Genomic DNA, 533429 nt, shown 5'->3' on the forward strand with positions numbered 1-533429 from the left:
ACTTTATGTACTTTCTCTATTATTTGGTAATTAAGCAGCAGCAGCAGCATGACTTTTCCTAACTTAATCTCATCCATTGTTAGTCTCAAAAAAAAATCAAAATTAAGTTTAAATTACTTTGATCTCTTCGTGCATGCCTGCATGCTTAGTCGCTGTCATGTCCAACTCTTTGCAACCACATGAATTGTAGCCAAACAAGCTCCTCTGTTCACTGAATTCTCCAGGCAAGAATACTGGAGTGGGTGGTCTCTTTCCCACCCAGGAATTGAACCCAAATCCTCAACATTGCAGGCAGATTCTTTACTGCCTAAGCCGCCAGGGAAGCCCCACTTTGATCCCATCAGTTTTAATTTGTTTTATTCTGTAGAACGATAGTAGATGTTTTAATGAATATATTCTTAACATTTATCTGAATTGTCTCTTGATATAATGATATAAATTGTGTCCAAGTTCTCAATTTATCATATGCTCAAGCTTAAATAGTTATTTCTGTTCCAAGATGTTAAAAACACATAAGAAGCAAGACCTATTTAAGTCTTGCTATGTTCAGAAATCCTTCTGTAACGTCCATCTAGTCAAAGCTGTGTTTTTTCCAGTAGTCATGTATGGATGTGAGAGTTGGACTATAAAAAAAGCTGAGCACAGAAGAATTGATGCTTTTGAACTCTGGTGTTGGACAAGACTCTTGAGAGTCCCTTGGACTGCAAGGAGATCCAACCAGTCCATTCTAAAGGAGATTAATCCTGCGTGTTCTTTGGAAGGACTGATGTTGAAGCTGAAACTCCAATACTTTGGCCACTTGATATGAAGAGCTGACTCATTTGAAAGACCCTGATGCTGGGAAAGATTTATGGCAGGAAGAGAAGGGGACTACAGAGGATGAGATGGTTGTATGGCATCACTGACTCAATGGACATGGCAGTTGGTGATGGACAGGGAGGCCTGGAGTGCTGCAGTTCATGGGGTTGCAAAGAGTCAGACACAGCTGAGCAACTGAACTTAACTGAACCAGACTGATGTAACCCTTTCCTCTTCTGAATTTATTTATCATGGAGGTAGTTTTGCACCATTCATTAATGTACATCAAAAACTACTTTGTAGGGTAAGTGATACTTTTGAACATAAAATTAGGTTATATTCAGACATATACATGCAGCAGACAGGGACCCTACTGTATACTTATTTTATAGACAAACAGTGTCGTAATCACTTTGGAAGTTTTTTTTTCCCCCCTAATTCAAGGGCCTGATCCCAGTGGATTCTGATTTAGTTGATCAGTTCAGTTCAGTCGCTCAGTCGTGTCCAACTCTTTGCAACCCCATGAACCACACCACGCCAGGCCTCCCTGTCCATCACAAGCTCCCGGGGTTCACTCAAACTCATGTCCATCAAGTCAGTAATGCCATCCAGCCATCTCGTCCTCTGTTGTCCCCTTCTCCTCCTGCCCGCAATCCCTCCCAGCATCAGAGTCTTTTCCAGTGAGTCAACTCTTCGCATGAGGTGGCCTAAGTACTGGAGTTTCAGCTTTAGCATCATTCCTTCCAAAGAACACCCAGGACTGATCTCCTTTAGAATGGACTGTTGGATCTCCTTGTAGTCCAAGGGACTCTCAAGAGTCTTCAACACCATAGTTCAAAAGCATCAATTCTTCGGTGCTCAGCCTTCTTCACAGTCCAACTCTCACATCCATACATGACCACTGGAAAAAATATAGCCTTGACTATGGGCTTTTGTTGGCAAAGTAATGTCTCTGCTTTTGAATATGCTGTCGAGGTTGGTCGTAACTTTCCTTCCAAGGAGTAAGCATCTTTTCATTTCATGGCTGCTATCACCGTCTGCAGTGATTTTGGAGCCCCCCAAAATAAAGTCTGACAGTGTTTCCACTGTTTCCTCATCTATTTCCCATGAAGTGATGGGGCCAGATGCCATGATCTTTGTTTTCTGAATGTTGAGCTTTAAGCCAACTTTTTCACTCTCCACTTTCACTTTCATCAAGAGGCTTTTTAGTTCCTCTTCACTTTATGCCATAAGGGTGTGTCATCTGCATATCTGAGGTGATTGATATTTCTCTCGGCAATCTTAGTTGATCAGTTCCTGGTAATTGTAGGGTTTAGAAACTCTCCATTAAGTCTTATTTGTAAACTTTTGCTAGAACATCATATATCTTGTAAAAATATTTATTGTTAACAACTCCAAGTAATGCAAAAACTTCTTAAGAAATAGGTAAAATTTTAAAGAGAAGATGTGAAAGCATAAATAGATTAGAATTATTTATCTTTGCATGGAATTTCAAAATGCTGCCATATTTTGTCTGCAGAATTGGCGATGGTTTCATTTCTACTCACTTTACCTCTGTTTTAGACCTGAGCAATATTTCTGTTACCGAAGAGGTTGAGTCTACTCAATTTAATTGTTTCAATCTAATACAGGTTGGTTCAGTTTAGTTCAGTTCAATTCAAACTGAAACAATTAAATTTATATTTGTATCTGTCTGGCTCTATGCTAGGCTGTTGGGAATGCAAAAGTGAGTAAGATATAATTTCTGCTCTTAAACTGCTCACAGCCTAACAGGAGAGATGAAGGCATTAGTTATATCATCTGTAATAAGTGCTTTAATAGAAGTAGATGTTGCCTTCATATAGGCTTTACTCAGGGTAGGACTTCACAATGTCAGTTTGTTATATTATTGTTTTTGTGAAAAGTGTATACATATATTCGGGCTTTCCAGGTGGCTCAGTGGCAAAGAATCTGCCTGCCAATGCAGGAGAGCAGGTTTGATCCCTGGGTTGGGAAGATCCCCCTGTAGGAGGAAACAACAACCCACTCCAATAGTCTTGCCAGGATAATCTACAGTCCATGGAGTTGCAAAGAATTGGACACGACTGAGCGACTTTGACTCACACAAGCCCATGGACAGAGGAACCTGTTAGGCTACAATTCATGGGGCCCCAAAAAGTCAGACATGACTGAGTGACTGAGCACTCACTCTCATATACATATATTATATATGTATGTAATTTATGCTTATGTTTGTATATATAATCTGTATGGATATGCATATATAGTTATAGTACATACTTGTCAAATATAAATATATTTGACCACTGAAAAGGTACAATAACCACCCTTAATAACTTTAAAGGATGCTTCCCTGATCTTAAGATGATTTTGGGAATTAGTACATGTCCAGATTTAATAGAAAATAAATTGTCTTGCAGTTCACAATTACAGTCTATTTTGGATAATCCACATTAAAGAAAAGACATAAAATTATGAAGAAAATGTATATAACTGTTCACAAAGTCTAATTTAAAACATAATTTTTAAATTTATACTTAGATTATTAAATTCTGGATGGGAAGGATATATTATTTGAATGCCAGTAAAATTAGGTATAAGTATATTAGGACATATATTGACTATAAAATTGGAAGCACTGAACTTGGGTTTATTATCAAAAGTCTGCCTGGTATTAAAGGTATACTAAAACATTACTTGTAATAATAGGTCCCCTAATAATTGGCTTCAGAGACAATAGCCCCTGCACGAAGAAATCAGATACTGTGTAGACCTATAAACTGTGACTTTCTGTTGACTCACCCAACCAAAAGTATTGATCTGTTAATGGAGCTGTGGGTAAAAATTGACTTTTTTGTACCCCCAACAATGTTACACCAATTTAACCATAACACTGCTTTTAATTTATATTCAAGATTATATGCTGTAAAATTCAACTGTGAAGGGAGCCAGCTTAGTTCTTCTACTATAGTATAACATGGATAGATTACATTTTGCAATTGAGTCAATGTCAGTTCTGATTGGTGGAATACTGAGGTGAAAATATAAACAGAAGGGAGATCAGGAACTTTGTGTACATGCCAAAGAAGGTTGCTGTTTCTAACACTGACATGATATCAAATTGAAAGGAAGATGGCATGAAACTGTAAGGCATGGTAACCATTATCACTAGTCTACCACCAAGAAGATACAGTATAGAAGATACATTATTTTTGTAAATAATAATGATAATGATAACTATGTTTGGACAGACTACTTACTGAGATTGTTTCTGCTTGGAGGGTCTAAGCAAAGAACTGGTCATATGTAATCACTCAGCAGACTCTTTAACAACCACATGTTACATAGATCCATTGTTTGAAGCTTTAAGTAATTTATCTTACCTACATCAAATTAGTTTTCACTTTGAGACACAGACACAAGTGGATAAATGATAAAGAAAAACTTCAATTAAGTAAACCCATTTTTTTTTTCCTTAGTCCACCTTATTTCCCTTTGTTTTTAAATGAGGAACCTCAGACATGGAAATGGTATTTGCCGAAAGATAATAAGTAGTTATTAACTGAACTATAATTGTAAAACAATAATATTTCCTTAGCAGGCCATCTGACTCTCAGGAGGAGGGAAATAGGATAATGAAAGAATGAAAGTGGTCTGAGTCATGAAGTTTAGATTGGTCTGATGGTTTTAATACCTCAAAGAAATATTTTCCAATTGAAAGCTTGGCTTTATTAAATGTACCGTCTCATTATGAGTCGTATATATATATATATATATATATATCCATCATAAGACAGATACTATATTACAATTTCCTATTTCCATGTCTGTCACAGGCCCTGTGATCTCTTTGGAGTGCTAGGTACTGTTCATCCTTATTGAGTGAATAAGCAAATCAATCAACCAATGAAGAGCTGAGCTGACAGCTGAAAGAAGTCCTATCAATTTGGGAAAGAAAGTTTTAGACACTGACAGAGATATACTATTTAATTTAGATTCTTTAATTAACTCTATTACATGTTCACTCAGCAACAAAGGAAGGTACAAGAAAGATTAAAATCTTTTCATTTTCAGTTGTAGTATATTGGAAACAAAAATAGTGATTTTTTTTCTCTCTTTAATATACTCTCACAGTTAGAGATACTGAGAGCACCAGTTAAAATTACTGTGATATTGATTTTTTTTCACATTTGCTTTCATTTTTATACAATAGTTACTTTAAATGTTATATAGTACATCCTATTCATTTTTGAGGATTAATCTGAATATTACCTCAACAATGTTCAGATTCCTGATGGTGATTTATAGTTCCACCCAAAATACTGTGAATTTAGATATTCTATTGAAAAAGAAAGGAAATTTGTTTTAAAATAGTAATCTTACAAATTATGCTTGTCTGATATAAAAATATGTTGTTTGAAAATAAGTTTATCAAATAATGTTTTTAATTGAATAGGTATAGACATATTAGTGTTCAGTTTTTATTTTAGATAACTTTGTTTCAATATGTATAATGTTTATTAAAAGAAGGCAAAAACCTAATATATAATCAGTTAGTAATTCTGGCTTATTATTTTTAAAGCTATGATTCTTTAAATTGCTTGTTAACCAGATGCAACACATCAAAAATTTAAACTTTTAAAACTTGGGCATATCTTAATAAAAACTCATATAAACAATGGATGAATCATCTAGGTTTAAGTGTAAGTGAATTCACAGTCCTAAATATGATAAAAGTTGTTTCAAGTGCATTGGTTTGATTTCATGAGGTACATGTTCTTTATAATTTCTCTGTTGGAATCATAAAGATAGAAGAAGTGTCAAGGTCAAATTTATATTTTTCATCTTGAAAGCATCCTTTAAAATATTTATGAGTATAAAATAAAAATAGTAGGTGCATAAGCATAGGTTGGGATAAATAAATCATATAACCAAAAATAAAGGAATTTAAAAAAGAATGTAGATAGGCTTATTGCAGAAGTATTAGAATATCTATGTATGTGCTGAAGTGTTCTGAGTCAGTTGAAAAGATGAAGGCATTAACATTAGACTGAAGCAATTCAGTAGAACATGAATGTTAGTCAAAAAGGAATAGTTGAAGAAATAAGGTATTTACTAAATCTACCCTGACATTTTGAATGAAAAAACACATACATACAAGAAAGTGTAAAAGAAAAACAAATACTGTTAGTTATAAATTCCTTAGAGATAGTCTTTCTTAATGAGTTATAAACAGAGACGTCTGGAAAAATTCAAGTGGTCCTGCTAAGGAGTTACTGTTTTTGTTTGTGCTTATTTATTGTTTTATATTTTCCTGAATTAAAAAATAATAATAGACCTTTTCTACAAACTTATGGTTACCAGAGGACTAGGGGAAGGGGTTAGGGGTAAATAGTGAGATTGGTCCTGACATATATACACTGCTGCTACTGCTGCTGCCAAGTTGCTGCAGTCGTGTCTACTCTGTGTGACCCCAGCGACAGCAGCCCATCAGGCTCAAAATTTATAACTAACACTAACATCCTGTATAGCACAGGGATCTAGACTCAATATTCTGTAATGGGCTACATGGAGAAAAAAAAAATCTTTAAAACAAGAGACAAAAACAGAAGAACTAGAGTTGCATATGTAGAAAGCTAACTTATGATTACCAGGGAGTAAAGGGGAAGGGATAAACTGGGAAATTAGAGTTGACATATGCACACCACTATATATAAAATGGATAACTAATAAGTACCCACTATATGGTACAAGAGACTCTTCTCAATACTCTGCAATGGCTTATATGGGAAAAGAATCTAAAAAATAATGCATGAATATTCAATTGTTTCCAGCTCTTTGTGACCCCATGGACTGTAGCCTGCCAGGCTCCTCTGTCCATGGGGTTTTCCAGGGAACAATACCAGAGTGGGTTGCCATTTTCTCTTCCAGGGTATCTTCCCAACCCAGAAATCAAACCCACATCTCCTGGATCTCTTATATTGGCAGGCAGATTCTCTACCACTAAGCCACCTGGGAAGTACCCCCCCAAAAAGGAGTAGATGGTTAGATAGCATCACTGACTCAATGGATGTGAGTTTGAGAAAACTCTGGGAGATAGAGTAGGGTACAGGTTAAGATTGGTGTGCTGCAGTCTATGGGATCACAAAGAGTTGGACACGACTTAGTGACTGAACAACAATAATATGTTTATGTATAGTTGATTCACTTTACTGTACAGCTGAAACTAATATAACATGGTAAATCAACTATACTCCCATAAAAAATTTAAAAATTAATAAAACCCTTTTGTTAAAGCAGTTGTAGATTTACAGGAATTACTGAGCAGAAAGTATAGTTTTCATATACTCGTTCTTTCCTTTCCCCCAGAACATTTTCCCCTATTATTAACATATTAAATTAGATTGGTACATTTGTTACCATTGATGAACTGATATTGATACATTATTAACTAAAATTGAGAGTTTACATTACTATTTTACAGTTCTGTGGTTTCTTCCAAATATATAATGGCATGTATTTACCATTAGAATATCACGCAGAATAATTTCACTGCCCTCAAGTTTCCCTGTGTTCCACCTATTCCTCCCTCCCCTTCTCACTGCTCCCCTGGCAACCACTTAGCTTTTTACTGTTGCCATAGTTTTGCCTTTCCCAAAATGTAGTTGGAATCATATAGTGTACAGCCTTATCTAACTGGCTTTTTAATTAGCAATACTCATTTAAAGTTATTCCATGACTTTTCTTGGCTTGGTAGCTCCTTTCTTTAATTGCTGAATAAGTTTCCATTGTATGAATGTCCATTCACATTTGTTTATTCACCTGTAAAAGGCATCTTGGTTGCTTCCACTTTTGTGATTCACTTTTACAGTACAGGAGTATATGCATGTGTGCGTGCTAAGTTGCTTCAGTTGTGTCCGACTCTTTGCGACACTATGGACCGTAACCCACCAGGCTCCTCCATCTGTGGCAGGCAAGAATACTAGAGTGAGTTGCCATGATTGTCCTGTCCCAGAGATTGAACCTGCTTCTCTTATTTCTCCTGTATTGGCAGACAGGTTCTTTACCAATAGCACCACCTGGGAAACCCACGCATCTATAGATGTATAGCCAAATCACATATTGCCTCACTGATTACCATAGGATAGAACTCACTGAAAATCTGAAGCAATCTTCTTTTTCTCTTTATCTGAATTTTCTCTTCTCTTTTCCCATACACGGAATTCAGAGACTCAGAAAATTCCTGGTGAGTATGCATCTCACTTTAAGGCATCTTAAAATAGTGCTCCTCAAAGCTTCAAGTAAGCATCTACTTTAGAATCACTAGGGATGCCTATTAAAATTAGATTCTAAGCCCTACTCCTGAATTTCTGGATAAAGAAATTCTACTGTATCAGAATTTCTGGGTAAAGAGTCCTGGTTTCTATGTTTTCATAAAGCTTCTCAGGTAGTGTTTACTCTCACTAAAGTTTGAGAAGTTGAGAAAAATGACTAAAGTCATTTTTTAAATTGGGTTCTATTTTTGATAATATTTGACATTCTGTACTGAAAATCTCAGAACTGGGAAGAGTAAAGTTCAATTTAGAGCATGTTATCAACTCAAGGTAAAAAGAAATAATTTTTACAGAGATATACAGTGCAATGAAGGAAATAGTTCCTGCTTCTGTGTGGATTCCCTCCAGGATTCCTTAGGAAAGAAAAACAGAATTGTTATCCTGGATCATTTGCTTATTCCAGCCTTTTCTTCATTGTCCCTGAAGGCATCTGTATTGCCTTCAACCCATGACCTTGACTCACAGTCACAAAAGGACTAATAGATAGTGTTCCTTTGGAAGCAGGAAATTCAATAACATTTAATATTTTAGATATTGAGATTATAATTTTCACCATTTTTAGCAAAATTTATTGCCTCAAGGTGTAGAAAAATTCAACTGAGTTGTTGATTGGATTTTAAAACCTATTGCATAGGTATGTGGATTTATCTCTGGGCTTTCTATTTTGTTCCATTGATCTATATTTCTGTCTTTGTGCCAGTACCATACTGTCTTGATGACTGTGGCTTTGCAGTCTTCGACAAAGGAGGCAAGAATATACAATGGATTAAACACAGTCTCTTTAACAAGGTGTGCTGGGAAAACTGGTCAACCACTTGTAAAATCATGAAACTAGAACACTTTCTAACACCATACACAAAAATAAACTCAAAATGGATTAAAAATCTAAACGTAAGACCAGAAAGTATAAAACTCCTAGAGGAGAACATAGGCAAAACACTCTCTGACATAAATCATAGCAGGATCCTCTATGACCCACCTCCCAGAATATTGGAAATAAAAGCAAAAATAAATAAATAGGACCTAATTAAAATTAAAAGCTTCTGCACAACAAAAGAAACTATAAGCAAGGTGAAAAGACAGCCTTCGGAATGGGAGAAAATAATAGCAAATGAAGCAACCGACAAACAACTAATTTCAAAAATATACAAGCAACTCCTGCAGCTCAATTCCAGAAAAATAAACGACCCAATCAAAAAATAGGTCAAAGAACTAAATAGACATTTCTCCAAAGAAGACATACAGATGGCTAACAAACACATGAAAAGATGCTCAACATCACTCATTATCAGAGAAATGCAAATCAAAACCACAATGACGTACCATTTCATGCCAGTCAGAATGGCTGAGATCCAAAAGTCTACAAGCAATAAATGCTGGAGAGGGTGTGGAGAAAAGGAACCTTCTTACACTGTTGGTGGGAATGCAAACTAGGACAGCCACTATGGAGAACAGTGTGTGGAGATTCCTTAAAAAATTGCAAATAGAACTGCCTTATGACCCAGCAATCCCACTGCTGGACATACACACCAAGGAAACCAGAATTGAAAGAGACACATGTACCCCAATGTTCATCGCAGCACTGTTTATAATAGCCAGGACATGGAAGCAACCTAGATGTCCATCAGCAGATGAATGGATAAGAAAGCTGTGGTACATATACACAATGGAGTATTACTCAGCCATCAGAAAGAATACATTGGAATCAGTTCTAATGAGGTGGATGAAACTGGAGCCTATTATACAGAGTGAAGTAAGCCAGAAAGAAAAACACTAATACAGTATACTAATGCGCATATATATGGAATTTAGAAAGATGGTAACGATAACCCTGTATGCGAGACAGCAAAAGAGAAGCAGATGTACAGAACAGTCTTTTTGACTCCATGGGAGAGGGAGAGGGTGGGATGATTTGGGAGAATGGCATTGAAACATGTGTAATATCATATAAGAAATGAATCGCCAGTCTAGGTTCAATGCAGGATACAGGATGCTTGGGGCTGGTGCTTTGGGATAAACCAGAGGGAGGGGGGTTCAGGATTGGGAACACGTGTACACCCGTGGCATATTCATGTCAATGTATGGCAAAACCAATACAGTATTGTAAAGTAAAAAAAAAAAATTTTTTTTAAAAAGAACTGGACAGCAAAAAAATAAATAAATAAAATTCATCTATCTCACATTCTACAAGTAGATGTTCAATGGAAATTTAATTGCTGAATAAATTTTTCTGAGTTTTAAAGAAATAATATGATACTCATTATTGAACTTAGAAAATCAATGCATGTAAAAGTAGTCATTGATTTTGAAATTACAGTATATTTTAAATTATTGTTTATTTTGATGATTTTGGGTTGAGAACTCTATTATAATAAAATAGATTTTTTTCTAGAAGAAAAAAAAACCCTATTGCAAAAATTGTAGATTTGAAAGTCAAAGCTTTCATTTGTAAGAGCCAAGCTTTCTGAGATAATAAAAATATTTGCAAAAATTAAAAGGAAAAATCCTAAAGATCAGTGCATTAAATTTATGTACCAAAGGGGAATTTGAAAAGACAGTGTAAGATGATATAAGAATTAGCTTTTCCTTCATTGGTAGGGGCAATGCACACCCACTTATACACAGAGATGTAAGGTTTGAAATAGTGGAGAGAAAAATAAGAAAGAAGATTGGGAAAAAACAGACAGATTTAGATGTCCTCAAGAAGGTCAAAAGCCCTGGCTCCCATCCCTATCCCTCTCAATTCAAGGTATGAAAACCATGGAAATCTGAGAGACGGAAATGTGTACGTTAACATTCTATGATGTAGCTCTGGGAGACTGCCAGCCTCTTTAAAAAGACTATCTAGTTTGGTCTTCAGGACTTCAAGATGGGACTGAATCCTTGGTCACCAAAACCAAGCATTTAGGAAGTCAGGTCCTAGGCCAGTGAGCCTGAGAAGAGCATGTCTGGGGAAAGCAAGGACTTTCTGACCTAAAGGGATGGGCATCACACAAGTGCTGAAAGCTGGTATAGCTGAAGTCCTCAAACAAGGAAAATGCAGAGTGCGTGGATCAAGTAACCAGAGGCCACCATAGTGTAGCAGATATCAATGGCCCTGGCAGCATATACTGAGGGAGGAGAAATCATAATTATATCCAGGGGAGGACAGAGATGTCCATAAGGTTAGGTACTGACTTCTCTAACTATATGTGATCAGTATCGAGACTGTCCCTCTGGAACTTAGATTACCTTTGCTGAGAAAAAGTTGTGGAAAATGATTAATTTGTCTAAGCAGTTGCTTCAAAAAAAAGCAGTTATTTGAACATTCAATTTTAATAAATAGGAAATTCATGTGTATTACATTGAAAGTATAGCCTCTAAAGGATTTCAAGATTGACATGTGTGTATTCTATGTATAAATAATTACATTATCCAAAAGAAATATATAGTTGAAAATCTCTGGGTTTTCCATTTATCCTCCATTATACCCTGAGTTCATTTATATCAATAGAAATATGCATGTACAAAGAGTAATGCCACTGTGAAGTGTAATATCTAACTTGGACTTTAGAATCATATAGACTCAGAATTGATTTCAGATCGCTAGCAAATCTGGATTTTCTCATCTATAAGATGAGAATACTATACACCTTGCAGGATTGTATAAGGTATAAATGAGAAAATGCATATAAAACACTTAGATTAGTGTCTGGCACACTAAGCTTTCCATCTTAGTATCTGTAATCTTATTGTTCTTGTCATTGTTATTTTATGAATTGCTATTTATAGAAATCACTGTCTTAGATCCTTATCTGTGACTCATGGTCAATATAATCAACAAGTGGTATAAATTAATCATGGTCTATGTTGAGAATTTCTTCCTGGAAAAATAATTTTGTAGCTCTGCTCTAGGCCAAATTCACATTCATTTCTATTAGTAGCATGCCATAGGATGTTGATTTCCATTATTTATATTCTATCGAGACGAATTCTATCACAAGTCACCCATTTTCCAACAACCTTTACTTTGGCTTAGGAGAAAATGACCCTGAAAGACGATCTAGGTAGTTTTAATAGCTCTTTCTGAACCTCAGATGTAACAGAATGACTTTCTAGATTAAAAGAAATGCCCATCAAGGTACATATGGATAGATAATCAATGGATGGAGGCAAGTAATCGTATGGAAACATTTACTCTTTATCTTTGCTATAGCTCTTTTAAATAGACTGATTAATTCCTTTCATGATTTCACCCTTGAAACCACAAACTATTTTGTTCTTTGTCACTGTTGCATGACATTCCGCTTGACAGTCAGCTTATTTTTAGCCAGACTATCAAAGTATTTTTCAACTGGACTGTTACTGCACTTGAGCTTGGAATCTTGCAACCTCGGGAACTGCACTGGGGAAAAGAAGAAACTTCTAACAAATGGGAAATTATAAATCCAGACCAACGCAAACTTGTACTGGTAATTATTCCTATATCTTTAAATGTAATATAGTTTCAGTAGGTATTATATATAGTTAACATTTCACTGGAATATCTACTAATTTTTGCAAGAGGACAAGACAAAATTTATGCAAAAGTGTTAAGATTATCTGAACTCAAATTATTTTTTCTCTGAAAAATCTTTAGAAAAAGCCACAAAATTGTTTTATAATACTGTAGTGTTTTAGTTCCTAGGTATAATGCTATAGAAAAAAATTTGGAATACTGTTAAATATAGGGATTTTAGGATTACATCTTAAGTATCTAGTAATTAAAACCTAAAAACTCTTGTCTAGCAGCTAGAGATTGCTATAATTATAATGCAATAAAATCAAATGAAATAAGTCAAATATATTCTTCTATATAAATATATTATCCAGTATCAAATGGGTTTTTAACTACTACAATTGTATATCATTGCCTTTTAAATATAAACATCTGCATTTTAAACTCAATCAGTAATTTAAATTAAGTACTGTTTAATTCAGAGTAAGAACAGAGTTTTAATCACTTGTATGTTATGAGCTGTGTCTACATTTTGCAAAGCACAGCTATGAATCAGTCCCTTTTTGTTTTTCTTTACTAGATGAATGGAAGAAAAAAGTCAGTGAATCTTATGTTATTGTAATAGAAAGATTAGAAGATGACCTGCAGATCAAAGAAAAAGAACTGACAGAACTGAGGCATATATTTGGGTAAAGTTGTCAGAGTTATTATTTCTATGTATGTATCTTCATTATTGATCTAGTTTTTAGCTATACCTATGTTTAAAAATGCAACTCATGTAACCTTCAACATTAACCTTAGAATATAAGGTTATATTCTAACCTTTCATGTAGCCCCTGACCATTCAAAAAATCCCTAAAATACAAATATCTTGCCTCTTTAAAATATGCCTTGCCTGTTCCCATCACTTAAGTTTAAAGAGAGAGGAACCTGAAGGTTAGCCTTTGAAAACAAACTGTTGCTGATCTGAATAATCTCTAGAATTAGATCACTCTTATAAGCCATGCCATCAACAAACACTAAGACTTCTCTTCTCAAATGGTGATGGAATACTGGCCACATTTTTCTTTTTGGACTACCGGAGAACTCCAGATTTATCAAACCCTTTGGTCCCTTGACATTGAAAGGCTGTCCCTTAATGAAACTGAGTATCGCTCTGCCCTTGAACAATCATATAACAATGTGTAATATTGGCTTCAGGCTTTCACTGGGTTTTGTTCCACGATAACAAGATAAAAATAATCTGGCATAGTGTCACAACCTTGTAAGACACAAAATGTTCAGAAAAGAGGTGCAGAGCCCTTATACACACTAGCAACCTTCTGGAGAAATTGAATGTGGCATTGAGAAACAATATATTTTGGAGAGTCAATTTGAGTTAGCTGCCTGACTGAGGAAGAGTTCCATGAAGGCCAATTAGCTCTGTTCACTTAGAGCTGTGTTAATCATATAATACTTTTATAACAAAGAACTCTATCCATTTTACTTTGAAAATAAAGGTAATAAAGCAATGACCAAATGACATATTTTTAAGAAAATTTCAGATATAGTAAACATACAAAGCTCACATAACTAGCAAATAAAACTACCCATGTATAATATAGTTTATATAAAATTGTCAGTGGTTTAATAAGGCCTTCACAAGTATTCAGTTTATAGTTTGGGAAATAGTTAATTCTCTATGTTATTTAGCCCAAAATGATTAACTCCATTTTGACACTTTGATGAGATACCCTGGGATGGCTTTTGCAAGTATTATCACATACTGTCTTACGGGAAAACATTTGAAATTCCTAGATGTGACTGACACTGTGGTATAACAGATTTATGCATACATATTAATTTTGTTGGAAAAAAGCTATGAATATAGAACTTAATCATAAGTCCTCTAGTTCTTATTGATTCAGATAAATATGCTGAATAAGATGTGATTAAAGTGGAGATTTTCCTCAACTTTATTTGTCATTTTTTTTTAAATTTGGGAAGTATTATGCAAATATGTCAAGGCTAATTTAAACAGACATATCCTTCTAAAGATTAAGCTTGGAATGTACTTTTTCTCTCAAACCGTATCAACAAGAAGTAGCTGTTTCTACAGGTCCTGTGCTGGCTTATTGTTCTCCTGTATTTCTACTATATGTGATAAATGTGAACTCCTTTTTGCTGATTAGTATTGTAGGGGGCATAGGTGAAAGATAGGAATCAGTGTAACTTATAGTTCAGAATTTATTGTGCCAGCTATATTCAAGGTACTATTCCAGATAGCATTGAATATGAACCATTCATTATTAAATCATCACCATGACACTGTGTGATAGGAAATATTCATTCTGGTGGATAATAAACTAAGGAATAGAGATGATGGATCTTGTCAAGATCATTTGGTCAAGCATTGGAACTATGATTTGTAGCAAGGTCTACCTAGCTGCATAGAGAGAACTTTTCCTACCACATCCTGATTCTTGTTCCAGGATTTCACAATCTCGTTGAGGGGAAACACATATATAAATAAGTCACAGAAGACAGTCTATGACAAGCGCTAAGTGGAAGGAAAAACAGGACAGTTTTCAAATATAAAAAATATGAAGTTTGATGTCTTGATTTATTCATTGGTTTTATAAAGCATTCCAGATAAAAGGCAGAGTTAAGTAAGTATATATAGGCAAGAATGGATGAGTACCATGGAAAGTCTACTACAACAAAAAAAAACTCTATGTCTTGGCCATTTTGTCTAAGTAGAGTAAAAAAGCTGTTTCAGTCAGCATTTACAAGCAATGTATACTTGGTTACATTGCTTTATCTCCTTGAGCCTCATTTACACTGTAAAATGTAATTACAGTCTCACAGGACTTTAAAAAATGATGTCAAATTATGAATACAGGGCCTAATGCACAGTATGCATTGACTAATTGGAGGTATTGATTATCATGATTAACTGGATAAATAAGGGCCGTTTGAAAGACTGAACACCTTATTGACAAGTGGGAGTAACTTTGACAAGTTTATTCAAAGTTAAGAAGTGAGAAAATTAGGGTAAAGTGTTTTTTGCATCAAGAAGGCATTTTCAAAAATAAAAATGTAAAATGTTGAAACAATTCAAAATAGTGCCAAAATCTGATATATAACTTGTAAAGATTGCGATCAAGAGGGATTTGAACATTTTTCAGACTAGAATATTAGAAAGTTCATCAAAATGGATGTCAAAGATGTAGGGCATTTTGAGGAAAGGAAGATTGGTAGCCTGGTGCTGACGCTGTTAAAGAAGCTGTAGAAATGTCCCATTATCCAGAAGTAATAATGAGGCTGAGGCCAGGATTATCCACAGCCTAGAATCATATCTCTCCAAGGGCTAAGGACCTCCCATAGTTTTCTAACAAAAGCTTTAGATTCCATCATTCTATCCCTTATCAAGTGAATCAGAATCTCTGGGGCTGATTTCAAGAGACCTGAATTTTTAACAAGCTCCCCCAGGTAATACCTTTGCATATGAAAAATGATACTTCAGCTAAAGTTTGGAAACGACACTTCTAGAAAGATATCTAAGTTTCACTGAGAACTCTGCTTGCTGTGATATTGGTAAAGGGATGAGGAACATGAAAACAGAAAGCAAGGCAACTAGTATGGTCTATAGAGAGACAAGGAAGCAAACAGACAAAACATGAGTACTCTGCTCTGCTATCAAGGCAAACAGCATCAGAGGGAAAGAAAGTCAATCCTGCCTAAGGCAACGTTCTGGGATTTTTTTCTTTTCTCTAGAATAAAATGATAGATGACAAGCAAAGAAAAAAGTGGAATACTGAGAATATATTATAAACTGTCTTACTCATTGGCTCACACACCAAAATTTTAAAAGTAATTAAGTTTAAGCAGAATTACACGGACAGAGGAGTCTGACAGGCTTGCAAAGAGTCAGACACAAATGAGTGAGTGACACCAAATATTGTATGAGATCACATTTTAATTGAGCATCTAGGACATTTTAGCTGTTAAATCTTAGACTCTGATTTTGATTCATGCTTTATGTAATGTAAGGAGTACTTCAGTGATAGGCAACTCTGTTATGCTGCTTGACATCAGGCTTCCTCTGAACAGGTAGATAGCAGGAAAACTATCAAGTGCCTAAAATGAATCATCTAATACTAGAGTCATAGCTGAAGGATCACTAGTGCAAACATAAGTTTGTCTGGTGTTGGTTTTTTGTGTTTTTTTTTGCAGTTTTTTGGTTGTTTTCATTTGTTCTTTATAGCAACTAATCCCATTCATTAAAAGAGAGTTTCTGCCTCATAAAGCAAGAATTCACTTCAGTTACTGACTTACGTCACATCAAATATACAATCTCCAGTATAGCTTTCACTCACAACATAATACAAAGCAATATAAGTGCTAAACTTTAAAAAAGAGCTAAAAGATGATTGTTATACCAATTTATAGCAGCTTTGCAAAGGGAACTTGATATGGGAAAGAAGAGGAATGGAAATTGAATGTTTCTTCATCTTCCATAATAAAGTTGCATTCACTCTTAATTTTGAACATTTCTTAAGATAATAGATGAGAGACTGGAAAAGATGAGTAAATAGAGAAGCAGAAGAAGGAAAGACAAAAGTGGTACCCTGAAGTACATTGTGTGGTTATTTCCTCTCTGCACCATCTCTGATCTTTGTGTTTATCAATATAATAATACTGCTTGGTGTTGTCTTTATCAATTTACAGATCTGTCTATTAACTGGTATTAATATATATGTTCACTAAAGACAGCTTCTTTGTCTATTCAGCTTTATAGTTGCATTTATTTGTAATACCTAGTTGTATATCACTTGAAAACAAATTGACAGTTTAATGCCTACCATTTGTCAGGCATGCTACTAGGCATTTTAATATGTGCTAACTCTTATAATTGTAATTGTATACATGTAAGGTGCTTTGAGCACAGTAACTGTCACATGGACAACACTCAAAAATATTAGTTTAAAACTGATCATCATTATTTATGTTCACATCTTTCTGGGGTATGTATTGCATTTACCGTTTTATAACTGAAGAAAATGAGGCTAATCAAATTAAACTGGCTTGAACCAGGTTACACATAGTTCTCTCTAACTTAGTACCTTACTCACTTTCACTAGTTTTCCCTCTTTTTTCTTCCCTCTGTTCTTCTCTCCCATCCCATACTGGAGGGAAAATAAAAATGGATAATATTATCTTTGAAAACTTTTCACTTTTACAATGCCACTGTACATTTTTGCTATGTCCTGTGTATTAGTACTGTCCCTACATGTGGTAGTGGAGGAAAATAATTTACAATCCCACTCCCACCCCTTGGTGATTCATCGACTTCTTCCATGATCAACCACTTTCAAGTTGGCTTTCCACGTGCAACTTTTGAAAGACTTCCAATTTAATTGTTTTGTTTCAATGTTTTTAAGTCTTTAGAAATTTTAAAACTATGTTTTTCTGATTTCATCATCAAGTCTATTTTTTACCTGCTTAATCTGTAATATATCAATAAGAGATCCGCAAAGAAGTTATAATTTTTCAGTGCTATCACTTTTCAACATAATCAGAAGTACCCTATTTTTTTCTCATTTTTAACCTTATTTTGACATTGAATAGATATGCTTTGGTCAATATTGTATTAACATTTTGAAATTGTGAAATGTCTCACTTTGAAATTGATTAGGTTTAAGAAATAAAAATAGTCAAAAGTCTATCCCATAAGAAAGCAGTTGCAATGTTAAGAGGAATTAAAAAAAAAAAAAAAGGAAAGATAAAAATAATTAAGGCATTTTCTGAGTTGTATCTTCCTGCTTCTTTTCTTCCTGAAAAGTTCCTCTGGGCCCAGCTGCAGTCCACCGTACTTATCCAACAAATGAAATATCTCCCCTGAATATACTTTTTCAGAACTATAAACAATTATGAAATTTAGCTGTTATAAAATGAATAGCTTTAGAAACAATACAGGCTGATCTTGCCTAAAAAGAGTGAAATTCTCTATCAGGGCACTAAATAGAGTGTTGAGGGAGGAAATTACATCTTAATAGAATTGAATGAAAGATTATTTGGTATGTTTGGTGAGTGCATTTTGTTAATTAACAATGAAACAGAAAACAAACAACAACAAAAAAGATGCAAACCAAAAAGCAGAGGATTCACACTGTCCCAAGACAGTGTGACTGTTTACCTCTCTATATCTTTTCTTGCTTGTCTACATAAAACTTAGTGGGGTTTCCTGGTGGCTCAGATGGTAAAGAATCTGCTCACAATGCAGGAAACCTGGGTTCAATCCCTGGGTCAGGAAAATCCCCTGGAGAAGGGAATGGCAACCCACTCCAGTATTCTTGCCTGGAGAATTCCATGAACAGACCAGCCTGGTGGGCTACAGTCCGTGGGGTTGCAAAGAGTTGGACAGGACTAAACAACCAACACTACTACTACTAAGTAAAACTAGTTATGAATAATAGTTTAACAGGAATATTGTGCAAAAACATTCAAGCAGCTTGATCTCAAACTCTCACTCACTCTTTCTCTCTCTCTCTGCCTCTTTCTCTTTAACTTAGTACTTCACTCAGTCTTACTGTCTTTCTCCATTTTATCCTCCTTCTGATCTTACCTCTCATCCCACACTGCCTTCTTCTTCCCTTTCTATTTTCCTATCCCTCTTCTCAAATGCAAAGCAAAATAATAAAAAGGTTAAAATAATTAATACCAATAGTTTCAACACTCTAGTAAAAATAATTATTATAGCACTAGTGTTTACAAAAGTCTTAAAAGATCTAACTCATTTAAACCTCAAAATAACCCTATGAGGTAAGAATTCTTATTATATCAATTTTATTTTCCTTAACTACTTTCATTTCACTTCAGTTGCTCAGTCATGTCCAACTCTTTGTGACCCCATGGACTTCAGCATGCCAGCCTTCCCTGTCCATCATAAACTCCCAGAGATTGCTCAAACTAATGTCCATTGAGGTCGTGATGCCATACAACCATCTCATCCTCTGTCATCCCCTTCTCCTTCTGCACTCAGTCTTTCCCAGCATCAGGGTCTTTTCCAGTGAGTCATTTCTTCTCATCAGGTGGCCAAAGTATTGGAGTTTCAGCTTCAACATCAGTCCTTCCAATGAATACCCAGGATTAATCTCCTTTAGGATGGACTGGTTGGATCTCCTTGCAGTCCAGGGGACTCTCTAGAGTCTTCTCCAACACCACAGTTCAAAAGCATCAATTCTTCGGCACTCAGCCTTCTATATGGTTCAACTGTCACATCCATATATGATACTGGAAAAACCACAGCTTTGACCTTATGGACATTAGTTGGCAAGTAATGTCTCTGCTTTTTAATATGCTGTCTAGGTTGCTCATAACTTTTCTTTCAAGGAGCAAGTATCTTTTAATTTTGTGGTTGCAGTCACCATCTGCAGTGGTTGTGGAACCCAAGAAAATAAAGTCTGCCACTGTTTCCATATCTATTTGCCATGGAGTGATGGGACCAGATGCCATAATCTTAGTTTTCTGAATGTTGAGTTTTAAGCCAACTTTTTCACTCTCCTCTTTCACCATATAAAAGGCTCTTTAATTCCTCTTCGCTTTCTGCCATAAGGGTGGTGTCATCTGCATAACTGAGGTTATTGATATTTCTCCCAGTGATCTTGATTCCAGCTTATGCTTCATTCAGCCCAGCATTTTGCATGATGTAGTCTGCATATAAGTTAAATAAGCCGGGTGACAACATACAGCCTTGACGTACTCCTTTTCCAGTTTTGACCGGTCCTTTGTCCCATGTCCAGTTCTAACTGTTGCTTCTTGACTGCATATTTCTCAGGAGACAGGTAAGATGGTCTGGTATTCCCATCTCTTTAAGAATTTTAAACAGTTTATTATGATCCACACAGTCAAAGGCTTTAGTATAGCCAATAAAGCTGAAGTAGATGTTTTTCTGGAACTTTCTTTCTTTTTCTGTGATCCAACGGATGCTGGCAATTTGATATCTTGTTCCTCTGCCTTTTCTAAATCCAGCTTGAACATCTGGAATTTCACTGTTCATGTACTGTTGAAGCCTTGCTTGGAGAATTTTGAGCGTTACTTTGCTAGCATGTGAGAAGAGTGCAATTGTGCAGTAGTTTGAACATTCTTTGGCATTGCCTTTCTTTGGGACTGGAATGAAAATACCTTTTCCAGTCCTGTGACTGCTGCTGCATTTTCCAAATTTGCTGGCATATTGAGTGAAGCAGTTTCATAGCATCATCTTTTAGGATATGAAATAGCTCAGCTGGAATTCCATCACCTCCACTAGCTTTGTTCATCATGATGCTTCCTAAGGCCCACTTGTCTTTTCATTCCAGGATGTCTGGCCCTAGGTGAGAGATCACACCATCGTGATTATCTGGTTCATGAAGATTTTTTTTTTTTTTGGTATAGTTCTTCTGTGTATTCTTGCCACCTCATCTTAATATCTTCTCCTTCTGTTAGATCCATACCATTCTGTCCTTTATTTTTTCTTTGATATCATTTAGCTCCAGGAATACAGTAACATGTCAAAAACTCTTTGCAACCTCATGAACTTTACAGTCCATGGAATTCTCTAGACCAGAATCCTGGATTGTGTAGCCATTCCCTTCTCCAGAGGATCTTCCCAACCCAGGGATTGAACCCAGGTCTCCCACATTGCAGGCTGATTCTTTACCACCTGAACCACTAAGGAAGCCCAAGAATACTAGAGCGGGTAGGCTATCCCTTCTCCAGCAAATCTTCCTGACCCAGGAATCAAACCAGGGTATCCTGCATTGCAGTCAGATTCTTTACCAGCGGAGCTACCATGGAATCCCCAACTCTTCTTTATCTACCACCATATCTCAATAATTTTTTAATGTATGAATGAAAGAATGAATATGCTTCATAGTGTTAGTTTGCAAGCTTGATCTGGGAGATACTGGAGAAATATGTTTCTGTGTATTTCTTGGGTATACTTCCTGGGACTAGGTCTTATTGATGATTTTTCTGTTTGTATTAGGGATTTTTGGGTGGGCGGGTAACAGCAGCATCCATTAAAAACTACACAAGAAGTTACAACCAGCTGTTTGAAATCTAAATGATCAATTTTGGAACTAGCTGGCCCATAACAAAATTTGGCCTTCTTTCTATCTTCTTTGCCTTTACCTACATTTCAGCCAATAAATTAATTTAAGAAATGTATCTACCTATCTTTAGATTTTGCCTTTGCCAAGTGTTCAAATGTTAAATTTTAGTAAGTTTCCATTTGTGATCATGTCACATATTTCCTTGAAAAGATGGGGTCATGAGAAGAAGTTTAATTCGATCACAAAACTGCATACTTTTCAGGATAAAAGATAAAGGCTAAGGAAAGAGTCCATTATGTTACAAGAAAGAAAGTAACCTTTGGAAACAAAACAACCATTTTTAATGATTAAGGACAGAATTTACTATTAGAAGTATATTCATAATAGTGACTTTATTTTAATTAGGAACTTCATTCATGCCCCAGCAAGCACTGTGAACTCATTAGGATGTGTTAAGTTACAGTGTGGCATGGCAGGTGATGAAAAATGTAAGGGAGAATTAAAAAATAAATTGAGCTTAGAATATTAGAATATGTAAGTGATATTCATTTGGCAGTGAATTTGACATATACAGTTCCTTAGAAGAAGCAGAAGAAGAGAAAAAGAAATATCTATCCCAGGAATGATTGCTTTAAAATCTTGAATACTTTAATTGCATGTGTAAAAACAGAAATATTTGACTATAAGCAAATGGGAAGTAAGGATTAGAATTCAAATATAGCCCCAAAGTTACTCTCATTAAAAAATTACATTCCAGTCATTAAAATTTAGTTTAAAATTTTACTATTAAAATTGCACTTGACTGCCACTGTGGGAGTCTATTTTCTGCTTATTTATTTTGTTGGCAATCACAGAAACTGCATGAGTTCAGGGAGAGTAGAATTCAAGAATTCAAGAGGAAAACAAAAGTAAGAGACTACAGCTCAGTTTTGACAAAATGCTATTTAGCACTTTATACTGATTCACACCTGTAAGGAAGGATGTGCAGGTTTGATTTCTGGGTCAGTTTGCAGTCCATGGAGCTGCAAGAGTAGGACACAACTTAGTGACTAAACCACCACTACTACTGATTCACTTATGAATGGTCATGTCTAGTATAAGATTTAGTAAGTTAAAGAATGACTGTTAAATAAAAAGTCTCTAATTCATATTTTCAGTCTTATGTAAATAGACATTCATTTGGTATTTTTAAAAAATAAAACACTGGATGTTAGCACTTTACTTTTCTGTTTATTCAGTATGTACTTCCTTTGCAAAGCTGCTTGGAGCATTAGAGATCAGGATTAATGCTAAGGTCAGTTGCAGGATTCTAGCTAATATTCATATTCCCAAGACTGATGCACTTAAATAATCTGGGAATTAGTGAGTGGTTTCTATCAAATAGACTGTTGAAAACAGTCTGAAACAAGCATTAAGAACAGAGGTGAAGCACACAGTTGATGTTTAGTAGATGCTGTGCCAGACTGATTGAATATATCATCAAAGCTAGATCATGGAAAAAGAAAGCAATTAAGTCTATCCTCTCAGTAAAATGATTTTCAGCACAACCTTTTTTCTTTTGGATTTTGTTCTTTTAATCGCTTCAGTGTTAATACCTTCCCCATAATAATGATGCTGCTGGACTTGCATCACAAAACCGTGATAGTTTGCGCTGTGAATCACTGAGAGTTGCTCTGAATCACTGATAGTTGCTGGCTATCTGTCGCAACAGTGAACTTAGTCAAAATAGGGAAATTTACAGGTTGTCAAATGTGAGAGGTCAAAGAAGGTCAAACTTGGTTTGAAAACTGTGCTGAAATTCTCTCAAGATTTAGACTACAAAAGGAAAGTCATATATTCACAGTAAACTTGCTAAAAGTCAAAATAGTATTTAATAATATATCATGTACCAAATACTATAGTAAGTACTTAATCTCATTTTCTTCACAATGCAATGTCATATGAATCATTTTAATAATTTTGTAACTGAAGAAAACGAGGCTTGAGGAGGTTAAATAACTTGCTCAAATTGGAGGGGGAAACAAATACTGCTTAAAAAAACAGAAACAGGATTTCAATCCTGGTGTATATACAAGGCCCATGATTTAAGTACTTACACTGCTGAAATGATTTCTTCCACTTTTAAAACATCAAACCATGGTAGATATTGCTGCATAATATTAGAGATACACATTGACAAACTAATTTACTCAAGGGTTTATTACTCCAGAGGAGCTCTCAAGTTCTATATTCTTTCAGCATTTGCCATATATTCCATTATAGTTAGCTCACAAGAAAGTACTTTCTCCCATTCCCTCTTATGCTGAAGATTTTATATAGTTCTTTACATTTAACAGAAGGCTTCCCTTTCCTGCCCCACTCCAATGCTCTGTATTCTGTCTTGTATTCTTGTTGTGTGTTTCCTTTGCTGGATGATGACAGGACCAAGGAAGAAAAGTCAAAGCAGTTCAGAGCAATCTTCAGCTGCTACTTACAGTTTTCTTTTCCTTTTTATTATGGACACCGAAAGTGAAAATGTTAGTCTCTCAGTCTTGTCTGACTCTTTAAGGCCCCATAGACTGTAGCTTGCCAGGCTCCTCTGCTGTGGAATTTTCCAGGCAAGAATACTGGAGTTATTCATTCCCTTCTCCAGGGGATCTTCCCCACCCAGGGATAGAACCCAGGTCTCCTGCATTGCAGGCAGATTTTTACCATCTGAGCCATCAGGGAAGCCCATTATGGGCACTAATTTCCTACAGATGTTAAGAGAAAAATCCAATCTACCTAGTTTTAAAAGCTGAGTTCAGCTCTTCAGATAACTGGTGTTATTTGAAATCATAACTATAGAGAAGATGTCTGTGAATGCATTTCCAAGTCTGGGCTACTGAGTGCACTTTTTTAAGGATTACCTATCAATGAAATATCTCCAACACATCTATAATACAATTAACTTTGAGAATTTAGATGTCTGGCTCAGCCTAAGGCCATATATTTCCAAGAACCAAATTATTTCATAAAATTTCCATTCATACTATGAAATAGGTATACCATTTACAATTAGGCTCATTTGGGTAGACAATTTAAATAGTGGTGTTTTTATTCGATTTTTTTTTTTTTTTTTGCATTGTTCATTGAGGTAGGAGACAGTGCAAATAGAAGCAAGTTAAATTCTTAACTATTTTTCATGAAATCCTCGGCTCCTTGCTATATTAACAGTTAGCAAAAATGACTTGGAATTTATTGTACTTCTATGTGTGGCATTCCAAAGTGAGTTGAGGTATGTTTCTCAATATGAGTAAATGTGTCTATGGGTTTTGCTACTGAGAAGTTGAAGCAAGAAGGTTAAGGGGGTGGGAAAATTCTGGAATATTCTCCTGTCTCTGAAAACAAACCACTGGACTTGCCATTGCTAATTGAAGCATTTTACTGAGATCCTTCAAATTTTCTCGAATTAGAGGCCTTTCTTTTTAGCAACACTCTGGAGAATAGAGCCTTTTCTTTTTCTGTTTTAAAATTTCCATAGCTTTTGAAGTTTTTAACTGGGTGCCTTGATAATAATGTTCTGAATTCATAGTACCTTTCAAGTGTACGTACTTTACGAATGATAATAGAAGGCTTATTCACCAAAGACTTTGCTATCTCACTAAAGCTGCTGGAGACTTAAATGGCAGGAGGCAGCCTGAAAATAACCTGGGAGGCCAAAGATGTGATCTCATATCTACTGAAAAAATGTCCTGGCAGTACCAGTGACCTCAAGAGGTCAAGAATTTTAGCTTTACATTTTTTTCAAAGGCTACCTATGGCTCTCTAGGGCCCTCCTGGGGCAATGGTCTTTGTTCAGACAAAGTCAAGGATTTCATTAATTGAATCAGTAACACTACTTCTCTTCTCACCTGGGACTGTATCATAGTACCCTATCAGAGTTTAGACCTTCTTTATCTGTGAAATCTGACCCAGTCAGAGTATAAGAAAATTTTCCTTCAGGCAGAATTTGTAATACACAGGGACTCTATTCCTGCAGAATCTTACCAAATGCTACTTTTTTTTTTTTTCTTTTTGGAGAGAATTTCTTGAATTTCTCCATAAGTATTATATAAGGTGTTGATTGTGAGACAAATGAGTTTCCTTTCAAATATCTGTGTTTTCTACTTATACATAAATTTTAATTCATCAGGGTGCCCTGAGAAGTTCAAATTATACATAGAACATACCTTGTATGAGAATCATTAAACTTGATCTCTCAAACTTGTAATATTATTTCTCATGATTTTAATTGTTCTTCAGCTAGTTGTTGTTGGTCACTAAGTCATGTCCGACCCTTTGCGACCGCATGGACTGTAGCCCACTAGAGTCCTCTGTCCATGGCAATTATACTGGAGTGGGTCGCCATTACCTTCTCTAGGGGGTCTTCCCATCCCGGGGATGGAATTCACATCTGCTGCATTGGCATGCGGATCCTTTACTGTTGAACCATTAGGGAAGCCCCTCTTCACCTAGAGGTATAATCAAAATTATTTTTTCTAGGTACATAAGAATCCTATAAGAGACATATTTCTGAATTTGTAGTAACAAGATTCATATTATAATTTTTCAAATGAGAAAATGATAAACTAAAAGCTGAAATTTGTAATCATATGTAAAATTTTTTTTTTAGCTCTGATGATGCCTTCAGTAAAGTCAATTTAAATTACCGCACAGAAAATGGTCTGTCTCTACTTCATTTATGTTGCATTTGTGGAGGTGAGTGCTTAGAACTCAATACTCTGTAAACTAGTTACATGGATACATGGTCAGTGATTTGAGCTGCTTTATAGTTTACAAGAGAATTCTATTCATACTGTTTTTTGTTTTGCTTTGCTTCAGGTGAAGAAGTAACTAACTTCTAGACAGATATTCCAATTGAATTAGCTCTGAATTTAAGTTTTATTGTGTTCCTACCTTGAATCTGGTGTGCTTGGAAATTTTTTTAAAGGCATTTTTTTCAGTATCAGGCATGCTAGTCAGGGGTTAGGTTAAATTCAGATGCACTTAAAGCATTCCTCAAAACATCATCAAGCAATTGCTTCACAATCTGCAGTAAAATATATAGAAGGTAATAAATGCCAAAGACAAAATCACAAAGTGAAAATTGGTCAAAGTGAAGACTAAGTGAAATTCGGTTCATAACTTGTTCTGTTCCATTCATTAATGTATCCCAAGCATCTAGGATGGTGCCTGGCATATAGTAGGTACTCAGTAAATTTACTGAATTAGTAAATGAATGCTTTTTCTTGTTAATCCAAGCTAGTATGCTTTGGACTCATTTTTTAAAAGAAAACTAATGTGTAAGTATTGACTCTAAATATATCTCATCACCACTCCCCAAACAACATATCTTCCCAAATTTAAACACACCTTTCCAACCTTGGTCATTTCCTCCATATTTCTCTGATCTAAATAAACTAATGATGTAGTGATGTTCTGATTTCTATCTAAGCTTTTTTACAAATATTAAATCATTTACTAGAATGAATGTTTTCATGTTTTTACTTTTTAAAGCATTATTAGAAGAGCACCAAATAAAAATGTAGCATAAATTCATTAAAATACACAGCACTGATACAAAGGTTTATAAATGTAGTAGCAGAAATGTTCACTAATAAGTAAGGCTGTTGATTAACTGAAAACTTAACAAATGGCCTGCAGAACAGCAGCCTGACATTTTCATACATTGGTGTGATGTTTATCATTCCGCTAAAGATTAACTTAAAGATTTTTTAAGTCCCTTCGTCTATCTCCACAATTTGACTTTTCACAATTTTTTTCTCTCTAAGGCAACAAGTCACATATTAGAACCCTTATGTTAAAAGGTCTCCGCCCATCTCGACTGACAAGAAATGGATTTACAGCCTTGCATTTGGCAGTTTACAAGGTACACAAGTTTTGTATTAGAACCAAAGATGATGAGCTTTGTTTTTTGTTTCATTTTTCAAATTAATGATCATGGAAATATGCAGGGTGATGAGAGCATTACGTTACTGGATAGACTTCTAGCTACTTCTTTGCTGAGCAGATATCATCAGAATATATTCACTTTACAGCTTTCCATCTTTATCTCATTTAATTCTCATAAGAACTCTGGGAATAAATTATATTATTATCTAAGGGTTACATGGTTAGCTAGTGGTTAGCCAGAATTTAAGATCTGACAGCCTGTTTTCTTGCCAAAGCTCCTTCCAAGGAGACCAAGCTGCCTTAATGTAGAAGATGATGAAGCTGCATTTGAGGATGAAAGAAGCACGTTGAAGCTGCATTTTTCTGTGTGTTTTCCTAATAAACAAAATATCTCTAGGGTTCCCTTTAGTTTCTTTCTTTTATCATATTTGTGCTTCAGTTTTGTTTGTTTTTTTGTTTTTTTTTTTTTTCCCTTTGCATCAGACCTTGGTTTTAACATAATTTCAGTGCCTTAAAAAAAAAAAAGTGGATTGGATAAACTGGGATACTTAGTGGTGGGATAGATCCTTGGCACTGTCATAAATATGAATTTATTCAACATATAAATTAAACATAAAAGCTCATTTTCTGATTGTAGTAAGCTTCTACTTATTCTGTACTTATTACAAGCTAAATATCTCACTAGGTTTTATATACATTATTTCTTTAACTTTAAAATAACTTAGTGAGTTTCCTGTTAGTCCTTATTTTATGGAAAAGGAAATTGAAAATTAAAGTTGGATATCTAAACAGAGAAGCCTGTCATGCTGCTGTTCATGGGGTCGCAAAAAGTCAGACATGACTGAGCGATTGAACAACAACAAATGATTAGTATTAAGTACAGTTGGCTCTTATTGCATATATTGTTCTTTCTCAATGTCATATGAATCTGTAACAGGATTTTATTTCAGTTTTGTATGTGCAGGTGTGGTAGTGGCTCGGGCAGGGGGTGGAGGGGGGCAGCTGTTTGCTTGTATCTGGATCACTTTTACTTTGCTCTGCAACCCTCCCCCAACCTTTAGAGAGTTTATCTCAAAGGTGTGGGGGGAGAGAGCTGATATTCCCATGATTCACATTCACATATGTTCTTGTGATTCATTGTGCAAATGTTCTAATCCTCATCCTTTTTCAAGCTCAGTCAGTGCTTAGACAGTTTATCCAATTCCTTCTGGAAGAGAGTTTCAGTAAGTGCTAAGTTGTCTGTAACACCAAAATCACTGCAGATGGTGACTGCAGCCATGAAATTAAAAGATGCTTACTCCTTGGAAGGAAAGTTATGACCAACCTAGACAGCATATTAAAAAGCAGAGACATTACTTTGTCAACAAAGGTCCATCTAGTCAAGGCTATGGTTTTTCCAGTGATCATGTATGGATGTGAGAGTTGGATTATAAAGAGGGCTGAGTGCAAAAGAATTGATGCTTTTGAACTGTGGTATTGGAGAAGACTCTTGAGAGTCCCTTGGACTGCAAGGAGATCCAACCAGTCCATCCTAAAGGAGATCAGTCCTGGGTGTTCATTGGAAGGACTGATGTTGAAGCTGAAACTCCAGGATTTTGGCCACCTCATGCGAAGAGCTGACTCATTTGAAAGACCCTGATGTTGGGAAAGATTGAGGGCAGGAGGAGAAGGGGATGACAGAGGATGAGATGGTTGGATGGCATCACCAACTCAATGGACATGGGTTTGGGTAGACTCCAGCAGTTGGTGATGGACAGGGAGGCCTGGCGTGCTATGGTTCATGGGGTCACAAAGAGTCAGACACGACTGAGCAACTGAAATGAACTGAACTGAACTGAATCACCCTGCAGAACTTGAATGAAGACTGAGTTGAGGGTATTGGAAACAGTGTCTGATATCAGCTTTTCTGCTAAATGGCAGGATGTGACAGTAGAAGTGCTCCAAGGAATAGGAAGCTGGTGATGGACAGTCAAGTCAGTATTGTGCAGCCCTGAATCTGACTGTCTGGGAGAGTCTTTCTATATTAGTCGATTTTCCTAAGACAGCATGACACAACCACCCAAACGGTTTCTGAATGATTTAGTACTACAATCTCAAGAAAATATATTTCCACCTCTGTTTATGAAACCTAAATTTCCATTTTTAGAGTTTCCCTTGCTCTAGTTGTTCTGTTTTCTTATATTTTACCAGAGGATATATGGACTATAACTTTTCAATAACAAATTTAAACAAATTTAGAATCTTAGGACACAAAGTAGGCAAAAATTTTTAAGAAGCGATAATAGAATGCATGCCACCAGGGAAGCCCACTTATTTTTTAACAAAGATAAAAACAAATGAAATTTACCATTCCACTGTAAACATGGAAACAATATAGTCATTCATACTAATGTTGTAGTAAATGTAGTTCTAATTATATCTTCCCAGGACTACTGCAGTAGGCCTCTTGATTCATTTGGGGCTGTAGTTTTCTTCCCCCATATAATTTTTTATTCTATTTTACTATCATTTTAAATAAAATGACTTCTAGACTATTACAAGAAACACTTTATCCAGATGAATTGCTCACATTTTGTCCCATCTCCATCATCAGTCTGTTCTTTCTCTGAATCATTTGAAAATAAATTGAAGACAACATTCCCCATAGCTACTAAAATCTATTGATATCTTTATTTCTGAAGAAAAAGGAAATTCACTTATATAATCACAATGCAGTTATCAAAATCAGAAAATATAAATTGACACTGTACTCTTTATCTAATCTGTACTCCAAATTCAAATCTGGTCAGCTATTCCAATACTGTCATTTATAGCTATTAATTTTTAGTTTTGATTAGCATTCTGTCCAGAATCATGTTTCTTGTTTTCTTGTCTCTGTAATCTCCTTTAATCTGAAGGAGTTTCTCTGATTTGCCTTGCCTTTCTTGATCTGAGTATTTTTGATGCGTACAGAACAATAATTGGTATATGGTTCTTTTGATTTTTAGAAATGTTACAATTGAAATTTATTTTATTCTTAATACTCACAAAAAGAATAATTTAATTTTCAAATCATTTTATTGGCCACATTCAATTATACATCCTCCAATGCTGGGCCTGCCTCAGAGCTAAGTATTTTTCACAGGTGAGGGCATGTCTGCTTTCATTAGTAAGAACAGAGAAGATGATAAGCTTTTAAAAGTCATATGAATAGTTAGATGCCATACTTTTCTTTCTTTGTTTTTGTTTGGTTGTTTTTTTGAAGGAATCAGATTTATTGAGATATAATTTATGCACAATAAAACACAAATTTATGTGTAATCATTGATGACTTTTGAAAATGTATATATTCATGTACATCATTTTATCATGATATAGGACTTTTCTATCATAGACAAAAGTCCCCTCCTACCTTTATACAATTAATTCCTTCCTCCATGTCACATGGCCTCTGGAAACCACTGATGCCTTTTCTACCCCTACAGTTTCCCCCTTTTTAGGATTTTATATGAATGTAGTACATTCAGTTTATTTCATCTTGTCTATGGTTTATCATAATGTTACTGTTGTGTGATCAATAATTCATTTCTTTTATTGGAAAGTTGTATTCCCTTATAAGGATATACCACAATTTAATAATCTACCTGTTGAAGGATTTACTGATAATTGGTTTTATTTTATTTTACTTTATTTTACTTTACAATACTGTATTGGTTTTGCCATACATCAACATGAATCTGCCATGGGTGTACACCTGTTCCCAATCCTGAACCCCCCTCCTACCTCCCTCCCATACCATCCCTCTGGGTCATCCCAGTGCACTAGCCCCAAGCATCCTGTATCCTGAATCAAACCTAGCCTGCAATTTGTTTCTTATATGATATTATACATGTTTCAATGCCATTCTCCCAAATCATCCCACCCTCTCCCTCTCCCTCTCCCACAGAGTCCAAAAGACAGTTCTATACATCTGTGTCTCTTTTGCTGTCTCACATACAGGGTTATCGTTACCATCTTTCTAAATTCCATATATATGTGTTAGTATACTGTATTGGTGTTTTTCTTTCTGGCTTACTTCACTCTGTATAATCGGCTCCAGTTTCATCCACCTCATTAGAACTGATTCAAATGTGTTCTTTTTAATGGCTGAGTAATACTCCATTGTGTATATGTACCACAGCTTTCTTATCCATTCATCTGCTGATGGACATCTAGGTTGCTTCCATGTCCTGGCTATTATAAACAGTGCTGTGATGAACATTGGGGAACATGTGTCTCTTTCAGTTCTGGTTTCCTTGGTGTGTATGCCCAGCAGTGGGATTGCTGGGTCATAAGGCAGTTCTATTTCCAGTTTTTTAAGGAATCTCCACACTGTTCTCCATAGTGGCTGTCCTAGTTTGCATTCCCACCAACAGTGTAAGAGGGTTCCCTTTTCTCCACAACCTCTCCAACATTTATTGCTTATAGACTTTTGGATCGCAGCCATTCTGACTGGTGTGAAATGGTACCTCATTGTGGTTTTGATTTGCATTTCTCTGATAATGAGTGATGTTGAGCATCTTTTCATGTGTTTGTTAGCTATCTCTATGTCTTCTTTGGAGAAATGTCTGTTTAGTTCTTTGGCCCCTTTTTTGACTGGGTCATTTATTTTTCTGGAATTGAGCTGCAGGAGTTGCTTGTATATTTTTGAGATTAATTGTTTGTCAGTTGCTTCATTTGCTATTATTTTCTCCCATTCCGAAGGCTGTCTTTTCACCTTGCTTATAGTTTCCTTCGTTGTGCAGAAGGTTTTAATTTTAATTAGGTCCCATTTGTCTATTTTTGCTTTTATTTCCAGTATTCTGGGAAGTGGGTCATAGAGGATCCTGCTGTGATTTATGTCAGAGAGTAGTTTTTTTTTTTTTTTTTTTTTTGAGAGTGTTTTGCCTATGTTCTCCTCTACGAGTTTTATAGTTTCTGGTATTATGTTTAGATCTTCAATCCATTTTGAGTTTATTTTTGTGTATGGTGTTAGAAAGTGTTCTAGTTTCATTCTTTTATAAGTGGTTGACCAGTTTTCCCATGTTTTAATACCATTTGTTTGCCATCACCCATATGATATTAATCTACTAAGAATTATTCATTTCAGATGTAATTTTCAGTTCCAGAATTTCCACTTAGTGTTAAAATATAATTTCAAATTCTCTGCTATGGTTACACTTCTTTTCATTTATGTTTCCATCAGTTAAGTTCAGTTGCTAAGTCATGTTCAACTCTTTGTGACCACATGGACTGCAGCACACTAGGATTCCCTGTCCATCACCAACTCTCAGAGCTTGCTCAAACTCATATCCATCATGTCAGTGATGCCATCCAACCATTTCATCCTCTGGCATCCCCTTCTCCTCCTGCCTTCAATCTTTCCCAGTATCAGGGTCTTTTCCAATCAGTCGATTGTTTGCATCAGATGGCCAAGTATTGTATTAGAGTTTTGGCATCAACATCAGTCCTTCCAATGAATATTCAGGACTGATTTCCTTTAGGATTGACTGGTTGGATCTCTTTTCAGTCCAATGAACTCTCAAGAGTCTTCTCTGACACCACAGTTCGAAAGTATCAATTCTTTGGTGCTCAGCTTTCTTTATAGTCCAACTGTCACAACCATACATGACTACTAGAAAAACCATAAGTTTGACTAGACAGCCCTCTGTTGGTAAAGCAATGTCTCTGCTTTTTAATATGCTATCTAGGTTGGTCATAGCCCTTCTTCCAAGGAGCAAGCGTCCTTTAATTTCATGGTTGCAGTTACTATCTGCAGTGATTTTGAAGCCCCCCAAAATAAGTCTCTCACTGTTTCCATTGTTTCCCCATCTGTTTGCCATGAACTGAGGGGACTGAATGCCATGATATTAGTTTTCTGAATGTTGAGTTTTAAGCCAACTTTTTCACTCTCCCCTTTCACTTTCATTAAGAGGCTCTTTAGCTCTTCACTTTCTGCCATAAGGATGGTGTAATCTGCATATCTGAGGTTATTGACATTTCTCCCAGTAATCTTGATTCCAGTTTGTGCTTCCTCCAGCCCAGCATTTCTCATGATGTACTCTGCATATAAGTTAAATAATCAGGGTGACAATATACAGCCTTCGTGTACTCCTTTCCCCTTTGGGAAATATGTTTCCATATTTTCATTTAAATTCTTGAGGTTTTCATTAATGGCTGTTTTAAATGCTTTATATATTGTTTCTAATACCTGGATTATTGCAATGTTTGTTATATTGAATGCTTTTTCTGTTGACTACATATTACATTTTTTGTTTTCCTTACGTACCAATTTTTATTACATGTTAGACATGTATATTGATTGTTGCAAGAAATCTTCATTATGCCATCTTCCCTTAAAGATGTTGAGTTTATTTTGTTTCTGGCAGTTAGTTTATGTTGGTGGATTCATGTTTTACAGTTAGTCTTGATTTGAGAATGACCTATGAATATGGTTCTTATTTCTAAGGCCTGGATTTGTAGTATCTCACCTGAATGCCCAAGAGACTTGATAATATCTCACACTTCTGGCTGAGTGAAACTCTAAAATCTCCTAGCACTACCATAACCTCTGATTCGCTTACCATTCACTTTTTGGTCATAAATCAAGTGGTGATTCCTACATCCTAGATTCTTTCTCTGAAGCCCAACTAAAGAACCTGTATTGAATCTCCATGCAGACTTCTACAGTCCTCTCTCTGTGCAACTTCTTTTTCTCTTCAGTTTCCCTGTTCCTCAAATTACAGCCATTTTATAATCTTTGAACTCACTCACTCATGTTCAGTCATGTCCAATTCTGCAAGCTTATAGACTGTATCCCACCAGGCTCCTCTATCCTTGGGATTTTCTAGGCAAGAATACTGAAGTGAGTTGCGATTTCACCCTCCAGGGGATGTTCCCGCAATTCCTGCATTGGTAGGTGGATTCTTTACCACTGAGTAACCTGGGAAACCCATAATCCTATAAATCTGATCTTTATTCTCAACTCAGTAAATCTACCTTTCTACCTTCTCTTCTGTTACAGGCAGAAAGCCAGGGAGATCATGGAATATTGTGGAGGCTTACTTTGTATCTTTCTCATCTCCCAAGTTCCTTCTTCATGTTCTTTATTGCCTGAGAACAGTTGTGTCTATATTTTGTTCCATTTTATACATTTCACCTGTCAATAGGGAAAATCCATACAGGTTATACAGTCATGATCACATATATTTTTAGGTTGCCTCTAAAATGATCTCAAGTAAACCTGGAATGTTAGGTCCATGAATCAAGGTAAATTAGAAGTGGTCAAGCAGGAGATGGGAAGAGTGAACATTGACATTTTAGGAATCAGTGAACTAAAATGGACTAGAATGGGTGAATTTAATTCAGATGACCATTATATCTCCTACTGTGGGCAAGAATCCCTTAGAAGAAGTGGAGTAGCTCTCATAGTTAACAAATGAGTCAAAATGCAGTACTTAGGTGCAATCTCAAAAATAACAGAAGGATCTCTTTTCATTTCCAAGGCAAACCATTCAATATCACAGTAATCTAAGTCTATGCCCCAAACAGTAATGCTAAAGAAGCTGAATGGTTCTATGAAGACCTACAAAACCTTCTAGAACTAACACCCAAAAAAAGATGTCCTTTTCATCATTAGGGACTTGAATGCAAAAGTAGGAGATCAAGAGATATCTGGAGTAACAGGCAAATTTGGCCTTGGAGTACAAAACGAAACAGGGCAAAGGCTAACAGAGTTTTGCCAAGAGAATGTACTGCTCATAGCAAACACCCTCTTCCAACAACACAAGAGAAGACTCTTCACATGGACATCACTGGATGGTCAGTACCAAAATCAGATTGATTATATTCTTTGCAGTCAAAGATGGAGAAGCTCTATACAGTCAGCAAAAACAAGACTAGGAGCTGACTGTGGTGACTCAGATCATGAATTCCTTATTGCCAAATTCAGACTGAAATTGAAGAAAGCAGGGAAAACCATTCAAGTATGACCTAAATCAAATCTCTTATGATTATACAGTGGAAGTGACAAACATATTCAAAGGATTAGATCTGATGGCCACCCATTGCCTGTATAATAAAATTCAAACTCCTAAATTAGATATTCAAGATCCCTTAGTTCACCGTTTTGCTGATTTCAGTTTCCAGACTCTTTTCTTGCATCCTCTGAATTTCCAAAATTAATGGCTTTCAAATTTAATGGGGGTAACTACAGGTTTAAAATGAATATTTCCCTCTCCACATCACCATAATCTAACTTGGTACATCTAATATAAGCTGAGAATATAATTTTCTTTAGTAAATAGTTAAAGCAGTTTTGATGCAAGCAGTCAAAGGCTACATGTTGAGGATTTTAGTTCAAGTCTTGCAACTCAAATTGTGGTCCGAGAATCAGCTGCATCTGCCTCAAATGAGAGATTTGGGGGGGATGAAGAATCTTACTCCTTATTCAGCCAGAATGTGCTTATTTTAAAGAAAAAAAAATCCCACATAACAGGTTTATGAGCTAAAGTTTGAAAAGCACTATTTTAGATTACTCCATTCTTTAGATTATGTACTTTCATACTTGTGTTTTTATTGTTGTTATTTCTTCTCCTTGAATATCTTCTTTTATTTCTTTTCCTGATATAAAAGTATTATTTGTATAAAAACAAGAAAATTAAGCCTTCTTGAGCTTTCTCAAACAGATGTTACTGTACTCTCTTTTGGGTTTCAGTTACAAGTTTTTGTTTTTTTGTTTTTTTTGTTTTTGATGACAGCTCTTGTAATTATTAATTTGTTTATTTCACATGTGAACTTTGAGCATTGGTCTTTTTGTTTGTTTCCTCAATGTGTACAAATTGTGAAGATCCTTGCTAAATACTTTTGAGGAATTAATGGGTATTCAAACATTAGTACAAACAATGCTTGATATTTATTTATTAAATAATGTACCTTAATAAATACTGCCAGCTTAAAAGCTACACTATTCTTGTTAATATATCAGTTCTGAGACTAAACAGTGTATATCTTAGACAAATTGTCCTCTTTCTCGGTATCTCTGAAGTGGAGGGAATATAATTTCTGATTTCATTGAGTGGTTTACAGCTTTAAAAAGGAAAAACCATGTGCAGCATGACATGCAGCAAAATACCTAGTACATAGTAAGTATTTAATAAAAGCTAATTATTATTGTTGAACTTTTATTTCAAAAACATTTACTAGTGACATACTATATCATTCATACTGTTCAGGGGTTCTCAAGGCAAGAATACTGAAGTGGTTTGCTCTTCCCTTCTCCAGTGGACCCCGTTTTGTCTGCCTCCTGAGAAATCTGTATGCAGGTCAAGAAGCAACACTTACAACTGGACATGTAACAACAGACTGGTTCCAAATCGGGAAAGGAGTATGACAAGGCTGTATATTGACACTCTGCTTATTTAACTTACATGCAGAGTACATCATGCAAAATGCCAGGCTGAATGAAGCACAGACTGGAATCAAGATTGCCGGGAGACATATCAATAACCTCAGATATACATTTGATACCATCCTTATGGCAGAAAGCGAAGAAGAACTAAAGAGCCTCTTGATGAAAGTGAAAGAGGAGAGTGAAAAAGTTGGCTTAAAACTCAGCATTCAGAAAACTAAGATCATGACATCCAGTCCCCTCCCTTCATGACGATGGGGAAACAATGGAAACAGTGAGAGACTTATTTTGGGGGGCTCCAAAATCACTGCAGATGGTGACTGCAGCCATGAAATTAAAAGACACTTGCTCCTTGGAAGATGAGCTATGACCAACCTAGACAGCATATTAAAAACCAGAGACACTACTTTACCAACAGAAGTCTGTCTAGTCAAAGTTATGGTTTTTCCAGTAGTCATGTATGATTGTGAGAGTTGGACTATAAAGAAAGCTGAGCCCTGAAGAATTGATGCTTTTGAACTGTGATGTATTTTCATGACACTGAAAGCTTTAATAAATCATATCTTTTGTGAAGATATATTCAGAATTATTTCAGAAAAGCCATGAAAGTATGAACTTTCATGAACAGTTATTATCATAGAATTAGGTCAGTCATGGGGTCAGTACATTAATATGAATATATAAACTTATACTTGTAAGTATATGGTATGTACTCACATTTCTACGTACTTATACCATTTTTTACTCATTGCAATTACATATGATATATACAAGAGGCTTGCACATGGAAAACAAAATTTTTCTAGTAGAAATGTGGTTGGCAGTAGATGTAACATATCTTACCCAGGAGACCTAAGTTCAAATTCCAGATTGGTTTTGATTTAAATACACATTTAAAGAAAATATTCTATGTTATGGTGTGCCAGTTTAATTCTTGGGTAGCAGACCTGAAAATCATCTGGAAGTATAAGAAAATTATGAGGAAGTGACATTTCAAAAGGAAAAAGAAGGGGGGCAGTCCTAAGCTGGCAGAGGAATAGGACGGGGAGACCAGTTTCTCCCCCACAAATTCATCAAAAGAACATTTGAACGCTGGGTAAATCCACAAAACAACTTCTGAATGCCAGCAGAGGACATCAGGCACCCAGAAAAGGAGCCCATTGTCTTCAAAAGGAGATTGAGAAGTCTTGAGGCTATTGTAAGAATAAGACTGAAAACCAGAGGCAGGAGGCTTAAGTCCAAATCCTGAGAACACCAGAGAACTCCTGATTCCAGGGAACATTAATTGACAGGAGCTCATCCAAAAGCCTCCATACCTACACTGAAACCAAGCTTCACCCAAGGGCCAACAAGCTCCAGAGCAAGACATACCACACAAATTCTCCACTAACACAGGAATATAGCCCTGAGCTTCAATATACAGGCTGCCCAAAGTCACTCCAAACCCACTGACATCTCATAATTCATTACTGGACACTTCATTGCACTCCAGAGAGAAGAAATCCAGCTCGACCCACCAGAACACCCGCACAAGCTTCCCTAACCAGGAAACCTTGACAAGCCACCTGTCCAACCCCACCGACAGTGAGAAAACTCCACAAAAGAGAATTCCACAAACTGCCAGAATATGGGAAGGCCACCCAAAACACAGCAATCTAAACAAGATGAAAAGGCAGAGAAATACTCAGGAGTAAAGGAACAGGATAAATGCCCACCAAACCAAACAAAAGAGGAGGAGATAGGGAGTCTACCTGAGAAAGAATTCCGAATAATGATAGTGAAAATGATCCAAAACCTTGAAAACAAAATGGAGTTACAGATAAATAGCCTGGAGACAAGGATTGAGAAGATGCAAAAAAAGGTTTAACAAGGACCTAGAAGAAATAGAAAAGAGTCAACATATAATGAATAATGCAATAAATGAGATCCAAAACACTCTGGAGTGAACCAAAAATAGAATAACGGAGGCAGAAGATAGGATATGTGAGGTAGAAGATAGAATGGTAGAAATAAATGAAACAGAGAGGAAAAAATAAAAATGAATTAAAAGAAATGAGGACAATCTGAGAGACCTCCAGGACAGTGTTTAATGCCCCAACATTCGAATCATAGGAGTCCCAGAAGAAGACAAAAAGAAAGACCGTGAGAAAGAACTTGAGGAGAAAATAGTTGAAAAATTCCCTAAAATGGAGATGGACATAATCACCCAAGTCCAAGAAACCCAGAGAGTCCCAAACAGGATTAACCTAAGGTGAAACACCCCAAGACACATAGTAATCAAATTAACAAAGAGCAAACACAAAGAAGAAATATTAAAAGCAGCAAGGGAAAAACAACAAATAACACACAAGGGGATTCCCATAAGGTTAACAGCTGATCTTTCAATAGAAACTCCTCAAGCCAGGAGGAAATGGCAGGACATACTTAAAGAGATGAAAGAAAATAACCTACAGCCCAGATTACTGTACCCAGCAAGGATCTCATTCAAATATGAAGGAGAAATCGAAAGCTTTATAGACAAGCAAAAGCTGAGAGAATTCAGCACCACCAAACCAGCTCTCCAACAAATGCTAAAAGATCTTCTCTAGACAGGAAACACAAAAAGGGTGTATAACTCAAACCAAAAACAATAAAGTAAATGGCAATGGGATCATACTTATCAATAATTCCCTTAAGCATAAATGGATTGAATGCCACAACCAAAAGACAAAGACTGGCTGAATGGATACAAAAACAAGACCCCTATATATGCTGCTTACAAGAGACCCACCTCAAAACAAGGGACACATACAGACTGAAAGTGAAGGGCTGGAAAAAGATATTCCATGCAAATGGAGACCAAAGAGCAGGAGTAGCAATACTCATATCAGATAAAATAGACTTTAAAACAAAGGCTGTGAAAAGAGACAAAGAAGGACACTACATAATGATCAAAGGATCAATCCAAAAAGAAGATATAACAATTATAAATGTATATGCACCCAACATAGGAGCACTGCAATATGTAAGACAAATGCTAACAAGTATGAAAGGGGAAATCACAATAACACAATAATAGTGGGAGACTTTAATACCCCACTCACACCTATGGACAGATCAACTAAACAGAAAATTAACAAGGAAACACAAACTTTGAATGATACAATAGATCAGTTAGACCTAATTGATATCTATAGGACATTTCACCCCAAAACAATGAATTTCACCTTTTTCTCAAGCGCACACAGGAACCTTCTCCAGGATAGATCACATCCTGGGCCATAAATCTAACCTTGGTAAATTAAAAAAAAATGAAATCATTCCAAGCATCTTTCTGACCACAATGCAGTAAGATTAGATCTCAATTACAGGAGAAAAACTATTAAAAATTCCAACATATGGAGGCTGAACAACACACTGCTGAATAACCAACGTATCACAGAAAAAATAAAAAAAAATCAAAATATGCATAGAAATAAATGAAAATGAAAACACAACAACCCAAAACCTGTGGGACACTGTAAAAGCAGTGCTAAGGGGAAGGTTCATAGCAATACCAGCATACCTCAAGAAACAAGAAAAAAGTCAAATAAATAACCTAACTCTACACCTAAAGCAACTAGAAAAGCAAGAAATGAAGAACCCCAGGGTTAGTAGAAGGAAAACAATCTTAAAAATTAGGGCAGAAATAAATGCAAAAGAAACAAAAGAGACCATAGCAAAAATCAACAAAGCCAAAAGCTGTTTCTTTGAGAGGATAAATAAAATTGACAAATCATTAGCCAGACTCATCAAGAGACAAAGGGATAAAAATCAAATCAATAAAATTAGAAATGAAAATGGAGAGATCACAACAGACAACACAGAAATACAAAGGATCATTAAACACTACTATCAGCAACTATATGCCAATAAAATGGACAATGTGGAAGAAATGGACAAATTCTTAGAAAAGTACAACTTTCCAAAACTGAACCAGGAAGAAATAGAAAATCTTAACAGACCCATCACAAGCATGGAAATTTAAACTGTAATCAGAAATCTTCCAGCAAACAAAAGTCCAGGTCCAGACGGATTCACAGCTGAATTCTACCAAAAATTTAGAGAAGAACTAACGCCTATCCTACTCAAAGTCTTCCAGAAAATTGAAGAGGAAGGTAAACTTCCAAACACATTCTATGAGGCCACCATCACCCTAATACCAAAACCTGACAAAGGTGACACAAAAAAAGAAAACTACAGGCCAATATCATTGATGAACATAGACGAAAAAATCCTTAACAAAATTCTAGCAATCAGCATCCAACAACACATTAAAAAGATCATACACCATGACCAAGTGGGCTTTATCCCAAGGATGCAAGGATTCTTCAATATCCACAAATCAATCAATGTAATACACCACATTAACAAATTGAAAAATAAAAGCCAATAGATTCAGAGAAGCCTTTGACAAAATTCAACATCCATTTATGATAAAAACTCTCCAGAAGCAGGAATAGAAGGAACATACCTCAACATAATAAAAGCTATATATGACAAACCCACAGCAAACATTATCCTAAATGGTAAAAAATTGAAAGCATTTCCCCTAAAGTCAGGTACAAGACAAGGGTGCCCACTTTCACCACTACTATTCAACATAGTTTTGGAAGTTTTGGCCACAGCAATCAGAGCAGAAAAAGAAATAAAAGGAATCCAAATTGAAAAAGAAGAAGTAAAACTCTCACTGTTTGCAGATGACATGATCCTCTACATAGAAAACCCAAAAGACTCCACCAGAAAATTACTAGAGCTAATGAATGAATAGAGTAAAGTTGCAGGATATAAAATTAACACACAGAAATCCCTTGCATTTCTATACACTAATAATGAGAAAATAGAGAAATTAAGGAAACAATTGTATTCACCATTACAATGAAAAGAATAAAATACTTAGGAATATATATACCTAAAGACCTATATATAGAAAACTATAAAACTATAAAACACTGGTGAAAGAAATCAAAGAGGACACTAATTGATGGAGAAATATACCGTGTTCATGGATCGAAAGAATCAATATAGTGAAAATGAGTATATTACCCAAAGCAATCTATAGATTCAATGCAATCCCTATCAAGCTACCACTGGTATTTTTCACAAAGCTAGAACAAATAATTTCAAAATTTGTATGGAAATACAAAAAAACCTCGAATAGCCAAAGCAATCTTGAGAAAGAAGAATGGAACTGAAATAATCAACCTTCCTGATTTCAGGCTCTACTGGCACAAAGACAGAAATATAGATCAATGGAACAAAACAGAAAGCCCAGAGATAAATCCATACACCTACGGACACCTTATCTTTGACAAAGGAGGCAAGAATATACAATGGAGAAAAGACAATCTCTTTAACAAATGGTGCTGGGAAAACTGGTCAACTACTTGTAAAAGAATGAAACTAAATTACTTTGTAACACCATACACAAAAATAAACTCAAAATGGATTAAAGATCTAAATGTAAGACCAGAAACTATAAAACTCCTAGAGGAGAACATAGGCAAAACACTCTCCGACATACATCACAGCAGGATCCTCTATGACCCACCTCTCAGAATATTGGAAATAAAAGCAAAAATAAACAAATGGGACCTAATTTTAAAAAGCTTCTGCACAACAAAGGAAACTATAAGCAAGGTGAAAAGACAGCCTTCAGAATGGGAGAAAATAATAGCGAATGAAACAACTGACAAACAACTAATAAAAATATACAAGCAACTCCTGCAGCTCAATTCCAGAAAAATAAATGACCCAGTCAAAAAAGGGGCCAAAGAACTAAACAGACATTTCTCCAAAGAAGACATACAGATGGCTAACAAACACATGAAAAGATGCTCAACATCACTCATTATCAGAGAAATGCAAATCAAAACCACAATGAGGTACCATTTCACACCAGTCAGAATGGCTGTGATCCAAAAGTCTACAAGCAATAAATGCTGGAGAGGGTGGGAGAAAAGGGAACCCTCTTACACTGTTGGTGGGAATGCAAACTAGGACAGCCACTATGGAGAACAGTGTGGAGATTCCTTAAAAAACTGGAAATAGAACTGCCTCATGACCCAGCAATCCCACTGCTGGGCATACACACTGAGGAAACCAGAACTGAAAGAGACACATGTTCCCCAATGTTCATCACAGCACTGTTTATAATAGCCAAGACATGGAAGCAACCTAGATGTCCATCAGCAGATGAATGGATAAGAAAGCTGTGGTACATATACACAATGGAGTATTACTCAGCCATTAAAAAGAACACATTTGAATCAGTTCTAATGAGGTGGATGAAACTGGAGCCTCTTATAAAGAGAGAGTGAAGTAAGCCAGAAAGAAAACCACTAATATAGTATACTAACGCACATATATGGAATTTAGAAAGATGGTAATGAAAACCCTGTATGTGAGACAGCAAAAGAGACACAGATGTATAGAACAGTCTTTTGAACTCTGTGGGAGTGGTGAGGGTGGGATGATTTTGGAGAATGGCATCGAATCATGTATATTATCATATATGAAACGAATCGCCAATCCAGGTTTGATTCAGGATACAGGATGCTTGGGGCTGGTGCCCTGGGATGACCCAGAGGGATGGTATGGGGAGGGAGGTAGGAGGGCGGTTCAGGATGGGGAACACATGTATACCCGTGGTGGATTCATGTCAATGTATGGCAAAACCAATACAATATTTTAAAGTAATTAACCTCCAATAAAAATAAATACATTTATACTAAAAACAAGCAAACAACAACAACAAAAAAAAACTACCACGAAATAAATAAATAAATAAAATGAAAATGAAAATGATTAGGCTTCCACCTGCTAAATCTGAAACTCTGGTGGTGGAGTGAAGCCAGTTTTGTTTTAATAAGCCCTCAGAGTATCTGATGCACACTCGAATTTGAGAACCACTGTCTTAGCCCATGGAGTAGCAACGATGGAAGCCATATCACTCTGTATAATTTAAACAAGTTAATAACACCTCTTTGAGCAATGTTTTTTTTTTTTTCCTATAGTGATAATACTATATGGCACCATTATGGCATTCAGAGATACTAGCAAGGTTCTTTTTTTTCCTTACTAAAAGTAAAGGGCAGATTTGGAGAATTAGAGTTGTCAAGTGATAAAGTGTTGAAGTAGACTCTAAAATCATCAAGAAAATCTTGGATTATATTCTGAATGTTTTATTTTAAAGATAGGAAAAGGATGAACTTGCTAAGAGAGTAGATCTGAAAAGTTCTCATCACAGACACAGAAGAAGATAACTATGTGGGGATGAATGTTAACTAGACTTACTGTGGTGATCATTTTCCAATATAAGGATATGTCAAATCATTATGTTGTACATCTAAGGCTAATGTTATATGTCATTTCTATCTTAATAAAAAATAAAAGTGACAAATGAAAGCAAAAAATAAAAAAAAAATTAAAGGAAAAAGAAGGTAGGATTGATCTGGAGGTACTGTCAGACCACAGTGCAGACTTTCTGGAATCTCTACCAGCCCAGTGGGATCTCCAGAGCAAACTTTGGCCTAGGAGTGTCTCATTGAGTGGAAATAGCTAGGCTCTTTTACTACCACCTTTCTCAGTGATAGACTTGGGGCCACCTTGAAAAAAATCATAATCTCAGCTCAAATGCTACAGAGAATCCTGAAATAGCTAGCTGAGGGAGGCTGCCAGCTAACCACCCTCCTGGCACAATCTTTTTGAAGGGGGATCTGAGTGGTACTTCTCTGCATCTGCCAGGCATGGGAAAATGCTCCTGATTTTATATTAAATGTAAAAGAGATTACTTACCTCTATAATATGAGTTTAATTGTGTACCTAATAATTGATAATGAAAATTATGTTTCAAACATTATGATAAATTTATTACATTGTTTGATTTAATCCACACAACTCTATGAGATTTGTACTGTTATTAACTTCATTTTACAGGAAAAAATTTATCCAGAGCTCAAGAGGTAAAGAAATGCAGGAAGTGGCCTTCAGTATGCAAGCACAGGTTTGTTTGCTTTACTAGTCTGTGCTCTATTTAGTTTTATAGAGGTACATACATAGGGAAAAGAATGAAAGAAAATAAATACACACATAAATGGTGATAGTGATTATATGGTAGGTTTGTTGTTGCTTAGTTGCTAAGTTGTATGCAACTCTTTTATGACCCATTGACTGTGGCCCACCAGGCTCCTCTGTCCATGGGATTTCCCAGGCAAGAATACTGGCATGGGGTGCCAGTTCCTTCTCCAGAGGATGTTCTTGATCCAGGAACCAGACCCATGTCTCCTGCATTGATAGGTGGATTCTTTACCACTGAGCCATTGAGGAAGCCTATATGGTAGGATGCAGGTTATTAAAATTTTTATTCCTTTATTTTCTACATTTTCTACTATGAGATACTTTGGTTATCTATTGAGGCATAACAAACTACCCCAAACTTATTTTTATCATTCAACAATCATTTCAGAAATTCAGACAAGATATGGTGGTGATGGCTTGATGCTACTCCACCAAGTGTAGGGCCTTAGCTGAAAAGACATGAATGACTGGGAGTTACTCCATCAACTGAGGAATTGGAATCATCTGGAGATTACACATGTCTGGTGCCTGGGCTGGGATGACTAAAAGGCTGGTCTTATGTGGGTCATTTGATTGGAGAACCTTTATATCCTGTGTACATTCATTGGAAAAGACTCTGATGCTGGGAGGGATTGGAAGCAGGAGGAGAAGGGGACGACAGAGGATGAGATGGCTGGATGGCATCACCGACTTGATGGACATGAGTCTCAGTGAATTCCGGGAGTTGATGATGGACAGGGAGGCCTGGTGTGCTGTGATTCATGGGGTTGCAAAGAGTCGGACACAACTGAGTGACAACTGAACTGAACTGAACCTTCTCATGTGGCCTTGGATTCCGTACAGCATGACTGCCTCAAGTCAGACTTCTTAAATGGTAGCTCAGAGCTTCAAGAGCAAATTTTCCAGAAAACAAGGAGGAAGCTATGTGGTTTTCTATGACCTAGCCTTGGAAGAAATGTAGCTCATTTCTGCCATATTCTTTTGGTCACAATCCACCTAGATATGAGGGGAAGGAATATAGATTTCACATCTAAATGGAAAGATTGTAAATGAATGCTTACTGTATTTAATTAATAAAACTTCCAGAGGATATGGGGCTTCCCAGGTGGCACTAGTGATAAAGAACCCACATGCCAATGCAGGAGAAGTAAGAGACACGAGTTCTATCCCTGGGTCAGGAAGATACCCTAGAGAAGGAAATGACAATCCACTCCAGTATTCTTGCCTGGAGAATTCTAGTACAGAGCAGCCTGGTGGGCTACAGTCTATAGGGTCACAAGAGTCAGACATAATTGAAGTAACTTAGCATGCATGCACCAGAGGACATATTTGCATAATCAGGAAAAAGTAACATTTAGACATTAAACAATCCCAGTTTAATTTTTATTATGGGATATTTTGGCAAAAACCCGTGTGTGTGTGTGTGTGTGTGTGTGTGCATGTGTGTGTGTGCCTGTGTGAGTGTGTGTATTTTTAATTTATGTAATTTAGTAGTAGAGAATCTGAGCTCTCTCATACTAATACCTACATTTTCTAGATTTATCTATAATAACTGTAGGGTTAATAAGAGGCAAGATAGTAGATACTGTATTCGAGTTTTGTGCATAGGAAAATGTTGAAGTTGGTACCACTATAAAAAATTTTCATCTGTTTACATACATCTTCAAAGGTCTATTGTACCCTTAATCCTGTTTTTTCAACTAGATAGCTGGACTGATTTTTCTGTCCAAGCCTCACTCTTTCACACAAGGATTTTCCTTTGTTTAGAAATCATAAGTGTTTCACACATGAAAGTGTTACAGAAGCTTATTTATCACATACTTTAGAATGCTTCTGTGTATCCCACTAAATAATAATGATGCAAATTTGGCTGAAAGGGAAAACTTAAGGGAAACCCTGTCAGTTCCCCAAAATAATATTCCCAAACTACATCTTGAGTCATTCTTTTAAAACACTCGCCCTCAGACACTTTTTATATATTACAGAATACAAGCAGGAAGTGAGGTCAGCTTTATAATATTTAAAATTTGCCTGATACTTTTATTTTCTATGAATTTCCTTTCCAGGAGATGTGCACCAGATTGCTGAATTTTTAAATTATTTCATCAGGAAATAATATTCCTGTAGAGTAGGGGAGAAATGTTTGGTATGTGTCAATTAAATACAACAAAATACAATAAAAGTAAATCCTCTCAATTTTTTCCTTGAGATTGAAACCAAGGAAAAATCAGTGAAACCACTATGGATAGTCAAAAGTTAAGTGTGGACTTTGGAATCAGACCTGAATTTGTATTTAGCTGTAACACTTAGACAAAGTATTTCTGGTTCTGCAAGAACTTTAAATTCTTGAGCCTGACTGTCATCAACTATAAAGCAGTTCAGTTCAGTTCAGTCACTCATTTGTGTTGGACTCTTTGCGACCCCATGGACTACCGCAAGCCAGGCCTCCCTGTCCATCACCAACTCCTGGAGCTTGCTCAAACTCATGTCCATCGAGTTGGTGATGCCATCCAACCATCTCGTCCTCTGTCATCCCTTTCTCCGCCTGCCTTCAGTCTTTCTCAACATCAAGGTCTTTTCCAATGAGTGATTTCTTTGCATCAGGTGACCAAACTAGTGGAGTTTCAGCTTCAACATTAGTCCTTCCAATGAATATTCAAGACTGATTTCCTTTAGGATTGACTGGTTAGATCTCCTTGCAGTCCAAAGGACCCTCAAGAGTCTTCTTCAACACCACAGTTCAAAAGCATCAATTCTTTATCCCTATAAAGTAGGGATAATAATATTTTTCTTATAGGTAAATTGTGAGACTTGAAAGAGGTGTAGATTAAACATTTTACTTGGTACTTAGCTCATAGACAATCATGTAAAAGTAGCAATGATTATTTTATTACATTTTAGCATAACGGTAGAATTAGAGTTCTATTTTTATAGTATTTAATAAAAATATATTTGGATCAATCAGAAGTCAGCTTGAGAAATCCAGCTGATATATGAAAAGGTGATTTATTACTTTTAAGTTTTAACTTCACTATTTACCTATTCTGAAGGAATCATAACATACTTTCTCTTAAAACCCGCAAATTCCAGCTAACTAAGAGGACATACAAAGTCAGCTGAGAAAAAGATGAATGTGTGTTTACAAGAATCTGCCCAATAGATAAATATTTCATATGCTCAATGATTTTCATATAATTTATTTTAATTTAGCTTAGTATGGTACTTGTCACAAGGTATATATCCATTAATAAATATGCACTGAATTAAAGCATATCCATCTTTTTACTGATTTATATGAGTTCTTCATGTTAAATATACAAACCACTCGTCAGTTTTATATGTTGTGAATATCTTTCTCCAATTTTTCATTTTCTTACAATATTGTTTTCCTCATGCTTTTATTTGCTTGTGTTCCCTCTATTAAAAAGATTATTTTATGCTTACAAATGCCACCTTCATCTCTTTACATTTAAATGTTTGTTCATCTGCAAAGGAAGCATGTTTTAAGGTGATATGTCTCCCATTTATCCCCAAGACTATTCATGCAAGAAATGAGTGTAAAGGGGTTATGTAACTTGCCTTAATTTATATAGTCATTAGCAGATCTGGGATTCCAACTAGGGAGGCTAATTCTAACACAATCTCAACCCTGCATTGTAAGTATCCCAATTTAATATTTGAAAAACAGGACATTTTATTTCTACCTCAGAAACTGACTTTTCCTGTTCTTCTTTATATCAGTGACATATCATTTTACTGCTATTACACTTGGAAAAATTTGAATACCTAGTACAATGGCCTGCAAACCCTACAGTAAGATCAGATGCCTTTGATCTCATCATGCACACTACTCTTTCCATCTTTAATTTTTTTTAACCTTGTACTCAGCACTGATCTTAAATACTCTAAGCTTATTTCCATCTTATTTCTGTAGAGAGTGATATTAGAAATAAGGAGAAAAAATGTGAGAGGTACTAGTGAGTCAAAACCAGCACAATTCTGAAACTGATGGAGTTGGAGGGACTCAAGGTCATTTGGAATGAGAAAGTGCCATTAATGTAAATAAGGAATGCTAGGAGATGACAGTTGGAAAACACTTGGAAAATTATGAACGGTTTTCACAACAGTACTTTTGAGTTTTTAATTTGAGATGGCATTGGTAGTCAGGATATATAGAATTTGGACTTAGCAGAGAAGTCAGGACTGAAAATGAAGTTATTGGACTGTGTAAGAATAATCAAACGTGGCAGTTAGAATGAGAAAATAGCTTGGGGCTACACTCCAAAATCACTCGATTTTTGGAGACAGAAAGGATATTGATAAAATTAGCTTACTTCAGTGGAAAAAAATGGCGGGGTTTTTTGGTTTGTTTTTGTTTTAGAGTGGAAGAAACATGAAGTCTGTAATTTGAGCAGAAGGAGCCAATGGAATAGTGAAGGAAGATGAATTTTTTATTTAACTTTCTTTCTAGAGCAGGTAAACAGTGAAAGATTTGGAAAATATAACATTAATCTTGCTATTTGAAATACTTTGTCAAAGTTTTTTTCTTTTTTTCAATTTTTACGACTTCCAGACCTTCACTTATGTGTGACAGCATTAAAAAATCAGACTTTGTTTTCTAAAGGGAGGATTTTTTTAACTGACAGCATTTTACATTATATGCATAAATGCACTGGCCTATCCCATGAAGACTTGGCTTTCTTCTCACTGGGTGTGTGACATGTTGATGGCCAAGTATTATCAAGTTATGGTTTGAATTCTCCCTTTGAGGGAGAGAGTTAAACCTGAAGACCTTTCTTCACATTCCCTTCCAGATCTGGAATTCTGTGAATATGTGCCAGTCCACATTACTCTTTTGAAAGTTTTGAATTATAAAATGAGGTTTATAGTTATTTTTCTTGAGATCATTTAGATAAATTTTATTTTTAATGTGTTTTTTGTCAACAACTATTTTTGAAGTCCCACCATGTATCAGTTTAAAGTTAATTACATAATAAAAATTCAATGAATGTTTGTTTCTATTAATATTATTAAAAAGTATCATGTCCCTCCAAAGACAATGGAGAGGCGTATAATGCAAATAATAGTATGAAGAAAATAATTTGCTCATCACATACATTACTCTAACTTAAATGCTCAAACAACGCTTCAAACATTTTCACTGAGTGAAAATATTTTAATGAGTCAAGTTATTAATAAGAAAACCACCACTGATTGATTATATATTCAGTCCATGACACTGTGCTTTAATTATGTATTGGACCCATGAAACATATGTGTTAGAGGAGAATCAATTACTGAACTACCATGAAATGGTCCACTGCAGCCAGTTCAATAGTGCAGTTGCTGGAAAAAAACATATTTATTGGAGTGACCTACAAGAAAGATTGAGTTGAGTTTGCAAGTGTCTTACTGTAGGTAAATGTCCTTTCTGTCTTTCATGGTCAAGTGGTAGAAGATTGGTTATAACTGAACAGTCCGTCATCTATTCCTACATTCCAACCATCTGAGAGCTGCTCTTTGCTTTTTCATGTGCTCTGTTGCTAGAAATCACACTTCAGTTTTCTCTGGGTGCATAAATTGGCTGACAGTCAGGGAATCAATATATCCTGTTGCACAATGTTCAAACCTGCTATTAAGAGAAAAGTAATGCTAAAGATGTGTTTCCTTGCAGGATAGTGTGGAATTGATCACTTCTCTGCTTCACAGTGGAGCTGATATACAGCAGGTTGGGTATGGTGGCCTCACGGCCCTGCATATTGCTACAATTGCTGGTCACCTAGAGGTAAGTCACACCTTAGTCACCTGCAAAAACAAATCTGCCTCTTTGGAATCTTGTTTTTAACTGTTTTCAAATGCTGACTTTTGAAATTCTAGGAGTTGGTTTAATTTTAGCTAATGAATCCACACATTTTGAGGGAGACCGAAATAAGCTGTATAGATGTTCTTTTGATAGGAAATTCAGTTTTGTAACAGTGTAATCAAATATTAATTAATATAAAGATGGCTAGATACATAGAGGCTATATAGCCCTGAGAGACTTCCCAGGTGCTGCAGTGGTAAAGTATCCACCTGTCAAGCAGGAGGCATCAGAGATGCAGGTTTGATTCCTGGGTCAGGAATATCCCCTAAAGAAGGAAATAGCAACCCACTCCAGTATTCTTGCCTGGAAAATTCCATGGACACAGTCCATAGAGCAGCAAAGAACTGGACATGACTGAGCAACTAAGTAGCAGCATATAGCAGTTATTAGAAACATAGATACTGGAGTCAGGCAACTGTTGCTACCACTTGCTAGATTTACCTCAAGCAAGTTACTGTATCTTCAAACATCTGTTTTCCTCATTATAAAATAGAAATGATAGGCCCATCATAGTGATTAAATTAGATGATCCATATAAAAGACTTTGCAGATTGTTTCACTCAAGGTAAAGACTCAGTGAAAAATTATTCAGTAATTCATTCACTCATGCATTATTTGATTTATTAGTCATCTATTGTATACCAGATATTGTTCTAGTTACTGAGGTGACTGTAATAAGTAAGACAGGAAATATTTTGGAATTTAGTTTTAGAGAACAAAACAAGCAATAAGGAAAAAAATATTATATAATGTTAGTTGTGAATATAAGAAAAATAATAAAATGAGGTAAAATGAAAACAGCATGAAGAAGTAGGCACCATTTTAAACAAGCTATATAGTGAAGCTATGATTAATATATGTAATAGTACCTGCAAAGCCTTGAGGCAGAGACAGCGAAGTGTATTTGAAGGGCACAAGTAAGCCAAAGTCATTAGTATATATGAGCTAAAAGTAGAGTGATGGACATGAGGTCAGGTGACAGTTACAAATAAGATTGCAAAGTGTTTTAAAGGCCATAGAAGGGACTCTGGCTCTTATCTAAAATTTAATTGTTGAAATATTATTTTATATATGAGGAACACTTTAATTTGAATTATTTAATTTACTGCAGAAATCCTCATGAAATAGTTTTTATCATCACTGCCGTTTAATAGATATGAAACCAAGGCTGTTATACAGTAATTATCATTACAGATTACAAAGCCATGGAGAAAAACAATGCCATGTTTGGAATTCTGGTCATTTTACTCAAACTCCCATGATTTTCACATGCTATTAATTGTGGTACCCACATGTAACGTATCTGACTCTTTGCAATCCCATGGACTGCCAGGCTCCTCTGTCCATGGGATTCTCCAGGCAAGAATATTGGAGTGAGTTGCCATTTCCTTCTTCAGGGGATCCTCTCGACCCAGGGATCAAACTTGGGTCTCCTGCACTGCAGACAGATTCTTTACCAACTGAGCTATGAGGGAAGCCCAAAGTGAAAATGAAAGTTACTCAGTCCTGTGTGACTCTTTGCAACCCCAAGGACTATATATATAGTCCATGGAATTCTCCAGGCCAGAATGTTGGAGTGAGTAGCCTTTCCCTTCTCCAGGGGATCTTCTCAACCCAGGGATGGAACCCAGGTCTCCCACATTGCAGGCAGATTCTTTACCAGCTGAGCCACAAGGGAAACCCATGTAAATGCAACATTGTAATAAATGAGCAGTCTTGTGTCTTCATTATTAAGTCATTATCTATTTCTCTCTTTTAATCATTTTGCAAGTTAAGGTATACCTTCCTCACTAACACACAGGCACAACTGTGAACAAACAGAACTGCATGTAAAATCACACATCAAACCTGTAAAATAGGTGTGTGTCATCCCTCTTAACAGTGTCAATTCAAAGGTCTCTTCATTCAATAAATATTAACATATCTCATTGGGAGTAAAATAATTTCCTTTGTGTTGACATTTCCGCTCCTTACTATATTTCCCTGAAAATAGATTATCTCATTTCCCAGAATATAAAGCTTTTTTATGATATTCATTATAAATATAAATGAATTTGTATTACTTATTAGGAGAAGAGAAATCCCATTAGAATCACTTAAATATAAATATTATCCAAAAAAGAAACCGACTGATATCAGTGATAAACTAAATGGAAAGTAAATATACAGAAATCTGGGTAGAAGAATTGATGAGGTAGACATTAAGTCCCAGTAAAATACATTCAACCCCTTAATGCCAGGAAACATTTTGCAAAACAAAATCCTTTTTGTTTAACACTTAACTGATTACATTTGTGAGTGATAGAATTATAACAGGGTCAAAAGCAAGATGGTTGAGTTTGGTGTCTTTGTCTACTATTCAAATAACTGTTTTCTTGCTTTCTAAATCATAGTAGGGAAGTAAGAATTGTATCGATTCTGCCAGCCATGGGTCAAATTTTACTAAATAATTCCAAATAGACATCTACTCCTCTGGTGCAATTCTCCAAGAGTTTTCCAACTGCCTTCATTAGCTCTGGTGTAATATTTAATGACTTTTATAGTCAATCATGAATACTGCCATAATAAGGTGTATATACATTAATCTTTATTCTCTTATCTATTGGACTAATTTAGTTACAGATCTTATAGGAAGATTGTGTTTAAAAAACCTGAAAGCATCATTTTCAAAATACAGATTTTTTTCTTTGAATTATTTCTTTCACAGTTAGTAATTGCAGTACCGACTTTATATTCATTCATTCATTCATTTAACAAATATTTTTCAGCCTCTACTTTTCCATAGTCTTTTGTTAGAATATGGGAATGATACAAGCAAATAAGACTTTCTCCTCCTAAAGACTTTAAATCATAGCCAAACATAGAAAATGGAAAATGTATATAAAGAATTCAAAAGTAAAATAGCAATATAGTCATATGAATAGGAAAGGAAAGAGTCAAAGAACAGAGCAGGTTTGATATTAGGAATAATTAGAAATATGATCATTGCATAATATGTGCAAAGAACAGAGAAAAGTGTGAGGATTTCACAGGGGATTGAGATCAAGGTAGATTAGAAGATTTTGGGAAGGGTTTCTGAGAAGTTGTTTAAAATCAGGCTGAAAAGTGGTAGAACTGGACAGAGAAAGGAAGAGGAATTATGTCTAAAACTATGAAAGAAAAATGAGTCAAGTACATTTCAGTTCAGTTCAGTTCAGTTCAGTTCAGTCGCTCAGTCATGTCCGACTCTTTGCGACCCCATGAATCACGGCACGCCAGGCCTCCCTGTCCATCACCATCTCCTGGAGTTCACTCAGACTCAAGTCCATCAAGTCTGTGGTGCCATCCAGCCATCTCATCCTCGGTCGTCCCCTTCTCCTCCTGCCCCCTATCCCTCCCAGCGTCAGAGTCTTTTCCAGTGAGTCAACTCTTCGCATGAGGTGGCCAAAGTACTGGAGCTTCAGCTTTAGCATCATTCCTTCCAAAGAAATCCCAGGGCTTATCTCCTTCAGAATGGATTAGTTGGATCTCCTTACAGTCCAAGGGACTCTCAAGAGTCTTCTCCAACACCATAGTTCAAAAGCATCAATTCTTGGGTGCTCAGCCTTCTTTACAGTCCAACTCTCACATCCATACATGACCACAGGAAAAACCATAGCCTTGACTAGACAGACCTTAGTCGGCAGAGTAATGTCTCTGCTTTTGAATATACTATCTAGGTTGGTCATAACTTTTCTTCCAAGGAGTAAGCGTCTTTTAATTTCATGGCTGCACTCACCATCTGCAGTGATTTTGGAGCCCAAACAAATAAAGTCTGACACTGTTTCCACTATTTCCCATCTATTTCCCATGGAGTGATGGGACCGGATGCCATGATCTTCATTTTCTGAATGTTAAGCTTTAAGCCAACTTTTTCACTCTCCTCTTTCACTTTCATCAAGAGACATTTTAGCTCCTCTTCATTTTCTGCCATAAGGGTGGTGTCATCTGCATATCTGAGGTTATTGATATTTTTCCTGGCAATCTTGATTCCAGCTTGTGTTTCTTCCAGTCCAGTGTTTCTCATGATGTACTCTGCATATAAGTTAAATAAGCAGGATGACAATATACAGCCTTGACGTACTCCTTTTCCTATTTGGAACCAGTCTGTTGTTCCATGTCCAGTTCTAACTGTTGCTTCCAAACCTGCATACAGGTTTCTCAAGAGGCAGGTCAGGTGGTCTGGTATTCCCATCTCTTTTAGAATTTTCCACAGTTGATTGTGATCCACACAGTCAAAGGCTTTGGCATAGTCAGTAAAACAGAAATAGATGTTTTTCTGGAACTCTCTTGCTTTTTCCATGATCCAGCGGATGTTGGCAATTTGATCTCTGGTTCCTCTGCCTTTTCTAAAACCAGCTTAAACATTAGGGAGTTCACAGTTCACGTATTGCTGAAGCCTGGCTTGGAGAATTTTGAGCATTACTTTACTAGCATGTGAGATGAGTGCAATTGTGCAGTAGTGTGAGCTTTCTTTGGCATTGCCTTTCTTTGGGATTGGAATGAAAACTGAGCTTTTCCAGTCCTGTGGCCACTGCTGAGTTTTCCAAACTTGCTGGCATATTGAGTACAGCACTTTCACAGCATCATCTTTCAGGATTTGAAAGAGCTCAACTGGAATTCCGTCACCTCCACTAGCTTTGTTTGTAGTGATGCTTTCTAAGGCCCACTTGACTTCACATTCCAAGATGTCTGGCTCTAGATGAGTAATCACATCATTATGATTATCTGGGTCATGAAGATCTTTTTTGTACAATTTTTCCGTGTATCCTTACCACCTCTTCTTAATATCTTCTGCTTCTGTTAGGTCCATACCATTTCTGTCCTTTATCGAGCCCATATTTGCATGAAATATTCCCTTGGTATCTCTAATTTTCTTAAAGAGATCTCTAGTCTTTCCCATTCTGTTGTTTTCCTCTATTTCTTTGCATTGATCACTGAAGAAGGCTTTCTTATCTCTTCTCAAGTACATTTAGGGGAGAGTAAATAGAATGATAGCATGAAACAGATTGTGAAGAGTCCCTTTACGTAAATCTGGGTGTTAGGAATGGACCAGATTAAGGAAACTAAAAATGGGAGTCCAAGGAGTTTAATTTAATTCAATAAGCAAATATAGTTCATGACGTACTATACGCAAGACCAGATGGTATGGTAGATAAAGAGATGAATAGAACATACAAATTCCCACTCTTCAAGATACTTGCAACAAATATGATTGTTTTCCAATAAGAAATGAGAAGACATTAAATCTTTTTGAGCAAGAGAATGATTGGATGCATGATATATAGTGTTGAAGAGGATTTCTTTGACCTCAGTGTTTTGTATTTATTCCAGAGTGATAATATGATGATTAAATAGATGAAGACAAACTGGGTAGAGGATTCAATTCTGAGGAAAAACTATTTATCTCCAGACATGTAGATTTGCTGATAATACCCAGTTTTTCAAGTGGAAAAATTTGTTAATAATTTAAAAATATACAGTTAGTATACAGTGAAGAATTTGGGACTTAATGTAAGTTTTAGGAAATTATATGGGATATTTGCAGGCATGTCAGTAGCTGAAGTGTGGCTGAGAACTAAGCCTATCTACAGAGACTTTAGGAATTACTGAACAGCCTTTGAGGAAGAAAAGAAGGATTGGTTAGAGTGGTATGAGGGAAACAAGCATATTGTAACCTCACAGTCATTAGGGGGATGGAGAGTTTCAATAGATAAAGTATTCTGGGTATCAAATGATGCAGAAAATTTGAGTGTAAAAGAATAAAATATAAGTAATAGGAGTGGAATATGCATTAGTTTTAGTTACTAGTTTTTACTCTTGGTTATCAGGAATGGTGGCAGTGGATCACTGGGAGTTTCCTTTCATTAGTAGTCACTTTCCTTTATTGCCCACCGTTTTTTCTGTGAAACAGTGACTGATGCTGTCTGACAGCCCTCTTTGTCTACGCATATCAAATTCAGACCCTCCATTACTGTCTCAAGTGTTTTGGTTCTCCCATAATTGTGAATTCTATTAAACAATTTTGCAATAAAATTTACATTGACTAAGCAGCTGTCCCCTTCAATAACAGAGGAGAACATGTGCTGCAGATTCTGAGACATGCTGACTGCAATTTGAGACTCAGATTTAGATTTACTGTGCTTTGAAAAGCAGGCAAATATTGGTTGTCCTGGGTCTCACTACTACTCCCTGAGTGATTTATCCATCTATCAGTACCTATGCATGTGCTACTTTGTACAAGGCTAAGATCCTGTCAGCAATCAATAAACAAGCATTAAGCCCTTTTCTCCTCTTTGAGTCCAGAGGGCACACGAATCATATGCTCTCTCAAGCCTGGAAATTGAAAACTATTGGCTAACATGTGGTAGTGTTTTATCATTCATATATGTTTGTTATTCGGTTCTCTTGAGGTAGCTATCCTTAGACTCCGCTTACCAGTGAGGAAACTGAGGATTGCAGAAGTTAAGTGACTTCCACAGGATCATGCAGAGAGTAAATAAATGAGATGAATAGGACTCAAGCCTGGTTATCTGACTCCAAATCCCTGATTTTGTAAATAAAAAGACAGTTACTCCCTTATGACTCTTGCTCAGTCACTCAGTTGTCTGACTCTTGGCAACCACATGGACTGCAGCACGCCAGGCCTCCCTGTCCCTCCCATATCCCAAAGTTCGCCCAAGTTCATGTCCATTGCATCGGTGATGCCATCCAGCCGTCTCATCCTCTGATGCCCTCTTCTCCTTCTGTCCTCAGTCTTTCCCAGAATCAGGGACTTCTCCAATGAGTTGGCTGTTTGTATCAGATGATGACTCTTGTGTATATTGCTGAAACAGGGCTTAGAGCCATAAGGCACAAAACAAGTATTCAGAAAACAGAATGGAAACTGAATATGTTACTATCTGAGGCCCAGCTATTGCTATGAGTACAATTAAAGCAATATTAATTGATTCAAGTATAACTTCATATGATGCTGAGTAAATGGTCATAAGAACCCATGGGGATATAATGCATGTATGTGAGCATTCAGTATATACACATCCCCTCACACGCATATGCACACACACACACATACCCCAAGTGAAAACACATTATATTTAGTCAAGTATCTCTTTAAAAAGCTGTTACATTTTGATGTTTCATGCAATTGTTTCTGCAGTTATCAGGAGACAAATCAGTTATGTGTAGCTTTAGAAAACTGAATTACAGTGAGAAAAACATGTCTGGAATGATGCAATGTATAATGTACAGGAATTGTGGAGTGTTTTATTTTCCACAGAAAGGTACAGTTTCATGTATACTTTGTGCAGATGATATATTATTTTCATAGTTGAATTTATTCTGTCCTACCTTATCCTATTTTGAGACTGTTGAAAACCCTGCTTCAGAAATACTTCTCAGTTTTTTGTAATTTATATCTGATTTCAAGGAAATGTTGTTGATGTTTTTCCAGTTCATTTTTAACTAAATATTCTAAATGCTTCAGGAGAGAGTTTTGTTTGCCAAAAATCTTCTGACTCTTGTTTCTTTAAAATGGCTGAAGTTTTCTTTCCAAAGGCACAACAAGTGAATGCTTGGAATTATAAAATATGGTTTCTCTCTCTCTAAGAGATATTGCACTGATGAGTTTTATAGCTAAAAAGTATCAGATGTGCCTCCAATTTATGACTAGGCAGTAATTCCTTATGAACTTCATTTGCAATCAGGCAATTGACTTAATCTTCATTTGAGATGTTATCTTCATTTTCCAGATTAAAAAAAACTGAGGTACAGAGAAGTTAAGTAGCATGTCCAAGGTGACAGAGCTAATGATTGGTCGAGTAGATGTTTACATGCTGTGTGGTGTCAGAGCCAGCTCTCACAATGCTATATTACCCTTCTTCTAATCTGTGCAAAAACCTCTCAGTCCACCTGACCAGAATTTAAGCTTCAGAAGCTCAGAATTCAAATGTCAGGGAAATTTCTTATATTCTCAGTTCTGAATTGTCTCAAAGACTAAGCACATCAAGATATTCCAGTCCCTTTTTATATGAACCCCATTCTTCTAAGCTCTATTCCTAATTTCTGATATTTCTGCATTGTATTTCTAAACAGTTCTTTTGACATATAATTCATATGCCACACAATTCACCTACTTAAAGTGGACATTCAGTGGTTTTCTACCAAATCCACAAAGTTGTATAATAATTACTATAATCTAATTTTAGAAAAATTTAGTCACCCTTAAAGGAAATGTAATATCCAGTAGCATCAGTCCCATCTACCTTTCATGGCCCCTATCTAGACAACCACCAATCTGCTGTCCATCTCTACAGATTTGTCTAGTCTGGCTACTTCATATAAATGGAATCATAGAATATGTGATCTTTTGTGATTGACTTCTTTTACTTAGCGTAACATTTTCAAGATTTATCTAGTTCAACAGGATTGGTTTATATCAGAATCATGTTATAATTATATATGCCTTTATTTAGCAAATTATCAAAATGTATATAGTTCAGCCAATAGTGTAACTGCAGTTCTCTTCAGCTATTCCTCTGTTTTCATTATAAATTGATGCTGGAAGAAAAATTTCAACTAAACTTCAGATTCTCAAACTATATTATGTAGTCAAAAGCATGTGCTCAAGTTGTCAGGCTAGGAACACCTCCATTAAAGAAAGCGGCCAAGTAAGGCCTGTTTCTGAATGGGCATACCACCTCTTACATGGGCACTAGACAAGACCCCAGTTCAAGGTGATCAATTCCCCTGTCTAACAGAGGCTCATTCTTTAGATTTTGAACCACTTGTAAATTTTAAGACATCTCTAACAATGCAAAATTCCCTAATGCTTGAAGTTAGTTCTTGTAGTTAAAATCTTACTAATCAGTTCATACCTTAAAACTTCACTAATTGAAATATGATCCACTGACCAACAAACTAGGATTATCAGGGAGCTAGTTAAAAAATAGAATCTTAGACCTACCTAAAATCAGCATTTTAACAAGATTCCCAGGTGACTGAGATACATATTCAAACTTAAAAGGCACTTCCCTGAAAAATATTAGAAGTTAGATTTAAAGGAGATATCTGTGAGAGGGTAGCTTGGAAATATCATGAATAATTACAAAGAAGTACTATCTTCATTTGTTTTATAATTTTGCTTCTTGCCAACCCTGACTTGAATTATTTTAGTAACTTTTGCAACATTATCAGATCTTATTCCAGAGCCCAGGATCATAACCATTCACTATGCATATCATATGCTTAATACTATGACACATAGTAGGTACTCGGTACATGTTAACTTGTATTTTCCTTTCTGAGATATAAATCTTTTAAGAGCAGTATTTACTGTAAGAAAATTTAAAATATAATGGAGATATAACACAATAATTTGAGCTACCAGGGAAGCTATAATTATAAATAATCCAGTTTAAAAATTAACTAAGGATTTAAATTGATGTTTCTCCAAAGAAGATATACAGATGGCCAAGAAGCACATGAAAAGTTGTCCATCAGTAGTCATTAGAGAAAGCTAGTCAAAACCACAGTGAGATGCCACATTATATCCAACAGGATAAATATAATTTGTAAAAGAGCATAACACAGACTGGTGAGGATATGGAGAAACTGGAACCCTCATACATTGTTGGTGGAAATATAAAATGTTGCAGCTGCTTTGGAAAACAGTTTGGTAGTTCTTCAAGATGTGAAACCATAGAGTTACTTATCAGTTCAGTTCAGTTCAGTCACTCAGTCGCGTCCGACTCTTTGCGACCCCATGGATCGCAGCACGCCAGGCCTCCTTGTCCATCACCAACTCCTGAAGTTCACTCAGACCCATGTCCATCGAGTCAGTGATGCCATCCAGCCATCTCATCCTGTGTCGTCCCCTTCTCCTCCTGCCCCCTATCCTTCCCAGCATCAGAGTCTTTTCCAATGAGTCAACTCTTTGCATGAGGTGGCCAAAGTACTGGAGTTTCAGCTTCAGCATCATTCCGAGTTACTTATAGGACCCACTAATTCTGCTCTAGGTATATACCCAAGACTCACAAAAACTTGTACATGAATGTCCATATCATTATTATTTATGATAATCAAAAAGTAGAGACAAATGTATATCAACTGATGAGTGGAATAAGTAAAATTTGGTATAACCTATTATGGAATTTTCTTCATCAATAAAAAGGAATGAAGTACTGAGATGTGCTATAACATAGATGAACCCTGAAAATGCCATTGAGTTGTGAATGCTGCTACAGTAGGAGGGGTGCAATGGACCTATGTAGCTTTGAACATCCATGATTATTTATGCTTATATGTGTAGTTGAGCAAAAGGGTATGTGAATTTTATATTTTTATAATTGTTGCCAAAAAGCCTTTCAAAAAGTAGATTTATTTACTTTTTACAGTAGGAATACCTTCTTTCCTTTGCATAAAATATCAATATTTATTATCTTTTCCAAATTAAATAATAAAATCTTGTTAAGTATAAGGGATTGAGGGTTTTTTTTAACTGATATACTATTGATTTTTATATTCCTTATTCTATACGATGTCTATTTTGTATTAACTTTTTTCTTACTGACTTGGAAGAATAAAGTATTTTGAGGAATTAAGTTTTGTCATATCTGTTGCAGCCTATTTTATTAGTTTCCCCTTTCAGAATTTTTATGTGTATTTTCAAATTTTTTATGACCAGATTTTTAGTTTTTTGCTTTATGGCCTCTGCTTAGAAAGACTTGGTCCTTTAAATATGGTATAAAAAAAGGAAGTCCTAAATATTTCTTCAAGTACTTTTAATTTTGTTTTTCCTCCCATATGCTGATTTATATCTGTAATGTTTTTCAATATATGATAACAAATAGGAATCCAGTTTTTAGTTTTCTCCCCCCAAGATTATCCAGGTATTCTAAATCAATGTGTACTAAATTCTCCTTGTTTCCCCCCATCTTAAATATTTGGGTATATCTGTATATTCCAATGCTAATAGCAAACACAACTCTTTTATTAGTTAGTGTATATTTAGGTTATGTTTTAATACCTAGAAGTGCAAGTACTCTCTCCTGGCACCTTTTTCTTCTATTTTTTTTTTCTCACAGAACTTTTCTGACTTTTCTTCTATTTTTAAATGACCTTCAGAAGCACTCATTTACAATAATAAGAGCATGAACTCCAAAGCTAGATTCTCTGAATTTAAATCTCAGAAAATATCTAATTTTCTAATTTTAGAAAACTGATTATATTATTATGCACCTACCCTATTGGCTGTGTGTGTGTGTGTATTATATTGTGACCTAATATATTTTAAATTTTAGGCACTGTCTAGAACATAAAGTGCTAAGAAATTTGGCTATCATGTTTCATTTGTTTCTGATTTAATTGTTACTTGATTTTCCTCTGAGGAAACATATGACGATATCCTAACTAGGATTAGTTAAATCCTAATATAAATCCTAATTTATAAATTAATTTAAGAAAAATTAATAATCCTATAATATTGGGTCTTCCTATTCAAGAACAATATGTTTCTTTCCATTTATTAAAGTTTCTGTAGAATATTTTCCCTGTGGCTTTGTTAAAATTTATTGCTAGGGGTTTTGTTTTTTTTTTTTGCCACTAACGCAAATGACACTGTATTTTTTAATTTGTTAAAGTTTGTTTATAGGAAACTTATTGATTATTGATTTTTAATTTATAACCATTGAACTTACTGATTTATTTTACTGTTTATAATAGATCTCTCAGGTGAATCTTTAGTATATCCCTGATTGACAGTTATATTCTCCAAATGTGATAATAATTTTGGTTCCTTCAGCTATTAAAATCTTGTTTTTCTCTTTCCTAATTTCATTGGCTGATTCTCCCAGAACAATTGTCATTCTTCTGCTGAATGATTTTATACTTCCACAGTGACACAACTGGTCATGAAATATTATTCTCTTAGCTTGCTACTGAGCTTGTTTTGCTGATATTCGTAAGTGAGGTTAGTCTGTGGTTTTCTTTTTTGTATTGTTATATTAGTTAGCTAGGTCTTCCATAACAAAATGCCACAAACTATATGGCTTAAATCACAATTTATTTTCTCACAGTTTGGAAGCTAAAAATTTGAGATCAAAGTGTAGGCAGGTTTTGTTTCTTCTGAAGCTTTTCTCCTTGGCTTGCAGGTGGCCTTCTGCACATGTGGACATGGCTGAATCAGTGTACACATACCTGGTGTCTTTCTTTGTGTTTATGTGTGTGTGTGTGTGTGTGTGTGTGTGTGTGTGTGCACATGTGCGTGTCCTAATCTCCTCCTCTCATAAGGATATCAGTTGTATTGGATTAGGGACCACCATAACTTAATTATATCTTTAAAGGTGTTATCTCAGAATAGAATTACATTCTGAAGGACTGAGGTCTGGGGCTTCAATGTATAAATCTGACAGCATTCAGGAGGGGCCCTAATCAATCCATTCCAATTATCTTTGTCAGGCTTTGGAATAAATGCTGGATTTGTAAAAAGAGTTTACAAACTTCATTATGTGTGTCTGTTTCTCTTTCTCTGAGATTCTGGTATATAACACTATGTGATTTCATAGTATGCAACGCTATTACCTTATCTCTGATTTCACCCCAAATTTTGCAGACAGGAATAAATCCTATGTGAACATCATGGGCTAACCACAATTCAAGTACAAAAACATAAACAAGGGTCAACTATGCCAGTCAATGCACATCATTTTAAATTATTGCTTACATATCACCCTGCTGCTGCTGCTGCTGCTAAGTCGCTTCAGTCGTGTATGACTCTGTGTGACCCCATAGACGGCAGCCCACCAGGCTCCCCTGTCCCTGGGATTCTCCAGGCAAGAACACTGGAGTGAGTTGCCATTTCCTTCTCCAATGCATGAAAGTGAAAAGTGAAAGTGAAGTTGCTCAGTCGTGTCTGACTCCTAGCTACCCCATGGACTGCAGCCCACCAGGCTCCTCCGTCCATGGGATTCTCCAGGCAAGAGTACTGGAGTGGGGTGCCATTGCCTTCTCCAACATATCACCCTACTGAAGCCATAAGTGACTGATAGGTATTCTTATCACCATTCATTGCCATTAACTCTAAACTTTGTCTGAATAGTCATTTGTGGTTCCATGATGCCAAAGTTTGAGAAAGCTTCAAGTCAAATTGGTTAAGACCGAAACTCAACACAGTCTTAAATAACTGAGACTTGATTTAGGAACACTATATCTTATGTGGCATTCAGAAGGTTTTCTCAGAAGCCAAAACTAGAAACTCTATGCTCCAGTTACTGAATGTGCCCTGTGTTGCAGAATACTGTTTATTAAAGGCCTGAAGGCAGTCTCCTACTGTCTAGACTTTTGGTCTGGAGACTAAGACAAGATTATAGATCATGCATCATAATCAGTAATATTATGGTCTCAGAAGCAATGCCTTAAGCATGTATCAAGTGTCAGAGAGTTGTAAGGGTATACTAGCTGAGTATCACTTTTATTTCTGGCACTTAAGTCTTTGTCATTGATTCTATAGGGTATTATTAAACATTAAGTATTGTGTTTGGGGATTTGGGGTAAGGTAAAATAGCATAAGCAAGGAAAGCTTTATAAGCTAATAAAAATTTAGATGAGATATTCATCAGCTTGCTACCCTATAAAATGATGCAAGAAACATTACTTGAGAAATTACATTCAAAGATTGTTACTAATCAAATCAATCTGAATTAGAAATCCCATTGTTACCATTCAGTGTTTTTGTGAATTTGCCTCTCTATGCTAACCCTCCTATGCACTGAATTGATTCCAACACCCTAGGTCCTTCACACATTAGAAAAATAGATAGATAGATGGATATAAATATAGCTATGAGGACTTATATGTATCTTGTATCATTCATATATAAATTATATTATACAGTATATCAGCTATAGAAATTTCTTTGTTAGGCGTTTAAGAAACAGCTGTATATTTTGAATACATCTGCATATAAGTTTCTTTTCGCATGCTACACTCCCTAGCAGGTATTTGAAAGCTGAGTTTTAAATCAATGTTTCTATAGCTTGCTCAAGTTATATCCCCAGAGTTTCAGACCCCCAGGCATCCTATGTCTCAGGAGGGCCAAACATTATTATCTCCTCAATTACAGATACATTGGAAGACCAATATATTCTACCTGACCTTCAAATCCAACAGTAAATAGATACTAGTAAAGTAGACTGTGGATGCTAACTAACTTTCTCTTGGTGATACTTCATTCTCGGATGGCATTTAGGGAGTAGAGCCCTTTAAGTATTTTATCTCTCTGAATATTGTGTGTTATTTTCCTTGATGACTTCCTTTGGTGGCTCTCAAAAAAATCTTTAGAAATTTGTTGAGATTAATTGGAAGTAAGAGACTAAAAACCCCATGACTGGTTCTAACAATTGCCCTCTCTCATCTCTTTTCTGAGATGCCCCTTAAAGGCACTCAGCAATGCTACTTTTCATCGTGTATTCTTGCACAACTATCAGGCCGGTATAGCTATTATAAAGCATAGATCAATTCAGAAAGGCACATAAAGCCTTCAGTAGTTATCCTGAGAAGCAATTCAAGTGGAACCCCTTGAAGCAACTTTAACCTCTCTGCCCATTTCCCTGTTTCTTTGCCTGGAGCAGGCTACTAACTAACTCCCAAATCTCTGGGCTGAGCTGCCCCATGGTTCTTGCAAAGCTCCACACCTGAACATGTCCTGCCAGAAGTCGAAGAATCATTCTCATAATTCCCTCCTGAAAAGGTATATATTGACTGTCTGGGAAACTTGGAGGAAATTCCAAATAAATTAAGACAAAGGGCAATGGATGTACATCATTTGTCTGGAACTATCAAGAATATTCCTAGTAGTGGTCAATATGTTGCTTCAGTCTTCTCTTCATTTGTACTGTCATCATTCTCCTGGACTTCTTGTGGGAGTACTCTGACTTATAAGGCTGTCCTCCAATCTTTTACAGTTCGCTTTATCCTAAGAATTCCTAAAGATGTACTGGGTTCTCTAAAGCATGACTTTGATAAAGTCATTCCTCTGACCAAGAACCTTGGTGACTCAAGATACACCCTAAAAGGGATTAGAGTGGTAATGACCCAGCTCAGCTACCTTTTCAGTCATGGATCCTCATATTCTTAATTTTGCAACCCATGCTCTAAATTAAATTAAATGCCCCATTTATATGCCCTATGATTTTTATTACATCACAGCCTCTTTATACACAGCCTATTCCACCCACACTCAAAGATCAGCTAAAATCCCACCTTCATGAAACTCCTGGATCCCTCCAACTTGAGATGGTTCCATGCTCTTAACAACACAGCACTTTATACTTTTTTGTAGCATTTAGTACTGCTTGTTTGATAAACATGGTTTTATTTGATTGCTTTATTATGTATTTTTCTTGTGCATCGGAACTGCATGTTAAAATCTTTACAGCCCCCACAGGTAAAAGTTTGATTTTGCATATAGTATAAATTTTTAATAAATGTTTGTCAAATGACTATATTAATGATAATTCGTATTGTTTTAAAAATTATACAAAATGAGTAAAATTATTCCTACATTCAATAAATGCAGAAGAAATGCTAATGATACCTTCTATAAGAAAAATAGCTTACAAAGTCACAAACAATCTTTCTGAATAGTTTCATACAAATTACTTCTATAAATTCTGTAAAATGAAGTATACAGACTATGCAGACAAACAAATGATCAAGTTTCATCTTTAAAATTTTTTCTCTGTCCATTCAATATATCTTTTAACCTATTTAACAAATGAGTGAGGAATTTGAACTTAATTTAATGATTAAGCTTATCCCTAACCAAAAAAAAAAAAAATGTTACAGAGTTTAAATTTTATTCTACTGCACAAAATGAAATCCAGCATTCCCAAAAGGGAGTGCTCACAGTGGACATGGCTGAATCATGGGTTAGATCTGCATGTCTCTTTCTATGACTTGGCTGGACTTTACTTAATCTCCATTCTAATCAATAATATTTTCTCGAATCCATCATGTGAATTGTGTTCTCTAGCATACAATCAGTTACTGACTCACTGTCCTGTGCTATCACAGAGCCTCCATATTGATAGTTTGTGATCCACTTGTGAACTGTCAAGACAAATAAATATCTTTGGGTTATTTATATCTAACATCCCCCCCGCCGCCCCTGAACACTAATCTAATAATTAGAGAATTGCTATTTGTCTAATCCCTATCCAGTTTGGGCTTCCCTGGTAGCTCATCTGGTAAGGAACCTGCCTGCAATGTAGGAGACCCCAGTTCAATCCCTGGGTCAGAAAGATCCCCTGAAGAAGGGATAGTTTATCCAATCCAGTATTCCTGGGCTTCCCTGGTAATTCAAATGGTGGAATCCGCCTGCAATGTGGAAGACCTGGATTCAATCCCTGGGTTGAGAAGATCTCCTGGAGGAGGGCATGGCAACCCACTCCAGTATTCTTGCCTGGAGAATCTCCATGGACAGAGGAGCCTGGTGGGCTACAGACCATGGGATAGCAAAGTTGGACATGACTAAACAACAAAGTCAACACACTCGCCAGTTCTATTTTATATCTTCTAGTGTAATTTGTAGCCAACGTGAATGCGCAGCTTTTACACTGATGATGCTAAGAAGGGTTGAAATGTGATGTTCCAATAAGGACAGTAAGTTAGTTTAGATGTTGGGAATCCCATGAGCAAGTATGACAGCATAAGTCCTTGAAAATCCATTCAAAAGGCTCTGCATTATAATATTTTTTTTTAATTTTATTTTTTTTTTAGTTTTTATTTTTAAAATTTTAAAATCTTTAATTCTTACATGCATTCCCAAACATGAACCCCCCTCCCACCTCCGTCCCCATAACATCTTTCTGGATCATCCCCATGCACCAGCCCCAAGCATGCTGCATCCTGCGTCAGACATAGACTGGCGATTCAATTCACATGATAGTATACATGTTAGAATGTCATTCTCCCAAATCATCCCACCTCTCCTCTCCCTCAGAGTCCAAAAGTCCGTTATACACATCTGTGTCTCTTTCCTGTCTTGCATACAGGGTCGTCATTGCCATCTTCCTAAATTCCATATATATGTGTTAGTATACTGTATTGGTGTTTTTCTTTCTGGCTTACTTCACTCTGTATAATCGGCTCCAGTTTCATCCATCTCATCAGAACTGATTCAAATGAATTCTTTTAACGGCTGAGTAATACTCCATTGTGTATATGTACCACAGCTTTCTTATCCATTCATCTGCTGATGGACATCTAGGTTGTTTCCATGTCCTGGCTATTATAAACATGAGGGTGCATTTTATTGCTTGCAGATTTTGGATCGCAGCCATTCTGACTGGTGTGAAGTGGTACCTCATTGTGGTTTTGATTTGCATTTCTCTAATAATGAGTGATGTTGAGCATCTTTTCATGTGTTTGTTAGCCATCCGTATGTCTTCTTTGGAGAAATGTCTATTTAGTTCTTTGGCCCATTTTTGATTGGGTCGTTTATTTTCTGGAGTTGAGCTGCAGAAGTTGCTTGTATATTTTTGAGATTAGTTGTTTGTCAGTTGCTTCATTTGCTATTATTTTCTCCCATTCAGAAGGCTGTCTTTTCACCTTGCTTATATTTTCCTTTGTTGTGCAGAAGCTTTTAATTTTAATTAGATCCCATTTGTTTATTTTTGCTTTTATTTCAGAATTCTGGGAGGTGGATCATAGAGGATCCTGCTGATTTATGTCTGAGAGTGTTTTGCCTATGTTCTCCTCTAGGAGTTTTATAGTTTCAAGATTTGTATGGAAATACAAAAAACCTCGAATAGCCAAAGCAATCTTGAGAAAGAAGAATGGAACTGGAGGAATCAACTTGCCTGACTTCAGGCTCTACTACAAAGCCACAGTCATCAAGACAGTATGGTACTGGCACAAAAGACAGACATATAGATCAATGGAACAAAGTTTTGTGGTGCTGGTCAACCACTTGTAAAAGAATGAAACTAGATCACTTTCTAACACCGCACACAAAAATAAACTCAAAATGGATTAAAGATCTAAATGTAAGAGCATTATAATATTTTATTGTAAAAGCCTCTGAATGTTTTTAGCTTGTTGTCTTGCTGTTTCTTTAGATAGTTGCTTCTAACTTTTCTGGCTTTACCCTGGAAATCCTCTGTCAACCAAGAAAACTTAGAATTTCTAGCTAAGAAAGCACTTTTTGAACATTTCCACATATGGGGTAATATACCAAGTTTGGGGGTACACGTATGTATTTTGCCATTCTATATTTCTTTTCTTTTTGCAAGAGATCAAGTCTGAGCTCTCCCTGGAGCTGCTGAAATTGTTGCAATGGTGTCTAATTTTGGTAACTAAACCTTTCAAATCTCTCTAAGCTTATATAACATTTGTAATTGAACAAAACACAGGACCAATATGTGAATAATAAATTTATCTTTGAAATACTGCTGTCAAATTATGATGAAAACTTTTTGTATTTTTGGCCTTAAAATTTTTCATGCATTTTGCCTAGCAAATCGACTTCTAGAAATTTGTTTTATGGAATTATAAGTTAAATTATAAGAATACCCCTGAAGATACTGTAAAACAAGCTAAATGTCCAGAAATAAACACTGACTAAATCAACAAGGTACATGGGTGCAGTGGGATACCTTGCAGTTGTGCAGTACTGTGCAATAAATGTAGCATTGTGCAAAAGTATGCATTGACATGGAAAGAGATAAACCAGGTATTGTGAAGCATATATTCTCATTTAAGCTTGCTTACTACATTTTCTTTGTTTTTTTTCTGTTTAGCTTGATACTAAAGTGAAAGATTTTCTTACTAGATTGAATCAGTTCAGTTCAGTTCAGTCACTCAGTCGTGTCCGACTATTTGCGACCCCATGAATCGCAGCACACCAGGCCTCCCTGTCCATCACCATCTCCTGGAGTTCACTCAGACTCATGTCCATCGAGTCCATGATGCCATCCAGCCATCTCATCCGGGGTGGTCCCCTTCTCCTCCTGCCCCCAATCTCTCCCAGCATCAGAGTCTTTTCCAATGAGTCAACTCTTCGCATGAGATGGCCAAAGCACTGGAGCTTCAGCTTTAGCATCATTCCTTCCAAAGAAATCCCAGGGTTGATCTCCTTCAGAATGGACTCGTTGGATCTCCTTGCAGTCCAAGGGACCTTCAAGAGTCTTCTCCAACACCACAGTTCAAAAGCATCATTCTTGGGTGCTCAGCCTTCTTCACAGTCCAACTCTCACATCCATACATGACCACAGGAAAAACTATAGCCTTGACCAGATGGACCTTAGTCGGCAAACTAATGTCTCTGCTTTTGAATATACTATCTACGTTGGTCATAACTTTTCTTCCAAGGAGTAAGCATCTTTAAATTTCATGGCTGCAGACACCATCTGCAGTGATTTTGGAGCCCAAACAAATAAAGTCTGACACTGTTCCCACTATTTCCCCATCTATTTCCCATGGAGTGATGGGACCGGATGCCATGATCTTCATTTTCTGAATGTTAAGCTTTAAGCCAACTTTTTCACTCTCCTCTTTCACTTTCATCAAGAGGCTTTTTAGCTCCTCTTCACTTTCTGCCATAAGGGTGGTGTCATCTGCATATCTGAGGTGATTGATATTTCTCCCAGCAATCTTGATTCCAGCTTGTGCTTCTTCCAGCCCAGCATTTCTCATGATGTACTCTGCATAGAAGTTAAACAAGCAGGTTGACAAAATACAGCCTTGATGTACTACTTTTCCTATTTGGAACCAGTCCGTTGTTCCATGTCCAGTTCTAACTGTTGCTTCCTGACCTGTATACAGATTTCTCAAGAGGCAGCTTAGATGGTCTGGTATTCCCATCTCTTTTAGAATTTTCCACAGTTGATTGTGATCCACACAGTCAAAGGCTTTGGCATAGTCAGTAAAGCAGAAATAAATGTTTTTCTGGAACTCTCTTGCTTTTTCCATGATCCAGCAGATGTTGGCAATTTGATCTCTGGTTCCTCTGCCTTCTCTAAAACCAGCTTGAACATCAGGGAGTTCACAGTTCACATATTGCTGAAGGCTGGCTTGGAGAATTGTGAGCATTCCTTTACTAGCATGTGAGATGAGTACAATTGTGCAGTAGTTTGAGCATTCTTTTGCATTCCCTTTCTTTGGAACTGGAATGAAAACTGACCTTTTCCAGTCCTGTGGCCACTGCTGAGTTTTCCAAACTTGCTGGCATATTGAGTGCAGCACTCCCACAGCATCATCTTTCAGGATTTGAAAGAGCTCAACTGGAATTCCATCACCCCACGCCAAGGTAAGAGAAACCCTAGTAAGATGGTAAGTGTTGCAAGAGGGCATCAGAGGGCAGACACACTGAAACCATACTCACAGAAAACTAGTCAATCTAATCACACTAGGACCACAGCCTTGTCTAGCTCAATGAAACCAAGCCATGCCTGTGGGGCAACCCAAGATGGGTGGGTCATGGTGGAGAGGCCTGATAGAATGTGGTCCACTGGAGAAGGGAATGGCAAGTCACTTCAGTATTCTTGCCTTGAGAACCCCATGAACAGTAGGAAAAGGCAAAATGATAGGATACCAAAGAGGAACTCCCCAGGTCATTAGGTGCCCAATATGCTACTGGGGATCAGTGGAGAAATAACTCCAGAAAGAATGAAGGGATGGAGCCAAAGCAAAAAAAAAAAAAAAAAAAAAAAACCCAGTTGTGGATGTGACTGGTGATAGAAGCAAGATCCAACGCTGTAAAGAGCGATATTGCATAGGAACCTGGAATGTCAGGTCCATGAATCAAGGCAAATTGGAAGTGGTCAAACAAGAGATGGCAAGGGTGAACGTTGACATTCTAGGAATCAGTGAACTAAAATGGACTGGAATGGGTGAATTTAACTCAGATGTCCATTACATCTACTACTGTGGGCAGGAATCCCTCAGAAGAAATGGAGTAGCCATCATGGTCAACAAAAGAGTCCGAAATGCAATACTTGGATGCAATCTCAAATACGACAGAATGATCTCTGTTTGTCTCCAAGGCAAACCATTCAATATCACAGTTATCCAAGTCTATGCCCCAACCAGTAACGCTGAAGAAACTGAAGTTGAACGGTTTTATGAAGACCTACAAGATCTTTTAGAACTAACACCCAAAAAAGATGTCCTTTTCATTATAGGGGACTAGAATGCAAAAGTAGGAAGTCAAGAAACACCTGGAGTATCAGGCAAAATTGGCCTTGGAATGCGGAATGAAGCAGGGCAAAGACTCATAGAGTTTTGCCAAGAAAATGCACTGGTCATAGCAAACACCCTCTTCCAACAACACAAGAGAAGACTTTACACATGGACATCACCAGATGGTCAACACCGAAATCAGATTGATTATATTCTTTGCAGCCAAAGATGGAGAAGCTCTATACAGTCAACAAAAAACAAGACTGGGAGCTAACTGTGGCTCAGCCCATGAACTCCTTATTGCCAAATTCAGACTTAAATTGAAGAAAGTAGGGAAACCCGCTAGACCATTCAGGTATGACCTAAATCAAATCCCTTATGATTATACAGTGAAAGTGAGAAATAGATTTAAGGGCCTATATCTGATAGATAGAGTGCCTGATGAACTATGGAATGAGGTTCGTGACATTGTACAGGAGACAGGGATCAAGACCATCCCCATGGAAAAGAAATGTAAAAAAGCAAAATGGCTGTCTGGGGAGGCCTTACAAATAGCTGTGAAAAGAAGAGAGGTGAAAAGCAAAGGAGAAAAGGAAAGATATAAGCATCTGAATGCAGAGTTCCAAAGAATAGCAAGAAGAGATAAGAAAGCCTTCTTCAGCAATCAATGCAAAGAAATAGAGGAAAACAACAGAATGGGAAAGACTAGAGATCTCTTCAAGAAAATTAGAGATACCAAGGGAACATTTCATGCAAAGATGGTGTCGATGAAGGACAGAAATGGTATGGACCTAACAGAAGCAGAATATATTAAGAGGTGGCAAGAATACACGGAAGAACTGTACAAAAAAGATCTTCACGACCCAGGTAATCATGATGATGTGATCACTAATCTAGAGCCAGACATCTTGGAATGTGAAGTCAAGTGGGCCTTAGGAAGCATCACTATGAACAAAGCTAGTGGAGGTGATGGAATTCCAGTTGAGCTGTTTCAAATCCTGAAAGAGTGAATAGATTTTCTTCAAAAAAAAAAAAAACAAAACACCTTTACAGAGATAGCTATAAATTAATGACTACATACCTCTCGCACTCATTGTTAGCCAAAGATAACTGCTGTTGATATTTTGATGGGTTTCGTCCAGATTTTTTCACATATGTATTTTTTTTTCAAAAATGGAATCATACTAAATACTTCTAAAGCATCTTTTGCATATTTAAAAATACTTTAGACACCTTTCCAACTGTGCAAAACATTGTTTTATTCTTTTAAAATATATGTTTTATTGAGAAAAGTATCATGCATATAAAAGGATATATAGAGAGATATAAGGGCTTCCTTGTATGAGCTTTATGTGACCATTCAGTTTCATCTCGTTTCCCTAGAGTCATCACTCTTATCTCCTTTGACTTACGGTGACTATTCTTTTGCTTTCCTAGATATTATGTATATGTATGTGTACATGTATAACATCCTGAGTCATATTATTTTTGATTTTCGTGTTCTTGAACATTGTGTAAATGGACTCACACACATAAAATTTTTGTGACTTAGTTTATGTTGTTCAGCATTAAATTTGTAAGGTCCATGTTAATTTGTAGAGCTGTAACTCATTTATTATTTTTTTCCACAATTTATTCATCCAGTTTACTCATGAATTGATATTTGAATTGATTAAATAATTTTCTACTACAGACAGGTTATATGATAATTTTTGAATATGTTTCCTGGAGTATTATCTTAAGATATTTCCTGGAATGTAAATCTAAGATTAGAATTGCTAGTTATACAGGATGCAAATATTCAAGGAATTGAACTATCCCACCCAGTGGATGACTGAATATATGAGTGTTTTCTCGCTTTATATTGTCACTGACATTCGTATAGAAGACTTATTTTTCCCCAAAACTGGTGGGTATGGAGTGTTTTGGTTTTAATTTGCATTTATCTGGTTATTTTTGAGATTTAACATTTCTTACATGTATGTGACTATTGAAGCTTCTTCTTTTTTAACACTTTTTTTTTATTGAGGGATAATTGCTTTACAGAATTTTGTTGTTTTCTGTGAAGTTTCTTCTTTTTGTGAAGTGCCTTTTCGTATTTTTCCATTGAACTGTTAATCTAATTGATTCAGTGGAATTGTTTTCAGTGTTTTATGAATAATAATAATAGCATTTATACATATTATGTGCCAGGAAATGTTGTAAGTACATTATACCAACTGTCTTATTTTATCTAGGGGATAGACTTAATTGTTAGTCTTGTTTTAAAAATTAAGAGCCTCACATGTAGAAAGGTGAAATAACTTTATGTAGGTCACATAGCTAGTAAGTGATGTAGGTGGTATTCTATCCTAGATTGTATGACTTTGTAATCCATGACCTTAATCACTGTTTTAAACAGCCTATCCTTTCTTCTTTATGGTCACATATTCTATAATTGGCTTCTTTAATTTATGGTTAAAGCTTGCATATATGTTCAAGAATCCCCAAAACCCAGTTTCATGAAGCTGTTTTCTTTTATTTTCATTTTAAAGTTCTGTGGTTTGTCTTTAATATTAAGTGATTCACCTATCTAAAATTGATTGCAGTTTATGGTGAGAGATATGGGTCCAGCTTAATTTTTTCTATGTTCAGTTGTCAACATTTATTTAAAAGCCTGTGTTTTCCTTATTGATAATCTATAATATCAACTCTGTGATATATTAAATATCTATTTCATTGTGAGTTTTTTTCTAGGTTTTATTATGTTCAGTTAGTCAGTTTGTCTATCCATAGAACATTATCATATTATCTTAATTACAATCCATAGGAAAAAATCTTGCATTTCTTCTAAATATTCAAACCTCACATAAAATTGCTTACAATATTCTCTTAGGATTTTTGTTTTCCACACCGTCAATAGTGCTATATTCATTTTCATTCCTGATACTAGTTATAGTGGTTTCTCTTTTTACTTGTCAGTCTTATCAGAAGCCTAGCAATTTTGTAAGTCTTTTCAAAGAATCAACTTCTTGCTTTGCTGTTTATTATGTTTGTTTTCTTTTTCACCAACTTTTTGCTCAAACCTTTATTATCTTATGTTTAAATTTATTTTGGTTAACCTTTACTGTTTGTTTTCCAGTTCCTTAAGGTAAGTGCAGGGCTTAGTTCATTGATTTTTAACCTTTTTCCTAATCGCCTTTAAAGCTATGCATTTCAGTATTCTATTTTAACATATTTTTCAGCTTTTGATGTGTCATATTTTATTATTCAGTTCAAAGTATTTTCTACTCTGAGTTCTTTTTGACCAACAAATTATTTAGAAGTAAGTTTCCAACTTTAAACATAGTAATTTTTTTAAATTTAACCTCTTCTTATTGATTTTTAAATTAATTTGCACCATGGTCAGAAAATTTTATCATTAATTTCCCCAATATTTCAAATATAGTAAGTGTTGATATACAGGCCAGTATATTTTTAGAGGTATTGTAAATTTGCAACAGGTGAAGGTTGTCACTCCTTCATGTGTTCTTTAAATGAATATCCACTCTACAGTTGTTTATTACATGTTTTTTATTGCCAGTTAGGTCAAAGTTTCTGTCCTTCGTATCTTTTGTATCCTTTTGTGGGAGAGGGGCTTATTCTATCAACTATGTGTTGAAATCTCCCACCGTGACTCTGCATCTGTTTCTTGTTTTAATTCTGTAAGGTTTTACCTAGCTTCCCTGGTAGATCAGGTGGTAAAGCGCCTGCCTACAAGTGCGGGAGACCCAGGTTCCATCCCTGGGTCGGGAAGATCCCCTGGAGAAGGAAATGGCAACCCACTCCAGTATTCTTGCCTGGAAAATCCCATGGACTGAGGATCCTGATAGGCATCACAAAGAGTCAGACACGACTGAGCGACTTCACTTTCACTTTGGTGCTATGTGCTATTTAGGTATGCAGAAATTTAACATGATTATAGATTCCTGAAGAAGTGATCCTTTCATTACAATGAAATTGTAAAGGCCATTGCAATGGCCTTTATCTCCAGCAGTGCTTTTTGTTACCTAAAAAGTCTAATTTTTCTCATATCAATATAGCAATACCAACTATTCCTGCTTAGAATTTATTGCACATATATGTTTTTTATCCTTTTAGTTTAAGCCTTTATAAAAACTATACTTTTGAGATATTGTTTACAGATAGCATATGACTGAATTTTATTTTATCCTGCTCAGATATTCATTCTTTTAAAGATTAATCCATTTGCACTGAATGTTATTACTTACATATTCAGCGTTAAATCTGCCAACATTTTTTTGTGCTTCCATTTGTTCTGTCTTGTTTTATGCCAAAAATTAGGTGTCTGTATTTATAACCATCTGTTTCTGGACTCTGTTTTGTCCTACTGATCTAGTTGTTTTACAGATGTCAGAATCACTCTGTCTTCACTGCTGAAGCTTTGTGATGAGTTTTCATATCCAGAAGTATAAATGTGCTAATCTTGTTCTTAAGAATTTTTTTTTTTGCCATTTTTGGCATTTGACATCCATTATAAATTTAAAAATCAGTTTGTTAATTTCTGTAATATTGTAACTGTATTGTTTTTCGCTTCTTTAATCCCATATTCATTCTTTTCATCCACTTCTTTAATCCCATATTTATTCTTTTCGTTGCAATGGTGAATGGAATTGTTTCCTTAATTTCTTTTTCTACTTTCTCATTATTAGTGTATAGGAATACAACGGATTTCTGTGTGTTGATTTTATATCCTGCAACTTTACTATATTCATTGATTAGCTCTAGTAATTTTCTGGTGGAGTCTTTAGGGTTTTCTATGTAGAGGATCATGTCATCTGCAAACAGTGAGAGTTTTTTACTTCTTTTCCAATTTGGATTCCTTTTATTTCTTTTTCTGCTCTGATTGTTGTGGCCAAAACTTCCAGAACTATGTTGAATAGTAGCAGTGAAAGTGGGCACCCTTGTCTTGTTTCTGACTTTAGGGGAAATGCTTTCAATTTTTCACCATTGAGGATAATGTTTGCTATGGGTTTGTCATATATAGTTTTTATTATGTTGAAGTATGTTCCTTCTATTCCTGCTTTCTGGAGAGTTTTTATCATAAATGGATGTTGAGTTCAAAATATACTTACCTCTCCAACTTCTCTACAAAAGCTATATTTCATTACTTCATCATACTCAGATTCCAGGATCTCATAAAATAAATTAGGTCTAAGTGTGGATGAAAATCCTTGAGTTCAGTGTCTCTACTATGCTTTATCTCCATCTGAATTCCTGTGAATGAAAGAGACAAATTATCTGTCTCTAAGAAAACACCCATCATACAGTGGTGAACTAGGCATATATTATCACAGTAGACACCTGTTCAAAAAGTAGAAAATGAAGGTGCACAACAGATAACCCGATATTTGTGTCACAAAGACGCAAACACCACAGTATAGTCAGGGAGTACAAATAATGAATGATTATAGTGAGAACTCTTGTTCATTTATACAATTTTGAAAGTAAACATTAAAGTAATAAATTATTGTATGTACATTGCATTTAACATAAGTGTACAACTGCAAATTGATAACTATAATTTTTATGCTATATATTAACTAATATCTCATCATTCAATTTGGAGTTAAATCATCTAAATTTTTAGTGGTATCATAAATCTGCAAGAGATCAAGTCCTAGGTATTAGGTTAAGTCATCTTCTACTGTCCTTTTAAATCCTCAAATCATATCATAATTTTATACCTATCAAGTTTGGGCTATGAAAACTGAGGTTCTTCTCTCATATACTGTATAGAACACACTTCCCTCTACCTTATATGAGAGATGCATGAAGTAATAATACTTAAGATCATCAGAATGGTAGACACTTCGTGTTTAATGAAAGTCCATAAAATATTTTAGTTGTTTTAATTTAAATTCTAAGAAATCCGAAAATGTCCATCTTGGCTTATAAAAGAACATTAGTAGCTCCTCTAACAAAGCCATAAATAAGACAGCAACTGGCAGATTTATTATTGATCAATGTTTAATTTAAACTTGTTTTTGGAATATAGGAAGAGTAGTGAAAGGAAACTGACAGCTTTGAAGATATATTTTGTCTGAAACTCTGTGCTATATCACTCATTTTAAATTTAGACTTGATGTTATTTTTTTTTGAATTATATTAGAGGTGGAAAGAGATAGAGTGAGGTCCTTTTCTTCAGGGGGAGGGGGAAACAGAAATAAAGAACTCTTGAATTATTGACTCTATGAAACATGTCAAATTATTTGCCACCAAAACGATAGCAGCCTCGAACCTGAAAAGTGCTAACTGGTGGTGACTTTATGTGTTTGGATGCTTATGGTAACTGGCTCTTGCACCTTTATGACAGAACATTGAAGTTTATTTTTCACTTAGATAATTTATCAATATATCTGTATGTAATCCTGTTTATCTTGCTGTTTTATCATGCTGCTAGTGTGAGCCCAATATTTACGGTTACCTAAGTAGAGACTTTAGCAATTTTGAAATAAAAATCTTGATATAGTAGATTTCCATACTAACAGTATGTCATTGCCGAAACTATTGGGAAGTAAAATATAACACAGATTAAGCCACCTGTCTGAAAACAACTTTTATTGAGTGTTTTCAAAATGCCAGTTATTTTCAAAGCAGTTTGCATTGATTATCTCTTTATATTCTTGTAATAACACCATAAGATAGGTGATGGTATTATCCTCATTTTATAGATGTGGAAACTAAGTCACCCTTTTTGACATGAGAACATTTAAGGTGGAGCAAACAGTATAAATAAAGTCACAGAGGCAAGAAGCATAATGGGGTATGTAGGCGAATATAAGCAATTCTGTGTCTGGACTTTGAACTTTATTTTTTTATATATAAATTTATTTATTTTAATTGGAGGCTAACTACTTTACAATATTGTATTGGTTTTGCCATACATCAACATGAATCCACCACGGGTGGACACATGTTCCCCAACCTGAACCCCACTCCCACCTCCCTCCCCGTACCATCCCTCTGGGTCATCCCAGTGCACCAGCCCCAAGCATCCTGTATCATGCATCGAACCTGGACTGGCAATTCATTTCATATATGATATTATACATGTTTCAATGCCATTCTCCCAAATCATCCCACCCTCACCCTCTCCCACAGAGTCCAAAAGACTGTTCTATACATCTGTGTCTCTTTTGCTGTCTTGCATACAAGGTTATCCTTACCATCTTTCTAAATTCCATATATATGTGTTAGTATGCTGTATTGGTGTTTTTCTTTCTGGCTTACTTCACTCTGAATAATAAGCTCCAGTTTCATCTACCTCATTAGAACTAATTCAAATGTATTCTTTTTAGTGGCTGAGTAATACTCCATTGTGTATATGTACCACAGCTTTCTTATCCATCCATCTGCTGATGGACATCTAGGTTGCTTCCATGTCCTGACTATTATAAACAGTGTTGCAATGAACATTGAGGTACACGTGTCTCTTTCAATTCTGGTTTCCTCAGTGTGTATGCCCAGTAGTGGGATTGCTGGGTCATAAGGCAGTTCTATTTCCAGTTTTTTAAGGAATCTCCACACTGTTCTCCATAGTGACTGTCCTAGTTTGCATTCCCACCAACAGTGTAAGAAGGTTCCCTCTTCTTCACATCCTCTCCAGCATTTATTGCTTGTAGACTTTTGGATCACAGCCATTCTGACTGGTGTGAGATGGTACCTCAGTGTGGTTTAAAATAATTGGGATTTGGAAAGATGATGCTGGAGAGGCAGGCAGTGGCTTTTATGATGGGACTTGAATGTTGCCTTATGGAGTGGGAAGTCAATATTGTATTGTATATTGTATTAAATTGAATAATTTGCTGATTTTGGCATATAAATAAACATACAAATGTGTGGATGTGAGAGTTGGACTATAAAGAAAACTGAGCGCCGAAGAATTGATGCTTTTGAACTGTGCTGTTGGAGAAGACTCTTGAGAGTCCCTTGGATTACAAGGAGATCCAAGCAGTCCATCCTAAGGGAGATCAGTTCTGGGTGTTCATAGGAAGGACTGATGTTGAAGCTGAAACTCCAATACTTTGGCCACCGGATGCGAAGAGCTGACTCATTTGAAAAGACCCTGATGCTGGGAAAGATTGAAGGCAGCAGGAGAAGGGGACGACAGAGGATGAGATGGTTGGATGGCATCACTGACTCAATGGACATGGGTTTGGGTGAACTCTGGGAGTTGGTGATGGACAGGGAGGCCTGGCGTGCTGTGGTTCATGGGGTCACAAAAAGTCGGACACAACTGAGCAACTGAACTGAACTGATTGAGTTAAAGAGGTACCAAATAACAAAGAAATTTTTTACTCTTTTTCTTCACATTCAAAAAACTTTCCAAACTTTCTAGCTCATTTTATAACCAAGAATTCAACACATTTGTTTTCATTTTGAGTCCCCACTTATGGCTATAGAACTATCTTCTTTGCCTTATTAATTATGGGGGAAGCATTAAATGGAATTCATCATAACTTCCACAAAACAAAACCTGAGCTATTCATTAGACACATAGGGACATGCTAAGAAAGAGAAACATTTCTGAAAAGAATTATTTGGCTAGATATGTGTTGAATTCAGGATGTGGAACACAAGAGTTGTTTTTATATAAAAAGTTAATATTTGAAAGACCTAGAAAATTCACAAAGTCAAATATTTCACAGTGTATTTATACAGCTATATCAATGCCTCATTTCTAAGGATTTTCTTTTAAAAACAAGTCATACTTGACCTCCAACCAATGTTAGTTACTATTCCTGAGTGGAATTGGAGAATTTTCATTTCAATGTTAGAGCTGAATTGAATCACATAAATGATTTGCCAGAGGGCAAAGTGAAAGTCAGGAGAGTGCCTGGAGAGGAGCATGGAACACTGAAATGTTAAACCCAGAGAACTGGTGCTCTTTGTCTAAGAAAGACCACACTTCTACTAAGATATTACACCAGAGGTCAAATTGCCAACATTTGTTGGATCATGGAGATAGGACAGGAATGCCAGAAAAACATCTATTTCTGCTTCATTGACTGTGTTAAATTTTTGACTGTGTGAATCACAGCAAACTGTGGAAAATTCTGAAAGAGATGGGAGTACCAGCCACCTTACCTGTTGCCAGAGAAATTTATCTCCTAGTCAAGAAGCAACAGTTAAAATCAGACATGGAACAACTGACTGGTTCAAAATTGGGAAAGAAGTGTAACAGAGCTGTATATTGTCACCCTGCTTATTTAATTTATATGCAAAGAACATCATGTCAAATGCTGGGCTGGATGAATCACAAGCTGGAATCAAGATTGCCAGGAGAAATACCAGCAGCCTCAGATTTGTAGATGATACCACACTAATGGCAGAAAGTGAAGAGAAATTAAAGAACCTCTTTAAATTAAAAAACCTTTAATTTTAAAGAAATTAAAGAACCTTTTACACTCTTGATGAGGGTGAAAGAGGAGAGTGAAAAAGATGGCTTAAAACTCAATATTCAGAAAGCTAAATCAGGGCATTTGGTCCCATCATTTCATGGTAAGTAGAAGGGGAAAAAATGGAAGCAGTGACAGATTTTATTTTCTTGGGCTCCAAATCACTGCGGACAGTGACTGCAGCCACAAAATTAAAAGACACTTGCTCCTTGGAAGGAAAGCTATGATAAACCTAGAAAGTATATTAAAAAGCAGAGACATCAATTTGCTAACAAATGTCCAAATAATCAAAGCTATGATTTTTCCAGTAGTCATGCATGGATGTGAGAATTGGACCATAAAGAAGACTAAGTGCTAAATAATTGATGCTTTTGAATTGTGGTGCTGGAGAACACTCTTGAGTGTCCCTCAGACAGCAAGGAGATCAAACCAGTCAATCCTAAAGGAATCAAATCTGAATATTCATTGGAAGGACTGATGCTGAAGCTAAAGCTCATATATATATGTGTATATATATATATATATATATATATATATATCCAGTATATTTATCCACTCACTGGATAAAACCCCAATGCTGAGAAAGATTGAAGGCAGACTTAATGGACATGAATTTGGGCAAACTCTCAGAGATACTGAAGGACAGGGGAGCCTGACATCTGCAATCCATGGGGTTGTAGAGTGGTACAACTTAGTAACTAAATAACAAATTCATAATTTCTATCCCAGTTTTGAGTAGACACCAGTCATGAGGCAATATACCTATTGGTTTAAAGAGTGGTTATGCTCTGGAGACAAATTTAGGTTTCAAGTGTCAATGTTACTTTTACTAACCAGCTGGCCTTGGTGTAGGGTAGGGATATTGCTTTACCTCTAACCCTAAATCTCTTTTTCTCTCACCTAATTATGATTACAGTGAAAAATAAATATAATGTAAGAGCCTACAACCATGCCTGATGTTGATAAATGCATGTTCTATTCCCTTTATTCAACAAAAAGATGCTGATAAAGTGTGCTTGTGTATTTCAGTGGAGATGTATTTGGAGATTCTATAAAAGGTATGATTATAAAATACATAAACATTCCTTTTGTTTTGTTTTCTTTGTGGTAAGAACACTTAACATGAGATCTGTCCTCTTAACATTTTGAAGTGCACAGCAGCATATTGTTAACTATGAGCATGATACTGTGCAGCAAATTTCTAGAATGTATTCATTTAGCACAACTGAAACTTCATATCTATTGAAAAACAGCTCTCCATTTTCCCTGTACACCAGCCCTGTCGGCCACTGTTGTATTTCTACTTGTTAGAATTTGACTTTGATACCTCATATAAGAAGAATCATGCCATATTTGTCCTTCTGACTTATTTCACTTAGCATGATCTCTAGATTCAGGCACATTGTTGCATATAGCAAAATTTCTTTCATAAGCCTGAATAATATTTCATTGTAGTATATACCAAATTTTCTTTATCCATTCATCATTTTGATGGACCCTTGGGTTATTTCCATATATCAGCTGTCTTCAATAGTGCTACAGTGAACATGGGAGAGCTAATATCTTTTTGAGATACTGATTTCAGTTCTTTTGAATATATATTCAGAAGTGGGGATACTAAATCTGACAGTAGTTCCATTTTTAATTTTTAGGAATATCTGTACTTCCATAGCTGCTGTGCATTTTATATTCTTGCCAATAGTATACAAGGTTTCTTGTTTTTCCATAAGCTCGCCAACACTTGTTCTGTCTCTCTCTTTTTAATAATGGCTATCCTAACAGGTGTAAGGTGACATCTCATTGTGGCTTTGATTTGCATTTTCTGGATAATGGCATTAAGCAATTTTTACATGCATGTTGGCTCTTTGTATGTCTTCTTTGTAGAAATATGTGCCCATTTTTTAATAGAATAGTTTGTATTTTTGCTGTTGAGTTAGTACTGGATATATTTATTGCCTTGATTGTGGTAATGATACCATGAGTGTTTACATATACCCAAACTCATCAAATCATACACATTCAGTTCAGTTCAGTTCAGTTCAGTCGCTCAGTCGTGTCTGACTCTTTGCAACCCCATGAATCGCAGCATGCCAGGCCTCCCTGTCCATCACCAACTCCTGAAGTTTACCCAAACTCATGTCCATCGAGTCAGTGATGCCATCCAGCCATCTCATACCATTAAATATATGCAATTCTTTGTATAAAATTATACTTAAATAAAACTGCTTAAAAATAAAATAGGTACATATTTCTCTCTTGTGTGTGTTAGTAAGGAGTAATATGGAAGATTGGAAGTAACCTAGATACTTCCAGAAAAGAACAGAAAAAAAAAGATTAACAGCAACAGTCATATTAAATGCTTAGGTGGAAAAAGTCTAACAGAGACTAGTTCAGATTCACAGGATAGTCACAAGTCCCCAAAACACAATGAAAATTTAGTGCAGAAGAGTGATCCCCTTTGTTCTGGGAGTTAAAGTCTTTGGATGATCTTAGAGGGGACCATAAAGAAGGCTGAGTGCCAAAGAATTGATGGTTTCAAACTGTGCTGCTGGAGAAGCCTCTTGAGAGTCCCTTGGACAGCAAGGAGATCAAACCAGTTGATCCTAAAGGAAATCAACCCTGAATATCCATTGGAAGGACTGATGCTGAAGCTGAAGCTCCAATAACTTGCACACCTGATACAAAGAGCCAACTCATTGTAAAAGACTCTGATTCTGGGAAAGATTGAGGGCAGGAGGAGAAGGTGGTGACAGAGAATGTGATGGTTGGATGACATCATCAACTCAATGGACATAAGATTGAGAAGTCTGAGCAAACTCCAAGAGATAGTGAAGGGCAGGGATGCCTGGTATGCTGCAGTCTATGGGTCACAGAGTCGGACATGACTGAGCTACTGAACAAGTGTGGCAGAGCTGCTCACCAAAATCAGTGTTCTTTCATTTTTCCTGGATATTCAAAACGGCTTCATCTCCCAGTCCTTCTGGCAGTTGAGTGTGGCCTCTCAACCGAAGACTCAGTGAAAACAAGGTACACCATTTCTAGGTGTGGACCCAAAACCCTCTCAGCTACTCCTCCATACATTTTGCCCCTTTTAGTTGACTAGAAAGAAGTTAATTCTCATAGGAACCTTGGAAACCACTCAATAAAAATAGTAGAAACATCCAAACAACTGTGTGGAAGAGGGCTGTAATGCCAATTTGTGTCTGTATTGATTATTGGTAAATGATTAAGTGTGTACTTCTGTTGGGTTTGAGACATAAATGTGTTTGTTGCAGGAGCTGATGTTACCATATTATAGTTGTTAATTACAATGCAATGGTGATGGATATAATGAAAGTTACAGCGCACTGAAGTAGGAAATCTGCTGTTCACTTTTGCGGGCCTGCACAGGAGAAGGAGGCATGGAGAGAGGAGCTGAAAGAGGTAAAGGGATGGAAAGAAATTGAAGACTGTAGCTCTGGGTTGTGTCTAAGTCAGATTGTCAACTCTGACATTGATTCTCAGGCAGGGTGCAAGCGGTTAGATGTTCTCTGAGAGCCAGATTAAAGTGAAAGCGCTGTGGAAGCCTATTGCAGGACTCATGAGAAGCAGACTCACACAGACATTAAGTTCAGGGTGTTTATCGGAGCCCACTTTCAGGATCAGCACCTATAGTGAAGGGGAGAAAGTAGGACTGAGCTGGGGAGAAACTGGACTGTGATATAGTTTCAACAAAAGCTCAGTCAATCCCATAGAGAGCTCTGAAGCTGGGATGACCTTTGAGAGTTTTTCAAGTTGGAATGAGTTGGCTTAGCTTTGATACTGGCAGAATAACCTATCATTAGATTCTGGTTACAAGGCAGCTCTCTTTAGCCAAGGGAAATCCCCAGAGAAGGCAGCCAGCTGAGGACTGTGCTGTTGGTCTGGCAGCTTAGGTCATACCTTTTCAGACGTTACAAACCTCTTATCTCAGGTGATCAGGACCCAAATTTAATTGATTAATTGAAAACACATTGATTTAAAAAAGAACTTGTATTAAAATGCATACTATATTTGACTATGTTGTTTTAATTTGACATATGAATACACATTTATTCATCATTCTTTTGATATGAGGCCAAGGCCTTTACTTTCAATGCAGATCACTTGGTTGGTGTTCAGAATCCTCTTTCCCGCTTTATCACTATTTTTATCTGGTTAGTTTTCATTAATACTCATAAAAAATTACATACATAAAATAACAAGTAAACTAGCATTATCAAATTTGGGATGAAATATGACTGATTTGGGGGAAGCAGATGGTTCAGATTGGAGGAAGTGAAGTTCTTGAAAAGACCTACCAGCTGCAAATGTTTGAGAAATATATCACCAGCCTCTGTTTTGCTAGATAAGTAGCAATCACTTTGGGACAGGCTATATAAACTCCCACTCCAGTTCTCATTGGCTGTCCCTATTTTTTATCAACTCTCTTGAGGCATGATTGAAAAATTAAAATTGTATATTTTAAGTTGTACAGCATGATGTTTTTGATATACATATATATTGTGAAATAATTACCACAATCAAGTTATTTAACATAAACGTCACCTCTTATTGTTACGTTTTTTTGTGTGTGATGAGAACATTTGGAAACTACTCTTTTAGCAATTTCAAGTGTACATTACATTATTATTATAGTCATCAAGCTGTACATTAGGTCTCCAGAACTTATTCATTATGTAACAGAATTTTGCCCTCTGACCAACATCATATTTCCTCCACCCACTTAGTCTCTTGTTACTACCACTGTACTGTCAGTTTCTATGAGTTTAAATTTTTTTTTTTTTTGAGTTCACATATGTGAGATAAGTATTTGTCTTTTTTGTGTCTGATTTAATTCACTTAGCATGAGTTCAGTTCAGTTCAGTTGCTCAGTCGTGTCCGACTCTTTGCAACCCCATGAACTGCAGCATGCCAGGCCTCCCTGTCCATCACCAACTCCTGGAGTTCACCCAAAGCCACGACCATCAAGTCGGTGATGCCATCCAGCCATTTCATCCTCTGTCCCCTTTTCCTCCTGCCCCCAATCCCTCCCAGCATCAGTCTTTTCCAATGGGTCAGCTCTTCACATGAGGTGGTCAAAGTACTGGAATTTCAGCTTTAGCATCATTCCTTCCAAAGAACACCCAGGACTGATCTCCTTTAGAATGGACTGGTTGGATCTCCTTGCAGTCCATGGGACTCTCAAGAGTCTTCTCCATAGTGTTCTCTAAATTAATCCATGTTGTTGCAAAGGGTTGGGTTTCCTTTCCATAAGGCTATATAATACTTCATTATATATACTATATTTTCTTTATTCATTAGTCTGTTGATGGCACTTATGTTGTTTCCATATTGTGGCTACTTTGTAAATAATGCTGCAATGAACATGAATGTGAAGATACCAGTTTGAGACAATTTGGTTTTATTTCCCTTGGATACATAGTCGGAAGTGGGATTCCTGGATAATATTATAGTTGAATTTTAATTTTTTAAGGAACCGCCATGCTGCTTTCAACAGTTGATGTTCTGATTTACATTCACATCAGCAGTAAACAAGGGTTCTCTTTTCTTTACATATACATGAACATTTATTTTTGACTTTTGGTAGTAGCCATACAAACAGGTTGAGGTAATGTCTCATTGTGGTTTTGATTTGCATTTCTTTGATGATTAATGGTATTAAGCATCTTTCATATACCTATTGGCCATTTGTGTATCTTCTTTGTAAAAATTTTGATTCACATCCTTTGCTCATTTTTAGATTGACTTTGTTGTTGCTGTTGTTGTCATTTGCTATTGAGTTGTATGAGCTCCTTATATTTTGGATATTAGCCCCTGACAAGACATATGCTTTACCAATGTTATCTCCCATTTCTTGAGTTCTCCCTTCATTTTTTTTCTTGTTGTGTAGAAACTACTATGTGTGACAGAGTCCCAGTTTGTTTTTATTTTTGTTGGTTGTGCTTTCGGTGTCAAATCCAAAAAATCGTTACTATGACCTGTGTCAAGGAGCTTCCCCTTATATTTTTAGATTTATGTCTATGTTTTAAGTCTTTTTAATACATTTTGAATTGATTTTGTGCATAATATAAAATAAGCATCCTATTTTATTTTTTGCATAAGGATATCCAGCTTTCCTAATATCATTTATTAAAAAGGCTATCCTATCCTTTTGTGTATTCTTGGTACCGTTGTCAAAGATTAGTTGAACATGTATGCTTGGTTTTATTTCTGAGCTCTCTATTCTGTCCCATTGGTCCAAATGTCTATTTTTAAACTGCTACCATATTGTTTTAATTTTTATCAAATTAAAAAAAAAATAATAATTTGAATTGAGTAAGTGTTATTCCTTTAGTTTTGCTCTTACTTAAGATTGCCTTAGCTATTTGGGTTCTTGTGGTCTCCATGTAAATTGTTCTAGTTTTGTGAAAAATGCCATTGGAATTTTGATAGAGATTGGCTTGACTCTGTATACTGCCTTGAGAGGTATGTACATTTTAGCAATTTTAATACTTCTAATTCATGACCATGAAATATCTTTCCATTTACATTTCTCTTTGGTTTATTTGTGCAACTGATTTTTAGTTTTCAATTTTATTTTATGTTTTGCATTTTTATTGAATTTACTTACTGATTTTAGCAGGTTTTTTTTTTTTTGGTGGAGTCTTTAAAAGGTTTCTATATATATATCTGTCCTCTATAGAGCAGGCCACTGGGTCTGTACCAGTGAACACTGCAACACACTCCTCCAGTGAAAGCTGCTATCTATGTAGAGGCTATTGGGCTCTTCAAAGAAAAGGCTGCTGGGATCTTCTGCAGAGCAGGTAACTGAGGACCACGTGGAACTTAGTGTGGCTGATACTGATAATGCCTACCCCTCTTTTTCCTAGCCAGCTCCAGACATCTCAGCTATCCACATCTCCCAAGAAATCCTATGAGTGTGGTTATTCTCCAATTTTTGCTCCATTGTATTGCTGCAGGTTCTTATCTGGCCTCTTGGACCCTTCCAGGGCCAGCTTCCTTCATGAACTGCAGTTTAATCGTTCTTCTATTGACCGAGGGGACAAAGGCTGGTATGTCCTACTCTATCATTTTGCTGATATCACTCCCAGATGATTCTTCATGATGCTGAATCTGCCTTGCTTCTAAAATGTAGCTGACTACATGTAACGTGACAGGAAATCAACTCCTTCCTGTCTGACCCGCAAGTACCTGCCATGTCTCTTATTTGCATTTGGTGACGTGACACCTTCTGTTCACTTAGTTTCACTGATGGAATACCTCATTCAAGAGGATGGAGGATGATCCGGTACAGTCATCTCTACCTCTACACTGTGCTTTCCTCCCCACACTTATAAACAAGGCAGAACTGAACTTCAGACAGCTCTGAGTCACTTCATCCCCAGTTAAACTATTTCTTTCAGGACAGAGATTTCAAGTTATAGTTCTGTGTATTGTTGGATAAGTTCGTTTTTAATTTTTCCACAATTAATTTTTTTTAGTTTTTTATTTTTTTAGTTTTAAAATCTTTAATTCTTACATGCGTTCCCAAACATGAACCCCCCTCCCACCTCCCTCCCCAAAATATACAAGCAACTTATGCAGCTCAATTCCAAAAAAATAAATGACCCAATCAAAAAATGGGCCGAAGAACTAAATAGACATTTCTCCAAAGAAGACATACGGATGGCTAACAAACACATGAAAAGATGCTCAACATCACTCATTATTAGAGAAATGCAAATCAAAACCACAATGAGGTATCACTTCACACCAGTCAGAATGTCTGCGATCCAAAAATCTGCAAGCAATAAATGCTGGAGAGGGTGTGGAGAAAAGGGAACCCTCCTACACTGTTGGTGGGAATGCAAACTAGTACAGCCACTATGGAGAACAGTGTGGAGATTCCTTAAAAAATTGCAAACAGAACTACCTTATGACCCAGCAATCCCACTGCTGGGCATATACACTGAGGAAACCAGAATTGAAAGAGACGCATGTACCCCAGTGTTCATCCACAATTAATTTTAAAGTGAAAGATTCACTGACTTTGAACTATATATACTATATGATAAATTTAGAACTGTTTGATATTTGAAAATATAACTTTTAGTCATTACTTGTGAATCATTATACAAATATGGAGGAATTTAGGAGTTAAACTGAGTTACACTAATAAGATTTTAATTATCATAACCAGACATATTAATTCAGAAGTTGTGGGTTTCTAGCTGTCAGGAAAAAAAAAAAAAATCTGTCATATACAATGGAGGATTTTTAAAATTACTAATTAATTTCTCTTTTAGTAAAGATAGTCATTAGTCCAATTATAAATTCCCTTAATTCCAATGAAGTAGGATTAGATATGTGACACCCCCTATTTTTATATGAAAACAGCTCTAAATATATTAACACAGAAGAATATAATACCTGAAACATGACAAAAGCAGATGTAAGCCCTTTTTTTCTATAATAGACTCCAAGGGCACATTTATGGTGGTATCAAGAGCAGTGAATTATTTTTAGGATGACTAGGAAATTTCTGTTATCTGGACCAAATTTGAGATTTCTTTGTTCTTAGAGCATTTTGCCATGTAAATGGGAGTGAGTCTTGCCATGGGTCTGAAAATGAAATTTTGTTCTCTTTGTTCTCTCTGCCTCTCCTCTGAATACTGAAATTTTGTGCAGAGAAAATTCCCTACTTTTTATATAAAGCTATATGCTAAATGATAGATACACTATATTTTGTGTAGGTGTATGTTTTGAGGAACTTACAACTTCACAGTTTTTTGGCCTAATCATGAATGATTAAAATATAAACTATAAATCTTTGTGTTTTGCCTAACTTTGTAAGCTTAATAGGCTGTGATCACCTCTGTGATTTTCACTTCATGTTGTATGTATTAACATTCTATGAGTTCCCTGTTCCCTTGATTTTTAAAAGAAAAACAGCTTTTCTGGGGATATCTGATTATTATACTTACTGTGTTGAAATTTGCATATGTTTATTCGCTTATTTACTTTTTAATTTATGAAGCATATGGTATAAAAAGCAAGTCAGGAGGGAGATATAATTACAAAGAAATAGTGGGATGTCTCTTTTATAGATTACCAAAAATAGGATAAATCAACATCAGTCTCATTTGTTTTATGCAGTCACCTGCCAAAGAAGCCAGCAGGTGGAATTCCTTTTGTCTTCTCAGTGATCCTCTACTCCAAGATTTATGTGTCCAACAGTATATGGCATTGACTGATTTGGATCTAGGGTAACACAAGATACAAGGTGTATCACAGAATGTGTTCATGAATTTTCAGCAAGGATGAGTCAAGGGAAAACAAAACATAAGGATAAAAAGCCAGGGTGTCTTCTGAAGCTCAGTCTACTGAAGACTGATCTTGTCTTTGCAGATTTACTAGAAGTGGTGATGAGGTCTCTTTTATTTTCAGTCTAAGTAAATATAAAGAATTTAAATTATGAAGAGGACTTATATCAGGAGGTCAATTCCTTATTATTCTGAACTATTTTCTAATTGGTAAAGTGTTCTAGCTAACCTTACCAAATGATCTTTTTGGCCATTTCTGTCTTCATCATCACCTTGATTAGGTGGTTAGGAAAAGAAGAGATTATGACATCTGGCCTTTTCACTAGACACTAATTAAATGTTCCATAGAGGAGAAGGGGTGAATCTTAATGAAAATGAGAATCGGGGAATCCTGGAATAATTCCCAACTCTGCTATTCTCTCTTCTATTATTCTCTCTGTTCCCCTTGCCCCAATTTCTTAGCCTCAATCTTCCTGGTTTATCCTGTTAGGAAATTGGTTTCTCCTAAGAAGACTCAGTTTTGTTTTAAGACCAATCTGAACCTAAGCAGACAATATTCAGAGCCCCAGTCACATTTTACCTGGTCCCTTCCTATGAAACTGAGAATGATTCATTGTCCTGAACTGTAGAACCTGGGATTCCTCTAGTTTTATATGTTTGGAACTTCTTTCACCCTTCTCTTGTATAATTCCCTTGCATCTTTGCAAGCAAGATTATAATACATTATCTTTTTAGGGGAGCCACTTCTATCCAGTGTCTCATCTTTGCCCTATAGCACTACATTTCTTTTCTAGCATACTACTCTCATTATATTTTTTATCATATATTTATTTGTCTCTCACCCAAGATAATAACCTCATTAATTACAGTATTGGTCATATCTCTCTGTCTCCTGTGCTTGGCACAGAATAGGAATGAGATGCTTGTAAATGAATGACTGGTTGACTCAGTCTGAAATTGCTCTGGAGTCACAATTTTCTCACATGACTTCACAGGTGGCCTCTGTTTGGGTTCCTCCTTTCCTATATTCATCTTATCAGACTTCAGACACGACTGAGTGACTGAACTGAATTGAAGTTAATAGATTGCCCAGAAGATAATTATCGCCCTGCTGAACTATATTAGTGCACTCGGGACCCACAACTATTGGGCTTCCTGCACAGATTCAGCCCTCGGAGTCGCCCCACTGGAACTAAACTTTCTCTGCCTTTAGACATGGCATCAGGCATGATTTGGATCCTATGCCATCTCACTGACTATTCTATCCTGGTTGGAAGCTGCTCTCTCTAAGGTGTCAGTAGAGCTGATGTTCTAACAGGAGAGATGAGGAAATGAGCATTTATGAAGGATTTCCTTTAGTCAGATGTTCTTATTTTATTATTACACAGTTCTCACATAACTTTATTGATGAGAAAACTAAAGCTCAAAGAGATGAACTAGTTTGCACCGAATGACATAGCTGTTAAGTATCAATAGTTCAAATTCTAACCCACGCTGTCTGCTCTAAAAACTGAGCTCTTAATTTTCTATAGAGCCAAAGAGAGAGGACTTTTGGAAACATTGTCTCAGGGAAACTAATAGGAAAAAGGTATATATTCTTAAGTATTTATACTTCTAAATTTGGCTCTTTTTTAAAAATGCTTTTCAGAATTCCTCACTAATAAGGTAAATCTTTTTTTTAAATTTTTTAAAATTTTTTTATTTATTTAAGGTAAATCTTTGAAAATTATACTTCCTATCATCCCTTACTTTTATTTTTTAACTCAGTTTAAAAGAAAATTTTGTTAAAAATATTTTCAACAGAGAACATGTCACTCTTTAGTCATTTTAAAAATTACATTTGTTTCTGTATCTTTTGCTTCAGCTGCTATCTGGGAACCTAAAGATTTATGTTTCCACATGTTGCTTTCTTCTTTTTCAGAAAAGCTTCTATTATTGCTCTGCTTAAAGATTGGACTAGTCAGTTTATTTCATATCTTTACTGGCTAGATAATTTGCGGATCTCAACGAAAAATATATGAAGTCCCTTGTTTTAAAAATAGGGATTCATTTCAGGATAGCAGCAGCAGATCATTAAAACGAGTGTGGAGATTATTTTAAGCATGGAATCCTGTGTGACTGCATAGGTTGCACAGCAAGATTTGGCCCTACTTCTCATACAATTTATAAATGTTGCTGAAAATATTTCAGCAGGAAAATTATCAAAATTATAATTAAATGGAAGACTGACAGTAGAAAATTACATGTAAAAATGTTTCTGTTCTTAGTTTGATTAGAATTGAGAGGGGGGAAAGCATACTTGGTTAATAATAATGATACTCCACAGCCTCTTAAGCTATATGTTGTAGTTTGCTAGAGCTTAGGAAAATTATTTGGGTTATTCGTAGTTTATACTTAAGAAATTGGACAAGGGAAATAAAAGCAGTTGGAAATTTGTGTTTTAGGCCTCTACCTCATTGCATGTCCAATCATAAAAGAGTCATAAAGTGTCTTTTACTAAACCTCCGCTAACTGTGACCAAAACACAAGCATATGGAAATATATTTCTGGAAAGAAGCCACAACTCATTGAAATTTCTCTCCATATGAATGCTGCATTGTCCATGATTTGCATACAGAGTGTTTATAGAAAGAAATTAGGTTTTGTCTTGATTTAGTCATGGGGATTTGTGACATAGTGAAAGAGAGCTCATAACAGCAATTTTACAAGTTAGGTAACTTTAGAGAGGAAAAAGAAATCAGAGACAGTGAAGACTGTTATTGGCCTAGTTTAAATCCTATTTCTAAGCTGGTATTTTAAAAACATTGTATATATTCAGCCCAGCAAAGAATCACTAGAGAATGAATAATGTATTTATTATATATTTCAAATGTATCACGTATTCCCAAACAAAAATATATTATTTTTGCATACTTCAGTCAACAGATGCCTACATTTGTTTATTGCAATGTTAGTAAACTGGACTGAGACTTGATTGGTAAATACTGTAGCTTTGATTTTTCTCAGTGTATTTTTAACAAATAGGACCGAATTTTAGTTTCTTTTTTTTAAATTGGATCTGTAAGAAAACAAGATAGCTTGCCCCATTATTATTGCTTTCCTAGAGGCAATTTTGCAGCTATGATTATAAATAAATTTCTATTATAAAGTCTTATTTCCCAAAAGACAGGGAAAAAATTCATCATTGGTTCTCCCTTGTGAAAGTTTCATAGTTTCTGGCAATGTGTAAACCTTAAGAGTTCATGTTCCCTGTTTAGGGTTTTAAAAGCTTATCTTGGCTTATAGAACTTTTGTTATTCTAAAGATTTTTCTTCAAGGATGTTTATAGTGTAGAAGATGTAAAAATTGACTAGGGAAAAACAATTCAAGTCAGTAAATGGTTATTGAACATTTATACACAAGAATGTAGACTAGTTGTGGTAAAAATTGACAGAAGTATAAAATGTATCTTTAAGTACCATACTAGGAGCTTGCAATCGAGTAAAGAAATAAAAAATTGGAATACAATAGTGTACATTCATGCTTACTTCCACTCAATTATCCAATTACTATCTATTAAGGAAGTAATAGATTCCAAGGTCTGTATTTGACACGTAATTTAATGATGTGTAAAACCTAGCCTCACAGAGCTTGCAGTCTAGTGGAAAACAGGCAATCGAAAAAAACCACACAGTCTAGGTTTGATGCAGGATACAGGATGCTTGGGGCTGGTGCTCTGGGATGACCCAGAGAGATGGTATAGGGAGGGAGGTGGGAGGGGGGTTCAGGATTCGGAACTCATGTACACCCGTGGTGGATTCATGTTGATGTATGGCAAAACCAATACAATATTGTAAAGTAAAATAAAATAAAATTTTTTAAAAAAGGAAAAAAAATCACACAAACAAAATTGCCTTTGTGAGAAGAGCTGTGAATATCAGCCTGTATCTCTATCTAAAAGAGGTTAATTTGATCCCACTCCTTCTGTCCTTTCGCCCTCAGCCTTTTCTGACAAGAAAGCCTGAGTGAGCCTTTTAAAATGTATTTCATTTAGAATTTCAAAAACTATAACTCTCACCATTTTCTTACTGGTTGTTTTTCAACTTTAAGTCCCTTAGACATACCAGGCATGCACTGCCTCAGGTCCTTTGCACTGCTCTGTCAGGTCTAAACTGCTTTTTTTTTTTTTTTTTTTAACTAACCGAATAATTTACTCCCTATCTTCTTAAGATCCTAGTTCAAATGTAATTTTCTCAATAAGGTTTTCCCAGAGTATGTGTTTTTGCAAAGCTCTGGCACTCCTTATTTACTCCTTCTTTATTTCTTTCCAGCACTGATCACTATATAACAGCCTATCGTTTATCTCCTTTGCTTTACCAAATGTCTCCTATGCTAAATTATAAGCTCAACAAAGACATAGCCTTTGTAGCTATTCATTTTCTCTCTGTTGTCCTCAATTCCAAGCACAAGGCCTGCCTGGCTTATAGGAGACACACAATTAGCATTTTCTAAATGAATATGCCCATAGTCGATTGAGGTTAGGAGAGAATCTCTGAGGAACTGATGATTTCGCTTATAACCCAAGACCTCAGTAAATGTTTAGCAAGTTGTTGTTCAACACTCAGTAGTGTCCAACTCTTTGCAACTCTGTGGACTGCAGTATGCCAGACTTCCCTGACCTTCACTATCTCCCAGAGTTTGCTCAAACTCATGTCCATTGAGTCGACGATGCCATCCAACTGTTTCATCCTCTGTCATCCACTTATGCTCTCAATCTTTCCCAGAATCAGGGTCTTTTCCATTGAGTCTCCTTAGCAAGTAAAGAGAAGAAACAAACCTGACAGTAGCAGTAGTAGCAATAATGGCTACTTCAAGTGTTCAGTTCAGTCGCTCAGTCATGTCTGACTCTTTGCAATCCCATGGACTGCAGGATGCCAGAACTCCCTGTTCACCACCAACTCCCGGAGTTTACTCAAATCATTGCGATTGAGTTGGTGATGCCACCCAACCATATCATCTTCTGTCATCCCCTTCTTCCGCCTTCAATTTTTCCCAGCCTCAGGGTCTTTTCAAAGCAATCAGTTCTTCACATCAGGTGGCCAAAGTATTGGAGTTTCAGCTTCAGCATCAGTCCTTTTAATGAATATTCTGGACTGATTTCCTTTAGGATGGACTGGTTGAATCTCCTTGCTGTCCAAGGGACTCTCAAGAGTCTTCTCCAACACCACAGTTCAAAACCATCAATTCTTCTGAGCTCAGCTTTCTTTATAGTTCAACTCTCACATCCATACATGACTACTGGAAAAACCATAGCTTTCACTAGGCGGACCTTTGTTGGCAAAGTAATGTTTCTGCTTTTTAATATGCTGTCTAGGTGGGTCATAACTTTTCTTCCAAAGACCAGGCATCTTTTAATTTCATGGCTGGAATCACCATCTGCAGTGATTTTGGAGCCCCAAAAGAGAACGTCTGCCACTGTTTCCCCATCTATTTGCCATGAAGTGATGGGACCAGATGCCATGATCTTAGTTTTCTAATGTTGAGCTTTAAACCAACTTTTTCACTCTCTTCTTTCACTTTCATCAAGAGGCTCTTTAGTTCTTCTTCGCTTTCTGCCATAAGGGTAGTGTCATCTGCATTTCTGAGGTTATTGATATTTCTCCCAGCAATCTTGATTCCAGCCAGTCCAGCAATTCTCATGATGTACTTAATCTCCATATAAGTTAAACAAGTAGGGTGACAATATACGGCCTTGACATACTCCTTTCCCACTTGGGAACCAGTCTGTTTTTCCATGTCCAGTTCCAACTGTTGCTTCTTGACCTGCATACATATTTTTCAGGAGGCAGGTCAGGTAGTCTGGTATTCCCATCTCTTGAAGAATTTCCTGCAGGTTGTTGTAATCCACACCAGCAAAGGTTTTGGCATAGTCAATAAAGTAGAAATAGATGTTTTTTCTGGAACGCTCTTGATTTTTTGATGAACCAATGAATGTTGGCAATTTGATCTCTGGTTCCTCTGCCTTTTCTAAAACCAGCTTGAACATCTGGAAGTTCACAGTTCACAGTTCACATACTATTGAAGCCTGACTTGGATAATTTTGAGCATTACTTCACTAACGTATGAGATGAGTGAAATTCTGTGGAAGTTTGAGCATTCTTTGGCATTGCCTTTCTCTGGGAATAGATGAAAACTGACCTTTTCCAGTCCTGTGGCCACTACTGAGTTTTCCAAATTTGCTGACATAATGAGTGCAGCACTTGCATAGCATCATCTTTTAGGATTTGAAATAGATGGAATTCCATCCCCTCAACTAGCTTTGCTTGTAGTGATGCTTCTTAAGGCCCACTGAACTTTGCATTCCAGGATGTCTGGCTCTAGGTGAGTGATCACACCATTGTGATTATCTAGGTCAGGAAATCTTTTTTGTATAGTTCTTCTGTGTATTTTTGCCACCTCTTAATATCCTCCGCTTCTTTTAGGTTCATGCTATTTCTGTCCTTCTTTGTGCCCATCTTTGCATGAAAAGTTCCCTTGGTATCTCTGATTTTCTTGAAGAGATCTCTAGTCTTTCCCATTCTATTGTTTTCCTCTATTTCTTTGCATTGATCAGTGAGGAAGGCTTTCTTATCTCTGCTTGCTGTTCTTTGGAACTCTGCATTCAAATGCATATATCTTTCATTTTCTCCTTTGCCTTTCACTTTTTTCTTTTCTCAGCTATTTGTAAGGCCGCCTCAGACAACCATTTTGCCTTTTTCCATTTCTTTTTCTTGGAGATGGTCTTGATCACTGCCTCCTGTACTGTGTCAGGAACCTCTGTCTATAGTTCTTCAGGCACTCTGTCTATCAGATCTAATCCTTTGAATCTATTTGTTACTTCTACTGTATAGTCCTAAAGGATTTGATTTAGGTCATACCTGAATAGTCCAGTGGTTTTCCCTATTTTCTTCAATTTAACTCTGAATTTGGCAATAATTCTTGATCTGATTTCTTGATTTGAGCCACAGTCAGCTCCTGGTCTTGTTTTTGCTGACTGTTTAGAGCTTCTCCATCTTTGGCTGCAAACAATATTATCAATCTGATTTTGGTATGGACCACCTGGTGATGTCCATGTGTAGAGTCTCCTCTTGTGTTGTTGGAAGAGGGTGTTTTCTATGACCAGTGCGTTCTCTTGGCAAAACTCTGTTAGCCTTTACCCTGCTTCATTCTGTACTCCAAGGTACATTTGCCCATTACGCCAGGTATTTACTTCCTACTTTCAATGTTACATATATTAACTCTTAATCCTTTAAAAAGCCCTTCAAAATAGGCAAACTCATTTCTACTTTACAGATGAGAAGTTGAGAAACAGAGAGATCTTTCCAGGAAGAGGAAATCGTATATATTAAAACTGTCTGACTATAGGAAGTACAGCAACAAGACTATAATGTGTGTGGATGGAGATAAGGGACCTAGGAGATGGGTAGAAAATGAAAAACAAAGAGTTAAAGGTTAGGGGTCCAGTGCCCACTAGACTTATTTGTAGAGTGATATTATATTCCTGGTTCTTCAGGAAAATCCCTGATCATATTTTTGACCTAAGCTCCCTTTATTCTTTAAGCGAATACCTCTTTTACTCTCAAAATCTCCCTGGGTTGGATGATAAACTGTGTTAAGGAGTTTTCTCTCTCCTCTCCTAAAAACAATGAAAAGCCTTTGAGAAGTGATAATATGATCAGCAGAGAAGGCAATGGCAACCCACTCCGGTACTCTTGCCTGAAAAATCCCATGGACAGAGGGGCCTGGTAGGCTGCAGTCCATGGGGTCACTAGGAGTTTGACATGATTGAGCGACTTCACTTTAACTTTTAACTTTCCTGCATTGGAGAAGGAAATGGCAACCCACTCCAGTGTTCTTGCCTGGAACATCCCAGGGTCGGGGATCCTGGTGGGCTGCCGTCTATGGGGTCACACAGAGTCAGACACAACTGAAGTGACTTAGCAGCAGCAGCAGCAACAACATGATGAGACTTGCATTATGATAGAATAATTATAGGTACAATGTTTAAAATCAACTGAATTTGAAGAATTTATGCAAGCAAATATATTTGGAGTCAATAATCTATAATGATTGCTTGAGTATGGGTAGTATTAGTAGACATGCAGAGATAAGAGCAGATTTGCAAAATATTTAGAGGGTAAAATTAAATTAATGTGCTGATGAATTATATATGAGGGGGTACAGGAGACAATGATGTCCACAAAAACTCATAAGTTTCTGGTGTCAGCAACTGGATAAAGGATTTCCAGTTCATTGTGATGAGGAACAATGGGGGAATATTATGTGTGTGTATAGAATTGGAAGTAGAGGGTAAAAGATCCATAAATGTGAAAAATTTAAATGTCAATTTTATGATAAATGATCAAATAAGATGTCTAGTCAGTAGGTGGTTTTTCTTTGTTTGGATATGCCACAGTGTTTATCTACCTATTGACGGACATCTGAGTTGTTTCCAGTTTTTAGGAATTTCAAATAAAGCTACATGAAGATTACTGTATAATGTCTTCATATGGACATGTGCTTTTCTTTACTTTGAACAAATCTTAAGAGTAGAAAAGCTGGATCATTTGGTAGATTTATGTACAATTTTTTAAGAAGCTGACAAACTGTTTCAGTTCAGTTCAGCTCAGTTCAGTCGCTCAGTTGTGTCTGACTCTTTGCAACCCCATGAACTGCAGCACACCAGGCCTCCGTTTCCATCACCAACTCCCAGAGTCTACCCAAACCCATGTCCATCAAGTCGGTGATGCCATCCAACCATCTCATCTTCTGTCCTCCTGTCCTCAATCTTTCCCAGCATCAGGGTCTTTTCAAATGAATCAGCTCTTCGCATCAGGTGGCCAAAGTATCGGAGTTTCAGCTTCAACATCAGTCCTTCCAATGAATACCCAGGACTGATCTCCTTTAGGATGGACTGATTGGGTCTCCTTATAGTCCAAGGGACTCTCAAGAGCCTTTTCCAACACCACAGTTCAAAAGCATCAATTCTTCTCTGCTCAGCTTTCTTTATAGTCCAACTCTCACATCCATACATGACCACTGGAAAAAAAATAGCCTTGATTAGACAGACCTTTGTTGGCAAAGTAATGTCTCTGTTTTTTAATATGCTGTCTAGATTGGTCAGAACTTTCCTTCTAAGGAATAAGCATCTTTTAATTTCATGGCTACAATCACCATCTGCAGTGATTTTGGAGCCCAGAAAAATAAAGTCAGCCACTGTTTCCACTGTTTCCCCATCTACTTGCCATGAAGTAGAACTGTTTCCTTCTTGCCAAATTCAGACTTAAATTGAATAAAATAGGGAAACCCACAAGATCATTCAGGCATGACCTAAATCAAATCCTTAACAGTTATACAGAGGAAGTGAGAAATAGATTCATGGGATTAGATCTGATAGACAGAGTGCCTGATGAACTATGGAAGGAGGTTCGTGACATTGTACAGGAGAAGGATCAAGACCATCCCCAAGAAAAAGAAATGCAAAAAAAAGCAAACTGGCCCTCTAGGCGGCCTTACAAATAGCTGTGAAAAGAAGAGAATCAAAAGACAAAGGAGAAAGGAAAGGTATACCCATTTGAATGCAGAGTTCCAAAGAATAGCAAGGAGAGAAAAGAAAGCCTTCCTCAGTAATCAGTGCAAAGAAATAGAGGAAATAGAATGGGAAAGACTAGAGATTGCTTCAAGAAAATTAGAGACACCAAGGCAATATTTCATGCAAAGATGGGCTCAGTAAAGGACAGAAATGATATGGACCTAACAGAAGCAGAAGATATTAAGAAGTGGCAAGAATACACAGAAGAACTATGTGAAAAAGATCTTCACGACCCAGATAATCCGTGTAAGGCTAATGACCAGCTACTGAGAGAAGTCTCTTGTGAGTATTTTGCTCAATGCCCCATGAATCAGGAGCATTTCCAGTCTGGGTAATGAGCCTAGGCATTAACCCTGGACTTGTGTGAGCACTGGGCACAATTATCACTAATCTTCATTGGTTCTTTTCCCATTCAGCGGTAGTTGCCTCACAAGCACACACTACTCAGTGCTCAGCTTTATCCTCTAAGGGAACCTTCTCCAGGTCTTTATATTTCTCTCTTTATTCAATTCTCTTGTTTCTGGTACTCTCTCTTATGACCTCTAGCTACCTTAGCTTCTCCAGACTACTCCTTGTTACTCCATATTGGATGCAAGAGAAAGTTTCTAAGAAGCTTTTTTTTAAATGCATATTTTTAGTATCTAGGAATTCTGATTCAGTAATTTGAAAGAGGGTGTCTGTAATACATTCTTATAAAGCCTCAAGGTAATTCTAAAGATACTGGGATACGTTATCGTTTGTCTCAGTGATGAATTCAATGAACCTGGAAGTCTAAAAATATTTCAAGAGGTGCATAGAATTTGAACTAGATTTTAAGAAATAGTAGAATTTGGCAAACGTATGTTCTGTGCCACTTACTATTGGATGATCAAATAAGTTTAAGGGATGAATGAATGATCTTCCCTTTTCCACTTAGCAAACTTCTATTTCAGTTTCCATGTACCTTCCCGGCTATAGGTTTCACTGTCTTTACAGAACTAATTTATAACTTCTTTTATTTTGATAGCCTTTCTTTTGTTATATTAGTCCATGTATTATCACATATAAAATCTATTTTTACTCTATCTTTATATCATAATCATTTTGTTTTGTTTCTTCCACTGACCTATGTAATACTTTTGAAAAATTAATTTATCTTTGATCCCCAGAAACTAGCACAGTGCTTAGAAAACTTAGGCACTCATAAATATTTGCTGATTTGAACTGTTGTTCCTCTTGATATTCAGAAGTGGCCTATTTAACTATTTAATATTAGATGTCAGTTGTGACCTGGATTTTTTAGTAATAAATTGAGAGTCACAACCATATACGAGCTAACTTTTGCTGCATAAAAAATTTCTATCAAAACTTTATGGCTTAAAAACAATAAACATTTTTTAATCTTGCCATTTTTGTAGTCCAACAAAAGGTATCTCAGCTAAGGTATCTTAGGATACCTTAGCTGAGTCCCCTGGCTTAGTATCTCTCACAAGGTTTCTAATGAGGCTGCAGTCTTCTTAAGGACTGAAGGAAGAGAGTCCTCGTTTGTACTCACTCTTGTAGCTCTTGGCAGGTTTTGGTCCTCTCTGTCTATTATCTAAAGACACCAGGGCCTCACCATGTGCTGCTATTCTTAGGAAAGTTCATAATGAGACATCTGGTTTCCATCAGAGAGAGTGATGGAGCGATCAAGTCCAAGAGTGATGGAGTGAGATGAAGTCGGTCTTTTTGTAACCTAATCTTGGAAGTGATATTTCATAACTTTTGTCATTTTCTGTTAATATTCATGAGAAATGTCATTCCGACATTCAAGGGAACTACTTAGCCTCATAGATAGCAATACCACTTACATTTTCTCAAAGATGATAACAAATGTATACGTAGATAGATTTATAGTGGGATTATAAATTATGTCTAGAAGAGAAGAGCTCTATTAACCCAGGAAACTTGGCATGATTCTATACTTATATTATTTGACCCTGTCTTTTTCTTAGAATCAAGGATGACTAGCAGGTAAATGTGGTGACAATTCTGTTTTCCCCAAACTAGCAACTCTTTTGTTGAACAGTAATTTCCAGTACGCGCTTTCTGGATGTCTAGCATTCCAGAGGTACCTTGGAGCTTATTTAAGGAGAAAGGAGGGAGTTATAAGCTCATGCCTCCTACATCCAGGAGCCACCCAAGCCAAGTCTATCAGAGTACCCCTGCTGAGTATTTATGCTGAGTTCATTAAGTAAAAGTTTGAAAAATGTTTGAAAGGTTAAAGAAACTGGGATTCTAAAGTAATGTTTTTTGGCTACAGCAGTATAATATATGTGGTGGTGGTGTAGTTTCTAAGTCATGTCCAACTTTTGCAACCCCATGGACTGTAGCCCTCCAGGCTCCTCCTCTGTCCATTGGATTCTCCAGGCAAGAATGCTGGGATGGGTTTGCCGTTTCCTTCTCCAGGGGATTTTCCCAAACTAGTAATCAAACCTGAGTCTCCTGCACTGCAGGAGGACTCCTGCACTGCAAGTGGATTCTTTACCAACTGAGCTTCGAGGAAAATCAATATATAATATATAGACTAGTCATTAGGTATGTGGTCTCTGGCACAAACCTGCCTAGGTTTCTTTGTATCCAGGTTCTGCCATTTACCACCCATGTGAAACAGTTAGAAGTCTGGGCTCGAGTCTCACCCACAGTTATTTCTTAGCCCTTTCTATGTCTAAAGCTGACAGGCATACTTGGTATTGCACTTTTTTCATTTTCATTGTAGGCTTCAATTATTAGTCTTCTTGTGTTTATCTTAGTTTGACTTACTTTAATAGTTACCAACATTATTCCTTCTGCTTTCTGTCCTGATAATAAGTCTCTGACTGAATGATGGATATTCTTTTAATAAACTTATCGAGAAAGAAAATTATCTATAATTGATCTGTATACCAGTCAATACATACTGTTTCATAATCGGTTATGACTGGATTTACCAATATTATTGTGTCACTTATTCTAAGTTATTGCAGACCAACATTTTTAATTATGTTGTTAAATAAAGAGCCTATAGGATATAACTGATTACTTAAGTTAATATCTTGCAGTTTATCAAATAATGTTTTCTGCCTTATTTAATGAGGAAGCTCAAAAAGAAAAGCCCTAAACATTCTGTATAGTGTGCTTGAAACAGGACTAACCCCTGAACCTGAGACTTAACTGTTGTCTTTTTTTATTTTTAAATCCCTGCTGGTGGAAATAAATTGATCTTTGGAATATTTTTTAGGAAGATTTTTATTAATCATTTTTATCTAAGAGCCAAAATCTTTATGTGGTCCTTTTGAACTGTGGTGTTGGAGAAAACTCTTGAGAGTCCCTTGGACTGCAAGGAGATCCAACTAGTCCATCCTAAAGGAGATCAGTCCCGGGTGTTCATTGGAAGGACTGATGCTGAAGGTGAAACTCCAATACTTTGGCTACCTCATGCGAACAGTTGACTCATTGGAAAAGATCCTGATGCTGGGAGGGATTGGAGGCAGGAGGAAAAGGGGATGACAGAGGATGAGATGGCTGGATGACATCTCCGAGTCGATGGATATGAGTTTGGGTAAACTCCAGGAATTGGTGATGGACAGGGAGGCATGGCGTGCTGCGATCCATGTGTTCGCAAAGAGTCAGACACGACTGAGCGACTGAACTGTACTGAACTGAACTGAACTATGTTCTATTAGTTGACTGCAACTCACCTTCAAACTGTAATTTTGAAGTTTATTTTTCAAGTAGAGGCAAATTACATGATTTCAGTAGGTGTCTTGGGCTGGAGGACAGGTCATGAGAAAATTCTTTGTCAGGTTACAATGTCTAGGGTATAGGCAGTGTAAGGAAGATCATCCATGAGAGGGAGACTAACTTGTACTACAATTTTCAAGTCTCTACAATTGCAGTATAGCCGAAAAATGCTGGACCTTTGGCAAGCTATAAAAATAAATCTCATAAGGAAGAAAAAATTGTGGCTTTCGAAATGCATAGAACATGATGTATTCATAACACAGTAAACATAGAAAGCCTGTTTTCTCAGCCAGGGATTTTAAAATAAGACCCTCACATAAGGAAATGCTGCAAAAAAGAATATATATAAGAAAGAAAATAGCACAGCAAGACGACGATTAGCTGGAAGGCTCAGAAAATTTAGCCTGTCTTTTCTTTAAAATTTCTCTTCCATGGGCTTCCTTAACAAGCATTCCTTTGTTCTCCTTTTCTTTCATGAATGACTCTTCTCTTCCCTTTGCTGGCTCCATTCTTTCCCACTTTTTAGCCATAAATATCCCTCAAGTATCTCCTTTTACCTATGGAACTGGTGTTATCGCTTAACTTCAATTATTACTTCTCTAAAATGATCCCACTTGTAGCTCCAGCCTTGACCTCACAGCTTCTCATCATTCTTCACCCACCAGCTTTTCTACTTACATTATTACAATTTCCTGAGAAACTATAGGTTTGTATAATCAATGGAATTCTTTTACTTTATGTATATAAGTTGATATACCTTTAAGCTCTATTTCTACAACATAACAATATGAAGCGTCCCTTTAATTTCTTTGATAATGTTATCTTATGGAATAATTTTCTGAGTAATTTTCAGACCAGATTTAATTTTAACCTGAGATAATAAGAGAAAGATCACATAAGAGAACCTCATTTCTGTGACAGCCTGAAGAAACTATTTTCCAGTACGTTTTTGTACTCAAATATTTAATTAGAGCTATGTCAGGTAAAATAAAAAGTCTTTACAAAAATATTCAATATTCATTTAGTTTACAAAAATAAATGAAAAACCTCTGGAACTATATGATAGGGAGTTCTCACTTAACAGTTGTAATGGGTGTAGAGAAGTCAGTATATATACAGTTAAAATTTTTTATAGAAAATAGAGCATAAAATCAAAAGAAGTGCTTATGATAAATCTAAGGCAATGTTATGATCTAAAATGCTAGGTAATGAAGCCTTAAATACAAATGGATAAGTGAATTATTGGTTTTTTTAGTTGGCATAGCTTTTGGTAGTTGTTTAAAAACTCAGGAATTATGTTTGCATTTTGATTGAGGGATCAACCCCAGCTGAAACAGCTGTGGTGTTGGATAAGCTCACAATGAATTGCTAAAGGGAACTAGAATAAACTAAATATGTTAAGTGATTAACCTGAGAGAAACTATAGGTGATGTTCCTACTTCTTAAATTCGCAAATTAGACACAGTTTTACCCTCATGCTTATTTCTCCTTATAGTCTTCCTCTTTTATAGTCATCATCTGGTAATAACTTCCATCATCTCCCCCCACCCCCAATATGCTGAGTCATGCAATTGTATCGTCTTAATATCGCTAAAGTCCATTCTCCATCTCTTGGATACTACTACTACCTCATTTTATCTGCTAGACCATTTTTATCCTTATCTTTTTCTTTTTAGCTGGCTGCTGAACCCTGCTAGCTGGTCACTCTGCTTCTAGTTTGCTGTCTCTTCAGTCTGTTTGCTATACTATTACCAGAAGGATCTTTTTAAGGTGCAAATCAGAATATACTTTGCTCTTGCTGGAAATCTGTTGGTCAAACCCTTCATGGAAAAAATTCAGGAAAAATTCTAAAATTCTTGTCATAGTATATATGACTCTTCAAGTTCCCTAACATATAATGTCTACTTAGAATAACTTTTAACTTTATTTTTTTCAGTTATCTGCAAGCATTACAAAGTCAGAATCATACTTATTGATATACTGGCTACACAGATGTCCTTGAAAATCCTTGAAGAACATCAACCAAGGCTATATCCTGTATAGAACTGTCTGAGGTGGCAAGCAATTATAGGCTGCCCCCAAACAATAGCACACGTAAGAAGAAAAACACCGTGAAGTAGTATGATTCTTTGGACATCTATAGATTCGAGTTTAAATTTTGGTGCTTTTCCTTAAAACTGTGTGATTCTTAACCTTATTTTTCCTATTTTTAAAATGGGATTATTAGTAACAGTGGCAACCCACTCCAGTATTCTTGCCTGGAGACTCCCAGGGATGGGGGAGCCCAGTGGGCTACCGTCTATGGGGTCTCACAGAGTCAGACACGACTGAAGCAACTTAGCAGCAGCAGCAGCAGCAGCCATGAGATTGTTGTGAGATATCCTTATTTAGCTAAATATGAGCTCATAGGTGGCCTTCCATAGTGACTCAGTCATAAAGGATCTGCCTGCAGTACAGGAGGCTCAGGTTCACTTCCTGGGTTGTGAAGAACCTCTGGAAAAGGAAATGGCAACCCATCCTAGTATTCTTGCCTGGGAAAGCCCATGGACAGAAGAGCCTGCTGGGCTACAGTCCATGGCATTGCAAAAAAAAAAAAAAAAAAAAACAGAACTGAGCAACTAAATGACAACATTCTCAAAGCACACATTCTAATGCTTCATTCACATTACCAAAAATCAAAGGGCAAGTGATAAAGATGAGATCATTGAAATAAACCCAGAGTAAGTAATTGGGAAACAGGGGAAATATATAAACAGTCTGCTGCTGCTGCTCGGTAGCTCAGTTGTGTCCAACTCTTTGCAACCCCATGGACTGTAGCCCAACAGGCTCCTCTCTCCATGAAATTTTCCAGGCAAGAATACTGGAATGCCATTTCCTACTCCAGGGTATTTTCCTGACCCAGGGATCAAACCTGCATCTCCTGCAGTGGCAGACAGATTCTTTACCACTGAGCCACCTGAGAAGCCCCCATCTAATCAAATTCTGAGCTGCTAAGTAGGGTAGACCCCATATTGGAGGAATCTGGGTAAAATACATGCATCTGGAGAGAGAATTGTGTGTGTGTTTGTTTGTGTATGTGTGTTGTAGAAATAGTACCAGTATTAGTAGCAGCAGTGGTAGCAATAGTGATAGAATCAACTAGAGAATGTTTAAGGCAAGATAGTTAATAACTACCACTGAACACTTCCTCTTAGCTTACCAAGTTTTGTCCTAAATGATTTCCATGTATTATCTTAATTAATTCAAGGCAATTAAAGCAGACAAAGGAAATCAGGAGGCAATCCAATGTTAGTGATAAAAAGGCAACACTGGAGAAATACTCAGTATTGTAAAGTTAAAAAAAATTTTTTTTAATAAAATAAAATAAAATTACATATACAAAAAAAATCTAAATAAATGTAACAATACATTCCAAAAAAAAGAGAGAGATAAACAGAGAGTTGCCTCTAGAGAACAATAAAATGCTGGCAGAGACATAGGGATTAAACTCAAAGATCGTTATGTCAGTCAGTCTAAGGAAGGATAGGATCTTAAGGAGAAGACAAATCATAAGAAATGCTGGAGAAATGTTAAAATAAGGGAAAGACCCAAGGATATACATTGGAATTGACAGTTGGGCGATCTTTGATGTCATTTTCCAAAGAAATTTCCCTGAAGTTTGGAAATTCTGGTCTGAAGCCAGACTATAGGTGGGCTGAGGAGTGATTAAGAGGTGAGAATATGTGAATAAAAGATGCAGACTACTCTTGAAAAAAAAATGAAAAGTTTAGAAGAGAGGGTAATTGTTCAATGGGACACAATTGGAATGGGTTATTGAAAGTTAAACACAAGAGATGTGGGTTCTGTCCCCAGGTCAGGAAGATCCCTGGAGGAGGAAATGACAACTCGATCAGTATTCTTGTCTGGAAAATTCCATGGACAGAAGATCCTTGTAGGCTATAGCCCATGGTATGGCAAAGAACTGGACACGATTGAGTGACTGAGCACACAGTCACTTAAGTTAGAACTGGGAGCATTGAAAAATTTCAAATCTAAATCAACTTGCATATTAAAATCTTTGGGATCATTTTGATTTCCTGAGGCATAAACTTTCAAAAACATTTCTTCTAAAACTTTGTTAATATAGATTTTCTACTAAATGGAAGTGGGTATTATCCCAAAAGAGATTCATGATTCTGTTCTCTATAAGTCTCAATAGTAAAGGTTAGATAAAGATATAGAGAAGAGAAAACTGTGGCTCTAAACAAACTATAAATCCTAAGGAGAACATCAATGTAAGTATGAATTTGAGGGAGATTCCAAAGAAGTCACAAGAAATGAGATATCACTTTAAATAAAGCAAAGAAAAACTTAATTTCAAAGTGTAGATATCTATGGAAAGTCTACTAGGTATAAAACACTTATATTTAATTTTGGGAATTTCAGCTCTGATTGATTGCCATTTTATCCCATGTAGAATTTACCTTACTTTACTTTCTCTTCCATGAGACATTTAGCTCCTATTGATGTAGTCATTTTTTTCTTCTTCATCATTGTCACTGATTTTCAGAAGATGAAGTTCATAGTCAGAAGCCAGTTGGGTGTAAGTCAATAAGTTAAAGCCATGCTGTAGCAGAAACATTCAGCAAATAAGAACAATGAGGACCTTTCTCTTGTAGGCATTACTTTTTAAATCTCTGGAATTTAAAATGATAAGGTATAACTCTTCTAGTTAGAAGGATTAAATCCCAGTGTCTCAGGTCTCAGGTCTCGGCCTTTTGCCTGGGATCGCAGACGGTAAAGCGTCTGTCTATGATGTGGGAGACTCAGGTTCGATTCCTGGGTTGGGAAGATTCCTTGGAGAAGGAAATGGCAATCCACTCCAGTACTATTGCCTGGAAAATCCCATGAACAGAGGAGCCTGATAGGCTACAGTCCATGGAGTCGCAAAGAGTCGGACACGACTGAGCAACTTCACGTTCACGTCTCAGGTGAAAAATCCTTCTTAATCTGGAATCAAAACTTCCTACACTTCGTTGAGACAAGTTCAGAACATGATAAAAATAGATAGTTTAATTAATTTTTGTATAATAGTGGTTTACACACAGTGATAATGAAAAGATTAAGTTGTGAGGATAAATAATATAAGCATTTAAAGAAAGAAATGTTTAATACAGTAAAGTATTTGTGAAAGGTTCTCAGAGGACCTGGGAACTGAGCTGGAAAACAGAAACCTTCTAGGAAGAAAAAGCAGAATGTTCGAATAAGTATTTAAATTACAACCTGGAAATTGTAGAGATTCTACTTGGATATTTTGAGAAGTCAACTAGCAAATGAAAATATTTTTAGTGAATAATGTATAGTAATTCTTTTCCTATCAAAACAAAGAGCTCCAACCCATTTTTTGTGGTCATAAAACAATGACTTTGTGACAGACACTTTGTCATGCTTATTTGTTTCATCAATAAAGAATACCCGAACATCAAGGCTGTATATTGTCACCCTGCTTATTTAACTTATATGCAGAGTACATCATGAGAAATGCTGAGCTGAAAGAAGCACAAGCTGGAATCGAGATTGCCAGGAGAAATATCAATAACCTCAGATATGCAGATGACACCACCCTTATGGCAGAAAGTGAAGAGGAACTAAAGAGCTTCTTGATGAAATTAAAAGAAGAGAGTGAAAAAGCTGGCTTAAAACTCAACATTTAAAGAACTAAGATCATGGCATCTGATCCTATCACTTCGTGGCAAATAGATGGGGAAACAGTGGAAACAGTGGTGGACATTCTTTTGGGGGGCTCCAAAATCACTGCAGATGGTGATTGCAGCCATGAAATTAAAAGACACTTACCCCTTAGAAGGAAAGTTCTGACCAACCCAGACAGCATATTAAAAAGCAGAGACATTACTTTGCCAACAAAGGTCCGTCTAGTCAAGGCTATTGTTTTTCCAGTAGTCGTGGATGGATGTGGGAGTTGGACTATAAAGAAAGCTGAGCACCAAGGAATTGATACTTTTGAACTGTGGTGTTGGAAAAGACTCTTGAGAGTCCCTTGGACTGCAAGGAGATCCAACCAGTCCATCCTAAAGGAGATCAGTCCTGGGTGTTCATTGGAAGGACTGATGTTGAAGCTGAAACTCCAATACTTTGGCCACCAGATGCGAAGAGATGACTCCTTTGAGAAGACCCTGATGCTGGGAAAGATTGAGGGCAGGAGGAGAAGGGGAAGACAGGATGAGATGGTTGGATGGCATCACTGACTCAATGGACATGAGTTTGGGTGAACTCCAGGAGTTGATGATGGAAAGGGAGGCCTAGTGTGCTGCGGTTCATGGGGTCTCAAAGGGTCAAACACGACTGAGCGACTGAACTGAACTGAATGTTTGAATCTTGGTTCTTTAATAATAATAATATATATACTCATACTATGTATATGTATATCATTTATACAAATCTAAGTATGATAAAGTTCTTTATTTTAAGGAGTTTAAAGATTATTAAGACATCCTCTCTGTTATAAGACTTTTTTCTAGTATACAATTTCAGTAGTAGTTTTGTTATTATTTTGGGGGAGAAAAATCAAAACTATGGATTTTCTCAAAATTATTTAGTACAACAGAATTTTATGGCCAGCAGAAAACTTAATTCAACATTGTATGTAAAAATGCCACTGACAGTTCCTGGCATGGAGCAAGCACTTGGGATTTACTAAAGTTTAATTCGGAGTAAAGGATCAATAAATGTGTGTGTTGAACTATTTAAAAATTTCTATCATATATTTGGATCCTAATTGTTGATGTTTAAATTCCTTTATGACTAATAGATATATATTCCTATTTTTTAACTAGAAATACAGTCCATTTCAATAATTATCTGGATGCCTATTATATATTTAGCATAGTGGTGAATAAAAGCGATTCAGTCTGGGATTTCATGGGACTTCGTGGGACTTCATGTAGTGGAAAGGAGATGAAATTGATCTACCCACTCTTTCAGGTTCTAGATTAGGGGAAGTATGGTTAAAATTATTTAATGGATATATGTTCCAGCCTAAGCATTAATATTAGTGCATTTATCTTAACCACAATGACAAGCATATTTGTATATCATGATACATTGTATCCCTGTAAAATTGGTAGGAGATATACTCCCTATCATGACTTGAAATATCATAAGAACCAATAGATGCATTAAATGTATATAAATAGCCTGTGAAATTATTCAGATAATTCCAATGTACATTGCTCTCAATGGTTAACTATTTTCTTGAATTTTAAAACAAACTAAAACGTACAGTTCAATAATGACTCTGTGTGGTTTCATTAAATCTTGCATTTTGACAGTTTCTCAGAAGGCCAACACTTCATAATTAATGAATATTGAGCCAAAAGATTGACCTTCTGAATAACTGGATAAGTGCAAACGTAGGAAAAAATTACATTGGACTAAGAGCCCTTATCTTTTAGAATGAAAGTAAGTTCTGGAACTATGCCTAAGAAATTGGGTCTATATGTTAACATTTGAGAATCCTTTTTACAATAAAAATTCATGCTGTCTACTTTATTGTATGCTATGTTTAAAATAAGAGAATTTGTAAAAAGTTCCATTTACCTTGATCATATTTGACATCCTTTAAACGTTCCCAAGATTGAATTCACAGGCATGTGAAGTCTAAGATAGCAGACATTTGATATAAATGGTTCCAGAATTCAATTCCAAGCCGAATCTAACAAGCTTCTACTGACAGAAAGCTTCATTTTACCTGAGGTTGATTCAGTTAGTTCATTTGCTTAAAGGTTAGTGTTAATGCAATCAAGGTCACAGGAAGGAGCTGATGCAAAGAAACTTCAAACAAGCCAAAATTTGAATTCCAGTTCTGCTTCTTATTAACTGTATGACCTCAGATAGGTTAAAAATCCTTCTTGAGGCTCAGTGTCTTTACCTTTAAAATGGGAGAGTGGAACCTATCTTTCTATGTTTTGGAGTGAGACAGAGGCACTCCAGTTACCATTTATGCCCTCGACTTAGGATGAAGGCATAGAAGAGAAAAGAAGAGGTGTGGGAACAGATGTTCCTTGAGCTCTTTGATCCCAGCTTCATGTTCTCTCTTCTAAGACTAACAGACTTTTGAAAATTTGCCCAAATATATATTATTTTACCAGCTAAGGAACAGAGAGTACATTAGAAAAATTTACAGTGAAAAAGAACACATCTGGAGGAAATGACTTCAATCAGTTTTCTAGAGAAAAGAGGCTTGGAGATGAGTCTTTGGTACAATAAATCTAAAGGGTCAGCAGATTTGTTGGCAGTCTGTGCCTTTCCATGAAGGCAGTTGGTCCATAGCTCCTGCTGGTTTTTGTTTGTTTGTTTGTTTTAATCACTCATTCATTCAACAAATTTTTATTGAATGATTACTATTTTCATGGCAACATGCTAGGGTAGAATTATATAGATGAATTTGGCATACATTTTGTCCTTAAAGAATTTGGTCTTTAATAAGGGTGATAAGGCATGTATATAAATTTGTAAATGTTCTAAATAGCATGGAAGAAAGTTGAGTGAGATGTAAAAGGAAGAAAGGCAGTTTTAGCAAATAATTTGGCAACAAATAGAGAGAAAGTAAAGAAATATTGGAGGAGATGGCATTTACCTTGGGTTTAAATATCTGTAGATTGGGCAGAAGGGAACTTCTGACTGAGGAAATAATGTGAACAAAGACTCAGAGAAGTGGGAAATGGAGGCAGTTTGATTGTACAGTTGGGTTTATGAAAGAGAGTCATGGAAAGTACATTTTAAAGGATACCATCAGATTGAGAGGACCTTGAATACCATAGTAAGGAGCTTGGCTTTTATTTTCTAGGCAGAAGCAAGCCATTGGAGATTTCAAAGAAGGGAGATGGAAAAATATTGTGTTTTAGAATGGTGACTCCTAAAGACGAATTATATTAATACATTTTAATTGTAAAATGAATTTGTTGGACAGATGCCCCCAGTGAATCTCCTAAGCCAGCTCTTTCTTATCCAGGCTGCCGATGTGCTTCTGCAGCATGGAGCTAATGTCAATGTTCAAGATTCAGTTTTTTTCACTCCACTGCACATTGCAGCACACTATGGGCGTGAACAGGTAAGTGTGTAAGTAAGTGACGAGGTAAGTCCAAAGCCTGGGGCGTCGCTTAAGTGTTCCAGGGTTTTCTTAAACTGTACTATATTCAAAGAAAGGCTACTTGAGTTATCCTTTGAATCATTTTTGCCATCTTCGCATCACTTCCACCCTTGAAAAGCTTTTGTAGATCCACAGAAAAATAGCAGCTACCTAGTTATTCATTTTCACTGACCATTTTCATTCCTCCTCATTTTATCTCCCTAGATCTCTAGTATTACTCAGTTATGCAGCAGAATTACACCTTTGTAGAGGTCATGCTATTGCACTTCCTGAGGACCCCAAGTTGAAAATCAAACTTATTTTTGTCTCTGTGCTGTTCCAGTCATTGTGCCTTTATTTCTTTGCTGGCTGGCATATGCCTGGACACTCTCAAGCTTGTGAAGCGTGACCTCTAGCTAGGGAAGATGGCTCATTTCATTGATGTGCTGCTCAGAGGGCACTGGAGTGCACTGGAAAGCTGGGTACTGAAAATGCTTCTGAAAGTACAGGGTCCAAAGCTCAAGTGATGAAAAACTCCAAACTTTTTCTGATTTCAGACACAGGCAGGATATACACAATGCACGTTGTTTGTTAAGTCATCCTCTTTGGCGATTAACCTCATCACCCAGCAGAAACATAAAGAGCTTCTCTGCATGTTATGTAGAGTGTTAAATTTGTTTACTTTTCCTGAATATATAGTCACAGTATTATAAAATTATGCTAAAATGTGGATGGCCCTTTTATGATAAGGGACTCACTTTCTATGTGCAAAGACAGCACATAAGTAATTTATGGATGCTGTTGTCACTTACTAAAATATGCTGACATGGAGATGGCACATTTGGTTTATAAATGTGCCTGATATGCCATGTTCCTTGGCCTTTGTTTATTTACTTATTTTTAAGTGGAAGAGTAGATGTTTTGTACCAAGAGCAATATTTCCTAGGTATATAATAACAGTGCTTAATAGACAATCGATTTCAATGGTAGTTTAAATCTGTCCATTATAAAGTCACATAATCAGAATTTGTGGAGTCTGTATAAGTGGAAATATCTGCTTAGGAGTGCAAGGTTCCTAAAACTAAATGTCTACTACTGTTCAGCTTTCTCCTGTATTAAACATAGGTGTACCCATTAGCCAACAAATGAATAAAACACACATTCCACACTGGTGCTACCTCTTCTGATATCATTTATTGAGTACCAGGCACTTTTCTAAGTGTTTCATGTGTGATAATTTATTTAATCCTCACAACAACCCTATGAGGTATTCCCATCTTAGCAATGGAGAAACTGAATTTTGAAAAGGCCAACTCATTTACTCAAAGTGACATAACGAAAAAATAGAAGCCTAATTTCACAGCCTTTCTTCTTTACCCACTGCGCACAATAAGAAGTTCTCCCACATTCCACCAGCTATTTTTTCCGCCTAGATTTCTATCAAATGTATACCATATTCTTGAGAGGTTTCTGCCCAAAATATATTTATTTGCTGCCACAAAATAGTTTCAGAGCTTGAATTCACATTTATGCTGATGCGTCAGTGGTCAAGACTTGTTTTTAGAGATTTTTTTGATATGGACCATTTTTAAAGTCTTTACTGAATTTGTCTCAATACTGCTTCTGTTTTATGTTTCGGTTTTTTGGCTGCAAGGCATGTAGGATCTCAGCTCCCTGACCAGGCATCATACCCACACCCCCTGCATTGGAAGGCAAAGTCTTAACCCCTGGACGACAGTGGAAGGCCCTCAGTGGTCAAGAGTTTTGAGGAGTCCTCCCGTAACTGTTATTTTAATGGCACTGGTACAACTTAACTTATCTCTTGGGATCACTGTGATGACTTCTGAAATTCCCAGAGGAAACAATGTCAAGTTTAGAAAAAGTATTTGAGAGAATCCTAAGTGGATGTGTAAATAATTTGAACAAATCCCGTAAATTACCAGAAACAACCCCTGGAAGACTCCTGAGCTGTGAATCTCAACCAGTGTGGGAAGATGCTAAAGGCTAGTATGGCTATCTCCTGCTTACTCACAAATCAATACAGGACCTAGAATCCTAATCACAAGATGACCATTGATGACCTATGCATGAAGTCGCTATGAAAATGAAGAATCACATAAACACTGCTGACTCTGGCCAGAAGAAGATTTTAAAGGATTGTTCAGAGATGATTATGGGTGACTTTAGAGAAGACTGTTTATGTGCAATTAAGACCGAACTCTGAAATTGCTCCAGGTTTTAATTTCTTGCTAGGTGATATAATAATAAATGCCTTATTGTTTAGGCCAATTGAGTTAGGATTTTTTTCAGGCAAAAATTAACCAAAAGAACATCTTAATGATATGTCTCCTTCCATACTGCTGAAAGCATTGCATTATTATTTGACATTTGACACTAATCACAAATGTTTGGATCCTTTAGGTAACTCGCCTCCTTTTGAAATTTGGTGCTGATGTAAATGTAAGTGGTGAAGTTGGAGATAGGCCCCTCCACCTAGCATCTGCAAAAGGATTCTTTAATATTGCGAAACTCTTGGTGGAAGAAGGCAGCAAAGCAGATGGTAAGATTATGGTTAGAAGAATTTTGCAGTCTTTTACTTTATGTATGCTTTTTCTTCTACTTTACTTATTTGCTAGAGAATAATCATGAAGTTGATTGATTCTAGTTTTCAAGTCCTAATTTGTTCCTCAAGTCATAATTTATTATTTTTAATATATTAATTAAACCTATATGTTAATCCTTCTTTGCATATTTTATTTCAACTTAATATATTAGGTATGACCATAAAAGTAAGGGGTTTTTCTAAGTTTTTCCTACTTGTTATTACTCACTAATATTTTTTTAATTGAGGTAAAACTTACATGTAGCAAAATTCTCAAATCTTAACTGAGTATTAAGTGAATATTTCCTTTTGAACAGACATACACAAAAGCCTCCAAGATCAAGATATAGTATTTTTATCTGGAAGGTTGCAAATATTTCACCTGGAAAGATCCTTTGTGCCCACTTCTTAGTAAATAGCTTTCATCACCAAAGATAATCAATATTCTGGCTTCTATTATTGCCATAGGTTAATTTTTCCTATTTTTTAGAAAATGAAGATATATATATATATATATATATATATATATATATATATAGAGAGAGAGAGAGAGAGAGAGAGAGAGAGAGAGAGAGAGAGAATTGCTGAATCAAAGGTCATATACATGTTTAACTTTGGGAGAAATTTCAGACAGCTTTCCAAAATATTTGCACTATTTTTCATTCCCAGAGCTATATATGAGCATTCCATGTTACTCCCCGCATCCACCTCTGTATTTAAGACTACTATTATTTTAAATGGAAATAGAGTTAGAGTGTGATCGGTTTTGGAAAAAAGCTTTAGAATACACAGAAATATTTTAGATGCATTTAATAGAATAAAATTTTCTGCAACTTTTTTAGTTTTTAAATTACAAAATGTGTTTTGGAAAACTGAAAGTTTTAAAGAAAAGTTCTTTCTTTCTCTTTTTTTATCTTCCTCACAAACTTTATTTCTTGACACAGATTCACTCAGAGTTACATCTTGTTGTTAAATTCTCTCAGGCATATCCAGCCTTCTTCCACTGACCCTCAAGAGACCTAATTAAAAGCCCAGCTGTAAGAACTGCTGGCCTTTGCAGCAGAAATGATGCACATTTCCAAAAGCACAAGGTTGTCAAAGCTCTAGAACTGCCATTTCCTTGGTCCAAGGTTGAGATTGATATTCAGTTAATAAAACTAATCGATGTTTCCGTCTACTCATAAGGAAAACACAAAGGTTCCCAGGGACAACTGTGGCAAGAGGCTAAGGCAGTTTCACTTCCATGTTGGAAACAGGACCGTTTTATTTGGCAATGTTTGAGAAATGTAGTTTCTACCATTTTCTGAGCCAGTGTACAGAAAATCAGGAATTTTTCTATAGCATTATCATAAACAACCTGTGTTGTCAGGATGCAAGGAGCGCTGTTCCTTGGACCTTATTTAAGCAGTCTCTTTGATTCTGTTGTTTTAGAATAGTCAGAAGTACACTAGTGTGAATCACTGAGCACATAATTGTGTTTGAAACTGCCTCACTTTTCCAAGGGGTCAGGAACTGCTCACATTCTTCCTTTTATTATCAATGCCAACCTCAGCCTTTTATTCCTCTGAACAACTCCAAAGCTCAGTGGTGTCAAAATGAGTGTCATTTATGATCAGCATGTCTCCAGGATCAAAGGACTCTTCTACAAAAGGCATTGAAATGTGTGCTGCACCCGTATTCCCTGTACATACCGGCATCATATGATATAATTTTTAGCATTTTCTTTCTGACTCGCAGAAGCACTCTAATGCCTCCTACTCAATCATTTTTTAAAAGAATCAAGAGACATGATTCAGATTTTTAAGCATTGTATTTCCTTCTAATACACAATTGATATTTAAGTCCCTTTTGCACTTAAACCAATTGCAAAGAATAAACCAGAAAATCTTTAGTGCTAGTGGATGCTGCACAAGATTTATTATCAGCTAGTTCACTTACTCTAAAAGATATCTAAGCCTTCAGATGATTTATTTTAGGTCTGAACCTTGCCTGTGGTTAATGGACATAAGGGGAGGAGTAAATGAATGACCCCAAAAGGAGCACAATTTGAAATCTGGTATTTACATTATGTTTCCATAGTAACAGGACATCACAAATGAAAATAAATTAAGGTTATAAAATTAACCAAAATGTAATTCCAAAAGCATGTTCAGCATGTTTAGGAGACTGACCTATTCAGTCACATGTGTTTTAAGTCCCTAGTCTTCTTTATACCTTGTAGGGAAATGAAAAAGGAGACACATAATGCTTGTTGATTGAGATTGGAAAGGTCAAATATTGCTGGATTCCATAAGAAGAAAATAGAGATACAGTTCTTTTTGTATCTGTAAAACTATAGGTACAAAGTTAAATTCTTTTTGTATTTCTAAAAATAGAGATACAGAGTTAAAAATGGAAATTTTTAAGTTTAGAAACTATTAATTTCTGTTATCTGATAAAGATATAATTTTGTTAACATGGACATGGATATCAGAAAAAGCCACAAGTTTCTAGGACATGGTCAGTAAAGAGAAGTAATTTATTTAAAACAATATATCTTTTCAGAGCTATCACACAGATTTGTTACTGAAAATTTATTTAAGATACATTTGGAAGTTGAGTTATTGGGATGTGCTAACATTGCTGGGTTAATATGGAAGCGTTTATTCTATCTTTAAGATCAATGAGCAGAATTAAGCAGGAAGTAGCATCCATCTACCTACATATTCATTACTCTTCCTTTCAAAATACACTATTGAACACATATGCTCTTCAAGGTAGAGGACTAGTGACTACATATTTTTCTAATAATGATTTACAGGTATTTCTTTCTTTAAAATTTTCCTTTACTTAGACCTCTAAATTATGTATTAAGTTAGAACAAACAGACTATCATTCATACATTCAGTTTTCCTCAGATAATAATAATAATAATATATATTTTTTTTATCTTTGCAAATTGGTCTACGACAAAATTAAGGTAGCAGAATGGCTGAAGCAGAAATGGAGTTATATATAATATATAAACTCTGCATCTGATCCAGATTTCTCCTGGCCTGTCCCTTTGGTTGGTATTAATATCTTCTTTGATGGGAATAATGTCCAGGCTACTGCTGATAATTTATCAAGGAAATAATCTGCTTTGAAGTTTATTGATTCAACTAGAGAAGAACAATGTTGGGTGGGGCCAGAGATGGCCAAAGGAAAATCATGAATTAATGGAATATTGTGCTTTATTCTGTTTTACAATGTCCCCTCTGGACCTCAAGAATCCTCATGTGACCTCCTGATTCCCTGCACTCCCTACTGTTCTCAAGCATTGACTCATGGTATTGACTTTCCCTGACTTCCAGCAGAACATGAACAAAGGAAAAGAATCTTAAAAAGGAAGATAATCAAAACAGCCAGGAACATTCTTCTGAAGGAAGAGGGTCCTTCTGAGCCACTCATTAATATAAAAGATTCAAAGATTCATTTTTCAATAACAGCCCTCAGAGGAGGAGTTCAGTAACTTTGTTGAAGATTTCTTTTTGGCTTAAGATCTTACAGAACAATAAAATAAGAATCATTGTCTACAAATATAGCAGCTATAAGGCCTAAATCAATGCTTATTAGATGTTAATGATTATTCTATTTGAACTTTAAAAAAATAAACTAGTATCTTGACTTTCTTTTCCTTCCTATTGCTTATTATTAAAAGAAAATCTTTCCATAAACTTTTTTGGTTCAACGGATGATTTCTATTACATATAATAATGAAAATGAATGTTAAGGGCTATTTTTTTCTATTTTGAATAAAGCCCTCTATACAGATGGACAGAGTAATAAAAAAACAAAAAGTGGCTGTAGAGCAGTTGATCTGATTATTTTTAATTTTAAAAATTGTGCTAAAGCAAATCCGCAATTTAGCAGCTTGGTGTTGACTTGTATTTCTTCAGGCCTGTAATTATTGACTATTCAACTAGATTGTAAATTATTTGAGGGCATAGACTCTATGCGTTTATACCTTATTGGCCTTAGCATTTGGTAAATTTCTGAGAGGGAAATTAGTAAAAAGGTAAAGTAGACATTTTTATTAGATGTCTAATATGTGACAGCCATCATGCTAGATGCTTTCCCGAAATTATCTCCTTTAATCCTTTCAGCATTTCTGCTGCCCAACAATGTTATTCCATCAACTGATAAGAAATCAATATCCACAACACTTAGCACAGTGCCTGGTGCATATTGATCATTTATTACTTGTTGAGGAATGATTGTGTCAGTCAGGTGTTATTTGCCAGATTTGGAAACTAACGCTTGTTGATTTAAGCATGAAGGAAATATATTAAATGATATCAATTATCGTAGAATCTTCCCCAGAACAGAGCAAAAAACTGGATTTGGCATTCTCACAGAGAGAAATGGTGTCCAGAATCACACCCCCAAAATTAATCCTTTGAAGGCACACTTCCACCCCTACTAACATACACACCAGCCCTTGTGTTTCTGGCACCAACAATGCAGGGTACCCAGTCTGTGGCTGGAAACACTACTACTGGAAATTAGATGGAGCTGTTCCACCACTGCTACTTTCCCAAAACAGAAGAGACTCTGCTTTTATATGTCATCAGCTCTGATGTAAGAGTCTGAAGTAACGTGTTGAATAGAAGAGGCTGCAGATAAGCTTCCAACCATGGCATGGTTGAGAGTGAAAGTGTTGCTATTAAAAACTATGCTAGCATCAGAACACTAAACTGGGACATATGGTCGCCCTGTGTTAAACCTGTGCCCTAACTGCAAAGGAGACTTGGAAAGCATTTTTCCAGCTTCTATGATAAAATGTGATTTTGGCATCTAGTTAGTACTTTCAACATAGGGAATTTCCCAAATGTCAGAAGAGGTTATAAGGCTGGACTGGACAAAGGAAAAGTCAAATGATCACTACCAATTGGACAATTTAAAACTGCAGTTAATGTTAAACACTTGTCTTGGGTAACGATTAATGAGGTCTGAATCACTTGTTGTCTTTTCATTATACCATGTTTTATATATTACAGTATAACATTTTTCAGTTGAGGGAATATCAGAACCTCCTAAATAGCACTATAAACATACAGCATGCTAGGCCTCATGCTAATATATTGGGCCAATATTTGGGAAAATGATGCTCTGTCCAGAGTCTGAACTTTTTACATCTTCCATGAGGGGTGGAAGTATAATCAGTTTGAACAGTGATACTTGTAGAAATAAGGCCATGAGTACCTTTTAGATACTTACTAGTTTCCTGCACTCTTTCATTGTGCAAGGCAGATTTGATTAGAAGTGTTCCATAGATTTATGAGAGCTAGAAGAAAGCCTGCTTAATGTGGTAATGGGCTATAGAAGAGAAGTATAACTTTTTTAATCGGTTGCACTTAATTTTCTTTATTGTTGTCATTAATTGGCAATTCCCAGGAGTCTCTTAGGTACTTAGAAAAGTCCCTGACACTACACAGGAGGAGGTTGAGAAATAGAGAATTCTAGAAAACATATCTTTCTTTTGATGACAGTAAACGCTCAGGACAATGAAGATCATGTTCCACTCCATTTCTGTTCTCGCTTTGGACATCACAGTATAGTGAAGTACCTGCTCCAGAGTGACTTAGAAGTTCAGCCACATGCCGTCAATATCTATGGAGACACCCCTTTGCACCTGTGAGTATTATGTATCATTCCATAGGTACTCCAGGTATAGTGTGTGTTCCTTCCTACTATTCTCAAAGTATTTTCTTTATCTCTAGGGCATGCTACAATGGAAAATTTGAAGTTGCCAAGGAAATCATTCAAATATCAGGAATAGAAAGTCTGACTAAAGAAAACATCTTCAGTGAAACAGCTTTTCACAGGTAAAGGAATATTTAAGCACAATTGCCACTAAGTGAACACTCGTCAACACCAGAAGTCGTGTACGTAAAGCAAGAATGAATAGTGGCAGATGTTACAATCCGAGAGCAAGAGCAGAGGGTAGGCAGAGGATAGGAAGTCCAAGCTAGATGCACGGAAGAAAAGGTAGAGGCAGATGTTGCAGTCAGTACAGCAGATGGGGCTGGAGCCAGATGCTGCCTTGCTGGCAGCAGCTACAAAGATAGGGGCCGATGTTGCCAAGGCAACAGGCATGTCAACATCTGTAAGCATATTGCTTCTATTCCATTCCACTCTGCAGAAAGCTGCCAAAAGGAGCAGTGCCCATAATCCTCCTCCGACAAGAATCTCATTACCAGAATTCATCAGCATCAAAAGTGACATTTTTTTCCTTACCACTTAAACCTTATGTGCAAATGTATCTACCTATCTAAGACATCCATCTGTCAGCCTGTAAGAGCTTAGTCAGGGTGGCCACCGAGATACATAAGAAGGCATTAACTCCTTGCTGGGAATACATTAGAGTCCTTTAGAGTGAGCTCTGGAAAAGCACACTGAAGGAACATCTAGGTTTGGAAAAGTTGTGACTAAGAAAGAAAGAAAAGGAGAGAGGGAAGAAAAGGGCTGATAAAAACTCAAGAGGCATAAGTCCCTAAAATGTCCCAAAGGAAGGCAGATATTCATATAATTTAAAACACTCATTAACAGGCTACTGTTTTGCTTATTAAATAAAACTGTAGTCATTCAAATTGAGTAAACCTTGAATATAAGATACATTCACCTACATATTGCAGATCTCTCGGCTGGTTTGTAACACCTAAAACATGTATTTGAGACTAATGTGTTATTTATATAGTGTCTGTACCTTGCTGGTGAATAATAGAAATGAGAGACTAACTACTGATTAATACTGAACTAAAATTAAGCTTATACTTTTGCATCAGGCATCAACGTGTCAAATCTCACTTGGGTTTTCCAGATTTGTCTTACCAGGCAAAGAGGTCAGCCAAAGGCGAGGTGAAGACAACTTCTGTTTATGGAACAGTGAATATGTGCTGGATGATTTGCATCCATTATTTCATTTAATCCTCATCACCATTGTATGAAGTTGGATATACTATCCCTTTTTTACCAGTGAGAAAATCGAGGCTCAAGAAAACTAACTTGCCAAAGATTCTTATGGCTAGAAAATTACGTATTAAATGCCTGTTGCTGATGCTGCTGCTAAGTCGCTTCAGTCGTGTCTGACTCTGTGCGACTCCATAGATGGCAGCCCACCAGGGTTCCCACGTCCCTGGGATTCTCCTCCAGGCAAGACTGGAATGAGTTGCCATTTCTTTCTCGAATGCATGAAAGTGAAAGGTGAAAGTGAAGTCGCTCAGTTGTGTCCGACTCTTAGCAACCGCATGGACTGCAGCATACCAGGCTCCTCCGTGCATGGGATTTTCCAAGCAAGAGTACTGGAGTGGGGTGCCATCACCTGCTCTAATTAAATGCCTGACTAATTCCAAATGCTGTGTTTTTATGTATCTTCATGATCTAGTACCAAAATATTTTGCCTATTTTCTACACATTCTGTCACAGAACAGATGCACGAATTCATTAGATCATGCCTTCAGTCAAAGTGGACCATGGAATCTGTCCCTAAAGGGGGCAATCGGGAGAACTGATATTTGTGAGGTACTCAAGTCCACTTTTTCCAATAGGTCATTTTTATGGAGGCTGACACCTCAGTCTAGTTTTCGAATCGTTCTGCTACTCTGTGCACACACTGAAACCAGTTATAATCTGAGGATTATCATCACCTTCAGAAGATTGTCCATAGGAGAATATGAGTGGTGTTACTCAGTCGATCAGTCATGTCTGACTCTTTGTGATCCCATGGACTGCAGCACACCAGGCTTCCCTGTACATCAACAACTCCCAGAGCCTATTCAAACTCATGTTCATTGAGTCGGTGATGCCATCCAACCACCTAGTCCTCTGTCATCCCCTTCTCCTCCTGCCTTCAATCTTTCCCAGCCTCAGGGTCTTTTCTAGTCAGTTGGCTCTTCGCATTAGGCAACCAAAGTATTGGAGCTTGAGCTTCAGCATCAGACCTTCTAATGAATATTCAGGATTGATTTTCTTTAGGATTGGCTGGTTTAATGGCCTTGCAGTCCAAGGGACTCTTAAGAGTCTTCTCCAAAACCACAGTTCAAAAGCATCAATTCTTTGGTGCTCAGCTTTCTTACAGTCCAACTCTCACATCCATACATGACTACGGGAAAAACCATAGCTTTGACTAGATGGAACTTTGTCGGCAAAGTATTGTCTCTGCTTTTTAATATGCTGTATAGGTTGATCATAACTTTTCTTCCAAAGAGCAAGTGTCTTTTAATTTTGTGGCTGCAGTCACCATCTGCAATGATTTTGGAGCCCAAGAAAACGTTCACCACTGTTTCCACTGTTTCCCCATCTATTTCCCATGAAGTGATAGGACCAGATGCCACGATCTTCATTTTTTGAATGTTGAGTTTTAAGCCAACTTTTTAACTCTCTCCTCTTTCACCTTCATCAAGAGCCTCTTTAGTTCCTCTTCGCTTTCTGCCATAAGAGTGGTGTCATCTGCATAGCTGAGGTTATTAATATTTCTCCTGGCAGTCTTGATTCCAGCTTGTGCTGCATCCAGCCTGGCATTTCACCATGATGTACTCTGCATATAAGGAGATTAGTGAAGTGAGTTAAAAGTATGTATTCAATTGTTTTATTTTGTACAATCCTGTGGCTACTAGGAATAACATATTAATATTCTATTCATTTTAAGTATATATTTATAAGAAATACTTTTACATGAAGAGCTCACTACAATTATGGTTTTTTCTATGTACAAATCACAGTGCTTTGCACATAGCACTCGGTACATTTCTGTTATTGTTTTCATATGCTCTATGTACACACATTTGTATACACACTTGCATATATATATATATATATATATATATAAAATGTATGTTCAGAAATTATCATTTCCTGTAAATAGTTACTTTGAAAGGAAACAATGAGGGAATTCAGACAAACATTAAAAGTATAGTGTTAAGAGTCCTATTAACAAATAACTAATGGTGATAGAATCTATTACACTAATAGTGACTTTTTATTCACTCAGCTATTCAAGAGAAACTTATTAAGGAGCTATATTGTGTTGTCGCTGGTAGGAACATTGACATGACACAATCCCTTCCCTCCTTAAGGAAACTCTGTTGTAAGGCATCAAAGCACACACAGGTGTCCATTATCATAACACAATATGAAAAGCGCCATAAAACTGATCTAACAAGGAAGCAGAGGAGATAACAATGAACTCAACGTTTGGTTCATGAGAAGACTTCATAGAGGGAACATCAGTTCAACTAGATAAATAGTGGCATTTTATTTAAAGAAAATAATAAGAATCTATGATAACAAAAGGATTTAGGCAAAGTCATCCCAGGAAGAGGAAATAGTAAGACTCAGTGAATGACCTCTTCTGGAACAAACCTGGAAGGAAAAATCCCTATTTTTCTGTACTGTCCCATAACACACAATACCTCACTTCCAAACATAAGATACCAGCTGCGTATAAGGGTTTTCTACACCAAACAGGTCTCCAGTTCTCTGAAGTCACTGAGTGGGTGTCCTCCAGTTCAAATTATTTTTGACACTACCTACCTGGAATTAGCATCAGATTTCACAGGGCTGTCTCTCCTGCTTCAGAGGTAATCACAAGTGTAATGTTTCATTTAAATTTCTCAGAACCTTCCTGGATTCCTTCATTCCATTCAGTTTCCTTGCAGAACGCCTAGAAAAGAAGTCGTATCATAAGAACTATTTAATAATTAATAAGAAAATCCTAGAAATTTTATACAGCTCTTTTCTTAAAGGCTCATCTTTGAGAATCTTCAGGATTGTATTGCTTTCTGTGCTTTTTTTTTACTTATCACCCCTGCTTCTCTCTCCCTTCCTCCTTCTCTCTTTTCTGGCTTTTTGGCACTCTTATGTAAACACCAGCATCTAAAATAGCCTGGGTAAATCAGGGCTGCTTTAATTTTCTAGGGCTACCATAACTAAATACCATGCCTTGAACACCAGAAATTGATCTTCTTATAGTTCTGGAGTCTGAAAACTCAACATCAAGATGTCAGGTTTGGTTTCTCCTGAGACCTTTCTCTTTGGATTGCCAATGGTCACCTTCTTTTCTGTCTCTTCATGAGCTGTCCTCCTGTCCCTGCCCTAATCTTCTAATCTTTCCTTCTTGTAAGGACACCAATCATATTTGATGAGGGCCCAGCCCACCCTAATTAATCCACTTTCACTTAATTACCTCTGTAAATTATACCTCTTTAAACTATAGTCACATTGTAAGGTTATGGGAGTCAGAGCTTCAACATATTAAATTTGGAGGGCACACATTCAGTCCATAAGAGAGGCCTTCTATTTCCCCTGTTATATCTTTGCAGTGCTTGTACTTATGGCAAGAGCATTGACCTGGTTAAATTTCTTCTTGATCAGAATGTCATAAGCATCAACCACCAAGGAAGGGACGGACACACAGGTAAGACTGTTGTGAGAACATCAGTTTCTGATGCATATTAATGCTCAAGAGAAGTATGGTCAAGAGGGAGAGGAGCAGTGGCAGTGGTTAACCCCAATGACAAGGAATATTTTATCAATGACATTTTTTAAATTGATGGTGCATGGTGATAATAGAAAACAGACTGACTTTTGGTCAGTTTCATTTTTGTGCAAAAGTATTTACAGTCAATGCATCCATTATGACCTGCATCAGGAACACACTGATCGCACTGTCTTACCCTTGGTTTACTGCTGAAAAAAATTTTTTTGTTTGTTTGAGGTCTTTATTCTCTGATTTATACAAAGATGCTAATGTTTGTTCTGGTAATTACAGTGGATGTAAAAATACTAAAAAGTGTGCTTGAGCAAAAGGTAGTCTCTCTATATATCAACCAGATACTTCTTTAAAGTACGTCTTTTTTTCTCAAAGATAGAATTAATTATCTGTCAGAGAACTCAGCTTTGGTTATATATCTCTGGCAACAGTGCTGTTATGTGGTAATGACTATCTGGCAACAATGCTATTATGTGGTAATGACTATCTTTTGAAAATTGGGGTTCAGCTTCCCTTTTCTCCTTTCATATTTCCATTCTTGTTCTATTATAGGGCTGCACGCTGCTTGCTTCCATGGCCACATTCGCCTGGTCCAGTTCCTCCTGGATAATGGAGCTGATATGAATCTGGTAGCTTGTGATCCAAGCAGGTCTAGTGGGGAAAAAGATGAGCAGACGTGTTTGATGTGGGCTTATGAAAAAGGTATATGTTTCACCATTGCGTTGCTGTAGTGATAACACTGAGCTGTGAGCACTGCTGACGTCGTTACATCAGTAGTTCTTCTGCTTCCATGACTTGTATACTCCTATTTCCTTTGGAGATTGTATTTGAATCACTAGGAATGTGGATCAAAGAGTACAGTAGGGAAGGCAACTCCAGGGCTGCAGGTGAGCTGAGGGCACTTTTGGCATTGGCATTTTGAAGAGAGAAGGAGCTGTCACATTTCTAGTGCCTGGAGAAACAAAATTGTGATAGGCAACGTTAATTACTTTGTTGGAGATATAGAGCTAGTCTTCACCTCTTATATGGAAGAATTTGGATGTGGATTTGAATTATTAAAGTTAAATTAATGCAAAGAAAGAATGAATGCATATTTGTCGTATCTAACCCTGCTAACAATGTCTGTATTTGAAAAAGTAAGGGAACCAATGTTCAGTGCTTAAGTATAAACTTATTTGAGCTCAAAGTGGTGAAAGCTTGGATTGGAAGAACATGGAGCTTAAATCAAACTATAATGCTGATCTTGGGCAAGTTATTTATACTTGCTGAACTTTAGTTTTTTCATCTGAAAAAATGAAGACAGTAGCAACTTCATGAGATTGTAAGGATTAAATGAGATAATATGTGCAAATTGCCTATCACAGTGACTGGCACAAAATAAACACCTAATACTTGGCATATTGGCAATGATAGTAGTGGTTATAGTAGTAGTCCATAAATAAAGAATGAAAATGAAAACTAATAAATTTTCCTTTTAAGGGAAAGGAAACTAGAGACAAACAGAAGGTAAAATATGATTTTGTCATTTTTATTGAGATATATTATACCTCCTAAGCGAGCTCTACATAAACCACATAAACAGAGTTTAAATCTTCAGGTGAGATGGAATAGTATTGAAATCAGAGAGATACAACTAAATACTGTAAAATATATCCGATTTTGATGTCTGCATTGCCTTATTAGGATGTTCAAAGTACGTAAAGAAGTATTCTTATGTTTTTAAGTATTAGAACACCATGCTTACAAGAACAGTTACTAAACTGGAAGATTTCTTAGGCTGTCAAGGTGATCTAAAATATTTTCTGTCTGAAGTAGGACATGAAAGTCCATTAATGAAAGGAGAGATGAGGTTTGATGGATAGAAATAGAGAGCTATTGTAAGCACATAGACAAGGAGAAAGAAAAGCATATAGGTCTGAAGACTGCTAGTGAGGAAATGATAAACAAGTTACTCTACAAAAAAGAAAAGTGAAAAGACATGGAATAACAAGGCATGAGTTAAGATATAGGCCTGTTATGTTTTTACTTTTTATTTGAGTATTGTATAAATACAGGTACACACAACACACACACACACAAACACATGTCTGCACATTATAGCTCAAAGAATTTTCACTAACTGAACTCACTAAGCATTCAGATGAAGAAACAACATGATCCACACCAGGAAGCCCCACTCACATTGTGTTCAGCTCACTCACCAAAAAGTGGTATCACTGCCTTCTTGAGGCGTAGATTAGCTTTACCTCTTTCTGTACTTAATATGGATGCGGGTTCAATCCCAGGTTTAGGAAGATTGCCTGGAGATCACTTGGCATGGCAACCCATTCTTGCCTGGAGAATCTCACGGAGAGAGGAGCCTGGCAGGCTACAGTTCATAGGGTCACAAAGAGTCAGACACGACCGAAGCAACTGAACATGCACACATGCACTTAATATAGATGGCATGCTGTGATGTGTACGTCTTAATGTCCGACCTGTTTAGCCCAGTGAGTTGCAAGATTCATCCATATTGTTGCATACAGCTCCAGATCATTCATTCTTATTTTATGGTATTGTTTTTAACTGTATTACAATTTATTTATTCTGCTGTTTCAGGGTTTTTGGATAATTGAGAACTATTAGGAACACAGCTGTTATACATGTACATATCACATACATATCTTTTGATGAATATCTATGCACATTTCTGTTAGGTGTAACTGCCTTCTAATTTGTATAAAGGGATGTCCAGGTAGTTTTGTATTTGTGTGTCAGTTGAAAAAGTTTATTTGTTCTTAAACCTCAAGAGGCCTTACTAAGTTCTAGTTATGTTGCATTAATTCCAATGATTCTCAGATAACACCTTTCAAGAAATCTGAGTTTCAGAGAAAGATTTTACAAAGCATTAGTCTTCCGGCAGACAGCTCAGAAATAGCTGCTGCAGCCAGCTCTTCACAGGGTTTGGCTTTGTTTGTTTTTAGTTGATTGAGAACGATGGTTGAAAACTGGCTTTGCTTTTATTTTCTGTGGAGTTCTACACTTTATAAAACCTTGAATCATTGTGCAAGCTCCTAAGATTTCCTACCAAAAGACAACAGCAAAAATCCTTTAGCTTAGAGGATTTACCCACTGGTCTCTGCAACATATGCCATACTTGTCACCCTTATTTGTTCAACTAATGTGGCAGGCATCAGTGTTGCATTTCATTATTACTATGAATTTTAACAAATTGAATGTTACCACTCAGGAGACAGATGGATGTTTTGCATATGTTCTAGGGCAAAGCAAGTCAAAGCAACAAAATAAAACTGTTGCTATTTTCTCTTGCTAGAGAAAGGTTTCTTTGTTTTCATGTGTTCAGGGAGGATTGACATTTCATTGTTAAAATATTGTCCTCAGTGCACTGTCCCTGTTTTATTTGGATAAATAGTTTACATTCTCCTTCAGAGAGGGAGTCACCAAATTAATTGATCTGGCATACCAAGGATTTTCTGAGCTGCTTGGAAATGGAGTTGAAAAAGCACTAAAACTTAACTTGGAGTTCTTTCTTCCTGAAATAGAGATGATGTATAATAGAAGTGACCCCACCATGGTTTGCCTGTATCCTATCCAGTCCTTAAAGGAGAAAACCCAGAAAAGAGCTTTATAACCAGAGTCTATCTGTTTGAAAAGGATTGCTTTTGGATGTGCCCTGTTTGAATAGCTCCTCCTAGTGTACCTTCGAAACAGAAAACTAGGAGACTTTTTCAACAGAACTCATCTATGAATGATTCTAAGGCCAATTTTGCATCTGTCCGAAACAAAATTGTTAGCTGACCCACTCTACTATTCTGTTATCACACATATACAGCTGCTTTGGAGTTCTGAAATAATTATCTACTGTCTTTTAGAATACTTTTAGAAAAGAGTTTGCTCACTATGGCTCCCTGTGGGATCAAGTATAAAGAATATTTTCTATTTACATAGTCCTTTTAACCTAAATATATCAAAATCAATCTTGGAAATAATTTTCCCAGTGACCTTGGTTCTATACAGAAGCCTACTGGTTAAGTTTCAATATTTCTCTGCCAGACTGCTCAGAGCTCCAATTTTACAGTACTTAGTGTTTCCTCTCCCCAGTCTGTCCTCCCTCTTCTTTTTTACTCTTCTAAGAGTAGCCATATCTGGCTCACTCACTGGGATTTGTTCTGCCCTTCCCCTGGGGTACAAAGGACTTGTATAAATCAATTTAAATTGGCCAGAAGAAATAGCCAGCAGCCTGCTTATGTTCAAATCCTCTGCCCTAATCACCAGTATGGAAAACTCATTGAAAAGAGCCACACATAATCTTACATCCATTGCATTAAAGATGAAACTGCCGAATTGAAAAGATCTCAGCCAATTAGAATTGAACACATAGCTCAATAGTGTGTCTGGCAGTTAGATTTGAAAAGGCTGCTTTTGATAAAGAAAAGCACTCCTTTATGTCAGGCTGTTTAGGGTCAGAAAATAACCCAAACCAGAAACAGAACTAAAAACTTCTTATTTGCTTCAGTACTGACACCAGTTAAAGTAATTTACAGAGGCTCCTATTCCAATATCTAATTACCCAGAATACAATATTTGTATATAGCAGAACTACTCTAATTCACAGTGACAGGGAGCTGCAGTTGGAAAATTAGTGAGTAAGTGAGCAAAAACAATAAAAATCAAGGCTCCTCTACCATGATATATACTTTGTTCATTCCTTTTGACAAGTGTAGTATGGTGTGAATTATTTATAGTAAACGTACCATAGTGTATTCTCTAAAAGTAATGAAGTCTTATAGTTGTGAGTTTCTACAGTTTTCAGCCAGTAAAAAATAACTAAGAGATAAGGGTGAGGGAGGAGTAGAAGGAAGGAGAAGTGACTTCATTAAATTTTTTGATAAATCTTCATCCTTGGTTTATAAACTCTCAGTCTTTTTCTATGTTGAATTCTTACCTACTTGGAGTTTAGTTACTTAGTTTAATAAACATAGTTTATTATGCCAAGGTGGATCGGGATGAGGTAGAGGAAGGAATAAACAGAATGTTTAGGTGGTGTTTAAAATTCTATGTGTAATTTTCTGTCTCCTGGTTCTCTCTCTACATGTTTAGTTAACTCTGTCTCTTTAAAAAAATAAATAAAATAATACCAGCTTTCACTTTTCACTTTCATGCATTGAAGAAGGAAATGGCAACCCACTCCAGTGTTCTTGCCTGGAGAATTCCAGGGGCGGGCAGGGGGGCGTGGTGGGCTGCTGTCTATGGGGTCGCACAGAGTCGGACACAGCTGAAGCGACTTAGCAGCAGCAGCAGCAGCAGTAGCTCTCATTAGAATAGGAAGAACCTTTATTCTAGTAGGGGGACAATACAAAAAAATTTTGAAACATAATAACTATATGTGAAAATGTATACATTAATACAACTAGTAGCAGAGAACTTTACACTCGTTAATCACTTATTACATATGCATATGTACATGCATGCATGCTCAGTTGCTCAGCTGTGTCCAACTCTTTGCAACCCCATGTACTGTAGTCTGTAGGCTCCTCTGTCCATGGGATTCACCAGGCAAGAATACTGGAGTGGATTAAGGGATCTTCCCAACCCAGGGATCGAACCCGAGTCTCTTGCCTCTCCTGCACTGTCGGGTGGGTTCTTCACCACAGATCCAACTGGGAAGCCCCACATATGCATGCATATATATATATATACATATATATATAATTTATTTATCAAAATAATCCTTTAAATTGGTATTACAATTGTATTACAGATAAAATGTTTGTGACTTTGAGGTGTGAAGTCATGCTGGCTCAAACCACATAGCTCTTTGGTGGAAATTTAATACCAAACAGAGGTTTGTCTGATGACACAGATCAACCTAACCACCTTACTCTAGAATCAAGTAAATCTAAGTCCAAATTCCATACTTATTATTGAATGACCTTGGGCAAGTTATTTAATCCCTCTGAGGTTTAATCTTCAAATTTAAATAAATTAATAACTACTTTACAGAATTCTGCTATGGGTTAGGAATAAGAAATAATGTTTGGATTACAGATTCTCAATAAAAAATATTGAGAATTATTAAATGCACAGAAGAGATACAGTCTTGCTCCACAAAACTTTAAAATCTCAAAATCTTTCCTAATTTACAATATGCACTAGTGTCCAGGAAGAAATATGACATTAACATATTAGGATAATGGGTATCCTTTTTAAACCTTTTCATGAAGCCAGATATCACTGGCCAAAACCAGAATATAGAAATCACTTGTGTTATTTGGTTGTGTATATATTTCTTATTTATGACAAATAGTAGCATTCACTGAAAACTTAAAATTTAAGGACTATAGCAGGAAGTTTTGAAGATCAGTCATCAAAATGTTAAGCAACTGAAAATCATCGTTCTAATATGTATACGTGCATGCTCAGTCACTCAGTCATTTCCAACTCTTTCTGACCCCATGGACTGTAGCCCTCCAGGCTCCTCTGTCCAGGGGATTTTCCAGGCCAGAATACTGGAATAGGTTGCCATTTCCTTTTCCAGGGGATCTTCCTGACCCAGTGACTGAACCTGCATCCCCTGCTTGGCAGGCAGAGTCTTTGCCACTGACCACCTGGGAAGCCCCCTAATATGTGTAGTTGCATACAAATATATAACATAATATTTTAAAATTTTAGTACAGATTTCCAAGTCTCTCTACTCCAGAAGGATTGCCCCCCTTCAGTCATGGAGAATTATAAGATTCTATGGCTATGTTTTCAAACCATTATACCATCTGATTTGTTGGATCCCTATACTTAGATATCTGAGGAGCATATAAAACTCAACAAGCCCAAAACTGAACTTAATGTCTTCTTTTTCCTTCATCAGTCAGGGTCTCCTACCATATCCCTTATTCATGATGTCATTGAATGGCATTGCCATTCTCTTAGTCACCTGAGTCAGAAATCTGGATTGATCCTTGACTACTGTTTCTCCTTCATCCTCGCTTCCCCCACATCCATTCAATCAAAAAGTCTTGTCATTTTACTTCATACTTATATGAAGTATAAGTATTGTATGAAGTATAAGTATGAATCTATTTTTTTTACTATCACTGTTTTAGTCCATAACCTTTTCCTTCTTCTCCTGATCCATTTTATTCACCTTATAACTACTTTTTTTCTTTTTTGTCTTCAGCTTTGATTCCATTTTCCAACTGTGATCTGAAAGATGTATCCAAGGTGTAAATAGGACCATATCCCTCCCTAGCTTAAACTCCTTCACTGACACACTCTCCCCTATAGAAAAAAGTCCCAGTTTATTATCATTACCTCAGTTTGTTATGATGGCATACTCTGTGCCCTTCCTACCTCTCAAATATCATATCCAGTCATTCCTGTCACATGAGTGAACCACATGCTACAATTATCATCATATTCTTTAGATCACTAACATTCACTGAGGCTCACTCTATGCCAAGCATATTCCAAATTGCATTATCTCATTAAATCTACACAACAACCCTGTAAGACAGTGTCTATTCCCATTATGTTGCTGTTGTTTAGTCGCTAACTTATGTCTGACTTTTTTGCAACCCCATAGACTAGAGCCTGCCAGGCTCCTTTGTCCACGGGATTTCCCAGGCAAGAATACTGGAGCGGGTTGCCACTTCCTTCTCCAAGGGATCTTCCCAACCCAGGGATTGAATCTGCATCTCCTGCTTTGTCAGGAGGATGCTTTACCACTGAGCCACCAGGGAAACCCATTCACGCTATAGCTAATGCAAAATTACTTGCTCCTCCCTACACATGTCCTGTTATTACAGTTTTCTAAATCTTTTCTCATGCCATTCTCTCTTTCACTATACCCTTCCACCTTGCCTACTCCACTTCACTTTAAATTTCTGATTTCTGCTTAGCCTTCAAGACTCAGTTTATGGATCCTGTCTTCTAGAAAGTCTCCCCTGACATTCCAGCCTAGTACACATATCCGTTTGTTTTATTGTGCCATATTCATACTTCTGTCTCTGGTTGAAACATTATTCCCCATAACTTTCTGAGGACAAACATTTGGGCTATAAATCTCTGTCTTCCAAAACCTTAATTCAATGACTGATTCCTAATAGCTGCTCAATACACATTTGTTGACGTGAAATCGAGAATGAGGAGAGATTTCAGTCATAACATTCTATTAGGTATCTCACTACATGGCATACAATCAGTCATAATATAGCTGATCTTTTCAAGAACACTAATTACTGATATCTGTTTTCTCTGTGGGGATTTTTTTTTAAATATTGTAGGTTTTTGTATTAACTGCACAACTCTAATACTCAAAGTAATAGGCAAAAGATTTTAAAGAATATTCTAAATAAACTTCCTCTTTCTACTCATTGGAACTGCAAAACTTTTTATCTGGCTAGAATGCTTTTATTCTCCCTTTGTGCTTAATAACTCATGCTTATCTTTCAAGTTCAGCTTAAAAGACAATTCCTTGAGGAACACTTCCCTGACCCCTCCAGCCTATTTTTAAATAACATTGTTATGCACACTCACAGCATCTTCTGCCTTTCCTTCCTAAAGAATCCGCCTGCCAATGCAGGAGACACAGATTTGATCCCTGGGTTGGAAAGACCCTTGGAGAAGGAAATGGCAACCCACTCCAGTATTTTTGCCTGGGGAAATCGCATGGACAGAGGAGCCTGGCAGGCTACGGTCCATGGGGTTGCAAAAGTGTTGGACATGACTTAGTGACTAAACCAAAATATTTGTATTCTAAACAAAATATATAAAAGATATATATATATATATACATACTATACAACATACATAAAATTTACAGTGAATATGTATACATATATGTTTTTCTGTTACACAACATTACAAGAGTAAAGGGCATTTCTGTTTCAACATTATACTCTTGTACTTTGTGCCATTCATTCATTCATTCAAAAATCTGTGTCACAAAACTAATATGTGATAGACAGTATACTTAGCACTGAGGTAAAATAGTGAGCAAAAGAGATAATATCTCCCTACACTTAAGAAGTTTGCATTTCTAGCGGAAGAGACATGTCATAAGAAGGATAACAAATAGAAACTATCAGATAATAATAAGTGCTAAGAATAAAATAAAAAGGAAACATCATAGCAAGTATAAAGTTCAAGGATACTATTAAAATGAGAAAGTCGCAGAGGGCTTCCCTGGAAAGATATTCTTTGAGCAGGTCTCTAATGGGCACTCAATAAATATGTGTGGAAGAGAAAGGAAGGAGAAATAAAGGCAAAGTGCAAAGGGAGGAAGAAGAGGAAAGAGGAATGTTAAATGGTTTGTATAAATATTCTTTTGCCAAAAGTGTTCATCCTTGTGGAGTCTTATCTCAAGATAAAGGAAGACTAGCAACATTCTGTCTGGTCCTGGTGAATAAGGAACAAGAATTCTTGGTAAGGAACAAGAATCATGGGGAAAACAGGGAGTGTGTTCTCTTTCTCATGATATCAAATTAAATCAGTTTTCAGATTTATGTCAGAAGAACATGTCACAAGTCTGAAATTTTTGTTCCATCTGATTTTATTGACAGTGTGAGGAACCAGGACTGTCAGGAGGAAAATGAGCCGCTGAAGGGCAAACAAACATCAGGAGCCATCCTCTGATCTCACTTTTCAGTGTTTCTGGAAAATGGGTTTTTAACCTGAATATAAGGGGGAATAGCAAAATATTGAGCAAAGCCCCATCTATATCATTGCTGTGAGAGTTTTATATTTTGAGGCAGGTATAAAGAAGGTCCAAACTGTTCTTTTGATGCCCTGGACATGTGGTACATATGAGATCAATAAGAATTTCTTGGCTTCTTTATCAAGATCAAATCTCCATGTTTTCTACTTAATCTCAGACCCACAGGGCCTCACAGTCAGAAATTCAGAGAAGGTCTTAACACTGATGTCATTCACCATTACTCTTTAGATCTAGTTTTTAAAGTGATTTTCATGGCAAGCTTTCTTCTGTGTTCTTAAAATAATTTCTCATACCAGTGAACAACATTCATTGTTTCTAGGACGAAATGGTAGGGACTGACAGACAACCTTATAGGGAAATCATAACATTTGTACTTTCCTTTTAATTTTAATAAATTTTATTAAATTTTAATAATTGTGAATCCTCTTTTGTGTATGTGGCCACAATATAGATACTAAATTGTCCGTGTTCCAGCTCTTTGGATGGACTTGTAGCCTTAAAGGACAACTTAGGTTTTAAAATAAAGAGCTATTCAGAAAGTTTGCGGGGGGAGTGGTGTGTGTGGGGGGGAGGAAATCACTTCTAATGTAAGGAATAAAGGAACATAAGAAGAAGACATTAAAGGGGAAGCCTGGTGCTTGGGGAATAAAGACAGGAGTGGAAGAGCAGGGAGCTGGAAATGAAAGTGACTGCAAGCCAGCGGGGAAGAGTCCCATATGCCAAAACCCTCAAGGGCACCCGTGAGTAATAGTCTGAAAGTGCAAATCATTATTATAACTGCATTAGGCTAATAACATAGCAACCTCCTATTTGAGTAAAACACTTGGATGTAGATAGTAAATTCTTAGATATGGGAAAACATTTTATTTAATTAGTGGAGCTTCGATTATCTCTGGATGTGTTCCATTAGTGTACCTTGGTTATCTGGGTATATCCATTATCAGGAGTTTGGCTCACAAGTCCATTTAGTGAGTTCCATCAAGGCCTTTTTCTGCTTAACCCCTCACAGCCAAGTATCAGGGTACTGGGCTCTAGTGCTTTTCAGGTTTCTTTGCACACACTGGTAGTTTGTCAGAGCAATGCTAGTAGAGGAGGATTGCCCATACGTGTAGCAGGAGGTGGGAAATCAGGCAGAGATGCCTTCCAGAGCCAAGGGGGCCTCTTGGCATTTCCCTGGCAGCCTCGTGCTTATCATCCGCCAGAACCCAGGCACTCATTAGGCTCTTGATGAAAAGCATCCTAAGGAAAATGCCAGCAAATTGTGCCACTGTGCTGGCAGGAAATTAAAACTGCTCAGAGAAAGTGGAGCCAAGAGAGCTGTTGAGATGAAAGGTAACATCAAGGGTGTGATCACGGACTCACACAGGCATTCAAGATTCAAGATGTGGCTTTCTGCTTCACTAGGGAAAGCAGGAGGCCCTCTCAGCTGTCAGCCACTGTCAGTCCAACAGAGGGGCTGAGACTGGTGAGGAGGTGGGCTCTATGATTTAAGCTTTGTTGTGCTTGGGTAAGTGCTTATGGTTTGGGTTCTTTTCTTTCCCCACAGGAGCCTCTCTTAGGAAAAACAGAAATAAGAAAAAAGATTTGTTTTTGATTTGTTCTGTTCTTCCTGGTCCCAAACACTTAAAAATCAAATTAAGTAAAATAACAATTTCAAAAGTAACACAGGTCTTATTTAAGTAGGATCAGATAGTGTGGATAGGAGCAGATAAAACCTTAGAGCCTAAGAATCTAGCAGTGGGACAGATGAAGGGGTGCTTTAATTCTGTGGGAATTTCTTGGTGGTGGTGCTAATTTGCCTGAGGCTCAAATGGTCATTAGCAGTGGAGAGGAAAGAAAAGCAGCACCAACATGCAAACATAAGCACACTGAGATTTGATTTGGTAGGCAGAGCAATGGCCCCCAAAGATGCTGAAGTCCTGTTCCCTGGAACCTGAGAGTATGCTGCCTTACATAGAAAGTGGCTAAGGGGAATTAAGGTTGCAGATGGAATTAAGGCTGCTGACTAGCTGACTTTGCAAGAGAGAAAATAAACCTGGATCTTCCAGATGGGCCTGATGTAACATCGGGCTCCTAAAATGTAAGCAGAAGCCAGAGTGATAGGATGTGAGAAGGACTCAGCCAGCTGGTGATGGTTTTGAAGATATCGAAAGGGGGCTACAAGCCCAGGAATTTTGGTGGCCTCTAGAGGTTAAAGCATCTGCCTGAAATGCAGGAGACCCGGGTTTGATCCCTGGGTCAGGAAGATCCCCTGGAGAAGGAAATGGCAACCCACTCCAGTATTCTTGCCTGGAGAATCCCATGGAGGGAGGAGCCTGGTAGGCTACAGTCCATGGGGTTGCAAAGAGTCGGACACAACTGAGCTACTTCACGTTCACTTTCAGAAACTGGAATAGGAAAGGAAATTGATATTCCCTAGGGCCTCTAGGAGGAATGCAGGCCTGCCAACAGCTTGATTTTAGCCCAGTGAGAATCATGTTGGACTCTGATCTCCAGAACTACAACATAGTAGAGTTGAATTAAACCACTATATCTGTGGTAATTAACAATAGCAAAGAAAATGAATATACTGGTATTTAAACTGGTATTAAATATTCATTGGAAGGACTGATGCTGAAGCTGAAAGTCCAATACTTTGACCACCTGATGCAAAGAACTGACTCATTTGAAAAGATCCTGATGCTGGGAAAAATTGAAGGTGAGAGGAGAAGGGGACGACAGAGGACGAGATGGTTGGATGGCATCACCGACTCGATAGACATGAGTTTGAGCAAACTCCAGGAGCTGGCAATGGACAGGGAGGCCTGGTGTGCTGCAGTCCATGGGGTCGCAAAGAATCAGATACGACTGTGCAACTGAACTGAACTGATTTAGAAAATTTATCTGAAGTTCCAAAAATAGAGTTTCCAAGTTCATTTACAATTCTTGAAGCAAAATAGTAAGGCAAGAAAGCAGTAAAAAAATCCAAAAGGCATATTTATGTGTTAGAACTGTTAGGCGTATCACATCTACTATCTCTCTTAATCTTTACGACAGCCTTATAAAGAAGTCTCATCACCTCTAATCTGTAAACAAGTATATTTTTGAAAAGTAAAAACAAATCATGCCCTTCAATTAATCAAAATCTTCCAGCAGTCTCCCATCTTCTCTGTGTTAGTATCCAGACTCCTTATTCTCACCTATAAGCTGTAAATCTCCACATCAGTAGTATTTAAGTGTGGATTACTGATCAGCCTCACCTGGGACTTTTAGAAAAGCAACACTCAGATCCCACTAGAGACCTTTTCAATCGGAATCTCTGAGAATAGGGCTCAGGAATCTGTGGTTTAACATGTCCTCCAGGGGATTCTTGTACACACAATTAAGTCTGAAAAGCCCTCCTCCACATGATGTACACTCATGTACTTCTCCAGCTAAATCTGGACCACTCATCCTTGTTTGTGATGCTCCAGCCAAACTGGCCATCTTTCATTTTCTGAACATGTCATGCTTTCTCCCATTTGGGGCTCTTTACCTTATCTCTTCTTTCCGATTAGTAGATCTTTCTTTAGAAATTTACCTGTTGGCTTGTACCTTTCATGTTTTGCAGTTTCCCTGATTGTGAGCACATGAGAGTCCAGTAAAAGAATACTGATGGTACTAGTTGCCCATTATTTCATCACTCATGTGTGCAGGCTACATTGTTTCAGTCGTGTCTGACTCTTTCCCAACCCCATGGACCATAGCCCACCAGGCTCGTCTGTCCATGGCATTCTCCAGGCAAGAATGCTGAAGTGGTTTGCCATGCCCTCCTTACCTGTTTCAATGATTTGAAAAAACCATTGATCTGCTACAGATGATAAAATAATGGACACTAGTTGTTAACTGTAAATATGTTTTTCTACAAGTTTAAACAATCATAGAAAAGAAAACAATTGTTTTCTTTTTTTTTTAAACTTGAATCTGGATCTGAAATGTTCCATTTTAAAAAGCTTTTAATGCTGATAAATATCTTAATCATTTCATCTCATGATCCTTCATGCTCTATTCATTTTGATTCTTTTTTGAAGGGAGGATTTAATAAGCAGGCACAATTCACAGCATATTCTCTATATTCTAGCTAAATGTATCTGAAGCCGTGTTAACTATGAACACTTCATGATAGATAAGCATTTTTACTTTTTCAGTTTCTAAATTTTGCCCTTTATACAGTGAGTTCTGTTGCAATTCACAAGTCTCTTGGCAGGGTCTTTAAGGCTGACTTTGTTTTCTTCTTGTATAAATTAGCTACAGTAGATTATTTTCACAGTTAAAACATAAAATAGTATCAACGTTTAGTTCTATTGAAAATTGTCTACTCAAGGAGCATTTGACATTTTATTCTTTGTAATTTTAAGTTCATAGTACAATTAACAAGTTCCCAAATTTTGGTGGTATTATGTAATAGAAATTTATTTCTCAGTCATATTACAGTTCAGGGTAGGCATTTCTGGTCAGTGGATTGCTTTCTCCCCCTCACATATGGTCTCAGAGCCCTCCACATCCAACTAGCAAATAGGGAGAGGAGAGAAGACTCACTTATTTCTCAAAGTCCAGACCTGGAAATGATATCACTTTTGCTCGTATATACTTGATTGGTATTTGTCACAAAGCCACAGTTAGATACAATGGGGATACAGAGTTTTTGTCCCTGGATGGGCAGCCATTCTCAGTGACAGATTCACTCTGTGAAAGGGAACTACAAATATTGGTAGACAGCCAGGTGTCTCCTGCCACAGGAATCTATGGAAATTATCTTAATGCCCTGTTATACTGTACTTGCCAGTCAAATGTAATGCTCAGTCACAGCAAATAAATCTCTCCTTCCTGGTTACCAAATGTACTTTTCACTCTGCTAATCATGATCTTTTTATATACTCCCATTGCACATGATGTTTACTCATTTAGAAATTCTACAATTCTTATTGTTTGTTCAATTACACTAAACTTCGTGAGAGCAGGACCACAGTTGCCTTGTTCATTGCATCCCCCATACCCAACTTAGTGCTTGAAATAGTGCCTCACATATAGCAGTCTTTTTTTTTTAATTAAAGTGTACTTGACTTACAATATTTTATTAGTTTCAGGTATATGACTTTGTGATTCAATGTTTTTATATGTTACAAAATGATGGTGGAGTCTTAATGAATTATTTTGAATGAATGCATGAATGAAAGTTCCCAATTCCTATTGCAGTGTATTACTTCTTAAGATTCATCCGGTTTCAAGCTACCTCTGGTTATTTTGCAATTAGATGGTGAGCTGAATAGATCAAATAAGAATTAAGACCCTTTGCCCTTCTTTGTCTTTTCATAAAGGACATGATGCAATTGTTACACTTCTGAAACATTATAAGAGAAATCAGGATGAATTGCCCTGTAATGAATATTCTCAGCCTGGAGGAGGTACCCTCTTTCTTTTTAAATTTTCATTGTAGTGATATTGTGGCCAAAGGTAAACTTGTGTTTCTGTTAGCAACATTTTAGGGTCCGGGAGGAAGGCCTATCAGATTAGCTTTATTTTAAGAAAATTTATGTCTGAGTAAGGCTGAAAATAAAGAAGCCCCCACTTGGGCTACTTTCTAACTCACCCATCTGCAGTTCCTCCAAGTTTTACATCCCATGGACTGGATGTTTATGAGGCTGGTACATGCCTGGGAAGGCCTAGTAAGCTGAGCAGTCATTTTCCCTTTCAGCAATCTATTAAGATAGGACAGAGAATACTCATATGCAGACACAAATTAAATTTGCTGGAGTCTACTAGACCTTGGATTTTTATTTTTAATCATTTTATGTACACTCTAAATAAATACTTGCTATACAGTTTCAATGTCCAGAGAAAGACCTGGGCTTAAGTTACACTCTTACTTGGTGTTATTAGCAAGTTTTCTTTTGTTATGTGCTTCTTTGTATAATGTTTAACTTTTATGTAGGAAAAATCATTTGCTACTTTTAACTCTATAATATAATTTGATTTCAGATGGCTCCTATGTGTCTGTTCCATCTCCTTTGGGGAAGATCAAAAGCATGACAAAAGGTATTTTAATATGGGACAGTTGTTATATTTTATTACTGAGTAATTACTGCCTCAAATATGATAACTTCCTATTTTGTCTTACATATTACAAATGACTATTTTGCAGGCATAAGTAATGTTATTAGCAGATCATTCTTTCAACGATTAACCTCATCTGCTGTTATTTTGCATATGTCCTCTTAGTTCATGAAGGTGTAACAGTGAAAATTCCATATGAATATTAAAAAAGATCAAATTCTCATAGACTTTTGTATTTTTATGAAAGTTAAGTTGTAACTATTAATATCTTTCATAAGAATTGGTAATAGGTTTGTCATAGGGAAAAAGCTGAAAAAAAAATTAATTATTTTTCAAGAGATCCCAAATAAGTAATACTTTGGTAACTTTTTGAATGTATACTACATACAGAAATTATTACCACTGAATCAGGGAAGTAAAACATATACAACTGTAAATTTATATGGAAATATTTAGAGTTTGAAATTTTAAAAAATTATTTCTGGCTTTGAATGTGTCTTCTGAATGATTCACATGCTTATTTCCTAATTGATATCTCTTTAAGGTTGAATTTATGGCTATTTGACTAAGCTTTTTGTGACAGGTTGAAGGGATTGACCAGATAAGACTTTATCATGATGTGATGTGAACTGTATTCTAGAGTTACCACATCATATGGACAAGTAGTGGTTGGCCAAATCAGGTATAAACTCTCAACAAAGGTCAGGTAGCAAAGGCATAGAGCTAACGTGTTTTTAATGCACAAGGATAGGGATCATTTATGATAAGGTTTTTGTATGTCCAAATAGTCAGCTACAGTTGGAAAATTAAATGGTACTAGGGAAAGATATTTTTGGGTAAGCGTATATGTGCATGTGTGTTTAAACATCCACAGGTTTGCTGTTTATTTTTTTAAAAAATATAAAATAACAATTCCTGTTTGCAGAGAAGGCAGATGTTCTCCTCTTAAGGGCTGGCTTGCCTTCACATTTCCATCTTCAGCTCTCAGAAATTGAGTTCCATGAGATTATCGGCTCAGGTAACTTAAGAAAATACTAGTCTGTTTTAGTTTAATGAGCTCCATATGATAACATGTGTTTACTTGTTTGTCTTACATAATTTTAGGTTCTTTTGGGAAAGTGTATAAAGGACGATGCAGAAATAAAATAGTGGCTATAAAACGGTAAGCAAGCAAATGAGAAATTTTAGCATCTGAGTAGTAAACGTTGAGAAGTATCCACATGGTGAGCCCGTTGTTTTGATTCATCTGGTGACTGAAGACTTCCTGTTGCTGTGTTTTCCAGTTACCGAGCCAACACCTACTGCTCCAAGTCAGATGTGGATATGTTTTGCCGAGAGGTGTCCATTCTCTGCCGGCTTAATCATCCATGTATCATTCAGTTTGTGGGTGCTTGCTTGAATGATCCCAGCCAGTTTGCCATTGTCACTCAGTACATATCAGGGGGTTCCCTATTCTCTCTCCTTCATGAACAGAAGAGGTATGGTCACTGATTTATCATTTTGCATGTCATTGGAATTACAGTTACAAAATCTCGTATGCTTTCTGCTTAGATGAGACTTTGCTTTCTGAAATCTCTGAGGTTTAGGAAATGGGGCATTCTAAAGATGGCTAATAATTTATGCCCGATAATTATTTTTTAATGAATAGAAAGACTTCTATGTTTTCTTAACAAGAATCCAGTTTAAGATAACAAATTCAAGGAATTTAAATTAGTAACTGAATAATTAGGCTAAATTTGATGTACCAGGAAAGCAGATATGTGTAAGCTCAAAATAAAATAATTACTAGGGGTCACAGTATTTATTTTTAAAAGTTTTAAGAAAGAATAATCTTGTACAAGTCTAATTTGAATTAACTTCCTAGATCTATGCATATGATAATTAGAATGTGGTTTTTACTTAGTAATTAGATTTCCTTTTTATGTTATTTTAAAGAAATTAAGTGTAATATTATAAATGTTATAGAGTCAAGTTGAATGTTTAAATAAGAGGGGTTGGTATCTGAATTGATCTATAGTTAAGCATTATCAAGTGTAGAAAAGCTATTTTTCCACATATGTTGAGTTTTTAGCTTAACCTTCAATCAAGCAAAAAAGGCTGAAATTGTACAGAATAACAAATCATACACACTATTGATTTCTTTTAAAAGATGTAGTATTGGATTTGACCATTTCATCCTCATTAAGTTTATTTTTAAATTCTAGGATACTTGATTTGCAGTCAAAATTAATCATTGCAGTAGATGTTGCCAAAGGTATGGAGTACCTTCACAACTTGACACAGCCAATTATTCACCGTGACTTAAACAGGTATTTTCCCCCCTAAATAATGAACCTGAAATTGTGTAACTGACCAGGAGTCTAAGATAGATTTCAGTGAAGATACAGTTTATATTTATTGTAGGATACAATTTTCTACTCTGTGGGTGAGGGGATGGGCTACCATTAGCTTAGGCAATAGAATGTTACACCATTGTCTTTTACAGAAATATAAAGCTGTATAACTATTTCTCAGGGGTCTTTCAAATCTATGAAAAATATCCAGAAAGATTATAACATCTGTAAAATTCAACAGCTAGCTAGTTCTCAGGCCACTAGAGTCAGATCAAGGATTGAGATCAATGATAATTATTATAGAATGTCATGTCTCATTCAAAGTTAGGTATTGTAGGAGGACCTGATATAAAATTGTCTGAAATACTGCTTTTGTGCTAACATTTTGGTATTTTTCTTAAAAGAACAAACTCAGCCAAAACACAGCAGCTCATTTACCTCACTATCACATGAAGATGTTTTCATGTGGAATGGAGACTTGAAACAAATAGAGAATTACTGTGTCTCAGTGGTGGAATCCCAAGGTTTTTTGTTTGTTTGTTTGTCTATTTTAGTAGTGAATGCTTTCTCTAAGCAAAGTCTTACAGGGAGGCTGATACACAAAATAGGACAGCTTTAGTCGGAGGCTAAGTATACAGTAGAGAATTCATTTCTCTACTGTTCATTTCTCACTGCCAAAGAGGGAGCTCCTTGGGCCATCTCTCTGTAATCCCAGAGATGCTAAGGAGAAAAGGTGGAAAAATCTGATAAATCACTAGTTTATGAAAGAAGTCAGATTATTCAAAATCAATATGTTTATTTTATGGTTGTCAATAAGGTTCAAATGTATGACCCTTTATATAAAGTCCACAGTTCTGAAACTACTAAATATTCATTAATTATGCCAGTCATTTGTTCAACAACTACTTAGGTATCTATTATGTTCAAAGCCTTTATACTTGGCACAACAGAGCCAGGTAAAACTGCCATAGACTCCAGTACTCAATATACTTTAGGTATAAACCAATAATTTATTTTAAGGAGATAGTGAAATATTTTCTGTAAAATTTCAGAAAGAAGAATAAAAATTACTTCTGAAGAATTTAAAAACAACTTTATGGAAGAGGTGACATTCGAGCTTCACCCTAAAGGATGGATAGAGTGTGGAAGAGCATCCCAGGCTTAGGGAAGATGTGAAAAAAATAGACGTTAGAAAGTTAAAGGCATATTATAGGAGTACTGAATAGTTTCACTTCAGTGGATGAAATGTATAAACGTATTTAGTGTATATAATGCATGAAGAGGACTGTTGGGAGAGAAAAATAAATTGAAACAAGAGCACAGAAATTATTAAATGCTGGAGTAAAGCAGTTTAGACCTTGCTTTAAAAGCAAGAAGGAGGCATTGAGAATATTTGAGCAAGGAGTCAGAAATTTGGGACTGTATTATGGAAAGATTAATTTGGCATCTTTGTAAAAGATCAGCTTGATCAGAAAGTGAAGAAACTGGTGAAGCAGTTGTTGCAGTGATCTAGATAAGTAATGAAAAGCAGAATTTCACTAATGGCAGAGGAAATGAAAGGAAGAGACAGATATGAAATATAGGAGCGATAAAATTAAATATGAGCAGAGGCTAAATCTTAGATATTGGAAGTAAACATATATAGGACTCAATCTATTTATAATTATTTACTAGTTTTCAAATAAAACTAATTTCTTTCCTGTTATTTTCTTTGTGTGTTAGTAGCTCAGTCATGTCCAGCTCTTTGTGACCCTGTGGACTGTAGCCTGCAAGGTTCCTCTGTCCATAGAATTATCCAGGCAAGAATACTGAAGTGGGTTGCCATTTCCTTCTCCAGGGGATCTCCCTAACCCAAGGATCAAACCTGAGTCTCCCACAGGCAGGCAGATTCTTTACCATCTGAAGCCCCAGGGAAGCCCATTATTTTCTTTACATCTCTTTCAAAAATATTTATGTTAAGAAGCACATTTTTTCTATGAGTTTTAGTAGCAATAATTAGGAAATTTAGATTTAGGTGATAAATTATCAAATTCAAACTGGTGATTTGTGAGTTTTAGGCATGTTATTTTTCATCCCAACCACCATTGCCATGTGTCATTAAATGAGAGATCACTGAGTTTTCTCTGGCTGCAATTCTTCATTTATGGGGCAGTTGAATGTGTGTTCTGTTGCCCTGAGAGTAAGTGTCAATTGTTACCACCAGGTAATAAAGCAGGACCAAAAATAGAAATGTTGTTGGTTAAAAGTTTCAATAGAACATTTATTGTATAACAGAAGTTTATATTTACCATTTCTTCTGTCTCTAACTTTATACTTATATTGTACCAAAAAGTCTTATGAAAGCTCATAGGAGCTTTCAATATAAATAGAGTACCAAATTATTATATTTATTATTTGTGGACATCCTTTTCTACTGCTCCTTAGTCTCAGTTCAGTTCAGTTGCTCAGTCATGTCCAACTCTTTGCAACCCCATGAACTGCAGCACTTCAGGCTTCCCTGTCCATCACCAACTCATGGAACTTCCTCAAACTCATGTCCATCAAGTCAGTGATACCATCCAAACATCTCATCCTCTATCGTCCCCTTCTCATCCTGCGTTCTGTCTTTCCCAGCATCAGTCTTTTCCAGTGAGTCAGTTCTTCGCATCAGGTGGTCAAAGTATTGGAATTTCAACTTCAGCATCAGTCCTTCTAATGAATATTCAGGAATGATTTCCTTTAGGATTAACTCGTTTGACCTCCTTGCAGTCCAAAGGACTCTCAAGAGTCTTCTCCAACACCACAGTTCAAAAGCATCAATTCTTCAGTGCTCAGCTTTCTTTATAGTCCCAACTGTCACATTCATACATGACTATTGGAAAAACCATAGCTTTGTCTAGATGGGCCTTCGTCAGCAAAGTAATGTCTCTGCTTTGCCAACAAAGGTCCATCTGTCTAGTCTGGCTCTTAGTCTAGTGACAATAAAACATTCAGCTTTTCAGGTTTATGTAGCATGCATACTGCCCAAAACAGTCCTCTCCTCAGAGGGCTTACTACAGTCTGGTTAGGTACATAAAACATATGCTCAGGAAGCAAATTAATTGTCATTTAATGGAGAATGATTAATCAGCCATTTTCAAAGGATTTTTAGTAAATTAAAAATCGCAATAGAATGGAAAAGTTCCTGGAGGATATAGAGCTAAAACTAGACTTTGAAGGCTAGGTGTATATCATCCCTCAATCTTTTCATAACATACCGATCCTTGCCTTTGCACAATGCTTACAAATCCCCTCCCACTGAAATAGGTGGAAGGAAAAATATATAAAACAGAGTGAAGAACTCAGGCATTGCATTTGTATTGAAATAACCTCCTTCCATGTTTCTCTTCTCTATTCTGGGCAGGTCAGGGCTTCAGGATCAGCAATCCTGCTCTCCTCATCTCAGATTTACAAAACTGAGCACAGCATCTCACACAGTACTGTTCAGTCAATGCATTTTTAACTGAACCAAATTCCTGAGGCATTTCTATGAACATCATTTCAGAAAGCAGTGATCTAGTTGATACAAGTATGACTACTTGTAGATAGAGTCCGAATAACTTGCCCAGTACCTTTTACAGTTCTAAAGGAAAGAAGATGTTTGTGGTTATAGATCAATCCACACAGAGGGGAAACTTGTATCTTTTGTTTCATGCTTATTGATTTATTTGAGTGAAAGAAAAAAACTTTGCCTTTCCCTTGTAAATTTCTTACCATATAAATCTGAATGTTATTTTCGATTTTTAGTATATATTAGAAATTCAAGGAGTGCTTAAGGAGGTAGTTCTTCCCAGTGGTTATAATAATTTATTTAATATTTACAGTATGAAAAAACTCTGCTATGCCTTTGTCATGTATAGTTTCATTTAATTTCTTAGAAATTCTATAATGTAATTATTATTATGTCATTTTACTGTAAGGAAATTGACTAAAGGTATTATGCCCAGAGCCACATCCTTATAGACATATTGTTCTGTCCCAACAACAACAACAAAACCAAGTCAGTACAGAGAGATAGAAAGAAGCTGGTGATATTGGATGGGCATCAGCCATATTTATCTGCCTTGCTCTTTGTACCTCAGTCCTGTAGGCTAAATTCCTGTGACCCAAATCACTTTTCATATCATCTCCTTGTGCTTCTTTGTTTCTGCTTTATTTCTTCCTCTGCACCCCGTGTTCTGCAAGTATGGAGCAGAGGTCGCACATGGGGCACATGGAGCTGTTTTCTTTGTCCCATAGTGTTCACTGTTGTTGTTAAGTCACCCAGTTGTGTCTGATTCTTTGCAATCCCATGAACTGCAGCACACCAAGGCCTCCCTGTCCCTCACCATCTCCCAGAGTTTGCCCAAGTTCATGTCCATTGCATTGGTGGTGCCATCCAGCCACCTCATCCTTTGACACCCTCCTCTCCTTCTGCCCTCAATCTTTCCAAGCATCAGGGACTTTTCCAGTGAGTCAGCTCTTCCCATCAGGTGGCCAAAATGCTAGAGCTTCAACTTCAGCATCAGTCCTTCTGAAAAGTTGTTGCTGAACCACACAAAGATGCTGGGATTCTTGGCCTCTGGAGGAGAATTCAATCCGGGGCCAGAGACGAAGCTTGATCGCTCAGAGCTTTTGTATAATAAAGTTTTATTAAAGTATGAAGAAGATAGAGAAAGCTTCTGACATAGGCATCAAAAGGGGGCAGAAAGAGTACCCCCTTGCTAGTGTTAGCCATGTAGTTATATACTCTCTAATTAGTTATTTCTCCCAGCCATCTCGATTCCAGCTTGTGCTTCTTCCAGCCCAGCGTTTCTCATGATGTACTCTGCACATAAGTTAAATAAGCAGGGTGACAATATACAACCTTGACGTATTCCTTTTCCTATTTGGAACCAGTCTGTCATTCCATGTCCACAACCAGTCCATTCTGAAGGAGATTGGCCCTGGGTGTTCTTTGGAAGGAATGATGCTAAAGCTGAAACTCCAGTACTTTGGCCACCTCATGCAAAGTGTTGACTCATTGGAAAAGACTCTGATGCTGGGAGGGATTGGGGGCAGGAGGAAAAGGGGACGACAGAGGATGAGATGGCTGGATGGCATCACCAACTCGATGGATGTGTTTGAGTTTACTCCGGGAGATGATGATGGACAGGGAGACCTGGTGTGCTGCAATTCATGGGGTCGCAAAGAGTCGGACACGACTGAGTGACTGAACTGAACTGAATTAGTTATTACAGTGAATCAAAAGAATGTCTGGAGGTTGTAAAGACCTCACTAGACCTACTCCCATAATTTACACCTTACAATAACAGGATTAGCCAGAAGGTTTTTTCCAGAGACTGTCTTCAAGCAGGATACATTATTGTTATATAATCCTAAGGAATGTAGAGGGACAAAAAAGTTTGTCCTTTCTTCCTCCTTCAGAATTCCAGACCCCTCTGTCCTTGGGGACCCCTAGACTTCTTATCAACCTGCCTAGGAAACGACTCTCTCACTTCCAATGAGCATTCAGGGCTGATTTCCCTTAAGACTGACTGGCTGAATCTCCTTGCTATCCAAGGGACTCTCAGAAGTCTTCTCCAGCACCACAGTTCAAAGGCATCAATTCTTTGGTTTCCTGCCTTCTTTATGGTCCAGCTCTCACAACCATACATGACCACTGGGAAGACCATAGCCTTGACTATACAGATATTTGTTGGCAGAGTGATGTCTCTACTCTTCAACACACTGTCTGGGTTTGTCATAGATTTCCTGCTAAGAAGCAATCGTCTTCTGATTTCATGGCTGCAGTCACCATCTGCAGTGTTTAAATATTTTTAAATGTGTAGCTCTAGACAAGAATGTACTTTTCAATTTATCATGGATCCCACCACCTACGAACTTACCATTATATATCTGGTCCAATTTATATATTCACTTTGTGGCATTGGAGCTTGAAAAATATGGTTTACAGCTACACATTTTAATGTTTACTTTATACAAGCAGCTATGTTTTCTTGGAAAAGTACATTTTCCAAATTTCTTATGTTGAAACCAAACACCACTGCAAACATCAAATAAATGGTCTTTCCCCTATATAATTATATAGTATCAGTTTAATTTAGTCGCTCAGTCATATCCGACTCTTTGCGACCCCGTGGACTGCAGCACATCAGGCTTCTCTGTCCATCACCAATTCCCGGAGCTTGTATATAGTATAACAACACAGTAACCAACAAAATAGTGACACTTCCAACAGAGTGGCCATGACGTTCCCAAGAGTGATATAAGTGAAAGCCTCTTGTATCACCACTAGCACTGCCTGGGAAGCCCTGTAAACCGTGAAGCACTACACAGACATCTGCTGTTATTGTAATTCATCCCTTACATGTTCCTTTATGAGGATGGAAAGACACTCCTCAATATTCCCATTTATATGAATATGTATTCTTATACAACACAACTAATTAATTGGGACCCTAGGTCTAGATGTGAGGACATTTTTGAGTGTCAGCTTATTCGAGTGACTACAAAGAAAAATAATTAGAGATGATTTAAAAACAGCCAACTTGCTGATGGCAAATGACAGATAATTTAAAATGACAGCACTAGTAAAAGAATTTTAATTTTGAAAATGGATTTAACTAAATTAGTGAAGATTTCAGAAAGTATTAAGAAAATATTGACTATAATTTTTAATAATTATTTTAAGTTGACATATACATTTGCCTTTCTGTTGAATACAGAATATAAAAACCATGCATTAAAAAAAACATAAATTAAGTACACATAACAAATTATTGTTTTTCTAATTACCTATTAGGTACAATTGTATTCCTTGATTAACCTGAATTATAGAGTTCACTCTCAGCTAGTCCTTTCACTTGTGACTTTTCTAATAAGTGGTTATACGAATAGAATTTAGCATTCACTGGCAGGTACCATCTTGCAGAGAATTCTGAATACTTGAATGTAGGCCAAGTAGTTGATTACACTTCAATATTTATAGTAAGTCTTAAAAGAGAACCCTTGAAACTCATGAAATTTTTCACAATTCTACTTGTGTAAATCTCTAGTAAAAAACCAATCACAAGTGGCATTTTTAATTATGTCAAAAGTTTTTCATTTACTTGGACTTAAAAATTAAGGTAATTAATTAATTAATATCCAGTACTTGAATGATTGATATGAGCTAGAGTCTATGCAATGCCTGGAAGAATGGCTGAGAATGAAGGACCAACAGCCCTTTTCCAGCAGAGCTTAGAGCCTAAGTATTATTTCCCAGCATTTCCCTGTCATAAATATCATCTACAGGCCCTCATTTAAAAAACAAATTCAGAAACCCCCTTCTGAAGGCACAGATTGAGAATATCCTAAATTGGCCTGAGAATCGACACTTTAAAAAAAGATTACCAGATAATTCTTATAATCAAGTGAAGAGAAAATGTTGTTGTAGTTGGAGTGGTTCTAAAATTTGGCTGCACGTTTCCTGGTGGCTCAGACAGTAAAGGATCTTCCTGCAATGCAAGAGACCTGGGTTCGATCCCTGGGTAGGAAAGATCCCCTGGAGAAGGGAATGGCAACCCACTCCAGTATTCTTGCCTGGAGAATTTCATGGACAAAAGAGCTGGATGGGCTATAGTCTATGTTGTTGCAGAGTTGGACATGACTGAGTGACTAACACTAGAATTTGTAGGAAAAGTTCAAGGAAATTCTGATGCTGCTTCAATCAGAATCTCAGTGTCTATGCCTAAGTGTTATATTTTCAGAGACCACTACAAGCAATTCAAACATACAGGAAGCAATGAGAATTACCTTCTAGTCTAATACCAGTTACTCCTCTTAACCAGTTGCTATACAATTTCATCCTTCTCCACTGCCAGGGTGGAGTAGGAATATTGCGGAATCAAGTTACAATGTAATTCTAAATAGTTTGTGAATCATTGCCCCAAATACAGTATCATCATTTGTTCATTCACTCATTCAACAACTAAGGCAAAAGACAGATCCACATGCTTATGATGCCTTTGCTACAGAGTAAGTTCCAAGAGCCAACAGTTAATCATGGGAATTGTGCTGTGTATACTAATGCATTCTAGAGCATCTAATTTCTAATCCGTAGTTAATACTAGAAAGTTCCCAGGAGGCTAGAATCTTCACCACTAGCCAAAAAGAAGTAAGAGTTTCAATTTTGGACAATTGCAATGTACACAGTTCATATAGGTATTCAAGGCTATAAAACCCTGGAAGGATACAGACCTACATGTAATAAATTAATATACACATGTATAAAGATTTGCATAAATGTGTATGTTAATATTATATATCAGTACACAAATAAGCATGCACATTTTCATGTTTTTGTGATGCTTCCATTCTTTATCATCTGCAGTCTTGAGGAAATTAAGCCTGAAGGAAAATAATTTGAGAGATATTTTTCTCAGTTTAAGGATGAGACATAGCTGTCACCAGTTGGGATTTATAGAAGGAAAATTAATTCATTACAAGCAAGGGGTGCCTTGGAGCTTAGGGTTTAGGTCCTAAGGGCTAAAGGGGTGCCTGTAGTTGTGAAATGTCTATATCCAAATTTGTAAGGTGACATAAGATTTTCAAAAGTTTTTTTTTTTTTAAATTATTGGATAATTCCTTTACAATGTTGTGCTGGTTTCCCCTATACAACAATGTGAATCAGCCAGAAGTATAAATATATCCTCTCGCTTTGAGCCTTCCTCTCACCTCCTTCGCATCCCAGTCCTCTAGGCCATCACAGAGCACCAAGCTGAGCTCCGTATGCTTTGCAGCCGCTCCCCATTAGGTATTTATTTTACATGCGGTAGTGTGCATATATGAGCGCTACTCTCCCAATTCGTCTTACCCTCCCCTCCCCGCACCGTGTCCTCAAGTCCGTTTCTACCTCTGCGTCTCTATTCCTGCCCTGCAAATAGGTTCATCAGTACCATTCTTATAGATTCCATATATATGTGTTAATATATAATATTTGTTTTTCTCTTTCTGACTTTACTCTGTTTAATAGGCTCTAGGTTCATCTAGCTCACTACAACTGATGCAAATTTGTTTCTTTTGATTGCTGATAATATTCCATTGCATACATGTACCACAACTTCTTTCTCTATTCATCTATCAATTAAGTAATCAGATGCAGTCTGTTTCAATTTCATTACTACTCTGAGTAATGAGGAAAAATTCTAAACTATACAGCTTTCCCAGATGAACGTTGGATTTGTTTGAGTAGGTTATCTACATTAGGTAGGTTATCTACTGCAATAATAGACCTCAAAATGCATAATGGTTCAAAAGCAATAGAAGTTTGTATCGTGATTGTGTGAATGAATAAGTTATTGGGGTTGTCCCTTATCCATGTAGTTGTTCAGGACCCATTTTCAACACGTGGTGTCTGCGGTCTCCTTCGTTTTCAGCTCCATTCAAGTGAGCCTCAGTGGAACAAGAATATGTGAGATGTGCATGAAATGTTTTACAGACCAGGCACTCAGTTCAGTTCAGTCACTCAGTCGTGTCCAACTCTCTGAGACCTCATAAATCGCAGCACACCAGGCCTCCCTGTCCATCACCAACTCTCGGAGTTCACTCAGACTCACGTCCATTGAGTCAGTGATGCCATCCAGCCATCTCATCCTCTGTCATCCCCTTCTTCTCCTGCCCCCAGTCCCTCCCAGCATCAGAGTCTTTTCCAATGAGTTAACTCTTCGCATGAGGTGGCCAAAGTACTAGAGTTTCAGCTTTAGCATCATTCCTTCCAAAGAAATCCCAGGGTTAATCTCCTTTAGAATGGACTGGTTAGATCTCCTTGCAGTCCAAGGGACTCTCAAGAGTCTTCTCCAACACCACAGTTCCACAGTTCAAAAGCATCAATTCTTCGGTGCTCAGCCTTCTTCACAGTCCAACTCTCACATCCATACATGACCACAGGAAAAACCATAGCCTCGACTAGACGGACCTTAGTCTGCAAAGAGTGGCATATATCACTTTCAGTCACATGTTATTGGCCACAGCTCAATCAAATAGCCATGCTTGACTGCCAGGAGTTCTTAGAAACGTAGTCTAGCTGTCTGCCCAGAAGAGGAAATGAGCTTTGGTAGACAGCCAGCAGTCTGGATTACATTCACCTTCTTTGCACTAGTGATAACAGGTACTAGGGTTTGGGTAGAAAGGTGGTCTAGATTGGCATGAACTAGTTGCACAAACATAATGTTAACTGCGTACTAAATATTTTTAGTCTATAAACATATTTTCACAATGTATAAACTAATACCACTAACCGGGAAATGTAGTGAAAGCCACTCAGTAAAGCATATTATATATAAATTAATTTAAAAATAATTTTCCTTCACTTTGTTACATTGAAAATATAAGAATAGCTTTGGAAATGATGGAGCTTGTCCCTGAACCAAAACATGGTTCAAGAGTAACAACATGTACTGTAGTAAGATATAGCAGTATGAAATAGGCTATATACATTCAAAAACATCTCACAATTCAATTTGCTCTGTGTCAGTGAAAACACACATACATTTTTCTTTAAAGGTGAAAATTAAAACACAGGCTCTGATCATGGTATTCAAAGAACCTTATTACACCATATCCATATGAAAGGATTCTTCAAACATTTAATTCTACAAATTGATCCTATGTCCTAGCTTCACTCAGGGGTTGATATTCAGTCACATTTTCCGTTCCCATTTCTGATATGTTTAAAGTCAGTCTGTCTGTCCTCAGCTCCATGAACCTCCAGAAGAAGCAGACAGTGCCCTCTGACTCTCCATCTGTTATTTAAATAGAATTCATCACCCGGTTCATCCTCCTTTTCTCTAATAGTAGATCTAGCCCTGCCTTCTTACCTGATTCTCACAGTTCCCAGAGGGTGGGCTGTGTCCCAAACATTCTCAGCACATATCATTTTGGTTCCTCATCCTGAACCAAATTAGCAGTCGCCCCCTCCCCTACCCTATCCTATAATATCCCTTAGTCCTGAGTTGTCCTTTCTTTGTACTCCAATAGAAATAGAAAGTTTCCTCAGAGGGCCAGTTAAAATGTTCTTCCTCTCTCAGCTGCCTCCATTAGAACCTCTCATTTAATTTTGGCTGCATCTACTAATTCTAAAAATAGTGTTCATACTTAACACCCCATTAAGCAAATTCCCTTAGGAACATACTTCCTTTAAATTAAAGCAGGTATATTTAAATCAGAGGAAAGCTCTGTTCCTTCTGCCCACACCATCATATTGCTAACACAAACCTAGTGGAACCTGCCATCTTTCATGGTAACTTCCATCAGAATCTTTGCCTTGGTCCTCCCAGTTAGACACAACCCTGAATCTCACATCATAGAGGTAGAATCTAAGCTACCCTACGCCATGTGACACAATACACAAGATTATGTGTGCACCCAAAATAATGTATGTGTAAAGAGAACGTAGAAGGTCATGGTTTGGCCAAACAGAAATTCTGTGATACCAAAATTCACTTTTGGTTTGACATGAAAATACTACTGCCCCACAATGAAACCTAGCCTCTGGCTTTCTTACATCAGTGCCTTTTGTGGTGAGCTGGGTCAGTCCACTGCCTCTTTGCTCAATACACAGCCATACCTTGGGAATTCCCAAAGCAGCAGAGCCTGGGGCAGGGTTACCTTCTCTCACCTAGGTTGGAGCTGGAGGAAAAGCAGTACCCCTCTTGACCTGACAAAATCTTTCCAGTGCTTCCCTGTTCTGGGCAGTGAACTTACTGGTCTGCAATTTTCTAGTGTTGCTGGTTCCTCACACTGCCATTTTCCACCCTTTGGGAATACAGCCTATATAAAGTTAGCTTTGGAAAATGTCAAAAAGGCTTTTCTCCGATCTGTCTCCTTTCTTCTCTGCTCTCATTTCTTGGGAGGCACTGTGAGGGCCCCTCTTGGCACCTTGTCAATTTCCTAAGCAGCTAACCTTTCAATAATATTAATGCCGCCTTGTGGTTATCTGTTTCTCAGTTCATCATTTTCAACCTTTGTTTGCTGAGATTCATTTATGTGGTTGTGTTCTTAAGATCCTGGAGTTTAATAGAGATCAACCTAATTCAGGGCCCACAACCAGAATTTCTAGCTAATAAATGAGGAACAAAATAGGTGGATATTTATTTTTCTATTGATTGAATTTCCAATAGCTCTACCTTGAATTTGATCTAGAAAAAGAGATGCAGAAAATCATAAATGTTCTTGCCTTGTTTAATATTTTCTATCTCAAAATCTTCTTTGTCAGCCTTGTGAGAAAGCAACTTTTCCAGTAATATTAGTCTTCTTTTGAGCTTGCAGCATGGAAAGTTCTGGCAATCTGTATTGCTGTGAGTTGCCACCCTATTAGAAGGCTATAGGATGAAGTAATTGAGATTTCAGGCCACAAAACCAGACTGTGCAGGTTCAAGTACCAACTCTGTTACATCGTACTTATGTCCTTCTGCAGCTTGTTTAGATAACAGTTTTCCAGTTCGCAGGATGGCAATAACACCTATCTTACTGGGTTTTAATGAGAAAACACGTTAGATATTATTGTCTTTATTTTTCTTATTTATTTTTTCTGCAGGAATATTTTCACTACTTAATATTCTTAAATGCCCAAATTTCTTTACTTAATTAAATGTTTTTAAAGACCTGGCTCCCTTTTTTTTCACTTTTCACTTTTGTGCATTGGAGAAGGAAATGGCAACCCACTCCAGTGTTCTTGCCTTGAGAATCCCAGGGACAGGGGAGCCTGGTGGGCTTCCATCTATCAGGTAGCACAGAGTTGGACATGACTGAAGCGACTTAGCAGCAGCAGCAGCAGCAGCAAAGACCCAGCTCCCTTTTTTATTATAGTGCCACAAATTTTTTTTATGATATCTCAGATGCCTTGTTTCTTCTTGTCATAAAGATGTAAGAGCTAACTGGATTGTTTGACTGTAGATCTCTTTATGTATGGAGAAGAAAATGGCAACCCAATCCAGTATTGTTGCCTGGGAAATCCATGGACAGAGGAGGCTAGCAGGCTACAGTCCATGGAGTTGCAAAAGAGTCAGACATGACTTAGCTACTAAATAACAACTGTTTATATAAGATCATGGCATCTGGTCCCATCACTTCATGGGAAATAGATGGGGAAACAGTGGAAACAGTGTCAGACTTTATTTTTGGGGGCTCCAAAATCACTGCAGATGGTGACTGCAGCCATGAAATTAAAAGATGCTTACTCCTTGGAAGAAAAGTTATGACCAACCTAGACAGCATATTGAAAAACAGAGACATTACTTTGCCAACCAAGGTCCGTCTAGTCAAGGCTGTGGTTTTTCCTGTGATCATGTATGGATGTGAGAGTTGGACTGTGAAGAAAGCTGAGTGCTGAAGAATTGATGCTTTTGAACTGTGGTGTTGGAGAAGACTCTTGAGAGTCCCTTGGACTGCAATGAGATCCAACCAGTCCATTCTGAAGGAGATCAGCCCTGGGATTTCTTTGGAAGGAATGATACTAAAGCTAAAACTCTAGTACTTTGGCCACCTCATGCGAAGAGTTGACTCATTGGAAAAGACTCTGATGCTGGAAGGGATTGGGCACAGGAGGAAAAGGGCACGACAGAGGATGAGATGGCTGGATGGCATCACTGACTCAATGGACGTGGGTCTGAGTGAACTCCAGGAGTTGGTCATGGACAGGGAGGCCTAGCATGCTGCAATTCATGGGGTCACAAGGGGTCACAAAGAGTCGGACACAACTGAGCGACTGAACTGAACTGAACTGAACTGACAATATATAAAGACAGGGCAGGGAAGTCTCGTCCCATGTTACCTCCTTCGTTGAGACCTCTCTATCCCTTCATGGTTCAAACTTGCAGCAGGGATCCAGTCTGTCACACTGGGTTGATGCAGATGTAGAACAGAATTTGGATAAAAACATCGCTAAGGGTTGACAGGGTTATTTGATTTTCTGATACCCTTCTCAGTGATTTTTCTTCCTAGGGCTCATTCACACAACTTAAACATACAGCTTAGACACTTGCCATTCAGTTATTCAACAATCATTGCTTGGGAGCACAATGTCAGAGATGGGGAAGGCACATCCCAGAGTTCATGCAGGTAAAAAGGTCAAGTAGGAAAAACCCGGATTTTGCAGAGGATATATGGGTTGGGGCATCTAGGTAGGTAGGCATCTTTCCTTCCGTGCACCCAGTTAGCTCATCCAGCTACCCAGCTAAGACACTGTCCTTCTCACTCTAAGGAGAAAGGGAGAATGTTTTCAAAGTTAACAGTGAGAAGGTTCCCTCTGCTCTTCCTTCAGTAGTAAAAGAAAAGGAAAAAATTCATCCTAGCACACCCTCTTGATTCCCAGAAGACCATCATTTTTCTCATTTCTATTTCTGTTCTTATCGTGTCACCCTTGTTATGTCATTTGACTTCCTTCTGCCTCAGGTTCCTTATTTGCAAATGAAGATAATGATGTCTGTGTCTACCTGTTCACAGAGATATCTTTGCAGTTAATAGGGGTGTCAGGACAAAGGTACATGGAGCACTTTAGAGAAATACTCTACAAGAAAAATCAGTATAACATTTTTATTAATCATACGGTACTGGGTTGCCAGAAAGTCTCAGAGAAAGACTCATTTTGCATCCAACTGCTGGATCTCTACTATTTGTAGAGTAGTCTGAATTATCTTCCTCTCACCGAAGGTGAAAGCTGTTGTGGTTAATAAATGGTATGGGAGACAACATAACTCCTTTTCTGAAAGGCTTACTATTACCTTGACCAGCATGGAGAAAAGAGCACATGAGCCTCACAGAATGATTAGAACTCTTTAATCCTGGAGGGATGGTCTTTGTATCAATTACATTTTAAGCCTTGTATGCCAAGAACTGTATTCTCAGTCACTAAACCCTCTTTTAGCGGCTTTAACAACCTACAGAAAGTAAGTGAAAAGCATGCCTGGTGCCATAGATGAAACAGTGTTAGAGCATTGATGATGTCTGGCTTCTTTTCTTTGGGGAGGGAAATCCCCTTCTAAATTCTTAAAATAGCAGTTGGCTTTCATTAAATCTATTCAGAGTTAAGGGTCTGAGGATCTTGAGTGACCCCTTTCTTTGGGAATGGAGCACATTTTAATAGGCTTTTTCCTGTCTGTGGTCCCAGAAAGATTTAGTTGCTTGCAGGCCTCCTGAATTTCTGGGATTTGTAAAGAAAAGAATTGATTACAGCCTTCCTCTAATTCTTTCTCTTTCTTTAATTTCTTTTTTCCCATTTCATACAAAGAATGAGAAAGATATTCTGAGTTTCCTTCTATTGAGATATGGTTGGCCTTTAGGGCAGACATTTTAGCACTGAACTTTTATTAACTTCTGCTGGGTTTGACAAGAATTGTTTCTGTTTTTTGTTTTTTGCTTCCTAAATATGAGGCTAAAGAATTTCTTTTTACTAAGCTTCTTCCCAGAATTGTAAGTAGTAGAGAGAAAACAAAGGTTTGGGGATTTATTTTTATTATTTTATTTTGTTTTGGGTTTTTTTCTGTTGTTGTTGTTGTTTGTTTGTTTGTTCGTTTGGGGTTTTCTCTTTTTTGGCTTTGTCCGTTGAATTGCATCTATATGCTCTTAAATATAGAACTTAATACAGGAGTTAACACATGCTATTTGTTCTGATGAAAATACCCACCCTTGCCCAAACCTCCTTTCTTTCTTCTTCTTAGTGCCCCTTCTCTCACCTCCTTTCTCCTAATTCCTGCTCCTTCTTCCAGGAAGCACTCCTAGGTGTTCCCCCAGCACATCCTACTTATCTCAGGATAGCACTCTTAAAATTTCTCATGTATTTCAATACCTTTCCTGCTATGCACTCAGGACAGGGGCTGTGGATTTTATACCATTTTATTCCCAAATGTTTCACACAGTGCAGTGCTGTGCTTAGTCACTCAGTCATGTCCAGCTCTTTGCTACCCTATGGACTGTAGCCCTCCAGGCTTCTCTGTCCAAGGAGATTCTTCAGGCAAGAATACTAGAGTGCCATGCCCTCCTCCAGGGCATCCTCCCAACCCAGGGATCAAATCCAGGTCTCCTACATTGCAGGCAGATTCTTTACCATGCTAGCACAGTGACTGGGTCCTAATAAAAATTCAAATCATATTTATCAACTGCATGAATGAATGAATAACATTTAAAGGTATATGAGAATATCATAGATTAATGTTTCTTTGTGCCAGGTACTGAGCTCAGTGTTTCTAGATATTAGCTTATTAAATATTCATAATTCTGTATGATAGCTTTTTAAAAAATATGTTACAGAAATGCTTAAAGAGAGTAAGCGAATTATGAAGGTGATACAGTTGGTAAGCGACAAACTAAGGTTATTCCCCATACTATATACTCATGTAGTCTAATACATAGAGATATATAGTCATATAGTCCCTCAAACCAGGAGCAGCCCTGACTGAAGAGCAAAACAGTGTTGAAATATTGCCTTACAGAAGGAGGTGTAGTTTATAGAATTCATAGCAGAGATGAGAGGGTAACTTTTAGTTAATAATGAACAATTCAGTAGCATTTAATAAAATGAAAGTCATTCCTGTGCTCAATTAAGACTGCTGTCCCACAGGTCACTCACCTAGCTGTTTTGTGCCATAGATAATTATTCTCATGCTAGTCTCTAAAGCTTATCCAAAAAACAGTGAAGACAGTAAGAAAAGAAAATGTAATCAGCTGTTTGACTGCTCTGATTTTCTAATTTACACAGGTGAAAAGTTAGCCAAACAAAGAACTGAAGACTGTCTGATGATTCTTAAGAAAAATACCATCCCCTGAATTTCTAGTGATTTCTAGTCACTACTGACCATGTAGATTTGTACCAATACCTCCTTTTTGTAAATTGATTGACTTTCCTTCTCATAGGCAACATTTTATTTTCTAACCTGAAGCACTTCTATGCCTGACTGGAATATTTTTGCATTTGATTAATGTTTTCATTTGACTTTCAATGAGGTCTCAAAACAGTTTGGCTTGTCACAGTCAAATTATTTAAATATCCTCTGAAAAGAGTATGTGGAAACTAAATCAGATGCATGTGAACCTGAAAAACCAGTGGTGACATTTCCTGAACTTGTTATATTTTTATCTCTAAATTAATCATTTCACAATTTTTTAAAGTTGATATTCAGCTTCTTAAATACAGTGATTATTGGATGCCTTAATGGAAAAGTTTTAATTTTTAACTGACCCAGAAGTTGTTTTCTGGTAAGGATTTGTGTTCCTTTTTAAAATATTCTTTGTAATTTCAACAGTACAAATATAGTATGTCATCTACTCATACTAAGATTTGTTTCCTTTGTTTTTTTTAACACAAAAAAATTTACCTAAATTATCCTTTCACCTCTTAGTTACTCTTCACTCCTAACTGATCAGAATTATCCCAAATATGGATTCAAATATGGTCTGCATTCTCTGTCTACATTCAACTTATGCCATATAAAAGAAGGCACACATTAAAGAGTACCTGCCATAAGATTTCATTTATATACAATTTTAGAAAATGCAAACTAATCTCCAGTGTCAAAAAGCAGATCAGTGGTTACCTAGGGCTGAGTTGAGAGAGGGATGAATTGCAAAGGGAGCAAGGAATTCTGTCGAGGTGACAGAAATGTTTTGTATCTTCACTGAGACAGTGATTTCACAGGAGTATATGTCTCTCAAAATTCATTGAATTGTTATTTTTAAATAGATGAGTTCTTCCTTCTAATATGAATACAAATGAATTCCCTAATGTAAGTGGTAAATATTTAAAGTGAAATCCTTAAAAAGAGATAGGTAAAGTAATATGAATTGTACCTTTCTAATCATGAATAAAAGGTATTTATTCACTCTTTTTAAAACCTTAAAAAGGAGAAATAAACATTTACCAAATAATCTCACTGAGGATATCAAAATCAATTCTGGCTGGAGAAGAAGAATCAACATAGCTGAATTGGAAGAAAAAAGGTTTACCCAGATGCCATCACTGAATACAAATCTGTATCACACTGAGGTCAAGTTAGCTGTCTGCAAATGTTAGCGTTCAGTCAGAGGACTGTAGACATTGACAGAAAGGAAGATGAGAGAGCATCTTTGAGACTGTGCACTTACCCTCTATTTATTCTTAGAGGTTCTGGTCTGATGCAAATGACATTCAGTACCAGAATTTACTCCTGAGCCAAATGTGAAAGTGCATACGTTGAATGGCAAAGAAAAGGCCCTGAGTATTTATATATCATAAAAAAGAACTGATGGGATGAAGACGTTAGATCTCAAAAATTGCAAACTGGCAGATACAATATCTGGAAAGAAAAAAACTACCCTGATATCACTAAGCTGATTAAAAGCAATGTGCTCCTAGATATGCAGGATGAAACTGTGGATCATGGGGATGCAGCCAACTGGCTTTTTCAGTTTTAAAAATGGCATATATGAGAGAAGACATCTAAGATGTCTAATGAAAATTGATGTGATTTAGAAAAGATACAATGAAGGAATTAATTTACAGTCAAGATTATGGAAGTGAGGTTGGATAAACAAAATAACTCATGTGAAAGAAATACAAAATCAGATTTCTTCAAAATTAGAATTGTTAAACACTTTTATATAAGTGTCAATAAATGAAAAAGCATATGTCGTTTACCTGCTCTGTGAAAAGTGTTCCCATTTGTATTCTGATCTGAGGTCAGTGTAGCCCAAATTCAGAACATTGGGTCAGAAAATTGAAAATTATTTGGGACAAGGGCATTACGTGATCAATGTGCATGTTTAAGCTTCAACAATAAACACAATGAAGGTGTGATAAATAGAATCTTCTCTTTATGACTGTAAATGACTCAGAAATGTATAGTTTGGATGGTTCTCAGTTGAGCAGTAGTTCATTTATGTTGCTAAATTTAGCAGGATACTAAGCTACTCTACTTGTTATGAGAGCAAGGCAAGTTTAGTCACTTCAGCTAGCCATTTGCTTACATTAAATGTTAAAATTTCTATATATAAGCTACATGATAATGTACCAACTATATGTATTATTCTAATTTAGAGAATACATTTAACAAATAGTTTTTACTACAAAAAACAGTTACTGAATTACTGAAGGAAACTTAGATTGTCTAGTTTAAAAGTTTAGACCTTTTTGGTCAAATGTCTCAATAAATGGATATTGCAAGTATCTTATTATAAATATATGTATTATATATATATATTTACTTTGTATTTTTCAGAATGTTTTAAAGGAAAGAATTTTTTTTGTCTTTGGGGCTTCTTTGGTAAATAAAAAAAAAAGCTTCTACTGTACCAAGAACTAAGAGAATATACTCATGGTGAAAGTACACCCTCCAAAGAAATCAAGTAATTAATATAATTAAAATTTATATTTTGAGCATTTGATCAATAAAGTGCTGTTATAACCAGTAAGTTTACAGAACTTTATACGCAAGAAGTTTCTGCTCTGAAGGCCGACACTCAGAAGTATGATTTGTTGCAATAAGAAAACCTTTGATTCTTCTCAAATTAAAGCTCTTCTCTCAAAAGCTAGGATTGGCTTGCCCACACCAGCTTACAATATCATTTCTTATATAAAAAGAAAGTTCCTGTAGGTTTGGGCCAGCAATACAGAAATTAAAATTAAAGTAGCCGGTTTAAGAGCGGTTTAGTATCAAAGAGAAATATATTCCAGATATGGCAGAAAGACTGTGTATTTTCAAGTCAGAACTATCAAGCCTTAATCTGCCATTCCCTAATAAAGTATTTCTGAGCATCTGGTTCTTCATTTATAAAATAGGCACGGTATCTACCTTATAGCCAGGTCTTGGCACAACTTGCTCCTTTCTCCTAAAATGGTTTCACATGTAATTTATTTGCCTGGATGTTTACTCAAGTTCCAACTCATATATTTGCTACAAATGAGAGTTGCAAAGAATATTTCTCAAGGAAAAAACTGAGTAACTATTTCTCTGACTTCTTACTCTCTCACTCAACCAAACTCCCTGGTGATCTTAAGGTGAGAAGAGGGGCGTGAGTGTGGAGAGGGAGAGAGAATGAAGGAGGGGGAGGGGAGGCACAGAAAGAAGAGGAAGAAAAGAGGAGGATGACAAAGGTGACTATGAAGGGACTTCCCTGGTGGTCCAGTGGTTGGGACTTAGTCTTCCAATACAGGGAGTGTAGGTTCGATCCCTGGTCGGGGTGCTGAAATCCCACATTTCTCACAGCCAAAGAACCGAAACATTAAACAGAAGCAGTATTGTAACAAATCCAATAACAACTTTAAAATGGTCCATATCAAAAAAAAAAAAAAAAGACAATGAAGTACAGAGGCAACAGCAACAAGAAGAACTAATAGCCTAAAGCTCATTATTAAAAAGATGCCTTCTAAAAGTCAAACCATAGTCAGTCTCTTTCTCCTCTCTTCTGTAGTGTCAGATCTTACCTTAATAAAGCCCTGAGATGTCAATAGGTAAAAAGGAAACATTGGATCACCATAAGTAATTGGATAATTGAGAATTAACACTTCCGTACTTTTTTGTTTATGTTTTGTTTAATCATAGCTTACGTCTTTTGGCTTATCTGAGGAAAAAAAGAACAAAGTAAATGGTTGTCATATTTAGACATTTTCAGGCCTTTTTACAATTATATTTTGTTTCTTGAAAAATCTACCATCAAATCACAGGCACAGAATCCCATTCAGAACTTTCACACTGCCCAGAGAAACATCTCTCAGGGATCTTTCTCCTTGAGGCTTTCAAAAGAGACAGGAGCTGGTAGGTCCAGGACAGTGCAGAGGCTGCCCTTCTTGCTAGCAATCCTCATCCCCTGCCTGCAACATTTGCATGCTGCCTGCCAATACAAAGGTTTAGCCACCTCAAAGCACCCGTGCCATTGTAAGAGCATTGTAGAGTGGAGAGAGCATATACAATCTCACTGCTCGCTTAAATGGGAGAAAAGACAGACCACAGATTCAGGACACTATAAGATAAAATTTCAAACATACCTCTGGCAGTGTTATAGACGGTGGCTTAGAAAGAAAGTATAGGTTCAGTTCAGGTCAGTTCAGTTGCTCAGTCGTGTCCGACTCTTTGCAACCCCATGAATTGCAGCACTTCAGGGCTCCCTGTCCATCACCAACTCCCAGAGTTCACTCAAACTCATGTCTTTCAAGTTGATGATGCCATCCAGCCATCTCATCCTCTGTCGTCCCCTTCTCCTCCTGCCCCCAATCCCTTCCAGCATCAGTCTTTTCCAATGAGTGAACTCTTCGGATCAGGTGGCCAAAGTATTGGAGTTTCAGCTTTAGCATCAGTCCTTCCAAAGAACACCCAGGACTGATCTCCTTTAGAATGGACTGGTTGGATCTGCTTGCAGTCCAAGGGACTCTCAAGAGTCTTCTCCAACACCACAGTTCAAAAGCATTAATTCTTCGGCACTCAGCTTTCTTCACAGTCCGACTCTCACATCCATACATGACCACAGGAAAACCATAGCCTTGACTAGACGGACCTTTGTTGGCAAAGTAATGTCTCTGCTTTTGAATATACTATCTAGGTTGGTCATAACTTTCCTTCCAAGGAGTAAGCGTCTTTTAATTTCATGGCTGCAATCACCATCTGCAGTGATTTTGGAGCCCCAAAAAATAAAGTCAGCCACTATTTCCACAGTTTCCCCATCTATTTGCCATGAAGTGATGGGACCAGATGCCATAATCTGAGTATTCTGAATGTTGAGCTTTAAGCCAACTTTTTCACTCTCCTCTTTCACTTTCATCAAGAGACTTTTTAGTTCCTCTTCACTTTCTTCCATAAGGGTGGTGTCATCTGCATATCTGAGGTTATTGATATTTCTCCAGGCAGTCTTGATTCCAGCTTGTGCTTCTTCCAGCCCAGTGTTTCTCATGATGTACTCTGCATATAAGTTAAGTAAGCAGGGTGACAATATACAGCCTTGACGTACTCCTTTTCCTGTTTGGATCTGGTCTATTGTTCCCTGTCCAATTCTAACTGTTGCTTCCTGACCTATATATAGGTTTCTCAAGAGGCATGTCAGGTGGTCTGGTATTCCCATCTCTCTCAGAATTTTCCACAGTTTATTGTGATCCACACAGTCAAAGGCTTTGGCATAGTCAATAAGGCAGAAATAGATGTTTTTCTGGAACTCTCTTACTTTTTCGAATATCCAGCAGATGTTGGCAATTTGATCTCTGGTTCCTCTGTCTTTTCTAAAACCAGCTTGAACATCTGGAAGTTCGCGGTTCACATATTGCTGAAGCCTGGCTTGGAGAATTTTGAGCATTACTTTACTTACTAGCATGTGAGATGAATGAAATTTTGCGGTAGTTTGAGCATTCTTTGGCATTGCCTTTCTTTGGGATTGGAATGAGAACTGACTTTTTCCAGTCCTGTGGCCACTGCTGAGTTTTCCAAATTTGCTGGCATATTGAGTGTAGCACTTTCACAGCATCATCTTTCAGGATTTGAAATAGCTCAACTGGAATTACATCACCTCCACTAGCTTTGTTTGTAGTGATGCTTTCTAAGGCCCATTTGACTTCACATTCTAGGATGTCTGGCTCTAGGTGAGTGATCAGATGATTGGGATTATCTTAGTCATGAAGATATTTTTGTAAAGTTCTTCTGTGTATTCCTGCCACCTCTTCTTAATATCTTCTGCTTCTGTTAGGTCCATACCATTTCTGTCCTTTATTGAGCCCATCTTTGCATGAAATGTTCCCTTGGTACCTCTAATTTTCTTGAAGAAATCTCTAGTCTTTCCCATTCTATTATTTTCCTCTATTTCTTTGCATTGATCGCTGAGGAAGGCTTTCTTATCTCTCCTTGCTGTTCTTTGGACTCTGCATTCAGATGCTTATATCTTTCCTTTTCTCCTTTGCTTTTTGCTTCTCTTCTTTTACAGCTATTTGTAAGGCCTCCCCAGACTGCCGTTTTGCTTTTTTTTTTTTTTTCATTTCTTTTCAATGGGGATGGTCTTGATCCCTGTCTCCTGAACAGTCTCACAAACCTCCGTCCGTAGTTCATCAGACACTCTATCTATCAGATCTAGCACCTTAAATCTATTTCTCACTTCCACTATATAATCATAAGGGATTTGATTTAGGTCATACCTGAATGGTCTAATGTTTTTCTCTACTTTCTTCAATTTAAGTCTCAATTTGTCAATAAGGAGTTCATGATCTGAGCCACAGTCAGCTCTTGGTCTTGTTTTTGCTGACTGTATAGAGCTTCTCCATATTTGGCTGCAAAGAATACAATCAATTTGATTTCATTGTTGACCATCTGTCTTCTCTTGTGTTGTTGGAAGAGGGTATTTCTATGACCAGTGTGTTCTCTTGGCAAAACTCTATTAGCCTTTGCTCTGCTTCATTCCATATTCCAAGGCCAAATTTGCCTGTTACCCCAGGTGTTTCTTGACTTCCTACTTTTGCATTGCAGTCCCCTATAATGAAAAAGACATCTTTTTTGGGTGTTAATTCTAAAAGGTCTCATAGGTCTTCATAGAACTGTTCAACTTCAGCTTCTTCAGCATTACTGGTTGGGGCATACACTTGGCTAACTGTGATATTGAATGGTTTGCCTTGGAAATGAACAGAGATCATTCTGTTGCATTTGAGATTGCATCCAAGTACTGCATTTCGGACTCTTTTGTTAACAATGATGGCTACTCCATTTCTTCTAAGGGATTCCTGCCTATAGTAGTAGATATAATGGTCATCTGAGTTAAATTCACCCATTTCAGTCCATTTTAGTTCGCTGATTCCTAGAATGTCGACGTTCACTCTTGCTATCTCCTGTTTGACCACTTCCAATACCCCACGTCCAAGGTAAGAGAAACCCAAGTAAGATGGTAGGTGTTGCGAGAAGGCATCAGAGGGCAGACACACTGAACCCATAATCATAGAAAACTAGTCAATCTTGATCACACAGACCACAGCCTTGTCTAACTCAGTGAAACTAAGCCATGCCATATCAGGCCACCCAAGATGAGCGGGTCATGGTGGAGAGGTCTGACAGAATGTGGTCCACTGGAGAAGGCAATGGCAAACCACTTCAGTATTCTTGCATTGAGAACCCCATGAACAGTATGAAAAGGCAATATGATAGGATACTGAAAGAGAAATTCCCTGGGTCAGTAGGTGTCCAATGTGCTACTGGAGATCAGTGGAGAAATAACTCCAGAAAGAATGAAGGGATGGAGCCAAAGTAAAAGCAATACCCAGTTGTGGATGTGACTGGTGATAGAAGCAAGATCTGATGCTGTAAAGAGCAATATTGCATAAGAACCTGGAATGTTACATCCGTGAATCAAGCATAGGTTACTAGAGAGTTAAAGTAGCCCATGCCAGAAGTAATAAGGGTCTGAATTGAGGCAATGGCAGTGGGGAAGTAAAGGAATAAAAGGATTAAAGATCTATGGTGGAGATGAAATTGACTGGATTTGGTAACTGATCTGAAGTGAGGATCAAGAGGGGGAAAAATGAAAAGATATCAAGATACTATGGGTAACTGGGGAGATGATGATTTGTACATTAAGATACAAGTGTGTTGAAAACAGTTTCAACCATGTATGTTTGAAATGCCAGTGAAATAATCATCAATACTTTATGTAACATTGTGAGACATATGGTATAGGGCATTTGGAAATTGTCAGTAGTCTTACCGTTTTAGATGCAGAATATCCTGTTTCAATTTCTTGCTGTAATGGATTCTCTACCAATAAGGATAATCCTCCATTTCATGTTCACTCACTTGGCTGACTTCCTATATTCCACACTCTTCCCTCAACAGGCTTTCCAGTTTCTGTTTTCTGAGACTTCCTAATAAATGTGAGTTTGTATTGTGACCAAGTACCTCCTAAAATGCATCATTTTCCTCCTTTATCATTTCTGAAACAAAGATGCTTAATTTGAGGCTTTAATTTTGTGAGTGTTGAGAAGCATAACTAAGGTTCAGGCAGTACCTAAATGTCTTCAGGAATACAAAATACACTGTTGTGTATCTAGAATTTTGACAACATTTCCTGCTTAAATACAGATCTCTTAGGGCCGCTCTTCTTTGTGACACAAGTGCCTGGCAGAAAAAACTCAACATGTAGTCCTCATAGAGGTGGCAAGCAAAATGCACAGTTTTTATTGTGACAAATAGGAGAACACAGTGTGTTGGGGGAGAGGTGGAGGTGGGCGGGAGTGGGCCCTGGTGTTACATTTCTTTTATTCTCTTAATTGCAAGGCAGTTTTCTTCAATGTCACTCTTGATAATCTCTCAGGTATTTCAAACAGTGAGGAGAGAAAGGAATCCTGAATCAGATGGACATACAAATAGGATAGTAAAGACTTCTGGGGAAAATGTGAGCACAGAGAAGTTTTGAAATTTTAATAAAAAAGTTATTTATAAGCACTTTTCTGGATCAGCATGCCACATAATTATTTTTTTAATGGAAAAAAAAGAAAAAAAAACAATAGACACACACACACAGAGGTGTGGCTCAATAATCAAGAATGAAGAGGGGGGAAAAGTGAGTTTACTTTAAATAGTGATGGAGAAAGAGCTACTGGTGTTCAGGCCCCTGAAATGGCTATTTCAGACCAAGAAATGCAAATGAAAATTTCCCAGGCACTTTCAATCTCTTAGACAAAGTCTAAACACAGACACCTCTTTGAATAAAAATAGTATCAATAACCTCAGATATACAGATGACACCACCCTTATGGCAAAAGTGAAGAAGAACAAAAGAACCTCTTGATGAAACTGAAAGAGTAGAGTGAAATAGTTGGCTTAAAGCCCAACATTCAGAAAACCAAGATCATGGCATCTGGTCCCATCACTTCATGGCAAATAGATGAGCAAACAGTGGAAACAGTGGCTGACTTTATTTTTAGGGGCTCCAAAATCACTGCAGATGGTGATTGCAGCCATGAAATTAAAATTTAGATGCTTACTCCTTGGAATTAAAAGACGCTTACTCCTTGGAAGAAAAGTTATGACCAACCTAGATAGTATATTCAGAAGCAGAGACATTACTTTGCCAACTAAGGTCTGTCTAGTCAAGGCTATGGTTTTTCCTGTGGTCATGTATGGATGTGAGAGTTGGACTGTGAAGAAGGCTGAGCACTGAAGAATTGATGCTTTTGAACTGTGGTGTTGGAGAAGACTCTTGAGACTCCCTTGGACTGCAAGCAGATCCAACCAGTCCATTCTGAAGGAGATCAACCCTGGGATTTCTTTGGAAGGACTGATGCTAAAGCTGAAACTCCAGTACTTTGGCCACCTCATGCGAAGAGTTGACTCATTGGAAAAGACTCTGATGCTGAGAGGGACTGGGGGCAGGAGAAGAAGGGGACGACAGAGGATGAGATGGCTGGATGGCATCACGGACTCTATGGATGTGAGTCTGAGTGAACTCCGGGAGATGGTGATGGACGGGGAGGCCTGGTGTGCTGCGTTTCATGGGGTTGCAAAGAGTCGGACATGACTGAGTGACTGAACTGAACTGAACTGAACTGAATTCCTTGGAAGGAAAGTTATGACCAACCTAGACAGCATATTAAAAAGCAGAGACATTACTTTGTCAACAAAGGTCCGTCTAGTCAAGGCTATAGTTTTTCCAGTGGTCATGTATGGATGTGAGAGTTGGACTGTGAAGAAAGCTGAGCACTGAAGAACTGATGCTTTTGAACTTTGGTGTTGGAGAAGACTCTTGAGAGTCCTTTGGACTGCACAGAAATCCAACCAGTCCATCCTAAAGGAGATCAGTCCTGTGTGTTCATTGGAAGGACTGATGTTGAAGCTGAAACTCCAGTACTTTGGCCACCTGATGCAAAGAGCTGACTCATCTGAAAAGACCCTGAGGCTGGGAAAGATTGAATGCAGAAGAAGAAGGGGACAACAGAGGATAAGATGGTTGGATGGCATCACCGACTCAATGGACATGAGTTTGGGTAAATTCCAAGAGTTGGTGATGGACAAGGAGGCCTGGCGTGCTGCAGTTTATGGGGTCGCAAGGAGTCAGACATGACTGAGCGACTGAACTGAACTGAACAGAACAGAACTGAAGGTAAGTCAAGTAGCAAGTACTCACAAAATTGCTTTTTTTTCTGCTTCTTTTGGAATGATTGATGCATTCATTCAATAGATACTTATTGGGCTTCTATTAGGTCAAACCATATGAAATTGTTTTTTTTTTTTCTGTCAAAGTGGTTGCAAACTGACAATATCATATGTTTCAACGCAATAGTATCTTTAATGCTGAAAATGTCTTTTGTAACTGAAATCAATCAATATATATTTGCTGAACATGGAGTAGAGATTCAGAACCTCCCCAAATGTTGCAAATCAGTGGTAACAATGATTTTGAGTATGATGATCTCTTTGAGTGTTAACAGTTGGACAGACCTCAGGGATGCTATTCTACCTTTAGAGTCCATCAAGTGAGAAAATGCATAACCAAGTTGGTACAGTATCAGTAACCCTTATAAACAATTTTTATCTATTATAGTGATGCTGCATATATTTGAAAAATATTAGCATATATATGCACATATGCAAATAATATATATACACATATATGTATATGTGTGGAACATATACATTTATATATTTAATCACTAGACAAGGCTTAGTGCAAATTTGGATTGTTAGGCTATATTAGCCTTTTTCTGCCATTAGAGTGGTATCATCCACATATCTGAGGTTGTTGATGTTTCTCCCACCTATCTTGATTCCAGTTTGTAACTCATCCAGCCTGGCATTTCTCGTGATGTGCTCAGCACATAGGTTAAACAGACAGAGTGACAGCAGACAGTTTTGTTCTACTCTTTTCTTAATCTTGAATCTTAATCAGTTGTTCCATATAGGGTTCTAACTGTTTGCTTCTTGACCCGCATGCAGGTTTCTCAGCAGACAGGTCAGATGGTCTGATACTCCCATCTCTTCAAGAGCTTTCCACAGTTACAAGTCAAAGACTTTAGCATAGTCGATGAAACAGAGGTAGATATTTCTCTGGAATTCCCTTGCTTTCTCTATGATCCAGCAAATGTTGCCATTTAATCTCTGCTTCCTCCTTTTCTAAACCTAGCTTGGACGTCTGGAAGTTCTTGGCTCACATAATGCTGAAGCCTAGCTTGCAATATATTAAGCATGACCTTACTAGCATGGGAAATGAGTGCAATGGTCTGATGGTTAGCACATTATTTAGTACTATCCTTCCTGGGAATTGGGATGAAGATGGACCTTTTCCAGTCCTGTGTCCACTGTTGGGTCTTCCAGATTTGCTGACATAATGAATGCAAAACCTTGACGGCATCATCCTTTGGGGTTTTGAATAGTTCTACTGGAATTCCATTGCATCCACTAGCTTTGTTAGCAGCAGTGCTTCCTAAGGAAGGCCCACTTGCATTCACACTCCAGAATGTCTGGCTCTGGGTGACTGACCATACCTCAGATAAGCAGATGATACCACTCTAATGGCAGAAAGCAAAGAGGAACTAAAGAGCCTCTTGATGAGGGTGAAAGAGGAGAGTGAAGAAGCAGCTTCAAACTAAATATTAAAAAAAAAAAAATACTAAGATCATGGCATCTGGCCCCATTGCTTCATAGCAGATAGACCATGAAAAGGTAGAAATAGTGACAGATTTCTTCTTCTTGGGCTCTAAAATCACTGCTGATGGTGACTGCAGACATGAAATCAGAAGACGATTGTTTCTTGGCAGGAAAGTTATGACAAACCTAGACAGTGTGTTGAAAAGCAGACACATTGTTCTGCTGACAAGGATCCATATAGACAAGGCTATGTATGGTCTTCCCAGTGGTAACATATGGTTGTGAGAGCTAGATTGTAAAGAAGGCAGAACACCACAAAATTGATACCTCCAAACTGTGATGCTGGAGAAGACTCCTGAAAATCCCTTGGACAGCAAGGAAATAAAACCAATCAATCTTAAGGGAAATCAACCCTGAATACACATTGGAAGGACTGATGCTGAAGCTCCATAATTTGGTCATCTGATGCGAACAGCTGACTCATTGGAAAAGTCCCTGATGCTAGGAAAGATTGAGGGCAGAAGGAGAAGAGGAGGATAGAGGATGAGATGCTTGGATGCCATCACCAATGCAATGGACATGAACTTGGGCAAACTTCAGGAGATGGTGAGGGACAGGGAGGCCTCGTATGTTGCAGATCATGGGGTGGCAAAGAGTTGGACACGACTGGGCAACTAAACAACAAGGTTAGCCTTTTAAAGTTACAATTTACAGAAAACCCAACCTCAGACTGGCTTAAGCAAAACAGGAAATGATTTTTGCTTACATAACTGAAAAGTCCACAAATAGATGTGTTTTAACCATGGCTAGACCAAGGATTTCAAATTATATCATCAGACTTGTTTTTCCCCATGTCTAGGCTTTTTTCCTTACTGACTTACTCATTCTTGGCTTTATTCTTAATCTTCACCTGGTGGCCCCTGCTGCAGGGTAAATTAATCCTCCGGTTCCACATCACAAACACATGTCCTAGAATTGTGTATCATTGGCTCTGACTGGCCTTGCTGTGGCCTCATGCTTATTCCCGAGCCAGTCTCTATAGACAGAAGAATGTAATGTTCTAATTGGCCAGATAATTCATAAACCACTCCTAGAATGTACATGAACCTCATGAACTAAAACTGAGGAGGGAGAGAAATTCCTAAAGGAAAATGAAGCCGTGAGAATGCATGCTAAACAAACAAAAATAACAGTTTTCCAACAATGTAATCCCCATGAAATTACTCCATTGCCACTAGGGACAATGGCATATGTGTTTGACATCACTGCTATAAAGATTATACAGTGAAAGATATTTGTATAGGCTTGCCTTGTTCTTACAGGTAATTGGCTTATTCGCTTGCTGGAGTTAATCACTTCAGCCATGTCTGAATCTTTGCAAGTCTGTGGATTGTAGCACACCAGACTCCTCTGTCCATGGGATTTTCCAGGCCAGAATACTGTAGTGGGTTGTCATGCCCTCCTCCAGGGGATATTCCCAACCCAAGGATCAAACCCACGTGTCCTGTGTCTCCTGAACTACAAGTGGAATCTTTACCTCTAAGCCACTGGGGAAGCCCCAGCTTACTCCTTTATCCAGGAAGAATTAATTGAGAGTCTATTGTGTATTATGTTTTGTACCAAGAAATTCGAATTTAACTAAGATGTAATTTCCATTTCAAGGAGCTCTAGGCCTTGACAAAACTGATGAGCAATCAACCAATTGTTAGGAAAGTGTAACCAACTCTATACAGAGAATGTGAAAGAGCTCACAGGCACAATGATATTTGAGGTAGGACTTAACAGAATAAGAATTTTCAGCCAGAACAAAAAGTAAAACAGCAATGACTAAAATAAGCCAGGGTAATTTGATGCTTAAGAGGGATTCCTAAACTCTTACTGCTGTATGAGTTGCGAGTATAGGTACATGAGGGTCAGAAGGGAAAACTTTGAGTGTTCACACATACCACAAACACAAACTGCAATGAGATAAGGAAGGTTGGGAGCAGTTTAAAACATCATAAGCATTTATAGAAAAACCTTATACAACATCTCAGACCACTACTTGATAAGACAGCTTTTCTCAAGAGCTATTTAGCAGTGTGGTGTGTGTGTGTGTGTGTGTTTATTCGCTAAGTCATGTCCGACTCTTTGTGACCCCATGGACTGTAGCCCACCAGGCTCCTTTGTCCATGGGATTTTTCAGGCAAGGACACTGGAGTGGGTTGCCATTTCCTCCTCCAGGGGATCTTCCCAACCCAGGAATTGAACCTGTGGCTCTAACCATGTCTCCTGCATTGCAGGCAGGTTCTTTTACCCCTGAGCCAGGAGGGAAGCCCCATTTAGCAATAGAGAAGTCAATTTAAAAAGGGAGGAATAAAATGAGTTTACCAGCACCTCTTGGTGAGAGATAGAGGAATAGGAAGAAATTCCGATTATTGCAGCAGTGTCTTTGAGAGCAGAGTACTGAACCATTTCAATTCTCATCTTATGAGGAAATAAGAAAATATCCAAAAAGTTTTGTGTGATTTTTGCAATCTAAGATAGAGCTGACCTCAGTAGCACTTAGAGATAGGATGTTGGGAATATTGAAAAGTTTTAAACTCTTAAATTCAAGATTCACTTTCTTTTCAAAGTTGATGATGAGCCTTGTGCTAAAAGTAAGTTTTTAAGTAGCTGTTCTGGACCAGCAAAGGGTTTTTTACTTCCATGCAGATATAGCTATGCGAGAGACAAACATATGTTTCCTTCTATAACATATTCAAATCCATTGCACACATATATAGGATACACTACTAAATGCCCATATTTGTTGATTTTTTTTTCAGGTCATAGGAATTCTGGTACTTTGTACATTTCTTTGTGATGAGCTAAAGATTTTTTTAATGCATTCACAGTAGGAAAAAGATTTTCTAAAAACTTTTTATCAGTTTTAATACTTAACTATATAATCCAGCCCTTTGTAATTCACAAGTTATATTGAATCTTTAATAACACTATCAATGAAAAGGCATGTACCTGTGTGCATTTTGTAACAAAAAGCAAAAATATATAAATAGCTTGACATTGTTTGGTAAATTCTACTGCTCAGTTATGGGAAATCTAAATAATCCATACTCCATGTGAACAAGTTAGAAAAGAGCATTTAATGAGCTATGGAGGGAGGTATTTTCAGAGTACTACACTCATTTTCATAAATGTTGCTGGAGAGGCAATTGCTCAAATATAATTCTCCCAATAGGGAGTTAAGAGAGATAATAACAGCTAAACACAGAAGGAGATAACAAAAGAAATAAGATGTCAAATATAATCAGATCTGTCTTTGCCATATAAATTCAAATAATAAGATGGCTATGTAATTATTTTAAAACTTTGCTTATTTTATTTTTCAATATTAAATTCTTCAAGCAATGGTTTGCTAGTACATTTGGACTTTGGATCATCCATACTATTTGCATTTTGAGGGGAACTCATTATTTAAGAGGAAAGAATGCAATTTTGGATCTATCCCTGTTATTGCCATCCTAAATGATATTCATAAAGATGATACAAAATTTATATTGGTGTATATTGAACCCTGAATGATAAACTTACAATGGAATAACCTGAGTAGCTGCATCCTTCATGTTTTTAGTTTATTTCTTTCTATTTTAATAACTAACTTTTATTCCATCATAGTCATCCAAGTGTATTTAAATCAAAATAGCACTGGATCAAGTGACCGGACTTCTTATATCAACTCTTGACAGTAATTTTTGTGACTCTTGGAAGTAAAGGAATGGAGCAGTATTAAGATGAAATTTCAGTGGGCAATCCAGTAAGCCTAAAGCCTGCCTTAATGGTGATTATATTGCTCTTCCTTTAGAAATCCCTGAGGAAGTTTTAGTACAGAGAACTGTGACAAAGGAAGGAATAGTAAGGAATTGTTAGCTCAGAATTTGGCTCCAAAAACCTACTGAGAAACTTGTTTCTGCTGTGAACCATATGGAAAACTCATTTCCCCCATTCTAAGATATACTCTGAAGTCTTAAACAATGGAGTATCAGATCCAAGGCTGAATGGCTGAGCATCACCCCTTCCCTGCTCCTGATGTGTAACACTGTAAATTAATCTTGCCTGGTTCTTAGCTTTGTATATTAGATTATAGACACTCTTTGAAAACACCTGGCTTCCTTTGTTCCACAGTCTTTTTATGAATTCATCCATTTAAAACAGTAGTATTCTATTCTACAAATATACTTATTTTTCCATTTTAGTGTTGATGGGTATCTGGGCTATTTCCACAGCATGAGTATGCTGTGCTGAACATTCTTTACATGTCTTTTGGTGGTCATATGTGTGTACTTCTGTTGATTATTTATTTTGGAATACAACAGGGAAATTCTCAAAGTGGGAAAATGACCCTTCAATTCTAGTCTCACATCTCTGTGTTTCCTTCTTCCTCCTTATCTTATCCCCTTAATTCTGCACTGATTTTTAACCATTTTATGTCTTCAAATAAATTTTTTTTAATGCTTTGTATAGCTCCTCTCAGGCTTCCCTGGTGGCTCAAGGGTAAAAAAATCTGCCTGCCAAGCAGTAGACACTGATTCAACCTCTGGGTCAGGAAGATTCCCTGGAGAAGGAAATGGCAATCCATCCGAATAATCTTGCCTGGGACATCCCATGGACAGAGGAGTCTGGCTGGCTATAGTCCATAGGGTTGCAAAGAATTGGACAAAACTGAAACACTAAACAACATAGATCCTATCAGAATGAAGTTTGAGGTGCTATCACCAGAAGTGGAACTCTAAAGGCACAGCCTCTTTTAACTGATTTTTAATTTGTTAACATCAAGTTTCATGTTCAATTCCATATAGCAGATACGATTGTATTTTGTTCTGAATTTTCTTGGTTCTGAAGTAACATTTGTTTCTCTCCTCTCCTGTATTACTGCCAAACTTTGGATATCTCACTGCTAATTTAATTAAGCATTGCTGAACATATAGTGGGATTCAACAGACATTTGATCAATGGACTCAAAACAATAGCAAGTTACCAAAGGGAGTAAAAAACAAGAAACATTGTACTGGCCGTAGCTATCAGAACACCTGCATAACAAGTGAAAATAGATCAGTGGCTTTGTTTATACAACACCAGACATTTAGATTTGAGGAAATTTCTAAATCATCTGCTGGGTTTTCATTCTTATGTGAATCTTTGGCATCACATACACAGCCACATGGAAACTGTTGTTCTTGCTAAGAATTCTTGGGCATAGTTAATGAGAAGCATAGTTGAAAGACTTGGCTAAAGTCCATGCTAATTACATTACTATGAATGATGGAAAACAAGCTGAGTATTTGTTTTCAAGTGTTGTGTTTCATTTTGCCTGCATCCTATTTTCATTACCTTCATTTGAGTAAGGAATTGAAAATTGTTTGGTCTTATTTATGTTTAATCTATTTAAGGATGTATACCAGTCAAGAAGCTGGTTCCCACCCCCAATATCCTGCTATATGAACTAGACCTACTGCTTCCTACCCATGCTTACGCTTTAGTTGTGCTCCAAGTCAGGATGTTTGGATAAGGATTATAAGAAGCTAATGCCTCTCACCGAGGAACAAAGGGTAATACATATCTGAGTCACCTAGAAAGATCTTATTAAATATGAATTCTTACTCCTGTCTATTTCATCACCCCCAAGGGTGTATCAGAATCCATACCTACCATTGCCACTAACCTATTGAGACTTACCACCTTAGAAAATATTGGCTTAATATTGCAGTCTTATTTGCTTTCTTTCCCCCTGTAATTATTTCTCTATCTCTCTGTATCTGTTCAGTTCCATCACTATTGGTAGCTTAACTTTTTATATCTAGTGTCTCTTAACTCCAACCTTTCTTCCCAGCAATTTTGATCCTTTAGATATTTGACACTGCTTGCTAAGCTCCAAGAGCCCCATCTTATTATCTTGGCCTATGCCAGTGGTTCTCAGACTACTATCTGGAGGACTTATTAAAGTACTGTTTCTAGACTCCATTCTTAGAGCTTCCAGTACAGTTAGTCTGGGTTAGAGCCAAAACTTTGCATTTCTAACAAGTTCCCAGGTGAGACTGATGCTGCTAGTTTATTAACCACACTTTGAGAACCGCTGGCCTATGCCAATCCCCTAAACTTTTCCCCTTATATGAATCACTTATGTTTTGGGCTCTAATTCTTATGTGTATTTACAGCCCACTGTATGCCTGCTAACTAAACTCCCAATTCTAACTCAGATCTGTGTGTTTAGTTGGTTGGTTGGCTTTGGTTTTCTTAGACCTGAAGAACAACCAGAGCTCTGTTAACTTATTTAATTCATTATTCATATGATTAATTCATTCCATGATCATCAGTATTACTTCATGCCTAGTATGTGACATTCATTGTCTATGCAAATGAGAAAATGCTTGCTTTATTATAAAGAATGTTATAGTTTAAGAGGGAGAGATCATTAAAAAGCTGATGACATCCATCTCATCAGAACTGATTCAAAAGAATTCATTTGAATCAGTTCTGATGAGATGGATGAAACTGGAGCCGATTACACAGAGTGAAGTAAGCCAGAAAGAAAAACACCAATACAGTATACTAACACATATAAATGGAATTTAGAAAGATGACAATGATGACCCTGTATGCAAGACAGGAAAAAAGACACAGATGTGTATAACGGACTTTTGGACTCAGAGGGAGAGGGAGAGGGTGGGATGATTTGGGAGAATGGCATTCTAACATGTATACTATCATGTAAGAATTGAATCGCCAGTCTATGTCTGACGCAGGATACAGCATGCTTGGGGCTGGTGCATGGGGATGACCCAGAGAGATGTTATGGGGAGGGAGGTGGGAGGGGGGTTCATGTTTGGGAATGCATGTAAGAATTAACGATTTTAAAATTTAAAAATAAAAAAATAAAAAAATAAAGAAATTCAAGCAACTTCTAAATTCAAAAAAAAAATAAATAAAAATATAGATGCAGGTTAAAAAAAAAAAGCTGATGACAATACAGTACAGTAAGTTTTATGATAATGTTAAGATCAAGTTCTACAAAAACACATAAATGAGAGATCTAACCCTGACTACACAGGAGCAGAATAGACTTCTAGATAGAAAAGGTGCCTCAGTTGTGCCCTGAGGTACGAGTTGGAGTTATCCAGTAGATGGATAAAGTCAAGACACACAGAGAGGGTGGAGCATCTACAAATAACAGTGAAAAACTGAAGAATCTCAGTGTGATTAATCAAAGGGTATTAGATGTGAGTCTAAAAAGAACATGAGGCTAAAGAATTAAGCATGTGCTAAAATATACGAGGTTGCTGAGGTCAAGCAAGGGAGTATGGATCTGTAGGGAGTCATTGGATTTTAATCAGGTAGATGATCTGATTCTCAAAACCTATTTAGAATTAGAAAGTAGTGGAAAGTACTACTCTTAGGGAAATAAGCAAAGATCTAAGTGAATAACAGTGAGAAAATAAACCAAAATAATGAAAACTGATATTCAAAAAACTAAAGAGATTTTTTAAAACTGTTAATGAAATATCCCGTATACAAAAAAGAAAACTCTCAAGGACCATTTCACTGTCTATGGCAGAACCAATAGATACACCAGGAGGAAAAATTGAACAGGTTAGTTAGATAAAAGAATGATGGTTCACTTCAGTTGAGTCGTTCAGTCGTGTCTGATGCTTTGCCACCCCATGAACTGCAGCATGCCAGGCCTCCCTGTCGATCACCAACTCCCAGAGTCCACCCAAACCCGTGTCCATTGAGCCAGTGATGCCATCAAACCATCTCATCCTCTGTTGTCCTCTTCTCCTCCTGCCCTGAATCCCTCCAAGCATCAGGTCTTTTCAAGTGAGTCAGCTCTTCACATCAGGTGGCCAAAGTATTGGAGTTTCAGCTTCAACATCAGTCCTTCCAATGAACACCCAGGACTGATCTCCTCTAGGATGGACTGGTTGAATCTTCCTGAAGTCCAAGGGACTCGCAAGAGTCTTCTCCAACACCACAGTTCAAAAGCATCAGTTCTTTGGTGCTCAGCTTTCTCTATAGTCCAAATCTCACATCCATACATGACCACTGGAAAAACCATAGCCTTGACTAGACGGACCTTTGTTGGCAAAGTAATGTCTCTGCTTTTTAATATGCTCTCTAGGTTGGTCATAACTTTCCTTCCAAGGAGTAAGCGTCTTTTAATTTCGTGGCTGCAATCACCATCTGCAGTGATTTTGGAGCCCCCCAAAATAAAGTCTGACACTGTTTCCACTGTTTCCCCATCTATTTGCCATGAAATGAGGGGAACAGATGCCATGATCTTCATTTTCTGAGCTTTGAGCCAACTTTTTCACTCGCCTCTTTCACTTTCATCAAGAGGCTCCTCAGTTCCTCTTCATTTTCTGCCATAAGGGTGGTGTCATCTGCATATCTGAGGTTATTGATATTTCTCCTGGCAATCTTGATTCCAGATTGTGCTTCCTCCAGCCCAGTGTTTCTCATGATGTACTCTGCATATAAGTTAAATAAGCAGGGTGACAATATACAGCCTTGACATACTCCTTTTCCTATTTGGAACCAGTCTGATTGTTCCATGTCCAGTTCTAACTGTTGCTTCCTGACCTACATATAGGTTTCTCAAGAGGCAGATCAGGTGGTCTGGTATTCCCATCTCTTTCAGAATTTTCCACAGTTGATTGTGATCCACACAGTCAAAGGCTTTGGCATAGTCAATAAAGCAGAAATAGATATTTTTCTGGAACTCTCTTCCTTTTTCGATGATCTATTGGATGTTGGCAATTTGATCTCTGGTTCCTCTGCCTTTTCTAAAACCAGCTTGAACATCTGGAAGTTCACAGTTTATGTATTGCTGAAGCCTAGCTTGGAGAATTTTGAACATTACTTTACTAGCGTGTGAGATGAGTGCAATTGTGCGGTAGTTTGAGCATTCTTTGGCATTGCCTTTCTTTGGGATTGGAATGAAAACTGAGCTTTTCCAGTCCTGTGGCCACTGCTGAGTTTTCCAAATTTGCTGGCATATTGAGTGCAGCACTTTGACAGCATCATCTTTCAGGATTTGAAATAGCTCAACTGGAATCCCACCACCTCCATTATCTTTGTTTGTAGTGATGCTTTCTAGGGCCCACTTGACTTCACATTCCAGGATGTCTGGCTCTAGGTGAGTGATCACACCATCATGATTATCTGGGTTGTGAAGATCTTTTTTGTACAGTTCTTCTGTGTGTTCTTGCCACCTCTTCTTAATGTCTTCTGCTTCTGTTAGGTCCCTACAATTTCTGTTCTTTATTGAGCCCATCTTTGCATGAAATATTCCATTGGTATCTCTAATTTTCTTAAAGAAATCTCTAGCCTTTCCCATTCTATTGTTTTCCTTTATTTCTTTGCACTGATCACTGAGGAAGGCTTTCTTATCTCTTCTTGCTATTCTTTGGAACTCTGCATTCAAATGGATATATCTTTCCTTTTCTCCTTTGCTTTTGCTTCCCTTCTTTTCACAGCTTTATTTGTAAGACCTCCTCAGACAGCCATTTTGCTTTTTTGTATTTCTTTTTCTTGGGGATGGTCTTGATCCCTGTCTCCTGTACAGTGTCACAAAGCTCCGTCCATAGTTTATCAGGCACTGTATCAAATCTAGTCCCTTAAATCTATCTCTCACTTCCACTGTATAGTCATGAGTTTACAAAATATTTTTTAAATGAAAAGAAAGAAATGTGATTTTTTGTAATCAACTGTTAAGTTCCCTATAAAGATTTGAGAGTCCCTTGGACCGCAAGGAGATCCAACCAGTCCATTCTGAAGGAGATCAGCCCTGGGATTTCTTTGGAGGGAATGATGCTGAAGTTGAAACTCCAGTACTTTGGTCACCTCATGTGAAGAGTTGACTCACTGGAAAAGACTCTGATGCTGGGAGGGATTGGGGGCAGGAGGAGAAGGGGACGACAGAGGATGAGATGGCTGGATGGCCTCACTGACTCAATGGATGTGAGTCTGAGTGAACTCCGGGAGTTGGTGATGGACAGGGAGGCCTGGCGTGCTGCAATTCATGGGGTTGCAAAGAGTCGGACATGACTGAGTGACTGAACTGAACTGAACTGAACTTAAAGATTTGAGTAATATTAGAGTGAGCCAACTAATGTAGTATTATTCCCTTATGATTTTCAAAAAGTAAACAGTGCTAATTTGGATTTTTTACATCTGAATGTTGATGTTCTTCTTTTTAATTAATTTATTTTTAATTGAAGAATAATTGCTTTATAATATTGTGTTGGTTTCTACTATACATTGACATCTTCACATTTACTTATATTCATTAATTAGTTTCTGCTAATTAGTTGCTGCTATAACAAATAACCACAAATTTATTAACTTAAATGAATGTAAACTTATTACTTCACAGTTCTATGGAAGAAAATTTGGGTTGGCTTGGCTGAGGCTTTTATTTTTGGAAAAAGAAAAAAAAAGTACAAAAGGGTGCCAGTCAATTAGGCTTTTATTGGGAGGCTCTGGGAAGAACCACTTCCAGAATCATTCAGACCCAATCCTTGTGGTCATAGGACTAAAGTGCCTGCCAGTTAGAAGCTTCCTGTAGCTCCTAGAGACCTCTCTCTAGTCCTGATATGTTGACCACTACATTTCAGAGGCAACAAGGCACATCAAATCCTTCTCATGGATTTGATGAGAAGCTCATCAAATTTGATGGGAGCTCTCTGGCTTCTGCCATATCTCTTCTGCTTCCAACTGAGAAATTTCTGGACTTTTAAGAGCTCTGGTGGCTTCATTGAGCTCTTCGAGTCAGTCCAGGATAATGTATCTATTTTAATGTCTGTCATCTTAATTACATCTGCAGAGTCCTTTTTGTCACATATATAATAATTAACATAGTCACAATTAAGGGGATGAGAGTGTGGATATCTTGGGGGGCTTATTCTGCCTACCACAACTCCTATTAGGCCTTTCCATTTACTAAGGTCAATAGAAATTGTGGTCCAGTATGAATGGCTTATGCCATTTACCATTGTCAGTGCAGAATTTCTCTGCTTCTCCACTCTTGACACAAAGAATTTCCATAAATAGGCTGCATCAGACTAATTGCTTTATAATTACCTTTTTTCTTCTTTCTTTCTTCTCCACTTTTGTCGCTCCATTTGTCAAAGTTAGCATCTTTAGTATCACTGAAAATGCATTTCTGTCAAAGCTGCATACAATAAATCAGTTGTTGATTTGAGTTCTTTTTAAGCTAATGAACACACAAGATTAGTATGTATATTTGAAGGCATGGTATTCGATGAAAACCAAAGTTAATGAGAGAATCAGTGAAGATTATTTGCTCACATTTTTGCCACCCCCTCTCCACTGAAAGTCAATATTGCATGACAAATAATTCAACTATTGATGATGCAGTTAATCTACACTAGAAAGTCTACCAGGGGCTTCTAAATATGCTATTAACTCAGAACTCCTTGGAAGATGTAATTGTATAATATCCTTGATTGCCGTTATTATGTTGCTTTGTCTTCCAGCAGGGATTTCTGCCATATCAGATACACAGAAATGTAATTCTGGGACCTAATGTGAAAAGGAAATGTGATGGCAGGAATCAATAGGAAATTAAATTAGGATTATATTGTTTTACAATTATAAAATTATAATTTTATAACTGTATAAATTTATAAATTATTATATAATTATAAAATTTTGTTGAAGGAACCATTTTTTTAGGTCTTATGATTGTGTGCTAAGTCGCTTCAGTCATGCCCAGCTCTTTGTGACCCCATGGACTATAACCCACCACGCTTCTCCATCCATGGAATTCTCCGGGCAAAATTACTGGAGTGGGTTGCCATGTCCTCCTCCAGGTTATGAAGAGGTAGACTTGACTGAGTGATTAACATTTTCAAGGTCTTATGATTAAAGATTTGCAACTTTGCATTTGGTACAATCACAGGTTTTACTGTTATTTTGTTTTTTCTGAAAAAAATTTATTGGAGTAGAGTTTAGCTGGATCCTATGTCTTCTCCAGACTCATGCCCTGTCTTCACTATGAAATACTTGAATTTTCATTATTTTCTTTTAGTGTTATAGAAAACAAGGAAGCTCAAGCCACATTCCTTGGTGATTTGGAAGAATTCAGCAAGACAAATGATTATCAGAATACTTCTCCCATCTTTGCCAGCATTTTTCTGGTTCTCATTTTTAAATCTCTAGAAGAGAAGAAATTTATTTTCTGTAAACCTAAATCCTTTAGTGTTAGAGATTGAGAGAAATACTTAGCATGCCAGGAAGATGAAAAGTACTATGCCCAACATAAAAAACCATTGTGCTCCAAGTATGGAGACTATTACAGTCCAAGAGGAGATGATGCCTTCTGATACCTGACAGCTCTCTCTGGTCTCTAACCTTCATTCCCATTCTATATTAAGAATTGCACAGGATGGTACAAAATAGAACTCTTCTTAGGTCCCAGTGAGAGAAGATGTTGGAGCTTTTGGCTTCTCTAGATCTGCTAGAGGCTAATATAAGGAGACACCTCTTATGATACCTAAATAGGGAGAAAGATGGAACTCTGGCATTTGGGTAGCCACCTACTCATTGTGCAGACCCTGTTGGGTGTGCCCATGGTTATTACCAAGTTTTTGTCTCTATTCCATGATGTCACTTATCCTTGTAGAGCTCTTTCACAAATGTGAGCTACTTTACTCTCTGCCTGTCTCCGCTTGTACCACTACCACCCCCATGGCCAATATTATAACCATTCATCTCCAAGAAATCCCTAGATTCCTAAAAACCCCTCTTTTACCACTTGAAGAACAAGGTGATTTTCTCTCTACCCGCCACACTGTAATGGCTAGACATGAGAGCCTTATACTTCATAGTAACCAGTCAAACTTGCTTCCTACCAAAAAGTTCTATGGGTATGTGGGTGGGATTCTGAGAACAAAGCTAATGACAGTCTTTCAGTATGGCTTGTTTTTCTTATGATGGATTGACTTTAGAAAGGCCCCTTTTTTGTTCAGTCACTCAGTCATGTCTGACTCTTTGCAACCCCATGGACTGTACCATGCAGGGCTTCCCTGTCCTTCACCATCTTGCAGAATTTGTTCAAACTCATACCCATTGAGTCAGTGATGCCATCCAGTCATCTCATCCTCTATCATCCCCTTCTCCTCCTGCTCTCAATCTTCCCCAGCATCAAGGCCTTTTCCAGTGAGTCAGCTCTTTGCATCAGGTGGCCAAAGTATTGGAGCTTCAGCTTCAGCATCAGTCCTTTCAATGAATATTCAAATATTCAAATATTTCCTTTAAGACTGACTGATTTGATCTCCTTGCTGTCCAAGGGAATCTCAAGAGTTTTCTAGCACCACAGTTGGAAAGCATCAATTCCTTGGTACTCAGCCCTCTTTATGGTCCAACTCTCACATCCATACATGACTACTGGAAAAACCATAGCTTCGACTACATGGCCCTTCGTTGGCAAAGTGATGTCTCTGCTTCTTAATACACTCTCTAGGTTTGTCCTGGCTTTTCTTCCAAGGAGCAAGCGTCTTTTAATTCCATGGCCATTAGCTATCACGAAAATGCTTTTATCTCTGCCATTTAGTGCTCGTGGGCAATATCAAGTATTCCATTTTATTCACTCCCACTTTCTTCTTCTATAAAAATTGAAATTAACATTGCCATTTGCCCAACATTCCTGCTTCAGTGAAGACTGATTGAGGATATGTTTCTAAGATACATTTCACACTGCCAAGCATGTAACAGATATAACAAATATGTCTCCTTTTCTCAATTCTCTCTTTCTTACTTTTGTCAAGTATGCGTTCTTATTTTTCCAGTCATTCATTCTCTCTAGGCAGTTATACATCTACCCTTCATATTTTATCCTCCCATAAATCAAATTTAGAAAATACAGACCCCTAATTTTGTGTTCCTTATTAATCAAGTAAACTCAAGTTAGTCTCAGGTCATAGGCCTAGAATGTTAAATCCTTCTTTATTTGGTGTGTCTTGATAAGCAAATCAAAAGTCCCTGCTTCAAATCCAAATGCAGCACAGTGTTAAATTTTGCAGTCCTTCAGGCTAAGGCTGCAGTTTGACATTGAACTTGACAATTTCATAATGCAAATCTGTGTAAGTTATTTTGTGGTGTTGTACATTTTTGTAGAAAACCTGTTTTAACTCATCATGCTGCTGCTGCTGCTAAGTCACTTCAGTCGTGTCCGACTCCGTGTGACCCCATAGATGGCAGCCCACTAGGCTCCCCCATCCCTGGGATTCTCCAGGCAAGAACACTGGAGTGGGTTGCCATTTCCTTCTCCAATGCATGAAAGTGAAAAGTGAAAGGGAAGTCGCTCAGTCATGTCTGACTCTTCGCAACCCCATGGACCACAGCCTACCAGGCTCCTCTGTCCACGGGATTTTCCAGGCAAGAGTACTGGAGTGGGGTGCCATTGCCTTCTCCGTTAACTCATCATACATACCCATTAATTAGAAAAATCTTTCTCTTCGTTATATGTAAATATAGAAGGCTTCAAGAAAGTTGACACTGATCTAATGCCTCTACATAGCAAGAAGAACAAAGGCTCTGCTTAGTGCCAGGTTTAGCTACTGCTCCATCAAATAAAATAACATTGGCACAGCACTTTGAAATCTATAAATACTTCTCCATCCATTACTCATTTGATCTTCTCAACAACCTGTAAAATAGTCAGGAAAGACACATTTATCACCAGTTTATACCTGAGGAAACTGAGGCTAAGAGAGTTTCAGTTCAGTTCAGTTGCTCAGTCGTGTCCGACTCTGCGACCCCAGGTCACAGAGGCCTTCCTGTCCATCACCATCTCCTTCCTGTCCATCACCATCTCCTGGAGTTCACACAAACTCACGTCCATCGAGTCAGTGATGCCATCCAGCCATCTCATCCTCTGTCGTCCCCTTCTCCTCCTGCCCCCAATCCCTCCCAGCATCAGAGTCTTTTCCAATGAGTCAGCTCTTCGCATGAGGTGGCCAAAGTATTGGAGTTTCAGCTTTAGCATCATTCCTTCCAAAGAATACCCAGGACCAATCTCCTTTAGAATGGACTGGTTGGATCTCCTTGCAGTCCAAGGGACTCTCAAGAGTCTTCTCCAACACCACAGTTCAAAAGCATCAATTCTTCGGCGCTCAGCCTTCTGCATATCCATACATGACCACAGGAAAAACCATAGCCTTGACTAGATGGACCTTAGTTGGCAAAGTAATGTCTCTGCTTTTGAATATACTATCTAGGTTGGTCATAACCTTTCTTGCAAGGAGTAAGTGTCTTCTAATTTCATGGCTGCAATCACCATCTGCAGTGATTTTGGAGCCGAAAAAAATAAAATTTGACAGTTTCCCCTTTTCTCCCATCTATTTGCCATGAAGTGATGGAACCAAATGCCATGATCTTTGTTTTCTGAATGTTGAGCTTTGAGCCAACTTTTTCATTCTCCTCTTTCACTTTCATCAAGAGGCTTTTTAGTTCCTCTTCACTTTCTGCCATAAGGGTGGTGTCATCTGCATATCTGAGGTTATTGATATTTCTCCCGGCAATCTTGATTCCAGCTTGTGCTTCTCCAGCCCAGCATTTCTCATGATGTACTCTGCATATAAGTTAAATAATCAGGGTGACAATATACAGCCTTGACATACTCCTTTTCCTATTTGGAACCAGTCTGTTCCATGTAACTGTTGCTTCCTGACCTGCATATAGGTTTCTCGAGAGGCAGGTCAGGTGGCCTGGTATTCCCAGGTTGCTCTAACTTGTTTTTTCCATTTTTTGTCATTATTTTGAAATATATTGAAGGGGTTCTTTATTGCTTTGGTTTTTCTTAAGGTTCCATTCATAATGCTTTGAACTATGTATCCTATGGCATATAAATATTTTATTTCATATTTCTGATTGTATTTGTGTATATCTCAAAATTTTATGTAGAACTTTTGAAAATAAGATTTTAGTATTATTGGCACTTGGATAGTATAGTGACTTTACTGTGAAAGCCAGTGAGTAAATCTGAAAGAGCATTCCAACTGATTCAGTGGTTATTCCTAGATACTCTGAAAAACACAGGTTCTTTGGAAATACCTCAACAACTGGCTTCTGTGAAAGATGCCTAAGCATAAAGTTGTCTTAGTAAAAGTAATTTAAAGCACATGTGAAAACGATCTTGTTTTAAAATAATTCTTGACTGATGAATATGATAATGGGATTCTATATGATGAGTTAATTCTGGATGGGTATTAGAGAACTCAAGCTTCTAATCACATCAGTAAAGGCAATTTCTACTTTTTAATCATATATTTCCATCTATAGACTCTCACCTCAAAATATACAATTAACTTCCAATTACTTATTAGCAGGTGGATTCTTATTCACTTCCCCACCAGCAAAGTCCCATGATGACTATCTTGGCTTCCCAGGTGGAAAAGTGGTAAGTATCCACCTGCCAAAGCAGGAGATGCAGCTTCCAGGAAGATGCCCTGGAGTAGGAAATGGCAACTGGCTCCAGTATTCTTGCCTGGAAAATTCCATGGACAGAGGAGCCTGGTGGGCTAGAGTTCATGGGGTAAGAAAGAGTCAGACATAACTGAGCACACACACACACACACACACACACACACATAAATTAATACTTCCTAGAGACGTTGTTTTAATCCCCCTCCCAAATCACCCAACAAGTTAATATAAGTGGAAATTATAACTGTGCCTCAAGTCTGACTGTTAATCCTATTTTCTCCCTCCACTACTTTAGTCTCCATCAATATTTGAATTTACCAAATTTCATGAGAGTATAAATGTTGTATCTCTTAAGAAATAGAAAGGTATACTTAATTTCTAGCAGAATAAGAAATTTCTATTTTTATCTGCATTTCACCCTTGACCTCAAGTTATACTATAGTTCTTTCATCAACTGGGTTTTAGACCTTGTCCTGTATTCTCTTAAGAGCTTACCAGCTGTAAAATTAAGCCATGAAAAACCAGATATAAACTTGACATAAGAGGAGAATGGGGGAAAAAAAATGTAGTATTCCTTCCAAGATATAGTAGTATAATAGCCAAGATGATGAGATAACCATCAAATGCCGATAGAGATCTTGAATTGAGATTTATTCTTTGAAGGCCTAACTATCCTCTTAGGGTGCTCTCAAAATCAGTAGTATCTTATGAGTGATCACAGCCTGAGACTGGCTTTGAATGATCCCACCACGAGTTTCAGACAGACTGATTTCTTTCAGTGCTCATGCATGTCCTGTGGTGATTAAGAGATTGTTATAAAGAAAAGGTTTCTGTCTTTGGCAAATGGTGGGTCATTGTGGATTTGTTTTTTTTTGTTTTTTTTTTTCTTTTGTCTTTATGTAGTTTTACCTTAGAGCATACATTGCATGCTAAGTTTCAGGGCTGGAAGAGTTCTAATGGTCTTCTGCGTTTCAATTTTATAGCATAAAATTGAAGTTTCTGGCAAAATGCATAGCATCACTAACTCTATCAGCTGCTAGGCTTTTATGATAACTATATACTGTAGGTTTTTATATTTGAAGACTTCTCAATGAAGGATAAATGTGTGACCGTTCCATTAAATAATAAGCATGACTGTAAGGCCCCTGAACAGGTAAGGTTCTATTTAAATGCTAATTATCATCATTATAAACCATTTGGGATGCAACTAAGTGTGGATACCCTGAGATAAAAACTTTTTCTCTAAAAGAGAGGATAATAACCATGGGTAAAACTCATTGGCTCTTGTACATATCAACCTGAGACAACCCTCAATTAGAAATTCTTGGTACAAATGCAGCATAAAGGGGTCTAATGAGTATGTCAAATAGGTAACAAACACTATGGTGTGCATTGAAGAAAAATTTCCCCTCACTGCACATACACATGTGCAATCCTCTTGTCCAGAAATAATGGCTTTCAAGAACTCTGACTGCTGCCTGAAATTCTGCCAACACACCCATTCACTAAATCATTCTCGATTGCCTATTATGTGTCTTGCACTGAGGGAATAGAAAAATCACTACTCACAAGAAGAGAGTAGGATAGGTAAAGAAAAACCATTCAAAAGAAAGAACGTAAGGGACACAAATAAAGTAGGGAAGTACTGATGTCTGACTGTTGGAGGGGTGGGCATAACATTCAAAAGAAAGAACGTAAGGGATACAAATAAAGTAGGGAAATACTGATATCTAACTGTTGGAGGAGTGGGCACGAGGGAAGAATTAATAGAGAGTGTGTGCTTGAATCTGACCTTAAAGGACGGTCGGGATTTGGGCACATAGAAACATGGAGAACGGGCTTTCCAGGTTGAGAGAATTACATAAATTAAGAAACTGTTTCCTATTAATGTCCAAACACCTCTTGAATGTATTCTTATCAATTAATGGCAGGTGATTCTTAAGATTTATTTATACCTGATTCAACAATAAAACAAGGATATGAGTCAAGAAGGGCTCATGCCTTCATCTTTCTTTAAGTTTCTATCTATCTGCGAGAATTTTTAAATGTCCACATTTTCCCTGTCTTCAGAGAATTAGTGAAAAAAAACAGTTTGTTACTCCACTTTTCCCTTCAGCTATCTCAATAGGTTCTCTCCCCATCACAAGCAAGCTTCTAATGAAAGTTAGAAACACCAAGCTATCACTATTACTTCTCCCATTACCTACTCTATACTCATTCATCTGAACTTCTACCTTGATTACCCCATTGCAATATTCAAAGCCATGACTGTAATTGTGACTTCAGTTATGATCTCAGTTTTTTCTTTGGCGCCAACTTTCTCTTCTATGCTTAAGATCTAAATATCCAATTATGTACTTGGCCTTCTCACTTGGATAACTGATAGTCTCAAACTCAAGATATCCAGCAACAAACATGTGATCACAGCAGTGTTCTTATCCAATGTTTCTTTTCTCAGAAATGATACTGCCATCTACCCAAGTACACATACCAAAAGTTTTAGAGTCGTCCTGTATAATTCCCTTTTTGTCATTCCCGTATCCCATCCTACCAAGTCCTTTAATTTTTAACTCATAAATAGCTTTCAAATTTACTTGCTATTCTGTGTCCCCATGCCACCCTCTCTGTTTGAGCTACTAATATCTCTCCCTTAGTGGCTGAAATAGGCTCTGAACAGGCCCTCCAAAATTTCATCTTCCTCACATTTATCAGTTCTCTACTTTGTGTCTGGGGTGACTGTCCCAGAATATATAATGAGCTATATTTTGCTTTGGTATGTTGTAATATTAAGCCCAGCACCCCAATAAATCATGCCTTCTGGGTATCCATTTCCCTGTGAGGTCTGTTCTTACCCCTATTTAAGGCATGGACAGGTGATTAAATTTGACCAAAGGGAAATCAGGAGACACGACACACACAGAGGTTTGATAAGTGCTTGTTCATTGAGACTTGCCCTTGGGAACACTACTGTAACCATGTAGAAAAACCCACGCTATGAACAGGGAGAAGAAGCTGGATGCAACTAGAACATGGGAGGAGAAAGTGGAGGCAGCCTGGGTTTTATTGTGTGTTTTTTTTTTTTTAATATTCAGGATATTCAAGATTCCTTCTAAACATTGTCTCACCTTGTCTCAATAATAAAAGCCACCTGATTTTGTACAGTTTCTTGGTCACACTCAATCTTAATTCCCTGTTCCTCAAATATAGGCCATGTATTCTGAGTGAGTCAAAAAAGCAAATGTAGGTAACTCAGGAAAAGATACTCATTATGGCTAGAAGCAATCCAATGCAAGGATTATATCAGTTCAGTTCAGTCACTCAGTCGTGTCCAACTCTTTGCGACCCAATGAAATGCAGCACACCAGGCCTCCCTGTCCATCACCAACTCCCGGAGTTCACTCAGACTCACATCCATCGAGTCCATGATGCCATCTAGCCATCTCATCCTTTGTCGTCCCCTTCTTCTCCTGCCCCCAGTCCCTCCCAGCATCAGAGTCTTTTCCAATGAGTCAGCTCTTCGCATGAGGTGGCCAAAGTACTGGAGTTTCAGCTTTAGCATCATTCCTTCCAAAGGAATCCCAGGGCTGATCTCCTTCAGAGTGGACTGGTTGGATCTCATTGCAGTCCAAGGGACTCTCAAGAGTCTTCTCCAACACCACAGTTCAAAAGCATCAATTCTTCGGCACTCAGCCTTCTTCACAGTCCAACTCTCACATCCATACATGACCACAGGAAAAACCATAGCCTTGACTAGATGGACCTTAGTTGGCAAAGTAATGTCTCTGCTTTTGAATATACTATCTAGGTTGGTCATAACTTTTCTTCCAAGGAGAAAGCATCTTTTAATTTCATGACTGCAGTCACCATCTGCAGTGATCTTGGAACCCCCCCAAAAAAACCAGTCTGACACTGTTTCCACTGTTTCCCCATCTATTTCCCATGAAGTGATGGGACCGGATGCCATGATCTTTGTTTTCTGAATGTTGAGCTTCAAGCCAACTTTTTACTCTCCACTTTCACTTTCATCAAGAGGCTTTTGAGTTCCTCTTCACTTTCTGCCATAAGGGTGGTATCATCTGCATATCTGAGGTTATTGATATTTCTCCTGGCAATCTTGATTCCAGCTTGTGTTTCTTCCAGTCCAGCATTTCTCATGATGTACTCTGCATATAAGTTAAATAAGCAGGGTGACAATATACAGCCTTGACGTACTCTTTTTCCTATTTGGAACCAGTCTGTTGTTCCAGGTCCTGTTCTAACTGTTGCTTCCTGACCTGCATACAGTTTTCTCAAGAGGCAGGTCAGGTGGTCTGGTATTTCCCTCTCTCTCAGAATTTTCCACAGTTTATTGTGATGCACACAGTCAAAGGCTTTGGCATAGTCAATAAAGCAGAAATAGATATTTTTCTGGAACTTTCTTGCTTTTTCGATGAACCAGCCGATGTTGGCAATTTGATCTCTGGTTCCTCTGCCTTTTTTAAAACAAGCTTGAACATCATGAAGTTCATGGTTCACATATTGCTGAAGGCTGGCTTGGAGAATTTTGAGCATTACTTTACTAGCATGTGAGATGAGTGCAATTGTGCGGTAGTTTGAGCATTCTTTGGCATTGCCTTTCTTGGGGATTGGAATGAAAACTGACCTTTTCCAGTCCTGTGGCCACTGCTGAGTTTTCCAAATTTGCTGGCATATTGAGTGTAGCACTTTCACAGCATCATCTTTCAGGATTTGAAATAGCTCCACTGGAATTCCATCACCTCCACTAGCTTTGTTCGTATTGATGCTTTCTAAGGCCCACTTGACTTCACACTCCAGGATGTCTAGCTCTAGATGAGTGATCACACCATCGTGATTATCCAGGTCATGAAGATCTTTTTTGTACACTTCTTCTGTGTATTCTTGCCACCTCTTCTTAATATCTTCTGCTTCTGCTAGGTCCATACCATTTCTTCCTTTATCGAGCCCATCTTTGCATGAAATGTTCCCTTGGTATCTCTAATTTTCTTGAAGAAATCTCTAGTCTTTCCCATTCTGTTGTTTTCCTCGATTTCTTTGCATTGATTGCTGAAGAAGGCTTTCTTATCTCTTCTTGCTATTCTTTGGAACTCTGCATTCAGATGCTTATATCTTTGCTTTTCTCCTTTGCTTTTTGCCTCTCTTCTTTTCACAGCTATCTGTAAGGCCTTCTCAGACAGCCATTTTGCTTTTTTGCATTTCTTTTCCATGGGGATGTTCTTGATCCCTGTTTCCTGTACAATGTCACGAACCTTATTCCGTAGTTCATCAGGTACTCTATCTATCAGAGCTAGGCCCTTAAATCTATTTCTCACTTCCACTGTATAATCATAAGGGATTTGATTTAGGTCATACCTGAATGGTCTAGTGGTTTTCCCTACTTTCTTCAATTTAATTCTGAATTTGGTAATAAGGAATTCATGATCTGAGCCACAGTCAGCTCCTGGTCTTGTTTTTGTTGACTGTATAGAGCTTCTCCATCTTTGGCTGCAAAGAATATAATCAATCTGATTTCAGTGTTGACCATCTGGTGATGTCCATGTGTGGAGTCTTCTCTTGTGTTGTTGGAAGAGGGTGTTTGCTATGACCAGTGCATTTTCTTGGAAAAACTATTAGTCTTTGCCCTGCTTCATTCCACATTCCAAGGCCAAATTTGCCTGTTACTCCAGATGTTTCTTGACTTCCTACTTTTGCATTCCAGTCCCCTATAATGAAAAGGACATCTTTTTTGGGTGTTCTAAAAGGTCTTATAGGTCTTCATAGAACTGTTAAACTTCAGTTTCTTCAGCATTACTGGTTGGGGCATAGACTTGGATTACCGTGGTATTGAATGATTTGCCTTGGAAAGGAACAGAGATCATTCTGTCATTTTTGAGATTGCATCCAAGTACTGCATTTCGGACTCTTTCGTTGACCACGATGGCTACCCCATTTCTTCTGAGGGATTCCTGCTGGCAGTAGTAGATATAATGGTCATCTGAGTTAAATTCACCCATTCCAGTCCATTTTAGTTTGCTGATTCCTATAATGTCGACGTTCACCCTTGCCATCTCTTGTTTGACCACTTCCAATTTGCCTTGATTCATGGACCTGACATTCCAGTTTCCTATGCAATATTGCTCTTTACAGCATCGGACCTTGCTTCTATCATGTCACATCCACAGCTGGGTATTGTTTGTGCTTTGGCTCCATGCCTTCATTCTTTCTGGAGTTATTTCTCCACTGATCTCCCATAGTGTGTTGGGCACCTGCTGACCTGGGGAGTTCCTCTTTCAGTATCCTATCATTTTGCCTTTTCATGCTGTTCATGGGGTTCTCAAAGCAAGAATACTGAAGTGGTTTGCCATTCCCTTCTCCAGTGGACCACATTCTGTCAGACCTCTCCACCATGACCTGCCCGTCTTGGGTTGCCCCGCAGGCATGGCTTGGTTTCATTGAGTTAGACAAGGCTGTGGTCCTAGTGTGATTAGATTGACTAGTTTTCTGTGAGTATGATTTCAATGTGTCTGCCCTCTGATGCTCTCTTGCAACACCTACCATCTTACTTGGGTTTCTCTTACCTTGGGCGTGGGGTATCTCTTCATGGCTGCTGCAGCAAAGTGCAGCCGCTGCTCTTCACCTTGGATGAGGGGTATCTCCTCACCGCCACCCTTCCTGACCTTCAGCGTGGGATAGCTTCTCTAGGCCCTCCTGTGCCTGTGCAGCCACCGCTCCTTGGACATGGGGTTGCTCCTCCCAGCCATCGCCCCTGGCCTCAGATGAGGGGTTTGTATCAGTGATGTCCAATTAACAATGTCTTGGTTAATCAGTTGGTCAGTTAACTAATTCACTCATCTGTTTATTTTACTTGTATAACTGTCTATTTAAACATTTATTAAATATTTACCATGTGTCAGGCATTGTAGGAGCAGAGAAAGGAATGACAGACTCTTCTACAAAGCATTAAATAACAAGTAGATAGCAACTGAATAACAAGATAGGAATAGTGGTTACATTCATAAGTGTGTTTGTTGGACCTAGAGGACAGTCCTAGTTAGTGTTAGGTAGTAACTTTGTTGTTCGTTGCTAAGTCGTGTCCGACTCTTTGCCACCCCCGGACTGCAGCGTGCCAGGCTTCCCTGTCTTTCACTATTTCCAGGAGTTTGCTCAAATTAATGTACATTGAGCCAGTGATGCCATCCAACCATCTCATCCTCTGTCACCTCCTTTTCCTCCTGTCCAAAATCTTTCCCAGCATCAGGGTCTAGAAGATATACTTTGTTAAACTTTTCTAGCCTCTTCCCAATATACCAACACAATACATTTCACTGTAGAAAGTGTATTTCATACTTCATCCTAAACAATTCTAAGCTATAGTAGTTTCTAACATGTTGTCATTGTTTAGACACTAAGTCACATGTGATTCTTTTGCACTTTTAACTTTTTTGCAACCCCATGGACTGTAGCTCACCAGGCTCCACTGTACATGGGATTTCCCAGACAAGAATTCTGGAGTGGGTTGCCATTTCCTTCTTCAAATGATCTTCCCAACCCACACATTGACCTCACCTCTCCTGCATTTTGCAGGCGGGTTCTTTGCTACTGAGCCACCTGGGAAGCTTAGTGTCTAACACAGTGATAATCAATTTTGAAGGAGTGGTCACAGGAGAGCCACACATTCTTCCTAAATTTCAGGAGTATTGTAAAATCTGATTTGATAATGTTCAAGAAATTAACTGAGCTTTTCTGATGAAATGTCTTTAATGCAAATTATATGAGTCATTGCATTTAACGTAATTTTGAAGATCCAGATTTAATGGAAATTAATTGGAGACCCTTTATGTTCTATATGAAGAATATTGAGAGTTCTGCCTAATTTGAATGCAAGGAAGTACCAAAAATGTGTTTATAGTTGGGTAATGTACTTGGTTTTTCAGTGTGCATCCAGACTTACTTTACTTTTTAGTGTTATTTCCTAAATATGCTCAAAATGTTTTTAAAAGAGAATAGAAAAGAATCTGTAAAGTTAGAACAATATATAGATTATAGTGAAATCAGTTGTAATCAGTTGTTTCAGCTGCATGATGGCGAAGGAATTAAAGTGGGTATATTTATTTCACACTTAGACTGCTTTAAGATGTACACCATCTATTGGATTACATAACGATGAGCCCGTCCTTTTCAGTGACTGTTTGCTACATGGTGGTAGAATAGGAATAGCTAGTGTTAGTCCCATCAAAGCCTACTGTAAAAATTTTGAATGAATGGATCATTGAGTGCTCTGAGAGTTAATGATTTTATAATCGAGCTGTTGTGTTTATTATTACTGTACTTGTAACATCTGAATAAACCACTTATTAAAAGTCTTTTGAAGTTTTGACTTGAAAATGTTCCAACTGTACATAACCATCTATGCTGGCTATTTTACTTTGATTCTATAGTGCTAAATGTATTGTGCTTTTTCTCTAAAATTTATGTTTTGACATTATGATGTAAGATTCTAATAGCAGTTCATTTTAAAGAATAAAATATGCATGGAGTTTTGCATGAAAAATTATGTCAATGAATGAAATGTATGACCGTTTGGTCCAGCGAATGAATCTCAGCCTTTCTTTTAGTTCTACGGTAGATTGTTATTCTTATGATTTACATTGAGTAATGGGCTCATAATTCCTGGGTGACATTGAGTGCATTTTATGTTTTGCTGCTTCTAATATCATCTGACAGTGCTCATTTTAAACGATCTGTATATAAAAATTAAATTAAGTTAAAAAATACAGATTGCTTATTATAGGGCAAATACTATGTTAGTGCAAAGGTTATAAGCTAAATAATACATTTATTCTGTCATTGTGAAACTTAAAATTCTTGTAAGGAAGACAAACAAGCAAATCAAGAGCTATAAAAGGCATCTAACTAATCTGAAAATTCTATCAACTCTTTCTTGAACACATGTCCAGATTAGACCATTTCTCACTCTGTGCACCACTACTATCCTTATCCCAACCTCTCTCATCTCTCTCCTGGACTATCATAGTAAATCTAGAATTTATCTTCCGCTTTCCATTCTTGATCCCTTCAACTCTTCATTCTATTTTCAACAAAACAAATAAGGCATTAAAAAAAAAAAAGCCAGATCATGTCAATCCTACCCTCAGAATGTTCCAGTAACTCCCCAGGTCACTTGCAATAAAAGTCAAAATGCAGTTGCCTAAGAGATCCTACATCTTCTGGTCCCAGCTAATGCTCTGATGTGAACACTAGTACTCTCCCCCTGGTTTACTCCTTTACTGTTCCTTGAACACTCCAAACTCAAACTCAGAACTTTACACTTTCTGCTCCATCTGCCCAGAACCTTCTTCCCCGACTTTTCCTGCTTTCCTTATTCTGCTGGGTTTTCCTACACATCCCTTCTCATACTTTCATGTATTTAAATCAGTGGTTTGCTAAATGTTAATTTACTTATCCCACTGTACATAAATTCATGAGTGTAGGAACTTATATGTTTTATTCACTTAGCACCACCAACACAATGGACATGGATTTTAGCAAACTTTGGGAGATAGCAGAGGACTGAGGAGCCTGGTGTGCTTCAGTCCATGGGTCACAAAGAGTTGGATACAACTTAGTGACTGGAAAATAACAACAACAAATTATTGCTTGATATAGTATCTATTTTTTTTAACTTTTACCATCCCTACTCTCATGACCTGTGCACAGATTGGAAAAGAGTTTCCAAATAGGCAGAATAAGAAAATAGAGTTTATTAGTGCAGGAGATGCTATTTGAACAGTAGTCTGGCTCATGGGAGAGCAGACCTCAAACAGGGGTTACTAGCCAATTTTTAGAGCCTCAAGACAAAGAAAATTCCAGCTGAAAAGGTGCCATTAGGTGATTGGTTAAGGGGCTATCGGGTGAGTAATAGAGTAGGTATTTTTACCTAGTGTGGGGTCAGGGAGCTGGCCAGTTTAGACCTAAGGGGCTCATGGCAATGGTTGCTATGGGACTCAGTCAGTTCTGGAGATGACCTTGGTGTGGGGCTCCACATCTATGGTCTTGGTACAAGGCTTGGAACCTGTGACCTCGGTATAGGGCTCCACACATTCTTTGATTGTTTTTGCTGGTTTTGTTTATATGATAAATCTTCCCTTACTTTAAAAAAGTATTTTTTGTAAAAATCTTTGTCTTTTAGTACTGGCCTTAAGTACAATCACATTTATTATCATAATCTCTATTAGACTTTACTAATTGGGTTGGCCTAAAAGTTTATTCAGATTTTTGTAAGATGTTATGGAAAAACCTGAAAGAACTTCTTGGCCAACCCAATACTTCCTGGTTTCTATACGTTTGCTGCTTTTGAATTTTTTTTATGTTTCCTTGTTATTTCGGTATGTCTTTTGTATATAGAATGAGATGTCTTTGTATTTCTTTTCCCCAGTGATTTGAACAGTATACACCCTGTTCTTGTTTGTAGGTTGTAGTCATCTTTGCTTTTCTACAAACCCCTGTTGAACTTTTTCTCTCTGTTTTTTATAGGGGAGGTGGGAGTCCTAGCGTTTGGCCAAGTCGTGACTACTATTGATGGGTAGCCATTTCTGGTTTTCCTTTCAGGCAAGATTGTACTTTAGATGGTTTGCTTGAGGAGTTCTGTGTACAGAAAGAGCACAAAGAAGCATCTGTGTGGAAAGGGGAGAACTAGCATAGATCAAGTTCAGTCTGGGCCCAGACTCCTCTGAGTCTCCGTTCTGAAATCTTTCAGGGGCTCTGCATTACAATAAAAGTTACTCTTTTCATAGCAGCATGTCTGGTTCTCAGATGTCCAATATGGCACATAATTGGGAGAGGGAATTTTTCCTGCTTTGACATGAAACAGCATAGATTAGAATTCAAAGGCCAGAAGAATTCAAAAAGCTGAGTCAGTTTTTCAGTGGATGATTTGCAGGAGCCTCTGGTGATAATTGCCTAGGACGTCACAGTGGGTCCTACCAAAAGGTACCATGGTGTGGTGCCCTGGAAGAGCTGTGCTAATGATAAAGCGTAACAGGCAGAGCTGAAGCAGCAGGGCCTGTTGAGTAGGCATGGAGCAACTGAAAAGAAGAATTTGTTAGCACACATGACATAGCTCTCAGCACCCTAGAAATTACTAGAGTAAATTTTTCCAGGAGATAGACATCTTAATAGGTGGAGTTGTGGAAAGAGAGCTTATATAAAGTGAAGAACTGTATTGTAACTTTGGACTCTTTTGAAAACAAGGCCTCTAATATGCTTTTGTTTTTCCACTTCTTAATATTTTCTAACATTATTTGAAATTAGATACACTTATTTTTATTAATACTTCTTTCTACTTGTATTAAATATCTTGTCTTTGAAGAATAATTTTATCTTGCAATTTAATTTTGTTGTATTCCCCCCTTTCACTTGGAGAATCGTACCTATTTTTGCTGGTAGCAATGTTTTCTGAAGTTCTGACATGCCACAATTTCTCCATTTCTATCTTTTTTTCCTGTTCATTTCATCTAGAGTATATCTGTGTGAAAGACTGATGTGTGTATAATTTGAACCTTTGAATATCTGATAATCTCCTCCTAGTACTTTTAGATATTAATAAAACTTTGGCTAGGTTGCCTCTACCTCTTAACTCCACACTGAACTCCAGAAGCTTATAGTAGTTAACTGTCTACTGGTCATCTCCACTTGAACATTTAAAAGATATCCCAGAATATATTAGATAACTGTGTCAGCATGATATTTCAGGGGCCTAATAATGACACTGGTAGGAGAATACTTCAGTTCTTAGGAACATAATGAACTATCAGATGTTACAGCAATGGTGAAAATGTGCTGCTCAGATCGTCTATTGTAGGAGCATAGTTTACTGCCCTAGTTGCCGCTTTTATGATTCCACCTCCAAGCAGTGTTCTTAAACCATGACGCAACACATCAGAGAGAGCAGAGCGGAAAAGAAAGGAGTCTGGATTCCTAATGTTTGCAGTTAGCACGGGAGCCCTAGACTTTCTACTTCCAGGATTCTTTAACAAGAGAGGGAAACAAACTCCTATCTAGTTAAAGAACTTATTTGTTACTGAGTTTCTTTAGACAGCTAATTTAAATTAACATAGCACTCAAAGCTGAAGATTTGATTTCCATCCCCACTCCCAAATCAACATTCTTCTTAGTCCATTCTTCTAGATCCTTAAGACAAATACCTTCTAAAACTCTGTACTTTTTTCCACTGAAATGTAGTTTCAATATTATTGTAGTTTCAGGTAAACAGCATAGTGATTCAATATTTTTATAGGTTATACTCTATTTAAATTTATTATAAAATAATGGCTAGTGTTCTTGCCTGGAGAATCCCAGGAATGGGGGAGCCTGGTGGGCTGCTGTCTATGGGATCGCACAGAGTCGGACACGACTGAAGTGATTTAGCAGCAGCAGCAGCAGTATCCTTGTTGCTTATTTATTTTATACATAGCAGTCTGTATCTCTCACTACCTTACCCTTATTGTGCCCCTTTCCCCTTTCCTCTTCCCGGTGGTAGTCTGTTCTCTCACTAGTCTGTTCTCTTTAATCTATTTTTGTTTGTTTTATTTACATTTGTTTTATTTTTTAGATTCCACATGTAAGTAATAAAGAATTTGTTTTTCTCTATCTGATTATTTCAGTAGGCATAATTTTCTCTAGGTCCATCTGTGGCAGAATTTCATTTTTTTCTTATGCTGAGTAATACTCCATTATATATATATATGTGTGTATATATATATATACACAAACGTATATATGTATGTGTGTATACATGTATATATGTGTGTGTGTGTAGGGAATTTTTTTCATGTGCCTTTTGGCCATCTGTATATCTCTTTTGGAAAAATGTCTATTTAGTTCTGCACATTTTTTACATGGATTGTTTGTTTATTGATATTGAGTTGTGTGAGCTGTTCATATATTTTTACATATGAACCCTTTTTTAGTTATATAATTAGCAAATACTTTCTTCCATTCAGTGGGTTTCTCATTTTGTCTATGGCTTCCTTTGCTGTGTAAAGTCTTTTAAGTTTACTCAGGTCCCATTTGTTTATTTTTGCTTTTATTTCTTTAGCCTTAGGAGAGAGATCTAATAGAATATTGCTATGACTTATGTCAAAGAGTGTTCTTTGACATGTTTTATGTTCATGTCTAGTTTTATGTGTTTAGGTTGCACATTTAGACATTTAATTCATTTTGAGTTTATTTTGTATATAGTGTGAGGAAATATTCTAATCTGATTTTTTCTTACATGTAGCTGTCCAGTTTTTCGAGCACTACTTACTGAAGATAACCAACATATTATGTCACTTAAGATCTCTGTTCTCTAACTGGTTTTCTGTCAGTGACTCTAACTGTGTTTAGCACATAGCAGAGTCTCAAAAAATAATGTTTAGTAAATGGGTGGGGATAGAATTATTTGATTAAAATCCTATTATCCCAGAACACTATAGAACAATATTCTATTGCCTTATGGCCTACAGGTTGTCAAGAAAAAACCTAAAGTAGATATGATTTTTATCCATTTTTCTTAACTCAGTTTCTTTCTTGGATGCTTATAGGGTATTGTCAATGACCAAATTTTTAATCATTTATCAGGATACATTTAGATAGATCAATATCTGAATGGTCCTACATAATAGATAGGTGATGATCATTAAGGAGAATGTGGATGCCTTCTCCTAGTTCCTCCCTTGTTTCTGGTGGTCCTCTGTGAAAATTTAGCAGGGAATCAATTTCTATCCAGTCCCGTCTATGGTAGGTTCCTATGGCTGCCATAACATATTGTCACACTTTCCGTGGCTTCATAGCACAAATGTATTACCTCACAATTCTGGAGACTGGAATTGCAAAATCAATGCTAAAAGTCCAAAATCAATTTCATTCTCTCCTGAGGATCTAAGGAAAATTCCCTGCATTGCCTCCTCTAGCTTCTGGTGGTTCTTAGCCACATCTTTTGATCTCTGCCTATCTTTAAATCACCTTACCCTCTCCTTTCCTGCCTCTGACAAAGACACTTGTCATTGGATTTAGGACCCACCCAGATCCAAATAAGATGATGATAATGTAAGATTACCAATAAGGTATTATTCACAGGGTCTGGGGATTAGAAGATGGACATATCTCTTTGAGACCACCATTCAACCCACCATTCAACAGTATCCATGCTACAGTTAAGGGAATTTCTTTCAAAAGATTAGCCAATCACTGATTTGTGCTGTTGTGTATTATGTGTATATCACAGAGCTGTTGTGGAATTTGTGTGTGTGTGTGTGTGTGTGTGTGTGTATTTATATATATTTGTGATGTGTGTGGGCACGTGTGTGTGTGTGTGTGTGTTTATTCCATAAGGAAGCTCAGGACTACCCAGTAACAAGTGTATACAAGTTAGGTAATCAGGACCTATATTAAATGATATGGTAGTTTTTCAGGCAAAAGTTTCACCCCAGTTTTCTTCCAAAAGGTAGAAATTCTTGATAAACTACATAGAATATTATCAAAGTAGCATAACAGATGGAAACTGATGGCAAAAGCTAAGTCTTATTTTATTTGTTCATTCAATACACATTTCCTAAATGACTACTAGATACCAAGCACAATGTATACAGAAAGTTAACAAAGACTCTACAATATCTTAGAAGAGTATAATATAATATAGATGTCTATATATCGAAAGAGAAAATAGTAAGTATCCAAGGAGAAATCAAGTGGCATGGGAGTCAGGGACAGAAAAAAGACAAACATTTTAGGAAACAGGTGCATTAGAAAAAAATAGACTATTTTTAGAGCAATTTTAGGATCACAGAAAAGTTGAGAGGAAGTCACAGAGCTTCCTCTCCCCACATGTGCATTGACATTCCACATTGTCAACATCCCCTAGCAGAGTGATACCTTGGTTACAGTTGATGAATCTATGCTATACGTCATCATTATCACATATAATACGTTAGTTACATCAGGGTTCTCGCTTGGTGTTTGCATTCTGTAGGTTTGACCCAATTTATAATGACATGTATCCACTATTATAGTATCATAGAGAGTAGCTGCACTACCCTAAAAATCCCCTGTGCTCTGCTTATTCATCCCTCCCTCTCCACTAACTGAGGCAACTAATCTTTTTACTGACTCCATAGTTTTGCCTTTTCATATAGTTTATGTCATATAGTTGGACATACAGAGCATCATAGAATGTGCAGTCTTTTCAGATTGACTTCTTTCCCTTAGTAGTATGCACTTCAGTCTCCTCTGTGTCTTTTTATGGCTTGATATTTCATTTCATTTTAGCACTGAAAGTATCCCATTGCCAGGATGAACCACAGTTATTTACCCATGCATCAACTTTCAAATTTTAAAAACTGTGAATAATGTTTTAGAAATTGTGATGCACATCCCTGTGCATGTTTTTTGTGTGGGCATAAGCTTTCAGCTCGTTTGGGTACATACTAAGGAATGCAATTGCTGGATCTTTTGGTAAGAGTTATGTTTGATTTTGTAAGAATCCGACAAACTGTCTTCCGAAATGGCTGTATTGTTTTGCATTCACACTGGCAATGAATGAGAGTTCCTGTTGCTTCAGCATTTGGTTTGGAGATGTGCGTTTTGTTCTTTTACCACATACGTATGAAATGATTGAATAAATAGATTAGCATGCATTTTATGCATGTATAACTACCAGAGATGTAGAAATCTGTGTAAGTGTAAAGCAGAAATTATATGGAAGAAATCCTAATATAAAACTGCAAATAAACATTTGCTGGATGTTTTCTATGTTTAAAATTTATGCATTCAAAAGCTGCTGTTCAAAAATAAACATTTTGGATCTCATATATTCCATTCTATGCATCTAATTGCTCAAAGAAAAAGAAGAAAAGAACAAGAAAGGATTCCAGCAAGGCTGCCAGAGGCAGGTGCTGGAATTTGCTTCCATGAAGTGTCTTTCTTGACTTTCACTTTGCCTTTGAGGTTAGGCATAGGACTCCAGAAACGCTTCAGAGTTTTCTGTCCATCCATGTTTTGCCAAGCGGTCTTAGCTTTCTCAAAGCTTTCAAAATTATCAAACATCAACATTCATCTCCAACACTATTCCTTTGTCAGGAAAAGACACTGCAAACAGCATCTCAACTTTCAAAATTCTTTTTCATGTCATAAAGCAGCTGCAGCCAAACTGCAATGCCTCCTCTCAAGCTATAACAAAGCAACGTTGGCATTAAGACATAATGTTCTACAGATGCCAGTTTAAGCAATAGCTGTAATAAGTGTCAGAGGAAACATTATCTCATGGTAGCTCTTTCAAGTTAGCAATGTGACTTTTATTCATCTTTGAAAATAATTGTTTGACTTCAAGTTTACATGCCACCTTAAAATGGGGAAAGATAGTTTGTTCTTATTTGTACTATCTGTAATTTTAATTAGTTTTCCTCTTTTTCTTATTTTGAATGTATTTTATCTCTATCTATAGTCATTATCAGTTACCTATTAGCTTCTAGATGGGAGAGAAATTACTAGAACTTTCTTAGGAGTTCCTATGAAGTTTAGAGGTTTTTCCTGCTATTTGACAATTCCTACAACACTGCCAGCATGGATATCTACAGAGTGCCCTGTGGGCAGAAAACAAGAACAAAAACTTTACTAGCTTCTAATCCCTGAAGATTCAAATACATAAAAAAGAGGGCTCATGTTGGTAAAGTGCTCATGAAGGATGCAGAAATACACCTATGTGATGAATGGTTACATTTTATAGTGTTTTGCATATTGCTAAAGTCATACAACTTATTTTTTTATCTTTACCATAACCTAAAAAGATATTAATAGCTCTTAAAGATAAGAGAATTTCAGGTAACATAAATAATTTGAATAATATTTTTTCAAAAAAGCTTCCTTATTGGGAAACTTGTATTAAAGTCCAAGTCTTCTTTCTCTAAATCTACTGTTCTTTCTATTAATGCTATAGCTGTAAGAGTTTAAACTAGGAACAAAGATGATTATAGGAAGAAGAAATCTGTAGGGACTTCACAGGAGAGGTCTAACTGCTAAGGAAAGAATACTAACATCACCTGAAAGCTGGCTGGAGTAGACATGAGTCATGTCATAGAGGTGGGTGCTCACTGGGCCCACTCTGCAGATTACCACAATAAGCATTCTTGTATGGAATGTGCTCCTGACCACCAAACTCTCTATTTAGCGACCTTCTGAAAGAGTCTTCCGCAGATGAGCAAAACCTGAAAAATTAAGAGCAAAATGAGAGTCAAGGAAAAAACAAGAGATCTAGATTGTTATGCTGTTTAATTTATTCAGTGCAATAGCTTCTTTTTAGGAGCTACTCCTCCTAAAAATGAGTTTTCTAAATCTGGGGGTTAAATCAACCCTTCTGAGATATGTAATGGCTTGAAATCTTTGGGGCCACTTAATGTCTTAGGTGATTTCAAGGTTATTTGTTCTTTTGCCCACAATTTAAAATTGATCATACATCCCCATTCACATGGGGATTCTATGAGGAACTGATACCAACCAGGGTTCTTGGCCTTCTCCAATAAATAGAAATTGATTAGTGGTCAGACAAGAAATTCAGGCAAGGCTTTATTGGGGCCTGTGCTAAAGTGGGAGGGGGGTGAGAACAAACAACAGTTTTCTTTGCTTGCTCACTTCTTGAAGGGGAGCAAGCTTATACCTTAAATGGGGTAAGGGTAGGAGTGTGTCCAGGGATTGGGCCAGAGGGTGGCTTTGGTGGTTTGCCCACCCCTCTGCTGGTGTTGAGTGCAAGGAGCAAACTTAGTACCCTGCTTTTGCTCAGGACAAAAAATAAGTACCCTTTTTTTGCTCTAGGCTCTTCAGAAGTGGCAATTGGGCTTTTGGGTCTTTTTTGTATCTTTTGTCCGGAATTTGCCCAATTGCGCGTGCATACAGTTTTGTTTTTTGTTTTGTTTTGTTTTCATTCTGGAGGACAGGTTTGTATTTTCCTACCGGGGGACAAGTTTATTCACGTTCAAGCATTACAGCACTGCAGCAAAGGGTCCAAGGTCCCCCAACCTGTCTCAGAATGTATCATTTATTTGTTTGCATTGCTGTCTTTGTGTCAGGTTTATGTTACATGAATTTTTTACAAGTATTATTTCATTTAATCTTTGCTTTCAAGAAACAATGCGAAAGAAGAGAAACTTGAAGGTCAGTAAATTAACTTCTTCACTCAAGTCACTCGGCTGACTAAATGGCAGAGCTGATATTTGGACTCAATTGCTCTGATTCCCAGGGCCTTACTCATCCCATGTTCCATAAATGCCCTCTACCCAAACGTCAAGGGCCTAAATAGAGGTTCCACTTCAAGTCATCACATCCTCTGGAAACCAGACATTCAAATAGATGTTTGCATTTGTTTCCTTGGCTACACAGGGTTTATGGGTAACATTTATAGGATTGTTGTTTCCATCATCAAGTTAAATAGAAGGGCTATACACAAATCAAAACCAAAGCCAAAAACAACAAACAAAACAAAAAACCACTAAATACTTTAGGAACAAAATGTTCTGCAGTGTTGGGTAAGTACAGAATACAAAGTATCCACAATATGCTGGATAGCTTGTAGACGTTTTTAGAATACCAATCATGTGTCACTTCCACGCTGCATGCAAAGACCGGGTAGATGTTAAACTTGAATAAAATCACTGGCTATCTTTTGGCTTTGTTTCAGCTGGTAGATTCATGAGTAACCCAGTCACATAAGGCCAGAATCATGAAATATGCATGTCGTTGAACTATTTAGTCACATGTCACATTTTCTATTAACACATTCTCATTAGATTTTCTAAACACTATCAAGGTAGTTCATCCTCTCATGCTCCAGCTTAGCTCCTGCTGCCCCGCCCCTCCACTCTTCCACATTCCCACCTCACCTCTCTGCTTTACCTCTCTGCTTTCCTCCTCTTTCCATTGTCGTCTTTTCTCTTTAGTCATTATTTTCTGTACTTTATTGCACTTACTTTCTTTAATTTATAGACTTCACTATTTTGATGCTCATCCTCTTTGCTTTCATTAAAACAATATTCAAATCAAAGTGAAAGTGAAGTCGCTCAGTTGTGTCTGACCCTTTTGCGACCCCGTGGACTGTAGCCCACCAGGCTCTCTGTCCATGGGATTCTCCAGGCAAGAGTACTGGAGTGGGTTGCCATTTCCTTCTCCAGTGAATCTTCCCAACCCAGGGATCGAAACCAGGTTTTCCCTCATTGCAGGCTTTAACCTCTGAGCCACCAGGGATAAATGTTCCTAAATTAATATGACAGATTAGAAATTAGGCTGTACCTTTTAATGTTTCTTGAACTCTTCCATGTGACCTTGTTAAAGCATGTGTGGAAGACAGTAAATGAATTAGCAAAGCAACTAGATTTGAATTCCAATCATAATTCTGACACTTTTACCAAAGATATAGCCTTAAGGAAAATTATTTTGAGTTTCTCAGCGTTAATTCCTCAGCTATAAATTGAAATGTTAATACCACCATGTAAGGCTACTACAGAAACATATTGAAATGAGGAATTCAGAGCGCCTAGCTGTGTTACCTTAAGGGAGTTACTTAACCTTTCTATGATTCAATTTCTTCATGTTTAAAATGGTATAATTATTATACCTACCTCAGTGGGTTATGTAACAATTAGATAGGTTAACAAATATTACTTAGGACTATGCCTAGTGCATAGTTATATTTAAGTGTTACTTACTGTGATTACCTAATGCCTGACACCACGTCTAACACAGAAAGATCTCCTATAGATAGTTCTTTTTTGCAAATGGGATGCTAGTAAATATTATTGACTTGTCCAAAGGGAATAAGTGCTCCAGTGTAGAAGGCATAACTGGGCAGATATGGAACATATTAGAAAGGTAGAATTGATAGACATGATGACTGACTTTTAAGAGGGGACTGAAGGACAGGAAGCAGTCAAGGTTGGTTCCCTGGTTTTTAGTTGGGGAGCTCAATTCATGGTGATATCTTTCACTAAGAGAAAAGAAGCCAGTTTGGCCAAGGAGAGCTTAAGATAGCATATGATACAAAGACTAACAGCCCATGGCATTTAGCAGAAGAGAAGTTCATGGTGGAAAGAAGGTTTGTTAGAGTGGCAGAGGAAAAGTGAGACTAGTGGATTGAAGAGAGCATAATCATTAAAAAAGCAGCAGCAGTAAATTTAAGAAAACCCTTTAAGAATATGTACCATGAAAGGGAGGAGAGAAATAGAATCTTGTCTACAGGGTTACTTTGAAAAAATCAGGATGTTGCATTAGTATTTATATTGATTATTCACAACCATATTCCTTGAACTGCTATAATTTGTCAAGTCCTAGGGAGCAAAGTATAATAAAATGGCTTAAGAATAGTTTTAATAACTCTTAGGGAAATAAGATATAGAAGAAATAAGAAAAGAGCAAATACTAAATGCTAGATGTATGGAACTGAACAATAGTGTTACAGGCATTCGGTATCAGAGTCACTGATGTGGGCTAGACTATTTGGGTAAGCTTGTTCTTGAAGCAGCTAATAAATCAGGGGCATGGAGAAAGGCTCAACTGGGTGAAGAACGTGTTAGGCAGAGCAGTCAGAGGGATCAAGTGAGAAGTGTTTGTTCAGCTCATCTCCTTATCTTTAACAGAAAGGTGGGTTGTTCTAAAGCTTTGTCTGTGTTCAGCAGTATAGTAGATACCAAATAAATATTGACCAAATATTTGGTAAATGCAGATTTTATAGGAAACTGACAAATAAGAATTTTCCTGGAATAAGGCTAAAAAGTGAAATCAAGGTCTTAAGTCTCAGAGAACTTAATCTGAGTCACAAATTTGGATCTATTATGGAAAATATGCAATGACAATTTGGTCAGAGTACCTACAGAATCAATTCTACAAAATTTAGGAAAAGTCACTGCTGAATATAACCACCCCATAAAGTTTCCAATCATTGTAATTCTTCCTTTACCTTTAGTTCTCTCGTATCAAGAAGAAAATGTAATTCAATGAGAGTTTACTTATCACTAGTAATTTCCCTGTTTCATGGATCTTATGCCTGTGGAGTTTATAGTCATACTGGGGTCAGGTGCTAGGAAAGCCAGGATGAGAAAAAAAATCACTGGACTGGATGCTGGAAAATGGGGCTATTTATTTAGAGGAAAAGTTGGAAGTGAATTCACACCCGAAAGAGACAACAGGAACAAAGTGAAGGAGAGCGGGAGGAAGGGCCAGGGGGTATGTGGGGACAGCCACTCAGCACTGACAAAGGGTTAGAACTAAAACAGCCCCAAACCTTCATGGCTGATGAGTTTTGTGTCTGTGACTAATGCTCTAACCCACGGGGATAGACCATCTAGTGTCTTGAAAAACACTAACGGCTCCTCTTCTCAGCAAGAGAAGAGGAGCAGAACGATTCAGAGAGTTAAAAAAAAATAATAAAAATAGACTCGTTCATTTCTTTTGAATTTTCAAAGTGTCCTTGAAGGAAGGCATGCAGGATTAAGTACATTTTTAACCTGCCCTTTTGCAGAGACGTGGGCATTTAGTCTCTCTGTGCTCACGGAGAGGGATGAAGGAAGATACCACAGTAAAAGCCATAGCGTCCGATTACTCCGGCAGGTCAGAGGTTTCCTTTCCTGACTTAGCTACAAATCCCTGCTTCCTGGAGGACCGCAAACAAGTTCCCCTGGAGCCACGCTTGTTTAAATACTCATCCGTGGCTCATTCTGAGAGTTAGAAAGAGACACTCAGAGGTCGAGCTCCGCAGGAGCGCACCTCTGTTTGTCAGAGATAGAGCCTCTTCCCCTGCTCTCAGGGAGCCTTATTTGTTGATAAAGCCCAGCTCTCCTCTCAGCTGTTATTTTTAAGCTCAGCTCTCCTCTGCTCAACACATGTACACCTACTTCGGGGTATTTTAACAGGAAACTTGGCACATAATCAATGGTGTGTGCATGCCAAAGTCTTAGATTTTTCTTCTCTTACTTTTTCATATATTTCCATTCTTATTCTGCCCTCTCTCTGGCCTTTTCTTTTTCCCCCATCAGTGTCTAGGATCTAATTTTAACATGCAGAGATAGAGGGTTTTCACAGATCTTTTGTGTCTGAGTGTTGAATAGATGCTCAGAAGGCCCAACACTCTCAAAGAGTTGGCACTGATCCCCTGGAGAAGGGCATGGCAATTCACTCCAGTATTCTCGCCTGGAAAATTCCAAGGACAGAGGAGACTCACCAGCTGGCAAAGAGTAGGACATGGCTGAGCAACTAACACTTTCACTTTCACTGCTTTCTTAAATGTGGATGAGAAGAGTCCTATGACACTTTGGGTACACGTGAGTCTGGGTTATCTGTAGTTGGTCTACATCTCTGAATTTAACATGAACTGGAGACTTGCTTGGATCCTTAGAGATCAGGAAAAATGAAGTAAGTGAGGCAAGAATATGAATAGTTATTAGTCAGGAGATCCAATAGAGACCTTGACAGAAAACAACACTTTAAATTCTTCCTTTATGAACAGACCATTTAATAATTTCTAATATCCTTTCAAATTCTAAAATACTGCTTGCTATATCTCTTGCTTGTCCTAAGTGCCTTTAGTTCTTGTTTCCATATTATAGTCTATGTTTTGTTTTGACAGACTCATGTTCTCTCCTCACAGATAAATAAATGTCCAGTGCATTTCAGAGTTTTCATACAAAGTAGGATTTGCATATGGACTTACAAGTTTGGGGTATTATTAAATATCAGCGTGTTCACTATTTGCAGAGCAGCAGTAGAGACATAGACATAGAGCATAGACTTACAGACATGGGCAGGAGGAAGGGGAGGGCAGGACGAATGGAAAGAGCATCATGGAAGCATATACGCTACCATATGTATGATAGATAACCAGCGGGAATTTGCTGTGTGACTCAGGGAACTCAAACTGCACTTCTGTAGCGATGTGGAGGGGTGGAAAGGGATGAGAGGGTGGAGGGAGTTTCGAGAGGGAGGGGACGTGTGTGTCCCTATGGCCGGCTAATGTTGATGCATGGCAGAGGCCAGCACAACATTGTGAAGCAGTTATCCTTCAATTAAAAATGAATGAACTTTAAAAATCAGAGTGTTCAAAGTGGAGAACCAATAAGTTCCTACTGTATCGCACAGGGAACTCTGCTCAATGTTACACAGCAGCTTGAATGGGAGGGGAGTTTGGGGGAGTATGCCTACATGTATATGTATATTTGAGTGGCTGAGTCCCTTTGCTTTCCGCCTGAAATTATCACAGCATTGTTAATCCACTATATTCCACTGTAAAATAAAGTTTAAAAAAAATCAGTGTGTTCAGAAAAGTGACTGGGAAGCAGCATTTAAATGATAGTAGAAGTAGCAAAAGCTGGAAATTTTTCAATGGTTTTGTTTTTCTGGTTTTATTTTGATAATCAGGTTAGTTAACTATTACTTGTCTAACTCTTTGTTAAGTAATAATTAGCTCTTTTATATCATACATCATTGAATTTTCATCTTTCCTCAAAATTTTGACCATGGGAGAAATTGCCCCCACTGTCCTGTGACACCCCCCCCAAAAAAAAAAAAAACATAGGTTTCACAATCAATTGTCTGAAGGCAAAACCTTCTGCTCATCCATGGCCCCAGTGCATTAGGAAAATGTTAGACTCTGTGGAGAAAATGTAGTCAATATGATGTTTTCCAATTTTCCCTTTCTCAATTTTGAATTAAAATAAAACAAATGATATATAATGAACGCACAGCTGTTGATGCTTGTGATATCGATTGTCACTTTCTCATTTTAAAAGGTTCCATTTTGCAGTTTGCATACTTCAGATTCCTCATAAGATTATGCCCTGTTAAGAAGCTGATAAGCGTTATGGTTACCCATACATAGAAATGTAAATCATACTTCATTGTTATTCTAGGGCACTAGCTTGCAGAAACGTCACATCAGTAGTGTGTGTGTATGTATGTGTGAGTGTGTGTGTGGGGGGAGGGGTGTGTGTGTGTGTGTGTCTGTGTCTGTGTGGTTAGATTTATTCAGTCATTCTCCCAGCTCCACTTGTTTTTCATGGTCCTGAGCAAACAGTGAGTGAAAAGTATGGAGTTTTTTTCACGTTACCCTCAATAAATGGGTTTAACTACAATACAAATCTTATAATCCACCTCTTCAGTCCCACTGGCAATGGGACAAATCCAGTAGCTTTAGAAGTAAGCCTTCAAATATACTTCTACTGACAGACTGGGGCTTGTTTTAAGAAAAGTCAAGGTTCTGCAGTCCTCTGCGTTTATTGGAGTTTTCTGTTTCCATGGTTTCCAGGAGTTCACTGAAATTAGGCTTTCAGTGTTTAGAAGTTCATGATATGGGACTTTAGTGAAGTCCTTCTCTCTTACCTAGATTATGTTCAAGATCAGCATATTGCTATTCATGAATAAGCTTGAGGGGCTATTGTTCTGTCAACGTGGTTCTTCCCTACATGCCTTTTCCAAAGGATCAAGTGTAGATACAAGTCAGTTTGTATAAAGTCAAACCAGGGTCACTTTTTGGCAGCATGAAAAAATAAAATTACAGTTCTTATTTCTAGTGAAGAACTACCTTCAAAGAGATTAATAGAGAAATATAGGCTTAGACTTCTCTGGCCTTTGGCAAGGAGGGTACCTTGATGAAATAAAATCTTAAAAATTGGGTTTCAGAGGCTTCGTACTTCTTGAAGAAGATTGACAACAGAATTTCATGGTTGTGGTAGGCATCTCAGAATAGTTTTTATTGAGCCCCAGAGAACAAAGAAAGCATAAAAAATATATGTAGAGACTTTATTTGGCTATGAAGCAGAGTATGTGATTTCTGGTTATTGTATGATTGTTACCAGGTTTCTACATGAAGCCTAAATCGTGGGACTCTCAGGTGGTTGGTGAGGGTCCTCTTACCACATAACATACATAGTAAGTGACTATCAGTAATTTCTCTGAACCCAAATGTGCTGTCCCCATTATCTGGGGCTCAAACCCAAGACTTTCAGCAGTTACCACTCATGAAAATAGTGAGTTTTTGATTAGTTGTTGTTATCTAATGAAGTAAGAAGTAGAGGTAGAAAGATATGCCCCCAAAAAGGGGGACTATGAGAGTACGTCTGGACTACAAGAAGCTAATTTAGATGACTTGGAAGTATATTTTTAGGAAAAGGTACAAAGCTCCAAAGCAAGTAAATGTGAGTTGCACTGCATTTCAAGAGTCTAGTTAGTACCTTGGATTACACTTGAAACAAATTGGAAGCAGTTCAAAGCATGGGGGTCACATATTCAGAGGTAAAGGAGCCACACCAAGTTTGGCAGTGGTGGAGGTTCAAGGATGGCTGGTGAGGAGAGAGTAATAATGCGGTTGCCTATGCTGGAGGTCAAGAGGGCAGTGCTCCCCAGAGAGTGGTCTTTAGCAGGAAGAGAGTCCTGGGCCATCACGTAGTACCACCGTACCACTGGCAAAATGTGACAGGAGGCAGTTTCAGGACTCCTCAGCATCAGGTCTGAGTGATTGCTTGTCAAACAGATGTGTTTGTAAACTAATGACTTTCACAGTATGATGAGACTGAAAATGAAGCCTAATTGCTTCCACTGATTTAACCCTTGGAATGCTTCCAGGCATGCCGATAGCCATGTGTCTTTAATCATGTAAGTTAATCACCTTCAGGCATAGAACAGAAAACAGTGGCTTCTAGGAAGTCTGGGATGCATTTCTGTTCTGTTATTAGATTTACAGTTCTGGGGCTGTCATCTTTTCAAATAAGGACACTGAGAGGTTGGCCATTGTGCCCTTAAACTAGTATTTGTTAGTAGCAACTGACATAGCCAATTACATGGTTCTATAATTCAGAAAAAAATGAATTAATATTTATGCGATTTTTAAAAGTGGCTTAAAAAAACTCTTAATGACAGTGGAGTGAGAGTTGCAAGTCACCTTGATCCTTCTATAGCCACTATGAACCTCAGTCTGGCTCTGGAAGAAAGTCAGAATTGGAAAATGGTCTAATAATCGGGCCAGTCTGATTAATAGTGACAATTAGTATTGGACTATAGTGCATAACCAGCTGATTATGAATCATTTGAGCACTTTAGGTAAATTTTCAATACAGGCAATTAAAATGAAAAGACTCATGATGCTTACATAATGACTTCATTAAATTAATTCAGTTATGAAGTTAGAGAAAATTTTCTTTTGTTGCAAGGAACCAGCAAAATTTAACTTCCATTTATTTGTGTTAAAAAGAAAATTGAAGAAAGCACTCAAACGATATAAACACATAGACTCAGGCTCACACACATCACATTGAAAACAGCTTATTCTTTTCTAAAAGTGAACTGTGTTACTGTAGAAGACAGAACTGAAGGTCAGAGCATCAGTTGTATTCACATCACTTATTTGTATGAAGTAAATCTTGCCCTCAGTTGTATTCTGTATTCTGCTAAGCACATGCATTGTTAAGGTTAAAAAAACATTATTGTGGAGTGATCTGTAAGGGATAGAACTTCAAAGAGATAAATACTGAGTTCTGTTACATAAACAATTGACCCAAATCATCTTCTTCTAATGGAAGACAAAGCTAGAGCCAAGTCCAAATATTGCAGTATCCACATAGTCAGGGGAACAAAGATGCCTTTATTTGAAATGCAGTCGTTCAATCAAGAAGTGATAGTCTTATAGACTTAGACAATGAGAACGGAAGGAGAAGAGATGCTAAGGCTAAGAGTGAGTTGAAATATTTCATAAGTCAGTTTCTATTGTGGTTTTGATTCAGGGCTCCTATATGGCTGTGTAGTTTGTACAGCACATTTGCCTTTAAGTCATACAAATACTCCGTAAGCTAGGTCTTATGTTTATTAACAATAAACTAAACCTATTTCGAAGTTTACAGTTTACAAAATCCCATGTGTTATCTCTTTTTAATTTCCTCATTCACTTCACAATTTTTAAAGACAGGAAAGGAAGACTCAAAAAGTTTAAGTATTATTAAATTTGATGTTATGTATTATAATTTACTCACAGGACTAGAAACAGCAAAACCAGGCATCCTGAATATGGGTCTTTGTCCTACATATTACCTCTTACCCCTCCTATTCCTAAGCTCCTTTCTTCTCCTTTGTTAACGATCTTTTTCAGAATTAATTCTTACAGTTACTGTATTCTGATTTGGGTCTTTCACAATGAAAACGGCTTTAAATTCTAGCTTGTGGTGATAAAGTTTATCTCTTTGAGTCTGCATTGCATTTCCAATCAGACTGCCTTCTCTTTGAAGGCAAAGACTGCAGTTTCTAGCACAAAAGTCTAAGCCTTTAGAGCAGAAAGGGTGAAGCTGAGCAGTGCTCATGGGGGTGACCATCATTACAGCTTATCATTTCTCCTACAACGCAAGATGACCCATGGCAGCAAGGAAGCGTTCTGAGCTGCTGATACTGCCAGGGTGACCCGGCACACTTGTCAGGCAAGCAGCTTGTCACAACAAAATCAAAAGTTAGCAAATAACATGGACTTTTAAAATCGTACTCACTTAGATTAAATCAAAATGATAAATCCAGAACTGCCAAAAATCGCTGTAAGAATTAAGGACTTGTGAACCTCTATCTGAGGTTTCCCAGGTGGCACTAGTGGCAAAGAACCCACCTGCCAGTGCAGGAGATGTAAGAGATGCCAGTTTGATCCCTGGGTCAGGAAGATTGCCTAGAGGAGGGTATGGAAACACACTCCAGTATTATTGCCTAGAGAATCCCATGGACAGAGGAACCTGGTTTGCTATAATCCTTGGGATCACAAAGAGTCAGACATGACTGAAACGACTTAGCATGGACCTTTATCTACTTGTTTTAGTGGTTTACCAAACTCACGGCTATTTAGAGAGTGTTCCTTGGTGGCACTTTACTTTAAACCACATGTCTTGAGAATTTAGGAGACAAGCATGTCTATTGGTGGACATGGGTGCTATCGTGTGTACAGACTGGTATATTACAGTGGCTTTTCTCCATTTCCTCCTTCCTCTCAGAGTATCCTATCTCATGTCCTGCCCCTTACCTGGCCGGGATTACTTTCCCAGGAGGAAGGATTTGAGCTAAGGTGCTAGAGCCAGCAGTTACTGACTGGTTTGTTTATCTATCAAGTTCAAATCAAAAGGGTCTGACTCACAGGACTCTTTCCACCAGATGTTACTATGTGGTGAAGGTGCTCTATAAAGCATCAACTTAACCGCAGACTGCCTCTCCCCAGAACCTTCAGCAAAAGCAAAGAGATAATATCAACCTCCCAAATGGTCTTCTAGGGGAGAGAAAGTCTCAGGAGTCCCATCACTGTTGTTTTGTTTCTCTCTTCTGATTCTGATGACAGTATCCAAGGCACTGGCATTCTTCCCATGTCTGGCTTACTCCCCAGGTCAGATTGCAAGGCCCAGTTCACAGTGGCTATGCTTCATTCCTACATATGACCATCAATCATGCTCTGAAAGGGAGGAAGGTTAGTCTTTGCCTGCTGTGTCTTGGTACAGAGGTTATTAGATTACATTCCATGTAGCCTGTTGGCTTCAGTCTCATTACCTTATAGTCATACATCAAGCACAAGTATTTTGGACATGAGTTGGTAGACCTCTCTCTCTCCCCCCCACCCCCACCGCCCCCGGCCATACATAACATATGGCATATGGGATCTTAGTTCCCCAACCAGGGATGGAGCCTGCAACTCTCTGCAATGGAAGCATGGTGTCTTAACCACTGGACCACAAGGGATGTCCTCATAGACCTGTGTGTGTGTGTGTGTGTGTGTGTGTGTGTGTGTGTGTGTGTGTGTGTGTGTGTGTGTGTGTATTTAGTCACTCAGTCGTGTCTGACTCTTTGCCACCCCATGGACTGTAGTCCATCAGGCTCCTCTGTCCATGGAATATTTCTGGCAAGAATACTGGAGCAAGTTGTCATTTCCTACTCCAGGGGATCTTCCTGACTCAGGGATCAAACCCAAGTCTCTTGCATCTCGGGCATTGGCAGGCAGGTTCTTTACCTATCAAACAAAATTTCTGGAATTTCTGTCCAGACATCTGGACATAGCAATTTTTGGCTCCTCAGGATCCATCTAGATGCAAGGGTCAGCTTCTCCTAGAAAGTTTATCCTAGAAAATTTCTCCTCAAAGTTTTCTCCTAGAAAACTCAGTGATAAACCTTGAGTTCATCACTAATAATTATCATACCACTTCTATTATAGCAGCTGTGTCACTCCAAGGTCTTCCCTCTCCCTAGGAACCCTTCACTCTGATGCTCGTGACCCATCAGATGACCTCACTGAACTAACACCTACCAGGAGGCCTTAGTGCTCTGACTGATTAGCACAGATCCCATCAATTTCATCCCTACCTGCCCCTCCATTTATTTCACTCCAAATAGGAAGTATGACTTGCAGTAACTAACTAAAAAATAGATGAATCTTAAAGGAGCAGCCCCAGCAAGATAGTAGGCACTAGAGCAGCAGCTGCACGGCTCTGGAGCAACTTCGAGGAGATACCCCCACATCTAAGACCAAAGGAGAAGCCCCAGAAAGACAGTAGGAGGGGAAAAATTGTGTTTAGAATCAAACCCCATACCCACCAGAATGCTCAGAGGGCTCAAACAAACCTTGTTTGCACCAGGACCCAGAGACCCCACAGAGACTGAGACAGAGCTGTATTTGAGTGTCTCCTGTGGAGGTACAGGCCAGCAGGGTTCTGCACAGGGGCAGGGTTCTGGGTACAGCAGACCTGGGTGTGGCATAAGCCTTCCTGGAGGAAGTCGCCATTACCCCCACCATAGAGCCACCAGAACTTACACAGGACTAGGGGAACAGACTTTCGGAGGGCGCAAACAGAATCTTGTGTGCACGAGGACCCAGGAGAAAGGAGCAGTGACCCCACGAGAGACTGACCCAGACTTCCCCATGAATGTCCAGCAGTCTCTGGCGGAGGTGTAAGTCAGCAGTGGCCTGCTGCAGGGCTGGGGGCACTGAGTGTAGCAGTGCCTGCATGGGACCTTTTGAATGAGGTCAGCAGTATCTTCATTACCTCCACCATAGTTTGGCCCCAGGTAAATAACAGGGAGGGAACACATCTCCACCCATCAACGAAAACTGGACTAAAGATTTACTGATCATGGCCCTGCCCATCAGAAAAAGACCCAGATTCCCCCTCAGTCAGTCTCTGCCATCAGGAAGCTTCCATAAACCTTCTCCATCAGAGGGCAGACAGACTGAAAACCACATCACAGAAAACTAACCAATCTGATCACATGGATGACAGCCTTGTCTAACTCAATGAAACTATGAGCCATGCCATGTAGGACCAACCAAGACGGACAGGTCATGGTGGAGAGTTCTGACAAAATGTGGTATACCGGAGAAAGGAATGGCAAACCACTTCAGAATTCTTGCCTTGAGAACCCCATGAAAATTATGAAAAGGTAAAAATATAGGACTTTGAAAGATGAACTCCCCAGGTAAGTGGTGCCCAATATGTTACTGGAGATCAATGGAGAAATGACTCCAGAAAGAATGAAGAGATGGAGCCAAAGCAAAAACACCCAGTTGTGGATGTGACTGGTGATGGAAGTAGAATCTGATACTGTAAAAAACAATATTGCATAGAAACCTGGAATATTAGATCCATGAATCAAGGCAAACTGGAAGTGGTCAAACAGGAGATGGCAAGAGTGAACATCAATATTTTAGGAATCAGCAAACTAAAATGGACTGGAATGATTTAATTTAACTCAGATGAGCATTATATCTACTACTGTGGGCAGGAATCCCTTAGAAGAAATGGAGTAGCCATCATGGTCAACAAAAGAGTCTGAAATGCAGTACTTGGATGCAGTCTCAAAAAGGACAAAATGAACTCTGTTCATTTCCAAGGAAAACCATTCAATATCACAGTAATCCAAGTCTATGTTCTTACCAGTAATGCTGAAGAAGCTGAAGTTGAATGGTTCTATGAAGACCTACAAGGCCTTCTAGTATTATCACCCCAAAAAAGATATCCTTTTCATTATAGGGGACTGGAATGCAAAAATAGGAAGTCAAGAAATAACTGGAGTAATAGGCAAGTTTGGCCTTGGAGTACAGAATGAAGCAGGGCAAAGGCTAATAGAGTTCTGCCAAGACAACACACTGGTCATAACAAACACGCTCTTCCAACAATACAAGAGAAGACTCTACACATGGATATCACCAAATGGTCGATAATGAAATCAGACTAACTACATTCTTTGCAGCCAAAGATGGGGAAGCTGCGTAAGTCAGCAAAAACAAGACCGGGAGCTGACTGTGGCTCATATCGAGAACTCCTTATTGCAAAATTCAGACTTAAGTTGAAGAAAGTAGGGAAAACCACTAACCATTCAAGTATGATCTAAATCAAATCCCTTACAGTGTAAGTGATGAATAGATTCAAGGAATTAGATCTGATAGACAGAGTGCCTGAAACTATGAATGGATGTTTGTGACATTGTACAGGAGACAGGGATCAAGACCATCCTTAAGGAAAAGAAATGCAAAAAGGCAAAATGGTGTCTGAGGAGACCTTACAAATAGCTGTGAAAAGAGAAGCAAAAAGCAAAGGAGATAAGGAAAGATATACCCATTTGAATGCAGCATTCCAAAGAATAGCAAGGAGAACTAAGAAAGCCTTCCTTAGTGATCAGTGCAAAGAAATAGAGGAAAACAATAGAATGGGAAAGACTAGAGATTTCTTCAAGAAAATTAGAGATATTAAGGGAACATTTAATGCAAAGATGGGCACCAAAAAGGACAGAAATTGTATGGACCAAACAGAAGCAGAAGATATTAAGAAGAGGTGGCAAGAATACACAGAAGAACTATACAAAAAAGATCTTCACGACTCAGATAATCATGATGGTGTGATCACTCACCTAAAGCCAGACATCCTGGAATGTGAAGTCAAGTGGGCTTTAGAAAGCATCGCCATGAATAAAGCTAGTGGAGTTGATTGAATTCCAATTGAGCTATTTCAAATCCTAAAAGCTGATGCTGTGAAAGTGCTACACTCAATATGCCAGTAAATTTGGAAAACTCAGCAGTGACCACAGGACTGGTAAAGGTCAATTTTGATTCCAGTTCCAAAGAAAGGCAATGTCAAAAAATGTTCAAACTACTGCAAAATTGCACTCATCTCACATGCTAGCAAAGTAATGCTTAAAATTCTCCAAGCCAGGCTTCAACAGTATGTGAACCACGAACTTCCAGATGTTCAAGCTGGTTTTAGAAAAGGCGGAGGAACCAGAGATCAAATTGCCAACATCCGTTGGATCATCAAAAAAACAGGAGAGTTCCAGAAGAACATCTACTTTTGCTTTATTGACTATGCCAAAGCCTTTGACTGTGTGGATCACAATAAACTGTGGAAAATTCTGAAAGAGATGGGAATACCAGACCACCTGACCTGCCTCTTGAGAAATCTGTATGCAGATCAGGAAGCAACAGTTGAATCTGGACATGGAACAACAACTTCTTCCAAATAGGAAAAGTAGTACATCAAAGCTGTATATTGTCACCCTGCTTATTTAACTTAAATGCGGGGTACATCATGAGAAACGTTGAGCTGGAAGAAGCACAAGCTGGAATCAGATCGCCGGGAGTAATATCAATAACCTCAGATATGCAGATGACACCACCGTTATGAGAGAAAGTGAAAACCTAAAGAGCCTCTATATGAAAGTGAAAGAGGAGAGTGAAAAGTTGGGTTAAAACTCAACATTCAGAAAACTAAGATCATTGCACCTGGTCCCATCACTTCATGGCAAATAGATGGGAAAACAATAGAAACAGTGGCAGATTTTATTTTGAGGGGCTCCAAAATCACTGCCTATAGTCATGTATGGATGTGAGAGTTGGACTGTGAAGAAGGCTGAGTGCCGAAGAATTGATGCTTTTGAACTGTGGTGTTGGAGAAGACTCTTGAGAGTCCCTTGGACTGCAAGGAGATCCAACCAATCCATTCTGAAGATCAGCCCTGGGATTTCTTTGGAAGGAATGATGCTAAAGCTGAAACTCCAGTACTTTGGCCACCTGATGCGAAGAATTGACTCATTGGAAAAGACTCTGATGCTGGGAGGGATTCAGGGCAGGAGGAGAAGGGGACGACAGAGAATGAGATGGCTGGATGGGATCACTGACTCAATGGACATGAATCTGAGTGAACTCCGGGAGTTGGTGATGGACAGGGAGGCCTGGCATGCTGCGATTCATGGGGTCGCAAAGAGTCAGACACGACTGAGTGACTGAACTGAAATGAAAATCACCGCAGATGGTGACTGCAGCCATGAAATTAAAAGACGCTTGCAAGAAAAGCTATGACCAACCTAGACAGTGTATTGAAAAACAGAGGCATTACTTTGCCAACAAAGGTCCATCTAGTCAAGGCTGTGTTTTTCCAGTAGTCATGTGTGGATATGAGAGTTGAACTATAAAGAAAGCTGAGCACTGAATAAAAGATGCTTTTGAACTGTGGTGTTGGAGAAGACTCTTGAGAGTCCCTTGGACTGCAAGGAGATCCAACCAGTCCATCCTAAAGGAAATCAGTCCTGAATATTCACTGGAAGGACTGATGCTGACGCTGAAACTCCAATACTTTGGCCACCTGATGAGAAGTTCAGACTCATTGGAAAAGACCCTGATGCTGGGAAAGATTGAGTATAGAAGGAGAAGGGGATGACAGAGGATGAAATGGTTGGATGGCATTTACAACTCAATGGACATGAGTTTGAACAAGCTCCAGAAGATGGTGAAGGACAGGGAAGCCAGGCATGCTGCAGTCCATGGGGTCACAAAGAGTGAGACAATCTGAACAGCACCCGTATAGTTGTGCTCGTTTCACCTGCTAGTAAGAATATGCTCAAAATCCTCCAAGTTAGGCTTCAGTAGTATGTGAACCAGGAACTTTCAGATGTACAAACTGGGTGTAGAAAAGGCAGAGGAAACAGAGATCAAATTGCCAACATCCATTGGATTATAGAAAAATAGAGAATTCCAGAAAAATATCTACTCTGCTTCATTTACTACACTAAATCCTTTTACTGTTTGGATCACAGCAATCTGTGGAAAAGTCTTAAATAGATGGACAGATCACGTTACCTGTCTCCTGATGAATATGTATGCAGGATAAGAAACAACACTTAGAACTGGACATGAAACAGTGGACTATTTCAAAATCATAAAAGGAGTACATCAAGGCTATATATTGTCACCCTGCTTATTTCACTTATATGCATCATTTCATTGGAAATGCTGGGCTGGAAGACTCACAAGCTGGAATAAAGATTTCTGGGAGAAATATCAACCACCTCAGTTATTTAGATATTACCACTGTAATCGCAAAAAAAATGAAGAGGAAACAAAGAACCTCTCGATGAGGGTTAAAGAGGAGAGTGAAAAAGCTGACTTAAAGCTCAACATTCCAAATATGAAGATCGTGGCATCCTGTTCCAGCATTTCATAGAAAATAGACAGGGAAAAGTGGAAACAATGAAAGATTTTCTTTTCTTAGGCTCCAAAATCATTGCAGAAGGTGATTGTAGCCACAAAATTGAAAGATGCTTGCTCCTTTGAAGAAAACCTATGACAAACCTAGACAGCATATTAAAAAGCAAAGACATAACTTTGTCAACAAAGATCTGTATAGTCAAAGCTATGATTTCCCAGTAGCCATGTATAGATATGAGTGTTGGACCAGGAAGAAGACTGAGCACAGAAGAATTGATGCTTTTGAGCTGTGGCTCTGGAGAAGACTCTTGAGAAACCAGTCAATCCTAAAGGAAAGAAACCCTGAATATTAACTGGAAGGACTGATGCTGAAGCTGAACCTCCAGTACTTTGGCCACCTGATTCAAGGAACCAACTCATTACAAAAGACTTTGATGCTGAGAAAGATTGAGGGGAGAAGGGAAAGGGTGACAGCAGATGAGGTGGTTGGATGGCATCATCAACTCAGCAGACATGAATTTGAGTAAACTCCAGGAGATAGTGAAGGTCAAGAAAGCCTGGTGTGATGCAGTTAATGGGGTCGCAAAGAGTGAGACACAACGTAGTGTCTAAACAACCACAATTCAATAAGTACTTACTTATTAACTAATGTGATCTTTATGCTACCAAACTTGTGACTTTCTAGCTTAAGTTTTTTTTTTATTTGTTTAAAAAACATTTGTGTGTGTACTCAAATGTGATAAGGAGTGTAAGCAGCATGCCAAAAATAAGCACATGCTAAAAATGCTGTAGTTACAACTATGAGCATGATCCCTGTATCCTGAGACATCCTGCCCCTCATACCAAGAGGAACAGGGCATCCCAGTGATCAAATTCGTTTCTTTTGCTGTTGTTTAGTCGCTTCAGCTGTGTCTGATTCCTTGCAACCCCATAGACTGTACCTGATCAAGCTCCTCTGTCTACGGGATTTTCCAGGCAAGAATACTGGAATGGGTAGACATTTCCTTCTGCAGGAGATCTTCCCAACCCAGGAATTGGACCTGTGTCTCCTGCATTGCAGATGGATTCTTTACTACTGAGCCACCAGGAGCCATTTCTTTTGCTTGAAGAGTAAAATTATGCTGCTGCTGCTGCTGCTAAGTCACTTCAGTCGTGTCCGACTCTGTGCGACCCCATGGACAGCAGCCCACCAGGCTCCCCCGTCCCTGGGATTCTCCAGGCAAGAACACTGAAGTTGGTTGCCATTTCCTTCTCCATAATTATGCTAAACTACCCCAATTCCAGTTACCTGGCATTATCACCCTTATTCTTAGTAACATAAAATATTTAGAAGAAATTTAAACACACAAATGAATAAACAAAATATGCCCTACACTTCTCATGGACAGAGGAGCTTGGTGGATTCCCATCCATAGGATTGCAAAGAGTCTGACACAGCTGAAGTGACTTAACAGGCATGCCCACACAACATCCAAAATTTTAAGCTGTTGCCTCAAGGAACCGTGATTTTGAAACAGGTGAAGATTAAGTAGGGTTTCTGTCAGCTTTTTCCAGTGTTCAACTAAGGCAACTTTATTGAGATATCTGTATTTTGTATTGCGAATATGCTGCCAACTATTTTGATAACCATAGTTCTACATTATTAATTTGAATTAAAATTAAATTAATGGATAGGATACTATACATATAATCATTTAATTCAATTGTAATTCATGTTTAGCATGTTTTAATGATATCTATGAACTGTGACCCTCATTATCTTTTGATAGATTAAGGGACTGTGGTATAATAACTCACCTAAATTCTTAAAGTAATCTAGTGGTACAGCATTTTTGACGCATTCTTCTTGTTGCCTTTAAACTTCCAGAGAGCTCCTGATACTGGAGAGTTCTTTATCTTGACAGTGTCATTCTCACAGAATGTATTAATTGGCAATTTACAATTAAAGATAACATCTCAGGGGGCTTTTCATTTTGACATCCTCTTACTTCTCTGGGCTTCCCAGGTGGCACAGTGATAAAAAAATCTCTCTGCCAAAGCAAGAGACACAGGAGACAGGGGTTCTATCCCTGGGTCAAGAAGATCCCCTGGAGATGGAGATGGCAACCCACTCCAATATTCGTGTCTAGAAAATCCCATGAACAGAGGAGCCTGGCAGGCTACAGTCCAGTCCAGGAGGTCACAGAGAGTTGGACATGAATGAGCAACTGAGCATGTGCTCACTCATTATGTGTTACAAATTAGCAATTAATTAACATTACTTCTGGAGAAGGCAATGGCAGCCCACTCCAGTCCTCTTGCCTAGAAAATCCCATGGACGGAGGAGCCTGGTGGGCTGCAGTTCACCGGGTCGCGAAGAGTTGGACACGACTGAGCGACTTCACTTTGGCTTTTCACTTTCATGCATTGAAGAAGGAAATGGCAACCCACTCCAGTGTTCTTGCCTAGAGAATCCCAGGGATGGGGGAGCCTGGTGGGCTGCCGTCTATGGGATCGCACAGAGTCAGACACGATCAAAGTGACTTGGCAGCAACATTACTTCTACACTGGTCTCTTCCAGGCCCAAAAAAAAAAAAAAAAAAAAAAAAGCTTGAACACATTCTAGATTTTTGCTAGTTTAAAAGAGAATTAAGTATATACCATAAAAGTGAAATTCATTTATGATACAAGAGAAGTTCAAAGCTAACTTTCTTACAATGCTTAACTCAGTACCTGAAAGCACTTATATAAATGGTTCAATATCATACTGGAGTTATTCAGACTAAAAGATTTTCCTTTTTCGATCATGAAGCAAAACAATGAAAGAACGAGCAGATAAATTAATATTGTACGGCCTATGTGCACTAAAAGATAACCCACTAAAAGTGGGTTATCTCCTAATGCTGAAATGACTCATTTAGAAGCTAAACATGAAATGAGCATAAAGAAAGGCATTCAATAAGAAACACTTAAAGACCATCTTAGGTCACAATATGTTTGTCCATAAGAGATCTCACAACTCAATTCACCAATTTGTGAGAGAAATGGCCTCTAGTTAAACTGTCCCAACCTTGGTTTACTTCTTGAAAAGGACAGCCTTGTTCTAGCTTGAATTCTAGTTTAGAAAGGAGACTTTGAAGACCTTTCTGTGCTTTCCTCTCCAAGAACTTAAAAAGTGCTTTAACTGGCTTCATTTCACAGGCCTTAAAAACACTTATTTTTCCTAGGATACCAGCTAGAACATATTGACCAAGACATTTTCCATGAAGAGTCCTTTTCCTGTATTCATGTCAGGTCCTGCCTTGAACTGCCCTTGTACCTAGAGTTCTAGCAAACTTGTTCACTTACTCTGACTCTGATATGCTCACAGATACCTTTTACTATTGCCTGTAACCAAATTTTGTTAGCAACTGAACTTCAAAGAGCTGGAAAACTTATCTTCAGCTAATGGGTCTTTGAGAAGTTTAGAAGGTTTACCTAAAGGAAAATACTTTGAATACTTTCAAAGTCAGATATAAGATGATCACATTATATAAACATTCCTTACAAATTAGCAAACTAAGAAAATCAGAGTCACTAAACTGAGATGTCTGTTAACTTTTGGGGAATTGTTTAACCTCCAGAGTAAACAAATGATGATTGTCATCCTCTTCCTTGAGAGACCATCCAGACTGAAAATAGTAAGCTTTACTCAAAGTCTACTTTTTATTTTTTTTACAGTCACAACATTCTTCTCTACGAGGATGGGCATGCCGTGGTGGCAGATTTCGGAGGTGAGATTTCTATGAATAATGCCCCCAGTGACATCAGTTTCTTTCTTCCTTCCTCATTGGTGGAGATATTATATGATAAACCTGGAAATGGATATCACCCTGACAGCTATATTTCTCTAAATTATTCACATTTCAAGTTATCATGGAGGGGTACTGGGAAAAGCTTTCAATTAGCAAGAGGGAAGTGACATGTGTGTACCTATGGCTGATTCATGTTGTTGTATGGCAGAAACCAACAAAATATTGTAAAGCAATTATCCTCCAATTAAAAACAAATAAATTTTAAAATTTTTCAATGAATTAAAAAAATATGTCATTTCTTTTCAGCTTTTCCTCTTTTATATCCTCAGCTAAAAAAAAATGGAAGTAAAAATTTAAATAAGACTGAGGTTTCCTTGGGGTTTCAAACTTTTAGCTATGATCTTTGACCTTGGTTTTAAAATATTTTCTTTGACATGAATTTGTTTTCTCTTTTCCCCAGAATCAAGATTTCTGCAGTCTCTGGATGAAGACAACATGACAAAACAACCTGGGGTTTGTTGCTGCTCATGTTCCCTATAATTATGAAACAATTAGAATGTGTAAACTCAGCATGAGAGAAAAGGAGATGAAAGCAGCTTTAACTGGAAGAAATGTCATTGTCCCAGAGGCAGGATAATGTTTTATGTTTTTATTTTTAGTAAGCCCCCAAAAGAACTATTTCAAAGCTCTGTTAGAGAAATAGATTAGATATATATTTGAAAAATGTTACAGAAAAAGTAACAGAATTTGTTTCAAATCTAATTGAAAAGTACATGGCGGGCATGGATAATTGACTTTCATGTTTAGATCTCCTTATTAAGTGGTAGAGTTAAAATTTAATAGCTAACCATAAAATCCATAGTTTACCTGCATCTATTAACAATTTATAGTTTTCCATTTTAACATTGTAAGGCGATAGGTGATACAGTCAAGTGTTAATGTTTAAGAAAAATATAAATTATAACATCTGAAGCAAACATAAATTGCACTTGAAATGTCTGCATTTAGATTCATTATCTGCTTTTCCCTCTCCCCTCCCCATGAAGGAGTATACTTCTCTTTCTGACCTAGCTGTGTTATTTAATTACCCAAGCTTGGGCTAATTTTCTGTTGCTTCCTTTTCCTGCTTCTGCTCATACACTGCTCAATCACTTTTTACGTTTGTTTCTATTTCTTTTCTTTTCTAGTTTATCCCAAACTTTCATTTACCCCTGCCTCAGTTCAGGTCTTCCCCATCTATTTTCTGGACCATTGTTCTAGCCTTTTAATTCCAGTCCTCCCCTCCAGTTCATTCTTTGCAACATCAGCCAAGTGTTGTGTTCTGACAATTCACTTCTTCCTGTAAATCGTTCATGATGCTTAAAATGTTGTGTGCGTGTGTACACATTCAGTCCTGTCTGACTGTGCGACCACATGGACTATAATCCATAGGCTCTTCTGTCCATGGAATTTTCCAGGCAAGAATACTGGAGTGGGGTGCCATTTCCTCCTCCAGGGAATCTTCCTGATGCAGGGATTAAACTCACTTCTCTTGCATCTCCTGCTTTGGCAGGCAGATTCTTTACCTCTAGCACCACCTAGGAAACATTAAAATGTTATAACACTCTCCCCCCATTCTGAACCCAAGACTCTTCCACGAGTTCATTTCCCACTAAACATTTTCTCAAGTCCCCTATGCCTCTTGCAACATACATACAAGCCATCTGGCTATTCCCCAAATATTTTATTCACTTTCACAGTCACAGATTTATGACTCTCCCAGGGTCATATTCTCTGCCCAAAAACCTTTCATTGCATCTCACTTCGAGAAAGTCTAATTATCTTGCATGGCCAAGAAAAGTTTACCCATTTTAAGTACCTTCCATCCTGTAAACTGCCCCTTCCACCTCCTCCCCACACACTTTTCTGTCTGTGCTTTTGTAGCACTTTTTGCACACTGCTAGGTAGTACTCTTACTCACTGGACAAATATTTATGAAGGGTCTACAATGTGTCCGGCTTTGTACAAGGGCCAGGAATACAAAATGTGAATAAGAGCTTGTCTTTGATCTCAAGTAACTCATTTTGTAGTGGGAAAATCCATGTGCAAGTAAGGGTGAAGGCAGTATGGACATTCAATGACAGAGATGTGGCAAAGCCTCATGGAAGCTCAGGCAGAATGAACAGGAATAAATCAGTTCAAACAGAATGAACACATGAGCAAAGGCACAGGGGAAGGAGAAACACCTGCTTTCCTTGGGGACTTTAAATAGCTTGGCATTGTTGCCATGCCCTGTGTGAGAAGACACAGTGAGAGACAAGTTAAAGAGGAAGGCAGGAACCACATCATGGATTAAGGATTAAGCATGCTGGTTTCCCCAGTTAAACTCCATTCATTCAACAGACATTTATGGAATACCTACTAAATGTCAGACATTTTCAAGGACCTGGGATTATTACCATGAACAAAGCAAAATTCTCGTGTTTATGGGGCTAATATTTTAATGGAAGAAGATAAACATTGAACAAATTAGTAAAATATATATCAGGTGGTGATAAGTGTTATGAGGAAAAAAACAAAGAGAGCAGATGAATGGAACGTGATAGAGGGTGTCATTTAGATGAGTGAAATAGAAAGATAGCATTTGATAAGAGACCTATGTGGGAGTTATCCATAAGAGGAGTGCAGTGTAGAAGAGGGAACAGTAAGCGCAAATGTCCTGCAGCAGGAGAGTCCTTTGTGTGTTCAAGGCCAGATTGACCGAAGTGGAGTAAGAAAGGAGTATGGTAAGATATGAGAGAGGTGGGAAGAGTGGGTCTTTTTTTTGACAGGTCATACAGATCTTATCTGGCATCTTTGACATAGAGATAGCTAACTCAGTGGACCTCAACCGTGGCTGCACGTTGAAATCACTTTGGAAACTTTTGTAAAAGCATTCAACCTGAATCCAGCCCCAAGAAATTCTGATCTCATTGCCCCAGGGTTCATCTTGAGTACATGTATCTTTTAAAAGTTTCCCCAGGAGATTCTAAAATGTAGCTAGTGGAGACTCTGGTTAAATATTCTTTTGTTGAATGAAATTGAATTGAATTTCTGCAAAGCAAGTGACATTCTTCTATCCTAGGAGTGGAGTCTTTAAGCACAGCCCTGCTCAAGATTTATTTTGAAGGTTATTTTATTTCCTACTAGTTATGTGGCCTTATATAAGTTTGCTAATTACTCTATTACCCCCTGTGAAAAAAATGGGCATACTGTATGCTTACTCCTGCTGATGCATTGTTGTGACAAAACTCATAATCTGCTATATAATTGGAGGCTACTTGGAATGTGAAAGCTCATGTGGAAGGATTGCATATAAGCACCATAATTGAAATAAAGACATTCTTGGAAAGCTGCAATTATGCATGACTTCAAAATAATGTAGACACTTCAAAAGAATTATCAGCAGGCAGCACTATACACACAATATCACCAAGAGTAATAAGAGAATACTAGTTTCTTTCAGGGGAAATACAAAGACAGAAGGTATTTGGTGAAGCTCATTGATATGATTATGAAGCCACGAGATTTTAGAGCTAGAAGGGCCTGCCTCCTGTGTTACCCTTGAGGAATCTCAGATCCAAGAAGCATAGGAGACTTTCTCAGAACCACCCAAATAGTTGATAGTAGGCCCAGGACTAGAATTTTCCTTCCCTACCTCTAGCATTCTTCTTCCTAAACCACACATAAACTAAATTTATGCAATTGCATCCCATAATGGAAACTTATATTTAAAAATGAAAAAATATACAATTGCAAATAAAAAGAATGTAAATGATGCTATCAAAACATGAGGGTAGAACTTTGTACAGAGAAACTTGTCATGATTTATGGGCTTGCTTTCAGGAATATTGCACAAACAGCATTTAGAAATAACACCACTGGGCAAACAAAGGAGATATGACAGACCTGATCCCGCCAGTGAGACATCTCCTTCAATGAATATTCTGGGCACTCCCCTGAGACCCTTTCTCTCCTCAGTCATCAGGGCACTATTTATTGGTCTAATCTAGTGACTTCCTAAATTACAACCTGAAGCTCTAAAGGAGAGATGCTTCCCCCCCAGAGTGCATGATTCACACCCAGGGAGGCATAGAGTTCTTGGATGAATCCATGGATGGCTATTCAGAAGCTTGCAAGGCTTCCAGGGGAAAGATACTCAGAGACAAGCAAAACAGTACCGCTGCTGTGCTCACCATTTTACTTGGCAATTAATATGGTTGCAGTATATTTGGAAGAATTATGGATTGCATGATCTTCCAATGATTGAAAAAATGCCCTTTGAAAAACTGAAAGGCAGCAGTAAACATCTCTGTGTAAATGTGCCAGTTTATTATTGCACATATTGAGGGCAGTATTGACGTTATTTTACGTTAATATTTTTGAGAACATAGAATACTTAACAAATCCTCGCTAAGAAGAACACTGTCCTGCAGTACAAGAACTAAACACTTGGTCAATGACTTATGAACGTTTCTTGACCCGCAGAACCTCCGCTGGATGGCTCCTGAGGTGTTCACACAGTGTACACGCTACACAATCAAAGCCGACGTCTTCAGCTATGCTCTGTGTCTGTGGGAACTTCTCACTGGAGAAATTCCCTTCGCTCATCTCAAGCCAGGTAAGCCATGCCGCAGTTAAGGCTTCTCTGAGGGAATTCCCTGGTGGTCCAGTGGTCAGGAATGTATGCTTTCACTGCCGAGGGCCCTACTTGGAGAATTAAGATGCCACAAGCTGCAGAGTGCAGCCTGGGGGTGGAAAAAAAAAAGATTTCTCTGATTTCCAGAGTTCTCTGCATTTTCACAAATTCAAGAAACATTGTTCCCCAAAAATGACAGTTCTTGGTGGATTGGCAAGGTGAGAAGTAAAGAAATAGTCTCAAGGTATGTGCCCAATCCAGAAGACTTAATGGCCTATAACTATATGATTTTGGACATAGACACACAGAAGCGTAGGTATATTTTATTATTAAAGCTTAAGGTTTTGATTTATCTGTTGTTAATAAAACAAGCAGATGACGATGGCCATGTGGAATGTGGGTACGAATAATATAAATAACTTTTTGAGATTTGATTTAGAAGTGCCTTTTTGGTGTGCGTATAAAGGTGAGCTGAAAGCAACAACGCATAAAAACTATCTATCAGGTCTGCTTCGGCTTGTCTCACCTTATCAAAGGAGAATGGCTTTTTCTAATTTTGTTTTATATATATAGATGCATTTGAAAATTGGGACTTTGTGAGTGAGCCTATAATTTTGTTGTTGATTATATTTGATAATATACATTATACTCTGTGTAACTGCAGAAGATGGAGGTAGGGAATCTAATCACAGGGAAAAATGTACAAATATTTGAGGTAAATTTGATTTGCATTTCTCTCTATTTTATTTGCTCTGCTCTTTTTGTCTGGTCACATTGTTTACTTACTTGTATTCACCATGAGTCTAAAAACCCCTTGACTTTGCATCCCTAAAACTTACCATGATTCAAAAGTAGTTTTCAAATTAAATCATAGAGAAATTTTATAATGAACTATAGTGTAAGCTCTTTAAGTGGTCACCCTATCAGAATATGTCAGAGGTGAAGTGAACATTACTCAGCTGTGTCCGAACACTTTGCAACTCCATGGACTGCAGCCTGCCAGGCTCCTCTGTCCATGGGGATTCTCCAGGCAAGAAGACTTAAGTGGGTTGCCATGCCCTCCCCCAGAGGATCTTCCCAACCCAGGGATCAAACCCAGGTCCCCCTCATTGCAGGCAGATTCTTTACTGTCTGAGCCACCAGGGAAGCACAAATATGTCAGAAGGATCAAGTCGAAAGGGATGTTAGGGAAAGACGTACCTTACAAATGTGGGTATTCACACAAGTTCAAAGTCTTAACCAGGATCACAATACTTATTAGTACTCATGTGCAAAGTAATAGCCATATCTCATACTGTCTTTTCAAGGTATTTTCCTCCTAATAACCATATGGTCTTTAATTACACTCTGTGTACTGTCTAACCAAGAGCTTTTCACAAATTATATGCTCTGTACATAATTGTCCTAACTTTTATCTATATGCTTTCATAGTTTTAAATGATGGGATCTGGCCCTTATTATAGTGTGGATAAGAGTACTCTATTTTGAACTGGACAAGAATTGCTGTTTATTTCTTTTTCTGATCTGTTATCATCTCTCTACCTCTTAGAATATGATTTCTGGTAAGATTTATGAGTATATTAAAAAATCCACTGTAATTCTAGACATATTTTAGTATTTTTATCAGAGCTTCCCTTGTTCTTCCCTTGTGCTTCTCTTGGGCTTCCCTTGTGGCTCAACTGGTAAAGTATCTGCCTGCAATGTGGGAGACCCGAGTTCGATCCTGGGGTTGGGAAGATCTCCTGGAGAAGGGAAAGGCTACCTACTCCAGTATTCTGGCCTAGAGAATTCTATAGACTGTATAGTTCATAGGGTCGCAAAGAGTCTGACATAACTGAGCAACTTTCACTGCACATGTCTCCCTTCTTCTCATCTCCTGTATCAATCCGTTCACCTCTTCCTGTGGATTTTACATCCTAAGAACATCTTAGACTTATCCACTACTTATCATCATCTTCCACCATCCTAGCTCAAGCCACCATCTTCATCATTTAAATTATTGCAATTGTCAAATTAAAAAATTATATTTAATTATATAGTATAAGTTGAGATATAAGTTATATTTCAACATACTAAAAGTTATAATATAGTAAAAGTTACCATTTTAGGCTAATAATGCAAGGAGTTTTAACAACTGTATACAGCTGTATAATCACAACTACAATCATGATAAACAGTAGTTCCAATACTTCGAAAGTTCCCCCATGCCTCTTTAGAATCAATTCACCTTTCATACCTCCAGCCCCTAGTAATCACTGATCTGAATTATCTCCCTGTAAGTTTGCCTTTTCCAGAAAGTCAAATAAATGGAATCATGTTAGTACATTTATCAGTTATTTATTCTTTCACATTCCTGTGTAATATTCCATTGTGTTGATGTGTGTGTGTGTGTGTGTGTGTGTGTGTGTGTATAATCCAGACAGTCACAGGCTTCAGAATAGTCAATGAAACAGAAGTAGATATTTTTTCTGGAATTCCCTTGCATTCTCTATGATGCAGCGAATATAGGTAATTTGATCTCTGGTTTCTCTGCTTTTTCTAAACCCAGGTTATACATCTGAGAGTTCTCAGTACACGTACTATTGAAGCCTAGCTTGAAGGATTTTGAGCATTAACTTACTAGCACACAAAATGAGTGCAGTTGTCCAGTAGTTTGAACATTCTTTGAATTGCCATTCTTTGGTATTGGAATGACCCTGTGACCACTGCTGAGTTTTCCAAATATGCTGGCATGTTGAGTGCAGTACTTTAAAAGCATCATCCTTTAGGATCTGAAATAACTCAGCTGGAATTCCATCACCTTTACTAGCTTTGTTTGTAGTAATGCTTCCTATGGCCCACTTGACTTCACACTCCAGAATGTCTGGCTCTAGGTGAGTGACCACACCATCGTGGTTATCTAGGTCATTAAGCCCTTTTTTGTACAGTTCTTCTCTGTATTCTTGCCACCTCCTCATAATGTCTTCTACCTCTGTTAGGTCCTTACTATTTCTGTCCTTTATCATGCCCATCCTCACATGAAAATTTCCCTTGATATCTCCAGTTTTCTTGAAAAGATCTCTGGTCTTTCCCATTCTATTGTTTTTCCTTACTTCTTTGCCTTTTGCATTGAAAAAAAGCCTTCTTATCTCTCCTTGCTATTCTCTGCAACTCTGCATTCAGTTGAGTATATCTTTCCCTTCCTCCCTTGCTTTTCATTTCTCTTCTTTCCTCAGCTATTTGAGAGCCTCCTCGGACAACCACTTTGCCTTCTTGAATTTCTTTTTCTTTGGGATGATTTTGGTCACTGACTCCTATACAATGTTATGAACCTCTGTCCATAGTTGTTCAGGCACTCTATCAGATCTAATCCCTTGAATCTATTTACCACTTCCACTATGTACTCATAAGGGATTTGATTTAGGTCATACCTGAATGGTATAGTGGTTTCTCTACTTTCTTCAAATTTGCAATAAGGAGCGCAGGATCTAAACCACAGTTTCAGCTCCAGGTCTTGTTTTTGCTGACTGTATAGAGCTTCCTCATCTTCTGCTGCAAAGAATATAATCAATCTGATTTTGGTATGGACCATTTGGTGAGAAATGTCCAACTGGATGAATAACAAGCTGGAATCAAAATTTCTGGGAGAAATATCAATAACTTCAGAAATGCAGATGATACTACCCTAATGGCAGAAAGTGAAGAGGAACTGAAGAGCCTCTTGCTGAAAGTGAAGGAGAACAATGAATAAGCTGGGTTAAAACTCAGCATTCAAAAAACTAAGATCATGACATCTGGTCCCATCACTTCATGGCAAATAGATGGGGAAAAAATGGAAACAGTGACAGACTTTGTTTTCTTGGGCTGCAAATTCACTGCAGACAGTGATTGCAGCCATGAAGTTAAAAGACACTTTCTTCTTAGAAGATAAGTTATAACAAATCTAGACAGCATATTAAAAAGCAGAGATATCACTTTGCCCACAAAGATCCATATAGTCAAAGCTATGGTTTTTCCAGTAGTCATGTACAGATGTGAGAGTTGGACCATAAAGAAAGCTGAGCACTAAAGAATTGATGCTTTTGAACTGTGATGCTGGAGAAGACTCTTGAGAGTCCCTTGGACTGCAAGGAGATCAAACCAGTCAATCCTAAAGGAAATCAACCCTAAATATTAATTGGAAGGACTGATACTGAAGCTGAAGCTTCACTATTTTGGCCCCCTAATGCAAAGAGCTGACTCATTGGAAAAAACCCTGATGCTGGGAAAGATTGAGGGCAGGGGGAAAAAGGAGGTATAGAGGATGAGATGGTTGGATGGCATCATCAACTCAATGGACATGAGTTTGAAGAAACTCCAGGAGACAGTAAAAGACAGGGAAGCCCAGTGTGCTGTAGTCCATGGGGTTGCTCAGTCAGACACGACTGAGTGACTGAACAACAACAATGTGCAAAGTCTTCTCTAGTTGTTGAAAAAGGTGTTTGCTATGATCGATGTGTTCTCTTGACAAAACTCTGTTAGCCTTTGGCCTGCTTTATTTTGTACTCCAAGACCAAATTTGCCTGTTACTCCAGGTATCTCTTGACTTCCTACTTTTTCATTCCAATCTCCTATGATTAAAAAGACATCTCTTTTTTTTGGTGTTAGTTCTAGAACGTCTTGTCGGTCTTCATAGAACTGGTCAACTTCAGCTTCTGTGGCATCAGTGATTGAGGCACAGACTTGGATTACTGTGATATTGAATGGTTTGTCCTGGAAACGAACCAAGATCAATCTGTTTGTTTTGCGACTGGACCCAAGTACTGCATGTCTTGTTAACTATGAGGGCTACTTCATTTCTTCTCAGGGATTCTTGCCTACAGTAGTAGATATAATAGTCATCTGAATTAAATTCACCCATCCCTGTCGATTTTAATTACTGATTCCTACAGTGTCGTTGTTCACTCTTGCCATCTCATGCTTTACCATCTCAAATTTATCTTGATTCATGGACCTAACATTCCAAGTTCCTATGTAGTATTGTTCTTTACAGCATCAGACTTTACTTTCACCACCAGACACATCCACAACCGAGCATCCTTTCTGCTTTAGTGCAGACCTTCGTTCCTTCTGGAGCTATTAGTAATTGCCCTTCACTCTCCCCAAGTAGCATATTGGATACCTTCTGACCTGGGAGGTTCATCTTCCAGTGTCGTGCTTTTTGCCTTTTCATACCATTCATATCTGTGGGCTTCTTGCAGCAAGAATACTGGAGTGGCTTGACATTCCCTCTTCCAGCGGACCATGCTTTGTCAGAACTCTCTCTCCACTATGACTCATCTGTCTTAGGTGGCTCTGCATGGCATGGCTCATAGCTTTATTGAGTTATGCAAACTTTTTCATCACAAGGCTGTGATCTATGAAGAGGTGTGTTAATGTACCTTGGTTTTATTTATCCATCCACAAGTTGATGATCATCTGAGTTATTCTCAGTTTGGTGCTATTATGAATGTAATTGCCAAAACCATTTAGGTTTTTGTGTGTTTGTTTTAATTACTCTTGGACAAATATATATGATAATTACTAGATATTACAGGAAGATTTTTTCCAAGGCATCTGTACCAGTATGCCTTGTATGAGAAGTGTATGAGATTTTCAGCTGATCCTCACCAGCACTCTTTTTATTGTCCACTTAAAATAAATTAACAATTTGAGTAGGTATATTATGGTAAATAGTTGTGGTATTATATTATATTTCTCTAATGACTAATAATATTGATAATTTTGTGTGTTTATCTGCTGTTCATATCTCTTTCTTTGGTGAATTATTTGTTTAAATTATCTTATATACTAATAAGAATATTTAGATTCTAGGTAGACTCTTTCATTTGCTATGTGTTTTGTAAGTAGTTTCCTCTAGTCTGTGACTTGCCTCTTCATAATCTAACCAATGCCTTTCAAACAGCGAAAGTTTTTTTTTTTAATTTCAGTGAAATTTACCTTATCAAACTTATAAATATTTTTATGTATCCTATCTAAAATATTTTTGCTACACTCAAGATCACAGATATTTCCTCCTGTGTTTACTTATAGGAATCTTATAGGTTTAGGTTTTATATTTATAAGATCTATTAGAATTACTTTTTAATGGTATAAGGTAAGAGTTGAATTTGTATTCTCTAATTTTTTAAAATATGGATGCCTATTTTTTAGCATGATTTATTTAAAACGCTTCCTTTATCTATTAAGTTATTTTGGTACTGTTATCAAAAATTAATTGACTACATGTATGGACTTTTATTCTGTTCCATCAATATAAGTCTTCCCTTATGCCAATATCACACTATGTTGATGTTATAGTGAATCTAGAAATCATATAATGCGAATCCTCCAACTTTGCTCTTCTTTGTTAAAATTGCTTTTGCTGTTGTAAAGTTTTTGTTTTTCCATATAAATTTTAGAACCAGCTTGTCTATTTCTACAAAAAATTTTTGCTGTAATTTTGACTGAATTGCAGTGAATCTGTAGAGCAATTTGGGAAGAACTGACAACTTACACACATTGAATCTTCCAATTGAGAAGCACTATATCTCTCCCTTCATTTAGGTCTTTGATTTCTGTCATCAATATGTTTGTAGTTTTCATCATAGAAACCTTACACATATTTTTTTAGAATTATTTCTATGTATTTTGTGTTTCTTGATGCTATTTTAAAGGTTTATTAATTTCAATGAATAATGGTTTTTGTAAGTATAGAGACATAATTAATTTTTAACAACCTAGTGCCTTATAAATTTGCTAAATTTACTTATCAGTTCAAGTAGCTTTCATATACATTTTTGGGGATATTAAACAGATGATTATGTCATCTCAGAATAAAGAATATTTTACTTCTTTCTTTCAAATATGTGTATTTTTCATATATTTTTCTTGCTTTCTCACACAGGCAAGGGTCTCTGGTACAATACTGAATAGAATTAGTGAAGTATATATACCCTATCTTCATCTAAAGTTTTATCCACTACCACCTTAGTTCCAAGTGCCATCTTTATCACTTTGCTGCGATAGCTCTTTGACCATTCTCTCTTTGTTCTTCTTTTCCTCTCCAATCTCTACACATCCACTGCAATGATACTTTAAGAATATAAATGTGACTATGTTACCATTGCTTAAAATCATCCTATGGTTTCCCTTGTTCTTTGGAATCAATCTCTAAATTCTTAATATGTCCTGCAACACTCTACATGATTCAGGATCTCTGACCTTGCTCATATTATCTCACTTTCTGTGCTCCAGCCACTCACACCTTCTTTTGCTTTCTTGAATGTGTTGCATTTCATCTGGCCTCTAGTATCTTTCACAAGCTCAGTTTCTTCAGTAAATGCAGTTAATGATGACTGCACAGAGATTACTCTGAGGATCAAATGAGATGATTCTGTGACCGAATTTTACAAATTGAAATCTCTCTGAAACTATAAGATTAAAAATGAGGGCAAATTGTAATGCAGGGTCAAGGCTTCCAATGATTCTGTGCTTGAGTAGAATTATCATTTGCCAGGAGCCCATATAAAAACTTTAAAATCATCCTTGACTTTTCTCTTTCCTTCTTTCTTTCCTTTTTCCTTCCTTCCATCCTTCTTTCCTTCCTTCCTTATTTACTTTTGTTTTTCACTTGTTTTCTTATTTTTCAATCCTTCTTTCTAAATATCTTTCAAATATATCCACTTACCTCCCTCTACTGGAGAAGGCAATGGCGCCCTACTCCAGTACTCTTGCCTGGAAAATCCCATGGGCAGAGGAGCCTGGTAGGCTGCAGTCCATGGGGTCGCTAAGAGTCGGACACAACTGAGTGACTTCACTTTCACTTTTCACTTTCATGCATTGGAGAAGGAAATGGCAACCCACTCCAGTGTTCTTGCCTGGAAAATCCCAGGGATGGGGGAGCCCGGTGGGCTGACGTCTATAGGGTAGCACAGAGTTGGACACGACTGAAGCGACTTAGCAGCAGCAGCACCTCCCTCTCCATGGCTACTTCCTTATTTCACAAGTAGAATTCTGTAGAGTATCTTAACTGTCTTAAATGTCTCCAGTTTTGCTCACCATCTTCTTTTCACCAGTTTCCATACTATAACTAGATATAGCTTTCTAAACACTCAAATTTGATCATCTAGCTCCCCTTACTTAGTCTTCAATATGTTCCTTTGTTCTTAAGATTAAAAAAACATTTTTAAAATAATCTATTGGTATACAGGAATGTCAGGGATAGCAATGCCAGCTATTAAAGCACTGACAAGTGTGCTTAGCTGCCATGATATTTTCTTCTTTGGGCTCCAGCATTTCTTCCCCCAAAAAGTACATCCTGATGGACTAAAGGAAAAAATTACAATGTAAAGTAACTGCTGCAAAACATCACAGTAACAGTTTACTATGCAGTCCATGGAACTCTCCAGGCTAGAATACTTGAGTGGGTAGCCATTCCTTTCTCCAGGGGCTCTTTCCAACCCAGAGAACGAACCCAGGTCTCTCGCATTGCAGGCAGATTCTTTACCAGCTGAGCCACCCGGGAAGCCCAAGAATATTGGAATGGGTAGCCTATCCCTTCTCCAGTGGATCTTCCCAACCCAGGAATCAACCCAGGTCTCAGGCGGGTTCTTTACCCGCTGAACTCCCAGGGAAGCCCTAGATATAGCTTTCTAGACACTCAAATTTGATCATCTAGCTCCCCTTACTTAAAGTCTTCAATAAGTTCCTTTGTTCTTAAGATTAAAAAAAATTCTTAAAACAATCTAAAAGCCCCTGTGGTTAGGCTTCTTCTTGCCTCTCCAGGTCCAGCACCTCCCACTTGTAGCCTCTCTATGCTCAGTCATGGTGAACTGTTTCATTTTCTCAACGTGACACATTTCTTCTCACTTCCATGTCCCTGCACTTGGGAGTTGTTTGTCAGACACACTCCTCCCCACTTTTCATCGTGCTAACTCCAGTTTACTGTTAGGTCTTAATTTAAATACTACTTCTTCCAAAAATAGCCTCCTAAATTCTTCAATATTCAGTTAAGTGCAGTCTCTTCCATGCCCTAGGTTGACATTTATTATCGTATTTATCATATTTTATTTATATATTTTTGCAATTTTCTCTAGTCTTTTACCCTTTGCTAATTATAAAGTGAATATTTCAAAAAGATAAAGATTCCTGCTCTCCTGGGCCCTCAGAAATATTTACTGTTTTTGGAGGGAGAATATTATATAATAAAACAGAAGTCTCACCAAAGATAACTTGAATCCAGTATCTCATATCTTAGAATTTATAGAACTTTATTGGAAAAAAAGAGTTTGTTTATGATAGATGCTGAATTTTTTAAAGTTAGACAGTTATCATGCATCAAGAACTGAGACTGTTAATATCATTGCAGTGGTTAGGCAGTTTAGCAAATGTTCAGCAATAAATTATGTGAAGGATCAGATTCAATATAAGCTACATATTAGCCATTTACAATGAGGAACAAATCCATGACTACAGTGTGGGACAGCATTATCAATTATGGGAACAGCAACATTACACATGGCTCATCCTCCTGGATTTAACAGAATCCTACTTCCTGGGAGGAATATATAAATAGAATGCAAATATTAGCATTGACTACAAGTGATGTAAGTGATGAGTGTGCCTTTAGAAGAATTTGAAGCTAAAGTCTGTTTTACACAAAATATATTCAAATTAACCTTATAATCTCAGGTTCAGAAAAAACTGAAAAATCTATCACATCCAGCATCCCACGATCAAATGCCCACACAATCAGGGGAAGCAAGTAAATGCTTGATGCAGGGCAGTGTGGTGGACAGGAAATCACAAGCTCTGACTCAAGGGGACAGCTGCTACCTCGCTGCAGCCAAACAGTGCCAGGAAAGAAACATAGGGATGCCTGCTCACTGTTGCCATATCAACTAACTTCTGTGTGATTCTTCAGAAACCGAAAGATTTTTAAACATTGGCAATTAACTCAATCTTTTTCAGGCTAACTCAAATATTTTTCAGGCTAAAGAGACTTGGCATAAGTGTAAAAGCATGAGTCTTGTAATCTTACTCAAAGCTGCTTAAACAAGCTATACTTGAGTACTTCATTGTCTTTATTTTTAAAATGGGGATAATAGCAGGACTTGCCTCAAAGGGTTGGAATGATGGCTGGTAATAGTAAGCACTCGATAAATATTATCTTAAGTCATCATTAAGTACTCCTCTGGCCGGAAACTGTGCTAAAGTAAGAGGAAGACAAAGAGGAAAACAGCATTGCTCAGGACCTCGTAGTGTAGAGGGAGCATGACAAAAAGAACAATCAGCAGAGTATATCCCAACTGAGGGAATCAGAAAGTGCCAAGAATGCTTCCTGGAGGGCTCTCCTGCCCAGAATGGTGGTGCAATATGATATCAGGGAAGGATTCTTAGACAGATGATACCAAACTGCATATTTAAAAGGTGAGTACTATTTAATAGGCAAATAGTGGGGAGATGGAAAAGGTATCCTGGCAGAAGGCAGCCTGGGCAAGGTGCAGGGGCATCTTTCAGGAGGGATAAATTAGAGCATATAAGGGAATCAGCAGCAAGAGACACACTCTAAATATAAAGCTAGAGCTTCAGGGTAAAGAGCCTTCTTTGTCAATAGTGGAAGTCACTGCAGGATTTTGAGCAGGTCTCTGGTACAACTCTGTTGTCTTAGAATGTTCCTTCTTGCTGCAAAACAATGGGTAAATTGGAGAAGTTTGAAAAAGAAGCAAGGAAACCAGGTAATCCAGAAGAGAATGTATCAAATCTTAACTAAGATTTCACTAGTGAAGAGAAAGGAGAGGCTGGTTTTGAGAGATTTTTAACAGGACTCGTCAACAGTTTGAGGTGAGAGCACAAAGGAGGAGAAGTCCTGGACTGCCTCTAGGCCTCTGACTTAGCCAGCTGGAAGATGATGGACACAGAAAGAGAGCAGATCTCTGACAGAAATGATGAGATGGGAGGGAGGAGGAACCAAGCTATGAAGCCAAGCAGAGAAGAATCAGGCAAAAAGAAAAAGAAGCTGGTATGACCTGGCAAGCAAGACCCGCCCTGGATACATTTTAAAGAAGGAAACCAACACCTGCTTCCCAGATTTTATCTCTCTCCTGGGTCTGTCTCCTCTCATATATCATGAAAACTAAAGGAGAAGAAAAGTTATGACCAACCTAGATAGCATATTCAAAAGCAGAGATATTACTTTGCCGACTAAGTTTCATCTAGTCAAGGCTATGATTTTTCCAGTGGTCATTTATGGATGTGAGTTGGACTGTGAAGAAGGCTGAGCACCGAAGAATTGATGCTTTTAAACTATGGTGTTGGAGAAGACTCTTGAGGGTCCCTTGTCTGCAAGGAGATCCAATCAGTCCATTCTGAAGGAGATCAGCCCTGGGATTTCTTTGGAAGGAATGATGCTAAAGCTGAAACTCCAGTACTTTGGCCACCTCATGCGAAGAGTTGACTCATTGGAAAAGACTCTGATGCTGGGAGGGATTCGGGGCAGGAGGAGAAGGGGACGACCGAGGATGAGATGGCTGGATGGCATCACTGACTCGATGGACGTGAGTCTGAGTGAACTCCGGGAGTTGGTGATGAACAGGGAGGCCTGGCGTGCTGCAATTCATGGGATCGCAAAGAGTCGGACATGACTGAGCGACTGAACTGAACTGAAAGGAGAAGTCTGGGATGAATTAATTCATCAGTCCATATTTTATCCAGTCACATTCCCTTATAACCAGGTACTCAATTCTGCGGGTCATTTTTGGATTATAGTTTGGAGCCAGAGAAAAGAGCCTCTTATTTTCCTTTTGTTGCCATGCATACTGCCATCTCGCTTGCAAGGGGATTCAACTCAGTGTCCAGGGATTCCTTAATGCCAGACTGTTAACTAAGTTTGGGATATGGCAGCAAATTAAGAACAACTGACAATTTATCCAATTTAGCCAAATTTTGGTGAAACTTCATATTGAGGCTTTAAGTCAGAGTTGCAAACCTACAGTCCAGTAGCTAAATATGGCTTGCAAACATGTGTGTCACATGTGGTTTTAAAAAATATTAATAATGTAAATTAGAGACCCAGTTATGTCACAGATCTCATATATTTGTAGCCATTTGCTTTTTCTACCCTTGCTTAATACTAGATGATTACGTTCTGCTCCATATATGCTGCTGCTGCTGCTCCATATATGATTGGGATCCTAAAGGGCATGATACAGAATAACCTCAAAGGGCAGAAGCACGTTGCAGATGTGGCCAGTGCTTTGGCAGTGATAGGAAAATAGGAGTGAACTAAAGTTCTAAAGTCCTGTGTTTGCTGTGCTAATCCTATCAGTTTATCACTCAGAAGAGTAATGCCAGCCAGTCACTACACAGATCACAGGAAAGATCAAATCGGTCCAATGGATGGTGATATTTCTATGAATATAGCTGATATTAACATTCCAATACTTCATTACACTGACAAAGATTGCAATGAGAACAGACAATGGTGCAAATTAATCTATTCTTCTGACAGCCTGTAATGAGAATGGGATGTGGTTTAAAAAATTAAGCCATTCTTAGTACAATCTCAAGATTGCAATCTCATGGTCTCTCTCAGATGCTGTATGCTCTGGTGATACATCACTGAGAAGTGTCAGTTTAACAAAGAATGTGTCTTAGCTCTTGCTGGGATGGTAGACTGCCTTTTCTTTGTTTCACCACATCCCTACCCATTAAAAACAATGAAGTAGAATCAGTTGTGTTTTTTATAACACATATACACACAAACCAGAAAAAAAATTCTGACAATTTTATCTTAGTCAAAACTTACAAACAAAATATTGTACTTTGTTGCTCTTTTTTACTTCTATAAAACATAAGACAGGAAGTGATAGGTTCCTTGAGGAATTCAGAATCTAGTAATCGGAATTAGCTTTACATAAACAATGTAAAGCTAATTAAGTTCATCATGGGTTACTGCATACTCATCCTCTCCACAATGGCTATGTCATGTTATGAAATCGGGCTGATGACAGATGAGGTGGTTTTTAGCCTTGTGATTTGCAGTAACAAATTTGCAGTGCAATGTGTTGGGGTCTAAAGAGAATAGAAAATATATAATATCTTTTGATATCTGGTTCTCTGGGCTCAGACTAAAAAGAAGCAGTAAGAGCCTTAGATCTGCAGGTAATGATTATAGCAACAACAACAACTAACTTTTGTTGAGAGTCAACAATGTGACAGGTGCTCTACGTAGACTTTCTTTTATTTGATTCTAACTGTAACCCACAAATCAGGTTCTATCAGGATAAGATGCATGCTCAATATCATCTGCTACCAACAGGTATGGTCAAGACTTAAATTCATGGCTTCTTGCCCCCCAAACCCATGCTTGTCACCATTACAGTGTGCCCTCCCTGCTTCACCTTACAGTTAGAGAAATTAATACTCACAGAGGCAAACTGGCTTATTTGGGATCTCCCAGAGAATTAAAAGCAAAGCCAGACTGAAAATTAGCCATCCAGATATTCTGCTGCTGCTGCTGCTAAGTCCCTTCAGTCGTGTCTGACTGTGCAACCCTATGGATTGTGGCCTGCCAGGCTGTGCTGTCCATGGGATTCTCCAGGCAACAATACTGGAGTGGGTTGCCATTTCCTTCTCCAACAATATGTCATGAGATATCAATAATTTAAATATGTTTTAATTTCACATCAAACAAAACCTAGTATTCATTCTACATTTCTTGATAGCTAAGCATTATGCTCTGTCCTAAAAACATAATAATAAGCAACATATTAATTGGCATTAATCCATCTTCATTCACTTCTAGAATAGATGTGTAGTGAGTCCTATATACCATGATCTATATTTTTTCCAATGAAATCATATTTTGAACTAACACATTTGTTGATTTATCATTACCTGTCTATTGAATGCTGCTAAATGCTAATCATTGTGCACAGGAGACAATGGTGAAAAGACACAGTCCTGACCTCAAGAAGCTTGTGATCTATTTGTAGAGACAAGCAAGTAACTAGGCAATTAAATTAAGTAATTGCTATTATAGTATAGAGTGCTATGGGAGTCCATAGGAAGGGACCCAGAGAGAGTTTATCTAAGCTAAGACCTAAAGGACAGTAGATATAATGCAGGGAAAGAGAATAGGGAAAAAGGAAGCATAGGCAAAAAGAGTCACATTTCGGAACTTATGGTTGAACTATTAAATCAGTGAAAATTACAGTAATTCATTATTACTCATTTAGTAATTCTTTGAAAAGCATAGCACTTCATTTTCTTCTGCCTGTCATCACTCACATAGAATGTGCAATACATGTTGAATAAATGAATGAAGGTTAACGCATGTTGTATTGAATGCTTCTTCAGTAACTAGCCTCTTTTGAGAGACAACATTCACAGTCTCCTTTCATATCTTTTCTTTTCTTGGTAACAAAGAACTTGAATCCACAAATCAAACTGTGGTTATGCAAACACCTGAGGTTAACTCACAAATTTGTGTTTAATTTGTCTCACTCAGGATAATGGGAAGTGTGCTCTAGAATTGTGCTGTACAGTATGGAAATCACGAGACATACATGGCTATTTAAATTTAAACTAATAGAAACCAAGTAAAATTAAAAAGATTCTTAGTCACACTAGCCACATTTTAAGTTCTTAATAGGCATATGCTACTATATTGAGCAGGACAGAAGGACATTTTCATCATTGCAGAAAGTTCTACGGGACAGTCCTACTCTAGACTCTAGATTATAAATTTGCCAATCTATTGATAACTATATCAGAGCAGTACTGAAGAAATAAAAGGCACTCAATTAAAAGTTACTGATTTTCAAGTGTATCTTTATTCTCTTTTAATAGCAAAGTTTCCGTTGTGAAAGTGGAAACCAATGTTTATGTAAGTCATTTCACATATTTTATGTAGCAATCAAGGTAAAAAATTTGGTCAATGGGCTGACAGTTCTCTTTCCTGAATCTGGAATACCAGAAAGTTCTTGGCTGCTAGTGTAGCATGGCCACTTAGGCGAGACTGACAAAGCAGAGCAATCTCAAAGGTGACAAATTTCAATTCCATGACCCTCACGTTGCATTGCCCATTTTCTGGCAGAGGTGCTAATGAGTAGTATCACTGCCAACAATGCATAAAGCAAAAGGGAGAAGGAGATGCCAAGGCCTTGCAGAATCTACTTTGAATAATGAAGAATTAAATATCATTCATCTTAAACTGATTTTTCAGACACAGTGCCAAGAAGCAAACAAGTAACTTTATATACTTGGTATCAGAGTCTAAAAGAGTTTCAGAGGAGACGTTTGGCACCTGCATCTGAGTTTAACTCACTTTATGAATAGTCCCTCCCCACCCATTAGGAGATGTATAATTAGTTTAAATGTGTTCACTACACTGGTTTGCCTGCTTATGGCTGCACCAGCTCAACAATATGCAAATGATCATAAGGTGAAAAAGCAGGGTTAGAAGACCAATGATCATTAAGCATCAGTTTATTTGCTTATTTATTTAGATCATTCTAAAATGAATGAGAAATAGTCAAGAGTAGCCTCTGGAGGAATCTAAAAAGCCTAGTTTTCTGTGACACAAAAGACATATTTTATGTCATGTTTTTAAATTTGCTAAATATGTTATAAGGAGTCTTTTGCTTCTTTGTTTTCTTAGTATCAGCAACTGTAAGTTTACTTGATAGTGGCCAGAAATGGATTGAAAATGTAATAAATATATTACAAAGGGCATTGAAGACAAAAGCAGAAATGAAATTGCTGACTCTTCCCTAAGCCTGGAACCACTGTACAGTTAGATGGCTATTGGAAGGAAATATTGAAGTTCCAGGTGGGCAAAGGGAATGAACTTAAGACTTCAAACACAAATAACTAATCAATAAATATTAAGCCTAACTACTTATGAAAGAACAAAATTTAAACAGCAACAAATGAGCAGATATATTTGTGTGTGTGTGCATGCCCAGTCACTCAGTCATATCTGACTCTTTGCAACCCCGTGCACTGTAGCCTGCCAGTCTCCTCTGTCCTTGGAATTTTTCAGGCAAGAATACTGGAGTGCGTTGCCATTCCTCACTCCAGGAGATCTTCCCAACTCAGGGATCGAACCTGTGTCTCTTTCATCTCCTGCGTTGGCAGGGGGATTCTTTACCACTGTGCCACCTGGGATATATTTACCTCTCATATTAGCAAAATCTTTTATAAAATGAGAAAACCTAACTCTGATGCAGGTATAATGACAATGCTCTCACATACTTCTTATTGAGAGCATAAACTATTACAACTGTTTGGGAAAAGTGTTCATTCGTATGTATCAAAAGTCTCTAAAGTAGTTACAGCCTTTGATATATAAATTCACTCCTCAAAATACCTCAAAAATGATCTATGGAATTGGGAAACTTACACTGTAAAACATATTCTTTGAAGTGTTTACACCCAAATTTGAACAACCTAAAACTGAGAAATAATTAGGTAAATCACATTAAATGCAGTCATTAATGGAGAAGGCGATGGCACCCCACTCCAGTACTCTTCCCTGGAAAATCCCATGGATGGAAGAGCCTGGTGAGCTGTAGTCCATGGGGTCGCTGGGAGTCGGACACAACTGAGCGACTTCACTTTCACTTTTCACTTTCATGCATTGGAGAAGGAAATGGCAACCCCCTTCAGTGTTCTTGCCTGGAGAATCCCAGGGATGGGGGAGCCTGGTGGGCTGCCATCTATGGGGTCGCACAGGGTCGGACATGACTGAAGTGACTTAGCAGCAGTTATTAAAAATATGTTAACATAGAATTTTAATAGCATGAGAAAATGCTTATATTTAATTTAGGAGAAAAAAATATTCCATAATTTTATATTGGACATGAGCTCAATGATATGAAGAATATATAAGAAATGCTCAAGAAACTTTAACAATTGTTTCCTCTCAATAATAAGATTATAATCTAATTATTTTAATTTTCTAAACTTGTATGAAAAACAAGTATTAATTTTACATTTTGGGAAATTATGTAGTAATTCTGAATGATCCATAAAGCAAAATGTTAAGTGACATTGCATATAATTGCATTACAGCTGCTGGATATAGACCCATACATGGAATTTAATTTGAGTAAACTTTGGTAAAAGACAGGTAGTGGTTGTGGGTCATATCTCAAAAGTCATTAAGATAGAGACAGATGCTTGTGACATCATAAGCACACAGGAAGCAGTGTCCTGGAACTTTGGCCTCCCATGGGTGCAGAGCAATTTTTCAGAGGAATAAAAGAGCTTCATGTGTTGTTTACGAAGTACTTTCAATGTGAAGTGGCTGAAGAGAGCATGAAATCTGGGGGGAAAAAGAGACTGTGCTAACTACTGGTTGTAGTAAAAATTTTTACAAATTAAAAACTACCCACATACATCCCCCCATATACATGCAATACTGCTGCTGCTGCTGCTAAGTCGCTTCAGTCGTGTCCGACTCTATGCAACCCCAGAGACGGCAGCCCACCAGGCTCCCCCATCCCTGGGATTCTCCAGGCAAGAACACTGGAGTGGGTTGCCATTTCCTTTTCCAATGCATGAAAGTGAAAAGTGAAAGAGAAGTCGCTCAGTCATGTCTGACTCCTAGTGACCCCATGGACTGCAGCCTACCAGGCTGCTCCATCCATGGGATTTTCCAGGGAAGAGTACTGGAGTGGGGTGCCATCGCCTTCTCCATACATGCAATATACATACACATATATACACGCACACAAACACATGTAACAGTAACACCTACCTTTCATGCACAGTTTTAAAGGATTGAAATAATTTATGTACGTTATCTACTATGATACTTTATATAAAAAATGTTCAATAAAAGTAACTATAAGTTTCATTTCCAAGGGAGTACAGAAATCACTGATTGCACAACCGAAAAAATAATCAGCAATCAGGAATCTACAAAGAAGTCCCAAGAATCACAAAACAGTGATGGGGACTTTGTGATGAGCAATATTCAGAAATCTAAGCGAGCAGGCGACACTAGGGAGTTCAATCAATGAGCAGTATTAGCTAAAATGATGGATTGGAGTATCTGAGTTTAGCAAATAATAACTACTTTATAAATATTAAAAATTAAAATGCCAACGTTCTTGTAACCAGTAACCAGATTTAAGTTTTAAAAAATAACCTATTTTGCCCAAATGATACAAGTGCTCTCAGGGGTGCAAAGTTCAGTGGTACCTCGTCTTACTATGTGTAATATAAGTGCTTTAGCCTGGGGTTTATGGCATCGTATAGCCTGGTCCAATCTGCCTTTCAGTCTTTACTTCCTGAAACATCATGTACATACCCAATACTACTTGCTGCTTGTATGCTCCTTTGTTTCTTTGTTCCTGTATAAACCCCTTCTGCTCCCCATTTGTTGAATGAATAACTGAAAGAATGAACAACCACAAACTTACAGAAGAAATTTATCCACTATGTTGCTTAAGCATTTAAAAAAACATCACAGAGCCCTCTTTGAATCTCTGCTGATGTTGCACAGATTGATTTTTAATGATTTCTTTGTTGTCTGTTACTATGTTTCTTGCAATAAGTATGTGAATTTCAAAACTGATGTGACCATTTGGTTTGCAGCGGCTGCGGCAGCAGACATGGCTTACCACCACATCCGACCTCCCATCGGCTATTCCATCCCAAAGCCCATAGCGTCTCTGCTTATGCGAGGATGGAATGCGTGTCCTGAAGTGAGTAATTTTTATTTCCTCTTAGCAAACGTGTTATGGTCAAAATCTGTCACCAATAGTGTAGCTCCAAAGTCTACGTTCCGTGTGTATTTTAAGGCTGTCAAGGCAGAAAGACTGATTTGCCTTCTGCTCTTTAGTCGCTAATTGCCTCGAGAAGTCTGAGCATCTCATATTTCTTTGCCGCTGCTCTCTGGTTCTGAAATGTTTCTCACAACTGATTAGTAAAAGAGAGACCAGGGTATGACAGATGACTCAGTCTCATCTCAGCTGCAATTTTATTAACTACGCTTGAGCCACACTTAGTCATTTTTTTAAGAAGGAAGTTTGGTTCAAGATGGATTTGTGTGGGCCTTTCACCATGAGGCAGGCCTGCAAGCAGACTCCATGACCAGTGGTTGTTTTGTTTTGGGGTTTTTTTAATTTTATTTTTTAAATTTTCTGGCTGTGCTGGGCCTTCCTTGATACACTGGCTTTTCTCTAGTCGCAGTATGCAGGTTTCTTGTTTTTTGGTGGGTAGGATAGGTGCCCAAGTAACAGTTTGGGAAATGAGAAAGAGAAACCAGAATAGAACCAAAGGAAAATACTATTAAAGATTAAAAATAAAAATACTGAGGCCAAAAATTGAGTGCTTAGTAGAAGACTCTTAACTGCTAAGCAGAGGGCAGTACAAACTCTGGGGTCCAGGGATGTGGTTCTTCTAGAGGAGGATGGAGAAAAAGTATAGTAGGAAAGGCCAAGTCTCGGACTGGCTGGCAAAGTCTGGGCTTCTCAGTCACTCAGTCAGGTGGGTCCTGGCTTGGCTGTGGTATCCATCTCAGCGGTCTAAATTTGAGCTGGCTCTGTATGTGACATGCCTAAGTCATCATTGCATTGCCCAGTAAGGTCTTCAGCTGGTCAGTAAGCTAAGTGGTGAGAAGAAAGGGAACAATGGGCTAGTTTTCACTCTTTCCTTAAATAATTATTTATTGAGTCTCTTCTGAATACAGCCTCAGAAATGGGTGAGGAGATTCAATGGAGATGTGCCCTTCATAGCATTTAAAGGCCTAAGCAGTCATATGGAGATTAATATCATATACACATTTATGGTTTTATAGTTACAAGCAAAAATGAAGGAAATCAGGAATAAATGAGATGAGAATGGATGCTAAAGGAGTTCCAGCAAGTAGGGAACAAAGAGCAAAGGCAAATTCTTTGTGAGAAAAGACACATGAGAGACTTATTAGTCGCTGGAACACTGTATTAATAGCTACTGAGGGACTGTCCCAGACGCTCATTTGAAACAAATTCATCTTTAGATCTAAGACACTAATATCACACTGCCTGGTCAGTGTTTGGTAGGTTATCAGCTTTACTTCTCACTCTTTCTTTTATGTCTGACTTTGCTTCATTCCTTACATTTGAAGCACATTATTGTCTCCTGTGCATGTCTTCTTAGCCAAGGCCATAAAGACAGAAGAGTGCATGGGACTTCCTGGTGGTCCAGTGGTTGAGAATCTGCCTTGCAGTTTAGGGATCATAGGTTTGATCCCTGGTCAGGGAACTAGGGTCCCACATGCTGTAAAGGAACTGAAGACCTCGTGCGACAACTACTAAAGGCCGTGTACTCTGGAACCTGCATGCCACAACTAGAAAGTCCATGCACTGCAAAGAAAAATCCTGCCTGACACAACAAAGATCTCACATGCTACAGCTGACACTCAAACAGCCAAATAAATAAATATTTAACAAAATAAGAGGACAATGAAAACATTAGCCTATCAGAGATAGAGGATGCTTGTTGGAAAACACTGAGAAGGGGGAAAATGTTCTGATTATTAGATGGGATCAGATTTTGGAAAGCTTTGGAAAACAGATTAGAGAATTTGGACATGAAATTTTAGACAATTATATTTTTTCCCTAAAGTAGTGAAAGATATGACAAAAGTTAATTCTCTGGAAAGTTCACTGGAGTTTAGTATGAAAGATTTGTTCACTTAGAGAATTGTACGTAGTTCCTATGGTGAGGCAGTCACTGAATTATCTCATAGTGTGCACTGGAATAGCTAAGCAGTGTTTCTTAGTATAGGCTATATATTACATGCTCTAGATTACCCTGAAATGTTTGTCAAAATGAAGATTCTGGGACCCTATTCTAAATCTACTGAATCAAAATCTCTGGGATGGAGCCTGCGACTTTGCATTTTAACATGTACCGCAGGTGATTCGCTCCTAATAAAGGCAGAGGACTAGTGGGCTGAAACAGAAGCCAAAGGCATTGAAGTCAGAGCCTCTGACTGGGCTGCCATTGCAGTAGTAATCCAGTTGATTACAACACAAAGGCAACAATGGTTACCATGGGGATTCAGGAGCAGTGCTAAATCCGAGAACTTCTTCAAAGGAAAGAGAAGGAGGTAAAAGACTGGATTTAGGAAATGGATGAGAAGAAAGAGTCCAGGAAAACCATCATCCCTGCCCTCTGAGTGAAAGCTAGTGACCAGAGTACTTTAGGCCCTTATGTATCAGGGGCATTATTGGCAGTGACAAGAGAACAAAGTTAAGGGGTCTGCAATAAGATGAAGGTGTTTTTAAAAGCGGGAAAAGGAAAAAGAAAGATAGCTACAGAGAAAAAGTGTAACCAGCTCTACAAAACTGAGAGAGCTGGCAATTAGAATTGTTTAGTCACTAAGCTGTGTCCAACCCTTTTGCTATCCCATGGACTGTTGCCCACCAGGCGCCTCTGTCCATGGGATTTCCCAAGCAAGAATACCGGAGTGGGTTGTCATTTCCTTCTCCAGGGGATCTTCCTGACCCAGGGGTTGAACCCATGTCTCCTGCATTAGCAGGCAAATTCTTTACCACTCAGCCAGAGACGCTCAGGAATTAGAATACAGTAAACTTACTGTGCAAGGGGTTTGCGTAGATGCAAACTTCTCACCTTCAAGGTACTTGACAGAATGAAGTGGGATCAGGCGAGGCAGACAGATGGCGTAGGAGTTGAGCTCAAGCAGAGAGGGGAGAGGAGTAGGAATGAAAGGCAAGAAAATTCTGAAACCCAGGTAAAATGGGAAAGAAAAAGAGAGAATGAGTTTAGGGACTTTTCAAAATAAGAAGTTTGTCATTATCTAGCAATTCTGAATAGGAAAGAAAACGGGAGACAGGTGGCCTTCTAAGCAATATTTACATTGTTCTAAAAGATTTTTAAGCTTTATAATATTGCCACATGTAGATTACAAGGATACAGAGACATATATGGAGATAGGGAAAAGAAAGTTGTCTTTGCAACCTTTTTTTCCCACTAGGAAATGTGAAATATTATATTATTCTATACCATGAATATATGGTTTCAACATTTTACTAGGATATCACTAATAAAATTGAGTATATCTCTAGCTTTCAAATAAGTGTGGCCTTGAATAAGAAATGCTTATTCTACCATTGCTTGAAATCTAATATTTATGAAGACATTTAATCCCTGTGCACAAGGAGGAATACACACACCAAACAGTAGTGGCATGCTAAATTCAAGAGCTCAGGCCTTGAAAGCTTACATGCTAATGGGTTATTTAGTTTTCAAAATCTTAAGTTAATAACAACTGGCAATAAAGCCTGTTAAGATGCCTTTTGTTCTGAAGCTATTGTGTTGATTTTGAAGCCCCATTTGTTCTAAAATGATTGAAGTCGAGATCTCCACCTAGTGGATTTATAGGATTTAACAGATTTTACATAAATGGCCTACTACCTCTGGAAACCTGTAATGTTTTTCCCTTTGAGAAATAACAGGTTTTAAAGACTTCTACTTAGGACCTAGCATAATTGTTAACAGAACAGTTGCAAATGGTTGAAACATGCCAATATGCATATCAGCTAGACTACAGTTAACAAAGCTCAATTTTTATTTTCATACCATAATTAGGAAAACAGATCAGGCACAAATATGAATATATAATCATCTGTGTAGAAAGCAATATTGTAATACCACTAATTGAGATGTGTATAGTAATTTCCATAAAATAATCATCAAGTGTAAATCTGCTCAAGCACTTTTTCCTTTTTAATCTTTCATTTGCTTAAGGCTTTTTTTTTTTTTTAAATGTTTGCTTTCTTTTCCAGGATGAGGCCCAATTCTTCTTTCCCATTTTCCCATTCCTTAGAGAAGCAAACTCAATTAATTGTGTCAAACATATCTTATGGCTCTGTCTTTGATTTTTGTGTTATATTCAACTATGTACTTTTATTTTATTGATAACAAAGAGTCACTGAGGATTCTTCCTTCAAAATAGTGCATTTGAAATGCATGCAAAGGCTAGAGGGTGTGTCTTTTTTAAGAAAACTGAAGTAGAAAAGGATTATTATTTGAGTTATTTTGTTCACTTTGTTCTGCCTCTAAAGGTGATGAATTAACATATTCAGCAGCTGGTGGATACAGTGTGGGTTTAGGAGCAGAGTTTTCAGCCTCATTTATTCTGGCACCTCATTCTCTGCCTCAAAACTAATGTCTTTTAACTCTGGTAATGTCTCCCCTGTCATTGCACCTTCTTCATGTGCACTGCTGTCTTTATCGGGTTGAATATTTTGAACTTCTTTCAAATAATGCATATTACTGTTAACGTTAAGATCAATTTCACTACGAGGTAGTCTATTTTGGGTTTCATGGGAACTCATCATTCTTAAATCTTTAGTTGCCTCCGCAGAATTTGACTCAAATAATACATGTTTTTCACTTTTTCCATTTTCCCAAGTGTGTTGCTTTTCTTCTCTGGTGCCATTTAAGGTCATCTGTGTGGCCCTAATTAACATACTAGGATTTGCCGTGCTTTCATCAAGCCTTTTTTCCTTCTCTTTCCCTACTATTTTTGTCTCCAGTCCTTCAGCTCCGTCATCTCTGGGCAATGCATTTATGCTGTCAATTCCTTTTTCACTCCTATTGGTTAGAGGCCAGATGGCTTGAGCACTCAGAGAGGTACTGATATCCTTGGGAAGCGCTATTCTATTTTGGTATGGAATAAAATTTGTCTTCATAAATGTTAAGTTGCCCTTGGATTGTGTCTGGGGAACAGGAGAGCAATCAAAAGTTTCTGTTTTAGGAAGTTTTGTTTCTACATCATTTCCCTCATCCATAACACAGCTTTCCACAATTGGATGTGATATTTTGGGTTTTGTCATTAATGTTTTTTCATTTCCAAGTTGTTCGTGACTTGAGAGTTGCTCTGTATGTTTTAAGGTTTGCTTTTGATTTAAAGTATGTTCCTCGTAGGTGTCAGTCCTGCAGATTTGATTCCCTAGGGACACAGAAAACTGGCTTAGCTCACTGGTCTTCAGTTTGTCCTGCTCCATGTGCTCAGTGGGCTCTGCTGCCCCTTGGTCAGTAGCCCCCCTAGAATGGTGGGATGGTAAAACATCCCTTCCTATGTTTTCCAAAGTTGCTGGTAAATAACTCGGGATGCCCATTACAATGCAAGCTGTACCGCCCACGTGCTCAGTTGAGAAGGAGGAGTGTGAATGCCCGTGTTCAGCAACAGTGGGTGTGGGCTGAGTCAGTGTTGATGGGTCTCCATCAGGAATATGACCAGTAGGGTGACAGGTGCCTTCCATAGAGCTCTGGTTGGCCACAGACAAGTCGTTAACACTGAGCAGAGAAGGCTTTTTCATGTTTTTTCTGTAATACGGGGTCTGCTTGGGGGCATGTTTGAGAGGCAACCTCTTTGCAGTGAATTTAACATAGTTGCTAACCTCTGACTGTTGGCGAAAATCTGCAGAGGGCTCAAGGTTTACTTTGGCTTCTTTCTCAGAAGCTGTGAAGAATTTATCAGGAGGTAATGATGCTTGTTTGAGTTTCTTTGAGAGATCTGGCAAGGATTTTTCTGGATGGACTCTGACTTTTCTAAAAGGGCTTACATTTAATTTTATCCTTAAATTTTGTCCTTTAATTTTCCCTTTGAAGTCAGCTGGATTGGTTCTCTTCTTTTTCAGAATCTGTGGATCAGTAAGCCCCTTTCCTCCTTTGTTTCTCTCACGAGGGTTGCTACATTTTTTGAGATCCAAGTTGGTCAGGTTACTTTCATTTTTCTGCTCTTTCCAATGGCTTGATGTTTTGGATGACATCACCAAACTATTTTTTTCTATTAAATCAGGATGATGGAAGCTAACCCTCTTAGGGGAATATGTTTTCTTGATTTTTGTTGATAACCCTGATAACTCCATGTTGTTCTCGCTCATGAGGAATTTTTCTATTGCTCTGTTAATTTGGATTTGCTCTTTCTTAGGCTTTGAACGTTTTTGATGATTTGGCTTCTTTTCTTTCATGTAATCTTGAAATTGATCACAGGGCACATATTTACAGATAAGAGAATTGTTTGGCTGAAAATGCCGAGGACTGCTCTGTGTTAACAGTCTACAAGGATCATCATATTTTGATCTGTGTTTTTGCAAGATCCTTTGTACAGAGTGTTCCTTGGGCTCACAAGCCTTGGATGATGAGCCTGTAATAAAATGTCTCTGCCTGTGAGGTTGTAAGCCATTGTCTCCTTTTTCCATTGGAGGCTGCCATGATTCATTTGTTAAATGCTTTTCAAGACTTTCTCTTGCCAAGGCTGAAGCCGATGTTGCATATCTTCTACTAAATGTGTCACTGCTGATATCTGCTGAACAATAAATGCAGGAATTTAGCACTGAGCATAGTTTTATTACCCCAACCAAACAGATGCTTAGAAACCTTATGAAAGGTACAAAAAGGACTCCTCCAATTATGGCAATTCTTGAATATTTCCTTAATATTTTAGCCAAATACTTAAGGGACATTTGGCAGTTTGGTGTGTTTGCAATGACACTCTTTATGGACACATTTTAATCAGTTGTGATTGATGCTGATGTAAAAGTTGTGGAATTAGAAATTAAAATATTCATAGTTGTAAATCTTTAGATTAGTTGTCAGTTAGGTTAGCTTTAAATATGAATAATGTTTAAATTCTTTCCAAATAGCTATAGTAACTTTTCCTTAACTCATTTACCACTTGGAACTAAATCATTAAGAAGAACATAATACAATATTGAGTAACAGGTTTCAAGCAGATGATAACCTCAGCAGCAACAGATATACGTATATTACTGGCTCCATTCATGTGGAGTCCACATCTATTGTACTTCACTTAATAGTGTATTCATTAAATATTTGTTAAATGAATGTGTTTTGGACTGTGGCCTTGTCTATGCTGAAGACTTTTAAATGGTTTGCATTAATATAATATTAATGAATCATGTTAAATAATGTTAATGACAAAAAAATAGTAATAGTTCACCATTAATTGAACATGTACTAAGAGGTCAGCATTGTACAAAATAGTGTACATTCATTATTTCCTTTAAGAGACCTGATCCATTAGATAAGTCCTATTATCCTATCACATTTACAGAGAAAGAAACAAGTTTAGAGAAGTTGAATATTCTCCCCCAGTCACGTGTCAGCTAAATGATACGGGCAGAGTTTAACCCAGATCTATCTGATGCTAAACCCTATCCTCTTCCACAATGCATATTAAGTTTAAAACTACATCTTATCAGTGTTCTTTCTCTTGGTCTGTGAAATTGTTTTATCCAAAGAAGTATTTCTTGGAGCAATAGAAAGAAACAGGTGAAATAGCCCCAGCTTGCATCCAATTCTAATCTAAGATCTGCCTTCGACATTCAGAATGACCTTGGAGAAGTCATTAACTCACTGAATATCAGGAGATTAGACTAGAAGGGAACTTTTGCAGTCATAAAATTATTCTAGGGAGATAATTTCTAGCCTTTATCATATTCTAAGACAGCTCCATGGCTCAAAGATAAATATTAAAAGCCTTTGGACCAGATCATCTCCAAAGTCTCCTCTACCCCTGAAATACTGTAATTCTGTGTTTCTGACTTAGAAGGCCTAATCAGAGTCACATTGCCTCTTACAGACTTCTTTAGAGCAGGTGTGGTCTTGACTGTTTTTCTCTTTTTCTGGATGCAGTACAATGCCTGGCATGTAGAATTTCAAGTCTTTCTTAAAGTGATTGTGTTGATTTGAAAAATCAGTTTTCTCTGTGTGAAACAAAAGACTGGGTTTTAAATGGTTAAGAGACCACATTCCCTTCAGTATAGGAGTTTCCCACAGAGATGCGAAGGCTCTCGACAAAGCTAAAATGAAACATCTGCCTAAGGTATGATTTTATGGAAAGGTTAAGTGCTTATTCCTTTATAAAATAAAACTAATCAGATCAAGTTTCTACAACAGATGTTTCCTTTCTTGGCCATTTCTCTTTTCAATCAAATCATGATGACCCCAAAACTGGTAAGATCTGAAGTCTGGGGGACACAGTGGCATAAATTCACGCCCTACTTTATATCACATGTGAAACAACATACAATTTCATTCATTTCCGATTGTCCCTAAATCCTTAGGGCCAGATCCCCATGGTAAGAATTTCTTGGTGCAGCACCTCTGTCATTCATGTTCTGAGAGAAAGCTCTGCTTCTTGTAAACCAATTCAAATAAATGACAGGAACCTCTTTACAGAGTGGCTGTCAAAGTTTTCACCACTGAGCCTGAGAGCATTGCCTTACTATTCAGAGAGAAAAAGGAAGACATTTAATTCATTGCTTCCACCTAAATATTGACATCTCCCATGTACAGCGGGTAGTGTCACGGCCAGATTCACTTGGCTCCCAACATGGGACGATGAATTAAGTCCTGACTTTCCCTGAACTGGGAAGTTATCATCCCTGACAGCTCAGCAAGCATAGTGTGTGTCTTGACATCATTCCTGAAATGAATCACTAGCATTAGAAGGCCCATTCTTCTAACATGTCATGCTCTGGGAAGGTTGCTTACTGCAGAACTGGCATTAGAGCTCGACGGATGTTGGAACAGAAGCCAATACTCAGCCTCCCATAAATCTTAACACTGCTATTGCTATTGAAAAGTCTTCTTTAAAAAAATTTTTTAGGTGTTGGGTCATGAAATTCACTTTCCAAGGGGTAAAAGATGTACTCTCAGCTCCTGAGGGTTGGAAGCATCCATGTACACCTCACTGTAAACACACATGTACATACATACACACAAAAATGCATGTCCAGTATCTTTAGAAGAATAACCTAGTGCCATGGTGATTGTTATGGCATTACTCTTTTGAAGAAATCAAAAGAAATTTAAACCAAATGGGACTTTTCAAATAAGACAACTCACCTGTCGTTCTTGTTACATGCTGTGGCAGAGTTTGAGGTTGACCTTCCCCAGGCTCATGATTCCTCCACCCTTCAACTCTCTGTGGACAGTATCTCGTAAGTAAGCCAGCTTCATTAAAAGCTGCCATATTCCCAGAAGGCTCTGAACATCCTGACTGCAGCAATCTGCCACCAAAGCAGAAGAAAGTGCTGTCTGCCCCATGGCCCTTCCCTTTCAGGTTTCTAAATGATCTGTCAAGGGCTGTGGAGCCAGAGGCCTGTACTGCTTGATGGCTGCTTTCCTGCGAAAGTGGCATTTCCTTTCCGGCCCCCACAATGGACATGACCTTTATCTCGTTTTCCTGAGTTAAGTGGCAGTTACAGTATCCCTGAGCGTGGTAATTTCTTGCCTCATGATCACACAGGGATTCATTGAAGGTTCTGCAAGGAAGGTTTTCTGATGTGTGTTCATTTGCTTTGCCTTGTTGAAGTTTCCAGTTAAATACAACTAAACCTAGGCAAGTGAGACCAACAGCTCCTGTGACAAATGGAGAGACTATTAAAAGATAACATCATAGAAAGAAACATAAATCGTCAAATGTGAAATCCACAAGTACCAAGGTTAATGGCTTAGAGGGCATTGAAAAGGGTGGGCGATCTATCACCATGGGGAAAATATTAGTTCAGATAGAGGCTATTTAATCAACATTGTTCTGTTTTCCAATTTGGATCTTTCTTTGTATCTATTAAAAATTATAAGAAACAATACCATCTGGAATGTGTTTGACAGAAAAAGTTTTTTCATGGACTGAAATTCATTCAAATTAAAATAATTCCTACATTAAAATTCTTTTCTGCCTAAGGGAAATGAAACTTCCATTTTTTAATCCCATAGTTAATAAAAATAGACAATGTTTAGCATATACCATGAAATTCTCATATACAATAACCTCCTCCCCCAAAGAAAAAGAGATTCTACAAGCTATTGCCATATTTTAATCATCCCTAAAGATTTATCCCCTACCTCAGAATACATCATTGGCTTCTATTAGTATAAAGGTCAAACTCCTTGGCATTCAAGACTCTAATTTGGCCGTAACCTTCCTTCCTAGCCTTATTTTTTTAATTATTTTTCACATTCAAGCACTATGCTTCAGACTCTTCAATTCATTAGTCTTAAAATGTCCTTCTAAGCCTTTTTGTATTCTCTTACTCATGCTTATAATACTTTCTCCTATCTCTGCTTATTTGAATTTCATTCATCCTTTAAAATCTAAACCAATACCTCATGGTTTCTTGATAGTTTTGTGATTTTTTTTTTCATCTTGGAAAGATCACCCCCTTCTATGAACTCCCTTGACATCTAATCTCAGAATTTCTGGTACTGTCATTTCATGTTCTTTGTAGGCTAGCTTATCATCTAAATATAATAGGAAAGGGCAGTATTTCTCAGACTCGAGTGTAGAGTCTAACCTATTTCTGCCTCACAGTTTTTCATCTTGACAAATGGCGTCCTCAGCCACCTAGATGCTCAAACCAAAGTCTCAGTTGCACCCAGCTCTTCCTCTGACACAGTGATTCCTTTTTGTTAGCACTTACAATGATATAAAATTTTGTGTTCACTTATTCATTTGCTTGTTCACTGTTTGTCCTCCCCTGTTAGAATTAAGCACTGTGAGGAAATGGACTTTTTCAGTCTTGTTTGACATTGTATCTCCAGTGACCACAACACTGGCAGAGAGGAGGCACTCCAGAAATATTTACTGAATATTTTTAAGTAAACAGAAAGTATTCTGTTTATGAATTCTAATAATGAAAAGCACTGAGTGGCCTAATCTCGCAAATCTCCAGAACGGTAATCAGGAGAACATGTTGTCAGTATCGACTGAGTTTGGAGCTCTGTGTTCTACATCCAGCTTTATCTATAACTTGCTGTGTGACCTTGGGCAAGTCACTTGCCCTGTAAACTCAGTTCCCTGACTTGAGATAAAGGCAGTGAATGAGTCCAGAATCAGCTTTCTAGACTCCTTGATAGGACTTTGCCTGGTTCTCTCTATGGCAGATAACTTTAGTGAAAATGTGATGATATCTCTTTAAACGTTCAGGAAAAGAGAAGTTATCCAGCATAGTTGTTCCATTTTTTTCTGTTAAAGATGAAGATTAACTAAATAGAATAGCACTTTCTGGTTAAAAAAAAAATCCAAAACAAAAATCTGCTAACCTTTGTGTAGCTTACCAGATCTTAATGTTTTGTACCCCATTTTAATTTATTTGATGACAATACACTCTTGGAGAATGTTGTAACATTTTGAGATAATGAAATCTCTAATAAAGACACAACATTATTTTTTAAGTAGTAAAGTTAGGTCAGAACATTTTAATTGCAAGATCTTAGAGTCTAGGCTATTCCAAATAAAAGTTTTGATTTTTAAATGTCAAAAGTATGACAATAATAAAATTTTAGACACATCTCTATATTTCTTACATGGAGTAAGAAAGCTTAGGACTCAAAGCTCTGTTCTGATACTTTTCTTGGGCACATTTTCTAACCTCTCTAAGCCTTATTGTTTCTCTTCTATCAAATAGGAATAATTAATACCACTCAGAGATAAAGTGAGACAGTATATGTGACATGTTTAACACAGTTCTTTGACATAGTGAGATTCAGTGAGTGGTGATTGTTATGTATTATTGTGGTTATAATTGCTGGTGCTACAAAAGTAGGTTTTGTATTGTTCTATTAGATCCTAGAAGCCTCAGCTATTAGGGGGGAAAGTCCAAACAAATTATTAAGAGAATACTTTGTATGACTGATGCAGTTACTAAACCATAATAAAGAAAGAAAATACCTCAATTTTATTAAACAGATGATTCAACCATTGAAATGAAAGTACATATAATTTGATTATGGGATAAAGTTTCTCTGTAATTGTGTCCAAACAGCAAGGAACCACTCACTCTCCCACTATTGATGCTAGAGCTATGTCTGTATCATGTTACCACTCAGATATGGTCACTTTCTATTAGTACAGAGAGCAAAAGCAGAAAATGAAGCTTGTAGGCAGTTTGAACCTGCTGTCAGGAAGATGGCTGAATTTTCATTGCCATGGGCATTGTTGCTATTTTTTAAAAAGTGTTCTAACAATCCTTCTGAGTTAGAAAAATGCACTATTAATGATAAAAATCTCATCGAAGTATTGGAAATGTTACAGCTTCATGAAAGCTTTCTTTGTTTATCTTCCAGTTCACAGAAGAGGAAGGGTCAAGAGGTTAGGTACCAATTAGCCACTTATTGGTTTAAATTCACGGGATATGATTTTATATATTCTTTGGAATTGTGATGATTTATCTATAGTCAAAGAAGAAAATAAAACCAGAGGCCAAATTTTAGTCCTAAGTCTTCTTCCCACAATCTAGAGATATAGATTATTGATCACACTTTTGCTTTAGGAGAAATAACACCTTAAAGGGAGTAAATTGATATCAAAAGTCAAGAGTTGTCTTAAAGATAAATCTCTCTTAAAAACAGCATCTGTAATAGTTAATCAATGAAGGGCACATTTTTCTGCTAATTTCACATGCTATAACTTAATAGGCATATAATAATATTTCTAATGTTTAGCTTCCTATCATTTTGATAAAACCTTTGGAATCTTCCAGAATTTTTATGTATCTCTACACTAATGCAGAGTTGTTAACTTGGCAAAATCTTTTCTAAAAATATATTTCAAAAATACCTAGGAGGTACTAAAAATTGTATCTATTGTAATATTTCCAAAGCAACCTCCTACAAAATATAAGTTCAATGAAAATTTCCTCTGTGGGGGAAAAAAAAGGTTAATGGTCAAATAAGTCTGAGAAATGCTCCACAGTATATCTTCCTCTTAGAGACTCATAATGTTTATTAGAAAAATGAAAGATATAAGAAATGCTGTGGTAAAGAAGCCTATTTCACTTTAATCCAGCATTGCTCAAATCTATTTGAACCTGATAACATATTGCTTATATAGGCATCTCTTGGTATTTTTATTGGAATATCTACTAATTTTCCCCTTGAACTAGGATTCTATGATAAGAAACACATTTAAGGAAAACCTCTCTGATGCCCTAGTGTTTTTGCCTTTTGTAGTAAACTGTTTCTTAGCACATATAATTACTGAGATGGTTACACATTTTCTAAAACAGTTTATCTTTCTGAAAGGATTTGAACTCACTTTCAAGTGAATTTGATTTCTGCTGGTGGTAATTTCAGTGTCTAGACCTGACACTGGTTTCCATCTATCCTGATTAAAAGTATGAGTGTTAGGAGCTAAAAATCTCCCCTCCCCCCCCACACTTTTCATCACCATGGTACCCCCAAGTACAAAGGATCTTACCATGCACTAAAAGCATACAAACATCTAGATAACTCAACAAATCTCATGCATATTTGGTCTTTGACTAATGACAACAAAACATTACACTACATCATAATGATATATAATAAGATGTAATGATGAATAGTTTAAAAAATTTAAAACTACTATAGAAAAATTAAAGGGTTGAATGGTATCCTTTCCTTAGTCAGTTGGGAGTGGGTGTGGTAATGGGCCAAGTTTATGAACAAGTTAGAGAAACAAAAATCTTTAAAAAATTCAAAATCCCCAAATAGGTGGAAACCAAGGCACAGAGAAGCTAAATAACTTGCCCAAGTCACACAGCAAGTAAGAGCAGAACCAAATTTCCAACCTGGGTAATCTAACTGTGGAGGTCATGCCCTTAATCATCACTTATTTGTTTTTGTTTAGTCCCTAGACGTGTCTGACTCTTTTGTGATCCCTTGGACTGTAGCCCACAAAGGCTCCTCTGTCCATGGGATTTCCCAGGCAAAAATACCATAGTGGGTTACCATTTCCTTCTCCAGGGGCTCTTCCCAACCCAGGGATCAAACTTACATCTCCTGCATTAGCAGGTGGATTCTTTACCACTGAGCCAGGAGGGAAGCCCAATCATCACTTGTACAAGCACTATAAAGCAGGACCCACCAGATTGTCACTATAGCCTCCCCCTTGGCACCCCACTCCAGTACTCGTGCCTGGAAAATCCCATGGACGGAGGAGCCTGGAAGGCTGCAGTCCATGGGGTCGCTGAGGTCGGACACGACTGAGCAACTTCACTTTCACTTTTCACTTTCATGCATTGGAGAAGGAAATGGCAACCCACTCCAGTGTTCTTGCCTGGAGAATCCCAGGGACGGGGGAGCCTGGTGGGCTGCCGTCTCTGGGGTCACACAGAGTCAGACACGACTAAAGTGACTTAGCAGCAGTGCTTGGTAAAGCCCACCGATTCTTACTACCACAGAGAGGCACACAGATATGAGTACCTTGAAGAAAGAGACTAGGTCTCATGACTTTTTGAAACCCCTAATATCTTAATGAATGTATCAGTACGCATCAGTGAATGGATGACTGAAATATAGGGTATTCCTTCATTACGCACAAGAAAACTAAAGTCTGAACAGCAAAGTACTGAAGATCACAGTGCTGGTTATACCAAGACCAGAGCTCTTGGGACTTCCCAGGTGGCCCCAGTGGTAAAGAACCCCCCTGCCAATGCGGAGAAGTAAGAGATGCTGGTTTGATCTCTGGATTGGGATGATCCCCCGGAGGAGGAAATAGCAACCCACTCCAGTATTCTTGCCTGGAGAATGCCATGGACAGAGGAGCCTGGTGGGCCATAATCCACAGGGTCGCAGTCAGACAGGACTGAAGCGACTTAGCACACGCCCACACATCGACACAGAGCTCTTGAATTCTGGCTCAAGGCCGTTTCCTCTGTGTTAGACAGTTTTTTGCAACAGGAAATTGTTGCAACCTATGCCAAATCAGCTAGTATCTTCCTACACTACTGACAATCTCTCTCTTCTGCAAGCCCTGAAAAGGCTCCCCAGTTGCCAGAGAAAGGCATCATTTAGTGAAGTTCAAGAATACGGAGAAGAGATGGGTATGCTTCTCCCTGTCATACCTGCAAAGCCAAGGACAGTCAGCAGGGCCACATCCTGCCCTGGGAAGAGGGTACTTCTGTCCTTTAGAACCAGAGTGAGGTTGGCAGCCTTGGAATCACAGCTGGTCTCAGACAGCCTCAGTACACTGTTTGTAGCGGCTGCAGCCATGGTGGCCAGCGGACAGCTTAGGCCCTTGGCACTTCTGAGCGTGCGAGCAGACTTTATGTAGTTTCTTAAGAATCGGGCAAGCGGGTAGAGATCACAAGTGCAGCTCCACTGGTTCTTATCTAAACTCAGAAGGATTAACTACTTCAGGGGAGTAAAAACATCCAGCATGTGGGCCAACTTATTTCAAGAAAGGTCTACTTCCTGTAGTTGAGGCAGGGGCCAGAAGGCATCTTTCCCAATAAAGGAAATAAAATTGTTAGATAAATCCAGATGCCTGAGACTGTGGAGACGTGTGCCTCCAAAAGAACTGTCCGTCAGATTAGTGATCTGATTCCCATCCAGCTGGAGCCGGGTCAGGCCCCTGGTGTTTCAGAACCAAGACCCTTGCCGGGTGTGGAGGGCGTTGTGGCTGAGCGCCAGCAGTCTGCGAAGCTTGCTGAAGGTGTGATCCGTGAGCGAAGAGCTGGATATTCGGTTGTGCCCCAGCAACAACGACCGCAACTTTGAAAAGCTGTGCAAGGCATCTTCCCGAACATCCTTGATGCCATTTCTGCTCAAAGAGACCAGGGCGAGATTAAACAAGAGGGACAGATTTGTACTCTATAGAGGAGAGATATCCATCAGTGATGATTAAAACCCTCGTGGTCACAGGGCCTGCTGTGGGGAAGAAAAGCGCAGACTAGAAGCAAGTATACACACGTGGGAGGGGAGCACCGCGGAGAGCAGAGATAATCAATACCCTCTGAGCAATCTTATCACCTGGGTAAGAACAATAAACAAAATGAAAATGATCCTCTGATTTCTCAGTTTAAGGGGAAGGCAGCTCTTTATCAGAATGATGGATTTTTGTATTCTTTGTTACCATGACATGTTTATTTGAGAAACCTAAACCCATCTGTTCCTTTAGATGTCAAATTTAATTCATTGTTTGGGCTTATCATCATGGATTTTTTTTTTTTTTTTTTTGAAAGTGGCTTCTCAGGCTTTTCTGTCTGTGAAGCTGTGTACCAACCTACTCCAGCCCTGCTGGCCCAAGACATTCAGTCAAGAGCTGAGCCTGTGTCTGAGTTCCTAACCAGTTTTCTGCAAGCAGTGTATATTTATACTGTAAAGCCAATCACCTTTTTTCTCAAACATAAAGGTGTGGGTTGGGGTGGGGGAAGTGAGAAGGAGCACTGGTTTCTGCTTTTTAGCTCCAGGCTAAAAGTCGGCAACTTGGTAAGGATCTATATTCTCTCCAGACAAGCCGAGGATCTGTCAGTGGGGTTCTCATTATAGTCTGGGCCATCCTGGCCTCCTGTCTAATATCTGTTCCCTCCAATGAAGTCCATCATGTGATGACAGGTGGTACTCAGGGCTTCCAACTGTTAAATCCCTTCACCATAATCACCCCAGAGCTATCACTGCTCTGTCATTAGAAATCAAAGCATTTTAACTCAATAAAGATGTATTATAATCAAGAGTTATTGTAACACATCTTTATCATGCTAAAATTGTTTTGACTGCCAATGACAGCATCATAAGGATGGAAGAGTCCATTGTCCCTGGGAGGTCTACAGGTGATATTAGAACAATCAGCCATGGGGGAAGCAAATCATAATTCCCTTATGAAATTCAGACTATAGCATTGAAACAAAGAGAGGAAAAAAGAATGTAAAAGACAAAAGATTTCCACAGTGCCTTCTTTTGGAAGAATTGCTCTCATTTCTATAGCAGTAGCAAGCCTATGTCATGGGGTTTTGTTTGGGGGGTGCTGTTTTTTAGAATTTATTACTGATTATTGAATTCTGTTAATTCTGGCCAGGCTGGCATTTTGTTCCTTTCATCATTGTTTTTGATATGGATTGAGAGAGGTGTTTTTTTTAAGGATCCTCAGTCCCCTAGAGATTTCTGACTCTGAGGGAGCAAGCTATTGTTTCTGTCAGTTACTTCTTGTCTAGGACCAGACAGCCTCCACTCACAAGTCATCCATTTACTTCTCTGTGTTTATGAAATCTAACTTCACAAATGTGGCATTCTATAAATGAGAAGGAAGATATAGAGGTGCAGTGATGTAGATGAGCAGTATTTGTTTCTTACAGACATCAGCTATCTCTGATTAAAAAAATATATATGTATAGTGAAGTTTATTTGAGTGGATGGGAATTTAGTGTTTTTAAAGTGTTTTCTTCCCTGTCAGGAAGGACAATGCCATTTTCTTCTTAATTCTCATGGAGTCACAGGATTTTAGAAATGAAAGAACTCATTTTCTTCTATTCCATCTTAGATTTGTTTCTGAAATTTTTCGATTGGCAGAGTTTATAGCTTGTTTATCTCTTGTTGGATATAAGGATGTAAATCACATTCTCCTCAAATTTGTTAATAAGGTATCTTATTAAATTGTTGACTTAAGCAAGCAATATGTAATGAATACAGGCAGTGTATCTTGTTAGCATTTCTACAGCTCATTTACCACCAATAAAAAAAGACTACACTTTCAAAATTAGATGCACTTTGATAATAATCTGTTTTGCTGGTACATCACTTAATCTTACTAATGCTGAACAATTGCAGTTCAGGTTTCTGATTCATTGATATTCCTTTCACCCTGTGGTAGGTTTCAAATCTGCACAAAGTATGGACAAAATATAATTAAAGTGATCTATTTTTATCATTTATTAAATAAGTGTGCAACTGACTGAAATGGTGGTATTCTTTTGTGATAGCAAGATATCTCAATTACCTCTAAAGGTCTTAAAATAGTTTGGTTGAGACCACCAGGAACTAACAGAAAAATAAAATAATATTATTAATATATAGTTACTAAAGAAGGCTTGCTCTTTAAAAATGTTTACCTCTTTCAGGCTGAGCCCAGAGATCAGTCAGTACAAAGAAGAGCATAATAATGAATTTTCCAAGTACACTGAACACTGATTTTTAGAGTGATTGGTTTTATTACCTACTGTATAGGTTAGCTGGTGACAGAGAGTTACATCTCTGGTACACACCGCACACGACGCAGGGCAGGCTGCCACCAGCCGCAGCATGATGGCAAAGAGTATGAGCCATCCACCTGAAAGGAAAGTAGAGAGCAATGCATGTCATAATGTTGGCATTTATTATCCAAGGATTTCAGTACATTCAGTTCAGGAGGCATTTTGGTGATTTCTCCTTTCTAATGAGCAACGTGAGTTCTCATATGGTGCCAGATAAATGGCAAGAATCCTTAATTTGAATAGAATTTAAACGGAACCATTATAAGGAACAAGGATATATTGGACAGTGCAGAGAAATATAGCTCTGATTTATAATAACTTTATTTGCAAATTAATTTATTTATTTTAATTGAAGGCTAATTACTTTAGAATTTTGGGGTAGATTTGCCATACATTGACATGAATCAGCCACATGTGTCCCTCATCCCGAAAGCCCCTCCCACCTCCCTCCCCTTCCCATCCCTCTGCTTGTCCCCGTGCACTGGCTTTGAGTGCCCTGTTTCACACATCAAACTTGGACTGGTCGTCTATTTCACATCTGGTAATATACATGTTTCAATGCTATTCTCTCAAGTCATCCCACCCTTGCCTTCTCCCACAGAGTCCAAAAGTCTCTTCTTTATATCTGTGTCTCTTTTGCTGTCTTGCATACAGGGTCGTCATTACCATCTATCTAAATTCCAGATATATGCATTAATATATTGTATTGGTGTTTTCCTTTCCGATTTACCTCACTCTGTATAATAGGCTCCAGTTTCATCCACCTCATTAGAACTGATTCAAATGCATTCTTTTTAATAGCTGAGTAATATTCCATCATGTGTATGTACTGTGTGATAACTTTAAATGGAGTATAATCTTGGGCTTCCCAGGTGGATCTAGTGGTAAACAACCTGCCTGCCAATTCAGGAGACATAAGAAACGTGGGTTCAATCCCTGGATTGGGAAAATCCCCTGGAGAAGGAAATGGAAACTCACTCCAGTACTCTTGCCTGGAGGATCCCCATGGACAGAGGAACCTGGTGGGCTATAGACCATGGGGTCACAAAGAGTTGAACATGACTGAAGTGACTGAGTGCAAGTAGTTGCTTTACAATTATGTACATAAAGTGAATCATCTATATGTATACATATATCCCTTCCATCTTGGCACTCCCTCCCATTCCCATCCCACCTACCTAGGTCATCACAGGGCCCTCAGCTGAGCTCCCTGTGCTAGACAGCAAGTTCCCTCCAGCTCTCTCTTTCACACATTAGTGAGTATCTATCAATGCTACTCTCATCCCACCCTTCCTTTCCCCCACTGTGCCCACCTGTCTGTTCTCCACATCTGCATTTCTATCACTATCTTGTACACTTAAAACTAATATAATATTGTAAATCAACTGTGATTCAATAAATACATATTCAATTCAGTTCAGTTCAGTTGCTCAGTCGTGTCTGACTCTTTGCAACCCCAGGGACCACAGCATGCCAGGCCTCCCTGTCCATCACCAATGTGCGGAACTTACTCAAACTCATGTCCACTGAGTTGGTGATGCCATCCAACCATATGATCCTCTGTCTAACCCTTCTCCTCCTGCCTTCAATCTTTCCCAGCATAAGTTCATTTCAGTTCAGTCGCTCAGTTGTGTCCAACTCTTTGCAACCAGATAAACTGGAACATACCAGGCCTCCCTGTCATTCACCAGCTCCTGGAGTCCACCCAAACCCATGTCCATTGAGTTGGTGACACCATCCAACCATCTCATCCTCTGTCGTTCCCTTATCCTCCTGTCCTCAATCTTTCCCAGCATCAGAGCCTTTTCAAATGAGTCAGTTGTTTGCATTACATGGCCAAAGTATTGGAGTTTCAGTTTCAACTTCAGTCCTTCCAATGAACACCCAGGACTGATCTCCTTTAGGATGCACTGGTTAACCTTCTTGCAACCTAAGGGACTCTCAAGAGTCTTCTCCAACGTGACAGTTCAAAAGCATCAATTCTTTGGCCCTCAGCTTTATTTATAGTCCAACTCTCACATCCATACATGACTACTGGAAAAACAGTAACTTTGACTAGACAGACCTTTGTTGGTAAAATAATGTCTCTGCTTTCCAATATGCTTTCTAGGTTGGTCATAACTTTCCTCCCAAGGAGTAAATGTCTTTTACTTTCATGGCTGCAATCACCATCTGCAGTGATTTTGGAGCCCCCAAAACCAAAGTCAGCCACTGTTTCCATTGTTTCCCCATCTATTTGCCATGAAGTGATGGGATTGGATGCCAAGATCTTAATTTTGTGAATGTTGAGCTTTAAGCCAACTTTTTCACCCTCCACTTTCACTTTCATCAAAAGGCTCTTCCAGTTCAGTTAAGTTCAGTCGCTTAGTTGTGTCCGACTCTTTGCGACCCAAGGAATCGCAGCACGCCACGCGTCCCTGTCCATCACCAGCTCCCAGAGTTCACACAGACTCACGTCCATTGAGTCCGTGATGCCATCCAGCCCTCTCATCCTCTGTTGTCCCCTTCTCCTCCTGCCCCCAATCCCTCCCAGCATCAGAGTCTTTTCCAATGAGTCAACTCTTCACATGAGGTGGCCAAAGTACTGGAGCTTCAGCTTTAGCATCATTCCCTCCAAAAGAAATCCCAGGGTTGATCTCCTTCAGAATGGACTGGTTGGATCTCCTTGCAGTCCAAGGGACTCTCAAGAGTCTTCTCCAACACCACAGTTCAAAAGCATCAATTCTTCAGCACTCAGCCTTCTTCACAGTCCAACTCTCACATCCATACATGACCACTGGAAAAACCATAGCCTTGACTGGACGGACCTTATTTGGCAAAGTAATGTCTCTGCTTTTGAATATGCTATCTAGGTTGGTCATAACTTTTCTTCCAAGGAGTAAGCGTCTTTTAATTTCATGGCTACAGTCACCATCTGCAGTGATTTTGGAACCCCAAAAAATAAAGTCTGACACTGTTTCCACTGTTTCCACTGTTTCCACTGTTTCCCCATCTATTTCCCATGAAGTGATGGGACTGGATGCCATGATCTTCATTTTCTGAATGTTGAGCTTTAAGCCAACTTTTTCACTCTCCTCTTTCACTTTCATTGAGAAGCGTTTTAGCTCCTCTTCACTTTCTGCCATAAGGGTGGTGTCATCTGCATATCTGAGGTGACTGATATTTCTCCCGGCAATCTTGATTCCAGCTTGTGTTTCTTCCAGTCTCTTTAGTTGTTCTTCATCTTCTGCCATAGGCTTGGTGTCATCTGCATATCTGAGGTTAGTGATATTTCTCCTGGAAATCTTGATTCCAGCTTGTACTTTATCCAGCCCAGAATTTCTCATAATGTACTCTGCATGTAATTTAAATAAGCAGGGTGACAATATACAGCTTTGACATAGTCCTTTTCCTATTTGGAACCAGTCTGCTGTTCCATATCCAGCTCTAACTGTTGCTTCCTGAGCTGCATACAGATCTCTCAAGAGGCAAGTAAGGTCGTCTGGTATTCCCATCATTTAAAGAATTTTCCACAGTTTGTTGTGATCCGCACAGTCAAAGGCTTTGGCATACTTCATAAAGCAGAAATAGATGTTTTTCTGGAATTCTCTTGCTTTTCGATGATCCAGTGGATGTTGGCAATTTGATCTCTGGTTCCTCTGCCTTTTCTAAAATGAGCTTGAACATCAGGAAGTTCATGGTTCACGTATTGTTGAAGCTTGGCTTGGAAAATGTTGAGTATTACTTTACTAGTGTGTGAGATGAATGCAGTTGTGTGGTAGTTTGAACATTCTTTGGCATTGCCTTTCTTTGGGACTGGAATCAAAACTGACCTTTACAGTCCTGTTGCCACTGCTGAGTTTTCCAAATTTGCTGGCATATTTAGTGTAGCACTTTCACAGCATCTTCTTTTAGGGTTTGAAACAGCTCAACTGGAATTCCATCACCTCCACTAGCTTTGTTCATAGTGACGCTTCCTAAGGCCCACTTGACTTCACATTCCAGGATGTCTGGCTCTAGGTGAGTGATCACACCATCGTGATAATCTGGGTCATGAAGATCTCTTTTGTACAGTTCTGTGTATTCTTGCCACCTCTTCTTAATATTATCTGCTTCTGTTGGGTCCCTACCATTTTTGTCCTTTATTGAGTCCATCTTTGCATGAAATGTTCCTTTGGTATTTCTCATTTTCTTGTAGAGATCTCTGGTTTTTCCCATTCTGTTCTTTTCCTCTATTTCTTTGCACTGATCACTGAGGAAGGCTTTCTTATCTCTCTTTGCTATTCTTTGGAACTCTGCATTCAAATGGGTATAGTTTTCCTTTTCTCCTTTGCTTTTCACTTTTCTTTTCTCAGCTATTTGTAAGGCCTTCTCAGACAGCCATTTTGCTTTTTTGCGTTTCTTTTCCTTGATCCCTGTGTCCTGCACATTGTCATGAACCTCCGTCCATAGTTCATCAGGCACTCTATCTATCAGATCTAGTCCCTTAAATCTATTTCTCATTTCCACTGTTTAATCATAATGGATTTGATTTAGGTTTTACCTGAATGGTCTAGTGGTTTTCCCTACTTTCTTCAATTTAAGTCTGAATTTGGCAATAAGGATTTCATGTTCTGAGCCACCATCAGCTCCCGGTCTTGTTTTTGCTGACTGTATAGTGTCCATCTTTGGCTGCAAAGAATATAATCAGTCTGATTTTGGTGTTGGCCAACTTGTGATATCTATATGTAGAGTCTTCTCTTGTGTTGTTGGAAGAGGGTGTTTGCTAATTCCCATAATAAACAAATAAACAGAACTGTTAAAGCATTTGACCATAAATTCAGATAACTCATATGTAAGGCACATCCGTTAGTACAGATTATTAAAAAATTAAGTTACTTGATAGTTTGTTGAGATTTTGTAAATATATTACCTGATTTAATTCTTTTTATTTGGCAACTCAATTTGAGGCTGAGAAAACTGAAGCTCAGAATGGTTAATAAACCACCCAAGGTCACAGAGCCATTACGTATTTAATATCAAGTCTTTTCATTCTAAATCCAGTGTTCTTTCTAGTATGGAGAAGCTAATCTCAGGCATTGAATCTTACATAATTACAACTAAATTATTCTTTATAGCTATAGATGCCACACATAGAGAGGGAGAATGAAGGAGCATTCAGATCACAAGCTCCACTTACCTTTGAATTCAGTTCTCCTATTTATTGACTATACTATCTTAGATAAATTATTTTTCTAATTTTTTTCCTTTACATGTTTAAAATAGAAATAATAAATGCAAACATTACAGAGTTTTATGAGTTTGATAAAACGTTAAGTGTCTAGTATCATTTGTTGTTGTTCAGTTGCTCAGTTGTGTCAGACTCCTTGCGATCCCATGGACTGCAGCATGCAGGCTTCCCTGTCCTTCACCATCTCCCAGAGCTTGCTTAAACTAATGTCCATTGAGTTGGTGATGCCATCCAACCATCTTGTCCTCTGTTGTCCCCTTCTCCTACATTGAATCTTTCCCAGCATCTTTCCCAGGGTCTTTTCCAATGAGTCAGCTCTTTACATCAAGTGGCCAAAGTATTGGAGCTTCAGCATCCGTCCTTCAAACAAATATTCAGGGTTGATTTTTCCTTTAAGATTAACTGCTTTGATCTCCTTGCCATCCAAACGACTCTCAAGAATCTTCTCCAACACCACAGTTTGAAAGCATCAATTCTTCAGTGCTCAGCCTTCTTTGTGGTCCAACTCTCACATCCGTACAAGACTTCTGGAAAAATCATAGCTTTGACTATACAGACCTTTGTCAGCAAAGTAATGTCTCTGCTTTTCAATATGCTGTGTAGGTTTGTCATAGTTTTTCTTCCAAGAAGCAAGAATCTTTTAATTTCAAGGCTACAGTCAACATCTGGAGTGATTTTTGAAGCCCGAGAAAATAAAGACTGTCATTGTTTCCATTGTTTCCCCATCTATTTGCCATGAAGTGATACCATATTTTACCATTATTTTGATACTTTTTTAGTCTCCAATGAAAGAGCACATCATTTGGGTTTAATGTTCAAGAAAAGGCCATTCATTTATAATGCATTTCCTGACTGGTTAAAATATAAAAAGTAAAGGAAATTATAATAAAAATCCTCTCCCATACAAAAAGATAGTTTGAAAATAAAATTTAAAACTAGTAATTCTATCATACTTTCAAGTATTTATTGAATACCTTCTGTTCACCAGCCACTCCTCAAGGCAGTAGGGATAGAATAATAAATGATAAATCCCTAGCCTCATTGGAGAGTCCCAGGTAGCTCTAGTGGTAAAGAACCTGCTTACCAATGTAGGAGATACAAGAGATGCAGGTTCGATCCCTGGGTCACAAAGATGCCCTGGAGAAGGAAATGGCAACCCACTCCAGTATTGCTAGGAAGGGATGTAAACAACAGACAAAAAGTAGGCAATATGTATTAATATGTATTAAGTCATCTAATGGTAAGTTCTATGGAATAAAGGACAATAATGATAGACAAGGAAAAAAAATAACATTTGAACAAAGACCTGGAAAAGGTGATAGCTCTGGTCTGTCCAGGTGGAAAGAATGAAAAAGGCAAAATCCCTGAAGGCATGGTATGCTCTTTTCTCAGGAGGTCAACGTGATCTGATGTACAAGAGGAAGAAGAGTCTAGGAAGTAGCAGGGCCAGGTTATGCATGGCTTAGAGAGGAAAGCAAGGATTTTTTTTTAATCAATATAAAATGAGAGTAACTGGAAGCTTTTTGAGTGCCATTACTTCATTTCCAGTATATTTTTAAAATGATGATTTTGGCTACCATGTTGTTTAATACAGCTTTGTAATAATGTTTTATATGAGGGAGCATGATACCTTCAGCTGTGTTCTTTAGATTGCTTTGGCTTTTGGAGTCTTTTGTGTTTTCATAACAATTTTAAGATTGTTTGCTCTATTTCTGTGAAAAATGCCATTGTAATTTTAATGGGGATTGCATTGCATCTGTACATTGCCTTAAGTAGTACGGATATTTCAACATTATTAATTCTTCCTCTCCATGAGCATAGAACATCTTACCATTTATTTCTGTCTTCCATTTCTTTCTTCAGTATTGTATAGTTTTCAGTGTACAGGTCTTTCACCTCCTTGGTTAAATATACACCTAGGTATTTCATTCTTTTTGATGTAATTATAAAGGAGATAATTTTCTTTATTTCTCTTTCTGATAGCTTGTTAATAGCATAAAAGGCAAAACAAGATTTTATATATTGATTTTTATATCCTGCAACTTTATTGCATTTGTTTATTAGTTCTAATAGTTTTTTGGTGGAGTCTTTAGGGTTTTCTGCATCAAGTCATCCACATATAGTGAGTTATACTTACTTTCTCCTTTCCAATAAGAAGCCTTTTGTTTCTTTTTCTTGACTAATGGATATGACCAGAACTTCTGATACTATATTGACAAGAATGGGCATCATTGTCATATTCCTAATCTTAAAAAGAAAATCTTTCAACATTTCACTATTGAGTATGATGGTAGCTTTGGATTGGCTACCATGTTGAGAACACATTTTTTTTTAATAGGCGGAGATTAGAAGCAGCAAAAGCAGCTAGAACGAAATTATAATAATAATAGCAAAAGATGATGGTAAGGATAAGAGGTAGTCAGATTCTGTATAATTCTTTTTATTATCATGATGCAATTTAATGTAACAAATTTAAAGTCAACTAAGCTGTTCTGTGCAATGGAGTAAACAGGAGTAAACAGATTCTTGCTGTTACTGCTAAGTCACTTCAGTCGTGTCCGACTCTATGCAACCCCGTAGATGGCAGCCCATCAGGCTCCCCCATCCCTGGGATTCTCCAGGCAAGAACACTGGAGTGGGTTGCCATTTCCTTCTCCAATGCATGAAAGTGAAAAGTGAAAGTGAAAGTGAAGTCGTGCCCGACTCTTAGCGACCCCATGGACTGCAGCCTACCAGTCTCCTCCATCCATGGGATTTTCCAGGCAAGAGTACTGAAGTGGGGTGCCATTGCCTTCTCCAAAACAGACCTTTGCTTACCCTCAAATCATGTTTCAGCTAGTGATATAGACATGTAGATATCCAGTTTTAACACAAGAAAGACTTTTAAAAATCTAAGTGAAAGTGAAAAAAATCTAAGTGAAAAATATACGCATTTGAATGCAGAGTTCCAAAGAACAGCAAGGAGAGAGAAGAATGCCTTCTTCAGTGATCATTGCAAAGAAATAGAAGAAAACAATAGAATGGGAAAGACAAGAGATGTCTTCAAGAAAATTAGAGATACCAAGGGAACATTTCATGCAAACAAGGGCATGAATGTTGTCTGTTAGGACCTAACAGAAGCAGAAGATATTAAGAAGAGGTGGCAAGAATACACAGAAGAACCATACAAAAAAGATCTTCATGACCCAGATAACCACAATGGTGTGATCACTCACTCTTAGAGCCAGACATCCTGGAATGTGAAGTCAAGTGGGCCTTAGGAAGCATCAATAGGAACAGCAAGTGCAGGTGATGGAATTCCAGTTGAGCTATTTCAAATCCTGAAAGATGATGCTGTGAAAGTGCTGCACTCAATATGTCAGCAAATTTGGAAACCTCAGCACTGGCCACAGGACTGGAAAAGGTCAGTTTTCACTCCAATCCCAAAGAAAAGCAATGCCAAAGAATGCTCAAACTACCACACACTAGCAAAGTAATGCTCAAAATTCTCCAAGCCAGGCTTCCACAGTACATGAACCATGAACATCCAGATGTTCAAGCTGGATTTAGAACAGGCGGAGGAACCAGAGATCAAATTGCCAACATCCACTGGATCACCGAAAAAGTAAAACAGTTCCAAAAAAACATTTATTTCTGCTTTATTGACTACCTCAGGCCTTTGACTGTGTGGGTTGCAACAAACTGTGGAAAATTCTTCAACAGATGGGAACATTAGACCACCTGAGCTGCCTTCTGAGAAACCTGTATGCAGGTCAGGAAGCAGCAGTCAGAACTGGACATGGAACAACAGACTGGTTCCAAATAGGGAAAGGAGTTCATCAAGGCTGTATGTTGTCACCCTGCTCATTTAACTTATATGCAGAGCACATCATGAGAAACGCTTGGCTGGATGAAACACAAGCTGGAATCAAGATTGCCAGGAGAAATATAAATAACCTCAGATATGCAGGTGACACCACCCTTATGGCAGAAAGTGAAGAAGAACTAAAGAGCCTTTTGATGAAAGTGAAAGAGGAGAGTGAAAAAATTGGCTTAAAGCTCAACATTCAGAAAACTAAGATCCTGGCATCCCATCACTTCATGGCAAATAGATGGGGAAACAGTGAAAGACTTTATCTTGGGGGGCTCAAAAATCACTGCAAATGGTGACTGCAGCCATGAAATTAAAAGATGCTTGTTCCTTGGAAGAAAAGCTATGACTAACCTAGACAGCAAGTTAAAAAGCAGAGATATTACTTTGCCAACAAAGGTCCATCTAGTCAAAGCTATGGTTTTTCCAGTAGTCATGTATGGATGTGAGAGTTGGACTATAAAGAAAGCTGAGCCCTGAAGAATTGAAGCTTTTGAACTGTGGTGTTGGAAAAGACTCTTGAGAGTCCCTTGGACTGCAAGGAGATCCAACCAGTCCATCCTAAAGGAAATCAGTCTTGAATATTCATTGGAAGGACTCATGCTGAAGCTAAATCTCCAGTACTTTGGCTACCTGATGCGAAGAACTGACTCGTTGGAAAAGACCATGATGCTGGGAAAGATTGAAGGCAGGAGGAGAATGGGATGACAGAGGATGAGATGGTTGGATGGTATCACTGACTCTAAGGACATGAATTTGAGTAAGCTCCAGGTGTTGGTTATGGACAGGGAAACCTGGAGTGCTGCAGTCCATGGGGTCACAAACAGTCAGACACAACTGAGCAACTGAATTGACTGAACTGAAGTGAAAGTGAAAAATTATTTTGTGAAATCCTTGGATACTTTCAAAAAAGATGTATCTTGTAAGTTGGACTTAAAGAGGGCAAAGGGTTTCTACAGGCAGAGAATAAGAGTTAGATAATTCTAGACTGAAAAAACAGTAAGAACAATGTTCTACACTGAGCAGAAGATCTAAGTTCCCTTCTTTTAGCCTCCCTGGACTGCTTAGAGTCTGCCCTATCCATATGTGTTTCAGAGGTCAGCCAGAGAATTAGGCAGAGTCTATATACAAATGGGCCTCCCAGGTAGCCATGGTGGTATAGAACCCACCTGCCAGTGCAAGAGACATAAGAGGCAGGGTTTCAATCCCTGGGTAGGAAAGATCCCCTGGAGGAGGTCATAGCAATACACTCCAGTATTCTTGCCTGGAGAATCCCATGAACAAATGGAGCCTGGCATGCTACAGCCCATGGGGTCACAAAAAGTTGGACATGACTGAAGAGACTTACAAATCCAAATAATGGGGCTCCCTCTCCCAGACCCTTTTCTTCCAGGATTCCTCCTCATTTTTAGTGCTAATGTTTAATAAAGAGGATTTTTGGTTGCCCCCTCAAGATTCCTGCCCCCTGGTATGCTACTGCTACTGCTAAGTCGCTTCAGTCCTGTCCGACTCTGTGCAACCCCATAGACGGCAGCCCACCAGGCTCCACCGTCCCTGGCATTCTCCAGGCAAGAACACTGGAGTGGGTTGCCATTTCCTTCTCCAATGCAGGAAAGTGAAAAGTGAAAGTGAACTCGCTCAGTCGTGTCCGACTCTTAGCGATCCAATGGACTGCAGCCTACCAGGCTCCTCCATCCATGGGATTTTCCAGGCAAGAGTACTGGAGTGGGGTGCCATTGCCTTCTCCCTGCCCCCGGTATACATGCCAGGAATAACTCCTTTCATTTGAGTGTGAGCAGAATCTATGCATATGATGAGCAATTAAGCACATAATTATGTTTTCTAATATGGCAAAACAAAGATTATCCTGTGTGGGTGTGCCCTACTCAAATGTGCCCCTTTCAGTCAGTTCAGTTCAGTTCAGTCACTCAGTCGTGTCCAACTCTTTGCGACCCCATGAACCACAGCACACCAGGCCTCCCTGTCCATCACCATCTCCTGGAGTTCACTCAAACTCAAACTCAAACTCACCTTTAAAAGCAAAGAATTTTTCTTCAGTTGGTTATGGAGGGCGAGGTTTAGAGTCATGTCCTTGCTTGTCAGGAAGAAAGCAAATGAATATGTTGTGAACTGCTTATAGGGGCTGTGTGGCAGGGAGCTGTGGGCATCCTCTGGAAGCTGACAGTCACTGCTGAACAACAGTTGGCAAGAAAATAAGGACCTGAGTCATACAACCACAAGGAAATGAGTTCTTCCTGTACCAACCAGCTGGGAAGAGACTCACATTATATTCACGGAGTGCACTGATGCCATAACTTTAATCTGTTGAGGCCCCGAGCAAAGGACCCAGTTAACCTGTACTAAACTCTGACCCACAGAAACTGTGAGCTAATAAATTGGCATTATTTTAAACCACGGCATTTTTGATGATTTGTTAGACAACTTTATGTGTGCTCAGTTGTTTCCAACTCTGTGCAACCCATGAACTGTAACCTGCCAGGCTCCTCTGACAATCGGATTTTTCAGGCAAGAATACTGGAGGGGGTTGCCATTTCCTACTCCAGGGGATCTTCCCAACCCAGGGATCACTTTCATCTCCTGTGTCTCCTGCATTGGCAGGCAGATTCTTTTTACCACTGAGCCACCTGTGAAGTGAAGCGAAAAACAGAAGGAAGAATTATCCTTAGAGCAATGTCCTTGAGTAGATTAGCAGGGATAAGATCTAGCACAGTTCACTTCAGTCACTCAGTCGTGTCCCACTCTTTGCAACCCCATGAATCGCAGCACGCCAGGCCTCCCTGTCCATCACCATCTCCCGAAGTTCACACAGACTCATGTCCATTGAGTCAGTGATGCCATCCAGCCATCTCATCCTTGGTCGTCCCCTTCTCCTCCTGCCCCTAATCCCTCCTAGCATCAGAGTCTTTTCCAATGAGTCAACTCTTCATATTAGGCGGCCAAAGTACTGGAGTTTCAGCTTTAGCATCCTTCCTTCCAAAGAAATCCTAGGGTTGGTCTCCTTCAGAATGGACTGGTTGGATCTCCTTGCAGTCCAAGGGACTCTCAAGAGTCTTCTCCAACACCACAGTTCAAAAGCATCAATTCTTCGGCGCTCAGCCTTCTTCACAGTCCAACTCTCACATCCATACATAACCACTGGAAAAACCATAGCCTTGACTAGAGGGACCTTAGTTGGCAAAGTAATGTCTCTGCTTTTGAATATACTATCTAGGTTGGTCATAACTTTTCTTCCAAGGAGTAAGTATCTTTTAATTTCATGGCTGCAGTCACCATCTGCAGTGACTTTGGAGTCCCAAAAAATAAAGTCTGACACTGTTTCCACTGTTTCCCATCTATTTCCCATGAAGTGAAGGGGCCGGATGCCATGATCTTCGTTTTCTGAATGTTGAGCTTTAAGTCAACTTTTTCACTCTCCTCTTTCACTTTCATCAAGAGGCTTTTAGTTCCTCTTCACTTTCTGCCATAAGGTTGAAGGAACTGCCCTCAGATAGAATCGGGCAAAGTTCATCTATAGAAAAGGAAGTGAAGGCAGATTATGTGAGTTTAGACATAGGTAGGTGGTTGAAATAGTAGTAGAAGCTATAGGTTTGAGGGAAGAGGAGAAGGTTCAAAATAGCCACCTAGAGTGTGAAAAAGAATGAGCTAGGAATATGAAATAGGCTCTCTGAGCAGTACTAAGGTCCACTTCAGATTAGAGTGTCATAATTTTGAAATAAGACCTGTCAGGATGATTTAATCAAGACTAGGATTTTTCCAATTGTGTACAATTACACAATAGGGCAAGGGAGCTGAGGCTGTGTGGAAGGGAGTGGTTATGATTGCCAATGAAATCCAAGCTAAATCAGGGAGGAAATGCGGTGACCCTGTGACAGTGAAAAGATGGTAACAGGAACAGAAAGTAGGGGAGACAGATTAGATGATAGATAGAAGATAGAGCAATATTGACAAGAATAAGGCTTTTAAAGCTGAGTAATACACACGCACACACTATATATATACACACATATACATAGGTATTGGTTTATTGCACTGTTTTCTTCTGCTTTAGGGTACATTCGAAAATCATCACAATAAAAAGCAGGGTTTTCTTAAGTGGTGAGATGGTTTATGTGGTCAAATTTGTTGGAGTCAGGGTTCTGGAAGAAGTGAGCTAGCTAGGAAGGAGACAGAGCCCTGGGAGTGATCTGATGGAAAGTGTGAGGTGGAATAGCTCGGAGAAGTTGCAAGCATTGCTAGTAATAGAGTCTAGGGTATGAATGACCAGCGAGCTGATTAACTAAAGGAAGGTAGAGGATAAGATCAGCAAAGAAGAGGAGACAAAGGAACCCGGAAGTCAGGGGTCACCTTTGTGATTACCTGCTTGGATAATAAAAACACTGAGAGTCATGCTAGAGAACAGGGCAGTGAGCCAGATGCAAAGTCTTGGACCAAAGGAGAGCAGCTCTGTGGAAAAGCTTGACAAACTGGTGGCTTTTCAAGGAGAAACCATTTGGAATTTGCAAAGTCCGTGGGAAAGACACAGACCCCTGCTTACCCCACTATCACGGCACACTCCTGGAGGTACAGGAGCATGCAAGAGAAAACAGCTTCCTCCTGGAGAGCTCCGGGGGATGCAGCGTCCTCAGGGGAGGGCTAGATATTAAGGGAGAAATTGTTCTACTAAGAATCTAAATTAGTTGGTTACAGCACCTGAATGTTAAATTGGGCTATCCACCTCCTGGCAGTGAAAGTTTCATAAAGGGAGAAATGATAGGTTATGTAGTCCTTAGGACCTGACAAAAGGAGGCATATAATTTCTTCAAAAGAGACCGACGTTTTCTAAAATCCCAAGAATTTTTTCCCCGGATCTATACTCGCTTATATATCCCTAGCAACTAGAACAAAGCTGACAATATAATCAGAATACAAGAACTGTTTATTTAACCAAACTCATCTGACAGGAAGATTCATAGTAGACAATACCTTTAATGACAGTTTTTGAAGATAAAAAGCTTATCTTAACCTCTAAAGTAGGGCATAGTCGTGGGGTTGCTATTGATCATAGTTTTGAATCTGAGGTGCTATTTTCAAAAGTTACCCTAATTATAAAATTAGCTGTAGCAGTTGTTTCCTTACAGACACATTGTACAGTGTATTATAAGGCACAGAGATAGTTAATAGTTTTTAGCATTCACGTTTATTCTTTCATTTTGAAGAGGAAAACCTGCCATTTAAAAGCATGCAAAGCTAATTAAAGCTTTTCCACTATTTCATTATCTGAATGTAGTTGCAAATGCTGACTTAAAACTCTTATCAGAGGGAGACTCAACATTCCTCCCAGAACAGCAAATGAACATTCAATTAACACTTCAATACAAGTGTATTTTAAATAAAAATATACTTGATGGTTAATCTCATTCTTTATATATGCAAATACTAAATTTTAAAAGCCAAAGAGAGCTGCCTCCCTTTTATTCTTTGGGGGAATAAAAGTCTTTTCTTTATTTACAGGGAAGACCTGAATTTTCTGAAGTTGTTACCAAGTTAGAAGAGTGTCTCTGCAACATCGAGGTAAGAAATTTACCTTCTGAAATATGTCCATTAAAAAGGCTTGGATACACAGAATTCTTGGGGAATGGATGTTGCTGGTACTTATGGAAATAATATAAGATTGAGTGTCCATAACTCCATTCATATTTTTACCCTGTCACTTAAGTTCTAATAACTGCGTCTATAGGGACAAAGGCAAATTCAGACTGAATTGGGGCTCTTCCAAGAAATGATCAGGCAAGCAAATGCACATGGGTATGCATAATTTAAAAAATTGATAAGTAAAAATTTTAAAATATAACAAAGATGTTAGAAGATTTAAATCAATTTTTTCTATACAAAAATTCTTACATACAATGAAATGTAAGTTAAAACATTAAGCCATTGTCCATTTATGTTCAGTAAGAATAGAAAACAATTGTTACTAAAATTAGCACTTAAGTTAATCGGGAGGCATTGCTTGTGTACCACACATATGTTGCATAAAGTGATATGTGTTGGTAATGAGGCTAATGGAATTTTCTTTCCTTAATATTAAGGAGTTGTTTGCTTTAATTTTCTCTATAATTGCCTTAATCTTCTATACACCTGTTCAGGAGATAGCATTTGAAAATAGGCAAGGGAACCAGAACATGAGCACTAATTCAAAAATAATAATGTATTCCCCAATGCAGGTAAGTGCTACAGGAGAGGAAGATGGACGTTACACATACAGGCTCATGTATAAATGAGTATATGAAGGGTAGGGGCAAAAATGGAAAAAGACAGCATCAACCTGAGATTGCACAACTAAATCCCGGAGTGAAACCATCCGACAAAAGTTTTCTGTTTAAAAAATTTTAGCCAAGAGTGATTGGAATACAATCTTTTGTAGAAGTGTCCCAGGTCTGCAATTACAGCCTGCAGGGAGTGGCTCTATCTCATGACTCTTTACTGGGATTTACAGAGAGGAAGTTTTTCCTATGGAATGAAACTTTGGTCTTAGACATAAAGCTTCCTTTCCCTTCTCATCAATCCTGAAACATACAAAGTAGACAGAAGTAAAGGCATATTTGGCAGGGCTACAGTAGCCCCTACAAACAAGAGCATCTACCAGAGGCCTGGGATGTTGAGAAGCACTTTTAAGGTTTCAGTTTCAAGTATCCTCTCACTTTGAACCTGTGTGTTTGACAGAGCAAGGTTGTGCCAAGCATGGGATATATCCAGTTAGATTAGAGAGTGAATTCCAGAAACAGAGATAATGGTAGGATGTACTAAACTGACCAAGCCTCTTAGCACAGTCTCCCCTAGTAGAGAAGATGAGTAACTACAGGCTACATGCAAAGAGAAGTTGCTGGAGTGGGTTGCACTAAATAATGGACTAGGATCATCTTTAAGGGATATAACTTGTGGAGTTGCATAAGGCTCCATTCTCTCTACTCTTCAACTTTTTGGTCAGTGGTTTAGATCTTGGTCATGAAGTCTCTCTGCTCATCACAGTTGCAGGTGTAATAAAGTTGAGACAGAACAAATATTTGAAAGCAGGATTATAGAGTATTTTGGAAGAGAAAGTAGTAGGACATATCTAACAAGGATAAGTTTAACAGGAGTAAATATATCATCATGCACTGGAGTCAAGGAAACAACAGTAGAAGAATCAAACAATGGAGACAATGGTTTTGGAGCACCGTGAAGATTGGTGGATAAACCTTGGGGGAGTTAGAATATGAAATATCTGCCTTACATCAGAATAAAGAATGTGATCATTCCTCTCTCTTCTGAGATGGCCAAACAAAATAGTACCCAACATATATCCTTATAGTGGAGGGGGAAATGGCAACCCACTCCAGTATTCTTGCTGGGGTAATGCCATGGATGGAGGAGCCTGGCATGCTACAATCCATGGTGTCCAAATAGTTGGGCATAGCTGAGTCACTGAGCACATATTCTTATAAAGGGATTATTAAAACTGGAACGCAAATTTTAAGGAATAGAAATCAGAATGGTGAATGGATCGACAACCAATTAGAGGAATCAAGGATGCTTATCCTGGAGAAGGCAAAATTAGGATGAGTCAACAGCTGTTTATAAACATCTGAAGAACTATCATATAGGAAAGGGATTGGCCTAGTTCTCTGTGGGCCAACAGATGGAAATGAAGTCCAGTAGTGGATGTGGTTAATTATGAGGAAGAAACTTTCAAATGGTCAGAGCCATCCTAAGATAAATGAATGGATCTGGATGTAGTAGGTTCCCCATCAGACTGCAGTAAGGATGAAAAGGATGAGATTGAATCATTGGAAAGTCTGAAGGTTCATTTCAACATTGCATGATTCTTTACTGAGAAATGTCTTGTCTACTTGAAGAGCCTAAAATTTACATATATTATTTTTTAAATAAAAATCTACTGTCTCATGAAATTATTATATCAAAGAATTAATGTTCTTCTCTGATAGTGCTGTTGGTAAAGGATCTGCAGCAGTGCAGGAGACCTGGGTTCAATCCCTAGATCAGGAAGATGCCCTAGAGAAGGAAATGGCAACCCACTCCAGTATTCTTGCCTGGAAAATCTCATGGATCAAGGAGCCTGGTGGGCTACAGTCCAGGGGGTCGCAAGAATTGGACATGACTTCGCGACTAAATCACAACCACAGAGTGCATAAACAACAAGCTTATAAAAAAATTCAAGAAAACTGTTATCTTATTTTTTGTTTTTTCTTTCTCATTTTCTTTCCTCATACTCTTCTGTACTTCAGTTCAGTTCAGTTCAGTCACTCAGTTGTGTCCGACTGTTTGCGACTCCATGAATCACAGCACGCCAGGCCTCCCTGTCCATCACCAACTCCCGGAGTTCACCCAAACTCATGTGCATTGAGTCGGTGATGCCATCCAGCCATCTCATCCTCTGTCATCCCCTTCTCCTCTTGCCCCCAATTCCTCCCAGGATCAGGGTCTTTTCCAATGAGTCAACTCTTCGCATGAGGTGGCCAAAGTACTGGAGTTTCAGCCTCAGCATCAGTCCTTCCAATGAACACCCGGGGCTGATCTCCTTTAGGATGGACTAGTTGGATCTCCTTGCAGTCCAAGGGATTCTCAAGAGCCTTCTCCAACACCACAATTCAAAAGCATCAATTCTTCAGCGCTCAGCTTTTTTCACAGTACAACTCTCACCTCGATACATGACTACTGGTAAAATCATAGCCTTGACTAGATGGACATTTGTTTGCAAAGTAATACCTCTGCTTTTTAATGTGCTATCTAGGTCGGTCATAACTTTCCTTCCAAGGAATAAGCATCTTTTAATTTCATGGCTGCAATCACCATCTGCAGTGATTTTGGAGCCCCCCAAAAAATAAAGTCTGACACTGTTTCCACTGTTTCCCCATCTATTTCCCATGATGTGATGGGACCAGATGCCATAATCTTCGTTTTCTGAATGTTGAGCTTCAAGCCAACTTTTTCACTCTACTCTTTCACTTTTATCAAGAGGCTTTTTAGTTCCTCTTCACTTTCTGCCATAAGGGTGGTGTCATCTGCATATCTGAGGTGATTGATATTTCTCTTGGCAATCTTGATTCCAGCTTGTGCTTCTTCCAGCCCAGCGTTTCTCATGATGTACTACTCTGCATATAAGTTAAATAAGCAGGGTGACAATATACAGCCTTGATGTACTCCTTTTCCTATTTGGAACCAGTGTGTTGTTCCATGTCCAGTTCTAACTGTTGCTTCCTGACCTGCATATAGGTTTCTCAAGAGGCAGGTCAGGTGGTCTGTATTCCCATCTCTTTCAGAATTTTCCACAGTTTGTTGTGATCCACACAGTCAAAGGCTTTGGCATAGTCAACAAAGCAGAAAAAGATGTTTTTCTGAAACTCTTTTGTTTTTTTGGTGATCCACCGGATGTTGGCAATTTGACCTCTGGTTCCTCTGCCTTTTCTAAAACCACCTTGAACATCTGAAAGTTCACAGTTGGTTCACTTAGCTATGTGTAATTATTTTAAAAAACTCTCTACAGTAACTCTATTTAGTCCTCATCCTTGCTGGACATTAAAGCATCCTTCATTTTATGAAATGGATGTATCCTTGGAAAAGTATGTAAATTCAGTTCATGTAAAGGGAATAATTTCATATAAAAAGGGAATAATCATAAGTTCCAATTTTAAGGAACTCTGCCACGAATCTTATCACTATAGTGAAAATGTAGAGAATCTTTTAACCATTAAATAATAATCTTCTGTTTTATGAATCTGACTTGAGCCTACTGTGTTTTGAGAAAGAAAAGCATAAGTTTTATGGGTCAGTTCTCAGCATATAACTGGGCCAAAAAAAGTAAATTAAGCTAGTCACGTGTTGCCATCAGAAGCTGAAAGGAAAGGCCTGAAGCAAGCTGAGCTGAATAGAAATTAAAATATGAAAAATCCTAGAATAGAAAGCTAAAATAAATCTACATTTTATAATACTATGCCTTTAAGCCTGTTGGATTTATTAAATGATTGAAATGGCCCCTCCTTCATTCAGCTGATGTCTCCTGCTTCGAGCAACAGCAGCGGGTCTCTCTCACCTTCCTCTTCTTCTGATTGTCTGGTGAACCGCGGAGGGCCTGGCCGGAGCCATGTGGCAGCTCTACGAAGTCGTTTTGAACTGGAATATGCTCTAAATGCAAGGTCCTATGCTGCCTGGTCGCAAAGGTACGTGGTAATCTAAGCAACAGTTACACAGTCAAGTCAGATTCCAGGGTCTTCCCAACATAGTCACCTGACTTGATTAATATCTGCAGGGGATTTACCACCCCTGTGGCAGACTTCAAAAGGGGAGTTTTGAGCCTGTTTTCTTCTAATATTTTGACCAAAATGTAGAAATGTTGTTGTCTATTAGTTTAGGTTCTCTAAGCTTTAATTCATTGCCGAAGCAAGAATTGTCTAGCTACAGCAGCACAAGGAATTTGTTGAAAGTATTCTGAGAGTTTCTTATGGAATTCAAGGAAGAATTTCTGTGTGGGAATCAGGAAATAGCTCTGAAAATCTGAGCACCCAAATTTCAGTGTTCTGAGAATTACCATATAACCCAGCAATTCCACCCTTAGATATATTCACAAAAGAATTGAAAACAAATACTCAAACAAATACCTGTACTCAAATGTTTATAGCAGCACTATTCGAAATAGCCAAAAGAAAAAAAAAAAACAACAACAACAACTAACACAAATATCCTTCCGCAGAAGAATAGATTTTAAAAAGTGGTATCCATACACTAGAACATTACTCAGTCTTGACAAGAATGATGCAGTGATGCATACTGCAGCATGGAGGAACTCTGAAAACATGCTAAATAAAGGGAAGGGACAAAGATCCTATATTGTATTTATATGAATATCCAAAGTAAAGTGTATTTAGGAGGCTATAGCAAGATACCATAGATTGGATGGTTTAAACAGCAGAAATTTATTTTCTTACTATGGAGGCTAGAGATCTAAGACAAGGGTACCAGCATGGTTGGGTTCCAATGGGACTTAGAGTTGGCCATTTTCCTAGCTTACAGATGGTCGCCTTCTTACCTCACCCTCATGTGGCAGAGAGAGCTCTGGAGTCTTTTTATCTTTTTATAAGGGCAACAATTCTGTCAGATTAAGGCTTCATTCTTTTGACTTCATTTCACCCTATTCACCTCTGTAAAGGTCCTATTTCAAATACAGTCATATGAGGCGTTAGGGCTTCAACATATGAAATTGGAGGGAGGGGGACGCAATTCAGTCAAGAGCAATAGGTAAATCCATAGACACGAAAATATTGGTGGTTGCCAAGATCTGGGTAGAGAAGGGGAAAATCAGGAAACACTGCTTCTTGGATGCAGGGTTCTGTTTGGGTACAATCAAACTATTTTGGAATTAGATAGAGGTGGTGGTTGCAAAATACTGTGAATGTTCTAAATGCCCCTGACTTGTTCACTTTAAAGTGGCTAATTTCATGATATGTGAACTCCACCTCAATGAAAGAAAAAAGCCACAAATAAGTTTAAGCAAAAAGGGCAAGTCAGAAAAAGAGGAAAGGTGAGTTCAGCCTTCTTCCACAACAAACTGCCATTTACATGGCCCAGTCCCCACTAGACAGTCTCCTGTATCCTCTGGCATTCCTTGGGCAAGTCACAGGGCTGAGTCTGACATTGATAGGGAGAGAAAATATACTCACCCTCTAGTGGGAGGTCCTACAAAGTCATATGGCAAAGTGCCGGAAGCCAGTGTGAGGAATCCCGCCCGTGACAAGGTCATGAGGAAGGAAGCTGACATACTCAAGGCGTGCTCAGACTTCAGGGACCCTCTGGAAATTCCTAAGCATGTACCCCAACAAAAATCTGCCGGCTTTTGTGCTCTGCTTTTCCACTCTTCTGACATTTTCTGGAAAAAGTCAATTCAGGGCTTTAGTCTTCTGCATTTGAAAGAGTGTTTCAATCCAAATACTCCTCTGATGGCTTTCTAGCCTGCCTGCAGGACTCGTACAGCTGCACGTGTGATTGTTTGAGGCCTCCTGACCGCAGGAGGTACAGGAAGCTTAAAACATCCTAGGAATGTAGGGGCTTCCGAGGAGTCAAAATCTTTAGAATAGGACTGATTAAAGGTTTCATTTGTTGAGTCAATGCTTGCTGCCAAATTTTCACATCCTTTATTTGTAGATATAGTTGGTATACAGAAAAACAAGTAGTAGACCTTGTATTAGCAACATTAGATCTTTGAGTTAAGTACCTTCTTTGTTATATCCCACTGCACCTTTGTTCTATAGAGATGTATGTAACTTTAATGCTTTAAGGAGATGTAGATTAAAGAAAAACACTTAAGGGGAAACAAAATTAGCATTCATTAAGAAAGAGAGCCAAAAATTGTTAACAAGCCTCTTGGCCAGAAGATAATGTAAATCACCTGAGACCTTTTGTATACAAAATGATGTATAGAAAGAGTCTGGGCTGCGAAAGCTACATAATTCTGTGTTACCCATTGATCTCCATATTTTATCAAAAGTATAAAAGGCCTTCTAAACAGTAAAGGAGGGGGCCAGCTTCTCGAACCAGTTTCTCGGACCAGCTTCTCAGGCCAGTTTCTCGGACTAGTCTCCCGGCCTGGTTTCTTGGGACTCTGGCTCCCCCCATGTCTTTCTCTCTCTTTCTTCTTCTCTCCCTTTCCTTCTCTCTGCTCTTTACTTTAACTTCAGGCTGAATCTCCACCTGGGGCGCGGAGGCTCACCAGGTCTACTTACTTGCCCTGGCTGTTAAGACCCGCACGAAAGGGAGCTTAAGGCGAGGCACCCTTAGATATTCAAGCGGGCGCCGGTGGCCCAACGTAGATGGTGCAAATTCCTTGTCTGGAATTTTATTGGCCTTCCGCGTAAACCAAGCTATTCAGCTCTCTTCCTCCACTTAATCTTCTTACTACACTATAGTTTCTTAATCTAATCTTACATTAATAAATAAACAAGTCTTTCCACACCAACACCGTCCACCCTTCGAATTCCCTGGATCCACCGGGGCTGGACCCCGGCAGCAAAGGGTATAAACACAAAAAGCAGAATGATAAGTACAGTCAGCCATGAGAGAAAACATGATTGGTCCCTTTGGGCCATATGACCACTTCTAGTCTAAACAAATGTGGTTGGAATGGAGATGGGGTCATATTTCATTCTGTAAACATGGTTGACAATGACCTGATTGGGATAGGGACCAATAAAAGCAGTTACAGTGAGCTGGATAGATACCTTTCAAAGTGTATACTGCAACCTGTGGAGAATCAGAAAAGGCTAGCTTAAAATCTCTGTCTGACTACAGGCACCCAAGAGCATTTGCACATAAGCCATTACACACGTGCACTTCAACACACATATGCACATCCACACATTCTGTCAAAATTTTTATCCTAAAGGTGGAGAAAGATTATCTAGTTTTAGCAAGGGTCCTGTACCCTCTACAAATTGCTACTATTGCCCTTTTAGCCATAGTTATTACATTCCTGGTTTGACAAAAGGGTTGCAGCTACAGCTCTGAAGAGGTGGGAACCTTAATCATTTAGACTTTAATCTATGGAATGTCATGAAATTAAGTATCAGGAGGTCTGATTGATAACAAGGCAAACTGGACACAATTCTTTATTGGATTCCAGTCTCACATCATTTCGTAAGGAGCTCATAGGCCAATATTAGATTAGGTTGAGTCCCAGCATCATCTTCTAGTTCCATCTGCTCTCCTTTTTCTTTACTTGTGGTTTTAAAATTAATTCTCTGAAGAGCCAGATTTTGGTATTTCTAAAGTGTGCTCACCTGATATTTGTCCAGTGAGGCAGAGGTTAAAACAATGAGCTCTTGGGTCAGACAGATATGAGGTTCAGTCTTGGCTTTGCCTCTTAACAACTCCGTTAAGTGACCTTGGGCAAGTGACCTAAGTCTTACACCTAATGGTGAGTGACAGTTTAGTCATGAAGTCCTGTCCAACTCTTTGTGACCCTTTGGACTGTAACCCACAGGCTTCTCTGTCTATGGGATTCTCCAGGCAAGAATACTGGAGTGAATTGCAGTTCTTTCTCCAGAGGATCTTCCCAACCCAGGGATCAAACCCCGTCTCATGCTTGACAGACAGATTCTTTACCACAGGGCAACCTGGGAAGCCCCTTATATGTAATACATAGATGATAATACCAGCTGTAAGGATTGTGATTGGGAGAGGCAGTATTGTCAAAAGAGAAAGTTATTGGCTGAAAAAATGCTAACAGATCCAAACAAAAGATGCAAGTTCCCATAATGTAGGAAAGTCACAACTTACAACACATAGATGACTGTGTGGACGGGAGGCACAGCAGCACACCCAACTGGCTGAGCTGGGGGTAGAGGGAACACAGCTTCTCTGGCCTAGGAGAACCCAGAAGGTACCAGAAGGTACACCGCTACTCCCCAAACTGCCCAAGCAGTGGGCACAAACCATCAGGTGTTCTGAGATGCTCCCTTTGATATTCTCATAAGGGGTTTTATACCTCCCTGGCCCTTCAAGACAGTTATGAAACCCTGATAAAGTGCTTGTCTGTCTGGTACAAATTTCTTAACGGCCCAGTACACTCTGAATATTTGCTGTGAGGGTATGGTGAAGGTCAGTCTGTAGTCATACCACCCCTCTAGAAAGCTCAGTCTTTGGACTACTTGAAATCACCTCCAGAAATTAAGCACTTAGCTGAGTTGTAAGATGTACCAAGATAGGAATCATGTCTGTTTAATTCATATCTGTGTCCCTAGTAGCCAGCAGTATGATTGGAATGAAGTCAGTATGTAATAAATATTCGTTCCATGGATAAATAATTGAATAAATTGGCTCAATAATTTTTAATTATTATTATTTGGGAGCATAGTCAGTGGATAAGCTTTAATTATCTTCTGTATTCTTTCTGTTTAAACAGCTGTAACTATGCACTTCTATGGCATGCTAAGCACTATTTTAGACACTTTGAATAGTCATTTAAGTAAACCTTAGAAAGGAGGTATTCCAATGTTATAGATAAGGAAACTGAGGCTGAGAAAGGGTAAGTAATTTTACTAAGTTTAAGGAAGCGGAATTGGAATTCTCACCCAGGATGCTCCTATGCTTTCTGAATTTCTCTGGCACAAGAGGTGTCACTTTTCAGAAGTTTGATGTATTTTGCCAATACTTATATTTGCTGAACTTCTTCCAGTGCCTCCTGGAAGTTGGTCAGGGAAAGAATTCAACTACTCTTCCCAAGCCTGTCTTTTCAGCATGTGTATATGAAAAACAGAGCACATGAGACCAGAGATCAATAGGTTCTTAAAGTCCAAGAGCCCAAGGATCCTGCAGAGCCATGAATTTAGCAGCCTGGAATTCTGTGGCTCTTTGGCTGCACATTAGAATCACCTGGGGGAACTCTGACGAGTACCAGCGCCCAGGACCAATTAAACCAAAATCCATGGCGATGTCACCCAGACATCGGAAGCTTTTAAAGTCTCCCAGTTGAGTACAATATACATCCAAGCATGAGGAACACGCTGGAAGAGAATGCTACAATCTAACCTGCCAGTCACTCTGATGCAACTGATAGGATAAATGAAAGAGGAACCTGAGAGCCAAGGTGAAACAGCAGCTGTTACCAAAGGAGACTGTTCTGAAGGCAAGTGCCTGTGTGTGCGCGTAGTTGCTTCAGTTGTGTCTGACTCTTTGTGACCCCATGGACTGTAGCCCGCCAGGCTCCTCTGTCCATGGGAGGGTTTCCAGGCAAGAACACTTGAGTGGGTTACCATGCCCTCCTCCAGGAGATCTTTCCCACCCAGGGATCGAACTTGTGTTTCCTATAGTTCCTGCATTACAGGTGAGGATTCTTCACTGCTGAGCCACCAGTAAAGCTACATGCCTGTGTGGTCTCTCCCAAAAGTCCTTGCAAGGTTCTATCAACCTCTGATCTAAGAGACAGCCTAACTAATTCATTACAGTCACACAAGGTATGATTTTTAGTCCAGCATAATTTTTTTCTTAAGTATCAATAAGGTTTGACCTGTATGCTGACTAATGTACATTCCCAATTTTGGGTTCCAGAGCCCTCAACAATATATTAAAAATGGTGCATTTATTTATTTTTTGTTTCAATTTTGGGGTTATAAAGTTTACAGTCTGTAGTTTTGTAATTTTTGATTAGGTGGGGGTTTTGGTTTTTGTTTGTTTCCACATTTGTTTTTAATTATTATCTTCCATTATAAAATAAGTATCAAGGTGGGAAACTATGTCAGATATTTTCTCCACGGGTAATAAGCATTCATTAATTCCCAAAGAAACCCCAGACTGATGAAATCTGAGTTTAAGGAAGGCACTCCTGAAGTTCTGCCTCTTTTAAAATATTTTGTGTCTCTCGATATATTTGGAAAACTAAGCATGTGGCACTTGCTCCTCCCACAGGGTATGAAATCTCCCATCTTGTACATGGATCGCATCATGTAAATTTAGAAATGACAAAGTGATACACAACCTTTCAGATGTGAAAACCAATTAGTGTTTGTGTGGGGCTGGGCTCTGAGAATAGAATGCTATGACCTAGTTAGCTGTCCAGGAGAAGAAAAGCAGAGATACAGAGATTGGAACTGTGAAACAGATTCATTTGGAATTAATTTTTCACGTTACAAAAGGGTCCATCAGAGGATTCCTTTAAATAGACAGCTTGCCTAGTGCACTTAGAATGCAATTCAATTTATAAAAGTTGAATATAAGGTATAAATTTTTAATTTACACAGTTTTTCCAGAATGCAGCAATTGTATAAGATGATAGCACCACGAAGCCTCGGAGGAATGAAAAAAAGAAGCAGTGAAGGGCTCATGTCCACTCACCGCTGTGGAGCAAGATGTTTATCCAGTAACAGCCATGTTTGGTGTCTCTTCCTCACTACCGAAGGGCAAATACCCCCCTTTTTAGTCTACCACTGCTTCTACATGCTTTTTTGTACTGAAATTTTCCCTCAAGCTCCTGAAATGTTCATTTTCTTTCAATCCCTTCTTCATCCCCATTTCTTTCTCCTGCCAGTTCACGACAATCATTTCAACCCATGGTTCCAACTCTTTCTCTTTCTAAACTCTCTCTCTTCCTCTCTCTCTCTCTCTCTCTCTCTCTCTAACACACACACACACACACACACACACACACACACACACACACACACACAAAACGTTAGCCCCCAGTCCCTTTGTCCAAACTTGGGCTTCCTTTGTCATGCATGTCTCTAATTTCTCTCACTCCCATCCCAGCTTTCCCAGGTCCTCATCTACTCAACCTTCTACTGCCAGCACAATCCTCCTTCTGTAGACCTCCTGTTTTATCACTACCCTACTTTAAAACCACCAACAATTCCACATGGCCTCTAAAATTACGTGAAGTCATGTCACCCTGAATCCAGAGTCCGAAACGACCAGTGAGACACGTTTCCAGTCCTACCTCTCCCTGAACATCAGACGTTCCGGTGGTTCTAGACAATGATCCCATCACTTCCCAAAAGATAGTCTAGAGTTTTGGGAACTACAGGAAGTATTTTTGTGTGTTTTGGTATTTTTTGTATTTCCCAGTGACTAGGGAGGTACTGTTTTTCTTTCCCATGGGGATGGTCTTGATCCCTGTCTCCTATACAATGTCACGAACCTCACTCCATAGTTCATCAGGCACTCTATCTATCAGATCTAATCCCTTAAATCTATTTCTCACTTCTACTGTATAATCATAAGGGATTTGATTGAGGTCATACCTGAATGGTCTAGCGGTTTTCCCTACTTTCTTCAATTTAAGTCTGAATTTGGCAATAAGGAGTTCATGATCTGAGCCACAGTCAGCTCCTGGTCTTGTTTTCATTGACTGTATAGAGCTTCTCCATCTTTGGCTGCAAAGAATATAATCAGTCTGAGTTCTGTGTTGACCATCTGGTGATGTCCATGTGTAGTCTTCTCTTGTGTTGTTGGAAGAGGGTGTCTGCTATGACCAGTGCATTTTCTTAGCAAAACTCTATTAGTCTTTGCCCTGCTTCATTCCGCACTCCAAGGCCAAATTTGCCTGTTACTTCAGGTGTTTCTTGACTTCATACTTTTGCATTCCAGTCCCCTATAATGAAAAGGACATCTTTTTTGGGTGTTAGTTCTAAAAGGTCTTGTAGGTCTTCATAAAACCATTAAACTACAGCTTCTTCAGCACTCCTGGTTGGGGCATAGACTTGGATAACTGTGATATTGAATGGTTTGTCTTGGAGACAAACAGAGATCATTCTGTTGTTTTTGAGATTGCATCCAAGTACTGCATTTTGGACTCTTCTGTTGACTATGATGGCTACTCCATTTCTTCTGAGGGATTCCTGCCCACAGTAGTAGATATAATGGTCATCTGAGTTAAATTCACCCTTTCCAGTCCATTTTAGTTCGCTCATTCCCAGAATGTTGACGTTCACCCTTGCCATCTCTTGTTTGACCACTTCCAATTTGCCTTGATTCATGGACCTGACATTGCAGGTTCCTATGCAATATTGCTCTTTACAGCATCAGATCTTGCTTCTATCACCAGTCACATTCACAACTGGGTATTGGTTTTGCTTTGGCTCCATCCCTTCATTCTTTCTGGAGTTATTTCTCCACTGATCTCCAGTAGCAGACTGGGCACCTACCGACCTGGGGAGTTCCTCTTTTGGTATCCTATCATTTTGCCTTTTCACACTGTTCACAGGGTTCTCGAGGCAAGAATATTGAAGTGGCTTGCCATTCCCTTCTCCAGTGGACCAGGCTCTGTCAGACCTCTCCACCATGACCCACCCATCTTGGGTTGCCCCACAGGCATGGGTTGGTTTCATTGAGTTAGACAAGGCTGTGGTCCTAGTGTGATTAGATTGACTAGTTTTCTGTGAGTATGGTTTCAGTGTGTCTGCCCTCTGATGCCCCCTTGCAACACCTACCATCTTACTTGGGTTTCTCTTACCTTGGGCGTGGGGTATCTCTTCACGGCTGTTCCAGCAAAGCACAGCCACTGCTCCTTACCTTGGACGAGGGGTATCTCCTTACTGCTGCTGTTCCTGACCTTCAACTTGGGTCCTCTAGGCCCTCCTCTAGGCCCACTGCTCCTCGGGATGCTCCTCCTGGCCTCAGGCAAGGGTGTCTCCTCCCAGCTGCCGCCCTTGGCCTCGGGCTCGGGGTGGCTCCTCAGGGTCACCACCCTTGGCCTCGGGCTTCTCCCGGCCACCCCTGATCTCAGACGAAATGGCTCTCTGGGGAGGCTCTACAAACAGCTGTGAAAAGAAGAGAGGCGAAAAGCAAAGGAGAAAAGGAAAGATATAAGCATCTGAATGCAGAGTTCCAAAGAATAGCAAGAAGACATAAGAAAGCCTTCTTCAATGATCAATGCAAAGAAATCGAGGAAAACAACAGAATGGGAAAGACTAGAGATCTCTTCAAGAGAATTAGAGATACCAAGGGAACATTTCATGCAAAGATGGGCTCGATAAAGGACAGAATGGTATGGACCTAACAGAAGCAGAAGATATTAAGAAGAGGTGGCAAGAATACACAGAAGAACTGTACAAAAAGATCTTCATGACCCAGATAATCATGATGATGTGATCACTAGTCTAGAGCCAGACATCTGGGAAAGTGAAGTCAGGTGGGCCTCGGAAACCATCGCTACGAACAAAGCCAGTGGAAGTGATGGAATTCCAGTTGAGCTATTTCAAATCCTGAAAGATGATGCTGTGAAAGTGTTGCACTCAATATGCCAGCAAATTTGGAAAACTCAGCAGTGGCCACAGGACTGGAAAAGGTCAGTTTTCATTCCAATCCCAAAGAAAGGCAATGCCAAAGAATGCTCAAACTACTGCACAATTGCACTCATCTCACATGCTAGTAAAGTAATGCTCAAAATTCTCCAAGCTAGCCTTCAGTAATACGTGAACCGTGAACTCCGTGTTGTTCAAGCTGGTTTTAGAAAAGGCAGAGGAACCAGAGATCAAATTGCCAACATCCACTGGATCATGGAAAAAGCAAAAGAGTTCCAGAAAAACATCTATTTCTGCTTTATTGACTATGCCAAAGCCTTTGACTGTGTGGATCACAATCAACTGTGGAAAATTCTGAAAGAGATGGGAATACAGACCACCTGACCTGCCTCTTGAGAAATCTGTATGCAGGTCAGGAAGCAACAGTTAGAACTGGACATGGAACAACAGACTGGTTCCAAATAGGAAAAGGAGTGCATCAAGGCTGTATATTGTCACCCTGCTTATTTAACTTATATGCAGAGTACATCATGAGAAATACTGGACTGGAAGAAACATAAGCTGGAATCAAGATTGCCGGGAGAAATATCAATCACCTCAGATATGCAGATGATACCACCCTTATGGCAGAAAGTGAAGAAGAGCTAAAAAACCTCTTGATGAAAGTGAAAGAGGAGAGCGAAAAAGTTGACTTAAAGCCCAACATTCAGAAAACAAAGATTATGGCATCCGGTCCCATCACTTCATGGGAAATAGATGGGGAAACAGTGGAAACAGTGTCAGACTTTATTTTGCAAAATCACTGCAGATGGTGATTGCAGCCATGAAATTAAAAGACGCTTACTCCTTGGAAGAAAAGTTATGACCAACCTAGATAGTATATTCAAAAGCAGAGACATTACTCTGCCGAATAAGGTCTGTCTAGTCAAGGGTATGGTTTTTCCTTTGGGCATGTATGGATGTGAGAGTTGGACTGTGAAGAAGGCTGAGCACTGAAGAATTGATGCTTTTGAACTGTGGTGTTGGAGAAGACTCTTGAGAGTCCCTTGGACTGCAAGGAGATCCAACCAGTCCATTCTGAGGGAGATCAGCCCTGGGATTTCTTTGGAAGGACTGATGCTAAAGCTGAAACTCCAGTACTTTGGCCACCTCATGCAAAGAGTTGACTCATTGGAAAAGACTCTGATGCTGGGAGGGATTGTGGGCAGGAGGAGAAGGGGACGACCGAGGATGAGATGGCTGGATGGCATCACGGACTCGATGGACGTGAGTCTGAGTGAGCTCCGGGAGATGGTGATGAACAGGGAGGCCTGGCATGCTGCGATTCATGGGGTCGCAAAGATTCGCACACGACTGAGTGACTGAACTGAACTAAGGGAGGTACTGAGTCTTCCCCGGTGGCTCAGATGGTAAGGCGTCTGCTCGCAATGTGGGAGACCCGGGTTCAATCCCTGGGTTGGGAAGATCTCCTGGCGAAGAAAACAGCAACCCACTCCAATACTCTTTCCTGGAGAATCCCAGGGACGGAGGAGCCTGGTAGGCTACACCCCATGGGGTCGCAAAGAGTGGGACAGGACTGAGCGACTTCACTTTCACTTTAGGGAGATACTACTGATGTTTAGTGGGCAGGGCAAGTGCTGAATTTCCTACAATGCTTTAGAAAGTCCCCCAGAATAAAGAGGTCATTGAAAGGGATTAGCACTTTTATTCCCATTGTGTTTAAAAAGGGGAAATTGCTTTGAGTTGAGGTAGTTGAGAAAGGTTTCACTGAAGAGAGAGGTGATGGAAATATAGTTCAGGTAAAAACAGAACAGGATGAACAAATGTGAAATGATGACCATGAACTTTCTTTTCCTCATTTTTAAAAGAATAATCGTCTTTTTCCCAGTGACCTGTAATAATGGTTCTTTCACATATCAAGGATCTATATTTAGATAGATGTTTTCAGTCTGTCTGTTCTTTTCCTTGGGGACATTTGTTTATCCCTGTGTCAGTTATATACAGTTTTAATTACAATAGCATTACTAAATTCTTGATATCTGATAAGGTACATCGCATCTTGCCTATTCTGGATTATTCTTGACTTTTTCTCTTCCATATAAATTTTATAATCAGCTTGCATTTTTCTCAAAATCATAAGCTTTTGATTATAAGTATTTTAAATCTGTAGATCAATTTGGGAAGATATTACATCTTTATGATATTGAGTCTCCATTGCCCTGAACATGATGTTTTTGCATTTATTTAGATATTCCTTAATATCTTTTAGTTAGGTTTTATAATCTTCTCTGTGAGGTTCTTATACTTTTTGCCATATTAATTCATTGTTTTTGCTGAAATAATTTGAATTCATTGCTACCATATTATTTTATTCTCTCTAGGTTTTTTCCTCACTGTATTCTGTTCTTGTTTTCCTTTGGATTATTTGCATAGACACAGTAGTTTTCTATTCCTTAAGGGGTATCCTAGAAACTTAAGCATATTAAATTTAATACATTTTATGTTAATTTATTTTTCCTACTCTCAAACAAAAGAGAGATCTTAAAGAATTTTAGTCTCATTCATTCCCTCTTGAATTATATATTTCTGTCCATTATTTTATTTTCATCCTGGTTTTTCTGAATCCACAGTCTAAGTATTATTTTGGTTTTTACACAGCTATGGTTTATTTAGATTTGCCTATATATACTCTTTCACTATTCATTATGCTTACATTTTATATCATCTTCCTAGATAATTTTCCTTTTTTTCCAACACATCTTTAAAAATTTCTTTAACATGACTCTTATTAATAGAAGTAAACATCTGAAAACACCTTTGTTTTCCCTCTCTCCTGAAAGATATTTTAGCAGATATAGGATTTAAGGTGTTTAATTAATTTTCTCCTGCACCTTTAAGATGTGTTTCCACACCTTTGTTGTTGCTGCTGCTAAAATATCATCATCTGTGAACTTAATTATCATTCTTTTATTTTTAATCTGGACTTTCTAATTGCTGTTAGAATTTTTGTCTTTGGTATTGTACAGTTTAACTAAGTTGTATATAGGTATGGATTTTTTTTAATTTATCTTGCTTTGAACTTATTAGGTATCTAGAATATGAAGACTGATATATTCTATAAATTCTGAATAACTCTCATTCACCACATCTTGTATGTCGTTACCCCATCTCCTTATTCTCTCTTTATGGAATTTTAATTAGATGTATTTTAGATCTTCTCACTCTGTTTTCCACATTTCTCGCTCTTTTTTAAAATATATTTTCCACTCTTTATTTTCTCTGTGCTGCTTTCTGGTGACTTCTTCAAATCTATCTAGTACCCTTGGTAGCTGGATCTAACATGCTGCTCTCTTCATTACAATTCTGATTCAATTCATTTCTAATATCTACTTCAATCCTAGAAATTGTATACTTTTTTCAATTTGACTAGACTGTTTTGAAAATCCGTTTCTTCTGCACACTTCTATTTTTTCACACACTCTTATTTTATATTCTATCATGTATCTGAATATCTTGTTTCTATATATGAAGTTTCTAGATATAAGTATGTAGCTTATTGTTTCAGATAATTTTCGCTCTTTATTTTGTCATGTAAACATCATGAGAGCATGAACTTCTCTCCTTTTTGATGCTGTGTCTCCAGTACTTAGAACAAGGTCTGGTAGGTGCTAAATATCTACTTGTGGAATTAATGAATGATCATGACAGGTCTCACAGTATTATTCTGCTTCATCTTTAGAATTATTTTAATAAAGTTGGTCTCCTGGTTTCCATTTTCCATATAAAACAAACTGAGACTCCAATGATTTAGGTAATTTGAATGAAACTGTATAGTGAGAAAATGGTAATCAATAGTTGAACCTGGGTCTGTCTATAGTGTAATGTAGTGTTTCCATTACATCATGCTGTCTCTGAGGCTCTGCTTGGCCAACATGTTTGAACTATCTTCAAGAAGCAGAAACTTCTAACCTCTGGTTTGCACTTTGAGGATGATCAGCAGGGAGCTATCCAGAGTACTGAACTACCTCCCTCAGATGCTCTGCCAGCTTCAATGGAACATAGCACATTCTCAGTCCATGGCCAATACAGCCTTTGATTGAAGGAAAAATTTCCCTTCTCACTCTGACTACCTCTGATAATAGCCACTTTATCTCAGCTTATGTCTGCTCATAACAATCCTTTATAATCAGCTGCCTGCACTGATACATGCCTAAACTGAACCAAACAAATTCCACATCTGCTGCCTCATTCACCAGCAGGCCATGGCCTAACCCTGCCCTCTATCTTTTTTAGTCACGTCTCTGGAAGCCAGCCTGACTCCCTGGCCACATTTCTAGAAGCAGCAAAAACTAATCAGAGCATACGAAAAGATAAACTCCTTCCTTCTAAATATTTAGGGACCAGTTCTGAAGATAACTGTACTTCAGTATGATTTGTTTATTGAATTAAGTACCTTGTAAAAACCATACATTTTCTCTCATTATATGTATTCTCTATTACAGTAGTCAATTGAATTCACTGTTAAAAAAAAAAAAATTGTTTAGCTGACATTTTGTGCCACAAAAAAACTACTCAGGGATGAGGGTTTCCATGAGTTTTTCAATCCTGGAAATGAAAAGAAATACTGCTCTTTCACTCATGAATACAGTGAAGGCCCAGAATCTTTTAGCTGGTTCTACACATCAATTTCAAGATTTATAAATTTAAGGAAATAATAAAAGATAACATCTTTGGCTTTCTGAACTGTCTTTTACTTATTAAACATTGTTTATACAGAAGAATTTAGTGTATATCAAAGCATCTCAGTTCACCAGCATCTTCTGAGCTTGTAGAAAGAGTCGCCTAACTAATTGGACTTAATTCTATGGGCCTTGCTTACATTGTATAATGACTAGAGTAAGAAGTTGCTTGCCTAATCTAGGTGCGAGACAAGTTTTTTCCTGAGGATGCTTCTTACCTCTGGGATGTGTAATTTTTGTGACACTCACTTGCTGAAGGTCAGATATCAAGCTCATTAAGGGTCTGTGCTGGCAAAATATAAAAGCCAAAGGAGGGCAGCTGGAATCTAAGCACGTGCCGTGATGCCTGTCAGTTGCCTTTTATCTCCTTCTTTTTAAGCTCAAAACTGCCCATACACTTTTTTCTAATTAACAAAAGCAGAAAATTTCTTAATGTCATGGGGGTATGGGGTTGAGAGAGGAAACATATAGCTTTGCACGTTGATGGGAGAGTGTGAACACACTTGTTATACCTTCTCATTATGTCCCTGAATGTCACATAATAAGGGAGTAAAATTAAAGAAAGTGGAGAGGTCTTGCAGGAAGTTAAAACTGTTTCCATAAAGGTCAAAAAATAAGCACATCCATCTGTTTATATTTACAGAAAACCTCTTCACCACAGCCCTAGGTGCCACACCCAGAAAACCCTAGTGAAATAAGAAAACAATTCCCAGATGAAAACATACACACACAAAATGAAAGATGGAAGACATTAAATTGATTGCTGGTGTCCTCTGAATCTCTTGCTGCTGCTATCCTACCATCGATCAAAAATGGAAACAGTCTGTTCTGAAATGTGCCCGATCTCAGTGTAAGAACTTCCTTTCAGCTTCTGTGGACCTACAGCGGTTGTTAGTAGCTCTGTTCTAGTTGCCTTGCTCTTTAGTGCCACCTAGGGGTCGCTGAGGGTCGGACACGACTGAGCGACTTCACTTTCACTTTTCACTTTCATGCATTGGAGAAGGAAATGGCAACCCACTCCAGAGTTCTTGCCTGGAGAATCCCAGGGACGGGGGAGCCTGACGGGCTGCCGTCTATGGGGTCGCACAGAGTCGGACACGACTGAAGTGACTTAGCAGCAGCAGCATTCAGTTGACAAAGCACGGGTGAGGCCGCCGGCCTTCTGACTGCTGTGCTGAAGAGGCTTACAGATTTCACCAGAGGCATTCAGCTTTAAAGTTAGGAACACGTGAAAAATGTCAGTCCTTCCCTTCAGTTCCTTGACTTTAAACCACCCATAGTTTGAAATACCCTTTCTCCATAAAAAAATGTAAAAGAAAGAACATCAGACAAAATATTCTATTCCAAAGAGGAAGTGATGAAAAACACGAAATTGATAAAAGTGAAGATATGAGAAGAGCCCTACGTATGTCAAATGGGCATATAAGCTTTTTTTTTTTTTTAATAAGCTTTAAGGACCTGAATTATTGTCAAGCATAAAAGATTTGCACGAAAAGAGTGAGGGAGTGACATATGTAGGTTACAACATATGCACTGAAGACAGAAAGATGTAGCTCGCACCACGGCAACTCTGATGCTGTAATCTCATTTTCTTTTCTCTGCTGCAGCAGTGCTAGTTAGCAACTTAAGATGGGTTCCCTCGTAACCCAAAGGGCGAGCCAGAGTGCCTGTCCCTCTTCAAGCGCTTTGTAATACTAATTAACTAATTCCCAGCCACAGGAAGGGAACCTGTAAAGATTCGCCCGAGGCAAACTGCTAAATAAATGGTGACAGATTTCTCAGTTTTCAATTAGATGAAATGACATATTGGGACAATGAACGGCCTGATTTCTAATGATAAGAGCTTTATGAGTTTTTCATTCCTGGAAATGAAGAGGAACGCTGGTTCTTCCTCCATTCATAAACTAAAGGAGGGCCCAGACCCATCCTTGCCTTCATCAAAGCACACAGATCCTGCCTTTGGCAATGATGTTTGTGCACAACCGATAGTAAGACCTGGCCTGAAAAAGCTGCTTCTGAGACTGCTGCTGCTCTACTGAAATGTCTGACAGGGCACAGCACAAGGGCCAAAGAGAAAAACCAGCCTAATTAAATCTGCACAGGCAGCTCTGTGCACTGTTCAGCAGCCCTGACTCCAGCTCCAGCCCCGCCCTGCTCTCTCCTGACTCCAGTGTTTGTGCTTCGAATCTCTTGCTAGCATGGCAACTGTTGCTATGTTTGCAGTAATAAGAAGTGGGTGATGCTGGTATCTCAGTAATGATTCAGATACAAGAGCAGTGATTTCTAAATAGATTTCTGAAGCAGCTCTTTCTTTGACACTGCACAATTTCACAGGTTTAATTCCTCAGTTTGTCTTTTTTTCTTTTCACCTTTACCTTCTTCCACCTTTACCTACCTTCAGGTGGACTGAATCTAACCCTCATATAATGCAAAAATATCCTTCCTTCTGCTTGCCAGTATTTGAAACAGGAAATTTCTCACTAGAGAAAACATCTCACAGGTCATTGTTTCTTATTATCTCCTTGAAAACCATGAGATTGAGATTTTCTTAGTATTTAGGTAAGCAGTTAACCTGAAAAAATCGTCACCTAGGAAAAGAAAAAGTTCCTGTGTTAACCAAAGTGGAATGAAAAATATCTACCGTTAATATTTGTGATATTATCTAAGCTTTTTCTAATGAGCAGCTCTTTTAAAGACCTTAGTTGCAAAAAAGTACCAAAAATGCACAAGTAGAATATATTTACCCTCTTAATCGTTTCACAAAGTGAAGTGAAAGTGAAAATTGCTCAATCGTGTCTGACTCTTTGAGACCCCATGGACTATACTGCTGCTGCTGCTGCTAAGTCGCCTCAGTCGTATCTGACTGTGCGACCCCATAGATGGCAGCCTACCAGGCTCTGCTGTCCCTGGGATTCTCCAGGCAAGAACACTGGAGTGGGTTGCCATTTCCTTCTCCAATGCATGAAAGTGAAAAGTGAAAGGGAAGTCGCTCAGTCGTGTCCGACTCTTAGCGACCCCATGGACTGCAGCCCACCAGGCTCCTCCATCCATGGGATTTTCCAGGCAAGAGTACTGGAGTGGGGGGCCATTGCCTTCTCTGCATGGACTATACAGTCCTTGGAATTCTCCAGGCCAGAATACTGGAGTGGGTAGCCTTTTCCTTCTCCAAGGGATCTTCCCAACCCAGAAATTGAACCGATCCCACATTGCAGGCAGATTCTTTACCAGCTGAGCCACAAGGGAAGAAACAGCAAAAAAAAAAAAAAAAAAAATTAAATCCTCTGTTTTTGGCCTTATCAGGCATCTATTAGCCAACCTGTGTTAATGGACCCCCTACATGCACTGGATACTAATACAGCCTAGGCCCCAAGAGAGAGATGATGGAGATAAAGCCATGTGCACTGATAGCAGTGATAACCTGGTCAAAAAAGCAAAAGAAGACACATTGTGTGCTTTGATCACTGTTCCAGACACTGTTGTACATTTTTTTGTATGCCAGTCACATCACAGCTCTTCTACAAGTTAGGAGTTATTTATCAGTATTCTACAAATGAGAAAACTGGAGCACAGAAAACATAAATGATCTTACCAGGGCTTTGCAACAAGTAAACAGCAGGGCCAAGATTAAGCCTAGATCAGTCTGACTCCAAGTCTTATGATCTTTCCGCTACTTGCTGAGCTGCTGCAGTGTGAGACAGAGGGCTGCCCTCATACTAATCAGCCGTGTGGCATGGGCAAGTCCCTTCCTGCCCTGAGTTTCAGGATTCTCATCTATCCTAGGCATGTGAACTGGACCTTGCTAAGGTATGGGCTACAGACCAGCAGCTGCAGCGTCACCTAACTTGTAAACAGAAAATGAATAAGGAAATAGTGGCTTAAAGAGCATATTAGACCAGATGGATTTAATATATATAAATCAAATTCCATCTAAAAGCATCAGAATACACATTCTTTTTCAAGTACACTTGGAACACTCTCAAGGATAGATCTCATGCTGGACAAAATAAGTCTCTGTAGGCTTAAGATTGAAATCATATCAGGAATCATTTCTGACTATAACATATGACGCTGGAAATCAACTACAAGAGAAAACAAACAAAAAATACCACATGGAGGTTTGACAGTATGCTACTAAATAACCAATGCAGCACTGAAGAAATCAAAAAGCAAATAAAAGATACATGGAGACAAATTTAAATGGAAATACAATGATCTCTGGGACACAGCTAATTCTTAGAGAATTGCAAATCAAAACTATAATGAGTACCTGGTACCTGTCAGAATGGCTATTATCCCAAAATCCACACACAGTAAATACTGGAGGGGCCGTGGAGAGAAGGGAGCCCTGCTATACTGTTGGTGGGAATGTAGATTTATGTAGCCACTATGGGTTTCCCAGGTGGCTCAGTGGTAAAGAATTCACCTGAAAATGCAGAAGATGTGGGTTCAATCCCTGAGTCAGGAAGATACCCTGGAGGAGGAAATGGCAACCCACTCCAGTATTCTTGCCTGCAAAATCCCATGGACAGAGGAGCCTGGAGGGCTACAGTCCAGGGGGTCACAAAAGAGTTGGACATGACCTAGCAACTAAATAACAACTAAGGAAAAATAATACAGAGGTTCTTCAGAAAACTAAGAGTAGAACTACCACACAGTTTGGCATTTTCACTTCTGAGTATTTACCTGAAGAAAACAAAGGCACTAATTCAAAAAGGTATATGCACCTCTGTGTTGATTGCAGCATTATTTCACAACAGCCAACATGTGGAAGCAACCTAAATGTCCATCGATGACTAGATAAAGAAGACATGGTCCATACACACAATGGCATGTTACTCAGTCACCCCCAAAAAATGTAATCTTGCCATTTACAATACCATGAATGGATCCTGGAGGGTATTATGCTAACAGACATTAAGTCTGACAGAGTAAGACAAATGCTGCATTATCTCCCTTTTATATGGAACTGAGAAAAACAACACGAAACAAAATGAAAATACAGATACAGAGGACAGAGGTATGGTTTTAGAAGGGAGGGGCTGGGAGTTGGGCAAAGTTAGTGAAGAAGATTAAGAGGTACAAGGCTCTAGCTATATAATAAAAGAATGTGGTCAATAATACTATAATAACTTTGGATGGGGACACACGGTTACTAGACTTACCAAGGTGATCACTTTGTAATGTATGCAAAATGCCAAATCATTATGTAGTATACCTGAAAGTAGCATAATATTGCATGTCAATTATATTTCAATGAAAGAAAAAGAAACAGGGCTTGTGGGAAAATATTATAGACAGAGAAGTATCCAAGTATATAGTCCCTTGAGCTCATGTTATCCCTGAGAATGATCGATTCTGTAGAAGGATCCTATGCTTTTCCTCTCTGAATATTTAAAAGAAAAATGAAACAGAGAATATCTGGGTGACTATTTAAGGATGAAACCTCCCCTCTCTGACCTGAGAAAAGGTTTTGTTTGAAAGGGTAAGTGCCTGGAGCTGACCACTATCTTGGCCCTAGGAAGATGGCCCTTTCCTAAGCTTCCACACGGGGAAAAGAGAAAGTCTTAGAACGAACCAGATGTGTCTCTCCTCAAAATGGCGTCTGGATAACGTATAGGAAGTGGGAAGGACAAGAGGTGACATTCTTCCTTGTCCACTCAATGCATCACTGGTTACCTAATATCTAGTTAGTTAGCTTTCTGCTCACACTGATGTATCAAACAGGAAAGCTCTCAACTGAAGATAACAGAAAACTCAGCGATAGTCATTTAATAAAACAGGGATTCATTTTTACACATAACAAGAAGTCTGAAAGGAGATTGTTATGGGGAATGATACTGCTGCTTGACGGGCCTTCAAAGACCCAGGTTACTTTTTTTCTCCATCATCTTCAGCACGTTTTCATATTTGTGGCCGCTTGGTCACAAAATGACTACAGCAGCTCCAGGTTTCATGCCTGCATTTGGGGAGCTAGCTTGTTACCAGCATGTTTTTCTGTTCTATACCCTTTTAGGAGGAAATGAAAAGCCTTCTGGGAATATGGACAGTTAGTTCACGGTGAAAATCTGGCTGGGCACAGGTGTCAGGTGGAGGAGAGGCTCAGGAGGGAGAGGATGATTTGCTGACAATGGAAGTGGGAGCTGTGTGCTATGCTAGAAAAGGGCAAGCGTTTTAGAGCCAGGGATAGCTGCGTCAAATCTCAGTTCTGCCTCCTAAACACAGTGTGAACCTGGGCCTGGGTTTAGCAAAGTAGTTACCATGATATTACCTTGCCTGGATTTTGCAAGGATAGGAGAAGATACTACAAAACACTTTATATCGTCCATGTGAAGTTTGTGTTATTTGTTTTAAACTAGCGATAATTGTTCACTGTTTCATAGTTCTACCCAGAGATGGATAAACCTTTCTGTGGCTGAGAAGAGAAATCCTGTGTTTGCCAGGAATTCAGAATTCTAATTCAAGCACCCTCTTCTCCTTTTTATCACTTATTCTCTTTGAGATAGTAGAACAGTTCTTTTTCTCATTAAATAGCAGCTTTACCCATAAATTTCTCATAGTTTTTCTTCTCCTTCTACACTACTTGTTTGTCAAATTCAACAGTGTTGACCATTTCCTAGTCAAGTTGCCATTTGGATTAAAGTCAAGGTTTCTGAATGTTTTCTAGCCAAAAGCTATTTACATGAAATGACAGAAATAAGGATTTCAATTTTTCTTTCTTTGAAATCCCTGAAAAGAAAACTGTAGTTAATTGTAAATGTGCCTGCTAAATGCTAGAGTACTACATGAAAATGGAGAAGATTTAAAATGCTTTAAAAACAACACATCCAAATATACTGTTTCTACACAAATGAGCATTTTTCTCTATATATATATTAAAAAAATCTTATTGTTCAGGGGAAGATGAGACTTATACTTTTTTTCTTCAATAATATTTCACCAAATCAACATAGAGAAATACAATTATGGAATCATAAAATAAGTAAAATAAAAATTGATGACAAAACACAAAAATTTGGTTGTTGTTTTTGATGAATATTAAGGAATAGAGTGCTTGACTGTGAAAGACGCATGTGAACTAGTCTCTGATACTGAGTGGTCTGAACTTCATTTTTTTAAACAATGCAGCTGCTGCTTGTTCATTTGACTATTTTCCTTCTTTTTTAAATGGTGGGCAGTGAGAGTTTGGAGACCACGTATAAAAGTTAAGCTGCATTATTGTCCTCAGATTTTTACTTCCTGACATCTTTAGCACAAAGGGCAATAAATTCTCATCCTTTTCTTATAGCTGGCTGCAAGGAGAAAGGAGAAATAATCGAAATATTATCAGGTTTCTTGTATTGTTTTTCAGTTGCTGACCACTAAATTAGGCCAGCACCTTAAAGTATAATTTGTCCTGAAGTATAAAGATCTATGTGTTACATTTGTTTAAATGCCTCTTTATCTTAGAGAAACAGATAAAGATGCTTGAATAGTGTACCAGGTTTAACTGAATATGGCTAGAATTGGAAAATTCATGGATTTATTGTTATTCACAAATATGTGTTGGGCTCTTATTAGGTACACAGAACTACACCTGGTCCTATCTGGAGAACCTGCAGTATTTTGACAGCTAGATTTGTATACAGACGCTCAGCAAATTGAATACATTATCACTTGTTCTTTCCTCCCTCTTTGTCTTTCCCTTTTCTCTATATTTAAAGGATCAACAATATTTTACACATAGACGAGAAGAACCCAGTGTGTGTCATGCTCCCTTATTTCTCTAGCCTCTTCATTTGGGGGCTTGACTCTATTACTCTTTGTCTAGGTTTTCCACTGGAGATGCATTGGTCTAACATTTATTAAGCATCTGCTATGTGCCAGATTCTGTAATGGACATTGCAGAAGAAAAGACAGGTAACATATCTTACTAGTCCTGAGAGAATTCAGTCTAATGATGAGGTCAGAGAAACAAATAGGAAGATAAGTACTGAACCAGGCGTAGGATGCCCTGGGAGTCTGGGAAGGGTCAGAGGTTTCCTGAAGCCAATGCTATTGAACTTGAGTTTGGGGGAATCAGTCAAGCAGAGGAGGGAAGAAAATGTGTACTAGGGAAAGGAAGCAGTAGGGACAAAAGTAGCTGTGTGATGCATGTGGAAAATAGCTCAGAATGGGTGTGATTAGAGCAGAAGAGTTACATGGAGAGTTAAATTGAGCAGAAATAGAAATATGAACATTGAGACAAAGAAGTTCATTATCCAAGGAATACTGGAAGGAAAAGAACAGCTTCCCTTTGTGTAGCTTCACTTTCAGTCATTAAGACCTCAGACTCTTCATCCAGACAGTGAGCCTATTCGGCTTTGGGAGGGACTGGATACAGCAACCAGTAGTCTTCATTGAGATTACACTGGAGCATGTCTTTAAATTCCAAGTGACTCTGAATGAACATGATTTCAGTAGCTGTGTATAGAATAGGTCATTGGAAAGACTCAGGTGGGTAGAGAAAATGTGCTGATACAGATGCTATATGAGTGATGTAGACACAGTAAAGTGCCTCCCTGAACCCAAGAGTGGGCCCTGAGACTATACAAACCAGTCAGCCCTGCAGGAGGGGCTCTTGGCACTCAGCTCGTCCTGTATTGATGACACCACGCACATGATCATCTGTTTGTGAGGCTATCTCCTTAAATGGTGAGGAACGGGAAATGACGATGCAAGGATCCAGGCATCATTTTTAAAAAAAGAAAGAAATTAACTTACCCAAAGGTTCCATAGCTTGTAGTTTTCTCATCTCCACATTGAAAAGTGGATGATGAAACTGAGACCTACTAAGTTAGCTGCCCAGCGTCTCAGCCATATGCCTTAGTCCTCTTTATATGCCTCCCTACTCCCACACTGCTTCCATCTGCCTTCATCCTTTCAGTGCCTAGAATAGCACCTGGCACATGGTAGTTCCTCATCAAAAGTTCATTGAGTGAAAGAACCAACACCTACCACTGACTGAGTGCTATTTATACTGTTCTGTGTTCCCTGTTGGGAGCTTCATACTATGTCCTTCAAAATGGGCATTCTGCTGCAGCAGGCCTCCCTCCACGTGGAAAACTTTTCTCTTAACAAGCCTTATGACTGGGCAGACTGCAAGAGCCCAGAGTCAGCCTTTTCTGCCCCTCATCCTGGAAGATGGCTCACTGTGGAGCGCCATAGATGACTTTGCCATCTTATGATCATTACTCATGACAAAGCACCAGAAGCAGGAAACACTCTTGACTCTTTAAAGTTGATGCTAGTTTGGGGCAGTTAACACAGGCTTTGCCAAAGGATTTTGTTGTTAGATCAACTGGGCAAATGGGTTGCTCTATCAGTATGGTTTGACTGGCCTGAGATCAGAGCAGAGGTGCCTGAGATGAGGAACTGGATCTAGAGAAAGAGTTGGCATGACCCTTGGCAGGGCCCCATATGCTTTTCCAGTGTGTGTACTCAGCTGACATGTATTGAGCACTTATAATGGGATTTGGGAGCCTACTTGACTAACGCCCAATCCTTTCTGTCAATGAACAGGAGATTTTAATCCAATGCATTAGGTACTCTTGTCGGAGTGAGTCCATGACAAGGTGGAGACGCAGGGGCACTGAGGATCTGTGAACCTGACAGGGACTCTCTGACAACATTCCCTTGGGAGAAAAGGTTTGTTCAGTAGGCACATGCCTCTTCCACACCCTCCACATCTGCAGAGAATTTTGCATTCTCACTGCAAGAGTAATTCCTTTTCTGTCCCTCCTTCTTTTCTTCCCGCTTTTTTTCTAAACCAAACCTAAGCAAGTCTACATTATCCAGAGGCAGCTGGTGCCACAATGTGGGGATGTTAAATGTTTAACATCTTGTCGCTTGCAAAACTGATGGAGTCATCCTTTTTGTTTCAGAGTTTCGTGTGTAGGGGTTGAAAAGCTAGATTGATGAGCATTACCAGAGAGAAATATTTTTTGAGAAGTAAGTGAAGCTGATGACACGTTACTTTACAGTTTAGTGAAATTCAGCAAATCTAATTCTATTATCCTGTCAAAGTCTCACAAAAGGGAGACCTGAAAGCATATTTAAGATGAATCTTTAAAGATTTCAGAAACCACACCACATCTGCAAAAATCAGATGCATCTGGTGCTGACAGGCCTTTGTTTTTTTATAGACTAAAGGGAGTAAATAATCTTCCAGCAACTAATTAAGTTTAAATAAAGTTATCTTGGTGATACAGCACCTGCCTCTTCTCCCTTGAAAAAGATATTCAAGCAGTAAACCATAACCATGTCTTTTTTTAATTCAAAGACTTTTCAAAGTTTACATGGCCAGATTTACCCAGGCACACCAAAATAGAAGTTTCCTTTCTGAATCAGAGAACGGAGTACTGCAAAGCAAATTTTATAGAGCACATAAAACCAGACCATTTAGGTCCTTGCTGTATTTTCACAATCAAGTATGAGATATGGTCTAATATATGCATTCTTGCCAAAATGTCAGGAGTGAGTGTTTTAAAGCATTTATTCACAACTCTATGTGTTTTTGAGGTTCACTGGTTGACAAACTGAAAGGGCTCTATCACACTTTTGACAATTGGTGTGATTGTGTGTATACCTGTACTGAAATGTTCATTATTCATTTTTAGTAGAAAGTGCTTTTTTTCTCTTTTTGCTATTTAATAATCTGTCATTAAAGAAGGAAATTCTCAACGGAATTTATTGAGAACTTACTATGGACTAATGTAATATTCCTAGCTGCCTTGTATGTGTATCTCCACAGTGAATGACAAGCTGATTCAAACAGGATATGTGCCCTGAGACAGTAAGTAGGGAAGCTGGGACTGGCCTTGGCCTGTCTGTTCTGACATCCCAAAGCTCATGTGTGTTCTTTCCAAGGATAGCGTAAGAAATTCCCCTTGAAACTCATGATGAAAACAAGGTCGAGGCTATGGTTTTAAATGTGAGAGGGGTGTCCCAAGTTGCGTTGTGTCCCCAAAAAAGATATGTTGAAATCTTAACCCTCAGTACCTCAGAATGTGATCTTATTTAGGAATAGGATTGTTGCAGATGTAATAATTTAGGATGGGGTCGTACTGGAGTGCGGTGGGCCCTTAATACAAAATGAGTTGTGTTGGTATAAGAAGGGGAGAGACACACACAAGGGAATGCCGTGTGGGGACAACAAGGCACAGATGGTGGCATTTACAAGCCGTAACTCTGAGAAGTGCCAGCAGTCACCAGAGGCTGGACACAGGCATGAGAGTTTTCAGGAGGAACCAATCCTGCCAACACCTTGATTTGGGACTTACAGCCTCCAGGACTATGAGAAAACTAATTTCTGTTGTTTTAAGCTGTTAGTTTGTAGAATTTTGTTACAGGGCCCTAGGACCCTAACACAAGGGATAACAGAGATTTGCCAGCCTAAGATTTGATATTAGGCTGAGGCACTGCCTGAGAAGTAATAGTCACTCATTTCCCTTTCATCACTTGTGGTTGTACAGAAAACCCACCCCTAACCCAGGATGAGATTTGAAATACATCCTTTTGGTGACTTTTCAGAAAACAAAAATATATGACTAACTGAAGATGTGGTTAAATTATAACATTTTATAATGCCCATGCATGTCCCAAGGCTTCCCAGATGGCTCAGTGGTCAAGAATCCACCTGCCAACGCAGGAGATGTGGGTTAGATCCCTGGGTGGGAAAGATACGCTGGAGTAGGAAATGGCAGCCCACTCCAGTAGTTTTGCCTGGGAAATCCCATGGACAGAGGAGCCTGGGGGGGCTATAGTCCATGAGGTCTCGAAGTCTGAGTGACTGAGCATGCATGCACACATGTCTCAAGGACACTGGGAGTGGATGTATTTTAGCTGAAGTTTTACTAGTGTCTCTCTGATGGTTGCTGTTGGCAACCCATCCTACAAGTGAAGGCCTAATTAGGGCAGGAGTCAAGAAGAGATTGCAGGTAATTGAGGTCAAACGCAACCGAGGTCAGGCAGGTGACTGACATCCGATGTAGCCAAACTAAGGGGATCAAGGTTCGAGGCGGGCAGAGACAACAGGTGAGGACTGGAGACAGAACACTGATGGAAATCACTAAAAGCTGGCTCTAACAAGGACATCCGAGCTAAGTCAAACCGTAAATAAAGCAGAATAGAAGGAAAGTTCTGAGGTTTGCATCTTCATAAATGCAGCCTCTCTCAACTGGCTTTTTCTTTAGTCTGGAGATCTTTGGTTGTTAAAAGGACTGTACCCCTGCCTATGCCAGCCTAATGCTCCATGCAGCCAGTTTACCTCCTTCATTCCCTTGCAATGCTGATTATTAGATTCAGTTGAGAAGGAGGAATTTGCCTTCTGTGGAAAATGTGAATGGAGTGTACAAGTATCGATGTCCTGAGGAGCCTCATGAAGATGAAGGAGAGATCATTCACTTACTTCCTGAGGAAGTCATCCTCTGGGCATCTCTGAGCCAGAACTAGGCTGAGATTGTGGACTTCAAGTGCAAATCGTCCATGTCTATACTTTTTTTTTTTTTTTGACTGATGATACCTTCGGTATTTCAAGATTTTTTAAAAATCTGCCCGTTTCTGTTTGTTCTAAACTTTCCCATTATTGAGAAACAAATTAGTGAGTTTAAGACTAGTCAGTGAATGCTGCTGTCCACTCATTCATTCGGGCTTTCCTGGTGGCTCAGACAGCAAAGAATCTGCCTGCAATGTGGGAGACCTGGGACAGGAAGATCCCCTGGAGGAGGGCATGGCAACCCACTCCGGTATTCTTGCCTGGAGAATCCCAATGGACAGAGGAGCCTGGCGTGCTTTGCAAAGAATCAGACACGACTGAGTGACTAAGCACGCACACATACATACACACTCATTCATTCACGGTTTTGGTTGAGCGAATTTAATGGACTGGGAGAGGGTTCCTAACTTCAGCTAAGCTGATAAATGCTGGTTCTTGACTTAAGATGATAACAGTTCGGTCAGAAAGGCATTATCAAATCCATAAACTGCAGAGCAATAAGTGCCTGTAATCAAGACAGCAAATCCTTCCACTGTGGGGATTTGTGTGTGAGGGAAACCATAGGAAAGTTTGCTGGGGGTAGAGCCTCTATGAGGCTGGAAGCTACTGGGTGGAGAGGTAGCCTCAGTCTGTGCTGGGGACCTGAGCCTTGGGGCCTCAGCAGTAGATGGCATGGTCAGCCGTGTTTTATAGGAAGATCATTTCCACAGTTCTGCTGTGGCCTAGACGGGCTTCCCTGGTGGCTCAGAGGTTAAAGCGTCTGCCTGCAATGTGGGAGACCTGGGTTTCATCCCTGGGTCGGGAAGATCCCCTGGAGAAGGAAATGGCAACCCACTCCAGTATTCTTGCCTGGAGAATCCCATGGATGGAGGAGCCTGGTGGGCTACAGTCCACAGGGTCGCAAAGAGTCGGACACGACTGAGCAACTTCACTTCACTACACTTCAGACTGGGGAAGGGCCTGCCCAGTGGCAGAGGAAATTAGCTATAATATTGTCAGAAACAGACTTTAGTTAAATTTGATGGGTTTTAAAGAGGAAAGATGAGACTTGGGGAGTATTATAGGTTACAAATAGAATGGTACCTTTTTATATATAAGATGGTGTTACTAATTCTAGCATTTTATTTCTTCAGTAGTTTAATAATGGATATGTGCCCTCCATATCTATACTCTTTCCCCAGTTGTTATTATGACAGGTTAAGGCAGCTTATTCCTGGAATTTTCCAGTGTTAGAAGATCCTTAGATGATCTGTCCTTACTGACAATTCACACAAATAATAGCAGTAATTGTTAACCACACAACAGGCAATATTTTTTTTAGCATCCTCTTTCCAAATGTGACAGAAGTCCAAAAGAAATACTTGTAGTGTATGTTCCCATAAACAGAATTAAAGGAAACACCATAACAATTCAAATCAAAAACAGAAACACCATCATCCCTGGCTCTGCTGATATAGATTATTCATAGCATGTCCCCATTTCAGCACATGGGATTTATTACAATGTATCACAGGACTCATTTGCAACACCTGTGGGCACTTTTCATGTGCAGTGTATCTGCAGGGGTAATTCTTTTAAAGGAGATTAGTAGTATTAATCCCATTTTACAGATGGGAATAAAAACAACTGGCTTATATTTTTTTTTCCGATCAGATAGTAAATCAATTCCTCCTTAATGTTCATTAGAATTTTCACTCCATTCAATTTCAAACTAAGCTCCTTCCCTAAGGCACTCAATTAGTATCAAGAATTTTCTGGCATTTCCTCACTGATACTCATATAAGTTAAGCCCATATATGAGCAAAGCACTGGGTTAGTGGTACAAGACCTGCCAGGAAGTGATGAGTGGGTCAGTGAGCCAGCCTGCAGAAAGTAGTTTAGGATCAATGTAGGGAGTAGCCTTTAATAAAAATAGTTAGCAATGGTGACATTTATGGAGGGTTCCATATGTGTGGACTCTGGGTTGAGCATTGTATGTGATCTGCTGCTTATAACTAACACCTTAATTAGACTCCATGTTTTAAATGAGGAAATGGAGGCTTAGAGAGTGACTTGTGTATGGAATACAGCTACTAAGCAGAAAAAGGATTTGGGAATAGACCATCTGAAGCCAGAGTTCATGGTCTCAATCACTAAGCCCATAGTTCTCAAATTTTAGTATTCATCAGAATCACCTGAAAGGCTTCTTAAAGCACAGATTGCTGGACTCTCTCCCAGAGTTTATGCTTGGGTAGGTATGATGCGGTGTCAAAGTTTTGCATTTCTAACCATTTCCCAGGGATGCTGAGGCTGATGATCCAGATTCCACACTTTGAAGAACCACTGCTTTAACCAATATTTGTAAGCATTTTTGACTTTTTATAGCACATAGTGGGAAGCCATTCAAAGTGTTTGGACAAGTCATGACGTGGCCAGAGTTCTGCTTTTAAAAGATTAATCTGGCAGCTGTGTGTGGGCTTCCCAGGTGGCTCAGTGGTAAAGAATCTGCCTGCAATGCAGGAGACCTGGGTTCCGACCCAGATAGATCTCCTGGAGAGGGGAATGGCAAACCACTCCAGTATTCTTGCCTGGGAAATCCCAATGGACAGAGGAGCCTCGCAGGCTACAGTCTCTGCGGTGGCAAAGAGTCAGACACGACTGAGTGACTAAGCACACAGAGGACAGATGGCAGACCAGGAGGTTCCCAGCTAAGGCAAGTAGAAGCAGAGAGACAGTAATAAAGGAGTCATCTGAGGTGACCCTCTGCTTTTTTGTTTGAATGGCCAGATCAATTTTTGCATCATTACTAGAAACTGAGAAGACAGAGGGAGATCTCCATGCTGGTTTATTTCATCTTCTACTTCCACATAGCTTCCTACCACTTTCTGTCTATTTACTCTTTTTATTTATGAGATTTCCAAAACATTTTCTTTCCATTTACTATGGGTCCAGTTGATCCAAAGTGCAACTATAGGCTCTTACTCTTCTCTAAGCTGCTATTCTTATTCCAGAAGACCTCGAATTCTCCCACCCGCCATCACCTCTTCATTTATAGTGTGGTAGTATATAGCTCACACCTTGTGCAAGGATCTTAATAGATTCTACTAATCATGACTGAGTTTATGATTTCTGTGTTTTGCCTGCAACCCATCTTGGGAACAAACGGTCAGTGACAGAGTCCTCATAATCCATCATGAGTGGTGTTCAAAATAATGTCTAAGTTCAAAGAGGTTCAAAGTTATTGTATTGGTTTTAGGGGCTCACATTTTGCTTTTATGTAATTGCTTTTCCACAAATAAAGAATGTATTTTAAAAATCCCATTTATAAATATGCATCCTTGAGGGAATATTTAGTCTTCAATTTAAAACAAATTACCTTACCTTAAAAGTACAATTTTTAAAAGTCCTTAAATTGATTTTTCTAAACTAAAATAATTGAGAAGGTAGAATAATAGGAAAGAAAACTTCTGAGAATCTCTTTATAAAATAAATAATTTTACAAAACAATCTCATAGAGTGTATCTTTAAAAGAAAATTGGATTTTACTAATGGAATTTTTCTAAAGTGAGCCAAAGGTCAACATTTATCATGTTCACTATCTAGTGTGAAATGCTTGTTGTCTGTTTTGATTATGAATGGAGATTCATTTTTTCAAAAAATTGACTGAACCAGGATCTTTAACGTGAAAATGTAAATTCATGACATTTAAATACATTCACAGAATTCATCTACTTTTCTTAAAAATCTGAGGCCATCTCCCATGATTGCCACCAACTTTCTTCCTTAGTCCCTCCAAACCTCTCCGAAACTTCATGAATACTCCTCTTCACCTTCAGATAGACGGTGCTGCTTTTCTGTAGATGGCACCTCCCACTCTCCCAGGCCTTGCTCCCTGCACCAATATCCCCTCACCTCCTCTGCCTCTGATTCATTCTCCCACAGCCCCTCCTTATCTTCTCCACCTTCAACTTCTTCCTTCCTCATTAAAACTGATGTCTCACAACTTTGAAAAAGGGACAAGTGTATTGATCCATCTCCATTTTTGATACAGTGATAGCAAAAGAGTGGGAAGGAGGAAGGGAACTCTGGGATATGATAAGAGATATTTAGGTCTGGTCCAATTCAGGAAGGGGCTTTCCAAGTTGCTCAGTGGTAAAGAATCTGCCTGCCAATACAGGAGACACAGGAGACTTGGGTTCGATCCCTGCGTCGGGAAGATCCCCTGGAGAAGGAAATGGCACCCACTCCAACATTCTTGCCTGGAAAATCCTGTGAACAGAGGAGCCTGGTGGGCTACAGTCCACAGGGTTTCAAAGAGTTGGACATGACTGACCACTGAGCACACAGATGCGTGCCACTTCAGAGTGACAAAAGAAGGAGGCCCTCTGCAGTGAAGTATATGTCAGCAGCTGTGGTGCGGGGACCTGAGTCAGGCTACCAGAAGGCGTGGGAGCCCCTCACTAAACCAGACCTGGAAGTCCCATGTGTGGCTCGTTCATCTTGGAGTGTTTCCTTGGGGGCTGTAATTTGTTCAGGTGTGAATAGTGATGATGTGAGACAAGAGATAAGGAGAAACTTGAAGAGTCCCCAGCAGTCACTGAGCAGTGTGGGGCTCCTGCCTGTGGCGTTGCAGATCCACTTTCTGTGTTCTGGCTGTGCCACTGGGACAGCGTTCTTACAGGTATTTCTCCTTTGGGAAATAGCCCAACCCTCAGCTTCAAATCCAGAGCATCTTTAGAAACAGTCCTCTCTCCATCTCTCTAGGGGTTTGCCAAGATGAGATGATGTATATGGAGGTTGTGTATAGACGTGGTTAAGAACAGACTCTTTCAGTCAGACTGGCTACGTTCATGTTCTGGCGATGGCTTTTCCTCTGTGTGATATTGTCCAAGCTAATTAAAATTAACATTTCTATTCGCTGCCTTATCTAGAAAATGAGGAAATGTTTTCATTTCTTTTCTTTCTTCTTTCCTTTGTTTAGCAAATAACTGGCAGGGACCCATTCTGTTCCAGGCACAGGGGATACAGTGATCATCAAGACCAAATCAATCCCTGTCCTCCAGAGTTGGTGAATGGCCCACTTCAGGATTGTCATAGCTGAAAAGCTTCGTGACTTTTCATGACGGGAACAGAGTCCAAGAAGTGAATACCTGAATGAATAAATGGAGGATGGATGTTCTAGTTTATTTTTTACTTTAACGTTAAGTGTTTTGATCCCGGAGAATAAGTAACAATTTCTTTAAAACCTGGGCTAGTTTATTCATGCAGGCTTTGCAGGTGGCTCAGTGGTAAGGAACCCGCCTGCCAATGCAGAAGACGCAGGAAACTCAGGTTCAATCCAGTCAAGAATATCCTCTGGAGGAGGAAATGCAACCCACTCCAGTACTCTTGCCTGATCCCATGGACAGAGGAGCCTGGAGGGGGGTGGGCTGCATTCCACCAGGTCTCAGACAGTCAGACACAACTGAACAACTGAGCACACAGGCAGTGTATTTACAATGACATTTCTAAAACTGTTCATTATAACTGTTCCAAAGCCCAGAATGATTTGGGGGTCTGTATTCAATTGTTGTTGAATTCCAAGTAGCTGTGATTCAAGTAGAGCAAAAAGTTCAGGTAAGGGAAATATTTCAATATCCTTCCAAAGATAGATGTTGGGAAGGAATTACTATCTGCCTCAGTTCCTATACTTCTTGCCTTTTCAGCTCTTTCATGCTGAGATGCGCTGGCCAGGGATTTTTCTTTTTTAACAGCCTGGTTCAGACTCTATTGGAAACTTATCATAGCAGGTGAAGCATTTAGGCCCATGAAGAATCAGTTCAATTCAGTTCAGTCACTCAGTCATGTCCGACTCTTTGCAACCCCATGGACCACAGCAGACCAGGCCTCCCTGTCCATCACCAACTCCCAGAATTTACTCAAACTCATGTCCATTGAGTCAGTGATGCCATCCAACCATCTCATCCTCTGTCGTCCCCTTCTCCTCCCACCTTCAATCTTTCCCAGCATCAGGGTCTTTTCAAATGAGTCAGTTCTTTACATCAGGAGGCCAAAGTATTGGAGTTTCAGCTTCAACATCAGTCCTTCCAATGAATATTCAGGACTGATTTCCTTTAGGATAGGCTGGTTAGATCTCCTTGCAGTCCATGAATCATGGCCAGACACAAATAGAAGGCTGTGGACTCAAGGGTTTCAAAGAGAGACATTAAGGGCCATTCCGCACTTGGAGCTGCTGCTTGCATTTGCTAGGGGCCAGACTCCAATGGAGGCTGCTGCTGCTGCTGCTGCTGCTACTGCTAAGTCTCTTCTGTCCTGTCTGACTGCTGCAAATGCATGTAAATAAAGGGGGCGTTCCTATGGGGAACCTGAGCAGCTCAGATTACCCATTCCCCAGAGGCACTCTCCTTTCAGAGTAGCATCTCCTATTAAAAGGGGGACCAAAGGATACACTTCCTTGGGAGTTCTTGGGGGATATTTGTAGTGGGAGTGGCCCAACTGATTACAACACAGTATAGAAGACTTACTCTCGACGATGTTATACATTTTAAGAGTAGTATGAAAAAGAGGGACTCTCTTTTTTTCCACATATTCCAAAAATGTAAGTGGTTGTTTTTCCAAGTCCCTAAAGTGTGCAAGTGTGTGTGTGTGAGAGAGAGAAAGATAAATAGAGAGAGAGAAATATCTAAGGAAGTAATCCCAGAATAACATTATACATTTTCTGACTGGAGTACTGATTGTGTGATTCAAATCTGGATTAAAATTGGTGTTTGTTTCAGGTTCAAAAATCATCTTTTTACCTTAGCCCCTGATGTTAGTGGAAACGTTGCCTGCAGAGGGAATTCGAGATTAGACTGTGAGCACAGAAAACCCAGCGCTGCATGATCTAAAGCTTCAGTAGGTTCATGACCAGAAGCTCGAATTTCTAGCACCAAACCCAGTCGTCCACTGGAAAGTGAAAAATCCAAATGGTTAATGAGAGGAAGAACTCCATGTGTTCTCACCCCAGCAGATCACAAAGCTGTCTCCAATGCAGCAACATCATAGGGCAGAAAAGCAAGGGGCCACAGCGTATGTGCCCATCCTTCCCTTCCCTGTTACTGGCCAGGTCACTCACCTCTGCAAACAACCTGACATTTCTGCCTTTCAGTTTCTTCAAATCATAATAAGAGTAACAGTAGGACCACCCACCCCCATGGTTGCTGGGAAAATGAAGTGAGAAATTAAATATATATGTGAAGTAGATTTCTAACAAGACATGATGCAAAGAGCGAACTCATTAGAAAAGACCCTGATGCTGGAAAAGATTGAAGGCAGAAGGAGAGGGGGACAACAGAGGATGAGATGGTTGGATGACATCACCAGCTCAATGGACATGAGTTTGCTCTGGGAGATGGTGAAGGATGGAGAAGCCTGGTGTGCTACAGTCCATGGGGTCACAAAGAATTGCACACAACTGAGCGATTGAACAACAACAATAAGATTTTTTAAAAGGGCTTTGATAGGTATTATCCTCATTGATACTTCTGTGAAACTTAATAGCTAAAGACATGTATCACAAAATTGTATGATATTTGTGTTTTGCTCTATTCTCTCAGTCATGTGTCTAATAGAACAAGGCAGTTCTCCCAAACCACACTCCCAGAGGCGAGGATGCTTTCAACAGAGAAGTGTTTTTGTAAAACGTTGGCATTTGGTAACAGCTCAGCTGTGGCCAGCCACAAACACAGTCAAGTGATTTTTACTGCAGGGTCCACAAAGGCTTCAGTGAATTCTTCTATATGAAAAGTCTTTAAAACATACAGTCACCATGTGGTACTTGGCATTAATACTGTTTGGAAGCATTCAGAAGAGCCTGTTGGGTATTTCAACAGCCTGGCCTCTGCCCCATTCAGATGGCTATGGAAACCTGCAGAGGGGCTGTCTCTGTGGGCCTGCCTGGAGGAGGATTTGGCCCTTCTAATAGTGAGGTGCCAGCCCTCTGCCCTGGCACTATATGGATGCAGGGCTGCTGCCTAGTCGCAATGGCTGTGACCAGATCTGGGTAGAGCCAACTGGTAACTCCCTACAGGGCCCCCATACAACCCCTCCCTATACAAATATTGTACAGGAAAATGCATTAACAAAAGGTCACGTAATTTTTTTTTTTTTGCAAGAAGAGTTTCGTAAAAGATTTCCCATTTGTCTCAGTTCTGAGGACTATGAGCATTCTTCAATTTAATCATTCATTTAGTAAATGTTTTCTAGGGTTTAGACCTCTAGGCTCTGTGGATACTATGGCAAATAAAATAACCCCCTCCCTTATGGGGCTTTTATTCTAGTGGGGGAGAAGAATGACACATTTTTTTTTTTTTTTTGTAAATTATGTGGTATATTAAAGCAGGGATAGAGAGTGAGAAAGAGATGTGATTTTTAATTTAAATAGGATGGTCAAGGAAAGCCTCACCTAGGAGGTAACCTTGGAACAAAGCTGCTGAAGCTCCAATTCTTTCACCACCTGATGTGAAAAGCCAGATCACTGGAAAAGACCCTGATGCAGCCAAGGATTGAGCACAGGAGGAGATGCAGGTGACAGAGCATGAGATGGTTGGATGGCATCACCAACTCAGTGAACAGGAGTTTGAGCAAACTTCGGGAGATAGTGAAGGACAAGGAAGCCTGGCATTCTGCAGCCCCTGTGTTTGCAAAGAGCCGACATGACTTAGCAACTGAACAACAAAGCTATGAACAGAGTGGACAAGGAAACCACAGGCCCCCACAGAAGAGCATTCCAGTTTGTAGGAACAGCAAGTACAAATGCCTTGAGGCAGGATCATGTCTGTGAATTCAGGAAACAGCCAGGAAACCAAAAGGAGCAAATTGTTCATAAGGAAAAGTAGTAGCAGACAAAGTGGAGACATAATGGGGGCCAGGTCAACACGGGGATGTAGGCCATTAGGAGGACTTGGGATTCACCGACGTTAACAGGCCAATGCCAATGCAGGGATTGACCAAAGAAGTGTTGTGATTAGGCTGCTTCTTAAAAGGATCACCCTGTGTGATGTGCTTTATTGTCCCAAGAGGAATGGTGGTCAATTAATTTGATTTTTTATACAAGTAAATTATTCAGATAAATATGTATATATATATATAATTCTTTTTTCAGATGCTTTTCCATTATAGTTGATTACAAGATTTTGAGAATAGTTCCCTGTGGTGTACAGTAAATCCTCATTGTTTATTTTATATATAGTGGTACATGTCTGTTAACCCATACCCCTAATTTATCCTTCCTTCCTCTCTTTCTTTTTAGTAACCCTTTCTTTTCTATGTCTGTGAGTCCTTTTCTGTTTTGTAAAAAGCTTCATTTGTGTCATTTTTCTTTAGATTCCACATGTAAGTGATATCATATCATATTTGCCTTTCTGTCTAATCTTTTTATTCAGTATGAGAATCTCTAGGTCCATCCATGTTGCTTCAAATGGCAATATTTTATTCTTTTTATGGTTGTATAATATTCCATTGTATGTCTGTGATATATATACCACATATTCTATATCCGTTCATCTGCTGATGGACACTTAGGTACTCCCATGTCTTGGCTATTATGAATAGTGCTGCTATGAACACTGGGGTACCTGTATCTTTTGAATGAGAGTTTTCATCTTTCCCAAATATATGCCCAGGAGTGGGACTGCTGGATCGTATGGTAACTTTATTTTTTTGCTTTTAAGGAAACTCCATACTGTTTCCCATGGTGGCTGCAATTAATTTGCTCTTTTGTATCTGCTTTCCATTTATACAGTTATTTAATAAACATTTTATTTAGCACAGGCTGTGAGCTAGGTACCGGGGGGGCAGACAAGTTTAAAAAGCGATGATAAAAATGTGATAAAGTATGCGCCAAAGAGGGCAGCTAACCAAGTGCTGGTGAGGGAAGCCCAGGCTTGAAAGCTGTGTAGCATTATCCAATGGGAGAGGAGAAGGCAAGCATGCTAGGAACAGAGGTGGTTATGAGAATGAAGATGTACGTAGCAGGGATTCTTCTACCTCCTTTCACATATAATCCACATATAATCCACACAATGCCCCCATGACTATGATAGTTACTGTATCATTATGCGCCATTGCACAGAAGAAAAGTGAGCCGCAGGAAGGTGCAGCTACTTGCTGAAGGACCAGAGCTAGGAAGAGGAGGCACTGGGACTGGAAACCTGACTCTCTTTGACTCAGACCTGAGACTTCTGACCACTCAGCCCACCTGCACAGAGCACTGAGACTGAGAGATGGAGCCGCAGAAGTTCAGTTTTACCAAATTCACTTTTTAAATACATGTTGAGAGCATACTCTCTGCCAGGCCCCGAATGCCAGGACTTCAGAGATAAATAACAAAGCGTGGCTCCTGTACTGAAGGGGCGTGCAGTCTGCTGTGTCACACATCAAGGCTTAATAAATAACAATATAAAAATGGCCATGCAGAGCTGGCTGTGCAGATGGCCGCCGAGCCTTCCTTACAGAATCCACAGTTGCGTTCCTGCCAACACAGAAGGCAGGAGCAGTGGTTGGCCCAGCAGGAAATGTCAAACCCTGGGCAGCCCTTGGATTCAAAGGAGCATCACAGCACATCACACCAGAGTAGGGGAAGAGCCCCCACATTACTGGCAAGAGAAGAGCTTTTCGATGAGAACAAGGCACCCTAGCAGCCTAACACTATTTTGTTATTCAGGGTCTGACAGCATAGAATACACAGAGGAGGAGAGGAAAGCTTTGGTATTGTGTGATGAGGCAAAAGGTCCCAGAGGTTTGGTGTACATTCACTTAAAACAAAACAAAACAAAACAAAAAAAACATTGCTTGTAATTTTGTAACCTCCTTAGGGTGTTTCAAATGGTTTGTGAAGATCAATGTTCTGCATGTTCAAAGAGTTTAGGGAGTTTTTAAATCGTTCCATTCAGACTGGCCTGTCATAAAGAACAAAGGAACATGGAATTTCTTGCAGGGATCTGAGTTTGTAGGATGAAGCCTAGAGATGTAAAATCAACAAAGATGGCCTTTGAACTTTCCTCAGTCCAGAAGGGGAAAAGAATATGTACTGCTCTGTAGGCGCTTGTGTAGTTGGTGCTTTCATCTTCTATCAATAAAATTGGTTTTGTGATTTTTATTTACAAACCCATCCAGTGGCCATTATTATAAAGTAATGGTTAAAAGCCTGGGTTCAGGTGGACCTGAGTTCAAATTCAAGTTCTAACACTTATAGGTTGTGTGATCTTGGGCAAGTTAGTTGAGTTCTCCAAGCCTCAAATGTTTTATCTATAGGATGAAAATAAGAATATCCCCTTCTTCCTGGGTTGCCATGAGGGTTAAGTGAGAATACAATTTATACATGTACAGTAAGCACTGAATAAATGTAAACTCTATTTTTTTCTCGTGTATTTTAGTCTTGAACATTATGCTTCTAAGAGAAGCTATTAAAATGAAAGATGAGTGGATTTTCTACTTTTACTGAGGTTGTGTTGATTGGCCCAAAGGTAGAAGGTAGCTTAGGGGAACAACACATATAGCGCTTCTCTATTGCTCTAAAACAAAGGTTAGGAAATAATGACCCACAAGCCAAATCCAACTTCCTGTCTACTTTTGTAAAGTTTGAGTGGAACACTGTCGTATTTGATTTGCTTACATATTGTCTACGTCTGCTTTTTTGCTCTAATAGCAGCAGTAGTTGAATAGTTAAAACAGAAACCATGTGGTCTACAAAGCCTCAAATATTTAATATCTGGCCCTTTACAAGAAAAGTTTTCTGACCCCTGCTCTAAAAACATAAAAAATCCAGTTTTTCCAAGTCACATAACTCTGAAACTATATACACTGGAAACTCATCTCCTCATGGAAAAATGTAAAGGCTGCCTTCAGGAAGCCAGCGTATTTACTTCACCTTGCCTGGTGCTGTGCAAGGCTCTTGCAGATAGAAGACTCACAAGGAGGGTCCTTCCCCATGAAGAATCCCAGTGCCCTGATTGGGAATCAGGTGAATATGCAGTGAGACAGATTTCTGTGCCAATGATCAGAGCAGATGGCTGGGGCAACACTCAGGCCACTGCGGTTTGTTATTCTTTTCCATATGGCCATCAGCTCCATTACACAGAAAGGTGGATTTTGAATAGAGGCCCTCTGTTGTCCTCCATCTCACTTTCCTGTCCATGGGAGAGTACTGAGTGCCACCAAAAGGATGAAATCTACCAGACAGAGGATCATTCTCAGATTTTTCTGGCAATGAGGTGGGGGGTGGGATGGGCTGAGCAGGAAATAGAAACTTGGAAGCCTTCTGCAAAGGCTACCACTCTCATACGTGAACTGTCAGGGGAATACAGCTTATCCTTGAGTGGTGGCTAAAGAAATGGAAGGAGATTGGCCCATGAATAAGGTGTGGGCAAACAAAGTTGAAAATGAATGAAATTGCAAGGTAAGCACCATCATTCATTCATTCATTCGATTATTCATTTTATACTTATTTATTGTCTAGTACATGACAGTGATTTTAAGGCACTACAGATCTAGACAGAGAAAAGCCTAAGAACATGCAAGTCCTTGCCTGATGGAATTTACATTCCAGTTGGGTGAGGCAGGCCATCTTAGTTTGCATTTCCCCCAAACAGACCATGAAACAAGGATATGAGTGTAAACTGCTTTTCTTGAACATAATCTCAAGAAGTACAGTGAAAGAAAGGGAAGGAAGGAAAATAAATAAGGATCGTGTTAATACATAAGTCACTGCTGTGTACAATTATAATGAATAGCCTCAAAATTTTCCCAGTGAACAGCAAGATAGCTAGAGTATAGATCCAACAACTTTTGTTCTCATTGACTGAGGGTTATTTGGATGTGTCGGAAGGAACATTAGCTCTCACCTCTACTTTAAGGATAGAGAGACACAGGAGACTATAAGCATGTATAAAAACATCTGAAGGTACTTCCCAGGTAGGTCAAGGCATATTGTAGATACAAGTACTGTATCTGCCTATCCAGGTGACCAACAATGAATAAACATTCAAGAAACCTGAGATGGTGATAAGTGCTATGCAAATGTAACAGGTTGATAGGGTAAAGAATGACTGGAAAAGCTACATTAAATGTAACGTTTAGAATGGCAAATACAAGGAAGACCCTGGGAAACAGCATTAAGCAGAGGTAAAAAGCAAGTGCAGTTTACAAGACAGAAACAAAGAAGAGGAATAGAAACTCTCTGTGGTGGATAGAAGATAGGGTGCATGGGGAGAGTAGCACAGGATGAAGTCCCAGGTTGGCAGAGGTCCGACCAGGAAGGCTTTATCAACAAGGACATGGCACTTGGGTGGTCACTGAGGGCTTTTAAGCAAGAACATGACATGATCTGAACTCTTCTCTATTTTCCCTTCCCTTCCTTTCCTGAATGTTTAATACCAAAAGCCATTAGACAGGACTGAGCAAGGTCAACTTCCCAATGGAGGTGGAGCAAGACATCTGAATCCGAGTAGGTTGCAGAGGATGTCCATGTAGATAGTGAGAGCGGTGAGCAGCAGCTGCCTGGCACAAGGGTAGGAGCCAGAGTGGAAGAACGAGGAGGTTTCCATAGGGGTTGGGGCTGCCCTGCCAACGTGCTAGAGCCCAGGTATGAGGAGGAAGGTGTCCACACAGTAGAGAAATCTAGCATGGGATATCAGAGTCCAAGTCTGAGAGGGCGCAGTCGTGAGAAGGGGCAGTGAGGCAGTGGAGCCGTGTGGAATGTCCCAGCCCGTGCACAGTGAGGACATTGATGCAGGGAAGTTGTCGCCACTGTGGTCCCACACGGATTGAAAAGGCTGTCTGCACAGGGAGGGGTCTGGTGTGAAGAAGCTGGGGCAGGAGAGGGGTGCGGGTGTAGGTGTAGGCAGGCAGTAACAGTGCCACTGATTGAAATCCAAGCAGAGTGTAAGGGACATGAACTTGGGGCGCCCAGGTGGGGAAATCCCAGAGCAGGGTGTCAGGTCACACGGTGGTAAGGAGAGTGTCCTTGTGGGGACAACAGTGAAATACTGGTGTCCAAATGGGGTGAAAGAGGGTGTCTGTGTGCACTGAGGGGCTGGCATGCCACAGCAGCCAGAGATTTTATACACTAAGGGGCATTGATCAAATAGGTAAAGATATTAAGGGTGATGGGAATCTCTCACTGTCAGAAAAGGGCATTATAGATATGCAAAGGGGGAAAACTAGGAGAGACCCTGTTGATTTGAATTGGAGATATAGGTATCAATTTATTATTTGAGAGTTAGAGTTGAGGGAGGAGAGTCCAAATGTGTATATACATGTGTACATAAATGTTTTTCTAGTTGGCCTGCTCAGTGACAGGGCCTGGGATCATAACAAGCACCTGAATCTTGATTTTTAAATACAATTCTTCACTTTCCTCCTAAGGAAACAGAATCATTTGGAGAAATGGCAGATTTCAAGTCTGGGACAAGGAGTGTACAAAATATGCCTAGCACATCTTATGCCAGGAAGTAAAGTGATACTCAAAGAAAGATGGGTATATGGCAAAGGGACAGCTTAGGGGCTCCTGCCTATCAACTGTGAGAAAATTTAAGCAACAAAATAAACAATGATCATAATACTATAATCCAGTGAATGAAATAGTAACTTTAAATCCATACAGATATAAATAAATAAAGATAATGAAATTTGGTTGAGATATAGAACATCTCCCCCACAAAATATCTACTCATTACAAAGAGAAAAAGAGGAATTTTATGAGAGTCCTGTCAGACACCACCTTGATCAAATAATCCAAATTAACAACACAATAATAGGATAAATCAAATACAGTGAGATACAGTGGATAGAATACAAAATCATATCTGTGACACCTCCCACCAAAGATGCATAATTTTAAATTAATTATTAGTAAATCTCAAATATAGCCAAATCAAAGGACACTCAGACTTCCCAGGTGGTGCTAGTGGTAAAGAACCCACTTTCCAATGCAGGAGACATAAGAGACACAGGTTCCATCCCTGGGTCAGGAAGATCCCCTGGAAGAGGGCATAGGAACCCACTCCAGTATCCTTGCCTGAAGCATCCCTTGGACAGAGGAGCCTGGTGTGCTACAGTCGATAGAGTCGCAAAGAGTCAGGCACGACTGAAGTGACGATACATGCAGACATGCACAAAGGACACTGCAAAATAACTGGCTCACCAACTTCAGAAAATGTCATGAAATTCAAGTAGAGACTGAGAACTCTTCAAGACTGAAGGAGATTAAAGAAGTATGAGAGTGTTATTCTGAATGGGATCATTTTGCTGTAAAGAGCACTACAGAGATAACAGACAAATGGAGTCTGAGGGTAGATGGTGGAATGAAATGCTTCTATTGTGGCTATGTAAGAGAATGTCTTTATTTTAGGAGTACACTAATATATTGGGGAGATCATGGGTATCAGATTGGCAGTTTACTCTTAAATTGTTCAAGAAAAAATGTACTGTAGTTGCAACCTTTTTTATTTTGAGATTGCTTCAAAATGAAAAGTTAAAAAATATATATTCACTTTAGCCATTTAGTTTCCTGGGTCTTCACACATACCCCTATTCAGTCCTTTCCCCAGAAGTCCCCTCCCCTTGGGAACCTTTGCTTGTCTGTCATGTCATGTTATTTCCTCTGTGTAGAGAGGGTACTCTCTTGAATATGTACCATGTTCCCAGAATTAACATTTACCTGTCCAAGTTCACATTTCTACCACAGAGGGTAGTGTCCATGCCCAACACGCTCATATCTGAATCCTCCCTACTCAGCATAGTGCCTGGTATTCTGCTTGATGAACAACCATAAGGCAGAGGGATAGAGGCAAGATTATGGTATAAATTTGGGAAACATTCCTAGAGCCAACAAGGTTAAGTGGGGGAAAGCAGGAAACTTGTTGTTGTTCAGTCGCTTGGAGGGCTCACACAAATCTTGTGCTCATCAGAACCCAAAGACCCCACAGAGACTGAGCCAGCACTGTGTTTGAGTGTCTCCTGTGGAGGCTCGGGTCAGCACTGGACTGCTGCAGGGGCAGGGGCTCTGGGTGCAGTAGACCTGGGTATGGCATCAGCCCTCTTGGAGGAGGTCACCATTAACCCCACCATAGAACCACCAGAACTTACACAGGACTGGGGAAACAGACGCTTGGAGGGCACTTGCAAAAGCTTGTGCCCAGCAGGACCCAGAGGAAAGGAGATATGACTCCACAAGAGACTGACCCAGACTTGCCTGTGAAGGTCCAGGAGTCTCTGTCAGAAGCATGGGTTGGCAGTGGCCTCCTACAGGATTGAGGGCACTGAGGGCAGCAGTGCCTGCATGGGACCTTTTGAAGGAGGTTATCTTCATTACCTCCACCATAGTTTGGCCTCAGGTCAAACAAAAGGGAGGGAACACAGCCCCGCCCAGCAACAGAAAACTGGATTAAGGATTTACTGAGCATGGCCCTGACCATCAACACAAGACCCCTTCCCTCTCAGTCAGTCTCTTCTTATCCTTCTCCATCAGAGAGCAGACAGACTGAAGACCACAATCACAGAAAACTAACCAATCTAATCACATGGACCACAGGCTTGTCTAACTCAATGAAACTGTGAGCCATGCCATGTAGGGCCACCCAAGATAGACGGGTCATGGTGCAGGGTTCTGACAAAATGTGGTCCACTGGAGAAGGGAATGGCAAATCACTTCAGTATTCTTTCCTCGAGAACCCCATGAACAGCATGGAAAGGCAAAAAGATAGGACACTGAAAGATGAACTCCCTAGGTGGGTAGGTGCCCAGTGTGCTACTGGAGATCAGTGGAGAAATAACTCCAGAAAGAATGAAGAGACAAAGCCAAAGCAAAAACAACACCCACTTGTGGATGTGACTGGTGATGGAAGTAAAGTCCAATATGTAAAGAGCAATATTGCATAGGAACCTGGAATGTCAGGTCCATGAATCAAGGCAAATTAGAAGTGGTCAAACAGGAGATGGCAAGAGTGAATGTTGACATTTTAGGAATCACTGGACTAAAATGGACTGGAATGGGTAAATTTAACTCAGATGACCATTATATCTACTACTGTGGGCAAGAACCCCTTAGAAGAAATAGAGTGCCATCATAGTCAACAAGAGTCCAAAATGCAGTACTTAGATGCAATCTCAAAACGACAGAATGATCTGTTTGTTTCCAAGGCAAACCATTCAATATCACAGTTATCCAAGTCTATGCCCTGACTAGTAATCCTGAAGAAGCTGAAGTTGAACAATTCTAAAAGACCTACAAGACCTTCTAGAACTAACACCCAAAAAAGATATCCTTTTCATTTTAGGAGACTAGAATGCAAAAGTAGGAAGTCAAGAGATACCTGGAGTAACAGGCAAATTCAGCCATGAAGTACAAAAGGAAGAAGGTCAAAGGCTAACTGAGTTTTGCTAGGAGAATGCACCGGTCATAGCAAACACCCTCTTCCAACAACACAAGAGAAGACTACACATGGACATCACCAGATGGTCAGTACTGAAATCAGAATGATTATATTATTTGCAGCCAAATATGGAGAAGCTCCATACAGTCAGCAAAAACAAAGACTGGGAGCTAACTGTGGCTCAGATCATGAACTCCTTATTTCCAAATTCAGACTTAAATTGAAGAAAGTAGGGAAAACCACTAGACTATTAAGGTATGACCTAAATCAAATCCCTTACGATTATACAGTGGAAGTGACAAATAGATTCAGGGAATCAGATCTGATAAAGTGTCTGAAGAACTATGGATGGAGGCACATATGAATGTTGTACAAGTGGCAGTGTTCAAAACCATTCCCAAGAAATGTAAAAAGGCAAAATGTTTGTCTGACGAGTCCTTACAAATAGCTGAGAAAAGAAAAGACAGAAAGGCAAAGGAGAAAAAGAAAGACATACCCATTGCAATGCAGAGTTCCAAAGAATAGCAAGGAGAGATAAGAAAGCCTTACTCAGTAATCAGTGCAAAGAAATAGAGGAAAACAATAGAATGGGAAAGACTAGAGATCTCGAAAAGAAAATTAGAGATACCAAGGGAACTTTTCATGCAAAGATGGGCACAATATAGGACAGAAATGTTATGGACCTAACAGAAGCAGAAGATATTAAGAAGAGGTGGCAAGAATACACAGAAGAACTATATAAAAAGATCTTTATGACCCAGATAGCCAAGACAATGTGATCACTCACCCAGAGCCAGACATTCTGCAATGCGAAGTCAAATGGGCCTTAGGAAGTATCACTACCAACAAAGCTAGTGGAGGTGATGGGATTCCAGTTGAGCTACTTCAAATCCTAAAAGATAATGGTGTTAAAGTGCTGCACTCAATATGCCAGCAAATTTGGAAAACTCAGCAGTGGCCACAGGACTGAAAAAGGTCGGTTTTCATTAGAATTCCAAAGAAAAGCTATGCAAAGTATGCTCAAACTACCGCAAAATTGCACTCATCTCATATGCTAGCAAAGTAATGCTCAAAATTCTCCAAGCCAGGCTTCAATAGTACATGAACTGCGAACTTCCAGATGTTCAAGGATGGATTTAGAAAAGGCAGAGGAACCAGAGATCAAATTGCCAACATATTAAAAGCAAGACAGTTTCAGAAAAACATCTACTTCTGCTTTATTGACTATGCCAAAGCCTTTGACTGTGTAGATTACAACTGTGGAAAATTCTTCAAGAGATGGGAATACCAGACCACCTGACCTGCCTCCTGAGAAACCTATATGCAAGTCAAGAAGCAACAGTTAGACTGGACATGAAACAGACTGGTTCCAAATAGGAAAAGTAATACATCAAGGCTGTATATTGTCACTCTGCTTATTTAACTTATATGCAGAGTACATCATGAGAAATGCCAGGCTGCATGAAGCACAAGCTGGAATCAAGATTGCTGGAAGAAATATCAATCACCTCAGATCTGCAGATGACACCACCATTATGGCAGATAGTGAAGAAGAACTAAAGAGCCTCTTGATGAAAGTGAAAGAGAAGAGTGAAAAAGTTGGCTTAAAGCTCAACATTCAGAAAACGAAGATCATGGCATCTGACCCAATCACTTCATGGCAAATAGATGGAGAAACAATGGAAACAGAGCAGACTTTATTCTTCTGGGCTCCAAAATCACTGTAGATGGTGATTGCAGCCATGAAATTAAAAGACACTTGCTCCTTGGAAGAAAAGCTATGACCAACCTAGACACCATATTAAAAAGCTTTGTCAACAAAGCATTGCCAACACCACTTTACCAACAAAGGTCCTTCTAGTCAAAGCTATGGTTTATCTAGTAGTCTGTATGAATGTGAAAATTGGACTATAAAGAAGGCTGAGCACCCAAGAATTTATGTTTTTGAATTGTGGTTTTGGAGAAGACTCTTAAGAGTCACTTGGACTGCAAGGATATCAAACCAGTCAATCCTAAAGGAAATCAGTCCTGAATATTCATTGGAAGAACTGATGCTGAAGCTGAAACTCCAATGCTTTGGCCACCTAATATGAAGAGCTGACTCATTTGAAAAGACCCTGATGCTGGGAAAGGTTGAAGGCCGGAGGAGAAAGGGATGACAAAGGATGAGATGGTTGGATGGCATCATGGACTCAGTGGACATAAGTTTGAGTAAGCTCCAGAAGTTGGTGATGGACGCTGAGTCCTGGGGTGCTGCAGTCCATGGGGTCGCAAAGAGTCGGACATGACTCAGTGCCTGCTAAGTCATGTCCAACTATTTTTAACCCCATGAACTGCAGCAAACCAGGCTTCCTTGTTCTTCACTATCTCCCAAAGTCTGCTCGAACTCATGTCCATTGCGTCCGTGATACCACTCATCCATCTCATCCTCTGTTCAGTTCAGTTCAGTTCTGTCACTCAGTCTTGTCTGACTCTTTGCAACCCCATGGACAGCAACACACCAGGCCTCCCTGTCCATCACCAACTCCCAGAGTTTACTCAAACTCATGTCCATTGAGTCAGTGATGCCATCCAACCATCTCATCCTCTGTCGTCCCCTTCTCCTCCAGCCTTCAACCTTTCCCAGCATCAGGGTCTTTTCAAATGAGTCAGCTCTTCACATCAGGTGGCCAAAGTATTGGAGTTTCAGCTGCAACATCAGTCCTTCCAATGAATATTCAGGACTAATTTCCTTTTAGGATTGACTAGTTTGATATCCTTGCAGTCCAAAGGACTCTCAAGAGCCTTCTCCAACACCATAGTTCAAAAGCATCAATTCTTCGGTGCTCAGCTTTCCTTATAATCCAACTCTCATATCCATGGCTTCCCTGGTGGCTCAGAGGTTAAAGCATCTGCCTGCAATGCAGGAGACCCGGGTTCAATCCCTGGAAAAGGAAATGGCAACCCACTCCAGTATTCTTGCCTGGAGAATCCCATGGACGGAGGAGCCTGGTAGGCTACAGTCCATGGGGTAACAAAGATTAGGACACAACTGAGTGACTTCACTCACATCCATACCATGACTACTGGAAAAACCATAGCTTTGACTAGATGGACCTTTGTTGTCAAAGTAATGTCTCTGCTTTTTAATATGCTATCCAGGTTGGTCATAACTTTCCTTTCAAGGAGTAAGCATCTTTTAATTTCATGGCTGCAATCACCATCTACAGTGATTTTGGAGCCCCCAAAAAAATAAAGTCTGACACTGTTTCCACTGTTTCCCATCTATTTCCCATGAAGTGATGGGACCAGATGCCATGATCTTCGTTTTCTGAATATTGAGCTTTAAGCCAACTTTTTCACTCTCCTCTTTCACATTCATCAAGAGGCTCTTTAGTTCCTCTTTACTTTCTACCATAAGGGTGGTGTCATCTGCATATCTGAGGTGATTGATATTTCTCCTGGCAATCTTGATTCCAGCTTGTGTTTCTTCCAGTCCAGCATTTCTTATGATGTACTCTGCATATAAGTTAAATAAGCAGGGTGACAATATACAGCCTTGACATACTCCTTTTCCTATTTGGAACCAGTCTGTTGTTCCATGTCCAGTTCTAATTGTTGCTTCCTGACCTGCATACAGATTTCTCAAGAGGCAGGTCAGGTGGTCTGTATTCCCATCTCTTTCAGAATTTTCCAGTTTGTTGTGATCCACTCAGTCAAAGGTTTTGGCATAGTCAATAAAACAGAAATAGATGTTTTTTTCTGGAACTCTTGCTTTTCCATGATCCAGCAGATGTTGGCAATTTGATCTCTGGTTCCTCTGCCTTTTCTGTCATCAGCTTGAACATCTAGAAGTTCATGTTTTACGTATTGTTGAAGCCTGGCTTGGAAAATTTTGAACATTACTTTACTAGCATGTGAGATGAGAGCAATTGTGTGGTAGTTTGCACATTCTTTGGCATTGTCTTTCTTAGGGATTGGAATGAAAACTGACCTTTTCCAGTCCTGTGGCCACTGCTGAATTTTCCAAGTTTGCTGGCATATTGAGTGCAATGCTTTCACAGCATCATCTTTTAGGATTTGAAATAGCCTAATTGAAATTTCATCACCTCCACTAGCTTTGTTCATATTGATGCTTCATACCATCCAATCATCTCATCCTCTGTAACGTGATTTTTCTCATGCCCTCAATCTTTCCCAGCATCAGGGTATTTTCCAATGAATCAGCTCTTGGTATTAGGTGGTCAAAGTATTGGAGCATCAGCATAGGTCCTTCCAATGAATATTCAGGGTTGATTTCCTTGAGGTTTGAACTACAACTGTGTGACCCTGGACAAGATTTAGACTTTCTAAGCCTTGGTTTCCTTGCATGTAAAATGAATTTTGGGGTGGAGCAAAGATTATAGGGATTGTAAGGCATCTGATTATGTTCCTGGTGCTCAGCAGATACACTGCAAATTTTAGTTTCCCTCTCCACTTAAAAATAAGAATAAAAATCATCAAAGAAGACTAGAGGTTTACCACTCCAGTTTACATTCTTGACTTCTCTCTAACCTTAGCATATGAACTTGAATACATTAATTCAATTTACATGACTTCAGTCTACTTCTCAGTAAAATGGGAGGTAGATAAATGGAGGGATGAGGAGTGGGCTTAATAACTCTCATGCTACCAGGATCTCACCGTTCTGTATTTAACAAGATTTCCGTTTTTTGGATACAAACAGTGAAGGATAAGAAAGGGTCGGCTGTATTTAAAGGATTTTCCTCAGTTTAGCAGGCGAAGTCCACCTCCTGCTAGACTGTACAGCTGATTCATTTACACCTGTTTAAAGCAGAGGTAAATTGAGAGGGGGTAGTGTTGTCAGGTTACTGTTAAGCACATTAATAATTTATAAGCCATCAAGGAATTAATGCATACTTTCAGTTCTCACTGCATTTTTCCTATTCATAATTCTTTACCTAATTGCTTTTTCCTTTAAAATTAAGGGAGCTGAGACCTTGGCTGTTTGCCTAATGGCTCAAACAGAGCCATGACCCATTGCCAAGTCTTTCAGTCTTTTTATAGCCCAGGGACATTTGCCATTGATAGAAAGCTGATGGGCTTGATTTTCCTGAAAAAGATACTTTGCGCTGACCTCTGACCCCATTAAATACTTTGGCCATTGCCCATTTACTGTAATGGGTGCAATAAATTTGTTTTAATTTAGGACATTATCAAATAGGGAATATTAACAAAGACAAAACAATGTTTTCAAAACAGCCAGAGGGAAATCATGAATAAATAAATATGTTGAATCTAGCTGATAAATTAACAAAGGTTTACTCATAGTAATCTGGCTGGACTATTTCAAAGTTAGGCCAAAGGTGATTCTGTTTCTAATAGAAATGTCGTCTTTCTCTTTAGGCCAAAGAAAAGGTGTGTGGCATAGAGAGAAATTGCAAAGTGTACAGCGGCATTTATCCCTTCTGACAGATCTGTTTTAAATAGATGTATTTGTTTTCAGCTAAATGCCAAAAGGAATAGCCAGATGACTCTAGTAGCCTTTTCTATGGCAAGGCATTTATTTTCTTTGTATAAACACCTTTATTAGGGATCTCAGCAGGCTATTTCTTCACTTTTTCTTTGTATTAGTCCTTTAGATTAGTGTCAAAGCTCTGAAATTCTGGTTAAATATTGCCTGTCTTTGTTTCCTTTTGAGTGAAATAAATGACTCCTAACCTGGATATATTCCTCTGGAGAAAGGGGATGAGGGTGCATATGGTGCCAATCCTTGGGCTAATATCCTTAGACAGGCAACAGGGTTCAGACAGACAGCAAAAGGATCCAACGACCACTAAGCATATTTACAAAGCTGTGAGGTCTTAGATGAGGCTATTTTATGCAAAATCCAAATGGCTAAATCTTCCAGGTTACAGGCCGACCTGGAGGGCATTTTTAGCTGCATAAAACTAACTGGAACCACTTGAAAGAAAGAAAATTTTGCCAGAAGTGTTTAATCACACTGGTAACCTAATTGTTTTTTATTCAACTTAGGACAGTGTTTAGGAAGTTGAATCCATGTGCGCAGCTTAGGAAACCTTACACAAGCTCAGAGAGTCGGGGAGAATCATAAACATCTCATTTAGAAAGTTTGGTGTGTGGGTCTCATGTTTTGACATCACTGCTCAGGGACGGGAAAGCCATTGTCAGACAGTGGAAAGTATACTTTTTTAAAAGGTCTAACAAAGCAAGACATGAGAAGCTGATTCTGGTCTCTCTATGATGAGGAGGCATATTTTCCATAAGAATTTTCTTGATCACTTTTGTATGCTGCTGCTGCTTCTAAGTCGCTTCAGTCTTGTCCGACTCTGTGCGACCCCAAAGACAGCAGCCCACCAGGCCACCCGTCCCTGGGATTCTCCAGGCAAGAACACTGGAGTGGGTTGCCATTTCTTTCTCTAATGCATGAAAGTGAAAAGTGAAAGTGAAGTCGCTCAGTCATGTCTGACTCTTCATGACCCCATGGACTGCAGCAGTCCAAAACTCTGTAACTCATGGCTCATTCAGTGAGCTCCCCATGTGGTAACACATCAACAGTTGACATGTGCTGGGGCTGTTATGTGTGTGTGTGTGTGTGTGCTCAGTCATGTCTGATTCTTTGTGATCCCATGGACTGTAACCTGCCAGCTCCTCTGTCCATGGGATTCTGCAGACAAGGGTACTGGAGTGGGTTGCCAGGCCCTCCTCCAGGGGATCTTCCCAACTAAAGGATGAAACACATGTCTTCTTCTATGGCTCTTGCATTGGCAGGGAGAGTCTTTATCACTAAACTACCTAGGAAGCCCACACTGCTGTTAAATAAAGTGTATTTTAGAAGAAAAAGCATGCACTGAAAGTATAAAGACCTGTTGATCAAGTTCTGGTTCTGCTTCTTGCTAGTTCTGTGAGTTTATGCAGGTGATTCAAACTTCTTGAGCCTGACTTTCCACCTGCATGGGACTGATGCCTTCTCAGACACCCATGGAGGTTTTAAGCTAAACTCCATGGAGGTTTTAAACTCTTTAATCAGTTGAAAAGTATGTGCAAGCTATAAAGCCCTCTGCAAATATAAGAAATTATTTTTATGTCACTGTGACAGAACTTAATGTTCTAGGTCGCTTTATTTTTATCTGGTTGTTTTAATTTTACTCTTGCTTGCAAGTCATATAGACGGTATACGTGTGCTGTAATTCACCAAAGCAAAATCCCCAGCTCGGCGTAAGCCACATTTGGAAGAATATGATAAAAATGGTTTCTTTTGGATTGTATGCCCATCTGAAGTCTTCTTTGGAATGTAATCCCATCAGAAGCAATTATGGCACTAGCAGATATTCCGAGAATTCATGAATCCCACAGCCAAAGCTATGATTTGCTGCTTCAATACCAGACACATTTGGCAGGTTGTGATTTGGAAGCCACAATGTGGGGTGTGTGTGTGTGTGTGTGTGTGCGCGCGCGCGGACACCTGCTCAGTGCTGTCCAACTCTTTGTTGACGGTAGCCCTCCAGGTTTCTCTGTCCATGGGATTCTCCAGGCAAGAATACTGAACTGGATTGCCGTTTCTTCCTCCAGAGAATCTTCCTGACCCAGGGATCCAACCCGTATCTTACATCTCCTGCATTGGCAGGTTGATTCTTTACTACTTGTGCCACCTGGGAAGCCACAATACTGGCTGCTTTTGAGGTTCTAAATGGGACCATTTGCACTCAGTGAGGCATTGCCTGCTCCCACCACTCGGGAGAGATGGGACCCAGATTCCCGGGGATTTCTTCAGACAGTCTTTTTCTTCCTTCCTCATGGACCTTAACAGTATACCTTTCTGGATTAAGAGATGACAGTGTTTAAGGGTTTTTCCCCACCCCTCAGGTGTTTGATGTGAGTACTCTATAAAAGTGCCTTATATAAAAACTGTTCTGAAGCAGCTCAGAATTTTTCAGTGCCAACCTTACACAGCCTGTCATTCAAATCCTTAACGATGGGTTTATGTGAAAGTGACTTCTGTACACTTTCCTTTGCTTCATCTTAGATGGCAGCATGGTTCTTCCTTTGAAGAAAAAAAAGCACTCAAGAAGACGGTTCCTTCAAGCAAATAGCGTGGTTCAGTTACTGTATCAAATGAAATGTATATAGACAAAAAGCTACAAACACCAGCTTGAGCAGAAATGGTAATGTAGGGCTAGGTGTGCAGTGGTGTGTGTGTGTGGGAATCAGGCATTCAGCCCTGGCCAAATGTCAGTCAGTACAGATAAGGAAGATAAAACTCTTCTGCCTCAGTGGGAACTGTGTAATTTCACTCTGCCTTTCCAATACATCAAAGCTAGTTTCAGAGACTACAGCATTCCCAGATACCTTCTAAAGAATCATAGAATGTAAGAAATAGAGGTCATGTGACTTCCAGATGGACACTGGGATTCCTCTGTAACACCCAGTTGGAACCAGATGTTCCAACCACAGCTGGAATATGCCTAGAGATGGGATGGTACCCCCTTCTGGAACAACTCAGGTTATTAATGGACAGTTCTAATGTTAGGAAATGAAGTATTTTGTTTTAACTTTTCCCAGTGTCTAAACTATAGGAGATGTCACTACCTGAGGTCTCTGTCAATTCTGAATATTCAACCAGTGACAATCCAATCTAACCATTGTCACCTGGCACAGACCTCCCCGCATTACTCATAAAGCAATCAGGCGAAGTTCTGCCCATGATATGAGTCTAGCTCTTTGTTCTAACCTATGGATTGCCCCTTAAAGTTTATCCTTACTGAAAATAAATAAAGCCAATTTAGCATATTTTTTTTTCTTACTGATGCCATGCTAGCTTCTAGCGATCAGAACTGTTTTTAAGTGTACAGAAAAACTGTTTTCATATTCCTTTTGGGAGTTTTGCCCATAATACACATTAACCTCCCAGTTTAGCTTGTGGACTCTGCCTAAGTCCTGCTTTGGAAAGTTGAATCCATATTTGGGTGTGTTCTCTCTGCTAGTGCTTTTCCCACTCTTCAAGGTTCCTCTGTATCTTATATATATATTGATTTACTTCTCCCTGGATAATATTTTTGCTTAATGTGCTTGTCATGAGAGTCATTATCTCTGCATTCATTTCAGCCAACATAGCCTCATATTTTAGTTTTGAATGTCCTTATTGTCTTTGCTCTGGGTACATGAGTGATTATTTGCAAGCAGGCTGTGTTTGGCTGACAAGCCACAGTCTGAATGATGTGCACACACAAAAATACAAATTGCATTATTTGGATTTGGGTGTGAACTGGCCTCATTAGCAGCCAATCAACTAGTAGTCTATAACATAACATGTGGATTCAGAAGCAAAAAATAACTTCTGAATTTTGGTTCAGGTCTTCCTGTTGGATAAATTATTCATTCCCTAGTGTACGTTTTGGATATAGTGACTCAGCTGGTAAAGAACCCGCCTGCCAGTGCAGTAGACGCAAGAGACACAGGTTCAATCCCTGGGTCGGAAAGATCCCCTGGAGAAGGAAATGACAACCCACTCCAGTATTCTTGCCTGGGAAATTCCGTGGACAGAAGGAGCCTGGTAGGCTGCAGTCCATGGGGACCACAAAGAGTCACACATGACTAATTGACTGAACAGACACACATGCAGTATATCTTTATAAGAGAAAATGACTAATGATTATGCTTATCTTTGCATATCCATCACAGAGCTAATATGGACTATTTATCCTAAAATGACTGGAACTGTTTTAGCACTAAAATAAGATATATTGATATAATGTTGTAGTATGCAAAAACTAACCTAAAGACTATCTTATTCTCTTTAAAAGACAAAGTTTCATTCCATTCCCATAAAAGGTATATACAAAATTACCATTATAATATTATATATCATTCATATATATGCCTATATATGATACATATTATCCTTTTAGCATAAAGAAAGCCTCCTAGGTGACCAGTAACGTGAAACGCTGCAAAATTGAGTGTTTTCCTTACCTGCCATTGGTTCAGATTTACTTTCACTGAATTCATGGGGCAGCTGCATCCTGGAAATGCCTATTTACACTGGCCATGACTTCAGCAATCAGAGGTCCCAGTGTGTCTCTGAAACTCTTCTGTGAAACTCCCACTGAAGTCTGGATACCCATGGGTTGAGTACAGCTAGTTCCACTGATCGAGGTCTGGTTTCTTCTGCTTTGTTTGCCTTGACTGTGTTTAGCTTCCATCTGTCTGTCATCCTAGAATAGCAGCCAGAGACAGCTTATGTGGTATCTCTCGGGCAGGAAGGTTAAGTCCCCTGGCACGGATTGCATTCAGCAACTAAATAAATAAGACAACTTGGAGATGGGCTTTTATTCATAAGAAACCAGATAGCCTTTTTGATGATAAAATATTTATTCCCTATTATCTTCTTGTTGCCAAGACTACTGCTTATGGCTCATTTCTTAAAAGGAGCTTGAGTGCTAAAGAGGTCACAGGAATTAGTAAGGTAATTTTGATTTTGAAAAATATCTTGAATGAGATTATGTTGTCCAAAACTGAGTGTGATTTGCCATTTAATGTTGATTGAGATCACGCCATGTCCCACTTTAGTTCAATACTTCCTTTTTTTAATCATTTTTTTTTCTCTAAGAAACAGTATCTTCACTTTATAGCCTGAGAAAGTAACCAAACATGTAGTCATTTTTAAGGCAGCTAAGTGAATTAATCTATGTAAATTCATGTAAGTGTTTAGAAAATTCTAAACTTCTCCAAATGAATATTTTGTAATAACTTAATTTAACACACTTTTATTATTTTATCTATTTACAAAGTACCAGCTATGTCCTGCAGAAGACCAACAGGTATTAGGATCTCAGACCTGCACAGGCATTCTGTTTAGTGGGGTATTAGTATGGAAATATCCAGTACTCTTGCCTGGAAAATCCCATGGACAGAGGGGCTTGGTAGGCTGCAGTCCATGAGGTCACAAAGAGTTGAACACGACTGAGGGACTTACTTTTCGCTTTCATGCATTGGAGAAGGAAATGGCAACCCACTCCAGTGTTCTTGCCTGGAGAACCCCAGGGACGGGGGAGCCTGGTGGGCTGCCGTCTATGGGGTCACACAGAGTCGGACACAATTGAAGCAACTTAGCAGCAGCAGCAGCAGTATGGAAATACAGACCATTCTACAACCAAGGCAGACTCTGATAAGCCCTGTGTCAGGAGTAAAAAGTACTAGAGGAATATGGAATTCCAACCGGGAGTATCCAAGAAGACTTTGAGGAAATGCTTTCTTTGAGTTGGAACTTGATAAATAATAAAAGTAGGTAACATTTTTGAGTGCTTACTAAATGTTAGAACTGTTCAAAATACTTTAAAACTTATAAATATTTCTTTAATTCTCTAAAATTAACATCACAAGCGAAGTCTTGTTGTAATTCCCATTTTATAGTTGCACAAACTGAGGCACATGCCAGTTAAACAATTTGCCAAAAAGGTCGTAGAACTAATAAATAGTGGCGTGAAGACTCAAATTCAGGAGTCATGCACCAGAAGGCTTATTGTCATTCTTAAAGGAGGCAAGAATATACAATGGAGAAAAGATAGTCTCTTCAATAAGTGGTTCTGGGAAATTTGGACAGCTACATGTAAAGAATGAAATTAGAACACTCCCTAACACCATACACGAAAATAAACTCAAAATGGATTAAAGACCTAAATGTAAGGACAGGCACTATAAAACTCTTAGAGGAAAATGGACAGAACACTCACATAAATTGCAACAAGATCTTTTTTGACCCACCTCTTAGAGTAATGAAAATAAAAGCAAAAATAAACAAATGGAATCTAAAGCTTTTACATGGCAAAGAAAATCATAAACAAGACAAAAATACAACCCTCAAAATGGGTGAAAATATTTGCAAACAAAGCAACTGACAAGAGATTAATCTCCTAAACATACAAACAACTCATGCAGCTCAATATAAAAAAAAATGAACAGCCCAATCAAAACATGGGTGAAAGACCCAAATAGACATTTCTCCAAAGAAGACATAGAGATGACATAGAAACACATAAAAAGATGCTCAGTATTACAAATTATTTATTAGAGAAGTGCAAATCAAAATTACAGTGAGGTAAATCCTCACATGATCAGAGTAGCCATAAGCAAAAAAAATCTATGAACAAAAATGCTGGAGAGGATGCGGAGAAAAGAGAGCCCTTCTCTACTGTTGGTGGGAATGTAGATTGGTACAGCCGCTATGGAGAATTGTATAGCATTTCCTTAAAAAGCTAAAAATACAACTACCGTATGGCCCAGCAATCCCATTCCTGGGCATATACTGAGAGAAAACCATTATTCAAAAAGGTACATGCACCCCAGTGTTCATTGTAGCACTGTTTACAATAGCCAGGACACAGAAAGAACCTAAATGTTCATCAACAGAGGAACAGATCAAGAAGACGTGGTGTGCATATACAATGCACTATTACTCAACCATAAAAAGGAATGAAGATTGTGCCATTTGCAGAGACATAGATGGACCTAGAGACTGTACAGAGTGAAGTAAGACAGAAAGAAAAGAACAAATATATATTAATACATATATGTGGAATATAGAGAAACTGTGCAGATGGACTTATTTGCAAAGCAAAAATAGAAATACCAATATAGAGAACAAATATATGGACACCAAGAGGGGAAAGGAGGAGGTGGGATGAATTGGGAGATTGGAACTGACATATATGTATATACTACTATGTATAAAATAATGAGAATCTCCTATATAGCACCAGGAACTCTACTCAGTCCTGTGTTGACCTAACTGGGAAGGAAATCCCCAAAAGAGGGGATATGTGTATACATATAACTGACTCACTTTGCTGTGTAGCAGAAACTAACACAACATTGCAAAGCAACTACACGCCAATAAAAATTAAAAAAAAAAAAAAGAAGAGAAAAAGAAAAGCATTCCAAGCAGACTTCACAAATGCAAATTGAGAGAAAGCTTGGAAGGTTCAAAGGACAGAAAGAATGCCAAAAGAAGTGCTTAGCAAAGATGGTGAGAGGGGTATGAAACAAGGTTTGAGAGAGCGTTGTATTTGAGGGCAAAGTATCTGTGTTTTATTCTAAATGAACTGGGGAGTCATTGGAAGGTTTGAAGTATGTTTTATTTATTTATTTATTCATGTATTTATTTTTGGCTGTGCTGGGTATTTGTCACTGCACGAACTTTGCTCTAGTTGTGGTGAGCAGGGGCTACTTTCTAGTTGCGGTCCCTGGGCTTGTCATTGCAGCGGCTTCTCTCGCTGTGGAGCATGGGCTCTCGGGCACGCAGGCTTTAGTAGCTGCAGCACATGGGTACCGTAACTGCTGCTCCCAGGCTGCAGGGCATACGCTCAGTAATTACGGCCCACGGTCTTAGTTGCTCTGTGGCACGTGGGACTTTCCCAGATCAGGGATCGAACCTGTGTCTCCTGCATTAGCAGGTGGATTCTTTACCACTGAGCTTCCAGGGAAGCCCTTAAGTATGTCTTAAGTAGGTAAATGACTTCAGTTCAGTTGCTCAGTCATGTCTGACTCTTTGCGACCCCATGAACTGCAGCACACCAGGCCTTCCTATCCATCACCAACTCCCGGAGCTTACTCAAACTCATGTCCTTTGAGTCGGTGTTGCCATCCAAGCATCTCATCCCCTGTCGTCCCCTTCTCCTCCCACCTTCAGTCTTTCCCACCATCAGAGTCTTTTCAAATGAGTCAGAAAATGGCTTATGCGTTTATATTTTGCAAAGACCACTCTGGGTAATATATGGAGGATGAATTATAAGGGGACAGAAATGAAAGCAGGAAAATCAATTAGGAGGCAAATTGCAACAGTCTGGACAAGATATATGGCCTAAACTTTGAAGGAGGAGAGATGGATGGATTAGGGTTACATTTTGAATGCAAAGTTAAAAAGATTTGAATTAGGTGGAAGATAAAAGAAAGGCACCAAGAATGACCCCAGAATTTTGGGTTAAGTAACTGAATGGTGTAGTGCCAGTAATGAGCTGGGGAGAACTGGCTTGGGGACAGGGGGAGCTACAAGTTCTACTGTAGACATAGTGGGACAGCTCTGGGGGTGACTTGGGTTGCCTCTTTAAGGATGCTAAAGTATAGATGAGAGAAATGGAACAAAGAGGAATTACAGATAAACAACTGACAGATGTGATATGTATTAGGTTGAAAGCTCTGATAACTTCAGGTTTTGAGTCTGAAAAAGTAGAAAAGAAGCAATCCCATTAACCTACATGGTACAGTAGAAGTTTGGCAAAGAGCAGGATTAATTTAAGCCAAGGAATCATGAGAAAATTCCCAATTGAATACTGGAAAAGGATATAGGCTTTAGAATATGGAAGACTTGGGTTTGAATCCTAGGTGAGCCATTTACCAAATGTATGTAACAAGTTTCTTAGTTGCCCCAGCCTGTTTCTAATCTATGCATTCAGAGACTCTCAGTCATGTCCAACTCTTTGCAACCCCATGGACTGTAGCCCACCAAGCTCCTCTGTCCATGGGGTTCTCTTGGCAAGAATACTGGAGTGGGGTGCCATTTCCTCTTCCAGGACATCTTCCCCACCCAGGAATGGACTCCAACTCTCTATATCTCCTGCACTGGCAGGCAGATTCTTTACCATTAGCACCACCTGGAAAGCACTTCTGATCTAGAAAATGAGAGAAATAATAATGATAAAGATTAAACATAATGATATATGCAAATGCTTAATACATAAGAATCATTCAATAAATACTATGATCACTATCTCTTATAATTTGTGTTATAATAATATCAATATAAAAATAACATTACCTTTTGGGATGTGTTTCATTTCTGTTGATTATGACTAAGATGATAACATTCTGGTCATTAGTTCCTTTTAAACAAGGATATGAACCCAGATTTTATATTCAACTCTTTTTGCTATATTTAATCATCAAGACAAATTGCATATTATTTATGTACTTTCCCCGATTTACAGATCAATACACTAGGCTCAGAAAGGGTACTATGTCTAAGGTTATACAGCTAGGAATTGGAGCCTACCTAGATCTGACACACTTAGATCAACTTGCTGCAAATAATTCTGAATTCTTCCCCAACAAGTCAGTATAAGATAACAGTACCATTGTATCACATTGCCAGTTCTCTGATATCTATACTGAGAGAATAAATTCTGTTTTATAAAAATGTTATTAGCAAATGCCACCAGGGTTTTCACAGTGTCTCATGGAATTTTCTAGTGCTGGACAATGTTCCACTCAAGGCCTGTCTTTGGATGACATGAAGAAAAGTCTTCAGTTCTCAACCATTGACAAATATGGTAAGTATACAGATTCATCAGATTGACTAAGAAAACTACCCCTGGGAAGGTGATATCTGTTTGATAATGAGGGAGAGAAGATTCTATTTTGTAACAAGTAGAAATGAAGGGTACTTTTAAAAACATTATAAAAGTGGGAAATTTGCTCTTGTAAGTCATAAGTCTAGTTGTCTTTGAGTTTAATAATGTGTGCATAAGTTTGTAAGTGTATGTACAAGTATATGGGAGTGCATGTACATGTGGAAAAAGTACAACTCTTATGAAAATAATCTACATCTCATGATATTCCAAACACCTTGCTGCCACCTTATTGAGTTCACTGCCTCTAAGCCCCACATCACAGAGATGTAGGGAAGAGGAGAAAACAAGAGATGAGTTTCCACAATTGCACCATATCCTAGGGAAGTGTTTCCTCTTTAGCAAGTACCCCAGGGTAAAATGTGAACCCAGTTATTCTCTCAAAAAGCTGGAGAGGAGGTAAGGGTCTCACTGATGGGATCTATTTTGCACAGGACTACTTTAGAAAGAATTAATACAGCTCTTTGAAATAATTAGCACAGTCCTGCGCTTGCCCCTGGAAGCCAGAGGATGGGCAATAACTGTTATCATCAGCTCCCATATTAAAGTGCCAGGCCTGTGACATCCTTTCTCCAACCTCTAAGCCTGAAAGGCTCTATATTTTTTTGGAATTTTAGCGCAATGGGCTCATTTATTCATGGGAACTTCCTTTGACAATATGTAGAACTGAAAAAAAAAAATGTATGTCAGTTAAATAGATCAGATTTATTACAAGAACTGGGTTTGTGGAAGAATAAATCATGTTATGTTCCTGGCTCTGTGTTATTGATGCCAGTAGACCCTGCAGCTTTGGGATCCTCACCAATGCACTTTGTCTGCAGAGTATCAGTACCTAAGGCATTAGGAAGCCTTTAAGAAATGAAGGGGAAAGATGTTCTGGATAGATACGACAAACTACTTGGGAACATTAAAGAAAGAAACCTTTGTGCTTCTGACTCCCAGTACATGTCTAGAATGCAGCTGAGGGCTTTTCATCGTCAACTTTACGACATAATTGCCCACTCCAGTAACGGAGGAAAATATGTGCTAAGTGTCACATCATCACATTTTTTTACAGATATAATATCGTTTTTTCAAACCTTTACAGATGTGACTGCACAACCACAAAACATAGGGCACCCTTTGAAATGTGTGCTTTGACCAGGAGTCTTTCCTTTCTTGGTGGAGTTTCAAGATGAAGCACTTCTTAATGATCTATTTCTTAAAGGGATAATACATTGAACAGAATTCCTCAAGATAGAGAAGTTAGACAAAAAAAGATGTAATCATACAAAGGTAGGTTTTTCTTATGTGTATATGTACCAGGGGTAGAAGAAAACATTAGGGTGTTTAAATAGATGAGAGTTCCAGTTGATGAAAAAGATGTTTTCAATGTCTCCTACAAGGAACATCACATTGTACAAGACAGAACCCTTTAATTGCCCTCCATTTCCACTTCATAAACCACTTGTGGCATATAACAGCAACTTTATGAACTGATTCTTCCCCAAAGAACAGGGCTAGAGAATGCAGATAAAATTAAGTACATAGCTGTACTTGAGACCTTTCACCCTTAAGAAACAAAACACACAAACATGATTCGTCTTTTCTTAAAGCCATGGTCAAATTTCATTTGGTCCCTCTTAAGCCAACGGACTGCACAAAGACTGTCCCTTCAACTCTGGTGATGATAGTATCAATAGTAAATGTCAGCATCTATGTCCTGCTGATTTTGCTACCCATACCCGAAGGCAAGCCTGCCCGCGCTAGCAAGAAGGATGCTCACAATCAGATTTCCACTGGAGCCCTATGGAGAGAGAGGCATGGAGCATTGTAGACCAGTAAAATTGCATGTGGTACATTAGACAGTTGATTATACAGTAATGAGAAAATTACGAGCTTATTAAAGCATCTATCTATGCCTGGGATGGAGTTTCAGCTTCAGGCTGAACAGAAGGAAATATTTTTTCTCCAAGATACAGATTTTTCGCCCACCCAGAGCTAGGATTCAGTAACGTGACTCCCGCTTCCCCTAACTGCAGCTGGCCAGGGCCGGCCCCACTAGCAAAAGGAACCCTTCAAGCAGCATCAGCAGTGGTGGCTTTGCCTTTCCTGAGAGTTTATGTGCTGCCTAAGAGATGCTGATGGAGACCTTTCTTAGGAAAATAAATATGCCCATTGAACTGTGTATCGCCAGATGTCTTAATGAAAATGTGGATGGCTGAGTTGGTTTTGAAAACTCAGCTATCAAAAGGGAGCAAAAGCAGCATTAGCTACTGACAAATGTGCCCATTTTCATAGAAACAACAAATGGCTTCCCTACTCAGAGTGGAAAGGTAACTAACTGCTTCCCTGTGCACGTCCTGCGTTCTCTAGGACCGCGGCCAGATCCTGAGCCACTAGCTCAATTTTCTGGACACACCCAGGACTAGTGCTTCACTGAGCATCAGATGCCACTAGAATTCAGACCTACGCATTAATGCACACTTAAAAATTGTAGTCTCAGAGAGAAAAGAAAGAACAATCAGAGCCAATCTGATATAGAGAATACTCTGCTTTTCTCTATTGCCGTCTGTATCTCCCCTTTCCAGCAGGCATCATCTGTTTCTCGCTCACTATGTGTCAGACGCTGCTAATTGTCTTATGTATGTTACCAACTTTTTGGCTAAGTACCATTACTTCTCCCCTTTACAATGAAGAAACTGAGGTTCAGAAAGATTAACAAAAGTCACAGAACTGGTAATAGTGGAGCCAGAGCTCAAACCCAGATTTGCCTGACATGAAGCTCATCCTGTTAGCCATCATGATATACCACCTTCCTGGATTATACCCTTCGTTACTCCAAACTGTCACCTGGCCAGCTTGGGTTCACATCAGACTCCCATCATTGATGTTCCTCTGGTCTCAGCTCTCTGTTATCATAGTAAATTTTGCTTTTGTTTTATAATTGCTTGCCAGCAATGGACAGGCAGACTCTCCACATGAACCAGGAGAAGCTGCTTGGCAGCTGTGTGTTGCACTGGGTGAAGCTGTTAAGAAAAATGGGGAAGGGACTTCCCTGGCAGTTCAGTAGTCAATGCTCTGAGCCCCCGATGCAGGGCCTGGGTTCGATCCCTGGTCAGGGAACTAGGATCCCACATGCTGCAGGGCCAAAACATTTAAAACAAAAAAGGAAAGAAAAATGGGGAGATGGGCTGAAAGGCTAATAAGTAACATCTGAACTTCTTTCTTGATGCAGGCTACGTGTCTGATCCCATGAGCCCGATGCATTTTCATTCTTGCCGGAATAGTGGCAGCTTTGAGGATAGCAGCTGACAGCATTCCACATTCACCTAAGGAGAGTTTTCCTCCAAACTGACAGTAACAATTCCAACCATGGCAGTCTTGCTTCCAATTATAATATTTTACCCTCTAAGGTCTCCTTAAATTGGCTTGCTCATACTGGTCCTATTAAATTCCCTACCACAAGTTGGGCTTTGGATTTGGGGCTGAGGAATGAAATGAGAGAACCAAAACAAAATGTATTTGAAGAATTTCTTTTTTAATTCTGTAAATTAAAAAAATAAATTCATGTTGTTGCTTGGAGATGGGGCCTCAGTCCATGGTGGGGACTTAACAATTATTATGTCTTCCTAGACTGAATTAAGTAGACTTGTGTTTGAAAACCATACAATTGCTTTCTTAGAATTGTCCATTTTCTTATCTCATTATGTTACTTCTAATGCCCAGTTCTGTGATTAAAGATTTTTAGTGGCAAAGAAAATTGATTCAGAAGTGTATTTCATTCCAACAAGACTTACACGAGGTACACCTTTCTTTCAGATATCCTGGTAAAAAGTAGTAATGATCTTCAGATTAAGAAGCTTGCAAATATATAGCACAATTATTTGGCCTACTCTCTACATGGTACCAAGTGCTCTGTGCTTTGCCTGAGTGCCCTGCTGCTGTCATCACCAAGGTGTCACAAATGCCATCAGTACTGTTATGAAAGCAACCCACAAATGCAAGGCTGTCATTCATACCAGGGTCTGGCACGGTGCACTGGGAGGATAGCTAAGATGCCTGCTGCCTTCAGAAAATGAGAAATCTGCCCTTCAGTCTCCCAACCAGGGAGACAGGAATACTTCCACCAAACAAAATAGTTTTGCCATTCAGAGACAGACCTGGCAAAATCAAGCAGGAAACAATGAAAGTTCAGTGTAATAATTACTGCTTTGCACCTTAGTAAGAGAAATAACATTAGTAAAGGAAGATTGGGCACTCTCTCAATCAGGGTTACTGGATCTCAGAATTATTGGAGGAACTGACTCTGTGGGGGCTATCCTATGCACTGGGAGATTTTTAATAGCTTTCTGGCTTCTCCCTGCTGATGCCAGTAAGAGCTCCCTAAGTCACAACAATCAAAAATGTCTCCAGACTTTTTAAAATGTGTTTTGGGGGTCAAAATTGCCCCAGGTTAAGAGCCAATGCCCTCAATCTTGAGATTAGGGGCCTGAAGAGAAATGAGAAGAGGATAGATCCTGACTCTGGCTGGCTGCGTTTAGGCAAAACTGCTTTCTCCTCCTCCTTAGTAATGTGCAATCATAGACAAACAGAGCTGAATAAGTACTGATTGCTCCTTCTATGTCTGTGGCAAGCTGCTCCATCCTCCCCGACCCCATAAGAACTAGAAATTATGTTGCTTGCGGGCAATTTCTATCAGAACAGCAACCCCACCTCTAAATCCTTCTGAACATTTTCTTATGACCTATGGTTGCAAAGTTGAAAGCCCCCACATGTGCTGAAGAGCTTGGTGACAGCCCAACGAGAATCCAAAGGTGGAAGTGAAAACCATGGTATTCCAATTAGATTTATCCTTTTTTAGCCCCCAGCCTTTTCATTTTCCCACCCAATTATTCTGGAGTCTCACATACTCTATCCCACCAACCAAGTCGCCAACGGGCTTACTAATAAGCAGGACCCAAGGAACCTGAAGTGGCCATACAGGCAAAATACTTTCTGGCAAAGACAGAAAAAAAAAGGAACAAAAGGAAGAGGGCTGGTTAAAAAGCATTTGTCTCCACAGCTCTCCCTCTCGTCCTCGGCTCTAGCTGCTTTAGGAAATGAGCCAGCACCAGCCTGGAAAACTTTGGGGCTTTTATGAGTTGAGTTGAAAGGAGTACCTTTGAAAGTTAAAAAGTTTTGAATATATACATACATACCAATTTTAACTAAAAGATTCGCAGTAGGGGTAATGCCGAATGTGGGTCTGATCAGACCTGTGCTGGGTAAAACAGGCATCCTCAGGAATGGAGGCCAGATCCAGAGGAATGACTGTTCGCTTCTGAAATACCCCTCTTTCAGAGAAGGATTTTCTAGAACAAATTTGTCAAGCTCCCTTTCTTTGTTTCCTCTAACTACCTCCTCTCTCCAGATTACATCTCATGTTGCTGCTTCCCTCTGGCTCTTGTCTTATCAAGTATCTGCAAATAATGAGACTAATGTGTCTTGATTTCTGAGAAGGGGGACCTTTTCACAGATGCCAGCCTATAACTTACAAAACCTTTTCATTACTGTGCCTTTAATGGGGCCCAGGGATTATCTCAAAGTTGTCTCGAGATCATGGTTTTCTTTTTTTTCTCCTCCTTGCTGGAAAAAATGTCTCACTAATTGCTTTCTTTCTATGCTGGTAAAAATGGACTTCTATGATCATGTTTTTGCATGCTTAGCACATTAAAAAATTTTTTCCATGTGCATGCAGCAGTGAGCTCACTTAGAAGATGTTCAATTAGCCATGATTGTAAGTCAAATTACAGCAGCACCAGGAGAGAGTTATTCCAACACAGTGATTATTTGGGTTAAATTATTTCCAAAGCTGACATTTCCCTGAGAAAGAGGGAAAAATGGGTGCCAGTAGTAGGGAAAAAGGCTATATCCGATTTCTTTCTCTTTATGCTCTCTGCCTTTCTTTCCTTAATTTTTCTTTCCTTCCTTCTTTCCATCCTCCCTTCCTCCTTCTCTCCCTCCAACAATAAGCATTAAATTTGGAGTCACTCCAACTTTTTACAAAAATTGTGTGACCTTGGGCAAGTCACTTTACCTACCTGAGCTCATTTGTTATCTGTTTGATGGTGATAATACAAATTATGTTGTAAAGTTGTTAGAAGGATTGCAAATAATATAAACTGCATTGCAGAGTTCCTGGCACACATAGTCAATATTGTAAATGTTGTTTATTGTTATATTTCATCATGCAGCCAAAGAGCTCTTCTACAGTAGAAGAGCATTAGAAGGGTAGAGATTTTTCTCTCTTGTCGATAACCATCGACATTCCTAAAAAAAACCACCTTTGCAGACAGTAAACTGCCAAGCTTAGGCTTCTGAGGCAGTTGGAGTCAAGATCCATCAGCCTTAGACAATGATGTCTTATTTATACTTGAAATAAAACCTGAAGAGAAATGAAATTCTTTAAAGGAAATATAAGAACCAGAAAGAATTTCCCAGACAAGGGGCTGATAATTATAAATCTATTTTTCTGAACCCAATAGTGCAGTGGTTAAGAGTCCTCCTGCTGATGCAGGGGACACAGGTTCACTCCCTGGGAAGATTCCACGTGCCTTGGAGTAACTAAGCCATACCCCACTACTGAAGCCCGAGCTCTCTGGAGCCTGTGCTCCGCAGCAAGAGGAGTCACCACAATGCGAAGCCCGTGCGCCACAGCCAGAGAGTAGCTCCCACTCACCACAGCTAAAGCCTGTGCGGAGACACCAAGACCCAGCACATCCATAAATAATCAGTAAAGATCTTTTTAAAAGTAGAAAGAAAATACAGTTATTATCTACTGTGTGACAACAACTGTTTTAGATGATTTTAAGGGTATTATTACAATTAGTAGTAGTTCTTGGAATATCTCTGGAAAGGGAGAATGCTCTTCTTTATTTCTGAAGTGGGTAAATAATGAATCCAAGCTTCTATAGAACAGAATCAGGTTTTAGAACTCAGCTTGTCTCGCACGAGTATCCATGAGTTTTTCACTACATAATACTGCCTCCACTGTGATGGAGAAAAAGGAATAAAAATAACAACATTCACAATCCAGAACTGTGGTAAAAAACAAATCTGCGGTTCTGCAGGCCTGAGGAAAATTTGGGAATTACCCAGGAGAAGTTGCAGGGACCCAGAAAAATAAAAAAGCAAACCTTGCTTGATTACTATAGCTCACGATTGCAAAGTAAAGCCAAAAAAAAGAAAAAAAAATCATCATCATTTTCTCTGTTTTAATTATGGGAAAAAGAGGGCTGGAATAATCTCAAGGTTTGAAAAACATACATTGTTATTTTCTAGGCAGAAAGAGCCAGAAATGATTGACAGAAGCAAGACTCTCACCACGATAAGCAGGAACAAAAAAGTTATGAGGGCAAAGCACAGCAATTAGGGAAGCCAAGGAGTTTCACATTTTCCTCTCCTTATTAGCACACTGGGTAGGGAAAGTGAGGCGAGATGGTATGGCCATTACCAGTAAGATTTGAATACTTTATTCCTTCCTAGTTTTGTGTTGCTTGTAGTTACTCAAGCATGCAGAGCGCAGAGTTCCCCCTGATCAATTCCCTTCCATATTTCAAGAGCCACAAGGGCAAAGATGAGCCATTTGACATTTGTAATCCCTTCACAGGGGCTCAGTTGAAGGCTCAGCTGCTGCTGTAACCGACAGTGGTCCAAGACTGTCAGCTCAATTAGCACCATATGCAAAACATGATGGAGAAGCAAAGTTCCTCTCCCTCCTTGGACATCCTACCTTTTAGAAGGCTAACTAGATATAAAAAAGCAGGGGCTGTACATTTCTCCTCAGGCCCGAGATCCAAGGCAGCAAGCAGCTGACCCAGTGGCAGGGTGTTAATTAAATTAGGCCTCTTGAATTAAAACGCTGCCACGGGTGCCAGGCCCTGCTGATGAGGACAGGTCTCCAAAGCACTCTCAGTCTAACTTTATGTTTAATTAGTGAGATAAAAAGAATACCATCTCAAATATCTATCTTTTAAGCAATGGACTCATATGCAGGAAAAGGTATCTTCACCATCTTTAAAGAAGGTTTTGAAGCTCACTAATTTCACAGACTTCCATCTCTTCTTTTATCTCAACTAATCAGGAAGGGGTGATTCCAGCAAGACCATGAAATGCAATAAAAATAATTTGAATATTAGTTTGCCCTTCAGTTTTCACTCATAATAATCCATGGTCTGCTTAACAACACTTCAAAAATTAATCCACAGTGAAGAGTGTCAGGTTCTTCTTTCAGAGGAAAAAAAATTTTTTTTTTTGCCTTCCTTAAAACTCAAATTAGCCAAAGGGAAAAGAATCAGTGTCAGAACTGAGGATAATTTGAGATGAGCAGAATAAACATAAATGGGACACTGGATGATGTATGTTTACCCTGTACCAGGTATGAAATTGCAGGAACCTGAATAGCCCAGAGCATTCTCAAACTTTGTTGTTTGTCAGAATCAGTGGAGGCTTCATTCAAATGCAGATTCCTGGGCCCCACCCCAGAGCTTTAGAATCAGAAGTTTTGGAGTGGAACCCCAAAACATGCATTTCCAAGAAGTTCCCTGGAAACTTGATGCTGCTGGTGCCAGGATGACACTTTGAGAAGCATTGGCATTGTGGTAAAGGGCATGAGCTTTTGAGTCAAGCGTAGGTGAAAGTCTAGTTGAATCCCTCACTGTGTGTGTGACCTTCCATAGGCAGGTTACTCTGTCCCTCTGATCTTCAAGTTCCCCATCTATAACATGGAGACAATGATTATTACCTCATAGAGAGGGTTAAATAAAATAATGCAGGAAAATCACACATCACAGTGCCAGGCACATAATAAGTGTTCCATAGCAACTGGTTATGCTTAATATAACATGACTAAGAGAGAAACCAACCAAGCAACAAGGGTGAATCATTTACTTCCTGGATGCTAATTAAAGGATTATGGTTTGAGAGAATTTAAGTGTTTATGAGACAAGTAAGTCCTAAATTAGCATCCTATAATCAAGGCTATATAACAAAAAGAATATGAGAATAATATAAAAAGCACAACATGAGTAAAATTATAACCACATTTGCAGTACAGTTAAGTTAAATGTAAACAATTAATTACTAATGTCTCCAAGGAGCATGTATTAGGCTCCTCTTTTGTGTTACCTCAAATCTTGGACCCACCTGTGCCATTGGCTACTGGGTCATCCATTACCATGGCCAACTTTCTGTAGGCACAACTTGACCACAACTTGCGTTGTACCCCTCAGATCATTGCCATGGCACACTCCTGTTACCCAAAGGAGAGATGTTCCAAGTTCTTGAGGTCTTTGCAGGTCACCCTGGCAGTCAACACTTGGGGACATATGGAATAAACTTTTGACTAATAGGGATCAGTGCCAAGGAATAAATTCTCCCTTCTCTACCATGTCACAAACGTCCTGAGGCACTGCCAGTCTTAGAGTCTCAGAGGACAATTCAGTGAGACTGACCATTAGTTGCCCTTGATTGCAGACAGTGTCAGCTCAACACTGTGCTGTAGAATTGGCTCTCCCTCCCAGCTTCCCTTCCTCACTCTTGCTTCCATGGAATTACATTTCCTAAAGAAACAGTACTACCTGAGGTTTTGGCTTGGGCTCTGCTTTCTGCTTATTTAACTTATGTGCAGAGTACCTTATGTGAAATGTAGGGCTGGATGAGTCACAAGCTAGATTATTACTGGTACTGTGGCCACAGGACAGGAAAAGGTCAGTTTTCATTCCAATCCCAAAGAAAGGCAATGACAAAGAATGTTCAACCTACCACACAATTGCAGTCATCTCACACGCTAAAAAAGTAATGCTCAAAATTCTCCAAGTGACGCTTCAACAGTACGTGAATGGAGAACTTCCAGATGTTCAAGCTGGATTTAGAAAAGGCAGGGGAACCAGAGATCAAATTGCCAACATCCGTTGGATCATTGAAAAAGCAAAACAGTTCCAGAAAAACATCTACTTCTGCTTTACTGAGTACACCAAAGCCTTAACTGCGTGGATCACAACAAACTGTGGAAAATTCTGAAAGACATGGGAATATCAGACCACCTTACCTACCTCCTGAGAAATCTGTAGGCAGTTCAAGAAGGAACAGTTAGAATTGGACATGGAACAACAGACTGGTTCCAAATTGAGACAGGAGTACATCAAGGCTGTATATTGTCACCTTGCTTATTTAATTTATATGCAGAGCACATCATGAGAAATGCTGGGCTAGATGACACAAACTGGAATCAAGATTGCAGGAAGAAGTATCAGTAACCTCAGATATGCAGATGACACCACCCTTATGACAGAAAGTGAGGAGGAACTAAAGAGCCTCTTGATGAAAGTGAAAGAGGAAAGTGACAGTGCTGGCTTAAAACTCAAAATTAAGAAAACTAAGATGATGATATCTGGTCCCATCACTTCATAGCAAATAAATTGGGAAACAATGGAAAGAGTGACAGACTGTTTTTTCTTGGGCTCCAAAATCATTCAGATGGTGGCTCCAGCCATGAAATTAAGAGACACTTGCTCCTTGGAAGAAAACCTCTGACCAACCTAGACAGCATATTAAAAAGCAGAGACATTACCTTAACCTCAAAGGTCCATCTAGTCAAAGCTATGGTTTTTCCAGTAGTCATGTGTGGATGTGAGAATTGAACTATAAAGAAAGCTGAGAGCCAAAGAACTGATGCTTTTGAACTGTGGTGTTGGAGAAGACTCTTGAGAGTCCCTTGGACTGCAAGGAGATCCAACCAGTCCATCCTAAAGGGAATCAACCCTGAATCTTTATTGGAAGGACTGAACCTGAAACAATACATTGGCCACCTGATGCAAAGAGCCGACTCATTGGAAAAGACTCTGACACTGGGATAGATTGAGGGCAGAAAGGAAAAAAAGGAGACAGAGGATGAGATGATCAGATGGCATCACCAACTCAATGGACATGAGTTTGAGCAAACTCCAGGATATGGTAAGCTGGTGTGCTGCAGTCCATGGGGTCACAAAGAGTTGAACACAACTTAGTGACCGAACAACAACAATAGCTTTCTAGAGTGACCAAGGTAGGATAGACAGCATGCAAATAAATGAATTTTGACTGCTTGTTACTCTTAGTAAGGAGTGGTTTGTGGAATATGGAGTGAGCAATTGGATAATTACGTGGGAGTGAGAATGAATTAACAAAGGAGTAAACAGATTCAGATCTTATTACCAAATTCAGACTCAAATTGAAGAAAGTAGGGAAAACCACTAGACCATTCAGGTATGACCTAAATCAAATCCCTTATGATTATACAGTGGAAGTGAGAAATAGATTTAAAGGCCTAGATCTGATAGATAGAGTGCCTGATGCTATGGAATGAGGTTTGTGATGTTGTACAGGAGACAGGGATCAAGACCATCCCCATGGAAAAGAAATGCAAAAAAGCAAAATGGCTGTCTGGGGAGGCCTTACAAATAGCTATGAAAAGAAGAGAGGCGAAAAGCAAAGGAGAAAAGGAAAGATATAAGCATCTGAATGCAGAGTTCCAAAGAATAGCAAGAAGACATAAGAAAGCCTTCTTCAGCGATCAAAGCAAAGAAATAGAGGAAAACAACAGAATGGAAAAGACTAGAGATCTCCTCAAGAAAATTAGAGATACCAAGGGAACATTTCATGCAAAGATGGGCTCGATAAAGGACAGAAATGGTATGGACCTAACAGAAGCAGAAGATATTAAGAAGAGGTGGCAAGAATACACAGAAGAACTGTACAAAAAAGTCTTCATGACCCAGATAATCATGATGATGGTGTGATCACTAATCTAGAGCCAGACATCTTGGAATGTGAAGCCAAGTGGGCCTTAGAAAGCATCACTACGAACAAAGCCAGTGGAGGTGATGGAATTCCAGTTGAGCTGTTTCAAATCCTGAAAAATGATGCTGTGAAAGTGTTGCACTCAATATGCCAGCAAATTTGGAAAACTCAGCAGTGGCCACAGGACTGGAAAAGGTCAGTTTTCATTCCAATTCCTAAGAAAGGCAATGCCAAAGAATGCTCAAACTACTGCACAATTGCACTCATCTCACATGCTAGTAAAGTAATGCTCAAAATTCTCCAAGCCAGGCTTCAGCAATACGTGAACCATGAACTCCCTGATGTTCAAGCTGGTTTTAGAAAAGGCAGAGGAACCAGAGATCAAATTGCCAACATCCGCTGGATCATGGAAAAAGCAAGAGAGTTCCAGAAAAACATCTACTTCTGCTCTATTGACTATGCCAAAGGCTTTGACTGTGTGGATCACAATCAAATGTGGAAAATTCTGAAAGAGATGGGAATAGCAGACCACCTAAGCTGCCTCTTGAGAAATCTGTATGCAGGTCAGGAAGCAACAGTTAGAACTGGACATGGAACAACACACTGGTTCCAAATAGGAAAAGGAGTATGTCAAGGCTGCATATTGTCACCTCGCTTATTTAACTTATATGCAGAGTACATCATGAGAAATGCTGGACTGGAAGAAACATAAGCTGGAGTCAAGATTGCCAGGAGAAATATCAATCACCTCAGATAAGCAGATGACACTACCCTTATGGCAGAAAGTGAAGAGGAACTAAAAAGCCTCTTGATGAAAGTGAAAGAGGAGAGTGAAAAAGTTGGCTTAAAGCTCAACATTCAGAAAACGAAGATCATGGCATCTGGTCCCATCACTTCATGGGAAATAGATGGGGAAACAGTGGAAACAGTGTCAGACTTTATTTTTTGGGGGGCTCCAAAATCACTGCAGATGGTGATTGCAGCCATGAAATTAAAAGATGCTCACTCCTTGGAATAAAAGTTATGACCAACCTAGATAGCATATTCAAAAGCGGAGACATTACTTTGCCGACTAAGGTCCGTCTAGTCAAGGCTATGGTTTTTTCAGTGGTCATGTATGGATGTGAGAGTTGGACTGTGAAGAAGGCTGAGCACCGAAGAATTGATGCTTTTGAACTGTGGTGTTGGAGAAGACTCTTGAGAGTCCCTTGGACTGCAAGGAGATCCAACCAGTCCATTCTGAAGGAGATCAGCCCTAGGATTCCTTTGGAAGGAAAGATGCTAAAGCTGAAACTCCAGTACTTTGGCCACCTCATGCGAAGAGTTGACGCACTGGAAAAGACTCTGATGCTGGGAGTGATTGGGGGCAGGAGGAGAAGGGGACGTCAGAGGATGAGGTGGCTGGATGGCATTACGGACTCGATGGACGTGAGTCTGAGTGAACTCCAAGAGCTGGTGATGGACAGGGAGGCCTGGCATGCTGCAATTCATGGTGTCACAAAGAGTTGGACACGATTGAGCAACTGAACTGAACTGAAAGGGATTCAGTAGTCTGCTGGAGAGAGGTCATTATTTAAGCCTGTTTCTTTCAGCTACTTTGACTCTCCTATTATCTCTGTTAAAAGATAAACCCAGGCATTTAAAAAAATTTTAAGAGAGACTTCCCCAGATGACCAGGGGTTAAGACTCCACCTTCAATGCATGGGCCGTGGGTACAAACCCTGTTTGGGGAACTAAGATCTCACTTGCTGCCAGGTGTAGCTAAAAACATTAAAAAATAAATAAATAAAGATAAAAACAGAGAAACGGCCAACAATACTTTTAAAAAGAATTTAACATTTCTTTGAGCAAAAATCCATTCACAGTGGGCAGTGACCAATTGGGAATAGTTAGGAGTACTCTGGAGAAGGCAATGGCACCCCACTCCAGTACTCTTGCCTGGAAAATCCCATGGATGGAGGAGCCTGGTAGGCTGCAGTCCATGGGGTCGCTAAGAGTCAGGCACGACTGAGCGACTTCACTTTCTCTTTTCACTTTCATGCATTGGAGAAGGAAATGGCAACCCCCTCCAGTGTTCTTGTCTGGAGAATACCAGGGATGGGGGAGCCTGGTGGACTGCCGTCTATGGGGTTGCACAGAGTCGGACACGACTGAAGTGACTTAGCAGGAGTACTCTATCTGCAGGAACCAGAGGTAAGACTTATGGAAAAGAAAGAAGAACAAAGAAAAACAGTTGTTTGATTGTCTTCAGCTCAAGTGATTGCCTTAGTTAGGAAAGCCTAGCCAGTTGTTTGTGATAGGTTGTCCTTAGATTTTGATTTCTTAACCTTAAGGCATTTACAGGTTTAGGTTTTGGATTGCTTAAGTAGGTTGCTAAGGCGTTAGAACCACCTAAGTCTAGTGGCTTCCTTGTTTAATTAATTTATCACTGTTTTCACTCTCTCACAGTTTCTTTTTTGATGCGTGGGATGTGGTACTTAGCACTACTATGTTTGATTATGCCCTTTGTAAGTAACCCTGTCATCAGCAAAACTAATACTGTGTTGCTAGGAATTTGCTAACTTCCCTCTAAATTTCTATAAGCTGATTTTTTTCCCTTACCCTTTTTTTTTTTGTTATTATTTCTCTCATTCTACCAATCTGCTTACTAACTTTTCTACTTTATTAGTATATTACTACTTAGCCTTCTCTCCATTATTGCTATTCTTTTTCCTCCCTAGTTGTGTCTCTGCAAGCCAGAAATGACTTTTTACATGACCTTCTGGGACTTCTGTCTTTTACATGAAAATGACCAGCTTCCTGGCATTGCCAGGAGGGTACTAACCTCCAAAACAAACTCTGTCTCTATGATGCTTCTTGTTCTTTCAGTTTAAGCACCTTGTACCCCTTGCTTGGAGATCTAATGAATGAAATGCTCTGTCACTGTTTTTGCTTTTAACTCTTCAGTGCTTATTAAATATGGACTTCATGTATTTTTTTCAATACCAGTCCCACAAGAATAAGAAAGCAAAACTCAGATTTTTGTTATTGCACAGTCTCATCTACTATATTATAGTTCCCACTTAGTACAGTGATTGCCTGCCCATCCTTCAAGCCATAGCTCTTCACATAGACAACATGGAAGTTGAATGAAAAATGAACAAAATAGGGCTGGTTTGGAATGGCACCAGATTAAAGGCGAAGACCAGGATGAATAGCAGTGCAATAAAGACATGGGCTTCTTAGTCTACAGCTCCACTCTGCAGAACCCCAAATGTCCAGGTTTTTTGATATCCACATTTTCACCAAAAATCTTGCATCTTCATGTTACAAAGGCAATGCATTTTGGGGGCAAATTCAACTTATCAAATCTGTGCAAAGTAAGCACATTTTTTAAAATTCCAGCAATTAAAATAATTGGCTAGCTAAGAAAAGACTGTCCTAGTTAATTGGTCTCCACTGAAGAAACATTAGGCTTAAGGGAAAATGTATGTTTAATAGAAGTAATAAGTTATTAATACAAATGGAAATTCTGCAAAGTGTAAAATAGTGAGTTGTGAAAACTGTTCAAGTTGCTTGTTAAAGCTAAATTAGTTTGTTCCTTTTTCCTGCACTATCCATTAAGCTGTTAATTGATTTAAAATATTAATAGAGTTCAAGAATCACAGAGAAACACTTCCTTATTTGCAATTTTCTGTCAGATGTCTTACTACTGTATCAAAAATGATTATCCATAGTACAAGCATATGCTGCAATTAATCAAAGCCATATGCACAGCAAACAGGAGTGTTTACAAATGTTCTCAGAGTTCTTAACTTGGTTAAAAAGCAGATCCTCTATCTCCTTATAATTTTAAATGATCTGCCTTAAAAGTCATGTTTTCTTTCATTTTTACAGACTGCATTTTATAGGGTTTATTTTGCCTGTGGTGCTAATTTATGGTGTTTATTTGTAAACCTAGCATTAATAACTATCAAAAAACCCACTTTGCATAAAGGGAGCTGTTAGTTGTGTCTCCAAGGAGAAGATGACTGCTTTTCTGTGCCCTCATGCAGCGACCTGTCACCCTGCTGGGTCACTCAAGGGTTTTATGATAGAGTATAAAGCAGGCAAATGAGTGTTTGTTTGTTTGTTTTGAATCATTTCTCAGAGCTCTGTTGCACATTGCCTATGGAGAACTAGGATAAGCCTTGAGGGTGCCACACGAGCCCCTTTTCCCCAGTCTTTCAAAAAATTTTTTATTTAATTGTGCATTTTTGACTGTGCTGGGTCTTCTTTCCTGCACAGGCTTTTCTCTAGTTGTGAAGAGCGGGGGCTGCTCTCTAGCTGTGGTGTGTGTGGGCTTCCCATTGTGGTGGCTTCTCTTGTGGGCACAGGCTTTAGCAGTTGCCACATGTGGACGCAGTAGTTGAGGCTCCTGGGCTCTAGAGCAAAGGCTCGATAGTTGTGGCGCATGGGCTCAGTTGTTGGTGGCATGTGGGACCTTCCTGGACCAGAGATGAAACCTGTGTCTCCAGCATTGGCAAGTGGATTCTTTACCACTGAGCCATCCAGGAAGCCCTCCCACTCTTTTAAGGCCAGAGACAGCAGCAACATCCTCCTTCTCACCCTGCGGTCTCTAGGCCTTACCCTAGTTTCCACTCTATTTTTTTTTAAAACTTATGTTAGATAGTGATCAATTCCTTTGACTTTACACAACAGTGTACGGGGAAGTCCTGTGTATTCTTCACCCAGTCTCCCCCAGTGAAATATCTTGCTAACTACAGTGCAATATCAAAGCTGGAAATAGACATTGGTCTACTCCCCTTTTTGTTTTTAAAATTTTTTAGTTTAATTTTATTCTATTTTTTGACAGAAAAGTAAGATTTATTGATGGGTATAAGTAAGAAGGGGACAGTGCCAAAGCTTTCCTGAGTGCAGGACCTGCCGTTTGACCGGAGGATGTATTTGACCCCAAAGCCATCCAGGTTGAGCCATTTTTCTGCCACAGAACTTGAACTTGGTCTGGAGAAAACAGTACAGTTGGCTGAATAGGCTGCAAGGTCTACCCCCCTTTTTAAAGGGGCCTGTTACTTAACTCTGAGTAGAAAGAGACCAGAGCTTGTCTCATTTTACCAGCCAGTGGACAAATTACAAGAGAGTGAAAAAAAATTAAAACTGAGGTACTCAAAAGGTAGAATACTTCTTTGCTTCTGTACTAGGAAGTTTTATACAACTTAGTTGTTTCCTTGACCCAACTGTGAACTCTTCCTTGAAGTTGAAATAGGGGGAAAAATACCACTAACAAGAGCATTACAATTTTAAATGCCACTAAAAAGAGCATTACAATGTTAAATGCCAATAACAAGAGCACTGCGATTTAAAAATCTCTTCACAACCATTTTAAGACAATTGTGTTAAGCTATCATTTAAGAAGCTATAGTTGTAGAAAAATTCAGTCTCAATTGCTAGTATCTTCATAGTCAACCCAAATCTTATTCTTGGGAATTTGTAACTATGCATATTTGAAAAAATATATTCTCTTACTTCACAATCAGATGATATAATTATTTGAAGATTATGTCAAAAGTCTGCCTCTTGTAATATAGGGACTTGCTTCTTTAAAGGACTTTCTCACTACAGTACAACTGAAACCTAAATAAAATTAAAATTTTTACTGTAATGCTGAACTTGCAGGGAATAAGGAAACATGTTAGACAAAGGTGAGCTAAAAACTTCAGTGATCATGTAAGCAAAAGGGGAAAATAAGGACGCCCTGAGAGCAGTGGGATATTAGTACTAAGATTGGTGATTAAGCCTTGTACCAATGAGGGGGAAATTTATTAAAAATTGGCAAGTTAAATTGGACCCTGAAAGAATTATTCTCAAACTAAAATTAACTCAGTACTGACAAATCAATGAGAAATAAACCACCACGAAAGAAAATTAACAGAAATAATAAACTAGTAGTTCCAGATGCTAAAGATATCAGATGTTAGAAGAATCCATTTCAGAATACAAAGTAACTATGTGTATAGTACTCTAAGAAATCTTAAAAATAAAATGACACAAAGAGTGAAAAAATTAGCAAGCAGTATAAGACCATCAAAAATAAATAGACAGATTTGCAGTTTTGTAGTTAAAGGAGAGGGTGTTGAAATAGATAGTACAATCACATGCCTGGTGGCAAAATGAAGAAATAGGTGTAATGTTGGTAGGAAACGTCTGGTGGGTTGGGAGATATGCTGAATAATAAATGACAATATCATTGTGCATCTGTCTTTTCATGTATGTTTAAATTTGCCTTGCTGTTATAAAAGAGTTTGCTGTCTTAATACTATTGATGATTATTGCCACTGTAGTATTATCCCAGGGTTTTATCATGGAGTTTCACAGATGCTTTCTCCTCTTTAAATGTTGATAGAGATGACACAGATATATATACCTTAGGTTTTTTGGCGTGTTAGGGAATTCAATTTAGTTTCTGTATACGTTGTTTTCATACTTCTTTTTTCCCTGCCCTGTAGTCAGTTGCGTTTCATTCTTATTTTATGCCTATTACAGAAAAACATCAGAATAGTTTTTGTGCATACCAGTGACTTATACTAAATAGTTAGTTTTCACAATTTCATATCACTTTTTAGCTAGCTTTAGCTTAAACAATTCATTTTGAATATTTCAAAATCAGTATCTAATTTCTATAGCTCAATATGTCCCTCAATATGCCCCTCAATTGCTTTACTATAGAGATGACTGGACTTCCCTGGTGGTCTAGTGGTTAAGACTCTGTGCTTCCACTGTAAGGGACACAGATCTGATCTCTAGTCAGGGAACTAAGAGGCTTCCCAGGTGGCACAGAGGTAAAGAAACTGCCTTCAACGTGCAAGATGCGGGGAGCCTCAGGTTCAGCCCCTGGGTGGGAAAGATCCTTTGGAGGAGGAAATGGCAACCCAGAAAAATTCCATGGACGGAGAACCCTGGTGGGCTATGGTACATGGGGTGGCAAAGAGTCAGACACAACTGAGTGAATGAGTAGGAATACACAGGAAACTGAGATCCTGCACACCATGTGGCTCAGCAAAAAAAAAAAAAAAAAAAGATGTAGGAAAAAAAGGAGAGAGAGAGATGAATAAAGCTAACTGACAGATTTTACATGGAATATGAAACAAACAGATGGCAAGTTTTTGCGGAAAAAAATGCACAGGTAGACTTGGATTGAAGAGTAAATACAACGTTAAGAAATGAAAAATAAAATTGTTGAGTGGACAAGTACAGTGAATGCATTAAATAGAAGATTAGATAAACAGAAAAGAACTGGCAGATAGCTCTGAAGAAATTACACAGAATATAAGCTTAAGGAGCAAAAGGTAGAAAAATCTCAAAACTTTTGTGCTCATCTGTAAAATAAAAGTTAAACTGCAGTCATTCCTCGAGGTCCATCCATCCATCCATCCATGTTGCTGCAAATGGCAAGATTTCATCTTTTTATGGCTGGGTAGTATTTTGCTGTGTGTATATATACACACACACACACACATATATATATGTGTGTGTATATATATATATATATACACATCACCTCTTATTTATCCATTCATGTTGATGGATACTTAGGTTGTTTCCATATCTTGGCTGTTGTAAGTATAGTGATGAACATAAGAGTGCAGATATCATTTTCAATTAGTGTTTTCATGTACTTTGAATAAGCACCTAGAAGTGGAATAGCTGGGTCATATGGTAGTTCTATTCTCAATTTTTTGAAGATTCTATACTGTTTTCAACAGTGGCTGCATAAAAACTAATAGATAAACACACAAAAAATGAACAAACCAAGCAAAAACAAACATAGATACAGAATAGTGATTATCAGGGGGGAAGGAGTGGGAGGGGGAAGGGAATGAATAAAGGGACTCAACTTTATCCATTTGGGTGGATAAGCTTTTGGAGGTGAGCACATTAGAGGTTATACAAAAAGTAAAAATATAACATTATCACCTTAAAGAAAAATGCACAGTGTAAAAATTATGAGTTAAGTCTTACTGAGAACTATAGCCCAGGAAACAGTCTTTCAGTAGCTCTGAGAAGACCACTCTGAAGAGATACGGCTGAAGTCAGTATATATATGAATTTTGGAGCTGGGTATAATCAAGCGTGTGTGTGTGTGCTCAGTCGCATCAGTGGCTACCCGATGGACTGTAGCCTGCCAGGTTCTTCTGTCCATAGGATTCTCCAGGCAAGAATACTGGAGTGGGTTGCCATGCCCTCTTCCAGGGGGTCTTCCCCACCCAGGAATGGAATCTCAGTCTCCTGCAGTGCAGGCGGATTCTTTACTGATGAGCCACTGGGGAAGCCCATAATCAAGCATACATTTTGGTAAGAGGTTACTGTTAATTACAGAGAACAGTTCATCTCAATTTAATTATTTTAGTGCTTTTCTATGTATGAGAAGCTGAAAGAATCTGGGGTCACTGAAGTTCTTCCTTAGATATGCATCTTAACTATGAATTCCCCTTAGGGTGTTCTGTCAGTGGGTGACTGCAATGGGTGTGATTTAACCTTTTGTGTATTGGATGGTGAGCAACACTCTGCTCTTTTTGTTTATATCATACACATAAAACTTATATAATGTTATAAATTAGTGTTATTTCAATTTATAAAATACAGTCATACCTTAGTATCTGCAGTTCCAGGACCCTCCTTTGGATACCAAAATCCAAGGATGCTCAAGTCCCTTATATAAAATATTATAGTGTTTGCATATAATCTGTGTACATTCTCCCATATGCTAGTCATGTCCAGCTCTTTGCGACTCCATGGATTGTAGCCTGCCAGTCTCCTGTGTCCGTGGGGATTCTCTAGGCAAGAATTTTGGAGTAGGTTGCCATGCCCTCCTCCAGGGGGATCTTCCTCTCCCAGGGATCCAACCAAGGGCTTCCACAGTGCAGGCAGATTCCTTACCATCTGAGCCACCAGAGAAGCCCAAATCATCTCTAGATTACTTATACTACCTAACACAATGCAAATGCTATGTAAATAATTGTAAGTAAAATGTAAATGCAGTGTAAATAGTCACCAGTGCATGACAAAATTTATGTTTTGCTTTTTGAAACTTTCTAGAATTTAAAAAAATGTATATTTTTGATTTGCCTTTGAGTGAATCCACAGATGTGGCACCCATGACTACAGAGGGCCAGCTGTACCTGCCCTATCTAATGTCTACCACTAGATTTTACTTAATGGGAAAAATGCAAGGTAAATGTGCTAATAATCCATATGTGGAAACCACTATTATATACCAAAAAGGTAGAATGCAGACTACCTTTGTCCCTTTCCATCTCTTTCCCTCAGATTGAAAGTGAAAGTGTTAGTCGCTCAATCACGTCTAATTCTTTGCTATCCCATGGACTGCAGCCCAGCAGGCCCCTCTGTCCATGGAATTCTCCAGGCAGGAACACTGGAGTGGGTTGCCATTACCCTTTCTAGAGGATCTTCCTCACTCAGGGATCGAACCCAAGTCTCCTGCATTGCATTGCAGGCCAATTCTTTTCCATCTGAGCCACCAGGGAAGCCCTCAGATTATCCTTATCTAATTTTGTTTTCTCTTTGTTGGTGCTCCTCACACCATTCTTGTTCATTATTCTCTGATTTTCCCTGGACATAACTGTTGAGAGTCAGGGTGGATATAATCTATGATGTAGCCCTGCCCCAATCCGTTAGAATCAACAGAGATACCTGTTTTCCAGATCTGGACTGGACAGGTATGGAGTTCTTTATCATAATGGTTAGAGGCACTGAGTTGAGAGGTGTTCCCTTGACTGGGGTGGCTCAGGGTTCTCAACCCTTTCACACTGAGCCTTAGGAGACACATGGGCTAGGTATTGCCAGGAGCACTGGTTCTCCTACTGAGAACCGGCACTCAGCTCTCCATGACTGTCCAGAGGCTGAAATCAGCCACAAATCTCAGGAGACTCAGCTTCACAGATTTTGCAGTTTGCAAATAGAGATTAACATTTGAAAACAACAGCAGCTAATTGCTACTGAGAAGCAGTCCCCTCTAGAAGAGGCCTCAGCGGTGAAGGGAAGAACTTGTAGACTAATAGGGTATGACTCAAATACAGCCTCTCGGGTGACAGAGAATGATTCCAGCATTATGCTCACAATTATAGCAGTACTGTGTGTCAGAAGCCCTCTTCTCTGTGGTGTGGAGTTCAGGATACAGAGTTCTGGCTCAGAGAGTAGACTCAAAAGCAACGGTTCTCAACCCCAGCTGCGTGGGGAGTCTCTTTTAGGAAACTGGCACCCATTACTACTCCCCAGAAAATCTAATGGTCTGGGGGCAGCCTGAATATCAGGAGCTTTCAAAACCGTCCAGCGGGTTCTGATATGCAGCCCAGGTGGAGAACCTTTGAGGACGGTGGTTCTCATACTTCAGCGTGCGTCCGTGTTGCCTGATGGGTTTTTTAAAACACGATCTGAACTCTGGGCACAAAGACTGGTCCCCGGTTTGGCAACCTCAGCATCATGTGGGGATTTGTTAGAAATACAGATTTTCAGGTGCCTTGCAGCTCTAATGAACTGAAAACTCTTAAGAGTGGAACCCAGCAAATTCTAACTAAAAGGCCCTTTAGGTGATTGTAATTCAAAGATAAAGTTTGAGAACTTCTGCTCCAGATGGAGCCATCTTTTTTCGGGGCTAAACTCCATCTGTGACACTTCCCAGCTTTATGACTTGAATATGTTACTTACTCTTTTTGTGTCTCCATTTCATCATCTATAAAATGGGGCTAATAGTACCTTCCTCATAGCATTGTGAGGCTTAATGAGAAAAAAATTGAAGAGTAAAAGAAGAAAATGAGTAAAGTAGTAAAAGTATAATGTGTTAAGCTGTGTTATACTGATTTAATTTATGCTTCTGAAATCGCATTTACAGTTTACTTTTTAAAGTCAATAGTTCCTCAGAATTGAGATCTGTGGGGCCAAGCCTTGAGTCCAAATGGTAATCACCTCGGGAGACTTTTTTTTATGTCCTCATCCCTGAGTCTCACCACTAGAAGTATAAAAATTCTTCTCGGAGGAATTCTAATGTGCAGCCAGATTTGAGAATCAGTGATTCAGACTTGAGTTTGTTAAGCTGACATATATGCATAGATAATTTTGTAATTTACTGAATTCTATTGCAGAGTTCTGTGCTTAGTAGGGAGTCACTAATAATATGCTTAGTTCAATGGGGAGAGTTTCCATTCATTTTCAAAGATTTTCTCTTCTTTAATCAATGAGAGGTGTGTGTGTATGTGTGCAAGCATGCATATGTGTGCGTAAAATAACTAGTATGTGGTATTTCTGCTGTCTCTAACCATAGACCTTTGTATTCTCAGTGGGGATTGTAAACAGGCAATGACAGATCTTGGGACATCTGTAATTCAGACAACCGAAATGTTTCAAATAAGCTGCATTTGAAAACTTGTATTTCAGGGTTTGCAAAGCAAGAGCAAAATTAGCTGCTCTAAAAACCAAAACCAAAAAAAAAAAAAAAAAAAACCCTATCAAGTTTTAGAGAGTGAATCTGATTAGAAATTGGGATTCTGCATCTCTAACAAGAAAATCTGACTAATGAGGGCCAGCATTGTGGAGTGAAATAAGCTCTAGACTAAAGATGGGAGTTATAATCCTGTTTTGACCCTCACCAGGGTGTAGCCTGTGGACTTCCCTCACAGCTCAGTCGGTAAAGAATCTGCCTGCAATGCAGGAGACCTGGCTTCGATTCCTGGGTTGGGAAGATCCCCTGGAGAAGCAAATGGCAATCTACTCCAGTATTCTTGCCTGGAAAATCTCATGGACAGAGGAGCCTGGTGGGCTATAGTCCATGGGATCAGAAGAGTTGGACATGACTTAGCAAATAAACCACCACCACCACCAGGGTGTAGCTTAATCCTCAGACCCACTGGGTCTCTGTTTTCTCAGTCTGGTATCTAGAGGTGCTGGAGGAACCTTTGCTCTTTTGGGCTCCTATTACTTCTAATATTTTATGAAGATAATGACCATTTTCTCTTCAGTCCACAAATTCAGATACTCCCTGCATCCTAGCAACGTCAATTAAATTTTAACTTAAAAATTTCAGAATGACACGGAACAGTATTACCTCTGCATTTTAGTTCTGGTAGTCATCCTTTTACTGATATTTATTGAATGTGCACCATATCCAGATGTTGCTCCTGGCACAGGGATTTGAACATGGACCCTAGCAGACCACGGCTGTTCACTCATGGAGCTGACATTCTATTGCAGAACAAGTCAGCCTATGTTACAGGAAACGTAATTGTCACAAGTCTACAGTTCCTTTCCCTTTCCTCACAACATCTCATATTTGCATTCTAATAGATGTACCAGAGAAGATGGCAATGGTATGGAAGAAGGGCTTGAAAACCTGGCTAAAATGAAGCTTTTTAATAATAGTCTTAAAAAGAGAGGACGATTGTAATAAATCATCTTACTCCACAAAGGAGTTAAAGGGAAATTAGATCCTTTGTGCCAGTTGTTTCCTAACTTTTTCTATTAACGCATATTTTTGGGGTTTTTTTGGGCAATATTCGCCTTATTTTTTAATATAAATTTATTTATTTTAATTGGAGGCTAATTACTTTACAATATTGTATTGGTTTTGCCATACATCGCCATGAATGTGCCACGGATGTACACATGTTCCCCATCTTGGACACCCCTCCCACCTCCCTTCCCATACCATCCCTCTGGGTCATCCCAGTGCACCAGCCCCGAGCACCCTGTATCATGCATCGAACCTGGACTGACGATCCATTTCACATATGATAATATACATGTTTCAATGCCATTCTCCCAAATCATCCCACCCTCGCCCTCTCCCACGAAGTCCAAAAGACTGTTCTAAACATCTGTGTCTCTTTTGCTGTCTTGCATACAGGGCTATCATTACCATCTTTCTAAATTCCATATAAATGCGTTATACTGTATTGGCGTTTTTCTTTCTGACTTACTTCACTCTGTATAACAGGCTCCAGTTTCATCCACCTCATTAGAACTGATTCAAATGTATTCTTTTTAATGGCTGAGTAATACTCCATTGTGTATATGTACCACAGCTTTCTTATCCATTCATCTGCTTCCATGTCCTGGCTATTATAAACAGTGCTGTGATGAACATTGGGGTACATGTGTCTCTTTCAATTCTGATTTCCTCAGTGTGTATGCCCAGCAGTGGGATTGCTGGGTCGTATGGTAGTTCTATTTCCAATTTTTTAAGGAATATCCACACTGTCCTCCATAGTGGCTGTCCTAGTTTGCATTCCCACCAACAGTATAAGAGGGTTCCCTTTTCTCCACACCATCTCCAGCATTTATTGCCTGTAGACTTTTGGATAGCAGCCATTCTGACTGGCATAAAGTGGAACCTCACTGTGGTTTTGATTTGCATTTCTCTGATAATGGGTGATGTTGAGCATCTTTTCATGTGTTTGTTAGCCATCTGTATGTCTTCTTTGGAGAAATGCCTGTTTAGTTCTTTGGCCCATTTTTTTTATTGGTTCATTAATTTTTCTGGAATTGAGCTGCAGGAGTTGCTTGTATATTTTTGAGATTAATTCTGTGTCAGTTGCTTCATTTGCTATAATTTTCTCCTATTCAGAAGGCTGTCTTTTCACCTTGCTCATAGTTTCCTTTGTTGTGCAGAAGTTTTTAGTTTTACTTAGGTCCCATTTGTTTATTTTTGCTTTTATTTCCAATATTCTGGGAGGTGGGTCATAGAGGATCCTGCTGTGATTTATGTCCGAGAGTGTTTTGCCTAAGGCATATTTTTGAAAACTAAAATATTTGTGGCCTATGGGGCAGTGAGGGTTTAGGGAGTTTCCATGAGGATTAGTCTACATGGTTATAAATATTGACTGTTTTTCAAGACACAGTCCTCAGGCAAAATTTGGCAGGCCACCTTTCTTTGTAAATAAAGCTTTATTAAAACATAGCCACACCCATTTGTTGAGTAGTTTTGAAATACTTAGAACCTGCAGAACCTGAAATACATACTATCTGTTTGGAAAAATTGTGCTGAAACTGCTCTTTAGCCCTGAATTGCTGTGGGAGCACACTTGTTTTCGTGATTGTGTACTCGGACACACTCAACAGGCACACTTCCTTCCCTAGGAACAGGTAGGCATTGTCCTAGGACTCTGACTCCTTCCTTGAGACATCCCCAGGCTGCATGACCCACTCATTTATTTTTCTATCAGACATCATCACTGTTGTAGCATGTAACCAAAATACATTTTACACATTAATAGAGATTTTTGCAATCACTTGTGATGGCTGCCATGCCTTGTAGCTTGAGAAACCTGTTCGCTTTGTCCTTTACACCAGTGCTCTTTAAATATTTTTGCTCACTAACCACTAAGGAAGCTTTGAAAAACTGTCAGTCCCTTCTTACACATTTTTTACACTGACAACAAGGCATTTTCATAAATCTAAATAATAGATACAGATGTAATTTCTAGCACATTATAAAATGGACTATTTTAAGATGAAATGGTTACATCTCTTTCCTAAATGTATTTTAAAAATTGAAATGCCATCCCAATCTGATAGCACCTTTATCCATGTAATGGATGCTATGGCGTGCCACCCTGGTATACACTTTACAGCCGACACATTTGTTCTGCCTGGAGTGGGTCTGCTGCTGCCACACATCTGGGTCTTCCACCGGAAGTGATTTTGATGAAAGACAGATACCTACTCAAAGGTTGTGGTCCCTCCTGAGAAGGCAGCCACATCCAGTGACTGGTCCATTGTGGGAATTCAAAGACGTGACCCTGTTGCCTTCATTCTTCTATCGGAGCTCCAGAGCACCCATGGGATGGGTGCAGCCCCTAGGGCAACTAGACCACAACCCACCTTTCCTTTCAACCCATTCCTGCTTCCCTCTCCTATCCGCTCCTCCCAAAGCTTAAGCCCATCCCAAAGTACAACCCAATAAGCCTTCTGCACAAAAACCTCTATTCTTTAGTGTTTCCTGGGGAACTTGACCATTTTTGAAAGTAGGTGAGTAAGCTTTTCTTTAGCATTAGGAAATCTCACAGTTTTTTTTTCTTAATATGCTTACATTTCCATTCCACTTTGCCCACAGAATTTTAGCCTACTGTTGTATAATTTTTATGTTTGAAAGTCTTGTATTGATCATCCTGTCATATTCCTCTGCAACTAAATTATTATATAAAATTTTATTTAAATATTTCTATGACCATAATATTCTATATGGTGAATTTCTTTTGAACTGAGCTACCATCGCAATTGTGGTGCTGGAGCGGCAAGCAGCCAAGAGAAGATACCCCACATCCAAGGTCAGGAGCAGCAGCTGAGCTTCGCTGGACTGGCTCTGAAGAGATACCCCACGTCCAAAGTCAGAGAAACCCCAGTAAGACGGTAGGCGGTGGAGCTGATGTGAGGAGATACCCCAAATCCAAGGGCAAAGGAGAAGCCCCAGCAAGACAGTAGGAGGGGCGAATTCGTGTTGGGATCAAACCCCACTCCTGCCAGAGATGCTAAGAGGGTTCAAACAAATCTTGTGTACACCAGGACCCAGGCACCTCACAGAGACTGAGACAGAACCATGTCTGAGCATCTCCTGTGGAGGCACGGGTCAGCAGTGGCCTGCCACAGGGACAGGGGCTCTGAGAGCAGCAGACTTGGGTATGGCATACGCCCTCTTGGAGGTCGCCATTAATTACACCATAGAGCTGCCAGAATTTACACAGAACTGGGAAATAGACCCTTGGAGGGCACAAACAGAGCCTTGTGCACCAAGACACAGGAGAAAAGAGTGGTGACCCCACAAGAGACTGACCCAGACTTGCCTGTGAATATCCAGAATTCTCAAACAGAGGCATGGGTTGGTGGTGGCCTGCTGCAGGGTTGGGGGCACTAAGCGTAGCAGTACATGCATGGGATCTTTTGAAGGCAGTTATCATTATCTTCATTACCTCCACCATAGTTTGGCCCCAGGTAAATAGCAGGGAGGGAACACAGCTCCACCCATCAACAGAAAATTGGATTAAAGATTTACTGAGCATGTCCCTGCCCATCAAAACAAGACCCAGTTTTCCCCTCAGTCAGTCTCTCCCATCAGGAAACTTCCATAAGCCTCCTATCCTTCTCCATCAGAGAGCAGACAGGCTGAAAATCACAATCACAGAAAACTAACCATTCTAATCATATGAACCACAGCCTTCTCTAACTCAATGAAACTATGAGCCACCCAAGATAGACAGGTCATGGTGGAGAGTTCTGACAAATTGTGGTCCACTGGAGAAGGGAAAGGCAAATCACTTCAGTATTCTTGCCTTGAGAACCCCATGAACAGTATGAAAAGGCAAAATGATAGGACACTGAAAGATGGACTCCCCAGGTCAGTAGGTGAGTAGGTGCCCAGTATGCTTCTGGAGATCAGTGGAGAAATAACTCCAGAAACAATGAAGAGACAGAGCCAAAGCAAAAACAACACCCACTTGTGGATGTGACTGGTGATGGAAGTAAAGTCCAATGCTGTAAAGAGCAATATTGCATAAGAACCTGGAATGTTAGGTCCATGAGTCAAGGCAAATTGGAAGTGGTCATCAGGAGAGGGCAAGAGTGAACATTGACATTTTAGGAATCAGCAAACTAAAATGGACTGGAATGGGTGAATTTAACTCAGATGACCATTATATTTACTGCTGTGGGCAAGAATCCCTTAGAAGAAATGGAGTAGCCCTTTGAATGCAGTACTTGGATGCAGTCTCAAAAACGGCAGAATGATCTCTGTTCATTTCCAAGGCAAATCATTCAATATCACAGTAATCCAAGTCCATGCCCTGACCAATAATGCTGAAGAGGCTGAAGTTAAACAGTTCTATGAAGACCTACGAGACCTTCTAGAACTAACACCCAAAACATATGTCCTTTTCATTATAGGGGAATGCAAAAGTAGGAAGTCAAGAAACACCTGGAGTAACAGGCAAATTAGGCCTTGGAGTACAGAATGAAGCAAGGCACAGGCTAACAGAGTTGTGTCAAGAGAAAGCACTGGTCATAGCAAACACCCTCTTCCAACAACGCAAGAGAAGACTCTACACATGGACATCACCAGATGGTCAACATCGAAACTAGATTGTTTATATTCTTTGCAGCCATAGATGGAGAACTCTATACAGTCAGCAAAAACAAGACCAGGAGCTGACTGCAGCTCAGATCATGAACTCCTTATTGCCAATTTGACTTAAATTGAAGAAAGTAGGGAAAACCACTAGACCATTCAGGTATGACCAAAATCAAATCCCTTATGATTATACAGTGGAAGTGAGAAATAGATTTAAGGGACTAGATCTGATAGACAGAGTGCCTGATGAACTATGGATGGAGGTTCCTGACATTGTACAGGAGACAGGGATCAAGACCATCCTCAAGAAAAAGAAATGCAAAAAAGCAAAATGGCTGTCTGGGGAGGCCTTACAAATAGTTATGAAAAGAAGAGAAGTGAAAAGCAAAGGAGAAAAGGAAAGATATAGACATCTGAATGCAGAGTCCCAAAGAATAGTAAGGAGAGATAAGAAAGCCTTCTTCAGCGACCAATGCAAAGAAATAGAGGAAAACAATAGAGTGGGAAAGACGAGATCTATTCAAGAAAATTAGAGATATCAAGGGAACATTTCATGCAAAGATGGGCACAATTAAGGACAGAAATGTTATGGACCTAACAGAGTAGAAGATATTAAGAAGAGGTGGCAAGAATACACAGAAGAACTGCACAAAAAATATCTTCATACCCCAGATAATCACAATGTGATCACTTACCTAGAATCAGACATCCTGGGATGTGAAGTCAATTGGGCCTCAGGAAGCATCACTATGAACAAAGCTAGTGGAGGTGATGGAATTCCAGTTGAGCTATTTCAAATCCTAAAAGATGCTATTGCAAAAGTGCCACACTCAATAGGTCAGCAAATTTGGAAAACTCAGCAGTGGCCACAGGACTGGTAAAGGTCTGTTTTTATTCCAGTCCCAAAGAAAGGCAATGCCAAAGAATGTTCAAACTACCACACAATTGCACTCATCTCACACACTAGTAAAGTTATGCTCAAAATTCTCCAAACCAGATTTCAGCAATACATGAACCGTGAACTTCCAGATGTTCAAGCTGGATTTAGAAAAAGCAGAGGAACCAGACATCAAATTGCCAACATCCATTCGATCATTGAAAAAGCAAGTGAGTTCCAGTAAAACATCTATTCTGCTTTATTGACTATGCCAAAGCCTTTGACTGTGTGGATCACGTAAATTGTGAAAAATTCCGAAAGAGATGGGAAACCCAGACCACCTGACCTGTCTCTTGAGAAACCTGTATGCAGGTCAGGAAGCAACAGTTAGAACTGGACATGGAATAACAGACTGGTTCCAAATAGAAAAAGGAAAACTGGTTCCAAAATACGTCAAGCCTGTATATTGTCGCCATGCTTATTTAACTTATATGCAGAGTACATCAAAAGAAACGTGGCGCTGGAGGAAGCGCAAGCTGGAATCAAGATTACCGGGAGAAATATCAATAACCTCAGATATGCAGATGACACCACCGTTATGGGAGAAAGTAAAGAAGAACTAAAGAGCCTCTTGATGAAAGTGAAAGAGAAGAGTGAAAAAGTTAGCTTAAAGCTCAACATTCAGAAAACTAAGATCATAGCATCCGATCCCATCACTTTATTGCAAATAGATGGGTAAACAGTGGAAACAGTGTCAGACTTTATTTTGGGGGGCTCCGAAATCACTGCAGATGGTGACTGCAGCCATGAAATTAAAAGAGGCTTACTCCTTGGAAGGAAAGTTATGACCAACCTAGACAGCGTATTAAAAAGCAGAGACATTACCTTAACCACAAAGGTCCATCTAGTCAAGGCTATGTTTTTTCTTGTAGTCAAGTACGGATGTGAGAGTTGGACTATGAAGAAGGCTGAGTGCCAAAGAATTGATGCTTTTGAACTGTGGCGTTGGAGAAGACTCTTGAGAGTCCCTTGGACTGCAAGGAGATCCAACCAGTTCATCCTAAAGGAGATCAGTCCTGGGTGTTCATTGGAAGGACTGATGTTTAACCTGAAACTCCAATACTTTGGCCACCTGATGCAAAAAGCCGACTCATTGGAAAAGACTCTGATGCTGGGAGGGATTGGGGGCAGGAGGAGAAGGGGATGACAGAGGATGAGATGGTTGGATGGCATCACTCAGTGGACTCATTGGACATGAGTTTGGGGAACTCTGGGAGTTGGTAATGGACAGTGAGGCCTGGCGTGTTGCAGTCTGTGGGGTCACAAGAGTTGGACACGATTGAGTGACTGAACTGAACTGACCATTGCAATAATTAGTAATGTACATCTGATCAAAATAACACATATAAATTTTGATAAACCTTATACATAAAAAGTAAAAGTAGAAATGTGTGTTTAAGGTAGTGATTTCTATGTTTAATTAGTTTGCGTATCTGTGAACAAATATTATTTCCTGCTACAATGATAGTGTTCATCATCATTTGTTACATTTTCTGTTTTTTTTTTGTTTGTTTGTTTGTTTGTTTGTTTGTTTTAATATACAATGGGGCTTCCCTGGTGGTTAGGATGGCAAAGAATCTGCCTGCAATGCAGGAGAGCCAGGTTTGATCCCTGGGTTGGGAAGGAATTGCTACCAATTCCAGTATTCTTGCCTGGAGAATTCCACGGACAGAAAAGCCTGGGAGGCTACAGTTTATGGGACTGCAGATTTGGACATGACTGAGCGACTAACACTAACACAAGTACAGTATCTGTGCATGTCACATAAATAAACAAATGGGAATGGAGTTAGTTTGCTTGTATTGTGCACCAATGTCTACTTTGAACTCCTGAGTAATTTACCAAAAATGAAGGACTGATAAAATACCAAAGATGATTTAAGAGGCTTATCAGCTGACAAGTCAATTAGGTTCTCATTTAGTTTTCTTGAAAACAACTGAAAACCACTTGAACTGCAGAAGGATTTATTAACCAGCCATTAAGGTCATTACCTTTCTCAATACCTGCACCATATTTCAAATAATTTCTTTGTCATTTTGTGTCATCCCAGAGGCAACACAGTAAAACTGGTAAATGGATGAAGAGCTGGCCTCTATGAATGAGTGGGAGGTTGACAAAAGGGAAGACCTTGACTCAGGCTAGATCTCAGGCGGTCCATTTTATGACAAAAGTGTATATGGAGGTTGACATCCACAAAGTAGCCTTCATGCATCCTTTGAAAAGCTTCATCTCCCCTCAGAGGAACACTAGCTTGAGGGTCTCTGTGTCACATTAGTACCAAGCGCCTGAACAAGTGTGAGATTTCTCCTATAATTTTGTCCTTCCTATACCCTTTGATTATAAGCAGATGTTAATAAGACCAGGAAATGTTTGACAAAAGAGGCAGAGAGTAAGTTCTTCTATATTCTTTGGTATCAGCTTATCTGTTTCAGGTATTTCTATGTATCTCATTTTCTCTAATAAAAATGGGGATTTGCATCATTACAAAATAGGACACAGTTGCACAGATTATTAAATAGTCTGAGACTTCCGATTGGAATTTCAAAGGGAGTGTGCATTCTCAAACATCTACCATTTTATTGTAGAGCTTATGTTTTCTGTTATTTTGAAAAGCATAGTTTTCCTGTTGCAAGGCATGATATTAGCGGGAAGGAGAAAACATAATAAAAGGGGAAAAAGGGTGAGTTTGAAAGCAGCTTTTAAAGAATTCCAGTTGCATTTATTTCCTATTTTTTTGTACCTCTTGTTTCTGGCTACGTAACTGGGAACACCTTTCAAATGACACAATCAGATGGTTTAAGAAAGTAGAAGAAAATGTTATCAAGGTCAGAAGTCTCCTCTCAAGGGCCACAGTTCTTGAAGCTGTTGGAATATCTCACATGCTAGATGAATCTTTTTTACAGTCTTCTTTTCTCAAATAATGATTTCCCATTGCAATCAAAATTATTGATCTTAGAAGTTTGAAAGAACTCAACTATAAATTTAAAACACAAGAGTTTGCAAAGTCATAGAAAAAGCATCACTCAAGTATTGCAGGCCCTTCTCTGGTTGTCCAGTGACTAAGACTTCAAACTCCCAATGCAGGGGGCCCAGGTTCCATCCCTGGTCAGAGAACTAAATCCCACATAACACAACTAGGAATTCAAATGCCAAAACTCGGGATCCTGAATGCCGCAACTAAAACCTGGTGCAGCCAAATAAATAAATATTTTAAAAATAAAATTGTTAATAAAAGAAAGAAATTCAAAACATAATTCTTCCTATCTTTACTTTGGTTGTCTATTTTTCTTTTGAATTATTTAAATAATCTATCATATTCTTTGGTTGATACTGACTGGAACAGTAACCCTTTTCTTATTGATACATTATATATTAATGAGGTTTGCTTTTATCTCTACAAAGCAAACAAAAATATGTAAAGATTCACATATAATACCTTAGTATCTGTTTAATATTCCTCTTCCTAGAAGGAAGTGTGTGTGATTTTTAAAAAAGTCAGAGTTTGGAGTGAGAAGACCTGAGACTGATTATGATTTTAGACAAGCTACTTAATTGAACTTCTATTTGCTTATCTATGAAATAGTGATAACAGTTTTCCTCTCTGACGTTATTACATGTATGTGAAAGACGTATGTGAATATAGAGTGAATATAAACACATATACTCAAAAATACAGACCAATGAAAATAATTCTCTCTGCTCTACTCTGTGGAGTTTAAATTTTAAGGAAATGACAAAGAAGATTTTAAAAGTCTAGTCTTACTTATAAAGGATCATGTATGTCTTATATATATGCATATGGTTAATTTATGCTTTTAATAATGAAACTAGGGAAAAAAATCAGTTCAGTTGAACACACAAATAATTTTATCAACATAGTATTTTCAGAGAAAGAATTCACTTCATTGAACTATCACAACACTGAATTTCACAGTTAAACCCACATGCAGATTGTAGTATAATTTAACATAATGTGTTTTGATGGAATGTGTTAAATATAAAATAATCCAATGCAATTTCCATTTAGCACATTGTACAAAATGAATTCTTCAGTGGAATTAACAAGTTCATAATCTCTCCCATAAGGTGCTATGTATTCAAAGTGCTCTGTAGCAATGAGGTTGAGATCAAAGAAAAATACTGTAGAACTCCACACAAATGCAGCTTAGTAATAAATGAAATTGGATATAATGGAGAGGAAACCTATTTTATAATGTAAGACAGTGGAGATCTATGATGTGCCATGAGTGATGTTCATCCTTAAAAGGGGGTGGGGTGGAAGGATTTCACATATATATCATTACAGTCATAATAAAAATGAGTTTAAAGTTGAGGTCATCACTTTTATAGTGACCATCATTTCCTCAAGTGAAAAGACAGAAGAGACACAGAGGGTAGAAGAGACAGAAAGAGACAAAGTTCACGGTACTTCTGCAATCCATTTTCCAACTGAGACTAATCTTCAGTACAATCAATAGTCCGTGACAGCAGTTTTCAGACTATAGTGTACATCAGAATTACCCAGAGGGCTTGTTAAGACACCAATTGCTCTGCCCCACCCACAGAATTTTCAATTTAATAGGTATGAGACAAAGGCAGAAATTTGTATTTGGAACAGTTCTAGGTGAGGCTGATATCCTGATCAAGGCCGCATTTTGCGAACCACTGGTCCATTATATTAATACCTTTGATCACTGAATGACTCCTTTATTAAAATGAAACACACCTCTAAAGATAAAATATATATATATATATATATATATATAAAGATAGTATGCCTGATTTTTAGGGACATAGGGCAACCAGTGTGGACTGTACAATGATTAGGGCAGCAATTCTCAACTTTTTCTACATAGCAAAATCAACTGAAAAATTAAAACAACAAAACAAAAAACTTATGCCTACACCCATCTAAAACTAATTAGATCTGAATCCCTGGGGTAGGATCAAGGATTGATTCATTCATGAAAGTGCCCCATGAAAGTCTAATGTGTAGTGTAACTGGAGAATCACTGCTTTAGGACATCTTCTTTCACCTCCTTACATAATGAAAAGATAGCAAAACATATGCGCCCTTTGAGACACTGGTGTATGAACAGAGATGTCACAGGGAAATTTAAATCCCCAAGAGACACAGCTACACAACTATTTCTAGTGATATGGGGGCCAGGGGTAATTTAGAAAGCAGTCATGACCGTTGGTTTGCAATGCACTGCAGGGTTAGTTCACAGGTTTGAAATAACAGAACCTGGGAAGTTGAGCAGCATGCTAATTTAATCCAAGTTTCTTTTCCACTGAATGACACCAACCAGAGTCTAGAGTCTCAAATGTTGGCATACAGGCTGATGTGCAATGTTTACCTGCTATAATGATTGTTACTCATTTTACTCAGCTAAATTATTTACTACATCAATTTAATTTGAGTGGCCCTATACATAAGTCCCCCAAGGATAAAATGCCACAAGCATTTACCTGTTCACCTCAGAAAGCAAGACTATAGAAACATGCAGAAAGAAAGGGCATTTTGAAATAAGATTTAGACGTTAAATTACTGATCTGGCATAAATAGAAAGCATGACTATTTATTAGTAAATAGACATGCCATGGAACCCTTTTCTGGAAGGACTTACAGGTCTGGAGCAATCTTTAGCACTGAAGGTACCTGGAAGAACATTTAGAGCTCATTTTCACAGACAAAGCCAAAGATATTAAATCAAATGCTCGTGTATGAAGCTGGGACTAATATGTGATTATAAATAAATAGGAATTTAAAGAAACCCCAGATATCAGGACTGGGCCTTTCAGGTAATCTTTGGTAAAAGTCAAGCATTTGAAAATGATCAGTTTGATTTGAATATAGACATGTTAACTGTGTAGAATTAGGTAAGAGCCTTCCAGTCCTCCATCAGAAACCAGCACTCTAGGAAGGAGCTGAGCACCTATTCTCAAGGTGCGTGAGGTGCTACAGAACAGCTGGCAGATTGGAAATCGCTCAGACAAGCACAGGGATTAAAAAAAAAAGTTCTGGTGAGATATTCGGGTGAATCCTTCTCCTCCACTCCAAGTCTTCTGGAAGACATCTTGAAAATATCCTGAAAGACAATAAAAAGGATAGAACTATGAATATAATCACTCAGAATAGTAGAAACCAGGCATTAAGGATACATCGTGCAAATAATAGAAACACAAGGAAATGCTAGAAATAATTTTGGTCTTTAGTTATAATCATCAGTACTTTACAGATATATGTTTTAACATGCTTTAAATATTTTAATATATTTTATTAATTTATGCTATATATATTTATTAAACTTTACAGAACTTCAGAAATAAAGACAGCCCATTTAAAGGGAAATTAAGCCTTTTTCCTTTTGTCCCCATGGCACATGCTCTCCTCTGTATCTATCTTCCTGGCCCTGTAAGGGAGAGGAGGAGGATCTCACTGCTTGAGAGCTGTGCTTGCGAAGACAGAGGCTGGGATTTAGAGTTGTACAGGGTGTAGAAATGGGTCCCTGTATGCCTCTGGTCTGCCTGTCCATCTTGCCCAGCCCCTATCCTGATGGGCTCAGCAGCCCCTGGAACTGAAGCCTGTGTGTGCAGGCACTGATAAAGGGATGAGACAGCCCACAGGAGAAGAGGCCCCAGGTGGGAGATCTGTGTAATCCTGCAAACAGGTCGGGCTTAAACTCACCATCAGCCATGAAGTCTCTTAGGCCTTCCCCGGACTCAAGGAAACATCCAGGTCCTCACTTCCTCTTTGCACTGAAAGGTCCTGCTTCTCTTGGATTTCCCTGCAGTTGGGCTTTTCAGGGAGTGTTTCTGTGTCCTGTGGACTCTCTCTCCTGGCTACTGACCTACTCTCTTGGGATAATTCCAGTCTAAATTCTTCAGCTTCCCCTGACTCCTGCTCCCTATCAGGACTCCCCATCCCTGCCTCCTCTCCCACCAACTCAGACTCAGCCTCCAGTGTGGTTTCAGCCTTCTCTGCCTCCCCAGCTGCCCCTGGCTTTGGAACCTTCCCTTCCAGGTTAGAAGGTTCCTCTGGAGCCTCAACCTCAGCCTCCAGTGCCGAAATTGCAGTCATCTCCTCGGCCACTGGCACATCCTCCCTGCTCAGCACTATCCCCTCTACAGCCACCTTCTCTGCAGCTGCTGTTTCTCCTGGCATCTCATACACTGTGTGCCAAGCTTCCTCCCCAGCAACATCTGAAAAGGAGGAGACTTTATTTGCTTCTATTTTCCCCTCAGCAGAATCGTCCTCCCTCTCTGCAGCTTCTTCTGAGGCTCCTCCTCCTTGATGGGGGTCTTCCACAGTCATAACCACACCATGCACGCTCCTGTCCCCCTTAGGGTCCCCATTCTTCGGCACTCCTGTCCCCAGTGTGCACCCTTTATCCCCCTTCTCCTCTGCATCCTCATCCATCATGTCACTGAATTTTCCTGCCATCATGGAATCTCCCTCGGGAACATCTTGGGTCAAGGCTGTGATGGCTACTCCCTCTGGCCCCTGTAAAGGCCCGTCTTTATTCCTCCCTTCCTGGCTGGCGACCATGTCTTGATCTTTGGTTGCAGACCCCTGGGCCTCACCTGCATCCCTAGGAGTCTGCACCCTCTCTGTGGACTTGGTTTCAGGAGCTCCTGACACCCCCTCCCCTGCAGGGGTGGACTGCTCTTCCTGCTCTTCGTGGGCCACATTCTCACTAAAGAGCAGCTCTGCTGAGCCTCTGTGCTCTGTGATTCCGGCACCTCTCAGTCTTTCCCCTCCTTCCCCTTTCCCCCAAACTGTTATGTTTTCTAGGGAATTTTCAAATCCAGGGGCCGCTTCAGACATGTCAACCTCCTTGTCTCTCAGGGAGTCCTCTCCCCGTTGCCCTGTGTCTTCAGTCACTGCAGATGCCCCCGTGGCTGCTTCGTCCTCGGCACCACACTCCATTTCTTTTGGGGAGGCTTGTGTCTCTTCCTCTGGTCTTTCTTCCTGCACAGGTTCCCTCTTTTTCCCTTCAAGATTTTGTTCCTCTTCTAAAGCGTCTTCATCCTGAAGCACCTCTGCCCTCGTCACCTTTTCTCTCTCAGATTCAGTTTCCCCCAGAGGTGTTTTTGACCTCTCAGCTTTGCTCCTCTCTCTCTTTTCTGAGTCTAATTCCTCAGGTAACATTTCTTTCCTGTCATCATCTTTATTAGACTCTGACTCCATCACCATCCCCTCCTTTTCCACCTGGTCCTTACGAAGTCCTTCCAGGCTGTCCACTGAACTCCCCATCTGAGTAGCCTCAACCTTCTCAGAAGTGGAGGAGCTCAAAGGTGTCTCCATCCCCGCGACTGCCTCTCTGTCTTTGGTCGGCTCGTCTCGCCCCAGCATTGCCTCTTCTAAACCCTCCTCTCTGTCAGATGTAGCGTCTTCTGTGGATTCCCTGTCCTCTAGGTCTGTACATGCTTCCTCTTCACTGTCCTGCACGCCCAGCTTTGCAGACCCAACCGCACTCACAGCCGCGCTGTCAGAATTTCCCTTCTCTGGCCTCACTACCTCTCTTAGGGCTGCTGTCTCCTGAGCACACCTTGAGTTCAGAGCTGCTGCCTGGCTTGCCAGCACTGCCCTCTCTGAAGCCTGCCCACCTTCAGAAGCTGCCTCCTCCGTCTCCAGCACTGTTTGCATCAAGGCCTGTGCCTCGGCAGCCTCACCTTCATTCAGACCTCCAGAGTCTTTTGCTACTTCTCCTTCTCTGGCACCTAACCCTTCTTTATCTTGCCTTCTATCCCCTTCTGCTTCTGCCTCTGCCTCAGCTGCCATGCCCTGAGAGAGCTCTCTTTCCTCTGTAAACTGTCCTACTAATGCCAGCTGTTCTACTTTTGGCTTCCCCTGCCCCGAGGGAACCTCATTAACCCCGGCTTTCCCCCTCAGTGCTGTATCCCCTTTTCCTTCTGTGTCAGCATCCCTGTGTTGAGGACCTCCACCTTCTTCTGCTGCTTCTTTCATCTCTAGGGTATGCTCTTCTGATGCAACTTGCTTGGACTTCTTGTTTGAGCTCAGTGCAGTCCTTTCCTCCACCACTAGATTCCTATCCAGTGCTATAAAATAAGGTTAGAAATCAAGGTTACTTTAATCAAAGTGCAGGAGGAGACATTACATATAATTTTCTATATATAAGAGATATTTATATATAATATCAAGGGGCTACTGATATTACATTTCATTTCCTCAATTCTAGGATGCCATCAGCTGTAACATGCACCATGATTTAATAATGGCTTTTCGTGATGAAAAAAAAAAAAGAGCTATCAAATTTAATGGACACACATTGATATTAAAGGAAATTGAACATCAGAACTGTTGAAAACAAACAAAAAAACCCTATGTCTTAGAATAATAAAATTTCGCTCCCTCCCTCTCTTTCTTATACACACACACACACACACACACACACACACCCATACACACATACATATATCCCACTTTCAAATGAAATATTAGGACTTGCAGAAAAAATTATGCAACAAGGAAAATAGTGAGGATTTCATTTTAGCAATCATTGTTCCCTACTGGACAATAATATGCTTGTTCTCAGCCTAGGTTTCTTGTACTCATGTGAGCATTTAGCAACAGAATCATAATGCAATATGAACTGATCATTATCCCATACATTGCTCCCATTAAAGCTGCTGCTGCTGAGTCACTTCAGTCGTGTCCAACTCTGTGTGACCCCATAGACGGCAGCCCACCAGGCTCCCCCATCCCTGGGATTCTCCAGGCAAGAACACTGGAGTGGGTTGCCGTTTCCTTCTCCAATGCATGAAAGTGAAAATTGAAAGGGAAGTCGCTCAGTTGTGTCCGACCCTCAGCAACCCCATGGACTGCAGCCTTCCAGGCTCCTCCGTCCATAGGATTTTCCAGGCAAGAGTACTGGAGTGGGGTGCCATTGCCTTCTCTGCCCATTAAAGCCACTATATCTAAATTTAGTCATCAAATAACTTCATAGCTTAAGGTAAGACTTTATACTATAGATACAAATTTGTGTTGTGGGTCAGAATACCTCCCCTCTACCTTCAGAAATTGATTTGCCTTTGGCAAAAGAGGATCACAGAGCAAGACAGGACTTTGTAGTCTGGGACAATTTTCAACATAAATAACCTACTTGAAGCATTTCATAAGTTTCTCATCCATACTTTCCTGCAAATCTGGGTGTGTTAGCTATCATACTTCAATAAATACAAGTTCAATATTTCTTAAAAGGCTCCAGATAGATTTCTTATCCTTTAGCAAATATGTGCATTTCTGTTGTAGTGATCCACACAAAATAAATAAAAGCATTCCAGACCAAAGGCCAAAGCATTTAAATTTTTCAACTGCAGAATAATACTTAGGGAGATTCAGTTCAGTTCAGTTCAGTTCAGTCGCTCAGTCGTGTCTGACTCTTTGCGATCCCATGAATCGCAACACGCCAGGCTTCCCTGTTCATCACCAACTCCCAGAGTTCACTCAGACTCACGTCCATCGAGTCAGTGATGCTATCCAGCTGTCTCATCCTCTGTCATCCCCTTCTCCTGCCCCCAATCCCTCTCAGCGTCAGAGTCTTTTCTAATGAGTCAACTCTTCACATGAGGTGGCCAAAATACTGGAGTTTCAGCTTTAGCATCATTCCTTCCAAAGAACACCCAGGACTGATCTCCTTTAGAATGGACTGGTTGGATCTCTTTGCAGTCCAAGGGATTCTCAAGAGTCTTCTCCAACACCACAGTTCAAAAGAATCAATTCTTTGGCACTCAGCTTTCTTCACAGTCCAAGTCTCACACCCATACATGACTACTAGAAAAACCATAGCCTTGACTAGACGGACCTTTGCTGGCAAAGTAATGTCTCTGCTTTTGAATATGCTGTCTAAGTTGGTCATAACTTTCCTTCCAAGGAGTAAGCGTCTTTTAATTTCATGGCTGCAATCACCATCTGCAGTGATTTGGGAGCCCATGCTCAAACTACCATACAATTGCACTCATCTCACATGCTAGTAAAGTAATGCTCAAAATTCTCCAAGCCAGGCTTCAGCAATATGTGAATCGTGAACTTCCAGATGTTCAAGCTGGTTTTAGATAAGTCAGAGGAACCAGAGATCAAACTGCCACTGGATCATCAAAAAATCAAGAGAGTGCCAGAAAAACATCTATTCTGCTTTATTGACTATGCCAAAGCCTTTGACTGTGTGGATCACAATAAACTGTGGAAAATTCTGAAAGAGATGGGAATACAGACCACCTGACCTGCCTCTTGAGAAACCTATATGCAGGTCAGGAAGCAACAGTTAGAACTGGACAAGGAACAACAGACTGGTTCCAAATAGGAAAAGGAGTATGTCAAGGCTGTATATTGTCACCCTGCTTATTTAACTTCTATGCAGAGTACATCATGAGAAACACTGGGCTGGAAGAAGCACAAGCTGGAATCAAGATTGCTGGGAGAAATATCAATAACCTCAGATATGCAGATGACACCACCCTTATGGCAGAAAGTGAAGAGGAACTAAAAAGCCTCTTGATGAAAGTGAAAGAGGAGAGTGAAAAAGTTGGCTTAAAGCTCAACATTCAGAAAACGAAGATCATGTCATCTGGTCCCATCACTTCATGGGAAATAGATGGGAAACAGTGGAAACAGTGTCAGACTTAGGGAGATTAGAGCTTCTCAAATGGTCCTCTCTATGCTTTCTATCAATCTAATCTTCTTTGTTTGCAGAAGACACTGGAATAGATTCTACAGAATAAGTTATAATGCCAGGGTGCCGACTTCTAAATAGTATAAATATATAAAGTAGGCAAGTGTGTCTTCCTCGTGGTTTTCTGTTGCTTGCCCTTTTGGCTAACCATCTCATCCCTACCCCATCACCAACAATCTCCCAGAAACCGAAAGCCCTGATCTTACTCACTTCATCGTTACTCTGTTACTCCATCTGGGACTGTCCTATAACTGCAGTTCCTCTCCTAACACCACATATGGCTGTCCTCTGTTCCTCCTCTTGGCCTCTTATGAGCTATTAAAACAAGCCATTATGAAGTCAGACAATAGCAGCTGATATTACATTTCCCTTTAAAAATGTATTTGGAAGGTAACTTTTGATATATTCATTGAAGGGAGTCACAGAAACTTCCCCAGGAGAAGGGATAAGCTACCCACTCCAGTTTTTTTGGGTTTCCCCTGTGGCTCAGTCGGTAAAGAATCCCACTTGCAATGCAGGAGACCTGGGTTTGATCTCCCTGGGTTGGGAAGATACCCTGGAGGAGGGCATGGCAACCCACTCCAGTATTCTTGCATGGAGAATCCCCATGGACAGAGTAGCCCGGGGGGCTACAGTCCTTGGAGTCACAAAGAGTCAGATGCAACTAAGCACACAGCACAACAGAAACCTCAGGTCTATCAGTAGCATGCCATTAAATTTTATAGGAGGTCCTCAGCATACCACAGCAGTTATTTATTATATTAAATGTAGAGCCAAATGGGCTTCCATGGAGCCAGTTCACCTGAAAGAATACGGTTTGTTTTATTTCATTGCAGATTACTAGATTTAAAACAAAATTAAATGAAAGCCATGAGAAACAACATATCAAGTCTCTTTAATAGTATGTGTATTACTATTCAAATTCCTGCATGAAAGTGTACTTCAATAGTCAGTTATAAAAAACATTTAAGCAAAGTCCTCTGTTTTGCTAAGTTGACCTCTAAATTTATGGATTAATTAAAGAACATTCAGGAATACAGGGTAATAAAATTGCCTAACCACTATGTAATAATATATTGTGCCTAAAAGTGGTAATGGCATCTAGCTGAGTTATTACACACACACACACACACACACACACACACACACACACACACAGGGGAGTCAGACATGACATTCCTGAAGCAAGGGAGAAAGCGTAATTGAAGCCCTTCTAAGAAATATCAATACAAAAACATGACGTGTTTTTGCTAGTAACCTCATGGGCTTTTGAAAAAAAATAATGAATATAAGAAACCAAGCAATATTCACAAACAGGGGCAATTTGATTTAGTGACTGAGTGTGTACTTGGGAGTCAGACAGATCTGGGTAAGAATGCCAGCTCTGCCATATAATTGTGTGAACGTGGGCAACATATCTCTAAGTATTCATTCTCTTATCCTAAAGCGATAATAGCAATCTTTGACTCACAGAATCTTTTTAAGAACAAACCATAAAATGCTTGGCACAGTGCCTGGCACACAGAGAGCCCTAACAAATCTCCCTTCCACATTCCCCTCTCACTGCATACAATATGCGATATTTTCTTGCTTGAATCAGATTTAACAGGCAACAACTACTCTGCCCGCGTTGCAGAAGTTTCGGGAGGTATATTAGAACTCCTCTGGCTGAATGCCCACTATGAGAGACTTGGATTCTTGAAGCCCCGAGTCCTCCTGCAGCTCAGTCCACTCAAGTTCGGGTGTCACCTGGCCGTCTCCACGCTCCCTGGGGGCACCTGAGCTCAGCGAGCCAGTCTAACTGCAAATCATCTGGCCGCTACTGTTTGTCTTGAGTAACACAGTCCTTTTTCTCTGACCCAGGAATCTTGTGTCTTCTGATGCATCTGTGAAACTGTGAAATTTGTCTGCTTGAAAATAGAGTGAAGTCTCAAATACCTTACAGGGCTTGATGCCCATCATTAAAAATTGGATGTGGGGGTTATGTGACCACATGATGAATACAATGAAGCCCCCTCTCCCTCCCCTACTTTCACACACACATACATGTATTCAAATCGGGATATTTTTAAAAAAATTATCTACTAAATACAGGGAAACCTGATTTCAAGGACACAGGCTGTGTGACTAGATATGTATGAGTCATGGTCTGTTGAGTCGCTCTAATTGGCACTCCTGCAGCTGGAAGACTCATCATCAAGAGCCAGGTCATTTGCTGATGGCAATGAATTCTTGCCTAATTTTAAAAAATGAGGAGTTCAAATAAATCATCATGAAATGTGTCTGGGCTCTTCAAGTCTCCAATGGGTCAGTTAGGCACATCCACCTAACTGGGCGACAAGCTAAGAAATAAGATTGGTCTGAAAATCCCTACCAATATTTTCTGTTATTTGCAGTCCTTTTTTACTATCTGAAATCCTTTTTAAAAAAACAAACTCTAGGCACCAATGTATTCAAAAAAAGAATAACTTTCATATCTGATGTCAGCTCCAAAGCTCCCCTTAATGCCTCTCAACCACCTCCTGCCATCACATTCACTGGTCAAAAAGAAAATAAAGACGGAAACAAGGATAAGAAGATGAAAGATGGAAATGGCCCTGCCTTTGGCAGAGGCTTTCTGAAGATCTTTCCTAGGTAATGATGCACCCTTACCTGCACCTGTGTCAGTCTCCAGCTTCCTTGAGAGCTTCTCTCCTTCGTCTGTGCTGCTAACACCAGACTTGTAGTCGTAGTAGCAATAGAGGCTAGAGTCCACAGCTTCAGCTGCTACCTGTTCAACTGATTGGAGACCACATAAAATATCAAAAGGTATTAAAAACAGGTCAAGGAAACATTGTAAGTGAAACAGCAGCAAGTGGGGTTAATTTAAAAGCATTCACGTTAAGACCCTGTTTTTAAAATGTCAGGATTAAACAATGTCCAAGCTATGATTTCAAAATGAAAAAAAAAAAAAAAAGGAAATCATGAAGTAAAGAAATCCATGCAAAGAGATACTTACATTAAAAAAAAAAAAAAAAAAACAGAGGCAACAGCCAGAAGCAGTGACAGATTTGCCAAAGGCACATGCAATGAAATGACTGTAAAGGAATTTAGTTGCCTTTTCCTTTTTAGAAACGTGTTATGGCTTTTATAATCCCAATCATCACTAGATTCTTTTAGATCTCTAAAACTACCAGAACCGTAGCATAAGCATTTTATCCATTAGTAGATATTTCAGTGATGTGACCCCAACACTCCATGTGGACAGAGCAGAAAAGATATTGCATAATTCCTATAAATTTGACAGTAAAAGCTGCTGTAGACATTTCTGTTTACCTGCACTGATTACTAGCACTGAGCTTTAGGAACGCAAAGACCTAAAGAGATCAAGTTCCATACTAACTGTGTCACCTTGGGTAAGTTCTTTGGCCTAAGGCTCAGTCTCATCTTCAGTATACTCATCTGTCAAAAAGAGATATCTTAGTGATTAAATGGGGAGCATTACATGAAATAATACCTGTGGAACATGTTTATGTTTAACTTATTAGCAAGTGCCTAAGCACCTAATGGGGCTTCCTTGGAGGCTCAGTTGGTAAAGAATCTGCCTACAATCAGGAGACCTGAGTTTTATCCCTGGGTTGGGAAGATCCCCTGGAGAAAAGCATGGCAACCCACTCCTGGAGAGTGGAGAATTCTTGCCTGGAGAATCCCCATGGACAGAAGAGCCTGGCAGGTTACAGTCCATCCTTGTCTACATCCCTTACTTATCATCAGATCCTGTGTCTCTAAATCTCTGACAGCTATCATCACATCACTTCCTGGTTAACAGAAGCTCACAGAAGAATACTAGACCTAGATTATCCCTTTTATATAAAAACATAGTTTCTCCAAAATATCCTCCCTCTCTATCTTTCTCTCCCTTTCTTTCTTTGCTTCCCTTCTCTCTTACTTTCTTGCTTTCTTTCCTCTCAGATAGGCTGATCCAGTTGATCCAGAGACTTTACTTCAAGAAAAGAACTAGAATGTGATCCCTTGTTCAGTTTAAGGTGAGTTGTTAAGAGGCAATTAGTTACTTACTCATCCCTCTGTGTTTGGAAACAAATAGTGAGATATCTGGTTCACATAGCTTTCGGGGAAAAAATGGAAAGAATTAACTGCATTAATCTTAAGAGAAAAAAAAGGTGGAAGTGGAAAGAAGTGCATCACATAGGCCAAATGTATTCTCTGTAAGCAGTCTTTGAGCATCAGTTTTCCTCACTCATCCAATCCACCAAATATAAAAAGTTTTTTTTTAATAATAATAATATAGTTTAGAGATGACATCAACTCATGAAAATTAGGTTATCATTGTATTTTCTTTTTTTAAATCAAGTCAATCCTTATTTAATAACTTTATAACATAGTATATATAAGTTAGATATCATCTTTCCTACTATACTAATGCTGGCACTGTTTAACTAGAGAGTCTAAATTAACAGTGTTTTAGGTCTTTGTGTATAAATCTGCTTGACCTACTAAGCAACAGAAATCCCAAGGTTGGCAGGACAGGAGGGTGGAGGGGAATCTGATTTGGTATCAATTACTGAAGCTCTGTTTCATCAGAGCCAACAGGACATCTAAGCTTTTCCCCAAGTAGTCCACAGGCTATAAAGAAATATGGTTTACTATACAGTTATAGAATCGTTATGTTGTATACTTGAAATTAATATAATGTGGTGTGTCAATGATACCTTAATAAAATATTTAATATGATTTACAATAATAATAACTAAAATAAACAATTAGCAGCTATTGAACCAAAAGACTATTCTAAGATGCCAAACAGTACTAGCACAATCTGTAAATTACAGACTCACTCAGAATTTCCTGAAGCATGTAGTCCTTCTTTCTCAGGACTGTAATCACCACTTGCCCATGTCAGCTAGCTTGCTCCTGGAGGGTTAGGCTTTGGAAGTCAATGACAGCCTGTACAGGTAGGTGCTGCCTGATTCAGATTTAGCAAAAATGGGACACTGGCCTGAGCATCAAGGATTTATTAGGTGAGAGATCAGAAAAGGCCTTACTTGGTCATTTTTTTCTCAGATGTTCTTTTGAAACTGAAACTTAAAAGCAAGACCTCAGCCAGTGTCTAACCTTGACCATTTCCCACCTACTGTATGGGAGGACAGTGCATGCTGAGACTCCCGTGTCAGCAGTGTGACACATTGCCCTGTTTCCTCTATCTATTTAGCTCTTCATCCCTCAAGGCTCTGCTCCTTCACCTTGCTATAAAGATGACCATTAAAAGCAAACAGAACTGTCAGTTCCCATAGCATCTGCAGCAAAATGGAAGAGGCTCATACAGAGAATTCCATAGGAAAACATCTTTTCAACTCAAATGCTATAGGATACTTCGAGATATTTTTAAAATACCAAAATATTATTACGTTACAGTATTAGCTTTCTATTATGAAAACAAACATTTTACAAATAATATATGTTACTTTTCCCAAGTATGAAAAGAGTACATATTCACTACTTGAAGCTTGAAATAATAAAAATTTAAAAATGCAGGGACAATATAACTAAATACAACAACAATATCCTATTTTCACCATTCAGAAACAACTACTAGTCAACATTTTGGCAGGTTTCTAAGTATGGTGTTTTTTTTTTTACTTTACTACTTCTATAAATAACATTTTGTATCCCATTTTATTCATTTAGCAAAATATTGTGACTGTTTCCATGTATCATTTAATAAGAACTATTCTTCAATAACTGCATGGAGTATTCTAATAAAGATTTACTAAAATTTGGCTAACCAATTGCCTGGTGTTAAATGTTGAATTGTTTCTATTTTTTGTGATTATAAAGCTACTTCAAATATAGCTCATAATAATTTTATTATTTCTGACTATTGCCTCAGTATAAATTCTTGGAATTGGAATTACTGGGTCAAAAAGCATGATAACCTTTAGACACTTTTGATACATGTTTCTCTATGTTCTTCAAAAAAGGAGTTATCAATTAATAATTTCACCTCTAATGATAAGGGGTCTTACGTCCCTGTACTATTACAGACAGTTTCTCAGTTTCCACCAATTCCTTCTAAATTTGATAATTTAGTCATTGAAAAGTGGTGGCAAGGATATGGTTTTCAATATTAGTAGGCAAGCTTTCTAAATTCATTCCCTTTCCTCTGCTTCTTTTGAAGCTAAACAAACCAGCAATTCTGTATCAGAAGAAAGTTTTGCCAAGAATTGTTTATCTGAATTTTAAGAGCCTAAGAAGACTCTGATGCTGGGAGGGATTGGGGGCAGGAGGAGAAGCGGACGACAGAGGATGAGATGGCTGGATGGCATCGCAGACTCGATGGACGTGAGTCTGCGTGAACTCCGGGAGTTGGTGATGGACAGGGAGGCCTGGCGTGCTGCGGTTCATGGGGTCGCAGAGAGTCGGACACAACTGAGCAACTGAACTGAACTGAACTGAACTGAAGAAGGCCATATAAACAGAGTAAATAGATATCCAGGTTTATTCCAAGTTCCCGGTCACTTTGAAAACTATGACTGTTCTTTGATCACTTTTTGTGTCGCCAATCAGTTATCTTCCCAGCAACTCACTGTGACAAAATTCATGACTAACATTATCTACCTACACAGTGAAGATGTTCGTATGTTACCTTTGGCATTGAAACATGGCTTGCAAAAAACTCAGGATTAATTACAACTCAAGACCACACCTGTTCAAAGATAACATTCAGAAAGCTAAGGTCTATCCTCTACACAGTGGCGAGAAGAATCTTTTCAAAACTTTACGCTCATGTCATTTGTATGCTCTGATTTTTCCAGTGACTTCCTATCGCAGAATAAAATCCTCCTAATGGCATAAGGCTTTTTTTCCCTCTGGCCTCATCTTCTCCCACTCTCAGCTTGTCCATTCTGCTGCTGTCACACTGACCTCCTTCCAAATTCTTCACTCAAAAACTATGCCCCCAGTTTAGACTCTGCATTTGCTGGGCTCTCTGCTTCTTGTGCTTCTTCAAATGACAGAGTGACTGACCCCTGCACCTCATTTCCCTCTCTGCCCAAGTGTCCCCTCACTGAGAGAGGCCAGCCCTAAAAAACACTACCCCTTCCTCAAACCATCACTCTATCTCCTTGCCTTGATTTTCTCTTCTGCTAGCACTTAGCCCATATGCCCCATTACATGTTTGTTTTTCACTTATTGGGCATATCTCTTCCCAGAATATAAACTTCAATATAGGCAAGCACTTTGTTATGTTCACACCGAGAACAGTGTGGCATAAAACAGATATCTAACAAATATTTCAGAAGGAATCTATGAAAACAAATAGCTAGATGCTTTCACAATTCACTCAGAAATTGTATTTAGAACTGCAACTCTTAATGCATGATTTTCTTGTTCTTTCATCAAGACCATTCTATCCTGCCTACATGATGATAAAATTGCATTTTATTTAAATCCTACTGTTAAGGTTTATATTACTTGGCCAAGCACTATGACTTCTTCTGATTCAAATATGAAAGTATAAAATGCCTACTTCTATATACATTTTACATTATATAAAACTTTATTCTTAATATTTTATTTATATTCATAATGTATAAATTATATTAACTTCACAAATTAAGGCACATGAATTATTCCACCATGAGAATACAGTGTGTCACAATGCATTAAGACAGCTTGAACTAAAAATAACAGAGAAAACTAAACACATTTAAATAACACTATGCTCTATAATACTGAATTAACTCCCAAGGACACTATCTCATTGTAGCTAGCAACTATAATCTTTTACTTTACCCACTTCACTGCATACGACTTATCTTTTCTATAAATTCACCTGATTTTTTGGTGGACTGGACAAAACCTAATTAAGTGTGACATATCATAAAATACTTAGAAGGAAGCTATCACTTTATGTTATCAACATGAAAGGTATGAAGGCATTAAATGCAGTACTTTACAAATTTATCCATTGCTATAAGTGAAAACAATTCAGATTAAGTTATATTAAGTTAGACACAACAAAACATCATTAATTGTGTGTGACTTTTTGGCACTGAGACGTTCTTAACATAATCACAATTTTTATCCGAAGTCTAGTGGAAAATGATTAATTCAGTACTATGCAAAATGAGATAGAATCTTTTACACATTATCTCAGCCCCCATTTCATTTCAACCTAAGGTTCTAATCAGGGAGCTAAGTAAAATATTAAAATATACACATTTCAATCTTCACTAGCTTTCTGGTTTAATTTATATAAGCTAACTTTTGCAGCAGAGTCACCTAAATGACCTTCATTTCAAGCACATAACTTTGGTTCCATCCCTTTCTCCCTCAGCCACCTAACTGAAGATTTAATTAAGGAGAAGGAATCACCATAGCCTCTCTGCTTGGCATCAATATAACACATGATGCATTCAAGATCTGGTTTATTTTATCTGAAATTTTCTTAGGAATGTTTACTCATATAAAGACTTTTGAGAATATTTGTTATTACCTATTATTTTAAATATTTACAAATTTATTGCATCATTTCCTTAAGTTTATTTTAAAAACATCAGTACCCAACTGTTATTAATCTACTAATCCTTAGAAGTTTTGATACCATAATTCTTTTACATTATCCTGAGTATTTTACAAGATCCTTGTGCTATTTTGCTTATAAATGACTTATTTTCCACTGTCCTTTAATCTGTCTGCCTTTAGGTCTCTCTAACCTAGAAATTTTATTCCTTTGTGGAAGATAGGCCATAAAACAAATCTACCAATTCTTACACAGAAAGCATTATTTAAGAAAAGTTGCAGAGTTATAAGATACTAAGGCGATACAATGGCATAAAATGTACAGTAAATAATAAAAGTACAGTCATATATGCAGATATGAAAAGATATTCAAGATATAGTGTTAAGTGAAAACAACTTGTAAAACAAAATGCATCATGTTTCTATCTGCGTATAAAAGTGACACCTGTATATGTATGTAATATGTAGAAGGCAATGGCACCCGACTCCAGTACTCCTGGAAAATCCCATGGATGGAGGAGCCTGGAAGGCTGCAAGCCATGGGGTCGCTGAGGGTCGGACACGACTGAGCGACTTCATTTTCACTTTTCACTTTCATGCGCTGGAGAAGGAAACGGCAACCCACTCCAGTGTTCTTGCCTGGAGAATCCCAGGGACAGGGGAGCCTGGTGGGCTGCCGTCTATGGGGTCGCACAGAGTTGGACACGACTGAAGCGACGCAGCAGCAGTATATATATAATATGATACATGTAGATATGTTTATATAGAGAGAAACTTTTCTGAAATCATGCACACAAAAAAATACTTATCCACAGTTGCTCAGGAACTGAAAATATTGCTCAGGAAATAGAGAAAAGGCCAGGCAAGGAAGACCCTAGCTTTCAACTTATTGTCATCCATTCTGTATTATGAAAACTTTTCAACCAATCTTTTATAAGAAAAAAAAAATTGTTTCAAAAACTTTAAAATGTCTATTACCTTTGATCCAGAAATTAAATTTCTTGGAAACTAGCCTAAGAAAATAATTATTAACTTTAAATTATCTTAGGTAATAAGATATTAGCGCACTATTAACAGTAGTGAAAATAGGGGAAAACTTAGGGAAATGGTAAAATTATGAAAAAAACACAGGATGGAATAATACACAGACATTAAACATATTCATGAAGATTACATAATAACATAAAAATGTTTATGTTATAAGGTTAAGAATAAAAAGCAAAATACAACATTTTATAGAAATATGACAACATAGATTTGTAAACTCTAACTTTAGAAATAAAAAGCCTGACCAAATGTTGAAAGTGATTTTTGTGTGTGATAAATCCATAGATATTTTGAAGACCACTATTCACAATCTCCTAAATGTTATTTTGTAAGCTATTAATGAAAAATAAACACCAAAAGAGGTCTGGTACATACATACAGTTCAGTTCAGTCACTTGGTCATGTCCAACTCTTTGTGACCCCATAGACTGGAACACGCCATGCTCCCTGTCCATCACTAACTCCTGGAGCTTGCTCAAACTCATGTTCATTGACTCGGTGATGCCATACAACCATCTCATCCTCTGTCTTACCCTTCTCCTCCCATCTTCAATCTTTCCCAGCATCAGGGTCTTTTCCAATGACTCAGTTCTTTGCATCAGGTGGCCAAAGTATTGGAGTTTCAGCTTCAACATAAGGATCCTCCCAATATTCAGGACTGATTTCCTTTAGGATAGACTGGTTGGATCTCCTTGCAGTCCAAGGGACGCTCAAGAGTCTTCTCCAACACCACAGTTCAAAAGCATCAATTCTTCAGCGCTCAGCCTTCTTTATAGTCCAACTCTCACATCCATACATGACCACTGGAAAATCATAGCTTTGACAAGATGGATCTTTGTTGGCAAGTAATATCTCTGCTTTTTAATATGCTGTCTAGATTGATCATAGCTTTCTTTCCAAGGAGCAAGTGTCTTTTAATTACATGGCTGCAGTCACCATCTGCATTGATTTTGGAGCGCCCCAAAATAAAGTCTCTCACTGTTTCCATTGTTTCCCCATCTATTTCCCATGAAGTGATGGGACCAGATGCCATGATCTTCGTTTTCTGAATGTTGAGTTTTAAGCCAACTTTTAAAGTCTCCTCTTTCACTTTCATCAAGAGGCTCTTTAGTTCTTCTTCACTTTCTGCCATAAGGGTGGTGTCGTCTGCATATCTGAGGTTATATATTTCTCCCAGCAATCTTGATTTCACCCTGTGCTTCATCCAGCCCAGCTTTCACATGATGTACTCTGCATATAAGTTAAATAAACAGGGTGACAATATACAGACTTGACATACTCCTTTCCCAATTTAGAACCAGTCTGTTGTCCCATGTCCAGTTCTAACTGTTTCTTCTTGACCTGCAAACAGACTTCTCAAGAGGCAGGTCAGGTGGTCTGCTATTCCCATCTCTTGAAGAATTGTCCACAGTTTGTTGTGATCCACACAAAGGCTTTGGTGTAGTCAATAAAGCAGAAGTAGATGTTTTTCTGTAACTCTCTTGCTTTTTCTATGATCCATGGATATTGGTAATTTGATCTCTGGTTCCTCTGCCTTTTCTAAAACCAGCTTGAACATCTGGAACATTCACAGTTCACATACTGTTGAAGCCTGGCTTGGAGAATTTTGAGTATTACTTTGCTAGCATGTGAAATGATTGAAATTGTATGGTAGTTTGAGCATTCTTTGGCATTGCCTTTCTTTGGGATTGGAATGAAAACTGACCTTTTTCCAGTCCTGTGGCCACTGCTGAGTTTTCCAAATTTGTTGGCATATTGAGTGTAGCACTTTCACAACATCATCTTTTAGGATTTGAAATAGCTCAACTGGAATTCCATCACCCCACTAGCTTTGTTTTAGTGATGCTTCCTAAGGCCCACTCGACTTCAGACTCTAGGATGTCTGGCTCTAGGTGAGTGATCACACCATCGTGGTTATGTGGGTCATGAAGATCTTTTTTGAATAGTTCTGTTTTTGCCACCTCTTCTTTATATCTTCTGCTTCTGTTAGGTCCATATAATTTCTGCCCTTTATCGAGCCCATCTTTGCATGAAAATTTCCCTTGGTATCTTTAATTCTCTTGGAACGATCTCTAGTCTTTCCCATTCTATTGTTTTCCTCTATTTCTTTGCACTGATTCCTGAAGAAGGCATTCTTATCTCTCCTTGCTACTCTTTGGAACTCTTCATTCAAATGGGTATATATTTCCTTTTCTTCTTTGCCTTTAGCTTCTCTTCTTTTCTCAGCTATTCGTAAGACCTCGTTAAGCAACTTTTAGCCTTTCTTTTTCTTGGGCATGATCTTGATCACGGCCTCCTGTAATATGTCACGAACCTCCAGCCATAGTTCTTTATACATTAGATCATAAGAAAGTAATAAACCTTGCCATCTAATGTTGAACTCATTTGAATGAAAAGATAACAAAATGTTTTAAAACTATAGAAGCGATCAAGTCAAGAACACAGATTTCCCATAATAGTTGAGAAAAACAATAAAGCTGTACACTTTTCATTTCACAAATCCAGAGGGAAAACCCACACTTTTCCAAGTGACATGATTCTAGTTGAATGCTTCTATTAGTCTATGCATCACCTAATTAGAGCCCATATTATGTGCAGATTATATTACAGAAAGCTGTCTACTTTCATAAATCCAAGTAAACAATCTAGTTTTCTGATGCAGAAATAAATGAAATAATAATGTCAAGGTTGCTACTGAACTTTAACATTCTACCTTTTGGGTCAGCAGCTTGCTAAATTGTACAAATATTCTAGATTATATTCCATGTACCAGAACTGAATGATGAAATCCAAGATCAAACTTTTGAATTATTTTATTAAAGAGCTTTAAATGTATTTTAATAGGAATCCTAACTCACATATGGCAAATCATTTTGAAAATGTAGAGGGTCTTAATGTTATAATTCTAGGGCAGAGATTGGCAAACTTTTTCTGTGAAGGGCCAGACAGTGAATCCTGAGGGCTTCGAGGGCCATAAAGTCTCTGTTGCAGCTACTCAACTCTGTCCTTGTAGAGCAAAAGCTGCAACAGAGAATATGTAAATAAATAAGCATGACTCTTTTCAGTGAAACTTTATTTTCTGGAACTGTAATATGAATTTAATATAATTTTCATAAGTTATCACATATTCCTTTGATTTTTTCCAATCATTTAAAAACGAAAAAAAAAATTTCTTAGCTCACAGGCAATACAAAAAGAAAAGTGGTAGGCAAGATTCAGCCTGTGGGCTGAAGTTTGTCAAACTGTTCATCAAAGTTTTTAACTTATTCTAAGCTAACATCCTACTGGAGAGAAGGCTGAGCGCCAAAGAACTGATGCTTTTGAAGTGTGGTGTTGGAGAAGACTCTTGAGAGTCCCTTGGACTGCAAGGAGATCCAACCAGTCCATTCTGTAGGAGATCAACCCTGGGATTTCTTTGGAAGGAATGATGCTAAAGCTGAAACTCCAGTACTTTGGCCACCTCATGCGAAGAGTTGACTCTTTGGAAAAGACCCTGATGCTGGGAGGGATTGGGGGCAGGAGGAGAAGGGGACGACAGAGGATGAGATGGCTGGATGGCATCACTGACTCAATGGAAGCGAGTCTAAGTGACCTCCGGGAGTTGGTGATGGACAGGGAGGCCTGGTGTGCTGCGATTCATGGGGTCGCAAAGAGTTGGACACGACTGAGCGACTGAACTAAAAAAAAAAAACTAAGCTAATATCCCTTGCTACTTCCCCATATTCAGCATGCTTTATCCTCCTCCATCCCACCTTCAAAATCTTATCTAACCTCTAAAGTCCTCAAATATGTCCTTCATGAAAACTTTCTAGGTGTTCTTTATCAAATGGGCCTTCTCTTCCTTTGAAACATTCATTTGTACTTTCTCTGGTTTTATACATGACTACTGACCTTGTCCAGTTATGTATATGCCAAGCCTTCCTTTTAACACTTTGTGGATGAAACCCTCTCTTCAGTTCAGTTCATTTCAGTTCAGTTCAATTACTCAGTCATGTCCACCTCTTTGCGACCCATGGACTGCAGCACACCAGGCCTCCCTGTCCATCACCAACTCCCAGAGTTTACTCAAACACATGTCCATTGAGTCGATGATGCCATCCAACCATCTCATCCTCTGTCATTCCTGTTCTCTCCTGCCTTCAATTCTGTCCCAGAATCAGGGTCTTTTCTAATGAAACTCTCTCTTACACATTTCTTAGTGGCCATGGTGCATGGCAGAAGGTTAATGATGATCGTTGAATGGAAAGATAACTATTTGACATCCTCAATTCCTGGATATGGGCCCCAGTGGTTTAATAACAGCTTTTAAGTTTCTAAAAAAATATTATAGACATTAAAAATATTCATAAGATTTAAAACATAGATGGATTTTAGTAATATTAAAATGTGACAACAAATTTTACGTTGGAGTCAAAAAGAATGCTCACTATGTTGGTAGAGAAGACAGATGGAGAGATGGGAGAGATATAAGGCACGGGGTGCTATGTGAGAGCCAAATATCCACAGGACACAACTCAGTCCTTTAACTGTCCTCCTGGTGTTGAAAAAGTATCAGACCTTCCACTGCCTGTGGTATCAGGGCCTGATCAGCCTGGGACACGTCTTAAGACTTTCAGTGTCACATTGAACTTCCTATACACCCAGGAAACTCCTGGATCAGAAAGTTACTCAGCTTCAGACAACTCAAAATAAAGTTTGGAGATTTCTATGAAATCTTTAAATTTTCATTTAACTCTAAATTCCTACTGCACAGATGCAGTAGGAGATGTTCAGAAACTGGAGCCACTCTCCCTAAATTCACGGTCTAGGAATGTTTCTTATTATCTATATGATCCTTGACATCTTACTTAACCTCTCCAAACCACAATTTTGTCATCTGTTAAAAAAAGAGACAATGACAAGAGAACCTAACTCATGGGGATGCTGGACCATTGTGAGGATTAGGCGAGTTTCTATATGTAAGTGCTTAGCACTATTACATAGGAAGCATCTATCAGTGTTAGCTATAAATACAGATGACTGCATATTTAGAAAAGAACAAATGGCGTTGCTAATACTAAATAACATCTAAGAAGCCACGCATACCCTTGCCTTCAGACATGTATTGTATTTTATTTGATTTTTGAGATAGAACTGCCATAGGAAGGAATTACAGAAAATAGGAGACAAGCTATATAAGAATTATCAAGTAATTTTTAAAATGCAGTAGAAGGAAAACAGCAAGCTGAAAATACATGTATGGTTATGTAACATAGAGAGAAATAGGAAAAAATTGAATCCTTCTGGCATTATCACAACAGTATTTCCCAAGCTTTGGCAGAATGCAGTGATCAAGATCAGGTTCCATGCACAGGGACAATGGCAGGTCAACTCAAAGGCCATACTTACCACCTTCATCCACCCTATGGGGACCTGCCTTTTTGTCCTTCACCTTAGCAGTGCTTTCTTCCCAAAGCTTACTCCTACTCTTTTCTTTTTCTTCCTTGGAAACATGTTCCCTGGACTTCTCAAATAAGCTCTCTGCAATCACTCCAGTTCCTTTCTCTGCTTCTTGTTCAGGAACATTCTCCAAATTTTCCTCTATCAGCAGAGGCTTGGTCTCCACATCTGTTTTTATTATTTCTTGTTCTTCAATTTCTGGAGAATCTTCAGTTGGAAGGTAGGTTTTCCCTGGCTTATCATTTTCACTCAACTCTTGAGAAGATGGACTTGTGACACTTTCGCTTGGACTGTTTTCAGCATGGGTCTCCTGGTCCCCCAGTGCAGATTCATCTTCACTAGAACTAGAATATGGGTGACTTCTGGATGAGGTTGACGAAGCAGTTTTTCCATCTATGAAAAATAAAAATGATGATATCACTGTATTTTCATAAGGGAAAATTTAATAATTATTGTGGGAATTATGTTCATAATTAATCATATTGACATTTTAAATATAGTTAAGTAGATTTGATTCCCTTTTCCCATATATTCCACATACTTATCATGATAAAGAAAAATCTATGTAATCTGTGAGTCTATAAAAATTTTTAGTAGAAAGTCACATTTGAAAACAAATTTATTTTTTGAAAGCTGTATCATATCATTGGAAAAAAACTATCCGTTTTGTTATAGAAGAAATGGAATAATCTTTTACTTGTCCAGCAGGAGCACTTATTTCACTATCATCTTGGGTAGCCACAGTATTCTCTGTACATAAAGTTTATATTTTTATCTGTTGCAACACCAATTTTATCTATTGCATACTAATATAGTCTGGTAGCTGAGTATGGTAAAAATATGCATCATTGTTGTTGTTCAGTCACTCAGATGTATCTGACTCTTTGTGACCCCATGGACTGCAGCATTCCATGCCTCCCTATCCTTCACCATCTCCTGGAGTTTGCTCAGATTCATGTCCACTGAGTCAGTGATGCCATCCAACCATTTCATCCTCTGTCGCCCCCTTCTCCTCCTGCCCTCAATCTTTCCCAGCATCAGTTATCTTTGTATTTGCATAATAACTAGATACTTAATAAATATTTTGAAATAATGCTCGTGTGTGTGTGTGCACGTGCGCATGTGTGTGTGTAGAAGGAAATGTCTTTTTTCGGGTTCCCCAGAAGCAGATGCTGAGATGAGGACGCACAGGCAAGTGATGAAATATAAGAATATGCTCCAGGAGAAGTTCCTCCAGTGTCGGGGAAGCAGGGAAGGGAAGGGAGGAAGTCAATCAAGGGAGCTATTTCAAGCAATGTCTCAGCCTCAGCCCACACTCAGGGGAAACTCTGAAGTCTAAATTATATTAGAATTTTTCCTCCCTGGAGGACTCTGGGCTCACACACTCTGCTCCAGTTAGACATGGCTACCAGCCACCCTGGGGGGACATAGACTCCTTGACACTTCCAAGCTGTTTGTGCCTGAGGATGAAGCCAACCCAGTAGCCCAGGGCTGTCCTCTGAAGACAGAGGACGCAGAGCTGGAAGTGGGCATACAGAATCAGTAAAAGATTCTAGGAGATTTATGAAGTACACTGATGTGAAGCGACAGATACCCAGTCTAGAAACTTACCACAGCCAAAAATGGTTTAGCATTTGCTACCTGCAAACACTTTAAAGTATCTCCAAGACAGTCACACACACACTGACTCTATAAGGAAGATGTGTTGCCTCAATGTCATGGCATACACTGCCATGGGCCAGAAAAATATTGTCTTTAATTTTTTTTTAACCAAATAGATCCATGTTATAATTGATTTTTATAGAATACATTTTTTTTTTCCCAAATGAAAGAACCCACACTTACAAGCTGCTTAGCTTTCTTGTTTTTCTCTTCTCTGTGTGCTCTGGACTCTTTTTTTCTGTTTATTTCTTTTCTGCTTGGCAGCTACCCAGATGGCTGTAGCAGCTGAGGCAGAGTTTAAGGGAAGAAATACCTGTCTTTACTCTTATCCTCTTCCCTCCAGCCCCAACGGCTCCCCATGACAAGGTTTAGCAATTTAAGTATAGTCACTGAGACATATCAGAGTCTCCACAAAGATTTCAGAGATGCTACACAGCAGTAAAAAACAAACTCCAAAAAGCCTTTAAGCAACAGAACCCCTTAAGTACAATTCCATTTGTTCTTATCACTCAACTACCTTGACAGGCACCAGATGACCACTGTTTCTCAAAGGAGTCACATACTTCAGCGGCTCATTTTTTATCTCTGTTGTATAAGATCTAGATGCGCTGTTTCTCGGTAGGGAATGTACCGATCAAGGACAGACTTTCTCTATCTTATTTGTTGTTCTAGTTGAGAAACTTCAGGGACTATGATCTCCCCCTCTCTTCAGTGTGTCTCACATCTTTTTTTTTTTAAGAAAAGAAAAACAACTCCTGTTTGCTAGTGGTTTGATCAGTGGTTTTCATTAACTGCACAATTAGCTAGGACACAGTGTTATATTGATGCTTGTTATACATCCAAGGAGAAGGCTATAGCCCCCCACTTCAGTACTCTTGCCTGGAAAAATCCCATGGATGGAGGAGCCTGGTGGGCTGCTGTCTATGGGGTCTCACAGAGTCGGACACAACTGAGCAACTTCACTTTCACTTTTCACTTTCATGCATTGGAGAGAAATGGCAACCCACTCCAGTGTTCTTGCCTGGAGATTCCCAGGGATGGGGGAGCCTGGTGGGCTGCCATCTATGTGGTCGCACAGAGTCAGACATGACTGAAGCGACTTAGCAGCAGCAACAGCAGCATACATCCAAAAATATCCATATCTACCATCTGAATGTTGACATGAAGATGCTCACTTTTGGCTCTGCTGCTGCTAAGTCGCTTCAGTCGTGTCCGACTCTGTGCGACCCCATAGACGGCAGCCCACCAGGCTCCCCTGTCCCTGGGATTCTCCAGGCATGAGCACTGGAGTGGGTTGCCATTTCCTTTGGCTCTCAGTGTTGTTCATATAATTTAAAAAATGAGGGCTCCTCTTCCTTTAGCAGCTTCTATTAATTGATTATTTTATTTCAAAGGCTGAAAAGAGCTATGGTTCATTTTTGAGTCAATCCTTAAGAGAAGAAAGATCAGCAGAATGAATGGCGAGGCTATCTGACCTCCCTTATAAACTCATTTCAGTTTTCAAATTTCTCTCCAGCCTCCTTGCATAATCTTGTTTCACTCTCATTTCTTATTTTCATCTTCATACAGATGCTGGGGCAAGGCTTTGCCTCCAAAAAAGCTCAAGATGCTTTAGGCCACAGAATGGGATTTTCAACACTAATTTTATTTATTCTCTTAGAAATAAAGTTTTTATGTAAAAATTTTTATATAAAAGAAGTTTGAGAGCAGACATGTAAATTGTAATTTTTTTCATCAGGAGGGAAAAAAATCTGTCTTAGAGGCATGGTAGGAGAGAGGTCTGTCTCCTACCTGGAGTAGGAAATGGCAACCCACTCCAGGATCCTTGCCTGGAAAATTCCATGGACAGAGGAGCCTGGTGGGCTACACAGTCCATGGGGTTGCAGAGTCAGACACAACTGAGCAACTGAGCATGCACTGCTTCCTACCAAAATTCCATTTGTCTCTTCAATGCTCCTTTAGGTACTGATGCTAAGAATCTACCCTTGGTCTCCATGGTAGGGACCTGACGAGCACCCGTTCCCTAAGTCCTCTGCTAAAGCCATCGTGTATGGTGCCACAGTTCTACCTCCTAAGAAGGATCCCGAACTTTTCTCTTTTCACATTCAACCAGACCCCAAATCCCTTCACTATCTTTTCTCTTCATGTCATCATAACTACTCAGTGATGATAATTTCTTCTTTTACATCACTATTTCACACATGAGATTGAGAGAAAACACTACGCTTTTCTGTAAGACAACCCTAGGTGCTCCAATCATGACTAAGCTACCTACAACTTTGGTTATGCTACTTCGACTAAGCCTCTATTTTCTTGGCTGTAAATTCTACCTATTGTTCTCAATAAATAATTACAGAAATTACATGACAAAATTAATCTCACCAAATCAAATAATAATCTCTTTATGATTTTCAGTCTTCTTCCCTAATATCATACATGATAGTCAGTTCAGTTGTACAGTCATGTCCAACTCTGTAACCCCATGAACCACAGCACATCAGGCCTCCCTGTCCATCACCAACTCTGAAAGTCCACCCAAACCCGTGTCCATTGAGTCGGTGATGCCATGCCATCTCATCCTCTCTCATCCCCTTCTGCTCCTGCCCTCAATCTTTCCCAGCATCAGGGTGTTTTCAAGTGAGTCAGTTCTTCGCATCAGGTAGCCAAAGTATTGGAGTGTCAACTTCAACATCAGTGCTTCCAACGAACACCCAGGACTGATCTCCTTGAGGATGGACTGGTTGGATCTCCTTGTAGTCCAAGGGACTCTCAAGCGTCTTCTCCAACACCGCATTTCAAGAGCATCAATTTTTCAGTGCTCAGCTTTCTTTATAGTCCAACTCTCACATCCATACATGAACAGAGGGAAAACAAAAGCCTTGACTAGACCGACATTTTTTGGCAAAGTAATGTCTCTACCTTTTAATATGCTGCCTAGGTTGGTCATAACTTTCCCTCCAAGGAGTAAGCGTCTTTTAATTTCATGGCTGCAATCACCATCTGCAGGGATTTTGGAGCCCCAAAAAATAAAGTCTGACACTGTTTCTACTGTTTCCCCATCTATTTCCCATGAAGTGATGGGACCAGATGCCATGATCTTCATTTTCTGAATGTTGATCTTTAACCCAACTTTTTCACTCTCCTCTTTCACTTTCATCAAGAGGCTTTTTAGTTCCTCTTCACTTTCTGCCATAAGGGTGGTGTCATCTGCATATCTGAGGTTATTGGTATTTCTCCCGGCAATCTTGATTCCAGATTGTGCTTCTTCCAGGCCAGCATTTCTCATGATGTGCTCTGCATATAAGTTAAATAAGCAGGGTGACAATATACGGCCTTGATGTACTCCTTTTCCTATTTGGAACCAGTCTGTTGTTCCATGTCCAGTTCTAACTGTTGCTTCCTGACCTGCATACAGGTTTCTCAAGAGGCAGGTCAGGTGGTCTGGTATTCCCATCTCTTTCAGAATTTTCCACAGTTTGTTGTGATCCATTCAGTCAAAGGCTTTGGCATAGTCAATAAAGCAGAAATAGATGTTTTTCTGGAACTCTCTTGCTTTTTCCATGATCCAGAGGATGTTGGCAATTTGATCTCTGGTTCCTCTGCCTTTTCTAAAACCAGCTTGAACATCTGGAAGTTCACGATTCACGTATTGCTGAAGCCTGGCTTGGAGGATTTTGAGCATTACTTTACTAGCATGTGAGATGAGTGCAATTGTGCAGTAGTTTGAGCATTCTTTGGCATTGCCTTTCTTTGGGATTGGAATGAAAACTGACCTTTTCCAGTCCTGTGGCCACTGCTGAGTTTTCCAAATTTGCTGAAATATTGAGTGTAGCACTTTCACAGCATCACCTTTCATTATTTGAAATAGCTCAACTGGAATTCCATCACCTCCACTAGCTTTGTTCGTAGTGATGCTTTCTAAGGCATGACAAGTACATTCTAATAAATTTCTTTCTTGTGATTTCCCCCTGTACATTATATTATGAATAGTAGTCATAGTCACCATTTAATGAGGAAAATGAGACAAAGCCTGATCATGATTATGCACCTACTCTACACCAAGCAATGAGGTAAGCACTTTACAAGCAATTCATTTAATCCCAAGGAATACTTATCCTCTTTTTCTTGTGTTAGAAGGTAAAAAGTACAGAAGTTAAATAATATCCACTGTCCATTAACTATAAAGGAACAATTTTTGTAAAATACTGCTTTTGTAATGAGATGTTTCCACCCGAGTTCAATCCCTGGTTCTGGAAGATCCCCTGGAGAAGGGAATGGCTACCCACTCCAGTATTCTCACCTAAAGAATTCCATGGACAGAGGAGCCTGGTTGGCTACAGTCCATGGGGTTGCAAAGAGTTGGACACAAGTGAGCAACCAACACTTTCACATTTTCAATGACATGTTTGTATTTGGTGTAAGGGAGAACATATGTCCTCCCTTGATAATGAAATGAGTTCATTATCAATTCATCAGTAAGGTAAATATATACATTACATTATAAGAATAAATATCTAAAGTAAATTCAGATGTAGCAGGAGGAGAAGAAGCAAGCCTAAAAGTTCCTCCATATTTAACTTTAATTGGGTTTTCTAAACATTAATATAAATACTTAAAATACTGAGAATATAATCAAATCATGTATCACATCGTGCTGCTTAAGTCTTTTTCAATTTATCCATTAATGTAGTCCACCAGCCATGCATTTCACAAGATTTTATTGAGTGTCTCAATAATATCACTGCCATGTACAAGGTAGATTCAAAACTATAGAGAAGCACCTCACAGATAAGTAATTTATGTGAACTAAAAGATGACGCTACATTTAAGTATCCATCTGAAAGTCATGACTTCCTACTTCAGTGATCCAAAAGTGAAGATAAAAATGAGGAATTCTTACAGCTAAGAAAAATTAAAACGTGACTAACCATGCAAAAAAATGCAGATTTCTGACCAAAAGCTGCATACAATCTTCCCCTAACCCTCTGTGATCTAAGGATTACTGAAGTCCATACAGTGTGGCTTCAGAGCATATACAATTTCAACAGAGAAGGAGCATCATTCCCTCATATGCATCTCTCCAAGCCCATAGTCAGACCCAGAAAGGAAGAGTGAGATATTGAAGTATGTCAAGTAAAGAGAATATTTTTGTGACACTGAGATTTTTAAAGTACTTAAGGCCGACTGCTTCAATAGAGTGAAAAATAGCACAAGTGCAATATTATCTTTCTTAGTAGAAAAAAAATTGCTTTAATTCTTGTTCCTTTCTTTGTGTTATAGGAACAGATGCCACCTCTCTCTCTCTCCCCGCTTCCCCCCTGTTCTCTTTCTCATAAGGAGCTACTTAGTCTTTACCTCTTACTCATAAGTACTATCATCCAAACTGCCCACAAAAGTCTGTTCTCAGCAACATGACACTTTCCCCCTCAACCTTCTAACATTTATCTATGACAATATATTTTCAAGTGGTGAATTAGCTCCCGGGGTTGTCAACACAAACGCAGAGAAAAGGAAGCTGTCATTCTTCTTAAATGAAGGGAAGTCTCACACATCATTCCCAAAGTAGGGTCTTCTCTTAGTGGGTGCTCAGTGCCTGGCACTCCATCACTTGTGAGCTGCTCAGCACAGGGTATTCATCAAGGCAGGCCGATACAATTGTTCGCTGGCAGTTTAAATGGGGCCGACTTGTCACAGGAGTGACAGCCTGGGCAATTGTTTGCCCTCTGGGAACAGGTGCAGGCAGGTTCAAATGAAACACATCCAAACACTAACAGCAAGATTCTTAATCATGTCAACAAAAAGGATGTACCAGTGTCTAGGATGCAGTGGTCACAATATGCCTCTTAGACTTTTGAAGATGAAATGCTGTCTGGCTTTTCAATAGAGCGAACCAAGGAATCTATTATGTCATTATCATTTTTAATACACATTTCTTGTTTGCCGGATGAAATCTCTAATTCTGATACTCTGCATGCTAAAAAGCATGTTTTTGAATAACACAGGGTCAGGTTATCAAAATAATGGGATGGAAAATAAAAGAGCCTGTAGGTGGAAGAAAGAAACGGTAATAAGCAATGAGATTTTTGCTTCAGAATAATGGCAAAGTTTAAATGTAAATATCAAGAATGCAAAGGAGCTCTTAAAAAGGATTGTTCAAAAATGTCATGAAAGAAAAATAGTTAACCAGTTTAATTTGGGGTTTTTAAATGTCCCAAAATTGTGGACTAGATTCTATATGTTCTGATAGTTTTCACTACATAACTATTTAAAATATTATGTATTCTATACCTACCTTATGCAGCTAGCTCTATACAATGTTTTGAATAAAATTCTAATAATAATCACATAGTGTAAATGTAACTAGATAGCATGGCACTGACAAAAGTATTTGGGGACTGTTGGTGTTAATCAAGTAATTCTTAATATTCACAAAATATCCTTTAGGAAATTGCCTCTGTGAGAAATAATAAAAACAACACAGTCCTAGCTTTTGTAGTATAATTAATCTGTGTGTTATTAATTTGGGTGATTAATTTGAAAGGCAAAATTTAACACACATGAAACTGTAGGTGGAAAATGAATTATGGCATGATAAAGTTTCATAAAATAAAGAGCTCAGTGGAGGCTGTGGAAGTAGAAGGGTCTCATGGAAGAGGAGGGCAATGAACTGGAAATGAGCAACAGGCCAGGGAGTGGATCAATGGAAGAGAAAGGTAAATTTAGGTAAAATTAAATTTTTTCAATTTTATTTTCTTCTGTTTAAAAGCAAAACAAAACCCCAAAACAGAAACTAAAAAATAGAATAAGATGAAGAGCTCAAGATAAATGCCTCTTTAAAATACACATTCTTAAGGGAACAAAATCGTTTTATTAGAGGGATTTGCATTAATTTTAGAAAAGTAGATGTTGACTGATTTGGAGAAATGTTACATTGTTTTTCTCCAAAATCCAGGCTCTGAATTTTGCGTCTTGGCTCCACCACTTTCCAGCTGTGTGAGTTACTTAATCTCATTATTTCCAAGTTTCTTTACTTGTAAAATGGAGGCAAAAAGTACCTGCTTTTTTAAAAGTTGTTTGAGGTAAATCAGATAGTTCATGTAAAATAGTTAATACAAACTCGGCACAAAATAGAGTCTTATAAACAATACCTATAGGATACTTTCCTAAACATGGAATTCCAGTTATTTAAATACAAGCAGTATTCAGTGTTAAAGCTTACCCATCATTGTCAGCTATTCAATAATTACAGGTCTAAATGATTAAAGCTTTCCCTCCAAGTAAAATTCAAGTATTGCATATATTTTTGTCTGCTTGAACATAAAAAAAAATTCTATCTTGGAAGAAATTCATTTGATCCCAGGAAAGAAGTTGATTACACAGCACAAAAATAATCCTCAGATGACCATATATTGAAATAATGTACTGACTCTATAAAATCAATAGATGACAATTCCCCACCATCATTGAAGAGATAAAAAATTGAGTTCCTCCTTGTTTTGACTAGATTATATTTATACACAAACATATTTTCAATCTTTTTCCAGGTTCAAGTAGTTTCTTTAAAATAGGATTCAGGTGACATCACTTTTCCATAGAATTCTTTTAAGCTTTTCTATATCATATAGGGATATGAATTAAATTTAACATTTACATCCAAGATGAGAAAAGAAACATATATTAGGCATGCCTAGAAATATAAAATGTTAAGTATTGAGAAATTTAAAAGGCTTAATTTAAGACTTTACTAAAAATTTTCAATGCCTGACTATTAATATATAGTAGCTCTTCCAAGTTAGTTTAAATGGCAGCAAATCTTTTCAAATGTATTGAAAGTTAAAGTCATTCTAGTTTTTCACACTGTGTTTTTCACATTGCTTCACTCTGCTTTTACTATCAGAAAGTTCAGGATTATTTTAACTCGAGGGTAGTCATGATCCTTTATGCAGCTCCTAGCAAAATTATCTTCTCTCTTACTCGAAATAATTTCTGTTCTTTATTTTATTGCCCTGTGTATGTCTGCATGACATTTTAGGATAGGTTTTCTTAAATTCTTTCTTGAAGAGGACAAAGTGACAAATTATTTGCTCTTATGATTACTTCATTACTTAATTTACTCTTATTTTGTATAATTCAAATATATTCCTTGAATTCAAACTTTTGATATTTTTATACAGGAAAAAATTTGAGAGGTGGAAAATGGAGAAAATGGGCAGCAATTCAAAAACTCATCATAATGTGACCTCATTTCTCTAGTTTAAAGCAAACTCCATAGACATACATACACTTAAATATAAGAGGCTATTATTATCACTGATAAAATGCCCAGAATGTACCAGGGAAGAAATATCATTTATTTACTAAGACTTACGTAACCTTGGCCAAACATTTTCAAGGGACAAAGCCAGAAATGGATTCCTTCTTTGGATATTATCTTAGTAACTTAACATGTTTTAAAAAATCTTAAAAATTCAAAACATGCTACAGATGATGAGGGTTTTTTATCTACCTGAAATATTATGTATTTTTCCTATGAAATTCAGAGTCATTTTAGGCTTGAATATTGTAAAGGGGAAATTTTATCAATCTTTCCATAAACTGATATACCAGCATCTTGTGTTCAAAGTAAATTAAAGAAAAAATAATAATGAGCACAAATAAGGGAGAAATTTTCAACTTTCCTTTAATTGAACAGGAACCACTTTTCATTTTCCAAAGCCAAAAGAAATGGTCTATATGTGTGTGCACATAAGAGAACATTGAAAAAAAAATTTTAATGAGGTAACTTCCTAAGTAAACAGGAGATATGTCACTACAAGTTTTACCTGACACCTTGCTGAAAAATCCCAGCAAATTAAAGAGAAAGGATTCCATAATGGGTATCTATGGAAGATGGGTTGACCAGCATCTTCTGGTAAGGGTACCACATTCTAAATAGTCTTAAAAGAGGATTATCTCATTAAATATAAGGGAAAGTAGCAAGTACACTTGCTAAACAGCCTATGTCACATGATAAGCTAAACAACTTGCCTTGTTTATCATCTTCCAATTCACTCTCCGAGCATCCATCATGCTCATCTTTCACATTGTCATCAGCATCTGGTGCCTTCCACAAAGAGGTTTCACTTTCCCTTTCAGGGTCTAAATGATCTTTTTCATCATCTGAGGGTGACTTTGACATTTCATTCATTTGATCATCAGCCTGTCCTTCTTCATTAGCTTTCCCATCTTGTTTCTCCTCGTCTGCTTCAAAATCTTCTTCATATTCTGAGAAAAGAAAATCTCCACTATGAGAATGAAAATAGAATCCCTAATACTAGCCCATTTCACTTTAATGAGGACTTTGACTCCATTATCCTCTGCTCTCTGGGCCTTTCTTCACTTCTTTTCACACAATTAGTGAACATGGAAAACTAATAGCAAATGATCAAAGATAGAAATCAGTTACATATACAAGAGCACTAAAGAAATGAAGCTCCAAATGACAAGCCTGAAACCTAATAAAAGCTCATTTACAAATGGACATCGTCATCTACAATAACCAAAATGGACAAGAGAAGAACTCGATAGAAAACAATAAATTAGAAATAAATTAAAAATGAAGAGAACAGGATTATAATAATGAAAGTTAATTTGGAGACCCAGTGAGGTCATATTTTATAGGAAGAATGTTCAAAATATTTGGATATCAAGTTAATGAATAGTGAAGTAGAAAAATTCAATTAATCAAGCCCAAAGGCCCTGAGAAGTAACACTGTGAATAGTAAATTCTTTGAGAGCACCAAATGGACATCAAAAAGGCATTATGAAGGATTTTATACTTGGGCTAGAACTGAAATCATATGCATTATTCATTCCTACAATCAATAAAATAATTACATTCCAAGGATAAAAATTCTTATAAAATAGAGTATGTTTGTCACAATCGTGAATTGCTTCATTCCCTACAGAAGTGTAACACATCTGCAGCAGGAAAAGGAATCTGTCACATCAGATAAACGCCATCTGTCCCCTGTGGTTATAATTTTTCACCTTTCATATTTAATTATTCCCCTTTTTCTTCCACCAAAAACTAAAAATCTTGAAGTGACAGCATGCCAAGGATAGAGAGCAAAAAGATTTCATGCAGAACCAATTAAGCAAATAAACAATTATCTTTAAAGTAAAGATTACAGGGAAAATAAACATTTTCCTTTTTCTGTGTTTTAGTTATTAGTCTGGTTTCTTCTCCAGTGGTGGGGGCCTCTTGGGTAATTACTTGAGAGTGGTCCACTCTGCCACAATGAGAGAAACTTAATTCAGAAATGCATGCCCTGTGCATATATAGAAAGCTCTTTTAATGCAGAGAAGGTATGAGGGTCATGTTAGAAGAAAAGTGAAATAAAAAACTGTAACAAAAAAGCAAACAAAGAGAAATCGTGAGAATATTTTCATGAAAGAGAGATAATATATAAAAAGAGAAATGCAAATTATCAGTAGGACAAAATTATAAAATAAGCAAGAAGATGAAAAATTTGGTTTATATTGCATAATACAAACAGAAAGTACTAATAAAAACAAATACCTTGATTCAAATATTTCAGGCCAAGTAAGAGGATAACTCCTCACTTGGTCCAGTAAGGTTCTTTTTATTGAGAACTTCCCATGTGGAAGAGGATAAAATTGCAAGATAAAAGACATTACAGTAACACAGCCCCTGCCTATCAATGGATCTCCAATTTGTGTAGAGGAAATAAGACATAGATACACAAGAAATACTGTACTTACATTTGAATAGTTTTTATACATAACCCTCAGTAAGTCTAGTTTTAATACTATTGGGCTTGATTGCTATAGATTTTTATATAAGACTCTTGATTAATAATGTGAAATAATGTCAAACAAGTGGAATACAGTCAAATTTAAGAGAGGAAAGTCATTTGGAGATTGTGGAAGACTTCCTAGGGAGTAGCTGAAGTCAGCCGCAGAACACACACACACACACAGAAACACATCAGAAACAGGTATTTGCTGCTGGTCATAGGATAAGCAGGGGCAGATAGTATATGGATAAATTGCTTCAATTTCATCAACTATTACAGAGTGGTGAAATAGGAGGGTTTTGGAGTCACACTGTCATGTGTCCAGGCACCAAACACAGCTGTGTGACCTCAGTCAATTTGCTGAACATCTTTAAGTTTCAGTTTCTTCATTTATGGTATGAGTGGTACCTGCCTCACAAAACTGGGGAATATTAAAAGCAACAATGCTTAAAATGTGCTTAGTATAGTGCCAAAGAAAGTAGGTACCTAACAAATATTGTTTTGTTGTTTTAGTTGCTAAGTTGTGTCTGATTCTTTTGTGACCCCATGGACTGGAGCCTGCCAGGCTCCTCTATCCATGGGATTTCCCAGGCAAAAATGTTGGAGTTGTAATCTCCTTCTCCAGGGGATCTTGCCCATCCAGGGATCAAACCCTGGTCTCCTGCACTGACAGGTGGGTTCTTTACCTCTGAGCCCTCAGGGAAGCCCAAATAAATATTAGAGATTAGTAGTAATTGTGATTGACTGGGGAGTGGAGGGAGTTGGTAGTAGAACAGGAGAAATCACACACCATATGTGCTATATTGACAGCAATACACTCTACTGATGTCACCTGATTAAAATGAGAGAAGTACAGTGTCCACAATTAGGACACAATTGCAGTTATATTATTGAAGCAGAGGAAAAATCCCTGCATCCTTTTTGGCAGGAGCTTCAGTGCTTTCTCTCAAATAGGAAATTCAAGGCTGCCCCAGCTTTGTTCTATCATCACAGTTAAATACTAGTCTTCTATTAACCAGGAGCTCTGCATTAGTATCAGAGCTCAAAACAACTCCTTCATCTGTCTACCCATGTTTTCAGTATAAATGAACTAGTGGCCTGCTTTCTGGATCCCTTTTCATAATTTCTTCTGTTTTTCCCTTTCATCTTTATTCTCCCCGAGAATGTAATTAGGTTGTTGTTTACCATCCCCACTAATGAGGAAGCAAGTCAGCGCAAGGTCAACATCAATCCAGCCGCAACTCTGCCTGGCTGACCTCCACACAGTCTTCTTGCTGCCCTGACTATCAGTGACTGTTTTACAGAGAGCAGAAGACTTTATCAGCTTTTTCTTCTTTCTTTTAAATGGAAATGGGCATTTAAAATCCATTATAAAGATCTTGAGAAAAGCTGTATTACAGGCATAAAGTATGCTACTCATAGCACCATTTTGGTTTAAGAAAAAAAGTACAGAAATTGAACATGGCCCAAATAAACATACCTATATGTTCTGAAATAGATGGGGAAAAAGTGGAAACAGTGACAGACTTTATTTTGGGGGGCTCCAAAATCAGTGCAGACCATGACTGCACGATGAAAGTAAAAGACACTTGCTCCTTGGAAGAAAAGCTATGACAAACCTAGACAGTGTATTAAAAAAGCAGAGACATCACCTTGCCAACAAAGGTCCATATAGTCAAAGCTATCGTTTTCCAGTAGTCATGTACTGATGTGAGTTGGACCATAGAGAAGGCTGAGCTCTAAAGAACTGATGCTTTCGAACTGTGGTGCTGGAGAAGACTCTTGAGTCCCTTGGACTGCAAGGAGATCAAACCAGTCAATCTTAAAGGAAATCAACCCTGAATATTCACTGGAGTCAACTTACTGGGTATTAAAGGTAGCAGAGTATCCCACCACACACTATGTCACTTGGGCATAAGGATTATTTTGAGCTGAAGGCAACTGAGAAGTTGTAAATAGAAGAGCTCTTAGCCCTCATCCTATTTCCCTAAAAGCAAGCCATAAATTTTTCTCTTAATTAATTTGTTTTTTAACTGTGCTGGGTCTTCCTTGCTGTGCGAAGGCTTTCTCTGGTTGCTGAGAGCAGGGGCTACTCTCTAGTTGTGGTGCACAGACTTCTCATTGCGGTAGCATCTCATATTGTAGAGCAAGCGCTCTAGAGTACATGGCTTCAGTAGTTGTGATGCAGGGGCTTAGCTGCCCCTGATAGCATCTAGGATCTTCCTGGACCAGGGATCAAACCATGTACCCTACATTGGAAAGTGGCTTCTTAACAACTGGACCACCAGGGAATCCCAGGACATAAATTTTTGAAAGTGTCTCCCCTTTCCTGTCTCCCAGGAAGGACAGAAATTAATCATAGGAGGCAACTTTGATCCTTAACAGCTCAGAGATGGCACCACAGAAATCAACATAAATTTCACTGAACCTAGCCCTTATATAACGTTAGTTTCCACATAATATTTGCTCAAAGTTTTTTTCCTTTGCCTTGTCACTTCTTGAAAAAATGTATTATTCTTCTATTAGATGCCATATAAGCCCAAGTTCTAACCACCACTTTGAGTTACTCAGCTTGAGTGCTCCCATCCATATGCGCAGTGCACCTGCTAACAAACTTCTGTTTTCCCTTTTTGATCTCCTATTGGTTTTATTTACGTGGACGCAGCTAATGAACCTAAGATGGGTAGAGGGAAAGTCATTTTTCCTTTCCTACAGTATGAATCCTAGCTCTGCTACTTTCTCTCTGTATGTCTGAGCCTTATTTTCTTAAAATGGAGAGAGTAATAATATCTACTACATCAAAGGAAAGCTATGATAAAACTAGACAGTGTATTAAACAGCAGAGACATTACTTTGCAGCAAAGGTCCACGTAGTCAAAGCTGTGGTTTTTCTCATAGTCATGTACAAATATGAGAGTTAGACCATAAAGAAGGCTGAAATGTCTTAGAATTGATGCTTTTGAATTGTGACACTGGAGAAGACTCTTGACAGCAAGGAGATCAAACCTGGCAATCCTAAAGTAAATCAACCATGAATATTTATTGGAAGGAGTGATGCTGAATTTGAAGCGCCAATACTTTGGCCACCTGATGGAAAAGATCCTGATGCTGGGAACAATGGAGCACAAGAGGAGACAAGAGTGACTGAAAAGGAGATGGTTGGATGGCATCACTGACTCAATGGGCACGAGTTTGAGAAAATTCTGGGAGATAGTGAAGGAGAGGAAAGCTTAGCATGCTGCAGTTAATGGGGTTGCAAAGAGTTGGACATGACTTAGTGACTGAACAATAACAACAACATCAAAAGATGAGGATGTGTATATATATATATATATATATATATATATATATGGTAAGGAGAGATATATATGTGTATGTTTAGAGGGGAAATAAAGAAGAAGGAGGCAGAAGAGAAGGATTAGAAGGAAGAAGATGCAGAGGAAGGAGGAGAGGAGGGAAGGGAAGGGGAAGAGAGGGAAGGTAAGGGAAGAAAAAAAAAAAAAAGAAATGCAGACAGGCTCCAGGACCCCAGGCCTATATTTTCAAATGTTTTTGGTTATGGAATATTCTTTCATTGTATAATCACACAGGCTGTGCCTTCCTGATGCCAAAGTATCAATTTCATCAAAGTAAATACATCAGTTCAGTTCAGTTCAGTTGCTCAGTCATGTCCGACTCTTTGTGACCCCATGGACTGCAGCACACCAGACCTCCCTGTCCATCGCCAGCTCCCGGAATTTGCTCAAACACATGTCCATTGAGTCAGTGATGCCATCCAACCATCTCATCCTCTGTTGTCCCCTTCTCCTCCTGCCTTCAATCTTTCCCAGCATTATGGTCTTTTCAAATGAGTCAGTTCTTTGCATCACGTGGCCAAAGTATTAGAGTTTCAGCTTCAGCATGAGTCCTTCCAATGAATATTCAGGACTGATTTCCTTTAGAATGGACTGGTTGGATCTCCTTGCAGTCCAAGGGACTCTCAAGAGTCTTCCCCAACACCACAGTTCAAATACATCAGATACTGAAAAAAAGTAAGCGAAATTCTGGTCTCTCCCTGCAGAAGTGAACAGAGCCTCTGCCCACACAAGACACAAACTCTCCCCTGCCTCCCCTACATGCACCTCCAACCTCCTGGAGTTAGGCAGCCCTCCTCTAAGACAACTCACACAGAGTGAAAGTGAAAAGTCGCTGAGTCGTGTCCAAGTCTTTGCGACACCATGGACTGTACAGTCCATGGAATTCTTCAGGCCAGAATACTGGAGTGGGTAGCCTTTCCCTTCTCCAGGGGATCTTCCCAACCCAGGGATAGAACACAGGTCTCCCACATCGCAGGCAGATTCTTCACCAACGGAGCCCAACTCAACAAGGGAAGCCCAACTCAACAAGGGAAGCCCAACTCACATAGTACTCCTCACCAAACAGTGGAGGAAGGTGATCAGGGAGAGTCCTCCTTGCAACAAAGTTGCATGAGGATCAAAACTGAGTAACAACATTCAATGGATATTTTTGCAAATTTTCATAATTACATTCTAAAGACTTTAACAAAACAACAGCAACAACAAAAGAAAACAGTGCCATGCATTACCGTATTTAAATATGTTTTCTTGGTCATCTTCCCAGACATCTTGCCCTGGTTTTTCTTTACATTCCATTTCTTCCACAGCAGTTCTCACTTCACTGAGCCCTGCGTGTAGTTCTTGAGCTGAAGCAATGACTGAAGCTGAGGCTTTGCTCCCCTCCATATCTCTCCTTCTTGGTATCAGGTACTCTCTATCCTTCCTCAGTTTCCCCTCACCTTTCTTCTGTCCCTCTTTTTTCTCAGTGTTCTTTTCTTTCCTGGGTTTTGGAGAAGTTGATTTTTTGTCAAGGCCCATTGCAATAATGCACCTAGGAAAAACATTAACATAAAGTGTGATTAATCTTTATGCACAGCAGAACTGCAAAGATCTTTAGACTACTTCTCTTACCCCAGTAAGAAATGTTACAAGAAACATATTTATCATAGTGTACATAGTTAATTACAAATTAACTACTTTTTCCTTATTAATATAATAATCTTGTAAGTAAATACAAAAATATTCTTAGTTTTACCTACAATAATAAAGCAAGAAAAGGAAGTAACTTAATAACTATGAATTATAGTCTCAAACTAAGCTTTGTGCCTTAAAGCATATTTTTGGCTCTATCACAGAGTCAGATAGAGAGATAGATAGATAGATATTTAAGTCTTTAAATTAGAATTATGTGATAAATGTACATTCAGGTTTATCAGTAAGAGGAAGCTGAGATAAACGTTATCAGAAGACGTCATTCAGTCTTTGATAATTTATTATTCCAACATCACAATCAAAAAAAGACTTATATATAAGGTTGAATCTAAATAATTGATTTTTTTTTTTTAAGAAACATAGTCAAATATTTTTGCACCCTTTAAAGTACTCTTGCCTGGAAAATCCCATGGACGGAGGAGCCTAGTAGGCTGCAGTCCATGAGGTCGCTAAGAGTTGGACATGACTGAGCGACTTCACTTTCACTCTTCACTTTCATGCATTGGAGAAGGAAATGGCAAGCCACTCCAGTGTTCTTGCCTGGAGAATCCCAGGGACAGAGGAGCCTGGTAGGAGGCCAGCTATAGGGTCGCACAGAGTCGGACACGACTGAAGTGACTTAGCAGCAGCAGCAGCAAACAAATACTTCAGGAGCCTGAACGCTTATTGTAATAGAACTGTCATCATTACTTTTAGAATGGTCTTTTGAAGCCTGTGGGCTTCCCTGGTGGCTCAGACAATAAAGAATCTGCCTGCAAACCAGGAGACCTGGGTTCCGATCCCTGGGTCAGGAAGATCCTCTGGAGAAGGAAATGGTAACCCACTCCAGTATTCTTGCCTAGAGAATTCCATGGACAGAGGAGCCTGGTAGGCTATAGTCCATAGGGTTGCAAAGAGACACAACTGAGCAACTAACACATAACAACTTTGAAACCTGTACCACAAACTTTTGTTGATTTTTGTTTGCAATAAGTTTTTGTGTTTTGAAAATGGTAATGATCTCTAGAGGTCATATGGTCATTCAAATTCAAATCTAGTGAGCCAGCAGATGATATGAATGTATTAAGACGTTTAAAAATAGTTTAAAAAATCGGTTATAAAAAAGTTAAGCTCAATAAATTCTTCAATAGTTTTTTTCCTGTTTCTCAAGATAACATCAAAATAGGAATTGTAATTATGATAATATACATTAATAAATATGACTAGGATAACAATAAAAGTATCAAGCGCTCCTTCTGTGCCAATCTCTTTGCTAAGTACTTTGTATACATGATCTTATAGGATACATTCCCCTACAGACCAATTAAGAATTATCATCATCACTTTACAAATGAAGAAACTGAGGCTTTAAGGGTTCCGTGACTTGCCCAGGTTCACCCAGCAGGTCAGTGATGAAACTGGATTTCAGCTCATGACTATTAGAGTCCATCACCTCACCCATATTAATAAATTACAGCTACAGTCTTCTCAGATGACTGCTTACATAGACAAATGTCACACGTCTGGGCTTACCACCAGGGCAAGTACTCACGCTCTCACCGGAGACTAACACAACGTGGAGAAGTTTTTACCAAGGCCTAGAGACAATCTGTAACCCAAAACAGGCGCCTGGTAGTTACTGGTCTCCCTACTCCTCCTCTAGAACTTTACCCAGTTCTTTCTCTCCATGTCACACAACTCTTGGTGAACTGAGCCAATTAGAGTGGGATTAGAATGTAGTCAAGACTTGTCAGTCCAGGAAGAATCAAAACAATATGTAAAAATCTGAAAATCATCTCAGTGTGAATCAAAACTAATGGCAATCTCTTCAAATGAAGATCGTACTAAATTTCAGCCATCCCTAGACTAGCAGTAGCAAATATGAGGACTTAGTTAATCACTTATCCTTTCACTATCTCCCCATAAAACAAGGCTAAATGGATAGGCACTCAAAGTAACTATCAGGGGCTGTGAAAAATGGGATAATAAGAACACACTTACCTTACCCATATTAGCATGATAAAGTATTTCTCAACTATAATGATGATGTACTCAGCACATTGCTTTCCTTGGAATAAAGGTGTCATGAATCTTCAAAGACTATGATTACTACCATTGCCTTCTGTTCAAGCTGTTCTTCCCTTATCAATGGCAACACCAAATCCATTGATTTGGAGCCTCTGATATGCTGTTACTTTTAGTTTATGTTGTGACTGTGTAGAGGCTTTGATGCCTCCCTACTGCCTGTGCAGACGTTTTATGGCCCATCTGCTTAAGGGAATTAGACAAACAAAGTGGGTAACATCTGTGCTCTCCTCGTCACTGACTACCTATTTGACTTCTGAGTATAATTTGAGGTGTTGATTCTGATTACTGAAGCTCAAAGCAGTATGCATTCTACTTGGTTAGGCAATTTTTCTTCCTGTGTTTCACTTTAGCAACTGAAAATAACTACCATGCCTCTTCAAAGAGGTCCCATGATTGAGGGATGGGTACCAGTGTGGAACCTCCACACTTTGGTAATGAACACTGCTGAACTTTTCTTGTTTTCTAAGGACCTCAAAATAGGTATTCCAAATCACTTATTAAAAATAGAACACCCTATTGTTTTAGTTGCCCTCCTTCTCATAATAAAAGTTCAAGGAACCGGTATTTTTTAAATGAATTAAAATGAACTTCATTTTTAACAAACTGGGAGAAGGAAAGCACGTCTCTCAAAATAACTAAAGAAAGGTATTATTACGGGTGTGACAAAAGTTACAGATTATCGGTGATATCAATCTCCTGAGGGATAGTTTTAACTTTTACTGGAGTTCTGCAGTGTTGGTGCTTCTGGAATAAACAAAGTCATCTCAAGTAGAGCAGAACCAAACAAGCAAGGCTGTAGCCCTCACTGGTCCATCCCTGCCCCATTTAAACCAATCTGCATTGAATCGCCTTTCACCTGAGCTGCAGTAGGGACACATCTAATGACACCACATGTTGTTCTTGGGACGTTCACAGATTTTATTCAGAGAAATGATTATGAAGCTAACAAAACATTGAAAACCAATGTCCTATGAGAACTGTGCATTTTAGTTGAGGATCAAGAGTTACCTGGAGTAAGAGGCAAATTCAGCCTTGGAGTACAAAACAAAGCAGGTCAAAGGCTAACAGAGTTTTGCCAAAAGAAAACACTGGTCATAGCAAACAACCTCTTCCAACAACACAAGAGAAGACTCTACACATGGGCATCACCAGATGCTCAATACTGAAATCAGAATGATTATCTTCTTTGCAGCAAAAGATGGAGAAGCTCTATAAAGTAAACAAAAATAAGACTGGGAGCTAACTGTGGCTCAGATCATGAACTCCTTATTGCCAAATTCAAACTTAAATTGAAGAAAGTCGGGAAAACCATTAGACCATTCAGGTATGACCTAAATCAACTCCCTTACAATTATAAGGTGGAAGTGACAAATAGATTCAAGGGATTAGATCTGAGAGACAGAATGCCTGAAGAACTATGGACAGAGGTTTGTGACATTGTACAAGAGGCAGTGATCAAAACCATCCCTAAGAAAAAGAAATGCAAAAAGGCAAAATGGTTGTCTGACAAGGCCTTACAAATAGCTGAGAAAAGAAGATGCAAAAGGCAAAGGAGCAAAGGTAAGATATACCCATTTGAATGCAGAGTTCCAAAGAATACCAAGGAGAGATAAGAAAGCCTTCCTCAGCAATCAATGCAAAGAAATAGAGGAAAACAACAGAATGGGAAAGCCTAGAGATCTCTTCAAGAAAATTAGAGATCTCAAGGGAACATTTCATGTAAATATGAGCACAATAAAGGACAGAAATCTTATGGACCTAACAGAAGCAGAAGATATAAAGAGGCAGCAAGAATACACAGTTCAGTTCAGTTCAGTTCAGTTGCTCAGTCGTGTCTGACTCTTTGCGGCCCCATGAATTGCAGCACACCAGGCCTGCCTGTCCGTCACCAACTCCCGGAGTTCACTCAGACTCGCATCCATCGAGTCAGTGATGCCATCCAGCCATCTCATCCTCTGTCGTCCCCTTCTCCTCCTGCCCCCAGTCCCTCCCAGCATCAGAGTCTTTTCCAATGAGTCAACTCTTTGCATGAGGTGGCCAAAGTACTGGAGTTTCAGCTTTAGCATCATTCCTTCCAAAGAAATCCCAGGGTTGATCTCCTTCAGAATGGACTGGTTGGATCTCCTTGCAGTCCAAGGGACTCTCAAGAGTCTTCTCCAACACCACAGTTCAAAAGCATCAATTCTTCGGTGCTCAGCCTTCTTCACAGTCCAACTCTCACATCCATACATGACTACTGGGAAAACCATAGCCTTGACTAGACGGACCTTAGTCAGCAAAGTAATGTCTCTGCTTTTGAATGTGCTATCTAGGTTGGTCATAACTTTTCTTCCAAGGAGTAAGCATCTTTTAATTTCATGGCTGCAGTCACCATCTGCAGTGACAAGAACTATGCATAAAAGATCTTCAACCCAGATAACCACGATGGTGTGATCACTCACCTAGAGCCAGACATCCTGGAGTCTGAAGTCCAGTGGACCTTAGGAAGCATCACTATGAACAAAGTTAGTGGAGGTGACAGAATTCCTCTTGAGCTGTTTCAAATCCTGAATGATGATGCTGTGAAAGTGCTGCACTCAATATGCCAGCAAATTTGGAAAACTCAGCAGTGGCCACAGGGCTGGAAAAGGTCTGTTTTCATTCCACTCCCAAAGACAATGCCAAAGAATGTTCAAACTACCGCACAATTGCACTCATCTCACATGCTAGCAAAGTAATGCTCAAAATTCTCCAAGACAGGCTTCAACAGTGTGTGAACCGTGAATGTTCCAGATGTTCAAGTTGGATTTAGAAAAGGCAGAGGAACCAGAGATCAAATTGCCAACATCATCGAAAAAGCAAGAGAGTTCCAGAAAAACATCTACTTCTGCTTTATTGACTATGCCAAAGCCTTCGACTGTGTAGATCACAACAAACTGGAAAATTCTGAAAGAGATGGAAATACCAGACCACCTGACCTACCTCCTGAGAAATCTGTATGCAGGTCAAGAAGCAACAGTTGGAACTGGACATGGAACAATATACTTTTCCAAATTGGGAAAGGAGTACATCAAGGTTATATATTGTCACCCTGCTTATTTAACTTATATGCAGAGTACATCATAAGAAATGTTGGCCTGAATGAAGCGCAAGCTGCAATCAAGATTGCAGGAAGAAATATCAATAACCTCAGATATGCAGATGACAACACCCTTATGGCAGAAAGCAAAGAATTAAAGAACCTGTTGATGAAAGTGAAAGAGGAAAGTAAAAAAGTTGGTTTAAAACTCAACATTCAGAAAACTAAGATCATGGAATCTGGTCCCATCACTTCAAGGTAAATAGATGCATAAACATGGAAACAATGAAAGACTTTATTTTTTTTGGTCTCCAAAATCTGCAGATGGTGACTGCAGCCATGAAATTAAAAGACGCTTGCTCTTTGGAAGAAAAGCTATGACCAACCTAGACATCATATTAAAAAGCAGAGACATTTCTTCACTAACAAAGGTTCACCTAGTCAAAGCCGTGGTTTTTCCAGTAGTCATGTATGGATGTGAGAGTTAATGAAAGCTGAGTGCCAAAGAATTGATCGTTTTGAACTGTGGTGTTGGAGAAGACTATTGAGAGTTTCTTGGGCAGCTAGTAGATCCAACCAGTCCATCCTTAAAGGAATCAGCCCTGAATATTCATTGGAAGGACTAATGCTGAAGCTGAAACTCCAATACTTTGGCCACCTGATGCGAAGAACTGACTTATTTGAAAAGACCCTGATATTGGGAAAGATTGAAGGTAGGAGGAGAAGGGGACAACAGAGGATGAGATGGTTGAATGGCATCACTGACACGATGGGCATGAATCTGAGTAGGCTCCGGGAGTTGGTGATGAACAGGGAAGCCTAACCTGCTGCAGTCCATGGGATCACAGAGTCGAACATGACTGAGTGACTGAACTGACTGACTGAATAGTTTATTCACAAATATCAAAACTGGTTTATTTGTTGACGTTGTTCAGTCGCTAAGCTGTTTCTGACTCGTTGAGACCTGATGGACTGCAGCATGCCAGGCTCCTCTATTCTTCACTATCTCCCAGAGTTTGCTCAGATTCATGTCCATTGAGCTGACGATGTTTTCTAACCATTTTATCCTCTGCCATGCCCTTCTCCTTTTGCCTTCAATCTTTTCCAGCTTGAACATTTCAGAGAAAGAAGCTAGAGGAAACCAAGTGAAATCACATAAAGAATTGTACAAATGCTCATAAGAATTGAATAGGAGAGTAGATGTCGTCAATCAGATTTTGGTACTGATTATTAAACCTCCATGGAAAGTGTTTAGGACCAAACATTTTATAGCTTGGATTTATACAGCAATTCCCAGTGAGTGCTACGTGTTCACACATGTGTGATTGTATGCGAACTCATTAGCTTTCCTGTGAGTTAAACAGAAATGTGTTAAATGACTTGCCCACAAATATGGAGAATGTATATTTGACTTGGAACAGAAAAGCAACTGCAGGTATGTCCTAAGTACACCTCAGCATTCCTACTACTTGCCCTAAACCATTCACTGTGCCACTTGTACCTCTTCTCTCACCTATAATTTCCAGATTCTTCCTCCCTTAGCCTTAACCTCGGCTCATAAATTCTTGTTTGACTAGAAAATAGAAAGAATCAGCAGAGAACTTCCAGGTGGTCCAAAAACATCCACCAATTTACATCTCTCTCTGCCCTACAGCCATCTTTCTTCGTGTTACTTCATCTAAGGCTAATACCTTCTTTCGAGCCCCGGATCCCATCTTTTCTCATCTACTGAAGCACTAAATGTCTCCCTCTATATCATGCCTGATCAATGCTTTCCTTTCCTCAGGTATTAATCCCATCTATCAGCTTTTAACCATATCATAATATCTCCAATCTTAAAAAATACTAAGCCCCTCTTGGGCCCCTGCATCCTCACTCCTGGCTGCCACCCAATTCCATCCTTCAGAGCAAAACTCCTTAATAAGAGCTGTCTATAATCTCTGGTCTCAGCTCTTCTCCAATTGTGTATTAAACCCACTCCAATCAAACATGCACTCCTACCACTCCCTTATAGCAACTTGTGTCAAGATCACCAATAACCAACACATTACCAAACCATGCTCAGTCCAGAGTCTTCACTTTGCTTCACCTAGCCACACCTTGGACCCAGTTGATCATGCCTAATTCTTTAAACATTTTGTTCATTTCCAGGACATTGCTTTCTCTAGGTTCTCTGTCTAATCATTGGCCTTCCTTCCCTAGGCTTTTTTCCTGGTTTCTCTTTATCTTCCTTCCCTTTGAATGAAAGTGACAAGAGCTCATTACTCAGACATATTCTCTTTCTGCCTTCCATTCTTAAGCAGATTTATCCCATCTTATGACTTTAAATGCCATCCATATGTAAACCATTCTCAAATTTATATCTCCAGCCTGGACATCTTGCCAGACACCAGATTAACTGATCCAACTACTTATTCAACATTTCTACTTGACTCCAACTCAATGTATCTAAAACCAAAATGCCTTCTCTCCATTCCCAAACCTACATTTTCCAGTCTTTCCTGTGTTAACTGGGCATCTTTCAAGTTGTTCAGGCTAAAAACTTTTCAATCACTCTGACTCAGCTCTTTATCTCATGCCCTGCATCCAATCCATCAATAAATCCTATAAACCCTACCTTCAAAATTCATCTAGAACCTAATTTCTTATAACTCTTTCCACCATTCTCTTGCCTCTAGATTAAAGTAGTTTCCACCATTTCTCTACCTTCCCTAGTTTATTTTTTCCATAAGAGCTACTGTCAGATCATGACAGGCCATTGCTCAAAATCTACCTTAGACGGTTCCCATCCCCCTCAGAATAAAAGTCAAGGTCTTTGCAGTGACCATAGGACTCTGCATGACTTGACCCCACTGTCTCTTTGACCTCATCTTCTATCACTGTCCCATTCCTCATTTGTGCTCTGACCACACAAGCTTACATACACCAAGCATAATCCTGTCTCACACACTTTGTCTATGCTTTTCCTCTACCTGAAAACCTATTTTAAAAAGAGAACATTTTTTTCTGGTTTCTGCTTGAAAGACATCAGAGAGGCCTTTATTATTCATCCTACATAATAGAATACAGCCTTCTGACCCCTTTACCCCTTACCATTCCTTTTATCTCCCTTGCCTTATCTTGTGTTTATCACATTTATTACCATCTCGTATATATTAAAAGAAGACAAAGCACCAAGAATTGCTGACTTCGAAGAACTGTAGTGCTGGAGAAGACTCCTGAGAGCTCCTTGGACAGCAAGGAGATCAAACCAGTCGATCTTAAAGGAAATCAACCCTGAATATTCTTAAAATCAGTCCTTGAAAGGACTGATGCTGAAGCTGAAGTTCCACTATTTTGGTCACCTGATGCAAACAGCTGACTCATTGGAAAAGTCCCTGATTCAGGGAAAGATTGAGGGCAGAAGGAGAAGTGGGCATCAGAGGATGAGATGACTGGATGGCATCACCAAGGCAATGGACATGAACTTGGGTAAACTCCAGGAGATGGTGAGGGACAGAGAGGCCTGGCATGCTGCAGTCCATGGTGTCGCAGAGAGTCAGACATGACTGGATGACTGAATAACATACATTAATCGGTTGGTGTACTATTGGTACATTGGCATTGATTTATTGGTATATTACTTGCACTTCCCCAATCAGAAGGTGCTCCATGGGTCAGAATCTTTGGTTGGTTTACTCCCATGTTCTATCTTGGCACAGAATCAATTAATTCTCCATGAGTATTTTCAGGAGAAAGTTAAACAAAGCCTGAAAGAAAATGTACTGATCTCAAATAGAATGTCCAATATGAAGACTGATAAATACTAGTCAGAAGTGACCTGTTTACATGTATTTTTTTACGCCTGAGATTGAAACTAGTGGCATGAAAGTGATCATTGGGATACACAATAATGCAGGCATAACTCTAATATACATAACCTATAATATCCAATTGTATAAGCTGGATGCTTGACACATGCTCTGGCGCTCAACCCAAAATCGATTACTACAAGGAATGAGGTGGGAAAAAACTTCCCTCTTTCCTTTTAAAAACAGAACTTAAGCATCACGAGGAAAGGAAGACTTAGAAAAGAAATAGAATTTGAAACACCACCCGCTTTTATCCCCACTATATAATACAACTGAAAATCTACTTTTCATCTTATAACTTTAAATACAACTCACAGGATTGTGATAAACAAACTTAACCCTACATATTTTAGGCTTATCTACATTAATATGATTCTTAACAAATTGTGCTGAGAAATACATCAGTAAAAGCATACAAAGGAGCATGTAGCAAAACTTGCCCTCTACCAAAGGACATTGTTTCCATACTTGTAACAAGGAGATGATCGCTCGACACACACAAACCCGAAGTAGCCTCGTTTGCCTCCAAGTCTGGAACCTTTTCGATGCTTATATTCACAGCAGGAGCTTAACCTGTTCACTTGTATCCCATTCAGGAAAAAGGTGAGGCTGAAGGGGAAACCTTGGTGCCTTTTGGAAATAAACTGAAAGGTCTCTGGAATTTAAAAAGGAAATACATTAGTGAAAGCAAATGACCTTGAACTAATGTGTTCTAAATCACATTTTTTCTGGTAGATAAGTACAATATTATTTTCTAGATCTCCTTTTTTTTTACTTGAGGACAATTTTTAATCACAAAAACACATTCTATTACATATATATAGTATAACAAATACTCCAAGGTATTATAAAACTCTTTGACTTATAATAAAATAATAAAACCTAAAATTATATGAACACTTAATATGGCCAGACATTACGCTTGATTCCTTTGGATGTATTATTTCTAGACAACCATATGAAGTGTGGATACTATCATCATTAGTTTCTGTAATGCAGAAATTTAAGTTTGGATGGATTCAGTAATTTAGCCAAGATCATACGGTAAGTGGGAGAGTCAGTGTTTGAATCCAAACATCTCTCTGGGCTCCACACCTCTATGTTGCTATGCTATCTACCAATAAAGCACATAATGAGAGGTGACTATGAGCTCAGTAATGCTTTTGATTCAGTAGTGTTTTTAAATAAAGCGGTGACTCAAAACATCCTGATACATATATAGATGAGGCAGAATCACTCTATCTTTAGTCCATTCTCAGTTCTGCCTGGATTTGAGATCCCCTCTTGATCCCCTACCCACCTAAAAGTCTCACCAATAAATTAAGAACCACTGCTTGTAATTAACAGGTTTTAATCATTCCATGTCTCTAAGGGCCTAGATCTGATAGATAGAGTGCATGATGATCTATGGAATGAGGTTCGTGACATTGTACAGGAAACAGGGATCAAGACCATCCCCACGGAAAAGAAATGCAAAAAAGCAAAATGGCTGTCTGGGGAGGCCTTACAAATAGCTGTGAAAAGAAGAGAGGCGAAAAGCAAAGGAGAAAAGGAAAGATATAAAGCATCTGAATGCAGAGTTCCAAAGAATAGCAAGAAGAGATAAGAAAGCCTTCTTTAGCGATCAATGCAAAGAAATCGAGGAAAACAACAGAATGGGAAAGACTAGAGATCTCCTCAAGAAAATTAGAGATACCAAGGGAACATTTCATGCAAAGATGGGCTCGATAAAGGACAGAAATGGTCTGGACCTAACAGAAGCAGAAGATATTAAGAAGAGGTGGCAAGAATACACAGAAGAACTGTGCAAAAAAGATCTTCACGACTCAGATAATCATGATGATGTGATCACTAATCTAGAGCCAGACATCTTGGAAAGTGAAGTCAAGTGGGCCTTAGAAAGCATCACTACAAACAAAGCTAGTGGAGGTGATGGAATTCCAGTTGAGCTCTTTCAAATCCTGAAAGATGATGCTCTGAAAGTGCTGCACTCAATATGCCAGCAAATCTGGAAAACTCAGCAGTGGCCACAGGACTGGAAAAGGTCAGTTTTCATTCCAATTCCAAAGAAAGGCAATGCCAAAGAATGCTCAAAATACTGCACAACTGCATTCATCTCACATGCTAGCAAAGTAATGCTCAAAATTCTCCAAGCCAGGCTTCAGCAATACATGAACCATGAACTCCCTGATGTTCAAGCTGGTTTTAGAAAAGGAAAAAGAACCAGAGATCAAATTGCCAACATCCGCTGGATCATGGAAAAAGCAAGAGAGTTCCAGAAAAACATCTATTTCTGCTTTATTGACTATGCCAAAGCCTTTGACTGTGTGGATCACAATCAACTGTGGAAAATTCTGAAAGAGATGGGAATACCAGGCCACCTAACCTGCCTCTTGAGAAATCTGTATGCAGGTCAGGAAGCAACAGTTAGAACTGGACATGGAACAACACACTGGTTCCAAATAGGAAAAGGAGTACGTCAAGGCTGTATATTGTCACCCTGTTTATTTAACTTATGTGCAAAGTACATCATGAGAAACGCTGGACTGGAAGAAACACAAGCTGGAATCAGGATTGCTGGGGGAAATATCAATCACCTCAGATATGCAGATGACACCACCCTTTTGGCAGAAATTGAAGAGGAGCTAAAAAACCTCTTGATGAAAGTGAAAGAGGAGAGTGAAAAAGTTGGCTTAAAGCTCAACATTCAGAAAACGAAGATCATGGCATCCGGTCCCATCACTTCATGGGAACTAGATGGGGAAACAGTAGAAACAGTGTCAGACTTTATTTTTCTGGGCTCCAAAATCACTGCAGATGGTGACTGTAGCTATGAAATTAAAAGACGCTTACTCCTTGGAAGAAAAGTTATGACCAACCTAGATAGTATATTCAAAAGCAGAGACATTACTTTGCCGACTAAGGTCCATCTAGTCAAGGCTATGGTTTTTCCTTTGGTCATGTATGGATGTGAGAGTTGGACTGTGAAGAAGGCTGAGTGCTGAAGAATTGATGCTTTTGAACTGTGGTGTTGAAGAAGACTCTTGAGAGTCCCTTGGACCAAGGAGATCCAACCAGTCCATTCTGAAGATCAACCCTGGGATTTCTTTGGAAGGAATGATGCTAAAGCTGAAACTCCTGTACTTTGGGCACCTCATGAGAAGAGTTGACTCATTGGAAAAGACTCTGATGCTGGGAGGGATTGGGGGCAGGAGGAGAAGGGGACAACCGAGGATGAGATGGCTGGATGGCATCACTGACTCGATGGACGTGAGTCTGAGTGAACTCCGGGAGATGGTGATGAACAGGGAGGCCTGGCGTGCTGTGATTCATGGGGTTGCAAAGAGTTGGACACGACTGAGCGACTGAACTGAACTGAACTGAACTGATAATGCTCTTTGAAGAAGCCTCACCCTAGACATTCCAAAACCCAATTCTCCAGGCAAGAATACCAGAGTGGGATGTCATTTCCTCCTCCAGGGGATTTTCCCAACCCAGGGATCAAACCCACATCTCTTGTGTCTCCTCCATTGGCAGGTAGATTCTTTACCATTAGAACTACCCGGAAGCCCTCTAGCAGGGAAGAACATGCCATAAGTAAACTGCAGTTTCACTGTCAGTGGAGGAGGACTTGATTTGGAAAAAAAAAAAAAAACTAAAAAACTTTGGTCAGTGGCATTATGAGTAATAATCTACAATCTCAGAAGCAAATTAACAGGGAAGGTCAGAGGTTCTTCTAACCATGAGATTGTAGTTCTAATTAGAGCAAGCAACAGGTCAGCAGACTAGCCAGAAATTTAACAGGGAGACACAGGCAATAAGGTAATCACAGACACATTCAATAAGCTTTCCACACATCCCCAGCTAACTGGAAACAGCATGGATTGAAGTAGGCCCAACCTAGTCACACATCCCTGTCCTACCGGGAGCTTACACCTGTGTACAAAGGAAATATGAGAGCCTGGTGGAAAATAAAAGTTGAAACAGACCTGAAAACTGTCTGAACTTTGAAGGTACTCCTGAACCCACTATAGTGGGTTGAATATTGCCCTCCAAAATTCATGAATACTCAGAAGTTCAGAATGTGACCTTATTCTGAGACAGAGTCTTTGTAGATATAATCAAGGAAGGCTCAAGATGAGATTATCCAGAATTTGTTTTCTCCTAAATCCAATGACTAATGTCCTTATAAGAAGAGGAGAGGACACACACACACACACACACACACACACACACACACACACGACATGTGAGGATAGAAGCACAGGTTGAAGTGATGGAGCTCCATGCCATAAAACACCAGGGATTTTGCTAAGGATCACCAGATGCTGGAAGAGGCAAGGAAAGATTCTCCCCTTAAGCTTTTAGAGGGAGCATGGCCCTGCTAAGACCTTAATTTTAGACTTCTGGCCTCCAGAACCATGATAAATTTCTATTGTTTTAAGTCATCAAATTTAGGAACATTTTCTATGTCAGCTCCAGGGAACTAATAAACCTACAAAGAGATTCATTGGCAGAAGACAGAGGGTATACTGGCTCAAAGTGTTTACTCTGACAAATCATTGAATGATCACTAAACTATGAAAATACAGAGACAAGCCTAAGGGATTAGCCTAAAAAATATAAACAAAATTTAAAATAATCAGAGCAGAGACATTAATGGCTATATACCAAGGAAAGAGGGCATGAACTTCAGATTTGTTCTAGATAAGCTATAAACAACAACAAAACCAAGAATAACTTTCCAGAGGGAAAGTGGAATTCAGAATCCACAGCTGCTGTAATATATGATCTAAAATGTCGAGTTTTCAACAACAACAAAAAAACCTCAAAGATAAAAAGAAACTGGAAAGGGTGTGACCCATTCTCAGGAAGTGAAGGCCATTAAACCCACTCCTAGGACGTGGCTCGAGAGAAACAGCAACTGATGTTTACACAGAAATCTTGTCTTTGTATACTCATTACAGCATGATTTATAATAGTCCCAAACTGGGAAAAGTGCAAGTGAAGTGAAGTCGCTCAGTCATGTCCAACTCTTTCTGACCCCATGAACTGTAGCCTGTCCATGATATTTTCCAGGCAAAAATACTGGAGAGTGTTGCCATTTCTTTCTCCAGGGGGTCTTCCCGACCCAGGGATCGAACCCAGGTCTCCTGCATTGCAGGCAGACTCTTTACTGTCTGAGCCATCAGGGAATCCCACCAGGGAAACAATACAAATGTCTACCAATTGGGTAAATGAATAAAATGTGGTAGATCCACAAAATAGAATATATTCAGTGCTATGAGAAGAGAGCAACTATTGATAAATGCTACAATGGATGACTCTCAAAAATACTATACCCATGGCTGATTCATGTTGATGTATGGCAGAAACCAACACAATATTGTAAAGCAATTATCCTCCAGCTTCCCAAGTGTCTCAATGGTAAAGAATCCACCAGCCAATCAAGGAGACACAGATTTGATCCCTGAGTCAGGAAGATCCCCTGGAGAGGGAAATGGCAACCCACTGCAGTATTCTTGCTGGGAAATCCCATGGACAGAGGAGCCTGATGGGCTACAGTCTATGGGGTTGCAAAGAGTCAGACACAACTTAGTAGCTAAACAAACAACAAAAAATTAATTAATTAAATTTTAAAAAATTATATATAGTAGGTTTAAAAACACCATTTGCTAATTGAAAGAAGCAAGATACAAAATCCTACCTATTGTATGATTTCGTTTACAAGATGTCCAGAGAAGGCAGACCTGTAGAACCTGAAAGCAAATCAGTGCTGCCCTGGGGCTGCCTATGACAGTGAGGATTCATTGTCAAAGTGTGGGCGCAAAGGAAAACAGTGATAATGACTGCACAGCCCTATAAAATTCCTAAATATCTGTGAATTGTCCACTTAACAGTGGATGGTGCATGGGGATGACCCAGAAAGATGTTATGGGGAGGGAGGTGGGAGGGGGTTCATGCTTGGGAATGCATGTAAGAATTAAAGATTTTAAAATTTAAAAAATAAAAAACTTAAAAATAAAAAAAAAAATTTAAAAAAAAAAAAACAGTGGATGAACTTTATGGAATGCAAGCTACACCTATTTTTAAATTTTTTTTTTTAAAAATCAATATATAATAACAAGTAAAAGAAAAAAAAACAAACAGCTAACATAAGTCAAGGTACAATAAGATACTTCAGTTTTAGGTACAGACTAAGAACCATGACCAATCAAGAGAGAGGGATAAAATAGAATAGAAGTCAGCTGAGAAAACTTCACAACCTTAATCTGAATCTTAAAAGATGGGTAAGATTTGAATTTAAAATATAATTTTGAATTTAAAATTCTTTGTCCTGTTACAAAGAAAACAGCACAGGAAAAGATCAGATAACAGTGTGTGGTGGGGATGGGAGGAGGCAGGGGGACCAGTGAAACAGCTCCCGTGTTTGTGAAGAAGTAGTGAGGGATGCACAAATAGTTACAACAGGATCAGGTTATGGAAATACAAGAAGATAGGGCAGAAAGGGGATTATAAGGGAGCCAGAAAAAAGTTACTTTGTTCTTCATATCCACATGAACCCAGGAGGCCAACGTCTGCCTTATTTGAAAGGATGAATGGTAAATAAAACTGCTGTGAAGAACTGTACTCTTTACAAGTGGCAAAAATATTCTGTGACTTCACAGGTGTACATAATACACAATCAATCTATGGCCTGATGTCTAAAATCAAACTGCAAGACATCATGAATCACGATGATAATAGATGCACTTGCTATGTTCCTAAGTAATTAATTGTATTGTTATGCTCATCCAAAAGCAAGACAAATTAACAAATGCCACATTTTTAATGAGTTTATTGCTCCAAGCATAATGCTAAAGGCCCTTTTGCTTAAAGCAGAAATCTTCTAAAAACCTATTCACATTTCACTGAATCACACACAGTTTTGATTTGTAAAAGGGCAGATTCTTTTCAGTCCAGCTAAATTGCTAAGATTGCTGAACTACAAGTCAACTTGAAGCTACCCAACTTTTTCAGTTTTGAACAATTACTTTCTTAGCAATCAAGGGCAAGCTGAGATAAAATTATTGTGTGGACAGGATTCAATTATTTAAGTCCCCATTCCATCCTATTATTTAAGATTGTCCAATGACGTAACATAAAGTCAGTCCTAGGATCAATAGGCATGCAAAATAACACTTGGCTGAGTAACACTCTCTAGTAACCTTTTACAATCTTATCACACAGTGTATATCATCTCCCAGAAAATCCTTCAGCCATCTTGTTCTTTTTTCAATTGTATGTACATTTTCCAACAGTCAAAAAGCCATTACATATGAATTCTGTTGAATAAAGCATGATCCAAGACCCAGGAAAAGTTTCATTATGTTAATTCCAATTTGAGGCTATAGCTAATTTTAGAAATTCTAAATTAATAGTTGAAAATGACACTTTCAAAAAATAAGTGCAATCATTTATCATTAGGGGTTTCATAGCCCTCATATTATGAAAATATTTGAAACCCTTTGCTACTGAGAATAGCTAACTGGGGCCAGATAGTATTTAATACTAAACAAGGGTCCTGCACCTAGTGGTGGAGAGGGGTGGAATCAGCTCTCAACCCTGGTCAGAGCTGGGAGAGTGACCTCGGGGAGGTCTGTACCTCTGATGCCTCTCAGTTTTCTCATCTACACAATAAAAGGAATGAATTCTCAAATGCTACAACAAAATAAATTCTATTTCAGGCAAGTACATAAAATGGGAAAAATAATTTCTAGCATTATTTTTTTAAAAAAAATTTTTACACTTTTATAAAGAAAAATGTTTTTCATTATAAAACAATATATATAGTTCATTACATAATTTGACATGTATATAATTATTTATAATATATAATATTTTACTCTTAAGTTAAAACCAACATTCAAATGTTTATCCTTTCTTATGTTGGAAAGTTTTAAATATTTTATCCCTAAATACGTATAGTTCTTTTTAAGTGTTAGAACTTTTTTAAGTTAATAGTCACTGTTTTTGATTGATGAGGGAAATCAAAAAAGTCAAAAGTAACAACACCATGCTTGCTCCCAACTCCTCCCTTCAATCTCTAAGTCTATATCTAGATTACCCAAATATAAATATTTATTTTAATCAGTAAAAACTCTATCACTTTCTAAAGAGTTTCCTAAGCAAGGAAATAACAAATACAATCCTATAACAACACTTCCTTTTAATTGCAGTTCCACAGAACTAAATATTGACCAAAAAACACTTTGGTACAATATGTAAAATCCTATGCAGCCATGAAATTAAAAGACACTTACTCCTTGGAAGGAAGGTTATGACCATGGCAAAACTAATACAATATTGTAAAGTAATTAACTTCCAATTAAAATAAATAAATTTATATTAAAAAATAAATAAAAATTAGAGTTATCATATGATCATCAAAAAAAAAAAAGCAGAGACAATACTTTGCTGACTAAGGTCCGTCTAGTCAAGGCTATGGTTTTTCCACTGGTCATGTATGGATGTGAGAGTTGGACTGTGAAGAAAGCTGAGCGCCGAAGAATTGATGCTTTTGAACTGTGGTGTTGGAGAAGACTCTTGAGAGTCCCTTGGACTGCAGGGAGATCCAACCAGTCCATTCTGAAGGAGATCAGTCCTGGGTGTTCATTGGAAGAACTGATGTTGAAGCTGAAACTCCAGTACTTTGGCCACCTCATGTGAAGAGTTGACTCATTGAAAAAAACTCTGATGCTGGGAGGGATTGGGGGCAGGAGGAGAAGGGGACGACAGAGGATGAGATGGCTGGATGGCATCATCGACTCGATGGACGTGAATTTGAGTGATCTCCGGGAGTTGGTGATGGACAGGGAGGCCTGGTGTGCTGCGATTCATGGGGTCACAAAGAGTTGGACTTGGCTGAACGACTGAACTGAACTGATATTGGATATAAAAATTATCTTATGCTAACAAACATGGATTTATAATCAAAGGGAAGTGAAAATGTAATAAAAGCATTTAGCCAAATTTTATACTGCATTATTTAGGTGTGGTCTACCCTGAATGTTACTGGATTTGTGATTTTATCTCAGCATAGTTCTAAAGAACAAATTAACAATTTAATATTTTTCTCTTAGAATAATGTATGATATAATTCACGATGGCAAGCCAAATAGTTAACTTGTAATTTGGGGGACAGTTATTCGTGCAACATTTTAATGATCATATATCTATATCTCAAGATTAATCTGTTACTGGGTTAAATCACTCCAAATTCTTTCTTCCACAATCTGCAAGAGTAATTGCTGCTTCAGTTTCAATCATGGAGCAGTAAATCTGGATTTACTTTTAGGCAGCTGGTTTATAAGTCCCTGGATATGCATAATTTCATAGAGTGATTGAAGTCATTTTGATATTATATCAACAATAGCTTATCTATAGCATCAACTGCAAGCAATTAAAAAATTCACATTTTATGTGTACCTTTTTCAAGTAGCTTGCCTGTGTAGACACACAGGTTTTCTCCACCACAGTGCTGTTGATAAACTTTTATTTCATCCCGGAAATCTGGGTGATCATAAGCTAGGTGCACATTTTTCCCCAAATAAATCATTGTAATAGCTGCATTACTGTGCAGTGGTGTTTTATGAATCCTTCTTGAATCCTAGAATAAACAAAAGGGGTGACTTATTAACTAATCTCCTTCTAATCAGAATGTGATGACATTGTAATACAAAGAATACAAAAGGCTATTTTTACGAACCTAACAAAAAACCCTTTATAATATGTCAACATATACAGTGCACAAAAAGTCAACTCCATTACAAAATAAATACCCTTAACAATTATAACATATATACATTTTGGCTTTGTGTTTTTAAAGTAAATTCTGGGGATCTAGACAAAGTTTGTCACCCTTCAGCTCATGTACGTGTCTTTTTTTCATGTAACAAAAACATCAGTGACATGAAGAGGAAAACTACTCTTGGTTCTTTTATCTGGTTCCCAAATAAAAGTTTAAATCAAATTAATTAAATAAATATTGGTGACATAATTTTCTCCTAATCCAAACTGACGTTAACTGTGACTTAGCAATTGTTTTTGTAATTGAGTGTTATATCTTTCTGCTTGTGCACTGACAAGACATCCTTCCCTGAGTTTATTCTATGTGAGAGGGAGAGGCATACATTTGATTCTTCCTGAAGTCACCCTGAGGATCAGGAAGAATATATGTCAGATATTTGGGATTACCCAGTTTAATAGGAGGCATTCAGTTCAATGAAAAACGAACACTATCAATATTAGCCTTAAATAGCAAACAATATACCCAACCAAAAAATATCACCTCATAAGCCTATCTGATATTCTATGGCACTGACCAATTTAAATTATGTATAAAATAAACAACAAACTCAAATGTGAGATTAAATATCCAAAGGCTTGCCTCCTGGTTTATATTCTGAAGTATTTTTTCATAGTAGTGAATAAGCACACTGTTTGCCTAACCTCTAAGAGGAAGACAGGGAAAGGGAAGTAGGAAAAGGAAGAGGAAGAAGAGGCAGCGAAACAGAATGGCTCCTTGAAAGACTTCAAGAGGTCCCAATAAGAATATTGTAGGCTGCTAGAACTATACAGATACAAGGCATTACTTTTAATCTACTTCACTTTTCTAAAAGTCAATTTTTAGCTAAATGAAAACTGTGAAGAGACCAGCTTTCAGTGAATCCAAGGCAATGATCTGAGTTTGATTTCATTGCCTTACAGATGCCTTGGAAACATGCATTTTATTGAGAATGACAAAGCTCAAAAAAAAAAAAAAAATTCCGAAGGAACTACTAAAATACTTCTATCTCTAAATCCATTTCCTTCTACCTTGGAGGATTCTTTCTCTTTTTTTCATTCACTTTTATTTCTTTGAAGAAAAAACCAGAGGAGGTAAATTTGATGAAATTCTGCAAATGACGCTCTGAGATTTAAAATTTAAGCACACTGTCTTGCCTGTGGACAGAGCTCCCAAATAGAGAGATAATCCAGAGAACTATTTCAGGGACTTCAGGAGCCATGACAGCAAATCAGCAAACTGGATAATTCTCTGCAGACTAGAAACTTCACTCTGCATCACAGTTGAAAGCATAGGTATGATGGCAGGCCCAGCTCCTAGTTGCAAAGTCATCCCGTTTCCTCTTGCCTGAGCGACTATGGAGCTGTGATACGCACCTGTGCAGCCCAACCCACAATCACCAGCCTAAGGCAAATCCAGCTCCAAGCTCCCACTAGAGCATTTAATGATGTGGAGGATTAAATAAGAACATCCCACTTCGTTAAGCAATACTTTCTGAAGTGGCATGGATTCAGAGGTAGCCCTGAGAGCTTCTGGGAGATAAGCACTACATAAATACAAGGTAATAGTGGGATTAGAGTGGAGGAAGAGCCCGCCTCGTCAGTGCAAAAAGAAAACCTGGATGGAAGAATGTTTAAAAATAAAATCAAGGACAGCTCTTCATCCTTTTCATTTACTCATATTCATATTTTTTCTGCTGAAGTGTATTTCTGATAGCAACATCTCTTTTCTCTTGGGTCTGGTTGCTTCATTCCTTTTTAAAATATACCCCAATCATTGCTACCAAGTTACGCCTTCTGGGTTCTAATAGGAGGCCTAAGTGACAGCTCATTAAATACATCCACTAAGAAATGAAGGGTTGTTTCTTGCAGTTGACTAAACTGCCTCTAAACTTACAATCTTCCAAGGTTATAATGAACCCAGACTGATGAAACTTAAACAAGCTTTCATGGCCCTTTCTGCTGTCCTCAAGCAAGTATCAGAACCTTCCATGAAAATTCAGTTGCATTTCAAGAACAGGAGAAAGTCTCAAGCCTCTGTACAACTAAGGATTATCTCTCTTACTTCCTTGACCAGTTGCTTACGACTTTCCTTCTCATTTCTTTTCAGATTTCTCAAGCAAGTATAATCTGAACTGACAAACAGCAAGCCTATTGAGTAGTGAACCAGTCAGCTACTATATATTTGTAATACTTAGCATTCAGTGGATATATTAAATTTTCACTGGCATCTCTTTATCCCTGCCCAGGTCTACGTAATAGGTGGATTTTAAAGACTGAATAAGTGTCAAAGTTCCTGTTCTTATTGATGTGTTGGGCAGCCCCTCCTCTCTATCTATAAGACAAGCCCTGATGAACTCTGAACATATCATACCTGGATCACTGTAATTAACTTGCAGTTAGAATGCTAGAAAAAAAGAGCATAAATTTGAGCTGTCCCAGGAAATCTGGATGCATGATTACCTTACTAATTGACCCCCACATGTCTATCCAATTGTCCTTCAAATTCTCCCTCCTCCTGGATATCAGAGTGATCTACTGTCACTAAATAGATCATGTGACTCTCCTGCTTAAAGTCTTCCAATGATCCCCAATATCCATGGGATAAGGTTCAGCGTTCCTCAGACGGTAAAAAAAAAAAAAAAGTCTTATAGTCTCTAACTCCTACTATCTTTCAGCTATTGCAATTTCTTGTGTTACATCTAAAGGTATGGCAACTGAACTAATTGTAATGGTCCACACATGACCAACATGCTTTTAATCTCAAGGCCTATATAACTGTATGAGTCACATGGCATTGACCTCTTTCCTTGTATCCCTCTCTCTCAGCAGATAGGACAGTATCTTGCCGACCTTTATGCCCCACCCCCTATGTCTTGTCAGTGCTGACAGCTGTGCTGTGCTGTGCTTAGTTGCTCAGTCATGTCCGACTCTTTGTGACCCCATGGACTGTAGCCCACCAGGCTCCTCTATCCATGGGGATTCTCCAGGCAAGTATACTGGAGGGGTCACCATGCCCTCCCCCAGGGCATCTGCTGAACCCAGGGATCAAACCCAGGTCTTCCACATTGCAGGAGGACTCTTTACCATCTGAGCCACCAGGGAAGCCCAAGAATGCTGGAGGGGGTAGCCTATCCCTTCTCCAGGGGATCTTCCCTAACCGGGAGCCAAACTGGGGTCTTCTGCATTGCAGGCAGATTCTTTACCAGCTGAACTAATAAGGAATCCCATTGACACCTAGTACATTGATCTGACTGGACACAGCCATGGAACAATTAGAGATTCCACATTCTGACCTTTGCTGAGACAAAAGCAGGCTGACCCCACCCAAAATCAGAAGCTTTCTACATTTACAGGAATTCAATAGGTACTAAAGCATGAAAAGTGATTCATGGTGTCCTGTTAAACAAGACACCACCTTTGTTGATTAAGCCTTGATATTGATAAAGAGCCTGGCCATAGAGCAGCAGACAGTCTTCATGTTGACACTTGATTCAGGTCTTGTTACACAGTCACTAAGTCAAGCCCAACTCTGCAACCCCATGGACTGTAGCCTGCTTGGCTCCTCTGTCCATGGGATGTCCCAGGCAAGAATACTGGAGTGGATTGCCATTTCTTTCTCCAGGGGATTTTCCCAACCCAGGGACTGAACCCATGTCTCCTGCACGGGCAGGCAAATTCTTTACCACTGAGCCACCAGGGAAGCCCTATTCAAGTCTTTAGGAGAGGAAATTCTGACTTGAGCCGGAGGAAGAGTGCTGCAGTGCTCACACCCCAATGTTTCAGGAAGCCGCTGGTTGTGATGGAAACCTGTCTTCACTTTCCTCATTTAGTTCTGCTCTTTCCCTTCTCTTTCTCACTGGCTTTAACTTGTTCTCTCCTTCTCCCTCCTTTGCTTTTACTATGCATCTTCCTTGCCCTTTACCCCTGCCTGTTTTTCTTACTACTGTATGACCTATATCTCATGCAAATTCCTGACCTATCCCCAAACACCTTGGTCCTTCTGGACTTCTAGAGGAATCTGAGCTCCAGATTTTGAGGATGCTGAACTGACACTGGATCCTTTACTTCCTCGTCTCCCACAACAGAATGAATTCATTAAGTCTGTTAAGACCAGAAATTATCCAGCTGGATTTTGATTTTGGTGAGAAGGCCCCCAAATCGGACCTTCTTAGTAATAGTCTGCCCTGACTCCTAGAAGCATTTCTGGTTCTTCCTTTCTTCTAGGGTGCTGTTCTACAATGCCAGCTGCAAAGATATTTTGATTGTTGAATTGACTTTTTGTATACTGTTTTTAAGTTCTTTTTAGTTATGTAGTTACCAAACTGCAGTGCTAATTTTAAGCAAAAGCATTGTTTAAAGGAAAATGTTGCCTAAAATAAATCAAGCCTACCATGAAATATGTTGAATTACTATATATTAAAATCATGCTGATATTTTTCCTTTTTCATTCTCAAATCTTAGTCTACTGAAGAGAAAAACTAACAGTAAAAATACCAAGGTAATGCACTGGCTAGAAGAAATTTTTGAAGTATTTTAAATTTTAAAAATATTACTTAAATTAACTCAAACAGAAGAAATGTGCAATTTCCCCACAAAGCTAATATTTGTTAGGCTTTATTTGTTACTGGAGAAAAGGGATCTATACCTGAAAGGCATAACTGTCATCTGCAATATTTACCTAAGCTAAAAAGTATAACTAAAACTTACTTTTTGCATGGATTTAAGCAATACCCACTTATGAACACACTGCTAATAAACATGTGACTAAATGTAAATAAAATCAAACACCTGTTCTCAACAAGCTTCATAACCTGGGAGTAGAAGTAAGAATAAAGGTACATGAATATTTACGTTAAGCAGAAAATATTAAGGAACATAGGAAAAGTAACAAAGTCCTTTTGAAGGGAGGAAGAGATGGAATCCTATTACTGTGTAGAGAAATACAGTATAGAGCATAAAGTCTTTGAGAAGAACAGGGAAAGATAGGTGGAGAAATACATTCTTCTTATCTGTTATGCATTCTCAGGCAATTCATAGAATATCTGGCATAAACTAATTTTTAAAAAGTATATACCTGAGATGGGGAAGTAGTAGACCAACAAGTTGAAGGTATAGAAAATCGTTCAGCATGGCTTGGCTAGGAGCAGAGAGAAAGCTGGAAAAGGGCCAAAATCAGAAGCCCTTAAATGCTAGTACACTAGGCATGCCCCTTTATTCTGATGTTTTGACATCTGGGTCCTTGCTGACCCTGGGATATACCTCACCCAAGACTAACCAGTTCCTAGACATATTAAGGGCTTCCCTGGTGGCTGAGAATCCGCCTGCCCAACGCAGGAGACACAAGTGACTCTGGTTCAATATCTGAGTCAGGAAGATCCCCCAGAGAAGGAAATGGCAGCCCACTCCAGTATTCTTGCCTAGGAAATCCCACGGAAAGAGGAGCATGGCAGGCTACCGTCCATGGGGTCACAAGAGTTGGACACAACTTTGTGACTAAACCACCAGACATAATAAATGACTTGCCTAGGACAACATTTATCATATACAAACTAACCAACTGAGAGCCCATATCCACCCTCCCCCAGTCTCTAACAAACTGGGCCCATATTCCCCTATCCTTACCAGGCACCAGACAACTGAGGACAGCCCAACACCGAAGCCTGCCAAAATCATTCATACCATCGTGTCCTAAGCCTGCTTACCCTCTGTCACCTGATCCTTCCTCAGAAACCACAACAGATGCTCTTTCCCACCTTTTCCTCCCACCCTCATTCCTGACAGTCCTGGTGCTTCCCCGGGTGACCCTACAAGGCCTGGTGTGATGGTTAATTTTATCTATCAACTTTGCTGAGCCACAGTGCCAGATATGTGGTCAAACAATATTCTAGGTGGAAGCCTGACTAAAATAAACAGGCATGTCCCTTCCTCTTGAGAACTGTAAGTGACAAACTTAAAGGCAAGTATCCTGATCTATAGGTCTCAACATAGGTGAATAATAATATGACATTTTAAAGCAGGCAGACTACCTCACTTTCATTAGGAAAGCGGAAGCTAGTGAAAGGTTTTAAGCAGGGGAGAAAAAAGTTGGGAGCTATTCTACAAAGTTTAATTTTAACACCATTATTCAGACTCTACTACTACCGAGATGGACTCTGCTTACACTCCTCTCCCATTCCTGCCTTTAACTCTCTGCTCCCTGCTCTGCTAACTCCCTCCCTCTCTGCTAACTTCCTACCTACCTTTCAGGCATCTGTAATTGCATAGTGCTTATCTGAAGTCTTGGAGAAGGAAATGGCAACCCACTCCAGTACTCTTGCCTGGAGAATCCCATGGAGGGAGGAGCCTGGTAGGCTACAGTCCTTGGGGTCACAAAGAGTCGGACACGACTGATTGAGTTCACTTTCACTTCACTATCTGAAGTCTAGAAGGTAGACAGGGGACCTCAGGCAAATAGGAGAAAGCCCCAGACTAGTTCAAGCCTGGAGAAACTCTTTGCCCTCTCTTTCATAAAACATATAAGAAATTAATGCTAACTATGTTTCATTTTTTTAATTGATAAACATAATGTTTAAGTAGGTTCTTATTTGGGCTTCCCTGGTGGCTCGAGTGGTAAAGAACCCACCTGCAATGTAGAAGATGCGGGTTCGATCTTTGGGTTGGGAAGATCCCCTGGAGTAGGAAATGGCAACCCACTCCACTATTATTGCCTTGAGAATCCCATGGATAGAGGAGGTTGGCAGACTACAGTCCATAGGGTTGCAAAGAGTCGGACACAACTGAAGCAACTTAGCATGCATGCAAGTTCTTATTTGAAAGCCTTTATTTTCACATCTATAAACACTGTTCACACCTATAAACAGTATATAGGACATCCACATTTTCAGTAGGCGGCTGTGTAGAATAGGTGATAGGCAGTCCTGAGTGGAAACACAAAAATCTGCAGATTGGTGAGGTAAAACTCAGAGTAAACTCTAACTCATTGCAGAGATTCCATAAAAGCATTATAAGCTCTGCAGGTATTATATATTCACATTATAAAGCAACAGGGTACAGAAGCAATGTGCTGGGCTGTGAAATCTACACCATGTCATTTCCTGGATCATGGCCTAGAGACAGAGGCCAAAGAAGCCAGGGATTCTGTTCTACATACGCACAGGGGAACAGGGGACAGGCCACCAGCAAGCCATATTTCTTTGGCTCTTTCTTTTAAGAGCATTTTCTTTGTGATGGTAGTCATGAAAGTATGAATTTAATGTGTAAATTAATCACAAGCGCCACCTTTCTTTAAATGAGTCTTTTCTAGATCAAATGTAAAATAAATCCAAATATTTAAATGAAAGTACATGATTTACCCCACTGTGCCAATTTCATTCTTAAACCCAGGACCTAGGAGCTAGTGACAAACCTAAGAGACATCTAGAAAACTACTGAAGCCACATGAGAAGATGATCACATTTTGAGAAGAAAGACAAGTGTCAAGGGTCTAAGCCTATGGTGATGTCCAGGGTTGAAGATGAAAGAGATACAGAGGAGCAAGACAATAGGCAAAAGGAGAGAGTAAAGAACCATGAAAGTAGAGTGCCACGACGCAAGAGAGAGAAGCTTCAGGAGGAGACAGTAATAATGTAAGACACTACTATCAAAGAAAAATCATGGTAAATAGAAAATATAAACTAAGATGGTAGAAATAAGTCTAAACATACCACAAAATAAATCAGTAATTAAACTCACTAATGAAATGGATAGATTCTCAGTTGAAATAAACAGAAAGCACACATATGCTACATGAACATATTTAAAGTCTAAAGCTTTAAAGACATTGAAGAGTGAAAGTAAAAGTAAATATATATATTCATATATATAAAAATAATCTTTCTGTGATTATGGTTTTCATAGATGGGAAAAAAGTTGAAACAGTGACAGATTTTATTTTCTTGGACTCCAAAATCACTGCAGACAGTGACTGCAGCCTTGAAATTAAAAGATGTTTGGCTCCTTGGAAGCAAAGCTATGACAAATCCAGACAGCATATTAAAGAGCAGAGATATGACTTTGTTGACAAAGATCTGCCTAGTCAAAGCTATGGTTTTTCCAGTAGCCATGTGCGGATCTGAGAGTTGGACCATAAAGAAGGCTGAGTGGCCAAAGAATTGATGCTTTTGAACTGCGGTGCTTGAGAAGACTCTTGAGAGTCCTTTGGACTACAAGGAGATCCAATCAGTCAATCCTAAAGGAAATAAGTCCTGAATATTCATTGGTAAGACTGATGCTAAAGCTGAAGCTCCAATACTTTGGCCACCAGATACAAGGAGCTGACTCATTGGAAAAGATCCTGATGCTGGGAAAGATTGAGTGCAGGAGGAGAAGCGGGCAACAGAGAATGAGATGGTTGGATGGCATCACTGACACAATGGACATGAGTCTGAGCAGACTCCGGGAGATAGTGAACAACAGGGAAGCCTTCTGTGTTGCCGTTCATAGGGTCTCAAAGAGTCAGACACAACTTAGCAACTGAACAACAACAATATATACTCTAAAGAAAATAAGGAGAAATACTATTAGACAAAATAGATTTTAAGGCCAAAAGTAATCATAAAGAGGATCTTTTTTTAATAATAAAGAATATTTTTACCAGTAAGATAAAGTATCCTAAGTCTGAGGGCATATAACCAAGTATTCTCAATATTTACAAAACAAAACTCAATTAATTACAGGAAGAAACAGACAAATCCACAACTACAGAGAATTAATTCTCACTAGAACTCAAGAACTAAGAGACCACGCGGATAAAAAGAATAATAAAGATGTAAAATTACGAGTAACACAATTGGACATTTCTTACCTATTGGAAGAATTCTGCTCCCAACAATTAGAGAATCACATTCTTTACAAAAATTGAGCCTGTTATAGCCCACAAAGCAAATCTCCACAAGTACCAAAGGATCAAAATCATACAGAACAAGATGCTTTTTAAGAGTAGCATTCAGTAAACAAAAGGAGTTCTAGGATTTAAAATATGGCAGGAAAAGAAACATGCCAATAACCCACAGATATAGAGAACGGACTTGTAGTTGCTGAGGGGAAGGGGGTTGGGGAAGGAAAGACTGACAGTCTGGGATTAGCGGATGCAGACTATTATATACAAGATTGATAAACAACAAGGTCCTAATGTCTAGCGTGCACGTGTGCTAAGTGCTGTGCAACTCTTCACAACCCTATGGACTATAGGCCGCCAAGCTCCTCTGTCCATGGAATTATCCAGGCAAGAATACTGGAATGGGCTGCTATTTCCTTCTCCAGGGGATCTTTCTGACCCAGAGATTGAACCCACATCTCCTGTGTCTCCTGCATTGGCAGGTGGTTCTTTTACCACTGAGCCATCTGGGAAGTCCAATATACAGCACAGGGAACTGGATGCAATATCCTGTGAAAAATCATAATGGAAAAGGATATGAAAAAGGATATATAACTGAGTCACTCTACTGTACAGTGGAAATTTAACAGAACATTCTAAATCAACTATACTTCAATAAAACTTTACAAAAGAAAAATGTCAATAGAATGTGTATAAGATAAAATTGAAGAAATCTCCCAGCAAGTAGAGCAAAGAGGTAAAGAAGCAGAAAATATGAGAGAAAAGCTAAGAATATTAGAGCATCAGTCTAGTAGCACCAACATTCTCAAATAAGATTTCCAAAAAGAGAGAACAGAAGTTAAAAAAAAAAAGACCAAGTCAGACTGAAGCCTTGTAAACTCGAGAGCCAGACACACCAAGGTCTGTCAGAGCCAGGATGCCTGCTGACATCCGCTGTGTTCCTAACCTGAAGTAGAATGCCCAGGGGAAGCTGGCTCAGAAGCTTATCTATCTATGCTTCACTGGTCATGACCACAGGATGGAGAAGTTGCTGCTCTCTCCTCTGTGCACAGCTACAGAAGCCCATTTGCCTGAGTATATTCCTGCTGGACATCCAGCATCTGGCTCACATGAGGACTTCACTGCTGTTGCTGCTGCTAAGTCACTTCAGTCATGTCCGACTCTGTGCGACCCCATAGGCGGCAGCCCAACAGGCTCTTCTGTCCCTGGGATTCTCCAAGCAAGAATACTGGAGTGGGTTGCCATTTCCTTCTCCAGTGCACGAATGTGAAAAGTTAAGGCGAAGTCGCTCAGTCATGTCTGACTCTTAGTGACCCCATGGACTGTAGCTTACCAGGCTCCTCCATCCACAAGATGCCCTGATTCTGGTGAGCCCCATTTTTCTAAGAAAATTAAGACACTTGCTCCTTGGGAGAAAAGCTAGGACAAACCTACACAGCACATTAAAAAAGCAGAGACATTACTTCGTTGACAGAGGTCTGTAATAGTCAATACTATGGCTTTTCCAGTGGTCATGTATGGATGTGAGAGTTGGACTGTAAAGAAAGCTGAGTGCCAAAGAATTGATGCTTTTGAACTGCAGTGTTGGAGAAGACTCTTGAGAGTCCCTTGAACTGCAAGAAGATCAAACCAGTCAATCCTAAAGGAAATTAGTCCTGAATATTCATTGGAAGGACTGATGCTGAAGCTCCAATACTTTGGCCACCTGATGCAAAGAACTGACTCATTGGAAAAGACCATGATGCTGGGAAAGATTGAAGGCAGGAGGAGAAGGGGATGACAAAGGATGAGATGGTTGAATGGCATCACTGAGTCCATGGACATGAGTTTTAGCAAGCTCTGGGAGTTGGTGATGGACAGGGAAACCTGGCATGCTGAAGTCCATGGGGTTGCAAAAGAGTTGGACACGACTGAGTGACTGAAATGAATTGATTCTTTTAGGAACACTCATGACCTGACTTCTCTTACTTCCCCACCAGGAGCTCTTAAAACTGTAAGGAACCAAACCTAGATGGTGACCTAAAGCTCCATTCAGTTTATTTTCTCCTGGAAATATTAGCCTTTCATTACGATGCTAAGTGTGAGCTTTTTTCTGAAGTTGTATGCATATAAATAATAGAACTCCAAAGAAAAGCAGGGACTCAGTTAATACATTTGTCAGTATACTGGTTGCTCTGAGAAGGAGTCAGGGATGTAACAAGGTAGGAAGTAGGGGGCTTATCATATGACAAAAGTCTGCTACTTTGTTGAGAAGTAATGGTATATACATAGGTTTTTAATTGTTGTTTAACCTGAACATAAAGATTTTACATATTCTTATGGTTTATATGATATTTAAACATGTTTTAGAAAAGTAGGACTGGGTAGAGTTCATCTCAGTAATATATATTTTTAACATTAGAAAATCAAATTTGCCACCAAATAAGGACGATGAGGAAATTACAGTTTTTGCAAATGGAGGCCACAGCCTTTAAGAGAGCATGTTTGTTGGCCTGGTAGAGACAAATGTCAGCATTCAAAGAATACACAGTAAATTTGTGGATTAGTAGACTCTAATATCATGGCCCCAAATATTCACTACCTCCCTCTTTATAAGAGGATGATACCTCCACTCTATGTCAGGCTTTAGTTACGAAATTCAAGTGTAAGTGACAAGTATCACTCCCTGAATGGAATCTACAACGCATTCCATGACTCTGTTTGTCCACGAGGCAAACACCCCCAGGCAGGGATGATTCATCCAGTCTGGGTCTCAGAATTGCCACTGAACACCAACAGACAATAATGATAAAAAGAAGTTGCTGCTGTAATCTGAGTCACCTGGGGTTGCTTGTTAGAAAGAAGCTATAGTAAACTAGACTTCAGAACTCTGCAGTAGGAAAGGAGATAACAGAAGTCTCAGGCTATAGAACGTGAGGAAAGGATTTAGTTACTCTATATAAGGCCTGGGTATATTGAGAGATAGATGGATATTAGAGGAAAGAATAAACATCCAAATAGGAGAGAAGAACGACAGGCCGTGCAAAGTGCCATGTAATGGGAAAAATATGCTCAAGGAACAGGGTTGGGGGAGGAAGGGGAGGGAACCTCAAGGATGAAGGATATAGTGCTCTGTCAGAGACCGCATCAAAGATAGAGAATTGGTGAAAGGTGGATTGAAAAAAGGAAATCTAAGCAAGCAAGAGGAAAGTGAAAGTGAAATCACTCAGTCGTGTCCGACTGCGACCCCATGGACTGTAGCCCGCGCCAGGCTCCTCAGTCCATGGAATTTTCCAGCAAGGGTACTGGAGTGGGTTGCCATTTCCTTTTTCAGAGGATCTTCCCAACCTAGGGATCAAACCTGGGTCTCCTGCACTGCAGGCAGACGCTTTACCGTCTGAGCCACCAGGGAAGCAAGAGGAAGATAGTCTCAATTTTTAGAGAAGGTTGTTGGTGAGGATAGCTGCTAGGAGAGATGTGGATGGGAGTAAATGAAGCACTTGAACTAGGCTGGTTTTGAAGAGCCAGCATGCTATCCATGTGCAGTGTTGGAACTTCACTCCCTGATTCTCCAACAGTGAAATGTTGACCCAGCCAGTTGCCAATAACCACAGAAATTGCATATAATAGCTTATTGGTTGTATATTCACACTATAAAGTAAGAGATTTTTGACCTTCATACTAGTCTGTATCTGTAAAAGTGTAAATGCACTTAGAGCTACATTCTTTATCAGTATTTTGAAGAATGATTACAACAAAACAATGTATTTTAAGAACATGGAAAGGAAAATATTTGTAAATATTATACAGCAATTTGCCAAAACTTATTAAAAGTGAGTTTTAATAATTATTTTATATGGTACGTTGTGATTTTCAATATGTTACTGAATATTCACAAATTAAATGTTAAAATAAATTCTGACATGATTGAATGGCAAATTGAAGGACATAAATGATTTGGAAATGGGTATAGCACAAACTAAATTTGAGTATACGATTTACTTAATTTTTTGTCAGTTATGCTAAATTATTCAATTGGATTACTTAAATATTTGGTTTCAGATTCATTTATGTTTACAATTACTGTACTTGCAAAATTATTATATTTTTTATGCAAGTCATTTGGCATTCAATTTCCCTAGATTCTTTTATTGCACATCCAGAGATCTAATAGTGCAATGTAATCAGTGCTAAATTAATTAAAGAAAAGTTGATTCCATAATCACCTTAGTAAAGACAGGTTCTAAGCCATTTGGAGCAGTGGTTGGACGAAATCTTCTCCTTCTCCATGTTTCAGGTCTATTTTCTCTTGTGATTTTTCCACTGGTGGGAGGAAGTGGAGGAGGAATAGGCATAATGTAACGGTTAATGCTTGGAAATTGGTATCGATTCATTCCCTGTGAATTGTCCATGGAGTTCCTGAACTTCATCATTGCCTTCTTGCCCTATAATTAGATTTCATGACATAAGAATAAGTGAAATAGATTTGGGAACTCAACATAACTCAAAATTACAGACAAGACTATGATTGACATTGCAGGCAAACACAAGTGATATTAACAGGCAAACAAAGTGAAAGTGAAGTCACTCACTCTTGTCCGATGCTTTGCAACCCCATGAACCCCTGCCAGGCTCTTCCATCCACAGGATTTTCCAGGCAAGAATACTGGAGTAGGTTGCTGTTTCCTTCTCCAAGGGATCTTCCTGACCCAGGAATCAAACATGGGTCTCCTGCACTGCAGGCTGACTCTTTACTGTCTGAGCCACCAGGGGAGCCCCACTTAATAGCCCTGTAAAGATCTCTTCAAAAAAATTAGAGATACCAAAGATGGGCTCAATAAAGGACAGAAATGGTATGGACCTAAGAGAAGCAGAAGATATTAAGAAGAGGTGGCAAGCATACACAGAAACTATACAAAAAAAAATCTTCACAACCCAGATAATCATGATGGTGTGATCACTCACTAGAGCCAGACATCCTGTAATGTGAAGTCAAGTGGGCCTTAGGAAGTATCACTATGAACAAAGTTAGTGGAGGTGATGGAATTCCAGTTGAGCTTTTTTAAATCCTAAAAGATGATGCTGTGAAAGTGCTACACTAAATATGTCAGCAAATTCAGAAAACTCAGTAGTGGCCAAAGGACTGGAAAAGGTCAGTTTTCATTCCAATTCCTAAGAAAGGCAATGCCAAAGAATGCTCAAACTACCGCACAATTGCACTCATCTCACACACTAGTAAAGTAGTGCTCAAAATTCTCCAAGCCAGGCTTCAGCAATACGTGAACTGTGAACTCCCTGATGTTCAAGCTGGTTTTCCAAAAGGCAAAGGAACCAGAGATCAAATTGCCAACATCCGCTGGATCATGGAAAAAGCAAGAGAGTTCCAGAAAAACATCTATTCTGCTTTATTGACTATGCCAAAGCCTTTGACTGTGTGGATCACAATAAACTGTGGAAAATTCTGAAAGAGATGGGAAACTCAGACCATCTGACCTGCCTCTTGAGAAACCTGTATGCAGGTCAGGAAGCAACAGTTAGAATTGGACATGGAACAACACACTGGTTCCAAATAGGAAAAGGAGTACGTCAAGGCAGTATATTGTCACCTTGCTTATTTAACTTCTATGCAGAGTACATCATGAGAAATGCTGGACTGGAAGAAGCACAAGCTGGAATCAAGATTACCAGGAGAAATATCAATCACCTCAGTTATGCAGATGACACCGCCCTTATGGCAGAAAGTGGAGAAGAATTAAAGAGCCTCTTGATGAAAGTGAAAGAGGAGAGTGAAAAAGGTGGGTTAAAGCTCAACATTCAGAAAATGAAGATCACAGCATCCGGTCCCATCACTTCATGGAAAATAGATGGGGAAACAGTGGAAACAGTGGCTGACTTTATTTTTATGGGCTCCAAAATCACTGCAGATGGTGACTGTAGCCATGAAATTAAAAGATGCTTACTCCTTGGAAGGAAAGTTATGACCAACCTAGACAGCATATTCAAAAGCAGAGACATTACTTTGTCAACAAAGATCCGTCTAGTCAAGGCTATGGTTTTTCCAATAGTCATCTATGGATGTGAGAATTGGACTATCAAGAAAGCTGAGTGCCAAAGAATTGATGCTTTTGAACTGTGGTGTTGGAGAAGACTTCTTGAGAGTCCCTTGGACTGCAAGGAGATCCAACCAGTCCATTCTAAAGGAGATCAGTCCTGGGTGTTCATTGGAAGGACTGATGTTGAAGCTGAAACTCCAGTATTTTGGCCACCTGATACGAAGAGCTGACTCACTTGAAGACCCTGATATTGGGAAAGATTGAAGGCAGGGGGAGAAGGGGACAACAGAGGATGGGACGGTTGGATAGCATCACCGACTCAATAGACATGAGTTTGGGTGGACTCTGGGAGTTGGTGATGGACAGGGAGGCCTGGCGTGCTGTGGTTCATGGGGTCGCAAAGAGTTGGACATGTCTGAATGATTGAACTGAATCACATTTCATGACATACAAATGCATGAAGTAGAAGTGGTAACCTAACACAACTCAAAATTACAGGCATTGACATTACATGCAAACACAACTGATATTAATAGGCAAACTTAGGACACCTCAATCTGTTGAAAAATGGCATTTTGCAGTATCCATAGCAAATCAAATTTTCATGAATTTCTAAACTTATTTAAGCATATATTTTAAACCAAACATACAGTAATGGCATTTTTATAGCACTTTGGGGATTTTTCCTCAGTGATTTATTATAAATATAAATATAATATTTATATAAATATAAATATACAGGGACCCAGTACAGTGAAACAATTTAAAATCAATAGGTTTGAAGTGTTGTACTTCAAGACAGGATTGGGTAGTCCACTCAATGATGGGGTATTTGCACTTTTTTTTTTACATTGATTTCACCTATCCAGGTGTTACAACATTCCTTGATAATATAGTTTCAAGTAATCAAAAACCTTGACTCCGACCCAAAGTCTTTATTCAAGTTATTTTCTCCTAGAAATTTAACTTGTAAGAATAAATTTTACCCAGTTAACTGCACAAGTACATTTGTGTAAGTGTATATAAGGATACACACAGGTATACTCACAAATATGTCTAAAAAATTTAATTGATCAGCTTGGGATTGACATGTACACACTGCAATATATAAAATAAAATGCTTTTCCATGACAAAAAGAGAAAAAAAAATTTAGTTGAACTACCAAGTAAATCAGTAACAGGATAGTTAAATAAAATTTGCTTTGTCATAAAAGATTCTTATCAAGCTTTAAAAAGAATACTGTTAATCTATTCTTTCAGAGTCCTGACATAAAAAGCTCCATGAAGCATGGTCATACATTTCAGTTAAATAATTTATATGTGGATTTTGATAAAATCAGGGATGACTGGAAGACTCTGAACACAGGGTTGCCTTTAAGGATTTGGATTATTTGTGGGGGTGGAGCATATAAATTTAGTCAACATTTAAAAGTACCTTAATGACTAAAAAGTACCTAATGTATAATCAAAAATTTTAGTTTCACATGTATTTCACCATCTGAATTTTCAAATATTGATAATTTTTGTATATCTGAGGTAGTTTTCAAACTTTAGATTATCTTTAATCATTTAAATCTGTCTTATACCAATTTATTTAGTATTGTTTAAAATTTATTTTCAGCTGATTTACCTTTTATTTTGAGGTGCTTAAACTGTAAAAAGTTATTTTTAAGAAAGAGAAGTCATTCCCAAACATTCTCATTGCTATTAAACAAAAGCAGATTAAATAAAGGCATGGGTACTCCATATTTTGATTGAAATAAACATTTATATGAACAGAAGGTATTTAGATAGATATTCACCAAGGGGCTTAGAATTATTAGATGGCTTGATGTTGCAGGTATTATTTATGCTCTCATTTTTCTTTTCTTACATTTTCCAATTTTTCTGTGCTGGTGTGCACTGACATTGTAATAACAAATATAAATTAAAGAAGTGAAAATAAGATAATAAAACAATAAAATCAATGAATTCAGAACTTTTTGGTCTTGGGAGGCTCTACGTTTAATTTCTAAGTAGTCATCCATCTTTGGCATGCCTTATTTGGTAATGAAGTTTAGTAAATTTTTTTAAAAATTAAACTTCTGCTCCATACCTTGCTTTTTTTTCTAGCCCAAAGAATCTTGGACATCTCCCAATGGCAGTATAAATAATTTACCTTATTTTTAAATGTTATTTAATATGCTATAACATTTTTAAACAATAAATTCTTAGGTGTCTTCCAAACATTCACTATTGGAAATATTATAATTCTAGAATTCCTGAATCTATTTCTCTTCACAGGCATGTATGTTCCTAGGATAAATTCCAATATGCTAAAATGCTTGAGCATGTTCATTTAAAATGTTGATAAATATTCCCATACTGCCTTCATGAATAGTTGCACCAATTTCTGTTCCTATCAATAGTGTATAAGAAACTCTCATTCCAAGTATAGTCATTTTGAGTCATGTCATTAATTTACTCAACAGCATCTCAACCAACCTGTTTTGACCACATTGCTTTTGCCTAACTCAAAGATCCTCACTCCTAACACTTGGAAAACTCAACTTACTTAAGTATGTCACACCTTCAAACAATTCCACCATACATATCTTTTACTATTTAGTGGGTGCTTACTACATACTCAGCAGTCATGCAAACTATTATTCTTTAGGAATTTCTTGTTTGATTTTATATTAAGTAATTTTCATCATCAATGCCATTGAAAGAATTACATGTCTTTCTTGGCAGTATATTTTGACTGTCTACATCACAGTATAAACTCCAAAAAGTCAGAGAACATTGTCTGCTTTGATAATTGATATATTACTAATGCCTAGAGCAGGACCCAGTCAAAAGTAAATGCCCAATTAAATTCCACTGGATGAAAAATGTTAAGTTTAGCTGGTTGAAATTAACATGGAATTGATCTCAACCTTGTCAGCACCTATAAGCTACCATTTTTAAAATTAATTTATTTTTTAACTGAAGGATAACTTCTTTACAGAATTTTGTTGTTTACTGTCAAACCTCAAACATGAATCATAAGCTACCATTGAATGTCAATCCCTTACTCATTCACATCCCAAAACTTAGAAATGGTAAAATAAAAGGCCCTATAAAGATTTAATTAATAAATCTACCCAGTGCCTCAGAGCAGATTTGGAAAATCATCTAAAAGAAAATCATTTACTAGTCAGAAGAAATTGAATATTACCTGATTGATAATGGTCACATATCTAACAGAAAGTGGGTCCAATCAAGTAGAGTTAATAGACAATAGGAACTTAGAAAACAGTATAATCACCTTGGCAAACATGGAGAGTGCCCATCTGAGTACTATCCAAGGGAGAGGAAAGGCCACCCATTGGACTTTGAAAATTTCCAGTCCTAAAGGCAAAGTTATCCCTGGAGGATTCAGAGGGCTTTAGCCAAAGACCTTTGAGCTTCCTGGTACCTTTGGCAAGCCCATTCCTAAGATGAGACAGATGCATTGGGCTAAGACAGCCTGATACCATTAACATTCCATTCTACCATATCCCCTCATTCTGATTCTGTACTCACTAGGCAACCTTCTCATTGTTCTCTGACTTCCCATCTAGGTCTGCCTACAAGGGGAAAATGTACTGTTTCTACAAGCTTTGATTTATTTGACATCTGGTGAATTAATGGCCCCTGATTATGATTTGATTCCCTATTTTGATTTACAATAGTGACAAAAATGGGCTTGTCACGTCTTAGTTTAGTTAGCTTGAGACAATATCTCAGGACCTGACCATTCCTGGACACTATCTTGAAATGGGAAATCTCTGGACATTTAAAGTGGAGATCAGATCCTAGAAAGTGTCAACCGAATTGGCTTATGACCCAATAACTTCTGCCCAGCTCTAAGTAGTATTCCCTAGACAAAATGCCACCACTTTTTAATTTATCCTTCTTTCCAAGAATATACTATTAAATTAACTAAAGTAAGATTTGTGAAAAGTGCTTCACCAGCTAAAAAACACATTAGTTGGATTAAAATATTATTTATCATTTGGACGTTATATTCATACTTTTAATATGAAAAATAATTTATTTAAATTAATTTCTTAGTGACAAGGTCATCTGTCAGCTTTAGGTAAAAACATCTTAATTTCATATGTCTTACGTTTCCTAATAATGACAGGAACTAAATTCACCCATTTGAGCATAATTACAATTGTACTCATAACACAGGTTCTTTCTTAAGCTGGCAAATGTTTCTTCTTGGTCTTAGAAATACAAACAATACCTTTTCTAATTACTAAATGTCCCAATTGTCCTTCCCTGTTAGAGTAACTTATGTTTTATGACTTCCCTACCTCCTTTCTGTGCTTTGTTTAAAATAAGTGAAAATTACCTGAGACATAACCTTGAAAAAGAAGCATAGTCAAGCTTCTGAGTGTGATTAATTCAGGATTTTTTTAAGACAGACATTCTTTTCCTTCTATATCCAACCTTCTCCAGAGTCAAGCTTGAAGCAATTTCATACACTGATGGTAAAGTAAGTCAGCATGCAAATGCAAGCCTATTCTTGGAAATTTTCATTTTCTAGGTTTCATGCATTTTAAAATTTGGAAGCAGTCAACACTGTGTCTATTCTGTTAGAAGTCATATCTAGCCATAAAAAGATCCTCTTGGTTTTTATACAACCTTTCAAGTTCATGAGAGATCATCTTCTATTATTACAAGTCTATTCCTTACTATTTTTCCCAATAACACAGAAATTATAGGTCTTCCAATTAAAGTAAAATATAATTAAACAGAAGTACAGAGCAAGTGTTTAATAAGTACAGAATATAAATTTCACTGATCAGATTAATTGAATCTAGCATCTTAAAAACTGAGAAGAAAAAGCATTTACCCCAACGGGAAATGGAGTTTCAGCTTCCAGCAATGAGGTTTTTGATCTGGATCCCAAAGTTATCTTTGGAACAGTTCGTACTGCAGGATTACTGGGAAGAGGCTGTAATCGAATTGGAGGCTGCATATTTCCGGGAGCAGTGTATGGTCGAGGGGATGTCTACACAATTAGGGGAAAAAATTCCATTTAAATTAGTATCTTGACATGTTTCCAGAACCAATTAATAACTCAACAAATTGCCTAGAGTAATTAATGGTGCCTTTTTACTGAACAGATTAAACTTTAATTATGTCCTTCCATTATACATACTCTTATGACCCAATGTATTTGTTAAAACATATGGTGTGGAAGTCTTCTACATACCTAAATGCCACAATTGTAGAGTATTTTAGATAAAGATGTTCTCTGTTAGGTTCCTATATTTTATTCGTACTGTAAACTCACTTACAATACCTAGCTGATGCTAAACACAGAATGAAAGTTTTAGTCGCTCAGTCATGTCTGACTCTTTACGACCCCATGGACTGTAGCCCACCAGGCTCCTCTGCCCATGGAATTCTCCAGGCAAGAATACTGGAGTGGGTTGCCACGCCCTTCTCCAGGGATCTTCCCAACCCAGGGTTCGAACCCAGGTCTCCCACATTGCAGGCAGATTCTTTATCATTTGAGCCACCTGGGAAGCCCTTTGTTCAATTAAATGTTAAGTTGAATAATGTTCCGATTTTAGAGACCTAGAGCATATGATTAGAATAAACTCATTCTAGGTTTAAGCCTTAAGACTAGTGCTGAAGTAAAAGCAGACAATATGATTCAAAATGAGGGAAGGCGAATGCTTACCTCCAATGCATTACCATTTATTCAATCTCTTCCTTGAACTATTAGGAAAACAAAAATAAGAACTGGTAACTGGCAACTTTGGAAAATACTATCAAAATGTAGATGTTCGGAGATGTTTTCCAACTAGACAGTTTCCATTTGCTCCTCTTCTCTGCCTTCTCCTTTCTGCTCTGGCTGTTGGGAGTCATTTCTTAGTGGACCATACCAACTAACCTCAGGTTTCCAGTCGGATTTGGCCAGTGAAAGACACTGGCAAGAGATCAAAGACAGGAGGGAAGGAGACTGGGCTCCTAATGCTGCTGGACCCTTCTGCCAAGGTCACGATGGGCCAACTGGGTCCCTCCACCAAAGTCCACAGCTCTTCAGGAAGTCTTCTTCCAGAAACCGCCTGCTGGTTCTGGTCTCCAATACCTCCCTTTCCCCTTAGCCCTACATGATGTGGTTTCCCGCTGTGTTCACCCCAGCATGCTTTACATCCCTAGTTGGTTTTCCTTAACCCTGCCCGCATCTTTCTAAATAGTTTCTTTATTAAACTCATCCTAATTACCCTATTTGTGTGAGCCATCTGTTTCCTGCTGAGACCCTGACTGATGCATTTTCTAATCAAGAATGCACTGCAGAGAACACCAAAAGTGCCAGTTCAGAGCATTAGATGTGCCTTTGGGAGCACAGACAGAACACTGTAACCTTAGCATAAAGATCAGCAATGTTTCAAAAATGGAAAAAACAAAATGTTTGACTCAGTTGTTCTATTACAATAAAATACTGGTAAATCTGTTAAGAATAATACATGCAAATTTGGGTAAGAGGGTGTGAGAAAGATAGTATGTAAATGATTCATAAAAAAGGTTTATTACATTGACTCTAAAGAACAGTGACCACAAATATTCAACTCTGGAAAAGTGTTGTATAAATAAATAAAAAATGGTGATAGGGCTGCTCCCATGAGCAAAAATTGATCTTAGTACCATCTTGACAAACATGTTATATGTTGCCAAAGCTCTGCTTTTGTTAAGTCAGCGCTTACTGAATTCCAACTCTAGTCACTGTGAGGAGATGAAACAGTAATTTGTAACATCTAATGGCAACACAAGACAATTAGCGTCAACTGAACCACACAAATACTATCAAAGAGAGAATAATAACAAAATACCTGGGAACTAACGAAATTAGAACTAAAAGTTATTTGGAATAAGCCAATGAGACAAGCATTAAAAGTGAAAGTTTCACAGAAGTAGTTACATTTTATGCAAATGAATGAGCAATAAAGGATAATGTTAAATAGAAAAGAGGGATAGTGAATTTGGACATCCAAGTAAGAAGAATCAGTTGTGAACCAAACATGGGAAGGAGAGCAAAAGTAATATATATCAAGATCTGTTTTCCTTTCTTCATGTAATATAACATTTATTAGGGAATATGTGTGCTATGCTTAGTCACTCAGTCATGTCCAACTCTGCTACCCCATGGACTGCAATCCATGGGGATTCTCCAGGTAAGAACACTGGAGTGGATTGCCATGCCCTCCTCCAAGGGATCTTCCCAGCCCAGGGATTGATCCCAGGTCTCCGACATTGCAGGCAAATTCTTTCCTGACTAATCCACCAGAGAAGCCCAAAAATACTGGAGTGGGTAGCCTACTCCTTCTCCAGGGGATCTTCCCAACCTAGGAATCATACTGGGGACTCCTGAATTGCAGGCAGATTATTTACCAGCTGAGCTACCAAGGAAGCCGATTAGGGAAGATGGCTATAACAAATAAGAACTATATTTCCCAGCATCTTTTCCAATTCCATATAGACGTTTGCCTCAGTTTTGTCCAATGAGATGTGAGCAGAAGTGATATATGAAACTTCCAGATCATGCTCTTAGAAAGAAAAAAAGTGTCTTCACTTTCCCCTATCCTCTTCTCTCAAGCTGAAATATCCACATGGTAATATACAGGGATGCCTGGCGTGCTCCAGCCCATGGGGTCACAAAGGGTTGGACATGACTGAGCAACTGAACAACAAAAATATGCCATCGTGGCTTGAATGGATGAAGACCACACACTAAATATAGCAGATCAGTGACCCAAAAGGAGTCTGAGCTTTTTATGACTGAGAAAGTAGAGACAGCACAGGACCTGAAACGTAAGATGGGGAGCATATCCTCACATTAAAGTGGTTATCTTGGTCTCTGCACACAAACCTAGACAGGAAACCAAGTGGATTGACTAGAACAACATTTAGTTTAAAGAAATGGGACGTAAGCCTCTATGAGCCAAAAGGTGCAAGGTCTTAAAACCCACAAAGAGAAATCAAGCTAGATGTTTTCTGAGAAAGGGAATCAGATTATCCAAAAGAATTCTTTTGATCTCTGTGAAAGAAATATGCCTTAAGATTCACTCCTGTCTAAAAATCCAACCGAATAAAAATACACTGAACGCAGGATTTGGAAAGCGGGTTCCTATAAACTAAAACATGATCTATTTGCTGCTGTGCTCTAAATGTTACTTCCCCACATTTGCATTCAGTTAGATGAATGTGGCAGTCAAATGTTTAACTGATTACATGTATCTCTAAAAAACAAATCTGTACCATTCAACTAACAGCTGTGAGCTACAAACTGTTGTAGTTCACATCAGAAGCCACCTTAAATTTGCTACACTTTAAACTGTTCATAATGTATTTTCTGGGAATAAATATGGCACTGTAGCTTAACATTTTCAAAACGGTACCAGAATGTGAATTGAAATTCACTACCTGGTGATTACTCAGCATAGCTGAGCATTTCTAATTCTTCTAAGAAAATCTCTGGGGGTGAATTTTCCAAGCATGTACAAAATTACTTGAATGACTCTCCACAGTTTTAATGGCATGGTGCAGCTAAAAGCTACATGCTATTTTGAAAGTCCAGGTGCAATTAGTGATCAAGTGCAGTAGCTATTCACTGTATGCTTTCTTTACTCACTCAAGAAAGTTAAAAGAGAAAAATGAATGGCAGTATCCCCTAAGGATTATCTTCATCCCAATAGCACCTAGAGGTCAAGAGTCAAGTTTCGAGGATATGTAAGCAAGTCAGGAAAACAAAAAAGAAGGACTTGAATGCTGTAAAATGTGAAGTACAATTCCAAGATCACAATAGGTATCCCTTCCAGGGCAGAAGCACCACAGGGGGTGATCAAGTGAGGGATCCTGGCTTACCAGATAGAAAGGCTGCTAAAGTGCTGGTGTCAGTGTTTCCTGTAATTTTTAAATTACTTTCTCACTCCTGCCACATTAAGATCTCCTGGATGTATCATAAACTACTTATTGAGGCTGTTCAGCTGGAAAATTGAAAAAAAAGCCTTTCAAGGTTTTTTTCTCCCTAAAACAGGTGGGAAGATAGAAAACGGAACTTGATTATTTCTTTTGTTTCACCCAGGATAAGGTTTTGAAATTCTAGTGAATCTGCCACCCAATGAAAGAATGTTTGTGTACATATACATTTAAATGAAGCCTGGAAATATGGTAACAACAAAGGAAAGACAGTTGCTTTTCATAACTTGAGCTGTTCATTGGTAAATGTCAAAATATATTTACCTTTGAAAAATGTCAAACCTTAACACTATATGTGATGAATCTACTTCAATAATCTGTGAAAGCACTTCAATACCTCTATAAATACTATGCAATCCAAAAAATGTTCATGCTAACAAGGAAATATATTAGGCCACAAAAAGCAAGAATAAAGACATCATCAAAGTTATTTGTTGAAAGCTGAAACCATCAACTGCCAGCAAATATTTTGCAAATCTCTTCCTGTATTTATATTGTTTCAAGCTACCTATTCCTTTAAGCGAATACCACCCCTAGGTTGTAAATGAATTGAACTAGAATGAAATGTAGGGGTGTGTGATTTCTTTAAATAGAATTTTTGTGCATTTAATTATTTTTCTTTTAGATTATGTACATATACTTCTGATAAAAGAAGCTCAGATGTAAGTATCTGGTTCATGTTCTGTAGCATATTGAATTTGTGTGCATAAAAACCCTTTTCAGATAAGGTAAGAGTAGAGACAATAGCAAGAACAGGATCCAGAAGTCAGAAAACACAGAACATGTATGAAACAACCAACGGCTCAATTGTGCTGCACTACAGTCCATAGGGTCACAAAGAGTCAGACACAACTGAAGTGACTTGGCACACTCGCACACAGGGTGCTAAAGGGTAATGGTGAGGAAAAATATTAAGATAGCTAAACTGATGTCATGTGGTTTGGAATCTTAAATGTCAGTTGCAAGAGTCTGGATTTCTCTATAGGCAACACAGAGCCAGTGAAGGTACTTGGGCATATAAGTAACAAATAATCTGCACTTCAAGAAAACTAATCTAGTAGTAACAAAATGGATTTGAGAGTGGTGACATTGGATGAAGGTGGGACATTCAGTAGGCACAGAGTTGAATGGATATAAGACTATAAGGATGATACAACCATGTACCCAGAGAGCATTCTTTCTGAGAGTTATAAGAAATCATGAATTAATTATTGGCATGGTGCAAGTCAGCATGATTAATGTGACTCACCGGTGTTACTGGACTGGAATGCCCTTCATCAACCAGAACACTATGGCCACGGTTAGTCTTGGGGCCAACGGGGGGGCGGGGAGACAGGAGGGGTATATTATTTTCTATAGTCCATCTCGTGTGCTCTCCCTAGAATAAGAAAGTGATTTAACAAATCAATGCATAATTAGTCATCTAGGTTAAATTAATACCTGCCAGAGAAGAAGTGTTATATGACTAGAGAAGTTCTTTCTCGTGCTTTTCAAAAGTACTCCATCCAGGGACCATCATAATAATGAGGAGATGTTTCCACAGCTGTACTAGAGAGTTGAGTATGGTAGTGAAAGGCAAGAAATTGAGTATGCTTTACCAAAAGGAATAGCTGTGCTCATGGTAATAGCCACAGATGCAATGTATCCTTAGTTTTAGCATAATGTTTATTAATTTGCTTGAAGCAGATCACTAAAGAAGCACAATGTTCCTCACTACTCTGGTCAGTAGACACTACCAGAAAGTATTACATTTCTGTCTTAAAAAAATTAAATAATGCCATAAGCAAAAGGTTACATATGACATAAGGGGAGCCTAAAATATAAGTCTTTTGCCAAGTGCAGCTACAGGTGAAAATTGTGATGAATAAAAACTGTACAAGGAGGAAATAAAAGTGTCTATCAGGAATTTCTGCCAATGTTGCAACATGCCCATGTACCTGGTTAGTGTGTCTGGCAATACAGGCAAGAGTGAATACAACACTGTTTCAGAGACCATTTCCAGTAACCATTTTCTCCATCAACACTTCAGCAGATAAATTATAGAATCTATCATTCCTTGACAGAGAACACTATTGGCAAAGTTGACTTAACTACAAATCTTTCCACACCAACTTTTCTGATCCGGAGAAACTGACCTATTGCCTGTTATTCAACAAAACTTTTATAACAATAGTATGTTTTGACCAAGATAAAATAGACAGATTTGAGTTTATCAAGCAAGAGGGGAAATTACTGTTTCCTACTGCAAGTTATTCCACAGAAGCTTCACGAATATTCATCAGTTTGTGAAATGTGTCTGAAGTCCCACATTTGTAGCACTACACTGAAAATGAAGAACAACATGTGGGCTTGAATGACTCAACAAATTGAGTAAAACTGCCAACCTAAACTGAAACCTTTCAAACATGCCTAATTGAATCTCTCATGTCTTAATTTAAATTTATACATTCCCTAAGTTGACTGCAAACAAGAAATATCAAATGCAAAAGTAGAAAACAGGAATTTCTAAATGACTTCACAAAACTTCTAAATCTTATGTTTTGTTTGCTAATATAGATCTTTCCTACCATATATTTTCAAAGGTCACATTCACATGAAAAAGTACCATTGGATAATTCTTAAAATGCTCCATTTTTGATAACATTGAGAACATCACAGTCTATTTTTACCTTCTTATGATAAATCTTTTGGCCTCTATCACAAATCAATCAAGAAAATACAGAAGCAAAATTTCAAACTTGAGGACATTTTCAAGTTTTTCTTTCAACTAATTGTGCCTTATATAATTTCTCTTGTACAGTAGCTCCTATTTTGTTATGATCTTCCAAAATAACAGTGGCCAAGATTCAAGTATGGTGGAACCATTTGATGTCAGTTATGAGTTACCCCAAAATAAAGTGACCCCAAAGAGCTTCAATAATAGTACCACTGACCTTCAAAATCATGAAATAATATTATGAAGTAAAATAGTTATGGAACTCCTTACCTTAAATCTCTGAATTCGCTCCTTCTTAGCTAAGGTCTCCAGTTTCTTTTTTATTTCAAGCTGATGGTAACGCTAAACAAAGAGGAAAGAGTGAAGGAAAGCATCATATCAATTATAGTAAAGAATTTTTGAGAGGAAAATAACCCCACTAGCTAACGGTATTCTCAATTACCCCTCTTGTCACTGAGATGGAGAAGAATCATGTGCATAAGTGTGCAAGTGGGAATATAAATTGGTACAACTCTTTGGAAAGCCAATTCCTAACATACATTAGGCAGTTAAAAGTGCTCCTACTGATAACCCATAAATTTCACTTCTAAACCTAGGGGAAAATCTAAATAATAATAAAAAAAAGTTTTATGAACAAAGATGCTGTCTGAAAGTTTTTTTTTTCCCCCCTTCAAAGCAAAAATTCAGAAGCATTATAAACCTTAAACAGAATGGTTTAAGTTTGGGGCACATCCATATAAACGGGACAGAATGTAATTTTTAAAATAAGGTTCCAAAAGATTTGGCTTTAAAAATGGAAAATGCGTGTAATGCTGATAAAAGTAGAATGCTGAACTGCTTGAAAATGCAATTTTGTTGATCAAGCTCACATCGTGTGCCTGTCCCAGTGTTGGGAGAGTGCTTTGTGAAATATCATCTCTTCTTGAACAAGGCCAATTGCTAAGCAGTCTAGTTCTACAAATGAAGGAAGTGAGGCAGAGGACCATGAACTTACCCCAGGTCACACATCTAGTCAATGGTAGAACTATAATTTGAATCCTAGTCCTGGGCTTCCCTGGCGGCTCAGCTGGTAAAGAATCAGCCTGCAATGCTGGAGACCTGGATTCGATCCCCTGGAGAAGGGAAAGGCTACCCACTCCCTGGAGAATTCCATGGACTGTATAGTCCATGGGGTTGCAAAGAGTTGGCACGACTGAGCGATTTTCACTTTCCTTCTGACATTAACTTCCTGGCTTGTCTTTTTTTTTTTTTTTTTTTGGAGAAACCATGTTTCTCTCACACCATGATATGGGTTTATTAATGTCTACATATGAATAGACAAAAGACAAAAAAGAAATGTGACTGTTAACAACAGTTATCTCTGAGAGGAGAAATTATGCACAGCTCTTTTCATTTTTTAATGCTTTCTTATGTTTTTCAATGGAGAAGGAAAGAGCAACCCACTCCAGCATTCCTGCTTGGAGAATCCCAGGGACGGAGGAGCCTGGTAGGCTACAGTCCATGGGGTCGCAAAGAGTCAGACATGACTGAGCCACTTCACTATGTTTTCCAAAGTTTTAGTAGTATATTAGTTATATAACTTAGAAATAAATTTCATGTAAAAATAATCTGCTTATAATTCAATTTGAAATCATTCAGACACCTTTGAGAGTGTTTGATATACTGTCGCTTTTAAAAACTGTTTTTTAACTGTTCTTGATCCCCTCCTGCTGCCTTTAAGACCCTGCAGACTCAATCATTCCCTCTCTAAGTATCATCAATCCTCTTCTCAAAGCCTTTCTTCTCTTTCTTTCCTGTTATCTCACCCACTTATCACCAAACTTCATTAGATTCACTATCAACCATTTCCACCTTCCGCTTATTCTCGCCTCACTGCAGTTCCCCTCTCCATCCTCACTCCTCTGTGTGTGTGTGTGAGTGCTCAGTCGCCTCAGCCATGTCTAACTCTTTGCAACCCTGTGGCCTGAAGCCCACCAGGCTCCTCTGTCCATGGGGTTCTCCAGGCAAGAACAATGGAGAGGGTTGCCATGCCCTCCTCCAGATCTTCCAGACCCAGGGATCAAACCAATGTCTCCTGCATTGCAAGAGGATTCTTCACTCACTGAGCCACCCAGGAAGCCCCACTCCTTTCTACCATCTCTGAAACCACTTCCCCAAGACTACCAATGTCTTTGCCCTTGAGGTCAAACAGGATTTCCTTTTCTCCCCAGTAGTCATCCCACGGAACCATTCTGTAGCTTGTAAGACCCTGCTGGCGTTTGGGTCACCGCTCTATCAGGTTTTCCCACCAGTTGGAGGTTCTTATCTAGTCCATGTCGTTGTTCCCAATTTCCTGCGAGGCACACACCACCATGCTAGAAAGCTCAGGGCGCCTCAGGGGCCTCCCTCCCTCTCCTGGTCCAGGCAGAGTCGGTCTCTCTGTTCTCTCTCCCTCTTCCCGATCCCCATGGACAGCTGCTTCTCCCCGGCACTTCCACTACTGCTGTGAGCCCACACCCTCTGGCAACAGCTTCCTAATTGACCTCCCACCTCCAATCTTTTCCAGCTCATTAATCCATCTTCCACATTTTTAGCAACATCATCTTTCTAAAGCCGCTCTGCTCATTAATTTCACTCCCCTGCTGAAAAATGTTTCATCGCCTCATCACCTACACACCTAACCTAGCTGAGAATTGAAGGCCTCAAGAAACAGGGCCCCAAACTTACTAGAGAGTGTCACTTGCTGCCGCTCTTTCAGCCAACTCACAGTGCAGTCTGGCCTCAGTGAGCTTTCTTTTCCACCCACAATGTCCCCTCACACCTCTGCAACTTCACACCTGCTTTGCTTAGATCTTTTCATGTCAAGCTGCATTCAGTCCTCTAGGCTCAGTTCAAATGGCAGGACCTCTGTTCAGCTTCTTCCTACTCTCACAGAGGCAAGTCATCATCCCCTGCTTTTCGGGCTCAATCTCTTTGTTCCTCTCATCTAGCATGTGATCACTTTCTACAGCATTTTTTAAAAAATTTTCTCTCGCAGCTACATCATGTAACCCCATACTGGTACATGGTAAGCTTGCAATTAACTTTTCTTGCATGAATGAATATATGAATATTAAAACAACATTAGTAAACAGTATTGGCATAAACTAAATGTGAGACAAAGGTGACAATTTAGAAATACTGAATATTTTATTTTTAATTATATTAATATATTGTGTATAATATAAAATTATATATTATGCATTAACATTTATCTGAACTATTTATTTCAAACTTTAAGAATACACAAAGACTTTAATAATTGCACATTTAATAGTTATGATGTGTGCATTATATGAAACTTTAGAAAACCAAGTTCAAGGATCAAGACTAATATAGAACTTGGTCCCTATTGATTAAGTTTGAAACTATGTACAGGTTAATTTTACACTGTACTATTTTTTCAACATTAGTTGTAGAATTCCAACTAATACTTTTACAAGGAAGTGAATTTGGGAGCCATGAACAATGATTCTATATAATTCATGCACATGATATAAGTCACAAAGTGACTCAGCCATAACTTGGTCGCTCAGTCATATCTGATTCTGCAACCCCATGGACTATAGCCTGCCAGGCTCCTCTGTCCATGTAATTCTCTAGGCAAGAATACTGGAGTGGGTATCCATTCCTTTCACCAGGGGATCTTCCTGACCCAGGGTTTGAACCCTGGTCTCCTACACTGCAGGCAGATTCTTTACTGCCTGAGCCACCAGGGAAGCCCATAAATCACAAAATGAATTCCTAAATGAACAAATCATACATATCTGAAGTGAGCATAGCACTTGCTCACTTTAGTAGCAGCATGCTAATAAATATTTTCAGTGACACTACACCCACTCCAGTACTCTTGCCTAGAAAATCCCATGGATGAAGGAGCCTGGCAGGCTATAGTCCATGGGGTCCCTAAGAGTCGGACACGACTGAGAAACTTCACTTCACTTCACTTCACACTTAGTACTGGTTTACTCTTGAATCTACAGTTACTCATAATTGTATAGTGCACCCACAGGTTGATGGTTTCATGAGCCAAGTTTTCTGATTTACTGCTACTTGGTCAAGCAGAGAAGTGATATGCTTTTCCACAGACATTAAAACGATGTTGATGCTTGAAACTACAAGTTCCATGGAGCAAGGCTAAAATGATTTATCAAATTAGCTAGATATCCTTCTAAAAATGCCATGTCAGAGTGGAAAAAAAAAGTTGTTGATGCTTGGGTTGTGAATCTATGCTGACCAATGTAGCCTAAAGAAGGAGGGACGGCAGATGTTCCAATGCCTGTTCCTTGAAATTTAGCATACGGCTGAGCTTCGGAGCCTTCAAAGAATAACAAATCTGAAATAATTCATGGCAGTGGAATTACTGATATTTAAACAGATGTCACTTTTTTTTTTAGCAAATGGAAATTGAGGTACAGATGGTGAGGACTGGTATGTTTTAAAGTAGCCATTATGGACTAAAAATCTACATTTGTTAAGTTAAATATCACAAATTATACAACGATGTCCATATTTTTCCCTAACTGAAATGAAGAAATGCTTACTTTGGTGTCTTGCCTCCTCTCACTACCTAGAGAGATATACAGTATTTCTCAAGTCACCTTGTTTCATTCATTTTTAATGAAATACAGGAAGAATTCCCCCTGCTTCTGGGTACAGAAAGTATTAATTTTCTTACTAGAAAGTATCAGTTGTGAAGGAAATAGTTAATATTTGTACCTCCATATCAAGAACCTTATGGAAAATAGCCTGGGCTAAGCACTCCCGGATATATTTTTGGTGATCCTTCTTCATGATGTTTAGTTTGTATTCCTTTTCAGAAAGTATTCTTCCATTTCTTGTGATCTGTCATAAATAAATAAAACATACATAGAAACACAAAGCAGAGAAATAGATGGACAGTCAGTCAATCAGAAAGAGAAATAGGCAGCATCTTTAAAGCCTAGAGTATAGTACTATGGTTCACTTCTAATGAATGTTTCATAAGGGGGTAAAAAAAGCAAAAGGCGGTCTCATAAACTCATCATTGGGAAAACACATACAGGTGGTACACTTGATGTTTAAAACAAGGTTTTCATTAGTGTAACAATTTTCCCTTGATAGAACCCAGGTGTTCCTTTCATTTTTTTTTTTTAACACATTGGGGAAGAAGGGGGAGTGCTACCTTGAAACAATGAATAGGAGCAGTGATCACAAGACTGATGATCTCACAGGAAATACTTTGAAGGGCAAAACATGTAAGCTACAGAGGATCTCATCAATTTGTTTTTAAAATAATTGGTTTCATTACTTTGTTTTCACACTGCTTTTCTTCTTCTACTCTCCAGCCCAGAATGTAATTTAATTTGCTGTGATTCAGATATTTTCAGATTATATGGTACTACAGATACAAAGTATCCCAGCTGGGTTTCCAGAGACATCATTTCAAGTCCCAGGAGTGATAGTTTCTGATTTTTATTTTATTCCTTCCTAAGTGCTATGGGTATATTTGTTCTATTTTTAATGTCTTCCCTAAGCTGAGGATGTTATACTTCCTAGAATGTTCATCTTCTTCCTTTTCCCTTATTTAAATACTGCTCTTCTCTTCACATCTAATTCAAGTCCACCTATTTCTTAACTGATAACTAGGTTTTTAGCACTGTTGTTGCAACATATTGGAGTATTGAGATCAACTAGAATTGTGCTACAAGTGATTGGTTATTGATCATCTTTTTCATGAATGTATTTTCTAATGGAAAAAAGGGGTGTGGTTATAGAAAGTGTGCTTGGAATTGTGAATAAATCAGTTACAGACCTTGAAATGTGTTGTCCATGGGATACCATGTCCTGTTTATCCAATCAGGAAAAATTGTTGAGAACTTCCTGTACTGCCCCTCCCTCAGCAAATAACGTTGTTATTTCTCCCCAATTAGACCGGAAGCTCCTATAGGGCAGAAGTTCTTAAACTTCAGATGAAGAATCACCTGGAAGACAAGCTAAAAAACACTGATGGGGCCTCCTCCAGTTTCTGACTTAGCAGATCTGGAGTGTTGTTTTGTTGCTGACCCTTTGTAACCACATGGACTGTGGCCCACCAGCATCCTCTGTCCATGGGATTTCCCAGGCAAGAATACAGAGGTGGGTTGCCATCTCCTTCTCCAGGGGGTCTTCCCTGATCAAACCTGTGCATCCTCCATTAGCAGGTGGATTCCTTACCATCTGAGCCATCAGGGAAGCAGATCTGGAGTGGTGCCCTAACAAGTTCCCAGATGATGCTGAACACTCCCGATTCAGGGACTGCATTTGCACGACTGCTCTAGAGAAAGGGCTGTGTCTTTGCTGTTTGAGTTGCCATGTATATAATTGGTATTCAATAAGTGCTTGTTAATGATGTTGATAAGAAATACAAAGTCCTTCCCATTTCATAGGAAGCTCACGGACTGTTATCCAAAAATGCAGTGTTAATAGCAACCGCAGTAATTACAACCACCATTTCTTCTACATCTCTGATTGTCACAACTCTGAGTGCTGGGTATCATTATCTTCATTATCTTTCTTCAACTGAACACTTCGGAGCTGAGAAACTTGAGTGTTTTGCTGAAGATTTTGTCTTGTAAATGGCAGAGCCAGGTTTCAGCCAGGTCTATCTGATAACAAAGCCCCAGGAGACAAAAAGCAAACTCTCTGAGATCTACCCAGACAGAGCACCAAGCATATAAACAATAATTAGAAATGCGCTGCATATCCTTTCAACACCATGGCAACAAGAGTTAAGGAAACTCACTGTGTTTTAAGAAAGTAAACAGCTAAAATCGTTAGTCACACTTTTTATAACCACACCCCTTACTTTGAATGGAAAGCTATAGTATTTTTTAAAGGTTTTCACATTATAGACATTTAGAGAAGTGGAAATTTTCTGGAAATGGTAGTTTTGGAGCTAATGAAAGACACTAATGTATCAATAAACTGTCACATGAATGAAAGAGATTTTAAAAATTTAAAGGAAAATTTTAAACTGTTCATATCTTCCACGTCATATTCTGTGATTATTAAAAACAATATATTTTCCTGAAGACAGTAAAGACTTCTCTATACTAACTCCCTAATAGTACCTGGTTTATACAATATGTTCAATAAATATGTGCTGAATAAATGAGTGAATAAACAAATGAAATATGTTGTTGGAAAATAACAGGGATTTTCCTTAATAATTTATAAGTTGCCTTAGCAGCCATCCTGACCTCTCTTCTTATCTTTTGAAAGATAGACTCAAATAGATAAATCAGAGCTTTGGAAAGGAAGTAATTGTTCTAAAATGAGGGAAGGGAAAAGATGTCATTGTTAAGTTCAAAGAGGAAACTAGAAAAGATAGGGAAATATTGGACTTAATGAAACAAGAGGGCAGGTAGAAACAAACCGAATCTTACCAGCCCTGATCTTAAGAGATGCCGCCTTATCCTTGTATTGTTAAAATATCCAGCCAGGTGTTTATCTGTGAGACTATTATATGCAGCAAGTAATCTGGAACAGAAAAATGAAACCATTAAGGTTTTATGAAGTGTTACTTGATAACCAAGGAATTCTTGACTCTCATCCCCAAAGTGTGCATTATCTTTCACTCATCCAGCCAACCAGTCATTCGTGTATGTGTTTAATAAGCAGGTATTAAGCACCTATTGGGGCTTCCCTGGTGGCTCAGATGGTAAAGAATCAGCCAGCAATTTGGAAGACCTGGGTTCAGTTCTTGGGTTGGGAATATCCCCTGGAGGAGGACATGGCAACCCACTCCAGTTGGAGAAGACTCTTGAGAGTCCCTAGGATAGCAAGGAGATCAAACCAGTCCATCCTAAAGGAAATCAGTCCTGAACATTCATTGGAAGGACTGATACTGAAACAGAACCTCCAATACTTTGGCCACCAGATACAAAGAGCCAACTCATTAGAGAAGACCCTGATGCTGGGAAAGATTGAAGGCAGGAGGAGAAGGGGATGACAGAGGATGAGATGATTGAATGGCATCACCGACTCAGTGGACATGAGTTTGAGCAAGCTCTGGGAGATGGTGATGCACAGGGAAACCTAGTATGCTGTAGTCCATGGGCTCGCAAAAAGTCGGACACGACTGAGTGACTGAACAACAACAAGCACGTATTGTTTTCTAGGTTTGATGATAAGAACTGGGAGACAGTTTAATGCCATTTTATCTCATGGACAAGTATGGAAATCAGATGTGAACTATTAAATTGGTTGTGAAAAATCCAATAACAGAAAAAAAAAAAAAAAAAAACCATGGGGACACAGAGAAGAAGATCAGCAACTCCTCTTGTCAAGAAAGTCTTCTTAGAACTTCCACAGTAGTCCGGTGGTGGGGAGTCCGCCTGCCAGTGGGCCTGATCCCTGGTCCACATGGATCCACATGCCACCAGGCAACTAAGACCTTCCTTAAGAGGCTTGTCTTGGGCGGTTGCAAGATGAGTATCTCTCCACACCTGCCCACCAGAATCTTAAAAGCTTATATAGAGGCCTTAACTGGGTTCAGTCATGTACAGGGTCCCAGTGGTCTCAACAACACATTGCTCTCTCAAGTCTGGGGTGTACATTCCATGGACAGGGAGTGGGGGATGAGGAGCCTCTGATTACCCAGGTCCAGCTTGAGGTGGTCATATGCTTCCAATAACCTCATTAAATACCTCTGCTAGATGTGAAGACCAGGGTGGCATGTTATTTTCGGTATCCTTACTGATGCTATTTATTACGTTGAACACATCTAAATAATGATGCGTTCAACACATGAAGGTACAATTTTGTTTGTGACACATTCTTATTGGTATAAGTTTCTGACTAGCTCAAGCTCAGCAATTTAGAAGTGTTAACTTCCACATATATAGCTCGACAATTTCATTAATTCCACATCCAGAATCAAAAAAAGGGAAATTCATAGAATTACAGTTGATTTTTAGGATTTTTCACTTGAGAGAGAACAAATTGGTTCCCTGGTCATGTGCTACACCTTGGTAGATAGTCAAAATAAGGGTATTAATCAAAGTTTGAAACTATGTTTTCTAAGTTTTAACCTATCCTTCCTTAACTGTTTTCTTACAAAAGCAGATACACTATACATGTACATATATGCACGAATGTGCACACAAATATACATACATACACATAAATATGACTGTGTGTATAGACATAGAGAGACATAGGGAGTGAAGGAAAACACATAAGTCTAAACACAGCCCTAACATAAAGCTGTCCTAAACAATGCATGCCCTATTACCTGCCATAAAGATTAATAATCTATATGTTTAATGAACAGCTGATCCTTAACTTAAACTTATTCTGAGACCAGAGCAGGGACACATATCATAGAATGAAGTAAATGTCATGAGCAACAATTTTATTTAGCTATTTGCACTGCCTTCATTACATGGAGATGGTATTGGTGACCTTTTCCTGTCTCTTCTCCTTAATGCCCCCCTCAGGAAAGTTCCATGCTGTTGAATAGTATGGAAAGTTTGATTTCGTCCACAAAAGAGAGTGAAAAGCATTTACAAAGCTCAGAAGCCAAGGTGCCACATGAGAGTTGCAGATGTATGAACAACTGCGGAAACCATTATTTCACTGGGTTTACGTGAAAAGACAACCTGAGGGCTTCGGTAATGCACACACAAGACCAGCCCTGGGTAATGCTTTGAAACCATCTTTTAAATGAACTGTCTTGGTGTCCTATAGTTCATCAAAGGTTTCCTGTCTCCAAAAGGTCAACGTTGTATCCCTTACCCTTTCTGAATCTCAGAATACCTTTTCAGCAACTCATTTCAGAAAGGTGAGCAGGTGTCTCTCAGTCCTAACAATCATGATTCCACAGTTCACAGATTCTTAAGATAAATCATTAGACTGATATCATATATAGTCTTTTGTCTGTTTTTCAGGCTCACATTTTTTTTTCAGGCTCACATTTTTAAAAATCAATAGTCTTGGAATAACTATGAGTGCTAAAACCCTGATTAAATGTAGCAGGGTCAAAATGTTAAGATAATGTGAACCTCAACTTCCCTATTGACAGTAAAATATCCCATTCTTTTCATTTAGACTTTGAAACATTTTTAATATTTAGGTCTTAATAAGAAAGCTTAGCCAGCTTTGGCACCATCTCATTCTGATTCTGCTCTCTCAGGCTCCTATTGAATGAGTATGTGTCTGTGAGGCCCCTCCAATCTTACTGAGAAGTGCAATAGATCTAGGCAAGTTGAAATCTTTGTACACATCAGTTTTCCCACCTTCTACTGTTTAGGAAAGATTGAGGGCCCCTGGTAGGGATGCCATGTGTAAAGTATCTCTTTCCATGACTATGAATAATAACCAGCTGGGTCCCCCCAGGCTCAGTCATTTCTTTTTCAGACAATGCCTAAATTTTTTTTAACTGAAATTTTAGATAAATGAATTGTTTGCTAACAAGAAACTATACTAGATTATATACAGATTTAGAAAAATGGTTGTTATGAATTGAATGTATGTTTCCCCCCTAAATTCATAGGTTGAAGAACTCCCTAGCAGTCCAGTGGTTAGGACTCTGAGATTCCACTTGCAGGGAGCATTGGTCAGGGATCTGGAATCCCACAGGCCCAGTGGTGCTGCCGGAAAAAAAAGAAAAAAAATCACAGGTTGAAATCCTATTCCCCCACATGATGGTATTAGGAGGGGGGCCCTTTGGGAGGTGGCTAGGTCATGAGGGTGAGTTCTTATGAATGAGATTAATACTGTATAAAAGAGGCCCCAGAGAGCTCCCGTGTCCCTTCCACCACGTGAGGACACAGCAAAATGGCCATCCACGAACCAGGAAGTGAATTTTCACCAGACACTAAATCAGCTAGTGCCTTGATCTTGAATTTACCAACCTCCAGAATTGTGAGAAACAAATTTCTGTGGTTTATGCTGTCATAATACCAGTTTGTGGTATTCTGTACAACAGACTGAACAGAGACAGCAAATAATGCAAACATTTCTACAGTCAACATATAAATGTCACCCTCATTGTGACCATCAAGCCCCCTTCACAGGGAGAGGGTAGCAATCCCATGGCTCAGTCACAGCCATGATCTGTCTCATCGTTTCCACTGTTTCTCTTCACAGGTCTTGGTATGATTTGCAGCTTCCTTTTGCATGTATTCAATTACAAGATTTACAATTACAGCCACACTTAGATTTAGTAGAGCTCTTCCGATCTTTCTGCCTTTGTTCTCTCCACTCACTGCCACTGTTCCTCCTCCCCAACACACACACACATTGCTTCCTTGCACCCAGCACAACCCTGGACCAGATGAGGTCACCTCGCCTGGGCTGGGATTGCGCTGCATCTTGAATATTCCATTCTCTTGTAAGTTACTGTCGGCATCCATCAGAGCTGGACTTCCTGGTCACCCACATCAGCCCTGTGATCCTCTCCTGCTCCTATCCGTAAGATCAACAGCTGTGTTGGTCACAGTGACCACCTGGCTACTGTGACCACATCACTCACACGCCATACTGTTTACACAGAGGCCCATAACTAACTGGCCAAACCAACCTGTTGGCTTCCTTACATGATGGACAAGACTCTGTACACAACCCCAGTACACTGGATGGGGAACAACCCACTTTCTGGCTCAATGTACTGGGAAAACTGTTCCCCAGGAAACAAAGCAACTCTATGATGGTTCCTGTTTCCCCTCCTTCAGTCTGCACCTCCCCATTCCTGTGATGCCTGAGTATTAAGGAGCAGCTGCTGAGTCACAGAGAGAGCGGCCTTCCCAGCTGCAGCCTTTCAACATTTGACCCTTCAACGCTTGACTCCTGCCTCCCACCATGTAGATGATATAATAAGGGCTCTGAACTAAAAAGGTCAGTTCTTATCAATCCCTCCATCTGCCCCTTAGAGAGTCTATCCCATAGAAACCCAGACTAAAAGGAAAGTCACGATAATATGCATCACAGACCATTTACTGAGCATTGACTATTTTCAGGGCATTCTGTACAGCCCCAGGGACCCAGAGATGGCACAGACACTGTACTCATGGAGCTCCAATGGGGGGCTATGCATTTGTCTGTGTGTGTGTGTGTGTGTGTGCACACGCTTGATTTCTTCCCATGTCATAGGCTAATTCTTTCACAAATAGTTACTGAGTGTCCCCATGTCAGACACCATGCCCTCAGCTGGGGAAGGAGCGTGGAATCTCTGTCCCATTCTGCAGATTACACTTTCACATACATAGGCCCACTTGTCTGCTTCCAGGCCTCTGGAATGTGAGCAGTTTCTGTTACAGCTCTTCCATCTTCCTAAAATGGAAAAGCTCCAAAACAGGATTATTGCTTAAGGTGAGTTAGTCCAAAGAAAACATAACGAGAGTAAGGTATCCTGGGACCACACTGATAGAGGGATCTCTGGAACTCCAACACCTACTCCCAGCATGCCAGTCCCCACAATATCTACTTCTGCAGAGGGAGGGATGTAGGGAGGGAGAGGGATATAGTGGTGAAGACTGCAGCTTCAGTCCAATCTGGTTTTACCATTCCTGGCTCCACAGCTGGGAGCACATGACTTAACCTCCCCATGCCTTGATGATTCTGCCTTGCACAAAACACTCGAACAGTCACACAATTCAGTCAAGTTCTTTGCTACTTTACAACAAGGATCACCTTTCCTTCAGTTTCCAATGACATATTCCTCATTTCCGTCTGAGACTCCATCAGAATGGCCATTACCATCTGTATTTCTACCAGTGTTCTCTACTGTGATGTGTTGTGTAGGAAGACGGATGCTTCCTCTCCTGCTCCCTTTTCTTTGAGTCCTCATGAGAATCACCTTTAAAAGCCCCTTCAGGAGAAAATATTTTCACACCATATGTATCTGATAAGGGGTTACTATCAAAATTATATAAAGAATTCATACAACTCAATAGCAAAAGCAAAAAAAATTAGAAAACACAAAACACAGATTAGAAAATGGGAAAAACACCTGAATAGATATTTTCCCAAAGATTTATAAATGGTCAACAGGAACATGAAGAGGTGCTCAGCATCATTAGCCACCAGGGAAATGCAAATCAAAAACACACTGAAATATTATCTCACACCTGTTAAAATGATTATTATCAAAAAGACAAGAGATAACATGTTTTGCCAAGGATGTGGAGCAAAGGAAATCTGTGTGCACTGTTGGTGGGAATTTAAATTAGTGCGGCCACTGTGGAAAACAGTATGGAGGTTTCTCGTAAAATTAAAAAACAGAACTCCCATATGATCCAGCATCCCACACTTGGGTGCATATATAGAGAAAATAAAAATCACTACCTCAAAAAGGTATCTGTACGTCCGTGTTCACTTGGAGCATTATTCATAATAATCAAGACATGGAAACAAGTATCCATCAATAGAAAAATGGATAAAGAAAATGTAGTACATGCACACACACTTGAATATTTTCAACCGTAAAAAAATGAGAAAATCCTGTCATTTATGACACAAATGGACCTTGAAGATAGTCAAATGAAATAAGCCAGAATGTGAAAAAGAAACACTGCATGATCTCACTTACATATGGAATCTAAAAAACCAAACATAGAAACACAACAGAAGGGTGACTGCCAGGGACTCAGGGGTGGGAGAAATGGAAGAGGTTGATTAAAGGTACAAACTTCTGATTATAAGGTAAGTAAGTTCTGGGAATCTAACACACAGCATGGTGACCTAGCATGGTTATGCACAAAATCCTTCAAGCTAGGGTTCAGCAGTATATTAACCAAGAAATTCCAGATGTACAAGCTGGGTTTCGAAGAGGCAGAGAAACCAGAGATCAAATTGCCAACATTTGTTGGATCATGGAAAAAGCAAGGGAGTTCCAGAAAAACATCTGCTTCATTGACTATGCTAAAGCCTCTGACTGTGTGGATCACAATAAACTATGGAAAATTCTTAAAGAGATGGCAATATCAGATCATCTTACCTTTCTTCTGAGAAACCTGTATGTGTGCCAAGAAGAAACAGTTAGAACCGGACATGAAACAACTTGTTCCAAATTGGGAAAAGAGTCTAACAGTATTGTATATTGTCACCCTGCTTATTTAATTTATATGCAGAGTACATCATGCAAAATACTGGGCTGGATGATGCACAAGCTGGAATCAAGATTGCCAGGAGTATTTACAGCACAGAAATTGGCAAACAGTGCAAGTCAAGTCTCTTTTTTTCTTTCTGAAAAGCCAGTTTATCAGCACACCACTGACTAAATTTAAAAATAAGTAGCAAGATATATAACATGGGATAAATAAAATGATTAATTATATGAGCAAAAATATAGAAATATGTTTCATATACTTTTAATCCAGATATTGATCTTTTGTATTTACTATTTGACCAAGTGGCCTCATATTCCTATTCAACTTTCTCCTACCCCTAACAACAATAACAAAAAAACATAAGGACTCCAACAAATACACTGACATTTTTCAGCAGCATTTCAATCAGGAAATTTTATGCAAGATGTCTCTTTACATTGCTGCAAATGGAAAGATTCAACTCATCTACCAATCTGGAAAAACTGATTACATCATTGTATGCTCAACAGAATCAAGTGAGACTTAGGTGAATGAGCGCAGTTTTATTATTAAGGATGAGAAGCCTAATCAAGAAGTGCTTTGCATTTCAGAGGTCACTAAATCTGCAATTTGTAGAGTTTGATGGTGTCCAAGGGGGGCCTATATCAAATCTCCACTACCAAAGCAGGCTTTCAGCCAGATAAAATGTTTCCTCAACTCACATACCAAGCGCTTATACTGGAAAAGCAAGTTAAACAAACCACAGGATATTATGGCTTGATTGCCTTCATGTTACAGTTCATGAAGAATGGAGCACAGTGCACCAATCTAAATGTCTCTCTTCTGTCCATCAGAAAAAAATTTGCAAGAATCCACTGAACTCCCACTGCATGAAGAAACTCATCACACTCAAGCCAGCCAACCAAATCAAAGATTTTGAATCACAGTAAGAGTCTTATCCAAGAAAGTTAATAATATCTAGATGGAAACAACTCCCCCAAATAAAATATTTGAAGGCAGCACTAATAACTAGAAAAAGCTTTCTATCATTAAAAATTGCAAGTTTGTTATTTAAGAGTAGGAAATTCAAGAAATATGTGACCTGACCCCTTAACTCCTAAGAGGTGCAATGATTTTCCTGCAATTACTTTAGGCAAATGCATTTATAACACTTCCTACCCAAAGTAAATTTAATGAGATTTTAAAAAAAAGGAAGAGATTGGGAGCCAGAAGGCTTGAGGTCAAGTAATAACTCTACCCCTTAAAAGATGTCTGGCCCTGGAGAATTCAATCTTCTTCCCTTTACAATTATTGTCACCATGAAGTAAAATGCTGGGACTGCTTCCTGAAGGAGATGATCTATGCTTATGGGTCTGGAAGCAGACTTACCTGGAGCCCTTCCCAGGTGGTGCTAGTGGTAAAGAACCCACCTGCCAATGCAGAAGACATAAGAGACACGGGCTTGAACCCTGGGTCAGGAAGACCCTCTGGAGGAGGGCATGGCATCCCACTCCAGCATTTCTTGCCTGGAAAATCCCATGGACAGAGGAGCCTGACAGGTGATAGTCCATAGGGTTGCAAAGAGTCAGACATGACTGAAGTGACTTAGTACAGCATATTACATCACTGGATTACAGAAATTCATATGTGAAAAGGTCTGGTCAACTCCCTCATTTTATATTTAGGAAACTGAGGTTCCAAAAGTGGGCGTGATTCATTAGTACACTCAGATCCATGTCCTCACAAAGAAAATGCAGAATGTCTCAGGAGTTCCCACAAAATTGTTCCTATCCCTTTCCTATGGTCTTTGTCTTGCCTTCCACCAGAATTTCTTTCATCCATGTTTAATCACTCCATTTAGATTCTTACAAGATTCTTCCCTGTACACTTCTCATCTGTTGTAGTATAGAGCCAGGTCCACTGTAAATACCTATCCCAAACTGGCTGAATGGCCAATCAGTTAATAGAAATCAAATATATTAGTCCAATTCATCAATGTATAACCTTTAAAAAATCATGTGGAAGAATCATAACATTTCTTCTGCTTCAGGGTAAGAATGGAAAACAATCTACAACAAAAGAGATTGAAGAGCATGTTTTACATGCTCTTTTTTAATGCAGAATGCTCAGTGTGGATGAGCACACATCACTGACAGTGTTAGTGTTGTTGTTTTGGTTTTGTCAAATAAGTGCCTTTGTGGTGTGCTTCAAAGTTACATTAGAAAAGTTCCCAGGGAGGCAAGGAAAAAAAAACCTTTTGAGGAAACTTGAAGAAAGACCAGGGCAGAAGAGCAATTGACAAAAGGTCAATTGTTTTCCAACCCTTTATAAGAAAACTCTGCCAACTAAAATTAAACCATGAGTTTCTGCTGCCTGCCCCTTTATAGAGGGTGATTGGACTAATATCATATAAATGATTTTGTATTACATTCTTCATTTTTTATTTGCATCCAAATCTGCCATACTTCAGCAATTATGCTAAATATTGATTTACAATTTCTCTCAGTTTATTCTAATTAGGCATCCAGATGTGATCCATCAAGTTATTTTATTTATGGTCTTAATATTAATAGTGTGGAGTGACTAGTAAAAACAAAGCTAGTTTCCAAACTATGCTGACTGCTGGCAAGATAGTTTTTGCAGTGTTCACAGATGAGGCAAGAGAAAAACAGGTCATGGGGAGTCAGCAGGGCTGAGACACACTAAGGTTGCTAATTGTCTATAAGAACTGACTTGAGCCACCAAGCTCTTCTCTGGAGACTTAAGAATTTTTTATCTTTTAATAACAAAACAATTGTGGCCACTTCAAAAATATTCATTAATAGAAGAATAATATCCAAACTAAGGGAGAGGACTAGGCTGTTTGGAGGAAAGGTGACCAACAGGAAAGTTCTAGAAACCAATAATTTTTATCACTAGCATTTATTAATCATTTCCTTTTTTGTAGTACGCAGTAAATTCTCTATATTAGTTGTTGTTGCTTAGTCACTCTTTGTGACCCTATGGATTGTACCCTCCAGGTTCCTCTGTCCATGGGATGATCCAGGCAAGAATCCTGGAGTAAGTTGCCATATCTTCCTCCAGAGGATCTTCCAGACCCAGGGATCTAACCCACATCTCCTGTGTCTCTGGTATTGGCAGGTAAATTCTTTACCACCGAGCCATCTGGGAAGCTCAAACTCTCTGTATAACACATACTGTATATTTTAACTCTCAAAATAATCCTGCAAAGTACTATTATCCTCCCTCTTCATAGATGAATAAACTGAGATGTAGAGTAGTCATTATAGACAATTAGCTCACAACTGGAGAAGGCAATGGCAACGCACTCCAGTACTCTTGCCTGGAAAATCCCACGGACGGAGGAGCCTGGTAGGCTGCAGTCCATGGGGTCGCTAGGAGTCGGACACGACTGAGCGACTTCCCTTTCACTTTTCACTTTCTTGCATTGGAGAAGGAAATGGCAACCCACTCTAGTGATCTTGCCTGGAGAATCCCAGGGCTGGGGGAGCCTGGTGGGCTGCTGTCTATGGGGCCGCACAGAGTCAGACACGACTGAAGCGACTTGGCAGCAGTAGCAGCAGCAGCTCACAACTAGTTAAAAGGCATACTCTGAAATCAAACAATGGGCTGTTGTGCTTCAATCACTAAACTGAACTGTGCTCTATGAGGTACAACTGCCCCCACGGAGCTCAGCCCGGAGAAGGAAAGGCATGTAGGGTGTCAGTAAGTGAACTCAGTCAGCCTGTAAAAGGTGCTAAGAAGGCAGGACTGTGACAGGTGATGAGTGAAAGTTCAGGGAGGATATGTTAGCTCAGTAAAAAGAAAATTGTTTAAAAATCAAAGGAAGGGCCTGTAAGATGGTGTGCCCCACACTCCCTGGACTGGATGGTTTTGTGATGGCAGTGAAGAGTTTTAACAGGGAAACGGTACGACCAGATTACCCTAACCCTCCTTTTAACACCAAATTCTTCCTGTTGTATCTTAAGGAGGCAGAGTACAGTAGGTAGTTGAGAGTCTGACCTCTCTAGTCTGGTTTCCTGAGTTTGAACCTTACTAGACTAGCATTCAGAGGCAAGGGTTACAGTACAGTTCAGTTCAGTCCCTCAGTCGTGTCTGACTCTTTGCAACCCCATGGACTGCAGCACACCAAGCTTCCCTGTCCATCACCCACTCCCAGAGCTTGCTCAAACTCATGTCCGTCAAGTGGTGATGCCATCCAACCATCTCATCCTCTGCCATCCCCTTCTCCTGCCTTCAATCTTTCCCAGACCAGGGTCTTTTCCAATGAGTCAATTCTTCACATGAGGTAGCCAAAGTATTGGAGCTTCAGCTTCAGCATCAGTCCTTCCAATGAATATTCAGGACCGATTTCCTTTAGGATTGACTGGTTGGATCTCCTTGCAGTCCAAAGGACTCTCAAGAGTCTTTTCCAACACCACAGGCAATGGTTAAATAATGGAAATAGTAATAATATTATTTCAGAAACTCAGAGCATCAGATCATTCAATCTTTACATAGCATTTACCCAGTACATAGAAAATGCTCAATGAATGTTAGAAGTTACCAATGGTTATACTTATCCCCTCTCATCATCACTTTAAACCCAAACTGAAATAATACTACATGGGTTAAATCTAATTACTCCTTAAAAACTTCCAACATGAGTACTTTGTTCCCATATGTAACTTTCCCCATTGGCAGGAACAGCTTCCTTGGTGGCTCAGATGATAAAGAATCTGCCTGCAATGCAGGAGACCTGGGTTCAATCCCTGGGTCAGAAAGATCCCCTGGAGAAGGGAATGGGTACTAGCCACTCCAGTATTCTTTCCTGGAGAATCCCATGGACAGAGGAGCCTGGCAGGCTACAGATCATGGGGTTGCAAAGAGTCAGACACGATTGAGTGACTAAGTACACATGTACATCGGCAGGAAAATCCTTAAGGAGGCTATGCTCAAAATCTACTTATCCCTATTTGTTCCTCAAAAAGTGGCTAATCGCTATCCTCTCAGGAATGGGTTCCATAAATCTAAACAGTATTTTTTTGAAGTGAGAAAGCCAGAGTCCTTAATTGTCCTTTTTCTGTATTAAAACTCCATGATAGCATTAACTTTGTCCTGCTCAATAAGACCTAGTGCTCTGGTTACATGGTACAATGGAAACTACTTTTTGAATACACAAATATTTTTGCTTTTTGTACCTCTTCAAATTCCTTCTAGTTGTAAATACCCATTTTGAGTTAAGAAGTCATAGAACTAGTATTTTAGAGAGGAAGGATCTGAAAACCCTTCATGTTATTCCATTTGTATAGAAACCAGAAACCCAAGTCAAAGAGGTAAATTTCAAGAGTGGGGAATATTTTCTAAAATCCAGTATGGAGGTAATTGTCTCCTCTATTTCATTAATATCCTATTTGCTTTAATCCACTGATCCAAGTTAGGATACAAAGTATTGCAAGTAGTATATTGCCACTCCTTGATGTCATAAATGATTATATTTGGGAAGCCTCCTTTTTCCCTTAATCTGAAATTGTCTATGTAACTCTCATTCAAATTACCTATTCAAATTCACAAAAGAATATTGAACTTTGATTCTATTGGCTTCTGGATGTCCATATTTTCCAAAGCTAGTTGTATGTTTGCACTTAATATTCAGCCCCTCTGCTAGGTCAGTGATAATCACGGTAGACAGCTCTAGGCATGGGACCAACCAATCAGTGAGCAGTCAACTGACATCTGTGGGTATGTCCCACCCACAAGCCATGTGCACTTGGCCAAAAAAAAGAGAAAAAAATGCTATGTTCTCTAATGTACTTTTAAGAATATCACATGAGGGAAAAAACTAAAACTGTACTAAAGAATTTCTGTAAAACTTCTGTTGTTTAAGTCAGTTTCACAAGGGCTGGGTTTCTTTTTAAAGTGTCATGCTATTTCTAATCATTTTCAAGACCATGTCACCAGTGGGTTGTCCACTCACCTCCACCATCTAGAATCAGAAATATCCAGTTTAAGTCTTATATTGCTACTTTTGCTTTCTGAGTTTTGACAAGTTGTTTAATCACAATTATCCTCAGTTTCCTCATCTGTAAAAGGGGGGAAATAATAGTGCCTCATCCACAGAACTTAAAGATTAAACTTTGAAAGGTCACAAGGTTAAAGATTAAATAAGATCGTGCCAATAAAGCACTTAGTACAGGGCATGGCATCATTTGCTGCTGTAGTGTTTAGCAATGTTTTATTCTGAAAGGAACCACATATACACCTCTGCTCAGGTAGGGGTAAACACTCCATGCTTTGTGATCACAGAGGAGGCACATCAAGAGTTGAGAGTAGAGGGACAATTCAAAAACACAAGAATGAAATGAAGTCTGAGCCAGTAGAAGAAAGTCTAATAAAGGCCAGGCTATGTGAAGAGAGGGTGAAGGAATTCACATCAAGACTGTTATAGGAAGAGGGAATCTATGCAAAAGCTCAGGGATGAGAGAGCACCCTGTTCCCAGACTTTACCCTGTAGTCCTGCCAGGTTCTCCTGCCCCAGATGGAGCTTCCATTTCCACATCCATTGCATCACACACACACACACAGAGCATCATGTGGCCAGTAAAACTGAATCCCACCCTGACAAGCCATGTGCACTTGGCCAAAAAAAAGAGAAAAAAATGCTATGTTCTCTAATGTACTTTTAAGAATATCACATGAGGGAAAAAACTAAAACTGTACTAAAGAATTTCTGTAAAACTTCTGTTGTTTAAGTCAGTTTCACAAGGGCTGGGTTTCTTTTTAAAGTGTCATGCTATTTCTAATCATTTTCAAGACCATGTCACCAGTGGGTTGTCCACTCACCTCCACCATCTAGAATCAGAAATATCCAGTTTAAGTCTTATATTGCTACTTTTGCTTTCTGAGTTTTGACAAGTTGTTTAATCACAATTATCCTCAGTTTCCTCATCTGTAAAAGGGGGGAAATAATAGTGCCTCATCCACAGAACTTAAAGATTAAACTTTGAAAGGTCACAAGGTTAAAGATTAAATAAGATCGTGCCAATAAAGCACTTAGTACAGGGCATGGCATCATTTGCTGCTGTAGTGTTTAGCAATGTTTTATTCTGAAAGGAACCACATATACACCTCTGCTCAGGTAGGGGTAAACACTCCATGCTTTGTGATCACAGAGGAGGCACATCAAGAGTTGAGAGTAGAGGGACAATTCAAAAACACAAGAATGAAATGAAGTCTGAGCCAGTAGAAGAAAGTCTAATAAAGGCCAGGCTATGTGAAGAGAGGGTGAAGGAATTCACATCAAGACTGTTATAGGAAGAGGGAATCTATGCAAAAGCTCAGGGATGAGAGAGCACCCTGTTCCCAGACTTTACCCTGTAGTCCTGCCAGGTTCTCCTGCCCCAGATGGAGCTTCCATTTCCACATCCATTGCATACACACACACACACACACACACACACACACACAAACACACACACACTCTTCCAGAGCCTCCATGGGAAGCATGGAGGATTTCACTATTTCAAAGGCCAGAGGATAAAACTGAATGGAGGCTGGTTAGTACACCTCTGAGGTTCATAGAGTTTTATGCAACAGGGTGCTTATTAGGTAATAGGCCGGGGCTGTTGAAAGGTTACAAGGGATCTTTGAGGTCTTTGCCCTCAAATTACTTAAAATCCAACTGAGGAAATACAAGCATACCTCAGAAATATTGCAGGTCTGGTTTCAAATCACTGCAATAAGGTGACTATTACAATAAAGGAAGTATTATAATAAAGTGAGCTACATGATTTTTTTCCTTTCCTGGTGCATAAAGAAGTTATGTTTATAACCTGTATTCTATTAAGTATGCAACAGCATTATATTAAAAACACCTTTATTAAAAATATTTTATTGCTAAAATATGCTAACCATAGTCTGAGTCTTCAGAGAGTAATCTTTTTGCTATTCAAGGGTCTTACCTTGATCTTGATGTTGACTGCAAGGTGGTGGCTGTGGCAATGTCTTAAAATAAGACAACAATGAAGTTTGCTGGATCAATTGACTTTTTGATGAAAAATTTCTCTGTAGCATGTAATGCTGTTTGACAGTATTCTTTGCTCATCCATAAGATACAACTCCTCAGCCATCAACATTTTACCATAAGATTTCAGCAATTCAGTCGCCTCTTCAGGCCACACTTCTAATCCCAGTTCTCTTGCTATTTTCACATCTGCAGTGACTTTCTTAAGAAGTCTCGAACACTTCAAAGTCATCTACAAGGGTTGGAATCAACTTCTTTCAAGCTTCTGTAAATGTTGGTATTTTGACTCTTCCCATGAATCACAAATATTTGTAATGACATCTAGAGTAGTGAATACTTTCCAGAAGGTTTTCAATTTATTTTGCCCAGACCCATCAGAAGAATCATTATCTATGGCAGTTATAGCCTTGCAAAATATGTTTCTTAAATAATATGACAAAACTGAAATTACTATTTGGTCCATGGGCTGCAGAAAGTATGTTATATTAGCAGGCATAACAGCATTAATCTTATACATCTCTATTAGAGCTCTTGGGTGACCAGGTACATTGACAATGAGCAGTCATATTTTGAAAGGAATCTTTTTTTTCTAAGTAGTAGATATCAACAGTGAGCTTAAAATATTGAGTAAAACATGTTGTCAAAGATGTGCTGTCATCCAGGCTTTGATGTCCCATTAATAGAGCAGACATAAAGTAGATTTCACATAATTCTTAAGGACTTACAGTTCAGTTCAGTCGCTCAGTCGTGTCTGACTCTTTGCGACCCCATGAATCGCAGCACACCAGGCCTCCCTGTCCATCACCAACTCCCGGAGTTCACTCAGACTCACATCCATCGAGTCAGTGATGCCATCCAGCCATCTCATCCTCTGTCGTCCCCTTCTCCTCCTGCTCCCAATCCCTCCCAGCATCAGGGTCTTTTCCAAAGAGTCAACTCTTCGCATGAGGTGGCCAAAGTACTGGAGTTTCAGCTTTAGCATCATTCCTTCCAAAGAAATCCCAGGGCTGATGTCCTTCAGAATGGACTGGTTGGATCTCCTTGCAGTCCAAGGGACTCTCAAGAGTCTTCTCCAACACCACAGTTCAAAAGCATCAATTCTTCGGTGCTCAGCCTTCTTCACAGTCCAACTCTCACATCCGTACATGACCAGTGGAAAAACCATAGACTTGACTAGACGGACCTTAGTCGGCAAAGTAATGTCTCTGCTTTTGAATATGCTATCTAGGTTGGTCATAACTTTTCTTCCAAGGAGTAAGTGTCTTTTAATTTCATGGCTTTAGGATTCTCTGAATGGTAAATAAGCATTAACTTCAGCTTAGAAAGTCACTAGTTGCATTAGCCACTAACAAGAGAATCAGCCTGTCCTTTAAAATCAAGCATAGACTTCTTCTCTCTACCTATGAAAGCTCTAGATGGCATTTTCTCCCCATATAAGCCTGTTTTTATCTACACTGAAAATCTGTCATTTGATGTAGCCACCTTTATTAGTTATCTTTGCTGGATTTTCTTGATAACTTATTGCAGTTTCTACAATAGCACTTACCGCTTCACTGTGCACCTTTATGTTACAAAGATGGCTTCTTAAAGCTCATGAACCAATTTCTGCTGTAATAGCTTCAAACTTTTCAACAGCTTCCTCACCTCTACCAGCCTTCATAAAAGTGAAGAAAGTTAGGGCCTTGCTCTGGGTTAGGCTTTGGTTTAGGGAAATATAGCTGGCTTGATCTTCTATCCAGATCTCTATACAGCAGTAACACTGTTTTATTTTCTTATCATTCATGTGTTCACTGGAGTTGCACTTTTCATTTCCTTTGAGAACTTGTCCTTTGCATTCACAACTTAACTAACTGTTCGGTGTAAGAGGTCTAGCTCTTAGCCCATCTTGGCTTTTGACTTGCCTTTTTCACTAAGCTTAATAATTTCTAGCTTTTGAGAGATATATGACTCTTCCTTTCACTAGACCACTTAGAGGCTATTGTAAGGTTATTAATTGGCCTAATTTCAATATTGTTGTATCTCAGGGAATAAGGAGGCACAAGGAGAGGGAGAGAGATGAGCGACCTTCTGGTTGCCAGAACAGTCAGAACACACACAACAGTCATCAATTAGGTTTGCCGTCTTAATATGGGCCAGTTCATGGAGCCCCAAAACAAGTACAGTAGTAATAGCAAAGATCACAGACCATAGTAACAAATTTAAGAATGAAAAATTTGAGACATTGCAAGAATTACCAAAATGTGACGCAGAGACATGTAGTAAGCAAATGCTTTGGCGGGGGGGGGGGGGGGGAACGGTGCCAATATACTGTTCCATGAAGGGTTGCCACAAACCTTCGATTTGTAAAAAAAGCAATATCCTTGAAATGTGATAAAGTGAAACACAATAAAATGAGATATGCCTGCAATGGAAGGACAGTCTGGTGTGCTATAATCATAATAGCTTATTGTATTTGGCCTATATGATCTCATTTAATCTTCAAAACACCCTATGCTCCAGATTTTTAACCCCATTTCACAAATAAGTGAACTATGCCCACATAGGATGAGTATCCCAGGAGAACTGAAATCAAAACTGGGTCTTGAATGACAAGACAATTGTTGAGGGAGAAAATAAATGTAAATGGGTGATGACAAGGGCAGAAATGCTGTCCAGACTCATCCAAGAAAGGAAAACATTATATGCAAAATGTCCCAAAGAGATAGGACACAAATCCCCAGTACTCAGGTTGAAACTTGCTACATATTTACCATAGAATTAATGCAATCAAAGAGAGTTGAATTCTACAGTTTTAGTAAATCATCAGCTAAGTCAGTTACATATTATATGTCAAATAGGCTTCAGTGGGTTGTCTTGGCTTAGAAGTCCGGTCATTGTTTATATTTGACCTTGGAATATAACCTCTTATAGATGCAAAGAGCTCCTTAAAAAAAAAGGAAAAAGAAAACAAAAAAACAGCCACTAATGAGGGCAAAAACAATAAAGTTACCAAGCATGTTGGGTGGGAAAGGCTAATATAATCAACCTCTTTAAAGATTGTCTCATTCCTCTAAAATGTAATTCTTATGTGCAGTAGTGAGGTTTAAAATAGTAAGGACATCCGGTCAAAGGTTAAAGAGGTTGACTAAGTCTTAAATGATCAATCATTTTTTAAAAAGTACTTATAAAATTCACCAGTCCTTCTAGCATTTGTCAATGTCAATGTAATGATGCAGGTTTCTGAGTTTGTCCTTAGTTCTTGAATTAGATAAGAAAACTAAGCATTCTGGAGAAGTAAAAATGCTCTGGGTCAGAGTTTCCATTTTATTAAAATTCTCAGTTGTTCAGATCATGGTTTCTTTAAAAGGGCAGTTTCATTTTCAAGGTTATGAATAGGTGGATCAGTGCTAATTTTCATTGTAAAGATCCATGAATTTAAAAACAGGTTACCATTTAAAATAAATTAGTTTAACTGAACAAGAAAGTGATTTATGGACTAGAAGTACATTCATCTTCCCTCTCAGTTAGTTTAGTCTATTTCTACTTATTTTGAGCTGTATATTTACGTATTTTTGGTTGATGGACTTCAAGAATGAAATTTTAAGGATTTGATAATTAATCTTATAACAATCATTTCATAATATATACATATATAAAATCATCATCATTGTTCACCTTAAACTTATACAGCTTTATTTGTCAGTTATATCTCAACAGAGCTTGAAAAATAAAACCAGAGGAAAAAACAAACAGAGAAAAATACATATGCAGCATATGCTTTGCACAAAGATCAAAGTAAATACACAACAGCTGCCATTCATTGAGTCTGTAACATGTGCCAACATTCCTGCAAGGGAGGTATTTATATTTACCCCATTTTTTGAAAGAGGAAAGTGAGACACAAAGGAAATTGACTTTCTTGAGTTCACATAAGGCACAACTGAGATTCAAACCTCTATCTTCCTGACTCCAAACATGCTCCTCTTTCTACTGTGGCATGCTTATTTCCGATTTTTTTAAATGAAACATTGAGTTTCCTCTTGGAATATAATTTCTTTTCATTTAGAGAAATACAAAAAAAATAAGGACAGTTTTCACACACTTCTAATCCTGCAGATACTTCAAACCTTTGCTTGTTTTCCCTTTTAAGTGTTCCAGCCTTCTGCCCACACTCCCCGGAACAATTTCTTAATGTTCTTCAGTCCCACACCCCAGGTTCCTTCTTGAGCTGCCCTGCTCCCTGTCACTTGGGATCCCTGGGACTTTGGGATCAGTTCTTCCTCCTTGCTCTTGTATTTGGCCCTGAAACAGGACTTCTTCCCTTCTGAGTCAATATCCTCACTAAGAACTGGAACCTCAAACCCCTCTCTACAGACTGTAGCCTGAGATTAGCCTTGCCCACTCCTTAAACCTACTTCCAATTCTGGAAGATACCAGCCAGGGTCAAAGCTCTCAGTCTGAAGTCTGATTGAGGGGGAAGGAGAGTTTTTATAAGAAAGAATTTAACAGTGATAACCTTATGTAAATCCCTATGAATTGTGGTGAAAAAGTCATTTGCTGGCATTTAGAGACAGAGAGCCTAATTTCAAGGAGAAAAAGCACTCAAACTCACTTTTAAAAAGATTTTGGAGATGAACAGAGATAAATCAGAAATTAATTCCTTACTTAGAATTGAAGGCAAAGATCTTTCAGTTAAGAAAGGAAATCCTAGTGCACACACTTGGTATCATATCCAAGGTTCTAAAACCTGAGCAAAAGAGAGTCTTGAAAGAGACAAAAACAAATTTGAAGTATCAACTTCTCAGGTAAGCCAGATTTTGCTTGGTTTTACAGCACCTTTGCCGGCTCCTAAGAGTTTGTGTACTAAATAAACAAACAATGTTGTCTTCTTTCACTTATTCAAAGTCACAACTGGCTACTCTTACCCTGGCAATGATGATTGTACTTATAATACTGATTCTAGAGAATACTTTTTACTTTTTAAAAATATGTCCAGGTATCTTTTCTCCCCTCTTTCAAAACTCTTCCCCCAAATTTAATCTCTCTAGCATACCTTGTCCAATTAATGCAACTCTACATCTGGCTCAGGACTTGGGTATGGTAGTTCTCCTACAGAAAGCTGGGCTTACTCACATATGTTGCATCTAAGCTCTAAGGCACTCAGTTGGCACATTAACACTTTCTATGTGCTAGGCGCTGTGCTAAATGCTTTAAAGTATTTCATTCAATCCTCACAAAACCTACAAAGCAGACATATGTTCCACAAGGATAAAAAAAAAAAAAAACATGTTAGAGACACGATAGAGAATTTACGTAGGGTCACACAGCAGCTATGCAGCAAATTTCAACTCAGACTACCCATATCCTGAGTCAGACAGCTCGTTACTGAGGCTCTGCACTGGACACTGTTGACTGGCTCCCAGAAACCTTTCCCAAACCATTCTCTCTTACCTGTTGCCCACAGATGTTAGGAAAGCCAAACCTATTCTTTCCCACTCTGGTAAGTAGGCATGTTCATTGATGCAGTTCTTGGGCAACAAGATATAAAGGAAAGTCTAACGAAAACTTCTAGAAATGTTTTCCTCCCAGATTAAAAGAAAGCCATCTTTTTTTTTACTTTCCTTTGTAGTTTTAAAAATTTATTTATTTCTAATTGGAGGATAATTACAATATTATCCTTTATTATATCGTGCGGTTTCCACCACACATCAACATGAATCAGCCACAGATATACAAACGTCCCCTCTGTCTTGAAACTCCATCCCACCTCCTACCCCAATCCACTCCTCTAGGTTATCACAGAGCACCAGTTTGAGCTCCTTGCATCATACAGCAAATTCCCACTGGCTATCTATTTTACATATGGTAATACATATGTTTCCATACTACTCTCTCAATTCATCCCACCCTTTCCTTCCCCTACTGTGTCCATAAGTCTGTTCTCTATGTCTGTATCTCCACTGCTGCCCTGCAAATAGATTCATTAGTATCATCTTTCTAGATTTCATATATATGCATTAATATATGATATTTGTTTTCTCTTTCTGACTTACTTCAATCTGAATAATAGGCTCTAGGTTCATCCACCTCATTAGAACTGAAAAAGTCATTTTTTTCATCCATGTTTTTCCTTTCAGTTTGGGATGGTTTTATAAAGTTATCATGCATGGATCTAGGATGGTCATAAAAAGTTTAAAATAAGGACCTTGATATCATAAAATAGAATCACCACCCCCCAACTACTTGTGAAATAAACAGTAAGTGTTGTTATTATTTTAAGTGAAAGTGTTAGTTGCTCAGTTGTATCCAACTCTTGGTGACCCGTGGACTGTAGCCCTCCAGGCTCCTCTGTCCATGGAATTCTCCAGGCAAGAATACTGGAGTGGGTAGCCATTCCCTTCTCCAGGGTATCTTCCTGACCCAGGGATCCAACCCGGGTCTCCTGTTTTGCAGGCAGATTCTTTACCTTCTGAGCCACCAGGGAAGCCCATTTGGCTTTCTGTTACTTGCCAATGAAAATATTCCTGTCTGATACCTACTAATCACCCTACTGCCCAAGGATGGCAAAATTTAAGGAAGGTCAGTGACTTTTAAATATTTTTTAAAAATAAAATGTACTATTCTGGTCTTTTCTAGAACTCAAATGACTTTCTGGAAATAAATATATGCTGAATATGATAATATTGTAAGCACTCAGCAAATATTAATTGAATTGATGAGCTAATATACTCTTAGAACTTACCATAAATGGTCACTAAAACAGGTGACATATGTCAGCAATTCCTGAGCTAAATCCTAGGGATATTGGACAAACATGAGATATAGAGAGGTGTGGTTTATACCCTCAAAGAGTTTTCAGTTTAGTTAGAAGTAGGAAGACAACTGGAACATTATGAGGGCAGTGCCCATATCGTACTTTAAAACAGTAGAGTCTTTATCATAAATGGATGTTGAATTTTGTGAAAGGCCGTCTCTGCGTCTATTGAGATAATCATATGGCTTTTATTTTTTAATTTGTTAATGTGGTGAATTACATTGATTGATTTGCGGATATTGAAGAATCCTTGCATCCCTGGGATAAAGCCCACTTGGTCATGATGTATGATCTTTTTAATGTGTTGTTGGATTCTGATTGCTAGAATTTTGTTAAGGATTTTTGCATCTATGTTCATCAGTGATATTGGCCTGTAGCTTTCCTTTTTTGTGGCATTTTTGTCAGGTTTTGGTATTAGGGTGACGGTGGCCTCATAGAATGAGTTTGGAAGTTTACCTTCCTCTGAATTTTCTGGAAGAGTTTGAGCAGGATAGGTGTTAGCTCTTCTCTAAATTTTTGGTTGAATTCAGCTGTGAAGCCGTCTGGACCTGGGCTTTTGTTTGCTGGAAGATTTCTGATTACAGTTTCAATTTCTGTGCTTGTGATGGGTCGGTTAAGATTTTCTATTTCTTCCTGGTTCAGTTTTGGAAAGTTGTACTTTTCTAAGAATTTGTCCATTTCTTCCATGTTGTCCACCAGAACTGAAAGAGACACTTGTACTCCAATGTTCATCACAGCACTGTTTATAATAGGCAGGACATGGAAACAACCTAGATGTCCATCAGCAGATGAATGGATAAGAAAGCTGTGGTACATATACACAATGGAGTATTACTCAGCCATTAAAACGAATACATTTGAATCAGTTCTAATGAGGTGGATGAAACTGGAGCCTATCATACACAGTGAAGTAAGCCAGAAAGATAAACACCAATACAGTATATACTAACACATATATATGGAATTTAGAAATGATGGTAATGATGACCCTGTATGTGAGACAGCAAAAGAGACACAGATCTGTAAAACGGACTTTTGGACTCTGTGGGAGAGGGAGAGGGTGGGATGATTTGGGAGAATGGTGTTGAAATATGTATCCTATCATGAAAGAAACGAATGGCCAGTCTATGTTCGATACAGGATACAGGATGCTTGGGGCTGGTGCACGGGGATGATCCAGAGAGACGGAGGGGGAGAGGGGTTCAGGGTTGGGAACTCATGTACACCCATGGCTGATTCATGTCAATGTATGGCAAAACCAATACAGTATTGTAAAGCAAAATAAAGTAAAAATAAAAATTAAAAAAAAATAAAACAGTAGAGTCTTAGAAACATCTTTTTTAAAAAGAGAGCTTTGATAGTATTGCTTAAAAATAGGAATATTCCACAGAAAAATGAAGAGGAAAGAAAATGAACAAAATGATTATTTATGGATGGGAGGATTTCAAGCAATTTTCACTTCTCTCTTTGAATTTTTCCACATAGAAAAACTTCAAAATATAGATAAGTATAAGAGGGAAAATAAAAAATCTATTGTGTCACTAGTACCAAGAGATTTGAGATCCTTTCTAAGTCTATTATTCTAATTTACAGCAGATTAGTTTTATTTGAATCTAAGCAACAGAAACAATATTATTGTAAATATCTTGGAGCAAGCTATGAAGAGAGACAACTTCTTAAAATGAGAGCCACATAATATTCACAAATATGAAATATTATCATCCATGGTATATAGAGAATGCCAAATTAACTGCTACTATAAAACATTATGATTCAATTCAATCTAAAATCCTTAGCTTTTAATGCTGTTTCATAACTACTATGTGCAATTTATATTGTCTGTTTAGTTCCCTGCTGTGTCTTCTCTTGTTTCAATATTTTGCCCTAAGAATTTTCATTAATTTATAAATATTTATTACTATTATAAGAAAATAATAACCTTCATAGAGAAATGGATCACCAGCTTCAAATGTTCAATTTTCTATCCCAAGTAGTGTCAGACACTGAGAGGTGGGGAGTAATTTGATTACTAATCAGACTTAACAAAAGAAAAGCTCAACACTTACTAGTATAGATCATTGACTTATTGCCTTAATTATTTCTCTTCACTTAGTCCTTTAATCATATTTTCTGTGTGCTTTCATTTTTATCTCCCTTTTTGAATTTCTGGCTTGCAATCTCCACTCCCTATGATCCTCATATTGTTAAATCACTTATTTTCAGTGATCCTACACGTGTCATAAAAACCGTCTTCAGCTTTAGAAGGACCAAGTTGGAAAAAAAATAGCATCAGGAGTTGCAAACAAGTAGTATCATTGCACTGCTGCTGCTGGTGCTGCTGCTGCTGGTGCTGCTAAGTCGCTTCAGTCGTATCCGACTCTGTGCGACTCCATAGTTGGCAGCCCATGAGGCTCCCCCGTCCCTGGGATTCTCCAGGCAAGAACACTGGAGTGGGCTGCCATTTCCTTCTCCAATGCATGAAAGTAAAAAGTGAAAGTGAAGTTGCTCAGTCATGTCCGACTCTTAGCGACCCCATGGACTGCAGCCCACCAGGCTCCTCCATCCATGGGATTTTCCAGGCAAGAGTACTAGGGATTCCATAACAAAGTACTGCAGACTGCATTGTTTAAACAGAAATGTACTGTCTCATAGTTCTAGAGGCTGGAAGTCCAACATCAAGTTGTCATCAGGGTTGATTTCTTCTGTGGGCCACGAGGGAAGGATAAGCCCCAGCCTTTCTCTTGGGCCTACAGATGGCCTTCTTCTCCCAATACCTTCTCATGGTCTTCTCTCTGTATGTACGTGTCTGTGTTCTAATCTCCTCTTCTTATAGGGACAACAGTCATACTCAATTGAGGCCCACACCGTTGGCCTCATTTCAGCTTAATTAACTCTTTAAAGACTTCCCTGATGGCTCAGATGGTAAAGCATCTGTGTACAATGCAGGAGACCTGGGTTCGATCCCTGGGTCAGGAAGATTCCCTAGAGAAGGAAATGGCAACCCACTCCAGTACTTTTGCCTGAAAAATCCCATGGATGGAGGAGCTTGGTGCAGGCTACTGTCCATGGGGTCGCAAAGAGTAGGGCACGACTGAGCGACTTCACTTTCACTTACAAATATAGTTATAGCTGAAGTATTGGGTGTTAGGCTTCAACATAAAAAGTTGTGGGGAGGAGAGAGACAAAATTTAGCCCCAAACACAGCTATAACCAGAAAGGTGATTGATTTAAGTAGGTAACATGGACTTAGACAAAGGTACCAAAGAACATGCTTCCTGGGTTCAAAGAAATGCAAGCTACTGCACTTTGACTCTGAATTATCTGTGCTGACAAACGGAAAAGATCATTGATGATCCATCAAAACAGAAAACATACCTCCTGGATCCTACCACATCTGTGCAGGGAACTCGGATGGATGACAAGGGGATAATGAAACTCTCCAAAGACAGTCCCCAGAGAACAGGGCACAAGAAGAAACTGCAACTCATGGTAATCTGCCCATAGACAAAAGAGTTTACCGCACAAAAGGGGCAGGAGACGAGAAGAGGAATAGTGACAGGGGTCCCACCAGACAATGAGAAATTATTTAAAAATCCAAATCCATACACCTACACTTGAAATGTTCTTCACTTGTTAAGTACATTTCTTGTGGCTTACTATAAAAACAATTTGACAACAATTCTCAAAAAACCTTTAATCCTAATATCGACCAGAATCTCTCTAAAGCATGATTTTTCAGCTGTGGCTACTGAACTTGTCACATCTTTTCCTCTTTTCTCTGGGAAGACATTAATCCAGAAAGGCAAGTTCCCAGGTGTATAAGTTTAATTCAAATATATTTTCTGATACAACAAGGCACAGCAATGGTCTTGTCAATGAAGGATGTGTTCCCTAACTGGGAGCCCTACAAACAGAGTGATTTGGTGCCTCTGGGTAGTGAAAGAACCAAATGGCTTCTTCTGGGCTGGAAACAAAGGTATAATGCAGTATTACATTTGGGTTGGGGCTTCCCTGATGGCCCAGATGGTGAAGAATCTGCCTGCAATGCACAAGATTTGGGTTTGATCCCTGGGTCGGGAAGATCCCCTGGAGAAGAGAATGGCTACCCACTCTGGCATTCTTGCCTGGAGAATTCCATGGACAGAGGAGCCATGGGATCACAAAGAGTTGGACACAGCTGAGCAAATAACACATACACACACACACACACACACATTTGGGTTGAATTTTTAGCCAACACAAGATACAAATGAACTATGTAGTAAAAATTATCATTGAAATTTTAATTCATAAAGTATAATAATGGTTTTATGTATACCATACTATTCAGTAATTATCTATATGCTTGAACCATAGGAGCTAGGGCAAAACAAGGAACTAAGGAAAAAGTCAAAATGCAGTGTCCAACACAAATAATCTACTTTTGAAGGCACTAACCAAGTCCTGTTCAATGCAATCTGTGAGACAGGCTGGGACTGGGGGCCCTTGTTGCGGTGCTGCAGTGCTTGCACCTGAACACATCTCTCCTCCAGCAACAAAATACAAAGAAACTATATGGGATGAAAAATAACTACATGCTTGCCGCAGCTGGGTCAAATTCTGGACAAAAGATACAAAGAGACCAAAAAACCCAACTGCTGCTTTGAAGAGCCCAGAGCCACTTTGGGGTACTGCACATGCCCCCTGCACACAACAGTACCTAAGGGATGGGCAAACTATCTGAGCCACCCCTCTGACCCAACCCCTGGATAAACCCCTACTCTCACCTCATATAAGGAACAAGCTCACTGCCAGCTCAGGGAGTGAGTAAGCAAGGGAAACTGTAAGAATACTGGGTTGGGTTGCCATGCCCTCCTCCAGGAGATCTTCCCCACCCAGGAATCAACCCTCATCTCTTATATTTCCTGCATTGGCAGGCAGGTTCTTTACCACTAATACCACCTCAGAAGTCCACATTTATATTTACCTTATTTTTATTGAAAGCATAAATGTATGTCCTTTTTTGTACTGTCAAAGGTTTTCCTCTGAATGCCTCAACTGATTCTCCTCTTTCCTCATCCTCTTTAAAAATATAGATCATATTCATAATGTATCATTTGGGATTTCAAGTTTAGAGAAAAGTGACAAAAGACACAAACCAGTATGAATGCAGAAACTTAACTTATTTTTCTCTTTTTCACAAATTTTCACTTCAGTTCAGTCGCTCAGTTGTCTCCAATTCTTTGCAACCCCATGAATTGCAACACACCAGGCCTCCCTGTCCATCACCAACTCTCGGAGTTTACCCAAATTCGTGGGCATCAAGTCAGTGATGCCATCCAGCCATCTCATCCTGTCGTCCCCTTCTCCTCCTGCCCCCAATCCCTCCCAGCATCAGAGTCTTTTCCAATGAGTCAACTCTTTGCATCAGGTGGCCAAAGTATTGGAGTTTCAACCTCAGCATCAGTCCTTCCAATGAACACCCAGGACTGATCTCCTTAATGGACTGGTCGGATCTCCTTGCAGTCCAAGGGACTCTCAAGAGTCTTCTCCAACACCATAGTTCAAAAGCATCAATTCTTTGGCGCTCAGCTTTCTTCACAGTCCAACTCTCAAATCCATACATGACCGCAGGAAAAACCATAGCTTTGACTAGATGGACCGTTGTTGGCAAAGTAATGTCTCTGCTTTTTAATATGCTAACTTTCCTTCCAAGGTGTGTCTTTTAATTTCATGGCTGCAATCACCATCTGCAGTGATTTTGGAGCCTCCCAAAATAAAGTCTGACACTCTTTCCACTGTTTCCCCATCTATTTCCCATGAAGTGATGGGACTGGATGCCATGATCTTCGTTTTCTGAATGTTGAGCTTTAAGCCAACTTTTTCACTCTCCTCTTTCACTTTCATCAAGAGGTTTTTTAGTTCCTCTTCACTTTCTGCCATAAAGGTGGTGTCATCTGCATATCTGAAGTGATTGATATTTCCCCTGGCAATCTTGATTCCAGCTTGTGCTTCTTCCAGCCCAGCATTTCTTATGATGTACTCTGCATATAAGTTAAATAAGCAGGGTGCAATATACAGCCTTGATATACTCCTTTTCCTATTTGGAATCAGTCTATTGTCCCATGTCCCGCTCTAACTGTTGCTTCCTGACCTGCATATAGGTTTCTCAAGAGGCAGGTCAGGTGGTCTGGTATTCCCTTCTCTTCCAGAATTTTTCACAGTTTCTTGTGATCCACATAGTCAAAGGCTTTGGCGTAGTCAATAAAGCAGAAATAGATGTTTTTCAGGGGATGCTGGCAATTTGATCTCTGGTTCCTAACCCCACCTAATTGGACAGTTTATTTTAAATTGACGGACATTTATTCATTCCAAAGAATATATGATTTTCAACTATTTGTATGGGGAACTGAGTAAGCCACAGAGGGAAAGATCCAAAGATTCAATATGCATACTACTTCTTTTGTTTTGTATCAAAATCAGCAACTAAAGCTTAAGGATTTTTTCAGTACTAAATTCTAGAATCTGAAGTTTTCATTGAAACTGGTATCTGTGGAAACCAAAAGTCCTGAAAATACATAAGCATCCCAGATCAGGATTATTTGAGGTTGATTTTAGAATTGCATAATGAGTCAGTTGAACATTGAAAATGTTTTATTTTCTTGTCTCCCCAAAAAACTTTTCATAGTTATTAATAACCAAAATAAATTGGGGGAAGTCTCTACTTCTAACAGCTAAGAGATGCCAATCTTCAATAGGGAATGAGAGAAAGAAGTGTGGTTTGCTACACAGCAGCCTGCATTTGAGAGCACCCTGTGTGCTAACCCAGAAGTTTGTAAACTGGGATATGCACTCCCATGGGATACCCAGAGATTTCCTAGGGGAACCCAGGCAAGGATTATTTGAAGGGAATCAATCTCTAGACCCTTTAAGTTTCCTCCGTATACTCTCCTAATACTGGTCTGCCTAAAAAATGCACTCCAAGCCATATTGAGCCACCTCCCGCCTTTCCGTTTTGTAATAACTTTCCACTTTCACAAAAGAAATGCATCAGTCTCACCATATGGTGTCTTCTTAGGGTGTACTGAACTTAGAAAAACATTTGTGAGACAAAGGGACAATTTGAAGTATTATGTAGGTGTTGATATAATAAATGGCTTTGACTGGGCAACAAATATGATTGCAAGTAGTTTCCAAGGTTTGCTTCCAGCACAACTGAAGGAGGACCTAATTGAGCTGTAATTTGACAGATCATTGAAAAAAAAGGGTAATAGATCACTATGTGAAGTTTGTCATATATCTGTGAAAACTTCAAAGAACTGAATGATGTTGTATAGTAAATAGGGCTTCCCAGGTGGTGCTAGTGGTAAGAACCTGCCTGCCAGTGCAGGAGACATAAGAGACATGGGGTTTGAACCCTGGGTAGGGAGGATTCCCTGGAGGAGGGCATGGCAACCAACTCCAGTATTCTTGTTGGAGAATCCCCATCGACAGAGGAGCCTGGTGGGCTATAGTCCACAGCTGCAAAGAGTCGAGCACGACTGAAACAACTTCGCATGCAAGCACGCAGGCATAAAGCAAATAACAAATCCCTTTCCGTTCCCATCTAGTTATGTGAACAGGTCTGTTAAGCAAAGGGATAAGAGATGACATCTCTTCTATAAATAAAATAAGAGATCAAACTCTGTAACAAAATGATCAGAGAGGAAGCCAAGACAAATGAGCGTGTTCAGTTCACCTCCTTTAACCAGAAACAATTTACTCCATGAAGTCATGTTAATACTGAATATGAAGGCAAATAGAAACTACCCAATTTGAAATCAAATATTGAATTATTTCAAGTCTGAAATTCTGTGCCACAGATAATTTGGGTGGCAGGAGCTGTGAGCAACAAAGAGACTAGAATGCTACTACAAAGTACTACACTTGCTAGGAAGGCAAAGATACTGTAATCAGTTTCATTAACAGTCAACACGACATAGTTACAAATTATGTACGTGTGTGTGTGTGTGCGTGTGTGATGATAACTTTTAAGACCTACTCCTTTGGCCACTTTCAAATTTAAAATACAGTATTATTAACTATTGTCACCACGACGTACATCACGTCCATATGACTTATTTACTCTATAACTGGAGGTTTGTACCTTTGACCACCTTCCCCCATTCTCCAAGTGCTCCCCCACCCCCCGACCCCTGGCCACCACCAATCTATTCTCTGTATCTATGAGTTCATGTTGTTGTGGTGGTTGTTTTAGATTCTACATATACGTGAGATCATTTGGTATCTGTGGTGATCATTTCGCAAAGTAGATAAATATCAAATCATTATGTTATACACCTGCAACTAATATAAGGTTATATGTTAATTATATATCATTTTAAAAAATAGAACAAGAAATACCATGCTGGATTGATAAAAACAAGGCAAAGACAAAATGCAATGGATATTCCACATGTAAATGACATGTTGGTTTATAATCTTTGTCACTTTTGGATATACATATACACTATACACTATCTAAAAATTGATAATTTTACCTATAGCACTTTGTACTCTGCCTTTGATGAAATAGAACTGAGTGATTTGAGAGTACTAAGGATATGATCATTCTTTCTAAATCACAGTTCAGCATCTTCTGTTACTATAGAAACATATCTTCACATTAAAAGGTATAAATTAATAAGTCTAAACCAAAAAAGAAAAGTTTCAAAACCTTGGAATAATCTTTCCAAACATACATCTTCTGCATTTTTATTTTGTCATAAACTATAATGCTTCCCATTCTTCCAGCTCCTCACAGCAAATTTACAGATGAGTGTGACTATCTCTACTCAGAGCCAAGCTTATCTTTCACACAGGGAGCCAACTGCACATGGATTCAGTGATGATCCTTTGAAGGAGAGAGAAGAGCCATATCATTTTATCCTCATGCATGACTGAGGGGTATAAAATCCCCATTCCACCTCCAGGACTAGAGCATAACCCACAAACACCCACACAAACAAACAGCAACTCAGGATGAAATTGAACAAACTAGAGGGACTATCAATTGAAATTTTCCACCCTAAAACAATTTCATTAGAGACGGCATTGCCAGAAACGGTATGTTATAGTTGACTTCCCCCAAATTACAATGCAGCTCAGAAACAAAGTCTCTATTATAATCTTTGGCAGAAGTTTTTAAGACCATTTTTATTTACTCCAAACTCTATTGGAACAAAGTCAGCACCAGGCCCTTTGCAAGTGTTTCCTGCTGTAATTAAGGAAGCAAGCACCAAGAGAAAGCATCTTATTGACTGGCGGAATTTTAGGAATTTTAAATTTCTGTTTTGCTGTACAACTGAATTTTATTACCACTTTAAATCTTAAAATGTAATAAATACAGATTGCTTCAGTAATGATGGAAAACTTTCTCAGCTTTAATGAAACCTTTTATTTGCTACTGGAACTTTTATTCTTTCCAAATGGTAGCATAGACAAGAAAAATAATGACTACTTATATTGAGGGAAAACTTTAGCAATTTGAATAATTTTATTCTTGGGTGACTTTTAAGGCATTTGGAGTTGTTATGTTTATTGTTTTCATTTATTTTTGAAGTAAAAACAAAAATATATACATATAGACACTATCACAATATTATTTTCTAATTCTATATCAAAATACTGATAGCTATGTACCACTATCACCTGTCAGAGGTTGGTCTGATCTGATGGAGAATTTTCATCTTTTTAGGGCTCCCTCCCATCTCAGCTCTTGACCATGAGAGGCAGATAGTGTCAAGGTTAGTCACACAGGCTCTGCAGCTGGACTCCTTGGGTTTTTATTAGAGCCCTGACCCCTCCTACCTGTGAAATCTCTGAAAACTTCTCAGCCCTCAGTTTTCTTATGTGTGAAACAAAGTGACTAGAATCTGCCTCATGAAGTGAGTGAGAAGATTAATGAGGTACTTCCTGTAAAACAGTAGACTAGAGTCTGGCACATGGTAAGCACTTAATAAATATTTAGCTCTTATGTGGTTTTCTTTTGTGAATCCATCCACCTCTAGACTGGATGCACTGTCAGATGATATCATTCATTCCGCAAACAGCTGTTGAGCACTACTTTATACAGGAATAAGCAAAGGGGGCACAGAGATGAATGAGACACAGTGTCTACAACTTTAGTGCACGATGATTATTGCATCTCGCCATCTTTCTTGCAGAGTACCATGAAGCACACTCTTTCACTAGATCACACATCTTCCTATTTTTCCCATGTGCTTGGAACTAATCGAGCTTCAGAAAAATTTCACTTCAGTTTCTGAAATCTTAATCATGCACAATTTAGTCAGCAGCTACAGGCTTTTCCACATTTGAAAATAGATGATTAAACGGTCTAATCAGATTCTGACTTAGCCGAAAACTTGAAAAACATAGGAAGACAACCATGACTGACACATTCATTTTCCTGAATGTGGACACTACAAAAAGCAGTTGCAGAAAAATAGTGCTATTTACATCCCACTGACCCACAGCAACTAAAACTGCACAGAAGTTCAGCATCAAACCCTTCAAGTACCTAAGTGTCAGTCGCTCAGTTGTGTCTGACTCTTTTCAACCCCATGCACTGCAGCCTGCCAGGTTCCCCTGTCCATTGATTCTTCAGTATTCTTCTGAACACTGAAATGGATTGCCATGTCCTCATCCAGGGATCTTCCAGAAGCAGGGATCGAGCCCTGGTCTCCCACATTGCAGGCAGATTCTTTACCATCTGAGCAATCAAAGGATCCCCTCAAGTACCTACACTAAACTCAATTTAAGATAAAATAGGAAGCTTACTTAGGCATAGTTTCATCACTTTCCAAAAAGTTCTGAAACTGACTTCCAACAGGGCACCTTATAGGCCTTTAGCTTTTTCAAACAATTTCATTTATATCTTGCGTTCAGAGAATTCATTAAAAAGCAAAATCTTCAAGTTTGACTATAAATACTGAACCCAGCGACTAATGTGGTATTTCAGACATCACAAACTCCAAATGATCTTAAATATGTTGTCCTCTGCTAATTTGCTGCTCTTGAAAATGTGCAATAAATTCAATTAAAAAGGAAAGCATCTTCAAATTAGTTGCAATATCAACTAGGATATTATCTGCTTACTAGATGTATCATAATAAAAAAAAACTAATATGCATTACATTGTTTAATTCAAAAGGAAACTGGATACTCTCTCTTCCAATGAAAGGACCAAGATCCATTGAGGGTTGGTTTTATTTTTTTCTTTTCAACAGCCAATAATGACTGTGTTAACTTTCTAAATCAGACTGAATAATTGCCAAAATATGTTTTCCAAGGAGTCACCCTGCCCAACACAACAGGAGATCATGTGTAAACACACAGGCACCCTTCTTCCTTCTTCCTTCTTGCCTTCCTGCATCACACCACCTCCCTGGTCACAATATTTTTTTAAAAAACCCCTATGATCCTTTCGAGATGGGGCAGATAAGAATCCTGAAATATGGGGTACCCTCACAGGAGACCTCCCTCAATGCCTGTTAAATCAACGCACAATTCGTTTAACTGCAAGAGGCCACAGTGAGAATTTATCTCTAAGCCTTGATTCTCCAAACGAATGCGCATGCTTTGACCTTTGCTTTTGTATTTAAACACGTATGTTCCACCACGCAGGATCCTCTTGGTCTCAGCTAATGTCCCTGCTTAATGTATGCATTTTTCACATCCATTTTTAAATCCTTCCTGAGTGAACATTTCAAAGGGGGCAAACGTCATGGAAAGAAGTGAGGAAGGGGAGAGGGGAGATACGAAGCCTGGGATGTCTGCCATCCTCGCTGCGACCTAGAATCCGTATTCTTTTCCTCCTCTCCCCAGCCCCCTCTCCCCGCTCGCCCCTTCCCTCAGCAGCAGGAGGAACGGGCGGAGGGGCCGCGGCTGCAGCCGCCACCTGCCGCGTCGTGGAAAAGCTCCAGTTGTCACTTACCCAGCAGGGTGAGAATGGCTCATTTTTGCAGGATCCCTTTTGGACCCGCGGCGGGCACGGAGGGTGCGTTCGGGGGACCTGTGCACGCCGGGGCCGCGACAGTTGCCTTTGCCGGGTGGTTCCGCACTGCGGTCACCAGTGCGCGGGGCACTGGGGCTGGGCCGCCGCCCCTGGGCGCCCGGGCTGCACGCAGCCTCCCAGGCCCTCACCCGCCCGCGGTATCCACGTCCTCCGGTTGCTAAGGAGGGAAGGAAGGCAAGCAGGGAGGATTTAGAGAAGCCCAGGCGCTGCTGGAGCCAAGCCCAGGGGAGCTGGAAGTGAAGCCCAGCTTCCAGCGCTTTTACTGGGCCCAGATGTCAGAGGACACCCAGGCCCCTGCGCTGTAGCCCTAGGACTCTCGTTCCCTAGGCACCTGCGATCTGAACACACACACCCACTATGTGGGCAGGTTCCCTAGGCACCTGCGGCATGAAAACACACGCACACACACACACATACACACACACACACACACACACACGCCCTGCTTAGGCTGGTGTGCTTTCTGCTAGGCCCTGGGAAGGGAGGGTTAGTTCATTAAGAGCAGGGAGCAGCTACTGTGTTGATATCTTGGTTTCCAATTGTAAAACAGACCCTAGATTGCAAGTTCCAGGCAAAGAAAGAAGCTCTGGCTTTTGATTTTGTTTCTGCAACTGCCAGAGATTGCTGTTCCTAGATTTCCTCCTTGGAAAACCCCCAACCTTGCTCCTAGCTGAGGTCACCATTTCTGGTGGACAGGGCTGAGGGTTCTGATATTCAGAAAGTGGGAGAGATGCTGTTTCTCAGTGAAGCATGCTGACACCTGGAACTTGTATTTGAATCCAGTAGGGAAAATGCAGGGTTTAGACAAAGAAGCCTGGGTTTATTCAAGTGGGCCTTGGTGTGGAGGAAGTTGAAAGCCCAGGATTCAGATGAGCTACTCCTAGCCCTGTTTTTGCTTTGTCAGATTCTATGCTGGGTAATTTGACCTCCGGCTTCAGGTTTGCCTTGTATAAGTCAGGGTTGGACACATTCAAGGTGACTGAGTTCTCTATGGATCTCAGTTCTAGCTCAGCCACACTTACCAGTGTGAAGAGCATCACCTCATTAATGGCATTCTGCTTTCTCACGCGTCCTAAAGGCCCAACAAGAACGTCAGAGTCCAGTCTCCTTCACATGACATTCAAGCCCCTTTATCATCTGTCCCCAGCATCCTTTGTCAACTGCATTATGACCACTTTCTCTGCCTCTGCTACCCTAAACTCTAGCAAGACCAAATTTTCACTTTCCCTCTCATAGGAACATGCTTCTACCCTGACAACTTGACAATCTTCTATTCATCCTTCAACTCTTACCTCAAATCTTGTCTTCTTTGACATCCCCAGGTGAGCTGATGACTCCTGCCTCTGGGGTCCCACTCTGCCTGGACATATGTGTTTCACACTTGCTTACTGATCTATGGCTGCCTTCCCTACCTGAACCTGAGCTTCTCTATTTCATGGTGTATATCGATTTTATTTTTTAGTAGTCTCAGAGGCAAACAGCCGTGTAACAATTGTTTGGAGTATAAATGAAGGAAACAAGAAAAATCTCTTCAAAGTGTTAACATTTTTACTGAGTACTTACTAAATGCTCTCCTTGGTCTTTTATTGAGCACTTACGAACTGTTCATTATCTCACTTAATCCTTACCTCTATTCTCTAAAGTTGGTTTTTTCCCTCCATTTCATAAGACACAGAGAAGTTATTATTTTTTTTTTTTTGCCTGAAGCTTCTAAGTGGAAAACCAGGATTCAAATGCAACTCTGGTTCCAAAACCTGTGTTTTTAACAATTATAGATTCCTTTTCCTATAACTCCTGTGCATTGCTGCAGAAGTCAAATTTTCTATACTATCAGAGTTTTCTGACCTGAAAGACCAAGAGCCATCTCTGCAGAGACACAATAGCATTCTAGCTCAATAGCTTAGGTCCTGAGACAGAGGACTCCAAGTTGCTTTGGGGAGGAGATGGCTAAAGCAGCTAGAGAGAGGCCAAGGTTGTCAAAGAAGAAATATGTGATTTGAAGTGGCATTTTATGTTTAAACGAGGAAGCCTTACAGATAGATACCTAATCACTGCACAGCCATAAATGGCACTTGAATCCACCCTCCCCCCCTATAAGCTTACTCCTATTGATTGTCATTTCCCTTGGATGATGTCCTTAAAGTTCACTGTAGGTAGATTTCACCTGGATAAAAACTGGGAGGGAGAGAGAAGGGACTACAGAGAGACTTCATCATTTTCCTAAGTGCTACCAACCCCTAAGGATGGTGTAAATAAAATAATATTATATAAGTACTAGTTGTTACATATTAATTCATTTGTGCAAATAGAAAGTGGTATTCTCTCACTGGTGGAATGAGAATGAAAATTAAGATCCACTATTTAGATACTCAGGGTTTTGTAGGAAAGACTATCTGGCACGCAGCAGACAGTGAGGTACCCTGAGCAGCATGTAATAATTCATAAATGGGTTTTGAGTTCACTACCCCTGCAAGCTGCACAGTTTCACATCCCTGATGAAAACTGCAAGGAAGCTACTAATTTTCACTTCAGAAAATGCTCACTGTGAGAATGCATTGGGAATTTAGCCAGAAGGAATTTTTATGTTAATTTCTAGTATGGAGATTGGGAAAAAGGAAAAGAGAAAAAAATAAAAACAGTAAATTAAACTGTTTCAGAGACTAAATAGTCACTAGAGTCATTTTCATTTTCTCACAGGGAAACAAGTCCCCAGATGTCCCTGGTAGTATCATAAATACAAAGAGATTTCTGTTTTGTACAAAGACTTGTGGAATTGTGCTTTGGGGACAAGAGGTTGATAGAAGCAGGAGAGAAGAAACACAAGAATTACTCCTAGAATGATGACTGGATCTCTGCTTTGGTTGAATACTAGCTGAACCTGGAAATCATAGATCTAAACCATCAGTGACCATCTCGTAGGTCAGGGGTGGGAAATCCATGGCTCAAGGGTCAAATCTTTGCTGCTGCCTGGTTTTTTACATTCCACAAGTGTAGAATGTTTGCTGCATTTGTAAATTGTTTGAAAAAGTCAAAAGAAAAATAATGTCACAGGATACACGAACATTACGTGAAATTCACATTTCAGTATCCATAAGTAAAGTTTTGTTGGAACAGAGACACACATTTGTTTGTAAATCACCTATGGCTGCTTTGGTGTTACAAAGACAGAATTGAGTAGCTGTCACAGTGACCTTATGGCTCACAAACTCTAGAATATTTACTTATCTAGTCCTTTACAGAAAAAGTTTGTCCACCCCTGGCTTAGATTGTCCCTGTAGTCAGAGAGGTAATTTACCCTCCTGGACTTTGAGAACAGATACCACATCTTTTATCTTTTATCCTCAGTACCTACCACAGTGCTTCTCACAAAAGTATACTCAACAAGCAAATGAAGGAAAGCATAAACAGATGAGGAATAAGTTTTCCCAAGGGTTTATTTTCTCCCACAGGTAAAGATCAACTCATCAGGACTTTCTCTTCAGATATAGCAGACATGCATGACGATCTGATGTAACCTTCTTTTAGCAGCACTATATATAACTCCACTTTATTTTCTTGGGCTCCAGAATCACTTCAGACGGTGACTACAGCCATGAAATTAAAAGACACTTGATTCTTGGAAGAAAAGCTATGACCAACCTAAAAGCATATTTAAAAGCAGAGACATTACTTTGCCAACAAAGGTCCTTATAGGCAAAATAACGGTTTTTCCAGTAGTCATGTATGGATGTGAGAGTTGGACCATAAAGAAACCTGAGCACCAAAGAATTGATGCTTTTGAACTGTGGTGTTGGAGAAGACTCTTGAGAGTCCCTTGGACAGCAAGGGACTGTCCAAGTCCCTTGGTTTTAGTGCAGAAATCTTAATCCTGGGAGCAAACGTTATGCTTGAAATGTATGAGTGTGATTAGCTTCCTACTTAATAATACATATTTTATTTTTTAAAATCAACATTTTTATGAAATATACACACAGAACCATGCACAAAACTGTGTGTGGTTTTGTGCACAGTCACATCCCGAAGGGTGTCAATCCTAAAGAAAATCAGTCCTGAATATTCGTTGGAAGGACTGATGATGAAGCTGAAGCTCCAATACTTTGGCCACCTGATGTGAAGAACCGACTCATTGGAAAATATCCTGATGCTGAGAAAGATAGAAGGTCAGAGGAGAAGGGAATGACAGAGGATAAGATGGTTGGATGGCATCACCGACTCAATGGACGTGAATTTGAGCAAGCTCTAGGAGTTGGTGATGGACAGGGATGCCTGGCGTGCTGCAGTCCACAGGGTCGCAAAGAGCTGGACACGACTGAGTGACTGAACTGAACTGATAAAACTCCAGTGGGACTTCCCAGGTGGCTCAGTGGTAAAGAACCCACCTGCAAATGCAAGAGATGCAGGAGACATGGGTTCAACCCCTGGGTTGGGAAGGTCGTCTGGGGGAGGAAAAGACAACAGCCCGCTTCAGTATTCTTGCCTGGGAAATGCCATGGACAGGAGCCCGGCAGGCCACAGTCCATGGAGTCACAACTGAGGGTCACATGACTGAGCATAAAACTCCAGTAGAAAGTAGTGTAAGCATTTCATCACGACACAATTGTAGATGGTTACATTTATAAGAGAGCTTCCTAATACCTTGTATCCTCCAGCATTAGCTTGGGTCCTCCAGAACTTCAGCACTGAGAAGTTGGAAAATAAAGAACAAATGTACAAGGATTTAATTTCAAACCTGAATTGTTTTCCAGCTTTCCCTAATAATCTTCCCTAATTAGCTTAATTCCAGGGAGTCATTTGGTGAAGCACGGTATTGGGTATTATATAGGAAGGGCTTAGCAGGCATATACAATGGATAGAATGACAAACTCAAGGGGACAGTCCTAATTTAGAGTTCTGAGCAACCAGGATAGGCGAGGTGTCTCCAAACACTTCTACCCCTATTTCTGAGCTAGAAAGAATCTACAGACAGATTGGAATGGATATTCAATAGACTTATTTAGTGGCCATGGGAAATCAATGGCATTTACTGTACCTGAGGCCTCAAAGGCAAACAGAGTGACTGTCTGCCCTGAAGCTGAAGTATATCGGCTACATAGACATGCAGACAAAGAATGACAAAGAATGACAAAGTAAGTGCAAAGTGCAGTGATAGAAGTACAGATATGGTGCAATACAGGATGCCTTTTGACTAATGGCCTCATCCTACCCCATCACCCATCATTTCCAGTCGGGTACTCACTCATTGTGATGATGAACACCAGTTCTCACTAATCACATTCTAATTTCAACTAGCCTTAGTACCCTGATTATTCCTCACCATCTCCCAGGGATTCTATGCCAGCAGAGGGAAAAGACTGGCTATGTTGGAAGAGAAACATAGAAGCTGTTGGGAAGGCATAACCATAAGAAATCTGAGAGTAAAGGATATTTGTGTTTTAATTACCATTATAATTCTGATAAATGCATTCCCCACCCCATCCCAAAATTTGTCTAGGAAGGTCAAGGAAGGACTCACAGACGAGGCAGTGTTTAAGATGAGCCTAAAAAGATGTGTAGGAGTTGGCCAGGAAGATGGGGCTTCAGGGGGAAGAGGATGTCTTCCCCAAGCCAGGACCTCCCCATTTAAGCCTCTCAAGCTGACAGTGGACTCAGCCAGTCTGTAGAAACTATCCTGGCTTCTATAGCCCAAACATTAATGGAGGTTGTGATTTGGAGGAGAAAAAAGGAAGAAGAGGAGAAAAAAAGGTAGGTGATGATGGTTTTATCAAGAAAATGGGAATTGAACAGAGCTCAGTCGTGTTAAGCCACTGCTTTGGGGCCGCCTCCTCTTCTAAGGTTTTTTCTGACTGCTCATGCTACATAGGCATATACTGGGTTTTGCATGCACGTCTCCTCCAACCCCAAGCTAAGTTTCTGCTGTCTACACCAGGCCAATCAAATTGCCATGAATTTAGGAAGCCCTTAATAAATATTTGTTAAGTAAGTGGTATAAGGGGTGTAATCTATGTTGTCCTAGACACTCCATTTGGAGGAGAGGATGTGAAGCAGGTGATAAGAGTCATAATAAGTATTCCCCAGGGTATGGCTCCAACCATGTAGAATTGAATTTGTTAGATGTTAACAAGCTCACCATGTCTGTAATTATCCACCATTAGCCAAAAACTGCTTTCTAAGTCGTAGGCATTGAATCTGGGGAGAGGAAATGAGCAGAGATCTCACAACGTCTGGATGCAATGGAAGACTTTCTTCCATTGGACTTTCTTCCAGTAGGTTTGCTTATTTGGTCCAATGTTTCCTAAGCAGCTACAGGTGGCTGACACTATTGTTTGCCATGAAAAACAGCATATCTGGAGTCCACAGAACCCCGCTCTGGCTCCTCTTGATCTAACAGCAGAGAATATCCATTGACTTTACTATGTACCAGACACTATGTTAAGTGCCTCACTCCTTGAGTTCTCACAACTGTAAGGTGGGTGTTATTTTTCTCTCTGTTTTATAGATAAGGAAACTAAGATTCAGGTAAGTTAAATACCACCTACTGAATGGCACAGTTGAGATTCAGATTCCATTTTCTGTGATCCTACAACCCACAATTTTAAACACTTTGCTCTCTTCCCTCCCACCTTAAAGAGGTAAGGAATACAGCCACACATGGGGAAGGTAATTGCTGTAAGTTCACTGACTGCAAGGAAAGTTGTCCTCGATTATACCAACCGTTCCCCCAGCTTTCCCCATGCACCATGGCTCAATAATATGGCTGGTGAAAAGAAACCGGCAAGCAGGAATTTCATTTATTACAGCACATCTGTTTTCTGACAGAGTAAATAGAATGGTCCACATCCTCTAGCCCTTAAAAGAAACGATCTCTAAAATGTTTTACAGCTTCATTTGATTTAAATGGCACTGGACTTGGCTCTTCCATGGGAGCAAACTGCATTGAACTTTAAGCATTTCAGCATCAGAAAAACTGCTGACTGAATTTTCTTTTCTCTAGCCAGAAGACAAGGGGGAATGTATACATAGCACTCTATGCAATGAAGTTGATTGTATAAAAAAAAGACTGCATTTCTAAAACTCAGGTTAAAAGTAGATTCATGGTGTAAAGAGAAGACTAAGATTGTTCATATAGGAAGTGGATGATAGTGAAACTTGTGAAGCAAATTATATGAGCGGTGGTATCTATTTTTAAATAAAAACATAGCTTTATTGGGGCTTCCTAGGTGGCACAATGGTAAAGAACCTGCCTGCCTGCAGGAGACACAGGAGACGTGGGTTCAATCCCTGGGTTGGGAGGATGCCCTGGAGGAGGAAATGGCAACCCACTCCAGTATTCTTGCTTGGAAAACCCCATGGACAGAGGAGCCTGGTGGGCTACAGTCCATGGGGGTCACAAAGAGCTGGACATGATTGAGTGACTGAGCATGCATGCACACATAGCTTTATTACCTACAAATTCATATTATAACTCAAGCTGGATTAAGGTCTTAATCTCAAAATTAAGGTACTACTTGATAAGGTCCTTGAGAAACAAATACTGACTAAAGATATTTTTTTTTGGTAATTAACATATTAGTTTCATGTAAATAAGTACCCCTAGAGGAGTTTGAGTATGCTTTCACTAAGAACTGCTCAGTTAACACTTTCTTCCTAAGAGCATGGAGGTTTAAAAAAAAAAAATAGTATTGTCATTTTTAGAGTGATCACAGATTCTGAATTATTGAGACTTTCCTATCCTGATCAAAGAAATGGACATGGGTACCAAGCAGCAAAGAACATACAAAGGAGAAGATACCTTCTGGAATGGAAGTTGGAAACTGAAATTATCCACCTGTCAGCTAGGTGTAGGAAAACTCAGAACAAGTGAAAATAAATCAATAGGTGGGCAGATTAAAACAGCAAAACCATGAGTTCCTGAGCTCTACAGGTTTATTTGGAAAGAAAAATCTGGTGATTCCATGAAATATGGATTATGTAACACAGCCCCCATAGCTGACCCAAAGTCAGAATTGTGGGGCTTCTCCCTTGCTCTAAGTTTTTTTCTGTTTTTAAAGTGAGTTTTTCCTCTCATTTAATAAAGGCCATTTCAGATTCCATAATTCGGTAGAGGAGGAGGCACCATGACCACAAGGCTTATTGTCTGCATCTGTGCAGGGCTCTCACCATAGGGAGCTTTTATCCCTGAGCTAAATGGTCGGCCCAGGTGGGGACACAGGAGAAGGGCTCTGATGAGCCAGAGTTCCACATCACTGGACATGGGAGCAGGAAATTTCGTGGCCTCATTCCTCCGATATGTTCTATAGGCTCACACGGTAACCAAGACTATTTCCTCAGCTGTAAGCCAAAGGGGGAAAAAATTAAGCTGTTAACATTAAGGTGTGCTGTGGTATGCAGACGCTTTTGGCGAGCAGGGGAAATATAGCTTTAGTGACTTAAAAGGTACTAAGTGGCAAAGAAAGAGGCAAAGTCTTAAATGGAAGGTACTTAGTTTCAATTATCCACAATCACAAAAAAGTAAAATACATAAATCCCCTTCACTTTGCTTGGTACCACATCTTTGCACTTAGACTTAAGTGGTTATGTATATGTGACATTTAGATTGTGAGAATTTTCTTCAGATATACCAATGAGGTTATGTTTTAAAGAACAGGTTTAAGAAAAGTAAGAGTTTCTAGCTCCCCTGTTTCATCCAGATTTAAATCAGAGACTGGGGTTTGAACTGGAAAGCTGTCACCATGTGAGGTGACACCCATATCTGCTTCTCGTCCACTTCAGATGGGGCTTGCACATCTCTGTCACCTTGGCATTGGTGTTAGTTGCTCAGTCGTACCCGACTCTTTGCAACCCCATGGACTGCAGCCCTCTGTCCATGAGATTTTCCAGGCAAGGATACTGGAGTGGGTTGCCATTTCCTTCTCCAGGGGATCTTCCCAACCCAGGAAACGAACCCCGGTCTCCTGCACTGCAGGCAGATTCTTTACCAACTGAGCTACAAGGGAAGCCCCAAAGTTGCTTAGTCGTGTCTGACTCTTTGTGACCCTGTGGACTGTAGCTTGCCAGGCTCTTCTGTCCATGGGATTTTCCAGGCAAGAATATTGGAGTTGGTTGCCATTTCCTTCTCCAGTGGATCTTCCCAACCCACGGATCGAACCTAGGTCTCCCACATTGTAAGCAGATGCTTTTACCATCTGAGCCAAGCCCTTAGTCTAAGTGAAAAGTTGCTCAGTCTTGTCCGACTCTTTGTGACCCCATGGACTACACAGTCCATGGAATTCTCCAGGCCAGAACACTGGAGTGGGGAGCCGTTCTCAGCTCCAGAGGATCTTCCCAACCCAGGGATCGAACCCGGGTCCCCTGCACCACGGGCAGGTCCTCTACCTGCTGAGCCACTGGGGAGGCCCCCTTGACATTAGGCATGGCCATCATTCTTGTTCTAGCTGAGGCAATACAGTTGAAAAATGACGTGTGTCACTTTGAGGTAGAATCATTTGAGGGCTCTGCAGTATTCACCTTTTATCCCCTGTTGTTGTTGTTGTTGTTGTTGTTGTTGAGTCTCTCAGATGTGTCTGACTCTTTTGTGAACCCGTGGATGGTACACTGCCAGGTTCCTCTATCCATGGATTCTCCAGGCAGGAATACTGGACTGGGTTGCCATTTCCTTCTCCAGGGAATCTTCCCAGCCCAGAGATCAAACCCCCATCTCCTGCAATAGTGGGTGGATTCTTTACCACTGAGCCACAGGGAAATTCCCTTTAACCCCCTGGGCCCAACAGTCAGTGACATTCCTTAGCCTATTGTTCAAGTAAGGAGAACATGGGGCAGAGTCTCCTATAAACTCGACATGAACACAAAAGAGGAACAAACTTTCACCTTTTGAAGCCACTGAAATATGGGGGTTATTGGCTATCAGTTTGCTGGCCTAATACAGCCATAGAGTGGTATGAAAGCTACTCACAGGCTCCATCCCTCAATTTTCTCATCAGAAAAATAAGGGCCTGGTACATGGTGAGCTTTCAAAGAATGGTAGCTTGTTCATCCCCATAATAAGAGCCACTCTTTAATAACGACTTATACTCTGCCAGTCGATGTCTTCTCTCTCCATGCATCATCTCTCATCCTCACACCAATCTCATAGGGGAGGTGTTATTGATCTTTCTATAGATGATGAAACCAAGGTGCAAAGAAGTATGCTAGCTTTATAAAAGTTGATCAGGAAGCCTGTATGTAAAATGAGCCAGATCTTTCTGACCCAGAGCTCTTACTTTTCCCACCATGCCTCCTCCCCTCAAAATAGCTCACCTCTACATAAATGAGATATTTAGTAACAAAGCCTCTTGACCAATGAAGGATTAGTCTCCAAAATTTACAAATAGCTCGTGTAGCTCAATACCATAAAAACAAAGAGCCCAATCAGAAAATGGGCAGAACTCAATAGGCATTTCTCCAAAGAAGACATATAGATGGCCAAGAGGCACATGGAAAGATGTTCAATGTTGTCTTAGAGAAATAAAAATCAAAACTACAATGAGATATCATCTCGTACCAGTCAGAATGGCCATCCTCATAAGAATCTACAAACAATAAATGCCGGAGAGGGTGTGGAGAAGAGGGAACCTGTTGGTGGGAATGTAAACTGGTACAGCCACTATGAAGAACAGTTGGAGGCTCCTTAAAAAACTAAAAACAGAGCTGCTATATGATCCAGCAATGCCACTCCTAGGCATATATCTGGAGAAAAACTTGGTTCAAAAGGACACATGTACCCCAGTGTTTACTGCAGCACTGTTTACAATAACCAAGACATGGAGACAAACTAAATGTCCATCAGCAGAGGAACGGATAAAGAAGATGTGGTATGTATATACAATGGAATATTACTTGGCCATTAAAAGAGTTAAATAATGCCATTTGCTGCAATATGGATGGACCTAGAGATTATCACACTAAACAAGGGTAAGTCAGCAGAGAAAGACAAATCATCATATGATTTCACTTATATGTGGGATCTAAAAAAAGTGATACAAATGAAGATATTTAAAAAACAGAAGCAGATTCACAGACTTAGAAAATGAACTAATGGTTACCAGGGGAAAGAGTGAGGGGGAGGGATAGATTGGAAGTTTGGTATTGACAGGCACACACTGTTATGTTTAAAATAGGTAACCAACAGGGACTAATTATATAGCACAGGGAACTCTGCTCAATATTCTGTGATAACCTAAATGGGAAAAGAACTTGAAAAAGAATTTTTTAAATGTTAAGCATCTTATTAAAGAAACAAATGAAAATAGAATAAGTCATTTAAAGCTTTAAATCATCATCTTTTACATACATGACATCTTTCTCACTAAAGACTTGGTTTTAATGATTCTAGCTAAAGCCATAACCAGCAATTCCTAATCTGAGGTTGCCAACTGCTAAAGGTTTATTAAAGTAATAATGTGGTTTTTCAATCTATTTTCAAGATTTCCACAAGTCTAGAAGAAATAATATAGTTTTGGCAGATGACATGGCTGCTAAATTCAAAAAATCACCATTTTATTTTCTATTTTCTCAAAAATTATGGATCGTCTCACTGTGGCACGTTTAGATTTCTCAAAGGAAGCAATATTTGTTATCATTCTTGAATAAAAATGTCTTTTTCAGAACATGAGATTTATGATGATTAAAAAAATAATAATATACAAGGAGCTCTTGGTTGTAAAAAGGTGGTTAAACACTATTTTGGCTTCCCAGATGGTGCTAGGGGTAAAGAACCCACCTGCCAATGCAGGAGACATAAGAGAAATGGGTTCGATACTTGGGTTGGGAAGACCCCTGGAGAAAGGCATGGCAACCCACTCCAGTCAGTATTTTTGCCTAGAGAATTCCATGAACAGAGGAACTTGGTGGGTTCTGGTCTATAGAGTCACAAAGAGTTAGTCAGTTAGAGTAAGTCACAAAGAGTTAGTGACTTAAGCGACTTAGCAAACACTTTCATATCCCAAATCTCAAATTTTGACTCAAACAAGCCTAACTCTACTTTTCTCCATCTTTTTGCATCTTAGCTCCTAATAACCCAGGTTGCCCCCTAGAGTCCAGAGAGGCACTGAGAAGCTTCACAGCAGGAGACATAGATGCCAGCATAGGAGGATGGCAAATACTGCAGTGTTAGTAGAGAGATCAGCAGGGGAGGGAATTCAGAGGAATCCATAAAGGGAGCAACTCCTCTGTAGTTAATTCAATAAAAGGAAAAGCTGATGGATTGAAATGAAAGGGACAGAATAAAAGTAACCTGTCACTTTTGGGGATATGCTCATGAGACCTAGAATTAGGGAGAGGATACATCTCAGAGAAATTTACAAGAGATATTGGTAGGAAATGTGAATCAGAATGAATGAGAGATGATCAAATGGCTTTCTGTAGTCATCCCTCCCTCCATCTCCCTCTGCTGGAAACCTGCTACTCACTTTCAGACTTATTAAATTAGAGGTGCTCCTGGCATCCTCAGAGCAACTGCAGTAAAATGTGTTTCAAATGGACCTTTTGTTCAGGTTTCAGGAGGACAGTTTCAGTCTCATCATCAAAGCAAATAAGCAACTCAGCTATAGTTGCAGTAGCAGTACAGTAATGACAATTAAGGAAAAAGAATCACTGAGTGTGTGTTGAGGGCCACGTTCTGTGCTAAACACTTTAAATGTCATGTTTCATCTTATATTCAAACACTAGCATTTCCCCCTATTAACAGAGAAAGGTGCTGAGAAGCAGGGAATTAAAGTAATTTGCTCAAGTCACAGGCTTGAAAGTGGTGACACTTTCTTAACAATGGTGCTCAGACCTTGTGTTACACTGTCCCCTGCAGGGTGACTCAGTTCAGCTCAGTTCAGTCGCTCAGTCGTGTCCGACTCTTTGCGACACCATGAATCACAGCATACCAGGCCTCCCTGTCCAACACCAACTCCCACAGTTCACTCAAACTCACATCTATTGAGTCGGTGACGCCCTCTAGCCATCTCACGCTCTGTCATCCCCTTCTCCTCCTGCCTCCAATTCCTTTCAGAATCAGGGTCTTTTCCAATGAGTCAACTCTTCGCATGAGGTGACCAAAGTATTGGGGTTTCAGCTTCAGCATCAGTCCTTTCAATGAACACCCAGGACTGATCTCCTTTACGATGGACTGGTTGGATCTCCTTGCAGTCCAAGGGACTCTCAAGAGTCTTCTCCAACACCACAGTTCAAAAGCATCATTTCTTCGGCACTCAGCTTTTTTCACAGTCCAACTCTCACATCCGTACACGACCACTGGAAAAACCATAGCCTTGACTAGACTATGGGTGACTGGGGATGAACAAATCCACCAATGAAGGGTGTCATCAAGAAGGCAGAAGGGAACTGGTGTTTATCAAACTCTTCCAATGTGCTAACCCCCTTCACATACCAGCCCATTAAACTCTCAGAATTCTAGGTCAGGGGAAGGAGAGGAGGAGAACATTGAGGCTCAGGGAGATTCATGGATTGGTCAACCAGATAGACAAGGTGAGACACAAACCAAGGCAATCTAAATCCACATTTGATGCTGCTGCCTCTGTAGCAAGTTGATTTTGATTTGACCTCAAAAAAATTATTTTTCCATGAAAAATATCAGGATACACGACCCAATTGCAGTTTATATGAGAAACACCTAGATGTTTGGTTGGAAACTCAATACAAAGTCATTTTGATACATGGCAATTAAAAGCATCAATGTGATACTGGTTTACATTTTCAGATGAACAAGTTCTTCTGGGTTATGCATTGATCTGGTCACATCTAGACACTGTGCCCACATGATAGGGTCCTGTCTCTAGGTGCTTATGTCACTGCATTCCCCAAATTCAGAGGCAAGGCCCAACCAAGCTCTCTGAGTTGTATTCTGAAATCCCTCTTCATTTGGTTCAAAGTAAGGGAAAAGCATTTCCCTCTCATCCATAGTACATAGCTGTGGAATTAGGGAGAAATCAACATGTGCATGGCTTTTTCCAATGAAATCTTCACCAACAGCTTCTTCCTTCTGGCAATGAATTGCCTTATTTCTTAAACCCTGGTAGTGAGTGAGTGATGGGTTAATGCACAGCCTTTAAGTGTGATCAGCACTTCTAAGAAGTGTCTGGGACAGCCATGTAGGATCACAAAGGTGTGCACAGCAAGTACAGTCCCAAAGTGTACTGTTCATAGACCATGATGTGAATGGTGCCTGCTGCAGTTGTGTAACTGGCAAGCCTATTTGCACCTATTATTTTATTCTCCATATGTGAACAATGAACTTCCCGATGTTCAAGCTGGATTTAGAAAAGGCAGAGGAACCAGAGATCAAATTGCCAACATCCACTGGATCCTGGAAAACACAAGAGTTCCAGAAAAACATCTATTTCTGCTTTATTGACTATGCCAAAGCCTTTGACTGTGTGGATCACAATAAACTGTGGAAAATTCTGAAAGAGATGGGAATACCAGACCATCTGACATGCCTCTTGAGAAACCTGTATGCAGGTCAGGAAGCAACAGTTAGAATTGGACGTGGAACAACAAACTGGTTCCAAATAGGAAAAGGAGTACATCAAGGCTGTATATTGTCACCCTGCCTATTTAACGTATATGCAGAGTAGTTAGATGCAGCAAAACGCTGGGCTGGAAGAACCACAAGCTGGAATCAAGATTGCCGGGAAAAATATCAATAACCTCAGATATGCAGATGACACCACTCTTATGGCAGAAAGTGAAGAGGAACTAAAAGCCTCTTGATGAAAGTGAAAGAGGAGAGTGAAAAAGTTGGCTTAAAGCTCAACATTCAGAAAAAGAAGATCATGGCATCCGGTCCCATCACTTCATAGGAAATAGATGGGGAAACAGTGGAAAGAGTGTCAGACTTTATTTTGGGGGGCTCCAAAATCACTGCAGATGGTAACTGAAGCCATGAAATTAAAAGACTCTTACTGCTTGGAAGAAAAGTTATGACCAACCTAGATAGCATATTCAAAAGCAGAGACATTACTTTGCCGACTAAGGTCCGTCTAGTCAAGGCTATGGTTTTTCCTTTGTTCATGTATGGATGTGAGAGTTGGACTGTGAAGAAAGCTGAGCGCTAAAGAATTGATGCTTTTGAACTGTGGTGTCGGCAAAGACTCTTGAGAGTCCCTTGGACTGCAAGGAGATCCAACCAGTCCATTCTGAAGGAGATTTAGTTCAGTCAGTTCAGTTCAGTCACTCAGTCGTGTCCGACTCTTTGCGATGCCATGAATCGCAGCACACCAGGCCTCCCTGTCCATCACCAACTCCCGGAGTTCACTCAGACTCACGCCCATCGAGTCAGTGATGCCATCCAGCCATCTCATCCTCTGCTGTCACCTTCTCTTGCCCCCAATCCCTCCCAGCATCAGAGTCTTTTCCAATGAGTCAACTCTTTGCATGAGGTGGCCAAAGTCCTGGAGCCTCAACTTTAGCATCATTCCTTCCAAAAGAAATCCCAGGGCTGATCTCCTTCAGAATGGACTGGTTGGATCTCCTTGCAGTCCAAGGGACTCTCAAGAGTCTTCTCCAACACCATAGTTCAAAAGCATCAATTCTTCAGTGCTCATCCGTCTTCACAGTCCAACTTTCACATCCATGCATGACCACAGGAAAAACCATAGCCTTGACTAGAAGGACCTTAGTCGGCAAAGTAATGTCTCTGCTTTTGAATATACTATCTAGGTTGGTCATAACTTTTCTTCCAAGGAGTAAGCGTCTTTCAATTTCATGGCTGCAGTCACCATCTGCAGTGATTTTGGAGCCCAAAAAGACAAAGTCTGACACTGTTTCTACTGTTTCCCCATCTATTTCCCATGAAGTGATGGGACCAGATGCCATGATCTTCGTTTTCTGAATGTTGAGCTTTAAGTCAACTTTTTCGCTCTCCTTTTCACTTTCATCAAGAGGCTTTTAGTTCCTCTTCCCTTTCTGCCATAAGGGTGGTGTCATCTGCATATCTGAGGTGATTGATATTTCTCCTGGCAATCTTGATTCCAGCTTGTGTTTCTTCCAGTCCAGCGTTTCTCATGATGTACTCTGCATAATAAGTTAAATAAGCAGGGTGACAATATACAGCCTTGACGTACTCCTTTTCCTATTTGGAACCAGTCTGTTGTTCCATGTCCAGTTCTAACTGTTGTTTCTTTCTCAAGAGGCAGGTCAGGTGGTCTGAGTTTCCCATCTCTTTCAGAATTTTCCACAGTTTATTGTGATCCACACAGTCAAAGGCTTTGGCATAGTCAATAAAGCAGAAATAGATGTTTTTCTGGAATTCTCTTGCTTTTTCCATGATCCAGCGGATGTTGGCAATTTGATTTCTGGTTCCTCCGCCTTTTCTAAAACCAGCTTGAACATCAGGGAGTTCACTGTTCACGTATTGCTGAAGCCTGGCTTGGAAAATTTTGAGCATTCCTTTACTAGCATGTGAGATGAGTGCAATTGTGCGGTAGTTTGAGCATTCTTTGGCATTGCCTTTCTTTAGGATTGGAATGAAAACTGACCTTCTCCAGACCTGTGGCCACTGCTGAGTTTTCCAAATTTGCTGGCATATTGAATGCAGCACTTTAACAGCATCATCTTCCAGGATTTGAAGCAGCTCAACTGGAATTCCATCACCTCCCCTAGCTTTGTTCGTAGTGATGTTTTCTAAGGCCCACTTGACTTCACATTCCAAGATGTCTGGCTCTAGATTAGTGATCACATCATCACGATTATCTGGATTGTGAAGATCTTTTTTGTATAGTTCTCCCATGTATTCTTGCCACCTCTTCTTAATATCTTGTGCTTCTGTTAGGTCCATACCATTTTTGTCCTTTATCGAGCCCATCTTTGCATGAAATGTTCCCTGGTATCTCTAATTTTCTTGAAGAGATCTCTAGTCTTTCCCATTCTGTTGTTTCCCTTGATTTCTTTGCATTGATTGCTGAAGCAGACTTTCTTATCTCTTCTTGCTATTCTTTGGAATTCTGCATTCAGATGCTTATATCTTTCCTTTTCTCCTTTGCTTTTCACCTCTCTTCTTTTCACAGAGATTTGTAAGGCCTCCCCAGACAGCTATTTTGCTTTTCTGCATTTCTTTTCCATGGGAATGGTCTTGATCCCTGTCTCCTGTACAATGTCACAAACCTCAGTCCATAGTTCATCAGGCACTCTATCAGATCTAGGCCCTTGAATCTATTTCTTAATTCCACTGTACAGTCATAAGGGATTTGATTTAGGTCATACCTGAATGGTCTAGTGGTTTCCCCTACTTTCTTCAATTTAAGTCTGAATTTGGAAATGAGTTCATGATCTGAGCCACAGTCAGCTCCTGGTCTTGTTTTTGTTGACTGTATAGAGCTTCTCCATCTTTGGCTGCAAAGAATATAATCAATCTGATTTCAGTGTTGACCATCTGGTGATGTCCATGTGTAGAGTGTTCTCTTGTGTTATTGGAAAAGGGTGTTTGCTATGATCAGTGCATTTTCTTGGCAAAACTCTATTAGTCTTTGCCCTGCTTCATTCTGCATTCCAAGGCCAAATTTCCCTGTTACTTCATGTATTTCTTGACTTCCTACTTTTGCATTCCAGTCCCCTATAATGAAAAGGACATCTCTTTTGGGTGTTAGTTCAACTTCAGTTTCTTCAGCATTACTGGTTGGGGCATAGACTTGGATAACTGTGATATTGAATGGTTTGCCTTGGAGATGAACAGAGATCATTCTGTCGTTTTTGAGATTGCATCCAAGTACTGCATTTCGAACTCTTTTGTTGACCATGATGGCTGCTCCATTTCTTCTGAGGATTCCTGCCCGTAGTAGTAGATATAATGGTCATCTGAGTTAAATTCACCCATTCCAGTCCATTTTAGTTCGCCGATTCCTAGAATGTCGACGTTCAGCCTTGCCATCTCTTGTTTGACCACTTCCAATTTGCCTTGATCATGGACCTGACATTCCAGGTTCCTATGCAATACTGCTCTTTACAGCATCGGATCTTGCTTCTATCACCAGTCACATCCACAAGTGGGTATTGTTTTTGCTTTGGCTCCATCCCTTCATTCTTTCTGGAGTTATTTCTCCACTGATCTGCAGTAACATACTGTGCACCTAATGACCTGGGAAGTTCCTCTTTCAGTATCCTATCATTTTGCCTTTTCATACTGTTCATGGGGTTCTCAAGGCAAGAATACTGAAGTGGCTTGCCATTCCCTTCTCCAGTGGACCACATTCTGTCAGACCTCTCCAACATGACCCGCCCGTCTTGGGTTGCCCCGAAGGCATGGCTTGGTTTTATTGAGTTAGACAAGGCTGTGGTCCTAGTGTGATTAGATTGACTAGTTTTCTGTGAGTATGGTTTCAGTGTGTCTGCCCTCTGATGCCCTCTTGCAACACCTACCACCTGAAGGAGATTAGCCCTGGTATTTCTTTGGAAGGAATGATGCTAAAGCTGAAACTCCAGTACTTTGGCCACCTCAAGCGAAGAGTTGACTCATTGGAAAAGACTCTGATGCTGGGAGGGATTGGGAGCAGGAGGAGAAGGGGATGACAGAGGATGAGATGGCTAGATGGTATCACTGACTCGATGGGCGTGAGTCTGAGTGAACTCCGGGAGTTGGTGATGGACAGGGAGGCCTGGCATCCTGTGATTCATGGGGTTGCAAAGAATCAGACACAACTGAGAGACTGAGCTGAACTGAGGGTACCTCTGCTGAAATTAAGATACAAAAAGACTGTTTCACATCAAGAGTCTTACATTCAACAATCCAAAATAAAATAGTTGCATTAAAAATGCAATAACAAGTATAAGTTTATCCAAATGGTGAGTACTCTGGAAAGCATCTCATTGACAAATCCACTGAAATAACTGGTGATGTCTAAGTTACACATGACTTGGAAAGTATCAGTGTCACTAAATATCTGAAAGGATTTCATGCAAAAGAGAGAAAAACCTGAGAAGTTTCATGGATGACAACTAAGGAAAGAATTTATAAGATAATTTTTGGTTAAGTAAAAGAAAGAACCTTCCAGAACCAAACGACAATTATAAATCCTATTGCAATGACTCTATAGGTGAGAACACATTTTATACCCATGTTATAGAGGATGTGTCCGAAAAAGCAATGGGCAGTGTTTGATGATAGAGAAGTCATTATCTCTTCAAATAATCAAAGGGAGAATCAGTAATGTTCTTGAAAAGATCCTCACAGAGAGTTATATTGACCTAAATGGATCATTAGGTTTCTCCTAGGAAAGCTTCACTTGATGAATGCATGGTAGTGGTAATCTCCTGTGATCCTCCAGCCCTGAAAGTAAGAAAGCCCTTCACCTTCACCAACACTTATATGTGACAGTTTAGAAGTTTCTCTCAGGTCTCTGGAGGGGATGGGGAGAGTGGGATGAATTGGGAGAGTAGTATTGACATATATCAGTTCAGTTCAGTTCAGTTGCTCAGTCATGTGTGACTCTTTACAACCCCATGGACACCAGGCCTCCCTGTCCATCACCAACTCCCAGAGCTTGCTCAAACTCATGTCCATCAAATCAGTGGTGTCATCCAATCATCTCATCCTCTGTCATTCCCTTTTCCTCCTGCCTTCAGTCTTTACCAGCATCAGGGTCTTTTCAAATGAGTCAGCTCTTCGAATCAGGTGGCCAAAGTATTGGAGAGCTTCACCATCAGTCCTTCCAATGAATATTCAGGACTGATTTCCTTTAGGATTGACTGGTTGGATCTCCTTGCAGTCCAAGGGACTCTCAAGAGTCTTCTCCAACACCACAGTTCAAAAGCATCAGTTTTTCAGCACTCAGCTTTTTATGGTCCAACTCTCACATCCATACATGACTACTGGAAAAACCATAGCTTTGACTAGATGGACCTTAAAGTAATGTTTCTGCTTTTTAATCTTCTGTCTAGGTTGGTCATAGTTATTCTTCCAAGGTGCAAGCATCTTTTAATTTCATGGCTGCAGTCACCATCTGCAGTGATTTTGGAGCGCAAGAAAATAAAATCTGTCACTGTTTCCATTGCTTTCCCATCTATTTGCCATGAAGTAATGGGACCAGATGCCATGATCTTAGTTTTTTGAATGTTGAGTTTTAAGCCAGCTTTTTCACTCTCCTCTTTCACTTTCATCAAGAGGATCCTTAGCTCCTCTTCATTTTCTGTCATAAGGGTGGTGTTATCTACATATCTGAGGTTATCGATATTTCTCCTGGCAATCTTGATTTCAGCTTGTGCTTCTTCCAGCGTGGCATTCCACATGATGTACTCTGCATATAAGTTAAATAAGCATGGTGACAATATACAGCCTTGACATACTCTTTTCCCTGTTTTGAACCAGTCCATTGTTCCATTTCCAGTTTTGCCTGTTGCTTCTCAACCTGCATACAGATTTCTCAAGAGGCAGGTCAGGTGGTCTGGTATTCCCATCTCTTTAAGAATTTTCCACAATTTTTTGTCACCCACATAGTCAAAGGCAGAGGTAGATATTTTTTCTGGAATTCTCCTGCTTTTTCTATGACATATATAAACTGCCATATGTAAAATAGATAGCTAGTGGGAAGCTGCTGTATAGGAGAGGGAGCTTAGCTGTGTACTCTGTGATGACCTAAAGAGATAGGATGACTTACTTGGAAGGGAGTTCTAAGAGGGAGGGTATATATGTATACATAGAGCTGATTCACTTCACTGTACTGCAGAAACTAACACAACATTTTAAAACAATTACATTCCAATTTTAAAAGTTTCTGTCAGGGCTTTTATAACTAAGCAAACAAGCACAGAGAGTACACTGTTTAGTGAAGCAGCTGTATGTTTTCTTTTCTGAAAGATCCAAGAATCATAATTTGAAAAGTGAGTGGGAATAGCAATAAGAAACCCAACACTTCTTTGTATGTTAATGAGTTCTACTGACTCCTCTGTGTCCAATCTAGGATGATTTTCTTCTTCCTTCCACCAGGAGTCAAAAGCCCCAAAGAGAAAGAGAAAGTAAGACACTGAGGAGCAACAGGCCTGTAGCAGACGTGGTCACACAGCCTGCCTAAAACTGGGCTCCGGAGCTCAGTTGTTTGTTACTCTCTAGAAATGCCTTGTAGAAATGCCACATCTTGTTTTTCCAAAGAAGCTAAAATGCCAGATGCTTTTGGTGAAATTTTCTGATTTTTAGAACATTATGCAAGCCAAACAAAAATTATCTGTGGTTTGAATTCTGCCCACTGACTTTCAGTTTATGACAGCAAATGAGGAGTTGACTGTCTGACTGTCTCTGGAAAGGAAGGCTTGTCCTTCAGAGAAGGGTTGGCGGGAGGTCTGGGCACGAAGTTACATTTCCAAGTGAGCCAGCAGAATTCTGCAGGGAGGTGGAAGATAAAGCGAAGTGTGACTGGCTGTACCCATGGGCAGATCTAAGGAAGGCTCTCTCAGGGTGTCTCCCTGACATGATGCTGCACTGCAGGCTTCGATACATGGCCCTGCAGCTCTGCAGGGCTATATTCTGCCCTGCACTGTCCTGCTGGAGCTTCTAAGCATTCCTCTCTCCCCTCAAGATCAAATCTGGGGAGACTGCTGGACCCTCAGGCAGTTCCAGGCCCTGTACCTGAGGACTACAATTTCCCCAAAGTTTACATGAAAATTCTCCAGGCCAAGTTTGACTCTGAGAAAGATGTTCTTCAGTTCAGTTCAGTTCAGTCGCTCAGTCGTGTCTGACACTTTGCAACCCCATAAATTGCAGCACGCCAGGCCTCCCTGTCTATCACCAACTCCCGGAGTTCACTCAAACTCATGCCCATCGAGTCGATGATGCCATCCAGCCATCTCATCCTCTGTTGTCCCCCTCTTCCTTCTGCCCCCAATCCCTCCCAGCATGAGAGTCTTTTCCAATGAGTCAACTCTTCGCATGAGGTGGCCAAAGTACTGGAGTTTCAGCTTTAGCATCATTCCTTCTAAAGAACACCCAGGGCTGATCTCCTTTAGAATGGACTGGTTGGATCTCCTTGCAGTCCAAGGGACTCTCAAAAGTCTTCTCCAACACCACAGTTCAAAAGCATCAGTTCTTCGGTGCTCAGCTTTCTTCACAGTCCAACTCTCACATCCATACATGACCACTGGAAAAACCATAGCCTTGACTAGACAGAACTTTGTTGGCAAAGTAATGTCTCTGCTTTTGAATATGCTATCTAGGTTGGTCATAACTTTTCTTCCAAGGAGTAAGTGTCTTTTAATTAGGAAGAAGCAGAGATCTTAAGAAGTTCAGCAACGATAGAAACTGGGATGACCACCAAGAGATCCTCGAGAATGTTTTAATTCCTTTGATGTTTTTTCCTCAGACTGGGGGAAAAGTCATATTTACTGTATAATTTTAAGTGTCTTTCCCTGACTAAGGTATAATGCTTTAGTTCATAGCACATCTGACTTCAGCCCTGTTTTTAAATGTAAGCTCTTAAGCTTGTTCATATGGATTTTAGTTTTGAGAAAAGTTTGGTTAAACAACAAAACATGAGAAACACCACCACCAACAAAAAAATGACAGGTGTAATTCTGTTTCACTCTATAGGGGAATGTGTTTAAGAAGGATAAATGGAGAAAGAAAAAAATTTGAGATATGGTTAGATTGTAAAGGTAATGGAGCTCATATATAGATATTATAATAAGCCTCAGAGAGGCAGTCCTCAATTTTTCAGACTGAGAAGAAACATGGTGAGTAACTCCAGGGCTTATACATTGTTTTTCACTTACTTAGTGAAGCTCAACACAGCTATTCAGAGAAATCCATCAGCGTGGAGAGGCAGCCACATGATGAAACGGCCAGCCAAGTCAAGCCAGATGGCGTCCAGCCTGAACCGCCCCTGCACAAAAATGGGTGTCAGACAAGGTCGTCAATAGGCCCTAAGCATTCTAGCTTCCCTGTGCAAGGATGCTCAATCATGCAACAAAAATCATGAACATCTGGGTAGAACGTGCAGCTGCGCCTCCCCAGAGCTCTCTGGTCTCATCAGATGGCTGGCCTCCACTAATGTCTTTAGGGCAGGCCAGCCCTGAATGACTGAGTGCTAATGACTATGAACTGCAGGGTCATACACCTGAGGTTGTATGTCTGATTGTCAATCATTTCTCAAATTTGGCACTGCTGCACAGGCTGACAATTAGCCTGAGTAAAACCAAGGTGATGTTTTTAGTTGCCCCAGGCAAATTGGGCAAGCAACCAAAAATTACCATCAATGGCGTGGAGTTAAAAGTCATATTCAATTCCCACTGCCTATGTAGTCTCCTTGCTATATAGTAACAGGTCCTCTCCTCTGCTTTTCTGTGGTTCTTTGAACAGTCACTGGTAGTGGAGCTCATTATTGGAACAAGGAGTAACAACGCATTTTAATAAATCCAGCTTACTTGGGGGAACTTGACAGACAGGATTTGTGGTGATAAAGAATCTGATTACAGATAAAAATCAAAGTGCAAGACTGCCCTGCTGTCCAATCTCCTTTGTGGATGTAAAATTTAGTTCATTACTGTTACCTCCTGGAATAACATTAATTCCACTCTGCATAAAACATCAAATGGCAGCACTGGTAACCGTGTCAAGGAATAGAGCTCCTCATCAGCAATTGACATAATATTTGACCTGCCTTTTTAGGAACTGGCAATAGTTTCGGTTCAACAGTCATGGATATAATGTAGTTTTACAGAAGTGCACAAGAAAATCTATGGGAGTTATAATCCATTGCATAGACTGCTAATATTCTAACAGTGCTTGTGAAATACTGATCCAAACTTCTATAAATTTTTAAGGAAGAAAATTTTAATTTCCTGCACTATTTGGTTTCTTTTGGCAGCAAATAACTCAAATGTAAAAGCTGAAGACAAATAAAAGGAGAGAATATTAGAATTGAACTGAGGACATAAATTGCTGTAGGGTTTGCTTTCTGCTGAAAGGGTTTTGCTTTTGGTTGAATTAAATCTTGGACTTTCCTTTCTCTCTTTCACTATTTTAATTTTCGCTTCTTCTTTTCTCCAAGCCCATATGAAGTAAGTTAGAATAATAACACTCTTGATACCAACGTATACAAAAGTGTGTACTTTCAAGAAAGCAAATTTGCCTGTCCAAATCCACTTATTCTGGAATGGAAAAGAAAAACTACTAAACAACTTAAAATCATATGTATGTATTGAAACCAACAAACTTAGAAATATGGATCACTAACGTTGAAAGATATAGAAACTGATCTTTATTTAGTAAATGTTTGTTCAGAGCACATTCGGGGCAAGGTTATTCCTGTTGTCTCTCAAGGTGTCATCTTCCAAAACTGGTTTTCTCCTATAATAGAAGAAACCTTCCAACTGAAGAAAAAAATCTCATCTATCTACCGCTTCAGGTGTAAAAGGTATCTGCAATCTTGATCTGATGACAAATTCCTTTATATCTTTTTCCTTCAAAAGGAAGCTTCAAGCAGGAACTTATTGGCAAATACATCCAGGGCTACCTTTAAAGCACCAGGTCTAATTCCCACTGCCACAAGACTACCAACTCTGACAAAGCTCATCCTGCATGAAAATCCCTCAAT

General features: G+C 38.8%; 3 protein-coding genes across 4 annotated transcripts; 1 reads left to right on the forward strand and 2 right to left on the reverse strand.

The window, feature by feature from the left end:
- Positions 1-12478: 12478 nt before the first annotated feature.
- TNNI3K (TNNI3 interacting kinase) lies at positions 12479-352202 on the forward strand. 2 transcript variants are annotated; one of them, XM_027971210.2, is made up of 25 exons: positions 12479-12583; positions 13190-13298; positions 26317-26402; positions 27476-27573; positions 50774-50884; positions 113282-113380; positions 115820-115958; positions 121511-121655; positions 121742-121846; positions 126341-126435; positions 127063-127212; positions 141559-141645; positions 142220-142276; positions 143220-143312; positions 143399-143456; positions 143578-143772; positions 144499-144603; positions 227842-227894; positions 228376-228428; positions 232422-232554; positions 251179-251288; positions 284147-284206; positions 288683-288852; positions 348303-348382; positions 351678-352202. In XM_027971210.2, the coding sequence occupies exons 1-25, from the start codon at positions 12544-12546 to the stop codon at positions 351752-351754; spliced, it is 2508 nt and encodes an 835-aa protein (XP_027827011.1). In that variant the 5' UTR covers positions 12479-12543; the 3' UTR covers positions 351755-352202. The 2 variants fall into 2 exon arrangements, with proteins under 2 accessions (XP_027827011.1, XP_042105720.1); XM_042249786.1 differs by lacking the exon at positions 141559-141645.
- LRRC53 (leucine rich repeat containing 53) lies at positions 255471-343173 on the reverse strand. Its single transcript, XM_060400299.1, is given in 7 exon segments — positions 255471-255734; positions 255737-257905; positions 260473-260988; positions 266454-267199; positions 267201-267258; positions 269540-269653; positions 343032-343173. Coding segments are annotated over 7 exon segments (3798 nt in total). The 5' UTR covers positions 343081-343173; the 3' UTR covers positions 255471-255588.
- A 29948-nt stretch (positions 352203-382150) lies between the features above and the next one.
- On the reverse strand, positions 382151-509031 carry ERICH3 (glutamate rich 3). Its single transcript, XM_012173877.4, has 15 exons — positions 508792-509031; positions 475375-475468; positions 472688-472813; positions 468221-468292; positions 466484-466612; positions 461099-461257; positions 454405-454623; positions 440965-441145; positions 431965-432151; positions 422058-422359; positions 415701-415937; positions 404961-405404; positions 392658-392783; positions 384998-387372; positions 382151-384398 (listed from the first exon to the last, which is right to left on the reverse strand). Exons 1-14 carry the CDS (start codon positions 508812-508814, stop codon positions 385016-385018), a joined length of 4656 nt encoding a protein of 1551 aa, XP_012029267.3. The 5' UTR covers positions 508815-509031; the 3' UTR covers positions 382151-384398; positions 384998-385015.
- Between the last annotated feature and the right edge of the window lie 24398 nt (positions 509032-533429).

This window comes from Ovis aries, chromosome 1 (genome assembly GCF_016772045.2).
Source record: "Ovis aries strain OAR_USU_Benz2616 breed Rambouillet chromosome 1, ARS-UI_Ramb_v3.0, whole genome shotgun sequence".
Lineage (NCBI taxonomy): Eukaryota > Metazoa > Chordata > Mammalia > Artiodactyla > Bovidae > Ovis > Ovis aries.

Coding starts and splice junctions, on each gene's coding strand:
- TNNI3K (XM_027971210.2), top strand. CDS start 12,544: ATGGGAAATTATAAATCCAGACCAACGCAAACTTGTACTG. Junction 121,656..121,741: donor GGAGACACCCCTTTGCACCT/GTGAGTATTATG, acceptor CTTTATCTCTAG/GGCATGCTACAATGGAAAAT. Junction 284,207..288,682: donor AGTGTCTCTGCAACATCGAG/GTAAGAAATTTA, acceptor TCCTTCATTCAG/CTGATGTCTCCTGCTTCGAG.
- ERICH3 (XM_012173877.4), bottom strand. CDS start 508,814: ATGAGCCATTCTCACCCTGCTGG. Junction 468,293..472,687: donor ATAAGGTTCTTGATATGGAG/GTACAAATATTA, acceptor CTCTTTGTTTAG/CGTTACCATCAGCTTGAAAT. Junction 415,938..422,057: donor AGAAAACATATTTAAATACG/GTAATGCATGGC, acceptor TTCTTTTCTCAG/AATATGAAGAAGATTTTGAA.